At 43.9% G+C, this 576,716-nt stretch overlaps 9 protein-coding genes across 18 annotated transcripts in view; 3 read left to right on the forward strand and 6 right to left on the reverse strand.

Moving 5' to 3' along the window:
- Positions 1-16,104, reverse strand: part of dus3l (dihydrouridine synthase 3-like) — a 60,178-nt gene extending 44,074 nt beyond the window's left edge. The window contains exons 1-3 of one of the 3 annotated variants that reach the window (XM_084312580.1): positions 15,924-16,104; positions 2,945-3,026; positions 1,751-2,027 (exon numbers count right to left, since the gene is read on the reverse strand). In XM_084312580.1, coding sequence (XP_084168706.1) covers positions 1,751-2,027; positions 2,945-3,018 — 351 coding nt within the window. In that variant the 5' untranslated portion in view covers positions 3,019-3,026; positions 15,924-16,104. Of the gene's footprint in view, positions 1-1,750; positions 2,028-2,944; positions 3,027-5,640; positions 5,843-5,920; positions 5,956-15,923 lie in introns of those variants that run through there. The other 2 variants (XM_084312578.1, XM_084312579.1) reach the window with 2 other exon arrangements.
- mterf1 (mitochondrial transcription termination factor 1) lies at positions 13,512-14,654 on the reverse strand (the record flags this gene model as incomplete). The annotated part of the gene is made up of 1 exon (XM_084311985.1): positions 13,512-14,654. The coding sequence occupies one exon, from the start codon at positions 14,652-14,654 to the stop codon at positions 13,512-13,514; it is 1,143 nt and encodes a 380-aa protein (XP_084168111.1).
- Positions 16,105-52,180: 36,076 nt separating the features above from the next.
- akap9 (A kinase (PRKA) anchor protein 9) lies at positions 52,181-328,604 on the forward strand. Of its 6 annotated transcripts, none has more exons than XM_084313669.1 (55): positions 52,181-52,429; positions 82,703-82,981; positions 118,836-118,880; positions 119,773-119,832; positions 128,945-129,094; positions 129,433-129,588; positions 139,676-139,873; positions 140,927-143,851; positions 147,963-148,034; positions 151,587-151,734; positions 153,031-153,101; positions 155,534-155,666; positions 157,173-157,270; positions 160,604-160,709; positions 164,506-164,737; positions 172,408-172,459; positions 173,503-173,889; positions 176,057-176,377; positions 183,457-183,608; positions 185,980-186,206; positions 201,444-201,643; positions 223,669-223,831; positions 251,486-251,580; positions 256,428-256,545; positions 257,480-257,518; positions 259,275-259,507; positions 259,817-259,936; positions 265,876-266,052; positions 267,028-267,132; positions 268,017-268,169; positions 270,295-270,342; positions 271,303-272,322; positions 273,882-274,043; positions 274,938-274,982; positions 275,086-275,217; positions 281,003-281,047; positions 281,201-281,899; positions 283,128-283,188; positions 296,178-296,299; positions 297,838-298,029; positions 298,982-299,146; positions 300,829-300,949; positions 301,367-301,601; positions 304,399-304,549; positions 305,214-305,567; positions 307,017-307,319; positions 307,773-307,996; positions 309,002-309,107; positions 311,211-311,417; positions 314,778-314,981; positions 317,190-317,422; positions 318,414-318,502; positions 319,460-319,613; positions 326,120-326,250; positions 328,021-328,604. In XM_084313669.1, exons 1-55 carry the CDS (start codon positions 52,382-52,384, stop codon positions 328,062-328,064), a joined length of 12,510 nt encoding a protein of 4,169 aa, XP_084169795.1. In that variant the 5' UTR covers positions 52,181-52,381; the 3' UTR covers positions 328,065-328,604. The 6 variants fall into 6 exon arrangements, with proteins under 6 accessions (XP_084169795.1, XP_084169796.1, XP_084169797.1 ...); XM_084313670.1 differs by having other exon boundaries at positions 307,776-307,996; XM_084313671.1 differs by having other exon boundaries at positions 307,017-307,304.
- Positions 328,605-336,056: 7,452 nt separating this feature from the next.
- Positions 336,057-349,482, reverse strand: cyp51 (cytochrome P450, family 51). The gene is made up of 10 exons (XM_084312364.1): positions 349,116-349,482; positions 348,544-348,642; positions 347,355-347,531; positions 346,731-346,857; positions 344,480-344,654; positions 342,609-342,728; positions 340,713-340,908; positions 340,496-340,591; positions 339,313-339,481; positions 336,057-336,653 (listed from the first exon to the last, which is right to left on the reverse strand). The coding sequence occupies exons 1-10, from the start codon at positions 349,275-349,277 to the stop codon at positions 336,475-336,477; spliced, it is 1,500 nt and encodes a 499-aa protein (XP_084168490.1). The 5' UTR covers positions 349,278-349,482; the 3' UTR covers positions 336,057-336,474.
- A 38,846-nt stretch (positions 349,483-388,328) lies between these two features.
- krit1 (KRIT1 ankyrin repeat containing) lies at positions 388,329-449,226 on the reverse strand. Of its 3 annotated transcripts, XM_084312640.1 has the most exons (17): positions 449,025-449,226; positions 446,018-446,187; positions 443,812-443,968; positions 439,590-439,682; positions 435,764-435,893; positions 428,905-429,148; positions 427,644-427,759; positions 427,338-427,481; positions 425,265-425,421; positions 422,609-422,716; positions 420,747-420,903; positions 411,819-411,970; positions 402,025-402,191; positions 394,247-394,334; positions 391,412-391,618; positions 390,143-390,259; positions 388,329-388,655 (listed from the first exon to the last, which is right to left on the reverse strand). In XM_084312640.1, the coding sequence occupies exons 2-17, from the start codon at positions 446,117-446,119 to the stop codon at positions 388,566-388,568; spliced, it is 2,229 nt and encodes a 742-aa protein (XP_084168766.1). In that variant the 5' UTR covers positions 446,120-446,187; positions 449,025-449,226; the 3' UTR covers positions 388,329-388,565. The 3 variants fall into 3 exon arrangements, with proteins under 3 accessions (XP_084168766.1, XP_084168767.1, XP_084168768.1); XM_084312641.1 differs by lacking the exons at positions 446,018-446,187; positions 449,025-449,226 and adding an exon at positions 445,199-445,283; XM_084312642.1 differs by lacking the exons at positions 435,764-435,893; positions 439,590-439,682; positions 443,812-443,968; positions 446,018-446,187; positions 449,025-449,226 and adding an exon at positions 431,426-431,434.
- Positions 449,227-450,437: 1,211 nt separating this feature from the next.
- On the reverse strand, positions 450,438-458,576 carry rpz2 (rapunzel 2). Its single transcript, XM_084313522.1, has 2 exons — positions 458,463-458,576; positions 450,438-452,698 (listed from the first exon to the last, which is right to left on the reverse strand). Exon 2 carries the CDS (start codon positions 452,671-452,673, stop codon positions 451,954-451,956), a length of 720 nt encoding a protein of 239 aa, XP_084169648.1. The 5' UTR covers positions 452,674-452,698; positions 458,463-458,576; the 3' UTR covers positions 450,438-451,953.
- A 24,433-nt stretch (positions 458,577-483,009) lies between these two features.
- LOC311226566 (1-phosphatidylinositol phosphodiesterase) lies at positions 483,010-490,846 on the forward strand (the record flags this gene model as incomplete). The annotated part of the gene is made up of 3 exons (XM_084311986.1): positions 483,010-483,047; positions 486,622-487,192; positions 490,580-490,846. 3 exons carry the CDS (start codon positions 483,010-483,012, stop codon positions 490,844-490,846), a joined length of 876 nt encoding a protein of 291 aa, XP_084168112.1.
- Positions 490,847-494,377: 3,531 nt separating this feature from the next.
- mrpl9 (mitochondrial ribosomal protein L9) lies at positions 494,378-517,042 on the forward strand. Its single transcript, XM_084312663.1, has 7 exons — positions 494,378-494,695; positions 496,287-496,446; positions 498,613-498,731; positions 504,327-504,380; positions 506,051-506,152; positions 510,078-510,161; positions 515,853-517,042. The coding sequence occupies exons 1-7, from the start codon at positions 494,609-494,611 to the stop codon at positions 516,528-516,530; spliced, it is 1,284 nt and encodes a 427-aa protein (XP_084168789.1). The 5' UTR covers positions 494,378-494,608; the 3' UTR covers positions 516,531-517,042.
- A 21,873-nt stretch (positions 517,043-538,915) lies between these two features.
- prcc (proline rich mitotic checkpoint control factor) lies at positions 538,916-561,066 on the reverse strand. Its single transcript, XM_084311708.1, has 8 exons — positions 561,022-561,066; positions 560,405-560,586; positions 560,090-560,137; positions 551,169-551,636; positions 550,027-550,119; positions 544,336-544,482; positions 542,463-542,528; positions 538,916-539,720 (listed from the first exon to the last, which is right to left on the reverse strand). Exons 2-8 carry the CDS (start codon positions 560,582-560,584, stop codon positions 539,634-539,636), a joined length of 1,089 nt encoding a protein of 362 aa, XP_084167834.1. The 5' UTR covers positions 560,585-560,586; positions 561,022-561,066; the 3' UTR covers positions 538,916-539,633.
- Between the last annotated feature and the right edge of the window lie 15,650 nt (positions 561,067-576,716).

A 576,716-nucleotide genomic window follows, 5' to 3' on the forward strand; every position in this document is an offset into this window, starting at 1 on the left:
ACAGTGGGCAAGGCGCTCGCCTCTAACGCAGGAGACGCTGGGTTCGAGCCCAGCTCTCGGTGTTGCTACCGGCTGGCCGGTCGTTCATACTAACACAATTGGCAAGTGTTAGAGGGTGGGAAAGCCGGTGGGTGGGGATTGGACGTTGTGGATAGCGACTCCTACAGGTCGGTTTGGTGACACCGGTGCGGCGGAAGCAGGAAGTAGCGGGGGCAGCGTGAGCCTCCCATGCGTTACTCCTCGCCACAGAGTTCGAGCTGCTGCGGTGAAAAGATGCGACAGGCTGCCTCCTCGTGTACCGGAGGGGACACGTGATGCAAGGCTTCTGTCCTCACTACAACCGACCAATGGGAGGCATAGTCTAGCAACGTTCAAGACAGGGGAGGGAAGAATTGGATATACAAAATTGGGATGGGAGAAAAATTTAAAATGGGGAGAAAAAGTGGATAAAAAAAAGAAAAGATAAGATGAAGTCAGACGAGTACCGGTATATTATATTGATAGTAAATGTACTGAGGGTGGACAGATAATGTTGATATTTAAACATAAAAAATACAATACATAATAAATGTATTCATGATCATCATACAACATAAAACAATTGTAGGAACGGTTTGGGAGAGGAAGGGGTTTTAGGTTGCATTTTGTGAGTTCCAAAAAGATTTACGCTACTTAAAGTTTAAAGCTCAATATATAAAAACGTGGCACTTTATAGTGAACAGGAGGTCTATTTGTATTAAAAACAATAGATTGTTTTTCATTTAAATGTCTGGAAGAGCTCAATAAAAAAATTTCAAATTATATTTTCGTTACCTTTTTTGAGTTGATCTAAATGTTACAGATTGTGTTAAATGGGCTTATGATATCGTCTCATATCGATTGCAGGCACCTGCATCGTATCGTATCATGGCAGATATCGGCAAATATCGTATCGTTGTCCAAAGAATCGATATCGTATCGTGATGAAACTTGTGATTCCCACCCCTAGTAGAGTCCATACACCCAACACCAAATCCCATAATTCCTTACACGTAACGTGTCTGGCTGTGTGACGTCAACTTGTCAGCATGAAAATGACAGCCAAACATGGCACTGCAACTAAATAACACAAATACAATAGGCACATTTGTGACTGTTACAAATATAACACGTTTTATACTTGTGCTACAAGATTTTGGCCTGTGCTACAAAACGATCAACCTCTGTAGCACCAGTGCTATGTGCAAAAAAAGTTAACATACAGCCCTGCTTAGTGATTAATTGGTCTCTGACACTGCTCAATGTCATTTATATGGCAATCTCTACTGCATGGGTGATTGGGGTGGGACAGGCTAGCATTGAGCTATGGGTCACAGCGGCCGAGATAGTCAAAACCACCATAAGCAGCTGAGCGGGGTTGGGATGTTGGTCCTGTGGTGTCTTATGTATTGTTGTTGAAAAATATTATTTAAAAAATGTTATCAAGAAAAAAATAATAATAATTCAATTGCAAATATAATCGATTGTTGTTGATTTTCTGGTAAATTAATCGACTAATCGATCAAATAATCAACAGATTAATCGATAACAAAATAATCGTTAGTGTCAGCCCTACTTTGCAGCCCAGACATTTCCCCCAAATACATTTAAACAAGATTGAATTATCGCAAACATAGAGGTAACTTCCTAATCCAATAAATTTTAAGACCTATCAAAATCAATATTTAAAACCTTGAGTAATTCCACTCAGCAGCCAGTTAAGACCACATACGTGAATGGCGGAGATACACAGGCGCTTGTCGTCGTAAGCTGTGGGTTTCACGTGTGGTCTCGACTTGTTCTGCCCTCTCGTTCTCTTGCCATCTGGCTTCCCCGACGTCTCCGACTCCTCCGTCTCCTCCGAGCCCAGCTTGGACTTCTTGGCTTTGGGCTCCTCTACGGACGCCTCTGCCGTCTCCTTGGACCCGTTCTCACAGACATCCACGCCTTTGGCGCCGGGCCCTTTGGAATCTACAAAATCGTGGAATTTCTCTTTGGTTGTTAGGAATCTGTGAGGAGAAGACGTGTACCAGTCAGACTGCCGTGTACCAGTCAGACTGCCGTGTACTAGCTGCCCGTCAACAGATTAGACTGAACAGCCATCACAAATAGAGGCCTTTCACAGAACCTTTAGGTGCCCATTTGTCCTCCATGTTGGAAGAAACAACTGTTACTATGTTCAAAACAGCAGTTTCAATATGCTGACATTGACAAATATATTAACATTTTAATAATTTTGTGTCTTAGTGAATCTTGTAAAAAGGTCACAGTGATCATGTAAGTAAGATCATGCTTTTCCTATGTTCTGCCTACTCTACCACTGCACAAAAAATGTGGCATTTCGAAAGTCGTTACCAATGGTTAAGGGCAGCCATGTTGGAAGAAATAGAACTACACAAACATTCCATGCAAAGCCTCTATAGACCACCGCAACACTTCCGGTATTCTGAGCTCATGGAGGAGCGTGGGGGGAGAAAATTAATGAATGTTGATGAGAGCCTTGACGTAAGTGGTTGTAGCTACGGCTGTGGGGGTGCTGGAGACATGATCCAATAGACTTTTTTTATACGCCTGAGTCTCCTGAACACGGGGGGACCAACCACAAGTGGATCGTCACTTTCCCGGCCGAGCTATAGTCACTTTTCCGCACATACTCCCCAGACTCTGCATGTGCAGATTGCCCAGGGAGTCTCTCTGAATTGTCCACACACACTCCCTGGGCAATCTGCGAATAATAATTAATGATGACATTGCAGAGATTGAATTGGACCATTGCCTTTTCAAACTATATATCAACCGTCCATATCAATGTGTTGTTTACACACCTCTATTTAGTAGGTCAGCTAGAAATAGTGTGTATACAGAAGTGTAGTGGGACCAATAATATTCCAGTTTCCAGCCTGTCGAAAGAATTTGAGCCACTCACTCAGATTTAATGGCAGCTATGCCCTTAACCCTGTCAGTCCCACTGTCAGCGAGTCCATCTGAGGCTTTCTCCATCCTTCCTTCTGAAAAGATACAATGTGTTATGGCTGAACAATATATCAAATACATAATGACATTGCCCTCATTGTTGCCCCAAAGGGCAAAGGTTGCCTGGAGCATTACCACAGATTACCATAGAGTAGATTCATCAAACTATACAATAAATAACCACAAAGAGATAAGAGTAGATTCATCAAACTATACAATAAAGAACCACAAAGAGATGAGATAAGAGTAGATTCATCAAACTATACAATAAAGGAACTACAGAGCGATGAGATAAGACTAAGAGTAGATTCATCAAACTGCACAATAAAGAACCACAAAGAGATGAGATAAGAGTAGGTTCATCAAACTACACAATAAAGGAACCAAAGAGATGAGATAAGAGTAGATTCATCGGGTGCCACGGTGGTGCACCACGTAGCTGCGCTCGCAGTGTAATCGCAGCGTCCTGGGTTCGAATCTGGCCCAGGACCTATGCTGCATGTCCTCCCCATCTCTTCACCCAACTTTCCTCTCTGCCTGTCCTATCCACAATAAAGCTGTAAAATGCCAAAATAACATAAAAAAATCTTTTTAAGAGTAGATTCATTCATCAAACTATACAATAAAAGAACCACAAAGAGATGAGATAAGAGTAGGTTCATCAAACTATACAATAAAGAACCACAAAGAGATGAGATAAGAGTAGATTAATCAAACTATACAATAAAGGAACCACAGAGATAAGAGTAGATTCATCTAACTATACAATAACGGAACCACAGAGATAAGAGTAGAATCATCAAACTATACAATAAAGGAACCACGGAGATAAGAGTAGATTCATCAAACTATACAATAAAGGAACCACAGAGATAAGAGTAGATTCATCTAACTATACAATAAAGGAACCACAGAGATAAGAGTAGAATCATCAAACTATACAATAAAGGAACCACGGAGATGAGAGTAGATTCATCAAACTATACAATAAAGGAACCAAAGAGATGAGATAAGATTAGATTAATCAACTATACAATAATAAAGGAACCACGGAGATGAGAGTAGATTCATCGAACTATACAATAAAGGGACAATAAAAGGAAGGAGAGATGAGAGTAGATTCATCAATCAATCATGTGTCAGTAGCATCATCTGCACCGCTAGCTTTAAAGGTACAATCTGTAATGCCGTCAAACAGCAACCTTTAGGCAAAAGAGCCCTGCTTGGTATTGCACTTTTTTTTTTGGTCTGATGTGTGGGTTGGTAAAAAACCACCCAACACATCACGGTACATCACTCCCTACTATTGAGTCTATCCGTCACAAAGGGTGTCTGAGGAAGGCATGCAGCATTGTCAAGGACACCTCTCATCCCAATCATAGACTGTTTGCCCTCCTCCCCTCAAGGAGACGCTACAGGAACCTCCGCTCCAAGTCAAGAAAAATCTCTCTGAACTCTGTGCGACAGCCCCCCCCCCCCCCCCATAAACTCTGACTCCATTGCCTACACCCTAGGCTCTGTTACCCACACACTGTATGACTCTGAACTCCATTGCATTGCATATACTCCATTTATACCTACCAGTACCTACTGCCCTACACTATAATCATAGTAATCATAATAATCCTAACTACCCTCCTCATACTATAGTCTACCCATATACTCTCTGTATGATAGCATGTACAACAGTGCTGTATATACCGCATATTTATATTTGCATTTATATTCTACAGTATATCAATATTTGTCTGAATATACCTGCATATAACCCATAGCTCTGTATAGCATGTACAAATGCTATATATATACTTATATATATTTATTCTCACCGCAGATATATCCACACCTGTCTGTACTTACCTGCACATAGCCCTTTTACATATCTATCCAACTCTACTAGTTACGCTGCTGGCCAGTATGACTACTACTACTACCAGTGTCTTTACACCTGTATCACTGTACATATTATACTACAACTCTGTACGTACATCTGATTAGCACTACACTCGTCTCGTAGTACTGATTTGTATATTTTGTACCCAGTTTAATCACTTGTACATTGTATATTGCTGTTGCACTTTACTGCTACATTTGCACTCTGGTTAGATGGCGTCTTTTCGTTGTACTGTACTTGTGCTGTGTAATGACAATACATTTGAATCTAATCTAATCTAAAATGGAATAAGGGAGGAGTTGCTATTGCCAAGAGGTCTAGTGTGAAAATAGTGTGAATTTCTCCAGACCTTTTTGGCAGAGCCTGACCCCTCTCCCATATTCGCACTATAATGCACTTTATTTCTGTGGTCGACAGCCACAATACAAGTGGATATTCTCAGGCCAGATGTTGTGGATGCACCGCATATCATCTACATTGATGACATGCAAAATGGTATTCAAATGACGTCTAAACACGGTTTAGGTATGCATGTATTGATTGATTGATTGAAAACTTTATTAACAGATTGCAGAATGGTACAGTACAGCTCAACATACAATTGTTAAGGGGAGGCAGACCAGAGAAACACTTTCGTCTTGTTTACATCAGGGTCCCCCATTTTCAATTCATCATAACATATATGACATACAGATAGACAGTACTGCACAACCCTTGATCGAACTGTTTCTAACGTGTAATTCAAATCCATTCACCTTAATTGCCTGTCTGTCGCTCAAACGGACCTAGCTAGGTAGTTGAATGGAACTTCCCTTGACCAGACAACTGAAAGTTCAGAGCTACAACAAGCAAGCAAATTAGCTAACGTTTCCACCACACCAAGTCACTGCTCACTCACTGCTATCATTAAACCTGGCCTACGATCTGCTTTAACGTTAAACTGTAAGTTTCTAAACGATGGCATAGCACAACGAATGAATGTATTCGTGTCTGACTCTTCTGTCCATTAAAACATTGAATTAAGACTCAGAGTACCTGAACGCTTTCTCGCTTACAGCGTGAGGATATGCTTGTGCGTCAGTTTGGAACGGTCCGTGGGATCGTATGACCGAAATGATGGTTCCATAATTTTACACTAGGAACGCTGAGGCTTGAGGTTGAGGAGAAAACCTCCTACAAACTAGTGTAGAAGGACAATGGCGTTAATGAATTCCCTTGACATTTACATTTACATTTAGTCATTTAGCTGACGCTTTTATCCAAAGCGACTTACAAGTTCTGTACGACAAGCCATCAGGAAGGGCACAACTCTATCAGCTGAGCAACAATGTTCATCAAAGTGTTGAGTGCTACAGTGTAGGTTAGTTTATTAGGACAAGTGCATGACAGTACGGTTAGTTAGGGTTAGATTTTTTTTTTTTTTTTTTTTTTTTTTTAATTCGGATAATGGTTGAAGAAGTGCGTCTTTAGTCGACGGCGAAAGATTGGACGTGATTCGGCTGTCCTAACTGGGGTGGGTAGTTCATTCCACCATTGTGGGGCAAGGACTGAGAATAGGCGACTTCTCTTTGATGACCCTCCCGGAGCTTGGATAGGAGTAGGTCTGAGGCGGCCAGAAGATGCAGAGCGTAGGGGTCTTGAGGGTGTGTAGTTAGAGACCATTGACCGGAGGTAGGCGGGAGCGGTTCCCTTTGCCGCACGGTATGCTAGGTCGAGGGCCTTGAAGCGGATTCGTGCAGCAATGGGGAGCCAGTGCAGGTCCCTAAGAAGTGGGGTGACATGGGCCGACTTCGGTAGGTTTGAGATCAGGCGGGCCGCTGCGTTCTGAATGAGTTGAAGAGGACACTCTTTGTTATGCTCCCCCTATGTTTCATATAGTAGCCTACTATGTCATTTCCGTTTTTTGCACTTCATACTTCCAATCAGTTCAGTATAAATATAGCTAGTCTGACTATAATTCTTTTAAGACATTTTAATTGTTTGTATTTTATAAATAATATATAAGTGTTACACATAATTATAGACTAGCTATATTGATATTGGGTCAGAACTCAGAATACAATTTATTTATATATATATATGCTATTGAGGCAAAAGAGCCCTGCTTGGTATTGCACGGTTTATTTATTATTTAATTTTGGTCTGATGTGTGGGTTGGAGTTCAATAACTTATTATTGAGAAGGTAAAGACGACTTTAAACTGTTAAACAGTAATCCAGAACAATTTTATTCTACTACTTATTGCACTGCACTATTTTACTCTGTCTATTCTATCTTACTCTTTTTATTATCGTCTATTTTTTAAACTGAATCAAACCATAAACAAGGTGGCCTGTTGGGATGTTAGATCCTAATGTGAAAAACTGTGCTTTTATATGTCTGCACTTTATGTGCTCATTTTATGCCGGTCTTTTTTCTGTTGTGAATAACTTTGAGCTGCAGTATGAAAGGTGCTATACAAATAACGTTTTATTATTATTATACTGTGAATTTCTCCAGACATCTCTTGGTGGAACCTGAGGTGTGGCCAGCAGTAGCAACCCCTCCCCTCTACCTCCCCTCTATACCCACTGAAATAAAAAAAAAAGTAAATAAAGCACAATACCAAGCGGGGCTCTTTTGCCTAGAGGTCACTGTTTGACAACATTATAGATTCTACCTATAAACATTTTATGGGCCTACAAAGTCAATGCCAGATTCATCTTCTATGGAGGAGCCCCAGATAGCCTACTCTACTGTATTACATCCAGTCTCTCTCTGATGTCTAGCTTTGTGGAGTGGGTGCCTGAACTTTCCTGGGGCACAGAATATGTGAAATGTGAAATGTGAATTGATGAAATGTCTGACATTCTCTGTGTTCAAGTCTACTAACATGGGTTCAACACTTACCTGAGTGGACCATGATAAAGCAAGGTGTAATTAAAGGAACATAGCAACATTATGGACAATGGAAGCAGATACAGACCGCTAGCTTAGCTTAAATCAAATCAAATCAAATTTATTTGTAAGGCCCGACAACACACGTTAATGTCCCCATGGGCCGGACACATCTTCTTTAAACAAGTCAAGAAGAAACATCACAATAAGTCAAGAAACAAAACAAGAACACCATAAGAGAGATGTTTTTGGCCAACAGCTAGGCTAGCTGGTCCACATCCGCTTCCATTGATTTGTGCTAAGTATTTGTTATTGAATGTTATGATTCTGCATGTTTGTGTATTCCAGTGCTTGGGAGCATTCAATTCTCAATCCATTGAACAAAAAAGGTAATGTTAAAGTGGTATGTGGTCCAGTTCTGCTGCTCTGATTACATCCTCTTGAAGTTGGCAGCCTTCAGATTTGAAAGTAGGCTACATCATCTTTATGAATATTTGCTAAAATAATTGTCTTCAAAATAACTAGTTTGGTTTCAGATAAAAAGTACAATATTTCCTTTGAAATGTAGTGGAGTAAAAGTACAAAGTTCAGTACAACTTAGGGCCGTCATCTACAAATACTATTCCTGACTAGGCTGAAATGAGGCAAATGGAGTGACATTTGAATATGAATTATAAAATGTACATATTATCAACATATCACAGCAGGCATAAAATGCAGAAACACGCCAACTCTGATTTTTTTTTTTGCCGAACCACTGCTGCCTGGGCGCAGTGATTTCATCACCTCAAAAGCGCTGTTGTTTTTTGAAAAACACAGGTCACAATATGTTTACAGGAAAGTTTTAGGGTTGTCTTTGGAGTGTATTTCGTGTGCTATAAGCAAATTTCCCAAAAAGTTGGCGTATTCCTTTAATATGAACATGTTCATTGTGTGTTGATTTGCTATTATGAGTCACACCAATAGGAAACTATCACCAGGTGCTTTTATTTGGTTGCATTACAGGCACATATCAAAATCACAAAAAGGGACAAGAACCAGTCATGCATTTTCAGTTGTTACTTAAGCATCGGAAGGCCCGATGGTGGGCCGTCATGCACTCGTGCGCACGTCACCGCACTTTGCCCTCGTCTGTCGGCTCCGGGCTGCGTTTCTGCCGATCAAACAATACATTGTTGGAAAGTTGAATTTTCCGCCTTTCGATCATCACCCCACTCAACCTATATAGACCACTGCACTTCCGCGTTACATTGAGAGAGAGCAGGGGGGGGGGGGATTAATGAATGTGGATGAGAGCCTTGACATTAAGTGGTTGTAGCTACGGCTGTGAGGGTGCTGGAGACTGGAGATATGATCCAATAGACTTTTATATGCATGAGTCTCCTGTATATGGAGAGACCAGTCCCAAGTCGATCGGCACTTTCTCTGTACACACCGGTACACACATTACAAAAAACTTTGTAAAACATTTATTTTCCGTGGGATTTTTATAAACATTGGACCTGTACTACATTAGACTACAGGCTATGGAACCATTATGTTTTCCAGCTCCTACCTCTCAGCTGGAACTTAAAACAGGCATCTGGCAACCAGTACAAATAAATGTGAGTACACAAAACGTTTACTTCAGTGTGTTCAAACCTGTGTTACTCTATTTCATTAGCACACAAAGTGATTTTTTTTTGTTTGAATGATGATTGAATCCTTGACTTGTGTTAATTACAGCACCATTAAATTACATAGATGGAAGAAATAGCAATAGCTTGTCTTATACTGTAGGAACTGCTACCTTGTAATTTCATTGAGCTGTAATTAACACAACACAGATTAAATGTCCCTGATGACCTCACTGGTGACCATATTCAAACTAATTGAGATTATGTGCAAAATAAATCAGCATAGCTTTTTGGCGAAGTTCCCCTAACTCATTGACTGCCAAAAACGAGTATACTCATTTTTGGCTGCCATGCTTTCGCTCTTTTTATTTTTTTTCTATTATTATTATACTAAACAGTCAGCCTGACCTTCTTGTGTGATCCTGGTAGCTCTGAGTGAATTGGAATTGAAATGACGATCGAATCCTGATAGGTGGCAGTATCGCCTACCTTTTTAACTGGGCTAGTTTACTGTGGGGGGGATTTGCTCACTCACTGCTGGCCAGATTAGTAGCCACTAGCCTCGGAACTGCCTATGCAATGGCGAGAGAACTATTGGAGATTATTATGAAGAGGACAAAACTATCACACTTATGGATGATAAGGTGCATTTTCACCAGACTACATTTGACTCAGCACTTCTGGTAAATCATAAAAATACTATAGTCGGGCGGCCGGGTAGCGCAGCGGACTAAGCGTCTGTCTACCACCACAGAGCCAGTGGGATCAAATCCGGCTGTGGTGCCTCCGGCTTGGCCGACCGTCCATACTAACACAATTGGCAGTGTTAGCGGGTGGGAAGCCGGCGTGGGTGGGTCCTGGTCGTTGTAAACAGCGACTCCTACAGTTCGGTCGGGGCGCCTGCACAGCAAGGGAAGGATCTGGGAGAGGTAGTGTGACCTTCAACACGTTAAGGCCTCTGCATGCTACAGCAAATTCAAAGCAACTTCAACACAACATCGGCGCGATTTCAGCGCGCTTGTTGCAGACAGTCTTGTAGACTGTGTTGCGAGGGCGTTGTGTACCTGTGTCCAAAATCTAATCTAAAGACCCGTTGCGTTGGTATTGCGTAGCAGTGATTGGTTGGTAGTGAATGGGGGTGGGGCTGTCTGTCACTTCTAGTGTTCCTGGCTCGAGACCAAAAGAAAACTTTCTGACAGGAGCTCGAGACCAAAAGAAAACTTTCTGACAGGAGCTCGATAGCTAGTGTATTGTTTCATTACACTTGTTTAATTGTTTGTTTAAAATGAATCAAATGCAGGAACGTATTGCAGAGGTCCGAAAGTACCAACATTTATATAATAGCGGGTCTAAAGATTACAAGGATAGCATTATGACGATGAATTCGTGGAAGGAGATTGGGGAAACAATGGGGATGGACTGGGTTGATGTGGCGATATAACTATATTACACTATATACAAGAACACAAGCGAAAACAAACATAAACAGGGCTATTATTATACTAACGATGTATGGTTGAGAAGGGAAATCCATTTGTAATTGCTAGAGTGCGCACCTTCGGCTGCCCAAAGTATTCAGGCGGGCTGGGCGCGCTCGAGCCGCACATCCGGGGTACATTTTGTTGCATCATAGGCTGTGCGTTGATTTTGCAGAAGCATAAAGGTAATGTGTCTGCAACACTGTTGCTTTGTCGATGTTGAAGTTGCTTTGAAGTTTCTGTAGCATGCAGAGGCCTTTACACTCTCCCAGTGAGAGTCCGCGCTGCCAGGTGAAAAGAAGCAGTGGGCTGGCTACACATGTGTCAGAGGAAGCATGTGATAGTCTCCGCCCTCCCGGACCGACGGTAGGGAGTAGAGTGTGCAACGACCAGGAAGGGGGATTGGGAATTGGCATAACGACTAACATTGGGATAGGAGAAAATCAGAAAAAGGAGGAGGAAAAAGATAATTTTTTTTTTAAATACTATAATCAAACCGGCCGAGGAGGTAACGTTGTGCATCTGTTCACCGCTCCGCGTTAGTCGCCGCCGGAGTCGAGAGCACTCCAGAGGCAACTAACGTTCGGCAATGGCGATCGCAAACTATTGGAGATTATTATGAAGAGGACAAACGGTGATGATCCATCCATAACATAAGGTGCATTTTCACCAGACTATGTTGGATTCTAGTATTTTCAAACAGGCTGTTTGGATGTAACGCTAACAACATTATCTGTTGGGCGCTGCCAGGGCCGCGTCAACATTTTAGGCAACCAACTTGCGTTCAGCGTTTCTCTGATTGGCCACAACGCCCATGTGACCGCGGCAGTGCGGAAATAGGCTGCATTCTATTGCCATGCTCTGCGACAAACTCTAACCTTAACCAACTCCGAAACAATGCCTAAACTTAACCCTAACCTTAACCAACTCCGAAACAATGCATAAACTTAACCCTAACCTTAACCAACTCCGAAACAATGCCTAAACTTAACCCTAACCTTAACCAACTCCGAAACAATGCCTAAACTTAACCCTAACCTTAACCAACTCCGAAACAATGCCTAAACTTAACCCTAACCTTAACCAACTCTGAAACAATGCCTAAACTTAACCGGCGAAAGAATGCACGTTAAAAAATAAATAAATTGAAGGGATTCGAACTTGTCACCATTGCGCACCGCAGGTTCCACAGCAAGGCGGCGAACGAGTTGAGCTAACCGTCGATGTTAAAAGAGGGGGGATTACAGCTGCATAATGCTGCGGCAGCGCTGCCGCGTCGCCGCGGGGGCGTGGCTAAGCGCAAGTTGGTTGCCTAACATGTTGACCAACTAACTTTATTTATTGTTCCTGTTCTGACTCAAGACACTTCGGAGCAAGAGTGGACAGGGTTTTGGTGAACCTGCTGACAAAGGTAACGTCTATTTTACCGAACCCCATCATAAAACATGCCTTTGTAATGATCCCAGCGCCAGAAAAGATTCCGCGAGGGACTCTGCAAACATCGTGAAAATGGTCAAAAACGCTGAGGGAGTACAGATGGAAAAACAGCGTGGTAGTCAAAAGAGTTAAGGGGGTTGCTTTGCATACTTGTTGTAACTTCTGTAATGAGACACAGCCATAATTTCAAACATAGATTGGGAGGCAGTCTGATGAATCAAGACATCAACCTGCCTCCACCATAATGTAGCCCTACTCCCACACACAGGCACTTATGTTGTTGTTTGTCTTGTTTTGTGATTGAATTAGCAACATTATGTTTATCTCACTTACTTGTGGGTTTCTTTCTTTGTGTATCAGCCCCGTAGGGTTGCCTGTACGTTAATGCCAAGCAAGCAGTGCAAAAATGCTTCCGCATTCGTCACCGCACGCTAGTGCGGTAAAGCGCCCTTCTTTTCAGACAAATGCTACCGTGCGTGCACCGGCGGCGGCGTGCTCGCTCAGGTGCGTGCGTGCGCCGGCGTGCTCGCGCGAGGTGCCCGCGCATGCGCATGAGATCCCGCCTTGAGCGGAGCTCAATATATATAAGTCACCGCCCCTTATTCAGTATCTACCAATAGCTCAATTGGCAAGGACACATGGCTGTGGATCCTATGGCTTGTTTGCTGGCGAGTTCGAATCCCATCGAAAATATTTTTTAACGTGATTTTTTTTTAACGTGTATTATTTCGCCGGTTAAGGTTATTTCGCCGGTTAAGGTTAGGCATGGTTAAGGTTAAGGTTAAGGTTAGGCATTGTTTCGGAGTTGGTTAAGGTTAGAACGGTTAAGTTTAGGCGCTGTTAAGGAGCTGGTTAAGGTTAGAGTTTGTCAAAGAGAATGGCAATATAATTTCTATGGTTAAGGTTAGGCATGGTTTCGGAGTTGGTTAAGGTTAGAACGGTTAAGTTTAGGCGTTGTTAAGGAGCTGGTTAAGGTTAGAGTTTGTCAAAGAGAATGGCAATAGACAGCCTATTTCCGCGCGACCTGGGCGCTGGGCGGCGGAAAATGAAAGGCGCATTACTGCATGCCACTACGTTAATTTTTTGCACTGCTTGCTTGGCATAAAGCTACACGCCGTAGGGTTTCCTTCCTCACCTTTCAATCTTTTTTGTTGTTGTTGTTTTATTGTGTACTTTTGATTCATTGTGCGAATACATTTAAACTAAAAACAAAACCACTCACTGATCTGGTGGCGAGACAGCAAGTCTTTTCAGCCTTGCATCAAACCGCTTTCGGCTAGTGTCCAAAATGCTAATATCTTTCACTTTGAAGTCATATCTCACCCTCTTCAAGGCCTCCAGCCGCTCCATCAGATTGTGGGTGCTGTACTGCAGAACCCTGGGCTTCTCCACTATCTGTCCCACTGTAATCCCTGCCTTTATGAGACAATCCAATTTGGGGCTCAGTTTAGTAGGCCCCAGAAACAGCACCATTGGATAGGCGGCGATGAGTTTTTGGATTTGGGATTCCTGACAACCGAGCGAAACCATCTTCTCCTGGAGGCCGATCAGGTTCTTCTTGAGACCCTCGTTGGAGAGGTCCAGGATATCTGCCCCGGGGCCTTGAAGGAGAGCTAGAAGATCCGAGTCGCTCAGCGCGAGAGCAGCTTTGAGGCTGTCCACGTTCGCCTTGACTCTCTTGGTGCTTTGGATCAGAATGTAGGGGTTCTGGTTTATGACCGCCAGGACAAACCGCTGCGGGTCCTCGCCGCCGAGATCCGTGGCGACGTCCTTCAGAAACTCCACCATTTGCTTGTTGAGTTCCACTCTGTTGGCGAAGGTCCGAGGCGCCGTGGTCAGCAGCCGGTGGAGGTCTTTGTCACCGAGACCCAGCGATTTCAAAAAGCGGATGTTCTCGGCCAGACGGTCGTTGTCGCTGTTGCGGAAGAACGACTCCGGCGAGCGGGCCACGACGCTCGCAATCTCCCCGTCGCTCTTGAAGACGCTCCGCCACAGCTCCCAGCGCTGCTCCAGGTGGTCGACGGAGCGGGTGATGGCGCGGGGGTAGCGAGAGATGATGCTGGCGATGGCTGTGCTGCAGACCCCTCTGCTCTCCAGGAAGTGGGACAGGTCCTGCTCATAGGTGAAACGCTTACGAAACACCCCGGGTTGGCGCTGGCGGGCCATCCCCACGTCCACCCCAATCAGGTTCAGGTTGTCCAAAAGAGATTCATTTTCTGGTTCCTTGGATTCTGGGGCGACGGTGCAAAGCCCCCTGGGAAGGCAGATCTGTTGTACTGGAAGCAGGGTAAAACGCCATGGCAATGCCAACGTTGGTTGATGAAGCCTCATGAGAGCCCTGACTCCAGGAAACACTGCCATCTCCAATGAGGAGGCTAATGTCGTACGATGTCACTGGACCTAAGGTGAAATAAATAAATAAATAAATATACAGAGCAATATAATGTTAAGGGAACACACTTACTGTCTTCTCCAGTGTCAGACAAGAAGATAGATACCAACGTGACGTCCTTTTGCAGCTTGATAGCTTTCTACTGAACGCAGAGAGGAAATTGGTATCTATCTTCTTGTCTCACTTTGGAGAAGATGGTAACCGTATTTCCCATAATGTTGGCGTGTTCATTTAAATCAACCAAACAAACAAAACTGAACACCGTTGTTGAAATGCTCCAACTTCTCAAAATCTTCTGTTTACTAGTAGGGGGCTGACATCAGTCAACTGTGTTATTTTCACTCCAAGTCGCATTGGATTAAGTGTATGGCAGCGTCCGGTAAACAGACAGACTCCACTGGCATTTTGAGCCCATTTCAACAACTTCGGGCTAAATGGCCTGGCTTTTATGTTTAGTTATGTATGTCACACTGGCCCCTGTAAATATCCTAACCCAACCCCCTCCAATGTACAGTCATTTACCTAGTATGGTTTTGTCAATAGTCCAATGTACAATTTTGTTTGTTTGTACAGAGTCTCCCCCCCCCTCAATGTACAGTTTTGCTTGTTTATACAGTGTGCCCCCCCCCCCCCCCAACCACCTCCAATGTAAATTACCCAGTATGGTTGTCAATATCCCAGTGTACCCAACCCCCCCCACCCAACCTCCTCCAATGTACAGTTTCTACGTCAAATGTATATACTCCCTTTTCTTGACTCCTTCTGTATCACAAACAGTACTGTATTTGCAAATCTGGTATGTCATAAATGTATAGATGTAGCAGTACTGACTATCTGTATGTCATGTATGTCATATATGTCCTGATGAATTGAAAATGGGGGACCCTGGTGGAAACAAGACGAAAGTCTTTCTCTGGTCTGCATCCCCTTAACAATTGTGTGTATTGAGCTGTACTGTATTGTACCCATTCTGCAATCTGTTAATAAAGTTTTCAATCAATCAATCAATCATGTATGTCCCTACTATGCCATACATGTCATGATGTCATATAATGTTGTGTATGTCATAAATGTCACTATGAATTGAAAATGGGGGACCCTGATGTAAACAAGACAAACGTCTTTCTCTGGTCTGCATCCCCTTAACAATTGTGTATTGAGCTGTACTGTATTGTACCCATTCTGCAATCTGTTAAATAAAGTTTTCATTCGTCCTTCATTCATTCATTCATACATACCGGCACGCGCCCAGGAGATCAAAAGCTAGTTTCCAGCAAAGTACGTGTTTCCCCTCTCATATCTCCGGAAATGACACTTATAGGTACTTTACTTAAAATATTGCACTTTGTTATGATTGTAATGTTTGTATACTATACTAATGTAATAAAAAGTAGAAGTATCTGTGTGTACATAATATTATGTTCCTTCACGACTAGGACTTGCAGCTTCTTCTTCTAATGCATTTCCGGACGACTAGGGGCCTGTGGGGTTTACACCTTACATGTAAAGCCATCTCTTTATAGCGCCCTCTGCTGTTGGGGAGTTTAAAGAAAAATCACATTTAACCACTAGATGGCACTATAGGAGCAGACATAGACCAGTGAAGTCCGTACAGCATGTATTTAGGAAGGAAATGGAAATGTCAACGATTTCTACCTCACAAAATAAAAAATAAAAAAAGCAACCAAAACAATTAATGTATACAATAAGTGAACTCATTGCCATACTCGCGTCTATTATAATTTAAAGATATATATTTCACATACATTTGTTTAGTTTATGTTGTCTTTTTCTGTTGGTCGCTGGTTTTTGCTTGCTTTTTATGTGTTCTGGCTGTGTATGTTTTGAAATTTGAAATAAAGATTTGAAAAATGTATAAACATTTATTATTAATAATAATAAAATAACGTTTTTTTAAGTCCTTACAGCCATGCAACTATTGATGACTAAGTGTCAGCAAGCTATGTATTTTACCAATGTAAGAAGGATCATTTGATATTGTGTGCATTAGAAGTTATATTTTTTAAGGAAAGCTTTACAGTCAGTCTATGCCTCGTATCAGTCTGCAGTGCTTATGTTCTTATTATGAAGCTGTGCTTCTTGGGAAATCCCAACATAATCCCTCAATACACTGACATGTTCCAATCCAGTCCATAAACCCATGAAATCCTACAACGTCGATGTCCCCATCCAAATGAATACACTGGGTTTTCTCTTGTCCTTCTTTAGTTTTACCACAGTGAGTTTCAAGAGGTACCCTCATGGATTATTCATGTCTGACATCTAAGTGGCTTGGTAGCCAGCTGCCTCCCCCCTGTCCACTTCAACTCCACTTGTAGCGTCGCTCGCAAGCTTGGCACAAAAAAAGTCTAATCTCATCTGTGATGAGCCTCTCCAGGCATACATATTTTATACTCAATTTAAACCTAACCGTTACCTACTGCTTTCACTGTCTACAACTGCCCTACACTGTAAACATAGTCATTATAATAATCACAACTACCTACCTCACACTATACTCTACCCTGTATGATATAATGTATAATAGTGCTGTATATACATTTATATATCTATATTTATTGCATATATATATACTATCTGTCTTACTAGTTACGCTGCTGGCCAGTATCATAGTGTCTTTATACCTGTATCATGTACATGTTAATACTAAAATTCTGTACATACATCTGATTAGCACTAAACTCAGTAGTACTCATTTATATATTGTATACCCAGTTTAATCACCTGTACATTGTATATTATTATTGTACTTTACTGTTACATTTGCACTCTGGTCGGATGCCAAACTTATCTTCGTTGTACTGTACTTGTGCTGTATAATGATGACAATACATTTGAATCTAATCTAATCTAATTTGAATACACCACTGTCCTGTGCTGCTGTCTTAATTCACCCAAAAACGTTCACACGCAGCTCTGACATTAAAGGACTACTCCACCCATTTCAGAAAACCATTTCAGTCCAGGCAGAAAGGAACACCAACATTATTTATATATTTTTATATTATTATATAATTTTAACACACTAACTACAATTTAAGTGGTTTCAAGGAACATGCGCAATATTTATGGCCAATGCACTTCTCCAGAGTCCCACAAGAAGATAGACCCATTTCCTTTCCTCTGTGTGTTCAGTAGAAACCTATCTGGGTGCAATCTTTCACCCCCACTCTCACCCCCACTCTCACCCCCAGCTCTCACCCCCAGCTCTCACCCCCAGCTCTCACTCCCAGCTCTCACCCCCAGCTCTCACCCCTAGCTCTCACCACCAGCTCTCACCACCAGCTCTCACTCCCAGCTCTCACCCCTAGCTCTCACCACCAGCTCTCACTCCCAGCTCTCACCCCCAGCTCTGACCCCCACTCTGACCCCCAGCTCTCACCCCTATCTCTCACCCCCACTCTCACCCCCAGCTCTCACCCCTAGCTCTCACCCCCATCTCTCACCCCCACTCTCACCCCTAAGTCTCACCCCCACTCTCACCCCCAGCTCTCACCCCTAGCTTTCACCCCCAGCTCTCACCCCCACTCTCACCCCTAAGTCTCACCCCCACTCTCACCCCTAGCTCTCACCCCTAGCTCTCACCCCTATCTCTCACCCCCACTCTCACCCCTATCTCTCACCCCCACTCTCACCCCCACTCTCACCCCCATCTCTCACCCCTATCTCTCACCCCCACTCTCACCCCTAGCTCTCACCCCCAGCTCTCACCCCTATCTCTCACCCCCACTCTCACCCCTAGCTCTCACCCCCAGCTCTCACCCCCACTCTCACCCCCACTCTCACCCCTAGCTCTCACCCCTAGCTCTCACCCCCATCTCTCACCCCCACTCTCACCCCTAAGTCTCACCCCCACTCTCACCCCTAGGTCTCACCCCCAGCTCTCACCTGCAGCTCATTGGCCACAGTTGTCACCAAGAATCACCTGTTATTTGATTACCCATTGTTTGCCAACCAATAATATGTCTGCTATGGACCACTATGGATTCCTCTTCTCCTGTGCATATTCATAGCTTTAAATGGTGTATCCAAAAGACTTAGCTGTCCCTGGACACCGCTGTCCCCGGAAGTGTCCATATTCAAGCTGTCACACAGTCTTCCTCCAGTGACTGGAGTCCAGTCACAAGCTGCTCTGTTCACAGCAGCCGCTAGATGATGAATGTATATCTTATGTCATTATCCCTTTGTGCTTGGATGCTAGAGAAGGGTGTGTGTGTGTGTGTGTGTGTGTGTGTGTGTGTTGGGGATTAGGGTTCAATTATGTCATTCGGGGTTATCAAGTGGACACTTTGATATGGAACAAACTCCACTCAACACCTAAGATCAGCTGTCAATACAAGTAAATACAACTGAAGAAACTGTTGGAATTGGCTTTCAAGTAGCTAGTGTTTGTTTTGTCATGCATTATGTGTTGTTGTTGATTGATTGATTGAAAACTTTATTAACAGATTGCAGAATGGGTACAATACAGCAGGGGTTCTCAACCTTTCTGCTGCCAAGGCACCCCTGTGTTCAATAAAATATTCCAGGGCACCCCTATATATGATAAAGACTTTTCCGGTCCTGTCTTTTTTGCTACAATGATGACAAAAGTGCTTGCTTTCAAAATAATGTTTATTTAAGAAACCGGGAAACACATTTGTGTGTATATGCAGGCTATATAATGCATTATTAACAGGTCCCTATTCCCCGTACCTGGCTAACTGAGTTAGCTGGATAATTTTCAGCATAGCTTGACTTAAGCCAGACATTTCCGTTCCCCGACGTCGGATTTTCTAAGTCGCTATGGCAACAGATCGAAAAGTTTGAACCTGCTCCAGAGCAGGTTTAGTTGAGTTAGCTGGATATAAGCTGGCCACTCCCTCGGAACAAAATGGCAGCTCCCTTCCTCAGAGATTGATTGATTGATTGGAAATTTACAGATTGCAGAATGGGGTACAATACAGTACGGCTCAATACACACAATTGTTAAGGGGATGCAGACCCAGAGAAAGACTTTCGTCTTGTTTACATCAGGGTCCCCCATTTTCAATTCATAATGACATTTATGACATACATGACATACAGATATACAGATATATCATGACATTTATGACATACATGACATACAGATATACAGTACTGTTACATTTGTGACATACAAGATATGCAAATATACAGTACTGTTAAACAGAGATCCTAACAGAAAATATATATACGAGGGGGAGGAAACTGTACATTGGGAGGGGGTGGGTGGGAGGGGGTGTTTGGACATTTACGGGGGCCAGTTTCGAATTGCAGCCTCCCGTAGGTGCTCTTTGATCCCATTATACCATTCTGAATAATATTTTCGCGAGATGATTTCCAGAATGTATTGATTTCATAGAATGTGTGAAATAGGCCTATAATTAAAAACAATTAAAATACATTAAACTGGTAAAATAAATGCTTTTGAAATGTAAAATAATAGACCTAAAATTCTGATAATAAATCATATTCAGCCTATGGATTTCCTATACTGCACGACACCTGTTTGAGCTGCGGGATGAGGCGCGCGTGTTTCTGATGGAGAATGCGTCCCAGATCGCTGCCCACCTCCGTTGCCGACTAGATATCAATTGAGGGGGAATACGCACAGCTATACCTACCTATTCGAAAAAAACATTATCTGCACTGACTTATATAAAAAATAAGTACAGATCACGTCTGAATGAATGTGGAGGATGATCTCCGAGGCGCTGTCTCCAAAATGAAACCCAGACTATGCCCATCCATCTCATTAGGTGAGTTGAACATTATAGCCTTCTAAATGAAACACGCTATATGTATTCATTTTATGGTTGTTTGATTATTGTGTTATTTTGTGTAGTTATTGTACGTGTTAAAAGCCTCCAATGCATATGTGTGCGTGTGAACGTTTGCATGTTTCAACCACCTCTATATAATAGTGGGGGTCGCGGCTCTCTGACACCGTTATTTCGGGGGTCGCGGCCTGAAAACTTTAGGAACGATGTATTTATTATATTACATGATACCTAAGCGCATACAGTACAGATATCCTCATAAGTATCTATTAATTCGTATCAATTAGATACTCTTTATCTTTTTGTATACTTATTCTGAAAGAGTTGAAATAATTATTTTCGCTAGCAAGATCTCATTCGATTATTCATTCCATTAAGCCTATTGCCAGCAGTTACATTTAAATAAATATAATCTGATTGATTGGGGTAATGAGGGACTTAAAATGTGCCTATAGATTATGCATTTAACTTGTCGGCGAGGCTATTGAGCCGTACTGTATTGTACCCATTCTGCAATCTTGTTAATAAAGTTTTAAATCAATCAATCAATCAATGCCGTTAGAAAATCAGGATTTCTGCGATCGACACCTGCTGTCTTTTCAACTGAAGCGGCCGCGCGCACTTATCCTGGGTATCAAGTCTGGTTCGAATGAACGAGACTGAATCAGCGTTCGAGGAACAGGGAAATCCCGGATTCAACCATCGGGTTAGTTGAATCTGGATAATGGGACTTTTGATCGACTTAGTTGAACCAGGTACGGGGAATAGGGCTAAATGGCTTAGTACTGTTGACATTACACTGCTTGTAGTAGTAAATCAAATAGCATATTTCTTTAAATAAAATTACAGAAAATTATCACTAAAGTGCTATCTGTTGCAGCTGCAATCTTTTCCATAAAAATAGCATATTTGGATAAGTGTGACCATTTCACAGAAAAGGATCACCAAGTTACCATTTCTCAAAAAATATAAATAAATACAGAAAATAAGCACTCGTTCACTCAGTGGACATTTCTAGCTCAATGCGAGGTCTGCTGCTGCTGGCTAATAATACGGTCAATACGTGGGGAGATCTTTGACAAGGCAACACGCATGTCATCCTCAAGGCTCAACTTGGCCCTATATTTTGTTTTCAGAGCTGTCATGGATGAAAAGCCAGCTTCACACAGATATGTGGTGCTGAATGGTATCAACACCTTAACTGCTGCATCATGAGATACTTGGTACTCAGCACCACACTCTGAAACGAGCTCTCCAGGTGGTATCAGATGAGATTTCAATGAGTTCTTCCAAGAGTTTGGATGGAGATGTGTCAGGAAGCTTTGTCTCAATGTTGTCTGTAAAGTTTATTTTTATCCAGAGTAACTTGGTGATCCTTTTCTGTGTTTTATTAAATAATGATTTTCAGATATGGTATTTTCATGGAAAACAGTGCAGCTGCAACAGATAGCACTTTAGTGATAATTTTCTGTAATCCAAAAAGAATAAAAAAATAAAAAAAAAAATAAAAAGAATTTAAATCTCAAGGCACCCCTGGCAGCTCTCTGAGGCACCCCAGGGTGCCGCGGCACCCCTGTTGAGAACCGCTGCAATACAGTACAGCTCAATACACACAATTGTTAAGGGGATGCAGACCAGAGAAAGACTTTCGTCTTGTTTACATCAGGGTCCCCCATTTTCAATTCATCAGGACATATATGACATACATGACATACAGAGACAGTACTGCTACATCTATACATTTATGACATACCAGATTTGCAAATACACTACTGTTTGTGATACAAAAAGAGTCCAGAAAAGGGAGTATATACATTTGACGTAAAAACCGTACATTGGAGGAGGTTGGGTGGGGGGGGGGGGGGGGGGTTGGGTAGGAGGGGTTGGGGGGGGGAAACACTGTACAACTGTACAAGCAAAACTGTACATTGGAATATTGACAACCATACTAGGTAATTTACTGTACATTGGAGGGGGTGGGGGGGGGAACACTGTACAAACAAGCAAAACTGTACATTGGAATATTGACAAAACCATACTAGGTAAATTACTGTACATTAGAGGGGGTTGGGTTAGGACATTTACAGGGGCCAGTTTCGAATTGCAGTCTCCCGTAGGTGTTCTTTGAGAGTGGTTTTGAAAGTGGGTAGTGATTCACATTCCTTTACAGCTTTGGGTAGGGCGTTCCACATTGATGTGGCATAATTGCGAAACGTGTTTAGTCCCTTGTTTGAGCCGAATCTGGGTTTGACATGATTTGTGGAGCTCCCTCTGGTGTTGTGATCGTGGTATTCACTGACCTTTGGGAAGTATTTTGACATGTACATGGGTACCTTGGTCGTGTAGTGTATCTTGTAGACCAGGCCTTTTGCAAGTTGCTGTCTACTCTAAGCCATCCTAGGTTGTCAAAGTGGGCAGGGGTGAGGTGGGTTCTAGGAGTAAGGTCAAGCAGTAGTCTGACCAGTTTGTTTTGAGATGTTTGTAATTTTGTTTTTAGCGCCTTTGAGATGCTTTGGTACCATGAGGTGCAAGCATAGTCGTAGTACCCTTGAATGAGTGCTCCTGCCAGAGTCTTCAGGGTATTCTTGTTTACCAGAGAGGAGATCCGGTACAAGAATCGAGTTCGTTGGTTGACTTTTTTTTATTACATTGGATGCCATTTTGTCATGTCGTATATTTCTAAATGAAAACATGAATAAATGCAAGTGAAATGTACAAGGAAAATGATTAGAAAGACAAATGCTGATTGATAGAAGGGCCATTTAGAGTACACCATGTGAAGTTATTTCTGAGACCCTAGGCTTGAGAGGGTAGAGGCAGGTTGACTCCCCAGAAACAGATGGCTGACCTTAAGACAATAAAACTGACCCCTCAAGACTATATTGAGGTAATCAGGAAAGGAGTTGGTATTTTAGTGTACTGGCCACTGTGAGAAACCCTCCCCCTGTCAAATGGCTCCGCAAGGCCACAGAGGTCACTAAACCAAATAGCCTTGTATACGTCAAACAGGAGACCATTTGGCATTCTCCCCCACCTAGATTTGAGATAGAGATTGAGAAAAAACCCCATTCCCAACAGCACATTCTAAAGGGAAGTGGTGACAGCTGGCACACAAGAGATAGTAGAAAAACCGTTGACCCTGTCTAAACCTCCCCCGGGCCAACAAACACATTCTGCAAGCACAAGCAGGAGGATGTGGCAGAAAAGGACACCAGTCACCCATTAACTATAGACTAAGTAACAAGTTAACCAGGAGTAAGACAGAGGTAGTAAATAAGGTTAAAGAAAAGGTTACTACTAAGAGAACAGACAAACCATCAGCAGGATGGAAACATTTAATAAGGCAATTTCATAAGTTACATGTAGGCATAACTCTTAGAACAATTAGAATAACTTAGTCACAATAAAGAATAAAAACTCTTAAATACTAGAAGGTAAAACTATACAAATATTGGTCATCAGGAAATAAAGTGTTCTATTAAAGGACGAAAAAAGGTTTGTTGTCAGGACACAGAGTAGCCTGTTTCTTATTTAGACTGTGTAAAACATTGTGTCACAAGAACAGTACGACGTGTCACTCATTAAAGGACCCCCTAATAAGGTAATGGCTAAACTGCTAAAACGGGCAGACAGATTCTATGGTGAAACGTTGTGTCAGCATACGAGGCTGACGTGTCATCGAGCGAGGAGATCCGTTAGCCAATGAGAAGACCGCTAGAGTCTTTGAGACGTAACAGTACGTTTCAGAGACTCGACCACGGGGGGCTGGGTCTTTTCTCCTATATAAGACAGGCATGAAATAGGAGACGGAAAGAAGCGCAGACACACCAGAAAGGACCTGGAGAGACACGCCACACACACAGGGGACAGGCCCTGGGAGGCAGAGCCACACAGAACTCGAGAGCCGAGCAAGACACTCAGAGGAGACGGAGAAGGATCCCTGGAGAGCCGAGCCTGAGACACAGCGAGAAGGCTACTGAAGAGCCGATGACACAGAGAGCCATTTGAGACCAGATGACCGAGCCGAGGTTCATAGCAGACTCCGCCGATACGAAATCGAGCGCTCCCTGCCTGATCGGCGAGGAGACCAGGTTGCCTTGACAACCAGACCACGGACCACGAGAGAGAACGCGTGTTGGCCTGGAAACCAAGACAACAACCAGAGAACCGCACCGGAAGAAGAAAACTGCCACATGAAACAACAGCCACATGAAAGAGACGATTCGATTGAATGAAAGAGACAATTAGATTGAACCAAAGAGACGATGTACTTGTTGATTCCTAAGCTGTGGTATTAATAAACACCGCAGTTGTATTTTGACCACTTTGTCAGCAGTCTCTCCTTACTTGAACCGAACATCTGAGAACTACCTAACCAATGCAGGAGAAGGGTGATATAGAAAACTATACGATCAATGAACTTAGATAGAGATAAATGAAGAACAAAAAGAATACTTCAATTGGTGCGGTGACCCGTGCTGCATTCGACCAGAACCGGTTGACAACGACGGCGGCCACTTCTCAAGGACACAGAGGGGTTCTCTCCCCCTCATCGATGCTCTCTACGACTGAGGACTGAGGATCGTCACCATTTCGACCGTGACCAGTGGGGATAGGTAAGTAGTATTAATGGCGATTAAAATTGGTAATGGTCGAAGCAGTCTCACAAGTTGGGGTTGCTATTACTTGGTTAGGAATGAGTTGTAAATGGACCAGGATAAAGTTGGTGTTGGAGGGGATCGGGATCCAGGTTTCACAACCTGGCTCTGGTCTCAGCCACACACCGGCGCTGCATTTAGGAAGCGTAGGGGTTAGGGGATGTTCAGTTAGGATGCCTATAGTTGGTACAAGGCCAAGTGAGGAGAGGAAATAGATGTCTATATTTAGTTAGCTTAGGAGGATAGGCTAGGGCAGGGGTGGCCAACCAGTCAGAGACTAAGAGCCACAAAAAAATGACTGTGGTACCACAAAGAGCCACACCATATACTAGCGTTTCTCAACCTTTTTTTTCAGTCACGACACCCTTCATGTGTTTATAGGTCTCACCCTCTGGCCTCTGAAGTTGCTAATGTCTTTTTTATTTGGGCCTCACAGGGTTAAAAGTACCCTGTGAGACCCACGGTTGCAAAATTACAAAATCACTTTTAGCCATTTAAAAAAATAATGTTTATTTAAAAAATGTTAAAGGGGAACTATTTTACTATTTCTTTCACCATTTGGGCACTTTTACACAATTCCTGTGAGTCTATGGAACACCTAGGTTTTTTTCAAAAAAAATGCATTGTTTTGTATTTCTAATCAAGTACTAAAAACCGCATTTTTCTACCTCAAGATCTTAAGCCGTTTTGAGGCTGGGCTCCAACCACTGTGTGGCCTGGTGCCAACTGCCACATCAACTGCCACATTATTATGCAGCTGAGAAATCTCTGACATCACAGATATGCACATTTTCAGATGACTCAGTTCAGTGAGGGTGAATATTGTGAGAGGAGAATTGGAAGAATTCGCCAATATGAGAATTAGAGACATATATCCTATTAATATAAGTCCACATAGCTAAGAAACAATGGTAAACACTGAAAAAAGCCATTTATAAGATAGTTCCCCTTTAAGCACATGTATAGTCAATTGGTCCTGTTGTTCAGCCTCACAATGCTATTTGATAGTAAATGTGTTTATATGTCCCACCCTCTGGCCTCTGAAGTTGCTAATTTCTTTTTAATTTGGGCCTCACAGGGTTAACCTCTTAAGCCCGAGATATACAGTAAAAGTGTATATTTTCAGCATTATGTTTGTTTACCAATTATTTTAACTGTTATTAGTGAAATATAAGATTATAGAAATCTCAGGGCATTGAGTCGGAAACCGGCGCATATTGACAGGAGGAAGTGGCACAGCCAAAAGTGAGTGTAGTCTTTTGAAGGAAGAGACTCAGGGCTTTCAAATTTCGAAAAACTACCCTACCCAGCTCACACCAGCCCCTGTCAATCATCTGACTTCTGGATTTACTTTTTAATTTCTCTTATTTTTTGGGATTATCTCCCACAAACCTGAACGTTATTGCCATAAAACAGAACGCAGTTAGTTTCTCTACCTTTCTGTGAACGTCTTGCAAAAAACGGTGTTGCAATATGATGAAGAATGGTGGAGAAATTTACATTATAAAAAAGATGGCAGAATTCAGTACTGTATCTACAAAACCTTCTGTTTAATCATCTTCCCTTTATTCATTTGCTTAGATTTTTCAGGTCTGGTCAATTTTAGCATGGTGTTATTTACAGTCAAAGATAATTTTTTTTTTAAATAGAATTGATATTCTCCTTTGGTTCATTACAATTTACTCAAGCCTAGTAACAGACACACTATTTCTGACACTGATCCATATAATGTCCCTACATGTAGATTCAGATACCAAGAACATGCAAATGGACCATTTAAAAAAAAATTGTAAATGTTTATTCTACGTCCTTATGGAATGAGTGACATAAAAAAAAAAAAAAAGTAAAAAAAAAAAAAAAAAAAAAAAAAAAGTAAAATTTTTTTTTTTTTTTTATTTTTTTTTATGGATGGAAGAGCCGCACATTGACGGGCAAAGAGCCGCATGCGGCTCGCGAGCCGCGGGTTGGCCACCCCTGGGCTAGGGATTAGGTAAAATATTTGAGGGGACCGGCGTAGGAGCAGTAGAACGGAGATTAGTCACAGATAGCGGGAAGTGGGACTGTGCGTGACGTAGTGGTTCATTAAAGGGTAAAGAGGAGTAGTCAGATCTTAAAGAGTAGAATAAGAGAACCGTGGTGAAGTACAGGGATAGCCTGGTTCCGCGAAGAGAAACAGAGAACAGGGAGATGAGAAGAGGATAGGGTTCGGGCTAGGATGCTGTAGAAACCACACTTAGAATCGGTGCGACGGAGTAATGGACTTTGGAAGACGTTCCATAAGCGAATTACCACTTCTAGTCCGACGTCATTTAGGCTCAGATTGGCTAAGGTCGATATCTGAAGAACATCAGCCGCGTGGAGGAATGAGGGAATGTAGAGGGAATCAAGCCGACAAGGGGCTCTACGGGTAGCGGGGAGTACGGTCGAACACACGATTTGGCCATATAACACTCCGATACAAGCCAACAAGGGGCGCTATTAAAACTCTTCACGGGCTACTATACATGAATGGAGTGGGTTTTCTCAGGGGTATAGCAAGTCGGACTCAGTAGATATATGAAGCACTTTGGAAGTAGATACTGCACATGTGATTAGAACATAGGAGGATATTGTGTGAAAAAAGCGAGCAAATGCGTTTAGGATGGATGTGCGCTAATGAATGGTATGCTTATGAATGAGACATTGTTTTGCTAAGTATATGTGTTTAAATGGATGAATGTTAGGAGCTCTGAGTGAATGCCAAGGTATTTTTTGTATTATTATGAACCAGGTGGCCAAGGCTGCAACGGGGAAACCGCACCCCTGTCTGGGAAGAGGCGTTTATTTAGCTGCCAGTGTTAGCTGGCGCGACGGGACTAGCGTGTGGTCGCTGTGTTGCGTTGTCGAGTGAATTGAATGAATGGCATGTGTGATGGAACCTAGATGATGTGAAGTGTGCGTTGAAATTTTTCAAAACGGTGGTGTGGAAGTCTAAAAGTAATGTAGTAACGATCAAAGAAAACGGGGATTTTGGAGCTGATGACGTCACTGGGAGCGTCGGAGCTGGGGGGTGCGTTTGATATACTGTGTATTTCGGTCAGGCGGGGCCAATCGGGCGAGCGTGCTAGAATAGGGATAATGATATATGTTCTGTGAACGGGGGCTAAATAGGATTAAGGTTGTGTTACGGGGGAAAGCAGGGGTTGTGTAGACGTCGCGATGTGTTGTGCCGCTCGAGTCAACAGGACTGGGCCGTTTAGGAGGAGTGGTGTTGGATGCTAAGCTAAGCTAATAGGAGCTAGCAGCACTGAGCTAACGAAGCTAAGATGCTAAGCTACCTGTGCTAACAATATAGCATGATTGAACTCTCGGGGAAGTATCGCGTGTTGCTACTCTTTGGTGGCTGGGCGGGACCTTAGAGAGGCGGAGGACAGGGACTTCCGGTGTAGAGGATTCTGGGAATTGTTGTTTTGTGGTTGAGGTGGAACGTCGAGTTCCCGTCTTGGTGTGGTGTTACCGTTACGTGAATGACGCACTTGCGGGGGAGGCGTGGGCGCCTCCTGCAGGACGTGGTGAGAATTGTGGTGCAATAGGGGTGATGAGCGTACGTTCCAGTGGAGGGCAGTGTTGCCTCTTTGATAGTTACACCTCTCTTTTACAGGTAAAACGAGGTGCAGTAGGCAACGGCAGAACGTTGGTGGTTATTATAGGTTTTGAGTAGCGACCATCTGTGGAGATTTGTAAATTCTTTATATTCGGTTTTTTCAGTTATTGATGATGGATGTGTATACTTGTTTGATAATAGGTCTGTATTTGTTATGGGCCAGGGGTAATGGCGCTGGTGGGATAGTATGGGATAGATGTGTGAGTTTGTTTGTGACTTTGGTTGCGTGAAACCCCCCCCCCCCCCCTTTTTCCTCTGTCTCTTCCTTCCTCGTTCACACTCTCTCCCTCCCTCCCTCCCTCCCTCCCTCCCTCCCTCCCTCCCTCCCTCTCTCCCTCCTTCCCTCCCTCAACCCCCCCCCCCCCCGCCCCCCTCCGCTCCGTCCCTGTCTCCCAGCTTGACTTTGTGGGATGACAGGTGCGCAAAGGGAGTTTTGTTGTTGCCTTTATGGTGGGCTTGGAGTGTTGGTTATATTAATATAGTGTTACTTGCTAAAATAGGATTACGTAAGGATAAATAGAATATTCATGGTCGTTCTTTTGGTCTGATTGAAGTTAAGGTTGGATTAAGTTAAAGTTGGCAGCAGATGATGGTGATGTGTTTGGAGCCCTGTGGGTAAACGGGACCAGGCGATACGGGGTATTCTGCTGATTGAGTGTAGACGGTTTTGGTAATAGTTAGTGTTGCGTTGTGTGCCCCCCCCCCCCCCCCCCTTTCCTCCCCTTAGTCCCTGTATCCCTGTATCCCTCCCTCCTTTTTTCTTTTCCCTTCCCTGTCTCTCTTTGTATTTCTCCCTGTGGTTCACCGTCCCTAGGTTTGTGGCGTGTTGTGGGTTATTGGTTTGTAGGTTTATTTGAACTGCGTTGTTATTGTGTATGTGAAGTAGGTACCGGATGGGCGTTGGCCTGTCTAGGTGCTGGTGGTGGTAGGATGATTTGTGATATTCCTTGGTGGGAAGCTTGGGGTGTTTTCGTTCGGATTCGCGACTGGAGGAAAACGCTTTGGGCTGAAGACGGACGGTTCTTTGTGTATTCAAGGATCTGAAGGATATTGCGGTGGCATGGTGCGGGTGTCCGTGAATTTATTAACGTGGCCAGCTGTGCTATGTGTCGGTCAGGGTTTTAGTGATCTAAGTTGCTAAAGGTTTATTGTTTTCCCTGATTGGTGGTTGGTAGCAGTAGCAACACTGATTAATTTTTATTAAGTGTTGTGAGGGGGTACAAGTGTGTGTGTAAGGAGTGAATGAAATTGATGTTGTATGAGGAGTGAAGCAAAAGCGAATAATACATTTAGTCGATACGCTAATCGGGCATTTAAAAGTAAGAAATAAGGTTAGGATGAACAGATTCATCAAGCAAAGAGAGATTAGAATCAGATGAAGGACCAGGTTTACAAAGGATTATTAGACAATGGATAGGAATGGGACTAATGATTATATTTCCCAGAAAATCAGGTGGAGAGAACACACAGGGGATTGGAAACCTCCAGTGTTCCTGTTGAAGGAACGGACAATCAAGATAAGCTGTATCGTTATTTTCAAACAGATCACACTGTGTCTCTCTAAACATTTTAGTATAGTGTTGCCCGACATTTCCAATGCATAACGAATAGTGGAAATAATAGGGAAATGCCACTGTATTAAGTCTGGATGTTTTTGCTTTCTTTCTGTACAGGTGCTCGGCTGAACAGGAGCTCTGGACGATTTCCATAACCATCTAGGGGAACGGCTGTAATGAGCCTTGGTATAAGTATGAATGATAAGCCAGTTATCAATCCTTGTCTGCACAGTAAAATTTTGACAGTGTGAGTGTTTTAACTCAAGTAAGTAGAAATAGTGAAAGACAGAGAAACTTGTTTTTTCGAACGGTGTTACAGGAGTGTTTGAAAGTGGAGTGAATGACAGTAACATAGGAAGTTCACCTTAGTGGAACATTGATAGGAATAACTGAAGCGTTAGATGCAATAACAATAGAATAACAACAACAACAATATGGAGAAGGGCCTTAGTGATCAGGCCATTGGGGGGAGAAGGCCGAGAGCCTCTGCAGACATTTCCCAGATAGACTTTACCAGTGATAATGATCTGATTGATTGGGACTTCTCTCATGTGACCAGTACGACAGAAGGACTTGAAATGTTGACTTTGGTTCCAATACAGGGGAGTGAACCAGTGACAACGGTGTTACTCCAACCAGAACCGATTCAAGCTGGAGTGTCCATTGCAGGCGACTGCGGTTTAACCAAGGGGCAGAAAAAGAGACTGAGGTTACAGCAGTCCCACGAAGTCCACTCTGGCTGGATGGCTGGAACTGAGACCGACAGCAGGTATGGAATACTACACGAACAGTTTCTACAGCCCACCCGTTTCCCATGTCCACCCTGCCCTCAGCACCAAAGCCAAGATGAGAGGCGGAGCCCAGCGATGGGAAGTCAAACCGCCAGTGCTGAGATGGGGGAAGAGGCAGCATCCTATAGACAACAGAGAGCGTTTGTGACAGCGTTCGAACAACACGAGGCAGTTCATCGAGATCTGATGAAGACACAGCTGGAGATCGGTCGGGCCTCACATGGGACGCAGAGACTGGAGCAGGAATGGGCGAGAAAGTATGTACTGCTAGATAATACAGCGATTGGGATCTTGCTTCGGGCGTCGGAATTAGCCGCACACGTGACTCAGAGACTGGAACGAGAACTGGCAAGAAAGGCTGCGCTACTAGAAGCGACAGCTGTTGAGATCATGCTTCGAGCGTCTGACCTAGGCCGCCGTGATCAAAGAGTGCCCTGTGCTCCGTTGCCCGGACAGGGAACTGGGCCGCAACAGGGTGAGCAGAACCGCAGGAGGGGTGAGTTTCCAGGCCCCTCCCAACAAGAGAAGGCCCGAGGAGAGGCAGCGGAAAAGGACAGGTATGCCCCTCTCTCCTCCAGGCAACAGGACATGCGCCCAGAGGACGGGAGAGGGGTTGACCTGGCGAGGACTGTGGGATGCCAGCCGAGAGACTGCGGGAGTCGTGGTAAACTGGAACCCCTGGGATGGCCGGCGTCGGCTGTGTGCTGGAATTGTGGGGAGGTTGGCCATTTCGCTCGGTCATGTGACAAAGGGTGGAGGGCTCAGCAAACGTCCAGTAGGAAGCGAGAGTCCAAACAGAGTTGCTGGAAATGTGGAGAGTTGGGACATTTTCAGAGGGGGTGTCTGCATAGGTCATAGGTTGATTAAGAGCGAAGCGGAAATGCACAAACAAAGCCTATTGGGTGCTCGAGTAAATAGAGTTATTGATAAATTAAAATGGAAAATGAGACTGATTAGAATAAGGATAGAGATGAGGATACATAGATAAGGTTTGATTAGGTGTGCAAGTTACTAAAATGGTTTGGAAGACTAACCAGGGTAAGTTGGGGCTGTTGATGGGATGAAGTAACTGGGGATCGCATGGGCTAATCAAACTAACAAAAATTGAGGGTTTTAGACAGGAACAATGGAACATATAATATTAGACAGAGTTAGAAACAAGGGACTATTTATAGTAGTGGTTACAATACTTGATCAAAGGGTGGTCAAAGTTGAATTAAGGAATAAAAAAAAATAAAAAATAAAAAATAAAACACGACAATTATTATTTCATTACTTATTTTATTTCTTTTTGGATTTCTAAGTTCTGTTTGATGGGTGTGTGGCATGTAGGCGCTCACAATTTTTTGTTTGTTAATTTGTTTGTTTTTGTTTGGTACTCTAATAGTTATAGGAACTGGCTGGCTGGGGGAGTTCTCTCGCCGGTCAGGAATGGCAGGTGGTGGTGACACAGCGGGACTGGTAGGAAGTCTGATATAATGAGCTGGAAACTGAGAAATGGACGGGAGCTGGTTCATGGTTTGTTTTCCGCTCATTAAGAGTCCAGATGTAGAATCTGGGCGGTTGTGTCACTTTTTGGGTTATGATAAGTGTTGGGGAAACATATTTCTCGGTCTATAGGAAGCTCTGTAGGTTTTTGGTCGCAATTTGGCCAGTTAGTGTTCATGTAGAGTGCAGACATGTGAATTTGATGATTGACTTATGGGAGGCTCTGCACCGGCTTGTTGAAAGCTGGCGGAGTGTGTGTGATGTGTGTTTAAAGGGACTGTGGTTTGTTGACCATGCACATAGGTTCTGTTGGTGATTGGCCTCGTCTAGAGCTGACTGTCCGGACCGAGGAGCTGTCGGGAAACAAGGTATTTGAAAGTGAAATAATGGTTATTCCACTGTCAAGGGTGGAAGTGGTAGTTGTGTTGATCTTGAGATATTGCATATCTAGTAAAACAGTACAGCACAAAAAGAAATGAGACAAAGGTGATTTGATTGAATAAATAACTTAAGAAGCTGTGAAATACATAGATAATTGATTTGGAGAAAAATGTATTGTCAAAATGCAGAACAGTAAAAATGTATCTGCGAAAATAAATGTTTCCAATCTATTGTGTGTTTGTAAATAATAATCCAAAATGCAAAAAGGACAGAGGGAAAATCGTTTCCTTCTGTGGAGAATCGGAGCAGGACAGAGATCTACATGCATACAACGAAGAGGCGGTGATTAGCACAAGATACAACAAGAAGAAAACGGTCAAAAACGAGTTAGCAGTAAAGGCCTTAGGAGGTTGGAATAGGGATAACTGACAGGGATGAAAGCGAAGGATAATTGAGGCCTCAGTGGTCTTTTCAAGGAGAAGAAATAATTTATGTTGCTTGTTTGAATTTCCCTCAAATGTTTAGAGAGTTAATCTTTTAGTGGTGTGATGTATTAATCTTTTCTTGCAGAGTCCATTACACAAAATAGACATTTAAGCTAATTACACGGATAAAAAAAAAATAGTCTAAACAACAAAGCTAATATTGAAAGAGTGTTTCTTGTAAAAACAGGAACAGCTTTCGTAGCCGGGATGTCATAATAATAACTGATAAGATGTATAAACTGTGAAAGGAGGAAAAGGTAGGTGAAATGATGATTTTGTAACTGTACAGATGGAAAGGGGTTTGTAGTTCGATTTGGGTAAATTTTGATTTTTTTTGAAAATTTTAGAAAATATTAGCAAAAATTATGAGAATGATTTTAAACATGTTTAATTTAGAATATTAATGTTGTATAGTGGGTTATTAAACCCCCTAAGGGTGGACTGTCGTATATTTCTAAATGAAAACATGAATAAATGCAAGTGAAATGTACAAGGAAAATGATTAGAAAGACAAATGCTGATTGATAGAAGGGCCATTTAGAGTACACCATGTGAAGTTATTTCTGAGACCCTAGGCTTGAGAGGGTAGAGGCAGGTTGACTCCCCAGAAACAGATGGCTGACCTTAAGACAATAAAACTGACCCCTCAAGACTATATTGAGGTAATCAGGAAAGGAGTTGGTATTTTAGTGTACTGGCCACTGTGAGAAACCCTCCCCCTGTCAAATGGCTCCGCAAGGCCACAGAGGTCACTAAACCAAATAGCCTTGTATACGTCAAACAGGAGACCATTTGGCATTCTCCCCCACCTAGATTTGAGATAGAGATTGAGAAAAAACCCCGTTCCCAACAGCACATTCTAAAGGGAAGTGGTGACAGCTGGCACACAAGAGATAGTAGAAAAACCGTTGACCCTGTCTAAACCTCCCCCGGGCCAACAAACACATTCTGCAAGCACAAGCAGGAGGATGTGGCAGAAAAGGACACCAGTCACCCATTAACTATAGACTAAGTAACAAGTTAACCAGGAGTAAGACAGAGGTAGTAAATAAGGTTAAAGAAAAGGTTACTACTAAGAGAACAGACAAACCATCAGCAGGATGGAAACATTTAATAAGGCAATTTCATAAGTTACATGTAGGCATAACTCTTAGAACAATTAGAATAACTTAGTCACAATAAAGAATAAAAACTCTTAAATACTAGAAGGTAAAACTATACAAATATTGGTCATCAGGAAATAAAGTGTTCTATTAAAGGACGGAAAAAGGTTTGTTGTCAGGACACAGAGTAGCCTGTTTCTTATTTAGACTGTGTAAAACATTGTGTCACAAGAACAGTACGACGTGTCACTCATTAAAGGACCCCCTAATAAGGTAATGGCTAAACTGCTAAAACGGGCAGACAGATTCTATGGTGAAACGTTGTGTCAGCATACGAGGCTGACGTGTCATCGAGCGAGGAGATCCGTTAGCCAATGAGAAGACCGCTAGAGTCTTTGAGACGTAACAGTACGTTTCAGAGACTCGACCACGGGGGGCTGGGTCTTTTCTCCTATATAAGACAGGCATGAAATAGGAGACGGAAAGAAGCGCAGACACACCAGAAAGGACCTGGAGAGACACGCCACACACACAGGGGACAGGCCCTGGGAGGCAGAGCCACACAGAACTCGAGAGCCGAGCAAGACACTCAGAGGAGACGGAGAAGGATCCCTGGAGAGCCGAGCCTGAGACACAGCGAGAAGGCTACTGAAGAGCCGATGACACAGAGAGCCATTTGAGACCAGATGACCGAGCCGAGGTTCATAGCAGACTCCGCCGATACGAAATCGAGCGCTCCCTGCCTGATCGGCGAGGAGACCAGGTTGCCTTGACAACCAGACCACGGACCACGAGAGAGAACGCGTGTTGGCCTGGAAACCAAGACAACAACCAGAGAACCGCACCGGAAGAAGAAAACTGCCACATGAAACAACAGCCACATGAAAGAGACGATTCGATTGAATGAAAGAGACAATTAGATTGAACCAAAGAGACGATGTACTTGTTGATTCCTAAGCTGTGGTATTAATAAACACCGCAGTTGTATTTTGACCACTTTGTCAGCAGTCTCTCCTTACTTGAACCGAACATCTGAGAACTACCTAACCAATGCAGGAGAAGGGTGATATAGAAAACTATACGATCAATGAACTTAGATAGAGATAAATGAAGAACAAGAAGGATACTTCAGTCACAAGAGAGATTAGCCTCTAGGATGGAACCCAGGTAGGTAATTTCATCTTTCCTTGTGACAATATTGTCACCAACTGTAACTGAGAAGCCGCCGGTCTTGCTGAGTTTGTTATTTGAACCGAAGAGAATGGACTCTGTTTTGCCCATGTGTAATGATAGTTTGTTGTCGGCGAGCCATATGCAGATTTTGCCTAGTTCCGAGCTGAGGGTTTTTTCAACCTGTAACTTGTTCTTGTCAGAGACCAGGGCCCTATTCCCCGTACCTGGTTCAACTAAGTCGATCAAGAGTCCCATTATCCAGATTCAATTAACCCGATGTTTGAAGCCGGGATTTTCCTGTTCCTCGAACGCTGATTCAGTCTCGTTAACTCGAACCAGACTTGAGACTCTGGATAATTGCGCGCGGCCGCTTCAGTTGAAAAGACAGCAGGTGTCGATAGCAAAAATCCTGATTTTCTAACGACATTGATTGATTGATTGATTTAAAACTTTATTAACAGATTGCAGAATGGGTACAATGCAGTACGGCTCATAGCCTCGCCGACAAGTTAAATGCATAATCTATAGGCTAATTTTAAATCCCTCATTACCCCAATCAATCAGATTATATTTCTTTAAACGTACCTGGCAGTATAGGCTTATGGAATGAATAATCAAATGAGATCTTTCTAGCTAAAATAATTAGTTCAGCTCTTTCAGAATAACGATAAAAACAAGCCCAAATAGTATATCTAATTGATACGAATTATATCATGAGGATATCTGTATGTGCTTAGGTATTAATATTATGTACTATATAAATACATGGTTTCCAAAGAGAGGCTTGGAGGGAGGCTTGCAGTTACACTATTAATCAGGTTTTAATCTGTTTCGGACCTAATCCATACATGCTGTAACTGAGGGGTACAATTCCCTGACTGTATTGTTAGATATGGTATTTAATACCACTACCTCTTGTACTTTAACTTCTGGCCATCCAGTACATGATATAAGTATGATGAACACTTTCCCACCTGATGAAACGAATCCACACAAATGTACCAAATCGAAGGTTTAATATAGCAAAAGGTATATACAACGTTCACTTGTTTACACTTATGATTTGAAATATGCACTTTTATGGCAAATGAGTATTCGTAGGTAAATCAACATTGAATGTCCAATCTCTGGTTACGCAGGGAGTAAGTATACAACCTGGAATATTTAGGAAACGATAGCGATGGTACTTAAATGATTATAGCTGGATACACTAAAGGGGGGGGGGGGTCCCGCTGGTTGTAAGACAGTAGGAGGGGGGGGTTAGAGAAGCCGCTGGCGGTATCCCATCTGGCCGACGGTGTCTTGGGAGAATTCAAAGTCTTGAACACGGTGCCCACAGAACCTCGGTCCGCAGACGAATACAGCTGGACCCTCTGTGGACGGTAGCTGCCGGTCCACAACGGAGAGACGTGAGGCGACCTCACTGGTGTAGAGCGCCGTCTCACCTGGAGTCCTCTCCGGGGGGTAGTTCCAACACTCCGCAGTGTTGGCCTTTATCCATGGAATAATCAAAGCACCCAAAGCATAATCCAAGCCGTGGAAGGCTCGCCGTCGTCCGGGTAGAGTAATCCAATATACAGGTCCAGTCGCCCTGGCCCGGAGCTCCTCGGATGCAAGCACCACTAGGGGTCTGCCCAGCCTGGTTAAGCGTCCAGATAACGTCAGGAACGATGGGGGGTACTGATAACTTTAGAACTCTAACCGAACGATGCACCATACATAAATAGACTATTATTAGCTTAATAGAATACGTCCAACTCGACGGTATAGTGCCAAACTATGACTATTCAACTATTAATCTACACGATATCTCAATGCCTATTCTGGGCCAAGTAGGCCTTACTACACCACACGTGCGTCGTGGGGAGGCTTTGCGTCTGTCACTCTGTTGGAGGGTAAAGAACTGGACTAAAAGAAAGTTCTACTTTACTTGCGCCATATATATATGCGCTATGAACAAATAGTACCATTCGTATTTCGCCCGACATATTCCTGCGCGGAACCGGGGCTTGCCACGACATGTTGGGCGGCACGATTGAACTTGGACCTAGGGGTATGGCAACCTGGCGCCAGGTTCTCGTCCAATGGTAGAATGAAACTATTATGGGCTGTTTAGTAGACTAAAGGGATATTCAGTGCATATTGTACAAGGAATATACAGGGGATATCAAACGATATACAAATACAATTAAATATATATATATAAATAAATATATATATTCGGTTTAATCTGATCCTTCACAACAGCCGCCCCCTAATTAGTCCCACCTAATTAGCTAAGCAGAGACAGATTAACCGCACTGTCTACCACTCAAGGTCCGCTGTAAGGGTCAGTCAACTCACAAAGTCATGGGGTCATGGTCATCATCGATAGTATCTGGGAGTCGGGGCAGTTCTATGAGCCTCGCCACGGGACGTGTGTAAGTGCGCCCTTGGACGAGTACTTCAGCTGCTCGGACCTTGCCATCGGCACCGGTGATCACTTTGCTTACGCGGCCAGCCGGCCACATAGCTCTGGGTAGTGACTGGTCAATAATCATGACGACTGTTCCTTCTGTCAAATTGTCTCTCTCTTTTACCCACTTCTGGCGGGTCTGTAGAGACGGTAGGTAGTGAAGTAGGAAGCTGCTCCAAAACTTGTCAGCTAGTACTTGGCTGTACCTCCACATTCTTCGGCCGTTCGCTTCTTCAGGCCTGTACATTGTCTGGGGTAGCGCGGGGTCCAGCCGCCCCATTAGGAGTGTGTTGGGGGTGACTGGGTCGACATCTGCTACATCACTGGAGACGTAACCGAGGGGCTTTGAGTTCAATACTCCCTCGATCTCCGTGAGGACTGTCATTAGGACTTCCTCCGCCACAGTCTGGGCCCCAAGTACGGCGTACAGGGCTGTCTTTATAGAACGTACTTCTCGTTCCCAGGTTCCACCGAAGTGGGGTGCGTTCGGGGGATTAAACTGGAAGTCAATCTGGGATGGAGCGAGATGGGTCTTAAGTTCTGGGCCCATAGCTTGGAAGCTCTCTCTCAGCTCTCTTTCTCCGCCTTTGAAGTTGGTCCCGTGATCAGACAACAATGTAGACGGTTTTCCTTTCCGTGATGTGAATCTTCGGAAGGCCATAAGGAATGAGTCTGTGCTCATGGTCGGAAGGAGCTCGATATGTATCGCTCTGGTGGTCATGCATTTGAATACAATACCCCACCGCTTCTCGGTGCCTCTTCCTCTCTTTATATACAACGGGCCAAAGCAGTCCATGCCTGTGGAGTGGAATGGCTTGTCGCCGATTCGGAGGCGACAGGGGGGTAAGTCAGCCATCCGTGGTATGCTGGGCTGCGCGCGCCACTTACGGCAGTCTAGACAGGTTCGCTGGAAGCGCCGTACTGCTTCTCTCCCTTGCAATATCCAATAACGACGTCTGATCTCCGCGAAGACTCTCTCTGCTCCTGCGTGGTGTACATCCTCGTCGTATTTCTTTATGATCAGCTCTGTGACCTTGTGTCGGCTGTTCAAGACGTTCGGGTACTTAATATCATCCGGTAGATCGGGGGCTCTCCGCAGGCGACCACCCACTCTGATGAGATTATGGGCGTCACTCTCTGGTGCCAGGTGAATCAGTCTGCTGTCTGATGGGACGGGGTTTCCTCCCTGTAGACAGTCTAGCTCATCGGGGAACGAGTCTCTCTGGGCTCGTTGTAGTAGAAGAAGTTCTGCTTCTTCGTAGTCAGCTGCTGACATGTCAGTGGTGGACTGAATCTCTGGGTGGTGCCGCAGGAATGTTCTTTGCTGCGCACTCTCTAGGGTAATGCAGTCATCTATGTTGGGGTCTGTGGAGGCGACAGTGCTCAGTCCACAGAACATAGGTTTCTTGTTCTCAGCCTCCTCGTTACTTGCTTCCCGCGGGGTGGGCGTAGGCCAATCTCCTTCCGGGAGCTTGAGGAATTCTGGTCCGTCACTGTAGATGTTGCGACGGGTTAGGTCATCCAGAGACATTCCCCGGGTGATGACGTCAGCTGGGTTGTGTTTGGTGTCCACATACCGCCAGCTCGCTTCTTCTGTTAACTCTTGAATCTCGGTGACTCTGACTCCCACGAAGACTTTGTATCTGCATGAATCAGACTTGATCCATGTGAGTACTGTCGTGGAGTCTGACCACAAGATTGTTCTGTGCACCGGAATGGTGAGTTCACGTTGGATTAACGTGGCTAGATGCGCTCCTGCGAGGGCTGCGCAGAGCTCTAGACGCGGGATAGATTGTTGCTTTCGGGGGGCTATTCTTGAGCGAGCCAGGATGAAAGCAGTGTGTATCTTTCCTCCCTTCTCTTGGGCACGCAAGTAGGCCACCGATCCGTAGGCTACTTCGGAGGCGTCGCTGAAGACGTGTAGCTCAATCTCGCATGTCTCTGGCCTCACTGTGGATGGGAAGTAGCTGCGGCGTATATTGACGCCTGGGAGTGAGCGGAGTTCCGTCTCCCACTCTCTCCATGTTGAGGCAAGGTGTGCGGGTATTGGGTCGTCCCAGCCCTGGTCCTTGTCCCATAGTGCTCGTACAATCATCTTTGCCCTGGTGGTGTAAGGTAGAATACATCCCAACGGGTCATATTGTCTGGCGAGTGTTCTGTACACACTCCGTCTGGTGGTCGGTATCGCCGTCGACCTTCCCTGCTCTGGAGCCAAGGGTTTGTGTCTATAGTGGAGCGAGTCTGTTTTGAAGCGCCAGACTAGTCCTAGTGTCATTTCTTGGGCTTCTCCTGGGATTGTCGCCATCCAGGTCTCGCTGCTGGCAGCCTTGTCCGCGGGGGAGAGGCTGCGCAATACGTGCGGGTCACTGCTGGCCCACTGCCTGAGATCAAAGCCGCCTTTGATCAGGGAGGCGCGTAACTTGATTAGGAGAGCCTCGGCTTCTTCTTGAGTCGAAACGCTTTGTAAACAGTTGTCCACGTAGAAACTGTTCTTCACACTGTGTTGGACCTCTTCATCTGCTGCTGGGTCCTCTGTGACGTGTTTCTGTAGTGCAAATGTAGCACAGCACGGGCTGCATGTGGTTCCGAAGGGGAGTACTTCCCACTGGTAGATGGCTGGGTTCTCATCTCCGATCCTCTCTCTCCATAGGAACCGTAGCAGAGGCTTGTCCTCCTCTACTAGTCTCACCTGCAAGAACATCCCTTTGATATCCCCGCTGATAGCCACCTTGTCCTGGCGGAAGCGCAGTAACACGCCTAGTAGGGAGGGGCCGAGTGTGGGGCCGGGCAAGAGCTCTTTATTCAGATTTTGGGATCCGATCTGGTAGCTGCAGTTAAACACAATGCGATCCTTGCCGTTGTGATGGACCTTGTGATGCGGCACGTACCATGATTCGGTCGTCTGATCGGCCTCTTTAATGTCAATCTTTGTTACGTGTCCCGCTGTGATTAGCTTCTCAATCTCGGCGCGGTACACACTCTCTTGAGCGGGGTCTTTGGCTAGGCGCCGCTCCGTGTTCAATAGATAGCGCTCCGTGGCGTCTTTCTTTGCGTGAAAGGTGGGCATTCCCTCTCGCCTCAGGAGTGGAGTTGCGTATCTCATCACTCCGCCGACTGTGACTCTCTTTGTCCCCTGCTCGAGTAGGTTGATGGCGTAAATGTCTTCTTTAGAGCGAATATCTTTCTTTTCGTTCTTAAAGGGCATTGTCTCTAGGGTCCATAGCCTCTCGACATGCTGCAGGAGAGTGGTGTCTTCTTCTGTCGTTCTGGAGTGGAGGCAGCTAGTGGCTGCTGTTCGGTTGAGAGATTTAGCGAGGGGGCCTTGTAGGGTCCACCCTAGGCGGGTCTCGACTGCTGCAGGACAGCCTCGGGGTCCTGTATGAACCCGGTCAATCGGGACTATAAGTTCTGCATGGTCGGAGCCTATCAGCAGGGTCGGGGTAGCGCCGTCTATGAGCGGGATAGGTAATTGGCGCAGGTGCACATATTTATCCATCAACTTGGTGACAGGGTAGGTGTACTGCGATAGTCCTATTTCTTGGCTGGTGAAAGCATTTGTAATCTTGTACCGTCGCTCTGGCTGCCCGTTTGCTGCGATGGTGAAGGAGACATTCTCGCCCTTTATCGTCTTTAAATCTCTTCTTATTGTCCGAATCGTCATTTCGTTCTTGCTCCCCCGCAGTCCCAGCTGGGCCGCAGCGGACGCGAGCAGAAGGGTCTTCTCTGACCCGTCGTCAAGGACGGCGTAGGTGTCCATGACTTTATCTTGGTAGCTCAATGTCACACGGACTACCTTTAAGAGCACTTGGGCGCCGCTGCGGCTGGCGGGGTCAATGTACATGACACTTGCCTTGGTGCCGCTCCGTGGTGCAGGTGGAGGCTGTCTTCTGTTACTATCGTGTAGTATATCTAGATGGGCTCCATCGCACCGGCTGCACCTTTTCTTTAGGCGGCATTCGGCTGCCATGTGGGGCCGCGCACATCGATAACAGCGCCGGTTGGACTTTATCCATTGACTCACTTCTTCTGCATTCATCTTTGTGAATAGGTCACATTGTGACAGCCAGTGTTCTTTCTCACAGTAGGGACACGCTATCTTCCACTTCTCTTTTCTCGAGGGGGTGCTGTGACTGCTCGGTACTGACTCTGATTGGTGCATGACAGTCACCGATCTTCTTCCATCATTTATTCTCCTGGGTCCCTCTCTGGAGCTTGGCGTGCTCCGGCCGAATGTGTCCAGTCGTAAGCTGCTGACTTCTCTCGCCAGGAAGTCGGCTAGATCAAGGAGGGATGGCTCGGGCCGTTGGGATCCCGGTAATCTCTCTGCCGCCTAAAGCGCTCCTGTCTTGCGGGTGGCAGCTTCTCCAAAATCCTCTCGACGTTAGAGTTGGCGTATAGCTCATGCATGCCCTTCTCCCGTTGCGCTCCCAGCATCCCTACCAGGGACTGCACTTTGATTGACAGGTCGTCTAGTGAGCGATTGTCTGTGGCTGGGGGTAGGCGATCAATATGCCTTATCTCTTGGATTACGTAATCCCATATACGTCCATATCTCTGGTCCAGCGCCGCTAGGGCCGCTGTGTATGGTGTCGAAGAGGTGGCATAGGCTAGCGCTATATTGTGCGCTCGCGGTACTTTCAGGTGCTTCAGTAATATTGCATACTTGTGGCGTTCATCAGCGACATCCACCATCATTGTCTCTAAGCACATCCGGAGCTCCGTGTACTGTGCTCGACTCTCATAGGCGAAGTCTGGAAATGACGGCGTGGCAATGTATGACGCCGTGGATGGCTGCTACATCGGCGAGCGTTGGGGGAGAGACCTCCTGGGCGAGTCCCCTCTTGCGCCTCGCTGTGGGCTGGTACTGACAGGGTACCATGGCCCGCTGGTCCAGGTGCTATTCCTCGGGGCTGGTCGTGCGTCGTGTTCACCCGTGAATAGAGTCGGGGGTCTGTAGCGCAGCGCCGCGGGGGTATAGCCTGGACTGTATGGGACCTCCTGGTCCGGTGGAGTACTGTGCTGTCGTCGGGCTTGGTTCTCCTCCTCTCCCTCTTCTTCCTCTATCAGATCTTCCAGATCCTGTAATCGTTTATTTAGCTTCTCCGCAGTGTATGCCGCTCCTTCCTTGTAGCTGGGTCTCGCTTGGACCGGTCTGTGAAGGGGGTCTGCGGGGGGTATAGGCTCGGTCTGTTGGTCAAGTTCAGGGTCGCTTGCTCGTTGAGGAGACGCTGCCCTTGACTGTTGTCTCGACGAGTTCCTTGAACCCCTGGCGGAGAGAGAGGGTGTTGCCTTGCGGATCAGCTGCTCCATTAGCTGCGCTTGTAACTTGTCGCGCTCGACTTCGCGCTTGGTGAGATCTGCTTCTCTTTGGGCACCGGCAGCGGCGCGCTGGGCGTCGGCTTGGTCTCTTGCCATATTCTCTTCTGTCTGAAGGCGTCTCATCTCCAGGCGTGTGTGCTCTTCTTCGCTCCGTTGTTGTGCTTGGAGACGGTCGCGTTCACCCTGAAGTCGATCGCGTTCGGTAGAGGCTGTCAGGCTGACGAGGAACGCCTGTTGTAGCATCCTCTCCGCTTCGCTGGGGGAAGGCGGTTGTGGAGGTGAGCCGCTCCTGCGTGAGCCGCTCCTGGGGGTACTCGTTGGGGAGTCCTGGAGCTCTATTTCCTCGGCGCTCTCCTCCTCTTCTTCCGTGCAGAGTTCTCTCTCTGTAGGGTCGTCTTCCTCCCGGGGCTGGTCGGGGACTACTTCTTGGGTAGTGGCGGGGGGTAAAGGCATGTCCGCTCCCTCCTGGTCCCCACCGTGAGCTTGGTCAGTTACATTAGGACCTACTAGGGCCTCTGTGGTCGGGGAAACCTGGTCGTTAAGGTCAGACATAATTTTACTTTCTACTTTTACCGCGTTTACCGTTTGTCGAAGGCTAGGTAGTTGACTGACAGTGTAAGCCTCTAAGTACTGAGGTGTCTGTCGTCTGCGCCGCGGGCGTTCTAGGTTAGGAGGATCGTTTCGTGGAGTGTTCATCATAGGCCATTTCGATATTAATAACACTATATTAATATTACACTAGTTACCCTCCGGCTCGAAGGACCAATTGTAACTGAGGGGTACAATTCCCTGACTGTATTGTTAGATATGGTATTTAATACCACTACCTCTTGTACTTTAACTTCTGGCCATCCAGTACATGATATAAGTATGATGAACACTTTCCCACCTGATGAAACGAATCCACACAAATGTACCAAATCGAAGGTTTAATATAGCAAAAGGTATATACAACGTTCACTTGTTTACACTTATGATTTGAAATATGCACTTTTATGGCAAATTAGTATTCGTAGGTAAATCAACATTGAATGTCCAATCTCTGGTTACGCAGGGAGTAAGTATACAACCTGGAATATTTAGGAAACGATAGCGATGGTACTTAAATGATTATAGCTGGATACACTAAAGGGGGGGGGGGTCCCGCTGGTTGTAAGACAGTAGGAGGGGGGGGTTAGAGAAGCCGCTGGCGGTATCCCATCTGGCCGACGGTGTCTTGGGAGAATTCAAAGTCTTGAACACGGTGCCCACAGAACCTCGGTCCGCAGACGAATACAGCTGGACCCTCTGTGGACGGTAGCTGCCGGTCCACAACGGAGAGACGTGAGGCGACCTCACTGGTGTAGAGCGCCGTCTCACCTGGAGTCCTCTCCGGGGGGTAGTTCCAACACTCCGCAGTGTTGGCCTTTATCCATGGAATAATCAAAGCACCCAAAGCATAATCCAAGCCGTGGAAGGCTCGCCGTCGTCCGGGTAGAGTAATCCAATATACAGGTCCAGTCGCCCTGGCCCGGAGCTCCTCGGATGCAAGCACCACTAGGGGTCTGCCCAGCCTGGTTAAGCGTCCAGATAACGTCAGGAACGATGGGGGGTACTGATAACTTTAGAACTCTAACCGAACGATGCACCATACATAAATAGACTATTATTAGCTTAATAGAATACGTCCAACTCGACGGTATAGTGCCAAACTATGACTATTCAACTATTAATCTACACGATATCTCAATGCCTATTCTGGGCCAAGTAGGCCTTACTACACCACACGTGCGTCGTGGGGAGGCTTTGCGTCTGTCACTCTGTTGGAGGGTAAAGAACTGGACTAAAAGAAAGTTCTACTTTACTTGCGCCATATATATATGCGCTATGAACAAATAGTACCATTCGTATTTCGCCCGACATATTCCTGCGCGGAACCGGGGCTTGCCACGACATGTTGGGCGGCACGATTGAACTTGGACCTAGGGGTATGGCAACCTGGCGCCAGGTTCTCGTCCAATGGTAGAATGAAACTATTATGGGCTGTTTAGTAGACTAAAGGGATATTCAGTGCATATTGTACAAGGAATATACAGGGGATATCAAACGATATACAAATACAATTAAATATATATATATAAATAAATATATATATTCGGTTTAATCTGATCCTTCACAACACATGCATTGAATTGATTACCATTTGGTTTATACCAGTGACACCTCATGTTCATCATCAGATAACAGTGCTTGAAAAGATAAATGCATTTTCTCGAATTCATTCATCAAAAACGTCAAAGGCTCATTCAATTTATCAAGTCACGTCACGTCATCAAATCCATCAAACAGCGCATCTCCTCATATATTTTAATCCCAGTTACAATATCACAATAACGTGTGACACTATCACAGTGATACAATTAAATATTCCACAGATTCAGATTCCTCATAATTCATATCCACAATCCGCGCATAGACGCTTCAGCTTGAATGAAACGCATCCGGGTGCTCCGTTAAGCAAATACACAGCGAAGAATATTAAACTAATCAGAGCCAAACACCCGATAGGTTTCATTCATTAAAAATATCCCAGCGGGATTCACATTTGCAATGATCCGTTTAGTCCGTTATTAAAATAACTGTGTGTCGCGACTCGCGAGCGCCGTATCCGTATAAATATGACGTGCATTATATAGGACAAAGTAAATTCATAGGCTGAATATGATTTATTATCAGCGTTACTGCAGACATATTATTTTACATTTCAAACGAAGCACAAGAACATAATTCAGAATGGTATAATGCAGATCTAGACTGTGAGAATTATTTCAGGAAGCGAGCTGGCATTTCTTTGCGGGGGCGTGGCCATGGTTCATCCAGCTAACTGAACTTAACCCTGCTCTCGACCAGGCTCAAACTTTTTGATCTGTTGTCATAGTGATTTAGACAATCGAGCGTCGGGGAATGGAAAGGTCTGGCTTAAGTCAGGCTATGCTGGATATTATCCGGCTAACTCAGTTAGCCAGGTACGGGGAACGGGGCAGGGCTGAGTCGTCCGCAAACAGAAACAAGTTGCAGTCACAAGCTGACGACATGTCATTTGCATAAATTAGCAACAGTAGCGGTCCTAGTATGCTTCCTTGTGGAACACCACAGCTCACTGTGAGGGGGGGGGGATAGGGTACCGTTTACCTCCACCATCTGTTCCCTCCCCTCAAGGTAGGATTGCATCCAGCTCACTGATAGACTATCAAAACTAGGGATGCTCGATATTGGCTTTTTTACCGATACCGATATTCCGATATTGTCCAACTCTTAATTTCCGATACCGATATCAACCGATATCAACCGATACCGATATATGCAGGGTTTCCCACCCCAAAAAACTGAATAATTTCAGGTAACTAATCATTTCACTGGATATATATATAACAAATATTGTTATTGTTTTTTTCTTTTTTGAAACCGATACCGATATTTTCCGATATCACATTTTACTGCCGATATCGGCCGATAATATCGGTCGGCCGATAATATCGGACATCCCTAATCAAAACCAATTGCTTTTAGCTTGTCAATCAGAATGGAGTGATTGACAGTGTCGAAGGCCTTTTGTAGGTCCAGCATGACCATGCTGTTGATGATGTTGTTGTTGTTGTTGTTGTTGTTGTTGTTGTTTTTTTTTTTTTTTTTTTTTAATGTTTTTACGTGAAACACTTTGCGACTGTATGTTTTGAGAGTTGCTTTAGAAATAAAGTTAGAAATAAAGACTTACTCGTACCTCTCAACACCAGGAGGCTCTCTGCCATCCTAGAACCACTCTAATGAACCACTCTAATGAACCACCCCAATGAAGCACCCCAATGAACCACTCTAATGAACCACTCTAATGAACCACCCCAATGAACCACCCCAATGAACCACTCTAATGAACCACTCTAATGAACCACCCCAATGAACCACTCTAATGAACCACTCTAATGAACCACTCTAATGAACCACCCCAATGAACGACTCTAATGAACCACTCTAATGAACCACTCTAATGAACCACTCTAATGAACCACTCTAATGAACCACTCTAATGAACCACCCCAATGAACCACTCTAATGAACCACTCTAATGAACCACTCTAATGAACCAATCTAATGAACCACTCTAATGAACCACCCCAATGAACCACTCTAATGAACCACTCTAATGAACCACTCTAGGTCAGTCCTCGTCAAGTTGGACATGTATCATGTGACCAAATTATAAATACAAGGTTCTTTCTTGATGCAGGTGGTTTGAGGGATTTTTAGGAATCCCAGCATGTCAAGATCATATTTCTAATGATGTCTCATGATAGTTCATGTTCATAATAAAATATATTTGCACCACAAAAGGTGAAAGGTCAGTGAAAGTAAACTCTGGTATTATATCAACTGCCATGGACTGGAGGATCTGATCTGTGGACTGTAATAAACAACCTGAATAGACTATTTTTTCTTTTCCCTTCACCACTTTTAGGTCTATTTGAGCTCTATTTGAGCTCTTTCTCGCCCTACTTATTATGTCCGTATTTGTTTTTAACACGTATTAATTAAGTGTATGTATTGTATTCATTGTTTTAAATGGCTGTTGATGCTGTGATGGACACCTGAATTTCCCCCCGGGGATCCATAAAGGTTTTCAATCAATCAATCATAGAACCTGGCTGAGTTAACTGCTGGTATTTATCACTTGGTAGTTTACCACTGGTATTTACCACTTGGTAGTTAACCTCTAGTATTTACCACATGGTAGTTTACAGATGGTATTTACCACTTGGTAGTTAACCGCTGGTATTTATGACTTGGTAGCTAACCGCTGGTATTTATCACTTGGTAGTTAACCGCTGGTATTTATGACTTGGTAGTTAACCGCTGGTATTTATGACTTGGTAGCTAACCGCTGGTATTTATGACTTGGTAGCTAACCGCTGGTATTTATCACTTGGTAGTTAACCGCTGGTATTTACCACTTGGTAGTTAACCTCTAGTATTTACCACATGGTAGTTTACAGATGGTATTTACCACTTGGTAGTTAACCGCTGGTATTTATGACTTGGTAGCTAACCGCTGGTATTTATCACTTGGTAGTTAACCGCTGGTATTTATGACTTGGTAGTTAACCGCTGGTATTTATGACTTGGTAGCTAACCGCTGGTATTTATGACTTGGTAGCTAACTGCTGGTATTTATCACTTGGTAGTTAACCGCTGGTATTTATCACTTGGTAGTTAACCGCTGGTATTTATGACTTGGTAGTTAACCGCTGGTATTTATGACTTGGTAGCTAACCGCTGGTATTTATCACTTGGTAGTTAACCGCTGGTATTTATCACTTGGTAGTTAACCGCTGGTATTTATCACTTGGTAGTTAACCGCTGGTATTTATCACTTGGTAGTTAACCGCTGGTATTTATCACTTGGTAGTTAACCGCTGGTATTTATCACTTGGTAGTTAACCGCTGGTATTTATCACTTGGTAGTTAACCGCTGGTATTTATGACTTGGTAGTTAACCGCTGGTATTTATCACTTGGTAGTTAACCGCTGGTATTTATCACTTGGTAGTTAACCGCTGGTATTTATCACTTGGTAGTTAACCGCTGGTATTTATGACTTGGTAGTTAACCGCTGGTATTTATCACTTGGTAGTTAACCGCTGGTATTTATCACTTGGTAGTTAACCGCTGGTATTTATGACTTGGTAGTTAACCGCTGGTATTTATCACTTGGTAGTTAACCGCTGGTATTTATGACTTGGTAGTTAACCGCTGGTATTTATCACTTGGTAGTTAACCGCTGGTATTTATGACTTGGTAGTTAACCGCTGGTATTTATGACTTGGTAGTTAACCGCTGGTATTTATCACTTGGTAGTTAACCGCTGGTATTTATCACTTGGTAGTTAACCGCTGGTATTTATCACTTGGTAGTTAACCGCTGGTATTTATCACTTGGTCGGTCGTTCGAGTACAACTTCCTGGTGGTAAACTCTGACATTTCTGACTTTACAAGTTGACGAGGAACGACTGAACGCACAATAAACACACACTCAGTTTAGTGATGAGATTTTAACCCTCTCAGAAATGATGGGCATCCTGGCAGCTTACTATGCTATGGCATGTAACTGTAACGTTGTGAGTTCTATTCCAGCCCTTCTCCTATAGTATGTAGCATGTCACCCCCCTCTCTAACCCACAACCTTCTCCACTGTGCTGTCAAATAAAACACAGATGCCATAAAATGATAGTTTTGTAATTACCAACCAGAGCCAATGAGCCAGATGTTCTCTACTCTAACCAACCAGAGCCAATGAGCCAGATGTTATCTACTCTAACCAACCAGAGCCAATGAGCCAGATGTTATCTACTCTAACCAACCAGAGCCAATGAGCCAGATGTTATCTACTCTAACCAACCAGAGCCAATGAGCCAGATGTTCTCTACTCTAACCAACCAGAGCCAACAAGCCAGATGTTATCTACTCTAACCAACCAGAGCCAATGAGCCAGATGTTCTCTACTCTAACCAACCAGGAGGATGTCTCTAGGGGCGGCTAGGTGGTGCAGTGGGCAAGGCGCTCACCACCAATGCAGGAGACGCTGGGTTCGAGCCCAGCTTGGCTGGTCGTTCATACTAATACAATTGGCAGTATTAGGGGGTGGGAAGCTGGTGGGTGGGGATCGGACGTTGTGGACAGCGACTCCTACAGGTCGGTTGGTGCGCCTGCGCAGCAGAATCAGGAAGCGACGGGGGCGGCGTGTCCCTCCCACGCAGACCCTCGCCGCTGAGAGATCGCGCTGTGCAGGTGAAAAGATGCGACGGCTGCTTCCTCGAGTACCGGAGGGGACACGTGATGCAAGCCTTCGTCCACATTGCAGCCGGCTTGTGGGAGGCATGGTCTAGCAACGTTCGAGACAGGGGAGGGTAGAATTGGACAATACGAAATTGGGGACGGGAGAAAAATAGAAAATGGGAGAAAAAGTAGATTAAAAAAATAATAATAATAATAATAGAGTAGAACATAATAATAATAGTGGAATGTCAGTATATTCTATCAATAATAATAACAATAATAATAGTATGTGTGTGTATATATATATATATATATAGTAGTTCCCTATCCTGTATGTGAAGAGGACCACAGTGGGAATAAGTATACAAAGAAATGGTTGTTTCTATTTGATTTTAAATAAAAGCCAACTCTGTTGTGTTGACCTCATGTGGAGCAGTGGCTTCCTGACTTGTTTGTCCAACGTCCCGTCGCTCAGGTTACAGTTACCTCTGTCACACTGCTCTGCTGCCATCAATATTTCAGGAGCCCAAACTTTCAGATGGTCAGTAATATAGTTCCTGTTGAGGCTGCAACACGAACAGGTGGGATCTGAACGCCGGACTCAAAAAGCGCTCAGGATGTCGACGAGAAGATGGGTGGAATTCAAGATCTGCCAAACCATAAGCTGCACGGCTCCCGTCAGCAGGAGACATAGGCCCCCCTCCCCTGCTGCCGCTGGTACGTCTGGAAGAACTATGTCTGCTCAGCAGGCGACAACAGAGCCGTTTGGAGAATCCATTTTAGAACGAATGACCAGTGGTGGAAAGTAACTAAGTATTTTTTACTCAAGTACTGTATTTAAGTTACATTTTGAGCTACTTGTACTTTACGTGAGTATTTTCATCTTAGGGAACTTTATACTTTTACTCCACTATACATTTCAAGGGAAATATTGTACTTTTTACTCCACTACATTTATCTGAACCCATCAGTTACTAGTTATTTTGAAGAAAAAGATTTTGCATTGAAAACATGGCAAACATGTATGAAGAGTATATACTTTCACATTTGAAGTCTGTCGTAATCAGAGCAGCATAACTGGACCACATACCACTTTAACATAACCTTTAATCAGAGCAGCATAACTACTAGACCGCATACCACTTTAACATAACCTATAGAGGTCAATGGATCGAAGCTTGAATGCTCCCAAGTACTGGAATACACACACGTAGAATGCATACTGTTACTTTAGATACTTACGTGCATTCAATAGCAAATACTTCTCTACTTTTACTTAAGTAGAATTTGAAAGGAGCACTTTTAATTTGACCAGAGTACTTATTTATCTGGGTATTTCTACTTTTACTTAAGTAAAGGTACTGTGTTCTTCTTCCACCATTGCGAATAACGAATGATATATATACACAACTTATTGTGAAGCATAGCTTTCATGTCCTGCCCTGTACTTGTGAATGGCATGTTTATGGACCAAGATCTGTAATATATGTGTTGCTACTACTGTACAAGTACCAGTAGATGTACGACTACTAAAGAAAACCACTGAAGATAATCAAGCAAACCACTTGAACAAGGAAAAATAAATAATAAATAAATACATTTATTTATAGCACTTAAAAAAAAAGGCCTACAAATGGCTTCACAACCAAAAAAGATACACACACTGACAGAATAGAAGAGAAACAAACAAAACAAGAGATGTCACTTTAAAAAGGTCAGCTACTTCAGCATCAGCTGTCACCCTGAAAGGGGGCGTGGCTTACCAGGCGACGTCTAAACGCGACGTCATCACAACCCGTCTCATGTTTACGTGGAAAACATGGCGGCCGAGTTGACACTGTCGCAAGGTGCCAGCGACTCCCACTGCTACTAGCGATGCGAGGGACGCCCCGCGCCGCCTCGAAAGTCGTACTCAACGAAATCTGAAGGCTGACAAGTGGTATTTTATTATCGCCGGCTTTAGTCGTATATATCTGTCGATATCTCGCATGAGGACGTTTGTCTCTTGTCTCAGCCACAGGGACGACAGCGACAATGGAAGACGAGGAGAGGCAAAAGAAACTGGAGGCCGGCAAAGCAAAGGTATGAAAAAATACCTCTGGTTTCTACCAAATGGGTGTAACAAGAAATCATATATTGATTCCAACGTATCGTCTGGAACTTATTGTCTCATGGTTTGGTTTGTCAGCTGTTCAAAAAGCCAGTATACCCCGTTCTTCCATCGCCTCCACTCAGCTGTCAGTCCTAGACAACATGCCGCAGGGCTGGTCTCTGTCTGTCTGGTCAGAGAACGTGTTCGTGCTGCTTTACCAGCCACACACATTCCTGTGTCATGTGGTGCAGCTACGCTGCTGTTGTTGTTTCGCACACAAACGTATCGGAATAGTCATCGCTAGCTGAGATCGATTAAACGCCATGTAAAGGAAGGTTGACAAACGGGAGCTTTAGCGAACAATCCCCCACATAGATGTAGCAGTACTGTATCTGTATGTCGTATGTCATATATGTTATGATGAATTGAAAATGGGGGACCCTGATGTAAACAAGATGAAAGTCTTTCTCTGGTCTGCATCCCCTTAACAATTGTGTGTATTGAGCTGTACTGTATTGTACCCATTCTGCAATCTGTTAATAAGTTTTCAATCAATCAATCAATCAGTCACTAGATGGGTTTAGCTGGTAGACGCAACCACTACTGTGCTGCTCAACCACATAGTATGAGGTAGGTTGGGTGAAAATACACAAACAAATGCTTACTAATGGGTCGCGATGTAAATAGTTGAAATGACGTTGTTGGCTTATTATTACACTGCCTTGAAGTTGCACTATTTTAGTTAGTGCACTACTGCAATGTTTATAATCCCACCACTGTTTGCATTGCATATGGCTTTTCCTCAATCTGAGCTAGAATCTGACACATGATTGCATTTTCAGGTCACCAGTCATGCCAACATGAGGGTTCCTATGGGTTCCCCTAATTTAAGTTACCTGCAGGTAATTTTTTTGCATGGCCAGTCACGTGGGAATGCAGCCATGTCATGTGTCAGATTACGTAGCTCCGTTTGAGGAACAGCCAGATACAAACAGTGCTGGGATTATAAACATTGCACTTTACAAACGATCGACTGAATAGTGCAACTTCAACGTAGTGTATTAACAAAGCCAATAAAGAAATATCACATATTTATTTACATTACGTTGTGCCCAATTGGCGAGTATTTGTTTTCTGGCCTATGGTATTTTTATAGTTGACGTTGGGTATGACAGCTACTAGTGTTTTGTCTCTTCTGATTATTCAGAAGAGAGTGCATACAGATTTATCCAAATAGTTGTCTTCGTTAGCTGAGATTTATTAAATGCAATGTGAAGGAAGGTTGACAAACAAGATTTTCAGGATGTGCCCCAGTAGCTTTAGCGAACAATTCCCCCACATGTAACTAGATGGGTCCTGTTGGCTGTTCCACATGTAACTAGATGGGTCCTGTTGGCTGCTCCACATGTAACCAGATGGGTCCTGTTGGCTGCTCCAGATGCCTGAATTCACAGGAGTTTGTTTGGCTGACATGCCTCATGAACTGACCCTGAATAGTTGTCAGGTGTGCTCACTCACTTATGCTCTGTTCCCCCCTAAATTCAATAGAACAGAATATTTATAAGTACTTTTTTGATCACGAGGGAAATTCAGCACTACAGATCGCTCACAATAAACATTTAGGTAGTCAAAAATCACAAATAAAGGATTAAAATACAGTCGGGGATATACATTCTAAAGTATGTATTGTATACATTCTAAAATATACAGCCAAAAATATACAGTAATATGTACAGTAAAAAAATAAAAGAAGTGTAAAGGTAAAAAGTCCAGGAGATATGCCAGAGTTTGTACTGTCATTCTGTGCTCAGTGAAGCAGTGAGGCACAGTAAGGCGTTATATTGTCTGATGGCTGTTGGAATGAAGGACTTCCTGTGCCGTTCAGTGTGCCGCGCGCACAGACTACTAGACATCTGTGTGTTTAGTCTTAGTCTAACACTGAACAATTAAGGAGATTCAGGGAATGTGCTCAAATTTAATTGTAGAATTATTATAGTAATTTGAAAAAAGGTCAGATGTGCAGTTACGTAACAGCGATGCAGGGAGCTGCATCTAGACTACTACATGATATCAAACACCATGGATGCCATGGTGATAAGAGTTCTAGAATTCTACACTGTGGGTGACAGTGGCTCAGGAGGTAGAGCAGGCCCCGTCTGGTAATCGGAAGGTTTTACGGTCCGATTCCGCTCCTCCGGGCAGCACATCGAAGTGTCCTTGAGCAAGACACTTAACCCCTAACTGGTCCTGATGAGCAGGTCAGCAGTCCCTTGCATGGTTGACATCTGTGTGTGAATGTGTGAGTGAATGGGTGAATGTGAGGCATAAGTTGTAAAAGCGCTTTGGTTATAAGCTGTTCTTTGAATGCAGTGCAGTCCATTTATAGGTTTGATAAGGAATATTGAGCCATGCGAGGCTAGAGATGCATTACAACAGAGAGGCATAAAACAACCAAACTAAATTCGAAAATTTAAAAGAGGAAGCAGTTAGGCTTAGCCGATGGAGGTTCAGTGCCTTGCTCAAGGGCACACCAGTGTGAGTTGAGGGAGGAAAGAGGAGAGCATTACTCATTCACTTCTTCGCCCCAGTCCGGGGATTGAACCGACGATGACTGTCTGGTCATACGCCCTCTTGTGTTGCTGCTCACTGGGGTGCACTTGTAATCACCAAAGTGTGAAAATGTCCTATTTTCCAAAGTAGGCTATTCGTATGGATGGTACATATATTGTCCTATCTGTTCCTTTGACACTTGTGTGTGGTGTTACACGGTATACTGAAACTTCGTTTGTTGTGTGTTAAAAGTGGTTTGCTATCAAAAATGTCCAACGTTTGCTACTTTTTAGGTAATGAAGATGAAATGTGTAATTTGTCTGAATTTCCACTAAGTGGCAGCAGGGTGTCTGCGATATGGTTTTAATTTACCGGCCAAATGTAAAACTCAACACTCAGCGATATCATGTAAACATGTAATACACTTCACCAAAAAATAATGCAGATTTATTTTGCACAAAATGTTTCACACATCCAATTGGCAGCAGTACCCACATCAAACCTCACCAAACACCTCAGTGACATACACCAAGACCTTGGTGACAGACATCAAGACCTCTCAAAGCACCTGACCTCAGTGACAGACGCCAAGACCTCTCCAAGGAGTACAAAACATGACCTAAGCTAATGTTAGCCAGCTGGGAGGATGGTGATGAGCTGCTAAATGATATGAGATACATAGCGTAACATCAGGCCTACTGTATTTTAAATAAATAAATAGCATGACAAGAATATTAGAAAACACAAGTTAAAAAAACATGTATTTAGTTAGTCATTTCAGGGGTCTCATTCTAGTGCTTTTTAAAATGTTTAAATTAGGGATGTTCCGATCACGTGATTGGGATCGGGGGCTGATCACATGATTGCGCAGCGTGTCGATGTGTCCTTGAGCAAGACACTTAACCCATAATTGCTCCCGATGAGCAGGTTGGCACCTTGCATGCAGGGCACGAAATTAGAGCCCGCCATTGGCGGGCAGATTTTAGGTTTGGCGAGTGAGACTGAGAGGTCTGTCCGCCATGTGGCGGGCAACCAAATAGTCATGTGAAAACCGATCGAAAAACATGATCCAATTCTTAGCGGAGTTCTCACTCGCTGACTTCTGTCTCAAGCACACAGACCTGCAGCGCACTGCTCCTCCTCCTCCTCCTGCCCCTCCCAAACCCGTGTAAACACAGAGGCTCCTATTGCATCGGGCAGTCTGCCGACTGCTCTAGTCTAGTGGGACCTCTGTGAGCTAACGTTAGCTACCGTTACAAAATGACCCAGTCAACTATTCACTTTTAGTTTAATACATGAGGCATTGTCTAACGTTATCTAGCCGGCTAGCTACTGTTAGCTCCTGATATCAACAAATGCTCCAGCAATAGTCTAGTAGTGCATGATACCTTTGTTGGCTAGGTAGCTCACGTTAGCTCACGTTAGCTCACTACGAAATGTCCCAGTAAACTAAATAGTTCACTGAGGCGTTGTCTTAACCAGGGCTCAAGACTAACGATGTCCCGTCGTCCCGGGGACGATCAAATATTGATTTGGGACGAACAGAAATCATTGCCGGGACACAAACGGGACGAAGAGGATTAATTTTTTTCACAGGAAATGTCAATTAGCCGACTGTCAGTGCGCGCACATATTGCTGTCAAACGGTGCGTGTCTCGTGCCGACTTAGTTGACAGAGAGACGGCAACATTATCATGTGGGGTTCACTGAAGTCTAAACGTTGCGTGATTTGCCGAATCCAATGACTATCTCCGCCATCCCAACGCAGCGATACGCTAATCCAGCATCAAGCTCCCGCCCACCATTCTGATCAGCAAACCACAGGTCGCGCTGCAGCAGCCCCAAATGTATCTCGACATCGAAAAAGAAAGAGGTTAAAAAATGCCAGGAACTAGTGATACTTGCTGTGTGTGTGAACATAATCCCTTGGACATGAACTGACGGTACGTTTTTATTGATATATCATTGGGATCCCCCTCCGAAATTGGTCAACACGTCACCATGCATTTTGGCCGGAGCTTAAAAAAGCACGGTGGACACGGTGGACGCGCGGTGGACACCTTACGTCTGTGTTTATAATGAATGAATGGTAAAACGGATTATATTGAAACATAGTGCGAGCACTCACAACAACTATTCACACAATTTAAAACAGCCCATATTTATTATAGTTGACAGTCGCACGAGACCACTATACAAGAACCGCGAAAATATCAGAATGTTATAAAAATAAAAATAAACGCTATACTGGCATCCTCTCAGTGAAGAGAGCACCGCAAATATGCTGCGTTATTTGAAGAGGATAAACACAGCAGAAGAAGATGGAGAACAGACACACACTGACCAACAGGGAACTGCATCCATCAATACAACCCCTGACTCTAACTTAAGGACACATTTAAATAACAGAAGTGTAATGTTATCCGCAACGCCCCAACCCTGGACACCTTCAAAACTGCTCTAAAAACACACCTCTTGACCAAGGCTTTTCCCCATCAATTAGTTTAGATTAGATTAGGTCCATTATCCATTATCCCTAACCTTCCCTCATCCCCTTTTTCCACCCTATTTCCCTAGCCCTATTTTTTGTCCTGATTGTGAAGCGACCTTGGGTTCTATGAAAGGCGCTATATAAATTTGATCTATTATTATTATTATTATTGGAACTGTATATTATCGACATGTTCTAGTTATAGCTGCTTATTATCTTTGTGCTTACAATAATCAAAAGGTACGGTACACAGTTGGTCTCACCCTCTGTGCCATTATCAGCACAAAATATGTCCCCATATGATCAAATTGATGTTGATATATTATATATATATAAAAAAATAATTGGGACGGTTTACATTCACTTTGGGACGGTTAAAACTGTATTTCGGGACGGTTCTGGGACGGTGGTGAAAAAAGTTAGTCTGGAGCCCTGGTCTTAACGTTATCTAGCCGGCTAGCAGTAGCTACAGATAGCTCCTGATATCAATGTTTTATAACATTGATTCGATGCGTATTCGAGCCCCTGGCTTCCATCGCATGAGGGCATGCTGAATGTGATTTGACCAAAGCAGAGTATAGGGTCTAGCTGCAGCGCCGGAGAATCCTTGCTGGAGCTGGAGGCTACCTGAGTATACTATACACACAGACAGTGGAGCTGTTTGCAGATAGCGAGCATTTTGACTTGTTGCGTGGTGGCGATGTCTCGCAGATAATACAACTACAAGTATGATTATATTATAATATATATATTTTATAAAAAAAAAAATTATATATATATATTCTTTTAAACCAAAAACAATCGGTATCGGCCGATATGGCTCATAGACGATCGGTGATTGGTATCGGTGGCAAAACATGTGATCGGGGCATCCCTAATTATGTTCTGTTATATCCTGCAAAGAGGGTAGAGTGAGGAGTCTGATGTTTAACAGTAGGTTACAATTTAAGTTTAAGATTGAATTTACATGTATTGATTAACAATCATCAATGAATATATTAAAATAATTTGCTTAAAATTTTACTCTGGCCTCTTATTTAAGTGTATTATTCAACATAATACCCTATCTACTTGAAATTTACTGATTTTTTTAATATATATGTGACACAAAAATGCGTTTCTTTTGGCTGGTAAGAAATATGCTTGGCGGGTAGATTTTTCCCATCTACCCGCCACTGGCCGGTGAGTCAAAGTTAATTTCGTGCCCTGCTTGCATGGTTGCCTCCGCTGTCGGTGTGTGAATGTGTGAGTGAATGGGTAAAATGTGAGTAACAAATTGTAAAGCGCTATATAAAAAAGCAGCCATTTACCATTTATATATGATCCAGGACTGGAGTGTAGACTCTCTCAGGCTCTATATATGATCAGGACTGGAGTGTAGACTCTCTCAGGCTCTATATCAGTGGTGCCCAACCAGTCGATCGACACGTAGATCGCGGGCTGATTTCAAGTAGATCTCGATTAATAAAATTTAATTTTTTTTTTTTTTTTTTTTTTTTTTTCAAAATAAACTCTGTCTCTCCTTGTTAACTACAACAAGCAATGCTGTTTGTTATTTAAGATAAGGTCGGACTCGGCACTGACAGATTTGTGTTCATTATGCTGCTTTTATAAAGCCTCAAATGACGGCCGGGCTTACAATATACAATTTTGGCTGGTAGCTCTCGGCTAGGTGGTAAATTAAAAAGTAGATCTTGGTTCAAAAAAGGTTGGGGACCCCTGCTCTATATGATCAGGACTGGAGTGTAGACTCTCTCAGGCTCTATATGATCAGGACTGGAGTTACTGTAGACTCTCTCAGGCTCTATATGATCAGGACTGGAGTTACTGTAGACTCTCTCAGGCTCTATATATGATCAGGACTGGAGTGTAGACTATCTCAGGCTCTATATATGATCAGGACTGGAGTTACTGTAGACTCTCTCAGGCTCTATATGATCAGGACTGGAGTGTAGACTCTCAGGCTCTATGATCAGGACTGGAGTGTAGACTCTCTCAGGCTCTATATGATCAGGACTGGAGTGTAGACTCTCAGGCTCTATATATGATCAGGACTGGAGTTACTGTAGAGGCTCTATATATGATCAGGACTGGAGTGTAGACTCTCTCAGGCGCTATATCAGGGGTGGCCAACCTGTGGCTCTTTGCCTGTCAATGTGTGGCTCTTCCATTTAATTTTTTTTTTTTTTTATATATATGTCACTCATTCCATAAGGACGTAGAATAAACATTTACAGATTTTAAAAAAAAATTGTCCATTTGCATGTTCTTGGTGTCTGAATCAGGGACATCTATGGATCTCATGATGTATTCCCAGTGTCAGAAATATTGTGTCTGTTACTAGGCTTGAGTAAATTGTAATGAACCAAAGGAGAATATCAGTTATATAATTTTTTTATAATTTTTGACTGTGAATAACACCATGCTAAAATTGACCAGACCTGAAAAATCTAAGCAAATTAATAAAGGGAAGATGATTAAACGGAAGGTTTTGTACAGTACTGAATTCTGCCATCTTTTTTATAATGTACATTTCGCCACCATTTTTCATCATATTGCAACACCATTTTTTGCTAGACGTTCACAGAAAGGTAGAGAAACTAACTGCGTTCTGTTTTATGGCAATAACATTCAGGTTTGTGGGAGATAATCCCAAAAAATAAGCAAAATTTTAAAGTAAATCCAGAAGTCAGTAGGGGCTGGCGTGAGCTGGGTAGGGTAGTTTTTCGAAATTTGAAAGCCCTGAGTCTCTTCCTTCAAAAGACTACACTCACTTTTGGCTGCTCCACTTCCTCCTGTCAATATGCGCCGGTTTCCGACTCAATGCCCTGAGATTTCTATAATCTTATATTTCACTAATAACAGTTAAAATCATTTGTAAACAAACGTAATGCTGAAAATATACATTTTTACTGTATATCTCGGGCTTAAGAGGTTAACCCTGTGAGGCCCAAATTAAAAAGACATTAGCAACTTCAGAGGCCAGAGGGTGGGACATATAAACACATTTACTATCAAATAGCATTGTGAGGCTGAACAACAGGACCAATTGTGCTTAAATTTTTTTTAGATAAACATTTACAGACTTTTTTTTTAATGGCTAAAAGTTATTTTGTAATTTTGCAACCGTGGGTCTCACAGGGTACTTTTAACCCCGTGAGGCCCAAATAAAAAAGACATTAGCAACTTCAGAGGGTGAGACTTATAAACACATGAAGGGTGCCGTGACTGAAAAAAAAGTTGAGAAACGCTGGTATATGGTGTGGTGTGGCTCTTTAGTCTTTGTGGTACCACAGTAATTTTTGTGGCTCTTAGTCTCTGACTGGTTGGCCACCCCTGCTCTATATGATCAGGACTGGAGTTACTGTAGACTCTCAGGCTCTATATATGATCAGGACTGGAGTGTAGACTCTCTCAGGCTCTATATATGATCAGGACTGGAGTGTAGACTCTCAGGCTCTATATATGATCAGGACTGGAGTTACTGTAGACTCTCTCAGGCTCTATATATGATCAGGACTGGAGTTACTGTAGACTCTCAGGCTCTATATATGATCAGGACTGGAGTTACTGTAGACTCTCAGGCTCTATATATGATCAGGAGGACTGGAGTTACTGTAGACTCTCAGGCTCTATATATGATCAGGACTGGAGTGTAGACGCTCTCAGGCTCTATATATGATCAGGACTGGAGTGTAGACGCTCTCAGGCTCTATATATGATCAGGACTGGAGTCTAGACGCTCTCAGGCTCTATACTGTATGATCAGGACTGGAGTCTAGACTCTCTCAAGCTCTTCAAACAGCCTGGAGCTCAATGTCAGCGTGTTGACAGTTGTAGACAGTGAGCCACAACTTGATCTACTTGATTTAGACCTCTGGCTAATCCTCCAGGAGGCTGGTAATCATGCCTAGTCCTGTCCCCAACACTGCTCTGTGATACTGTTCTGTATTATTCAGAACACAGTCCAGTAGTGTGAACCAATCTGGCACCATCAGCCCACATGTCAGTCTGATGATTTTAAGGCCTGATAATCTATTGTTGCTTTTAGGCCCATTGTCACCTTGAATCTAGTATTGAATTCTCATTTTGGCGTTTGTAATAAGACACCGCGCTGTCTGCCAGAACAGGGATGGCCAACTCAGCTGGATTGATTTATTGAATCTGAGGGGCCAACAGTTGTTGAGTCTAATAGGCTTCAACATAGTGCTGCGCTAGTCAGCCCTGGTTACCTGCACCCAGCCTATTATGATTGATCTTTAATTCTCTCAACCCAGCTGTGTGGAATGAACTGGAAATCACAGTTCCCCCACCCATCCCTTAACTTATTGACTGCCATGCAGTTTCCCCAGCGTTTACTCCCTGGCGCCTGCGTTATTGACCGTTTTCACGATGTTTGCGGACCCATCGTATATTCTATATTATAGCCATGGAGACAATAGTATGGCTTGACAGGCACTATTTATAGTCCAACATGGACAAACCAGTCCGTTTCTACATACTTTCGTTTGTGCGCGATTCCACGCTAAACATCGCCCTGTTTCAAAATAATCCAGTCTCGTTTTCTAGATAGTGAGATATGACGTGTTATTATGCATATGCGCAAATCGTTCGGGTTGCTCGCCTGAAACCTATATTGTTTCCAAATCAAAGGTATATACCAATATAGATGTTTCTTCACAAAATCATCAAGGGGGTGGGGGGGTCGTTTTCCGAAGCTGCGATTGTTGACAAAAGCATGTTTTAGGTTTGGTAAAATACGACGCTGTGATCAATACAAAAGCATGTTTTAGGTTCGTTAAAATAGACCTAAAATAGACCTTACCTTTGTAAGAAGGTACTCTAAAATGAATAATCCCAGTAGTTCCATCGCGAGATTACCGGTGTGCATTGGGCCTGGCTAGAATATGGAAAACAATAGGTTTCAGGCGAGCAAATCCGCGACAGATGGCTGTGTGCTGATTCACTTTGAGGGGGAAGGGATTCCTGCAGCCAGAGGCACTGAGAGACACCTTAGAGACCCAGTTCAAAAGGTAGGCGATACTGCCACCTGTCGATTAGATCGTCATTGCAATTTTAACGTAGGCAGCGGTGCCAGGGAGACACAGGCAGGTCCGAGTGTTTAGAATGGGGGAAAACCGCTTGAAAATCCCGTATCCGCCCAGCAGCACAGCAGGACTTCGCATGTGAAATGCCGTGTGGAGGGCTACAGTGTGCCTATTTTGCAAACCGAAATAAGTCAATGCTGTTTTTTCCTGCAACGGGTCAAATGCATCTAACATGCGTTGCATCCTCGCCATTCCTTTATGCCCACGTCGCGTTAAAGACCGAAATTAACGTTATGTTAGCGTAAGCTAACTAAGCTAACCCTGATCAGAGCCATAGAGAGAACAGCAGAGGTCCATTAGTGGGGACTGGGGAAGGGGGGGGGCGGCATTCTCCCTTTCTGTGTGTCACAGTGTGTGTGTGCGCGTTTGGAAATACCAGATGAAGTCAACAGAAAAGAGCTATAGGTTTTTATTATCAATTACTAACGTCCTCGTATGAAACCCTTCAACTAGACACTGTCTGGAGGAGGGATATACCAGACCTGGAAAATGACTTTGATTGGCAAGGAGCCTGGGCAAATGTCCGACTTACATCAAGGAACCCGGATCATCAACAAATCAATCTGAACTATATTCACAGGTCATACTTGACTCCTATAAGACTGTGCAGAATGGGGCTTAAACAAGACTCCAAATGCTCCCAATGTACAAATGGGGACGAAGGAACATTTATGCACATGTATTGGGACTGCCCACCAGTTAAGGCATTCTGGAAAGATGTGTCCCAACAATTATCAAAACTCGTATCTTGGAATATACCTGTACACCCCTCGGTATTACTATTGAATGATGTTTTTGAGTTTGCAGTGAATCCACAGCTAAAGAGATTGGTTTTATCGGGTATCACAGTAGCTAAAAAGCTGATCGCATCACGCTGGTTTCAACCGGAAAAAATGTGCCGGAAAGTTTGGTTTCTTACATATCTCGATGTGATATATCAAGAATTATCTACAGCAAGAATTCTGGGTCTCAATGAATCCAAAATGTCAATGTGGGTAGAAGTGGTGGAGAGAATAAAAGCTAGCTTATAATGGTAGTGTCTGGTTAGGAGTGAGGGATAATGGAGGTACTATCCAAGGGGGGGTCCGGGAGGGGGGGGTTCGAGCTGGAGCATATGTGTGTAGGGTTTTAGAAAATAGGTATTAGGGGTATATTCTATACTAACATTTATATAATTGTAATTTCGCTGGATATACACTGTATACGGTTAAAATGTTATTATGGACTATTTTTGTTTTATCTTGTTTCTGTACTTGCATGTAATTTTAACCACCTTGACTGAAAGTTTCATTATGCATTATGTGTTGAGTACTGACTTTTAATAATTTTTGTTTTGCAATAATAAAAAAAATATAAAAAAAAGAAACGAGCTATTCGAATAATAAATAAAGCTAGTTACCTTGAATCGACAACCATTATTCATAAAGTCCTGCACATTAAAATGTGTAGATATGGTTTACATAAAAACCTTGGAGATAATTTTTCGTGCTAAGAGTAAGAACCTACCAGCTTGTATTCAATGTCTCTTTCAACCAAGAGAAGGAAAGTATCATTTAAGAGGGTTGTGTATTCTTAAAACATGTAAAAAGGTAAGAACTAATGTAAAAGCTAGACGTGTTTCAATCTTGGGAGTTAAATTGTGGAATAGTCTTAGTGACGGGTTGAAGTTGTGTACTTCTCAGGGGAGATTTAAAAAGGCCCTGAAGGAAAAAAAAAATTCAGGAGTACAGTTTTGAGTAAAACATCAAATTTGTCTTTTTTTTCTCTTAAAAAAAGAATGAAAAAAAATAAAATTATATCTTGCTGCATATTTTAAATGTTTCTTTCTTATATTAAAGTATATTTAGTTTTTAAGAATGGTAAAGGATAGGCAAAAATAAGCATGTGCTTCAGCCTATTCCTTTTTTCGGTCATTGAGTTTGGATTTTGTGTGTGAGCTTACTTTGAATATGTACATTTGTGATTTTTTTCTTTTCCTTTTGAAAGTCGACAACATGCGTGTTTTTGATTTATCTGTAAACAAAGACCGAAAATAAAACTATTCATTCATTCAAGTCAGGAGTATATTATATTGATAGTAAATTTACTGAGGATGGACAGATAATGTTGATATTTAAACATAAAAAATACAATACATAATAAATGCAACATAAAACAATTGTAGGAACGGTTTGGGAGAGGAAGGGGTTTTAGGTTGCATGTTGTGAGTTCCAAAGAAATTTACTTAAAGTTTAAAGCTCAATATATCAAAACGTGGCACTTTACAGTGAACAGGAGGTCTATTTGTATTCAAAACAATAGATTTTTTTAATTTAAATGTCTGGAACAGCTCAAAAATAAAAATGTCAAATGATATTTCCGTTGCTTTTTTTGAGTTGATCTAAATGTTACTGATTGTGTTAAATGGGTATATAATATCGTCTCTTTTGATATTTTTATTGGTTTTTTAAAAGATTTTTCACATACAGTTACTTACATTACAAAACACACATTGGGACAGAAGGGGGGGGGGGGGTCCTCCAGTTCATCTATGCCGTCATGCCAGCAAAAACAGATCAAAAAGAAAAACAAGCAAAAAAAGGAAATCTAACCCAGACAGGCACTGCACAGTACTGCACTTGCCTCGAGCCCATTCACATGTAGGCATACATATATATACATATATTATTTTTTTCCTATCCAAAGTCTGTCCATACAATGGGGCATTGGGCCTTTAGAAGGATCTGAGAAATTGTAGCAGGAAAGTAGTCCAATAGTGGGGCCCACACATCCTGAAAGGAAGCGTTGTTGCCTCTATGCATTGCACAGAGTCTTTCATGGGGTAGCACACCGAAGATCTCTCTGTACCACATCTGTATGGATGGAGGCCTATCCTTAATCCAGTTTATCAAAATGCATTTCCGGGCTGAAAGCAGAAGTTTATCAAATAGTTTGAATTGTAAGGGTGTCAAATTATTTTCCTTTGATGGGAGTCCCAGTAAAAAAGCTCCTGGATCCTTCTTTATTTTCACCTTGAAAATGTCGCTCAGCTCACGTGCCACTTGGCCCCAGAACCTGGATATACACTTACATTCCCAAAAGTAGTGATAGTAGGTGCCCAGATCTGTTTGACATTTAGAACATAATGGAGATATTGAACAGTCCATTTTGTTTAGTAACACAGGTGTGATGTGTAATCTGTGAAGAATTTTATATTGTGTTTCTCTTAGTCTGTTACAAGTATAAACCTTTTTAACTGAGTCAATGGCCTCCTGCCAGTCGTCTTCAATATATTCACTGTTAAAATCTCTTTCCCATTTGCGGAGGGATGGTAACTCCTGTGAGTCCAATCCAGTGAGTACAGCAGTGAGTAAAACGCCGAGATGAAATGTGATACCTTACTACAGTTGGATAAGAAGTTTTCTGTTTTGCTGTAAAGGGAGCCCATTGGCGTTGGCAGCTGTAGTGAGTTAATAAAATGTCGTATTTGCAAGAAACCAAAAAAATGTTCTCTTGGGAGGTTAAATTGTGTTTGCAGTTGCTGAAACGACATCAACACACCATCCCTAAACAGATCCCCCAATACACGAAGCCCTAGTGAGTGCCATAATATCGTCTCATATCGATCGCAGGCACCTGAATCGAATCGTATCGTGGCAGACTTTGTGATATCGGCAAATATCGTATCCTTGTCCAAAGAATCGATATCGTATCGTGATGAAACTGGTGATTCCCACCCCTACTTTTGAGGTGATGAAATCACTGCGCCCAGGCAGCAGTGGTTTGGTAAAAAAAAATTCAGAGTATATATCTTATCTTCTATATAGCTTAGAAAACGAAAATGTCAATTTTCTTTCTTTCTCTCTCTCCATGTGGTAAATACACAGGTATTTGGAGTGTATTTCATGACTGTTGGGAACTAGGCTACACTGGCACACCTACTTCCAGTGAATTACGCTAAGCTAGGCTAACAGTGTGGCTGTTCCCTAAGCCTAATTCATGCACAGAGAAGAAAAGGGTATGTATCTGCTTGTCTAACTCCAGGGTAGATGGCAAATAAGCGAATTTTCCCAAAAAGTTGGCGTGTTCCTTTAAAGCTCCCCTCCAGTCATTACATTATTATTATTTTCAAATGTCTTCTTATGGTTAACTCCTCTTGGGAGGCATGACTTTGACTATACAGATTATTTGTGCAGAACCTGTCACCAGAACACAATAGAGTGCCCTTTTCACATTCTTCCCCTGGAAAGAGATCACTTCTCTGTACTTCCCTGAAATCTCAGTTGCGTGTGTGATGTCACTAAGACGTTGAACCTCTCATGGTCCAATATGTGTTAACTTCACATCTTTTAGCCTCAGCAAACACAGAAAGAATGTCTTGAAAGAATATAAGCTGCTGACTTGGATTTCATGGTAAATATATCAATGCTTGTTGCAATTGTTCATATTCATAGCTCTTTGCATTCTCAATGAGGGTAAAGGTGTAGAAATGCTGCTAAATATTTTTCAGTAGTTTATTGAACAATCTGGTGGTAAAATAACTTTTTTTCCCAATATAGAATGTTTTTAAGGGTTGAAATACATCCGGAGGGGAGCTTTAAAAATGTTCACCACAGCTGAGTGTCTAGACATTCTAGCTGTGTGAAAGGGATTATCAGAAAGAGAGAAACGCATAATCCTGGATTAAAGATTAGATGCTGGTGAATTTGATTCATGTTGATGCTAATCTTCAGACTCCTGCTCCAGGGCTCTACACTAACTTTCTTTTCCAATTAGCACACATGCTGCCAAGTTGTAAAACTTGTAGCACACAGACATTTGTTAGCACAATTAAAGTTACACTTTATTAAAACCTCTTAAATGGGAACTATTTTACTATTTCTTTCACTATTTGGGCACTTTTACACAATTCCTGTGAGTCTATGGAACACCTCTGTAAGGTTTTTTTCAAAAAAAATGCATTGTTTTGTATTTCTAATAAAGTACTCAAAAACAGCATTTTTCTACCTCAAGATCTTAAGCCGTTTTGAGGCTGGGCTCCAACCACTGTGTGGCCTGGTGCCAACTGCCACACCAACTGCCACATTATTATGCAGCTGAGAAATCTCTGACATCACAGATATGCACATTTTCAGATGACTCAGTTCAGTGAGGGTGAATATTGTGAGAAGAAAATTGGAAGAATGCGCCAATATGAGAATTAGAGACATAGATCCTATTAATATAAGTCCACATAGCTAGGAAACAATGCTAAACACTGAAAAAGGCCATTTATAAGATGGTTCCCCTTTATGCAAGGGCCCACATGTGAGCCCTTTTTAGGACGATTTGCCCACCGGCACTTTGGCAACCACTAGTGGCTGGGGTGTGCATATTTTGTAATACAATATATATATCGAATCGAAGGCTTATTCGTTGCCTGTCGATAGCCCTTTCAGGTGACAAAATCCGTTCAGCGGTTCTCGAGTTACATGCCGGTATTTGAGGCTTGTGCAAAGTACACGGTATTGCGCAAAATAGAAGCATTTCTATAGAAGCAGCTGGGAGGTGCGCTGTTTTAAGTGAGCGTGGATTATTGAATTGATTGATTGATTAATTGCAAATTTTATTACTGTCCGTCTTGTTTCCAACTGGTTAAGCTTGGCGACTCTTTTGAAGTCGCTCTCTTTCGAAGTTGGTTAAGGTTAGAGTTAGTCTTTAGAGCAGGGCGATAGACCACCAGCCCTGATTCCAAACTCTAACCTTAACCAACTTCGAAAGAGAGCGACTTCGAAAGAGTCGCCAAGCTTAACCAGTTGGAAACAAGGCGGACAGTAATAAAATTAGCAATCAATCAATTCAATAATCCACGCTCTCTTAAAACAGCGCACCTCCCAGCTGCTTCTATGGAAAGTAGGTTTAAAAAATATATATAAAATTCCCTTTTATAGGGCAAAGAAAACTTCTTTTCCCCCCCTATAGGGCAAAGAAAACTTTTAGTTTTTGTTTTACCTACTTTCTATAGAAGCATCTAAGAATGAAGTTCTATAGAAAGTAGGTAAAAAAAAAGAAAAAAAGTTGGACGTGTTAGTTTGTTGGATGTCTTAGTTGAAAGACAGTTGGATGTGTTAGTTTGTTGGATGTCTTAGTTGAAAGACAGTTGGATGTGTTAGTTTGTTGGATGTCTTAGTTTAAAGACAGTTGGATGTGTTAGTTTGTTGGATGTCTTAGTTGAGAGACAGTTGGATGTGTGAGTTTGTTGGATGTCTTACTGAGAACAGTTGGATGCACTTCCGAGCTGCTTCCACATGGAAGCAACTTATCTATATTTCTTTTGGGAACTACTTTTTCAGCGGATGGTTTTTTCAATAAATCTTCAATTAATGTGTGTTTATTGTATAGTAATAAGGTTGGATGAATGCGCCAGTTGTATAAAAGCCATTACACCACCTGCAGTCGTGGGTTGTGAGAATTAGACCATGCCTAGGGGGGTCTAACGGCATGGTCTAATTCTCACAACCCACTCCTGCGCGTGATGTAATGCTTTATTCACTCACACATTCACACAACGATGGCAGAGGCAACCATGCAAGGTGCCAACCTGCACATTGGGAGCAATTAGGGGTTAAGTGTCTTGCTCAGGGACACTAAGACACATTGAACCTCTGGATTACGAGGTGACTGCTCTACCTCCCGAGCCACTGTCACCCCAGTAAAATGTCAGCGGGATGAGTTGTGATTCAGGAAGGAAACTTTTTTTGTATCAGATTTTATTGGCCAAACTTGGGAGAGAAGGAAGAATACTTTGAATACAGCCGAGTTGTAATCTGTATTTATGTAATCTGTATTAGGTAATGATATGAAATGTAATGTAATAATGGAACAGTATTTTTGATGTCTTATAAACATATGAGGGTTGGGAACAAGAATCAATCAATCATCACTCACGATTAAATCTAGAAGAATGGGTGCTGGATCCTAGGAAGGAGAATCGATTTTCAAATATTTTAAATGGATTAGTTGATGTGAATATCGTTTTGTTTGAAAATATATTTTCCCTTGTTTTTACCGGAACCTACAATGTGTAGTGTATTGAGAGGGTACCTTATTAACTCTTACACTGCTGAACGGCATGCTGGGTACAGCTAGCTAGTTAGCCAGGTAGCATAACAGTCTGTTAACAGCTGGGAGAACAGAAAATAAAGATGAAGAAAGAGAGCAACGTTTTGTACGTTTGCCATGTTGTTTCACTAAGTTCACACATTTCAATCATTAGTGATGTACTGTTCAGAATGAATGCTTTTCTTCCCAGAAATACGCTAGCTTGGCCCGCTAGCGTTAGCTAGGGCTGTCTTAAATACTTCGAAGCGTCGAAGCTTTGTTCGATGGCACAAGCTTTGAACATAAAAAAAAATCAAAGTAAAAAAACAAATAAAAATAAAATTAAAAATGTTGCCTCCAAAATCTTGCGCCTCCATTCCAATGAAACGAAAGTAAGCGGCGCCTTCCCGCCTCCATTCCAATGAAACGAAAGTAAGCGGCGCCTCGACTCCACCTCTCTACAACAAGCACGTGGAGATTATCTGTGTTGAAAACAACAAGGACATGTGCAGCAGACATGTCGACGAAGAAGCGAAGCAATGCCGTTTGTTATTTAAGACTATGTCGGACAGATTGTGTTCATTGTGCTGCTTTTTTAAAGTGTCCCGACCCATATAAAAATATGTCTTAATAAAACGTGCTTAATTAAGTCGAATTCTGCCTTTGTCTCTATCAACTACATATAAATATTTATATAATTGTTTGCTTGATAGACGAAGGTTGCAACATAATTATGTAATGTCATGTCGTTGGCTGTGAGAGCAGCCCCACTGCACCCAGGCAGCGCAGCCGAGTGAAGCTTCAAATTAAAATCGAAGCTCGGCCCGAAGCTTCGATTGCCAAAAAAAGCTTCTAAGGTCAGCCCTAGCATTAGCAATGACAGCAGCCAGCTAACTTGTTTGTTGGATTAGCTCATGTTTGCTATTAAGTAAAAACAAAACCATACGTTAACGTGGAAGCATACATTTAAAGCATCAACAATGAAACTTTTGGAATGAATGCTTTTGTTCCTGGAAATAACGTTAGCCTGCTGCGACTTGCACATATCTAGCTGTTTGCAATGGTCTCTCTGCCTCTAACCTTTTGAATGGTCTCTCTGGTCTCTCTGCCTCTAACCTTTTGAATGGTCTCTCTGAATGGTCTCTCTGGTCTCTCTACCTCTAACCTTTTGAATGGTCTCTCTGAACGGTCTCTCTGCCTCTAACCTCTCGTCAGTGTCACCACACTAGCTCTTCCTTGGTGTGTTTCTGCCATGCGGCGCAGTCGGCCCCAGTCCCCGGGCTACACGAGCGAGCGTTAGCACTTAGCGTATGGTATCCTTGGCGACAGGGACTATCTCTGGCAATTGGTGTGACACCTGTGACCCCACTGGGAGGAGGGCCCGTGCTGTCAGTCGTCCTGCTCTGTTTAACTCTGCCGTCCCTCTGCCTGCACTGGCTGCTGCAGACACTCATACATAATGGAGAGTGCTGATATTACTGTCCAGGCTGTGTAATTAGCGCCCACGTTTCCCTGGTGGCATTTACGCGCGCGCGCGTGTGTGTGTGTGTGTGTCAGTCAGTCAGTCAGTCAGTCACTAGAAAGGCTTCAAATTAAAAGTATAAAAATAACATAATTATTTTGTACGTAATTACAGTTTCACCGTCAACACAATTAAAGGCCATACCTCTCTCTGTATGACAACGCACACACTGCTGCTACTTACACTGTAGAATAATTAAAAGAAAAAGTATTTATCTGTTTTTATATACGTTTTACAAATCTACTACAGCTGAGGAGCTGGGAAAATGTATGTCTGAATATATGTACATTAAAAAAAAAGCTGTGACAATAAAATAATCTGAATCTCATCTCCAGATATAACTTTATAGCTACACATAAATTGTATTAAATCAGACAATATACCTCTCTTTATGGTCTTAAAGCAGACGATATACCTTGTAGCTTCTAAATGCGTAAACGAATGACTGCTGGAGAAAGAAGCAGAGGAAGGTTGACCCGTATCGGAGGTGAACATCCATATTAAATTGGGATGTTCTGCGTCTCGCCGTCTAAAAGTAGATCTAGAGTTGTTGCACCTCAAGGTTAAGGAAAATAAATGGACGGCGAGTGTAATCACAATGGAACCAGATTAGGAGAGTCTTATGTGCCTGTAATCCCAAATCTGAAACCTCTAGTTTGCACAAGAAACCTCTCGGGCCATTCAGCCAAATGGAGCGGAGAGGAAGATGTGAATGAATGAAGTTTATTTTTCGGTCTTGTTTACAGATAAATCAAAAACACACTTGTGTGGAGAAAAAAGAAAAAAATCACAAATGTACATATTCAAGGTAAGCTCACACACAAAATACTAAATCAATGACCGGAAAAAAGCAATAGGCTGAAGCACATGCTTATTTTTTGCTTATCCTTTACAAATTCTTAAAAACTAAATATATTTTTAATATAAAAATAAAAGAAAAACTTCAAATATGCTGCAAGATATAATTATTTGAAAAAGACAAATGTTTGATGTTTTACTCAAAACTGTACTCTAACGCTATTCCATAATTTAACTCTCAAAATTGAAATACATCTAGCTTTTACATTAGTTCTTACTTTTTTACATGTTTTAAGAATACATAACCCTCTTAAATTGAAATTCAGTTTAATTTCACAGTCGGTAGGAACACCACCAAAATACCATACATTTTGTTTTGTTTTCATTAACACATTGGACACCCGACATAAGACGGGTTAACTCGCCGAACGTTGGGCGCCAAACCCAAGAAAAGTCAAGTTTTCATTGTTATTTCTTTTATTCAATATTTCCCTTCATAATTCATCCATCCAGCCTGATGTTATCATTGGGAATGGGTCTGAGATCGCAAACGTCCAATACCGCCGCCTAACGCCTTGCAGCCGCTATTGCACATCCTTGGAATCTCTCTGGCTCAGGCTGTATGTCGGTCCGGGTTTTCCTACTCGGGCAGGACAAGTATTTATAACACATGGATTGGGGAGACTCGAGCACCGCCGGTTCATGTGTTTTGGTGGATTATCTTGGCAACACGGCCGACATCAATACTTGGAATGGCGATCAGATAATTGGAATATTCTTTTTGCAGTACATCATAGACAAGGTAAGGGCTATATGCAGTGCCGTCTGGGAGAAATGCGAGGCCCTGTGCAAGATTTAAACGCGAGGCCCCCTAAAGGAATACAGTCAACCTATTTGTCTTTTTTGATTATCTTTCTTCCCCTGTTTTTCCCGATTTTTCTCCCATCCCACCCTTCCTGGTTGTTGCGCACTTTCCCCTACTGTTGGTCCGGGAGACCGGAGACTGTCGCATGGTTTCCTCTGACGCATGTGCAGCCAGCCGGCAGGCCAGCCTGGCCACGCAGGTTCTCACCGGGGAGAGTGTAGCGTGTGGGAGGCCTATAGCTTATTCCCAGCGGAAGAGTGCTGCAGAGTGCTTCCGCGTTTTCCCTGATTGGCTGCGACACGCCCCGCGGCAGCCGCAGAGCGGAGCGGCAGAGCTTGCGGCATTATGTAGCCGTAATCCCAGATGTTTTTCATTTGACGCTTAGCTCAACTGGCAGTGCTGCCGTGCTGTGGATCCTGCGGTCCGTTGGTGACAAGTTCGATTCCCTTCAATTTAATTTTTATTTTTTTTTTAACGTGCATTCTTTCGCCGGTTAAGTTTAGGCATGTTAACTTTAAGCATTGTTTTGGAGTTGGTTATGGTTAAGGTTAGGCATTGTTTCGGAGTTGGTTAAGGTTAGAAGGGTTAAGTTTAGGCGCTGTTAAGGAGCTGGTTAAGGTTAGAGTTTGTCTTAGAGAATGGCAATAGACAGCCTATTTCCGCACTGTAGCGCGAGGCAATAGACAGCCTATTTCCGCGCTGCAGCTCTCTCGCGCTGCCGCGGTCACATGGGCGTCATGGCCAATCAGAGAAAACGCGGAAGCACGCGACGTCGCGACGCACTCTTCCGCTGGGAATAAGCTACACGCGTGTGGGAGGCCGCACTATCTCTCCCTAGATCCTACCCTTGCTGAGCAGGCGCCCCGACCGAACTGTAGGGGTCGCTGTCCACAACGCCCAGGACCCACCCTTCAGCTTTCCCACCCTCTAATACTGCCAATTGTATTAGTGTGAGCGGCCAGCCAAGCTGATAGCAACGCCGGGAGCTGGATTCGAACAGGCGAATCCAGCTTCTCCGGCGTTGGTGACGAATGCAATCTCCGCTATGCCACCTGACCGCACACGTCAACCTATTCTTAAATAATAGCACAGATAGCTAGCCCACAGGCCACAGCCAACACAGATAGCTAGATAGCAGCTTTTTATATGCGTGCAGATAGGTGACGGTGACGGACGCACGCTGCCTGTCGCACTCGCAGGTCGCAGCAGGCATAGTGAGGCAGCCGGTCTAATGTGAAATATATATAATAACTAAGCATGGATGGATGTAAGTCACATTAGACACCTGTAAGCTAAACTAGATTTTCAGTCTGTGATGGAAAGTGATTGTTAAATAACATTATATTTATTTAAATTTGTATATATAAAAAAATAAATATATATAATTATTATAATTTATTTTCTGCAAGCCCCTAGGGAAGCGCAAGGCCCCGTGCAATTGTACTGCTTGCACACCCCTAGCGGCGGCCCTGGCTATATGCTATCAATATTCAATATTGCATTGATCCGATAATTCCTTCCCCGCGATTGGAGCGTGTCTGTAATGTACTGTATAACATATTCCGTTGGTGATGATCGAAGCATAGAAACCCCCCCCCCCACCCTTTCAGCATGCATGCATGATGAAACATAATATCGATAATCTAGTGTTGATTTTATATTGATTGTTGATCCAAGCGAGGAATGGCATGATTTATAGTGAAATGCAGTAAAACGCTGTTTGGCTGCGTTTCCTGGGATTACACAGAATTACTCTAAAACTATATTCATATTCACCACGGTATAAAACGTAAATGTATGGATGAAAAAAAAAATCTGTTTTTTGCAACTTGACCGGAAGAAACTCACTGACAATCGACTATTAGATCCATTGCTATAATATTTAATATAGTTTGAGCACTGCAAACACCGGCATGTATCCCCATTCATTACAGCGCTGGCACACACGGTCATATGCCCACGGCGACCTCTGGCGCTGAACCTGTTAACACATTGGTTGCCTACAACGAGATTTCTTGTTATTGGCCGCCATGCGTTGGTTGCCAATAACGAGATTTCTCGTTATTTAATCGTTATTTCTTTTATTAGCGATATCCATACATTTTTCATCCGTCCAGCCTGACGTTATCATTGGGAATGTCTCTGAGCTCGAAAAGGGCAAATACCGCCCGCTATCGTCTCCCGGATGGTAATGCACATCATTGGATTGGATTGAGTGAAAAAGTGCATCAGAGAAAAACTCCGGTCCAGGGTTTCCCCATCTCTGGCAAGCAGTGTCTGTTACCAGATTCACTGGCGAGGCTCGGAGCAGCTTCCGATTATGTGTTTCGGACTATAACTTTGGATCAATAAACGCGATCAATATTTGGAATGGCGATCAGGAATTGGATTCATCTTTTTGCAGAACATCTGATCTGAGTTAAGGAATCTATGTTACCAGTTTTGGGTTAATCAGAGTTGTTTTTCACAGCGTTCACAACGTGTGTGTGTGTGTGGCGTTAGGCGCCGAGCACGGCACGAATAAATGATTTTTCAGCCCACTTTTGTATCGTGCATAAGAACACAAATACTCTCGATAATCTAGCGTTTATTTGAAAACGATTCATAAATCAGCCGGAAAATGACAACGTGTTTTGTGTATTCCAGTAAATGGCTATTTTCGCGGATTTCTCTGGAATGACTAGAAATCTCAAACTATACTCTTTTCAAAATGGTATAAAACGGAAATGTACTGATGAAAAAACAATCCGTTTCGTACATGTTGACTGCAAGCAAGTCATTGATAAACGACGGGTGTATTAGACACAGCCATAATTTAAGATGGTGTTTAATCGCTCGCAAATGTGCTCATCCTCCCATTGATTAACGTGCTGGCATCCAAGCGATAAATCGTCATATCCGGCTGGCAACCAATGTGTTAAGAGACAACTTATCCCTATCAAACCATTTCTTTAACTTTATCATTTCCCTTTCTACCGTTTTCAATAATTCTTTCATGGGTGGCTAGGTGGTGTAGTGGGCAAGGCGCTCGCCATCAACGCTGGAGACGCTGGGTTCGAATCCAGCTCTCGGCGTTGCTATCAGCTTGGCTGGTCGTTCATACTAACACAATTGGCAGTGTTAGGGGTGGGAAAGCTGATGGGTGGGTCCTAGGCGTTGTGGACAGCGACCCCTACAGTTTGGTCGGGGCGCCTGCACAGCGAGGGTAGGATCTGGAGGGAGGTAGTGTGACCTTCCACACGTTACACTCGCCCGGTGAGAATCTGCGCTGCCGGCTGGCTGCACATGCGTCGGAGGAAAGCATGTGACAGTCTCCGGCCTCCCGGACCAACAGTAGGGGGGAGTGCGCAACAACCAGGAAGGGGGTTGGGAATTGGCATAACGACTAAAAACAGTGGGATGGGAGAAAAATCGGAAAAAGGAGGGGGGAAAAAGATAATAAAAAAAGAATAATAATAATTCTTTCATGTCCTCTCCTGAACGAAGTAAATTAGTATCATCAGCAAACGTAACAATTTTCTAAATATTCGATACTGTAAAAATGTCATTTAAATAAAGTATAAATAACTTGGGTCCCAATACGGAACCCTGTGGAACACCACAAGTTACTCTTCTAAGATGTGATTCTGTATTATTAATGTTTACATATTGAAACCTATTATTTAAATAACTTCTTAACCAATGATGAGTGACACCTCTTATTCCATACCGTTCCATTTTCTTTTATAAAAGCAAGGAATGATCAATTGTGTCAAATGCTTTATGTAAGTCAATAAATACACCTATTGTGGTTTGTTTTTCATTAATTGCTGTTGATATATTTTCCACAAAATCTATCACTGCTAAGGATGTTGATCTATATCTTGAATCCATGGTTTCACCCTCTTTTTAGGATTTTGTCTGCACTCCTTCAATGGACAATGTCGGTCGTAATATGACAAATTTACCCAAATATGCATTTTATGCTTCATTGGTATCCTCTACATAAACCTCCTGCCAATCATGACTCAAAAGGTCTGCCTTAAGAGCCAGTATTGCTTCTGGTGATTTTATTCCTAACCAAATTGTGTAACCTCTAACCTATTTATTCTTATTTTTTATTTATTCTTCATTTCAAACACAGCAAAGACAGGCAAATGTCCACTTACATCAGTGACTAATGTTCATTAGATTTAATCAAATCAATATTGAAGTCGCCACAAAAAAAATCACCTTATGCATTTCATATAATTCAGAAATCTTCTTATTAAATTGATCAATACACGACCCTGGTGTTCTGTAAATGCAACTAATGAATATATTTCTGGATTTTTCAACATTGATTTCAATGGTTACACATTCCATCAAATTGTCAATAACTGTTGTCATATTTTCAATAACTTTACACTTAAATTCAGACTTCACAAACAGGGCAACACCCCCTGCCTTTTTGTTGACCCTGTTTTGCCAAAACATTTCATAGTCCTCTAATCCCCCTTGAAGTTCTTTATTACTTCTCAACCAAGTCTCAGAAATTGCTATTTCACTAAACCTATTCTTAAACTGTTGAAGGTACTTTTAAATTTGACCTCTACTATTGAAATGTATCACTGAAAACCCCTCAATTTTCACTTTTGAATTGTATCACTGAAAACCCCTCAATTTTCACTTTTGAATTGAACTTGTCTTCTGAATTATATTCACAATTCAAATCAATGTTCTGCAGAAGTGGATCTCTGGACTCTGGATCAATGTCATCGTCTAACTCATAAAGTTTGGTCTTGAAAGTCAAGACTTTAAATCTGTGTATTCACACATTGTCTCATGTCAGATTATTTTATTTTTTTACCCACTTTTTCTCCTCTTTCCAATTCTCCTTTCCCTGTCCTGATCGTTGCTCGCATGTGCCCCCCACTGACCCGTTGTAGGGAGGATAGAAGCCCATCACATGTCCCCTCCGATACACGTGGAGGCAGCCAGTCACATCTTTTCACCTGCCAGCGCGGACTCTCATTGGCGTGTAGGAGGCTCACACTGCCCCCGCCATTTCCTGCCTTTGCTGTGCAGGCGCCCTGACCGACCTGTAGGAGTCGCTGTTTACAACGATCAGACTACCACCCATTGACTCCCCTCCCGCTAACTCTGCCAATTGAGTCAGTATGACGGCCGGCCCAAGCCGGAGGCAACGCTGACAGCCGGATTCGAGACCGGTGTCTCTAGCGTTGGTGACGAGCGCAATGTCCGCTGCGCCACCCAGCCGCCGCTTCATGTCAGATTTTTAACTCACAGACATTTCACAACCCACCCAAAATACAAAAGAAAACAGAAGAAACGTATGACCTTCCCTAATCCACCACTTAGCCAAAGCATTTGTTATTTTCATTTATATTGATCAAGTTCTTTTATGTCTCTAACAGCTATTACTTTGGCCTGTTCAGGTGTACCATTCAGCCGTATCATTACTCTACAGCAGTGGTTCTCAAACTGTGGTACGCGTACCACTAGTGGTACTTGGTGGTACTGCTGGTGGTACTTGAAAACATTTCCAAAAAAGCTAAAAAAAAAGCAATTTTTTTTTTTTTTTTTTTTTTTGCAGTCAGGCCACTGAACTTAGAAGCAGGCCAGGCCAGTGTTTCTGGTTGCGGCAGCACGATAGTTAGATAATCTAAGTGGGGAACAACCAGGAGATCACTGTGACAGAGAGTAATGCAGTCTAAACAGTCATAAATCTTTAATTCAACTTCAGCCCTGATCATAACCATTTATTTTTAGATTTCTTGTAATGTCAGATAAAAAATGAAATACTCCCACTTTTCTGAAAAGAGTTGGTGTTAAATCTGACATTACAAAAAATCCATCAAAATATGTGTTGCTGCTAATCATTGACACATGCCTAGACTGTAATAATCCCCCCAGAAAAATGTACTTTGCATTTGATATAGGCCTATTGTAAATATTTAACTTTTTGTGTTTTTTTTAACAATAATTTGTGATGCCATCACACAAACTGGCATTTAAAGGGTAAACATTCAAAAATTTATTGAATATGTGTTTTCTTTTCTTTTTTACAATAATTTGTGATGCCCATCACAAACACTGGCATTTAAAGGGTAAAAATTCAAAAGTTCCTGCACCAGAATGCAGGAAATTAAGTTTTTGTAACAAAATAATTGTGTGTGTGTGTGTGTTGTGTGGTGTGTGGTGTGTGGTGTGTGGTGTGTGGTGTGTGTGTGGTGTGTGTGGTGTGTGTGTGTGTGAGAATGACGGACAATTGCTTGCTGTGTGAGCAGGGAGCTAAATTAACTTTTTGACTCACCGGCCAGTGGCGGGTAGATGGGAAGAATCTACCCGCCAAGCATATTTCTTACCCGCCAACTTTTTTTTGATAACTTTTTTTTTTATTATTATTTTATATAGATTTTTTTTTAATAAAATATATATATTATATAATCATACTTGTGATTGTGTTATCTGCGAGACATCGCCACCTCGCTGTCTGCAAACAGCTCCACTGTCTGTGTGTATACTCGAGTGGCCTCCAGCTCCAGCAAGGATTCTCCGGGGGTGCAGCTGGACCCTAAATGCTACATTCAGCATGCAAAAGAATTCTCCGGCGCTGCACCTGGACCCTAGTCAGCAGCCCTCACTCATGCGATGTAAACCAGGGACTCGAATACGCATGTTGTTGTTGTAGGACATTGATGTCAGGAGCTTTCTGTAGCTACTGCTGGATGGCGTTGGGACAACGCCTCAGTGAACTATTTAGTTTACTGCGACATTTCGTAGTGACTAGTTACCTAGCCAACGGAGGTATTATGCACTGGACTATTGCTGGAGGATTTGTTGATGTCGGGAGCTATCCGTAGCTAGCCGGCTGGATAACGTTACACAATGCCTCGTGTATTAAACTAAGTGAATAGTTGACTGGGTCATTTTGTAACGGTACGTTATCTCACGAAGGTCCCACACTGACTAGACTAACGTCACAGTGAGGCAATAGCCTCTGTTTACATGCAGGCATACAGGGGTAGGAGCAGCAGTGCTAACTAACGTCACGGTGACTCGGAGGCAATAGCCTCTGTTTACATGCAGGCATACAGAAACAGGTGGGGAGGGGGTAGCAGCAGCAGTGCGCGGTGCGCGCTTCATGTCTGTGCTGAGACAGCGAGTGAGAACTCCGCTAAAGAATTGGATAATGATTTTCGGTTTTCACATGACTATTTGATTGCCCGTCACACGGCGCTCAGACGTCTCAGTGGGAGGCGCCAAACGTAAAAACTGAGCGCAAATGGCGGGTGGCGCTCTCTAGTTTCGGTCCCTGTGTGTGAGAGAGAGAGAGAATTAAGTACATTTGCTGAAATACAGTTGTTCTTAATTTTCTCACTTGCTATGTGAGAATGTTAGTTATTATGTTCTCAATGCCCCTTGCATTGTATGAGTTGTGTGGAAGCGTTTGCTAGTTCTAGTGCTATCCCTTTGTACATTGTGGCTGTGTCTGACAAAATTAATGGTATTAGGAATACATTTGCCTCCTGCGTGAACTGTGCATAGCTGAATAGACTGTATTTTAACGCCGGTCATATGGTGGTACTTGGAGAGCCAGCTACGTTCTCAGGTGGTACTTGGTGTAAAAAGTTTGAGAACCACTGCTCTACAGTTCCTTGTCCAAGTGTCCTGGATTCGAGTAGCCTTTCGCAGGATACTAGCTTTTCTTGCAATTTCACAATTTCTCTTTGTGAGATGCTCATTTACATATACACCTGTATCCTTCAATTTTCTTCCCATCCGTAGCACCTCAATTTTATGTTTTCTACTCACAAATCTGATTATGTTTGGCCTGTTGTTTTGTCTTTGGGTTGATTTTGCCTGTTGATTTGTCTTTGAGGAAGGGTGTGACAAACAGCTATGTTTCTGCTGTCCAAAGGGATGCGTTTGCTGTTGAAAGAAATTATAACTTGCTGTTCCAATGAATGTTCTCTTGGTGCATCCTCACCCTTCCTGTCCCCTGCTGAGGCCCTTGCATAGCTGCGGTGGGTTGTCTCAAGCCCAGATATAACCATGTCATCCACCCTGGAGTACTGTTCCAAATCTTCCACTCTTCTTTCAAATTCTTCAATTGTCTTGTCTTTCTCCTTGACTACAGCCTTGAGTTGTCGCACTTCATCAATTAGATCCAGTAGGCCCGTCGTTTGTTTAGATACCTTGGTCAGTTCCTCTGTCATGTAGTTCAGAGACTTTTTCACCTCTTCCATTTCTTCGGCTAGTTTCTTGGTAGCCATTTCTTTGGTTTGTGATAAACACACACTGTGGCATGTATCAAAAGTAGCACCAAAACTTCAGAAAAGCAGAAAATAGTCACCCAAGTTCAATCTCAATGTCCTTGTAAAGCTTTAAACTTCACTTGTTAGCTTGGATGTAAAGCCACTTTCAGGATTTTTGATGGATTGTCATTTGTTTGTTAGAGCCAAACACAGTGCATATTGATCCTTGCATCAATATAGACAACTTTGTGTTTCAAAGCCCCAATCTGATTTATTTTGACCATATCAGTGTGGGGTATTTATTTATTATTACACACATTGTTTGTGAGTTTGATCTGTAGATTGATTTTAAATTGTATTATCAATCTGTTCTACTCCAGTGTGAACTAACATTACAAACATCCCCATTTGTTTACATTTGGCTCCCCATTTGTGTACATTTGGCTCCCCGTTTCTTTACATTTGGCTCCCCATTTGTTTACATTTGGCTCCCCGTTTGTGTACATTTGGCTCCCCGTTTGTGTACATTTGGCTCCCCGTTTCTTTACATTTGGCTCCCCATTTCTTTACATTTGGATCACTGTTGGTGCCGTGATTATAACTGATGAAAAGCCAATGATTAAAACCCCATAATACCCTAAATTTGATTGTTTAGTGGATGTTGTGATTCACTGTAGTTTAATAAATAGTTTAATTGTAATCCATTTAGCTAGGAGCTGTTTATAAGATTAGCATTTGGCGCACAGCGAGAAGCTAACAGGTTTGACCCTATAAGGTGAGGGAGGAGGAGAAGCTAACAGGGTGGACCCTATAAGGTGAGGGAGGAGGAGAAGCGAATAGGTTTGACCCTATAAGGTGATGGAGGAGGCCGTCTCATGGAAGCACGCTATGTTTGGCTGGAGTTTTACCAAGCGGTGTACCGCCATTGTGGGTATTTATTTTTGTAACGGTTTGATCTCTTTTGTACTTTAGGTAATGAGTTAAAGTCATTTGGTTCTTTACCGAAGGCTGAGAAATGTAAGTTCAAACAAAACAATGGAAAATTAGACGGAAATTAAATTAGGGTGTAAGAATTGCAGCAACTACAAAATCCAACCAAAACCCAAGGCAAACCACAGTAAGTGTATTGATGGTGCTCTGCCTTGGTTTCCTAGAGATCTATAATGTCTAATAATATTTGTTTGTGGATATTGCAACAAAATAATACTTTCGGGTTACTCGGTTACTAATCTATTTCAACTTTTAAAACATGCAGATATCTATAAATAAAACAATGAAATACAAATAAAATGTTGTAAGATGTATTTAATAAGTGTATTACCACTTTTCTACCTGTAACACATTTGGCTGGACTGTCAAACTTTGAAGCCATTTTTCTCAGTTACTGTGATTAGCCTTTGTAGGGCAGAGCTGTTCTTTTAACCCCTTTAGACCTAAAACGCCTGCTAATAATGCAGTATATAGCCTGTATATACACACAAATGTGTTTCCCGGTTTTAATGGGTTAAACGACGGCACCGACAAACACGTGGCTCTTAATGTCTTTTTAACCTACAAGGTGTGTGTTTTGATGCAAACCGTATCGGGCTTCTTCTCTAACCTTCTTCTTCTCCTCTCCTCTCCTCTTTAGTTAGCAGAGTACCGCCAGAGGAAAGCCCACGCCGACTCCCAGAAGAAGCTGAAGAAGAAGAAGAAAAAGAAGCGCGGCGAGGGAGATTCGGAGGGAGACTCCCTGGGCGGGGGGGAGCAGGAGCGGCCTGTCGAGGAGGAGGAGGAGGTCCCTGGTGGAGGAGGAGGAGGAGGCGGGTTAGAGGGAGGTGATCAGGACCCGCCCACCACAGAGTTTACCTTCGCCAGGACTCTGCGCAGTGGAGAGACCGTCAAACATGACCAGACCTACACCATAGAGGTAGGAGAGACCGTCAAACATGACCAGACCTACACCATAGAGGTAGGAGAGACCGTCAAACATGACCAGACCTACACCATAGAGGTAGGAGAGACCGTCAAACATGACCAGACCTACACCATAGAGCAGGGGTCGGCAATTCAGTTCGGCCTTGGGCCAAATCTTTTCCAAGCCATTATATGGCGGGCCAGAACAAAAAACAATGGCTAATTTAATAAATTGATAGTGAAAATGTTTTAACTCGGGAGCTCCAGTAGCTCACCATGTACCTCGACGCGGAAGCGTCGGGGAATACCGTGCTGCGTCACGGATCTGGTTGACTCCGAGTTCGATTCCCGGACCCGCCATCATTTGCCGAATGTCTTCCCCTGTTCTCCCTCCCATTTCACCCTGCATCTGTCGGTCATGCTTGACCAGAAAAGCGATAAACGCTAAAAAATGAAGTTTAAAAAAAAAAAAAAATTAAAAATGTTTTAACTCTGACAGACCACCTTATAACTAACATCAAGTCAAGTCAAGAGTTTTATTTGTCACGGCATACAAGTATACAATGAAATGCGGGGGGTCTTGCCCGCAACGATGTGCATAATACAATAGCATATCGCCCCAACAGGTCCACGGAGGACGCCATAGCCCATGTGCTGCACACAGCAGCATCACATCTGGACAAGAGGCAGGGGAACTATGTGAGAATGCTGTTCATCGACTACAGCTCAGCATTCAATACCATAGTCCCCTCCAAACTCATAGCCAAGCTCAGGGACCTGGGCTTGAACTATGACCTGTGCCAGTGGGTCTTGGACTTCCTGACGGGCAGACCCCAGGTGGTAAGAGCCGGCAACTGCACCTCCTCATCCATCACGCTCAACATAGGGGCCCCCCAGGGCTGTGTTCTGAGCCCCCTCCTCTACTCCCTGTACACACATGACTGCGTAGCACAGCGGAACAACAACACCATCATCAAATTTGCTGATGACACAGTAGTGGTGGGCCTGATCTCTGCCAACGACGAAAGGGCCTACCTGGAAGAGGTAGAGAACCTGTCACAGTGGTGTCAGGAGAACTGCCTCTCCCTGAACGTCAGCAAAACAAAAGAGATGATTGTGGACTTCAGGAGGTCGGGGGTCAAGGACTACAGCCCCCTCAGCATCGACGGGGCACCGGTTGAGAGAGTGAACAGTTTCAAGTACCTCGGAGCCCACATATCCGAGGACTTGACATGGACCACACACATTGACAGTGTTGTGAAGAAGGCACGACAACGCCTCTACTTCCTCAGGCGCCTAAGGAAGTTCCAAGTCAGTCAGAAGATCCTTAGGAACTTCTACTCATGTACAATAGAGAGCATCCTGACCGGCAACATCACCTCCTGGTTTGGGAATAGCACTGCACAAGACCGTAGCAGACTACAAAGAGTGACACGTTCAGCCGAACGCACAATTGGAGGGGGGCTTCCCACCCTCCAGAACATTTACAACAAGCGGTGCAAGGGGAAGGCTAAGAGAATTATTAAGGACTCGAGCCACCCGAACAACTGCCTCTTTGAACTGCTGCCGTCAGGCAAGCGATACCGGAGTCTTAAGGCGAGCACAGAAAGACTCAGAAGGAGCTTCTATCCCCAGGCCATCAGGCTGCTAAACGAACAAAAAATCGCTAAACGAACAATAATCACTATGCAACAACCATCAAATGCACACAGCACACACACCCACACACTCACTCAAACAAACAACACACTGCAGCACCCACTCTCCACACTTTAGATCACACAAACACACTTACACTTTATATTTATTGATAAAGGATTTGCACTACAACTCGTACACCTACTGTGAATTGTACCTAAACTGCACCTCGTCCATTTATGCCTTGCACTATATAGTATTGTATATTAGTACACTGCACAGTATTGTATATTGTATGGTAACTACGTCTACGAACATTGTACATATGTCTAAACTGAACACTGACCTCTTTTTTTACTTCTAATTTTTACTATGTTTTTATTTCATACTTATCTTGTCATGCACAGTCTCTGGAGCGCAACAGTAAGAAGCATTTTGTACAAAAGTATTCTGTACTTCTGTATGACAACTATTAAAGAAACTTGAAACTTGAAACTTGAAGTAATATATAATAAGAATCCAATAGAACGACATTGTGCAATAAAACAAGTAAACAAAGTAGGGCATATCGGTATATGTACATAGTTATTTACAGAGCATGGTAGGACATGCTAGGTCCTGTGGTAGTGCAATACACTGTTAGCTACGGATGAGGCACTGGGTCTTTATGTACACTGTTATACAATCTATATTATACAATCTCAAGTTATACTATACTATTCTTAAAGTGACCTTTCCTTTTGTAAAGTGGCCATAAGTGTGAGCGTGTGCAGCATGAGTGTGTGTGTACTCATGTTAAAGTGGCTGCTAGTGTGTGAGCGTGTACAATGTGTGTGTGCTCATGTGTGCGGAGAGTTCAGTGTTCAAGGCTCTGATGGCCTGGGGGAAGAAGCTGAGCCGAAGTCTCTCTGTCCTAGTTGCTGGTGTTCGCAGGCGTTTGCCCGACCGCAGCAGCATGAACAGGCTGTTGTTGGGGTGGTGAGGGTCTTTCATTATTCTGCAGGCTCTGGATTTGCACCTCTTGTTGTATAGGACCTGCAGGGGTGGTAGTGCAATACCCGTGGTACGCTTTAAATTTTTTTTTACCTTTTTTCTTTTCATGCCAACGTTCACACGCACAATATATGCTTACCTAGGATTTGACTTGATTCAACAACAAAGCAGTCGGAGCAATGGCAAGCCGAAAACTGTCGAAATTGTAGTTATTTGAAGTTTGGATTATTTTTTTTCACGACTGAGGTAGGTAAATTAAATTTCTTGAGACTAAAGTACAGAAAAAAGGTACCGTTGGGTACCGGTATCGATTCACAGGTACCGGTACCGTATCGGTTCAAATGTGAAAGGTACCCATCCCTAGTGTCTATGTGTGTTGTCCATGTCAGATCCTCTGAGATGTGGACCCCCAGGTACTTGAAGCTGCTCACCCTGTCCACGGTAGCTCCGTTTATCCTCAGTGGTGTGTGTGTCTCCTGCTGTCTCCTCCTAAAATCCACGATCAGCTCATTGGTTTTACCAATGTTCAGGAGCAGGCTGTTGTCCTGGCACCAGCGTTCCAGTACCTCAACCTCCTCCCGGTAGGCCTTCTCGTCATTGTCCGAGATCAGCCCCACCACCACTGTGTCGTCCGCAAACTTCACTATGGAGTTGGAGCTGAACTTGGCCACACAGTCATGTGTGTATAGTGAGTACAGCAGGGGGCTCAGAACACAGCCCTGGGGGGACCCGATGCTCAGGGTGATGGTGTTGGAGGACCCCCCCACCCTGACCGCCTGTGGCCTTTCACTCAGAAAGTCCAGTATCCAGGCGCTCAGAGCGGAGCTCAGACCCAGCTCGATCAGCTTGTCCACCAGTCTGGTGGGGACTATGGTGTTGAACGCTGAGCTGTAGTCAATGAACAACAGTCTCACATAGCCCCCCTTCTGACATACATGTGGCAGAGGCAGATAATGGATACAAATAAACAAGCTGCATATGTGGCATAATAAACTGTAAACTAGCAGTTTTTTCTACTTTCCATTATTATATATAATGCATGTTTGCACTGAACATTATACCTTTGTCTTTTTGCCATTTTATTATAAAACCAGAGACGAGCACATCTCTCTATCGATCTATCCTACATTTTGCGCAACCAGCTGTCTGACGGCCCATTCTGTGGAGCGGACTGGACTATTGAGAAACAATAGGAATTTTTCCATTGGTTCTCCCAGTCCACTGTAGAATATTTAATGTTTTGCAGCTTTAGAGGGTTAAATGCCAAATTGTATTTTTTATTTAGTTAATGAATGTCTCGTTGTAATTCTTATATACCTAATGTAGCGCGTCTTCTTGAAGAAGCTTTTTTTGCTCCGATTTGACGTCGGTTTAATTGCATTGTTACTGTTCACAGTCATATGTGGTGCCGTCACAGTCATATATTATAAGTAAAGATAAAGTTCGAATGACTTACTGAACTGCTTTTTTTTTTTTTTTTTTTTTTTTTTTTTTTAACTTTTTTTTTTAGTGTTTATCGCTTTTCTGGTCAAGCATGACCGACAGAAACAGGTTGAAATGGGATGTAGAGCAGGGGAAGACATTCTGAGAAATGACGGCGGGTCCGGGAATCGAACTCGTGTCCCCCAGATCCGTGACGAGCACGGTTTTCCCCGACGCAGAAATAGCGCCGAGATATGCGGTGAGCTACGGGAGCTCCCTCTGAACTGCTTTTTTTATTTCATACCATACAACACTGCTTGTTTGCTATTTCAGCACCAGGCGCTGTCCACCAACTTTATTCATGTTGAGCAAGCGCTACATTGCACCTCGCTGCCTATAGCCTACCTGTTATTCACTCTCAACATGGATAAAACAAAGTATAATAAGCATTCTTTAGGTGGTGGTAGTTTCTCTGTTTGGACATTATAGCTTAAATATATAGCCCTAGAGCCTATAGTCGGTCTGATATTATATAATAAAATAAAATCATATTCTCAAAATAATCTGACTGGCCAGATATTATTTCGCCCCACGGGCCGCCTATTGCCGACCACTGCCATAGAGGTAGGAGACATTGTCAAACATGACCAGACCTACACCATAGAGGTAGAAGAGATGGTCAAACATAACCAGACCTACACCATAGAGGTAGAAGAGATGGTCAAACATGACCAGACCTACACCATAGAGGTAGAAGAGACGGTCAAACATGACCAGACCTACACCATAGAGATAGGAGACATTGTCAAACATGACCAGACCTACACCATAGAGGTAGAAGAGACGGTCAAACATGACCAGACCTACACCATAGAGATAGGAGACATTGTCAAACATGACCAGACCTACACCATAGAGGTAGAAGAGACGGTCAAACATGACCAGACCTACACCATAGAGATAGGAGACATTGTCAAACATGACCAGACCTACACCATAGAGGTAGAAGAGACGGTCAAACATGACCAGACCTACACCATAGAGGTAGAAGAGACGGTCAAACATGACCAGACCTACACCATAGAGGTAGGAGACATTGTCAAACATCACCAGACCTACACCATAGAGGTATAAGAGACGGTCAAACATGACCAGACCTACACCATAGAGGTAGAAGAGACGGTCAAACATGACCAGACCTACATCATAGAGGTAGAAGAGATGGTCAAGCATGACCAGACCTACATCATAGAGGTAGAAAGAGATGGTCAAACATGACCAGACCTACACCATAGAGGTAGGAGAGACGGTCATGACCAGACAGCAATAGCAATTCAGCGCGTTTGGTTCCCCTGTCGCTCACCCCCCGTCATGCCTCTGCTTCTCTCTCTCTCTCTCTCTCTCTCTCTCTCTCTCTCTCTCTCTCTCTCTCTCTCTCTCTCTCTCTCTCTCTCTCTGTCTCTCTGTCTCTCTGTCTCTCTGTCTCTCTGTCTCTCTCTGTCTCTCTCTGTCTCTCTCTGTCTCTCTGTCTCTCTGTCTCTCTGTCTCTCTGTCTCTCTCTCTCTCTCTCTCTCTCTCTCTCTCTCTCTCTCTCTCTGTCTAGCAGCTTGACTGAGTGCTGAACACAGCACCGCAGTTCATCCAAACTAATGAAACCATATGGGCACAAAACTCACTGTAGGAGCGTATCCACAATTAGGAATAAGAGGATGTCTGTCATTCTGTTGGTGGTGATGTTCTCTCACCAGACATGAGTGCATTCGTAATTGTCAAGTGCCTGGCAGTGCCCCCCCCCTCTCCCTCTAGCCTTTTAGCCTTTTCCAGATAGAAACATCTGTTTTCTACCTAAAGATGAACCTAATATGCTATTGCTGGATCTTGAGTCATATTTAATCTGCAACATACAGTTTGAGGGTACATGCTCGAGCACCACTGCTAGATGTACGATAATGATCGTATTTGTATCCTAAAAGCCGCTTCCTCGTTACCGGCACTGAGAACAGGACTGAAACGGAGAGGTATAGAGGCTGCTAAGATGCATCATCTGAGTGCAAGTGCAGTCTTCTGTTTAGGGGACCCCAAATACCTATATTAACTTGTTGAAAGGGACTAAAATAGGTACAAGTCTGGGTGTCCTAGACTTGAACACCAACAAATATTTCTATCCAACTGACTAACTCTGACTGGTTGACTGACTGACTAACTCTGACTGATTAACTATTACTAACTGACTGACTTTAACTCTGACTAACTGACTAACTTTGATATCCACATTGTTTCCCTGAGAAAATGTGGTAACAGTTTTATGTCAATCACTATACTGTAATTCATTACAACACACTCATAATGTGTTCCAATGTGAACCATATGTTAACTTACAAGTACTCAATTATTCATGTATTATTAAAATAAATCATAACTCATTATAAAACGATTAGCTTATTATCCACCAATGTTATTCAAACTTAATTTAAACAAGAACTACCAAATCTATCATATCCTACTTAAGAAAGAACGCTTGACTAATTGACGGTTGAAACATATAATATTACATATACATACATATACATATAATAACACTCTCAGGATGTGGAGCGTGCAGCCTTCCACGCATTGTGTTTGACCGCTTTCAGGAGATGGGCCTGGCAATGTGAGACTACATGAGGATAGGCACGGGTGAGAAGCATAACCCGTTTTCACCTGCATTTTGGACCAAAATCCAGGTATCTGTTTCATCCCGAAATAGGCAGGAGGAAACGTGGATATTGTTGTAGGTGCCTAAATGCCTAGTCTGGTAATTAAGAGTAATTTCAGTTAATAGCAGTTAATAGAAAAGCATTTTGGCCTTGTATTTCATAGGATAAATAGATGGATATTATTATTATAGAAGTTAAAATGTTTTCTTTGTTGTTAGTTTGTTTCTTACAGGATATTTGGCTGATAGGCCGAGGGACTTTTAGTTTGACAGGATAACGGTGATGTCATTGATTACTGTCAGCTGCGGCAAGGTGACAGCTTTTGGTTTAGAAAGAAAACAACGCATATTTTACCGGTGGTCAGGCCAAGTGATGAGAGAGTGGAGCCAGACAGTTTTTAGACCTCTCTCTCTGGATAAACTTTGTTAATCTCGCTGCTCTATATATATAATTAGGAAACAAGAACGTGTAAACCCGAGTTGGACATTAAATAGTTGACACTACTTCGTGGTCGGTGCTTTTCTTGTGCGTGGATATGGAACGGGAGGATTCAAAGACTGAGAGCGTCTGAAGCTTACGGCATCAACAAGTTTCGGATACTACAATTGTGTTGGCGTCAAACACCATATTTAGTGATGAGAGATTCTCATTGTTTTCAGTTCCAGCCTTGTGATCACGAGCGCACAAGCCAAGACATTTAGGAGAGAGCACAATAACACTAGGGATGTCCCGATACCAGTATCTATATCGCGTCCGATACTGTGCTTGTGTACTTGCATTTGTACTCTGTAAAACTACTCCGATACTAGGGATGGAATGGTTCACAAGATCGCGGTTCGGTTCATGTCACGGTTTTGGGGTCACTGTTTTCGGTTCAATGCAGTTCAGTGAGGAGAAAAGATCCGAATTCAAATAGTATTTGGTAAAAACAAATCGTTTTTTGCTTCCAATGCATTAGCTGAAAGCATAAGGAACACATACTTGTTTGTTATCAATTATTTCTTCATTTTAGGTGGCTTGCATAAGGGTCTGGTGTCTTTTTCTTTCTCATTCTGGTGTAATCAGAGTCGTCTGTCCCTCTGTGTACACCCCTATATAGTGAACATGTTGGACAACTCTTTGACAATTCTGCCTTGTGTCTGTTCCAAATTTAGAAATGATTACCTGTTGCTGAAGTTCTTAGTGTTGTATGACAGTGTGACTGTATCAATAGTGAACATGTATTTAGACAGTAGTGTGAATGTATCCGTAGTGAACATTAGGGGTGGGAATCGCCAGAGACCTCATGATACGATACTATTGCGATACTTGCGTCACGATACGATAGTATCGTGATACTAAATATAGCGATACACTGAGTATTTTTTTTTGGATCAAATTTAATTTATTACCTTTTTTCAACTGCAAATAAAACTGTCAACATGTTTTATCTAATAAAATAAAGTTCAGTCTGTTCATCTCACTTCAATAATTTTTATTGCAGAACATGGTATTTTCTCAAGCAGACAGATGTAAACACTGTAATCTGTGTTGCATGTACCTGACAAACTGAACTGTTTGTATTAGTCATATTCCAACTTAACTGAATGCACGTGTGTGTGGACTACTGTACTATTACAGGTATTGAAATGAACAATGCAACTTCCTTATACAAAATATTTTTAATTAATAAAATGTTTTATGAATAATTAAATATCGCCACGCAAAGTATCGCGATACTACTACGTATCGATTTCCCCCCCCCCCCCCACCCCTAGTGAACATGTATTTAGACTAGGGATGCACCGAAATTCTGGTCACTGAAAATATTCAGCCGGAAATAGCAATTACTAACACATTTGGCATGGGGCCACACATCCTGAGGGCCTTCTACAGAGGCACAATGGAGAGTGTGATGACTGGATGCACCACCACATGGTTTGGAAACACCAACCAGAACTGCTCCTACTCAGCCACTCAGACCGTGGTTCAAACAGTGTTAAGCTCCTCCTACTTAGCCACTCAGACCGTGGTTCAAACAGTGTCATCAAGCTCCTCCTACTCAGCCACTCAGACCGTGGTTCAAACAGTGTTAAGCTCCTCCTACTCAGACACTCAGACCGTGGTTCAAACAGTGTTAAGCTCCTCCTACTCAGCCACTCAGACCGTGGTTCAAACAGTGTCATCAAGCTCTTCCTACTCAGCCGTGGTTTGAACCACGGTCTGAGCGGCTGAGTAGGAGGAGCTTGACTGTTTGAACCACGGTCTGAGCAGCTGAGTAGGAGGAGCTTAACACTGTTTGAACGAGTAGGGTATATCTGCAGAGCCACAGAGCCCAATGTCTGGGCGGGGCTTCGTGGCGTGGACGGGTTTGAGTTTCAAGTTTCAAGTTTCAAGTTTCTTTAATAGTTGTCATACAGAAGTACAGAATACTTTCATACAAAATGCTTCTTACTGTTACGCTCCAGAGACTGTGCTAGACAAGATAGTATAAAATAACATAGTATAGCATGTAATTTAGAAGTAGAAAATGAGGTCAGTGTTCAGTATAGACATATGTACAATGTTCGATGCAGAATAGACGTAACTGAGTTACCATATAATATACAATACTATGCAGTGTACTAATGTACAGTCCTATATAGTGCAAAGCAGAAATGGGATGAGGTACAATTTAGGTACAATTTACAGTAAGGTGTACGAGTTGTAGTGCAATCCTTCACCAATAAATATAAAGTGTGGGGAGTGGGTGCTACAGTGTGTTTGTTTAAAGTGGGTGTGTGCTATAAAGTGTGTGGAGTGGGTGCTACAGTGTGTTTGTTTAAAGTGCGTGTGGATGTGTGTGCTATGTGCGTTTGGTGGTTGTTGTTGTTGTGTAGTGTTCATTGTTTGTTTAGCAGCCTGATGGCCTGGGGATAGAAGCTTCTTCTGAGTCTTTCTGTGCTCGCCTTGAGACTCCGGTATCGCTTGCCTGACCGCAGCAGTTCAAAGAGGCAGTTGTTCGGGTGACTGGAGTCTTTAATGATTCTCTTAGCCTTGCCCTTGCAACGCTTGTTGTAAATGTTCTGGAGGGTGGGGAGCCCCCCTCCAATTGTGCGTTCGGCTGAACGTGTCACTCTTTGTAGTCTGCTTCGGTCTTGTGCAGTGCTATTCCCAAACCAGGAGGTGATGTTGCCAGTCAAGATGCTCTCTATTGTAGTACATGAGTAGAAGTTCTTAAGGATCTTCTGACTGACTTGGAACTTCCTTAGGCGCCTGAGGAAGTAGAGGCGTTGTCGTGCCTTCTTCACAACACTGTCAATGTGTGTGGTCCATGTCAAGTCCTCGGATATGTAGGCTCTGAGGTACTTAAAGCTGTTGACTCTCTCAACCGGTGCCCCGTCGATGCTGAGGGGGCTGTAGTCCTTGACCCCCGACCTCCTGAAGTCCACAATCATCTCCTTTGTTTTGCTGACGTTCAGGGAGAGGCTGTTTTGCCCCGCCAGGACCTTGACCTCTTCCAGGTAGGCCCTCTCGTCGTTGGCAGAGATCAGGCCCACCACCACTGTGTCGTCAGCAAATTTGATGATTGTATTGCTACTCCGCTGAGCCACACAGTCGTGTGTGTACAGGGAGTAGAGGAGGGGACTCAGAACACAGCCCTGGGGGGCCCCTATGTTGAGGGTGATGGATGAGGAGGTGCAGTTGCCTGCTCTCACCACCTGGGGTCTGCCAGTCAGGAAGTCCAAGACCCACTGGCAGAGGTCATAGTTCAAGCCCAGGTCCCTGAGCTTGGCTATGAGTATGGAGGGGACTATGGTATTGAATGCCGAGCTGTAGTCGATGAATAGCATTCTCACATAGTGAGGCGGGGCTTCGTGGCGTGGACAAGTATTGTGGCATGGACAAGTATTTGTTGGAGTGCGCATGCGGATGAGGGGGGGGGGGGCTCTCGCATATAGTAATAATAGAGTATATACATAAACTGTACATTGGAAGAGGGCTACAAATATACAGCACTGTTGGAGGGGGGGCTCTCTCGCATATAGTAATAATAGAGTATATACATTTGAGGGGGAATAAACTGTACATATACAGCACTGTTGGGGGGGGGGGGGGGGCTCTCTCGCATATAGTAATAATCAAGTATATACATTTGAGGGGGAATAAACTGTACATATACAGCACTGTTTGTGATACAAAAATAGTAGAGTACATTAACCTGGCACACAACATACTTGTTCACATGTCATTTTTCTTTCACTCTAAAGGAAATATGTCTCACATACAGTAGACCCCCCAGTAGCCTACTTTGTGGAGACGAAGATGATGAGTACCAGTCTTCTCCTCAGACATATAAACTGTACATTGGAAGAGGTCTACAAATATACAGCACTGTTTGTGATACAAAAATAGTAGAGTATATATAGTAATATTAGTGTTGTGAAGGATCAGATTAAACCGAATATGTATATTTATTTATATATATATATTTAATTGTATTTGTATATCGTTTGATATCCCCTGTATATTCCTTGTACAATATGCATTGAATATCCCCGTTTCTACTAAACAGCCCATAATAGTTTCATTCTACCATTGGACTAGAACCTGGCGCCAGGTTGCCATACCCCTAGGTTCAAGTTCAATCGTGCCGCCTAACATGTCGAGGCAGCCCCCGGTTCCGCGCAGTAATATGCCGGGCGAAATACGTGTGGTACTATTTGTTCATAGCGCATATATATATGACGCTCGTAAAGTAGAACTTTCTTTTAGTCCAGTTCTTTACCCTCCAACAGAGTGACAGACGCAAAAGCCTCCCCACGAAGCACGTGCGGTGTAGTAGGGCCTACTTGGCCCAGAATAGGCATTGAGATATCGTGTAGATTAATAGTTGAATGGTCATAGTTTGGCACCATACCGTCGAGTTGGACGTATTCTATTAAGCTAATAATAGTCTATTTATGTATGGTGCATCGTTCGGTTCGAGTTCTACAGTTATCAGTACCCCCATCGTTCCTGACGTTATCTGGACGCTTATCCAGGCTGGTCAGACCCCTAGTGGTGATTGCATCCGAGGAGCTCCGGGTCAAGAGCGACTGGACCTGTATATTGGATTACTCTACCCGACGACGGCGAGCCTTCCACGGCTCTTGGATTATGCTTTATGTGCTTTGATTATTCCATGGATAAAGGCCAACACTGTCGAGTGTTGGAATTACCCCCCGGAGAGGACTACAGGTGAGGCGGCGCTCTACACGTGAGGTCGCACCACGTCTCTCCGTTGTGGACCGGCAGATACCGTTCCACAGAGGGTCCAGCTGTGTTCGTCTACGGCCCCAGGTTCTGTGGGCACTGGGTCTAAGACTTTGGATTCTCCCAAGACACCGTCGGCCAGATGGGATACCGCCAGCGACTTCTCTAACCCCCCCCTCCTACTGTCTTACAACCAGCGGGACCCCCCCCCCCCTTAGTGTATCCAGCTATAATTATTTAAGTACTATCGCTATCGTTTCCTAAATATTCCAGGTTGTATACTTACTCCCTGCGCAACCAGAGATTGGACATTCAATGTTGATTTACCTACGAATACTCATTTGCCATAAAAGTGCATACTTAACATTTCAAATCATAAATGTAATTAAGTGAATATTGTGTACACCCTTTGCTGTATTAAATATTCGATTTGGTCCATTTGTGTTGGTTCGTTTCATCAGGTGGGAAAGTGTTCATCATACTTATATCTTGTACTGGGTGGCCAGAAGTTAAAGTACATGAGGTAGTGGTATTAAATATCATATCTAACAATACAGTCAGGGAATTGTACCCCTCAGCTACAAATAGAGTATATACATTTGAGGGGGAATAAACTGTACTTTAGAGTGAAAGAAAAAGGACATGTGAACAAGTATGTTGTGTGCCAGGTTAATGTACTCTACTATTTTTGTATCACAAACAGTGCTGTATATGTACAGTTTATTCCCCCTCAAATGTATATACTCCATTATTACTATATGCAAGAGAGCCCCCCCCCCCCTCATCCGCATGCGCACTGCAACAAATACTTTTCGTAAACGAGAGAGAGAGAGAGCGAGAGAGCCCCCCCCCCCTCATCCGCATGCGCACTCCAACAAATACTTGTCCAGGCCACAATACTTGTCCACGCCACGAAGCCCCGCCTCAAACCAGTCCACGCCACGAAGCCCCGCCCAGACGTTGGGCTCTGTGGCTCTGCAGATATACCCTACTCGTTCAAACAGTGTTAAGCTCCTCCTACTCAGCTGCTCAGACCGTGGTTCAAACAGTCAAGCTCCTCCTACTCAGCCGCTCAGACCGTGGTTCAAACAGTGTTAAGCTCCTCCTACTCAGCCGCTCAGACCTTGGTTCAAACAGTCAAGCTCCTCCTACTCAGCCACTCAGACTGTGGTTCAAACAGTGTTAAGCTCCTCCTACTCAGCCGCTCAGACCGTGGTTCAAACAGTGTTAAGCTCCTCCTACTCAGCCGCTCCGACTGTGGTTCAAACAGTGTTAAGCTCCTCCTACTCAGCCGCTCAGACTGTGGTTCAAACAGTGTTAAGCTCCTCCTACTCAGCCGCTCAGACCGTGGTTCAAACAGTGTTAAGCTCCTCCTACTCAGCCGCTCAGACCGTGGTTCAAACAGTCAAGCTCCTCCTACTCAGCCGCTCAGACTGTGGTTCAAACAGTCAAGCTCCTCCTACTCAGCTGCTCAGACCGTGGTTCAAACAGTCAAGCTCCTCCTACTCAGCCGCTCAGACCGTGGTTCAAACAGTCAAGCTCCTCCTACTCAGCCGCTCAGACCGTGGTTCAAACAGTCAAGCTCCTCCTACTCAGCCGCTCAGACCGTGGTTCAAACAGTTTTTTTTTTATCCACTTTTTCTCCCATTTTTCTAGATTTTCTCCCATCCCAATTTCGTATCATCCAATTCAACCCTCCCCTGTCACGAACGCTGTTTCTTGCCTCCAACAAGCCGGCTGCAATGTGGACTAAGTCATACATAGCACAAGTCCCCTCCGGTACTTGAGGTAACAGCAGTCGCATCTTTTCACCTGCGCAGCTCAATCTCTCAGTGGCGAGGAGTAACGCGTGGGAGGCTCACGCTGCCCCCGACACTTCCTGATTCTACTGCGCAGGCGCACCAACCGACCTGTAGGAGTTGCTGTCCACAACGCCCGATCCCCACCCATCAGTTTCCCACCCCCTAATACGGCCAATGTGTATTAGTATGAACGACCAGCTAAACTGAAAGCAATGTGGAGCGCTGGGCTCGAACAGGCAAGCCCAGCGTCTCCGTCATTCGTGGCGAGCGCCTTGCCCACTACGCCACGTAGCCGCCCCTGGTTCAAACAGTGTTAAGCTCCTCCTACTCAGCCGCTCAGACTGTGGTTCAAACAGTGTCAAGCTCCTCCTACTCAGCCGCTCAGACCGTGGTTCAAACAGTGTTAAGCTCCTCCTACTCAGCCGCTCAGACCGTGGTTCAAACGGTGTTAAGCTCCTCCTACTCAGCCACTCAGACCGTGGTTCAAACAGTGTTAAGCTCCTCCTACTCAGCCACTCAGACCGTGGTTCAAACTAGAGTTGTTCCGATACCGATACCAGTATCGGAAATGCCGCCGATACTGCCTAAAATGCTGGTATCGGTATCGGCGAATACCCTCTAATGTTGCGCTCCGATACCATATGAAGTAATTTATCAACAACACTGCGGACGTTGGGCTCTGTGGCTCTGCAGATATACCCTACTCGCCGAGTGAGCATTATAAAACAAACGTGTGCTTAATCGACCGTGAATTAAAGTGTCAATTGCCATTTGTCATTTTAACAGCAGAGCAGATACTTTCTTAAAATGCCATCGTCCTGACAGAGCGCTGTTGACGGGGAGCTCTGATGAGTTCGCTTGGTGGCTGGTGTTATTAGCATTGAACAGCTAACCGAAAGCTAGCTTTAACGTTACCTTGGCTAAAGTTGGGGCTATTCATAATCCAGCAATAATGGCTGCAGACCTGCAAGCAAAGTACAGCAAGTTGGCAAAGGAGTATTCCAAGTTAAATCACAATGTCACCAGTAACGTTACAGTCTTTCCATATACCGGTAGCTCATGCTAGCTAACCTAGCTCACGTTAACGTCTTCATTGCACAATTGCACGTCGCGTACACAATTAATGACATGTTGCGGACAGCCATATCGGTGACAATGTTTAGCTTTTAGTGCCAAATGATAAGAGTCTGAGGCGGAGTCTCAAAAGAGAATATTGAATATTTATTGTGCAAAAATCACAACAGAACAGAGCCTCTGGTACTAAACGGAGCCTTCTTGTGGAAGCAAGTGCAGCAACGAATAATGTCCGTGTGGAACTAATGTGCCAACAACCTTTCCGTGGGTGAACTCATTGAGATAGTTTTCAATACTAATACTAATCTATACAATCACCTGTTGTTGAATAAATACCATTACTTTATAGTTATTACTAAAAAAAACAGTATATATAAAACAGTAGCTGTATTAAAACAAATAAAATAAAGTTTTATAATTTATAATTTTTGTAATTTTGTTTATGTATGCACTGGTATCGGATAAGTATCGGTATCGGCCGATACCCAAAGCTTAGGTATCGGAATCGGATCGGAAAGGAAAAAATGGTATCGGAACATCTCTAGTTCAAACGGTGTTAAGCTCCTCCTACTCAGCCACTCAGACCGTGGTTCAAACAGTGCCGGCGACCCACGCTGCTCTGACTGTGATGCACTCCGGACTCTGAACCCCTGCACTGCATCGCGACTGTACTTGATCCACGGTATAAAGACCATTACTTCGATGTGGGAGGAAAAGCAGTGTGCACATAAAATTAGTTGTACGAGGCCTATTTTGTGCGATGTCTCCTCTATATGCTGTGTGCACCGTCTCCATCATCAACTGGTGTTTCCATCAAATCCAACTGACCCTGGATAATTTTGTGTGCACGCTCCTTTTCCCCCCACATCAAAGTAATGGTCTTTATACCGCAGATCAAGTACAGTCACGATAGCCCTCTTATATTATAGATATTGGAGGACCAATCAAGGCCGCTTTTCAGAGCTGGTACAGATGCAGGTACTTGTCTGCCCCATCCACAAGCACTGACTAATTTATTTTCAGTTATTGTGATTTTTTGGTATTATGTCTGGTGGAAAGGACAATGTTCAATAGACTAATACAGGTTTTTTCATCACCTTTTGTAGTTTAGTTTTCGTTATGTAATAAAATTTTGTAATTGAAAATCAAAAGCAAAATGTATTTCATTTAATTTGTCTGATTTATCAAGTATTTCCTTATTTTTGGTTTCAGTTTTGGCCAATCATTTGGCATCCCTAATTTAGACAGTAGTGAAAATGTATTTAGACAGTAGTGACCATGTCTTATTTAGACAGTAGTGTGAATGTATCAGTAGTGAACATGTATTTAGACCAGTGGTTCTCAAACTATGGGTCGCGACCCAAATTGGGGTCGCGGGTAGGTGACAGTGGGGTTGCGCATTGGCAAGTAAATATATATATATATTTTTAAATAATAATTTTTCTTTTCTTTTTAATGTTCTGGCAACATATCCTGGCTAAATATGCCTCGTTTTATAACTGTGTATTGATAACATAGTGCTGTAATTAAATTTTCGAATAAATATGCATGATCAAGTTCAACAATGTGCGCTTTTTTTTTGATATTCCTTAATTCCACGTTGAAATTACACAATGTGGGGTCCCCAAAAAAAATTCTAAATAAAATGGGGTCACGGTATGAAAAAGTTTGAGAACCCCTGATTTAGACGGTAGTGAACATGTATTTAGACGTAGTGTGCATGTATCAGTAGTGAACATGTATTTAGACGTAGTGTGCATGTATCAGTAGTGAACATGTATTTAGACGTAGTGTGCATGTATCAGTAGTGAACATGTATTTAGACAGTAGTGTGCATGTATCAGTAGTGAACATGTATTTAGACAGTAGTGTGCATGTATCAGTAGTGAACATGTATTTAGACAGTAGTGTGCATGTATCAGTAGTGAACATGTATTTAGACTAGACAGTAGTGAACATGTATTTAGACAGTAGTGAACATGTATTTAGACAGTAGTGAACATGTATTTAGACAGTAGTAAACATGTATTTAGACAGTACTGAACATGTATTTAGACAGTAGTGTGAATGTATCAGTAGTGAACATGTATTTAGACGTAGTGTGCATGTATCAGTAGTGAACATGTATTTAGACAGTAGTGTGCATGTATCAGTAGTGAACATGTATTTAGACAGTAGTGTGCATGTATCAGTAGTGAACATGTATTTAGACTAGACAGTAGTGAACATGTATTTAGACAGTACTGAACATGTATTTAGACAGTAGTGAACATGTATTTAGACAGTAGTAAACATGTATTTAGACAGTACTGAACATGTATTTAGACAGTAGTGTGAATGTATCAGTAGTGAACATGTATTTAGACAGTACTGAACATGTATTTAGACAGTAGTGTGAATGTACCAGTAGTAAACATGAATTTAGACAGTAGTGTGAATGTATTTAGACAGTAGTGTGAATGTATCAGTAGTGAACATGTATTTAGACAGTAGTGAACATGTATCTAGACAGTAGTGAACATGTATTTAGACAGTAGTGAACATGTATTTAGACAGTAGTAAACTTGTATTTAGACAGTAGTGAACATGTATTTAGACAGTAGAGAACATGTATTTAGACAGTAGTAAACTTGTATTTAGACAGTAGTGAACATGTATTTACACAGTAGTGAACATGTATTTAGACAGTAGTAAACATGTATTTAGAACCTCTTAACACATTAATTGCCAATTGGCCGCCATGCATTGAGTGCCAAACGACGAGTAAACTAGTTTTTGGGATAGTTATTAAATTTTTTCGCCATGGCATTCATAATTCATCCAGCCTCCCTCCGGGAGCCAGCTGGACCCTGTCTGATATTGCAACGCCTCAATACCGCCGCCTGGTGGATTTCGGGCGAGTTACACTCCACTCTAAAGTCTAAACCGGAAGTGGCACTCGGTGCATTGGGGAAAAAGCTCCGCCAGAGATATGTTGTTACGTGGATCAAGATACACACTTGAGTGCATGGGATCGCTTTCGAGACGCAAGAATCAATATGCTTTCGGCGTTTATTGCGTCATACAAACGGAAAATGGATTTAGCAGATCGACGTCAAATAATTGGAATCTTTCCTCCAGTCTCATCGGGCACAGGTAAGAGGAACGTTATTTCCAGCTCGATTGTCCATGTATTTCATTGCAATCTGTCCGATCAACGTATGGTGTCTTGCTAAAGAAAGCCGTTACTGACGATCAAGGAATCATAAACGACCCCCCCCCCCCCCCCTTTCCTTCACGCATGATGGAGCATAATGTATAGCGATCATATGCATTTGAAATTTTTAATATAGCGTGTATATAGGGACGAAACGCCAATCGATAATGTATAATACGTGTCGGGGCCTATAGCGCGCGTTCTAGGAATTACTGCTATACAGTCTAAAAACATACTTATATTCTCTACGGTACTAACACAACAATGTATGAATGGAAAAATATAACGTTCCCACATCCTTAACGATAGATACCCGATGTTGAATGGGCCATAGTAATGTTGATATAGCTATAATATTATAAGTTATAGCCCTGCAAAGAAGGTGAGCCACTCCATAGGGTTACAGCGCTGGCAGAGAGTGGTAAAGATGGGCATAATGGGGGGTTCTCAAACTTTTTTTGACCATGACCCCATTTTATTTAGGATTTTTTTTTGGCGACCCCACACTTAACACTTTAGTGTTTTTTTTATTAGCAATTGAATTCATATTTCATCAATCTAGTATCACGTCAGTGCTGCAAACTCTGAGTTCCATTGGGAAAATACCACCCCCTATCGTCTCCCGGATGGTAATGCACCCTTTTGGTATGGACTCAATGAAAATTGATGAGAAAAGAAAAATCCGGAATCCACATTTTACTTCTCAGGCAAGTAATCCGAGCCCATCGGACTCATTGTGGCCCATCAGAACAGCTTGGAATACATATTTCCAGTACGCAGCGGGCAGCGTTGGATCAATAAACGCAATTGTTATTTGGAATGGCGATCAGGAATTGGAATAATCTTTTTGGGGAACATCTGATCTGAGGTAAGGAATCTATTTTACTAGTCTTGGGATAATCAGAGCTGTTTTCACAGAGATATCAGCGTTTGCCCCATGTGTGTATGTGTGTGTGTGTGCGATCAGGAAATGAGAGATTCGATTTTTCAGCTCGCTTCTCTAGCGTGCATAAGTACACATACTATCGATAATCTAGTGTTTATTTGAAAACGATTCATAAATAGGCTGAAAAATTACAATGTTTTGTGTGTTCCAGAATATTCCGGTAAAGGCTGTTTATCACGGAATCTTTATATTTTCCTGAAACTTTCAAAAAACGAGCGATTTTCAAAATGCTATAAAACGGAAATTAACCGATTTATAAAAAAAATTAAAATAAAAAAAACGTTTCGACAATGTTGACTGCAAACAAGTCATTGATAAGCGACGGCCAGATTAGACACACAGCCATAATTTAAGACATGGATTATGCGTTCACAAATATGAGAGAGCGCCATCATTGAAGTGGGTGGCGGCATTCAAGGGGGTAAAAATGAAAACACGGCCGGCACGGAAAGTGTTAATGTATCTCATAATTTCAATCAGTGGAAATAAAGAATATCAAAATAAAAGCACACATTGTTGAACTTGATCATGCAAATTTATTAGAAAATTCAGCACAATGTTATCAATTAAATTACTGAATATTATCAACAAAAGCAACGGAATTGTTTCTGTATACACAAAATATGTTGCTAGAACATAAAAAAAGAAAAGAAAATGCGTTCACATGCGCTTTTCAATAATAAACAAAAACGAGACTTAATGGGAAGGGTGTGCTTGTACATTTGATCATAGTTCCATGATACATGGCTGCGTTGTGCAAAGGGGACAAGCTTTCTCAGCGCAGCATTACACAGCACTGGGTACTCATTCCGGACTCATATCCAGAACTCTGCGAGGGCCTGTCCAGTGAACTTGAGTATCAATGCACGCCTCCTGCTCAGACAGTGTCTGTGTCTGACAGCCTGTTGCGTCCTGCATAATGAATGGATCTTGGATCCATTTGTCCAAGTTGTCTATGCCCTTTCTTTTGGGAAAATAGTTCAGAAATTGTTCAATGAGCTCTTCTATGTGGCTACAGATGATGGGCTTCAAATCATTCTGTGCTACATTCTGTTCCTCCAAAAAGCCACCAAGCAGAGTAAACACCACAAAATCTCCGCTGATGATCCTGGAGTGCCACAAACTGAGTTTTTTAATCCAGCTCTCCATTTTAGCTGTGAGTCCAAACAGGTCTGTGTGCCGACCTTGTAGTCCCAGATCCAATGTATTGAGGCCAGACGTGGCCTCCGCGACTATATACCTGCGCAGGATGTAGTGAGATGTGTATCCTAAAACGTTCGGCAGCCCTCATATGGGCCGTTGCGCATGTCGCAGCTCTTTGAGCTCCGCGATTATACCTGCGCAGGATGTAGTGAGATGTGTATTGGAATACTGTGTGGCCCCCGTTGATGAAGGGGCGATACATGGCAAATACACACAGCTGCCAGGTGGAAAACTCTGAGTGGGGCTTGTCGGTTTTTCGCTTGATCTTTTTTTAATTTTTTGTTGCCAATTGAATGCACGACCCCACTGTCACCGTATACCCGCAACCCCACTTTGGGTTGCGACCCGTAGTTTGAGAACCGCTGATTTAGACAGTGGTGTGAATGTATCAGTAGTGAACAACATATTTAGACAGTAGTGTGAATGTATCAGTAGTGAACATGTATTTAGACAGTAGTGTGAATGTATCAGTAGTGAACATGTATTTAGACAGTAGTGTGAATGTATCAGTAGTGAACATGTATTTAGACAGTAGTGTGAATGTATCGGTAGTAGTGGTGGGACTCGATTAAAAATGTTTATCGAATTAATTCGAGACTTTATTTATAGTTAATTAATCGCATATCAATATTTGATGCGAAAAGCAACGTTTTTCAATTCAAATGAATTTTGGTATACGAGTGAATCAATGAATATACATACGTTTAAGCAGCAAAATCCTGTATTAGCTACTACACAGACCAACAGATCAATGCAATTTTTAACAAAGTTCAGCAATTTTAGGAATAATATATATATATAGCGCAAAGGACCTTTTGTAAACTCAAGCACTTTCGAGGTAAAAGTAAAACACAGTACATTCCAGAACAGTGACCATTGGGAAAAAACTCTTGATTGATCTCAATTTCAATTATTTTTATTTTTTTTTAATGAACAACCCAGACTAAGAAATAAAGTTATTTGCGATTTATTATACTTTATACTTATAGCACATGCATGAGTCTGGTCTCCTTTGAAAGGTAACATTCTTACACAATAAAGAAAAATCATCATACATCAAAATGCATCAATTCTATTAACTTTTAATTCTTTCTGTAGTTAATTAATCAACATTAATGCGATAAAGTCCCAGCCCTAATCAGCAGTGAACATGTATTTAGACAGTAGTATACATGTATTTAGACAGTAGTGTGAATGTATCAGTAGTAAACATGTATTTAGACAGTAGTGTGAATGTATCAGCAGTGAACATGTATTTAGACAGTAGTATACATGTATTTAGACAGTAGTGTGAATGTATCAGTAGTAAACATGTATTTAGACAGTAGTGTGAATGTATCAGTAGTAAACATGTATTTAGACAGTAGTGTGAATGTATCAGTAGTAAACATGTATTTAGACAGTAGTGTGAATGCATTTACAACACTTTCTATACTTTTCTTTACATCTCACCACCACACAGCCCCCCCTCTCAACACACACACACACACACACACACACACACACACACACACACACACACACACACACACACACACACACACACACACACACACACACACACACACACACACACACACACACACACACACACACACACACACACACACACACACAGTACATTTGACATGGTTGGTGTCTTACAAAATGACTGGTTGCCATGGAAACAGACAATTGCCTTTTAACAAGTGGAGCTGCCTCAGCCGGTGTGACAGTTTCCTGTGGCCTTGCTGTGCTCAACAACACACTTCAAGGATGATTGAACTGAGGACTCCTTTCATAACTGGCTAGCTTCTCTTCCTGTGAGACACCTGCATTATCTCAGAAAACCTCCAGACTTCTGCTGCTGCACTCTCTCCTGTGTGTTGCATTGTTTTTACAGAATGAGGGGTTGTCCCAACACTGAGAGAATGTTAAATTATGTGCATTGTGCCTTTTCTGCAGTTCAGCTATGACAAGAACCCTCCCTCTTGAAACGAGCCATTAAGAATAGCAGCAACGATCACTAGGGTTGGGCACCGAAAACCGGTTCTAATTAGGAACTGGTTCCTAACTTCCGGTTCCTAAATTAATACCCTAGTTACAGTACAGCAACCACATTAAACTGTATCAAGTCAACTGAAAATGTGAATAGTATGAAAAAATAAATAAAAAAAATCTCCTGCGAAATAAGCTGTGACCTGTTTTGACCTGCACCTCAAAGAATCGTAATCGAGAATCGTTCTGAACAGGAATCGATATGGAGAATCGGAACCGGAATCGTTCAAATCCAAACGATGCCCAACCCTAACGATCGCTGTAGTTGGTGATATCTTTGTTGTGGAATATTTCAAATGAGCCAGACAGTGAACTGTAGAAATTCAGATGAGTCAAATTGTATAAAAAGTAGGGATGCTCTATATTGGCTTTTTTACCGATACCGATATACCGATATTGTCCAACTCTTAATTTCCGATACCGATATCAACCGATATCACATTTTAATGCCAATATCGGACATCCCTAATAAAAATAGAACATAGTTTATTTCTGTTTCTGTGGCCACAGAAAAAGTATCCTCAGTTTACAATCAGAGACAAGTGTACACACGAGCCTCTGACCAGAAAGTGAGAAAGAGCTCTGGTCAGACTTACAATAAATACCTAGTTTGACATGACGTCAAAAGATAACAAATTAATAACAGATATGACCAGAAAGGTAAACAAAGATGAGATTAGGGGTTTTGTCGTATCTGTCACAAGATTGATATGAAAGACAACAAGAAAAATAACAAGATGTGATTTACAGTACTTGGACATGTCATATCTAAGTCAAGCTGGCCTGACCTTTAAGTTATTTTAAGAACACCGTCGCCTAGTGTCTTGACTAGTTAAAGCTTTGTACAGAGAAATATGTATTTATAACAGAACTACGAACATGTCCAATAAGCTGTACAAATGATGTAACATAATAAATGACTATTACATTCCACCTTCTTGGTCATAATCTTGATCAAAATAACTAGAACATGTTATCACTACAAAAAACAACAATCATGTAATCAATCAATCAATGTAAAACAACCAAACCCTGGGCGGCTACGTGGCGTAGTGGGCAAGGTGCTCGCCACGAAATGCTGGAGACGCTGGGCTCGCCTGTTCGAGCCCAGCGCTCCACATTTGCTTTCAGTTTAGCTGGTCGTCCGTACAAATACACATTGGCTGTATTAGGGGGTGGGAAACTGATGGGTGGGGATCGGGCGTTGTGGACAGCGACTCCTACAGGTCGGTTGGTGCGCCTGCGCAGTAGAATCGGGAAGTGTCGGGGGCAGCGTGAGCCTCCCACGCGTTACTCCTCGCCACTGAGAGATCAAGCTGCGCAGGTGAAAAGATGCGACTGCTGTTACCTCAAGTACCGGAGGGGGCTTGTGCTATGTATGACTTAGTCCACATTGCAGCCGGCTTGTGGGAGGCAAGAAACAGCGTCCGTGACAGGGGAGGGTTGAATTGGATGATACGAAATTGGGATGGGAGAAAATATAGAAAATGGGAGAAAAAGTGGATAAAAAAAAAAGTAAAACAACCAAACCCTTACAAATAGCTAAATACTGTTTAATATTAATCTAAAAATGCCAAAACAAGAACTTAACCTGTCATTTCAAGTTTCTTTATTAGTTGTCATACAGAAGTACAGAATACTTTTATACAAAATGCTCATTTAAATGTAGAACACTATTAAAACGCTGTTTAAAATACTAAAACGTAATCACAGTCAAAAGGCATAGCACTGTTATGTTCAAGTTTCAAGTTTGTTTATTATTTGTCACAACAAAATACAGAATACTTTATGATGAAATGCTTGTTTCTGTATGAGCCCCTGAGAGTGTGCTACATACAGTAAAAAAAGTAAGTAAAAAAGTAATTAAGAAGTAAGTAAAGGAATGTTCAGTCAATATACATATATACAATACAGAGTAAAACAATACAGAGTAAAATGAGTAACAGTGAGGTACAATGCAGAAATGAGATGAGGTACAAAACTTAGGGTAGGGTGGAAATGAGGTATGAATGTAGTGCAAATCTCTTTAATAATAGATAAATATAAAGTGTGTTAAACTGTCTAAAGTGAGTGGTAAGGTGAGTGGTTGTGTACACGTGGATGTGTGTGCAGTGAGTGTAGAAGATGGGTTGTTACATAGTGTCATTGTCATTGAGCGTGTGGTCACTAGTTCCTAAGGGGCACTAGAGGGAGAACTAAACCTGGGGGTTCTTCTGAAACCTGACAAAAGCTCTGCACACAACTGGTCTGGGCTTTGGGCCCCTTGGTGGGCAGCGGATGGAAAACATCACTAGTCAACACAACAATGAATGATGACAGCATGTGCACCAGTCCCCAGGAATGACAGGAAACGGGTGACCCTGGCAACCTGTCGGTTACGGATGGGTACCGAATCAGGTACTTTTAAGGGTACTACTGACCGAATCATCTCGGTACTACTGAGTACCGATTCACGTGAGATCCGCCGGTGCCACATTTCGGTACTGTAAAAAATAAAACGTTTTAAATTTAATTTAAAAATATTTAAGTCCGATGACGTCAACGTTTCATTTTCCGCTAAACGAAACCTATGAAGTGTGCCGCACGTTCACGTCAACGTTCACACGCACAATACACGCTTACCTAGGGTTTGACTTGATTCAATAACAAAGCAGTCGGGCAATGGCAAGCCGAAGACGGTTGCAAATGTTGTTACACTTTACAAAGCTAGATGCAGACAACGCTCGCTGCAATATTATATATTATATATATATTAACAAATTGTTCTAAATAAATAATAATGATAATACGTTTTTATTTTTTTTTGTATTTTTTGTATTTTTTTTTAATTATTTTTTAAACAAATAAACAAACATGACAACATAAAATTAGATATACAAGCATTAATTAACAGTGCACATCCAGTTAAATCACCATTTTTAAATAAATGTCTTACCCTACACACATATGCTCTCGCTCGCTCCCCCACCCCCGGACCCCCCCTTGGATAATCCATCCATTATCATTCGCTCCTAACCAGGCACTACAATTATATGCTAGCTTTTATTCTCTCCACCACTTCCGACCACATTGTAATTTTGGATTCACTGAGATAATAAGTTATTTGAAGTTTGAAATATATATATTTTTTTTAATCTTTTTTAAACTGAGGTAGGTAGATTACATTTTTAGAGACTAAAGTACTGAAAAAAGGTACCGTTGGGTACCGGTATCGATTCACAGGTACCGGTATCGGTTCAAATGTGTAAGGTACCCAACCCTACTGTCGGTGGGGATTCATCCTTAGGAACAGTCGATCACCTTGAAGATGAGTAGGGGCGTTTGGCATGCCACTGTTGGAGAGAGGCGCTCTTTCACCCTCATCTCATCTCCATGAGCGATTATCATCAAGTTTGTGTCTCTTTGCACATGTTCCATTACTAAGCGCGTACAGGCAGTGTTTAGCTTACTCCGTGTCCTTAGAGATCTCTGGGTGGTCAAGTTGGAAGGAGGATCAGTTAATTAAAGGCCTGTTGGTGGTGAATGGCGGTGACCTCAGTGAGGTTGGTGACAGCTTTGATGAGTTAGGATTATTGGAACTGTCTCTTAGATTTCTTGGCTTTTCATTATATCTTTGTCCAGCATGATTTCGATGAGGTTGCCGCCCCTGTTGTGATGGTTTCAGCTGTGTCCGACTGTGAGGGTTTCAGCTGTCCCGATAGCGTGTATATTTTCCCTAACGGAGTTGCACTTCCGCGTTCGGTTTGCGCAATCTGATTGGCCACTGACTCTACGCCCAAACAGCGCGTTACGCTAGTTCTGCTAACAGCCTGCAGCCAGCATTATCCAATTCATATCAATCGAAATAACGTATTGTTTTCATCTCTCTATATTAACGTGATTCCATCAACACAACATAAATGTTCAAAACACGACAAAGGCAGTTTGCATCACTTCCCACGGTTCTCTGCACTTATTCTACCGGTAGTGCGGTAGGTGTTGACACGGTATTGGGTCTTTGGGTGAATACTTCATTGGCGGGGAAGAAGAACACTGATAGCGGTGTGTGGACTGCCCCGCGAGCCCCAGACCATCGTTCTGCGAGCCTTGTTTCCTGTGCGCCTAAAATTCTACCTGGTCTCGTCCCGTAGGGGCGGCAACCTCGCAGGGCGGTGGTCTGGGGCTCGCAGGGCGGTCCACACAACGCTATCAGTGTTCTTCTTCCTCGTCATCTATGGCAACGTCGTCCTGTGAGGGAGACTGCCGTTGTCTGCCCATTCTTCCCCTCAATGGAGGCCTACGTGCGTCAGGGACAGGTAATCTCCCGCATCACCGGCCTTACCCCCGCCTACGTGCAAGTCACGCGGGTGGTGGGTTTGATCGAGGGACTGAAGGAAGGGGTGCCTCGGCTTGATAGCCCGATGGTGTCTCTCCTTTGTCCTGAGATGGTGTGGGAGCCGTTGCGGAAGCCGGTTCCCCAAGGGAAATCGGCTAGGCAGTTGGCCAACTTGAGTGACCAGTCATTCATCGCCTCGACTCAGAGCCTAGCTGCGACGTCCAACATCGCGCTGCTGGCGTGCTTCATGTCAGGGATGATGGCGGGCGGTGCGGTGCTGGACGAACACCATCAGTTCCTGCACGCCCAGGCGGCTGGAGCCATCCTGCACCTGATACAGCTGCAGGCAATCGCCGCCGGGAAGGTACGCACCCTGGCCACTCTAACCCAGCGCCACCTTTGGCTGGAGCAAGCGCGGGTGCCGGAGCGGAAAAGACTTCCCTTGCTTACGCCCCCCCTCTCTGATGCTGGGCTCTTCGGGTCGGCAATACAGCTGATGACGGCTGCTTGCAGGGACATGGAGGAGGAGCGTGCAGTGCAGTCGAAAGGCTTTTTCTTTCCTCGTCCTGAAGAAATATGTTTCTTCCTATAGTGGTAAAGATTTACCGTTGTCTGAGGGGGTTGTGTGTTCTGTTACATTTGAAACAGTGGCATTGAGCCACAACACTGGAGTGTTGGCCTGCAGAAGTACTCGTGTGTGTAACTTGTACCACGGTCTTATAGACCCTCTCTCGATCTTCTGTGTTTTTTTCTTGAAACATGAAACACGGGTGTCATGTTCACACATAAACCTCTGCCTTGTTATAAACCCTGTTCGCAGACGTGTTGTCTGTGGCTAGCGTGCGTTGGGTTAGCTTATCCTGTTAGGATATACGCTGTTCCATTAGCATGCTGGCTACATAGGTATCATCGTGGCTTGTTTACTATCGTATACAGGGTTTGGGATCATGAAGGGGTAACCGGATAAACCCCTCCTTCCCTCTTTTCTGATTGGTCGGGGGGTTGGGCCCTCTATCATTCAGCCCTACGGGGTAGGGAGGGGGGATTCCCTGACTCCTCGCCTGTCATGGTCGGTTGAGTCATGGGATTCCCCCCGCCATAGAATACGTCACTGGGCGCGTTTCTATTGGTTGCCGACTTCCGTGAGTTCTTTACAGGCCCCATGTGTGGTTCTTTGTTATTGTCAAGTTGGTGTTGCGGTGCATAGGAACTCGGAGAGTTCTGCTACGTAGGTGCTCCCATAGTCGAGCAGACTGTACACAGAGCAGACTCCGCGGAGGTCCGCGCGGACTCTTTGAGCCTTCATAGTCGAGCGGACCTCCGTGGACCAATTTCCTAGATGTCACGCGCCAGTTTACACAATTGTCCCCACGCTGTTCAACTTCTGTCATGTCGTCGTCATCCGATGTCAAAATAAAGAGTGTTATCTCCGTTTCCAATATTTCGATAATAAAACGGGCAGTTTTACGCACTTGAATAACACAGGTATATAGGCAGCGAGATGCAATGTACCGTATAGGCTTGAGGTGGACAGCGCGTGGTGCTGAAAAGACACGCATTGCATGAAATAAAAGCAACAGTTTTATTTAAAAATATTGGAAACGGAGATAACATTCTATGTTATCTCCGTTTCCAATATTTCGAAATAAAACTGGCAATTTTACACTTCATTTAGAAAAGCCATTCAAACATCTCTCTTGGCACGGAGCGAGTGGTCAGAGTAAAATGCAGATCGGCGTCACATTAAATGCAGTTCGATGTCAACCAAAACGCAGAGCAGCGTTTTGTGTGACACCAAGTCAGCGGCGCGGATGTCCGCGCGTCAGAAAATAGTAGCTTCGCACCTGTGGGTCTGCTGTCCGCTGAGATCAAAGCTCAAAGAGCCGCGCGGACCTCCGCGGAGTCTGCTCTGTGTACAGTCTGCTCGACTATGGGAGCGCCGTAACGCTCGGTATATATGTATCTTGAGCCTTTGGTCACGTCAATGTTACAGGCAGGGGGACTGCCAATGGAAATGAGCCTTTTGGCTAAAATTGGGTGCATTTACATTTGTAAAATGTTTTATTAATGTACACTGTCCCCCTTGAACAAATAAAGTAAACCTAACCTACATAAGCTTTTCAATTTATTGCTCACGTGGGAAGTCTCTCTGGGGGTTCCCCGTCCCCTCCTTTATGCAGGTTGACGGGGTATTGTTTAGGGAGTTCCCTGACTCCTCGCCTATAATGGTCTGTTGAGTCATGGGATTCCCCTCGTCATAGGGTACGTCGCTCCCCGTCCCCTCTTTTTTTTAGTTTTTGTTTTCCCTCGGCCGCGTCGTATGGGACCCATGTCCGTATTTTTTTCTGTGAAAAAAGCGGCTTCTTGTCGTTCTCCCAGGCGGCTTGGAGGAACAGTATCTTGGTTCTTGTTAGAATACCATTGATATGTTTTGGGTCTCGACGTGTACATAGTGCTGGCCCTGGGTGCTTCTGATAGGAACCACGCATGGGCTTGCGCGCCTTGGTTGCTCATCATTGAAACAGCGTTTTTATGGGGCAACTGGGATGGAGTTTGTCTCTTCCGAGTGTACTAGGCTTGTCTCGACGAATTCTCGTTCATATCTGGGGGATGTTAACAGTCTCACGCCCTTGGGGTGGGCCACCGGGTGCGGTACGAAGGGCACCGTCTGGGTGGCGCCCTCTATAATGTTTTGGATCCCCTTAACAATTGTATGTATTGGGCTGTACAGTACTGTACCCATTCTGCAATCTGTAAACTTTTCAATCAATCAATCAATCGACACGCGTACCTACCTACCCCCCTCCTGGGACTGGGGATGGCGGCGTGATTAGGGCACGGGACTGATTCTGGTCGTGCCAGACCAGGTCAGTTAACCCGTTGTCCGCCGGGGCGCAGATCTGCTGTTCTGGTACCCTGAGGGACTTGTGCTTTTTTCGGGGGGGGGGGGGGATGCCGGGTCAACCCAGGCGTTGCAGGGTTTGACGTTATGGAGATGTTCGTGGTTGTGTTACTACGTGTTACCCCTCACTGTTGCTTGGTCCATGTTGTGTTGTACCTTGCGCTGTGTTGAGGGAGCCTGGTCCTTCTCCATTCTTTTTCGCCCCTCTCTTCTCCTGCTTAGGCAGGGCTGGGAGGGGGCTGTTGAGGTGGTTCTTGTAGAACTCCTGGCATCCCTGTGTACGTCCCGGTCCGCCGGGTCCGGGTTCGAAATTGTTTTCGTCGACCCGTTGGCCTGGGTTAACCCCTTTTTGAAAACTGAAACACTTGTACTGCGGTATAGCCAGTGTATACCCGCAGTTGTGTTTTGTAGTTTTTTCTTGGGGGGTTATAGGAACAACCGCCTCATGTTAGAACCAAGGGGGTGGTTGGTTCCCTGGTGTGTTGGTAGCGGAGTCAACTCTCAGGGTAGGCCGTGTTTGGCCCTGTCCACCTGTGAGTGTGCCCCCGCACCTTTCATGACGTCTGCCAATCATGTCGGCCTTCTCTGCCTCGGCCCCTCTAGAGAGTTGAGGTTTTTTTTGTGGAGGCTGTGACATGGTGCACAACATGCCAGCATACGCCCCTTCCGCCGGGGTGCTGTTTCAGCAGACCCCTTTGGCGCCTGTCTAGTCCGCAGTGCTCCAGCCTCAGGTCGAGTGGCCTGTTGCCTGGATTGAGGGATCGACCTCTTTTGGGGGTCGTCTCCCCGGTGCGCTGCCTGATCCCGCTGTGGGTGTAGCCTCTTGAGTGCTTCGGGGTGGCGTGCTGTAGGGGGGAAGGGCCTGCTCTTGGATGGGCCCTGTCCGAATACGCTGGCGATGTGGGTGGTGGTGTCACTAGTGACCGCCTGGTGGGGTCTCAATGCTGCGGCGTCGTTGGCCTCTCCAGGCCCCCTTTTCCGGGGGGGTCCAGTCCCTTCCTGGGTCTGGGTCCTCCTTCGCGCTCCGCTGCTACGGCCTTGCCACGGGGTTGGGCTTTTGCTCTTGACCCCATGATATTAGGGGTTGTAACGGGGGTTTGTTCCTTTCCGTTCGTTCCCTAGTGGCATGTGGGTTGCGCGTTTGTGTAGTCGTGGCTAAGTCCCACGGTCTGCTCACCCTGTGCGTTGAGTTGCTAAAACTCCTCTTTGCACAGTCGGATCCGATACCCTCCGGTCCTCCGCTAGAGGGGTCCAGGGGCTCGGGTCCTCCCCGGTTCTGATGGGACCTCAGCGGGTACATTTGTCGAGCTCTCGCTCTGCTTAGCTCCTGTATTACAGTATGACACAGAGCGGAGCTATACGATGTATAACGTACGGTTATGTATATAACCATAGTTATGAGTATAGTGACGCTCTGCGTCGGACTCACTGAGGTGACGACCAGGCGTTCTCTTTCAGTGGTTCTCTCGTCTCCTTAAAGTTAATTGTTCTCTGAGGATTTTGAGACGGGGAAAGATTATGCTCTCCTGGAATGCTCTAACGCAAACACCAACCTCTTTAGCCCGCTGGTGGTCAAGCCTCGGTATCCCATCCTCGTCGCCAATCTGTTGTGGAATATTTCAAATGAGCCAGACCGTGAACTGTAGAAATTGTATAAAAATAGAACATAGGACATGTCATATCTAAGTCAAGCTGGCCTGACCTTTAAGTTGTTTTATTAACACCGTCAGACTGTCGCCTAGTGTCTTGACTAGTTAAACTAGTTAAAGCTTTCTACAGAGAAATATGTATTTATAACAGAACTATGAACATGTCCAATAAGCTGTACAAATGATGTAACATATAATAAATTACTATTACACCTTGTATGCTTGTGTATCTGCATGTGAAGATATCTTGATAAAATGCACATGTACAAGATGGCGGCTCGCGTGTATCTTCTCTTTTCTACCTAAAGTTGAACCTAAAATTTGTTTCTGACAACATCTTTAACGATACGATTGCTATGCTATTGCTGGATCTTGAGTCATATTTGATCTGCGATGTCTAGTCTGAAAGTTGGATAAACATTTTGTTAGATGGTACACTACAGGCTCGTGCACCACTGCTAGATGTACGATAATCATCATATTTGTACAATAAAAGCAGTTAGCTTGTTACGGGCACAGAAACAGCCCATTGAGAACAGGACTGAAACAGGGGTATAGAGAATGCATAATCTAAAACTTAAGACATGTTTAGGGGACCTCAAAGACCTAAAGGTCTAAAATTTGTCCCATTTAAAATCGTAGCCATTATCCATCATTATAACGCACGGACACTGAACTTTTTATTACATTTCTTTCTTACTGAAGTAATTCGGGTTGATATATGTTGAATCTTTTCTTTTTTAATCTCTTATAATTAGGGATGCACCGATCCGACTTTTTCAGTCCTGATACCGATACCTGGGCTGATATCGGCCGATACCGAGTACTAGGGCTCACCTTCGAATTTATTTTTGGAATTCGAAGCTTCGGGGCCGAGATTCAATTTTAATTCGAAGCTTCGAGATAAAAAAAAATTATTATTATAAATTCTTTATTTTTAATTTATTTTATTTTTTTATTTTAAAATGTTTATGTTGTGGGACTTGTACAGAACTTTGTTCAACTTTGTCAGTGCTGTAAAGTTTAAACCTTTTTAAATCTTAGACAAACAAAACACTTTGCTTTCATCAAATATTGTAAGCCGTCATTTGAGGCTTTATAAAAGCAGCACAATGAACACAAATCCGTCAGTGCCGAGTCCGACCTCATCTTAAATAACAAACAGCATTGCTTGTTGTAGTTAACAAAGAGAGGCAGAGTTGATTTTGCAATAATTAAAAAAAATCATATATATATAATGTTTTGTTGTTGTAATAATCGAATTTAATTTTCATATTCGAATCCCATGCCCATCGAACAAAGCTTCAAAGCTTTGAAGTATTTAAGACAGCCCTACCGAGTACCGATCCGATACCCATTGTTCAATTAATAAACTGTAGGCCTCACTGTGTGGAAGAGACTGGGATCATTCTTTTGTGCAAGGCAACATCAGGCTTGACTTAAAACATTACTTTCCTAACTTAGTGAAACAATATGTAACAAATTAACACATGGATATAGAAAAAAATATATATATAAAAAAAAAATATATATATATATATATATATATAAAAGAAAATACAAAAAAAATTTAAATAGTCTCCGATACCCGATCTAGCTGTTTTAGTGATATCGGGGCTGATATCAATATCGGATCGGTGCATCCCTACTTATAATGTAATGTTACTGTTAATTGTTTAGCGAGGGTTCTCACAATTGAATTACCACAGAGGTGCTATGTTGCTGAGCAGGAAAGAAAAAGGGGTAGTTGCTGTGGTAACGGTGTAGCTTCAAAGTGTTTCCCCTTTCAAGCCTTTTAACAGGCACTTGAGAAGAGCTGCGGATATGTTTATGACGTCGAGCACTGAGCTGCTGTGTTGTGTCACTAAAGTAGGGCTGCAACTAATGACTATTTTGGTAGTCGACTAATCTGTCGATAATTTTTTCGATTAGTCGACTAATCGAAAAAACAAGTATATTAAAAAAAAAAAAAAGGACTGAGCAGAGGAACAGATTGGACATTGAGCATGACCTCAGAGTTGCTTTGATACTCTTGTCAGGACCAAACAACATCCCCAGTTATCCCATTAGTTCCCCCAAACTTACTGTCGGTCTGTTATGTTAAGCTAAGAAGTCTTCAGCTGGCTGGACCAGAGCTGAGAAGCCACTTGACGTTGAGCACTGAGCTGCTGTGTTGTGTCACTAAAGCATCTCTAATGCACCAGATGTTTATGATGTTGAGCACTGAGCCGCTGTGTTGTGTCACTAAAGCATCTCTAATGCACCAGATGTTTATGATGTTGAGCACTGAGCTGCTGTGTTGTGTCACTAAAGCATCTCTAATGCACCAGATGTTTATGATGCTGAGCACTGAGCTGCTGTGTTGTGTCACTAAAGCATCTCTAATGCACCAGATGTTTATGATGTTGAGCACTGAGCTGCTGTGTTGTGTCACTAAAGCATCTCTAATGCACCAGATGTTTATGATGTTGAGCACTGAGCTGCTGTGTTGTGTCACTAAAGCATCTCTAATGCACCAGATGTTTATGATGCTGAGCACTGAGCTGCTGTGTTGTGTCACTAAAGCATCTCTAATGCACCAGATGTTTATGATGTTGAGCACTGAGCTGCTGTGTTGTGTCACTAAAGCATCTCTAATGCACCAGATGTTTATGATGTTGAGCACTGAGCTGCTGTGTTGTGTCACTAAAGCATCTCTAATGCACCAGATGTTTATGATGTTGAGCACTGAGCTGCTGTGTTGTGTCACTAAAGCATCTCTAATGCACCAGATGTTTATGATGTTGAGCACTGAGCTGCTGTGTTGTGTCACTAAAGCATCTCTAATGCACCAGATGTTTATGATGTTGAGCACTGAGCTGCTGTGTTGTGTCACTAAAGCATCTCTAATGCACCAGATGTTTATGATGAGTTGAGCACTGAGCCGCTGTGTTGTGGCTCACTTCTGGTACCACCACTGGTAGCACTGAATTTAGCCACGAACGTCGGGGAAACCCCCTACTCTTTACGATAGGCGTCCTGGGTTCTTTAACCCTTTCACTGCAGCGCTACCAAAGCGGTTAACCCTTTCACTGCGACAATACACAGAAGGTTAACCCTTTCACTGCGACCGTCGGTTGTGTGCTAGTAAAGGGTTCACCTTCTGTAGTGTGGCAGTGAAAGAGTTAACGACCGAATTCAGTCAGGACCTCGGTTTAGAATCTCATCCGAAGGACGGCACTCGCAGCTGTATGGTGTCCCTATCACCGTAACAGGGGCATTGTTACTGACAAGTCCAGAGGACAGAGTGCCCCCTGCTGGACAACAACACTGCCCGGGGCCTCGAACCGGTGATCTTCCGATCATGAGTCCAGAGCTCTATTCGTAGTCACGCTGCCGGACTAGACTGTATGTAGACGGAAACATTGTCTGGATGATCTGCACTTTGTATGTGAAATGACATGATCACTGAAGTAACAAATAGTTAATTACAAGGTATTTCCAGCCATATTTGCATTGCACCAAAAGTGCTGCAGTTCTTCAAACTGGACATATTGTGGAAAATGGGTTTGTGAAAATGTAAAAAATAATTGGCTATGATTCATCAAACAGCTGTGCTTTTTGGAGCCAGGAACATCTACCTAATGTACTGCTCAGTTTGTAAAGGTGTTTTACTCTTGGGTGTGGGGCAGCCAGCCAGGGAAGGAAATAATGCATTTAAAATGTGGTGTGTTGCTACAGCCACCAAAAACACTGTTCAATACAAGGGAAGAAAGGGAAATAAATAATTAAATTCGTTTTTTGTACAATTTTTTTTTACAAATGTGTTCGAGATTCAAGGAATTCAAATACAATTGTTGGAAAGATACATAATATGTTGCCTTTAAGTCGGTGGCAGTCCTGTCTGTTCTGAACCACTCCTGGCTCATATGATGACCGTGTAGCTGTTCTGAATGAGTCCCAATGACTGATGTCCCCTAAGGAGTCCTCATGACTGATGTCTTCTAAGGAGTCCTCATGACTGATGTCTCCTAAGGAGTCCCCATGACTGATGTCTCCTAAGGAGTCCTCATGACTGATGTCTCCTAAGGAGTCCTCATGACTGATGTCCCCTAAGGAGTCCTCATGACTGATGTCTTCTAAGGAGTCCTCATGACTGATGTCTCCTAAGGAGTCCTCATGACTGATGTCTTCTAAGGAGTCCTCATGACAGATGTCTCCTAAGGAGTCCTCATGACAGATGTCTTCTAAGGAGTCCTCATGACAGATGTCTTCTAAGGAGTCCTCATGACTGATGTCTTCTAAGGAGTCCTCGTGACTGATGTCCCCTAAGGAGTCCCCATGACTGATGTCCCCTAAGGAGTCCCCATGACTGATGTCCCCTAAGGAGTCCTCATGACAGATGTCTTCTAAGGAGTCCTCATGACTGATGTCTTCTAAGGAGTCCTCATGACAGATGTCTTCTAAGGAGTCCTCATGACTGATGTCTTCTAAGGAGTCCTCATGACAGATGTCTTCTAAGGAGTCCTCATGACAGATGTCTTCTAAGGAGTCCTCATGACAGATGTCTTCTAAGGAGTCCTCATGACTGATGTCTTCTAAGGAGTCCTCATGACAGATGTCTTCTAAGGAGTCCTCATGACTGATGTCTTCTAAGGAGTCCTCATGACAGATGTCTTCTAAGGAGTCCTCATGACAGATGTCTTCTAAGGAGTCCTCATGACAGATGTCGTCCCCTAAGGAGTCCTCATGACAGATGTCTCTGAGTAGCTGACGTTCTTTTTCTCTTGTTATGTTGCAGCCAGAGAGCGAGGTGTCCACCACAGCTGAAGATTACTCCTCAGAGGTGAGAGAAGCGTTCTCAAACTAATGTATGACAATGTTAAATCAAGAATCATATCTAAGAATCTTAGGCCTCGTATATACACTTGTAATTTATAGATTTCTTTTAAAGAAACATCCAATCCACACTAACTTGTTGAGTTGTTGAGAAAACATTTCACTTTCAACCACCCAAGATGTGGTTTTGAGTTTTAGCTACAAGTGTGCATAGTGAGTGGTTGTCACAACGTTCTTGCACTCAACAAGTGAACAAAGTCATCTGAAATCTATGAAAAAGATTACAGGTTAAATTATACAAATCAAATCAAATTTATTTGTAAGGCCCGACAACACACGTTAACGTCCCCATGGGCCGGACACGTCTTCTTTAAACAAAATAAATGTAAAATAAACAAATGCAACACTCCCCAACATACCCCAGTGAAGGTAAGGAAAAACTAACTAAAAACCTACTGTAGCAATAGGGAAAAAGCACCACAGGAAATGTGGAGGAGAGAAACCATAGAAGATTACTGACGGCCTAGCTACTGTTTATTATGCAAATAGTAGACTTGAATTGGAGGCAGGGCGTGGCCAGTGTGCACACAGTTGATGTGCGTGAATGAATGGATTGTAAACATTCTTTAGAAAATCCATTATAAAACATATGACACAGGTTGACTCCGTAGCCTACTCACTAGTTCTTTAGAAAATCCACCTCTCTGTAGTGAGGATCCAAGTGTCACATCACTGCACAAATCGTTCACAAATCTCTCAATAACTTGTCAAATGTGAATGTGTGCAAAATTGGGGATATGTATGATTATGTGCGAAATAAATCATCTGCACATGTGCCCCTTTTAGGTCTTAACAAAATAAATGGTGCCCTTTACACTGACATCATTGTGAATTGACAGGTAAATGGCTGCCATGAGATGACTAAGAACCCAGTGAAGTCTTCCAAGGATGTGTTCTGGGTACAGTACATTGATGAAGTTCTTTGCATGGGGGTTATGAAAGCAAGCCCACTTACTGTTGCACTTTCAGCTCCATTTGCCTTTCATGCGCTCTAACCCCTCTCTAATGGAGATTTCCTGTGAGGCCACTAACGAGACTCCCTTTATCTAACCCTAACCCTTTTCTTCTGTCTCTTCTTCTTTGGGATTAACCATGTGTTCGCTTGCAGGCTTTTAACATGGAAGCTCGGAGCTGATATGATCTTTTTTAACTTCACGAAGTCCATTTGTACAGAGCTGATATGATATTTTTTAACTTCACTAACCATTTGTACAGAGCTGATATGATCTTTTTTAACTTTACTAACCATTTTTACAGAGCTGATAAGCATTTTCTTTACTTCACTAACCTTTTCTACAGAGCTGATATGGGGTAAATGGTGCATTTATATATCGCTTTTATCCAAAGCGTTTTACAATTTGTTCCTCACATTTGACCCATTCACTCACACATTAACACACCAACGGCGGAGGCAACCGTGCAAGGTAAGTAAGTAAGTAAGTAAGTAAGTATTTATAAAGCACCTTTCATACATGTCATGTAGCTCAAAGTGCTGTACACAATTATAGGCATATATAACGATAAAAGCAATAAAGTCATAGTGATCAGTTAAGATCAATGTTAAAAAATAATAATAATAATAATAATAATAATAGTAACGTAAAAATGAAAATGACGTAAAAACAGTCATTTGCTTACCAGTTTGGGAGAACAGGTCCGCACAAACATTTCCGCTCAGTGGCAACCGGAAATGCACTAAACCAATGCACTTGTATGGTAGGTAGCAATGTTTAGGTCTTATAATGCTAGTGTAGTTACGTTTTTATCAGTGGTCATAGTTGGGTCCATAGTGCTTTACCAAGTCCCACGGATCCATCAGTGGCCGTGTATTGTGTGCGTATGTACCCGTTCGCTCATGTGGTCAGTGGCCAGAGTTGGGTCCACAGGACTTATCCAAGTCCCATGGACCCATCAGTGGCCGCGTCTTGTGGTAGAAAGAAAGAAAAAGAAAAACGCATAAAGAAAACAGTCTAAAGTTTGAAAGTTTGGGAGGTCCGCAAAAACACGCCTTCAGCTCAGAAGCTGAGGTGTGTCAAAAACTTTTGAAAAACTGGAGGCGTGTCTCCTATTGTACCCATCCTTCATCTAAGAAGTTTGAAAGTTTGGGAGGTCCGCAGAAACACGCCTTCAGCTCAGAAGCTGAGGCGTGTCAAAAACTTTTGAAAAACTGGAGGCGTGTCTCCTATTGTACCCATTCCTTCATCTAAAAAGTTTGAAAGTTTGGGAGGTCCGCAAAAACACGACCTTCAGCTCAGAAGCTGAGGTGTGTCAAAAACGTTTGAAAAACTGGAGGCGTGTCTCCTATTGTACCCATTCCTTCATCTAAAAAGTTTGAAAGTTTGGGAGGTCCGCAAAAACACTCCTTCAGCTCAGAAGCTGAGGCGTGTCAAAAACTTTTGAAAAACTGGAGGCGTGTCTCCTATGTACCCGTTCCTTCATCTAAAAAGTTGGGTCCACAAGGCTTATCCTAGCCTCATGGATCCATCAGGTTTTTCCAAGCCATAACTATTTGTAAGCTAGACTGTATAGGTACGTTTTTAATTTTCCTTTAAAAATGTGTATAGAGCTGGCGTTTCTGATGTGTGTTGGTAGTGTGTTCCATAGTTTTGGGGCATAGTTGGCAAATGCCATACTTCCTATCCTTTTTTGGTTTCTGGGCGTGTCTAGTAAACCTGTAGTGGATGACCGTAGCGTTCTTGAGGGCAGATAACTAACTAGGGAATTTGCTATGTATTTTGGGCCTTGCTCATTAAGAGCTTTATATGTTAGGAAAAGGACCTTAAAATCAATTCTATGAGTTATTGGAAGCCAGTGCAGAGTGGCCAGGACTGGAGTGATATGTTCTCTTCTCCTTGTATGAGTTAGTAATCGAGCTGCAGAGTTTTGGATAAGCTGAAGCTTCCCAATGGTTGCTTTGGGAAGACCAGTGAACAGTGCATTACAATAGTCAAGCCGACTTGATACAAAAGCATGAATAAGTTTCTCTGCATCCTTTTTATTTACGAAAGGTCTTACTTTCGCTATGTTTCTTAGGTGGAAGAATGACGTTTTCATGGCCTTATTTATATGAGACTTAAAGGTCAGGTCTGAGTCCAAGATGACACCTAGGCTTGTAACCTCAGTCTTTACATAGGATGACAGACTCCCCAGGTTTTTACAAAGCACTTCCCTTTTCGCTTTTGGGCCGATCAATAGGATTTCGGTCTTGCTTTCGTTTAATTTTAGGAAGTTATTGTTCATCCACTTGTTTATTGCTAACAGACAATTTGTAATGGACTGTATGGCTGTAGTGTTATTTGGTTCTGCGGAGATATATAGTTGTGTATCATCAGCATAACTATGGAAGCATACATTGTGGTCTCGAATGATGTCCCCGAGGGGCAGCATATATAGTGAGAAGAGTAATGGACCAAGGCAGCTTCCTTGTGCGACTCCAAAATTGCTGTTATGTTCCTCGGATACATTGTCTCCAAGCTTAACATAGAACCTTCTTCCCTTAATGTATGTTATGAGCCAATTTAGTACATGATCGGAAAAGCCAACCAGTCTTTCTAGACGACTGATCAAGATATTATGGTCAATCGTATCGAACGCTGCACTAAGGTCCAATAGGACAAGAATTGAGACTTTGCCAGCATCGGAGTTTAGCCTGAGGTCGCTAACTATTTTGGTAAGGGCAGTTTCAGTGCTGTGATTTGTTCTGAAACCTGATTGTAGTTCATCCATGATGTTATTATCTTTGAGAAAGGAGTTTATTTGTACTGAGACTATCTTTTCTAATATCTTGCTGATAAATGGAAGGTTCGATATTGGCCTATAGCTTTTTAGTTCGTTTACATCTAAGTTTGTTTTCTTTAGTAGTGGTTTTACTACAGCTGTTTTAAATGCATCTGGAAAAGTGCCTGTTTGAAGAGACATATTTATGATTTCAAGGACATGATTTGAGACACTATCAAACACCCGCTTGAGAAATGCTGTTGGTATAGGATCGAGGCAGGAGGTGGCGGAATTACACTCGGAGACAATCTTACAGAGGTCAGGTAATGTAATACATGTGAATTCCCCCATAGTTATCTCAGGTGGGGTTTCACTCATAGCCAGATCCATATCAGCGGTAATGCTTGCTCTAATCAATGATATTTTTTCATTAAAGAAAACTGCGAACTCTTCACATTTTGTGGCTGATTGCTGCGGTATATGGGGGGGTGGTATGTTAATCAGCCGGTCAATGGTGGAAAAAAGTACCCTCGAGTTACCCATATTTTCTGAGATCATTTTGGAAAAATATTCCTTTCTCGCAAGTTGTATTGCCTTATTGTATGCGCCCATGGCGTCTTTGTATAAATTAAAGTGAGCTGTGAGTTTGAGTTTCCTCCATTTTCGCTCGGCTATCCTACATTTTCTCTTGTTATCTTTAACATTGGTTTTATTTAGCCATGGAGAGATTCTATCAGTTTTTACCTTTTTAACCTTTAGAGGGGCAACAGTATCTAACACGGTTGACAAGGTGTTGTGGAAGTTTTGCACTTGCTGATTTAAGGAGGATTTACTGCATTGGTCGTATGATTTCATCATACTAGAGAATTTTGCTTCAGCTCTAGCGTCCAGAAGCCTTCTGTGAACTAGGAATTCGCTTCTGGTCTTATGTAATATTAGGCTTGTACCATAGAACACACAATAATGGTCAGAAATTGGAATTTGTTTTACTGATATATTCTCAATGTTTAGCCCTGTTGTTATTAGTAGGTCCAGAGTGTTGCCATGTTGGTGGGTGGCCTCGTGAACATGTTGCATCAGTCCAAAACTGTCCAGTAGGTTCAGAAACTCACAACCCCTGGGGTCATCCTTTTTGTTGATATGAATATTTAGATCTCCATTAAGAATGATTCTATCATACCTGGTAATGCAGATCGATATGAGTTCTGAAAATTCCTGTATGAAGAGTGGCGAGTACCTTGGTGGTCGATACAATGTCACACATATTACTGGCATTTCTGTTTTCAATACAATAGCAAGGTATTCAAATGATAAAAATGTTCCCAGGTCAATATCATTGCACACAAATTGAGTGGAGATGATTGCTGCTATTCCTCCTCCCCTCCCACTCTGTCTGTTTGATTGATAGAATTTAAAATTGGAAGGGCAGGTCTCAATCAGTGTTGCTACACCAGTGATATTGTCTAACCATGTCTCTACTAAAAACATACAATGTACACCATGTTTTACTATGAGTTCATTTATCAGAAATGATTTTTGTTTCAGCGCTCTAACGTTGAACAGTGCTAGTTTTAGCTGTACGGGTTCTGTAGTGGGGTGTGAGATAGTCTGTGGTTGAACACTGATATTGATAAGGTTAGATTTACATATGGGACGTGATAATGAGTAATTGATTAGTCTTTTGGTGATCAGAATCGGGATGACACTCAACGTGTTTTTTTGTAGTTTAGGCTGCTTCTGTATATAGTCTACAGAGCTAGATATGGTTGGTTGTCAGGCCAGTGATGCTATACTTTGTATGACGTTATGTATTAGCACATTTACCCCTGATATGTTTGGATGGATGCCATCGGGTCTGTAATGGTCTTTCCTGGACCAGAGCAGATCAAAGTTATTTATATAGCAAAGTCCTATAGTAGTACAGTGGGTCTGTAGCCATTTGTGCAACCAGAACAGACGGCTAAATCGCTCAGATCCACGACCCATGGATGGAATGGGGCCAGACACAATGCATATTTTACCCAGGCTTTCAATAGTGAGTATTAGTGATTCAAAGTCAGATTGGAGTTTAACGGATTGTCTAGCCATTACGTCATTTGCTCCGATATGAATAATAACGGTGTGGGCGGACGGATATCTCTCGATGATTTCGGGAGTACACTCCAGTAAGTCAGTAACTTTTAAACCGGAAAAACAATACGTAATGCCGTGTGGTATTTGCAAAAACCTGGTGATGGAATCTCCGATGAGTAGGATCTCTGGCTGTTCCTGGATGCATTCCCCGTCGTAGATGGCCAGGTTTCTATGGTGAAAAGCCGCAGGAGTAGCGTCTGCATTGCTGGCGGAGCTAGACGGTTGGTCGGGCAGCAGCGCCGTGAGGAGGGGCTCATTCACAGCGGCATTTCCATCGATGACACTCGCCGTTTGAATGATCATCCTGGTATGTGCTGCAGAGCACCGCAGACGAGGGCGTTTAAACTTTGGGGAGTCGGACCCATCGCGTGAGTCTGGGGAGCTTGGCGATGCGAGAGCAAACAGGGCAGAGCGCTTTCTGCTCCGGGGCGCAGATATACTTCCATGGTTGAGTTGTGAGCTGGAGAGGGCCGTCGTCCTGGTAGCTTCGCTTGGAGCCTGGCTAGTAGCTAGGCTAGTAGCTATCCTCGGATAGTCTTTGAGCAAAGCTACACTACTAGCAGCAGGAGACGGAAACGAAGGAGAGCCAAGGATGCTGGAATCACTACAAAGAGGATTGAATCGGTTTGATAGTTGAGGTGAATCAACGGGATCATAGAGAGGAAGGGAGAGCTTCCGTCGGCCCCTCACCACTGTCGCCCAGGAGGGACTGCTGGTGCAGCCTGCGTCCGCTTGTTCCATGCTAGCCAGCTTGGACATTAGCTCCGTTTGACGCTTGATAAGATCCATTACTAGTATCTCGATGTTCTTCAGTTCCGTTCGCATCTCTGCGACATCTGATGTTGGAGCCATTTCCTCGGGGGAGCTCAGCACCGTGAGTACTGTAGCGTGTAGCTGTAGCTATGGCAACAACAAGCGCCGATAGCTTTAGGTCACGTCCAGTAAGAAGTCACATAAAACCAATAAATCCAACAGTATAAACGATAAGAGCAAAAGTCACAGTGATCAGTTAAGATCACTGGTTAAAAGATGGTAAAAAGAAAGAAAACAGTCTAAAGTTTGAAAGTTTGGGAGGTCCGCAAAAACACGTCCGTTCAGTAGTAAGTAACCGGAGTGTAGTGGATCCAACCAACTAACACACAGGAATGCAGGAGGAGGAGTCGATGCACTAGTAGTAGTAGTAGTAGTAGTAGTAGTGCCAACCTGCTCATCAGGAGCAGTTAGGGGGTTAAGTGTCTTGCTCAAGGACACTTCGACACGCTGTCCGTGAGGAGCGGGAATTGAACCGGGAACCTCCGGATTACCCCCCCCCGAGCCACTGTCGCCCCATATGGGGGTGGGTGGTGGTTTGGGGTCGAGCGAGGGACATATTCTGAGACAGAACAGAGGGAGAGGAGCGATAAAGAGGTTGTAGGATGAAGGACACGCGGTTCTCTCCATCATTTAGACAGAACAGAGGAAAGGGGTCAAGGAGCGGTGAAGAGGCTGTTATGTCCTGTTCTCTCCATCACTTGTTATGATGCCTAGATCAGGAGACATAGGTTCTGAGATGTAGAGTTGAGAATCGCCTGGTGATGGTGGGTCTTTATGTACGTGAATATCTTTATGTAGACAAATATATACATATTTTTTTAAATAATACATCCACAGAGCTTTTAGATAGGCGTGGTATATATATATATCTATATAAACATGTTGTGATTGTGAATTCATCATTTAAAAGATTTGGTCGGATCCCAAAAAATATTGTTATGTTTACCTGTCTGTCCAACCGGAAGTCTGCATGTTGCATTTTTTTTTATACATTTTTTTCGATTTCTCAAACCAGAAGTTTTGAGTAATATCATATTTCTCAAAACACCACTGAGTGCAGGGCTGGTATCGGTATTGAAGTCAAAACGTTGGTATCGTGACAACACTACAACATACAAAAGCAGCTGGACAATCGGGTGGGCAGTGGTTTGGGGTCGAGCGAGGGACATTTTCTGAGGTGTAAATTGGCAGACAGAGGAGAGGGGTGAAGGAGCGGTGAAGAGGCTGTTATGTCCTGTTCTCTCCATCACTTATGATGCCTAGATCAGGAGACATAGGTTCTGAGACGTAGAGCTGAGAATCGCCTGGTGATGGTTTGTCAGAGCAGTGCGGACCTTGAATTTTAGAAGCTATGACATCTAGCTATTCAGCCCTGCGTTCGACAGCCCTGTGACAACTCCTCTCGTGAGTCGCGCTGTTTCTATGTGCAGTGAAACATCTGTGAGCAACGGGTCCAATGCGTCTAACATGCTTTGCATCCTCGCCATTCATGCCCGTGTCATGGTAAAAACGTAACTAATGTTAGCTGCTAACTAGGGCTGCAACGATTAGTCGATCGTTAGAGATATTGTTGTGTCGATTAGTCATAAAAAAATATATATATATATATATAATTTTTTTTTGCACTACCTATCTTTGTGAAAGTGGCTTCTCAGCTCTGGTCCAGCCAGCTGAAGACTTCTTTAGCTTAACATAACAGACCGACAGTAAGATAACTGGGGATGTTGTTTGTTCCTGACAAGAGTCTCAAAGCAACTCTGAGGTCATGCTCAATGTCCAATCTGTTCCTCTGCTCTGTCTTCAGCTGGACCAGAGCTGAGAAGCCACTTTCACAAAGTTTTTCGATTAGTCGACTAATCGAAAAAATAATCAACAGATTAGTCGACTACCAAAATAGTCATTAGTTGCAGCCCTACTGCTAACGCTATCTAAGCTAACCCTGGAAACGCTCACAGGCACAGCTGAGAAATCAGTTTAGTTTTTGCGGATCTCTCTTTCTCTCTCATTAGGCTAACAATCCTGATTCCTGAACCTATTTCATTCAAAAGAAAGATATTGATGTGTATATATAATCTTTTTTTAATATAATCGTATCTCGTGCTGGCACAAGTACTGTGGAGAGATTACACATAACAAATGGACATTAGCTATATTATATAGCTCAGCAACTGTAACAGAATAATTGTATTTACGTTTCAAGCGTCAAATATATACATTTAAATTATTATTTATTAAAGAAGTGTATAAAGAATTGTCAATGTTCTGTCATCTAATAATATATTCCATGACTTTTTCTGATATTTTAGGTTTTTGCTGTGGTTTAAACCATGGTGTTTTAGAATCAGTATTGCGATCCTCTTAACACACTGACCACCAGCAGCAGGGGGCGCTGATCCCCCTTCAGCGCCAGGTCTTTATTCAATGGATATAGTTTTAGAATGCCAAACTTGCGAGCCCTAAAACTATATTTTTGAATATGAGTATAGTTTGAGTGATTCTGAGTAATTCCAGGAAAAGACGAGAAAAAGGCATTTTAGTGTAATCCAGTTATCACGTTGTAATTTTTCGGCTGATTATCTAATCATCCTGAAATCAACGCTAGATTATCATTATTATATCTCCTCGTGCATACATGAAATGGCCCTCGTAGCGGGGTTAGTCTTTGTATGGATGTTAGTCTGAAGTGGTTAGGGTTAGTCTTTGTATGGATGTTAGCCTGACATTTTATTTAGGGTTAGTCTTTGTATGGATGTGTCTGTCTGAAATGTTATTTAGGGTTAGTCTTTGTATGGATGTTAGTCTGAAATGTTATTTAGGGTTAGTCTTTTTATGGATTTGTCATCTGAAATGTTATTTAGGGTTAGTCTTTGTATGGATGTTAGTCTGAAATGTCATTTAGGGTTAGTCTTTGTATGGATTTGTCAGTATGAAATGTTATTTAGGGTTAGTCTTTGTATGGATTTGTCATTCTGAAATGTTATTTAGGGTGTTGAACAATGACAACAATGAGAAGAAGTAGTTAACCTTGGTGCTACTTTCAAGAGCCTTGATCACTGCTACTTTAGGTAACCACTGCTACTTTAGGTGATCACTGCCACTGAGGTGAAAATGATCATGAGTTTTGCAGCTTGGCCAACATATGACGACCCACTTCCAGGTCACAGTTCTTCCGGGGGATGGGATCTAGACCCTGTCATTTCCAATAGACTCCTACTAATCTAGCTGCCGTAACCCTACTCGCTGCTATGGCCTTCTTGAACGCTGGCTGAATGCTGAGCTAGCTCCTGTATGATGGGGTGCGGGACGCTCGCTGACCGCTCTGCCTGGTCCCGTTTCCTCCCTACACAGGAGGAGGTGGAGCCCCTTCAGCAGGTGACGAAGGGAGGCAGGCTGCAGGGCGTGGAGGACGAGCTGGCCGCCAAGACCCAGGTGGTGGAGGAGCTGAGCAGGGAGCTGGAGGACATCAGGGCTGCCTTTGGTACAGAAGGAGTTCAACAGGTAACTCTCGGTTCACCTTGTTTCAACCATTAGAATTTTTTTCACATTTAGCTTGCAGTTTGGCAGTCAAATTCAAGTATTTTTTTTTTTATTCAAATTTAAATACGTTGTGACAGCCCTACTGTATACGTCTTTGTTTGTGTGCTGCTGTTTGTATCCATATAGATCAATTCCATGTGCTCTGGTTATAGGAGGTAGTTGGGGTCAAAAACATAATGTGATTAAATTGTGTTATTATTATTATTTTCTTTCGTTTTCGAAAGGTTTTCAAACGAATGACCAAAATGAATGCATTAATATTGACAGCCCTAAGTTCTATGGTCATTGCACTCATCTAGCTGCAGGACTTCGAGGCTGCCCTGAAGCAGCGGGACGGCATAATCACCCAGCTCACCGCTAACCTGCAGCAGGCCCGCGAGGAGAAGGACGAGATCATGAGGGAATTCCTGGAGATGACGGAGCAGAGCCAGAAACTCCACGTTCAGTTCCAGCAGGTAGGTAGTCTGACGCACAGGATGTTTACAGCACGTGTAAGCATCCTATAGACCGGTGCACTGTGTACAAACATACCGTGTTTGAGCCAATCGGCAATACCAACTGAGTCACGTGACTAAGTTGCCCCCTACCTGCGCGAGCTGCTGCGCTAAAAAAGTACAAGGGGCTCTATGGAGAAACCATGACACTCCCCTGACTAAAAAAAGTAGTTTCAAATGAAAACGGCTGGATGTCATTTAATGTGTTGGATGGTTAAGTGTGTGAGTCTTTCACCTTTTACATCTTTGGCATGGATTGATTGTTTAGATCGCTAGCAGGGCTAACAAATGCAAATATATTGTTGTCCGCCCCGTTGTTCTGACCAGGATTACGTTCCTTTTCATCAACCTTTGACTACATTGAAGACTTTACAGACATTTCAATGCACACATTTCTACAATATAACAATAATAAATATTAATAGCTATCTACATAGTACTCTCAGTCCAGAGTGCACCACAGCAATTAGTATAACAAATTTAAAAGAAAATAAAAATAAAAATGAACATGGGCATAAAATCAGCACACAAATTGACAAAATAAAAAAAATTGCATAAACTTCAGACATAAGAATAGGTATAAAAGACAATAAAAGTTGTGTAATGTAGACGTGCAGATTTAAGAATAGGCATAAAATAAGTACAATAGTATAATGTCGCTCGAAGGCATGTGAACCCCCCCGGAACAGTCAGTCCCCCGAACACCTCACACATCAATCCCTACCACATCCCCATCCAAGACACCCCCCCGATAAAGCACGCCATGACCGAAGGAAAACACAAACAGCCCGCGCGCCACTCACACCGCCATGCACGGCGATGGGAATGCCAACCCCACGGGCCGCCTTGATGCGCGCACACACTGAGTCTGACGTATACAATGAACAGGTCTATTATTCTTCTTAGTTTTGACAGTATTTAGCTTTCCAGTAAAAATTACAATGTGATAGAGAGAGAGGAGAGAGACTCCCTGAGAGGAGAGGGACCTCCCGGTATTGTGCTTTCTGTCCTCTAGAGCAGGGGTTCTCAAACTCCTTTATACCATGACCCCATTTTATTTAGGAATCTTTTTGGCGACCCCACACTTAACTCTTTGACTGCCACACTGTTTTTCCATTTGTACTCCCTGGCGGCAGCGTTTTTTGACAATTTTCACGATGTTTGCAGACCCATCGTATATTCTAGATTATAGCTATGGAGACAATAGTATGGCTCATTTGAAAGGAAATGTATGTATACTCCAACAGGGAACAAACCACTTAGTTCTACATACCTTTGTTCCTGCGCTATCCCATGCTAAAAATCGCCTGTTTAAAAATAATCCAGTTTAGTTTCCTGGAACGTGTGCGCATTTCATGCTTGTTGCTCGACTGATACCTATATTATTTCCAGGTCAAAGGTAACATGAACATAGTAGAATGATTCACAAACCATGGGGGGAGGGGGGGGGGGGGGGTCGTCAGACGCTGGGATCATTACAAAGGCATGTTTTATGATGGGGTTCGGTAAAATAGACGTTACCTTTGTCAGCAGGTCCACCAAAACCCTGTCCACTCTAGCTCCGAAGTGTCTGAGTCAGAACAGGAACAATTTAAATAAATAACGTTAGTTGGCTATGGCAGCGCCCAACATGGATAGTCACTGTTTGTCCTCTTCATAATTATCTCCAATAGTTCGCTCTAGGCCAGTGGTTCTCAACTGGTCTAGCCTCGGGACCCAACATTTTCCTTAGTCATTAAGTCGCGACCCAAATTTTTTAACGACTATGAATACATTTTTTTTTAAATAATTTGCAGTAATACACAATCTTTCATGCACTGTTAAAACATGAAATAAAAAAGTGCAACTAGGGCTAAAAACCCAATGAAATAAAATAATAATAAATAATTATGCTTCTTAGCAGATTTCTTAGCTTAACATAACAGACCTAAGTTTGGGGGAACTAATGGGATAACTGGGGTTGCAACAAAAGTGCAACTAGGGCTAACAACCCAATGAAATAAAAGAACAATAATAATAATAATAATAATAATAATAATAATAATAATAATAATAATAATAATAATAATAATAATAATAATAATAATAATAATAATAATAATAAATAATTATGCTTCCTAGCAGACTTCTTAGCTTAACGTAACAGACCTACAGTAAGTTTGGGGGAACTAATGGGATAACTAGGGTTGCAACAAATGTACAACTAGGGCTAAAAACACAATGAAATAAAATAATAATAATAATAATAATAAATAATATATCCTTCTTAGCAGACTTCTTAGCTTAAACATCCCAGGGAACTAATGGGATAACTGGGGATGTTGTTTGCTCCTGACAAGAGTCTCAAAGTCTGGGGTGATGGTAGACAAAGCAACTCTGAGGTCGTGCTCAATGTCCAATCTGTTCCTCTGCTTTGTCTTCAGCTGGACCAGAGCTGAGAAGCCACTTTCACAAAGATAGCTAGTGCAAAAAAAATAAATTATATAATTTTTTTTTTTTTTTTTACTTTATTTTAATTTTCTTTACACACGCATCACAACCCACTCAAAATGGCCCCACGACCCACTTTTGAGTTGCGACCCACTAGTTGAGAAACACTGCTCTAGGCGATCGCCATTGCCGAACGTTAGTTGGCCCTAGTCTGGAGTGCTCTCAACTATGGTGTCCCGCGACTACCGCGGAGCGGTGAACAGATAATGTTACCTCCTCGGCCGGTTTGACTATAGTATTTTTATGATTAACCAGAAGTGCTGAGTCCAATGTAGTCTGGTGAAAACGCACCTTATCATCCATAAGTGTGATAGTTTTGTCCTCTTCATAATAATCTCCAATAGTTTGCAATTGCCTGTACCAGTTGCCTCTGTCTGGAGTGCTCTCAACTCCGGCGGCGACTAATCGGGCCAACAGTGAGTGAGCAAACCCTCCCCCACAGTAAACTAGCCCCGTTCAAAAGGTAGGCGATACTGCCACCTATTGGGATTCGATCGTCATTTCAATTCCAATTCACTCAGAGCTACAGTACCAGGACCACACAAGAAGGTCCGGCTGACTGTTTACAGTAGTATAATAATAAAAAAATAGTATTTACGTTTTTGGCGGCCAACGAATGGGAGGCAAAAATTTGTATACTCGTTTTTGGCGTTCAATGAGTTAATGTATCGCGTAATTCCAACGTGGAATTAAGGAATATCAAAATAAAAGCACACGTTGTTGAACTTGATCATGCATATTTATTAGAACATTTTATTACAATTATCAATACACATTTATAAAACGAGGCATATTTAGCCAAAATATGTTTGCCAGAACATAAAAAAAAGTGCGCAACCCCACTGTCACCTACACATGGCCCCACTTTGGGTCGCGACCCGTAGTTTGAGAACCGCTGCTCTAGAGCAAACAGGCAAAGATTCTGCACAGCAGCAAAAATGTTAGGGCTTAATGCAAAAATTATTTGCATCTCATAACTCTTAACCCTTTGATCGCCGGGGTTAAATTCATAATTTACCATCCCTCGCCAGCCCTATTTAACATGGAGAAGTTCCCCTTCTTTGCAGGGCTATAACTTTTTAAATTGTATTGCTAAATTGACATTACCATGGCCCATTCAAAGTCCTATATCTATTGTTCAGGGTGTAGCAACGTTATACTTTTTCATTCACATATTCATACTAAAATACGGTCTAAAGTATAAGTATGTTTTTATCGATTTCTGCAGCTTTCTCCAGAACGTGATTTATAGCCCTAAATGCATTATATTGATGATTGTATACAGTTTGATAGCAATCGGCGCGAGATAAAACTTTTCAAATGGACGTGCTTCTAGGAGTTACTACGTATGATCTGATGTTGACCGGATGGGCGGGGGGTCGTTTATAATTCCGTGGGCAACGTTATATCATTCATCTAGTGTGGGTGATATGATCATTGGAGCAGTTAGTATAGAAGACATTACAAAATAACGCTGAAACTCACCGTAGCTTCCTCTCGCCGTTGGGAGATGAGCGTGGAACAGAATTTTTTCTATTATGGGATATAGAAATACCCGATCCATTTCCAGGTTGTATAATAGTATATACGTCCAAATCATGTTGTTTATAGAGTTATTGGCAACGGATCGATATCCATTGTGTCGAGCTCGAGTCCCGGGACCTATAGCGAGTGATCGGACCAAATTGAAATGAGCACCAGCTTCCACTTCCCTGTTTCTTCCCTGGGCGATCTGCCGATCGGCCACCAGATGACGCTCTTGAACCGTTAGAGAGTTGACAGGGGCTCACCAGTACATATAATGTCTCCGGGGGAGAAATATGATTTCGATCACAGATTTTTGAAATATTGATATCAAAGACGCTGTCCAGCGTCATCGGCAGAATAAGCATGGCGGGGAATGACGTGTTTCAGCGTCAACGGCGATTAAAGGGTTAACCTTTTCCTCCTGTGCGGTCTGGTGCCGGACCGCAAATTACATCACGTCATAAATCAAGCTCTCCAGACTGTCTGACATAATTATTGTTATTTTTTTTCAAACGTATTCAAGAATAAAGATCATAACCATGTCACAACAGCAGTTATAATGTATATTTTCATCAATACCTTTGTTTACCAATAGGTTAAAATGTTATTAGTGAGATTTTTGTAAAAAAAATATTAGAAATCGGCCATTTTGAATTACCGGCCATCGGTGAATGTAGTCATTTTGAGAAGAGGACAAATACAGATTTCAATGAGCGTTGGATTTTTTTATTTTTTTTTTGTCCACTTTTTCTCCCATTTTCTATATTTTCTCCCATCCCAATTTTCGTATCATCCAATTCAACCCTCCCCTGTCACGGACGCTGTTTCTTGCCTCCCACAAGCCGCCTGCAATGTGGACTAAGTCATACATAGCACAAGTCCCCTCCAGTACTTGAGGTAACAGCAGTCGCATCTTTTCACCTGCGCAGCTCGATCTCTCAGTGGCGAGGAGTAACGCGTGGGAGGCTCACGCTGCCCCCGACACTTCCTGATTCTACTGCGCAGGCGCACCAACCGACCTGTAGGAGTCGCTGTCCACAACGCCTGATCCCCACCCATCAGTTTCCCACCCCCTAATACGGCCAATGTGTATTAGTACGGACGACCAGCTAAACTGAAAGCAAATGTGGAGCGCTGGGCTCGAACTGACGAGCCCAGCGTCTCCAGCATTTCGTGGCGAGCGCCTTGCCCACTACGCCACGTAGCCGCCCAGCGTTGGAATTTTTTTTAAACTACACTTCCCAAAGGATTCTAGCTTTCTGCAAACAAATGACTGATTATAATTTTGTATTTTTCTTATTACTCTGCCATTTGAAAGAGAAGATTTGGCCCAATCCATAAATGTGCGAATTGGCTATAATAAAGTCATTTATAGGCCTGCTATTCTATATTCTATAATATCTCAAATTGCATTGGTCCGGATGGGAGAATTCAGTACTGTATCTACAAAACCTTCTGTTTAATCATCTTCCCTTGATTCATTTCCTTAGATTTCTTTTGTACACGTGATCTCAAGAAGGTACTGAACGAGCTCAGTGGCAGTTTTTCATGTCTGGTCATTTTTAGCATGGTGTTATTCACTGTCAAAGATGCAAAGAAAAATCATAATTCATATTCTCCTTTGTTTCATCACAATTTAAGCAAGCCTAGTAATAGACACAATATTTCTGACACTGGGAGTACATTCACTGAGGTCCATAGATGTCCCTAGATACCAATAACATGCAAATGGACCTTATAGAAGTGGAGCAATATTCCATTTACTTAGGTATGTATTTTAGGCGGATTTTCAGAAAACACTTTGGGTGCCAAAAACGGCTTAATACGTTTCTGGGTCGTTTTTCCTTTTCCCCCCCGATATTTTTATTCATTATCCATCCAGGGAGCCTCGTGTTACCATAGGGAATGAGTCCTTGATAGCCAAAGTGCAATACCAGCCGCATCCAGCTAGACGGCGGTATCGAGCACCCTTTGAAACCTTGTATCTTGGCCTGTGCGTCGATCTAATGTCTCCGGGTAGTTTCTTTTTTTTCGGGCAAGGGGAGTGGTTATAACGGTTGGATTGAGAAGAATCAAATGCTCCCAATGCATGATGTGTGGTGGATTATGTTGGCGACACGATGGGCATCAATACTTGGAATCGCGAACGGATAATTGTAATATTTTTTTTGGGGTACATCCTAGTCAAGGTGAGGGCTATATGATATCAATCTTGCGTTGATCCAAGCATGTCTTCACCTCGATCCGAACGTGTGTGTAACGTTAGTCCACAATCAACGTATGCCGTTGGTGACGATCAAAGCATCAACCCCCCCCCCCCCCCCTTTCATGCATTCATGATGAAACATAATACCTATGATTTTGATTTGAGAATAATAGCGGGTCCAGGCAAGAAACGGCAACGGTTATAGTATAATACACGCATAACGCTATTCCTCAGCATTTCGGGAATTACCCCAGACCGATCTAAAAACATACTTATATTCACCACGGTATAACGCGCGAATGTTTGCATCTTGATCAGAAGAAAGTCACTGTCAAATGACCATAGTATTGTATCCATAGCTATAATATATAATATAGTTATAGCTCTACAAACAAGGTGACAGACTCCTATCTTTTAAAGCGTGGCAGTGCATAGATGGGGCCCGAAAAAGGCGTGGCACCCAATGTGTTAAGAGGTTAAGAGAAGTAACAAGTACTGTGCAGGACTGTGCTGGTCCTGGAGGCAGGGCATGTCTTGTAATGCTGCCCCCACTTACTTGGTTAACTAATCAGTCAACCAAGATGATTCTGGTTCATAGGAAATTCCATTGCAAAACATTAGGCTCATTTGGTAGAACGTGATTCAGCTGTACAGATATGTGGCTGTACAGATATGTGGACAAAGCGTCTTTTTTGTGAAGAGCACTTGTTTTTTTGTTGACTTCTACCAGTAGCTTTGGGATGAGGGTAACGTCAAATTCATCGCCAGTCTCATCCCCAAGAACAGGCATTCTTAAAGTGCGGCGTGCAGGCCCTCTGAAGATGTTTCTGATGAGTTGTTAAGGTGTAAACACATGCGTTATATTTGGTCCTGTTCCAATACAGTTTTAAACTAGCCTACAACATCACACAGTACTTTTCTTTTAAGAAGGTAAAACTGAACCTCCTGGGCTAAGCTGTGATGTTGGAAACGACAGCTTGTTTAAAGCTTGTTAGGCTATTGGTTACATGGCGACTAGGCATCTCAGTCGTGTATGACTCGACTGACTCGACAGATTATGTCATCATTGCAGGTTCATTAGCTAGGGATTTTTTTGGGGAAGCCCTCAATCCAATGTTGGGTCCCTAAATTGGTCCTCGATCATCCAAACTTTGAGAACCCCTGATCTAGAACGTAAAAAGAGAAAATGTAATTATGCCACAATTTCTTTTGTTTTTGTTTGAATCCCTTCTTCTCACCCTTAAAGCCATGTTTCCGAAGGGGAAGTTCAAGTCCTCTTTGAGAAAGTAGACGTTTCTTTCATCATGGTGTGCCGGCATGCATCTCAAGTTCCTGTAAACGCCTGCAGTGGACTTTCTCTTTGAATCAAGTCCGTTATTCTCTTAGGAAATCAGCATGTGGCTGGCATCCACATCACACTAAACATATAGTAAATATAAAACAACTATATAGAAAGAAATACAAATTTTACAGACAATTTTGAGAAATACCGAATTCATTGAATAACAAAAGGATGGAATCTATTAGTTGATCGATATCTTCAGGTCCTCGACCTGGCATATCGCGTGGCGAAGGGAACGGCTCCCGCCTACCTCCGGTCAATGGTCTCTAACTACACACCCTCAAGACCCCTCCGCTCTACATCCTCTGGCCGCCTCAGACCCACTCCTATCTGAGCTCCGGGAGGGTCATCAAAGAGAAGCCGCCTATTCTCGGCCCTCGCTCCACAATGGTGGAACGAACTTCCCACCACAGTTAGGACAGCTGAAACAGTCCTATCTTTTGCCGTCGACTAAAAACACACACCGCACAGAGAAATAAAGCAGACGGTGGCATGGCATTTCCAGATTTTTTCCACTATTTTAAGGCATACACTTTAAGACCATTGACAACATGGTTTGATCCCCAAGCATTAGTATCCTGGAGAAAATTAGAAGAAAACATAGTAGCCCCACATAGACTGAAGGACATAGCATACACTAAACTATCAATTAAGCAGTGCGAATGGAAATTTGGCCCCATAATTACTCATGCGATCCGGATATGGCGTGAAACACAAAAAAAATATCCTAACCCAAATAAATGGCACAATCATACTCCCTTATTCAATAACAATGCACTCTTGATTGGAAAACAACCTATAAGATTCCCTATATGGGAAAAGCAAGGCATACACTCATTAGGGGATGTTTTTAACAAACAGGGTTTTTGTAGTTATGAAGAAATACGCAAAAAATTTAATCTCACCAAGTCCACACATCTTTTTTTACATACAGTTATTGTTATGTTTGAAGACTCAAGGTGTTCCATTAAAGAAACCAATTGAACACCACAGATACCACAAATTCTTCTATGAAAGAGAGACATCGAGAGGTTTTGTTTCAGATTTTTATCATCAATTACTAACGTCCTCGTATGAAACCCTCCACCTAGACTCCGTCTGGAGGAGGGATATACCAGACCTGGAAAGTGATTTTGATTGGCAAGAAGCCTGGGCAAATGTTCGACTCACATCAAGGAACCCGGACCATCAACAAATCAATCTTAACTATATTCACAGGACATACTTGACTCCTATAAGACTGAAAAAAATGGGGGAGCTCCAGTAGCTCACCGCATATCTCGGCGCTATTTCTGCGTCAGGGAAAACCGTGCTGCGTCACGGATCTGGTGGACTCCGAGTTCGATTCCCGGACCCGCCGTCATTTGCCAGAATGTCTTCCCCTGATCTATATCCCGTTTCACCCTGTATCTGTCGGTCATGCTTGACCAGAAAAGCGATAAACGCTAAAAAATTAAGTTTAAAAAAAAAAAATACTGAAAAAAATGGGTCTTATACAAGACTCCAAATGCTCCTTATGTACAAATGGGGACGAGGGGACATTTATGCACATGTACTGGGACTGCCCACCAGTTAAGATATTCTGGAAAGAGGTGACCCAGCAATTATCAAATCTCTTAACTTGGAATATACCTGTACACCCCTCTGTATTACTGCTGAATGATGTTTTTGAGTGTGCAGTACATCCACAGCTAAAGAGATTGGTTTTATCGGGTATCACAGTGGCTAAAAAGCTGATAGCATCACGATGGTTCCAACTGGAAAAAATGTGCCGAAAGGTCTGGATTATTACATATCTCGATGTGATCTATCAAGAAATATCTACAGCAAGAATTTTGGGTCTCAATGAATCCAAAATGACATTGTGGTTAGAAGTGGTGGAGAAAATAAAAGCTAGCATATAATGGTAATGTCTGGTTAGGAGAGAGGGAAAATGGATGGATTATCCAATGGGGGGTCCGGGAGGGGGGGTACGAGCTAGAGCATATGTGTGTAGGTTTTTAAATAACAGGTATTAAGGGTATATCCTGTATAAGACAATTAACTAAAATGTGATTTCATTGGATGTGCACTGTCAACTAATGCTTGTATATCTTATCGTGTGTTGTCATGTTTGTTTATGTGTTTGTTTAAAAAAAGAATAAAAAAATAAAATACAAAAAAATATCTGAAATGAAAAAAAAGAAAACCCACTAACCTTTTTACTGTCTTCTACTATCATGCACTCTTCCTACTATACTAATATGTCTTTACTACTGTGCACTCAACACTGCAGCACCCACGTTCCAGCACTGTTTGATGAACATTGTTACTCAGCTGTAAGAGTTGTACCCTTCCTGCTGACTTGTTGTACAGAACTTGTAAGTCGCTTTGGATAAAAGCGTTCAGCTAAATGACCAAATGTAAATGTCGAGAATGTATTATTGTTTTTCATGGAAATGAATCCTAACCGTGTCTCCGTCCCGGTGGGTTTACTGTGACAGCTCCAGGCAGGCGAGTCTCTGAGGAACACCAGCCACAGCAGCACGGCCGTCGACCTCCTGCAGACCCGCCAGCAGCTCATCCATTGCCAGCAGCAGCTGGAGGACGCAGGCGCCAGGGTCGCAGAGCACCAGGCCAGGAGCGACGAGCAGCTGCTGCACAACAGCCAGCTTCAACACAATCTCAACGAGCTGGAGATGGTGAGCTTGCCCTGTACCCACTGTCCTGGATGTACCGGAGGTATAATTCGCCGGTCCATAGTTGGTTGTTACAAATGTATTAGGATAAAACACAGGAGATTGGCTTCAGAATACCAGACCGGGAGTCGGGGCCCGGAGACCCCTGGAAGTGGCCCCCGGGAATCATGTTGTACGTCGATATTTACACATGACCAGGTGAGAGGGGGGGGGGGGGGGGGTAGGAGTATGAGACATGGGGGGCAGGGCTCAAATGGAGGGGCTTGAGAAAGGTGAAGGAGGGTGAAAGGTAGACAGGAGGTTGTAATGGAGGGGGGGCTGGGGAAGGGGGATCGGATGGAGGGGGGAGGGATGAGACACAAAGGAGTGGCTATCTTAGGACATGGTGTTAGGTAGAGATGAAGGGGACAGTGTATTGTCCGGGGAAGGCCAGACAGAATTCACCACACTACTATGTGCTCTAGATTCAGTTAACATTTTGTATTATGAGATTCTTATGGTACGGTTATGGTCTGAGGAATTGTCATGTTTTATTCTATTTATATAATAATAATTATGATATTTCTATTATCTCGTCATTTATTTAGCAACGTCATGGAGGGGAAATTACATAAAAACGTTTCATTATTAAAAGTTGTTTTTGTATTTTTAATTTAGGCTAAAAAGCTAATTGCATGAGCATAGCTAATACCATAGATAGATACCATAGCTTCTAAATGTCCTCCTAACCTACCCCACAATTCAAAGCATTAAACACCTCCTCTTTTGCTGTTAACTAACTTCAGAACTAACATTAGCTACCGAAACGTTTAGCTTATTTCAGCTACCAACTGTTGCGGCTAAAGCTATCTACTGTTAACACCAACAAGTGTTGGCTGTAAGATTTGGTAGCAGCCAAGGGTAATGCTAGAGGCTTTGCATTGTGGGATAGATGGATAACCTTTTAATGGCTTCAAACATGGGGCAGCCATACTTATGCTGGACTCATGTCGGGTAGACATTTCTCAGACTAGAGTTCTCCGATATCTGTAATTCTGAGGGATGGTTTCTTTGTAGGCAGGGAGAAGATCAGAAGAGTCATTTGCACAAAGGTTAAACGAGAAAGACCTGCTGATTGCTGAACAAGAGAGAGTCATGTTGGGGCACGAGCACTCCCTAATGCAACTGAGGGCTGAGCTCTCTGAGTCACTTTCGGAAAAAGGGGCAGAAGAGTCATTTGCACAAACACTGAAAGAAAAGGATCTGCTGCTTCGGGAGCAAACTGTAATAATTACAGAACACGAGCACTCTCTGAGCCTGCTCGGGGAGGAACTTGCACAGTTGGCGAGGACTACGCAAGCAACCTTAGTAAGCAAGTTGGAGGAGAAAGACCAAATCATTGTGAAGCAGGAGGGAGTCATCTCGGAACGCGACGGCTCCCTGACTCGGCTCAAGGATGAGATCGAGTCCTTTGAGAAACGCTCGAGTGACGCCAACCAGCAAATGGCTTTGAAGGAGATGGAGCTTGAGAAATGCCTGAACGAGTTGGAAAGCTGTAAGGACGAATTGCAAAACTGCAAAGGTGAGTTGGAGAGTTGTAGGGGGGAGTTGGAGAACGGACAGACTGAGCTGGAAAGCTGCACGGCTGAACTGAAGACCTCTAGGCAGAAGGAACGAATGTCCTCCACTGAGATCATGCAGTTGATGGGCTCTGTGGAAGACCTCCAGAAACGCTGTCACCAGGGAAGCCTGTCTGAGAGCGACACCCTCCAGAGGATCGAGGAGGAATCTGCTCGCAAACTTGAGCTACTCAGGGCAGAGCTGGATGAGATGTATGGCCAGCAAATTGTCCACATGAAGCGGGAGCTTAATGTGCAACACGCGGCAGAGGTGGACCGGATGACTGAGCAACATTGTGCCGAACTTGAGCTTCTAAAAGCCCAGCAACCGATTCCGAGTGCTACCATGGGCACTGAGGTGACGGACGAGCTCAATGCAAAGATCGGAGAGCTTCGGGAGACGCTGCGGCGGGCCCAGGCTATGAACAAGAAAGCCGGTCATGAACTGAGTCTGGTGGCTCAGGAGAAGCTCAACCTGCAGGCCCAGGTTGAAGACCTTCTCAGAAACCTCCGCTTGGCTAAAGAGAGAGCGGAGCAAGCCTCCAGGAACCTTGTCTCGCAGGAGAGCCAACGGGGCGAGCTGCAGCGCCTTCAGACCGCTATGGAGGACCTGAAGCTCCAGCTGGCAGCCGCCGGGGAAGCCGCTGAAGAGGCGGAGGTGAAACACGAGTCGGAGACGACCAACTACAAGATCAAGTTGGAAATGCTCGAGCGGGAGAAGGACGCGGTTCTTGACCGCATGGCTCAGTCTCAGGAAGCGGAACTGGACAGACTGAGGACGCAACTTTTGTTCAGCCACGAGGAGGAGCTCACCCACCTCAGGGAGGACCTACAGAGAGAGAGCTTTCTCAACGCAGAGAACCTGCTCAATGAGGCTTCTAGCAAACTTGAGCGAGCTCTGGAAGAGTTGCGTGTCGGTTACGAGCAACAACTGCGTTCTTTAGAGCGGGAGAAGGCGGGGTGTGCTACCGAGCGGGATGAGCTGTTACACCAAATACTTGCACTGAAGGAGGACCTGAACCTAGCTCTGCACAGTTCCAAAGCGGACAAGCTAGTGCAGCAGCTGCAAGGGCTGCAGGTGGAGGTCGAGGAACTGAGGAAGGGGGCACAGGAGCAAGCTAGGATGGAGAGGGAAATCCAGACACTACTGAAAAAGATAGAGCTGCTAGGAGACCAGACGAAGGAGAAGGAGGAGAGCTGGGGCAACAAGTGGATGGTGCAGGAATCTGCGAAGGAGAACTTGATGGGATCCAACAAGTCTTTGGCAAGAGAGCTGGAGTCACAAAGCAAGAAAACCGAGTCTCTCACTGCCGAGAACAATCGGATGCAACAACAAGTGGTAGCAGTGAGGCAGGAAGTTGAAAAGCAGAGGACTACTTTTTCTTTTGCTGAAAAGAACTTTGAGGTGAATTTTCAGGAGCTTAAGGGGGAGTACACGTGCCTCCTTCAGGTAAAGGCGCAGTTAGAGGAGAGGATACTCAGGGAAACACTGGAATTTGAGGCAAACATTTTCAGTCTTCAGTCCCAGATTCGGGGACTGGAGGAGAGCAATAAAATGATCAAAAAGGAGAAGACCCACGTGGGCGGCAGAGCTCTGGTAGAGAAAGATACCACTGAACTGATGGAGAAGCTCGACACACAGAAGCAGAGCCTAACCGCGAAGCTTACCGACGTTAAAGACCAACTGACGTTAACCGAGGGCAAACTGGGACGCCTGGAGGCGGAGCTGAAGGAGGTCAGGCTACAAAACAACAAGGTCACGACCCACAATGAAAGCCTGAAGAAAGAACTGGAGCGAGAACGAGAGCAGAAGAAACGGCACGACCCCCAGGGCAGGGGGAAACACCAGCGCGGGGGGCAGTCCGCTCAGTCGGCAGCCTCGGCTTGCTCCGTCGAGGCTCATCACCTCCAGATTGAATCTCTGCAAGGGGAGGTCGAGGCTCTTCGCTCGTCTTTGCGGGCGGCCGAAACCGAGCGAGACCGTGTACGTCATGCCCTGGAGGTCCAGACACAGACGCCTACTCCGGCTCCGGCGGCAGTTCGGTCAGCAGGGGAGGGACCCGCTGCTGCTGTCGTCGAGGGACGATCCTCCCAGCAAAAGCCCTCAGCCCTGGGGTCAAGCAGGCGCAAGAGACGGCAGAAATCCAAGCACGAGCGCAAGTCGAGCGCCGCTCAGCTCGAGAGCAGAGAGGAGAGCAAGAGAGAGGAGGAGGAGGAGGAGGAGGGGGAGTTGGAGGAAGAGAAAGCTACGAGTGCTGCAGAGCCAGAGGCGCAGGCTTGGATGGAGAGCCACAGCGCACAGCGCTCACAGCAGAGGGCCGGAGATGTTGACTCCACAGACGGGTACCAAGGAGACGGAAGCACGGACTACATTGAGACACAGGTAGGCGCACACACACACACACACACACACACACACACACACACACACACACACACACACACACCTACACACACACACCCCTACCACAGCGTGCTTAGCTGAAACAGTCCCCCACTGTCTTTTATTTAATTACATGTCTGATGTATCTGTTAAAAGGGTTTCTAGAGAATGCTTACTGTACTCTGTGACAAGTGAATCACATGCAGATATATACACTATATGAACAAATATATATATCATTTTATCTTTATTTTTTTAAGATTGCAGTCACAGCCGAAATAATCCTTTGCCATCTGTGTGAATGCAAGGCATTTTTCTCTCTAGTGACCAATGGACTTGATTACAAATTGCCAGAGCATCAGGGAGGCTTGCTCTCGAATATGACACTGAATAGTGTGATCAGGCTTCTGCGTATGAATATATAAATACAGTGCTCTGTAGACTCGTTGATGTAAGAGGGGATGGAGTGGAAGCGCTATTGTGAGGCAGATACTGGCCACAGAAACGTCTACAGCCTGCACACAACTCTATCCACGTTCAACATCGTGCAATATTCATAATTTGTACTTGTTGGATACTACAAATTGTTCAAAGCAAAAAGAAAAACAGGTTAGGGGAGAGAGACCAAAAAAAAGCAAATCAATCCCCCGGTCTTTTGAGAGCAAGAGACGTTCCTGTTTTGTAGAAATAATAATAATAACTTTATTTATATAGCACCATTAACACTTTGGATGCCACAGGTCCCGTGGTTTAAAAGCAAGCGTATGCCACCACCCACTTCAATGATAGAGCACTCGCATTTGTGAACGCATTTACTATATCTTAAATTATGGCTATGTGTCTAATCTGGCCGTCGCTTATCAATGACTTGTTTGCAGTCAACTAGGGCTGTCCCCGACTAAGGATTTGGATGGTCGACTATGATTGGCCACAATTTGCTGTTAGTCGACTATTGGTAGGCAAAAAATAAATAAATAAAAAAAGAAAGTATAATATAAAAAAAATAAATTAATATATATTTTTTATCATTCCATTTGGGCTGTGGGGGGTGCTTAATGTCTGAAGGAGTCGACTGAAGGCTTCTTGTCCTCTGCAAAAGCATGCAATTGGTACACTGATGGATACATCTTGATATTTGTCTAGTGTGTTCATTAGATGGGTGAAATCCTCTTTCGGTGCCTCTGTGCCTGTTTTTGTAGGCAGTTAGCCTCTGGTATGCGTGCCATTAGCGTTAGCCACGCTTCTAGGCCTCTTTTCTTTTGGAAAGAATGATAAATATTTTTTTTTTTTTTTTTTTACTATTTCGACTAAGAGGTTGGTTAGTCGACTACGGCTCCCTTCGACCGATTAATCGACTAATAGGGGTCAGCCCTACAGTCAACATTTTCGAAACGGATTGTTTTTTAATCGGTTAATTTCCGTTTTATACCATTTTGAAAAACGCTTGTTTCTTGAAACTTCCAGAAGATTTCAGAAGATTCTGTGATAAACGCCCTTTACTGTAATACACAAAACACGTTGTCATTTTTCGGCCTATTTATGAATCGTTTTCAAATAAACGCTAGATTATCGATAGTATTATGTGTACTTATGCACGTTATAGAAGTGGGCTGAAAAATCGAATCTCTTATTTCCTGATCGCACACACATAGGGCCCACGCTGATATCTCTGTGAAAAAAGCTCTGATTATCCTAAGACTGGTAAAATAGATTCCTTACCTCAGATCAGATGTTCTCCAAAAAGATTATTCAAATTCCTGATCGCCATTCCAAATATCGATCGCGTTTATTGATCCAACGCTGGGTGGTTGAAACACCGATTCCACGCTGTTCTGATGGTCCAGAATGAATCCGATCGTCTCGGGTGACTTGTCTGAGAAGTAAAATGAGGAAGCAGGATTCCCAGTAGGATTCCCAGCAGTACCACAGGGAGAGACAATAGGGGGCGGTATTTTCCCAATGGAGCTCAGAGAGAGTTCCAGTGGTAACGGGAGGCTAGATTGATGAAATATGAATGGAAATTGCTAATAAAAAAGAAAACGATTAAAAACGAGATCTCTCGTCTCTCTGGCACTCAACGGTTGCCATGAACTAACAAGAAATCTCGTTGTTGGCACTCAGTGTTAATACAGATTGCAGCGCAAAGTGCTTTACATAAACTAAACAAAAGGATAATACAAATAAATAAATAATAACAAAATTAGACTGTAAACAATGAGAAGAACATTTAATAACAGTAAAATAAGATAATAATAATAATTTAATAATATAATTAAATAAAATGATAAAACAAAATAGTAAAAAATAATAGAAATAAAGAAAAATAAGACAATAAAGATATTAATTAATTTAAAAGCTATTTTAAAAATGTACTGCTGAGAAGCAGTTTGACCCGTCGCTCATGTCTGTCTCAACACCGTCTTCCAGGCTGAGTCTTTAACGGGGTAATGCCAAAGACTCACGTTTCATTTCTCACTGTGTTTCCCTCTTGGGAAGGAGTTTCAGAAGACCATACGCTGTCTGTTCTGAAATGTGCCCTAATCAGAATGTGTGAGGAATCCATTGATACCAAGATAACGGTTGAAAAAAAGATATTTGGCTCTTCTAACGCAGACACTGTATGGTCTTTGCAAGCGTTCCGTTAAGGTTTTCTTTCTCATCCATTGGCAGATGAAGGACCGTTATTGGAACGTTATTAGTAGCATTTCTAACTGTTGCTGTGTTGCCTACATACAGTACATACTAAATAGAGAGTAGAGGTTGAGGGGAAAGTGCGCTTTAACAAAAAAAATAACCTTGCAAAAGACCAGCGCTGCAGCTCATTGATTGATTGATTGACAATTTTATTAACAGATTGCAGAATGGGTACAATACAGTACGGCTCAATACACACAATTGTTAGGGGATTCAGACCAGAGAGACTTTCGTCTTGTTTACATTAGGGTCCCCCATTTTCAATTCATTATAATAGACATTATTATTATTGGCGAAGGCACATGGGGGGAGAAACGACTAGTGTCGGACTGCTTACATCCTGCATTTAAAGGGGCATTTTGCCAAAAAGAACGATGCTGATTTATTTTGCACATATTTCACACACTAAAAACTATAAGCCATTTTGCACACATTAATGTAGGTTGACAGTTATTGAGAGTAAATTAGTTTGAATGAGGCCACCATTAATGTCATCGGGGGAATATCGAATCCTTGTGTTGTGTTAATTACAGCACCATGAAATGATGTACATGACAAATTGGCACAACACATGAATTCAACGTAGTGCGTGCTAAACGTACGCACTACCATGAGAAAACACTGCATCTCAATATGTGGAGTGAAACTGTGGAACAGTCTTAATGTGGTGTTAAAGCAATGTCCAAACATGAGACAATTCAAACTGATGTATAAGGAAATTATGTTCACAAGGTACAGGGATGAAGAAGGGACTTGATATTCACAGGTGTTTACATTTTTATTTTGTTTCTATTTTATTTTATTTTATACATAGTTTTTGTTTTTTGTTTTGCATATATATGTATATATATATTTTTTTCTTTTCTTTTCTTTTCTTTTTTATGTTTAAAATAGTACACTCATTTGAGTAGTGGAAAAGGGGTAGGATTAAATAAGTGTATACTTCTTCCTACTCCTTTTCGAACATGCAGATTGAGTTGTTTTTCTTTTTTGTTATTGTTTGTTGTATTCATTGCATGTTCGAAATAAAGACTTCAAATCAAATCAAATCAATGTCCATGATGACATCACTGGTGGCCCATATTCAAACTAATTGACTCAATAACTGTCAACCTAATGAATGTGTGCAAAACTGTTTAGAGTTTTTGGATGTGTGAGATTATGTGCAAAATAAATCAGCATAAAGGGTGAAGTGTCCCTTTAAAACATTAACCAATTTCTAATTAATCCGACTGCTTTCGAATTATGCGGCACACTCTTACACCTGACACAACTGTAAAAAAATACACAGGATGTCCAAAGAAAAACAACACAAAAGGTTTTATACGGTTCTTTGTCTCAAGGGTTTGATTTGTACTCGTAACATGAGTTCTGACAGAAGTGGTCATGTTCTTCTTCCTGCTTGTGTCTTCATTAGGAGCGGAGAGGCCATGGGACACAGAGGAGCATGGAACCTGTAGAGCGGCTGGGCGCGGAGACGACTCAGCATGTAAATGCCACTCAACCTCACATCCTGAGCTTTTTTTCTCTCTCCTCCTGTGTGAGCGGCCCCCCGTACCCGTCATGAGTCAGTCATACATTATACAGCGGCTTTGCCAAGGGCCAGCCACCGGATGCCAACGGCTTACTCAGAACTATGGCCAAAACAGTAAATGTAGCATCAATTATTATAGCTTGGTGTAATTATTAATACTAATAATAATAATACACTTTATTTCTATAGCACCTTTCATACAAGAATTGCAGCTCAAAGTGCTCCACAGCAAGTCTCGGCAGTCTTGCCTCTTATCTAAAGTCATCAAGTAAACTAGTGACCACTGCTGTCCCTGTCGTCTGCTGTCGACACCAACATTCCTCCCAGGCTCCTCATTCTCTTCCATTAACTTTGGGGACCTAGTCTAAATATTATACTTCTAGTATACTGAGTAAAAAACAAACGACTGCTATACAGTTTTCAATAAAACTGACATTTCTGAGTCAAAAGGTATGTATTTCAGAGTCAACGGTATGGGTTTTGGCATTTGATGAGTCTTCAGCAACAAACTAAAAGCAGATCTGGTTAGTTTGTTGTAGGTTTGAGTGTGCTGTGCTCTGCATGGAATGTTTGAGGAGTGGTTACCAAGGTTACGTGCTGCCTTGCTGGAACAAAGCATTCTCCAGCTGTCCACTGTCAAACAGCTCTGCCCAAACAGGAAGTCAACTAACCAGTGCTACTTTTACTCATGTTATTGTCCCCTAACATATTGAATAAATAATAATATTATTGTTCCCCCCCCATATTTTTTTCATCTCCTTTATAAATAAGAACCGATTTTTTTTGAAAACAGTTAAATCATTTAATGTCACGACGATGAACTTAGCCATAGTTTCCTTACTCAGAAAATATAGTTTTAGTTTGAGAACGTTTATTTTTCTGATAGCTACATCACTGCATAATCTTTGATTATTAGTGATACTCTGTATGCACCCAATTCAACTTTATAGCTGCATTTTCTTTCAAACTAATTTGGTTGTGCATGTCCAGATTTGCTCTCTTTGGCAGATGTGTTTATCAGGCTGTGACGTACAGGTGTAGAGACAGAGGTGTTTAGCAGGCTGTGACGTACAGGCGTAGAGACAGAGGTGTTTATCACGCTGTGACGTACAGGTGTAGAGACAGAGGTGTTTATCACGCTGTGACGTACAGGTGTAGAGACAGAGGTGTTTAGCAGGCTGTGACGTACAGGCGTAGAGACAGAGGTGTTTATCACGCTGTGACATACAGGTGTAGAGACAGAGGTGTTTAGCAGGCTGTGACGTACAGGTGTAGAGACAGAGGTGTTTATCACGCTGTGACGTACAGGTGTAGAGACAGAGGTGTTTATCACGCTGTGACGTACAGGTGTAGAGACAGAGGTGTTTATCACGCTGTGACGTACAGGTGTAGAGACAGAGGTGTTTATCACGCTGTGATGTACAGGCCTAGAGACAGAGGTGTTTAGCAGGTTGTGACATACAGGTGTAGAGACAAGTGTTTAGCAGGCTGTGATGTACAGGTGTAGAGACAGAGGTGTTTAGCAGGCTGTGATGTACAGGTGTAGAGACGGAGGTGTTTAGCAGGTTGTGACATACAGGTGTAGAGACAAGTGTTTAGCAGGCTGTGATGTACAGGTGTAGAGACGGAGGTGTTTAGCAGGCTGTGATGTACAGGTGTAGAGACAGAGGTGTTTAGCAGGCTGTGATGTACAGGTGTAGAGACAGAGGTGTTTAGCAGGCTGTGATGTACAGGTGTAGAGACGGGTGTTTATCAGGCTGTGATGTACAGGCCTAGAGACAGAGGTGTTTAGCAGGCTGTGATGTACAGGTGTAGAGACAGATGTGTTTAGCAGGCTGTGATGTACAGGTGTAGAGACGGGTGTTTAGCAGGCTGTGATGTACAGGTGTAGAGACGGAGGTGTTTAGCAGGCTGTGATGTACAGGTGTAGAGACAGATGTGTTTAGCAGGCTGTGATGTACAGGTGTAGAGACGGGTGTTTAGCAGGCTGTGATGTACAGGTGTAGCGACGGGTGTGTATCAGGCTGTGATGTACAGGTGTAGCGACGGGTGTTTAGCAGGCTGTGATGTACAGGTGTAGAGCCGGATGTGTTTAGCAGGCTGTGATGTACAGGTGTAGAGACAGGTGTTTAGCAGGCTGTGATGTACAGGTGTAGAGACAGAGGTGTTTAGCAGGCTGTGATGTACAGGTGTAGAGACAGAGGTGTTTAGCAGGCTGTGATGTACAGGTGTAGAGACAGAGGTGTTTAGCAGGCTGTGATGTACAGGTGTAGAGACAGAGGTGTTTAGCAGGCTGTGATGTACAGGTGTAGAGACAGAGGTGTTTAGCAGGCTGTGATGTACAGGTGTAGAGACAGCTCTGCATAGGAGCGTATGGGAAGGAAGATTCTAAACATTCTGAACAGTTGACAGTTGGTCAAACACTTGAAGTGGGAAAAAAAAGTAAGTATTCAGAATTATTCCCCAAAATATATTATACAGAATAATATTGCTACTTGGTCCTTAAAATGAATGGAAGTGAATGAGGAGCCTGACACCTGGGAGGAATGGTGGTGTTGACAGTAGACCACAGGGACAGCAGTGGTTACTAGCTTGCTAGTAGATGAAGTTTCAACTAAAGGGAAATATCCCTTTTTAAGGAATATCTTATCTTATCTAATTGGACACTGGTTAGAGAGGACTGTTGGAGTGGGAACGGGGGAATTGCATCACAATAAGCCATTTTCAATACAACCTCATCACATATTCACCATACACTGCAAATGGGCCTGACATCAAAGAGAAGCCACTCAACAAATGTGTATTAATGAAGGATGAGAGGGAGTGCAAGAGAGACACACAGAGATAGAAAGAGACGGAGAGACAGACACAGATGGAGAAAGACACGGAGAGACAGACAGAGAAGGAGACAGAGACACAGAGAGAGAAAGAGATGGAGAGACAGACACAGAGACGGAGAGACGGAGAGACAGAGACGCAGAGAGAGAAAGAGACACACAGAGAGAGACAGAGACACAGAGAGAGAAAGAGACACACAGAGAGAGACAGAGACACAGAGAGAGAAAGAGACGCAGAGAGAGAAAGAGACGGAGAGACAGAGACGCAGAGAGAGACAGACGCAGAGAGAGAAAGAGACGCAGAGAGAGAAAGAGACACAGAGAGAGAAAGAGACACAGAGAGAGAAAGAGACGCAGAGAGAGAAAGAGACGGAGAGACAGAGACGGAGAGAAAGAGACGCAGAGAGAAAGAGACACAGAGAGAGAAAGAGACACAGAGAGAGAAGGAGAGAGAGAAGGAGACAGAGAAAGAGACGGAGAGAGAGAAGGAGACAGAAAAAGAGACACAGAGAGAGAAAGAGATGGAGAGACAGAGACACAGAGAGAGAGACGGAGAGACAGAGAAGGAGACAGAGAAAGAGACACACAGAGAGAGAGAGAGATGCAGAGAGAGAGAGAGAGAGATTGAGAGAGAGAGTTGTTAATTGTGTGATGGTCTGTCGGCTCACAGGGGGAGTGTCGTCTCCGTCTGGAGGCCCAGCGGATCAGCCTGTCTCAGATCCACGTTGCCCAGCTGGAGCTGCTCCAGGAGCAGGCAGACTCCCGCGCACGCTCCCTGCTGCTGGAGCTGGAGGGTCTCCGAGAGCAGCGAGGTCCAGGTGAGCAAACCCACTGTACAGAGAGGCAGTCTCCAGTTCCAAAGCACCTTTTAGTGTAGAAAGATTAATGGTGACTTCTTCCACCATTTTAGTGTAGAAAGATTAATGGTAACTTCTTACACCATTTTGGTCATTCTACCATTGGGTGTTGTTTGTACCAACGATCACCGGCGATTTGCAGTTGAAACGTCTGTCCTGTTGTAATTAACACACGTATAGCTGGATAAGGACTGGGGTGAGTTCTGTCCTTGAAGCGTTTGCTGTTGAAAAGGCACTGATGTGGGAGCTCCAGTAGCTCACCGCATATCTCGGCACTATTTCTGCGTCGGGGAAAACCGTGCTGCGTCACGGATCTGGTGGACTCCGAGTTCGATTCCCGGACCCGCCGTCATTTGCCAGAATGTCTTACCCTGCTCTATATCCCGTTTCACCCTGTATCTGTCGGTCATGCTTGACCAGAAAAGCGATAAACGCTAAAAAATAAAGTAAAAAAAAAAAAAAAAAAAGGCACTGATGTGATGACATCAAGGTGTGCATTTCAATCTGGAGACTACTGTAGGTGGCATGGTTAGCGTGTGTGTGTGAGTGAGTGAGTGTCGCCCGCTCGGGTTTGATCCATCATTCATTCACCAGAGAGACATCCTATTGGTCAGCTCATCCAGTATGACCTTTATACGGAGCAGCAGTGGCCTAAAGGGTAGAGAAGTGGGCTGTTGGCCGGGAGGTTGCAGGTTTGAATTCCCAGACCAGAGGGGAAATCTGGATGTCCGTCGTCAGCAGCTACCGATGAAGTGCCCTTGAGCAACCTCTAAATGCTCCAGTGGAGCTGCTCAGTGGCCAACAGTGTCGGACTGTGGTTATAAGTTAAGTTAAGTACAATTTTTACTTCATTAATCCCCTTGGGGAAATGTGTCCTCTGCATTTGACCCATCCTAACTATTTAGGAGCAGGGGGCAGGCACACAGTGCGGTGCCCGGGCACCAGCTCCAGTTGTAATGTGGTTAAGGGCACCGGCAGGAAACCTAGCATGCATGTCTTACCTGGAGGAAACTCACAAAGTCACACAGAAAGAGGCCCCCTGCTGTTTGAACCCATAACCTTCTTGCTGTGAGGCAACAGTGCTGACCACTGTGTACTGTGTAGCTCCTGTACACGAGTGAGAAGCAGGGCTTTGCCAGAAAAAGAGCAAGAACATAACATGCTTCTCCCCATGAATGCCTGGTGGAGGACGTGCTGTTGATTTTGTGAGATACTTCTATGCTCAATAATTGATAATATACAATGTTTTTTTCTTAGCGGAGCCAAACGCCTTCCAGCACCGGAGTGTGGTGCAAGTTATATCTGAAGAATGCAAGCAGCTAATTCTGGTAATTATTGTAGCCTTATAATTATAGTTGTAATGTCTTCAAACTTTGTACTGTAGATGTCATTGTATTCTATTTTGTGCATTGCCAAAAAATAATGCAACATTATTGTCATGAAGTACGATTCAGTACAGTATATATTGCCAAAGCTATAGATGTAGGCTAATCAATAATGCTGTTTCAATAATACATTTATAGTAAGAAATCAATGATATAATAATAATAATAATAATAATAATAATAATAATAATAATAATAATAATAATAATAATAATAATAATAATAATAATAATAATAATAATAATAATAATAATAATAATAATAATAATAATAATAATAATAATAATAATAATAATAATAATAATAAGAGATCAGGACAGGCATCAGGTATAAGCATTATGCTTCAGCCTGTACCTTTTCAGTCACTGCCAAATCAAAGATTGTTGAATGATTGTGCATATTGTATTGTGTGTGATGACTGAATATACTACTACTACTACTACTACTACTACTACTACTACTACTACTACTACTACTACTACTACTGTACTACTACTGTACTACTACTACTACTACTACTACTACTACTACTACTACTGTACTACTACTACTACTACTACTACTACTACTACTACTACTACTACTACTACTACTTGCGGGGCCGTCCCAGCACCCCCAACGACTACAGGCCAGTCGCTCTGACGTCACACGTCATGAAGACGTTTGAGAGACTGGTCCTGCAACACCTCAAGCCCCTGGTGCGTGACTCCCTCGACCCCCTGCAGTTTGCATACCAGGCAAACATCGGGGTGGAGGATGCCATCATCTACATGCTCCACAGAGCGTACACGCACCTGGAAAAGCCGCGCAGCTCAGTGAGGATCATGTTCTTTGATTTCTCCAGCGCCTTCAACACCATCCAGCCGTCACTGCTAGCGGAGAAGCTCTCTGCGATGCAGCTGGAGCACGGCTTGGTGGCCTGGATCAAGGACTACCTCACTGAGAGGCCACAGTACGTCAGACTAAAGGACAGTCAGTCTGACGTACTGGTGAGCAACACCGGCGCCCCCCAGGGAACTGTGCTGTCACCCTTCCTCTTCACCCTCTACACCTCAGACTTCTGCCGCAACTCCAGCGGGTGCCACCTGCAGAAGTTCTCAGACGACTCCTCCATCGTAAGCTACATCACCGACGATGATGAGGAGGAGTACAGAGCCCTGGTGGAGAGCTTCGTGGGGTGGAGCGACAGCAACCACCTCCAACTCAACACCAGTAAGACCAAGGAGCTGGTGGTGGACTTCCGGAGGGGCAAGAAGAGGCCCCCCCCGATTCCCATCTCCATCCGAGGGGTGGATGTGGAGATGGTGGACTCATACAAGTTCCTTGGGGTACACCTGAACAATAAACTGGACTGGTCGGACAACACAGAGGCCCTCTACAGGAAGGGACAGAGCAGGCTGTTCTTCCTGAGGAGACTCAGGTCCTTCAATGTGTGCAACAAACTGCTGCAGTCTTTTTACCAGTCTGTTGTGGCCAGCATCCTCTTCTATGCTGTGGCATGCTGGGGAGGCTACATCAACTCAAGGGACACCAACAAGCTCAACAAGCTGGTGAGGAAGGCTAGCTCCGTGGTGGGAGTCGAGCTACCTAGACTTGAGGTGATGGTAGAGAGGGGGATGATAAGGAAGCTGGATGCCATCATGGAGAACCCCTACCACCCCCTCTACGACGAGCTAGTCAAGATGAGAAGCTCGTTCAGCCACAGACTCATCCCCCCCCGACACTCAACTAACCGCCTCGGACAGTCCTTCATACCAGCGGCCATCAGGCTCCACAACAGTGGGCAGCGACTAGCAGCCTCCAGGCCCCACAACAGGGGGCAGCGACAGCGACTGCTACCAGACATTGACCTGGGACTTATAGGAACCCAAGGGGGACAAAGTAGACTACCCTGGTACTTTGATTAATGTATACTCAGTAGATAGTAAATTATTATAACACCACCTCTTGCATACTGCACCTCATGTGACACTGTGAATAATGTGAATATTCCTCAGCTAGTCAGTTAGTAAATTATATTGACCATATTGATCAAATTGTTTACACTGCCTGTGTTGTCTTTTACTACCTGTATACTGTTTTGTTTTACTACCTGTACCCCTCCCCCCTCCCCCCATGCTGCTATGATGCCTGAATTTCCCCAAGGGGATCAATAAAGGAATATCTTATCTTATCTTATCTTATCTTACTACTGTACTACTGTACTACTACTACTACTGTACTACTACTACTGTACTACTACTACTGTACTACTACTACTACTACTACTACTACTACTACTACTACTACTACTACTACTACTACTACTACTAACAATTCTACATGTTTTGTGTGTAAATGAACTCTTGTTGACTCTTGTGTTTGTGTTCCTCCAGTCTTTGGCAAAGCTTCTGGGCGAGGAGGTGCTGCAGTCACTCCCTCAGCCGGAGCGGGAGGCCTGGCAGAGCCGTCCAGAGCAACAGCCTGAGGAGGCCAGGGCGCCCTCTGAGGTCTTGCTGGAGGCCAAAGGTGATGCTGGGGCAGTTTTTATTTTTTAAACTATTTGTATGGGATTTTATTGGATTTTACAATACACATGTCATATTTACATTGCCATAAATTACATTGAGAGTTCCTTTATCTCCACAAACATACACAAACACCCCCTTATTTCTAACATCTCCCTCATCTTTAAGTCCACATTTAGTATAATCATATACAAATAATGGGTATACATTAGGGATGCTCGATATTGGCCCCCCCCCCCCCCCCCCTAATTAACATTAGATATCTCTTGTCGTGGAATTAACACAACATTATGCATACTTTTGACAATAAAAAAAAATCAGAATGTGTTCTTACTTGCTTGCCTGGGTAAATAAAGGTTAAATAAAGCAAAAATAAATAATAATTTTGAAAACCGATACCGATAATTTCCGATATCAAATTTTAATGCCAATATCGGCCGATAATATCGGACATCCCTACATGGTACCAAAACATAGGTCAAAATTGAAAAAATTACAAAATGACATCCTCACAACAGCGTGCCTCCATTATCTTCCGGGGTCGAGCGCTATAGACCACCGCACCTCCACGTTACATGGAGCCCATGGGGCACTGGGGCATGTTGGTTCATACAGTAGGAGACCTAGCAATCTATGTTCATATGAACATATTTATTAACATATATTACAGGTCCCCCCCTGCAGGGTCTTAACCAGGAACACGCCAACATTATGGGAAATTAGCTTACCGTCTTCTCCAGAGTTGGACAAGAAGATTAGATACCAATTTCCTCTCTGTGCGTTCAGTAGAAGCTAGCCTAGCTTTAGGTCTTAAAGGGGTCTTAAATGTGACTTTGATCTGCCGTTTGAGGTCTTAAAATTGTATTGGATTAGGAAGTTACTTCGATGTTGTGATAACTTCTCTGTATCTTGTTTAAATGTGTTTGGGGGGGAAACGTCCACGCTGCACAGTAAGCAGTATGGTAACAGATCAGTTCCCCCAACAATATATATGGAATTACTTCTTTCATAGTAATTTTCCTTCATACCTTTTTGCCATTATGGCTGTGAAATATATATTCAATTATATTCAAAAAGGTCTTAAAAAGTCTTAAAATTGAACTTGTTGAAACCTGTAGAAACCCTGTATTAACATGTTAAAACGTACAGTGGATGTGACACATGACAGATGCATGCAGTATCCGGGTTTCCTCATGAAATCAGCCATATGAGATTTTATTTACACACATATGTTTAGACATGTAGAGCATGCTCTGATCCACAGTCACTTACAGCATGTGACGCAGTAGAAAGAGCTACAATTATTGTATCACCAACATGGCAAGTAGGCAATGTGAGGAGCTTATTCTTCAAATCAATAGAGCCCATTAATCTTAATCTGTACGAACCAAAACAAACGTTTATTTAAGAAGAATTCACATTGCACCTAAAATAAACATCCAACTATGTATTCTCAGACTAGTCATTTTCAAAAGGTTCTAAATCCAGTTACTTCCTCCCCTGGTAGAGCTGTGCAGAGATCTCCAGCAGGTGGAGGAGAGGATTGAGCAGGAGCACGGCCGACTGCTGCAGCTGCACACCCTGCTGAGGGCCGAGGGCAACAAGGTAAAGAAGACAGCACTGTATTATGAAGGCTGGGGGCAACAAGGAAGACAGCACTGTATTGTGAAGGCTGGGGGCAACAAGGAAGACAGCACTGTATTGTGAAGGCTGGGGGCAACAAGGTAAAGAAGACAGCACTGTATTATGAAGGCTGGGGGCAACAAGGTAAAGAAGACAACACTGTATTGTGAAGGCTGGGGGCAACAAGGAAGACAGCACTGTATTATGAAGGTTGGGGGAAACAAGGAAGACAGCACTGTATTGTGAAGGCTGGGGGCAACAAGGTAAAGAAGACAACACTGTATTGTGAAGGCTGGGGGCAACAAGGAAGACGGCACTGTATTATGAAGGCTGGGGGCAACAAGGTAAAGAAGACAGCACTGTATTATGAAGGCTGGGGGCAACAAGGTAAAGAAGACAGCACTGTATTATGAAGGCTGGGGGCAACAAGGTAAAGAAGTCGGCACTGTATTATGAAGGCTGGGGGCAACAAGGTAAAGAAGTCGGCACTGTATTATGAAGGCTGGGGGCAACAAGGAAGACGGCACTGTATTGTGAAGGCTGGGGGCAACAAGGTAAAGAAGACAGCACTGTATTGTGAAGGCTGGGGGCAACAAGGTAAAGAAGACAGCACTGTATTATGAAGGCTGGGGGCAACAAGGAAGACATCACTGTATTATGAAGGCTGGGGGCAACAAGGTAAAGAAGACAGCACTGTATTAAGGATGGGACTTGTCCCCGGCTCTAGGAGACAAGTGTAATGGGGGACCCTGATGTAAACAAGACGAAAGTCTTTCTCTGGTCTGCATCCCCTTAACAATTGTTTGTATTGAGCCGTACTGCTATTGTACCCATTCTGCAATCTGTTAATAAAGTTTTCAATCAATCAATTAATAGGAGAAGACGGGACAGTGGTTATTAAGGATGGGACTTGTCCCCGGCTCTAGGAGGAGACAGGACAGTGGTTATTAAGGATGGGACTTGTCCCCGGCTCTAGGAGGAGACAGGACAGTGGTTATTAAGGATGGGACTGGTCCTCGGCTCTAGGAGGAGACAGGACAGTGGTTATTAAGGATGGGACTTGTCCCCAGCTCTAGGAGGAGACAGGACAGTGGTTATTAAGGATGGGACTTGTCCCCGGCTCTAGGAGGAGACAGGACAGTGGTTATTAAGGATGGGACTGGTCCTCGGCTCTAGGAGGAGACAGGACAGTGGTTATTAAGGATGGGACTTGTCCCCAGCTCTAGGAGGAGACAGGACAGTGGTTATTAAGGATGGGACTGGTCCTCGGCTCTAGGAGGAGACAGGACAGTGGTTATTAAGGATGGGACTTGTCCCCAGCTCTAGGAGGAGACGGGACAGTGGTTATTAAGGATGGGACTTGTCCTCGGCTCTAGGAGGAGACAGGACAGTGGTTATTAAGGATGGGACTTGTCCCCAGCTCTAGGAGGAGACGGGACAGTGGTTATTAAGGATGGGACTGGTCCTCGGCTCTAGGAGGAGACAGGACAGTGGTTATTAAGGATGGGACTTGTCCCCAGCTCTAGGAGGAGACGGGACAGTGGTTATTAAGGATGGGACTTGTCCCCGGCTCTAGGAGGAGACAGGGCAGTGGTTATTAACACTTTGAGTGCCAGCAACGAGATATCTGGCTTTTTTTTTATTAGCGATTTGAATTCATATTTCATCAATCTAGTCTCACGTTAGTGCTGCAAACTCTCTCTGAGCTCCATTGGGAAAATACCGCCCCCTATCGTCTCTCCCTGTGGTACTGCACCCTTTGGAATGGATTGAATGAAACACATGGGGGGGGGGGGAAATCCTGCTTCCTCATTTTACTTCTCGGGCAAGTCACCCGAGAGGATCGGATTCATTGCCGAGATCCAGAACAGCGTGGAATACATATGTCCAGTACCCAGCGTTGGATCAATAAACGCGATCGATATTTGGAATGGCGATCAGGAATTGGAATAATATTTTTGGAGAACATCTGATCTGAGGTAAGGAATCAATTGTACCAGTCTTAGGATAATCAGAGCTTTTTTTCACAGAGATATCAACGTGTGTGTGTGTGTGCTGATCAGGAAATGAGAGAATCGATTTTTCAGCTCGCTTCTATAGCGTGCATAAGTACACATATACTATCGATAATCTAGCGTTTATTTGAAAACGATTCATAAATAGGCCGAAAAATTACAACGTTTTTTGTGTATTCCAGAATATTCCAGTAAAGGGCGATTATCACAGAATCTTTATATTTTCCTGAAACTTTAAAAAACTAGCGTTTTTCAAAATGGTATAAAAAACGAAAATTAACCGATTAAAAAAAAAAACAATCCGTTTCGACAATGTTGACTGCAAACAAGTCATTGATAAGCGACGGCCAGATTAGACACATAGCCATAATTTAAGATGTAGTTTATGCGTTCACAAATATGAGAGCGCTATCATTGAAGTGGGTGGTGTCACTCAAGGGGGTAAATAGGAAAACACGGCTGGCACTCAACCTGTTAAGGATGGGACTACCTGAGCTCTGACTACCTGCCATCATATACAGTAGGAGGTAAAGGAGAAACATGGGGGGAAAAGGGGAGTAGACCCATGGCTCTATTGGATTTCATTACGACATATAACGTCACAGTGACCAATCGCAGCCACTCTTATTGTCTGGGACCAAATACGACCACGCCCCATTCCCAGTAAAAAGTGGGAATCTCTAGAATGGGTTTCGGGCGACGCTGTATACGGAAGTGACTCTCAAGGTGACGATTAGACAACACTTTCTGTTGTCAGTAGATGGCAGCATTGGTTTAAAATTAAAAAGTGAAAATGTTGAAAACTACATGAATACATTTCCCAAGAGCGTTAGCACAGGTCACATGTCACTGGGATGTGTCCATTCTTCGACGTGATCTGAACAGCGGTAAACTATTACTGCGACCTCGGTATAGCGACCGCGAATGGTAAACTAATTATCTTAACAAAAGTGCGCTGGTAGCGTTACATATGTTGTCTAAAGGGGGACATATGGTACAATTTAAGATTTTAATGATAATCGGCATATAACGGACAACATAAAGCATCGTTAATTTGTGAGAAACCTCAATGAAAACGGTAATATTCGCTATTGTTATGAAAATGTGCTAGAATCCTATAAAAATGTGGACGCATTTGGTCTACGTTCTGTTAATAATAAACACAAAGCACAAAGAAGATAATAAACCACATATCTAACCGGGCAATAAAGATACAGTATTCACTCCTGCAGTTAGAAAAGGCTTCAAAAAATGTCTACGGTCAAATGAACTCCGGATAACGAACCCATTGAACTCCTAGATGATGGTGATGCAGATGGCTTATGACGAGCTGAAGAGCAGCAGTGAGAGGGAGATATCCCACCTACGCATGCAGATGAGCCGCTCCACCGCCCCCTCACACCAAGGTACATCTGAACACACAGTCAGAGGTGTTCCACAGCCAAGTCCCAACAGTGGATATTCAACATTTCTGTAATTAAGGAATGAAAAAAAGTCAAGCGTTCACAGTTCTCAACCCTTGTTGAAATGTGGATCTCTGTGTGAGAAAACTGATTGCACACTCGAGGGAACGAGCGACACAGCGCTGATTGCAAAGTGAGTTCTCTTTTAAACACGCACCCTAGATGTTACATCTACAGGTATTCTGATTAGCCTGACGGTGTTCTAGCCTGACGGTATTCTGATTAGCCTGACGGTGTTCTGATTAGCCTGACGGTGTTCTGATTAGCCTGACTGTGTTCTGATTAGCCTGAACCTGACATTTTAGGATATAAATACCTTGAACAAGGTTTTTTTTTTAAATCCTGATTTTAAACTAACCCTAATCTAAACCATGTTTCAAGTTTGTTTATGATTTGTCATAATAAAATACAGAATACTTTGATGAAATGCTTGTTTCTGTATGAGCCCCTGAGTGTACAGTAAAAAAGTTATAATTTCAGGTAATTAACATTACATATCTCTTGTTGTGGAATTAACACAACATTATGCATACTTTTGACAATAAATAAAATCAGAATTTGTTCTTACTTGCTTGTCTGGGTAAATAAAGGCTATAGAAATCGTCCGATAATATCGGTAGGCCGATAATATCGGACATCCCTAGTCAATATACATATATATACAATACAGAGTAAAATGAGTAACAGTGAGGTACAATGCAGACATGAGATGAGGTACAAAACTTAGGGTAGGGTGCAAATGAGGTATGAATGTAGTGCAAATCTCTTCAATAATAGATGAATATAAAGTGTATTAAAGTGTCTGATGGGTTGATACATAGTGTCATTGAGCATCCTGATGGCCTGGGCATAGAAGCTCCTTCTGAGTCTCTCTGTACTGGCCGCGTGTAGCCCCTTTTACAACGCATCCGCGTTTCCGGCGCTCTGATTGGCCAGGTCATGTAACATGTGCGCCCAATAGCGTGTTTGCCCATTTCCGCGTCGAAACAGCCTGCAAACTACCTGGCGTTCTATCGCCATGCTCTAATACGAACTCTAACCTTAACCAACTTCGAAAGAGTGCCTAAGCTTAACCGGCGAAAGAACTTGCCGTCACGCTCTAAGACAAACTCTAACGTTACCTTAACCTACTTCGAACGAAGAGTGGCTACGTTTTCCCAGTGTAGAAACTGGCGTCGGCCAATCAGAGAGCGTCTCAGAGAAATGCGGCTACGGAAATTATTGACGCAGCTTGCTTTGATGATAATAGATCGCTTTAAAACGCGCCCGGTTTCCATCTTAATACATCATATTTCAACGCACAGCGAATTACGCACTGATTGGCTGAGACAGTACAGCGATGAAACCAGTGCACGCCCACTGTAAGCGATATGCGTATAGCCCAGGAGAAATGCGGCTATGGAAAGTATAGAGGCGGTATTATTCTCTAGCAGACAGTCACTTCCTGTTAATGGAAACAATTATTTATATTTGATATATTAACGTTATATTGTGTGTAACTGAGGGGTACAATTCCCTGACTGTATTGATAAGTATGGTATCATTAAACCACTACCGCTTTATGTACTTTAATTACTGGCCATACAGTACATGATATATAAATATGATGAACACTTCCCACAATGAATCGGTTCCACACAAAGTGGTAATTAAGTATTTATTGCAGCAAAAGGTACATAATATACTTCTCTATTTTACTTTGGATGCGCTTATAAGGCAAAGGAATGTGCGTAGGCAAATCAATAATGAATGTCCATTCTCTGGTTACGCAGGAGGTAATTATACAACCTGAATCTTAGGGAATTATATCTATGGTACACTAGTAATATATAGCGGGAGATACTGGAAGGGTCCCCCCGGTTGTAAGCCAGCAGGGGTAGAGGATCTGTCGGTAGTAGAAAGTCTGGTCAACGATGACTAAGGAGACTCCAAGTACAGGAGACGGTGCAATAGTCTCTTGATCCACAGACAAATACAGCTGTTCTCCGTAGACTGTAGCTCCACAGTGAAGAAAGCTAGCCGGCCTCAGGCTCTCTGAGGCGCAGACTCGACGTGGCTCCTCACAGGGTAAATCCCACACATGTAGGCGTCGGCGATTCTCCGCTCCATAAATCACAGGACCAAAACAAATATAATCCAGCCGCAAAGGGCTATGTAGTCGTCGGGTAGATTAATCCAGTGTACATGTCCACACGGTTCTCGTCTAGGTCTCCTCGGGTGAAAGCGCCATGAAAGCAGCCCAGCCTGGATAAGCACTCTAGCTGATACGAGGAAGCGTTGGTGATGCTGGTCACTGTAGAACTTTAGCCGCACGATACACTATACACAAATAGACTATTACTGACTTAATAGAAATATGTCACACTCGACGGTATAGCGCCAAACTCTGACAATTCAGTTATTAATTCGCACGCGGTCTCAATGCTCTACTTGGGGCCAAACAGGCCATACTTCACCGCACGGAGTATCGTGGGTGAGGCTTCAACTTATTGGGTAACTCTACTTCTGTATTCACCTGCGCCATATTTATATGCACGGCGAACAATCTAGTGCCAACCTCATTTCTGTCTCGTATCCCTGGGCAAGGCCGGGCATGTACAGACATGTCTTGACGGTGGCCTTGAACCTGACTCTGGAGGCATGGCCCTGGCGCCTGTGGACCGCTGTCCAATAGGAGAATGAAATATTATGGTCTGTACTAGGCTAAAGGGACATTCCGTGTATATGTACAAGGAATATACAAGGGATATCAGACGATATACAAATACTATGCAATATATATCAATCAATAAATATATATATTCGGTTTAATCTGATCCTTTGTAACATTGTGCATTGGAAACACAAACATACTTAAAATGAGTAAATATTATTCATTTTAAACATGTTTATTTGATTTCTAGGGCTCTTAAAAAAAATTCTTCTTCTTCTCTCTTTTAACCAGGGAGGGCGGCGCTCTAGCGCCCCTATTGACCAGCGGCCACTGAGCTATAGATTGCTTTAATTTGCTCTTAAATTCAGCTTGTCAGCCCCAGCCTTCTTAGCTGTGATCTAGCAGTACATTTAGTTCTAATAATTTGTAATAATTATTTGGATGCATGTCACCAAGATAAATTAATATATTGACATATTTACACAATTCAGATTCACAATCTAGCATCTACCTATGCGAATAGAATATAATGGAATAGAAGTACTTATTGATCCTGAGGGAAATTCAGCACTACAGATCGCTCACAATAAACATTTAGGTATTAAAAAAATCACAAATCACATATACAGTCAGAGATATACATTCTAAAATATGTATATACATTCTAAAATATCTAGTAATATACAATAAAACATACAGTAATAGGTATAAATAAAAAATTTACAGTGTTGACGTAAGGGTAAAAAGTCATAAGTAAAAAAAGTCCAGGAGATATGCTAGAGTTTTTACTGTCATTCTGTGCTCAGTGAGGCAGTAATGCGTTATATATTGTGATGGCTGTTGTAATGAAGGACTTCCTGTGCCGTTCAGTGTTGCATCTTTCCACACTTACCTACAAGCTATTCCAACCACTATTCCTCTACCATAGCAACCTAATATTAGTGGCGCACACAGCTCTGTTTACCGGTATGTTCCTCTTAAGACCGACGCTTTATTAAGGCTGGACTCTCCACCACTACCTAATATTAGCCACCTATGTTTAACACGCCTGGAGTTTCACATTTCACCTGTGTCTTGGGCCACCAGACCCAGAGGAGCCGGGGGATCCCCCTGGGGAGCTCCAGAGGCTGAGGGCGGATGTCCAGGAGAGGCAGGACGTTCAGGAGAGGCAGGGCCACCTGGAGGAGAACCACCGGCAGGAGCTGGAGCGTCTCAGAGCGCACTACCAGCAGGAGGCCAAGGAGACGAAGGAGCGCTGCGTTGCTGAGCTCCTGCTGCTACAGAAAGGCCTGCAGGCGGCCATAGGCCCCCAGTCCAGGTGATGATTAGAAGAAGAAAACAAACACTATTCATAACACATTTGTCATCTCCTCTTCCTTTTATTTTAATAAAAAAAAAAATTATACTTTTTTTTTAACACACACATCAGACAAATCAAAAACAGTACAAACACATCACACAACAACACGTACTAAAGAAAACCACTATGTACGGTATACATGCTGAAGATCAAGTTGGGCACTCGGGTACATAACAACAACAACAACAACAACAACAACAACCATATATATATACACACACATAACTACACACTCATACATCTCTCTCCACCTAGTTGAGTAACTGGGTATATATCTTAACACACCATATTCATATAATTTATATAATATATACACACATATACATACATACACATAAACATATGCATACATTTCTCCCCTTAGTTTAGTAACTAGGTATATATCCAACAGACCCTATACATCCTGGGGGGCGACTGGCTCAGGAGGTAGAGCAGTTGTCTGGTAATCCGGAGGTCCCCAGTTCTATTCCCGCTCCTCCCGGGCAGCGTGTCGAAGTGTCCTTGAGCAAGACACTTAACCCCTAATTGCTCCCGATGTGCACGTTGGCACCTTGCATGGTTGCCTCTGCCATCAGTGTGTGAGTGAATTGGTAAAATGTGAGGAACAAATTCTAAAGCGCTATATAAATGCAGCCATTTACCCTATTCATACACACACACACACACACACACACACACACACACACACACACACGCTTCCCTTCAAGGCAAAAAGCATCTAGTCTTATTAGCGAGATATCTTTTCTGTGAAAAACATGCAATACATATTTTGATGACTGTCACTATGATAATGATGATAATAAACCCTATATACCTCTTATTTAAAAGCGATTTACAGTGTACAAACAAACTCATAAAAACAAAGACTAATAGGGCGGCTATGTGGCGTAGTGGGCAAGGCGCTCGCCACGAATGACGGAGACGCTGGGCTTGCCTGTTCGAGCCCAGCGCTCCACATTGCTTTCAGTTTAGCTGGTCGTTCATACTAATACACATTGGCCGTATTAGAGGGTGGGAAACTGATGGGTGGGGATCGGGCGTTGTGGACAGCGACTCCTACAGGTCGGTTGGTGCGCCTGCGCAGTAGAATCAGGAAGTGTCGGGGGCAGCGTGAGCCTCCCACGCGTTACTCCTCGCCACTGAGAGATCGAGCTGCGCAGGTGAAAAGATGCGACTGCTGTTACCTCAAGTACAGGAGGGGACTTGTGCTATGTATGACTTAGTCCACATTGCAGCCGGCTTGTGGGAGGCAAGAAACAGCGTTCGTGACAGGGGAGGGTTGAATTGGATGATACGAAATTGGGATGGGAGAAAATATAGAAAATGGGAGAAAAAGTGGATTAAAAAAAAAAAAAAAAAAAAAAAGACTAATAGTAAAATACACGATTAGAAAAAGAAAAGAAAACACAATTCATAAAGAATATAACCAGCACAAGATAAAAAAACTCAACTGAGCAAATAATCAAACACACACACATATAAGAACTTCTGTCATTTGCGCTAAGGCAAGATCATCTGAGGTCCTGAGTGGGTTCCACTGTAGACCTCCGTCATAATCCATTCTTGCTGTGTCACCACATGGCTTGATGTACACACCCCTAGAGGACATATTTGGTATTGCAGAATACTTTGGCAGTAGTTCCATATGGTAGGGACTGCTACTGCTACCATATCATTTCATGGAGCCGTAATTAACACATGAATTCACCATCACTGGTGGTCATATTCAAACTCATTTACTCTCAATAACCTGTCAAACTAAATGAATGTGTGCAAAGCCATTTAGAGCTTTTGGAATGTGTGTCAGCATTGTTTTATTTGGGAAATGCCCCTTTAAGAGACTGATAAGGAGGAAGCCAATAGAGTTGTATCACAGAAGCGACCGGATCAGAATGTAATCCCATGCCGTCTCTCAGGCCCAGAGGGTCTGAAACATTAATGAAGCCGTGTAGTACCTTCCAGCTGGCATCCTGTAGTACCTTCCTGCTGGCATCCTGTAGTACCTTCCTGCTGGCGTCCTGTAGTACCTTCCAGCTGGCATCCTGTAGTACCTTCCTGCTGGCGTCCTGTAGTACCTTCCAGCTGGCATCCTGTAGTACCTTCCTGCTGGCGTCCTGTAGTACCTTCCTGCTGGCGTCCTGTAGTACCTTCCTGCTGGCGTCCTGTAGTGCCTTCCAGCTGGCATCCTGTAGTACCTTCCAGCTGGCATCCTGTAGTACCTTCCAGCTGGCATCCTGTAGTACCTTCCAGCTGGCGATCCTGTAGTACCTTTTTTGTCTATTCTTTGACCATTTAAAGAGAGTAACTAAACCCCTGGTCACGTCATGTGTACGTGTAAATGTCAACCACTAGGGTGTGACAAAATGACGGTAAATAGTTTCCCTTAAAGCTGGAAATGTTTTTCAGAACTTTCTCAGCCTGTGAATTCAAAGACACATCTGTTTTTCTCCCATGGATACATAACTTTACAAAGGAAAGCAAACGCTTATTTTCATGTTTTAAATGTGGTAATTCACGTGGACCTCAAAAGGCCCTGTCAATCAAACGATGCATTTCAGACGGGAAAAAACATCTTCAGTCCAACAAATCACCAAGTGCACAGAGAGTTCCAGACTGCTATCACGGATTGTGCCTTTTAAAAATTTTTCATTTATTTTCATCAATAGGGCTTTTATTGCAGGCGGTGGTTAGATCTCCCTTCATTACTGCTTAAAATGTGATTACCGGTATTCGAAACCCAATCTGAGAAGAAGCCGTTCATCAAAGCTCCCTTTGAGAGAAGCCCATATATTAAAACAATATGAAATTGTCACTCTCTGCAGTATCACATTGCCTGGACACACACTGTTGGCTCAATTTAATGTTTTCTTCTGGCTGTATAGCGGCACAGTGCCTTTGTGATTAAAGGAAGGCAACACCACACAACAACAACATTCATCTAATTTAGCTGAGTTTTAGGTGAACATATGCTGCTGTGTGCACTGCAGTATTGCAGCATTGCTATTTCAATAGAGGCCTTGCACAGATGTTTGTGTAGTTCTTTCTTCCAACATGGTAACCATTGGTTACCTAATGCCTAATTTGTGTGCAGTGGTAGAGTAGGTAAAACATTGGAAAATCATGGTATTACTGTATGTTTACAAGATCCAGTAATAAGATACCAATCTATTATATTTCTGTCTATATATTCTCCTAATATCAACACATTAGCGACTGTCGTTTCTTCCAACATGGAGGACAAATACGCACACTGAGACATTCTGTGAGAGGCCTCTAGTCATACTGGCACCGTGCACGTCATGTTCTGTGTGGTCTTTATTTAACAGCACATGTAGTTGGAGAATATGTTTGGTATATTATAATAATAATAATAATAATAATAATAATAATAATAATAATAATAATAATAATAATAATATAATAAACTTGGTATACAATGTGTCCTTCACTCTGCAGATTAACAACTGTACATAATCTGCTTTAGCATACTGTACATGAATTACAGTGGTTCACACAGTTGAACATCTGGATGAAATACTAAGCCAATAAAGCCTTTAAAGGAACACAGCAACATTAAGGGAAATATGCTTACTGTCGTCAGACACGAAGATAAGATACCAATTTCCTCTCTGTGCATTAAGTAGAAAGCTATCCGGGCGAAAGCTAGCATAGCTTAGCGCAAATGAATGGAAGCAGATGCAGACCACTAGCCTATCTTAAAACTCCGGGAGAGAGGTTTTTGGTCAAGAGCTAGACTAGCTGGTTTGTATCCGCTATTGCCATTGGTAAACTGTATTGGTGTGTTCTACTAGTGTCTAGTAGAAGTGTGTACTTGTAGAAGGCAGGTGACACTGATTCCACTGACAAGGCCACCTTAACTAATGAAATATTCACTACTAACCTATAAAACAACAGTATCAAGCCCTCCAGATGGCCCGACCTGAAGGTGTAGAGTTGAGCAAGAACTCGAATAGATAAATTAATGAACAAGGAGGTTTTGGTCATCCTTCTTAACTAAAACCTGTATATTCTAGGTGTAAGAGTCGGTGTGTGTGTCCTGTGCACAGCCACGCTCTTCATCCAGGGTACAGCCAGAGCAGGAACAATGTGTTTAAAAAACAAAGTAATCCAGCAGCACACCTGCGGTGTTCAGATCCACTTTAGTTGAATTCATGAATTGAAGAATAGATACAACATTGGAGCGAAAGGCTCCTTTCGCACGAGGCTTCCTCAGGGTTATGTGGCTTATGAAGGACCTTCTGTACCAACGGGTGGAAACGATTACAAATCAAAACAGGTTTATATTCATATTAGGAGTGTGAACGACATGTTGGAGGCATGTCGTGGTTTCTTTTGTGTGCGTTTTTTTTTTTTGTATTTTATTTTTTATAATTTTTTAAACAAACATATAAACAAACATGACAACACACGATAAGATATACAAGCATTAATTGTCAGGGCACATCCAATGAGATCACCTTTTAGTTAGTTGTCTTATATAAGATATACCCATAATACCTGTTATCTAAAAAAAAAAAACCTACACACATATGCTCAGCTCGAACCCCCCCCTCCCGGACCCCACCTTGAGAAGTACCTCCACTATCCCTCGCACCTAACCAGACCCTACCATTATAAGCTAGCTTTTATTCTCTCCACCACTTCTAACCACATTGACATTTTGGATTCATTGAGACCCAGAATTCTTGCTGTAGATATTTCATGGTAAATTACATCGAGATATGTAAGAAACCAAACTTTACGGCACATTTTTTCCGGTTGAAACCAGCGTGATGCGATCAGCTTTTTGGCTACTGTGATACCCGATAAAACCAATCTCTTTAGCTGTGGATTCACTGCAAACTCAAAAACATCATTCAATAATAATACCGAGGGGTGTACAGGTATATTCCAAGATACGAGTTTTGATATTTGTTGGGTCACATCTTTCCAGAATGCCTTAACTGGTGAGCAGTCCCAATACATGTGCATAAATGTCCCTTCGTCCCCATTTGTACATTGGGTGCATTTGGAATCTTGTTTAAGCCCCATTCGGCACAGTCTTATAGGAGTCAAGTATGTCCTGTGAATATAGTTAAGATTGTGTGCGTTTTTTATGATTCAGATATGAATTTGCTTTTTCCAAACTCCCCGTCATTCCAATAGACCACGCTGTCCTTTCAGCACCACTTGTGCGGAGATGGATGTTCAGTCTCTGTTGTGTTCTGTATAGCAGTATGTTCAGTCTCTGTTGTGTTCTGTATAGCAGTATGTTCAGTCTCTCTTGTGTTCTGTATAGCAGTATGTTCAGTCTCTGTTGTGTTCTGTATAGCAGTATGTTCAGTCTCTGTTGTGTTCTGTATAGCAGTATGTTCAGTCTCTGTTGTGTTCAGTATAGCAGTATGTTCAGTCTCTGTTGTGTTCAGTATAGCAGTATGTTCTGTTGTGTTCTGTATAGCAGTATGTTCAGTCTCTGTTGTGTTCTGTATAGCAGTATGTTCAGTCTCTGTTGTGTTCTGTATAGCAGTATGTTCAGTCTCTGTTGTGTTCAGTATAGCAGTATGTTCAGTCTCTGTTGTGTTCTGTATAGCAGTATGTTCAGTCTCTGTTGTGTTCTGTATAGCAGTATGTTCAGTCTCTGTTGTGTTCTGTATAGCAGTATGTTCAGTCTCTGTTGTGTTCTGTATAGCAGTATGGAGCTATATTCAACCGTTGTGTGCGACCGTCCATTTTGATGAACGGAGACGTTTGGAAAGGGTGAACCCACGGATACGTTACCATCTGCAAAGGCATGATCTCTAATTTAAAAACAAACCAACGGACAATATTACCTTCCATCAAATGTATATATGTATATATATATATATATGTAATTTTTTTTTTTTTTTTTTTATTATTATTATTATTTATCCCAAACATATACAATACATATAAAACATAAAAACATAAAACATAAAAAAAGCAAGAAAAAAGTATTTTCACAACATTTATCTAAAGCGATTTCGGGAGGGGACAAGAGGAAGTAAAAACGTATCTAGTCCTGCCCCTTCCTTACAATATAATACATATACAAAATATAGTCTTTCTTAATCTAAATATAATATAAATCTACAAATGCTAAAAACTTTAATATATGTGGTGCTTCAGTCACCTTACTTAGTCCTCTCTCTTAATATATCATATATACTCATATGATATATACGTATAAATCCGTTCATTGAGTGTTCTGCTGGATTACTTTGAATTTGAAACGCTGTATATTATACTTTTACAGTTTTATAATGAATGTATTGGACTCTCCTAACAGCAGAATCACTCTGTGTGCAGGGCTGTCAGTCAGGAACCGTGAAACTACTGCCCTCTGCTGGTTCAGCCATGGTTGTCACCGCTAAAATACAGTGATCCTGTGCTTTAACAATTAACAGCGTTGTCCTACTGTCTTTCTTTGATGTATGTTATGGATTTTTCTTTTTATATAATGTGAATGGGGGAAGCAAAAAGCTTTGTTCAAAATGAAATGCTGATTCCTTGAATTCATGGAGATGATTATTTTGTGCATGTCTCCACGGTGAACGTGGAATCCAAAAAACATATTATAGAGCTTTGAGAGCAAAATGAAGAGGCTTGATCTATGATGAACTTTGTGCTCAAAACACTAAATCGACTAGAGCATACATTTGAGCCATCAAAGAAATTAAGCAAAAGTGGCTACCTGTGTTGACGTTTATTTCTTTAGAAAATTAAAAGATATGGGCGGCTACGTGGCGTAGTGGGCAAGGCGCTCGCCACTAATGCGGAGACGCTGGGCTCGCCTGTTCGAGCCCAGCGCTCCACATTGCTTTCAGTTTAGCTGGTCGTTCATACTAATACACATTGGCCGTATTAGGGGGTGGGAAACTGATGGGTGGGGATTGGGCGTTGTGGACGGCGACTCCTACAGGTCGGTTGGTGCGCCTGCGCAGTAGAATCAGGAAGTGTCGGGGGCAGCGTGAGCCTCCCACGCGTTACTCCTCGCCACTGAGAGATCGAGCTGTGCAGGTGAAAAGATGCGACTGCTGTTACCTCAAGTACCGGAGGGGACTTGTGCTATGTATGACTTAGTCCACATTGCAGCCGGCTTGTGGGAGGCAAGAAACAGCGTTCGTGACAGGGGAGGGTTGAATTGGATGATACGAAATTGGGATGGGAGAAAATATAGAAAATGGGAGAAAAAGTGGATAAAAAAAAAGAAAATTAAAAGATATATACTGGATTACTATTACGACTACTACCACTGCCAATGCTACTGATACATCCCTATTGGCAAACTTTATATTTAAAAATATTAATATTTTTTTATAAATTAAATACAAATTTTTTTATTTTCGGTTCATTATAAAACTGTGGCGGGACAAATGAGACTGTAGCGGGCCACCACAGTCTAGGTAATTAATGGGAAACACTGAGATACCATACACATATACATCAAATATATACATATACTTACATGAATGTGTGTGCGTTTCTTTCTTTTATTTACACATATTGTGCAATACTTGCAGAAATACAAGAATGTGTGTTACCTTTAGCCTGATTTATTTAATATATTTTTACTATACAATAAGGATTATTTTTCCATTCTCCTACAGCTTGGCCGGCGTTCCCCAGTGGAGCCCCGAGAGGTTGGAAGAGGAACTGAAGGTAGGTTTCTACCCCCCCCTCCCCTCCCGCCCCCAATCCACATCTTCATATCACACTCCTCCTCCTGCGCCTCCTCCCTCCGTCCCAAGCTGAAGTTCATACTATGCATTAAGACACTTTGACAGGAGGGTTGGAGGGGTGGACTTTGCAGCCTGAGGGCAAAAACCTGCCCCAGATCACTGGCTTTGTGCCAGAGGGGCACCACTCCAAATGGCTACAGTTCTGCATGGAGCACAGGGTTACATAACACACACACACACACACACCGTCTCCCTCTCATACTCCTTCCCCAGCGACCCGAGCATGTTACTACCCTAGCCTCAGCCACGGTATGAAAGGCTGATTCCGTCTCGCGTGACCGAACGTGCTCCATATAAGTCTGGTCTTTCACTCTCCATCGCTCCGGCTTCTGCCCTCTCTCTCTCGCTCTCTCTCTCTCTCTCTCTCTCTTGACGACCCACTCATAAGTGAGTGGCGTGTGTGTGAGACCTTGTATTTTTTCCATCCTCACTTCAGAACACAGAGGGAAGGTAGGGGAGAAGCACAGGGATAGAGAGGAAGAACGAGATACCGGACTATAGGAAAAGAGTGGTGGTTTCAGAGAGCGAGAGAGAGAGAGAGAGAGAGAGAACTTGGAGACAAGACTTGGATTGAAAAGTAAACAGACTAGAGCTACTGTAGGTCGACACTGAGCTCTATTGATTCCTTCATGGTGGGGGTTGTGGAGATTAGAATGGTGGTAAATGGATTGAATAGCTGCTTTGGATCCGACTTAGAAACAGCCACAGACTTCTTCCTTGTCATAATTTCTTGTTACCATTTTCACTGGTGTCCATCTACTATTATTATTATTACTCCTCTCTCATCCATCTACTCCTCTCTCTTCCATCTACTCCTCTCTCATCCATCTACTCCTCTCTCTTCCCCTCTATCTCTATATCCATCTCTTACTTTTCTGCAATCTCCTACTTTTATTCATAACCCTTCTCGCTCGCTCTCTCTCTCTCTCTCTCTTTCTCTCTCTCTCTCTCTCGTCTTCTCAGCTGGTAGAGGAGGAGGTGTCTGGGGTAGGCCTGGGTGTCGAGCTGCACCTGCCCGCCTCGTCCGCGGACCTGACGGATCACCTGCAGACCCTGAGGAAAGCTCTCTACCGCAAGTATGTCCAGGAGGTGAGCGCGTTCAAGGAGCAGCACCGCGCCGAGCTCCGCAGACTAATGGAGGAGGGGCAGAGCAGAGGACGGACGGATAGTGAAGGAGAGAGAGGAGGAGGAGGAGGAGGAGAAGAGGAGGAAGCATTGATTAGGGTCAAGCAGCACGACCCAGACGGCATCAACGGCGGCAGGCGCTCCATCGGAGGTCCTGGCGTGGTCGGGGGGCAAGGCACGCTGGAGAAGCACCAGCGGGAGATGGCAGAGGAGGAGATCGCTAAGGTACATTACATTACATTTTACATTTAGTCATTTAGCTGACGCTTTTATCCAAAGCGACTTACAAGTTTTGTACAACAAGTCAGCAGGAAGGGTACAACTCTATCAGCTGAGTAACAATGTTCATCAAAGTGTTGAGTGCTACAGTGTAGGTTAGTATATTAGGACAGCGCATGACAGTAAGGTTAGTTAGGGTTAGATTTAAATTTAAATTTTTATCATTTCAGATATTGGGTACAGGGAAACCCACCTGGTCCACGACTTTATTATACTTGTGTACATTATTGATATTCTATTATTTAGGATACCTGACTATTCTGTCTTTGAGTTGTTACACGTAAATACCATATCCTGTTCACAATAGCGGGGATATATCTATGTACTATAAGAAACCTGAGTAGGGATGTACCATAGGTCATATCTATGTACATATCGATGTGTGACTGTCCTCCAAAAAAACGTTTGGAGACAGCTGTAATCACTGGATACACGCATTGCTTGGCAATAAACTCACTGTTCTTTTTCCATAGTGTTGTGATGGCTTTGACACATCATCTTTTACATCCTGCTGTGGTGGCTTTGACACAATTAATAATTTTTGTGTTTTGCTTTGACACATTATAACCCATGCTGTGTCTTTTTACATACTGTTGTGGTGGTTTTGACACAGTATCTTTTACATACTGTTGTGGTGGCTTTGACACAGTATATTTTACATACTGTTGTGGTGGCTTTGACACAGTATCTTATACGTTGTGATGACTTTGACACAATTCATTATTTTTACATAGTGATTTGCTTTGACACATTATAACCCATACCGTGTCTTTTTACATAGTGTTGTGATGGCTTTGACACATTATAACCCGTACCGTGTCTTTTTACATAGTGTTGTGATGGCTTTGACACATTATAACCCGTACCGTGTCTTTTTACATAGTGTTGTGATGGCTTTGACACATTATAACCCGTACTGGTATGTCATAAATGTATAGATGTAGCAGTACTGTCTATCTGTATGTCATGTATGTCATATATGTTACCATGAATTGAAAATGGGGGACCCTGATGTAAACAAGACAAAAGTCTTTCTCTGGTCTGCATCCCCTTAACAATTGTATGTATTGAGCTGTACTGTACTGTACCCATTCTGCAATCTGTTAATAAAGTTTTCAATCAATCAATCAAAACCGTGTCTTTTTACATAGTGTTGTGATGGCTTTGACACATTATAACCCGTACCGTGTGCTGGTTGCTTGAAAAGTGTACAACAGCTATATCTGCATGTGTTGTTGCACTGTGGTGCTGAACACCAAACCTCAGTGAATATCCCATTAGACTCCAAAACGATATTGCTACACCTATATCCAATAAATCTCAACCTGAGAACCAAACAATACAAATGTATTGACTTTGCTATACTGCAGGCAAAACGAACAATAGCCTACAATCGGTGCTTGGATTAAGAACATGGCACAATGCGTGTCAATGGAGAGAATAACAAAATAGAGGTTTACGAGGGTATATGGAAACCATTTAATGAATACTTAAGAAGGGGAGATATAGGAGGGCTTCTACAGGAGGAATCCCCCCGCACTCTCCCGTGGTCAGATGACCCCGGGGGAGAGCAGAGACATGTCATTAAAGGTGTTGTAAGGATGTAATTTTTATTTGATTTTTAATTCATCTTTACCTATGCACGAGATATTTTACTAAAGGTACCATTGAATGTATACGTATTATTTTTATATGATAACACTAAATGTGGACTTAAAGATGTTAAGAGAGAGGTAAGGGGAGGGGGGTATGTGTGTATATTTGTGTACACTTGTGGAGAAAAGGCACTCAAAATAATTTATGGCAATGAAAATCTGACTTGTACTGTAAAATCCAATACAAATATTGTTTAAAAAAATAAATAAATAAAAACCTAAAGCAATGTATCTAAGCCATCAACACAGCAGTGGCCAAGCAGTCGAGCAGTGATACTGGTCTCTGTCTCCAGGAACGATGGGTGTCTCGACACGTTGATTACGTTGTATTCCATGGGTACCTGTACAGCCGAGGTTGTGGAATGGGCCAAATATTACATGTGTGCATGTCAATGTAAACGGAACCCTTTAGGCAAAAGCATTGTGTTCTAAACATATAAACCTCTCCCCCTCCACAGGTCATAGTTCAGATGTCCGTGGAGTTCGCCCAGCAGAGTGAGCTGGCCCGAATCAACAAGCGTGCCTGCGAGACCACCTCCTCCATGCAGACCACCTCCTCCATGCAGTCCACCTCCTCCATGCAGACCACCTCCTCCATGCAGTCCACCTCCTCCATGCAGACCACCTCCTCCATGCAGACCCAGGAGGACGGGGAGGAGAGGGAGGAGCTGGTGTCCAGGGCCTCTTCGCTGGCGGAGCTGGAGATGAGATTCAACCAGCAGAAGGAGAGGCTGGAAGGAGAGCTAAGAGAGAAGAGGACAGCGCTGCTCCCTGAGCAGGTCAGTACTGTAACAAGCTGCTCACTGAGGTCAGTACTGTAACAAACTGTTCACTGAGGAGGTCTCCGAGGTCAGTACTGTAACAAGCTGCTCACTGAGGAGGTCAGTACTGTAACAAGCTGCTCACTGAGGTCAGTACTGTAACAAGCTACTCACTGACGTCAGCTTCTGATCTTATCACAATGAAGCATCAACTTCCATGGTTCTAATTGAGTAGCTCAGATGAAGAACCATATAAGTCCATTTTAAGTTTTCAGAGGAATAATGTTTTCAAACTTTAGAGTTTGAACAGTAGAGTACTTTATTATCTAAAGGTGGTAAGTTAAGAGTGTTAAGAGTTGAGAAATACTTAAATTACAGGGATATTAAAAAAATTAAATTACATTAAGTAGTATGAAGTATAGTATAGTATAGTATATTATACTTGCCAGTAGCGTAATCGATGCATAACCATTAGCTTACTCACAGAGTCCCGTGGTCAGAGTTCTGGCTGGGTTCTGAGTGAACCAGGAAGCGTCAGACGGGCAGCAAACGAGGGGTTAACCCACACTACAACATGCAGACAAAAGGTTTTAACATCCACAACAGAAAACAGTCCTTGCTCATTTCCTGTGCTTCAGACCGACATGATGTCTTGGAACTAGCCCCAGTGTGCTCTCGATTATGTCATAGGAAATGCCACTGGAAAGGACCACTGTTTTCTGTTGTGGATGGTTACAATTTTATGTCTTACAAGTAGGGGTGTAACGGTACTAAGAAGCCATGATTCGGTATGTACCTTTTTTTTCTGGGTCACGGTTCGGTATGAATTCGGTACAACAGGAAAAACATTTATAATGATTATTATATATTTATAATAATTATTATAATTAAATATAATATTTTTGTATTAAGTTATACTTAGTTCCACCTAGGCTTGCTGCGGTAGTCGGTGATACCGGTGTCATTCTGTGTTCAGGAATCCACTGAGTAAATTAATTGCCTACAGCCCCTACCGTTGTACGCATTTTAAGTTTCAGTTTCACTTCTAGAGTAGATTTAACTTCACATGAAGCAGAGAAGAGATGACATGTTACACAATCCATATCCCTTTAGGGCCCGGGTCCACCTATCTCATTTTTATGGCCGCAAGCGTCTTTTTTCAATTGATCCCAATGGGGAGGGAGCGTATGCGGCCGCATGCTGCCGCCTATAGGAAATGCGCTGCAGTCGGCTTCTTTTTTCAGCGCCTTTCAGCTTTTTTCTGCGGCCGCACTCTGCGTTTAAAGTTGAAACTTTTTGAACTTTTCAGAGCGATGCGCCGAGCGCATTTGCAGACAACCAATCACAGCCAATCATATCTACCACTCTGTTTGTAACCTGACACCGGAGTTGCCTGCCTGTCTTGGCTGTCTACCCACAAGAGACGGGCCATTGAGATTCGCGACAAAGCACAAATACACTAACTACATGAATACACTAATAAAAGCTAATAAAAAGCAAAGGGCGAACTGTGGTGTCGGGCAATAACTATATATATACCGTAATTAATATTCAATAAAGTGTATTAAAATATGCTATATGTGCAAAACCGCGGCAGTAAAATACGATAAAAGTTATTATTACAAGATGGCTGTCATGTAGTTGTCGCTAGAGTTCTTTCTCTCTCGTCATCAGGTAGGTTGGTGACTGACAGCTCGTTGCCATAGCTACAAAAGGCTCGCGCTGCTTTTTTTCTCTCACCGCAAGCGACCCCAGCACTACCGGCGCACTGCCAGCGTTTTTCAGCTGGAAATGTGAGCTAGGTGGACGCATGCCCTTAAACAGTTTTTAGGGAGACCCCTAAAAACTCCACAGGGTTTAGGGTTCCCACAAGGTCTTAAAAAGTCTTAAAAAGGTCTTAAATCTGATTTTGATGGGTCTTAAACATTTATTGGATTAGGAAGTTACTTCTATGTTGCGATAACTGTTTCACATTTAAAACGTGTTTGGGCTAAATATCTGGGCTTCAAAAGTAATTCATATGGAATTGCTTCTTCCATAATAATATTCCTTCATACTTTTTTTGCCAGTATGGCCGTGAAATAGGTATTAAATTATATTCCAAGTGGGTTTAAAAAGTCTCAAATGTAACTTGTTGAACCCTGCAGGTGTGGTGGGATGGGTTCCCAGTCGGTCCACGTTGAGAACCTCACGTCCCCAAGACATGGTGATCAGCCAAGCCTCACACTCAACATCTCTCACACCATTACGCATGATAGAAGTGGCTGCCGGCTTCAATGTTCTTCATGTGAAGAGTTGTGTTCCTACACACACACACGCGCACACACACACACACACACACACACACACACACACACACACACACGCGCACACACACACACACACACACACACACACACACACACACACACACACACACACACACACAGAACTGTAACCCATTACTGTTCAAGAGAACTTGGTACTAAAGTGCTGGAGCTACAATTAGCCCGATTGAGTTTTAAGGTTGTCAAAAATCTGTCTCTTCATTTAGGTTAGCCATTCTTCCTATGTGGGTAGTGGAGTGTCATGCGTGTGTGTGTGTATATATATATATGTCTTTCCATTATATCGTCTAGGTCTTATAGTGCAGTGTATGAAGTTTAATACGGATGGGAATGTCATTTATTTTGGTTGTCGGGGTCACGATTTGTTTTCAGATGAATGTTTAAGATTGGGGGGAGTTGTACATTTTGACGTTTTATTGTGGCGCCAACTGGTGTGAGATTTGGTTTGAGGCGTTGGCACACCATTATCTGTCATTGTGGCAAATGTCTCTTATCATGTGATCTTTGTGAATAGCAACACAATGTGGTCAAACCTCTCCCCTATCATGGAGGAAACATGCATGTGAGGTTTGGTGCAAATCAGACAAAGTGTTCACCTCCTGTTTATAATGAGTTTAATAATAATAATAATAATAATAATAATAATAATAATAATAATAATTCATTTATTTTGTATAGCGCTTTTCAAAGACCCAAAGTCGCTGACGATAGGCAAAAAAGAAACAAAGAAAACAAAGAAACAGAACCACAGGGAAACAGAGGACAATAAGAATACACAGGAAACATAAAACCACAAGTAACGGATAACAAATACGGGAGTGAGTAGGGGAGACAGTCGGGAGGAGAGTAAGGGAAAACCAAGGGGGGTGGGAGGGGGGCAGGAGAGGAGAGAACGTGGGGCAGGGGAAATGGTGGCGAGTTGGAGGAGGGTGGTTATGGGTAAGGAAGGTTGAATGCTTGGGAGAACAGGTAGGTTTTGAGTCTGGATTTGAAGGTGGAGAGTGAGGGAGAGTCTCTGATGGTCTGAGGGAGGGAGTTCCAGAGTCGGGGTGCAGCTCGTGAGAATGCCCGGTCACCGAAACTTTTGAGTTTGGATGACGGGACAGTGAGGGAAAGAGTGGACCGGAGGGAACGGGTGGGGCGGTAGGGGAGAAGGAGGTCAGTCAGGTAGGGGGGGGCAGACTATGGAGGGCTTTGAAGGTGAGGAGTAGTGTTTTGAAGTTTGTGAGAATTGGGTGGGAAACCATAGCAGTTATTTTCATGGGTGGTCAAAATCAAATCAAATGTATTTGTATAGCCCGAGGTCACATGGAATAGCCCCCATGGGCTGTACAAGAAGTCTTCAGAAGAAGTCAAGAAGAAACTTCACAATAGATAAAAATAAAATTTTAAAACATAAAATCCAAATATACAACACTCCCACACTTTCCCCAATGATGATAAGGAACGTCTCACTAAAAACCTAGCAATAAGAAGAAAAAAAAAAGCACCACAGGCGGCGTGGAGGAGAGAAACCTCAGATGGGCTGTTCAAAGGGGATCCCCCAACAGGATGTCGGTGATAATATAGTGTTGCAGTATTTTGCGACAATTACAGAGTATAGCTATACATTATCCCGCTTATTACATGGCTAACTTACTAACAATATACGTAATTCATTTTACACCATCGACAAGACGAGATCAAATGCAGACGCAGTTGTTCTGTTGCTCCTCTGTCATCGGCAGGTGTGGACTTGATTGCACCTGATGTAGTGCAGCTGTGCGAGATAAAGCTGGGAACGAGGTTATAGCTTTTGTGACTGCGAACAAAAAGCTTGATTGTGATTGGTCAATAGCGCTCTGTTGCCCCTAACAGCGGTCATTATTGCGTGTTGCCTGTAGCAGCGGTGAATTATCGAGAAATAATTTACCGCTGCTACGGGCAACCGAGCGCTATTGACCAATCACAATCAAGCATTTTGGCGAATGTTAAAACGCCATGTAATAATTGGAATTAATGTATTCCATTCATTACATGTAATGAAGCTCTGACTCCGGTCTCCTCTCCATCCTCACCACCAACCTGTGCACTGTCTCTCCCAGAGCCTTCTCTGTTGCCGCACCCACCCTCTGGAACCCCCTCCCTCCAAACATCCGTAGTGCTACATCCCTGGACTCCTTCAAATCTCAACTCAAATCTCACCTCTTCACCAAATGTATTAATGACTCTGCCTGATTTCCCTCTTTTCGTTTATTGTTTTTACTTAATTGTTCCTCTGATCTCCTTCCCCTTAGTTGCCCCTCCACTGTTAAGCACCTTGGGTCTCATGAAAGGCGCTACAGTATATAAATCTAAGAAATTATTATTATTACATATATATACTGAAGCGCCTTGGGTCTCATGAAAGGCGCTACAGTATATAAATCTAAGAAATTATTATTATTTATTATTACATATATATACATAGATAGCATCTAAGGTACATAAGAATTCTTTTTTTAATGAAAATAAATAGAGTAAGAACAACAAAAAAATAGGTGGTCCTATTGGCAAAGTTGCAGGCTGAGCATAACTGCATGTGTGTACAACATCTTGTGTCAATTGGACTTGGTGTTTCTCATGGCTTTTCAAAGTTTGACACTTTGATCTTTGGTGATAGTGCCACCATGCGGCCGATTGGTTTGATGGTTGTTGTAGCGCATTATTAACACACCGACATCTAACATTGTGGCAAATTGCATGTCTCTGACCGATTGGCCGACAGAGTGGCGGATGGTTATAGTAGTAATCGTCGTAGTACAATTATCTGTAGTATAATTTTGTTGTGCTAATAATTAGCTCCATGAAATTATCTAGATGGAAAGAATAGCATTACCTTGTCTTATAGGGACTGCTACCTTATAATTTCATTGAGCTGTAATTAATTAACACAACCACAAGATTCAATGTCCCTGATGACATCACTGGTGGCCATAATATTCCAACTAATTTACTCTCAATAACTGTCTAACTAAATGAATATGTGCAAAACCGTTTTTAAATTTGTTTGTGTATGAGAGATTATGTGCAAAATAAATCGGCATTGTTTCTTCTTAAGTAGTCATTGATAATATGAATTTATTTTCCTGCTAACAAAGCAGAACTCGGTACTGTCACGTGACTGTAGTGCACGGTGGTGGACAGAAGACTCAAACCTGCCATACGTAGCTGACTTCTGGGTGTTATTCTGTCCAGTTCCCTGAGGGTTCAAAGAAAATGTACATGTTCTTGTAAATAATCACCCCCCCCCCCCCCCTGTAACTATAACAATAATAATAATAAATTAGATTTAATGAGAGAAGCGCCTTTCTCGGACTCCAGGACACTTTACATAAAAAGAGAGTTGAGAGAAACTATAAGAAGATAAGATAAAAATATGAATATATATTATATATATATATTTCTTTTTTATCCACTTTTTCTCCCCATTTTTCTATTTTTCTCCCATCCCAATTTCGTATTGCCAATTCTCCCCTCCCCTGTCTTGAACGTTGCTAGACTATGCCCCCCACTGGTCGGTTGTAGTGAGGATAGAAGCCTTGCATCACTTCACCTGTCCCCTTCGGTACACGAGGAGGCAGCCTGTCGCATCTTTTCACCAGACAGCGCGGACTCTCAGTGGCGAGGAATAACGCGTGGGAGGCTCACGCTGCCCCCGATACTTCCTGTCTCTGCTGGCGTCACCCAACCGACCTGTAGGAGTCGCTGTCCACAACGTCCAATCCCCACCCATCGACTTCCACCCGCTGACTCTGCCAAATGAGCCAGTGCGACGGCCGGCCCAAGCCGAAGGCAATGCTGAGACTGGGATTCGATACCGGAGTCTCTTGCATTGGTGATGAGCGCAATCTCCGCTACGCCACCCAGCCGCTTATTATATATATATATATATATATATATATATATATATATATATATATATATATATATATATATATATATATATAGTAACAACAAAAATATCTATATAAAAGGAAGCAAGGTGCAGTCTATTGCAAAAAACAAAAACACCAAAAAATAACAGGATCGGTAGCTTAAAAAAATTGTCAGTGGGGGAAGGGGGTGGGCTACTTGGGAGCTGCACCGTGTTGCGAGAAGGCAAGTTTGAACAGGTGTACTATAAGCACACATTCATTTCAGTGATTTTTTATGTCCAGTTTCACTATGGAATTCCATGGAACATGAGACATTTCTTCGACGGCCCTCGTTTACCAAGGGTGCCGGGGATTCTCCAGGACACTGTATACGTCTTGTACTCATTCCAAAGATTCACTTTACTTCCACGATGATTTTCCTGATGGAAAAGAAACGGCTGCTTCGACCTGATTTCGGTACCAGCGAGTGTCTGTAAATGACCGCACAATGTGGTGTCTCTGTGAGCCGTGAATTGATATTCAAGTCCAGAGAAGTCCGGAGTTCCGCTTTCTCGCCAAAAGAGGGCGCTCCCCCCACACCCGCTCCTAGTTACTCAGGTGCACCTGTTGCCATAGCAGCACAAATATACTAGTGTTTCCCAGAGTGAGTGTGTGTGTGTGTGTATAGTGTGTATGTGTGTCGTGTCTTATTGGAAGACTATTAGTCTTTGAAGACTATTTGAAGACTATTATTAATGGCCACAGCCCCGTCTCTTTGTCGTCTCATGCTTTGTAATCGGGGACAAAGTGTGGAATTGTCAACCTTTGTCTTTTGTGTGGAAGACTTTTAAAAATGACCGGGTTCTTGTCCGTGTTATCTCTTCTGCCCGTGCAGGCGTTGAAGACGAAAGCAAAGGAGGAACGTGGAGCAAGAGGAGGAGGAGGAGGTGAAGAGGAGGGGATGAGATCAACGAAGCCACCCGGGGGACAAGTCTTGCCAGAAGACGCGGGCGACTCGTCCAGCTCCGATGTCCTCACCACCGAGAGGTTAGAGAGGAGGAGGATTATCACTGACTCTTTCTACAAAAATGTGTTCTAAAAGAGAGTTCTCTCTTTTACACTTGCATTGAATTGTGGGATTTTCCACAGCGTCAGGAGAGAAGAGCGACTGTTGTCGAACAATAGGTGTGTTGTTTTATCAGATATGTTCATGTCACCAAACAGGGTTTCTGAAAACGTATACTACAGGGGTTAATAGACTGTGAAGAATACCGCTGTTCCTCACAACATTTATATTTGGAATTTATCAATAACACGTTAATGACATGACAAACACCAAAAAACGATGCTGATTTATTTTGCATATAAATTATTGAGAGTAAAATTTGAGATTGGAAATGGCCACCAGTGATGTCATCAGGGACATTGAATCCTTGTGTTGTGTTAATTACAGCTCAATGAAATGGTGTAGATGAAAAAATAGTAATACTTTGTCTTATAGGGAGTGCTACTTTATCATTTCATGGAGCTGTAATTAATCGATGACATCACTGGTGACCATATTCAAACAAATTTACTCTCAATAAATGAATGTCTGCAAAACTATTTAGAGCTTTTGGATGTGTGTGAGATTATGTGTAAAATTAATCGACATTGCTTTTTGGTGAAGTGCCCTTTTAAGACCTTCCTTACAGCAAGGAATCCATGAAGAACATAAACATCTGTAGAGATTCAGATGGAGCATATAGATTCTAAACCATCTGTAGAGATTCAGATGGAGCGTATAGATTCTAAACCATCTGTAGAGATTCAGATGGAGCGTATAGATTCTAAACCATCTGTAGAGATTCAGATGGAGCGTATAGATTCTAAACCATCTGTAGAGATTCAGATGGAGCGTATAGATTCTAAACCATCTGTAGAGATTCAGATGGAGCGTATAGATTCTAAACCATCTGTAGAGATTCAGATGGAGCGTATAGATTCTAAACCATCTGTAGAGATTCAGATGCCTCCCACAAGCCGGCTGTAATGTGGACTAAGTCATACATAGCACGAGTCCCCTCCGGTACTCGAGGTAGCAGCCGTCGCATCTTTTCACCTGCGCAGCGCCATCTTTCAGCGTCAGGGGTCTGCGCTTTGGAGGGACGCCGCCCCCGTCGCTTCCTGATTCTGCGCAGGCGCACCAACCGACCTGTAGGAGTCGCTGTCCACAACGTCCGATCCCCACCCATCAGTTTTCCCACCCTCTAATACTGCCAATTGTATTAGTACGGACGACCAGCCAAACTGAAAACAATGTGGAGAGCTGGGCTCGAACCCAGCATCTCCAGCATTGGTGGTGAGTGCCTTGCCCACTGCACCACCTAGCTGCCCTCCCTACGCTATTCTTAATGATTTTCCACTTGCAATGTTGTGAATACCACAGCGTGGGTCGTTCATAGGGACTGTTCTCGTGAACACTGGAAGTTCCGCAAAATCTTTTTCTTTTCTTTTTTTGTATTATCTTTTCCCCCCTCCTCCTCCCATCCCAATGTTAGTCGTTATGCCAATTCCCAATTCCCTTCCTGGTCGTTGCACACTCTACCCCCTACCGTCGGTCTGGGAGGGCGGAGACTATCACATGCTCCCTTTGACACATGTGTACCCAGCCCACCGCTTCTTTTCACCTGGCAGCGCGGACTCTCACTGGGAGAGTGTAACGTGTGGAAGGGTCACACTACCTCTCCCAGATCCTTCCCTTGCTGTGCAGGCGCCCGACCGAACTGTAGGAGTCGCTGTTTACAACGACCAGGACCCACCCCACCGGCTTTCCCCAGACCTTGCCTAGTGGAGATAACTACAAATAACCTTGTAGAAGGAACCACTAGAAATAATATGTTTGACAAAAAGAAAAGAGAAAAGGTCTGCAGAATATGTTTAGGGCCTTTCTATAACCCCGATCTATGATCTACTTCAACAAACTCACATGTGCAGTGAGACAGTAACGGGTTATGGACAACACTGCAAACATTCTTACCAACCACCGCTCTATGTGTGTCTTGGATGAGGATGTGGTGGGGATTGATGTTTGGGGGACTGGCTTTTCCGAGGGGGTTCACATGCCTTCGAGCAACACTGTACTTATTGTACTTATTTTATGCCTATTCGTATGTCTGCACTTTCTACATTGTTTTTATTCTGTTGACTGTATGCTGATTTTATGCTATTTGCTGTGGGCCGCTTTGAGCTGCGGTCCATGTGTGAAGGGTGCTCTATACTGTAGATAGAGTTACTATTATTATATTATAAAAAATGTATGCATTGAAATGTCTAAGTCTCGACGACATTTAAAACGAGGGTGACCTCAATTCTCCCTTTGGAGAATAAATAGAGGTTTGGATGAACACCCTAACGCCCCCCTCCCTCTCCCCGTCAGGAACCTCCTGCGCAGGGCCAACGAGAGCCTCCGCCAGGTGCTGATCGACGTGCTGAAGACCACGGCGGCGGCGGAGGAGACCGTCGGCCTCTACATGGAGAGTCTCCTGGAGGCCTCCGGTCGGGACCGGCAGCAGCCCCCCTCAGCGGCAGCACCCCACCCCTGCATGCAGAGAGCCACCTGGCAGAGAGACGAGGCCTTCAGACCCTACGGAGGACCTGCCAGAGGTGGGTCACGACAGGCTTCATTTCCACTCACGCTTACATTTGAAAGGAGACGTGTTTTAGTCCGAACAAACTCGATTTTTTTTCACCAGTCCAAAAATGTGCCTACATCAGCATAAGACATGGCTTATAGAGACAATAATCCAACATTCATTTGGAAAATTATTTCCTCTCAGACAAAACATTAAGTCATGAGAACTTTCAGAAAACCTGTCTACCACATACAGTTGTGGCCCTTAGGACTCTCTGCACTGCCGATTGGGTTCCGTTGGTTGCCGTATTAACTCACTCGGCGCCAGCTATTAGTTAGGGCCCGCTGTAGCTAGGCCGCGCTTTAAACGATAGGACTGAGTCACCTTGTTTGTAGAGCTATAACTATATTCTATATTATAGCTATGGATACAATACTATGGCCCATTTGACATCACCTATCGTTCAAAATAATAAATGTTTCCATCTATACATTCCCGTGTTATACCGTGGTGAATATAAGTATGGTTTTAAAGCGGAGTTAAAGCCCTATACGTCAATTCCACTATAGATGTTGCCATTTCTTGCCTGTATACGCTATTATCCCTAAATCAAATTTATATCATAGGTATTATGTTCCATCATGAATGCATGAAAGGGGGGGGGTCTTTTCTGATTATTTGATTGTCAGTAATGGCATTCGCATTGAACACTAAAAACGCTTATCAGCCCGATCGGTGTAAAAGCATTGCAGGATCAAGCAAAAATTGACGTCAGATCATTCTTACCTGTGATCGGGAGTATTCCAAAAATAATATTCCAATGTTTTTTTTTTTTTAATTTTTATCTACTTTTTTTTTCCATTTTCTATTTTTCTCCCATCCCAATTTCGTATCGTCCAATTCTACCCTCCCCTGTCTCGAACGCTGTTAGGCCATGTCTCCCACAAGCCGGCTGCAATGTGGACGAAGCCTTACATCACGTGTCCCCTCCGGTACTCGAGGAAGCAGCTGTCGCATCTTTTTACCTGCACAGCGCGATCTCTCAGCGGCGGGGGTCTGCTTGGGAGGGACACGCCGCCCCCGTCGCTTCCTGATTCTGCTGCGCAGGCGCTCCAACCGACCTGTAGGAGTCGCTGTCCACAATGTCCGATCCCCACCCATCAGCTTCCCACCCCCTAATACTGACAATTGTGTTAGTATGAACGACCAGCCAAGCTGATAGCAATGCGGAGAGCTGGGCTCGAACCCAGCGTCTCCTGCATTGGTGGCGAGCGCCTTGCCCACTACACCATAATATTCCAATTGTTTGATCGCCATCTGGTACATCCAATGTCCATTTGGCCCACGGCATAATCCACCACAACATGTGGATCGGGGTTATTTGACGCGCTTCGATGGAACCGGCACAACGGCTGCCCTCGCCCCACAAGGAAACATGAAACCGGAGACGTTTGGCCGTCCCACAGGCGAAGATAGAAGGGTACAAAAGGTGCTCGATACCACCGTCTAGCGGGATGCGGCCGGTATTGCCGTTTGGCAACCTCAGACTCATTCCCTATGTAACACAGAGGTCCATGGATGAATAATGAATAAAAGGAATAAATGACCAAAACCTGAGAAATCTCGGGTCTTGGCGCCCAACGCATGGCAAGTTAACCCGGGATATCTCGGGTCTGGCGCCGAATGTGTTAACGCTATCAACCAGTAGGGGTGCTCGGGTTGCACCAGGTTACTTTCGTCTCTAGGTAAAGGGGAGGGGAGAGAAAAGGCGTGTTCTCAGCTTGACATGCTGCTTACACATGCTGTGTAAATAACAATCAGGCCGTCTGAACGTTCATTTGGGAGAAATGAATAATAATAATAATAATAATGACAACAAACAAAGGATAAGTTTAACGAATTCCATATAAATCAATATTGTATTATTATTCTCTTATAAGTATAATAATACATACATAGTCATTCATCATGTGCCAACCTATCTCAATGGGGTTCAAATTATTGGATACAGTTTACAATTTATCTGAATTCTAATTCAGCCCAGAACCCCTCGAATACCGAGACATTTACATTGTCATGCGAATATTTTAAGCATTAATGGCACATTATGGCAACTTAATCAGGCAGTTTCTCCCCTCTCCTTTAATCAATATGATCAATGGATTCATTGAACCATATTAGCCCAGGTTGGTAGTTTTAGCGTTTTCTCACGTTGCATATTATTTTAACTAGACATTAACCAACGACTCGCTCCTGATTTAATATAGTCATTTGACATTGTCACTTCAATAAAGTTAAATATAATTAGGTATTTTGTTTCTTCACAATGTCACATACATGACGCAAATTCTGCCTATTTGCATTTAAATGCAAACATTGGGGTGGGTGGGTGGGGTGGGGGGGGGGACTGTACATTGGAGGTCGTTGGGTGGTTGGGGTAGGGGTAACTGTACATTGGATTATCGACGAAACCTTACTTGGTCCCAAGAAGAGGTCCTCTTAAATTGCAGGTGATCGCAGCTGTGAACTCCTGAATGAAGTACGTCACTCATTCTCAAACTGGAAGGCACTCTCTTACACCTCAAACGCCCCGCCAGCTCCTTATCAAGGCGAGGGAAGTGCTTGCGGCTACCCTGGCCCAAATAAAATACACAATTATCTGACGCGCTTGTTTGAGTATTACTGAAGTGATGTGTTTAGTTCTTGAGATACTGTATCTACTGTAGAGATGTAAACTGTATCTAATAATAGTGACAAAATCAAGTAAGTCAAATGTTTAAAGGCTTTATTCATCCTACATCTGTGCAATTAATTGCTGTCGGACATGGACAGCACGTCTGTTGGGCAAGATGAGCTGTGGAATGTTTGTTATTTTAACACCTTGGCAGTCAGGTGCGAACAATAGCTCGTGTCCACCCCTAACCCCGGCCCCCCATCGATGATCATTTGAAGCCCTGTCCCTGCGCAATTAGGACATATCAACCTACCGATCAGTTCATTCAAGCGCGCTACGTGAACCATCAGCCACTGCTGTGTGACAAGGTTTGGTGTTTGGACACCCCCGTTGTCAGTTGTCAGTGACCGCTTACGCATTGATGCGCTTTGTGAAGGCATTTCATCTTCTGCTTCAGTAGAAGTTTCATGTTCGTTACACCTTCTCGCTAGTGACAACTGTTGTCGTCTTTTCTGGGAGGTTTTTACACGCACTTTCTGCATTTTGACAGGTCCCGCAGAGTCTCCCGTGCCTGAGAACAGCAATGTCAGGAATGTTAGAGCATGTGATGCATCTGAACCAATCACGTTGTCAGAAATCTGCACCAGCCAATGAGAGCTTGTTGTTTGTGACAAACCCCCCTTTGCACGAGACAGAGCTTTACAATGGTGCTCATATGATATTGGGCAGAGGGCGACCGCTGATCTGCATACTGCGAAATCAACAGGCACGGCATGACAGAGTGTAGTAAAATAAACATCTAAATGTGTATTTTGAACGTTTCCTTTCCACTAGTCTGAAGGAAGACATGTTATGGAAGCAAAATAGCACAAAATCTCAAAATTGACCAGTGCATCAAAAACAGTTTTTACCTGCCGTGTCTCGCCTTAAATGTGTTGTGACATGCACGGGCCGTCGGAAAATTCAGTTGGGAGAAATAAATAATAATAATAATAATAACAGACACAACGTGATCGATAGTTTATTAACACTTTGAGTGCCACGCCGGGTTTTCCTTTTTACCCCCTTGATGCCACCATCCACTCCCAATGTTAACGTTAATATCGCCTAATCTTAGGGCTGGGCGATATGGAAAAAAATCATATCGCGATAACGATATGATAATGTTATCATATTTCTCGATATCGATAATTATCGAATTGTTATAAGTATATATATACATTTTTTATTTTTTATTTTTTTTTAACAACAGATGTATGTTTATTTTGCAGCAATTCTTTGTCATTGCCGCCATCTTTAGTGTTACATCCCCTCACACTCCAGTTCTCAGGCTGCAGCTGGTTTAAAAGCGAAAGTAAACAGGCTTCTCTGCTGGCTGTGGCTCCAGGGGAGTTGAACAGTTCTGGCTCTGCTAGTTTATTTTCGATCTTTTGGCGCTTTTTTGGTGGACAAACCACTGCACATGTGCACCGTGACTCGTGACTGGAGTTTAGTTCTGCTAGCACACATAGCCTACCGTGTACAGACGGTTTCAAACTGTATTTTAAATTAGAAAGCAAACAAAATAAATGGACAAGAGAAAAATAAATCTCAATTTGGTCAGTATTGTCATTTGGACAAGCAAAGCCATTACTTTAAGTTGCAGGCAAGAAAGACAAGTCTGTTGTCTCTGGTTTTAAAACTGCCCTGTTGCAGGTAAAAAAAAAAAAACGATTTTTCGATTTTTTTTTAAATTTTGATATTAGATATCGATTATTAAAATATATCGCGATATTTATCGTTATCGTTATATCGCCCAGCCCTACCTAATCTGTTTTAAATGATGGCTATGTGTCTAATCTGCCCGTTGCTTATCAAAGACTCATTTCCAGTCAACATTGGCAAGGCAGATTGTATTTTTATCGCTTCATTTCCGTTTGATAGCATTTTGAAAATCACCCGTTTTCCGGGGGAAAACAACACATTCTATGATAATCGCCTTTTACTGGAATATTCCAGAACGTTGTCATTTGTCGGCCTATTTATGAATCGTTTTCAAATAAACGCTAGATGATCGATAGTATATGTGTGCGCACGCACGCTCGTGCCTTGCGCTGATAATCGCTGCTGTTATTTCCTCATGGCTTTTACAGTCAAAACAGCTATATCACATAATTGTGGAAACGCTTATATCTCCGTGAAAATGAGTCTGATTATCCTAACACTGATAACATAGCTTCCTTACCTGAGGTCAGATGGTATCCAAATGGTTTATTCCAATTTCCGATCGCCATTCGAAAAAATCGATAAATGTATTGATCAACCGTGTATACAGTAGAACACATGATCCGCGCGGCTCAGAGGCTCCAGAATGAACTTTGGTAGACCCCGGCTGCATCAGTGAGAAGTAAAATGTGGAGTCAGAAATCTGTTCTCCCATTCACTTTCATTGAGTCCATTCCAAAAGGGTGATTTACCATCTGGGAGACGATAGGGGGCGTTTTTTTCAGATCTGAGCGCCGTCGGTCCCTGGATCTCCAACGGTAGGCTCGCGTGATGCAATATGATTTCAGATCGCTAATAAAAAAATAAAAATAAATACCCGAGAATAGCCGTGACGTGGCACTCAACGGTCGGGGCGTAAACCCGAATATTCTCGGGCGTGGCACTCAAAGTGTTAAGATGCAGCAGGACACACACACACACACACACACACACAGAATATGGCATATCCTTTGCATACATTCGGTAAATAAATGCTTATTCTCTTGTAATTATAATAATAAATACGACTATATCTGTATGTATTGGTGTGTGCCTGTGTTTTTAATGGCTTCATTTGGAAAAAAAATCATTGGTGATTGTGAGTGGATTCTACAGACATACTCGGAATTAAATAATTAGAATAACAAAATTATAACATTTTGTTTGCTCATAGGAGTACAGGGACAAACAATCCATGATTTTATTAAAACTCGAGTTGTACACAAAGCGGGCTTTCAGAATATTTCGAGACAGTAACAGGTTATGGACAACACTGCAAACATTCTTACCAACCACCGCTATGGTTGAGGATGTGGTGGGGATTGATTGAGAATATTTAGAGACTTTGCGCCTCCTGGTGGCTCAACCTCAAAATGAACCCTGTTGGCACTGTGTCAGTGTGGTAGAGAGTCCTAATGAGTAATGACTGTAGCTCATTGATAAATGCTGGCTAGCTTCGAAGCCCAAATAAATAGAAACTGGGAGGACAGCCCTACATGTGTAACATATCAGGAATTGATGCAAAGTGCCTTGGTGCATTGAATGTTGAGATGTTAGTAATCGATACTTAAAAGTTTAGGATGCAGAATTGGTATCAGGTAGGGGTGTAACGGTCCACGTATTTGTACCGAAACGTTCGGTACTGGACATTCGGTTTGGTAGGAGTATGACCTGAATTAATAGTCCAGCTTTAACCGTGGAAGTGCAGAACGGAACTTAAGTTCACAACTCCGAGTTTCCCCCGGTGACATAATAGTGTCGAAGCCTATGGTGTCCTAACAACTGAATTTAGCATTTAGCACAGACCAGCCTCGTGAAGTTTGACCATACTGTAACATCCATTTGAAATGCTTAGACTAAATGGGGAAGCATCAGTAATACAGTACAGCTGCCACTAGTGGAATTGTCAGTCATTTTGACAAACATGTGGCTGTTCTCGGCTGCAGCAGATATTATTCCCAACTGGGTTAAATTGAAACATAGCTGGGCAGGCTGCTACACGTTTATGACTTCATAATGCATTGTTTCCCCCCTGTACACACCAAACCGTGACTTTGAGGGACGTGACTTTGAGGTATGTACCGAACTGTGACTTTGAGGTACCTACCGATCCGTGACTTTGAGGTACGTTCCGAACCGTGACTTTGAGGTACGTTCCGAACCGTGACTTTGAGGTACGTTCCGAACCGTGACTTTGAGGTACGTACTGAACCGTGACTTTGAGGTACCTACTGAACCGTGATTTTGAGGTACGTACTGAACCGTGACTTTGAGGTACGTACTGAACTGTGACTTTGAGGTACGTACTGAACCGTGACTTTGAGGTACCTACTGAACCGTGACTTTGAGGTACGTACTGAACCGTGACTTTGAGGTACCTACTGAACCGTGACTTTGAGGTACCTACTGAACCGTGACTTTGAGGTACCTACTGAACCGTGACTTTGAGGTACCTACTGAACCGTGACTTTGAGGTACCTACTGAACCGTGACTTTGAGGTACCTACTGAACCGTGACTTTGAGGTACCTACTGAACCGTGACTTTGAGGTACCTACTGAACTGTGACTTTGAGGTACCTACTGATCCGTGACTTTGAGGTACCTACTGAACTGTGACTTTGAGGTACCTACTGAACCGTGACTTTGAGGTACCTACTGAACCGTGACTTTGAGGTACTGCGCGGTGATTGATTGATTGAACATTTTATTAACAGGTTGCAGAATGGGTACAATACAGTACGGCACAATACACACTTGTTATTTTTTTTTATCCACTTTTTCTCCTCCTATTTTTCTTGTATTTTCCGTCCATCCCAATCTAGTCGTTATGCCAATTCCCCCCTCCCCTTCCTGGTTGTTGCGCGCATTTGCCCCCTACTTGCCGGTCTAGGGAGCCCTGAAGTCTTATCACATGCTTCCTCCGATACATAGGAGACAGCCAGCAGCCTCTTTTCACCTGGCAGCGAGGACTCTCATTGGGTGAGTGTAACGCATGGGAGGGCACACTACCTCACCCAGATCCCTTCCTCGCTGTGCAGGCGCCCTGACCGACCTGTAGGAGTCGCTGTTTACAACAACCAGATTACCACCCACCGGCTTCCCTCCCGCTGACACTGCCAATTGTGTCAGTATGACGACCGGCCAAGCCGGAGGCACCGCTGACAGCTGGATTCGATACCAGTGTCTCTGCGGTGGTAGACAAACGCTTAGTCCACTGCGCTACCCGGCCGCCCAATACACACAATTGTTAAGGGGATGCAGACCAGAGAAAGACTTTTGTCTTGTTTACATCAGGGTCCCCATTTTCAATTCATAATGAATTGTAAGTAAGGGTGCAATTAGCACCGTGCAATCCATTCTTTGTGGATCCCGCCCTTAATCTCCAGAACATTCCAGGGTCATGGTTGCTGTCTGCAGTGGACACTCTGTATATACTGTAGCATTCATGCTCTCTTTTCCCAGAACCCTCCCATCCCCCCCCTCCCCTCCCTCCCCGGTCACAGCTGTCAGCAGCCTGAGGAGAGGTGGGTCGACATAGATTCTCCGTTAATCTGTAATATCACAGATGTAGCAGAACACGCTAGGGCTGACCCCTATTAGTCGATTAGTCGACTAATCGGTCGAAAGGAGCCGTAGTCGACTGGCCAACCTCTTAGTCGAATATAATTATAAAAAAAAAATTTAAAATAGAAGCGTGGCTAACGCTAATGGCACGCATACCAGAGGCTAACTGCCTACGAAAACAGGCACAGAGGCACTGAAAGAGGATTTCACCCATCTAATGAACACACTAGACTAGACAAATATCAAGATGTATCCATCAGTGGACCAATTGCATGCTTTTGCAGAGGACAGGAAGCCTTCAGTCGACTCCTTCAGACATTAAGCACTCCCCACAGCCCAAATGGAATGATTTTTTTTTTTTTTTTTTTTTACCAATAGTCGACTAACAGCACATTTTGGCCAATCATAGTCGACCATCCAAATCCTTAGTCAGGGACAGCCCTAGAACACGCCAACATTGTGGGAAATGCGCTCACCGTCTTCTCAGTCAGACAAGAACATCAATTTCTTCTCTGTGCGTCCAGTAGAAAGAATCTGGCTGCAAGCCATTCACATAATGAATGGAAGCAGATAAGGACCACTAGCCTAGCTGTTGGCTAAAAACACCTCTCCCAGAGTTTTAAGCTAGGCTAGTGTTCCGTATCCACTTAATTTGTGTGTCTTTCGTCTTTCATCTTACTACTCAACAGGCTAAATGACCTGATAGTTCGTTAGTTCATGTCTTTCATCTTAATACTCACCAGGCTAAATCCAGATTGAACTCTGCCATTGGAAAGGGGAGATTTGGCCAGATCCATAGATGTGACTTGGCCATAATAAGGTCATAAGGCCTGATATTCTATATTCATATTTCAAATGTGTCCAAATTGCATGTGTCTTGTAAATCATCTGCCCTTTATTTATTTGCTTAGATTTTTGTACACTTGATCTCAATAAGGTGCTGAATGAGCTCAGTGGCACGTCTGGTCAATGTTAGCATGGTGTTATTCACAGTCAAAGATAAAAAAAAAAAAAAAAAAAGGGATTAAAAAAGGATCCTTTTTTGAAAATTGATTAAAAATTGATCCTTTGGTTCATTACAATTTACTCAAGCCTAGTAACAGACACAATATTTCTGACACTGGTAATACATTCCCTGAGATCAATAGATGTCCCTAGATACCAAGAACATGTAGAAGTGGAGCAATCTTCCATTTACTTAGGTATGCATTTTTAGGCGAATTTTCTGAAAATATGGCTAGGGCTTAAGAGGTTAATACTCAACTAGGCTAAACGACCTGATAGTTTGTTAGTTCATGTCTTTCATCTTAATACTCACCAGACTAAAACGGTCCATTGAAGAACATAAGATCACACATACAGCTGTTAACAAGTCTCCTCCACATTAGAACCTGCTGCCGTCCTGTATTCATCCCAATCGTATGATCATGTGTTTCTAGCGTTGCTTTTGTAATCTGCCAACTGTCAATCATGTGTTGTGAGTATAGGCCAAAGGTGGAGTCTCTCAACACAACTTGCTTATTTAGAGGTTACATGCCAGTGCCAAGTTAAACTGCAATGCCAACTTTCTTTGTCTGCCATATAATTATGATGTTAAACTGCTGGGGTTGAGATAATATCTTATATAGACAATATATTATACAGAGATAATATTTTATACAGAGATAATATCTTATACAGACAATATTATTATACAAAGATAATGTCTTATACAGACAATATATTATACAGAGATAATATCTTATACAGACAATATATTATACAGAGATAATATCTTATACAGACAATATATTATACACTGTCTCAGTATCTCCTCACATAATAGGTGGTCATTCAGTGTCATTGGGTGTTTTATTAATATGAAATAGTTATGGTACTGTAGGTTATGGATTAGGCCGCACACTGACAAATAACGGTGATGCTCTCAGTACCAACACATTCACTTTGTCATCTTTTTAATGTAAATAAATTTATAAATGTTTGCATCCTCTTAAGATTTTGTCAGTGTGCAGGTTTTTTCTTCATATGTTGTACTTGGTCAGTCCTTGGTTCCACAACCGTGGGCAAGAACTTAGTTGGCTAACTGCTGGACAGCTAACGTCTGGATAAATTGAGAACTGTTAGAACTGGTTGACTCTTAACTACTGAACCCTGCACGGACTCTGGTGCACCTTGCACAAGGACTCACACACCACTCATTCATTTACTAGCACCTTGTATCTTATTTGTATATGGCTATGCACAATTATATTTATTGATAATCCTCTTAACTCATTCAACGCCAGACCCGATGATAGTCGGGTTAACTCGCCGACCGTTCAGCGCCAATCACGAGTATAGTCGGGTTTTAATCGTTATTTCTTTTATTAGCGATATCCATTCATTTTCATCCATCCAGCCTGATGTTATCATTGGGAATGGGTCTGAGCTCGCAAAAGGGCAAATACCGCAGCCTACGGTATTGGTATTGCACTCCATTAGGAATGGTGTAGTTTCTTTTCTGGGACGATCCGAGCCGTGCAGGCGGGGTTTAAATACTCAGGCAAGGTAGGCCTATACAACGATGGCATGGAACAGTAACCCCGCCCGCCCGTTCGTGTGTAACGCTCAATAATGTGCGACGGACCTCCACAAGCAGTATTTGGAATGGCGATCAGATAATTTGATAATTTCTTTTGCATTACATCAGATACCAGGTAAGAACACTATATATAAAAGCTTGCCTTGATCTGATATGTCTTTCTACCCCGATCGAAGCTGTGTGTGTGTGTGTGGGTGTGGGTGTGGCTGTGTGCCGTTGGGTGGGAGGAGGTGGCGGGGGAGCCCCGCGGTCCAGGGCTCTTTTCATTCTTGCATGAGGAAGGATAATAATGATGATCTAGCGTTTATTTCAGGAAGATTCGATAATCAGGTGAAAAATTACGTGTTTAGTGTATTCCACTAAAGGGCTATTATCGCGTCTTTTCCTGGAATGACTAAGAATCACAAACTATACTCATATTCAAAACGGTATAAAACGGAAATGTACCGATGAATAAAACAATCCGTTTTGTACATGTTGACTGGAAGCAACTCACTGATAATCGACGGGTGTATTAGACCTATAGCTATAATTTAAGATATATTTTAAGCACTCGCAAATCTTGCAGTCCCCTCATTGATTAAAGCGGTGGCGTTCTAGCTCCCTCTCGCGCATTAAGCGATGGCGCAGAATGAGTTAATCTGTATTTATACCAGGGTAGACTAAGACTCACTATGGAGTATTGCCCATTGAACAGAGTAGACTTAGTTAGCTTAGTTATTTGTACCTGGGGTTGACTTGGGATAAAATCTGTGCATTATACTGGGGGCTGTATGTATGTGCATTGTGTTATTATTATTGATAGAGTAACATGTCTCACCTGTCCAGCAGATCAAACCTGTATCCTTATTTTCTATTTAATATTTTATCTTGGCTAAAAAGCTGATAGCATCACGATGGTTTCAACCGGAAAACATGTGCCTGAAGGTCTGGACTCTTACATATCTCAATGTGATTTATCAAGAAATATCTACAGCAAGAATTTTGGGTCTCAATGAATCCAAAATGACATTGTGGTTAGAAGTGGTGGAGAGAATAAAAGCTAGCATAATGGTAGTGTCTGGTTAAGAACAAGTTATAATGGTTGGATTATCCAATGGGGGGTCCGGGAGGGGGGGGTTCGAGCTGGAGTATGTAGGTTTTTAGATAACATGTATTAGGGGTATATCCTGTATAAGACATTTGACTAAATGGTAATTTCATTGGATATGCACTGTGAATTAATGCTTGTATATCTTATCGTGTGTTGTCATGTTTGTTTATATGTCTGTTTAAAAAATAATAAAAAAATAAAATACAAAGAAATAAACAAAACTCATATTTACCTGTCAGTTGTCCCTGAGAATGCCATCTGACTATGAATAGGGTGAAATTTGGCTCATTCAAATTGCGTTTGAATATTATTTATAAAATGTTATTACCATACAATGCATAGCATAAAATGCTCAAGTTGAACACGTTCATTATGTGTTGTAGGCCTGTCCCCGACTAAGGATTTGTATAGTAGACTTTGATTGGCCAACATTTGCAGATAGTCGACTGGTAGTCGACTACCCCCTCGAATGCAAAAAAAATTATAAAAAAAATTGAAATATATATTTTATTACATTTGGGCTGTGGGGGGTGCTTAATGTCTGAAGGAGTCGACTGAAGGCTTCTTGTCTTCTGCGAAAGCATGCAATTGGTCCACTGATGGATAAATCTTGATATTTGTCTAGTCTAGTGTGTTCATTAGATGGGTGAAATCCTCTTTCAGTGTATCTTTGCCTGTTTTTGTAGGCAGTTAGCCTCGCTGGTATGCGCGCCATTAGCGTTAGCCACGCTTCTAGGCCTCTTTGCTTTTGGAAAGAATGATAAAAAATATATATATATACTTATTTTTTTTGCATTCGACTAAGAGGTTGGCAGTCGACTACGGCTCCTTTTGATCGATTATTCGACTAGTCGAGGTCAGCCCTAATGTGTTGTATTTGCTATTATGAGAAGGAAACGATCAACAGGCACCAGGCTGTGTTTAATGGTAACACCCTTCATATCACCTCATATCAATAATGACTAGCAGTTTGGTTGTCAAATTAATTCAGTGCTGACAGCCCTATTTACCTGTTGTCAAGAGCTCAGTCATATTTACCTATTGTCAAGAGCTCGGTCATATTTACCTGTTGCCAAGAGCTCAGTCATATTTACCTGTTGCCAAGAGCTCAGTCATATTTACCTGTTGTCTAGTGTTAGTCCTTGTATCAGACGCGCAATCATATTTACCTGTTGTCTAGTGTTAGTCCTTGTATCAAGAGCTCAGTCATATTTACCTGTTGTCTAGTGTTAGTCCTTGTATCAGACGCGCAATCATATTTACCTGTTGTCTAGTGTTAGTCCTTGTATCAAGAGCTCAGTCATATTTACCTGTTGTCTAGTGTTAGTCCTTGTATCAGACGCGCAGTCATATTTACCTGTTGTCTAGTGTTAGTCCTTGTATCAGACGCGCAGTCATATTTACCTGTTGTCTAGTGTTAGTCCTTGTATCAGGAGCTCAGTCAATCAACTAGAGAATGTCTCCATTGTTGTTTCTCACCTGTGGCAGTGGGGCTGCCCATTTGTTTACATTTGGATACCTGATCCCTAGCCATGTAAATCTCCACCCACACATCCTGTTTCCTTCAGCAACATTGTGGGAAGCCCGCTCTGAATGCCATTTCGAGGGCTCTTTAACACTTTGATCGCCGGGGTTAAATTCATAATTTACCATCCCTCGCCAGCCCTATTTAACATGGAGAAGTTCCCCTTCTTTGCAGGGCTATAACTTTTTAAATTTTATTGCTAAATTGACATTACTATGGCCCATTCAACGTCCTATATCTATTGTTCAGGGTGTAGCAACGTTATACTTTTTCATTCACATATTCATACTAAAATACGGTCTAAAGTATGTTTTTATCGTTTTCTGCAGCTTTCTCCAGAACTTGATTTATAGCCCTAAATGCATTATATTGATGATCAAATACAGTTTGGTAGGAATCTGTGCGAGATAAAAAATTTCAACTGTACGTGCTTCTAGGAGTTACTACGTATGATCTGATGTTGACCGGATGGGGGGGGGGGGGGGGGGGGTTGTTTATAATTCCGTGGGCAACGTTATATCATTCATCTAGTGTGGGTGATATGATCATTAGAGCAGTTAGTATCGAAGACGTTAACAAATAACGCTGAAACTCACCGTAGCTTCCTCGTAGCGTTGGGAGATGAGCGTGGAACAGAATTATTTCTATTATGGGATGTCGAAATATCCGATCCATTTCCAGGTTGTATAATAGTATATACGTCCAAATCATGTTGTTTATCGAGTTATTGGTAACGGATCACTATCCGTTGTGATCAGCTCGAGTCCTGGGACTATTAGCGAGTGATCGGACCGAATTGAAATGAGCACCAGCTTCCACTTCCTGTTTCTTCCCTGGGCGATCCGCCGATCGGCCACCAGATGGCGCTCTTGAACCGTTAGAGAGTTGAGAGGGGCTCACCAGTACATCTCATGTCTCCGGGGGAGAAATATGATTTCGATCACAGATTTTTGAAATATTGATATCAAAGACGCTGTCCAGCGTCTTCGGCAGAATAAGCATGGCGGGGAAAGACGCTGAACAGCGTCTTCGGCGATTAAAGTGTTAATGTGATATATATATATATATATATATGTGTACAGTATATACTATGTGAGGCGGCTGGGTGGCGTAGCGGAGATGGCGCTCGTCACCAATGCAAGCGACTCCGGTATCGAATCTCAGCATTGCCTTCGACTTGGGCCGGCCGTCGTACTGGCTCATTTAGTCAGCGGGTGGAAGTTGATGGGTGTGAATTGGACGTTGTGGACAGCGACTCCTACAGGTCGGTTGGGTGACGCCTGCACAGCAGAGACGGGAAGTATCGGGGGCAGTGTGAGCCTCCCATGCGTTACACCTCGCCACTGAGAGTTTGCGCTGTCTGGTGGAAAGATGCGACAGGCTGCCTCCTCGTGTACCGGAGGGGACACGTGATGCAAGGCTTCTATCCTCACTACAACCGATCAGTGGGGGGCATAGTCTAGCAACGTTCAAGACAGGGGAGGGGAGAATTGGCAATACGAAATTGGGATGCGGGAAAAAAAAATTTAAATAAGGAGAAAAAGTGGATAAAAAAAAAGTATATACTATGTGTAAATGTACAGTATGTATGGAATGGAATGGACTGCATTTATATAGTGCTTTTATCCAAAGCGCTATACGACGTATGCCTCACATTCAACCACCCACTCACACATTCACACATGCAATGTGCCAATCTGCTGATAGGGAGCAGTTAGGGGTTAAGTATCTTGCTCAAGGACACTTCGACACGCTGCCAGGAGGAGACGGAATCTAACTGGGAACCTCCTGATAGCCTCATAGGATAATTGCCTAAGTCATTTTTTGCCAAATTGATATTTCTGCCTAACTCTACTCTCCTCACACTGCTGCACCACCCTGGCTGTGTCCTCAGCCAATCAGAACCTTGTTATGTTACAAATCCCTTTCTGCCTAACTCACTCGTGTGGCTTGTGCGAAAATTCGTTTTTTCTTCTTTTCCGAAAGTCTTGAAAAAAGACTTAGGCAATTATGCTATGAGGCTTATTGTTATTATTATAATTTATATAACATTGTGCTTTTCTTTGCCTCCTCTCCTGCCTCCACAGAAACCTGCCAGGGCAGCGGGGTGGACGATGGGGAGACAGAGACGGACGAGGGCCTGGAAGTGTCCCAGCAGATGATGGACAGCCTGCTGCTGGGAGCGGAGATGCGGCTGGAGAACGAGGAGTACCTGACGAACGTCAGCAGCCGCCTGCAGACAGCTGTGGAGAAGCTGCTGGTGGCCATCACAGAGACCAGCAACCAGGTAGGGACGCACCGCAACAACACAACAACTCCCTGCGTCCATAACCAATCACAGCCAAGTGAACAATTGAAAGAAACCCTTTTTGCAGGGGGATGTTGCACGTTGGCCTTTGGTAGACGTTGGTGTTACAGAACGTTATTGTGAATAGCAAAAATGGTCTATCGTCATTGGTCCTGTGAAGATGTGCTAGCAATCATACTGAATGTAGTTCAATCTGTTTTGTCTAGCTGAACGCAACCGTGGTCAAACTAATGCCCTTAGCGATGGTTGTTAAGGAAGGTCAAGATAATTAGTTGGCGCTTGGGATTGGTAATCATCAATATCCTTTCAACTGAACGTCAAAACACTTGTTCTGTTCTTAAAACTGAACGGCCCCCCAAAGAAACGTTTTGCTAGGGACCGCTCTGCCAATAGGTCAGGAGGATAGCACAAGCATGTCTTGCCGTGCTTCAGGGCCATTGTCCGGGGTCGGGAGCAGGGTTCATGGGCACTGTTTTGGGGGCAACAGCGTTTGGGAACAGGGACATTGGGGCCAATGCAGCACACAAAACTGGGGCTGGGCGACAGGCCTCCTGGTCTGCAGTAGAGGCAAGGGGGTGTAGAGTGCGAGAGCCACTACACAGCCTGGGGCTGAGCTTTAGAGGCTGGGGTGTCCTCTGGGAGGGTGGGGGTAGGGACGAGGTGGCAGAATGTGGAGACCAGGGACAGGAGACTGGGTGGGCTGCAGTGCTACCGAGGCTGGGGCACCAACCTCCTGGGCTGCAGGGGCTCAAACGCAGATCTCTTGGCTGAAGGGCCTGGATTGCAGGCCCTCATTTATCAACGTTGCGTACGCACAGATATGTGCGTAACCCGTGCGTACGATCATTTCTAAGCAAAGTGTGTGACTCATCAATTTGAATGTGAACTTGACTTTGTGCGTATATTTACGCTCAGCTCAGGGCATGCATACCTGGCGCCCGGCGGTAGAATATCGATACTGCAGACGGACGGCATATGCTCATCAGTTGCAACGCGGAAATAAGCTTTTGTTCATTAGTTTGACTGACGTGTTCTGTATGACCCCCGTAATTCATTATAGTTCATTGTAAAATAGCAACAGTAGTGTAATTATGGTCAAAACCCTATAAATAGCATTTGGAATAATAGGTCTTTCCTTCTGAATGAATGCAGCATGGTTTATATATAGCGTTTTCGGAATATACGGGGTGTACTGACTGCGCTCCGCGTAACTCAACTCGTTATTATTTTGCGCATAGATTGCAGAAATACGGGAACATTTTGATTATATTTAAAAGGCTTTGCCATTAGGGCGGTTAGGTGGTCGAGCGGAGATTGCGTTCGTCACCAGCCCCGGAGCCGAGTTGGATTTGCCTGTTCGAATCCAGCTCACAGCTCCGGGGTTGTCACCAGCTTGGCTGGCCGTCTGCACTGATACAATTGGCTGTATCAGAGGGTGGGAGAAGCTGGCGGGGTGGGTCCGGGTCGTTGTAAACAGCGACTCCTACAGTTCGGTCGGGGCGCCTGCTAAGCGCGGATTGGACGTGAGAGGGATAGTGTGGTCCTCCCACACGCTACGCCCTCTCAATGAGAATCCGCGCTGCCAGGTGAAAAGAAGCGGTGATTGGCTGGACGTGTGTCGGAGGAAGCACGTGGTAGCCTCCACTCTCCCAAATGATCTGACTGTGGGGGGTAAGTGCGCAGCGACCAGGAAGGGGCTGGGAATTGGCATACGACTAACATTGGGATGGGGAGAAAATCGGCGGAAAATGGAGGGGGGAAAAGACCAATAAAAAAAAAAAAAAAAAAAAAGGGCTTTGCCATTGTTAAACGAAACAAGTGGAATTTCGAAGCTGTAAGCAGTGTACTCAACCCCCCCTCCCCCCACCTCCAATGTACAGTCCCCCCCCCCACCCACCCAACCCCACCCCACCTACCCAACCTCGCCCAATGTACAGTTTCTACGTCAAATGTATATACACTCTTTTTCTGGACACTTTTTGTATCACAAACAGTACTGTATTTGCAAATATGGTATGTCATAAATGTATAGATGTAGCAGTACTCTATCTGTATGTCATGTGTGTCATATATGTTATGATGAATTGAAAATGGGGGACCCTGATGTAAACAAGACGAAAGTCTTTCTCTGGTCTGCATCCCCTTAACAATTGTATGTATTGAGCTGTACTGTACTGTACCCATTCTGCAATCTGTTAATAAACTTTTCAATCAATCAATACAAGTCATATGAACACCCACGATATAGTGTTCTTCCCCCTTCCTACTGTCTAAGAAAGAATTAACGCATTGCAACGAGAACAGAGGTTATTTGTTGAGTGTATGTGTGTTACAAAACCCTTGCAATAAATGTGTCTTAAATTAATGAAAAGCATACATATATCTCATATATCGTGTGGGTGATATGACTTGTATTCTGCTTACAGCATTTCACTTATTTAGTTTTACAATGTCAAAGCCTTTTAAATATAAATCAAAACGTTCCCGTATTTCTGCAATCTATGCGCAAAATAATAACAAGTTGAGTTCTAACAAAGAACGTATTACATGCTCGGTAGGCTGATAGAGTAAACTGTAAATGAAATAGCCTATAACATTATAAAGGATAGGCTATCATAGCAGGGTCTTCCCAACCTTTATTCGCCAGAGCCCCACGATTCCTGGGAGACATATAGGAATATGATATGATATAAGGTATACTGGTCCGTCCGCGAGGATAGCGAGGAGTCGGATAGCCATTAAATGCCATTTGAGAATATAGGCCAGGGCTATTCAACTGGCGGCCCGCGGGCCAGGTCCGGCCCGCGGGATGATTCTGACCGGCCCGCCAAAGATTACATGATAATAATTTTTTTTTTTTTTTTTTTTTTTTTTTTTTTTACTTTTTTTCTTTTCATGTCAACGTTAACACGCACAATTGAGCCAAAAGTCACTCAATTAATGACAGATTTCATTGATAAATTGAGGGAAAACTTTGCAAGTCGATTTGATGAATTTGACATGTCCAGAGAATTGATGCATTTTGTGAGCAACCCATTTGCCAATGTAGCTGCTATTTCCACAAAAGGACAAGAGTTCCTTGCATCACTTCACATTGATGAAGGTCTCCTGCAACTTGAAATAATTGACATGCAAGCATCATCTGCTCTGAAGCAGGCACTTGAGAATGAATCCACCACAACATTTTGGATAAAGTGTATTCATGTCAAGACATTCCCCAAAATAAAAACGCTGGCAATATCTGTGCTAACAATGTTTGGCTCAACATACACCTGTGAATCCAGTTTCTCTCACATGAATGCCATTAAAACAAGCAACGTGCCTCCTTGACAAATGAGCATTTGCATCACTGTTTACGGGTAGCCCTCACTTCCTATGAACCCTCTTTCTCTGCCATTGCCCAGTCAAAGAAGTGCAATCGCTCTCATTAGATGTGTGTATGTAGGCTAGGCCTGTCTGCCCCCCACCCCCCTGATGTTTGAGAGTTAAGAGTGGACAATAAGTGCTAATAAGATGCTGTCATTTGCTGTTGTTGCACAGACATGAAGCACTTTTTCATAAGCTCAGCTGCACTATAAATGTGTTTTTTTGTTCAAGTGTTGATGTTAGAATGTTCAGATGCACATCATGCACTTGTTTGTTTTTTATTTTATTTTTATATTGAAATGTTGAAGAGGAGATGTTGCAGTTGTTGCACAGTCATAAATGAAGCACTTTCTGCAGGAGATGTTGCAGATGTGGCACATAAATGAAGCACTTTTTTTGAAAAGTATACTACTTTTGCAATGTAGTTAAATAAAAGTTGTGAAAATGTGGTTGCGTGTTGTGTCAAGTGTACATATATTCATAGCACAGGGAGGCGCCGTGGCAGTCCGGCCCCTGGCCCCTTGGGTTTCTGACAATGTGGCCCCCTGAACAATTTAGTTGAATAGCCCTGATATAGGCTAATAATGCAAAGCGACGGCCTATAGCCTATACATATTATTTAATGTTTTCATAAGCGTAAAGATACAACAGCTAGATTAATGATCAAGTTAGTTTACTGTGCAGGGTTCGCAGGGCTGTGCTATGTGCTATTATATATGCGCAAGTTACTGTTGCATAATGTAGGCTATGTAATTCATATAGGCTACCTAATACCGACAACAAAATAGATTGTATCATATGCCTCTACAAATAATATTATACCCGGTAGCCAATCGAACTAAACGTATAAAGGCATTCATATTCCAGCATGGTTATAATAATGACACACCAACGCCAAACAGTGGTTAACGAACGGTCTTTATTAGTATTTTGAGCTGTCCAGGCAGAATTGCAGCAATGGTCTTAGGGAGTCGTTGATATCTGACATCACTGTGTACAAGTCCGCCAGCCTTTTATTTATCCCATAACATGGGTTGTGTCTTCTTGGTTCGGCAGCGCCTCTGTGAACAATCTCGCTTGTGGAGTTTCTCATAGTTCGCTCGGGTCAGTCCATTATTTCACATCCCATGGGGGGTGTTTCATGACCATATATGGATAATCATGCACGAGCATTGACATCGCTGCAACATTAGTTCTGTACTCACAGCGAAGCGCTATACGTGCTGCTTTGTTTTGTACCATTTGTAATTTTTTCAGTTTATTCGTTGTTACATTCGACCATACTGCAGGACAATAGTCAAGATTTGACAAAACCAGAGCTTGAATTACCTGTTTGATAGAATTTAGTGGTAACAAATGAGCACATCTTTTAACAACAGAAATCCCTCTTCCCATTTTCACTACTATATTGTTTATATGGTGTGACCATGACAATTTACTGTCTAATGTTACCCCTAGGAGTTTAGTCTCCTGGACTTGATTAATTACCACATCACTTATCAAAAGTTTCAAGACTGGGTTCGTTCTTAGAGTATGGTTTGAACCGAAAATGATGCTACTTCTCTTTGATATGTTTAGAACTAGTTTGTTATTCTTTATCCATTCCATCACTGATTGCAACTCTGCCTTTAGGACCGTATTTAATTCATTGGCTGTTGAGGCTGATGTGTAAATTGTTGAATCATCCGCATACATAGAAATATAGGACTTATTTAGGACAAGAGGCATGTCATTTGTAAATATGGTGTAGAGCAAAGGCCCAAGGCAACTTCCTTGGGGTACTCCTCACCTTACCGTTTTAACTTCTGAGTAACTCCCATTAAAAAAAACTATTTGTTTCCGGTTTGCTAAATAAGTTTGCATCCAAGATAGTGCAGATGAGGAGAAACCGTAACATTCAAGTTTTTTAAGTAAGAATTTGTGATCTATGATGTCGAATGCTGCAGTAAAATCAAGCAAGACAGCTCCAACCATTTTCTTTTTATCTATCTCTTTCAGCCAATCATCCGTCATTTGGGTTAAAGCAGTCGCTGTTGAATGTCCTCCACGATATGCATGTTGAAAATCAGTGGTCAATGTGTTAAAAGAAAAGTAGCTTTTAATCTGTTCACTTACTATTCTTTCCATCAGTTTACTCAAAACTGGCAGTAAACTTATGGGACGACTATTAGATCCTGAGAATGGCAATTTCAAAATGTTTGGCAGTGGTAGTACTTTGGCAGTTTTCCACTGTTGCGGATACAAACATTCACTAAAGGATTGATTTATAATATGACAGATAGCAGGGGCAATTAAATCAGGGACCAATTTCAGAAGTTTCCCGTCAAGACCGTCAACACCTGGTGGTTTGTTTTTAGTGGTACTTAACATATGTTCTACATTACTTATAGTCACACTATCAAAATTAAATTGACAATTTTTATCTTTCATTATTTTATTCTTTATTAATAAATAAGATTTTTCATTATCTATTGTTTGCATATTATTCCTTAAATTATCTACTTTTCCAATAAAATAATTGTTAATATGATTAGCAATCTCAACTGGTTTGGTGAGGAATTTTCCTTCTGTTTCTAGAAAGGATGGGGTAGGTTTCTTATTCCTGCCCATTATTTCATTTAGAGTATTCCATAATAATTTACTGTCATTTTTTATATAATTAAACCTATTTTCATAATACAATTTCTTCTTCTTCTTATTACATTTTGTAACAACATTTCTTCATTTACAATATACCTCCCAGTCTGATTTATAACCTGATGTATTTGCTATTAATTTAGCTCGATTACGTTCTATCATATATTCTTTTAGTTCATCATCCAACCATGGTGTTCTGACGCTTCTGACGGTAAACTTTCTCAATGGTGCATGTTTGTCAACAAGTGGCATAAAAATGGTATCAAATTCCCATAGAGATTTTTCAGGATCTTTTTCCCTCAACACCTTTGACCAACAAAGATTTTCAACATCCTTCACAAAGCTGTCTTGATTAAACATTTTATACAATCTTTTGTAAATTATTTTAGGTCCCAGTTTTGGCATTTTAGTCTTCCTCACAATAGCAATTAAGTTATGGTCGCTACAACCAACAGTTACAGATACCGCCTTGGAACATAGCTCCGCAACAGTCATGTCTCTCCTCGATTACTGCAAGGCACTTCAACTCATTCAGAACGCAGCCCGCCTGATCTTCAACCTACCAAAGTCAACCCAATGTACCCCACTTCAGCTGCAGTGGTTCCCCATTGCAGACAAATCCTCTTCAAGGTCCTCGACCTGGCATATCCGGCCAGGTAGCTCATCTTTCCCTGCTCCCCCTGGTGTCCAGCTTGGTCTCTCATCTTCCCCTGCTTCTGGTGTCTGGCCTGTTCGCTCATCTTCCCCTGCTTCTGGTGTCCGGCCTGGTCCCTCATCTTCCCCTGCTTCTGGTGTCCGGCCTGGTCCCTCATCTTCCCCTGCTTCCGGTGTCCGGCCTGGTCTCTCATCTTCCCCTGCTTCTGGTGTCCGGCCTGGTCGCTCATCTTCCCCTGCTTCTGGTGTCCGGCCTGGTCTCTCATCTTCCCCTGCTTCTGGTGTCCGGCCTGGTCGCTCATCTTCCCCTGCTTCTGGTGTCCGGCCTGGTCGCTCATCCTCCCCTGCTTCTGGTGTCCGGCCTGGTCGCTCATCTTCCCCTGCTTCTGGTGTCCGGCCTGGTCCCTCATCTTCCCCTGCTTCTGGTGTCCGGCCTGGTCGCTCATCCTCCCCTGCTTCTGGTGTCCGGCCTGGTCGCTCATCTTCCCCTGCTTCTGGTGTCCGGCCTGGTCCCTCATCTTCCCCTACTTCTGGTGTCCGGCCTGGTCCCTCATCTTCCCCTACTTCTGCCAGCCCTTGTTTGCCACCGCCTATGGGACCAGTTTCCCTTTTCCCCCAGGCAGGATGCCAGTCCCCGTTCCGCCAGCCAGCCCAGTTGTAAAAAAGGCGAAGCAGCGCCTCTACCACCTGAGACAGTTAAGGAAGTTCAGAGTATCGGGGAAGATACTCCAGTCCTTCAACTCCGGAGCTGTAGAGAGCATCTTGACTGGAAACATCACTGCCTGGTATGGAAACAGCACGGCACAGGACAAGAAGGCCCTACAGAGAGTGGTGCGCTCAGCCGAGCGTACCACGGGTATTGCACTACCTCCCCTGCAGGTTCTATACAACAAGAGGTGCAAATCCAGAGCCTGCAGAGTGCAGAATAATGAAAGACCCCCACCACCCCAACAACAGCCTGTTCCAGCTGCTGAGGTCAGGCAGACGCCTGCGAACCCCAGCTACTAGGACAGAGAGGCTTAGGCTCAGCTTCTTCCCCCAGGCCATCAGAGCCTTGAACAATGAACACTGAGTGCCACAGAACACTGATCTATCCACACACAAGCACACATGAGCAAACACACGACACGCACGCTGTGCACGCTCACACACCAGCAGCCACTTTAACACTTTAACATGAGCAGACACACACTCATGCCGCACACGCCCACACTTATGGCCAAAAAGGAAAGGTCACTTTAATATTAGTATAACAACAGTAACAGTGTATTGCACTACCTAAGCTACCTAGCATGTCCTATATGCCCTGTAAATAACTATGTACAGATACCGTGATGTCCCACCATGTTACCTGTTACCTGTTTATTGCACAATGTTGTTTTTTTATTGGATTCTATTACATGTTGTACCACTGTATTGCACATCGTTGCGGGCAAGACCACCCGCATTTCATTGTATACTTGTATGCCCATGGCCGCCTAGTTATAGTTGAAAGTGGGGGTGCAAGATTATTTTTTATTCTTTTTTTTTTCCTTTTTTTTTTCTTTTTTGCAAGGGGTGGTTTGGAGGGGGTCCGGCACGACCCCCTCCACGGCAGATTTTTTTACATTTAATGAACACCTGTATGTGCAATTTCCTGCAATATAGAGCCTTCAATCTTGACCAAAATAAAGCTGCTCTTTTCACTATAAAACTCAGTTTATATTGCAGTATGATAGCTATAATAATAATAACTTCACTGCGAGGGCTCTTTTACCTAACGCTAGCTAGGCACGTATGATAGCCAATTACTATTATAATAATAATAATAACTTTCCCATCCTCCCAAAGCCCCTCCGGCCCCGTTCTCATCCGCCGTGGCAGTACCAACAACAACAACAACTAATTGACGCTATCAATAGCCCCAGTGAGCGCGGCGGCTGAATGAATGAATGAATGAAAACTTTATTTAACAGATTGCAGAATGGGTACAATACAGTACGGCTCAATACACACAATTGTTAAGGGGATGCAGACCAGAGAAAGACGTTTGTCTTGTTTACATCAGGGTCCATACTAGCCCCTTTCGTGACTGTGCTCAGCACCGAGTGAATCCACAGTCACTTGCTCCTCAATGGGAAACCAACCTAGATTTACCATGAAGGACTGGTTCTGGCCGAACCGTTCGTTATACAAGTATCACAGAGACATTACAAAGGTGCTCACAGTTGCACGAGGGGTTCGCACAGAGATACGGGATGGTTTGAAAGCTCGGCGTTGCTAATAAATATTTTTTATATTTTTTTATAAACTGCTCAAAGCGGCATTATTTCCGCCGTTGGGTGATCACAGCGCCTGCGCAGTGCGCACCATCCCGTATCTCTGGATTCACTCGGTGCAGCGCCGAGGCTCACCATACGAGAAATATTCAGTTTCAATCTGTTTGCGCATTTAGTATACAGTCACAGTGTTCGACTTACGTGATGATTTGCTCCATTTTGATGTAAACGCCGAAGAATAATCCTCACAATGTTATCCAATATCCAGCCTGAATTTTTCAAGGGCTTTCGAAAAAGCCGCCTCCCCCAACATGTCGTATACGTCATGCCGACGAACCGTGGCCCGTGGGCACTGGATCAAACCATTAAAGTGGGGGGTCACACAATCTTTGGAAACTTAAAAACTTGCTATTAAGTGTCATTGCGTATTATTAATTTGATTGAAATTACGTTGTTATGGTTAGATAATATTTATATATTGGGGGGGGATATATCATATGATCAAAAAGTGAGGGAGCAAAGAGACAAGTTTGCTCCCCCAAGTTCAATAGTCCTGGAGCACGTGCATCGTCTGCTCCATTACGTAGGCGTCTATGTGTATGCCGTGACAAATAAAACTCTTGACTTGACTTGACTAAAATCCCTCCTCCTCCTCTTCCTCCTCTGCATGCGCCAACATGGAGAAAACGGCGGAAGAAAAATACAATTGCAGAAAAAATTGTGACACTCAAATCCTCTTCTGGGTACGGAACCACCACATTCCAGCGAGAATCAAGAAGAGGGTCAGAGCTGCAGTTACCAACGTCTTTATTCAAGAAGAGGGTCAGAGCTGCAGTTACCAACGTCTTTATTCAAGAAGACACAGAAACGGAACACCTGCTGACCAGGGGTGCAGTCGTAATATGGGCGGAGGCCAAACGGTATCCTATTATTATGCAAAGTCTAGGCACTTATCACCTAGACTTTGCATAATAATAGGATGCGCGCACTTCGAAGCCCAAACGCCGTTTGACCGCGGTTGCCCAGCACTGCACCACTGATGCTGACCAGTTCCTCAACTAAACGAAACTGAAAGCTAACTCAGTAGAGCACACATAGGATACCCCCTCTTTCATGAGGTGCCAATTGCCCTCTCCCACATCCTGAAACCATCGTTACTCTCCTCCCATTAATGAGGTCCTATGAACAAGCAGGTAGACATACTGTAGTCAGTCATTGTAATTGAGTGTATCGTTTGTGCATGTGTTTTGTTTGTGTGTGTGTGTGGGGGGGGATTCCCAGTCACGTGGGTCCACAGCGAGTAGAAGCAGGAGTTGTCAGCGAGGTGTAAACATTCCTCATCACAACACGTGTGTCTAGAAGTCTCCAGTCAACAGAACCGTCCAGTAATGACCACATGCACAGCTTTGTTAGACGTTTAAAAGCAGGCAGGCACACACACACACACACACACACACACACACACACACACACACACACACACACACACACACGCACACAAACACAAACATTGTTAACCCCCCTATACTTTTGTACATCATACACACACTGCATAGTGTGTGTGCGTGTGCGTGTGAGAGAGACTGCATGGTAGCTAGCAACAGTGTTGTCTTGTCTAGAATTCCCACACAATAGAAACAGGCTCATTCCCAGTGGTTGCCTATAGATACAGACCAGATTTGCATGGGGGCTTTTGTCTCGCTGAACCAGCCTATTGCAGTGAAGCTCAACCCCCAATTTCCCTCCCTCCCTCCCCTCGCTTTGGTACAGTCCATGTTCTGTGTACACAGCCTGCCCAGACTCGGCCCATACTGAGATAGGCTCGCTTTAATGGACCATGCCTGTCTTTTTGACGTGTGGGTTCCAAATCATTCTAATCATTGTTCCAAATCACTGAAAGATGTGGTAGTTATTTTAAGATAAAATAAGATATTCCTTTATTGATCCCCTTGGGGGAAATTAAGGCATCATAGCAGCATGGGGGGGGGGGGGGGGGTACATGGTGATAGTAGAAGACATGATACAGGTCATAAAATTATAGTACAGTGGGGAACTCTGATTGGCTGACTGACCTCCCTTCAACCAATGAAATAACCCAACTCCCTACTTAAATAGGCAGTGTAAACTATAACAATAGAATTGACATAATTAACTGAGTATACAATATAACAATATAATTAACTCTTGAGTATTTCTGTTGATTCTCCACTGCCATTGGCCTCCAGTGTATCTGAGACGCTAGATATGTGTCTTAAATGCCCACATAAACTGACGAAAGTCGCTGCATCTGACTAAAATGTCATGGGGGGGAAACTAAAACTCCTGGAAAATCAATGCACCTCAGATGTCAGCATGGTATTTAGTCATTTTGACTTTTGTGGGTTTATGTGGTGTTTAATAAACAATTTCAGATACAATGGCAGTGGTGAATCAGCAGAAGATTGGTTTTCAGTAATGTTCAAAGATTATGAAAAAAGAAGGCCACCGTGGTTATCATAGAGACCTTTAAACCTCGCCATGGAGCGACTGTTACTGTAACTGACTGTGCAGTTTGCATGTTTCGCGTCTGCCCTACATTCAGGCATTACTCACGCTGACATGGGCTTTATCTTGGCTAATCTAAAAATAGCATGAAAAAAGAGAAGTGAGATTTCAGGCCATGCATTAGTAATGTCCTGGTATCATCTGAATTATGGCTGCTTGCATCTGATCTATCAAATTAATGAGAAATACAACTCTTGCAGGTCCAGGTGCATTTTTAGGACAAACTTACTCTCAAGCCTGTTGCATTTTGCATCTGAATACGTTTCCTGCGTGTTCATCTTGTATTATGACATTACTGTAGGTGCATTATAAGGCCACATCACATTCTGTTGTAGGCTGTTTGAAATTGTTACCATAAATTGTGACAATTATATAACATGTGTGTGTTCTTCTTCCTCAAACTCAAACTAGCATGCAAAAATGCCACACGGAAAAGCATATGCACTTGTAACCTTACCTGGTGTTTTCAAAGTCAGAACTGTGTGTGTGTGGGGGTGTGTGTGTGTGTGTGTCCTAGTCACAGTGGCAATAAAAGGCAGAGAAGCTGGTTGTACTCTGAGCAGAAGGAGTGTCAAGTTGCCACGAGACGACCTCCAGTCGATGAAGGATCCATTTGAGAATGTTTACATGCGAGCACGTCAGCCGCCATGTTGTCGCACACACAATTACTCGGCCATAAAGAATCACCGTGTGTCCTAATGGTTTGTCTTAATGATTTTCCTGCAGCCACTGATCGAGTCTCCATAGGGTTCCTCTCGTCAGTGAGTGATGGTGAATCGTTGCGTCTTGCCTGTAAAGGGCGGTGCCAACAGTGATGTATGTAATGAGCAGGTCAGGAATGTTAATTGTTTTTCTGTCACCGGGCCCCGCGCTGTAAATGATTTGCCGAAGGGAAGACATTCACTTGTTAACCCTCGTGTTTATAGCTCGGATAAATAGAGCGGCTAGAATGCACCCTCTCTCATAGTGGGTCGTGGTGACGGGGAACGACCAAAGATGGCTTCCGTAGACTTTTGATAGTGGTGTCGGTGCCCTGTGAGAGTTGGAACGCTCACCAAAGCTGCACCTGGAATGTTCATCCAAATTTCGTTTGTTACACGTCAACTTTCTCGAGTCTCATCCACTGAACCAACACTGATTTCCATGATACTACTGTCAAACATTCTACGACAAGATGAGATGTCACCCGGGATGAATGTAGATTTCTTTTAATGGGCACGGTTCAATTTCTATGGACACGGCACCTGTCCCAAGTGCAGCAAATGTCCCGCCTGGCGGGCAGAAGAGAAGACCTGACAGAACAACACCTTTTATAATCAACTCATCCGCTATGGACTGGAGAAGAGACAATAAATATGAATCCGGTTTTACAAGCTCACCTGAGCAGGGTACGTGGCTGTGTGGTTACATGTGTGTTTGTGAGAGAGAGAGAGAGAGAGAGAGAGAGAGAGAGAGAGTTCTATTTGCTAATGTACCTGTCCCACTGGCCCCTGGGGGCTGAAAACCACGCCTGCTTTCCTCCCCTCTCGTTTTCACTGACTGAACACTATCCCGCCCCGTGCTATTGATACAGGAAGTGAGAGAGAGAGGAATATTCCAGCTCCTGAAATCAAAAATACATATATTATCCTTTGGACTCCCCGGGATTGAATCTGTCTCGGCGTGCACGTTGAAAAGGAGTCAAAGAGAGTGGCAGGAGTAAGGAGAGAGAGGGAGAGGAATAGTGAACTAAGGGACTATAAGGGCTTGATGTTGGAGGGAAAGACACTGTGGCAAAGTGTACAGAAGACACTGGACAGGAACACCTGAAGGAGGAAGAGGAGTTACGAAGGAGTAGGTCGAGAACCGCCGGCCTTCCGCTTGGTGTGAAGCAATTAAAAGAAGGACGGTGTGTCGAGTGGAAGGAGGGGCGGGCCCCCCGGGAGGCTCGCTCACGGGTCACGGTTGCTACGGAGGCATGGCATTGTTAATGAGCCTCCAGAGAGGGGGGGAGGGAGAGAGAGAGAGAGAGAGGCGGCAGGGGTAGAGCGGGGCTGAGAGGCAGCAGACACGGCTCATTCTGCAGCGGAGAGACACGGATCGGAGAGACTGGAGTGAGAGAGAGAGAGAGAGAGAGAGAGGGGGGAAATGCTTTGGTCTGTATTTGTTTACCTCCTGTGGTCACCCCGAGGAATGCCCTTTCAGCTGCGGACACGAGATAGGATTCCTACCCCCTGCTGAGAAGCACTTTGTTTTTGGGAGAACACTTGTACCACTTTGTTTTGCATCTGCTGGGAGGAGGAAAAAAAGCTCTCTCTCACCTGTTCTCTTGGTGATTCTTGTTAAGGGACCGGCTCTACCTAACACACCACAACCAGGAACTGGCTCTACCTAACACACCACAACCAGGAACTGGCTCTACCTAACACGCTACAACCAGGGATGTTCTCTACCTAACACACTACAACCAGGGACTGGCTCTACCTAACACACCACAACCAGGAACTGGCTCTACCTAACACACCACAACCAGGGATGTTCTCTACCTAACACACTACAACCAGGGACTGGCTCTACCTAACACACTACAACCAGGGATGTTCTCTACCTAACACACTACAACCAGGGATGTTCTCTACTTAACACATTACAACCATGGATGTTTCTCTACCTAACACACTACAACCATGGATGTTTCTCTACCTAACACACTACAACCAGGGACCGGCTCTACCTAACACACTACAACCAGGGACAACATGGGATTGAGCTAACAGTTGCTGTTTTCCCTCTCTTCATCACAACAATCTAACTGTTGCTTAGGGCGACCCATGGTACAACGGGACTCACCGCCCTCCCTTCCCCCTTCTTCTGTGGATCTCTTTGCGGTCGGACGGCTATCTGTATGTCACTCGGTTCAGCTGGAGTTCCCCCCGATGGCAGAAGGAACTCTACCGTAACAGAAAGATTTTCTCCCGTTTAACCATGGATTCATATCGTTCCTACTGGAATGCCAACATGCAGAGCATGTGGTTGGAAGGTGAGGACCAGGACGTGTACGAGGTGGAGTCCCGCGTGCCCCTCCCGCGACCCTTCCCACTGTCTGACACCTTGAACGAGAAGAATGCCGTGGTGGTGCACACCCAGATCTCTCACGTCAGCCACAGGACCAATGGGCACCTCCTTAAGGTCATCTCCAAGATCTCCCTGCCCACGCCTCCTTACACCGTAAGTCGGGATGGTTGCCGGAGACGTCTCTGGACGGCGTTGCCGTTATAGTCACTGCGATTGGCTTGAATGTAGGAATTTGTAGGATCCATTGCTAGAAGAGGACCAGTGCAGTAAGGGATTGGATCTTGTTTTAACCCTTTCACTGCCACACTACAGAAGGTTAACCCTTTACTATCACACTACCAACGGTTACCGTCGGTAGTGTGATAGTAAAGGGTTAACCTTCTGTAGTGTGGCAGTGAAAGGGTTAACCTGCTGTCGTGTGGCAGTGAAAGGGTTAACCTTCTGTGTATTCTCGCAGTGAAAGGGTTAACCGTTTGGTAGTGCGGCAGTGAAAGGGTTAAGAAGCCTCGAGCTCCATTATTCTTACTGCACTTGTTTCAAGAAATAATCATTAAGAAAGAAAACTAAAATCTTAGTGAATGTCTTCATACTAGTCACATAATCATGAAACAAGTAAAACTATCCTGAAACCAGCTAAATTATCCTCTAGTCTAGTACAATCCGATTTTAATATCTTGAAATGGCCCTTTGCGAAAAAGCATCTTGGTACTGTAGTTGTGTTGGTAATTTCAGTTTTACCAGCTATTGTATAAAATAATTGTGGTAAACGTCATGGATCTCCATGGCAGTACTTCTGTACTTAAATAATTCCAGGCCATACAACCCGCTCTCACGCCTCCTGTGTCACACGGGTCCCACAACCGCTGCATGTATCCTTCACACTCAGACGTCCTCAGGCGTGTGTTCTTTACACACTGCGTTTGGCCCTCTGCGCTATCCGTAGTCTCTGTGGTTAACCCTAAGTTCACCGGGAGACCAACCCGGGGTGCTACAGTACGTTGGTAGGCGTTTGCATAGACCTCTACACACTACCGTCGGAGACACCCTTTCAGCTGTTTATTGAATGTGAAAAAAACTAACCGTAACCCTAAACCTAATAGTTAATCAAACCTTCAAATAAACCTTAACCCTGAATGTACCAATCATGACATGGGTTGGTAGTGTAGATGTCAATGCACTCGCCTCCAACAGCAGAGACCGCTGGCTCAAGCCCCACTTGCCAAAATGTTCTAGTTGCACCTTAACACATTCAGGGCCATTTGGATCCGTCTAATCTCACTCTATAAGGCCAGCATATTATAATAAGGTTTCATTGTGCGTGAGGTTGTTTGTAGAGCTAAATCTATACTTTATAGTATTGCTATCTGTCCATTCTCATTGTCAATTAACACTATAAACCGTCCCTTCAAAATGGCTTAAAGAATTTTTTTTTTCATCAATACATTCCCATTTTATAGCGTCTTGAATATAAGCGTTATATGGGATTGGTCTGGTATATTTCCTGCAAAACGAGATACAGGCTGCTAAGCTAATAACGTTAAATCGAATGGCGTTTCGGCCCTACAGAAGCTAGAGCTAAAAATCTAAATGCATATGATCGATATAATGTTCCACCATGAATGCATGAAGGGTGGGGGGGGGGGGGGGGGGGGGGGGGGGGGGGGACGTAATTTCTGATTATTGATTACCAATAACGGCATTAGCCTCAGTAGCCACATTCGCTGATCGCCTGGTTGGCTATGATAACAAGGCCTGATCAGCGTGTAATTTACGTGAAAAAGATCTTACCTGTGGCCGGTTGGACTGCAAAAAGGATTTCCCAGTTATCAATCGCCATCTGGTAGATCCATATGTCCATTGGCTGATGATATATTCCTTTACTGAATTCAGCTCCCAAAACGTATTCCATGCTACATGCTACATGCATAGATTCACCCTAACAGGAAAGTCCATTTGAGATAAAAAAAAAATAAAACACCTTTCTGCCACAGGGAACACTGCATTATCGAGACAGCGCCCCTACGAGGATCTGGCCGGTAATGCACTTTTCCGAATTCCAAGAGTAGGGTAAATCTGCAGTGCCGCTCAGTGACATTGAGTAGGTTATTAAAATGGAATAAAAGCCAAAACAACCTTGCCACGGACATGTCCGTGGTTGGCCCTCTACCATTGGATCCGAAACACGGACATGTCCGTGCTTGGCCGGGAATGTGTTAACTATGGTTGCCGTGGTAATCTACACCCTCCCTAGACTGACATTAGGGCAGCATGTGGTAGTCTACACCCTCCCCAGACCAGACCGACAGTAGGGCAGCATGTGGTAGCCTACACCCTCCCCCAACCGACAGTAGGGCAGCATGTGGTCGTCTATACCCTCCCCAGACTGACAGTAGGGCAGCATGTGGTAGGCTATACCCTCCCCAGACCGACAGTAGGGCAGCATGTGGTAGTCTACACCCTCCCCAGACTGACAGTAGGGCAGCATGTGGTAGTCTACACTCTCCCTAGACTGACAGTAGGGCAGCATGTGGTAGTCTACACCCTCCCTAGACTGACAGTAGGGCAGCATGTGGTAGCCTACACCCTCCCCAGACCAACAGTAGGGCAGCATGTAGTAGTCTACACCCTCCCCAGACTGACAGTAGGGCAGCATGTGGTAGTCTACACCCTCCCCAGACCAGACCAACAGTAGGGCAGCATGTGATAGCCTACACCCTCCCCAGACTGACAGTAGGGCAGCATGTGGTAGCCTACACCCTCCCCAGACTGACAGTAGGGCAGCATGTGGTAGCCTACACCCTCCCCAGACCAACAGTAGGGCAGCATGTGGTAGCCTACACCCTCCCCAGACTGACAGTAGGGCAGCATGTGGTTGTGGTAGCCTACACCCTCCCCATACTGACAGTAGGGCAGCATGTGATAGTCTACACCCTCCTCAGACCGACAGTAGGGCAGCATGTGATAGTCTACACCCTCCTCAGACCGACAGTAGGGCAGCATGTGGTAGTCTACACCCTCCCCAGACCGACAGTAGAGCAGCATGTGGTTGTCTACAAAAAGGTACAGTATAAAGGGAAAGAAAGAGCACCATGACAATTGTATTACAAAGAAAAGACACCAAAAATATGTCAAATCTGTAATTTGCACTGTAAAAAATTAAATACCGCCTAGTACTATTATCTAGGTGTTCAGTGTCTCTTTTCAGTTTCACCTGTAATGTTGCAGATCAAGGATGGCACAGTATGACTCTTGTGCAGTGCGGTAGCGTGACTACATGGCAGTTGCCATTGTGATACACTGTGACCTTTGAACCTTTGCACAGGGAAATGGTCCCTCGTAAAACAAATGAACACAGGAGAGAGTGTGTACACTGTGGACACTTGAACGCTTTATTGCATCATGATGGTTTCTTACTAACTTGACCGGGAAATGCTCTGTGACTTTACTGTAAGGCCATCCGATAAAGCTCTTCGGTCATCGGGGGTATATTATTGATTTAGATAAAGTTTCCTTCATTTGCTATTTGCAGCACCAGTGTCCATGTGTTACTGGTCATCATGGCTAGAAGGCATCCGCATGTTGTTGAAATGCATCATAACTTTGAAAATCAATGATTTTTATCTCCATTTCTAGGTTAAAGGTAGAATCTGTAATGTCGCCAAACAGTGATATTGTGCATTGTTTAACCACATATGCATCGGGCAAAAATGGGGCTAGTTTTGCACAACACGCCTGCCGATTTATTATACTTTATACTTATAGCACATGCAAAAGAGTCTGGTCTCTTTTGAAAGGAAACATTCTGATCTTTCTTCCACAACAAAGAAGAATCACTAACTCAAAGAGGTTTGAACACACTGAAGTAAAAGTTTTGTGTAAACTTGTGTTTACTTGTTGCCAGATGCCTGTTTTTAAGTTCCACCTGAGAGGTAGGAGCTGGAACGCATAACTGTTCCATAGCCTGAAGTCTTATCTAGCACAGGTCCAAGGTTTATACTGTAATAATAAATGTAAAATTTGTGTTTTACAAAGGTTTTTGTAATGTACTGTGTACTGGCGAATAATTTGGCATGATTATCCAAAATGCAGTCAATGGTCTCTAACTACACAACCTCAAGACCCCTCCGCTTTACATCCTCTGGCTGCCTCAGACCTACTCCTATCCGAGCTCAGGGGGGTCGTCAAAGAGAAGCCGCCTATTCTCTGTCCTCGCTCCACAATGGTGGAACAAACATCCCACCACAGTTAGGACAGCTGAAAACCCGACCAATATTTCGCCCTCGACTAAAAACACACAAAAGAAAAGAAGATATATATATTTTTTTTTACTACTTACTGTCTTATACTATCATGGACTCTTCCTACTGTACTAATATGTCTTTACTACTAACTATGCACTCAACACTGAAGCACCCAAGTTTCAGCACAGTTTGATGAACATTGTTACTCGGCTGTAAGAGTTGTACCCTTCCTGCTGACCAGTCAGACAGAACTTGTAACTCACTTTGAATAACAGTGTTCAGCTAAATGACCAAATGTAAATGTGAAAAAGTTGGTGAGGAAGGCTAGCTCAGTCGAGCTGGTCAAATTTAGAAGTGGTGACCGAGAGGAGGACGAGGAAAAAGCTGGATGCTATACTGGAAAACCTTCCCACCCCCTCTATGAGGAGCTAGCCATGATGAAAACCCATATGAGGAGCTAGCCAGGATGAAAACTCCTATGAGGAGCTAGCCAGGAGGAAAACCCCTCCCACCCCCCTATGAGGAGCTAGCCAGGAGGAAAACCCCTCCCACCCCCCTATGAAGAGCTAGCCAGGAGGAAAACCCCTCCCACCCCCCTATGAGGAGCTAGCCAGGAGGAAAACCCCTCCCACGCCCTCTATGAGGAGCTAGCCAGGAGGAAAACTCCTCCCACCCCCCTATGAGGAGTTAGCCAGGAGGAAAACTCCTCCCACCCCCTCTATGAGGAGCTAGCCAGTAGGAAAACTCCTCCCACCCCTCTATGAGGAGTTAGCCAGGAGGAAAACTCCTCCCACCCCCTCTATGAGGAGCTAGCCAGGAGGAAAACTCCTCCCACCCCTCTATGAGGAGCTAGCCAGGAGGAAAACTCCTCCCACCCCCCTATGAGGAGTTAGCCAGGAGGAAAACTCCTCCCACCCCTCTATGAGGAGTTAGCCAGGAGGAAAACTCCTCCCACCCCCTCTATGAGGAGCTAGCCAGGAGGAAAACTCCTCCCACCCCCCTATGAGGAGTTAGCCAGGAGGAAAACTCGTCCCACGCCCTCTATGAGGAGCTAGCCAGGAGGAAAACTCCTCCCACTCCCTTATGAGGAGTTAGCCAGGAGGAAAACTCCTCCCACCCCCTCTATGAGGAGCTAGCCAGGAGGAAAACTCCTCCCACCCCCTCTATGAGGAGCTAGCCAGGAGGAAAACTCCTCCCACCCCCTCTATGAGGAGCTAGCCAGGAGGAAAACTCCTCCAACCCCCCTATGAGGAGCTAGCCAAGAGGAAAACTCCTCCCACCCCCTCTATGAGGAGCTAGCCAGGAGGAAAACTCCTCCCACCCCCTCTATGAGGAGCTAGCCAGGAGGAAAACTCCTCCCACCCCCTCTATGAGGAGCTAGCCAGGAGGAAAACTCCTCCCACCCCCTCTATGAGGAGCTAGCCAGGAGGAAAACTCCTCCCACCCCCTCTATGAGGAGCTAGCCAGGAGGAAAACTCCTCCCACCCCCCTATGAGGAGCTAGCCAGGAGGAAAACTCCTCCCACCCCCTCTATGAGGAGCTAGCCAGGAGGAAAACTCCTCCCACCCCCTCTGAGGAGCTAGCCAGGAGGAAAACTCCCCCCACCCCCCCCCTATGAGGAGCTAGCCAGGAGGAAAACCCCTCCCACCCCCTCTATGAGGAGCCAGCCAGGATGCGTCTATATTAATCCCAGCCGAAGAGTGCTTCACGTTTCTCTGATTGGCCACGACGCCCATGTGACCGCGGCGCGCGGCAGAGCGGTAGAGCGGAAATAGGCTGCTGCCTCCGCGTCAAGAAAGACAGACAGGCATTCTATTGCCATGCTCTGCGACAAACCCAAACCTTAACCAACTCCGAAAGAATGCCTAAACGTAACCCTAACCTTAACCAACTCCGAAAGAGGGGGGGCAGAACACTGGCTGGCGTCGTGTCACTTAGTAACGAGAGAAAGGGCGCGGCTACGGGGCTGGCCGCCGTTGCTAGGGGAAAGACGTTATAGCTGTGAGTTTCTTCCAGTTTAAGAAGGAAGACTAACCAGATTAAGAGACGAGTCAGACGCGTAGACAGGTGGACAGAGAGACTGCAGTAGCTGGAGGGTGGGGGATGGGAGGCCCCTCCGCGTCTAGTTTTTTACCAACGGATTTCCAGTTCTGCGATCTGATTGGCCACTGACGTTTCTGGTGCGATCTGATTGGCCACTGACGTTTTTGGTCATGTGACATGTGCGCCCAATCGCGTGACGCCTGTTTCTGCGCCCATTTCCGCCTCGAACAGCCTGCAAACTACCTAACGCCTAGTTTATCACTGGTTAAGCTTAGGCGACTCTTTCGAAGTTGGTTAAGGTTAGAGTTTGGAATCAGGGCTGGTGTTCTATCGCCCTGCTCTAAGACAAACTCTAACCTTAACCAACTTCGAAAGAGTGCCTAAGCTTAACCGGTGATAGAAACAGGCGTCACACGATTGGCGCAGATGTCACACGCCCAGAAACGTCAGTGGCCAATCAGATTGCAGAACGCGAACGCGGAACTGGAAATCCGTTGGTAAAAGTAATCAGGCAGCCCCTCCACCCTCCGGAGCCACGAGATAGATAGCTTCGGCTAACGGGGAAGGCTTTTGGCTAACCACTGGGCCGCAACAATCATCGAGCTGATAGCAGGAGAGATCGGTAGAATTAATGAATTTAATAGACTTTTCAAAGACTTTCAGAACTGTTTCCATCTTGTACGAGTGATTATGGAATAAACATCAACATCAAGGAAAGCGACAATGTTTTCGAGTAAATTTTTTGTACGGATGCATTAACGGGGTGAAACAGTGTTACAGCCAGTACGGGGGAGGTCGATTTCCAAGTAAGATTAGATAACCATCATTCAACAAAAAACAACTCCACGCAGAAACTTCACGGAACCACAGGTGACGAGTTGATTACAGGCTGAAAACACTATCTATCACATGTATTGTAATTAAATCAAATATTGTCAGTGCTGTTTGGTCCATGTGTTCTGGTGCTTGAAGAGCGACATGGTGATCATTAGTGCAACAGCTGCAGGGTTCCTCTCACATGAGAACCACAAAGACATTGTGGACAGAACGCTATTCAAGGCAAACTATTTGGATTGCAATGACAATTCTATTCAACATTTCTATTTGAAAACTGATTACTGGCAGGTGCAGAAAGCATTGTTTGTTATAATACAATGTCCCCCCCCCCCCCCCACCTGTCGTTCTGTCTCCCTCCTCCTGCTCTCAGCTGGAGCACGCCCGGGTGACCCAGACGGAGCTGATGCGGGAGTCCTTCCGCCACAACCAGGAGATGGGCGAGCTGCTGCAGAAGCAGGAGGAGCTGCAGGAGAGGCTGACCGAGGAGGCGCGCGCCAGGGAGCAGCTGGCCCTGGAGCTGCACCGGGCTGAGGGTGAGTGCTGGGGCTGGAGGTCAGAGGGTGAGTCCTGGGGCTGGAGGTCAGAGGGTGAGTCCTAGGCTGGAGGTCAGAGGTTGAGTCCTGGGCTGGAGGTCAGAGGGTGAGTCCTAGGCTGGAGGTCAGAGGTTGAGTCCTGGGCTGGAGGTCAGAGGGTGAGTCCTGGGCTGGAGGTCAGAGGGTGAGTCCTAGGCTGGAGGTCAGAGGGTGAGTCCTAGGGCTGGAGGGTGGAGGTCAGATGATGAGTCCTGGGCTGGAGGTCAGAGGGTGAGTCCTGGGCTGGAGGGTGGAGGTCAGATGATGAGTCCTGGGCTGGAGGTCAGAGGGTGAGTCCTGGGCTGGAGGGTGGAGGTCAGATGATGAGTCCTGGGCTGGAGGTCAGAGGGTGAGTCCTAGGCTGGAGGTCAGAGGGTGAGTCCTAGGCTGGAGGTCAGATGATGAGTCCTGGGCTGGAGGGTGGAGGTCAGATGACCTGGGCTGGAGGTCAGAGGGTGAGTCCTGGGCTGGAGGGTGGAGGTCAGATGATGAGTCCTGGGCTGGAGGTCAGAGGGTGAGTCCTGGGCTGGAGGTCAGAGGGTGAGTCCTAGGGCTGGAGGTCAGAGGTTGAGTCCTAGGGCTGGAGGTCAGATGATGAGTCCTGGGCTGGAGGTCAGAGGGTGAGTCCTAGGGCTGGAGGGTGGAGGTCAGAGGATGAGTCCTGGGCTGGAGGTCAGAGGGTGAGTCCTGGGCTGGAGGTCAGAGGGTGAGTCCTGGGCTGGAGGTCAGATGATGAGTCCTGGGCTGGAGGTCAGAGGGTGAGTCCTAGGCTGGAGGTCAGAGGGTGAGTCCTGGGCTGGAGGTCAGAGGATGAGTCCTGGGCTGGAGGTCAGAGGGTGAGTCCTGGGCTGGAGGTCAGAGGATGAGTCCTGGGCTGGAGGTCAGAGGGTGAGTCCTGGGCTGGAGGTCAGAGGTTGAGTCCTGGGCTGGAGGTCAGAGGGTGAGTCCTGGGCTGGAGGTCAGAGGGTGAGTCCTGGGCTGGAGGTCAGAGGGTGAGTCCTAGGCTGGAGGTCAGAGGGTGAGTCCTGGGCTGGAGGTCAGAGGATGAGTCCTGGGCTGGAGGTCAGAGGATGAGTCCTGGGCTGGAGGTCAGAGGGTGAGTCCTGGGCTGGAGGTCAGAGGGTGAGTCCTGGGCTGGAGGTCAGAGGATGAGTCCTGGGCTGGAGGTCAGGTTGAGTCCTGGGCTGGAGGTCAGAGGGTGAGTCCTGGGCTGGAGGTCAGAGGGTGAGTCCTGGGCTGGAGGTCAGAGGGTGAGTCCTGGGCTGGAGGTCAGAGGGTGAGTCCTGGGCTGGAGGTCAGAGGGTGAGTCCTGGGCTGGAGGTCAGAGGGTGAGTCCTGGGCTGGAGGTCAGAGGGTGAGTCCTGGGCTGGAGGTCAGAGGATGAGTCCTGGGCTGGAGGTCAGAGGGTGAGTCCTGGGCTGGAGGTCAGAGGGTGAGTCCTAGGCTGGAGGTCAGAGGGTGAGTCCTGGGCTGGAGGTCAGAGGATGAGTCCTGGGCTGGAGGTCAGAGGGTGAGTCCTGGGCTGGAGGTCAGAGGATGAGTCCTGGGCTGGAGGTCAGAGGGTGAGTCCTGGGCTGGAGGTCAGAGGGTGAGTCCTGGGCTTAATGGACACTGGAAAACAAACAACTAACTGTAAGATACAGGTTAGAAGCGTTTCATCTTCCAGAGAAAGGAGCTCTGCCTATTATTGAATATGTATTTTAAGTTTTTATTTTGCTGTAATTTCACACTCCCATTAATTTCCTCGTTGAGCCAGTGTTGTAGTACTTGAGTCCGAGTCCTGGACTTATTTTCAGGACTTGTGACTCGACTAGGACTTGAGCACTGATGACTCGGACTTGGGACTTGGACTCGAGCATTGACTGCATTCGGACTCGAAAGGTGCAGACGAGGACTCGGACTTGTTAATTGATGAATACCATTTTAGTTTTTTTTTAATAGGCCCTAATCACTTGGCATAAGATATTAATGGCTAGTGCATTTGTTTGGCTAATGTGTCACAAAGTAAATAAACTCCTCTGCTGTGTCATTTATGTTTAATGTAGACCTTTTTTTATTTGTATGTCAGCTCTTTGACTGCCAGAGTGGAGTGGACTCAACCTTGATGACTTGGACTCGGACTAGGGTAATGGGGACTCGACTTGGACTCGACTCTGGCTCTACTTTGGTGACTGGGACTCGAACACTGGGGACTCGAGACTCGACTTTAGTGACTCGACTACAACACTGCATTCAGCTTAGGGCTGGGCGATAAAACGATAACGATAACTATCGCGATAAATAATTTCCTCGAAATAAACATGAAACGTGGTCGCAAAGTTTCGATATATCGATTTTCCAAGCTTGGCTCCGTTCAGCCTCGGCTCAGCACACTCACTAACAACAACCAACGTTACGTGATGACGTGTTTACGCACAACAGCTAACAACAACCAATCAGTGAAGGAGATGGCCGAGAGCGAAGTATACCCGGAAGGAGGTAGGACTCACTCACTCAACAACAAGGCTTGCTAGGCTAATTAGCTTGCACGGCGATGTTTTATATATTTACGTGCCGAGTATGTGTGTGATGTGAATTCTGAGGCCACGTTTATAGTAGTGGGGGTATACAGTGGACGTCGTTTCAATATATTGTGGCGGAAGAGAGTATTTTAGTGTAATATTTAGCACATTGTCATGGAATAAACCGCTTAGATACTACAGGCTTGCTAGGCTAATTAGCTTGCACGGCGATGTTTTATATATTTACGTGCCGAGTATGTGTGTGTTTTGAATTCTGAGGCCACGTTTATAGTAGTGTGGGGTATACAGTTCGTTTCAATATATTGTGGCGGAAGAGAGTATTTTAGTGTCATATTTATTGTCATGAGATACTCCGCTTGTCGGCTAACTACTAACGTGCGCGGACTGATGACGACATCAACTCGACTTGAGACATTCGCAGCCATAGATATCTATGTTCGCAGCAGCATAAGAAGTTAATTAAACTTGACGGACATTATATCGACGATAATTATCGATATCGAATTATATGAAAATTATTTTATAATTTTATCGCGATAGCGTTTTTGGTCATATCGCCCAGCCCTAATTCAGCTGCCTGATGAGATTACATTGTCACTTTCCCCAAAAGGTTTTGAAGCACATTCTTAGTGAATGTGCAGGCATGAGTACAGTGCAGGCTTTTTTTCTAACATGTTGTAGTACCTTCTAAACAATATTAAAATGTTTTTAAAACGGCTGTCGTTCCCCTTTAAACCATCAAATGCACACTTCCATGCACACTACTGAGGGAACTGGTTTTCGAATATATTTTGAAAACCATGGGGGTGGGGGGGGGGGAGAGGGAGGGAGAGGGAGGGAGAGAGAGAGAGAGATCAAACGGCCCTTAGATCTCATTATAATATTAAGCTTTTCTTATTTGTTTTACAACCTGATCATATTTGTTTGTTTTACAACCTGATCACCTTTAAATGGTGCAGTATATGAACAGTCACAGCATACAGTATATGGTTAATATTTGCTAGATCACATATATCAATAACAGTGCTATTTGTTTTTTGTGATCAATGTGATGTCTGTAAATAATATAATTATTATAATATATTATAATTGAGACATGAATGGAATAAATCATGTTTATCTTGAAAAATATAAATGAAACAAGGTGGAGGCAGACGGTGAAGGTACACAGTGATTAATTAGCTTTCACGAATAATGATGCAGGCTTACCTGTATGCCTGATATGTGGTGAGAAATTTGCGAACAACAACAAATTTACTTTTTTTCTTTTTTTTTTATCTACTTCTCCCCATTTTAAATTTTTCTCCCATCCCAATTTCGTATTATCCAATTCTAGCCTCCCCTGTCTCGAACGTTGTTAGACCATGCCTTGTCGGCTGGTCGGCTGCAATGTGGACCAAGCCTTGCATCACGTGTTCCCCTCCGGTATACGAGGAGGCAGCTGTTGCATCTTTTCACGTGTACAGCGCGATCTCTCAGCGGCGAGGAGTAACGCGTGGGAGGCTCACGCTGCCCCCATTGCTTCCTGATTCAGCTGTACAGGCGCACCAACCGACCTGTAGGAGTCGCTGTCCACAACGTCCGATCCCCACCCACCGGCTTTCCCACCCCCTAATACTGCCAATTGTATTAGTATGAACGACCAGCCAAGCCGGAAGCAACGCCGAGAGCTGGGCTCGAACCCAGCATCTCCTGCGTTAGTGGCGAGCGCCTTGCCCACTTGCACTTTTGCACTTGCCTTGCACTTTTTATTTTATAGATTTTCCACAAATAAGGGAAGGACTCAAATAGAGCTGCATAGTTCAGGGTTTTATTTCAAAGTAGGTCTACACATGGTAGTCTTTTTTCAAAGTGGACTACTTTTATTTGATAAATGTTCCACAAATAAGGGTAGGATTCAAATATACCTGAATAGTTCAGGGTTTTATTTCAAAGTCGGTCTACAGACACCAGTGTTTTGTCTCCTCTTCTGTGTTTTGTTTAAAAATAGGTCTACACAGCCAGTCTTTTTTCTCCTTCATAAGAGTTTGAGGTTTCCTTTGTTATAACAGGTAAAAACCGCAATAAAAAGTCAAATTTTTTCTTTTTGTTGCTTTATAATTCCATTAATGCAACAAACTGTGTGCTATAAGTATAAAGTATAATAAATAGCTAATTACTTTGGGTAGCAATTGTCAGGCGTTTTATGCTAAATGTGGGGTATGCTTATTGTTCTGAAGGTCCAGATTAATACTGAAAGTCTGCGTTTATTATTTTGTATAACTTGTATATTATTTATATATATAAGATATATATCCAACGCCATTCCGTTTGCACCATAGTATTCTTCGCTCGCCTCATTGGGTCCCGCCCTTGACATTGGAGGCGCCACCAGACGAGCCCCCCAGACAGAGTTCAAGACATGTCCGGACAAGTTCAGACTTGCCCATAGCAGGCGCATTGATTCTGGACAGGTAAATCGGCTGCGCCCTAGAAATCAGTCTGAGTATATATATTGTAGATGGCGCAAGCAGCCGTGTGAAGCAGTAACCTAACAGCAGTGGAAGTAACGAGTCGGCAGTATCAGAACAGGAGAAGCAGCAGAGCGAGATCGTAATACGTCCGGTACAGTTGTACACAGCCCTACCAGTGGTGTATCGTTACAGATAGCTAGTAGCTACTTAGATACGACTATAATATTGTAGAGCCATTATTGGCGCAGTATAGTGACTTGTGTAAGCGAAGTAACGTGGAGAAACGTATAGTTAAACCCAGCGGCGTTTGGATCTAACTACTCCCTGAAGACCGTCCGCGGGCTAGCTTCCAGTACAAACGAAGCTAGCTAGCTACCATCTATGCCATCGGGCTTTTGGATTAATAGCTATTAACCCTGCCATCGGGCACTAGGATTACAAGGACCGGAGCTTTTCTTCAGTGACCCCAGGATTATCCGACCATTCTTCAATTCCTCCGGAGCTTACAACTCCAGAGGGAAATCATCGTCTCCAGCTACCCCCCTTGCTTTGCCCCGTATCACCTCTTCTCACTCCCTGCAGAGCTTCGGTCGAGTATTCTTAACCTAGGAAATATTCATTACCACTGACTTTGATACTCTGACATTCTACTATTAAAAGAGCAACGTGATAATTCAGTTGTATATTGATATGATGATTAAAATACTGTAAACTTGGTATCCTTGTCCCCGTGCCGTCAATTGAGTGTCCGCCATATTTATCTAACTGTACTGTCTGGCAAGTAATAATCTTTAGTAGTGGTTTAATCTAAACAATCTTTTAATACTGTCCGGGTTGTGTAGCCCCTTAGCTACAATTGGTCCTTCGAGCCGGAGGGTATCAGTAATAATAATCATATTAGTAATAATATGGCCAGCGGCGGACACTCTCCAAACTGCTCTCCCCCATTAGAGCGCCCTAGGTGCCAGCGTCAGCCCCCTCCTCACTTGGAGAACTACGCTGTAGATTTACCTCCTAGCTTATCTACGAGGACGTTAAGCAAGGATACAATTAGTAGCTTAAGTATGCCCAACCTTATCGACCTGTCAACCCCACCGGTAGAGACCCAAGCTAGTTTAAGTGAAACCGACTTAGCTCACGGGGGGGGACAAGCGGGACATGAGTTGACTTGACTATGCCCATAGAACACCGCGCCCCTGAGGTGGACCTCGGACCGCATGAACCCATAGAAGATAAAGACCGCGCCCCCGAGATGGACCTCGGAGCGCAAGAAGGTAAAGAACGCGCCCCCGAGATGGACCTCGGAGCGCACCAGAGTAAAGAGCACCGCGGCCCCGAGATGGACCTCGGAGCGCGGGAGAAGACAAAGTACAGCGCCCCCGAGATGGACCTCGGAGCGCGTAAGGAGACCAGGTCACCGCCAAACCCTGCCAACTCCAAAAAATCACCATCATCAGCGTCATCCCCAAGCGAGGCCGACCAGAGGCTAGCGCAAGTCCTGATCGCCACGCTAACCGCTTCAGCAAAAAGAGACCGCCTCCCGGGTGAGCGTGACCGCCTCCAGTCGCAACAAGAAAGTGAGCGTGAACATTCCAGAGTGGAAGAGAGACGTCTCCAGGCGCAACAAGAGGGTGAGCGTGCACGTCTCCAGGCGCAACGAGAGAGTGAGCGCGAACATCTCAGACTGGAAGAGAGGCGCCTCCAGGCTGAAGAAACCATAGAGCGAGACCGCGCCAATGCACAGCGTGACGCAGCCAATGCGCAGCGCGATGCACGAGATCATCACGACACGGGTCGAGGGCACCTTCTCCTCCCCGACAAAGCTACACGGGACCCAGCCTACGGGAAGAACCTGCTTACGTTGCAGAGCAGCTAACCGAGCGACTACAAAGCCTAGCGGAGGACGAGGGAGGACAGAAAGCCCACCCGCACGACCCCATCTCAGACCAGGAGGAACAGTGCAGCCCCGGTCTCAGTCCCGACGCGAGGCGTTATGAACCCCCAACCCGTCCCAGTGGGGAGTTCGAGCAACAGACAGCACCGAGGAATAGTGCCTGGGGGCCCAGTCTCTGGTTCCCGCCCAGCACGAACCAACGACCCCACGTACGGGGAGACTCGCCAAGGAGGCCTCTCCCCCTACGTGCTTCAGTGTCCCAGCCATCCATGGCATCCTACATTGGGACACCCACATTCCCAGACTTCACAAGAGAAGACGGAGCGCAGTATACCGAGCTGCATATGTGCCTAGAGACAATTATGTCCGGAGTGTACAGGACGAGTCATACAAGTATGCCATCCTCCTTAAGCACCTCAAGGTAACTAGAGCGCACAACATAGCGCTGGCATACTCCAATTCACAGACTCCCTATTCTGATGCCCTGGTGGCCCTCGACGCACGTTACGGACGTACGTGGGATTATGTCATTCAGGAGATACGTGAGATTGAACGTCTCCCCCCGGCTAGAGACAACCGAGCCCTGGACGACCTATCCGTCAAAGTACAATCCCTGGTAGGGATGCTCGGGTCCCAACGAGAGAAGGGGATGTACGAGTTGTACGCCAACTCCAACGTGGAGCGCATATTGGAGAAGCTCCCCCCATTCCGCCAAGAACGTTTTCGGCGGCAAAGAAACTACCGTGACCCGAATGGCCCAGAACAGTCACTCCTGGACCTTGCTGACTTCCTAGCCAGGGAGGTTAGCAGCCTAAGAATTGACACCTTCGCATGGGGTGGCTCGAACATTAAAGAGGGACCGAGAAGGTTTAAAGACCAAAGCAGGCCCATCACCGTGATGCACCAGGCCGAGGCGGTGTCACGGCAGACGAGTCACAACCCCCACGCTAAGGAGAAATGGAAGATTGCCTGTCAATACTGCGACAGTGAACACTGGCTGTCACAGTGCGACGCATTCAAGAAACTGACCACAGCCGAAGTAAGTCAGTGGATTAAAGATAACCGATGCTGCTTCCGCTGCGCGAGCGGCCACATGGCAGCAGAATGCCGCCTTAAGAAGAAGTGTGGCAAGTGTGACGGCGCCCACCTCGAAGCACTGCACGAGAGCAATAAGCGTCCACCAGAAGACCAAAGTAGGCCCATCACAGTGATGTACCAGGCCGAGTCGGTGTCACAACAGAAGAGTCACAACCCCCCCGCCAAAGAGGAATGGAATATTTACCCCCCACCACAGAAGATCCATTGCCCCCCCCCCTGGTGTACTTACTGCCGCAGCGGACACTCTAAGTCACGGTGCGACGCATACAAGAAACTGACCCCCGCAGAAATGGATCAGTGGGGTAAGGCTAACACGCAGGACGCCGCTTACTGCGAAACACTGCGCGAGGCCCACAGGCAAAGATTAGCTCTACAAAGCAACTCGGGAACAGAAGTGCTCCACGTCAACCCCGCAAATAGTGGGAGCCCCAGAGTGCTCCTCAAGGTAGTACGAGTACTCCTCAGCCACGGGGATAAGGTACTCGACACCTACGCCGTCCTCGACGACGGGTCGGAGAAGACACTCCTCCTCGCCTCCGCCGCGACCCAGTTGGACCTGCGTGGCCCAGAGGAGACCATGACCCTCCGTACCATTCGTCAAGATTTACAGACAATCAAAGGTGAAAACGTCTCGTTCACCATTGCAGCGATCGACCACCCTGAGAAGCGGTACAGCATCAGCAAGGCGCTCATGAGCTACGACATAGGTTTGTCACGCTACGATTACCCCATCCCACAGCTGATGGAGAAGTACGACCACCTACGCCAACTGCCCATACCGCTCATCAGCGGAGCTACACCGACCCTACTCATTGGCTCCGACCACGCGGACCTCATCGTCCCAATCAAGGCGGCCCACATCGGACCCAAAGGATGCCCAGCCGCGGTTAAGACCCGACTGGGGTGGAGGCTCCAGGGCCCCCTCTACGGACCTGCCAGCCAACCAACGACCACACGCTGCCTTTACACCAAGGTGAGCGACACAGACAACACTCTCCTACAGCACGTTGAGAGGCTATGGACACTAGACGCGCTGCCATTCAAGACCGAACGCAAGATGGTTCGGCCCAAAGAGGACAAGTATGCCATCGCTCTACTAGATCAGAAGACTACGAGAGTCGAGGTCGACGGAGTGTTCAGATACGCAACCCCACTCTTGAGGCGGGCGAAGATGCCGGTGAGAGAACTGTGGGCCAAGGAGCAGGGCTGGGAAGACCCCATACCCGAGCACCTAGCTACCACATGGAGAGAGTGGGAGGAGAGTGGCCATCCCGCGGAGTCACTTCCCCCCTACCGTGCTACTGGAGAAGTGTCAGACAGACCTGCACGTCTTCAGTGACGCCCCAGAAGTGACGTACGGATCAGTGGCCTACCTGAGGGCTCAAGAAGAGGGAGTTCTGGACTCCAAGCCCCTCGGCTACGTTCCGCGCGACGTAGCTGACATCGAACCCATCACCCCAAACCGCCTCTTGATGGGGCGGCCGAACCCTGCCCTTTCTCAGACGGTGTGCGGACAGGACGGGATGAACGGACGGAGGATGTGGAGGCACAGCCAAGTACTGGCCGACCAGTCTTGGGCCCGCTTCCTCCTACGCTACCTACCCTCCCTTCCAGCCCGTCAGAAGTGGGTTAAAGACAGGGACAACCTGACAGTAAATACCGTTGTGATGATAATAGACCAGTCACTACCCCGAGCTACGTGGCCGGCCGGCCGTGTGAGCAAAGTGATTACCGGTTCCGATGGGAAGGTCAGAGCGGCAGAAGTCATCGTCCAAGGGCGGACCTACACCAGACCAGTAGCCAAGTTGATAGAGCTGCCGGAGATCCCTGACTCCCCTGACGACGACGATAACCCACTGACTTTATAGATTATTTCCAACTCCCCATAGCACATTATGGAGAAGTTGACTTGACCTTAATATTAATCTGTGCCCCCATTTATTTACTAATTGGGTGCAGACTAATTAGGGGGCGGCTGTTCTGAAGGTCCAGATTAATACTGAAAGTCTGCGTTTATTATTTTGTATAACTTGGATATATATCTTATATATATAAATAATATACAACGCCATTCCGTTTGCACCATAGTATTCTTCGCTCGCCTCATTGGGTCCCGCCCTTGACATTGGAGGCGCCACCAGACGAGCCCCCCAGACAGAGTTCAAGACATGTCCGGACAAGTTCAGACTTGCCCATAGCAGGCGCATTGATTCTGGACAGGTAAATCGGCTGTGCCCTAGAAATCAGTCTGAGTATATATATTGTAGATGGCGCAAGCAGCCGTGTGAAGCAGTAACCTAACAGCAGTGGAAGTAACGAGTCGGCAGTATCAGAACAGGAGAAGCAGCAGAGCGAGATCGTAATACGTCCGGTACAGTTGTACACAGCCCTACCAGCGGTGTATCGTTACAGATAGCTAGTAGCTACTTAGATACGACTATAATATTGTAGAGCCATTATTGGCGCAGTATAGTGACTTGTGTAAGCGAAGTAACGTGGAGAAACGTATAGTTAAACCCAGCGGCGTTTGGATCTAACTACTCCCTGAAGACCGTCCGCGGGCTAGCTTCAAGTACAAACGAAGCTAGCTAGCTACCATCTATGCCATCGGGCTTTTGGATTAATAGCTATTAACCCTGCCATCGGGCACTAGGATTACAAGGACCGGTACCCCTTTTCTTCAGTGACCCCAGGATTATCCGACCATTCTTCAATTCCTCCGGAGCTTACAACTCCAGAGGGAAATCATCGTCTCCAGCTACCCCCCTTGCTTTGCCCCGTATCACCTCTTCTCACTCCCTGCAGAGCTTCGGTCGAGTATTCTTAACCTAGGAAATATTCATTGCCACTGACTTTGATACTCTGACATTCTACTATTAAAAGAGCAACGTGATAATTCAGTTGTATATTGATATGACGATTAAAATACTGTAAACTTGGTATCCTTGTCCTCGTGCCGTCAATTGAGTGTCCGCCATATTTATCTAACTGTACTGTCTGGCAAGTAATAATCTTTAGTAGTGGTTTAATCTAAACAATCTTTTAATACAGTCCGGGTTGTGTAGCCCCTTAGCTACACTTATATAAAATGTTATACACTGTTATCTTCATTTTAAGGGTAAATTGGTTTTGCGGCTCCAGAGGAATTTTATTTTGTGGGAGGGGGAAAAAGTGGCTCTTTTGATAGTAAAGGTTGCTGACCCCTGTCCTAGAGTGAAGCTGTGTCTGTTCTCCTAGAGTGAAGCTGTGTCTGTTCTCCTAGAGTGAAGCTGTGTCTGTTCTCCTAGAGTGAAGCTGTGTCTGTTTGCCTCTACTGGTGTGTTTCCGTTGACTTTGTATGCATTTCCACCGCCGCATTTTAGTTTGGCTTTGTTTGTGAACGTACAGCTGTAAAAGTAATATAACACATTACTATGAAGAGCAAGTAATAATGTGACTTGACTTGAGACTTTCCTGTCTTGGCTTTGGACGTGACTTGGTTGTCGAGACCTGAGACTTACATGTGACTGGACTTGAGACTTGCCTGTCTTGGCTTAGGACTTGACTTGGGTGTCAATACTTGAGACCTCCTTATGACTTGACTTGAGACTTACTTGTGACCAGACATGACTTGGTCAAACCTAAGGTCCAGGACCACTAGGTATCTTGGTGGGATATTTGTTTACTTATAAGTTCCAGTAGGTATCAAGTCAAGTGTTCCTTTATTAATCCCCTTGTGGAAATTCTGAAATGCATACAGTCATAGCAGCATTGAGGATGTACAGGCAGAATAGGTAATACACATAGAAGGTAATGAACATATAACATAGTATCCTGGTATGATATGTGTTTACTTGTACGTTCCGGTAGGTATCCTGGTGTGATATTTGTCTTGGGCCTATAATCTGATGGGGTGTGAAGGAAGGCAAATATTAGCTGCTGTAAACCAGGTTCATCACTTGTACAACTCCATGCATGTGGTCGTCCAGCAAACCAGGAGAAAATGCTGCAAGTCTTGTACCGACTAGAGGTTAGAGATGTGGGTTTATGACTGGCAGGTCACACAGGTTTGCATCCCCGGACCAGCTAGGGAAAGAAATATGCCTTTGAGCATAGCGCTTCGAGCATAGTGCTTCGAGCATAGGGCAAGCAATTGTCTTGTTCTGCTTAAATCCAAAGTGTGCCTGGATCATTTAAGTCATATGTGGCTTTACAATGAGATCCACGTTGCTCACTGTGCCACATTGTAATGACAACATTGGACAAAGTGAAACAGGCATAAACTTGACCTTCTCCTTAGCATGCAGCTTAAAGGATCACACCAACATTATGGAAAATGTGCTTAGTGCCTTCTCCAGAGTAGGACAAGAAGATAGATAGATACTTACCAATTGCCTCTCTGTGCGTTCAGTAGAAAGCTATCTGGCTGCAAGCTAGCCTAGCTTAGCACAAATGAAGGGAAGCAAATACGGACCATTAGCCTAGCTTAAAACTAGGCTTAGGTGCAAACATACAGTATCTGCTTTAACTCTAGTGAAGTGGAAAATAAAACTGTGATCGCAGTCATAAAAAAGAATTGCCATTGTCTCATATCACATTCACAATCATAATGATTATTGCAGCAGCCCTATTTGACCTCAGCAGTTAACCCAACTGCTCAGTGGAGCCGCCCAGTAGCCGTCAACAGAAGAGCGTAGTTATAATATAACTGGGAAGTTCACTTCCAAGTGTGAAGTTTCATGCTCAGTCAACCATCCCAGGTGTCATACAGGTTAAAGGCACCGTCAGTATGCACAGCACACACTCACTTTAAACAAACACTCACCCTAACACTCACTTCAGACACTTTAAACACTTCAACACTACACTATATTTTATCTATTTATTATAAAGAGATTTGCACTACATCCATACCTCATTTTTGCATTTTTGTACCTTATTGCCTGCATTTTTACTCCATTGTACTTTAGTTTGTATATTGTATAGTTGTATAGTGTTGGGACTTTATTCCCCTTTTACTTACTTTTTTTTTTACTGTATGAAGCACATTCTCAGGGGCTTATACAGAACCAAGCATTTCACTGTAATATACATGTACTTTATACGTGACACATATAAGCGAACTTGAAACTTTAGTATTCAGGCTTCTACACGGTGCTTGAATGGTCATGAAGTCACTGGAGGTTTCATGGCAGTCCACTAGTCCAGTGCATAATCGTGACCCGGGTCTCACTTCAATGACCTCACACTCACCACGTGAAAATGTCAGCATAGAAACTCAAATTGATTAAAAACAACATGACCGTGATTCAGCAGGATGGGACCCTTCTATCTACAGATTCAGATTCAGATGACTTTATTCACCATATTGTTTGTACAAATGGAATGTGATTCGACATTACAGTGCATGATTTTTTTCACAAATAAGAACAACACAACAGTAAATAAATAATTATAAAGTGCAAAACAGGACAGAACAGTGAGACAACAATAACACCGTAAAGTGCAGTGGTTGGGGACATGGATACAGTGCAGCACAAGGTTCAAGTCCAGAAGTCCAGCCCTAGCAGCTCGTCATAGAGGGGGGGGGAGCAGGGGGACACCTGACTCGTTTACCAGGCGGGCTGCTGAGGGGGGGACCTAAGTGTCTTGGGCAGCCGTAGCCGCCTGCCGTGGGGGAGCATGGTGAAGACTGAAGAGGTTATGACCCGGGTGGGCAGGGTCTGCCATGATCTTCCTGTGTAGGGAGTAGGACTCGAGGGAGCGAAGGGAGCAGCCGATCACCCTCTCCGCCAATCGTATCACCCGCTGCAGCTTGGCCTTGTCCCTGACCGTGGCTGCAGGGAACCGGGTGAGGATGGACTGGATGAAGGCGGTGTAAAACTGGACCATCATGGTCCTCGGCAGCCTGAGCTTCCTCAGTTGACGTAGAAAGAACATCCTCTTCCGGGCCTTTTTATTGAGAGCGATGGTATTCAGCTCCCATTTTAGGTCCCGGGAGAGTGTCATGCCGAGGCCACCGGGGTGCCTCCCAGAATGATCGGGGGGAGATTTAGTCCAAAGTAGAATAGAATAGAAGGACTTTATTAATCCAGAGGGAAGTTCAGCACCACAGATCGCTCACAATGAACATTTAGTTAGTCAAAAGTAAAGGAATAAGAATAAATAAAAATACAGTCAGAGATATACATTCTAAAATACAGTATGTATATACATTTCTGAAATTCAGAAATATACAGTCAAATGTAAATGTAAATGACCAGGAAGATGTACCTATAGTAAAATTGTTGTACAGTCTGATGGCTGTTGGTACGAAGGACTTCCTGTGACGTTCGGTGTTGCATCTTGGGAGTCTGAGTCTAACACTGAACGTGCTCCTTCTATCGGCCAAGTCTGTGTGTAGTGGTTGCTCCTCCTCTCCGACACCACCGCCAGAGAGTCCCGCTCCACCCCCACCACGTTACTGGCCTTCCTGACCAGCTTATCCAGCCTTTTCGTATAGAACACTGGAGCCCACGGATTTAAGGCAACTTTATTTACAACTAACCTTTCGACACAGTCTTCATCAGAGTCAAATGTTGTGTTGAAACATTTGTTGTAAATAAAGTGTATTGCCTTTAATTCCTGCGCTCCAGTGTTCTTCTACTTTGGACCAGATCTCTGACGTCTCTCTCTGATTTAACATGGCCCTCCTCTGAGAGCAGCAGACAGGCCTGCGTCTCCCCTCCTCTGAGAGCAGCAGACAGGCCTGCGTCTCCCCTCCTCTGAGAGCAGCAGACAGGCCTGCGTCTCCCCTCTGAGAGCACCCGACAGGCCTACGTCTCCCCTCCTCTGAGAGCACCAGACAGGCCTGCGTCTCCCCTCCTCTGAGAGCACCAGACAGGCCTGTGTCTCCCCTCCTCTGAGAGCAGCAGACAGGCCTGCGTCCCCCCTCCTCTGAGAGCACCAGACAGGCCTCCGTCTCCCCTCCTCTGAGAGCACCAGACAGGCCTGCGTCTCCCCTCCTCTGAGAGCAGCAGACAGGCCTGCAGGGTTGGTTGGAGCGAGTGGAGCTTCTCCCTGGACCTTTCCATCTACTCCAATTAGATTGCAATGTCAGCTTGATGTGGTCATGTGGTACGGTCTACAGCCAATCACAGCCTTTCCTACCAAAATTTTACAAAAAAAGTAGACCTGGACGGAATAATGGGAACACTAGCTTTCAATATAAAAACGAATAAAATGTGAGTGCAATGTACACTTACTACCAGTACACTGAGTTATTTTCAGTACTCATGCATACAATATTCAACAGACATGTTCTTTATGTGACTCACTGCTGGCCTGTTGACATGCTGTAATGTTGCATTATTTACGCATCCTCTCTCAGGGGAGTGTTTGGAAATCACCAAACCCAAACCACTGTGTGTCATCTTCCCGCACATGCTCCGTTAAAGTGGAGCAGCGATAATTCCCCTGCTATTGTCTGAAATGACCCAGGCTGATAATAGCTCCAGGTGTGGCTGCTGAGAACTGGTTTGGAAAGGAACAAAACCCAGAGAGACTCTTGACTGGCTGGAAGACAGAGTTCCATGACTACCTGACAGAAACCATTAGGTGTCACAACGACGACACTGCAGGTGCTCTGGGGACACGGAGCAGGAGGGAAAACAGTAGAGACCAGGACAGGACACACTGGAGGCCTAGGATACATGTCTATATTATGACAAACGGAACACACTGGAGGTCTAGGATACATGTCTACAGGGGGCGTATGACACACAGGACAGAACACACTAGAGGTCTAGGATACATGTCTACAGGGGGCGTATGACACACAGGACAGAACACACTGGAGGTCTAGAATACATGTCTACAGGGGGCGTATGACATCATTGTGTTGCGTGGTATTGTTATGTCAACGGTCCCTCAACTGTCTTCTTGTAAGAATCAGAAAAGCTTTATTCACCAGATACAGTACATAGTACTAAATATATGGAGAGTGATGCATATAGTTTTAAGTCTACTAATCTGTCGTTTGATGTACATAGTACTAAATGTTTTGAGAGTGATACGGCAAATTTTTATATATATATATTTTAAATGTAATTAAAATTAAAAAAAAACATTAAAGGGGAATGCCACCCATTTTAAGAATGCTCATGTTTATTTAAAAAAAAATATTGGTAAGAATTCACATTCCTGTACCCCAGGACAGTTCAGTTAGTATTTTGTGAACACACACACACCACCACAGACATCAGAGAGAGAGAGAGAGAACCTTCCAATTGGTGATGTCACTGGGATATAATGACTGAATGAATGAATGGGACTCTGGCTTTAGGAGGCCATAAAATGTTGACCTCGTGACCTCATGAAGTCAGAGCCCCATTCAACAGCCCCAGATTTTTACGTATTTTATGTACACGGGTGAAAATGTAGCCTTTTCTCTGCGTTAGTTGACGCTGTGTTTTAGGTAACTGACATCTGACCTTTAAATATATATATTTTTAATTATAATAATAATAAACTTGATTTGTATAGCACCTTTCACAGCAGTAAAAAAAAAACACAAACACAAAATGTGCACAAAATTGGCATATCAAGAGCAATGCATGAAGTGCAGATGTAAAATTAGGCATACAATTTGAATAAAATAGACCGCAGCAAAATAGACAAAGTCAAGATAAGGCATAGAACATTAAATCACATAGTTTTTTTATATTGGGATCTAACATCTTGTATGCCTCTTTGTTTACTGTTTGTCACTGATAGACATAAAATCATGAAACGAAGTGCTTCAGCACAGCAGTATTTTAGATGTTTAGTTCTGTAACTGTAAATAACTTCCAGGGTGGAGATTTTTAACAACTCACTTAAAAACACAAGGTGATGGCGGATTAACCGGAGCTGACGTCATGACTATTGGCCCCGTCGTCTACACAGATATTTATTTTAGAAAATGTAGTATTTTCTCTGGTGGGAATCTGGCTTTTAGATCATGCCAGCTGGTCATTCCATGTGACCGTTTCTGCGTTGTTGTCAGAGAGGTTTTCTAAAACACTGTTGGTGTGGACCAGATACATTTTATTTTTTAAGATATTTCTTATTAACATTTTCCATTTTTTGTATTTTTTTTTTTTTTTTTTTTTTTTTTTTTTAAACAAACATATAAACAAACATGACAACACACGATAAGATATACAAGCATTAATTGTCAGGGCACATCCAATGAGATCACCTTTTGGTTAGTTGTTTTATATAAGATATACCCATAATACCTGTTATCTAAAAAAAAAAACCCTACACACATATGCTCAGCTCGAACCCCCCCCTCCCGGACCCCACCTTGAGAAGTACCTCCACTATCCCTCGCACCTAACCAGACACTACCATTATAAGCTAGCTTTTATTCTCTCCACCACTTCTAACCACATTGACATTTTGGATTCATTGAGACCCAGAATTCTTGCTGTAGATATTTCATGGTAAATTACATCGAGATATGTAAGAAACCAAACTTTACGGCACATTTTTTCCGGTTGAAACCAGCGTGATGCGATCAGCTTTTTGGCTACTGTGATACCCGATAAAACCAATCTCTTTAGCTGTGGATTCACTGCAAACTCAAAAACATCATTCAACAGCAATACCGAGGGGTGTACAGGTATATTCCAAGATACGAGTTTTGATATTTGTTGGGTCACATCTTTCCAGAATGCCTTAACTGGTGAGCAGTCCCAATACATGTGCATAAATGTCCCTTCGTCCCCATTTGTACATTGGGTGCATTTGGAATCTTGTTTGAGCCCCATTCGGCACAGTCTTATAGGAGTCAAGTATGTCCTGTGAATATAGTTAAGATTGATTTGTTGATGATCCGGGTTCCTTGATGTAAGTCGGACATTTGCCCAGGCTCCTTGCCAATCAAAGTCATTTTCCAGGTCTGGTATATCCCTCCTCCAGACAGAGTCAAGTTGGAGGGTTTCATACGAGGACGTTAGTAATTGATGATAAAATTCTGAAACAAAACCTCTCGATGTCTCTCTTGAGTAGAAGAATTTGTGGTATCTGTGGTGTTCAATTGGTCTGTCTAATGGAACACCGTGAGACTTCAAACATAGCTCTAACTGTTTGTGAAAAAGCCATGTGGACTTGGTGAGATAAAATTTTTTGCGTATTTCTTTATCACTACAAAAACCCTGTTTGTTAAAAACATCCCCTAATGAGTGTATGCCTTGCTCTTCCCATATAGGGAATCTTATAGGTCGTTTTCCAATTAAGAGAGCATTGTTATTGAATAAGGGAGTATGATTGTGCCATTCTTGTGGGTTAGGATTTTTTTTTTGTGATTCACGCCATATCCGGATCGCATGAGTAATTATGGGGCCAAATTTTCGTTCACAGTGCTTGATTGGTAGTTTAGTGTATGCTATGTCCTTCAGTCTATGTGGGGCTACTATGTTTTCTTCTATTTTTCTCCAAGATGCTAATGCTTGGGAGTCAAACCATGTTGTCAATGGACTTAATGAGTACGCCTTAAAATATAGGAAAAAATCTGGAAATGCCATGCCACCATCTGCTTTATTTCTCTGTGCGGTGGATCTTTTTATACGTGGTGGTTTGTTATTCCAAATAAATTTGTATGTGGAGGAGTGTAATCTTTTCCAGTAACCCTCTGGAGGGGGTAACGGTAGCATTGAACAGAAGAAGTTGATTTTAGGTAGTACATCCATCTTAACTATTGATATCCGTGCTTGTACTGTGTTCTTAAGTTTTGCCCATCTATCAAGGTCGTCTTTGATTTTGTTTTGGATTTTTGTGTAGTTGTGCTTCACCGTTTGTCTTATGGTAGGGAATATTTCCACTCCCAAGCATCTGAAATGTTTTACCATCGGTATCTGTCCTGGGAGGGTTGTATCTTTTTTTGCAGGGGTGTTAAGTGGAAGGAAAGCCGACTTCGGCCAATTTATCTTAAATCCCGATAAATCACCAAAGTCCTCAATCAACTTGAGCAGATGAGGCAATGTGGTGTTGGGGTTTTTCATGAACAATATTACATCGTTCATTTCTGATTTATATAAGTCGGAGTAGAATACTTTGAATGTATCGTTTATTTTTACAGGATCTGTTACAAGTACTTGTTGTGCTCTAATGGTAGTTATATCTGCAAATGTTGCATTAATTCTTAATCGCATGGCTAATAGGTGGCTGGGTTTGGAACCATGGGAGTACTGCTGTTGTCTTGTGCTGCGTATTTGTATTTCCGATTGTTGTCTGTATATGGCATTGATCTCTATTTTTAGTACGTTAACTTGATTTTCTAGTCGAGTTGAGTTGTTGTATTTCAGAGAATTAAATAACGTTGAGTAAAGCGTTTCCAGCTCATCCAGTTTTGTGCTTTGATTCTTGCGCATTTTGGAGGAAAAGCTATCCGTGAAGTCTTTGATCATTCCCTTTACCGACATCCATATTATTCTGGGGTCTTGCACCGAGTTTGCATTCTCCCGTTGGAATACTATAAGAGCTTCTTTGAGTTGTGTAATGAATTCCTTGTTGTTAAGCAGCAACGAGTTAAATCGCCATCTTGGGGCTCGGGAGGATAGTATACCAAATGTACCTTTAAGGAGTAAATAACAGTGATCTGATAGTGCGTTGGGTATCATTTCCACTTCATAATTATCAAATAGTCTCTGTGATGCAAAGACATAATCTATTCTGGATAGTGTCTTATGTCTCGCAGATCGACAAGAGTACTTTCGGGTCGTGGGATTAAGTAACCGCCATAAGTCCTTTACACCTGTAATCTTTGACCAATCCTTTAATGCCTTCGATGAATTCTTTTGTTCGCTGGAAAAGGCGAGGTAAGATTTGTCTATCCTTGGGTTCCAGATGGCATTAAAATCCGCTCCTATTATAAATGAGTAATCGGGAATGTCTAACATTGCATTGGTTAGTGTAGTGAAGAAATCTTCTTCGTACAAATTTGGGGCGTATACCGCTATCAACGCTATTTTCCTGTTCTTATGTTCAATCTTAGCTATAGTTATCCGACCTTCTACATCAGACCATACTCCCTTTAGTACAATATTCAACTTACGTTTAACGACTATTGCTACACCCCGAGTTCTCGTACCAATAGAGGAGTGACTGATATTATGGTATATGTTGTCCGCTAATTTACCTATGTCTTTCCCTAGAATGTGTGTTTCGCTTAGCAGAGCAATGTCCACATGTTCTTTTTTCATCAGTGTGAGCACGCTTTTGCGTTTGAGTTGGTTATTTATTCCCCCGGTGTTCCATATCATTATATTCAAACTAGCCATAGTCTATACATGTTGCATTGTAATTTTTGGTAATGCTTCTAGAGTGCGAGGCAATAATAGATATACATCCCACTAGTGAGGTCCCGTTGAGAGCCGAGCTTAAAAACATACATATATACAAATAAAAATCCCCTACCCTTCCCTCCCACCGAGAGTCGTACAGGATTGTGTTCCATGAACACAACCTTTGCGTATGACTCTCCCTTGCACCACCGGATATCCCAGAATGATCCAATTGTCCTTAACATTCCTATGTATACCATAGGATCTAACACTCTAAATTCTACCATAAGTAGAATGTCGACTGTGGCTTGGCCACTTACCCGTAAAAAATAAATAAATAAAAATTTAAATGAGATAAACTAAAAATGAAGACCAAAAATAAGCTTCAATTGTCATGCCTTAATCACTTACATTTTATATGAACTTGTAATTTATAGTAATTTATAGTAACCCATGAATAATATGAAGGTATTGAACTGAAGAGAGAGCCTCAATAAATCAGAGAGAGCGGATGAAAAAAAATAAAAAAAACAAAAAAAACAAGTAAAAGGAAGAGAACATTAACTTAGATCTTAAAAGAGCATTGCTATGCTTAAACATCTAAAGTATTAATTGGAGAAGTAGTGAAATTATTTCCCATTAATAAAAAAAACAGTTTTTAAATACGTATATGCAGCATTTCCCCCGACCGGGGTGGGCGATGATCGTTGTGTAGAGTGATCTTTCAGCCGGCCGGCTATGATGGCTCTGTGGTTCTGCATCTAGATAGCTGTTGATTATTCCCCCGAGGGGCTTCTGGTAGAGTGAATGACCACGTATTGCTGATATTCCAGAATGCTCCATATATCAAAGAATGCTTCGATGTTCTAGATTATTCCAATATGTCATTTTTACATTGTCTGAATGTTCCAGTATGTTCTGGAGTGTTCCAATCTTAAATCCAATATGTCCGCAATAATATAAACACGTCGGGGAAAGCATTCAAAAACTCTGAGCACGTAGGTCTCTCTGTCCCAAATCCTCGGTTATTAAAGGTTGTACTATATGGTGACCTTGCATAACTGAGATTTAAAAGGCCATTTATACACTATTCTGCTCCTGTTCAGACAGGAATTTGGCTGCATCTTCAGGCGAGTTGAGGAGAACCTTTGCTCCTTGTTTGTCGACGACGCGAAGTATTGCAGGGTATATTAGTAGGGGTCTGTATTTCCCCAGGTATAGTTGAGACATCACCGTCTTGAACTTGGCACGCAGATCCACTACCTCACGACAATAATCTTCAAAGCAGTGTATTGGTACCTCCATGTATTTCAGATTGCCTTTCATCCTGCGAGTTTCACGCATAATCATTTCTTTTATTCTGACTTGGCGCAGTATAACTAATATCACTCTGGGCTTAGCGTTATTGCCAATGGAGCGGGGACCCAATCTGAAGCACTGATCCACCTCCGGTATTTTAGGAAGGATTCCTGTTCCCAAGATTTTCTGTAATTCTGTGGCAAACTCTTCAGGGTTTTCACATCTCACTGATTCGTCCAGACCGACAATACGAATATTCAGCCTGCGTTTTTGATATTCCATCTCGAATATTTTGGCTTTCTGTTCTTTATTGATTCGCGTGAGCTCCAACGTTATTTCGCTGAGCTCCGTCTTGATTTCATTGTAGTTCCCCTTCATCTCAGCAGTTAGGTTAACTTTGTTAACCTCTACTTCATTGTAGATGCGAACGAAATTTTGTTGGTGTGCTTCCAAGCCAATTTCCAGTGCCACGGTGCGCTTAATATGTGCCTCGGCATCCACCCTTAGCGCTTCTATTTTGCCTTCGATAGATTCTTTGATAGCATCTACTTTTTCGGTTATTGTTTCGGTTATTGACTTCTCCATTTTTTTCATTTCATTTTTCATTTCCCGGATGATATATTCCGAGTCTGAGGAGGTGATTATAGGGGTTGAACTTGGGGTGGACATCCCGTCAATATCCTCTGCGATTTTGCGAACGTGTCCCGCGGCCATAGGGGGGTCTTCTGCGCTTGGTTTTGGAAGCGTTTTATGATCTTTCCTTGTTGTTGGCATCTCGAATCTTTCAGTCAATATAGTTAGTTGATAATCTCAGTTGATATATGCGTCAAGTTTTAAACGCATTGGTGGTCTATAAATATGTTTTTAAAACGGAAAAAAAAATAACGGGTGAGCAGCTGTGTCACATGCGACTTACTCCATTCTATAGCTGACCGGAAGTCAACATTTTCCATTTTTAAACATCCAACAATAACACAAAAAAGACATTGAAAACAAAAGAGATAAAAAAAACTATAAAATATAAACAAACAAGACTTTAAATAAATATAACTCACATCTTAAACACAATTGGATGAATCTAATTATTCTCAAGAGGACCGGGAAATGTAAACAGACGTGGGGCTGTTTGTACAGCTAAATCTATACTCTATAGTATTGCTATCTGTCCATTCTCATTGTCAAATGAGTCCATAAACCGTCCCTTCAAAATGGCTTAAAGAAAAAAAAATCATCAATAGGTTCTCATTTTATAGCGCCGTGAATATAAGCGTTATACCGGATTTGGTCTAGTATATTTCCTGGAAGCCGAGATACAGGGCTAATAGCTAATAACGTTAAATCCAATGGCATTTTGGTTATAGATACGCTCCAGTTAAAACTCAAACTGCATATGATCGGTACGATCCTCACGCATGTATGCATGAAAGGGGCGGGGCGGGGGACGTCGTTTCTGATTATTGATTAGCAATAAACGTGTTAGCCTCATTAGCCTCATAGGCTGAACACCTGGATGGCTATCAAAACAAGGCCCGATCGGGATGTACTTTACGTGAAAAAGATCTTACCGTGGTCCGGTGGGATGTCCCCGAGCATTTCCCCGTTATCGATCGCCATCTGGTAGATCGATATGTCCATTGGCTGATGATAAATCCCCTTATTGCATGGTGAAATCTGCGATCCAAAACGTAATCCAAGCTACAGGCTACACATCTAGAATCCTGCTAACTGAAATCTCCATTCTCTCTTTCTAGGTCGTCCTTTCCATTGAAAGTAAAAAAAAAAATACTGATCCGTTCAGCCACAGGGCACACTGCATTATTGCGATAGCGGCCCTAAGAGGATCTGGCCGGTATTGCACCTTCTCGAATTCATAGAGTAGGGTAAATCTGCAGTACCGATCGGCGACCTTGAATAGGTTATTAAAATGGATTCTTATTTTAAATGAATGAGCCGTGTACGTGTGGACAAGGCCTTCATGTTCTGTGATCCCCCTGCTGTGAGGGTATTTCATTTAGCCATAGTAAAGGTTTCTCAGTTTTGCAACCGGACACTCCTGATAAGGATCTGACTGCTACAGTATCTGTGTGTGTGTATTTGTATCAGATGTAGACCCACATAAAAACATGACTAACAGTTCCTTCCGCATACTACTATCCATACAGTATGAATCGTATTTTGCCGCTAAATCGAGAATTTTTACGTAAGCTCTTCATAGATTCAAGATTCAAGAGGTTTATTTGTCACATACATACACAAGACATATAGTGAAATGAAGGTGGCCATGCCCGCCTTGATTGTGCAAAAAATACAAATAATAATAGAATAAAATAGAATAGATAATAAAATAGAAATGATAAAAAGTACTAAGATAAAATATGCTAAGCTTACAAATTAAAAGGTAATGGGTCCTATGTACACTACTATACAATATCCTATACAGTTATCCTATGTATACTAAACTATCCTAGCTATACTAATTCTACTATACAGAACATACAGTTTTATATAATTTTTTTTTCTTTAACACATTGACCGCCGGAGGTCGCTGTGGGCGTATGGCCGTTTGTGCCAGCGCTGTAATGCAATGGGGGTAGATGCCGGTGTTTGTAGTGCTAAAACTATATTAAATATTATAGCTATGGATCTAATAACAACGTCGATTGTCAGTGAGTTTCTTCCGGTCAACATGCAAAAAACAGATAATTTTTTTATCCATACATTTCCGTTTTATACCGTGGTGAATATGAGTATAGTTTTAGAGTGATCCTGTGTCAAACAGCACTTTACTGCATTTCATTATAAATCGTGCAATTTCTCGCCTGATTATTGAATCAATCTGAAATCAACGCTAGATTATCGGTATTATGTTTCATCATGCATGCACGAAAGGGGGGGGGGAAGCCAGCCCTCCGTGCTTTGATCGCAGCCAACGGGACACGGCCCACACACACCACAGACGCATGCTACGATCGCGGGGAAAAAATGATCGGATCAACGCAAGATTGATAATATATAGTCCTTACCTTGTCTATGATGTACTGTAAAAAGAAGAATCCAATTATCTGATCGCCATTCCAAATACTGTCGTGGTCGTGTGTCCAACGTTATCCACCAAAGAAAATTAACGGGGGGGCGGGGACACCCGTCGATGCCATCCCTATAAACGCTTGTCTTGCTGGAGTGTTTAGACTGCCTACACGCTGCAGCTCGGCCAGGAAAACAAACCACATAGTTTCAAATGGAGTGCAATAGCGGCCGCAAGGTGTTAGGCGGCGGTATCGGACCGTTGCGGTCTCAGACAGAGTGCCACACAGTCCTACAGCACAGCAGGATAATTTATCAATGGAAATAGCAAATAAAAGAAATAACGATCATAATAACGAGTATACTCATTGTTGGCGTCCAACGATTGGCGGGCTATAACGAGTATACTCGTCATTGGCAATTAATGTGTTAAAGTGACCTCTTCTTTTGTGTTTAAAGTTACCTGTAGTGTGTTTGTGTGTGAGAGAGTGCAGGGTGTGTGTGTTCATGTGTGTTCATGTGTGCCTGTGTGTGGAGGGATCAGTGTTCTGATGGCCTGGGGGAAGAATCTGAGTCTCTCTGTTCTTGCTGCATGTATCATAGGACAAGTAATTAATAAGTGAATAGACATTGAATGTCGATTTCAGTGTATTTACAGTCCCTCCCTGTCCTGTATTCCTGTACACATATTTCCTGTGGTCTCTCATTTAAATGACATGTGGTGAGTACATTATGCTTGCTGACCTGTGAGGGAACATCAAATATAATGGGATATTTAATTGTGTTGGCAGGACAACCCTGTTGCAACCCTTCAAGCTAAATGGGTCAGATGTGCCCTCTTGTGTTTGTCTGTTTGTTCCTCCATATACAGTATCTGTAAGCACATTTGTGTGTTGTTTGCTTCCCCCAAAGTCAGTTATTTGTATATTTTTTCATAAAGTAAATTTTTTGTATATTAAGTGTGTTAAAAGTACATTTCTACCCATATGTACTTTTCTGAGACTACACTTGCAATCCATTTTGTTACTTGTGTGCTTTCATGTCATTCAAAGCACATGTTTGGTATGATAGTCATTAATGCACCTTGCATGGTCGCCTCTGCCCGCCAGTGTGTGAATGGGTGAGTGAATGTGTCCGTGAATGGGTGAATGTGAGGCATTAAGTTGTAAAGAGCTTTGGATAAAAGCGCTATATAAATGCAGACCATTTACAGTATTTATTTGACTAATAAATGGAAAACAATTATAATTAGTTGTTTAGCGAAGGCAATGATCACAGAAGCCCTGCAGTGTGTGCGTGTGTGTGTGTACGTGTGTGCGTGCGTGTGTGTGTAGTTCAGTTAACCAATTAACTGGAATTCTTTTAATAATAGAATATTCCAATATTGATATGCTTTCAAATGACCCCCCCCTCCCGGTGTATTGTATAGGTCACAAAGCTCACCTTTTCAGTGCTTGTGTACAGTACATACATTTGGGTCTCTGTTGGTCATACTAACACACAAACTGTAAAATAATACAACCCAGTCAGATTTTTTGGGCTGCCTAGGTCAGAAAACATGTGCTTCAACAAGTCATTCAGATTTTCCTCTTCGTCATACATCCATCGGGGATCATAGACGATGCGTGGTCCTCGTGTGCATGTGAAAAATGTGTGCGTGTACAAAATGGCAGCTTGCTCGTAAATGTTCTTGTTTTCTAAAATATGTTTCTGAGAACATTTGAATACAGGACATAAAGCATGCAATTGCTGGGTCTTGCCCCGTGTTAGATCTGCAAAGCCTAGTTTGACTTTTTTTATCTGAATTTCGTGAGCCAGGCATGTCTCTAGCACAGTTCCGGAGCACGGAGTTGGCTACAGACACAGAAACAGCCTGTTGAGAACAGGACTGAAACAGAGGGGTATAGAGGCTTCTAGAATGAGAACAGGACTGAAACGGAGAGGTATAGAGGCTGCTAGAATGAGAACAGGACTGAAACGGAGAGGTATAGAGGCTGCTAGAATGAGAACAGGACTGAAACGGAGAGGTATAGAGGCTGCTAGAATGAGAACAGGACTGAAACAGAGAGGTATAGAGGCTGCTAGAATGAGAACAGGATTGAAACAGAGAGGTATAGAGGCTGCTAGAATGAGAACAGGACTGAAACAGAGAGGTATAGAGGCTGCTAGAATGAGAACAGGACTGAAACAGAGAGGTATAGAGGCTGCTAGAATGAGAACAGGACTGAAACAGAGAGGTATAGAGGCTGCTAGAATGAGAACAGGACTGAAACAGAGAGGTATAGAGGCTGCTAGAATGAGAACAGGACTGAAACAGAGAGGTATATACAGGCTTCTAGAATGAGAACAGGACTGAAACAGTGGGGTACAGAGGCTGCTACAATAGAATGCGTCATTTGAGTGGTATTTTCAACACCTCAGAAACCTACATTATATTATTATATTAACTTGTTGAAAAGGAGTATAATATGTGACCTTTAAACCCTTAAACATTTTCTATATTGAATATCAATTTGTATAAATATGCTTTCTCCCCGAAATTGTTCAATAAAACTACTGAAAATGTCTAGCAGGATCTATGAATATGCTAATTGACAACAAGCACCCATTGATATTTACTAGGGATGCTCGATATTGGCTTTTGTACCTATACCGATATTGTCCAACTCTTAATTTCCGATACCGATATCAACCGATATCACATTTTAATGCCGATATCGGCCGATAATATCAGACATCCCTAATATTTACCAATAATTCCAAGTCGGCAGCTTTCAAGACGTGTCAATACCTACTCAGCTTTCTGTGTATGAAGCTAAAGGTGTCAAGTTACCATACATTGTCCCGTGAGAGGCTTGATCTATTAGTGACATCACACGTTGCAACTCAGATGTCGGGGAAAGCACAGCAAAGCTCTCCCTCTCCAGGGGAAAAATGTGAACAAGGCGCTCTGGTAGTCAAAGTCGTGCCTCCAAGAGGATGTATACTATACGTATCTTGTAATCTAACCATGTTTCCCTCGGCTCCGGCTCCTGCAGGTCTGATTGATGGCTACACGGGGGAACGAGCTGCGCTGGAGGAACAGGTGCGACAGAAGGAGGAGCTACAGCAGAACCTCGAACAGGAGTTACAGGTGAGCCGCCTCCATCGCCACGACACAGGATATGATGTCATGATCCCTTGTGCCATAGAGCAGGGGGAGTACAGTCGTCTCCAGTTCCTAACGCACGCCTTGATGTCACTACTGTAGTGCCTTTTCAATTGCAAAGGACATAACTTCTTTATTTTTTTTTATTATCTTTTTCCCCCTCCTTTTTCCGTTTTTCTCCCCTCCCAATGTTAGTCATTATGCCAATTCCCAATCCCCTTCCTGGTCGTTGCGCACTCTACCCCCTACCGTCGGTCTGGGAGGGCGGAGACTATCACATGCTTCCTCCGACACATGTGTACCCAGCCCACCGCTTCTTTTCACCTGGCAGCGCGGACTCTCACTGAGAGAGTGTAACGTGTGGAAGGTCACACTACCTCTCTTAGATCCTTCCCTCGCTGTGCAGGCGCAACGACCGAACTGTAGGAGTCGCTGTCCACAACGACCCAGACCCACCCACCGGCTTCCCTCCCGCTGATTCTGCCAATCGAGCCAGTATGACAGCCGGCCAAGCCGGAAGCAATGCTGACAGCTGGCTTCGATACCAGTGTCTCTTGCGTTGGTTTCAAGTTTCAAGTTCAAGTTTCAAGTTTCTTTAATAGTTGTCATACAGAAGTACAGAATACTTTTATACAAAATGCTTCTTACTGTTACGCTCCAGAGACTGTGCAAGACAAGATAAGTATGAAATAAAATAACATAGTATAGCATGTAAATTAGAAGTAAAACATGAGGTCACAGTGTTCAGTATAGACATATGTACAATGTTCGATGCAGAATAGACGTAACTGAGTTACCATATAATATACAATATACTATGCAGTGTACTAATATACAATACTATATAGTGCAAGGCAGAAATGGGATGAGGTGCAATTTAGGTACAATTTACAGTAGGTGTACGAGTTGGTGACGAGCGCCTTGTCCGCTGCACCACCCAGCCGCCTACTCACCCCAGTTCTTAACCAGCTATACGTTATGCTGATTACAACAGGACAATTGTTTCAATTGCAAATCACCATGTGGCACCATTCATGTTCATGTCACACTAAAAGATGGATACTACTGTACATTAGGGGTGGGACGATACATCGATCCAGATCGATATATCGATCTATTATCAATAATCAAATAGGATCGATGCAACGTAAAAAGATCTATTCATATTGCGATACTCTTATTTTGAAAATACCATGTGTCGTATCCGCTCGGCTCGGATCAACAGCACACAGCAGTAGCGTCTCTAGAGCGTCACTAGAGCAAGACTAGTGTGCCTATTCTGTGACCCAAAACATGTCCCTGCTGTTTTATTACGCAACGGGTCCAATGCATCTAACCTGCTTTGCAATCCTCGCCACTCCATTATGCCCACGTCGCGTTAAAGATGGAAGATAACATTAATCTGTTCCTCCCTCCCCATCAACCTGGACCCCCTGCAATTTGCATACCGCCCCAACAGGTCCACGGAGGACGCCATAGCCCATGTGCTGCACACAGCAGCATCACACCTGGACAAGAGGCAGGGGAACTATGTGAGAATGCTGTTCATCGACTACAGCTCAGCATTCAATACCATAGTCCCCTCCAAACTCATAGCCAAGCTCAGGGACCTGGGCTTGAACTATGACCTCTGCCAGTGGGTCTTGGACTTCCTGACGGGGAGACCCCAGGTGGTGAGAGCAGGCAACTGCACCTCCTCATCCATCACGCTCAACATAGGGGCCCCCCAGGGCTGTGTCCTGAGCCCCCTCCTCTACTCCCTGTACACACATGACTGCGTGGCACAGCGGAACAACAACACAATCATCAAATTTGCTGATGACACAGTAGTGGTGGGCCTGATCTCTGCCAACGACGAGAGGGCCTACCTGGAAGAGGTAGAGAATCTGTCACAGTGGTGTCAGGAGAACTGCCTCTCCCTGAACGTCAGCAAAACAAAAGAGATGATTGTGGACTTCAGGAGGTCGGGGTCAAGGACTACAGCCCCCTCAGCATCGACGGGGCACCGGTTGAGAGAGTGAACAGTTTCAAGTACCTCGGAGCCCACATATCCGAGGACTTGACATGGACCACACACATTGACAGTGTTGTGAAGAAGGCACGACAACGCCTCTACTTCCTCAGGCGCCTAAGGAAGTTCCAAGTCAGTCAGAAGATCCTTAAGAACTTCTACTCATGTACAATAGAGAGCATCCTGACTGGCAACATCACCTCCTGGTTTGGGAATAGCACTGCACAAGACCGTAGCAGACTACAAAGAGTGACACGTTCAGCCGAACACACAATTGGAGGGGGGCTTCCCACCCTCCAGAACATTCACAACAAGCGGTGCAGGGGCAAGGCTAAGATAATCATCAAGGACTCCAGCCACCCGAACAACTGCCTCTTTGAACTACTGCGGTCAAGCAAGCGATACCGGAGTCTTAAGGCGAGCACAGAGACTCAGAAGAAGCTTCTATCCCCAGGCCATCAGGCTGCTCAACGAACAATAAACACTATGCAACAACCATCAAATGCACACAGCACACACACCCACACGCACACACTCACTTAAACAAACAACACACTGCAGCACCCACTCTACACACTTTAGATCACCTAAACACACTTTACACTTTATATTTATTGGTAAAGGATTTGCACTACAACTCGTACACCTTACTGTAAATTGTACCTAAATTGTACCTCATCCCATTTCTGCTCTGCACTATATATTATTGTATATTAGTACATTGCATAGAATATTGTATATTGTATGGTAACTCAGTTACTTCTATTCTGCATCGAACATTGTACATATGTCTATACTGAACACTGTGACCTTTTTGTATTTCTATTTTACATGCTATACTATTTTATTTCATACTATCTTGTCTAGCACAGTCTCTGGAGCGTAACAGTAAGAAGCATTTTGTATAAAAGTATTCTGTACTTCTGTATGACAACTATTAAAGAAACTTGAAACTTGAAACTTGAAACGTTAGCGTAAACTAACCCAGAGCCATAGGCAGAGAGAAGTGGGGACTGGGAAGGAGGGTGCATTCTCGGGATAGCCCCACTAACAGGATCTGGTCGGTACTGCACCTTCGGACTCCCAATATGCCTTTTCCAGCCAAAATACAGCTCTGCGACAGTGAATATTATTATATATATTAATTAATAATATATATATATATTATTAATATCGAGAAAAAAAAAGGAAAAAAAACGAACCAAAAACAGTGAACAGGAGGTCTATTTGTATTAAAATCAATAGATTGTTTTTCATTTAAATGTCTGGAAGAGCTCAAAAATAAAAATGTCAAATGATATTTCCATTGCCTTTTTTTTGTTGATTTAAATGTTACTGATTGTGTTAAATGGGCATATAATATCGTCTCATATCGATCGCACCTGAATCGTATCGTATCGTATCGTATCGTGGCAGACTGTGTGATATCGGATAATATCGTATCGTTGTCCAAAGAATCGATATCGTATCGTATAGTGATGAAACTGGTGATTCCCACCCCTACTGTACATACTGTAGTTAGGACCTGGAGACTACTGTACATACTGTAGTTATGAACTGGAGACTACTGTACATACTGTAGTTAGGAACTGGAGACAACTGTACATACTGTAGTTAGGAACTGGAGACAACTGTACACTGTAGTTAGGAACTGGAGACTACTGTACATACTGTAGTTATGAACTGGAGACTACTGTACATACTGTAGTTAGGAACTGGAGACAACTGTACATACTGTAGTTAGGAACTGGAGACAACTGTACACTGTAGTTAGGAACTGGAGACTACTGTACATACTGTAGTTAGGAACTGCAGACTACTGTACATACTGTAGTTAGGACCTGGAGGTCTAAGACAGTCCAAAAATATTAGTCTGAACAAACAACTCAAATCTAATTCAAAAAGTATAATGTCTGCTCCATAGACAATGAATTGGGAGAGATGTTATAGATGACACTGAGAGCACCCAGGATAATGATTTGAGTATACGGGTACATTTTCTGTTTCAATACGCATACACTAATAAGCTAATAGAATAAAGCTCATTTGAGTATAAAGAATAAAACAAAAATTCTGTCCTGGGGGGGCAGGTGGCGCACAGAGATTACGTTAGTCACCAACACCGGGAGACACTGGATTCGCCTGTTCGAATCCAGCTCCCGGCGTTGCTATCAGCTTGGCTGGCCTCTCACACTGATACAATTGGCTGTATCAGAGGGTGGGAAAGCTGAAGGGTGGGTCCTGGGCGTTGTGGACAGCGACCCCCACAGTTCGGTCGGGGCGCCTGCTCAGCAAGGGTTGGAACTAAGGAGAGATAGTGTGGCCTCCCACACGCTACACTCTCCCCGGTGAGAACCTGCGCGGCCAGGTTGGCCTGCTGGCAGGCTGCACATGCGTCGGAGGAAAGCATGTGACAGTCTCCGGTCTCCCGGACCAACAGTAGGGGAAAGTACGCAACAACCAGGAAGGGTGGGATGGGAGAAAAATCGGGAAAAAGGAGGGGAAGAAAGATAATAAAAAAAAAAAAAAAAAAATCTGTCCTACCACAACATAAGTCTCCCATTCATTGTCTTTGGGAGAGAGAGTAGCTCATGTCCACTAGTATTCATTCCGAGTCTGTTTGTCTGTCTAATGTCGCACTATATTCTCTACATTTGCAAGTGAAAACGCCTTAAAGACGCCTTAGATGGACAAACAGACAGAGATGATGATCCTCAGACTTGTTTTCTACCTACAGGCTACAACCCTCACAAATTCCACACATTTAAATTGGCATCACTTTCAACCCGCCCCCTAACCATCTGCTAATTGGCCCGCGCAGGTGACTGGCAGCCGGCTGCACGAGTTGGAGCAGGAGAGGTCTCAGATGCTGCAGGAGCGGGAGCTGATGTCGCGGCAGCAGGACGCCATGAGGGAACACGCCGGGCCCCGGGAGCTCCGTACGTATCCCACAATCCCCTCTGGCAGACGGGTGAAAAGAACGAGACATTATTTGAACCTGTCCAGTGGATGTTGAAGGGGGTGGATTCACTTTTGGTTGTAGTTTTTCACCATTTTAAGTACTTAACACCCTGAAATAGAATCCACGTCATTCCAAGGATCTCATACAGGTTGGCCTTTATCTGTTAACATGTACTTTCTCTAAATGAGAGAACAATTATTAATATATATACATTAATAATATAATAATAATAATAACTTTATTTATATAGCACCTTTCATACATAGATTGCAGCTCAAAGTGCTTCACAGCAAATAGCATAAAATGGAACATTTTAAATAAAATTAGAGATGAACCCAGGAGCTGATTGCATTGATAGTGTGTAGTAACTATACTATAGCTACTTTAAAACGGAGATCCTGCAATATACTCAGTATACCCCGCTCATTCCCCTGGGTGCCCTCAGTGTCATCTATAACACTCCCTTTGGAATTTCAGGCCAATAAATATACTGAATTAGGACGTATTATTTTTTTTTTATCTCTAAAGCAAACAGGTCATATTTGAAGTAATTTACAGTATATGCTGTGTATACGTTGTATCACCTTGTAATTTACAGTAAGCAGTCTGCCGGGAAATGTTCCTTGTATTGGCTAACCTTCCATTTCATCCAGTATATTATTGAAAACGTACCCCATAAGTACACAGCCAACCAAATCCCCGGTCAGTCGGTAAGTACCGTGTACACATGAGGGCTATAAACGAAGACAGACCGTACAGAAACAGGAACACTTTCTCCATCCTGCTCGTCACGGCATTCTGCTTTGTGCTCACAATAACCAGTGAGTCCCTGTCTCCACTTCCTGTCTTCCTGTTTCTGACCATGAGGCGAGAGCATGCTAAACTCCTGTGCTTTCTTATTCCTCCTGTAGGCCTAGTTGAAGCTGCCGTGGTTGCGGCACCTGAAGCAGGTGTGTCCACACATGAGCATGGCTCAGTCACATGTAACCTTTTGATTGAGGGTTTTTAAGTTTTGTTTTTCCTCTTAACCCAAATCCAGCACCTTCTAAACAAAAAAAGTGCTTGCGGTGGGGCTCGCTCGCAGACTCGCTCAGTCACTAACCCCTTTGCTTTAGCTTTCCGTCTTTGCCTCACCTTTCTTTTGTCCTGGTTCGTCATTGGCAATGTCTTGGAATCAATGTTGGCACTCGTTCTCTAGCATGAATTAAATGCATATAATCTGTTTAGACAACGTTTATTTTTTATCACTACCTCCTAATCGTGATTGCTCCAAATTGAGATGTCTTTGTCTAACGGGTCACTTGGAGTGAGATGATTGTCCAATCAGGAGTTTCCCCTCTTCCTCCCCTGCCTGTAAGAGCACACGGGGCATGGAGCCTGCAGTGTCTGAACTGTCTGTGTCTTTGGTGTCATTTGCACCCTCTTACCTTTTTTTCCTTTTCCTTTTGCACTAATTTTGCACTAATTCAACGGGGGTTTGATCCTGGTGAAGCGGTTCTGGTTGGTCCAGTGGTGGCAGTGAACGAGTAGAGGGGGGGTGATGTGTGATGGGACATGTGTGTTGGAAAGATGATTCGAGTCCTTGGAAGAGTCTGAGGTCATACATTTGCAATGCGTCGTATTGAAATGGAGAATTGTAGAAGTGATGTTGTTTGGTCTTCCCAGTGCAACCTGTCTTAACACAACAATGTGCTTTTGCTGTCGGCTAACACTAGTACCAATAATAGTGCTAATGTTTTCCACTGAATAGCACAGCTAGCCAACATCATCAAAGAGTCTAATGTTAACCAAGCATTTGACCCAATATTAGCTAATGTCACGTGTAGCAAATGTTTTGTTTACATTCCCTTGCTCTTGTGTAGTTGCTAGTCACATTGGGCCTTGGTTACACTAAAGGAAAACAACAACGTTTCATTTTAGAATTATTTCGTTTGCAGCTGTCCAAGTTAAAAGGCAACGCCGTTTTAGCTGGCATTTTCGTTTTCCTAGCGGCAATCGTCAAAGGGGGTTTTCGTTGTCAAAAGTCCCTTGGAACGGTGGCATGTAAACAAAGCGAGACGGTTACGGAGCCGTTCACGCCCAACGCCCATGCGCACTGAACCAGGAGCAGGGCTCTGCTGTGCTTCGGAGTGTGTGTAAAAGGCACTTGCGACGCAAGGCACACACATGCACACGCACGCTCTGTGCTCTCTCTCTCTGTCTGGCTTGTGCACGCGACAAATACCTCCCACACATACAGGAGACAAACGACGTATAACCTGACTGCATAAACGCAACACTCAGAAAAGTGAGAATGAAACGTTGTTGTTTCCCTTTAATGTAACCGCAGCCAACTGAATCTACACTACGTTGCACTGTGGGGTAGACGAGGAGGACCAAATTACATCACACGGAGGGAGACATTTTGTAATACCGTCGTTCACAGACAGAGTTTTGGAGAGTACTTTATTACACGTATGATAATGCCATGGTGCATGAGGGAGAAAAAAATAAAAGCATGAGACACCATTTGCAGGAAATTACCAGTACAGTAAATACAGTAACACTCCCAAGACCTCAAGCTCTTCCATGACTTGGCCTCAGTGTCACTTCCAATACTGGAATCAAACCTAAATGACTCACATTTGAAATAAGATGAGCCCCCATATCCACAAGTGGCCAGTGAGTAATACTCGCTCTGTCAACCGCCTCCTCCTCACCCCATAGACCTCCTGGGGGAGACGGAGAAGCTGATGAAGGAGAAGGTGGAGGTCCAACGCCAGGCGGAGAAGGAGAACTCAGACCTCCTGAAGCGGGTGAAGCTGCTGGAGGCGGAGCTGGAGGAGCATGTGAACCGGATCATCGAGCTGGAGCATGCTCACAAGACTGAGAGCGGAGACCTCCGCCAGCAGACCCAAGCCCTGGAGAAGCAGCTGGAGAAGAACAGGAAGTTCCTGGATGTAAGAGAGACGGGGTCTGGTTCAATTCACTCTCGAGTCACTGAATGTCAGTCACTTTTTGCAGGAACAGGTTGTATCATTTCTTGATGTGGGGGTTGGGTGTAGACTACCCTACTGTCAGGGTGTTGACTACTGCATGCCTCCTTTGATACAATGTAGAGTCTTGCCAATATCTTCATTGACCAGCAATCGCAATACCAAGTGAAATTGTCTCTTTGTGCCTTAATTACAACAATACCAATATTTACAATAAATATGTAAGTAAAGTAAATAGTAAATAAATATGTATCTAAATGATTGGATCTCCAGGAACAAGCTGTGGACCGTGAACACGAGAGGGACGTCTTCCAGCAGGAGATTCTGAAGCTAGAACAACAGCTGAGGAACCCCCACAAGCTGCAGCCTGGCTCCGAACAAAGAGATAGAGAGGTAACAGTTTTGCAGTGGACCTAGTATGGAGCTCTGTGGGACCCCGCAGGAGTGGGCCTAATATAAAGCCCTGTGGAACCCCACACCTAGTGGGCCTAGTATGGAGCCCCATGGGACCCTGCACCGAATGGGCCTAATATAAATCCCTGTGGATGGAACCCCACACCTAGTGGGCCTAGTATAGAGCCCTGTGGGACCGCAGACTTGGTGGGCCAAGTATAGAACCCTGTGGGACCCTGCACCTGGTGGGCCTAGTATAGAACCCTGTAGGACCCGCACCTGGTGGGCCTAGTATAGACTAGAGCCCTGTGGGACCTCGCATTCGTTATGCCTAGTATAGGGATAATATAAATTAAATATCCACTCTCATCTTAAAGATCACCATCCAACAGAATCTGCAAATCTGCCACAGACTCATCCACAAAACGTCACCACGGCGAGCAACCACCCCTCATTGGGGCTTTCACAAAGGCAAGAAAATATAAACGTGACAGTCAACAGTGGCAAGACTATACGAGGGCAGTTACTAGGTACATTGGGAAAAAAAAATCTATCCTTACAGTTAATGAAGCCAGTTTCAAGGAAATTGTAAATACATTGGATTCCCAATATGACTTACCAAGCCTCTGATGTGAAAAAGGCAGTCGGGATAGTTCTATGCACTGACCACAGTCCAATCCATTCTGATTGGAAGCTGGAATCAAAATGTTTTAATCTTCCCTGAGACATGCAGGGATCGTAGCAAAGGCCTGTGTCAAGCGAGCAGCAGGATCTTTTGAACTTCCAGTCAGGATCTTTCTAAATAAAAGCTGCAACATATGCATATTTTTATTTGGACGATAATATATGATATACCGGTAGTTGTTTTTCTTAAAATGTCAATATTGCCCAAGCCTACTTGGGTGTGGGGCAGCCAGGCAGGGAAGGAAATAATGCATTTAAAATGTGGTGTGTTGCTACAGCCACCAAAACACTGTTCAATACAAGGGAAGAAAGAAGTGCTGAGAAATAAATAATACAAATTAGATTCAGACTCGTTTCTTTGCAAAAGAAAAACAACACGTTCCACAGATTCAAGGGAGTTGTATAAAATTGAGGTATAAACACTAATGTCAACAGGTCATCAATCTGATTTGTTACAGACGAAACAGCAAAGGAACAACTCCCCATGCCTCAAATAATCCATAATTAATTATACCATTTAGATCCTGATGTCTTAGTTAAAGGTAGAATCTGTAATGCCATCAAACAGTGACCTCTGGAGCCCCTCTTGGTACTGTGCTGGATTTGAGTGATTAGGGAGGGGTTTGTAACTCTGGCTACACCTTAGAGCCCCACAGGAGGGGTTTCTATTGGGTAGCAATAGTAACCCTTCCTGTATACACACTCAAATCCAACCCACACATAAAACCAAAACAAAAAAATTTAAACGGTCTTCTGTTTGATGACATTACAGATTATTAGGTATCCAATGGAGTTTTCTTGTAATCAGCTCGCTTTAGTTTATTATTCATATTTCCACCCAACTAGACAGTTTTCTATTGTTATTCTATAGTCTACAAGCTGAATAAATGTTTTATCTCGTAACTTTTGCAAAGTACGTTTTCACCGTTTTCTTTGCTCTCACACTGTTTTACTTTTGGTACTAGTGGTCAAAACCTCCATTGAACACCTTCAAGCTTCCTTAATCCTGTCATCACTGTGTGTGTTTTCCTGAGGAGTCTGGCATGTTGGTGCTTCCCTAGTTAAATAACCACTACCTGCTAGGAACCTGCCACCACTGTCACCATTAAGCAATCTTCTCTCTCCTCTTCCTCTCCTCTCTTCATCTCCTCTCCTCTTCTTCCTCTCCTCTCTTATTCCTCTCCTCTCTTCTTTCTCTCCTCTCTTCTTCCTCTCCTCTCTTCTTCTCTTCCTCTCTTCATCTCCTGTCTTCTTCCTCTCCTCTTCTTCCTCTCTTCTTCCCCTCCTCTCTTCTTTCTTGCCTCTCTTCTTCCTCTCCTCCTTCTCTTCCTCTCCTCTCTACCTCCTCTCCTCTCTTCTGTCCTCGTCTGCCTCTCCTCCCCTTCTTCTCTTCTTCCTCTCCTCTCTTCTTCTTCTCCTTCCTCTCTTCTTCCTCTCCTCTCTTCTTCCTCTCTTCTTCATCTCCTCTCTTTCATCTCCTCTCTTCTTCCTCTCTTTGTCTTCTCCTCTCTTCTTCCTCTCCTCTCTTCTTCTTCTCCTCTCTTCCTCTCTTCTTCCTATCTTTTCCATCTCCTCTCTTCTTCCTCTCCTCTCTTCTTCTTCTCTTCTCTCTTCTTCTCTTCCTCTCCTCTCTTCCTCCTCTCTTCTTCCCATCTTCTTCCTCTCCTCTTCTTCCCCTCTTCTTCCTCTCTTCTTCCTCTCCTCTTCTTCCTCGTCCTCTCTCTTCTTCCTCCCCTCTCCTTTCCTCCTATCTTCTGTCCTCTCCTCTCTTCTGTCCTCTCTTCTTCCTATCCTCTCTTCTTCATCTCCTCTCTTCTGTCCTCTCTCTTCTGTCATCTCCTCTCTTATTCTTCTCCTCTCTTCTTCCTCTACTCTCTCTTCTCCCCCCCCTCTCTTTTCCCTCCTCTCTTTTTCCTCTCCTCTCTTCTGTCCTCTCCTCTCTTCTTCCTCTTCTTTCTTCTGTCCTCTCTTTTCCCTCTCCTCTCTTCTGTCCTCTCCTCTCCTTCCTCTCCTCTCCTCTCTTCTTCCTCTCCTCTTCTGTCCTCTCCCCTCTTCTCTCCTCTCCTCTCTCTCCTCTCTTCTTCCTCCCCTCTTCTGTCCTCTCCCCTCTTCTCTCCTCTCTCCTCTTTTCTGTCCTCTCATCTTTCCTTCTGGCTCTTGCAGGTGGATGGATTAACCTTGAAGGTATTGGTACCAGCTACATATAGAACCCCCCCCCCCACATAGTCTATAGATTCCCTGCCCCGTCCCTCTGCCCTCTCTCTCCTTCTCTTTCCTGTATTATATTATATATCATATTACCACAATGTTCAGAATATAAGCATGGTTTGAAAATATAAGATGCTGTTTTTTTCTGTGCAAATAACACCAGCATAAGTGGTATTACTGCATTGTTCACAATATAATAGTGTTTTTTTGCTACAAAGTGTACCAAATAAAACCTACAAACGTGGCGTGGTCTTATATCGGCGCTCTAGAGACGGGGTGTGTCGCAGTGAAGGAAGGTTGACTTTGGGAAGATGTTCAGCCCCTTAACACATTCTGTGCCACGGCTATGCGAGGCCACCCATTAAACTAATGGGAGTCCGTCACCTTGTTTGTAGAGCTATAACTATATTCTATATTATAGCTATGGATACAATACTATAGTCATTTGACACTGAGTTTCTTCCGGTCAAGATGCAAAAAAGGAAAAAAATTCCATTCATACGTTCCCGTTTTATACCGTGGTGAATATGAGTGTTATTTCGGAATGATCCGGGCCAATTCCTGAGAGGCTGGTTATAAGCCGCAACCAAGTCGAGTCAAGAGTTTTATTTGTCACGGCATACAAGCATACAGTGAAATGCGGGTGGTCATGCCCGCAGCGATTGTGCAATAATACAAGTGAATAAGACATTTGTGCAATAAATAATACAAGTAATAAGAATAAGACATAACTGGTATAATGTACATAAAGTTTTAGTATAATACAGTTGTGTATTATACTAAATCCATTGGCGTTTTGTCCCTACACACGCTACAATTAAACAATCAAATGCATATGATAGGTATTATGTTCCATCATGAATGTATGAAAGGGTGGGGGGGGGGGGGGGGTAGTTTTTCGATGCTTTGATCGTCACCAACGGAATACGTTATGGACTAGCGTTACACACATACGCTCGGATCGCAATGAAAACATTCTTGGATCAACGCAAGATTGATACCATATAGCCCTTACCTTGACTAGGATTTCCCCCCGAAAAGAATATTCCAATTATCTGATCGTTTCGCCAACATAATCCACCACAGAACACGGATCGGGAGTAATTGTTTCTTCTCAATCCGAGCATTAGAACCGCTACACTTGTCCGACAAAGAAATGTCCACCCGGACCTATATAATCGACGCACAGCCCAAGACGCAACGTTTCAAATGGTGCTCGATACCGCGCCTGGTAGGATGCGGCCAGTACTGCACCTTCGGATTCCCAGTATGCATTTTTCAGGCAACACACAGCTCCCTGACATTGAATAGGGTATTAAAATAAAAAAAAACTATCCAGAAACGTGTTAACGTGATTGGCACTCAACGGTCGGGCCTCAGAAACGTGTTAATCAGTGAATGGCACTGCATGTGTTAAACTACTACAACGTGTTCAGTTTCAACCGATTCCTTGCTAATCTCACCGTCCATACGATATCATCGGCCTCGCGCTAGCTTAAAAACCGAGCTCGCTACACGTCTGACATTTGGGTTGGAGTTGAATGCGGGTACAGGGAGGTGTTGTTATTGCTGGCTACACCTCGAGCTCTGCTAAAAGACATCGGGGGGAATTCAGAATGATGAGTTACCTATCTGCTGTAACATCATCAGAGAGTGTCAAAGACATCGCTTTAGATTCTCCAGGAGCCCCAGAGCACCTTTCTTCTGTGGTCACAGGCATCCAGTTGTAATGCAGATGCCTTTTAGCCATTACCCTCCTGACTTTGGAAACGCCATACCACTGCCAACAGCTCCTGCTAACCTCCTGCTAACAGTGTAACGGTGACCAACTAATGTTAGCTAGCTAGCAAGCGACGCCCCCAAAAACAGCGGTTGACATAGTTACAGCCTAGGGCAGTGGTATGGTATTGCCAGAGACTTTTTTTTTTTTTTTTTTTTTTTTTACTTTCTTTTTTTCCCCCTTTCCAATTTTTCTCCCATCCCAATGTTAGTCGTTTTCCAATTCCCAATCCCCTACCTGGTTGTTGCGTGCTCTGCCCCCTACCGTCGGTCTGGGAGGGCGGAGACTATCACATGCTTCCTCCGACACATGTGTAGCCAATCCCCACTTCTTTTCACCTGGCAGCGCGGACTCTCACTGGGGGAGTGTAACGTGTGGAAGGATCACACTACCTCTCCCAGGACCTGACCTTGCTGTGCAGGCGCCCCGACCGATCTGTAGGAGTCGCTGCTTTTACAACGACCAGGACCCACCCTCGCCGGCTTCCCACCCGCTAACACTGCCAATTGTGTTAGTATGGACCGTCGGCCAACCCGGAGGCACCACAGCTGGATTCGATCCCACTGTCTCTGTGGTGGTAGACAGACGCTTAGTCCGCTGCGCTACCCGTCCGCCCCTCCAGAGACTTCTTACAGAATAATACGTCTTATTCTAGGCCAGAGTCAGCAGGGTACTGGCTAAGAGACTTCTGCATTACAGCAGGTTCCCTGTGACCCCAGAATAAGAGGTCTGTGAGCATTGCATTGTGGGAAAACCTGAACAACACCTCTGCAACTTTATGAATGTCCACCACTCCATCTTAACTTTTTTTGTTAAGTTGACCCGTCTAGCTTTCCATACTATAGCAACTACATTAAAATAGCCTTCGTAAGAACCACATCCCCTCCCCCTCCTCTTCCTCCTCCTCCTCTCTCTCTCCTTTGTTCTTCCGTTCCTCCTCCACAGCCGTCTCACAGGTGGGTCAGTCAACCAATTGGCAACTTTGTATGTGAGCCAGTCCTCCCAGTGTAGACAAACTGCATTGTAGTAAATCACTTTCTCCCGAATGACCCCCCCCCCCCCTCCCCAAACCATCTCCCTCCTCTTTCTCAGGTGGATCAACTGATCATATCTACTAGCTACATACTAGCCGACTAGCCGCGGACGACCCTTGATTAAAACGCCCCTCCTACTCTATCCCTCTCTTTCTCTCTCTCCTCCTCCCTCTCCCACCCCCTTCTCCTCTCTCTCTCCTCCCTCTCCCTCCCCCTCTCTCTCTCTGTACCAGGTGGATCAGCTGACCTCTCAGCTGAAGGAGAAGGCGGACTGGTGCAGTGAGCTGCTGCTGGGCTCGGAGCAGCTGCGTCGCGAGGCGGGCGAGCGCGACGAGGAGATCGACAAGCTGGAGAGCCGCGTCCGCGAGCTGGAGCAGGCCCTGCTGGCCAGCACCGAGTCCCTGGAGGAGGTGAGGGGAGAGAGAGAGAGAGGGAGGGAGGGGGGGGGCATGCAGTGGAGAGATGCAGTGAGAGGGAGAGTGTGAGAAGGCGGAGCAGGAGAACAATAGCTACGGAGCACAGAAGAGGGAGTGTGTGTGTGTGTGTGTGTGGGGGGGGGTCTGAGAGAGAGTGTGTGTGTGTGTCAGGAGGAATGAGAAGAGATGACAGCAAGAGGGGCTGTTTGGACGAGGAGAGAGGATGAAAGGGGGCTGTGTGTGTGCGTGTGTGTGTGAACAAGAGGAAGAGGAGGGGTGGTGATGTTGTGCTAAGGCTAGCAACCACCAAGATCGCTGACCAGCGTTAGCGGGAGGTCTGTTTTAGAGAGAAGGAGAACAGTGTTAGCAGGAGGTCTGTTTTAGAGAGAAGGAGAACAGTGTTAGCAGGAGGTCTGTTTTAGAGAGAAGGAGAACAGTGTTAGCAGGAGGTCTGTTTTAGAGAGAAGGAGAACAGTACTCCCTGTTTGCTCTGTTCACATGACTGCAGTGTGAGTTGCCATGGCAGCATCATGAAACACGTGTGGATGTACTCATGTTTAAGCACACATTGCTTCTGAGACGTAACTACTTGATTCACAGGAGTGTTGCTTTCAACCTGTGTGTGTGTGTTATAGGACAACGCAGCAGACAAAAATAATCATATTGTATTTGTATTGTGACCCCCCCCCCCAAATGTATTTTTTTAAGTAAATCAGTGAAATGTAAACGTTCAGGATTTGCTTCGTTTGATTGCAATTGTTTTGTTTACACATTTTCCTCTGATAAAAAAAAATCCTGCCTCTTACAACAAAAAAAAATTCAGTTGTCAATATTGAGCTTTCCACCCTCCTCCCAAAAAACATGTTTTATGCAGCCGTAAGTGTGTTTGCTGCATATGATGGACCAAGCAGATGGTAGCATCTTACACGTGTATGTCTGTGTCTGCGTGTGCGTGTGCGTGTGCGCCAGGCTGAAGAGAAGAAGCAGCATGGGTCCCACAGCCAGGCGAGAGACACCACACTGGAGGCCCAGTTACAGACAGAGAGAGAGGCCTTGGACAGGAAGGAGAACGAGGTAAATGTGGCAAGAGACTCCAGAGGTCCAGTTAGACAGAGAGAGACTACATACTGGAGGTCCAGTTAGACGGAGAGAGACTACATACTGGAGGTCCAGTTAGACGGAGAGAGACTACATACTGGAGGTCCAGTTAGACGGAGAGAGACTACATACTGGAGGTCCAGTTAGACAGAGAGAGACTACATACTGGAGGTCCAGTTAGACGGAGAGAGACTCTGATGTAAACACACAGAGTAAACAAGCTAGCTCTACAATGTAAACACACAGAGTAAACAAGCTAGCTCTACAATGTAAACACACAGAGTAAACAAGCTAGCTCTACAATGTAAACACACAGAGTAAACAAGCTACAGTAGCTCTACAGAGTAAACAAGCTATCTCTACAATGTAAACACACAGATTAAACTAGCTAGCTCTACAATGTAAACACAGAGTAAACAAGCTATCTCTTTTTTTTTTAACTCTTTTTCTCCGCCTGATTTTCTATTTTTCTCCCCATCCCAATTTAGTCGTTATGCCAATCCCCCCCCCCCCCCTCCTCCCCTACCTGGTTGTTGTGCGCATGTTCCTCCTACTGGTCGGTACAAGGGAACCCTGACGTCAACCACATGCTTCCTCCGACACATGTGGAGACAGCCAGTGGCTCTTTTTTCACCTGGCAACGAGGACTCTCATTGGTGAAGTGTAACGCGTGGGAGGTCACGCTGCCTTCACCATTTCCTGCCTTTCGCTGAGCAGGCGCCCAGACCTGACCTGTAGGCGTCGCTGTCCACAACGCCAGATTACCACCCACGGCTTCCCTCCCGCTAGTAAACAAGCTATCTCTACAATGTAAGCACACAGAGTAAACAAGCTAGCTCTACCTCTGTGTCTCTCTCTAGATCAGTCACCTGGAGGAGCAGTTGGAACAGTTCCGTGAGGAGCTGGAGAATAAGAACGAGGAGGTGCAGCAGCTCCACATGCAGCTGGAGATCCAGAGGAAAGAGATCGGCAGCCAGCAGCAATACCTCAGCACCAGAGACAGCATCCTACAGGTACATACATACATACATACATACATACATACATACATACATACATACATACATACATACATGCATGCATGCATACATACATACATACAGCACATACAGTACATACAGTACATGCATGCATGCATACACACACACACACATATATATATATACATACATATAGACATGCATATACATACATGCATACACACATACATACATTATACATATACTAAGGCTGTCAAAGTTAACGCGATATTAGCGCGTTAATGCACAATTCCTTTAACGCCACTATTTTTTTAACACGTTGGGTGCCATTCACGTAATATTACATGTTTGCTCGCCAGCGGTTGGGTGCCAGACACAGAATATTACGTTTTTGGTTCGTTTTTCTTTTTTTCCGATTTTAATATCATATTCAATGCCAGGGACCCGTATATTGCCGTTAGAAGGCCTACTGCGACACCGAGGGTGCAGTACCGGCCAGATTATCCCAGGTGGCGGTATCAAGAGTGCAGTAAACCCTGTTCCAGACCCTGTGTTACACTGAAAGGTCTCCGGTCAGATTTTCAGTAGACTGCAAGGTTAGAGGTTCAATCGGTCGCATCCAAACGTCTACGGGACATCCAATGCATCCGTGATAATCGTGCATTAACAGCCATTAGACGTAGCTGTGTCTATATTGAAAATGAGGGTGACCTCAATTGTCTTTTTGAGAAAAATTAAAGGTTGATCAACATTATGTACTGCATACAGCATAGGTGGTGCAAGTGGCTTTGGTGTTGTTGTGTCCGCTGAGTAAACTAGCATTATGCCGTTGTGTTCAGTATGTTTGTGTTTAGTCCCAAAGTCACTTCCACTCAACAGTGATGCTTGGTAGTTTTCCACCAAAGCCCGGTCTCCCAAACGGCCAGAAAACATAGCTGTAACATTGTTTTAACCAATGCTTTGCTAGGTGTTGGGTGACATGCTTTAAAGACCCCCAGGTTTCTAACCTTACCGGTCTAAAGAAAGCCTTGGCATTTTAGTGTGATGTCAGTGATGTTGAATCGATGTTCTGCTTCTAGAGTTACACTTAGCGTTCCTTTTGTTCCAGACACACCTGTATAGTCACTATAGCTACTGCCTGCCCTTTTATAATCAGAATAATAGCTTCATAATGGGATGTACTGATACCAATAGTGGTATAGGGTAGGATATTGGTCCGATACCAGGCAAAAAATCAGTATCTGAGAATTTCTCCAATGCTAAAATCTGATACTAAGAAACCTACTTCATCCCTACTTAGTAAATCGTACCTTTAGTGTCTACAGTACTTTGTTATAATAAGTTATAACAAGAGGGCGGCTGGGTGGCGCAGCGGACATTGCGCTCGTCACCAACGCAAGAGACACCGGGTTCGGCTCCGGCTGTCGGCGTTGCCTCCGGCTTGGGCCAGTCGTCATACTAACTCAATTGGCAGAGTTAGCGGGTGGAAGTCGATGGGTGGTAATCTGGACGTTGTGGACAGCGACTCCTACAGGTTGGTTGGGGACGCCTGCACAGCAGAGACAGGAAATGGCGGGCGTAGTGTGAGCCTCCCACACGTTACACCTCGCCAATGAGAGTCCGCACTGGCAGGTGAAAAGATGTGACAGGCTGCCTCCTCGTGTATCGGAGGGGACACGTGATGCAAGGCTTCTATCCTCCCTACAACCGGCCAGTGGGGGGCATATGCGAGCAATGTTCAAGACAGGGGAGGGGAGAATTGGCACAGCGGGTAATTGGAATGGGAGAAAAATAGAAAAAGTGGATAAAAAAAATAATTATAACAAGCAAATTTGAGCAGTTGCTCAGAATGGATATCAGTTTCGTAAACCAGTCATGAAGGTAGCAAACTCATTGCCTTAGTCATTGTTCCTTATTGTTGCAGTCCCAAGTTAAAGGAAAATGCTAAACATTATGGTAATGCACTTACCGTCTTCTCCAGAGTCTGACAAGAAGATAGATACCAACTTCCTCTCTGTGCGTTCAGTAGAAAGCTATCCTGCTGCAAGCTAGCCTGGCTTAGCACAAATTAATGGAAGCGGATACTGTTGGCATAATGTTGTCACGCCCCTTTTAAAGATTAACTCAGTAGTGTGACCTCACCTCCTAACACACACAGGTTGGTCCTCGCCAGAGATGCTTGAAAAGAGAAGATGACCAACCGAAGGCACGCAGGAATACAGTTTACGTGGCGACTCTGTTCACAACCCTGCTCTTTTTAACCAGCTCTGGTTCTTCCCACTGAAACTGGGGTGTCCTGTCTCAAAGTTGTCTGTCCTTGAAGGGAAATTCCAACCAAATTAACTTTTATATATATATATATATTCCTACATTTAGCTAAATAGCCAAAGAATGAGCTCTCAGGATCAAGGACAATTGTCATTGACTTGCATCGTCTTGAGCTGGACATTTCTAAGAAAAATACTTTTTCCAGAATAACAACCTAAAAGTTAATTTGGGTGTGAATTCCCCTTGAAGAGTGTTAAGAGCTAACAGCCCCGTCAACAACATGTATGATCTGTGCTTTTGAAGGGAATGAAGGAGAAGGACAGGGAAATAGCTCTTCTTAATGAACACATCACTAGGCTCCAACACACGGAGGCCCCCTCTGATAACCAGGTAATGCCGTATGCATATACAGAACGGACGTCACGTCTTGCTCGTCTGTTGCGTATACGCATAGCGCCGTTGTAGTGGCATCGTTTGTTGTGCTTCGTCCTGTCAGATTTTTTTTCCAAGTTTTGCTTGTGAGCCCCTCCCATTTTAATTTATTCATTTACATTGATTTATTTTTGGGTTGCGGTGAGTTGACTAACATCACCCCTTTTCTGTTGTTTTGGTGATTTTTCTTTTGTTTGTGGTTTATTATTATTATTATTATTATTATTATTATTATTATGAATAAACCTATGAGACCTTCTTCATCTGACTATGCAATTGGTGTAAAACCTAGACAATGAAATAAATGCAATGATAAAGAACTTTTGATTCGAATGCTACTTTTACACAACTGGGTCTCAGAGGTTTATCCAAAACAAAAACAAACCAACATGCCCAGTGTGGTCCTGGATTAACCGCATGTGCTGCTCGTCCGGTTTGCTAACATCTACCCCCTGCTCCTCCTCAGGAGATGGACCAGAGGGATGAGTTCATCAGGGAGCTGGAGACTCAGGTGGAGTGTTTGAGGAGTGAGCAGGAGCGTCTGAAGAGGGGCAGCGAGGAGGAGCTGGAGCAGCTGAACGCCGTCATCGACAGATTACAGCAGGAACTGGCCAACATCGAGCGGAAACAGGCTGCCGAGGAGGAGGACGAGGACGAGGAGGACGTTGTCAAGGGACAGACGGAGAGCGAAGGTGGAGACGGACGGAGAACGGACCTGGCCTCCAGAGAGCTGGCTGCGCTGAAAGTGGAGCACGGTAAACTCCTGGAGACGTACCGACGCCTGAAGGAGAGCGCCATGGCGCTGGCGGAAACGGAAAAACTGGAGAGCTCGAAGGGCGAACTGGAAGAGGCTCTCCGGGAGAAAACGGCCGGCGTCGTGGTCATGCAGGCCCAGGTGCAGGCGCTGGAGCAGAACGCCACGTCCAGAGTGGAGCAGCTGAGTCGTCGCATCCAGGAACTGGAGGAGCTGAGTCACGAGAAGGACCGCGAGGTTGCCCGGTGTCGCCTCCTGGTGGAGAGAGCCTGTGGCGACGCCGAAGACCTCCAGCAGAAGGTCTCCGGCCTGGAGGACAAGCTGAGGGAGAGGGTGGCCGCCGCGCTCGTCAGCAAAGCCCAGCTGGTGGCTCTCGAGCGGCAGGGTTCCCCCAAAGACCCCAGAACCAAAGACCCGGACCGGGACCCCAGGAGACAGACCGGGGAGCCCCAGGTCTATGACTTTGGAGACCTGGGCATTCCCCGAATGGACTTGGGTGGAAGGAGCGGAGCCAGACGAGGTCCCACCGGGAAGGTGGTGCTCCTCACGGAGAAGCTCCAGGAGCTGGAGGTGGGGCTCAGTGGGATGCAGAGGGATCAGGAGCTCCAGAAGCAGCTGCTCTCGAGCTCTGAGGAGGAGGTGCTGGAGTACGAGAGGAGGCTCGCGGTGCTCATGGATCTGCTCAGTCAGATGAAGGCCGGCACGCGTCGGAGAACACCGCTGGCAGTGCAGGTAGTCGCTCCACTTGTATTCTCTCATTGGAATAGATCATGTCGGCCTCGGTAACTACTTCAAAACCTTACAAGCTCCAATCTGATGTTTTCTGTTTTGTTTTTGTCTATTAATTATTGGAATGGACATAGAGATTATTATAGGATAATGATTGCTTGTGGAAAACAATATCTCTCTGCAACTTTCCACTGTATTACATACATGTATATTTTGTTTGTGTTTACATACAGTACAAATATAAGCAAACCATATAACGGCTTCAAAATACATTTAAAGCTCATGTAGTTGTCATCAATTTGAGAGTAAAAAAAATTTCTTGAATAAAATGGGGCCTAGACCCCAGATCATTCTGGATTGGGTCATTAAAGTCTACAGTAGGAGCATCACAACAACACCACCTCTCTAGCGTAGCGCTGACCGACACCCTACTGATTCAGGAAAGAATTGGAGGCCGCATTTACTTTGGCAACATTGTCAGAACTGACTGTAAATGGTAAATGGCTGCATTTACAGTATATAGCGTTTTTACCCAAAGCGCTTTACAATTTGTTCCTCACATTTTACCCATTAACTCACACATTCACACACCGACAGCGGAGGCCACCATGCAAGGTGCCAACCTGCTCATCAGGAACAGTTAGGGGTTAAGTGTCTTGCTCAAGGACACTTCGAGACACTGCACGGGAGGAGCGGGAATCGAACCGGGAACCTCCGGATAACCAGCCGACTGTGCCACATGACCTGTTTAATCACAAACCAAAATATAATGAATACAGTGGTGCAAACGCATATCAACAGATTAGATTAGATTCCACAGTACAACAGGCAACATTATGGTACTATATCATCACAACAAGACCCCACATACAAGGCACAGGGACAGTATGACCAACAATAGACTTGGGTTTCCGACCCACACTTTTGGGAAGATCGAAATGGGTCTCCAAATGACATAACTACTAAGCTAGTAGTTTAACAGTCTAAATGCAGGATAAATGTTGACCTATTAACCTTAGCCAATAATCTGCCAAATCAGTTTTGGGTCATAGGAATAATTATTAAAAAAAATATGTGGCTCCTCTGAAAATAAGAAAACACTGGAGTAGGCTATCCATGTTGGTAGGCTATCTACTGATGTAGGCTATCTACTGGTGTAGGCTATCTACTGGTGTAGGCTATCTACTGGTGTAGGCTATCTACTGGTGTAGGCTATCTACTGATGTAGGCTATCTACTGGTGTAGGCTATCTACTGGTGTAGGCTATCTACTGATGTAGGCTATCTACAGGCTATCTACTGGTGTAGGCTATCTACTGGTGTAGGCTATCTACTGATGTAGGCTATCTACTGATGTAGGCTATCTACTGGTGTAGGCTATCTACTGATGTAGGCTATCTACTGATGTAGGCTATCCATGTTGCTTTTCATATATACATATATTTACTCCTACATACATACACTATACCTGTATGTACCTGTGGATAGAGGTCAGTTTCTCTCTGGTAGATCCAGCGTGACATGTTTTCCCTGGTGGATGCCTCTCTGTGTGTCCTCCCTCAGACGTCCTCTGCTGCAGGTGGAGCTGTGCTGTCCGAGCTGCACCAGGAGCTGCACCAGGAGCTGCACCAGGAGCTGCAGGTGGTCCGAGACGAGGCCACGGCCACCAGAGAGCAGCTGAGCCGCCACAAGGAGAGCAGCAGGCGGCTCCGAGAGGAGCTCCACGTATGTCATATTCCATATTGGGTTTATTTTCCAGAATTGTACACAACTTTCTTGAACCTGTGGAATATTTTTCTTTTTACGTTATTTATTTAGACCAAAAGAAAACGATCTAAATCTCATTTAAATTATTTTCTTTCCTTTCTTCCCTTGTATTGAACAGTGTTTTCTGTGACTGTAGCAACACACAGGGGTGCAGTCGTAATATCAGAACTGCCTGTACGCTGTTTAAATGACGCCACGTGCACGCACGCTCCCACATGTGCATACATGTTCCCTCGCGTGCGCACAGAACAGATGATTATTATGCATAAATAGTAGGAAACATGTTTGTATAGGAAATTACTAGTTTTAGTTCAGTTTTTGTAAATATTGCCTTTAAATAGAGAAGCTGAAAAAGGTAGCAGGATATGTAGCCTTCAATATATACAGAAATTATATTGTCAACAGATATGGTTGAAAAACAAACTATGTTTTAAATGTAATTGTAGATACAATATTGTAGTTACAATTTCTTTAATTGAATTAACTTAAACTAGAAAAGTAAATACAAACTATGTGTAACTTACACCACTGCACCACTGGCAACACACAACATTTTAAATGCATTATTTCCTTCCCTGCCTGGCTGGGAACCCAAGAGTAAAATGTTTTAATTATGGCAGATGGAATCATCATTTATTTAATTAAATGTGAAATAAAAACAGATGTGGTCTAAAATGTTAAGATGTCATGATGCATTTAATCTTTGCCTTGATAAACCGGAATCAAATCCTTTTTTGATTAAAGCATACACAAGCACTCTTTGTCAGCGTTCTAGTGTGTGTGTGTGTATATATATTACTATATGCAGTATTTATTGTTTTGAGAGGTGAACCTGTCTTCTTTTATCTTTAGGAAAAAGAGAAAAGTATACACACACTCCAAGAGCAGCTTAAGACGGTAAGCAATAACACCAAAACCACGTTGTACATTTTCTCTGTCTTTGAGGCAGGGATGCCAGTTGACACCATCTAATATTGCCATTATGATTGAATCACTGTAGGTCTCATCAAAGGGCAGTGAGGAGCCCAAGGTGTCCCAGAGTCTTCAGGAGGTCCAGCACCAGGTTACTGCCACCAGAGAGGAGCTGGTCATCTACAAGGAGAACTGCGACAAGCTCCAGGAGGTGTTACAGGTATAGATACTGTTACTACTATTACTAGACTACCGTAAATCCTCTAATAGAGGAGGGACCTCCAATAAAGGAGGGGCCTCTTATGATGGCCGGGGGTTTGATGCATTTAGACAAACACAGGCCGGTCTCTAATATAAGGTCGCAAAAAAACGTTTTTATTTTTCGTGCCGTGATATAGAATGAGATCAACTCTTGCCAATGGAAATCAAGTGCTGCCTCCCGCTACACTGACTACCGTACATTAACGTTTCCCTCTGGTTAGCTTTAGCGCTAGCTAACGTTGTCATAATATCTAGATCTGTGGTGTCAGCTGGATGACGTTGACTTCGTTTGCAAACGTTAACGTTCGCTATCTATATGGCGTTGGCAGACGAGGCTGGCGTTGTCCAGTTGACACATTACAGATCATGATGCTATGATAGCGTCAGCTAAAGCTATTCCCTGCATGTCAATAACTCGATTCGACTGAGGAAGTCGAGAAGGTACCACACGCTAAACTGTCCCCGGACCCCGCAACCTAGTATAGACAGTTCCAACTTCAGTGTGTGAATTACGTTAATCCCACAATTACTCAACTGCACTCAATATTTAAATACCAATGCTAGTCTAAATAAATGTAGACAGACAATGTACATATTAAAAAATATTAATAATAATAATAATAATAATAATAATAATAATAATAATAATAATAATAATAATAATAATAATAATAATAATAATAATAATAATAATAATAATAATAATAATAATAATAATAATAATAATAATAATAATAATAATAATAATAATAATGCAATAAAAGTCTGAAAATGAATGGATTATGTCCATGAGTGTAATTTTTTGAAATTAAGGCCTGCCTCTTATATAAGCCTCTCTCTAATAAAGGCCTGGTGCTCTTTGCAGCTGAGGTAAATAGAAGACCTGTCCTATATTTGAGGATTTACGGTACTTCTATTATTACCTCCTCTACTAACTATAAAAACAATGTCTACTGCTGCTGCTGCTACTACTACTACTACTACTACTTAGGGCTGGGCAATATGCCCAAAATATCATATCACAATATTTGTATACATTTTTGTGGTATAACCGTATTTGACAGTATAGGTTTTTCAGTATACCGGTAATACTGCTGCAAAAAAAAATTACGTAAAAATATACAGTATGTATTTTTTTACAATATGTAATATATTGTGAATTACAGTATTGTAAAAATCCATACCTTTCCATGATGGTCTATCTTCATATTCGGGGTACCTCTCAGCCCTACTACTGTTATTACTCTACTACTACTACCTCTACTATGTTTACAAATGTACTACTACTACCATACTACTGCGGTACTACTGCTGATATTACTACCACACTAGTATCACTACTGTAATCAGAGAATCCTACATGTTCTTGCTAGAAATGGTGTATCATGCAACTAGGGATGGGAATTGATAAGATTTTATCGATACGATTCCATTATCGATTCTGCTTATCGAGTCGATTCTTTATAGATTCCCTTATCGATCCCTGATACATTTATTATTTAAATAAAAAAAATTGGAAATGCAACAGAACTAAGCTGGTTAGAATAACAACATGCAACTTGAAATTTCTGATTGTCATTTATTGTTGAGCCCCCATATCAGAAAAATACAAAAACTGTAAAAGATATATATATTAACTATACACTTAAATAAAATAATGTATTTGAGATTCTCTTAAACTAATTTAAACTCTAGTTGCATTCAACAGGTCGTTATTCCTGACTCCTCTTAGTCCTCTCTGTCATCTGGTCTTTCAGAAGACCAGCACACACGCACACATGCACATGCGCACACAAACACACACACACACAGAAAGTGCTCCGGAGAGACGGCTCCCTCCCCGCTCGCCCCCACCCTTTCAAGTCAAGTCAAGTCAAGTCAAGAGTTTTATTTGTCACGGCATACAAGTATACAATGAAATGCAGGTGGTCTTGCCCGCAACGATGTGCAATACAGTAGTAACAACATATAATAGAATCCAATAAAACAACATTGTGCAATAAACAGTAACATAGTAGGGCATATCGGTATTTGTACATAAGTTATTTACAGAGCATGGAGGACATGCTAGGTCCTGTGGTAGTGCATACACTGTTAGCTACGGATGAGGCACTGGGTCTTTCTGTACATTGCTATTTTATACAATCTCAGGTTATACTATACTATTTTAAAAGTGACCTTTCCTTAGTGGCCATAAGTGTGGGCGTGTGCAGCATGAGTGTGTGCTTGCTCATGTTAAAGTGGCTGCTAGTGTGTGAGCGTGTACAGTGTGTGTGCTCATGTGTGCTTGTGTGTGGAGAGTTCAGTGTTCAAGGCTCTGATGGCCTGGGGGAAGAAGCTGAGCCGAAGCCTCTCTGTCCTAGTACAGTGGCTGGGGTTCGCAGGCGTCTGCCTGACCTCAGCAGCATGAACAGGCTGTTGTTGGGGTGGTGTGGGTCTTTCATTATTCTGCAGGCTCTGGATTTGCACCTCTTGTTGTATAGAACCTGCAGGATTCAGTCAGCTGTTCAGTCAGCTGTTCTCTCTCTCTCTCTGTGTGTATTGAGCATAGTTAGCTAGCGTTAGCTCTGCGGCTAACGTTAGTTTACCTCGAATTAAATGAATGACTAGGTTGCAAAGCATTGGAGTAGTTTTCACTGCACATACAGTCAAACAGCGGGAGCATTTCGGGAGCATATGCGACAAAACCCAGGCAATTTCGAGCCCTTAACACTTTGAGTGCCGGGACACGTCTTCTCACGTCTTTGCTGGCCATGCTAAAGTTGCCGGGGGACGCTGTACAGCGTCCTTATATCAATATTTCAAAAATCTGCGATCGGATTCATAATGTCCCTCCGCTGGCCTGAGATCCACCAGCAGGACCCACTGAGCTCTCTGGCGGTTCAGGAGCGCCATCTGGTGGCCGATCGGCGCAACCGCTTAACAGGAAGCGCAGTAGAGGTTTTGCTGGTCGGCCATATTACTTCCGGGCACTCGGTATAGGTTCCGGCACTCTAGCTCGTCACACTACATAGCGATCGATTGCCAATAACTCGATAAACAACATGATTTGGACGTATATACCATTATACAAGCTGGAGATGGACCGGGTAATAATATATCCCATAATGATAAAATTTCTACTCGACGATGATCGCCCAACGGCGCGCGGAGACTGGGGTGAGTTTCAGCGTGTAACGTTACCGTCTTCGATAATAACTGATATTATCAACATTTGACCCACATTAGATGATTGGTATAACGCTGCCCACGGAATTATAAACGCCCCCTCGCCCATCCGGTCAACATCAGATGACGTGTAGTAACTTCTAGAAGTACGTCTAGTTGGAATTTTTTATATCGCGCTGATTGCCATCAAACTGTATTTCATCATCAATATAATGCATTTGGGGCTATATATCACGTTCTGGAGAAAGCTGCAGAAAGAGATGAAAACATACTTATACATTAGACCATACTTTACTATGAATATGTGAATGAAAAAGTTTAACGTTGCTACACAATGAACAATACATATAGGACTTTGAATGGGCCCTAATAATGGCAATGTAGCAATAGAATTTAAAAAGTTATAGCCCTGCAAAGAAGGGGACTTTCTCCATAGACAAATAGCGCTGGCAATCTATGGTATATCATTAATTTAACCTTAGGCAACCAAAGTGTTAAGGAATCAAATAGTCTGCTGCTATGGCTGCATGCGTGGTGCTAACGTTATTGTTTTCAAATGCGCTACTGTCGGAAAAACATGGCAGCAATAAGAGGAATCGATAGTCACAGAGGCATGCGATTCCAGGAATCGGACAATTAGGAACGGGAACCGGTTTTCGATTCCCATCCCTACATGCAACAGCTTCTGGTGGTCGCATACAGAGTCTGTGTGCACAGGAAGTCTCAAATTTAGAATCTTAAAAAACAGAAGAGCTCGCCCGGGCAGGGTCACTGTTTCATGCATCGCCCAACTCTGTGACTTAAATTGCTAAAGAATAAATTTTTCCTAGAAAATTGTACATTGCCGCGTTAAAGGAACACTTGGATGCCGATATGGACCAGCTAGCCTAGTTGTTGGCCAAAAACACTCAATGTTTAAGCTAGGCTAGCTGATCCGTATCTGCTTCCATTCATTTGTGCCAGGCTAGGCTAGCTTGCAGCCGGATAGCTTGAGTGTTCCTTTAAGTCTTTCTTCCATCTCGTTCCGCCAATGGCCCTGCTGAGAAGGACATTCACTTTTTCATACTTTCACTGTGGGCGATCGATGAGGAAATGTACCAGTCATGACTTTCACTTAACTGTCCAGACACAACATTTTAGAATAGAAAAATAATGTTGAAATGATGGTTCGTTTTGCACCAAAGTGACTGGATGGATTGGTGGAACATTTGGCTGGTAATAATAATAATAACTTTATTTGTATAGCACCTTTCATACAGGGGCTTGCAGTTCAAAGTGCTTTACATCAGTATGAAATAAGACATACAATCAGTGTAAAACAAGCAAAGCATAAAGTGGGATAAAATAATGCAGATATATTAATCAAATCATATCAGAACCTCACGTTCCAATAGGCTTGAATTTCTGTGATCTGTTACAAAACATGATAAAGGTCATAGTATGCACCCAGCGGATAGTGCAAGGGTAAAATGAGCAGACGTATAAAATAAGTTCTTCACGTTAGGATCTAACATCCCAACAGGCCACTTTGTTTATGGTTTGATTCAGTTTTAGTAGAATAGAAAAGACATGAATGATGAAATGAGCACAAAGTGCAGACATACTATAAAATCACTTTTTTTTACAGTGCAATAAAATAGTTCTGGATTACTGTTTAACAGTTAAAAGTCGTCTTTACCTTCTGTTTGGTATCGACAGTTTAAAACCTGACAGTCTTCCCTCTTGTTTGATACCCACTTTGACCCTTCGAACCTCCCACTCAGGGCAAAGTTCCCTCTCTCAGGGTGCAGTTCTAGGCCTGATTCTTACACAGTTTTAAAGCCTAACAGTATTTCTTGCTTGATACCCACACAGTTTAATACCTGACAGTTTCGAACCTGTAATAAAAAGCAATAGACAGAGTAATAGTGCAGTGCAATAAAATAGTAGAATAGAATACAGAGTAAAACTATGAATAATAAAATAAAGTAACAAGAGAATAAAACCGAGGGAATACAAATAATAATAAATAATAAAGACACCAAGACTTGGGGCTAGATCCACAAAGAATGGATTGCACGGAGCAAGTTGCACCCTTACTTACAATTCATTATGAATTGAAAATGCGGGACCCTGATGTAAACAAGACGAAAGTCTTTCTCTGGTCTGCATCCCCTTAACAATTGTGTGTATTGAGCCGTACTGTATTGTACCCATTCTGAAATCTGTTAATAAAATGTTCATTCAATCAATCACAGTGCAGATTGATTGATTGAATGAAAGTTTTATTAACAGATTGCAGAATGGGTACAATACAGTACGGCTCAATACACACAATTGTTAAGGGGATGCAGACCAGATAAAGACTTTTGTCTTGTTTACATCAGGGTCCCCCATTTTCAATTCATAATGAATTGTAAGTAAGGGTGCAACTTACTCCGTGCAATCCATTCTTTGTGGATCTAGCCATTGGTCTGTAAAGCCTTTCACATTTCCTGCTCACGTTCTCCAACCCTGTGCATATACTATATAACTATCTGTAAATGCTATTGAACATGGACGTTTAACTAAACTTTTCCTTCTTATTATTTTTTAAGGAGAGAGAAATGACCATCGCTCACCTTAAAGGGAAACTCTTCCAAGTAAGTGTGAAATCTCTTCCGTTAGAATGAAATGACATGTGTTTTACAATGCGTTTAATTCGTACAGGCTCGATTGCTAATGTTATGCGAGCTGAACTATATTCCTGGATGATTGTGTTTGACCCCACCTCTCCCCACCATCTACCCACCCAGCTCACGTCAGAAGAGGACGAGGACGGGGCCAGCGTGCCGCGGCTCCTCCAGGAGCTCCAGGAGGTGCGGAGCGAGGCGTCTGCCACCAAAGAGGAGCTCAACAGCTTCAGGGAGCGCATGGAGAAGCTCCGGGACGAGCTGCAGGCCAGAGACCTGTCCATAGGCGAGCTAAGAGACGAGCTCTGCGCGGTGCGAGCGGCCTTAGCCAAGGTGGCGGACTCCGTGACTCCCTCTCCGTCCCCTCACCCTTTGTCCTCGTCCTCGTCCTCCTCCGTCTCTGTCGCCCAACCCAAAAAGAAAGGAGGGAAACCACAAGGCGGTAGGGGAGGCACCGCCAAAGACAAGCCCTCCCTCTCCAGGAAGAACTCAGCTGCTGCACCTGCTGCTGGCCAGGCCTCCTCCTCCTCCCCCCCCAGCGCCCCAACGCTGCACCATGACTCTAAACAGAAGCATGTGTCTCTCACGGACTCTGCCTCCCAGACGGAAGCTGTCCAGCCGACCAACGAGGAGATGGTAGAGGAGGTAATAGGGGACTTCCAGGAGAAGATCGTCCAGATGCAGGAGCTCCACGCAGCCGAGATCCTGGACATGGAGGCTCGCCACATCTCTGAGAGCGACGCCCTGCGCCGGGACACCCAGGCACTGGAGGACGAGTGCAAGGCCCTCAAGGCCATCATTGACAAGCTGCGCTCCAGTGAGGTGAGGGCCTGTCTTCCGTCAGGTTGATAGTACTACTATGATGTATCATGAAGAAAACACTGTTAAAGGCAATATCCATTTTCTTTATGTTTCATGTAGGTCTGGTGTCATTCTTGCCTTGATAGTAGGGCTGGGAATCACCAGAGGCCCCACGATACCATATTATCACAACACTATTGTAATATCATGATATTGCGATATATTGCGATTTATTTCAATTTATTACTTTGTTAACATCTGCCATAAAAATATATATACATCATCTGTTTTATCTAATAAGATAACGGTTGTTCACCTCATTCCAATAAGTTTTATTCCAGTAAAATGGCAAAAAAAACAATATATATATATACCAATATAATATCGGCACCCAAAATATTGCATTATATTGCTGTTTGGACCCCCCCCCCCCATAGAGCCATGTGGTGTCTGTTTACATGCTTGAGATATTGTGCCTCTCTGGTTCCTGGAGTATTCTCTCTGTTTGTTGCCTCGGGTGAAAATGAAGATGTTGCCACCGTCATTTCACTAGGCAACATAGAGACGTATGATCCTCTGAGAGGGTGAAACAGCTGTAGTAAATGTAAAAAATACATATAAAGTACATTACAGTTAAATGCTTGGTTCTGTATGAGCCCCTGAGAATGTGCTTCATACAGTAAAAGAGAGTAAGTAAAAGAGGAATAAAGTCCCAACACTATACACATATACAATATACAAACTAAAGTACAACCCAGGTACAATGAAAGTACAATGAAGTAAAAATGCAGACAAACAAAAACGAAAAAGAAAAAAAATGCTAAAATGAGGTATGGATGTAGTGCAAATCTCTTTAATAAATAGATCAAATATGGTGTAGTGTTAAAGTGTTTATATGTGTGTTGATATATGCAGTGTTTTCATAGGCATTAGTGGGCGCCCTGTACATTTCAGTTAGCTTGTACAGCTCCACCTCATTGACTTTGCTTTAGCTTGTGGCTAACTAGCCAGAACTAGTATGAGGAACACTACAGCATGGATTGTGTTGGAAAAGGATTCCACCAATCGACAACATCACTGGTAAGTAGTAAACAGGGCTAGGGTTCAGAAAAATCAGAACTATCCCTTTAATTTCTATAGAGACATTTAGTTTTGGGAGCCAGGGATTTTGGACACCATCCTAGAGCTATAGTGATGGTTGTTTAGTGAATGTTTGATGTGAGCTAAGTCTCATCTCTCCCTCCCCCAGGCCCATCCATCCAGACTAGACCGTCCTGTATCCTCTCAGCACAAAGACGGCTACACCAGTGGTAAGACACAGCAGCATCACTTCTCATACTCCATCTCTCTCCTCAACACTTCTAAACCTTTAAATCCCACCAGAGTTCTTCTCTATGAAGTTATATTCACTAGCAATGTGAAGTGATGTTCACTAGCAATGTGAAGTGATGTTCACTAGCAATGTGAAGTGATGTTCACTAGCATGAGAAGTGTATTCACTAGCAGGTAGGGCTGCACGATTAATCGTAAAAAAATCTTGATCTCGATTCATAGACGTATGCGATCTCATTTCTAAATGAGCGATGTGAAGTGATGTTCACTAGTGATATGAAGTGATGTTCACTAGCGATGTGAAGTGATGTTCACTAGCGATGTGAAGTGATGTTCACTAGCATGTGAAGTGATGTTCACTAGCGATGTGAAGTGATGTTCACTAGCGATGTGAAGTGATGTTCACTAGTGATATGAAGTAGGGATGCACCGAAATATCGGCCACCGAATGTTTTCGGCCGAAAATGACAAAAAATGGCCTTTCGGCTTTTGGCCGAAAGAGTTTTTTCACCGAAAATATATCACCGAAACAGAAACAACCTGTAACCTAATGCGTGTCATCAAAACGTGGCTTCAGTCATTACATGCGCGCTGTTTCTATGTGTTGCGCTGTTTCTATGTAAACTCAGCACGCAACGCGTCCAATAAATGCATCTTTAACATGCTTTATATCCTTATTTACTATATGCCCGTCGCGGTTAACTTAAGAGGGGGGGGATTGTGTTTCTCACATTGACGCTGTCTGTCGTTGATAATATAATCTGAAGAGCATTATTATTATTATCATTCTCGAGAATACACGTCGCGCGTCTACTGTGCCAAAGTCAAGAGAGCACATTCATCTGCGGACTAGAAAGGTGCGCTCAGTAGAGCACAGATGTCCGCCACTTGAATTGGAATTAATGTACTGTATGCATTCAGAAGTGCTGAATAAATGTTTTATGGACCCATAATAGTGATTATTTATTATTTAAGTTAAGTTTTGCCATAATCATATATTTTTTCATAATCAGGTAGCTGAACAACATTGGTAAAAAAAATTCTATTCTATGAATCATTTTCGGCCTTTCGGCATTCGGTTTTCGGCCAACTGTTTCCTATTTTTGGTATCGGTTTCGGCCAAGAATTTCCCATTCGGTGCATCCCTAATATGAAGTGATGTTCACTAGCGATATGAAGTGATGTTCACTAGCGATGTGAAGTGATGTTCACTAGCATGTGAAGTGATGTTCACTAGCATGTGAAGTGATGTTCACTAGCGATGTGAAGTGATGTTCACTAGCGATGTGAAGTGATGTTCACTAGCATGTGAAGTGATGTTCACTAGCGATGTGAAGTGATGTTCACTAGCGATGTGAAGTGATCTTCACTAGCGATGTGAAGTGATCTTCACTAGCGATATGAAGTGATGTTCACTAGCGATATGAAGTGATGTTCACTAGCGATGTGAAGTGATGTTCACTAGCATGTGAAGCAGCGTTTCCGTTAGCCGGTAATTACCGGTATTTGACCGGCAAAATCTGTTGAAGTCCGACATATTTAATCTCTCCGGTCTTAATGTCCGGTGAAAATAATTCCCTCTAAGCACAATTTGATTATTTGAATTGTATTAAAATAGGCTAAAATTAAATAGCCTATGCGATGAACGAAACAATCATTACATTTGTTTCATCGTTGCTTCACCAAGCAGGTATAATAATGACACCGCTGTTGTCAGCGCAAGCTGGCTGCTGCTAGATTTGCGACTGCATGCAGCTGCAGAGCCACAGAATCCACCATAACCCACCCATCTGTACCGGCACAATGCAGTACTCCAATTCAGCCATTGGCAATTCAGCTGTTGGGTGGGGGGCGCTGTTGAGCGGTCCCCAGATAGAGCCTTAAAACAGCTGAATCTGCTGGTCTGCAGCGCCATACTCTTTGCAAATAAGTCGTTGCGAGGTGGAGAGTCATATCACGCAAACCCACGATAATGTTGCCGTCTCTCTCTGCCAAATTTCTCAGTTCTTCGCTTGATATAATTAATACAAATGTCCAATATAACGGAATTCGTTAGCTCATAAAAATGTGATTATAAGAGACGGGTAACACGGTGGAGCTCCTGGTCAAAAGAGTGAAAAACGGATAAAAAAGGACCCGAAAAGTGAATAAAAATGAAGATGCAAACGAGAAGGAAGGAGGAAAAAACAATTGTGAAGGAGAGAGAAATGGAAGACTCACGGGAAGAGGAGAGTTTGATGGAGCAGAGCCCCCGAAGCTAGACCGAGAAGGGACAGGCGGAGGAAGGAGGAGGGTCGGCTGGGACAAACACAGGAATGCCAGGATGGGCCGTGGTCATGCAGGCCGGGATATTGGCGACCATAACAGCGACCATAAAACTGAACACGGACACGATATTGGGAAGTTACGGGAGGAATTGAGGAAGGAACAGGAGGACTTCAGAGGTGAAATAAATACAGAACTCAAAATGGTGGAGGGGAAGATGGCGGAGCAGGACAGAAACGTAACCGAGTTACAAACAAGAATGGCGCAAGCAGAAGAATGGAACACGGAGATACACGAGGTATTAACAAGTGCGATTCAACAACAAGAAAAGATGGAGACAAAGATGTCGGACATGGAGGGGAGGTCACGGAGAAATAACATCAGAATATGGGGATTGAAAGAAGGAGTCGAAGGGGAATCGGTGACCCAATATGTGGAAAAGCTTATCAAAGAACAACTGAAGGAGACGGGACTGGAAAAAATGGAGATACAGAGGGCCCACAGGGCGTTGGCTCCGAGACCACAACCGGACAGACCACCGAGGGCGGTGATTATTAACTTTCTGAGATTCGAGGTTAAGGAATTGGTACTCAGAACCGCGTGGACCAAGAAGATAGAAATCGAGGGGAAAAGACTGTCGTTTGATCACGATTACTCGACAGCAGTGGCAATAACACGCAGGTCTTACGTGGGACTGAAGAGAATTCTGAAAGAAAACGGAATGAAATTCCAATCACCCATGACCTCGCTAAGGATTCACTGGAAGGAAGGGACGGTGACATACGCAACGGCGCGGGAGGCGGCGGGGGAGATGAGGCGACGGGGATGCAGATGGCGGAGGACGGAGAAGGAAGGAGACAAGAGGACCAGATGCTGAGCCTGCAGCAGAGATTGGAGAAAGCACGCAGGTGGTCCAGAGTAGGAGACCGAAACCCGGGAGAGGAGGGAGGAGAGAGGAGAAGGCCGAGGTGAGACGTGACAGACCGAAGGCGGAGACAGACGAGGAGGCCAGAGACGGAGAAGGAGGGGAGAGGAGGCGGGAGGAGACGAACGGATGAGTACACACACAAGAGATTGAAAAAACTATCCAAATAGAGACAAAATATAGAAACTGAAATAACATATACATGAACACACATTCCCAGGTAGAGGCAGGATATAGGAACAAACATAACATAAACATGGACACATAATACACATACCGATGAAGGAAATAAATGGAAATATAATTAGGTATAATAGACGGAACGCAGAACATATTGAAACAAATACATAGACACACGCTGCGAGTGACACAGTTGGAAGGAATTAAGGGGATAAATAAACATCACATAGAAAATAGAGGGGAGGAAAAGAAAGTAAGAGGGGTACACAGAGGACACAACACACGTGTTTAGGAGGAAGGAGAGACATTGGAACATATGAGCCACATTGAGAGGGACCTAGGAAATGGGGATCTTTGAACAGAATGAAAGACAGAGCGCTTTTGACCAGGAGCTCAACGGCACTAAAAACAGTAAGAAGGCTGGACAAATATGACGAGCGGATGGGGGCAAGGGTTTCAGACCCCCAAGCCGTCAGGAGGAGGCCTCTCACTAGGAGAGCAGTTACTCCTCACCCACCAGCAGGGGACAGGAGGGGACAAAGGGACCCCCCGAACGCCTTGGGAGCACTTTATGTAAAGTTTATGTTTTTTTATTTATGTTAATCATTATATGTATTCGGTGAAGAGAGCGGAGGCTACAACCGGAGGGGGGAATAACTGTGACATGGGGGGGACTAACAGACGAAAGAAGAAAAAAGATGACAAAGGTTAAAGGGATAAAAATGATGTCGTTAAACGTTAATGGAATGAATAATACGATAAAGAGGGGCAAAGTGATGTTGAAGTGTAAAAAAAGTGAGATGGAAGTGATTTTTTTGCAGGAGACACATTTGATAGCACAGGATCATGAGAAACTGAAAAGATTTGGATATGAAAATGCATACTATAGTTCCTTTAAACGGACCCTGAGGAGAGGAGTAATTACGTTAATCAAAAACACAGTCAAATTTGAATTGATCAAGGAAGTAAGAGACAAGGAGGGAAGATTTGTTCTGGTGAAGGGGAAAATGGAGGGCCAAATGGTAACGTTAGTGAATGTGTATGCACCACCGGAGAGTGAGAGGGAGCTATATGAGAACATTTTTGATATGATAGTGATGGAACTAGAAGGGATATTGATATGCGCTGGAGATTTTAATGTGGTACTGAATCACGACATAGACACCACGAGTACTAAGAAGAGACGGACACAAATCAGCAGATATATGAATATTCAAATGACGGAAATGGGAATTACGGATGTTTGGAGGGGGATGCACGCCATGGACAGGGAATACACACATTACTCACACCCACACGTGACATATGCGAGAATAGACTATTTTTTGATGACGGGGGACAGTTATAGGGTACGGGAGAGTAGAATAGGAGTAGCGGACATATCGGATCACAGTGCCATATATCTGACAGTAGATCTAGAAGGGAGACGGAGGAACACGATCTGGAGGCTAAATGTAGGAATACTAAATAACAAGGGGGTGGTGAGTCAGATCAAGGAGGAGATAGCCAGGTATAAGGAGGAAAATGACAACGGGGAGGTAGACCCGAACATTCTATGGGACACACTGAAGGTGGTGATAAGGGGGAAATTGATGGAGAAGACAGCAATGCTGAAGAAGGCCAGAACGGAGACATATCACAATCTGATAGGGAAGCTGAAGTATCTAGAGAGGAGACACCAGATATCAAAAGAACAAGAAACGCTCGGAGAAATCAAGGAAGTAAAGGCCAGGATAAATAGGGAATTATTGACGGAAATAGAAAAGAAAGCGAGGTTCATGAAACAAACGTACTATGAAGGGGGACCAAAAGCGACCAGACTGTTGGCTAGGAGAATTAGGACGCAACAGAAGCTAAACACGATACACACAATAAGGGATACAAAGACTAATGAAGTATTGAGGGACCCAGCTGAAATAGAGAGGACATTTAGAGAATACTATGAGAGGCTATACACACAGCCAAAGGCAGCGGGAGAAGAGGAAATAGAAGCTTATCTGGAGAAGCTAGAGTTACCATCGATAGGGAAAGAACAGAATGAAGAATTAAATAAAATAATTACGGAACGAGAAATGGAAGAGGCAATTAGTAGAGCTAAAAACAACAAATCTCCGGGGAGCGACGGATTCCCATCGGAATTCTACAAGACATTTAGAAGAGAATTAGCACCCATGTTAGGGGCGGCATTCAGACACACGATGGAAGAGGGCAAAATGCCCCCCTCGTGGAAGGAAGCCATAATCACCACGATACCGAAGGAAGGGAAGGATAGAGAATTATGTAGTAGTTTCAGACCTGTGTCCATACTCAACGTGGATTACAAGATGTATACATCAATAATATCAAAAAGATTTGAGACGTTTATGCCAGACATTATAGATGAAGATCAAACTGGATTTATTAAAGGGAGACCGACACAGGACAACGTGAGAAAGACATTACACATAGTGGAGGAGATACAAAAACAAGGAGGTAGTGTGGTATTGATTAGCCTAGATGCAGAAAAAGCATTCGACAGTGTGAGTTGGACATTTTTATATAAAACATTGATGAGATTCGGACTGAACGGGAGGGCAATGAAGATGATCAAGGCGCTATATCAAGAACCGACAGCGAGGGTTAAGGTGAATGGCAGCCTGACGGATAGAATCAGATTAGAGAGGGCTACCAGACAGGGATGTTGTCTATCACCAACGCTCTTCGCAGTTTTCATAGAACCACTGGCACAACTGATCAGACAGAACGAGGACATCAAGGGAGTAAGGATAAAGGGAACGGAATATAAACTAGGCCTATTTGCGGACGACGTGATAGTATACATGAGACAACCAGACAAGAGCTTCCCGGCACTGATGGATCTACTGAAGGAATATGGCCACTACTCAGGATACAAACTAAACGTGACAAAGACACAGACCTTAGCATGGAACTATACCCCAACGACGGAAATTAGGGAACAGTACGGGATAAGATGGGACATGGACAAGATTAAATACTTAGGGGTGAACATCACGAGAGGGGTGGGGAAATTGTTTGAGGCGAACTATACACAGATAAATCAGAACATCAAGAGAGACTTAGAGAGATGGACAGTAATGCCCTTGGACTTCAATTCAAGAATAGAGGTCATTAAAATGAACATACTATCAAGATTACTGTACCTGTTCCAGTCGCTACCGATACAAATACCACAGAATCAATTCAGGGAGTGGGACAGACTGATATCGAGGTTCATATGGGCGGGGAGAAGATCACGGGTCAGATATAAAACACTACAACTACCAAAGGAAGAGGGAGGGATGGCAGTACCCAGCCTACAAGATTATTATTATGCAGCACAACTGAGAGCAGTGACGTGCTGGTGTAACAACAGATATGAGGCAAGATGGAAAGACATTGAAAAAGAAGGGGAGGGATACAAGATACAAGCTCTGGTGGGAGATGGGGAACTATTCAAAGAAAAGGAGGGACTGTTAGATCCAATCACCAAATGCACCTTGACCATATGGAACAGAGTAGTAAAAACACACAAATTGGAGAAACAGACAGGGGTTCTGAGATGGGTAGCACATGACAAGAGATTCAAGCCAGGGAGGTTGGACCACGGATTCAGGAGGTGGGAGAAAGGGGGGTCAACAGCGATATGCAAAATGATAGAGAAGGGGGAAATGCAAACATTACAAAAATTAAAGGAGAAATTTGGACTAGAAAACAGGGACCACTTCAGATATCTACAGATTAGAGATTACTATAATAAAGAAATAAGAGGGGACAAGGACGAAGAACAGAATGGAATAATTAGGATGATAGTAAGGGCATACGAAGGAGGGAAAGGAAGGGTAATATCAGCACTGTACCGGGCTATAATGACCAGCAAGGGACACACGACAGAATACATAAGGGAGAAATGGGAGAGAGAACTAGAGATAGGAATAACAGGGAAGGAATGGGGTAACATATGCGAGGTGCAACATTCAACAACAGGATCGAGGATATGGAAAGAGTTTGGATGGAAAAACATAATCAGATTCTTTATAACCCCAGAGTTGAAGGGAAAATATGCACCAACACAAAGATCATGCTGGAGGATGTGTGGGAAGGAGGGGGCAAATCACACGCACATATTCTGGGGATGTCAGAAGCTGAAGGGGTATTGGGAGGAGATAGGGGAGGCAATGATCAGAATATTAGGATACGGATTACCACAAACGGGACTGGTGCTTTAGGGGACCTGACACACGAGGGAATACAGGGGGGGACAAGTATTTAATAAAGATAATGTTGATATCGGCCAGAAAAGCAATAACGAGACTGTGGTACAAGGAAGACCCACCGACAATAGCACAATGGGTAGGAATAGTAGAGGAGATACAAGATATGGAGAGGATAACGCACATGCTGAGGCTACAGGAAGAGAAATTTGGGGAAAGATGGGTAAAGTGGGAGGATTATAAAGGAAACGAAAACGACATCACAGAGGAAGAACCAAATGCAACACAAGAGGGCGAAGGGTAAAGGAGGAAAGAAGTTCAAGGAGGGTCTCTGAACCCATGTCACACACTTTTGCTTTAGTTAGTATTTTCTAAAAAAAAAATGTGGGTGTTACAATTGTTTTATGTTTTTTGTACTTTATTATTTATGTCTGTTTAACAGTGTTGTATTAATATTCAGGGATGATGTGGTTTGTATATGGGTGAATCAAAAGGCAAAGAGAAATTTAATAAAAAAAAAAAAAAAAGGCGAAGGATAAGGGAAGAAAGAAGTTCAAGGAGGGTCTCTGGACCCATATCACACATGTATGCCTTAGTCAGTATTTAATTTTTTTGAGTAGGTATTATATTTGTATACCTGTTTAAGGGCGGTACACAATCAGTCTTTGTATTAAGTACCTGGAAAAACAACTGAAGTGGAACCAGATAACTAACCATGCTAACCATGTAACCATTTGTGTGCACTGCATTCTTTCTTATTGTGTTGTTAGTTTCATTTTTGTGTAAGTGTTGTTTGTCTATAAATGTTAATAAAAATTTAAGTTTAAAAAATAAAAAATTAAATGTGATTATAACAGACTGCTGTTTATTAATGTCGGGCGACTGCCCACAGACACCTATTTGATTTAAAGTCGGCAGCAGCACGGAGTCTCTGGACTTATTTTATTTGGAATATAATGACTCTATACGCAAAAGTAGCCTAGTTTTAAGTTAAAATATTATAAATCTACATGCCTTGAGGATGTCAATTATTTTTAAGCTCAATAAACTCTGACCGGAATTTCTCTCATTTGACCGGTAGATTTAAATCTACCCGACCCTGAGACCGGCAACAATTCTTTCTAACGGAAACCCTGATGTGAAGTGATGTTCACTAGTGATATGAAGTGATGTTCACTAGCGATGTGAAGTGATGTTCACTAGCGATGTGAAGTGATGTTCACTAGCGATGTGAAGTGATGTTCACTAGTGATGTGAAGTGATGTTCACTAGTGATGTGAAGTGATGTTCACTAGCGATGTGAAGTGATGTTCACTAGCGATGTGAAGTGATGTTCACTAGCGATGTGAAGTGATGTTCACTAGCGATGTGAAGTGATGTTCACTAGTGATGTGAAGTGATGTTCACTAGCGATATGAAGTGATGTTCACTAGCGATATGAAGTGATGTTCACTAGCATGTGAAGTGATGTTCACTAGCATGTGAAGTGATGTTCACTAGTGATGTGAAGTGATGTTCACTAGCGATATGAAGTGATGTTCACTAGCGATATGAAGTGATGTTCACTAGCATATGAAGTGATGTTCACTAGTGATGTGAAGTGATGTTCACTAGCGATGTGAAGTGATGTTCACTAGTGATGTGAAGTGATGTTCACTAGCGATATGAAGTGATGTTCACTAGCGATGTGAAGTGATGTTCACTAGTGATGTGCCAGGGAGGTTGGACCACGGATTCAGGAGGTGGGAGAAAGGGGGGTCAACAGCGATATGCAAAATGATAGAGAAGGGGGAAATGCAAACATTACAAAACTTAAAGGAGAAATTTGGACTAGAAAACAGGGACCACTTCAGATATCTACAGATTAGAGATTACTATAATAAAGAAATAAGAGGGGACAAGGACGAAGAACAGAATGGAATAATTAGGATGATAGTAAGGGCATACGAAGGAGGGAAAGGAAGGGTAATATCAGCACTGTACCGGGCTATAATGACCAGCAAGGGACACACGACAGAATACATAAGGGAGAAATGGGAGAGAGAACTAGAGATAGGAATAACAGGGAAGGAATGGGGTAACATATGCGAGGTGCAACATTCAACAACAGGATCGAGGATATGGAAAGAGTTTGGATGGAAAAACATAATCAGATTCTTTATAACCCCAGAGTTGAAGGGAAAATATGCACCAACACAAAGATCATGCTGGAGGATGTGTGGGAAGGAGGGGGCAAATCACACGCACATATTCTGGGGATGTCAGAAGCTGAAGGGGTATTGGGAGGAGATAGGGGAGGCAATGATCAGAATATTAGGATACGGATTACCACAAACGGGACTGGTGCTTTAGGGGACCTGACACACGAGGGAATACAGGGGGGGACAAGTATTTAATAAAGATAATGTTGATATCGGCCAGAAAAGCAATAATGAGACTGTGGTACAAGGAAGACCCACCGACAATAGCACAATGGGTAGGAATAGTAGAGGAGATACAAGATATGGAGAGGATAACGCACATGCTGAGGCTACAGGAAGAGAAATTTGGGGAAAGATGGGTAAAGTGGGAGGATTATAAAGGAAACGAAAACGACATCACAGAGGAAGAACCAAATGCAACACAAGAGGGCGAAGGGTAAAGGAGGAAAGAAGTTCAAGGAGGGTCTCTGAACCCATGTCACACACTTTTGCTTTAGTTAGTATTTTCTAAAAAAAAAATGTGGGTGTTACAATTGTTTTATGTTTTTTGTACTTTATTATTTATGTCTGTTTAACAGTGTTGTATTAATATTCAGGGATGATGTGGTTTGTATATGGGTGAATCAAAAGGCAAAGAGAAATTTAATAAAAAAAAAAAAAAAAGGCGAAGGATAAGGGAAGAAAGAAGTTCAAGGAGGGTCTCTGGACCCATATCACACATGTATGCCTTAGTCAGTATTTAATTTTTTTGAGTAGGTATTATATTTGTATACCTGTTTAAGGGCGGTACACAATCAGTCTTTGTATTAAGTACCTGGAAAAACAACTGAAGTGGAACCAGATAACTAACCATGCTAACCATGTAACCATTTGTGTGCACTGCATTCTTTCTTATTGTGTTGTTAGTTTCATTTTTGTGTAAGTGTTGTTTGTCTATAAATGTTAATAAAAATTTAAGTTTAAAAAATAAAAAATTAAATGTGATTATAACAGACTGCTGTTTATTAATGTCGGGCGACTGCCCACAGACACCTATTTGATTTAAAGTCGGCAGCAGCACGGAGTCTCTGGACTTATTTTATTTGGAATATAATGACTCTATACGCAAAAGTAGCCTAGTTTTAAGTTAAAATATTATAAATCTACATGCCTTGAGGATGTCAATTATTTTTAAGCTCAATAAACTCTGACCGGAATTTCTCTCATTTGACCGGTAGATTTAAATCTACCCGACCCTGAGACCGGCAACAATTCTTTCTAACGGAAACCCTGATGTGAAGTGATGTTCACTAGTGATATGAAGTGATGTTCACTAGCGATGTGAAGTGATGTTCACTAGCGATGTGAAGTGATGTTCACTAGCGATGTGAAGTGATGTTCACTAGTGATGTGAAGTGATGTTCACTAGTGATGTGAAGTGATGTTCACTAGCGATGTGAAGTGATGTTCACTAGCGATGTGAAGTGATGTTCACTAGCGATGTGAAGTGATGTTCACTAGCGATGTGAAGTGATGTTCACTAGTGATGTGAAGTGATGTTCACTAGCGATATGAAGTGATGTTCACTAGCGATATGAAGTGATGTTCACTAGCATGTGAAGTGATGTTCACTAGCATGTGAAGTGATGTTCACTAGTGATGTGAAGTGATGTTCACTAGCGATATGAAGTGATGTTCACTAGCGATATGAAGTGATGTTCACTAGCATATGAAGTGATGTTCACTAGTGATGTGAAGTGATGTTCACTAGCGATGTGAAGTGATGTTCACTAGTGATGTGAAGTGATGTTCACTAGCGATATGAAGTGATGTTCACTAGCGATGTGAAGTGATGTTCACTAGTGATGTGAAGTGATGTTCACTAGTGATGTGAAGTGATGTTCACTAGCAGTGTGAAGTGATGTTCACTAGTGATATGAAGTGATGTTCACTAGCATGTGAAGTGATGTTCACTAGCAGTGTGAAGTGATGTTCACTAGTGATATGAAGTGATGTTCACTGGCATATGAAGTGATGTTCACTAGCGATGTGAAGTGATGCTCACTAGTGATGTGAAGTGATGTTCACTAGCGATGTGAAGTGATGTTCACTAGCGATGTGAAGTGATGTTCACTAGCAGTGTGAAGTGATGTTCACTAGTGATGTGAAGTGATGTTCACTAGCATGTGAAGTGATGTTCACTAGTGATGTGAAGTGATGTTCACTGGCATATGAAGTGATGTTCACTAGCGATGTGAAGTGATGTTCACTAGTGATGTGAAGTGATGTTCACTAGTGATGTGAAGTGATGTTCACTAGCAGTGTGAAGTGATGTTCACTAGTGATATGAAGTGATGTTCACTAGCATGTGAAGTGATGTTCACTAGCAGTGTGAAGTGATGTTCACTAGTGATATGAAGTGATGTTCACTGGCATATGAAGTGATGTTCACTAGCGATGTGAAGTGATGCTCACTAGTGATGTGAAGTGATGTTCACTAGCGATGTGAAGTGATGTTCACTAGCGATGTGAAGTGATGTTCACTAGCAGTGTGAAGTGATGTTCACTAGTGATGTGAAGTGATGTTCACTAGCATGTGAAGTGATGTTCACTAGTGATGTGAAGTGATGTTCACTGGCATATGAAGTGATGTTCACTAGCGATGTGAAGTGATGTTCACTAGTGATGTGAAGTGATGTTCACTAGCGATGTGAAGTGATGTTCACTAGCGATGTGAAGTGATGTTCACTAGCAGTGTGAAGTGATGTTCACTAGTGATGTGAAGTGATGTTCACTAGCATGTGAAGTGATGTTCACTAGTGATGTGAAGTGATGTTCACTAGTGATGTGAAGTGATGTTCACTAGTGATGTGAAGTGATGTTCACTGGCATGTGAAGTGATGTTCACTAGTGATGTGAAGTGATGTTCACTAGTGATGTGAAGTGATGTTCACTAGTGATGTGAAGTGATGTTCACTAGCATGTGAAGTGATGTTCACTAGTGATGTGAAGTGATGTTCACTAGTGATGTGAAGTGATGTTCACTGGCATGTGAAGTGATGTTCACTAGTGATGTGAAGTGATGTTCACTAGTGATGTGAAGTGATGTTCACTAGTGATGTGAAGTGATGTTCACTAGTGATGTGAAGTGATGTTCACTGGCATGTGAAGTGATGTTTCAAGCCTGTGTTTGTGTCCCGGTGCAGACAGCAGTTCGGACTACAGCCAGCGGACGGGCTACGACCTGACCAGCCTGCAGCAGGAGTTCAGGACCACCCCTGAGGGAGCCAGGAGAGAGACGGACGACGCACTGCCTGACAGAATCAAGGTACAATATGATATAAACAATAAGGAGAACACTAATAGACGTTCCATGTAGAGAGAGGTGGAATGAGTAGTCAGTTTTTTTCTTCTTTCAAATAGAAGTACAATGAAACTCAATCACCAGATTGAGGCACAACTGATTAATTCTCTCTGTGTACTGTATGTCATAATGACATTTTTACATTTACATTTAGTCATTTAGCTGACGCTTTTATCCAAAGCGACTTACAAGTTCTGTATGACAAGGCTGCAGGAAGGCTACTACTCAGCTGAGTAACAATGTCAAACAGTGCTGAAACTCGGGTGGTGCAGTGTCGAGTGCATAGTTGTATAGTAGGAAGAGTGCATGATATAGGACAGTAAGAAGGTTATGTCTTTTTTTATAAAAACAAAAAAAATTATTTCAGATATTGATTGAATAAGTGTGTTTAGTCGACAGCAAAAGATTGGACGGGTTTCGGCCGTCCTAACTGTGGTGGGAAGTCGGGGGGAGCCATTCCCTTCGCTGCGTGATATGCCAGGTCGAGGACCTTGCAGTGAATTTGTGTGGCGATGGGGAGCCAGTGCAGGTCCCTAAGAAGTGGGGTAACATGGGTTTGGTAGGTTGGAGATCAGGCGGGTGGCTGCGTTCTGAATTGCGTTCTGAATGAGTTGAAGAGGCTTGGTGGCAGAGGTCGGTAGCGACACATGACTGTTGATTGGACAAGGAGTTGAGTGGCTTCTTTTGTCAGGAAGGGGCGGATCCTTCTGATGTTGCTCAGGAGGAATCTGCAGGTTCTGGTTGTTGCTGCGATGTGAGCAGAGAAGTTCAGCCGGTCGTCAAGGAGTACACCAAGGTTCTTGGCGGTCGGACGCAGCCATGGCTACATTCTCCACTGTGATGGAAAGATCGGTCAGCGGGGAGGATTTGGCCGGCAGGTGGAGCAATTCTGTTTTGCTTAGGTTCAGTTTGAGGTGGTTGGTCGTCATCCAGGCGGAGATGTCGGACAGACAGGCCGAGATCCGCTCAGAGACATGGATATCTAAGGGAGGAAAGGAGAGGAAGAGTTGAGTATCGTCGGCATAGCAGTTATATGAGAAGGCATGAGACGTGATAATGTTACCCATAGCTTTGGTGTAGAGGGAGAAGAGGAGGTGTCCAAGGACCGAGCCCAGGGGGACGCGCGTCCGAAGGTTGATAGAGGAGATGAAAATGTTTATTGTGTTCCTGTGAAGACTTAAGATGGAGTTATATGGTTCTTTGTTGGAGATACTCGGTTGTGAACTGAGTGCATTACATAATAAAACCCCTGTGTGACTGTATGTCTGTTTGACTGTGTGTGTGTGTGTGTGTGTGTTTGATTGTGTGTCTGTGTGTCTGTTTGACTCTGTCTGTATGTCTGTATCTGTTTGACTGTCTGTATGTCTGTATGTGTGTATGTCTGTTTGACTGTGTGTCTGTATGTCTGTTCGACTTTGTGTTATTGTATGTTTGTGTGTGTGTCTGTTTGACTGTGTGTGTCTGTGTGTGTGTGTGTGTGTGTGTGTGTGTGTGTGCTCCAGACGCTGCTCCGTGAGGTGCACCAGGAGGGCATGCAGGTCCTGTCTCTGTCGGAGGTTCCTCTGCCTGAGGGCGAGCCTGGAGCTCAGTTCCTCCACACCCAGGGCTCGGCCAAGGAGAGAGACGCCCTGCTGGCCACCGTGGAGGCCCTGAAAGCCCTCATCACCCAGATGCAGACGCACAGGGACACACAGGTAACGGAAGCCCACCCAGACTTTCTATCAAGCACACCAAGTTCAAAGCTACATGAGGGATTTATAATATAGTTTATTGTGGTGGTGATGATTGACAGGGAAATTGACCAATTAATGTATCATAGCCTTCACTCTATCTGCACTATGTGCACTCTAACACGTGCACACACACACTTATATCCACGTAGCATTCAGTCCAGTCACATAGCCTTCTCATTCTGCACATCATATCTATAACTCATAGTCTGTAAGTCAAGGTACCACTTAGTTTAGTCTACTCTCCTGTATAAATACGTTGCCATTCTACAGAGATCTAGGCTATAGGGCCCCATTGCTGTAACCTGGGTCTCTCCGTGCAACACGTCATTCTTGCTAACTCTAAGGTGGTCGGGGGGGGGGGGGGGGGGAGACACATTGTGTGTCTCATCCAGCTGTTTCACGGGGTGACTCTGTGAACAGCCTGTGAGCTGTGTGACACTGGATAACATGCCTATAGGAACAGGTTCACACAGAAACAGTAGTTGTGAAGTATTCACAAAAACGTGGGCTTTTTCTTAATTTCTTTGCTGAGAGGACGGCGAACAAGTGGCTAAAAAACAACATCAACAACATGTCCTTTTGAAGTATTGTATAAATTCCCCTTTAGGCCAATATGATCTCTTTACTTTACTAAAGGTATGTGCATATCTCTCTCTCTCTCTCTCTCTCTCTCTCTCTCTCTCTCTCTCTCGTGTGTGTGTGTGTGTGTGTGTGTGTGTGTGTGTGTGTGTGTGTGTGTGTGTGTGTGTGTGTGTGTGTGTGTGTGTGTGTGTGTGTGTGTGTGTGTGTGTGTGTGTGTGTGTGTGTGTGTGTGTGTGTGTGTGTGTGTGTGTGTGTGTGTGTGTGTGTGTGTGTGTGTGTGTGTGTGTGTCTCTCTGTCTCTGTGTGTGTGTCTCTCTGTGTGTGTCTCTAGCCGGGGGGTGGTGACTGGCGTGGTGAGCTGCTGGCGGCGGTGCAGCAGGTGTTGGTGGTGGAGCGCAGTGTTCTGAAGAGCGCTCTGTACGCCCGGCTGGACCTGCTGGACACCAGCGACGCCGTCATCCACCTCAACTTGCTGGAGAGGAGCCTGGCGGAGCTGGTCAGTAGCACCACAGTCTGTTTAGAGGAGCCTGGCGGAGCTGGTCAGTAGCACCACAGTCTGTTTAGAGGAGCCTGGCGGAGCTGGTCAGTAGCACCACAGTCTGTTTAGAGGAGCCTGGCGGAGCTGGTCAGTAGCACCACAGTCTGTTTAGAGGAGCCTGGCGGAGCTGGTCAGTAGCACCACAGTCTGTTTAGAGGAGCCTGGCGGAGCTGGTCAGTAGCACCACAGCCTGTTTAGAGGAGCCTGGCGGAGCTGGTCAGTAGCACCACAGTCTGTTTAGAGGAGCCTGGCGGAGCTGGTCAGTAGCACCACAGTCTGTTTAGAGGAGCCTGGCGGAGCTGGTCAGTAGCACCACAGTCTGTTTAGAGGAGCCTGGCGGAGCTGGTCAGTAGCACCACAGTCTGTTTAGAGGAGCCTGGCGGAGCTGGTCAGTAGCACCACAGTCTGTTTAGTAACTTAAGGATTCTGACTCAAGTACTGTACTTAAGTACAATTCCGAGCTACAGTACTTGTAGTATTATGCGAGTATTTTCTTTTTAGGGAACTTTATACTTTTACTCCACTACATTTCTCTGAACCCATCAGTTACTAGTTACTTTGACGAAAAGGATTTTGCATAGAAAACATAATATATACAAAATAAAACATTTATGAAGATTATATACTTTCACATTTGAAGCCTGTCAACTTCAAGAGGACATAATCAGAGCAGCATAACTGGACCACATACCACTTTAACATAGCCTATAGAGGGGCGGCTAGGTGGTGCAGTGGGCAAGGTGCTCACCACCAATGCAGGAGACGCTGGTATCGAGCCCAGCTCTCCGCGTTGCTATCAGCTTGGCTGGTCGTTCACACAAATACAATTGGCAGTATTAGGGGGTGGGAAGCTGATGGGTGGGGATCGGACGTTGTGGACAGCGACTCCTACAGGTCGGTTGGTGCGCCTGCGCAGTAGAATCAGGAAGCGACGGGGGCGGCGTGCCCTCCAAACGCAGACCCCCGACGCTGAAAGATTGCGCTGTGCAGGTGAAAAGATGCGACGGCTGCTACCTCGAGTACCGGAGGGGACTCGTGCAATGTATGGCTTCGTCCACATTACAGCCGGCTTGTGGGAGGCAAGAAACAACGTTCGAAGACAGGGGAGGGTTGAATTGGACGATACGAAATTGGGATGGGAGAAAAATAGAAAATGGGAGAAAAAGTAGATAAAAAAAATAAAACATATCCTATAGAGGTCAATGGATACACAAATGTCATGTAGAATGTGTACTTTGACTTTAGGTACTTAAGTACATTCAATAGCAAATACTTCTCTACTTTTACTTAAGTAGAATTCGAGTGGAGGACTTTTACTTTTACCAGAGTACTCATTTATCTGAGTATTTCTACTTTTCACTTAATATTGTGTATACCTCCCAGCTCTAGTACATTAATATTGTGTGTACCTCCCAGCTGTAGTACATTAATATTGTGTGTACCTCCCAGCTGTAGTACATTACTATTGTGTGTACCTCCCAGCTGTAGTACATTAATATTGTGTGTACCTCCCAGCTGTAGTACATTAATATTGTGTGTACCTCCCAGCTGTAGTACATTAATATTGTGTATACCTCCCAGCTCTAGTCTACAGTGTAATGCTGGTCCCTGACCTGTGTGTTGTGTGTTTCTCGGAGCAGGACGTCCAGCACAGAGAAGCCCTGGGCTCGCTGCGCTCTGCGGATCGCTCCAGTCTCCTCTCCGAGGTCCGCCAGCTCCGCAGCCAGCTGCAGCATCTCCAGATCCAGTCCCCCAGTCCAGGTCTGTAGGGGTTCCTCCATCTGCACGTCTGTCTTGTGTCTGAGCGTGGTGTGGATGTGGTTCGTGGGGGAAAACGTGAATAATAAGTAACGATTCAGCTCAACAGCGACTTGATTTCGGTCATTCAGGCCGAAGATTCAACGCATCCTAATAATCTCAGTTTGATCCGATACCTATATTCTACTTTTATTCAATGTACATAGTACTAAATGTATGGAAAGTGATACGTATAGTCTACTGTCTATTGTTTGTGGTGCGCGTCTTCACGTGTGTGTGTGTGTGTGTGTTCTGTGGAACTTGCTAACGAAGTTGCTAATGACACCTAAGTTGCACCGTTGACACCGATATAATTCCTGTACATTCACTGTGTTTCGGTGCAAAGAGTTGATCTGACCCGAGTTTGTGTTGTCGCTCCAGGTGTCCAAGCTGGTGTGCAGTCAGTGGCTGAGCCTGGTGCTGCGGGCCAGAGGGAGAGGGGCTCTGGTGCTGAGCCTGGCGCTGCCAGCCAGAGGGAGAGGGGCTCTGGTGCTGGTGCTGCGGGCCAGAGGCTGGTGGCGGAGGAGTTAAAGGGAGAACTGGCCCAGACCAAGCTGGAGCTAGAGACCACGCTGAAGGCTCAGCACAAACACCTCAAGGAGCTGGACACACTAAGGTTAGACCTGCACACGCAGGCTGGGTATCTGCACTGATTACCCAATTCCGTTGGATTCAATATAGATTCAATTAGGTTTGACGGTGCTGGTTTCAGGGTATTTGTTGTCAAAAGATGTATTTTGGTCAATGGAGTTTCAGCCCTAGTTTTTACATCCCAGTGAATTCATCACCTCTCTGATCTCTAGCTTTAGTAGGGAGTGGTGCATGTTCAGAAATACTGACTGAACTGTCCTGGGGCACAGGAAGAACATACTGACTGAACTGTCCTGGGCACAGGAAGAACATACTGGCAGAACTGTCCTGGGGCACAGGAAGAACATACTGACTGAACTGTCCTGGGGCACAGGAAGAACATACTGACTGAACTGTCCTGGGCACAGGAAGAACATACTGACTGAACTGTCCTGGGGCACAGGAAGAACATACTGACTGAACTGTCCTGGGCACAGGAAGAACATACTGGCAGAACTGTCCTGGGGCACAGGAAGAACATACTGACTGAACTGTCCTGGGGCACAGGAAGAACATACTGACTGAACTGTCCTGGGCCACAGGAAGATTATGTGAACTAGGGCTATCAATATAAAAAATAAGAAAAGAAAAAGCTAATAATCACGTAATCCTTTTTGAGCCCAACTACCTTCAATAACTTCGACAGCCATGCTGGTGTGTTTATGTTCCTCATAACTCTGACATAAAACCTGGAAGAATAATGAGTGGCCAGACATTCTCTGAATAGCTCATTATACAAAGTCTCAGTGTTTTTAAGTACACAGGTTGCACTATGCTACTGTACGCTCGCAAGCTGGCAGTGAGGTTCAGAGATCGTCTCAAGGATCTGTCTGCCAACAAAGTTGGTTGTTACATCAGAGAACAAATCTATTCACAAAATGGAAAAAAGTACTCATGATTACTTCCTATGAAATGACCATGTTTTCATGCTTCTCCTAATTACCACTAATTATCTCCTACAGATTCATTTAGCTATGTATTTCTTTTTTTAATTTGCGTTAATTGTGAATGTGATTAATTAATCGATTGACAGCCCTAATGTGAACTCTTATAATTGGTGACATTCTCCTTTAAAAGGAAAGCCCACTTTGATGATCTTCAATCTTCGAATTGTGTCCTTTCTTTCTGGTTAGAACTCAAATAAAAAAATGTATTCAAAGAGTATTATACAAAATGACCACAGTGATCCGTCTCCTCATTATAGAGACAGACACTGGTAACACACTCCGCTTTCAATGGAGTGCTGCTGATGTGAATTCACTTTCAAATTATTCATAGTATTCCATGACGTCATCATCATCATCATCATCATCATCATACTTTTTTTTTAATGTTTATGGATATCTAATAAGCCCATCCCTCCCGCCCCAGCCTAAATAAAAACGATAAAAAATACACATAAAAAAATATATACAAATAAAAATTAGAAACAAATTTAACAACATATGGTACTCTTGAAGGACAAATCTATTCACTATAGAAATAATTTAACAAAGGTGCACTTTAAATCTGTGATACAAGAGCTAGATTGTGTGACTATAAATAAATGAAGAAAGAAAATAAATAAATAAATACCAACTGCAATCAACATGTAGGCCTACTCCACGATAACTTCCCTATCCCCCTCCCACGTGACACTCAACGTAACTCCAGTCAGGAGGTAATGCCTCTAATTTATCTATATATCAGATTAACGGTTGCCAATGTATGTAAAATGTATCATTACATCCTCGAATTGTAAATAAAGTTTTTTTCCAAATTTAAGAATGACAGCACATCACATAGCCATAACAAATCTCTCTTTTAACTCATTCCCTGCCAACAACGATTATACTCATTATTGGGCGCCATCCTTTGAACGCCAACAACAAGTATACTCGTTATTTGATCAGTTTTTTTTCCCGATTTTAATATTCTATTCAATGTCACGGACCTGTATGTTGCCGTTAAAAGGCATACATACTGGCATCCCGAGGGTGCAGTACCGGCCAGATCCTGCCAGGTGGCAGTATCGAGAGTGCAGTAAACCCTGTTCCAGACCGGGTGTTACGTTTAAACCACTCCGGGCGCAGTTTTTTAGTACAGGGAAGCCTAGAGATTCACTCGGGTCGCAATGAAACGGGTCCGGGCCCCTCGATGCATGTGTTGTGCCGTATTATGTCGTGGGCCAGATGGACATGAGATGGACCAGATGGTGATCAAACAATTGGAATATTATTTTTGGAATACCTCCGACCACAGGTAAGGACTATCTGAAATCAATTCCAGCTTGATCCTGCAAGGATTTCGTGCTGATCGGCGTGTGTGGTGTTCATAACGAATGCCGTTACTGGCAATCAAAGCATCAGAAACGACCCCCCCCCCCCCCCTTCATGCATTCATGATGAAACATATACCTATTATATACAGTTGATTTGGAAATAGTAGCGTGTCCAGGGATGAAACGCCAATGTTTTTAGTAGAATTCACGTAGCGCGCTTTAACTCAGTTTCCCAGGAATTAGCCCGGATCATTCAGAAACTATACTTATATTCACCACGGGATAACGCATGAACGTATGCATTAAAACATTTATTCTTTTTTGCATCTTGGACAGAAGATAGTTACTGTCAAATGACCATAGTATTGTGTCCATGGCTATAATATAGAATATAGAAATAGCTCTACAAACAAGGTGACGCACTCCTATCTTTAAAGCATGGCCTGGCTAGAACAGGATGAGGCTAGTCCCCGGCGGTCAATGACTTAAGACCCGTGGCTCACAGAGACTCTTTTGTGGACAGACTGGAGGTGTCCCAGAGCGCAGCGGAGGTGGACGCGCTGAACGACCAGCTGGCGGAGGAGAAGAAGAGGAGCAGAGAGCTGCAGTGGGCCGTGGAGAAGCAGCGCTGCAGGACGGGCCGGGAGGAGGAGAGCGAGCGGGAGGAGCTGGAGGTGAGGAGGAGGCCGCCCTGTGCGTCCCCCGAGAAACACACTTAACTCCCACCTGCTCCCAATGAGCAGATGGGCACCTTGCATGGTCGCCTCCGCTGTGTGAGTGAACGTGTGAGTGAATGTGTGAGATCGCTCACAATAAACATTTAGGTAGTCAAAATCAAAAGTCACATAAGAATAAAAATAGTCTGGGATATACATTCTAAAATATGTATATACAGCCAAAAATATACAGTAAAATGTACATTAATAAATGTAGAAGAATGTGTCGATGTAAAAGTCATAATTCAAAAGTCCAGGAAGATTACTAGAATAGTAAGAGCTGTTTTTGTTGACCTACCTGAGCACTAGAATAGTAAGAGCTGTTTTTGTTTACCTACCTGAGCACTAGAATACTAAGAGCTGTTTTTGTGAGGCTGCAGTAGTTCAGACACCCTCCTCTACACTCTGATTGGTTAGTCTTATTTGTATGCAGAAACACAAACATTATTTCTAGCTAACAGCCATGGCTAACGGTAGCTGTGCTGCCCTAAATAAACCTGAGGAACATATCCCCGCTGTGATTGGCTAACCGGAACACGATGTATCCGTAAGTTCCAACCCTCTCCTTCAAATGGACCAATCGGATCACTCTGACCGCTAACCCCTCCCTAACCCTCCCCAGGACCTCCAGCTTGCTCTGGCGGAGCAGCAGAGCCGTGCGGCCCAGCTGACCTCCGCCTTGGAGCAGGAGCGCCAGGCCTCCTCGCAGCTCTCCCAGCAGGCCGAGCAGGAGCGCCTCGGCCTCCAGAGGCGCCTCCAGGAGCTCCAGGTGCAGCTGGAGACGGAGCGGGCCAAGGCCCAGGAGATGAGGAGCGCCCTGGGGAGAGAGAGGGAGCTGCGGAGGGAGGTCTCATCCAACGGGGAGGGGGCTGAGGAGGAGGGGAGAGCCCTGGGTGAGGAGGAGGAGGGAGGACAGAGGCGGCCAGAGGCGCTACTGGACAGACTGCAGAGGGAGCTGGATGACAAACAAGCCCAGGTAGGATGTCTGGCCAGTATATACACTGGCAGTGTTTTATATATGTACTGTACTGTATATACACTGGCACTGTTTTATATATACTGTACGTACAGTATATACACTGGCACCGTGTTTTATATATCTACTATACATACAGTATATACACTGGCAGTTTTATATATGTACTGTACTGTATATACACTGGCACTGTGTTTTATATATACTGTACGTACAGTATATACACTGGCACTGTGTTTTATATATACTGTACGTACAGTATATACACTGGCACTGTGTTTTATATATACTGTACGTACAGTATATACACTGGCACTGTGTTTTATATATCTACTGTACGTACAGTATATATACTGGCAGTGTTTTATATATCTACTGTACGTACAGTATATACACTGGCACAGTGTTTTATATATCTACCAGTTATGTTTTGTTTTTTTCCTTTAAAGTGACATTTTCTTATGTTTTTAAAGTGACCTGTGGTGTGTTTTGTGTGTGAGAGAGTGCAGAATGTGTGTGTGTGTGTGTGTGTGTGTGTTCGTGTGTGTGTGTGTGCTTGTGTGTGGAGAAATCAGTGTTCCCAATGTTCTGATGGCCTGGGGGAAGAAGCTGAGCCTGAGTCTCTCTGTTCTTGCTGCGCGTTTGCCTGACCGCAGCAGCTTGAACAGGTTGGGGTGGTGAGGGTCCTTAATTATTCTGCAGGCTCTGGATTTGCAGGGGTGGTAGTGCAATACCCGTAGTACATCATGCTGTCCAACATGATAAATATCCATGTGATTATTTAACTTTTAATAAAGTTTTCTCTCTCCCACTTATCGCCCAACTGTACTCTGAATTCAGAAACAGTACGATGAGGTGTCAGAATGTGCTCTGGCCGCTATACCAAACACACCCTGCCCTACTCTCTCCCTCTGGCCGCTATACCAAACACACCCTGCCCTGCTCTCTCCCTCTGGCCGCTATACCAAACACACCCTGCCCTACTCTCTCCCTCTGGCCGCTATACCAAACACACCCTGCCCTACTCTCTCCCTCTGGCCGCTATACCAAACACACCCTGCCCTACTCTCTCCCTCTGGCCGCTATACCAAACACACCCTGCCCTGCTCTCTCCCTCTGGCCGCTATACCAAACACACCCTGCCCTGCTCTCTCCCTCTGGCCGCTATACCAAACACACCCTGCCCTACCCTCTCCCTCTGGCCGCTATACCAAACACACCCTGCCCTACTCTCTCCCTCTGGCCGCTATACCAAACACACCCTGCCCTACTCTCTCTTCTGGCCGCTATACCAAACACACCCTGCCCTACTCTCTCTTCTGGCCGCTATACCAAACACACCCTGCCCTACTCTCTCCCTCTGGCCGCTATACCAAACACACCCTGCCCTACTCTCTCCCTCTGGCCGCTATACCAAACACACCCTGCCCTACTCTCTCCCTCCCACAGGTGGTGCATCTCCTCGGGGAGGTGGAGGCTCAGAAGCTGGAGGGAGTCAGACAAGAGGAGGCACTGACTCTGACCAGTCAGAGAGCCAAGCGGGACCAGGAGGCGCTCCAGGAGGCAAGGGCCCAGCTGGAGAGCCTGGAAAAGCGGACGATGGAGGCCCAGGCCCAGCTGGAGGGGGAGGTGCAGAGAAGGAGGAGCTTGGAGAAGGAGAAGGAAAGGCTGGAGGAGACGGCAGCTCGGCTAGGAGACCTGAGGGACGGACATGGAGTCAGGAGCGCACCACTACAGGTTGGCAGAGACAACGTGAGGATCTGTTGGTTGGTTGGCTGGTTGGATGATTTGGTGGTTGGTTGGTTGGTTGGTTGGTTTGTTGGGTGGCTTGTTGGTTTGGTTTGAGACTGGTTTGGTTGGTTGGTAGGTTGGTTTGTTGGTTGATTAGTTGGGTGGCTGGTTGGTTGATCGATTGGTTGGGTGATTGGTTGGTTGGTTGGTTGGCTGGCTGGTTGATTGATTTTATAAATCTGTACAGCACAAGGAAAGTTAAAAAGTAATAGCTTCCAGGGTTTGAAAAGCTTGGTATTTAGTATTTTATGTTCGGGGAAAAAAGAAAAAAAAACATTAATGTAATTTGTGATATTTGTTGTGTAGAATAATGTTCAGCTATAGAGAAATAATGGCCTGGTTGACCCAGGTGCACAGCATACATACATAAAACTGTAGGAACCTTGTACTAAATCCAGACATGCCCTGTTTCAGCAGCCGGCCTCTTGGCACGGCGAGCCCTGCAGCCGCACCAAAGACTGGGTGTATCAGCAGAAGGGCCCGGTCCTCTCCGGCCCGCCCGCCACTGGGACGGGCACCACTGGGACGGGCACCGGCGGACCCCAGCATGGCCCCGGGCGCTTGGCAGACAAGATCCTAGGCAAGCTGCACCTCATCGCCTCCAAGATCCGCACCATGACCAGCAAGGCCACGGGAAGGTATGTTCATCATGACACTGTACGCTTTCACATTCCCAACGTTCTCTTCTTCCATGGAAGTGTGTGTAGGATGTAATAGCAGACTGTGCATGTGTGCGTGCGTGTGTAGGTGTGTGTGTGTGTGATTGATTGAAAACTTTATTAACAGATTGCAGAATGGGTACAATACAGTACAGCTCAATACACACAAATGTTAAGGGGATGCAGACCAGAGAAAGACTTTCGTAGGATGTACAGTAATAACATACTGTGAGTGTGGGATGTAATAACATACTGTGAGTGTGGGATGTAATAACATACTGTGAGTGTGGGATGTAATAACATACTGTGAGTGTGGGATGTAATAACATACTGTGAGTGTGGGATGTAATAACATACTGCAAGTGTGGGATGTAATAACATACTGTGAGTGTGGGATGTAATAACATACTGTGAGTGTGGGATGTAATAACATACTGTGAGTGTGGGATGTAATAACATACTGTGAGTGTGGGATGTAATAACATACTGTGAGTGTGGGATGTAATAACATACTGTGAGTGTGGGATGTAATAACATACTGTGAGTGTGGGATGTAATAACATACTGTGAGTGTGGGATGTAATAACATACTGTGAGTGTGGGATGTAATAGCACACTGTGTGTATGTTACTATGTTGTGTGTAGGATGTAATAGCAGACTGTGTGTGTATGTTGTGTGTAGGATGTAATAGCAGACTGTGTGTGTATGTTGTGTGTAGGATGTAATAGCAGACTGTGTGTGTATGTTGTGTGTAGGATGTAATAGCAGACTGTGTGTGTATGTTGTGTGTAGGATGTAATAGCACACTGTGTGTATGTTACTATGTTGTGTGTAGGATGTAATAGCAGACTGTGTGTGTATGTTGTGTGTAGGATGTAATAGCAGACTGTGTGTGTATGTTGTGTGTAGGATGTAATAGCAGACTGTGTGTGTATGTTGTGTGTAGGATGTAATAGCACACTGTGTGTGTCCTGTGTCTGCAGACTCACAACAGAGGTGGAGAGCCAAGAGCTGTCCTGGGTGCAGTCCAACATTGATGAGGTCATCACCATGCTGCACCAGTCCCCAGGACCACCCACTGCCCCAGAGGTTTGTACTGTTGAACCAGAGAACCAAAGAAACATTTTCATCATTTAACCTTGTAAAGTATTTTAAGTTTGTTTATTAGTTGTCACAATAAAATACATGTACTTTACGGTGAAATGCTTGGTTCTGTATGAGCCCCTGCGATTGTGCTTCATACAGTAAAAAAGTAAGTAGAAGAGGAATATACAATACAATATACAATCTTTACAATTTGAATGTCAAACATGTGATTCTGCTCTTGGTTCATCTCACCAGACGGACACAAAAACAGGCTTAGATCTAATCCCCCCACCTCCAAATATGTGGCTTATTTTGATGTATTTACACTGTTTATCACCTGTACATTGTATATTACTATTGCACTTTATTGTTACATTTGCACTCTGGTTGGATGCCAAATTTATTTCCGTTGTACTGTACTTGTGCTGTATAAATGACGATACATTTTAATCTAATCACATTTTTTAAGTGTCGCCAAACGTAACAGGTTATGAAAGCCTAGACGCTGTTATAGTAAGATACGACACAACCTGAGAATATCAAAAATGTAAACATTTTTAAAACCTGACCTCAAAGGAACCACTGTGACCTCCGACTGAAACCCGTAGAACGTTGTCACACATCAAAGCACACAATCAACTGCTCGTTCAGCCAGGTCTGGTTTTAAAAAATTTAACCGATATGATTTTTTTTAATAGTACATCAGAACTTTTAAAAAGGTGCAGATTAAAAGTATTGCTTCATTAATTTATCATTTAAAAAAAGCTTTGCGTGTCCAAAATGAGTGTTGCAGGCATGTAGCCCCTTTTGTGACTGTGATGCACACCAACAAGGTTTGGCAGAGTGAATACACAGTCACTTGCTCCTCAATGGGAAACCAACCTAGATTTACCATGAAGGACTGGTTCTAACCGAACCGTTCGTTATACAAGTATCACAGATACATTTCAAAGGCACTCACAGTTGCATGAGGGTTTCGAACAGAGAAACGCTAGGGTTTGAAAGCTCGGCGTTGCTAATAAACATTTTAGATAATTTTTATAAACTGGTCAACACAGCTTTATTTCCGGCATTGGGTGCCTGATGCGCATGCGTTGTGATCACAGCGCAGGCGCACCAGGCAGCCAAATACGGAAATAACGCTGTTTTGAGCAGTGTTGACCAGTTTATAAAAACGCCGAGCTTTCAAACCCTAGCGTTTCTTTTTGAGCAGCAAGTGACTGTGTATTCACTCGGCCAAACCTTGTTGGCGTGCATCACAGTCACGAAAGGGGCTAGCAGGCATGTATCCCCTCCCTACTTCCCATTTCCCCACGTGGAATGCACCTGATTGGATAAATGACACGCTGGTGCTCTAGTGCGCCATGTAGTGGCTGAATGTTATCTATAGCACCTCCTATACCACCGGCGCAATCAATACTTCCATGCATTCGGGACCTCCATGTTTGGGGGTATTCATCAGACAAATCGGATGCGGGGATTCGGCTCCCATCAGGCGGGCAAGAACTGCAGGTTTTCAGCCTCTCCCCTCTCTCCTGGAGCTTAAGGGGGAGCTTAGTATTCCTGCCGCGGAGGAGGTGGCTACAACATCAACACACATGTTGTAGCCAGCTGGTAAATCGCGATTTTTTTATATGTTTGTCATGACAAACCAATTACATAATCCAACATATGTGTAAAGGCACAACATATTCCAGTTAACGGTATATTTTTTTAATGATTTGTTACTGCGTAGTCGTTCTATATGAATTGAAAATGGGGGACCCTGATGTAAACAAGACAAACGTCTTTCTCTGGTCTGCATCCCCTTAACAATTGTGTGTATTGAGCCGTACTGTATGTACCCATTCTGCAATCTGTTAAATAAAGTTTTCATTCATTCATTCAGTCAATACTTCCATGCGTATAAATTGAGGAAGCGAGCGCTCGCTCTGCCGACTGCCGCGCGTGGCAGCGGCAGAGCGGTGGATAGGGGGGCGGGTCACGTGGGGGTCGCGGCCAATCAGAGGAACCCGGAAACCGAATTCTGTTGCGGAAGCGATACATGCAGCCCGGGGACCAGCAATGCCTGGTTTATGACCTTCGACCCCCTGTGTGTTCCTCCAGAGCCCGGGCCTTCCAGCAGGGGGCTCCACTTGCAGCTCCTCCAACTCCCTGACGGAGCGGCTGCTGAGGCAGAACGCGGAGCTCACCGGCTTCGTCAGCCGCCTGACGGAGGAGAAGAACGACCTGAGGAACCAGAGCCTCCGCCTGGAGGATGAGCTGAGACGCTACAGACACACTGGTCTGGGATCAGGAGACAGCCTGCTGCAGGTATTACCACACAGGACACACTGATCTAGGACCAGGTGCAGCTATTACCACACAGGACACACTGATCTAGGACCAGGTGCAGCTATTACCACACAGGACACACTGATCTAGGACCAGGTGCAGATATTACCACACAGGACACACTGATCTAGGACCAGGTGCAGATATTACCACACAGGACACACTGATCTAGGACCAGGTGCAGATATTACCACACAGGACACACTGACCCAGGGGATGTTCAGGTATTACCACACAGGACACACTGATCTAGGACCAGGTGCAGATATTACCACACAGGACACACTGATCTAGGACCAGGTGCAGATATTACCACACAGGACACCCTGATCTAGGACCAGGTGCAGCTATTACCACACAGGACACACTGATCTAGGACCAGGTGCAGATATTACCACACAGGACACACTGATCTAGGACCAGGTGCAGCTATTACCACACAGGACACACTGATCTAGGACCAGGTGCAGATATTACCACACAGGACACACTGATCTAGGACCAGGTGCAGATATTACCACACAGGACACACTGATCTAGGACCAGGTGCAGATATTACCACACAGGACACACTGATCTAGGACCAGGTGCAGATATTACCACACAGGACACACTGACCCAGGGGATGTTCAGGTATTACCACACACAGGGCTCCTAAGTGTGGGAGAAATTAATTAAAGGGAGGGCTCAGTGTGCTTTGTTTCAGTTTTCATTTGTATTTATTTATTCATTCAAATAAATAAGAAAACACTAATTGTCCCTGTCTGTGATGCCATTGGTGTTGAAAAGGGGTGGAAATATGCTGCGTGAAAGGTGGCTAGTGGCATACAGTAGGTAATAGAATAGAATAGAAGCACTTTATTGATCCCGAGGGAAATTCAGCACTACAGATCGCTCATAATAAACATTTAGGTAGTCAAAAATCACAAATCACAAATAAGAATAAAAATATGGTCAGGGATATACATTCTAAATTGTGTACCGGTATATACATTCTAAAATATACAGCCAATAATATACAGTAATATACAGTAAAAACATACAGTAATAAGTGTACAGAAATGTACACTTATTGTACAGTACTTTTGTACTATCACTCTGTGCTCAGTGAGGCAGTAATTCACCTGTGTGAAAAGTAAACCACTGCACCTTTATTGTCGCTAACGTTACTGTATTACTCTACAGCAAGCCATTCAAAGTCACGTAGCAACCGGTAGCACCCAGGAGATACTAACAAGCGCACCCAGGAGATACTAACAAGCGCACCCAGGAGATACTAACAAGCGCACCCAGGAGATACTAACAAGCGCACCCAGGAGATACTAACAAGCGCACCCAGGAGATACTAACAAGCACACCCAGGAGATAATAACAAGCGCACCCAGGAGATAATAACAAGCGCACTCAGGAGATACTAACAAGCACACCCAGGAGATAATAACAAGCGCACTCAGGAGATACTAACAAGCGCACCCAGGAGATAATAACAAGCACACCCAGGAGATAATAACAAGCGCACCCAGGAGATAACCCAGGAGTTTCACTATTAATCCGGTTTTAATCTTTTTCGTACATCATCCATACATGCATTTAATTGATTAACCTTTGGTTTATACCAGTGACACCAATCATGTTAATCATCAGATAACAGTGCTTGAACAGATAAAAAAAAAATCTCAAATTCATTCATGTCAACGGCATATTCAATTTCTCAAATCCGTCAAACAGCGCATCTCATCAGACATTTTAATCCCAGTTACAATATCACAATAACGTGTGAGTGACAGTGATACAATTAAACAATCCACAGATTCAGATTCCTCATAATTCATAATCCACAGTCCATGCATAAAGATGCTTCAATTTATGCTTGAATGAAACACAATCTGGGCGCTCCGTTAAGCAAATACATCCACAGCCGAGAATATGAAACTAATCAGAGCCAAACGCCCGATAGGTTTCATTCATAAAAAATATCCCAGTGGGATTCACATTTGCAATGCTCCGCGTTATTAAAATAACCACTTGTGTGTTGCGACGCGCAAGCGCCATATCCGTATAAATATGACGTGCATTATTTAGGACAAAGTAAATCTATAGGCTGAATATGATTTATTATCAGAATTTTAGGTCTATTATTTTACATTTCAAAAGCCCCCTCTAGAAAAACGAAGCACAAAAACATAATTCAGAATGGTATAATGGGATCTAGACTGTGAGAATTATTTCAGGAAGCGAGGTGGCATTTCTTTGCGAGGGTGTGGCCATGCAGGTTATCCAGCTAACTGAACTAAACCCTGCCCTCGACCAGGTTCAAACTTTTCTATCTGTTGCCATAGCGATTTAGAAAATCCGACGTCGGGGAACGGAAAGGTCTGGCTTAAGTCAAGCTATGCTGAAAACTATCCAGCTAACTCAGTTAGCCAGGTACGAGGAACAGGGCCCAGGAGATACTAACAAGCACACCCAGGAGATACTAACAAGCACACCCAGGAGATAATAACAAGCGCACCCAGGAGATAATAACAAGCACACCCAGGAGATAATAACAAGCACACCCAGGAGATAATAACAAGCGCACCCAGGAGATAATAACAAGCACACCCAGGAGATAATAACAAGCACACCCAGTAGATAATAACAAGCGCACCCAGGAGATAATAACAAGCACACCCAGGAGATAATAACAAGCGCACCCAGGAGATAATAACAAGCACACCCAGGAGATAATAACAAGCACACCCAGGAGATAATAACAAGCACACCCAGGAGATAATAACAAGCACACCCAGGAGATGATAACAAGCACACCCAGGAGATAATAACAAGCACACCCAGGAGATACTAACAAGCGCACCCAGGAGATAATAACAAGCACACCCAGGAGATACTAACAAGCGCACCCAGACACAGTGGTTTTCAGAACACAACATAACATAATATATTTTCCACCCCTTTTCAACACCAGTGGCAGTGTGTTTAGTAAGGTAAGCTGAGATCAGCTAAAGCACACACTGTATTCACAACATTAGTTAAGGACAGGGGCAATCTCTGGTAATTGCTAGAAGTAAAAATGAGACATTATGCCTTTATCTTTATGCCTCACATTCACACACAGACAGCAGAGGCGACCATGCAAGGTGCTAACCCGCTCATCGGGAGCAGTTAGGGGTTAAGTGTCTTGCTCATGGACACTTCAACACGCTGCCGGGAGGAGCAGGACTCGAACCGGGAACCTTGCGATTACCAGACGACCGCTCTACCTCCTGAGCCACGTCGCCCCTCGCACTGTGTGTAGTGGACCTTGACTAAACAGCCATATTGTGTTTTCCCCTGTAGTCCGGCAGTAGGACAGGGGTGTCCAAGATGGACTCTGCAGCCGTCCTTCTGGCCCAGGAGCGAGAGGCGTGGAGCCGGGAGCGGGTCCGCCTGGAGAAGCTGCTGCTCCTGGCCCAGGCCGAGGTGGCCCGCCTCCGGGGAGAGATCCGGACAGACACACTGCGAGACGTCACCGGCCCGGACGGCGACAACGTGGCTCTGAAGGTTCGCCAGACCCACACATTTGCACTGTGAGAACCTGCCATGGCATGCTGTACTGTCGAACCCAGCTCACGACTTCCAAGATTGTTTCCATGGCAAACGGAAAGGTTCTACACAAGAACTACATTTTGGCAGAGCGGCTGGGTAGCGCAGTGGACTAAGCACTCGCCTACCACCGCAGAGACTCTGGGATCGAATCCAGCTGTCAGCGGTACCTCCGGCTTGGTCAGTCGTCCCTACTAACACAATAGGGAGGTGTAGTCTGACGTCACTTTGGACCGCACGGTTGGTCCACCCGTTTAGGGATTCATCATTGGGAAAATGGATTATCGGCTATTGTAACAATTCTGCCTCATGAACATTGGCAAGCTTTCCATTTTTGCACAAAATGAGTTCCCTTCTACCACTAACATTATTGTTTAAGCATTTTTTGTTGAAATAAAGGTAGTTATAAGGTTTTTAATTTGTCGTAAAAAAATAACTACACTGACCAGTGGGAGGCATAGTCTAGCAACGTTCAAGACAGGGGAGGGGAGAATTGAAGGGGAGAATTGGCAACATGAAATTGGGATGGGAGAAAAATTTAAAAATAAGGAGAAAAAGTGAAGAAAAAAAACGACACTTACCAGTACAGGCAGTAGAACGCCTGTTGTTCAGTGCTGTCGCCTAATACACGTCACGGCCAGCTGATACCAAGCTAGTTAACGTTACCTAGCTAAACTTACTAGATGTTAGCAATGTCTACTGTCGTGTCCATAAGTTCCCTGGCAGAATATTTTGTTGGTGAGGACAAAAGTATACAAAGAGGAGAGAACCATTTTAAATCGGGGCATGTAGAGGAGTTTCGGGAATGATTCAAATGTGCAGGTCCTCTTCTCAGATCTGTGGTTACACTCTGGGGCAAAGCACTGCACCATGCCGGCTAGCAAGCTAGCTAGCTACTAACGCTACGTAAAAAACAATAACGTTATAAACTATACACAATATGTACAACAAAACAATGATTTACATTAGTATTTAGTAAATACTAATGTAAATCATTGTTTCGTTGTACATATTGTGTATAGTTTATAACGTTATAGTTTTTCGTTTTTTACAGTGATTTAATATGCAGCGAAATAACGTTATACGATTTAAATTATAAATACAAATATGGTAACGTGGTTGTGGCTTTTAAAAATGGTGGTTGGCTTTAGAGATAAATGGTTATGATCACCGGAGCACTAGTGTTGGGTGAAACAGATACTAGCCACAGATTCAGAGTCGGTTATTTTCCCATTGTACAAATTGTACAAATTGTTAAGCTTATGGAATGTAAGGGAAATTTGATCCTAGGTCTGCGACTAAAGCCAGGAGTCTATGCTGTGGTGACGTCAGTCAGCAGCGCCAAATGGCAGTGTAGTTTCTCAGTGAACGAAAACATAAACGTTATTTTGCTACCTTTACGATTAATTGCGAATATTTTCATTGTGGATGAATACGCACAGAAAGGTACACCATGCAAATGTTCATGCTTTATTTGTTTTAAACTAGACGATTTAGAAATGGGCAATGGGGAAATACATTGCGTTTTCAAGAGGGTGGACCACGGAGAAACAGCAATGACGTAACCACTACACTTCCCTATTGGCAGTGTTAGCGGGTGGCAAGCCGGTGGGGTATGTGTCCTGGTCGTTGTAAACTGCGACTCCTACTGGTCGGTCTGTTCAGCAGGGAGGGGATCTGGGGGAAATAGCGTGAACCTCTGCACGCGTTACGTTCCCCCGGTGAAACTCCTCCCTGTCAGGTGAAAAGAAGTGGCTGGCGACTCCACATGTATCGGAGGAGGCATGTGGTAGTTCTACACCCTCCCCAGGCCGACAGTGGGGTAATGCGCGCAACAACCAGGAAGGGAATTGGCATAACGACAAAATTTGGATAGGTGAAAAATACAGAAAGCCCAAAAATAGATAGAATTATTATAACAAAATTGTGGAGCAGTTCACAAGGTGCTACAGAACTTTGAGTTCCAGGAACATGCAGTTACAGTAGCAGAGCTTTCTGTTGTGATCAAACAAATCTGTCGTAGAGGTGGTTACTTATTGGCAGGTCCATGATCACAACAGAACCCGCTGTGTGAAGAGGAAAGAGACGGCACTGATCTTACTGCATCTCTCCCTTTCTCGCTCTCCTCCCACCGTCTCTCTCTCTCTCCTCCTCCCTCTCTTCCAGAGGATGTATGGGAAGTACTTGCGGTCGGAGAGCTTCCGCAAGGCTCTGATCTACCAGAAGAAGTACCTGCTCCTGCTGCTGGGCGGCTTCCAGGAGTGCGAGGAGGCCACGCTGTCGCTCATCTCCAGGATGGGGGGCCGGCCCTCCCTCTCCAGCCTGGACTCCCTCAGCCAGCACCGCCGCGGGCTGACTCGCTTCCGCTCAGCCGTCCGGGTCTCCATCGCCCTCTCCAGGTAGAACATGGGAACTGCTGGATAATGGCTGTGTCTGAAATCCCTCAGTACCTACGCAGACAGACAGAGGCTGCTAACCCTACTACCCTCAGTACCTACGCAGACAGACAGAGGCTGCTAACCCTACTACCCTCAGTACCTACGCAGACAGACAGAAGTTACTAACCCTACTACCCTCAGTACCTACGCAGACAGACAGAGGCTGCTAACCCTACTACCCTCAGTACCTACGCAGACAGACAGAAGTTACTAACCCTACTACCCTCAGTACCTACGCAGACAGACAGAAGTTACTAACCCTACTACCCTCAGTACCTACGCAGACAGAGGCTGATAACCCTACTACCCTCAGTACCTACGCAGACAGACAGAGGCTGCTAATCCTACTACCCTCAGTAGCAAACTCAATAAAACCTGGAAGAGAGTAGACAACTGGTGATTTTAAGATTACTGAAGTAGCCAAATATAAATAAATACTGAACCTCTGTACTGAAAAGACTGTACTGATGGTGTTTTCAGACACTGTATACTAGACTATACGTCACTTCTAAAAGTGTTCTGTTATGGCGAGAGCAAGGATACGATTCTAAGTCTAAGAGATTAGTACTTTAGATGTTTAAGGTGAATCTTTGATGCATCTTACATTTTTTCCACAATTTGATTTGTTTTTTTAATTCTAATAGGTTTACCAAATGTGACTGAATTAGTTACACCAAGGTATTCCTCCTAATAGGTTACAAAATGTGACCACGCTGAATTAGTTACACCAAGGTATTCCTCCTAATAGGTTACAAAATGTGACCTCACTGAATCAGTTACACCAAGGCTTTAGTTCGTAGCAGTAGGGATATGATGGAATGAATAGATGCATCATTTACACTTAAGTGAATTTCCATTAGACTTTTTACAGATCAATAATGTCAGATTTCCCCATCATCCTGTCGTTGTTGCCTGTTAAAAACTGATCCTATCCATCCTTTACTTTTTCCAGAATGCGTTTCCTAGTCAAGCGCTGGCACAAGGCCACAGGAGGAAGCTCCCCCAGCGCCATGAACAGGAACGGACTGGGACGATCACTAGGTACCAAGAACACACTGTACTCACAGGAGATTAGCTTCTTATCCTGCTACTGTTACTTGTGTTGAAATTACCGTATCATTCTTCAGTGGTTTACTTGTGTTGGAATTACCATAACTTAATTCCAACACAAGTAAAATACTGAAGAATTATACGGTAATTCCAACACAAGTAAACCACAGAATTATATAATAATTCTTCAGTGGTTTACTTGTGTTGGAATTACCGTATAATTCTTCAGTGGTTTACTTGTGTTGGAATTAAGTTTGACGTGAGGTTTTGAATGGCTTGTAGTAGAGGATACAGTAACGTTAGTGAAAATAAACAAGGTTTGACAAGGGTGAGTTGCCTAGCGACTGCCCCTTTTCAACATCATACACCATATACACCCATTAACACAACATTTGTTAAAGGAACATGTCAACATTATGGGAAATGCGCTTATCGTCTTCTCCAGAGAGAGACAAGAAGATAGGTACCAGTTTCCTCTCTCTGCGTTCAGTAGAAAGCTATCTGGCTGCACGTTAGCCTAGCTTAGCACAATGAATGGAAGCAGACATGGCCGATTAGCCTAGGCATTGTCCAACTAACACCTCTCCCGAAGGCTAACCGGCCATGTCCGCTTCCATTCATTGTGCTAAGCTAGGCTAACATGCAATCTCCGGGAGAGGTGTTCGTTGGCCAACACCCAAGCTAGCCGCTCCTCATCTGCTTCTGTTCATTTGTGCTAAGCTAGGCTAGCTTGCAGCCGGATAGCTTTCTACTGAACGCACAGAGATGAAATTGGTATCTATCTTCTTGTCCGACTCTGGAGAAGACGGTAAGCGCGCATTGACACATTCCTTTACAGACGGGGACAGTCTCTGGTAATAGCGAGAAGTCCAAATTAGACCTGTATGGTCTTGTAACAATGAATGTGAAACTAATAGATGTTTCTGTTTGTCTTTTGTCTTCTGCCAGGTATGGAAGTGAGGGACTCGCCCTACCTGCACCCAGGCGGTGTGGATGTGTACAGGGAGAGAGGAGGAGGAGGAGGAGGAGAGGGAGGAAGCAGTAGCAGGGGTCGCAGCGGCCGAGACTCTCCCCGATCAGCCCTCTCCTCCTCGCACCACAGGTACGCATATATTTAGTTGTGGATTTAGAATACATACATTGTATTGTAAGATCTCCTACACGTATATTTTACTGACTGAGGCGGTTTGTGGTGTGTCGGGGGGGGGGGTCAGTGGCTTCTGTCCCTTCCTGTAGAGGGCCTCTGTGTTGTCCTGCTCTGTCCCTTCCTGTAGAGAGCCTCTGTGTTGTCCTGCTCTGTCCCTTCCTGTAGAGGGCCTCTGTGTTGTCCTGCTCTGTCCCTTCCTGTAGAGGGCCTCTGTGTTGTCCTGCTCTGTCCCTTCCTGTAGAGGGCCTCTGTGTTGTCCTGCTCTGTCCCTTCCTGTAGAGGGCCTCTGTGTTGTCCTGCTCTGTCCCTTCCTGTAGAGGGCCTCTGTGTTGTCCTGCTCTGTCCCTTCCTGTAGAGGGCCTCTGTGTTGTCCTGCTCTGTCCCTTCCTGTAGAGGGCCTCTGTGTTGTCCAGCTCTGTCCCTTCCTGTAGAGGGCCTCTGTGTTGTCCTGCTCTGTCCCTTCCTGTAGAGCCTCTGTGTTGTCCTGCTCTGTCCCTTCCTGTAGAGGGCCTCTGTGTTGTCCTGCTCTGTCCCTTCCTGTAGAGAGCCTCTGTGTTGTCCTGCTCTGTCCCTTCCTGTAGAGGGCCTCTGTGTTGTCCTGCTCTGTCCCTTCCTGTAGAGGGCCTCTGTGTTGTCCTGCTCTGTCCCTTCCTGTAGAGGGCCTCTGTGTTGTCCTGCTCTGTCCCTTCCTGTAGAGGCCCTCTGTGTTGTCCTGCTCTGTCCCTTCTAGTGCGGTGGCTTAGCAAAAGAATGTGGACGCGCCGGACAAAAGCACCACATTTTTTCCACGTGTTCCCCATCACCATAGCTTTCATTTTGGGGTAGGGGCCACGTCATCATGATGGCCGCCATGTAAAATCAAGGTTCTGTCCATTCATAAATATCTTGGTCCATAGCGCGCTCAATATTTGAGCGAACACAAAGGTATTGGTATTCCTGTAAACTAGAGAAGCTAAGCTTTCCATTGGTACCATTTTCATTAAGCCCAACTGTTGGGAAGGGGGTTTTAATAGGCAATGGTTCAAAATTATGTAACATTTTCGACCTAGAAAAAACTGCCATGCTCATCTTCCAAAAGGTCCCTTGGCTGTTCACATGAATATATCAGAGTGAACATTGGTTTTATAGGTACCCACAAGCCTCTTCTTTCCAGACATACCCACTTTGTCCAACTTGCATGCTATTTGGGGCAATAATCAAGCAGGTTTGTGCATGTGGTACAAATGTGTCGAACATTGGGTTAGGGTTTGTTGTTAGAATGTTGAACATAGAAGATCAATTTTGGTGTCAAACTAGGGCTGGACGGTATGGTCTAAAATGTATATCACGGTATAATTTGAAGCATAGATGGTAATGGTATATATCACGGTATATTAACTTATCTTAAAATGTCTATATAAATGCTTCTGAAGGGGTAAAACACTGTTATTCTGTTACAGCTGCTGAGCTATACTATAGCTAATGTCCATCAATATCTTCCTTTTTAATTAAATAGGTTCAAGAATCGAATCAGGATTGTTAGCAGAGAGAGAGAGGGGGAGGGAGGAGGCTGCTAGAGTGGAGCTAACGTTAGCTTGCTGAGGCTAGTACATCGACAGGCTGCTAGTGGAGCCAGCTAACGTTAGCTTGTTGAGGCTAGTACATCGACAGGCTGCTATAGTGGAGCCAGCTAACGTTAGCTTGCTGAGGCTAGTACATCGACAGTTAACATTACATAAGGTTTTAGCGCGACGTGGGCATTCCAGAATGGCGAGGATGCAAAGCATGTTAGACCATTGGACTCGTCGCAGAGTTTACATTACACATAGAAACTGCGCGACTTGTGAGAGAAGTTGTCACACAGCCTTCAAGCTAGTTTGCTTTTGTGTATTATGAAATGACAATTGCGCGTTGACACGCCCACTGCGTGAAGCCTCTGTGCTCCTAAATAACTTTTTCCAGTTCGCACATCTATTATGACTAATTCTATCTATTTTTAGGGGCAAATACGAGTGAAATAGTTGCGCCATGGCTGTGGTTACATGACGTCATTGCTATTTTAGAGCTGCTCTACCGGTTACAAGGTATAGTCAAAATCCATACCGTAGCGCACATTCATACCGTTTATACCGTCCACCCCTATGTCAAACTACACATTTTCTGGGTCAATAAATGTGTTAATGCTGAATGAATGAATGAATGAAAACTTTATTTAACAGATTGCAGAATGGGTACAATACAGTACGGCTCAATACATACAATTGTTAAGGGGATGCAGACCTGAGAAAGACGTTTGTCTTGTTTCCATCAGGGTCCCCCATTTTCAATTCATATAGACATTTATGACATACACAACATACATGACATTTATGGCATAGGGACATATAGGTATTTAGTACTGATACATTTGTGACATAGGCGGTATTCAAATATACAGTACTGTTACCCCTAGATCCTGACAGAGTATATACATATGATGGGGAGGGGACTGTACATTAGGAGGGGGTGGGTGGGTGGGAGGGAAATATACATACGGCGGGGAGGGAATATATACATGCGGTGGGGAGGAGACTGTCTATTAGGAGGTGGTGGGGGTTTTGGGCATTTACGGTGGCCAGTTGCTATGAAGAATATCCTGGTAGTTTGGTCATTACGGTGTTGATGACCGGTATAGCCACCGACAGCTGTCATGAGACGTGCACTGAGAGTATGGCCACCGTGGGATTTTTTATGAAACATTCTGATATTTTCATGGTCTTGTGCAGTGGTCTCGTGCGTGCCACTGTCAACCAAGCGACCGACAGTGGCACGACTCGAGACGTGCACCGTTTGACAATGATATGCATGCATGCAGCATAATTTGCGAGTGCTCTCGTGAGTCGTGACTGAGGAGTGGATGGCCCGCAGGCCGCAGGAATTTCTATAAACATTCTGATACTTTGATTAGTTAACTATCTATTCCGTTAGTTAACTATGTATTGATAGATAACTTATTACATATTAATATGATATTGTAAGGGGCAGGACCAGATAAGCTTTGCTTCTTTCTGTCCCTTCTCGAACAAAACCATTTGTCTTGAGCTATGTTGATCATTCCCTCCATAGGAAGATATATTTAAATGTATTTGTATTTTATTTCGTTTTTATTTATTTTTTGTTATTACAAATGTGTGTTTATGGTTGAAAATGTTCGAGATAAATAAAGATCAAATCTAACTGAAGAAGTTATCCCTCTTCTAACAAGAGAGAAAAACGTATACCGGTAGTTTAGCTTTAAACTATAACGTCATTGCTTATTAGGGATGGGTACCGAATTCGGTACTTTTAAAGGTACTTACCGAAACACGTCGGTACTACCGAGTATCGATTCATGTGAGATACCGTAAAAGAAAGAAAAATTATTATTTTTTTTTGCACTTTTTTAATTAATTTTTTAACCTTTTTTCTTTTCATGTCAACGTTCACACGCACAATATACGTATCAGGGCCGACGTTCCACTCTACTGGTTAAAGTTGCTTACTCGTGAGTAGTACGTTCGTTGATAAAGAAAAATAATGTCCACAGCCGCTCCGGTGTAAAACAAAGATATCCAAATGGTTTATTTCTCTTCCACAGCGAAGTCTTTCTTTACAGAAGTGATCCTAAAGCTATTTTCCTAAATATTCACGTCACTACTACAAGGTAAGAAAACTGTATTTTCCCAGTCTCCAAAATCACCGCTGACTCGACACATGAAAATTCCTCCTCACCTGAAAGCCGTAAATAAACAGCAAAACGGTAGGCGCACCCTGGTCTAGAAATGCAGACTTCAATCTATGTTGTTTAGTCTATCTGTTCAGTACTGCTCAGCACTGTTTCAAGATGCACAATGAGCTCTTCTTCTTCTTCTTTTGAATTTCCGGCAGTGTAGACGCATCGTGGCGTATTACTGCCCTCCGCAGTTATTTTGATGAGCTCTTCTTCTTCTTCTTTCTTCTTTTGAATTTCCCGCAGTCTACTGGAATCCGTCATCCCCTACATTGTCCAATGGAGTGCAGCTAATGCTGCTACTTCCTGACTGAGCCCCCCTCTGCGAGACACTCCTTGCCCCCTGCGATCTTATTCTGGACTGCTTGGTCCCTCACAACCCCCTTATCCAATTCCCTAACCACCTCATCCCATTTCAGACCTTCCATTCCCAAATGTTGAACCGCTATCCTAACAATCATCTTTACCCTATCTGTTCTACCCTTAATCTCTGCCGTAACATTAACTACCCCTGCCACGAAGGCCACAATACCAAATTTCTCCTCCCATACCCTCTCTCTATCCTCCTGCTCTACCCTCTCTGCCAAATCCCCTTCTCCAAACCCCTGCACCCTTTCTTGACTTCCCTGTCCTACCCTCCTAGCCGCCTCTGCATACGATAACTTACCCTCCCTTCTCACTCTCTGAACCACGACCTCCCTCTTCATCACCTCACACCCCCTAAATGCTACACTATGCTCCCCACCACAACTACAACACTTCAGCTTCACTCCCTCTCCACACTTCCCATAGTCATGTTCCCCGCCACACCTAACACACCTCTGTCCCTTCCTACACGTAATACTGTAGCTATATGGCCAAACTCCTGGCACCTATAACACCTAAGAGGACTCTGAACAAATTCCCTAACCCTAAACATCCTATGCCCTACAAACACCTCACTAGGAACAACCCCACCCTCAAACTTAATCACTACCGTCTCCGTCACTATCCTATCTGCTCCCCTCTTCATCCTTTCTGCACTCTTAACTATGCCAGAATTGTTGAATATATATAGATACACAAATGTTCTAGAATGTTTGATTATGACATCATACTGTGACATCACGAATGCTCTAGAATGTTCCATTATGACATCATACTGTGACATCACATATGTTCTAGAATGTTTGACTATGACATCATACTGTGACATCACGAATGTTCTAGAAGGTTCTATTATGACAAATACTACGGTTCAATGACTTTATCTAAATCAATCAATATTCCTAATGCCGTTTCAATGTAAGGTTATAAAAATAAACATATAAACATTCATATAATACAATAACCTAAATATATAGCTTCTGCTCCTCTACAATACGCTTACCTAGGATTTGACTTGATTCAACAACAAGGCAGTCGGGGAAATGGCAAGCTGAAAACGGTCGAAAGAGTAGTTATTTATACGACTGAGGTAGGTAGATTGAACTTTTAGAGACTAAAGTACCGAAAAAGGGTACCGGTATCGATTCACAAGTACCGGTACCGTATCGGTTCAAATGTGAACGGTACCCATCCCGATTGCTTATGTCCAGAGATTCCACCTTTGATAACTAAAGTAATGACACTTGACTTACCTGTTATATTATGTTTAGCCTTTTTAAACATGTCTCTTATCGCGCTGTCCTCTGCGCTAAGCCACGACAGCTGTCACGAGACGCGCACTGAGAGCTGGCCAGTATACTGCGGGAATTTTGATGAAACATTCTGATATTTTCACGGGCACGAGACCACTGCACAAGACCTGCGAAAATATCTCCATAACAGTTAAATACGCCTATACGGGCTAAAGAGTTATGATAATAATAATAAATGTAACGAGTGATCCTAATAAAATGTCTATTTGATTCATGCATGTCTGACTGTTAAACAAGTAAAAAATGATGTAAATATGTTGTTAGAATGGTACAAATATTCATCTGGTGACATTCTTCATAGCATTAACACATTTATTGACCCAGAAAATGTATAGTTTGACACCAAAATGTATCTTCTATGTTCAACATTCTAACAACAAACCCTAACCCAACATTAAAATGTTTGGCAGTTGTTAGAATGTTCGACACATTTGTACCACATGCACAAACCTGCTTGATTATTGCCCCAAATAGCATGCAAGTTGGACAAAGTGGGTATGTCTGGAAAGAAGAGGCTTGTGGGTACCTATAAAACTAATGTTCACGCTGATATATTCATGTGAACGGCCAAGGGACCTTTTGGAAGATGAGCATGGCAGTTTTTTCTAGGCGAAAGTTTTACATAATTTTGAATCATTTCCTATTAAAACCCCCTTCCCAACAGTTGGGCTTAATGAAAATGATACCAATGGAAAGTTTAGCTTCTCTAGGTTACAGGGATACCAATACCTTTGTGTTCGCTCAAATATTGAGCGCGCTATGGACCAAGATATTTATTAATGGGCAGAACCTTGATTTTACATGGCGGCCATCTTGAGATCCATCATGATGACGTGGCCCCTACCCCAAAATGAAAGCTATGATGATGAGGAACACGTGGGGAAAATTTGGTGCTTTTGTCCGGCGCGTCCACATTCTTCTCAAATCTGGTGCTAAGCCACCGCACTATTCCTGTAGAGGGCCTCTGTGTTGTCTGAATGTTTGTTATCTGGTTATTACCCCTGGTTTTGTCTGTTACTTCTAACCTGGGTCGTTGTTGTTGTTGTTGTGTTCAGGTTCCACCTGGCCGGAGACCCGCCTCCTCTGACCTGCTCTCATCTGCAGAACTATGACCCTGACCGAGCGCTCACTGACTACATCTCCAGACTGGAGGCACTGCAGAGGAGGCTGGGGAGTGTGACTTCAGGTACACACACACACACACACACACACACACACACACACACACACACACACACCACACATCACACGCATACACACACACACACACCACACACATACACACACACTAATTACACATGCCATAACAGCCAAAAGATATATCATGGCATTCCTCGCCAAAATGCTCATGAGATAATATGTAAATATTGCCTTTAAAGGTTGATATCTGCTTCTGACTGAACCAGCAAGAGGGTTAGTTGAGGTTTAAATGTAGAAACTGTGTTGCCGTCAAACAGTGACCTCTAGCCAAAAAAGCCCAAGTTCTTGGTAAGTGCAGTAGAATCTAATGCCATTACTACACTTTGTTTTACATTCTTTAGTTTTGGTCTGATGTGTGGGGGTGTCATTGAGTGGGGTTTGGGGGAGAGGTTGCTACTGCTGGCTCCACCTCAGGCTCTGCCAAGAGAGGTCTGGAGAAATGCACGGTATAAAAAGTTACTATAACTATATATATTATAGCTATATAATATATAGTATTAATATATACATGTATTGACCAATCCTACTGCAGAAGTATTTTCAGAGAATAAAGGAATAACACATCAACATGTCCTGTTTTTCAATAGGATCGTATTGTGATGAAATCATGATATCCACATATTGTGACACTGATACACAATACTGCTGTCTAAACTGAGAATAGCAAGCGCACATTAACTCAAAATTGTATCTGAAATATCGGAGGGAATGTTATTTGATCATTTGCTGTTTTGCTTTTATATCACTTTTACATTACCATGCAGTTTTGATGAGATTAACATCAACGGTATTACATAAACCTGTGACTTCACATAGGCAAGCAGATATTGTGAGATACCGTAATTCCTCTAATAGTAACCGGGTCTCAAATACAAGCCGGGTCTCTATTAATGGCCGGGTGCGCTCTTGAGATAAGCAATTATAAGCCGGCCTCCTAATACAAGCCGGGTTACTAATATACTGAGCTGCATACTGAGCTAGTTACTTGATTTCACTTTGAAAACGTTGAAATGACCAGTGACCACCTGTAATTGCACTGTTTACTATTTCATACAGTACTTGGTTTCAATAAATGAAGTACATTTTACTGGGTTCAAACTGACACAAAATGTTGATTTATTCATTATGATCCGTTTGAAAATTTGAAATATAGGCCTCCCTCTTATAATATACAGGCCTCCTCCTAATACAAGCCTGGTACCCGCTACAGTTGAAACAAATACAAGCCGGGGTTACTATTAGAGGAATTACGGTATATCGATATTGAGAAGTCCTCGTGATTATGGTGAAATTGGTTCCTTCCCTACAACTGGTGCAGTGTGCTACTACGATATATACCTATATGTATACTACTATTATTATTATTTATTACAGATTTAATTCTGCCATTACACTATTATTACTATGTTCTACTCTATTATTATTACTATTTATATTATTATCTTTCCTGCCTCTACCCCCCTCCCCTCCCCCATACTGCTAGGACACCTGATAGGCTAGTAGGCTATATGTGCTGTGTTTTTATGTCTTCCATCGAGGACCACCTTGGAAATAAGTGTTTTAATTAATGCTTTTAGGTGATATCCTCAGGAATACAAATTGGTCATGATCATTTGTTTTTAATGATGTGTTTCTAATTTCCAAATAAAAATCAAATCAAAAGGGGATTAATAAAAGAACACTTGACTTGACTTGGTCCTAAAATGTATAGAAAGTTAACCACCTTGTCTCCTCTTGTCTCCTGTCGTCTTTCCAGGTTCCTCCTCATTCACCCAGTTGCACTTTGGAATAAGAAGATAGAAGTTTTACTACTTTTGGAACTGGCTTGAAAAAAAATAAAACTCAGTTGCCTTTTCTCGTGCTGACGCTGTTTTCTATCATTCTGCTGTGTATAGTAACTATATTTCATGGGGACCAAAAAAACTAAAAAAAGAACAAAAAAACAAGACTTTTTTTGTAGTGTGCAACAGCTTGTAATCTGGCTACTTGGAAAAACTGCTACGTTTGTAATTCTGACCTGCCTCTTTATCGTGGATGAGCTTACAATCAGTTTAAATGTTATATTTGTCAAATGTTAATTTAAACCCCACCTCCTTGATTAATTTATACTGTGTATGTATTGTTGTATGGGTGGAACGTTTCTGTAAGAGAAGGTTTGTCTTCATTGTGGAGGAGGCTGCTACTGGATATATTCTACACTACACTGTGTTTTCTTTAGACTGCTACCCCCCGACCCCCACCCCGAGACAGCATCACAGCGGACCTTTGTAGAGGATGTATTTTTGTAAAGGGTATAGGCGCTTTGAATTCTCTGGGTATTTTGTCAAAAACTGAAATAAAGACGACTATAATATTTGAAAGGTTGAGCGTGTTTTCCTGATACTTCCCTGATAACATGGCGTCACAACACAATCTGTACTTTCATTCAGGATTCTCCAAAATTCTATTTGTAAGTTGTATTACATTTACATTTTGTCATTTAGCTGATGCTTTTATCCAAAGCGACTTACAAGTTCTGTATGACAAGTCAGCAGGAAGGGTACAACTCTTTCAGCTGAGTAACAATGTTCATCAAACAGTGCTGAAACTTGGGTGCAGCAGTGTTGAGTGCATAGACATAAGACAATGTAAGGTTAGTGTTTTTTTCTCTTTAATTTCAGATATTGATTGTAGAAGTGTGTTTTTAGTCTACGGCGAAACATTGGTCGGGTTTCGGTTGTCCTAACAGGTGGGAAGTTCGTTCCAACATTGTGGAGCTCGGACCAAGAATAGGCGGCTTCTCTTTGATGACCCTCCCGGAGCTCGGATAGGAGTGGGTCTGAGGTGGCCAGAGGCTGTAGAGCAGAGGGGTCTTAAGGGTGTGTAGTTAGAGACCATTGACCAGAGGTAGGGGGGAAGCCGTTCCCTTCGCCACGCGATATGCCAGGTCGAGGACCTTGAAGCGGCAGTGCGGCGATGGGGAGCCAGTGCATGACTTTGGGAGGTTGGCGATCAGACGGGCGGCTGCGTTCTGGATGAGTTGAGGCTTGGCAAGGAGTGTGAGCAGAGAAGTTCAGCCGATCATCATCAAGGACTACACCAACGTAGGGGCGTAGCGGAGATTGCGCTCGTCACCAATGCAAGAGACTCCGGTCTCGACTCCCCGAGTCGGCATTGCCTGCGGCTTGGGCCAGTCGTCATACTATCTCAATTGGCAGAGGTAGCGGGTGGAAAGTCGATGGGTGGGGATTGGACGTTGTGGACAGCGACTCCTACAGGTCGGTTTGGTGACGCCTGTACAGCAGAGACAGGAAGTATCGGGGGCAGCGTGAGCCTCCCACGCGTTACTCCTCACCACTGAGAGTCCGCGCTGGCAGGTGAAAAGATGCGACCGGCTGCCTCGTGTACCGGAGGGGACACATGATGCAAGGCTTCTATCCTCACTACAGCCGACCACTGGGAGGCATGGTCTAGCAACGTTCAAGACAGGGGAGGGGAGAATTTAAGGGGAGAATTGGCGATACGAAATTGGGATGGGAGAAAAATATAAAAATAAGGAGAAAAAGTGGATAAAAAAAAAAGGACTACCAAGGTTCTTGGCGGTCGGGGACTAGGCCACGGCTACATTTTCCACTGTGATGGAAAGGTCTGTCAGCAGGGAGGATTTGGCCGGCAAGTGAAGCAATTATGTTCCGGTTCAGTTTGAGGTGGTTGGTCATCATCCAGGTGGAGATGTCGGACAGACAGGCCGAGATTCGCTCAGAGACGTGGATATCTGAGGAAGAGTTGCGTATCATCGGCATAGCAATGATACGAGAAGGCATGAGATGTGATAATGTTACCCAGAGATTTGGTGTAGAGGAAGAAGAGGAGGGGTCCAAGGACCTAGCCCTGGGGGACACCCGTCCGAAGGGGGCGGGGGGCTGACAGGGTTCCTCTTTAAGTGATGATTTTATCCGGATTATTTGATTATTGACACGTTCACTAATTCTATTAATCTAGCTACTAACTGGTACAGACTGATTAATTACAGATAAAGGAATATAGCAGGACGATCGGTTACGATAGTCATTGAACAGGGATTTCCAGTTAAACTGGGCATGCGTCAACCCCAGTCCTGTCGCAGATCTCCGAAAACAAATGTCCAAACGGGCGCTATTTGGAGAACTGACTACTAGATTTGATTTGATTTTATTACTAGGGGTGTAACAGAACAGTACACGTATCCGTACCGAACCGGTTCAGTATGTGCTGTGTACCGAACAAATTGTGTGCAGAATTTAATTCAAAACTCCAAGTTCACCCCTTCCCAAAATATAATTTGCGCAAAGGGCCGTATGTTATTAGTTCAACCCAGGCACACCACTGAGAGATTACCTGTAATTTAGCATAGCAGAAGGGGCTGTCTCTCGAGGTCAAATTAATGATAGTTTACGGCATATAGAACGAACATTCACACACAGCAACGCACCTCCGAACAAGATGTGATAAACAAGAGGGATGATTTACACGAAGTAGGCTACTTACATTCTTGACGCTAGAACTCCCAAAATAGCATTAGCATAAAAAAGAAGGTGAATGAATGAACTTTATTTAGCAGATTGCAGAATAGGTACAATACAGTACGGCTCAATACACACAATTGTTAAGGGGATGCAGACCAGAGAAAGACGTTTGTCTTGTTTACATCAGGGTCCCCCATTTTCAATTCATAGTGACATTTATGACATACACAACATACAGGACATTTATGACATACACAACATACATGACATTTATGGCATAGGGACATACATACAGGTATATAGTACTGTTACATTTGTGACATATACGATATGCAAATATACAGTACTGTTACCCATAGATCCTAACAGAGAATATATACATATGATGGGGAGGAGACTGTACATTAGGAGGGGGTGGGCGGGTGGGAGAGAAATATACATACAGTGGGGTGAGAATATATACATACGGTGGGGAGGAGACTGTACATTAGGAGGGGGTGGGTGGGTGGGTGGGAGAGAAATATACATACAGTGGGGAGAGAATATATACATACGGTGGGGAGGAGACTGTCTATTAGTGGGGGGGTTTGGACATTAAGTGTTATGGTGGCCAGTTTCGAATTGCAGCCTCCCGTAGGTGCTCTTTAAGAGCGGTTTTGAATGTGGGAAGGGATTCACATTCCTTTACAGCTTTGGGTAGGGCGTTCCACATTGATGTGGCATAATTGCGAAACGTGTTTAGTCCCTTGTTTGAGCCAAATCTGGGTTTAACATGATTTGTTGAGCTCCCTTTGGTGTTGTGATCGTGGTATTCACTGACCTTTGGGAAGTATTTTGACATGTACATGGGTACCTTAGTCGTATAGTGTATCTTGTAGACCAGGCCCATTGCAAGTTGCTGTACTCTGTTGTCTACTCTAAGCCATCCTAGGTAGTCAAAGTGGGCAGGGGTGTGGTGGGTTCTAGGAGTAAGGTCAAGTAGTAGTCTGACCAGTTTGTTTTGTGATGTTTGTAATCTTGTTTTTAGCGCCTTTGAGGTGCTTTGGTACCTTGAGGTGCAAGCATAGTCGTAGTACCCTTGAATGAGTGCTCCTGCCAGAGTCTTCAGGGTATTCTTGTTTACCAGAGAGGAGATCCGGTACAAGAATCTAGTTCGTTGGTTGACTTCTTTTATTACATTGGATGCCATTTTGTCACAGGAAAGATTTGCCTCTAGGATGGAACCTAGGTATGTAATTTCATCTTTCCTTGTGACAATATTATCACCCACTGTAACTGAGAAGCCGTCGGTCTTGCCGAGTTTGTTATTTGATCCGAAGAGAATGGACTGTTTTACCCAGGTAGTTTGTTATCAGGGAGCCAGGTGCATATTCTGCCGAGTTCTGAGCTGCGGGTTTTTTCAACCTGTAACTTGTTCTTGTCAGAGACCAGCAGGGCTGAGTCGTCCGCGAACAAGAACAAGTTGCAGTCACAAGCTGACGACATGCCATTTGCATAAATTAGGAACAGTAGCAGTCCTAGTATGCTTCCTTGTGGAAGGGGGGAGGGGGATAGAGTACCGTTTACCTCCACCATCTGTTCTCTCCCCTCAAGGTATCAAAACCAATTGCTTTTAGCTTGTCAATCAGAATGGAGTGATTGACAGTGTCGAAAGCCTTTTCGCAGTATTTGCCCGCGTCCACCTCTTGTTTGATGTGGTCGTTCAAATAGAGAAGGCATGTGTCAGTGGAGTGGGATGTTCTGAAGCCAGATTGGAATTCGTAGATTCGATTTTTTTCCCGCTAGGTACTTTTCGACCTGTTCGTAGACAATTTTTTCCATGACTTTCGAGATGGAGGTAAGAATGGAAACAGGGCGGTAGTTGCCTGGGTCTAATTTGCTGCCCTTTTTGTGCAGGGGGGTCACTCTCGCAATTTTGAAGTCCTTGGGGACGTGTCCCTGTTTTATGGAGAGGTTTATTATGTGTGTGATGACTGGGGTGATGGCGGCTGCTGAGTCTCTCGTGGCCTCGTTAGGTTGGAGGGCGCTCAGTTTTTTGAGTACCTCATCTGTTGTTACCATTTCCAGTTTGAAGTCGTCTTTGCGGACCCCTAGGTTTTTGTAGTATGCTACTATGTGTTCTACCCCATAATGCCCTGAGTGGGAGGGTAGTTTAAGCCTGTAGGTCCCCCTATAGGGGGACCCTGTTTTCTTTATCATAAGTCGATCAATAGAGACCGTATTAGATCCCCAATTATCATATCATGGGGTATCATTGGAAAGCCACTCATTGGCTACAACCCTGTCCACAATTTTTTGAGATTGCCAAATGATTGACGGAGCTAGAGCCCCCGGAGGTCGGGGGTGGTAATGTGTACTTTGGCGCACGCCTCACATACCGGCATGTAACTCGAGAACCGCTGAACGGCTTTTGTCACCTGAAAGGGCAATTGACAGGCAACAAATAGTACTTTAATTCTATCTATATATTGTATTAAAAGAAATGCACACCCAAGCCGCTAGAGGTCGGCAAAGTGGTGCGTCGCGAATCGTCCTCATGAGGGCCCACATGTGGGCCCTTGGATGTTAGGAGGTTAATGTTTTTTTTTGCCAAGAGTAAAGACCATAACCCTATCAAAACAGCAGTCAAAGTGTATATTTTCATTTGTACCGATGTTTTATACGATTTATCGGAAAAATGCTAATTATATCCATATCCATAGATGTATGGTTTGGCCATAACTCAATGATGTCGTGTGTCTCCTATCCGTCATGCAGCGCATTCAGGCCACGCCCACCAGGGGTTGTTTTTTTCACAATCTAATATAATAATTATTTTTATTCATTTCGATTTTTTTTTATTAACAAGCAGATAATTAATTTGAATATAGAATATTCATTGACAGCCCTACTTAACAGTTACTGCACACTACATCACCCCTGAGCATGGAACATGGAAAGCCAAACTTTCCGAACCGTGACTTCAAAACCGAGGTAAGTACCGAACTGTGGTTTTTGTGTACCGTTACACCCCTACTATGTAGTCAGTAGGCCCTGATTGATTGATTGATTGATTGATTGAAAAGTTTATTAACAGATTGCAGAATGGGTACAGTACAGTACAGCTCAATACATACAATTGTTAAGAGGATGCAGACCTGAGAAAGACTTTCGTCTTGTTTCCATCAGGGTCCCCCATTTTCAATTCATCATATGACACACATGACATACAGATAGACAGTACTGCTACATCTATACATTTATGACATACCAGATTTTCAAATACAGTACTGTTTGTGATACTAAAAAAATCCAGAAGAAGAGTATATACATTTGACATAGAAACTGTGCATTGGGGGAGGTTGGGTAGGTGGGGTGGGGCTGTACATTGGAGGTGGGGGGGTGGGGGGGGGGGGTTGGGTAGGGGACACTGTACATTGGAATACTGACATACATTTGACATGGAAACTGTACATTGGAGGAGGTTGGGTAGGTGGGGTGGGGTTGGGTGGGGCTGTACATTGGAATACTGACAAAGCCATGCTTGGTCTTTATTGTACAGTGACTAGGCCCTAATTACCTATCTGGGTTCCATCCTAGAGGCTAATCTTTCCTGTGACAAAATGGCATCCAATGTAATAAAAAAAGTCAACCAACGAACTCTATTCTTCTACCGGATCTCCTCTCTAGTAAACAAGAATACCCTGAAGACTATGGCAGGAGCACTCATTCAAGGGTACTACTACTATGCTTGCACCTCATGGTACCAAAGCACCTCAAAGGCACTAAAAACCAAATTACAAACATCTCAAAACAAACTAGTCAGACTACTGCTTGACCTGACTCCTAGAACCCACCTCACCCCTGCCCACTTTGACAACCTAGGATGGCTTAGAGTAGACGACAGAGTACAGCAACTTGCAATGGGCCTGGTCTACAAGATACACTACACGACCAAGGTACCCATGTACATGTCAAAATACTTCCCAAAGGTTAGTGAATACCACGATCACAACACCAGAGGGAGCTCCACAAATCATGTTAAACCCAGATTCGGCTCAAACAAGGGACTAAACACATTTCGCAATTATGCCACATCAATGTGGAACGCCCTACCCAAAGCTGTAAAGAAATGTGAATCACTACCCACTTTCAAAAACACTCTCAAAGAACACCTACGGGAGACTGCAATTCGAAACTGGCCCCTACAAATGTCCTAACCCAGTTGTACAGTAAATTACCATGTATGGCTTTGTCAGTATTCCAATGTACAGTGTACAGTGTCCCCCTACCCCCCCCCCCCCCCCACACCTCCAATGTACAGCCCCACCCACCCACCCAACCCCACCCCACCTACCCAACCTCCTCCAATGTACAGTTTCTACGTCAAATGTATATACTTTTTCTGGACACTTTTTGTATCACAAACGATACTGTATTTGCAAATCTGGTATGTCATAAATGTATAGATAGCAGTACTGTCTATCTGTATGTCGTGTGTGTCATATGATGAATTGAAAATGGGGGACCCTGATGTAAACAAGACGAAAGTCTTTCTCTGGTCTGTATCCCCTTAACAATTGTATGTATTGAGCTGTACTGTACCCATTCTGCAATCTGTTAATAAACTTTTCAATCAATCAATCACTACATACATTGGAATCTAAATGGGTACATTCAAAATATTAAAACTGTATAATAATGGTCCTAGGTCGTTCGTTAACACAGCATTCAGCCTCTGTAAATAGTCGGCATATCTGCCAGACTATGAAAAAAAGAATGCCAGCTAGTTGTTGGTGTGTATGTAACTTGCGTAGCAACCGCCTTGCAGTGCAGGCAGCCAGGAGGGCCTATTTTATTTTTTACATTATTATTTACTAATACAAATGTTCTAATAATAACAAACATTTAAATTGAAGTGTGTCTTACTTATATTACCATAGCCTACTTGGTAACCGTTTTATAAAAGCTATAGCTCACTTCAGGCCGTGGCATATGGTTATATGACCGACTTCGCCATGATATAATAACCATATACCATGGCCTGTCGTGAGCTATTGCTTAAATATACAGGAAACACAGTATCCTGTTAACTTTGGGTGTAGGGTTAGATACTATGTTATATACAGTAAACACTATCCTGTTAACTTTGGGTTTAGGGTTGGATACTGTATGTTCAGAATTTTGTATCCCTAACGTTAGCTCTATTTTCTACTTACCAATGATATGTTTGAGGTACAGCATGGATTGTGCTGATGAAGAACTCTTCAGAATACTGTGCATGTTAACGTTAACGCAATCATTGAAAGTTAAACATGGATGGTTTTTTCTTTATTTTTTATTATTAATACAAATGTTGGTCATTGCAACAGTGGAATAATGCTGAAAAGATCATTTCAGTTTTCCCAGAGCGCCATAACCAAACAAGAACCAAACATAACCAAACAAAGAAAAGGAAAAGATCTGCAGTAAAAGGGCTCTTAAATCAATAGCTTTCTGAAATAAGTCCTACAATCAAGGCACTGCATACAGTATATCAAGCTAATGTCCATTTCCATTTGACAAAGAATTCACATTAAGAGTTAGCAGTGAAAACATCGGTTTCTACTAAGTCATGTGCATATTTCATCCCTTGTATCAAAGCATGAAAACAGGGACACGTTTCAACGTGGGACAGATCTTTTTGTACTTTATACAATTGTTTGTCGTCATTACGGATGAGAGTTGATGGAGTCGTCTCCAGTCTCTCAGCATGCCCTCCTCTGGTATCTGATGACGGGGTTGTTGGGCGTGTGTATCATGGTGGTGTAGTTGATGGTTGGGAAGTAGTCGTCCACCAGGTGGAAGTCGTACAGGCGCAGCATCGTGGACCAGATGGTCTTGATCTGCACATAGGCGAAGTTCTCCCCAATGCAGCGGTGACGACCTGGGGAGTGGAGGAGAACACAGTTCCTTTACTTAAAGTACAAGTAGAAATACCCTGATGAAATAGTACTCTGGTAGAAGTAGACGACAAGGGGCACGGGGGGAGAACACAGTTCCTTTACTTAAAGTACAAGTAGAAATACCCAGATGAAATACTGCTCTGATTATCTCCTTAGGCTTCCAATTTGAAGGTGCATCATCCTCATCCATGTTTGCCATGTTTTCTATGCTTCTTCAAAGTAACTAGTAACCGAAAAAGGTACAATATTTCCTTTGAAATGTAGTGGAGTAAAAGTACAAAGTTCCCTAAAACGAGTACAAGTACCTAGTACAGCACTCAAGTAAAAAATGTAAAAAAAGAAAGGTTAGTTTCCACCACTGTGGCGGAAGATGAGGGCTGGACTGTGTGAATCACTACTGTGGCGGAGGAGGAAGATGAGGGCTGGACTGTGTGAATCACTACTGTGGCGGAGGAGGAAGATGAGGGCTGGACTGTGTGAATCACTACTGTGGCGGAGGAGAAGGAAGAGGAAAGTTGGACTGTGAACCAGCTTCTCCCTTACTTTGGTCCATCTGTTATTGTTTCATTATAATCTGAGAAACACAGATTAAACTGCCCTCCTGGATTACATGATTTTCTGGGATAAATCTGTATTTTCAAATGTCATGAAATTTGAAACACCTCCTCCATACTGCGTTTACTGTAGCTCATCAGCCAATCATCACACTCTTGCTGTCAAGTCAAGCCAATCATCACACTCTTGATGTCGAGTCAAGCCAATTATCACACTCTTGATGTCAAGTCAAGCCAATCATCAGATTTATTTGTAGCCCAAATTTACATCACATGTGTTAATGTGCTTCACACAGGCTTCACATTGGAACAACATCCCCTGGTTTGACCCTCAATGTTATGTAGACTAATCAAAAATACATCCACAGAGCTTTTAGAAAGGTGCGGTATAAAAGTATTGCTAAATTACTTACTCTAGTGTGGCATCTAGTGGCTGAATGTTATCTATAGCACCTTTAATTGGTCTTACTAATAGGGTGACCAGGTGTCCCCCTTTTGGTTGTACTGTCCCACCATTTGACCAAATGTCCCGCGTCCCTCATATTGAGAGGATGTCCCTCTTTTCGAAGCCAAAAAAAACATGCGTCTAAAAGCCCCTCCCTACAGACAGTAAACGTAGCAACCCGCCTCTTGTCCACACACATTGCTCTGATTGGTTATAGTACTTTAGCGTGCTGCATGCCTGCTTGTGACGTGACTGAGACTGAGTCGTGACGCTACCTCATATCGCAAATCTGATTGGTCAAAAAAAACACAACAACATTACAAGCGAACTAGTTCAAGATGGAAAGCAGTAAAAAGAAACGGACCTGCAGTTACAACCAAGACTGGCAAACGACACATGACTGGGTGAGGCAGATGGCAGGCAATCCGCAGCAGGCTTTCTGTGTTTTGTGTCATAGTTCGTTTTCAATTGCGCATGGAGGAGAATACAACTTGAAGCGCCACAGTGGACGTGAGTCTCACTTGAAAGTGGCTCACCAAAAAGAAACATCCAGATCTATGGATACGTTTCTTTTCAAACCAAACAATGATAGCCAGACGGACAAGGTCACTGCAGCTGAGATAACAAGTGTCTATCACACAGTACAACACTCCCATTCATACAGGTCAGCCGACTGTGGTAACCTTTAACCTTTGATTTAAATCTATTCGGTGAAGACCATGGCAGTTATTCTAATATAGAAACACAATTTATTTGTATTATTATTTTTGTATTATACTACACTGTTTTCCCTAGTTCTGTGTTAACAGGGAATATCAAACACAAGACATTCCTGTCAAGTGATGACGTTTGAATATTTAAAACAGATGTTAGGTGGTATTTAATTTGTATTTATTTTGATTTAACCTTTAACCTTTGATTTAAATCTATTCAGTGAAGACCATGGCAGTTATTCTAATAAAAAAAATTACATTATCTATCTGTCCCACTTTGTCCCACCAAAATCGTACTGTTGTCCCACTTTGTCCCACCAAAATCTTACTGTTGTCCCATTTTTGGACTTTTTGCATCTGGTCACCCTACTTACTAACCGCAATTAGTTTGATGGTACAGCATACGATAATTACACCATTGTTTTGGTCTGACATGCTGGTGCTTTAGTGCAACTAAACATCATAATATTATAGACCTGTTCGCTGTTTACAAAAATACCGTGTTCGAGGCGAGCCAATCGGCAATACCAACTGAGTCATCTGACTAAGTTGCCCACTACCTGCGCGAGCTGCTGCGCTAAAAGAATACGACAGGGATCTATGGAGGAAACATGACACTGCCCTGACTAAAAGTTGTTTCAAACTAAAACGGCTGGATGTCATTTAGCCAAATCAGCATGGCTGTGAGTGTGAGTCTTTCACCTTTTACACGTCTAGCTTTGGCATGGATTGATTGTTTAGATCGCTAGCATGGCTAACAAATGCAAATATATATAACTGCCCCGTTGTTCTGACCAGGATTACGTTCCTTTTGCCCCCTTGATGCGCACGCACACTGAGTGACATACAGTATACAGCGAACAGGTCTATATATATATATATATATATATATATATATATATAGAGAGAGAGATCAAATTATTCTCACCGGCTCCAAACGGCACATAGGCAAACTTCTCCCCGGCTGCAGGGTTCTCCAGCAGGTAGCGGTCGGGGGTGAAGTCCATCCTCTCTGACCAGGTGTCCCGGAGACGGTGGTTGACAGTAGGAGAGACACAGACCTGGTGTCCCGCTGGGATGGTGTAGCCTGCAGCAGTCTAATAACAACGACAACAACATACAGAGAGGGTTGTTGAGAAGCTAGCCACTGGCTCCCCCTGCTGGAGAGATGTAGATCAGCTGCTGGAAGAAGAAGGAGCCGTCCGTCATAAAATATGATTGATTGATTGATTGAAAAGTTTATTAACAGATTGCAGAATGGGTACAGTACAGTACAGCTCAATACATACAATTGTTAAGGGGATGCAGACCAGAGAAAGACTTTCGTCTTGTTTACATCAGGGTCCCCCATTTTCAATTCATCATAACATATATGACATACATGACATACAGATAGACAGTACTGCTACATCTATACATTTATGACATATCAGATTTGCAAATACAGTACTGTTTGTGATACAAAAGTGTCCAGAAAAGGAGTGTATATACATTTGGCATAGAAACTGTACATTGGAGGAGGTTGGTTGGGTGGGGTGGGGTTGGGTGGGTTGGGTGAGGGCTGTACATTGGAGGTGGGGGGGGGGGGGGGGGGGGGGGGGGTTGGGGTTGGGAAGGGGACACACACACATTTTACACTGTACATTGGAATATTGACAAAGCCTTACTTGGTCATTTACTGTACAACTAGGTTAGGACATTTGTAGGGGCCAGTTTCGAATTGCAGTCTCACGTAGCCGTAGGTGTTTTTTGAGAGTGTTTTTGAAGGTGGGTAGTGATTCACATTCCTTTACAGCTTTAGGTAGGGCGTTCCACATTGATGTGGCATAATTGCTCAATTGATGTTTCTAAAGGGGAACATCACCCATTTTAACAAGTCAGTATTTGTGAACAAGCACCACTCTCTCCTAAAACTAGAAGTCTGAGAGAATCTGGGGCTGCTCCAGTGCTCCATAGACAATGAATGGGGCCATAAAATGTTCATGTAACCTTTCACCCTTTCAGTGACATCCCCAGTCTACAAGGTGCTTTGCATCTTAAATTATATTATTAGTAGCCTAGTAACCTACTGTAGTAACCTAGTAAGCTAGTAAGCAGTCAGAGGTCCTTACCTGAGGAGAGCGGGCCATTCTCATCATGGTCATGATGGGCGGGCGGAGCCGCAGGGTCTCCTTCAGACAGCGGTCCAGCAAGGTGAGATCTTTCAGCTGAGGAACAGACCATCTGATTACAACTGTGTCACCGCCTATATTATCCTACTTAAATGACTTTGATTATTGTGATCTGTCTTATTTGTCCACTGACTAGAATAAGCCTGGCCTGTCGTACCTGGTCGTAGTCCAGAGAGGACAGGTCTTCTCCGCACACGGCCTTCTGCTCGGCGTAGCAGCGCTCCTGCAGTGCTGGGTCTCTGGCCAGGAAGAACCCCATCCAGGAGCTGGTGGTGGAGGAGGTGTGCTGACCAGCCAGGAGCAGACCAATCAGCATCCCTGCAATCTCACTGTCGTTCAGGGGTTTACCATCTCTGAAGGAAAGAGAGCTTTTAAAGATCCCCTCCACTCACACAAAACATTCATTTGAGAGGAGAGTTATTATAACATGTTCTTCTCAGAAGAGAGGACAGTTATTATAACATGTTCTTTTCAGAAGAGAGAGGACAGTTATTATAACATGTTCTTTTCAGAAGAGAGGAGAGTTATTATAACATGTTCTTCTCAGAAGAGAGGACAGTTATTATAACATGTTCTTTTCAGAAGAGGAGTTATTATAACATGTTCTTCTCAGAAGAGAGGACAGTTATTATAACATGTTCTTTTCAGAAGAGAGAGGACAGTTATTATAACATGTTCTTTTCAGAAGAGAGAGGACAGTTATTATAACATGTTCTTTTCAGAAGAGAGAGGACAGTTATTATAACATGTTCTTTTCAGAAGAGAGAGGACAGTTATTATAACATGTTCTTTTCAGAAGAGAGAGGACAGTTATTATAACATGTTCTTCTCAGAAGAGAGGAGTTATTATAAAATGTTATTCTCAGAAGAGAGAGGACAGTTATTATAACATGTTCTTCTCAGAAGAGAGAGAGGACAGTTATTATAACATGTTCTTCTCAGAAGAGAGAGGACAGTTATTATAACATGTTCTTCTCAGAAGAGAGGACAGTTATTATAACATGTTCTTCTCAGAAGAGAGAGGAGAGTTATTATAACATGTTCTTCTCAGAAGAGAGGAGAGTTATTATAACATGTTCTTCTCAGAAGAGAGAGGAGAGTTATTATAACATGTTCTTCTCAGAAGAGAGGAGAGTTATTATAACATGTTCTTCTCAGAAGAGAGGGGAGTTATTATAACATGTTCTTCTCAGAAGAGAGAGGAGTTGGGCGGCCGGGTAGCGCAGCGGACTAAGCGGCTGTCTACCACCGCAGGCGCAGAGACAGTGGGATCGAATCCAGCTGCGGTACCTCCGGCTTGGTCGGCCGTCCATACTAACACAATTGGCAGTGTCAGTGGGTGGGAAAGCCGGTGGGGTGGGTCCTGGTCATTGTAAACAGCGACTCCTACAGTTCGGTTGGGGCGCCTGCACAGCAAGGGAAGGATCTGGGAGAGTTAGTGTGACCCTTCCACACGTTACACTCTCCCAGTGAGAGTCCGCGCTGCCAGGTGAAAAGAAGCGGTGGGCTGGGTACACATGTGTCGGAGAAAGCATGCGATAGTCTCCGCCCTCCCAGACCGACGGTAGGGGGTAGAGTGCGCAACGACCAGGAAGGGGATTGGGAATTGGCATAATGACTAACATTGGGAGGGGAGAAAAACGGAAAAAGGAGGGGGAAAAACATAATACAAAAAGAAATAAAAAGAAGAGAGAGGAGTTATTATAACATGTTCTTCTCAGAAGAGAAAGGAGAGTTATTATAACATGTTCTTAGAAGAGAAAGGAGTTATTATAACATGTTTTTCTCAAGAGAGGACCGTTATTATAACATGTTCTTCTCAGAAGAGAGAGGAGAGTTATTATAACATGTGCCTCTCAGAAGAGAGAGGAGAGTCTCAGGCTAGAAAGAGACCAGGTATGAAAGGAAACAGAAATGTGATCCAGTAACGGGAGCTTTAGATTGAAACCCATCCGGTCACACTCCATGTCTAGAAGGGCTACGGCATTCAGCTACTGAGGCACCCTTTGTGTTCCAATACCCACAATACTAGCCTGAACTAACGTGGTCTTACTTGTAGGTGGCATCAATGAGGGTCTGCAGGAAATCGTCCACTTTCTCTCCGGACTTCCTGCGCTTCTGAATCACCTTGAAGAAGATGTTCTTAATCTCTCTGTGAGCTCTGTCCCTCCGCCTGTCCAACACAAAAAGGCCCAATACATGATCCAATACGTAAACAAATGGGTAGCCCCTCCCATCAGAAATGTGAAATAATAATAATAATATAATGCAGGACCTCTTTAGGGGGTCTTTAATTGGCATGCAACGAACTGGACATGCAATTGGAGCGGCACACACACACACATGCATTGTCTTTCTCAGAGTCTCTGCGCCTAACCCATCCTGTCGTCCTTTCCCCCATGCGCAGCCGGGAGCAGATAGGACGTCAACGTGAGACGCGCCCCGGGGACCAATCCAAGTGCTCCTGTCCGTCTTCACGTTAGCGATCTGTTGTTGTGCATGTTTTTCCATTGGGTTTATCTTATTGGGGGGGGACCCTTGCGAGCACGGGGAGAACATGCAAACTCCACACAGAAAGGCCTGGGAGATACCCCACCTGAGTACCTGGCATCATGGAAACCTGGTCCCCAAGCGGGAATCGAACCCTGGACCTTCTTGCTGTGAGGCGACAGTGTTAACCACTACACCACCGTGCCGCTCTAAATAAGAATGGAGACATGTTTTCTAAGACTAACACTAAACCACAGGTAAACATGACTCAGCTCGTAATACAAGGACTAACACTAGACCACAGGTAAACATGACTCAGCTCGTAATACAAGGACTAACACTGACTAGACCACAGGTAAACATGACTCAGCTCGTAATACAAGGACTAACACTAGACCACAGGTAAACACGACTCAGCTCGTAATACAAGGACTAACACTAGACCACAGGTAAACATGACTCAGCTCGTAATACAAGGACTAACACTAGACCACAGGTAAACATGACTCAGCTCGTAATACAAGGACTAACACTAGACCACAGGTAAACATGACTCAGCTCGTAATACAAGGACTAACACTAGACCACAGGTAAACATGACTCAGCTCATAATACAAGGACTAACACTAGACCACAGGGAAATATGACTAAGCTCGTAATGAATGAATGAATGAACTTTATTTAACAGATTGCAGAATGGGTACAATACAGTACGGCTCAATACATACAATTGTTAAGGGGATGCAGACCTGAGAAAGACGTTTGTCTTGTTTCCATCAGGGTCCCCCATTTTCAATTCATATAGACATTTATGACATACACAACATACATGACATTTATGGCATAAGGACATATAGGTATTTAGTACTGATACATTTGTGACATAAGCGGTATTCAAATATACAGTACTGTTACCCCTAGATCCTGACAGAGTATATACATATGATGGGGAGGGGGGACTGTACATTAGGAGGACTAACACTAGACCACAGGGAAATAATGACTAAGCTCTTGATACAAGGATAACAGGTAAATTAGTTATTAATTGTATTTGCCCCCCTCCCCCCCACTATGCCCCCACATACTCTGGACTACGACCCCCACCCCCCACTGACACACACCATCCCTCAGACATACTGCCACTTTATTTTACTATGTGCTACTGCTGCTAGCAAATATTTGCACTAAGCTAATTTTTGCTAATTTAATTACTGTTTATATTGTACATATCTCGCAGTCTTGTATATTGTGTGTTGTATATGGTGTCCTACTGTATGTGTTTACTTTTGTGTTTATATTGTCTATCTTTTTTTTAATATATATATATATACACACCGTGGGAAGGGGGGGGGGGAGACGCAATTTAAAATGTCTGTATGTCTTGCACAAATAGAAAATGGACAATAAAGTTGACTATGACTTTGCCCTCTGTACCTGAAGCTGGGCAGGGGGAGCCACCCAGGCAGCAGCCAGGCGGCGTGACTGAAGCCTCCATCCAGGTCGGCGTAGAGCTGAGCCACCTTCTCATCCAGCAGGCTGCGGATCTCCTGACCGTGGAGACAACTGCTGGCTGTCAAGATGATCAGCTCTGCCAGGGCCTCAAACAAGTCTAGAGAGGGGGGTGGCAGAGAGAGAGAGAGGATGGGCTTGAACTATGACCTCTGCCAGTGGGTCTTGGACTTCCTGACTGGCAGACCCCAGGTGGTGAGAGCAGGCAACTGCACCTCCTCATCCATCACCCTCAACATAGGGGCCCCCCAGGGCTGTGTTCTGAGTCCCCTCCTCTACTCCCTGTACACACACGACTGTGTGGCTCAGCGGAGTAGCAATACAATCATCAAATTTGCTGACGACACAGTGGTGGTGGGCCTGATCTCTGCCAACGACGAGAGGGCCTACCTGGAAGAGGTCAAGGTCCTGGCGGGATGGTGCCAGGAAAACAGCCTCTCCCTGAACGTCAGCAAAACAAAGGAGATGATTGTGGACTTCAGGAGGTCGGGGGTCAAGGACTACAGCCCCCTCAGCATCGACGGGGCACCGGTTGAGAGAGTCAACAGCTTTAAGTACCTCGGAGCCTACATATCCGAGGACTTGACATGGACCACACACATTGACAGTGTTGTGAAGAAGGCACGACAACGCCTCTACTTCCTCAGGCGCCTAAGGAAGTTCCAAGTCAGTCAGAAGATCCTTAAGAACTTCTACTCATGTACAATAGAGAGCATCTTGACTGGCAACATCACCTCCTGGTTTGGGAATAGCACTGCACAAGACCGAAGCAGACTACAAAGAGTGACACGTTCAGCCGAACGCACAATTGGAGGGGGGCTCCCCACCCTCCAGAACATTTACAACAAGCGTTGCAAGGGCAAGGCTAAGAGAATCATTAAAGACTCCAGTCACCCGAACAACTGCCTCTTTGAACTGCTGCGGTCAGGCAAGCGATACCGGAGTCTCAAGGCGAGCACAGAAAGACTCAGAAGAAGCTTCTATCCCCAGGCCATCAGGCTGCTAAACGAACAATGAACACTACACAACAACAACCACCAAAAGCATATAGCACACACATCCACACGCACACACATCCACACGCACACACTCACTTTAAACAAACACACTGTAGCACCCACTCCACACACTTTATAGCACACACCCACTTTAAACAAACACACTGTAGCACCCACTCCCCACACTTTATATTTATTGATGAAGGATTGCACTACCTTACTGTAAATTGTACCTAAATTGTACCTCATCCCATTTCTGCTTTGCACTATATAGTACTGTACATTAGTACACTGCATAGTATTGTATATTATATGGTAACTCAGAACATTGTACATATGTCTATACCGAACACTGTGACCTCATTTTCTTCTTCTAAATTACATGCTATACTATGTTATTTGATGTTATTTGATACTATCTTGTCTTAGCACAGTCTCTGGAGCCTAACAGTAAGAAGCATTTTGTATGAAAGTATTCTGTACTTCTGTATGACAACTATTAAAGAAACTTGAAACTTGAAACTTGATATTATTCAATCACTCTAGTGTAGGGCTACAAGATATTCAATCTCTCTATTGTAGGCCTAAGAAATATTCAATCTAGTGTAGGCCTAAGAGATATTAAATCTCTCTAGTGTAGGTCTAAGAGATATTCAATCTCTCTAGTGTAGGTCTAAGAGATATTCAATCTCTCTAGTGTAGGTCTACGTGATATTCAATCTATCTAGTGTAGGTCTAAGAGATATTCAATCTCTAGTGTAGGTCTAAGTGATATTCAATCTAGTGTAGATCTAAGTGATATTCAATCTCTAGTGTAGGTCTAAGTGATATTCAATCTCTAGTGTAGGTCTAAGAGATATTCAATCTCTCTAATGTATGTCTAAGAGATATTCAATCTCTAGTGTATGTCTAAGATATATTCAATCTCTAATGTATGTCTCTAAGAGATATTCAATCTCTCTAGTCTCTAGTGTATGTCTCTAAGAGATATTCAATCTCTCTAGTGTATGTCTAAGAGATATTCAATCTCTAGTGTATGTCTAAGAGATATTCAATCTCTAGTGTATGTCTCTAAGAGATATTCAATCTCTCTAGTGTATGTCTAAGAGATATTCAATCTCTCTATGTCTAAGAGATAGGGGGCACCATTGACAGAAAAGGTGAGCACGAGGTCTTACTTCTCTCTCCGCTGTCTCCCCATCGTTCAAAATACTCCTTGGTTTCTGCCTCGATGATCTTGACGTGTTGTTTGAAGTGGGCAATGTTCAGTCCAGTCTTCAACATCTTCTTTTGTTCCAGAAAGATCTGAAAGATATTAAGCAAAGTGTTTAGGCCTATTGATAAGTTTCCATGGCCAAGCTTGGCAGTAGATCTGGGAGGGAGTTATCACTTTCGGCAGTGTATTGGCTGATATGGCTCATATAGACGATCGACAATTATCGGGCATCCCTAATGTATATGCCAATATGAAACCATCAACAATATATTTATATATATATTTCTTCTTTTACCAATAAATATTAAAATGTCAAATTTCTGTAGTATCATAAATAATTATGCAATGGAAATTGAAAGAGAATGGGGAATTTGAATGAAAGCTGCACTGTAATATAATTAATATAATCATTAAAACTAGTTACAAAACTAAATCTAATGTGTACTGGGAAGGCCAAACACTAAGAAAGATATTGTCACATTGTGGCCCTAATGCCCAGCCCTACTTGTCAGAATGTTTTTATTCGACATCGCTGCACCTAAACTGAGCAGATGTACTGTGGTTTCACCAGAGCCATATGACTCACAGGGTTGGGGACATCGTAGGCCACTCCCTTGCCGAACACTGGCGTGGTGAGCCTGGAGTAGACGTCTTCGGCGTTCAGGTCCTCGTTCTTACTGTTGAACATCAGAGTGGCCGCCTCGCTGCCCAGCAGGTAGGTGAATGTCTTCCCCACCATGGTAAAGCTGAACACAGGCCCATACTGGGAACAGAGAGCACAGGAATATGTTAAATTAAATACAATTTAAATAAAATAAATGTTTTGTCTGTTTTTGGTTACAGTCATCCGTAAATAGTTTATATGGCTATTGGACAATATCCTCTCTTCAAATGTGATTTAATTCTGCCTTTCTTGTATCCATTATTTGGCCTGGTGGAACCAGACCTTCACCAGGTGGAACCAGACCTTCACCAGGTGGAACCAGACCTTCACCAGGTGGAACCAGACCTTCACCAGGTGAAAACCAGACCTTCACCAGGTGAAAACCAGACCGTCACCAGGTGGAACCAGACCTTCACCAGGAGGAACCAGACCTTCACCAGGTGGAACCAGACCGTCACCAGGTGGAACCAGACCTTCACCAGGTGGAACCAGACCGTCACCAGGTGGAACCAGACCTTCACCAGGTGGAACCAGACCTTCACCAGAAGGAACCAGACCTTCACCAGGTGAAAACCAGACCTTCACCAGGTGAAAACCAGACCTTCACCAGGTGAAAACCAGACCTTCACCAGGTGAAAACCAGACCTTCACCAGGTGGAACCAGACCTTCACCAGGTGGAACCAGACCTTCACCAGAAGGAACCAGACCTTCACCAGGTGGAACCAGACCTTCACCAGGAGGAACCAGACCTTCACCAGGTGGAACCAGACCTTCACCAGGTGGAACCAGACCTGGCACCAGGTGGAACCAGACCTTCACCAGGTGAAAACCAGACCTTCACCAGGTGGAACCAGACCTTCACCAGGTGAAAACCAGACCTTCACCAGGTGGAACCAGACCTTCACCAGGTGAAAACCAGACCTTCACCAGGTGGAACCAGACCTTCACCAGGTGAAAACCAGACCTTCACCAGGTGAAAACCAGACCTTCACCAGGTGAAAACCAGACCTTCACCAGGTGAAAACCAGACCTTCACCAGGTGGAACCAGACCTTCACCAGGTGGAACCAGACCTTCACCAGAACAGCAGCTTCTGGGCAATAATACTTACTTTCTCATACGCATCTTCAAGGAATTCAATGGGGCTTTTTCCAAACGCGATGGCATGTCCCAGAAATGGAATGTTAGAGGGTATGTATGGTGGGTGTTTCTGCAGAAACAAGAGAAGAAGAAGAAAACACACTAAGGTTATTATCTAACATTAAACGCAAACACTGCAGCCTATGAGATTAGATTAAATGTATTGTCATCATACAGCACAAGTACAGTACAACGAAAATTATTTTGCCATCTAACCCGAGTACCTACAAGATAACAGTAAAGTGCATTAACAAATACTGTGTGAATAAATGTAAGTGATTAAGTGGAATATATATATATATAATGATTAATGAAGCTACTTACTGGGTAATAATATGACAATCTGGTGTATGGACATGTACTAATAATAATTACTACTAATAATAATAATAATAATAATAATAATAATAATAATAATAATAATAATAATAATAATAATAATAATAACGAATAAGAGTATATGGGATATATATAGTATACACTATACAGTGTGTACGCAGGAATATATAGATGGAATAGTCAGAATATAACTAATCGGCTTACCAGTGTTATGTCAGGGGTCTGTTTCAGGAGCAGTTTGGACACATATCCTATCGTCAGGGTGATCACAGAGACTGCGAGGAAAACTGATACCAGATTGTCGTTCATTCTCTCCACGGTATCTCCGAGCAGCTTACTGCTTATCTGATAGAGATGCATTGACATCGTCGTAACTTCTTCAGTTGGTTCTCCACCTAAAATGAAAACACAACTCGAGCCGCAAAAACAAACACAAATAAAAATAAAAGTATAATAATTGCTTTACTCCAGCAATAAGAAATCCCCTAAAGTCAATGGCATCGCAACTAACAGCGATGGATGACAGTTCAATGACAACAATAGTCTAGTCGGTAATATTTCGCCAACATCTCTCCACCTGAAATGTTAGTCCTGCCCCCGCCTGACACAACGAGGCATTTGACTGGCTGTGGGGTGTGTGTCCGTCAAACAACTCCCGCCGTCGCGCAGTCTGATTGGCCGACGCTACCTGAACTGATGTCTGGCTATATGATGTCACCATCCGACTCAATCAGGACATGAAGAAGTGGAACTGCGACTATGGGGGCCCTTATTATATGTATTTTTTCCCACTGTATACCGTATAATATACAATCATTTGGATTGGTGTAACCCACTTTCTAAAAAAGAATGTTGAATGAAAAATGGTGAATGTTGAAATAGATGTGTTTGATGTAATGCTTTAGTAGTCAAGATTGAAAATAGCATACATCACAAGTTATTATTTTTGGAAAATTCCATATGCACAAGCCATATGTCCTGCACTGTATTAGTTCATTTAAACAATATAGCACCATTCTATCTATCTATTTACCACTATTTATTTTAAAAACAAAAAGGTATTGAGACCTTTGAATTATTAAGTGAATATAATATGCTGCATGTGACAGAAACTCTGGCATTATACAATGTAAAATGTAATCTTTGTATTTTTTATTGTCTATGTGTCTGTCTGTACCTCTTGTATAATAAAATGTGTACAATAGATAAATACATTTAATATTCTTTTTATAAAAACAGTTTCTTCTACCTTCCTGGAGTTGGGCCTACAGTAGGGGAGAGTGGGGTAAGCAGTGCCAAGGGGCAAGTAGTGCCACCCCTGTTATCTAGAAAACCATAGAAGAAGTTGGTCATGTGACAACATATTTTGAAGAGGCATCCATTTCACTCAACCTGCAGAGAAGGGAGACACCTGGCTTGAGAGGTAAGCACATTTAAATTAAAAAAACATATTTTTTAAAGCGTTCTCTTTAACCCTTTATCTGCCAGGGATTATTCTGATCTTAATCACCTCTCTGCCACCACTCTAAGTCTATGGAGATGTTCCCCTTCTTTGCAGGGCTATAACTTTTTAAATTGTATTGCTAAATTGACATTACTATGGCCCATTCAACGTCAAGTATCTATCGTTTAGGATGTAGCAACGTTCTACTTTTTCATTCACATATTCATACTAAAATACGGTCTAAAGTATAAATATGTTTTTATCGTTTCTGCAGCATTCTGCAGAACGTGAGTTATAGCCATGAATACATATATTAGATCATCAAATGTAGTTTGATACCAATTGACGTCAGATTAAAAATTTCAATTGTACAAGGTCCTAAACGTCATGCCTCATCATCTGCTGGTGACCGGAGAGGGGGGGGGGTTATAAGTCCGTGGCCGACGTTAAATCATTTATGTAGTATGGGCGATATATAGATCAGAGCAGTTTATATGGATAATAATAATCAAACATGCTGAAACTCACCGCAGCTTCCTCGTAGTGTTGGGCGATGCTACTGGAGGAAAAATATCGTTATTATGGGATGTCGATCTAGTTGGTCCAGTTCCAGGTTGTATAATACTATATACGTCCAAATAACGTTATTTATTTAGTTAGCGCAACCGATCGATTATCCAGTGTGTCGAGATGGAGCCCCGGGAGCGATAGCGAGTGGCCGGACGAAATATGGGTGAGCACCACTTCCGGCCACTCACTTCCGGTTTTGGCGATTCGCCGATCGGCCACCAGATGGCGGTCTTGAACCGTTGGAGAGTTGAGAGGAGATCTGCAGCACCCGTCAAGTCTCCGTGGGTGAAATATGATTGCCATGACAGATTTTTGAAATATTGATCTCAAAGACGCTGTACGACGTCATTGGCAGATTACGCATGGTGAGGAATGACGTCTTAACACGTCATTGGCGATTAAAGGGTTAAGACCACTGATCACCTGGTTTGATTCTCAAGCATCTGTATCCTGGAGAACATTAGAAGAAAACATAGTGGCACCACATAGACTGCAGGATATAGTATACACCAAATTATCAATTAAGCAATGCGACTTAAAATTTGGCCCTCTTTTTTTCTTTTTTTTACTTTATTTTTTAGCGTTTATCGCTTTTCTGGTCAAGCATGACCGACAGAAACAGGTTGAAATGGGATGTAGAGCAGGGGAAGACATTCTGAGAAATGACGGCGGGTCCGGGAATCGAACTCGTGTCCCCCAGATCCGTGACGAGCACGGTTTTCCCCGACGCAGAAATAGCGCCGAGATATGCGGTGAGCTACGGGAGCTCCCCTAAAATTTGTGATGTACCAGGCCGAGTCGGTGTCACAACAGAAGATTATTTACCCCCCTTTACAGAGGATCCATTGGCCCCCCCCCTGGTGTACTTACTGCCGCAGCGGACACTGGCAGTCACGGCGAAATGGATCAGTGGGGTAAGGCTGTACGCAGGCAGGACACCGCTTACTGCGAAACACTGCGCGAGGCCCTCAAGCAAAGATTAGCTCTACAAAGCAACTCGGGAACAGAAGTGCTCCACATCGACCCCGCGAATAGTGGGAGCTCCAGAGTGCTCCTCAAGGTAGTACGAGTACTCCTCAGCCACGGGGACAAGGTACTCGACACCTACGCCGTCCTCGACGACGGGTCGGAGAAGACACTCCTCCTCGCCTCCGCCGCGACCCAGTTGGACCTGCGGGGCCCAGAGGAGACGATGACCCTCCGTACCATTAGTTGAGACTTAAAGACAATCAAAGGTGAAAACTTCTCGTTCACCATTGCAGCGATCGACCACCCTGAGAAGCGGTACAGCATCAACAAGGCGCTCATGAGCTACGACATAGGTTTGTCACGCTACGATTACCCCATCCCACAGCTGATGGAGAAGTACGACCACCTACGCCAACTGCCCATACCGCTCATCAGCGGAGCTACACCGACCCTACTCATTGGCTCCGACCACGCGGACCTCATTGTCCCAATCAAGGCGGCCCACATCGGACCCAAAGGATGCCCAGCCGCGGTTAAGACCCGACTGGGGTGGACGCTCCAGGGCCCCCTCTACGGACCTGCCAGCCAACCAACGTCCACACGCTGCCTTTACACCAAGGTGAGCGACACAGACAACACTCCCTTACAGCACGTGGAGAGGCAATGGACACTAGACGCGCTGCCATTCAAGACCGAACGCAAGATGGTTCGGCCCAAAGAGGACAAGTATGCCATCGCTCTACTAGATCAGAAGACTACGAGAGTCAAGGTCGACGGAGTGTTCAGATACACAACCCCACTCTTGAGGCGGGACGGGATGCCCACTCTGCATGTGCCTAAGGGAGCGACGCACCACTGCCTACAGAGCGTATCCACGCCAGAAGAAGCAGAGAGCATCCTAATGAAGCTACAGGCTTCATTAGCCAACGGTGGATTCGACCTCCGACAGTGGGCCAGCAGCGACCCTCAAGTTCTCCGACGCCTCCCCCCAGAGACCAAGGCCGCGAGCAGCGAGACCTGGATGGCGCAAGAGATGACCCTGGGCCTCGTCTGGCGTTTCAAGACAGACTCGCTTCACTACAGACACAAACCCCTGAGGACGGATCAGGAGACGTCCACGACTAGACTGACCACTCGGCTGAGTGTGTACCGAACACTCGCCAGCCAGTACGACCCAATGGGGTGTATCCTCCCCTACACCACCCGGGCGAAGATGCTGGTGAGGGAACTGTGGGCTCAAGAAGAGGGAGTTCTGAACTCCAAGCCCCTCAGCTACGCTCCAAGCGACGTAGCCGACATAGAACCCATCATCTCCAACCACCTCTTGATGGTGCGGCCGGACCCGGCCCTTCCTCAGACGGTGTACAGACAGGATGAGATGAACGGACGGGGGATGTGGAGACACAGCCAAGTACTGACCGACCAGTCTTGGGCCCGCTTCCTCCTACGCTATCTACCCTCCCATCCCGCCCGTCAGAAGTGGGTTAAAGACAGGGACAACCTGTCAGTGAATACCGTTGTGATGATAATAGACCAGTCACTACCCCGAGCTACGTGGCCGGCCGGCCGTGTGAGCAAAGTGATTACCGGTTCCGATGGGAAGGTCAGAGCGGCAGAAGTCATCGTCCAAGGGTGGACCTACACCAGACCAGTAGCCAAGTTGATAGAGCTGCCGGAGATCCCTGACTCCCCTGACGACGACGATAACCCACTGACTTTATAGATTATTTCCAACTCCCCATAGCACATTATGGAGAAGTTGACTTGACCTTAATATTAATCTGTGCCCCCATTTTATTTACTAATTAGGTGCGGACTAATTAGGGGGCGGCTGTTCTGAAGGTCCAGATTAACACTGAAAGTCTGCGTTTATTATTTTGTATAACTTGTATATTGTTTATATATATAAGATATATATCCAACGCCATCCGTTTGCATAATAGTATTCTTCGCTCGCCTCATTGGGTCCCACCCTTGACATTGGAGGCGCCACCAGACGAGCCCCCCAGACAGAGTTCGAGACATGTCCGGACAAGTTCAGACTTGCCCATAGCAGGCGCATTGATTCCGGACAGGTAAATCGGCTGCGCCCTAGAAATCAGTCTGAGTATATATATTGTAGATGGCGCAAGCAGCCGTGAGCAGTAACCTAACCGCAGTGGAAGTAACGAGTCGGCAGTATCAGAACAGGAGAAGCAGCAGAGCGAGAGCGTGATATGTCCGGTACAGTTGTACACAGACCTACCAGCGGTGTATCGTTACAGATAGATAGTAGCTACTTAGATACGACTATAATATTGTAGAGCCATTATTGGCGCAGTATAGTGACTTGTGTAAGCGAAGTAACGTGGAGAAACGTATAGTTAAACCCAGCGGCGTTTGGATCTAACTACCCATTGAAGACCGTCTGCGGGCTAGCTTCCAGTACAAACGGAGCTAGCTAGCTACCATATGCCATCGGGCTTTTGGATTAATAGCTATTAACCCTGCCATCGGGCACTAGGATTACAAGGACCGGTTCCGTACGAGACCCCTTTTCTTCCAGTGACGACAGGATTATCCGACCATTCTTCAATTCCTCCGGAGCTTGGAGCCGAGATACGCGGTGAGCTACGGGAGCTCCCCCGGTCGAGTATTCTTAACCTAGGAAATATTCATTACCACTGACTTTGATACTCTGACATTCTATTATTAAAAGAGAAACGTGATAATTCAGTTGTATGTTGCTATGACGATTAAAATACTGTAAACTTGGTATCCTTGTCCCCGTGCCGTCAATTGAGTGTCCGCCATATTTATCTAACTGTACTGTCTGGCTATTAATATTCTTTAGTAGTGGTTTAATCTAAACAATCTTTAATACAGTCTGGGTTGTGTAGCCCCTTAGCTACAATACAGTTAGCATGATGCTAGCTCAACAGCTGGGGGATGCATTTTTTTCAAAATGGTAGGCTTGGGGTGATTTGTGCCAAAGGGCCTGGGTTAAGTTGTTCCAGGTGTTCTGTTTGTTAAGTTGCCCCAACTTATAATTATTAACTATATATATTACTTTATTGTTATTGTACATTGTATTCTTACATTTTATCACTAAAACTATGTGATATTCTTAATTTTAGACCCAAATCCATCATGCCACGCAGATATACAAACGGAAGACAGACAGGGTTTCAACTCCTCTTGAGAAGTTGGAAAGAGCAGTGAAAGAGGTGCAACAGGGGAAGACTATATGTCAGGTTGGAAAGGAGATGAAGATCTGCAGGATGCTTTTACCGCTTTTGAGATTAAAATGATCTGTTTTACGTAAAATTATCAATGGCCACAATTTACCCCAGTGAAAGCTATATTTCTGACAGTTTATTTAAGATCCAAAGTGATTGTCCCCAGGGATGCACAACATCCTAAACTATATGTACATATTTTAGTTGGGGGCATTACTGTAATCCCCTTGCTTTAAAGGCACTTTAAGTCAAATTGGCACTACTCACCCTACTCTCCCCTACTAGTATTACTACAGTACTACTACAGTTGAGAATAGTTGAGGAAATAGTGTCGGCAGTCCACTAGAGAGCAGGGGTTCTCAACCTTTCTGCTGCCAAGGCTCCCCTGTATCCAATAAAATATTCCAGGGCCCTACATACAACGAAGACCTTTCCCCCCTGTCTTTTTTGCTACAATGATGAGAAAAGGGCTTGCTTTCAAAATAACGTGTATTTAAGTGCTTAGTACTGTTGACATTACACTGCTTGTAGTAGTAAATCAAATAGCATATTTGGATACGTTTGACCATTTCTCAAAAACAGAAAATCATTAATAAAAAAAATACAGAAAAGGATCACCAAGTTGCCATTTCTCAAGAAATATAAATAAATACAGAAAATAAGCACTCGTTCACTCAGTGGACATTTGCGAGGTCTGTTGCTGTTGCCGCTGGCTAATAATACGGTCAATACGTGGGGAGATCTTTGACAAGGCAACACGCATGTCATCCTCAAGGCTCAACTTGGCCCTATATTTTGTTTTCAGAGCTGTCATGGATGAAAAGCCAGCTTCACACAGATATACTTCCTACTGGCTTCGCGCCTCGCTCTGCCTATTGGACTATACTCGTGTGCCTATTGCACCGCTGAAAAAAAAAATCATGCACCGTAAATCTACCATATAGCCACGCCCTCCTCTGGTCAAATATATGCCGGGGTAGTGGCCATACTACTCCCAAAGCTGTAAAGGAATGTGGATCACTACCCACTTTCAAAACCTCTCTCAAGGGACACCTACGGGAGACTGCAATTCCTAAATATCCTAACCCAACCCCCTCCGATGTACAGTCATTTACCTAGTATGGTTTTGTCAATAGTCCAATGTACAATTTTGTTTGTTTGTACAGTGTCTCCTCCCCCCCCCTCAATGTACAGTTTTACTTGTTTATACAGTGTGCCCCCCCCCCCCCCACCTCCAATGTAAATTACCCAGTATGGTTGTCAATATCCCAATGTACCCAACCCCCCCCACCCAACCTCCTCCAATGTACAGTTTCTACGTCAAATGTATATACTCCCTTTTCTTGACTCCTTCTGTATCAGAAACAGTACTGTATTTGCAAATCTGGTATGTCATAAATGTATAGATGTAGCAGTACTGACTATCTGTATGTCATGTATGTCATAAATGTCCTGATGAATTGAAAATGGGGGACCCTGATGTAAACAAGACGAAAGTCTTTCTCTGGTCTGCATCCCCTTAACAATTGTGTGTATTGAGCTGTACTGTATTGTACCCATTCTGCAATCTGTTAATAAAGTTTTCAATCAATCAATCAATCAATTCTTCGTTGTTCACGTGAAAAGGCCGTTCGTAGGCACCTGCAGCAGTGAAGACAGGATTTAGTTTATTTAGTTAGAGATGAAAGGAAAGAAGAAAGAGAAAGATATTCCACTGGAGTCCTTTTTCAGGACTCCCCCAGCAGGTTCAGAAAGAGAAGTGCTTGGTGTCCGCCGCTCGTCATGGAGTTTCCTCAGACCGGCGATAGACCTCTCTGGTGACAGCGCGCGGCGGTCGGTGGAGGACTCGAGCCGCCCCGCGCTCAAGGTAAGGTCCCCTTGGGGATCCCGGGCGCTGTGTCAGGTGGCATCGAGGCTATCGCTCATCGCACAGAGCCTTCGGTAGGTGTGAGCAGTGGGAAGCCTGTAAAGGTGAAGCCCTCGTTTGGCGTGCTGGGGCTAATTACCCCGGCCCCACGGAAAGAGCCTCTTTTGAGACAGGGGGAAGACTCGTGTGTCTTCCCTGGTGTGTCCCCGTCTGGTCAGACTGAGGACCCCGAATTTTACCCCCGCTCGGCACGCTAGGGTTAATTACCCCGGCCCCGCGGGACAGGCTTGGTGGAGCAAGTCTTCCGAGTGAGACGCGTCAGACGGAATCCCCGACAGTGGGAGACTGGGTGAAAAACATGCAGTAATTTCACCCCCTTGTGTCGTGTGCGCTCTGACCAGAAGTTTCTACCTATAGGTAGACGAGTGCATCGGCGGACAAGCCAGACACCGCTGTTGCGCGTGTGTGTCATTGGACATATTTATAAAGAGATGTCACGTTGGGTAATGTTTCCTTTTTGATTAAGTATGAAATAATATTTGGCAATATAAGTTCCCTTCGGTCGAACGGCATTACCCATTTGTTAAAATAAGATAACTTTTATTCTTATGCTTAATTGAGTGTGCCCGACAGACCCCAGGTGTGTGCTTGTGAAACCAGTCTTATTTGACATGCCCTGAGTGGGAGTCGAACCCCGGTCTCCCACGCCGCGGGCGACATCGCAGACCAGAGTTTACTTGCAGTACCGCTACATGCCACAGTAGCTTCACAACACTTGAAGTCCATCGTGACTGTGGATATACTTGCGGTACCTCCGTTACACTCACCCCCCTAAACTCACACCACCCAAGGCATCCGGGTCACGGCACCACTGAAACCGGTCTTATTTGACTTGCCCTGGGTGGGAGTTGAACCCCGGTCTCCCGCGCCGCGGGTGACATCGCAGACCACTATACCAAGAGGTGAATTCACTCCTCCTTGGTAATGTGTCTGGATGCCTTTTAAGGGGAGTGAGTTTTACTTGCAGTACCGCTACGTGCCACAGTCACTTCACAACACTTGAAGTCCATCGTGACTGTGGATATACTCGCGGTCATACCTGTCAACCCTGCCGTTTTTCCCGGGATTCTCAAGTAGTTCAACCGTCCTCCCGTTCAAATATTTTTCAGTATTTTTTTTTATACAAAATGGCTGGAATTCAACCCAGTGACGACAGGTGGCAGCAGTGTAAATTAGAACGTTTAAAGTGTCGGGTAAAGTGGGGTTGTTCCCGGAGAGCTCACTCTTGGCAGTGGTTTCTCAGTGTATAATGTATGGTGCTCTCCCTCAACATGCGAGTAGGGTGAGACAACACCATTCTTTAGTCCAAATAATACCCTACTTTATACTATATTATTGTCGTTCGTTTAATGTAAAGTCAGTCTTACATTGGCACTGCTTTAACGTTGCATTTACCCATAAAGCCATAATCCATTGCTGTATTAGACCCATGTGCCAGTATAACTTTTGTAAAGTAATGAAGCGCAAATGTAAAGTTAATCAATACACAATGAAACAATATCTTTATCTATATCAAAACTACTTTAACACTTTCAATGCCAACAACGCTATATGTCGTTTGTTCATGCCGACCGTTCATTGCCAACGACGCGATATGTCGTTTGTTTTTTATTAGCGATTTGAATTCATATTTCATCAATCTAGTATCACGTTAGTGCTGCAAACTCTCTCTGAGCTCCATTGGGAAAATACCGGCCCCTATCGTCTCCCGGATGGTAATGCACGCATTGGAATGGACTCAATGAAAATGGATGAGAAGAGAAAAATCCGGAATCCACACTTTACTTCTCAGGCAAGTAACCCAAGCCCATCGGACTCATTGTGGACCATCAGAACAGCGTGGAATACATATTTCCAGTATGCAGCGTTGGATAAATCAACGCGATCGATATTTGGAATGGCGATCAGGAATTGGAATTATCTTTTTGGAGAACATCTGATTTGAGGTAAGGAATCTATTTTACCAGTCTTAGGATAATCAGAGCTGTTTTCACAGAGATGTGCCCTATGTGTGTGTGTGTGTGTTTTGACAATGTTGACTGTAAACAAGTCATTGATAAGCGACGGCCAGATTAGACACATAGCCATAATTTAAGACATAGATTATGCGTTCACAAATGCGAGTGCTATATCATTGAAGTGGGTGGTGGCATTCAAGGGGGTAAAAAGGAAAACACGGCCGGCACGGAAAGTGTTAATAAAACAAGATTTCCGTTTTTCATTTCTACTCCAATTTGTGCAATACATACAGAATTTTATTTAATGCAGGGATGTACACAGCATTTCACTTTCAACCAGGTATCTGATTAATTTAATGTAGCAATTAGTAGTTCACCCAGTCCTTGGGTACATACAGGTTTTGACCAGCAGATGGCAGCGACGAGGCAGCTCAGCAGAGAGCAGCTGTCAACAAACATCCTAACAGAAAATATATACATACAAGGGGGAGGAGACTACATTGGGAGGGGGAGGGGCAAATTCTCCTGTTTTTTCATTACACTTACATGATGTGCGTGAGAGAGAGAGAGAGATCTTTCTTGTCACAGGGGGGGTTTCCCCACATCCGTCAGCTCGAGGCTTGATATGTGTGGGTCCCGCCCAGCCCCGGTTTAGCCAACCGGGGGAATTACGTACGCTCTCCCCCCAGTTCTGACGCAGTGGTGTTTGGGGGTGCCCGTAATAGCGATGACAAAGAAATACCATTAGCAGGGTCCCAGTTTTTAAGTTAATCCGTTAAACGGTGGGTTTTCAAGATTACACTGTTAGATGTTGAGCTCCCTACAGGAGACCGGGTCTCTCCTATCCACAGATAGTGGAGAAACAGTGAGTTAGGGCTTATTTTACCAAAACGCCCAAACGCCGTTCACAGGTTTACGAACCTGGCTCTGGTATCAGATGCCGCAGCTACGACAGCCCTGGCCAAACAAAATCGATTGAATCGAATATTTGTAGGCAAAGCAGGTCAGTTACAGAATCACCGGTGGGACGTAATGAGAGGGTCTGCCCCTGTTTTCTGATACACAGAGAAAAAAGGGGGGGGGGGGGTCAGACCCATACTGTACATGTCTCCCAATCAAATCAAAGAGAGACATTGTTCAGGATACCAGACATTGTTCAGGATACCATCCTCGCAGGGGCATGCTAATAAACTGCCCACCTGCTAGTGCTAAGAAGGAAGATGATGCCTGCCCACTCTGTGGCCCTGCTCGTCCTCCGCATTTATGAGGAAAATACAGAAAGCGTTTTTTCCAACATGGGAATGGACCCTGCAAAGGACGAGCGGAGACATCTGAGAACCCATATCAGCGATGTGGGGCCTCGGCCACTGGACCCGTGGGCAGCGCCACATCTCATGTGACAGTCTTCGCCGACTCCCCCCCTAGACGGGCTGAAGTGGGGTGTCGGGTCAATACAGTAGGGAGTAGTTGGCCTGCTCTGTCTCCCTACAATCAACGTATTGGAAGACGGTGCATTTGGTCTCGGGTGTCACGGCACTGTCGTAAGGGACCAGCACATCCTAGTCTGTCAGACAGCATAACAGCATTTATGTGTACAGACAGGAAGGAGTGCGTCTCCACCAGGCGACAGTCGTGCTCTGCTCTTGCTAATGAACCTGTCAGCCTGAAGGCCCTCTGCATTTCCGGGAGGCTCTATGTGGCTGTCTCGTCGGACGTAGCCCAGAGACTCCAACGAGGAAATAACAGGGCAGACCTGTCATCACAGGGGGGTTCCCCACCCAGCGGGTGGGCCACCGCGGAGCTGCTTTCGGGCAGTCAGTCTCTCTAGCGCCCTTGTGGTTTACGGTCAAACGTGCACCCCCCTGCCTGGTACACCAGTTTTTAAAGTGGTGCGGCTACGTTGGGGACACGGGACTCATCCTGGCCGCACCGGACCGGATCAGTCTAGCCTAGTGTCCACCAGGCGATAGTCGTACTCTGCTCTTGCTAAGGAACCTGTCAGCCTGAAGGCCCTCTGCATTTCCGGGAGGCTCTATGTTGCTTGTCCCGTCAGACGTAGCCCAGAGACTCCAACGAGGAAATAACGGGGCAGACCTGTCGTCACAGGGGGGTTCCCCACCCAGCGGGTTGGCCACTGCAGAGCTGATTTCGCCATGGAGCTGCTTTCGAGCAATCAGTCCCACTAGCGCCCCCTGTGGTTTATGGTCAAACGTTCAACCCCCGCCTGGTAAACCCATTTTAAAGTGGTTACCCATTCCAATCCAACGCCAGGGTCTATGCATTGCCCATGGTCTCAGGAGCCCTCTCTCGGCGCACAGGCATGGTAAGTGGCCTGGTCGCTGAGAGGTTGAATATGGAACAAATAGGTATTGACGCTGATACCATTAGCGGGGCGTGCACACTCCGCCCACGGCCGCGGTTCAAGCAGGCTGTGGTGTATATTTTGTGGAGTGGTGGATAGGCTCTCGGCTCCGATAGTGGGGCATATGCTGTGGCTATGTCCCCATATCATAAGCTTCGAGGGTGCAACCTCTATTCCCCCGCCCTTTGGGATTTTTTTTTTTGCTGGGCGCACAGCGTCTCTGTTAGGATAGGGGTTGGCGGAGCCCAATTGCAGAACACAGGAGGAGAGAGAATGGAGCGGTTTAGGTTGGTTTTAATTGTTACCCCCAAGCAGACAGGTTTACAGGTCAAAAATGTGCGACAGGTACAAGAATGTTCAATAGATGAGGAAAGGTGCGTTCTGTGTGCCGCACGGGGCGTCCAGGTGAGCGGAGTACCGGAGCGGTGGTCCTGGGGCACAGAGAGAACAGGATTAGGACAGGGTAATTCAACAAGGCTTGAGTAGCAAGGCTAGGGTTAGTTGTCGTACCTAGGAAGTTAGGTTAACACTGCGACGAGGGTAGAGCAGGATCCGTGGGCTGAAGTACCATCTCGCTGACGAGGGAATCCCTCACAGTCGTGTCAATTAGAGGCCCACTGGCAGCGTGGGAATCCGGGGATTTGGATGCTGCCCATATAAGGGTGTGAGAGGATGAGGGGTGAGGAAGGCTTCCGCCGTGATGGTGTGGAAGGAGGAGGGGTGAGGAAGGCTCTCGCCGTGATTATAACAGTCTCAAGTCTGTTAAAACGTGATTTGTCCCCTAACCGGGACGCGTGTACCTGTTCCGCAACAGTAAGTGACTTCCGGGGTAGGCCTGATTGGCCCCGACAGGCACGTGACGCGGCAAACTCAGGACGCGCAACGAGGCTGCTGAGAGCTGTCGCGCGGAAATAGGCTGTCTATTGCCATTCTCTAACACAAACTCTAACCTTAACCAGCTCCTTAACAGCGCCTAAACTTAACCGTTCTAACCTTAACCAACTCCGAAACAATGCCTAACCTTAACCTTAACCTTAACCATGCCTAACCTTAACCATAGAAAGAATATTGCCATTCTCTAAGACAAACTCTAACCTTAACCAGCTCCTTAACAGCGCCTAAACTTAACCGTTCTAACCTTAACCAACTCCGAAACAATGCCTAACCTTAACCTTAACCTTAACCATGCCTAACCTTAACCGGCGAAAGAATACACGTTAAAAAAAAAATCACGTAAAAAAAAAAAGATTTGATGGAATTCGAACTCACCAACAACGGACCGCAGGATCGCAGGACCGCTGCTCTGCCAGGTGAGCTATAGCGCCGAATGAGAGTCATGGCGTATTTGGACGGTTACGTAATTCCGTAAGCTCTGCCGCTCGGCTCCGCGGAGCGTGCCGCGCGGCAGAGAAAGTTGCGCGTCACGTGCCTGTCGGGGCCAATCAGGCCTACCCCGGAAGTCACTTACTGTTGCGGAACAGTTACACGCAACCGGGACCTCCAATTAGCCCTGGTTAGGCTATTGGGTGTCTCTCAAACCTCTCGAGTGTAAGCTATTGGAGCAGCTGTCTTTCAAAGACTGCATGTCTCCTGGCCATTTCCCCCGCTAGACGAGCGGGTGGGGTATACACTTGTTCGGGTCGACCAGAGTACCTTTTATATACAGGGGATATTACTCTGTGGACCCGACCCAGCCTCTGTGCCAAAAATGGCCCGGAGCTCTTATCGCTCCGGGGCTATGATGCTAGGGCCGTTCCACCCTCCCCCTCACGCATGTGGGAGTCCTATCCTCCCGCTCCTCATTAGGATGAGTGTGGGGGATAAGGGACCTCAGGGGGTACATCTATCAAGGATACTCGCCCTGCTCCGCCTATTAGTCCAATAGGCAGAGCGAGATGCAAAGTATAATGGTGGTTATCCTATAACCCTAGTTATACGATTACTGGCTGAGCGTCTTGCTCTTCGAGCCCTGAGGACCCTTGGCTGATTTCACGTGAAATTCAGACTCGGAAGGGAGTAGTATGGCCACTACCCTGGCATATATATGACCGGAAGTGGGCGTGGGCGTGGCTATGGTAGATGTAAGGTGCATGGTTGTTTTTTTTCAGCTGTGCAATAGGCACACAAGTATAGTCCAATAGGCAGAGCGAGACGCTCTCTAACTAGGTGTAGCACCCTGAATATTCGACTATTATTCAGAAGTGCTGACTTGGCCTTTTATCTCCCCTTTGTGCACCAAGACATGTTAACCAGTTTCCCTTGATATTCTCCTGAACAATGACGCGAGTTTCTCCTTCTCTCACCGGCTGGAATATGGATTATAAACACTAACTGAATCATATTCAATTCACCCAGTTCTTCCTGTGGGGCTAGTTGGCGGTGCCAGCAGGGGGCGGCGGTGACAGGCGGAGCGCAGGAGGGAGGCGTCGAGAAGAAGCAAGCCACCTGAACGGAAGTGGAGAGAACCAGCCTCTTCGACGTTGAACGTGAACCTGGATGGACGTGTCGTTGTGGAGCCCCATAGTAAGGCACGCAGGTGAATGTATTGGACTTGAGTATATTTCGGGTTATAGTAGAAATATAAGCGTAGTAGCGTGTTGAATATCCCAACGGAATAACCCTAGTGATACAGCGAGTTATCCTAGAAGAAAGCGGTATATTAAAGTGGCTAATGCTAACGTTATCCCCTCCAGCGAGGTGCCCCCGGCAAGTGTTGCCTGAAGAGAACTGGTGGTTAGAGGCACCGTGCGTTGTTGCATGTTCGACTAGCAGGAGGGCCGTCTAGGACCCACAGAGTAGCTTCAGTTAAGGTAGCCACCAGATTAACACGCGCGTCAACACAACTCGTCGACCAGAAGCTTGTCAGCACCGGCAGTCAGCAGCTTGTCAGCACCGGCCGTCAGCAGCTTGTCAGCACCGGAAGTCAGCAGCCTAGCACAGGAGGGCGTCCCGTTAGGGCGGGCCATACTTTTTTTTTTTTTGGAAAATCAATCGAGTGGGGTGTCTAAAATACGTGTTTTTTTGTGGGGAATTCAAATATGGGATTATTTTTCTAATCGGATAACTCCTACCTACATTGTTTTGGATTTCAAAATGGCCGATTTGACCATTTTTCACCCCTTGGCCATACATGGATGCCAACATGAATCTGAAGGAAATCATAACATGCAAGGTGTCTAAATGATGTGTTTCTTAATGGGGAATTCAAATATGAGTTCATTTTTGTGATAGGATAACTCTAACCTACATAATTTTGGATTTCAAAATGGCCGATTTTACCATTTTTCACCCCTTGGCCATACATGGATGCCAACATGAAGCTGAAGGAAATCCTAACATGCAAGGTGTCTAAATGATGTGTTTCTTAATGGGGAATTCAAATATGATTTCATTTTTGGGATAGGATAACTCTAACCTGCATAATTTTGGATTTCAAAAATGACAGGAGGAACTATCCAATGGACCAGCTAATGAGTGACATCTACTCCGGTCTGATTTGTCAGTGGAAGAAAGCTAATGCTCTTTTCAAGTCACCTGTTGTCAATAAAAAGGTGACCATCATGACCAAGCTCAAGGAGATGTGGAACCAGGCAGTGAGCTTTTATCTTGGGAGAAGCAAACTTGAGAGTTTAATTGTCAAGTTGGACAAGTTATTTGATATTTTAACTTGCAAGTGCCAGATTACTAGTTGTGAGGAGGCAGGTTGTGAGGGTTGTGTGATGCAAGCCCACATTAACTGTTGCTGCAGCAAAGACAAAAAGATTCCTGTGAAAGATATTGCCTACATCAAGGGACAGAGGGAAAAGGTTGGAAGTAAAGGACCACACCAAATGGCTGGAGCTGATCTGCCTGAGCACAAGAGACAGGTGAAAACATTGGAAAGGGAGGGGATGGAAAAGAAGGCAGAGAAAAGGAGAAGGGGCAAAGAAGAAAGCTTTGCAGCAGCAGACAAGGTTGCCAGGAAGGATGTTGAGAGCTTCCTTACAGTCCCTGAAGTTGAGCTCATTCCTGAAACTGACCCTGCAGCTTCAGCAAAGCTACGGAAAAATTATGATGAGATTCCAAACATCGCCCTTGCTAGTGTAAGGTATGGCATAGGTCTAAGGCCAACTGCAGCTATAGCAACTGCAGCTCTGATTGATGCAGGACTCATCTTAGAAGATGACACAAGTAAAGTGATTGATAAGAACAAGGTTAAGAGAGCAGAAGAAAGGTTGATGCAAGAGCTGGGGGAAGAGTTTGAGGAGAAGTGCAGGGAGGAGGGGGGGATCTCCTGTATCCTCTTTGATGGGCGGATTGACATGACCAATGTGATGATGGAAGCTGAGGGCAGTGACCAATCTTTTCCTGCAAAGATCAAGGAAGAACACTATAGTGTTGCTAGTGAGCCTGGCAGCAACTATCTGTTCCACTTTACACCAGAGAAAGCAACTAAAGAGGAGTCCCATGCAGAGAAGATTGCTAAGGTCCTGTTTGCCTGGCTGAAAGAGAGAGGTTCTGATAAGACCTTGTGGGCCATTGGAGGAGACTCGACCAATGTCAACACTGGAGTGAAGGCAGGTGTAATGCGGAAGCTGGAGCTGCACCTGGGGAGAAAGCTGGTCTGGTTGGTGTGCAACCTGCACACTGGTGAACTTCCACTGCGCCGTCTCATTGTTGAAGTTGATGGGGCTACTCTGTCAGACAACAAATTGTCTGGGCCAATAGGACAGCTCCTTGATTCTGTTACAGACTTGGAGATCAATCCTAACTTCACCAGGATCTTTCTTGGCCCTCTGCTGATCAAGCTGCCTGAGAAGATCATTCAAGATCTCTCAACTGATCAACACTATGGCTATAAGCTGGTCTGTGCAATCAGGGATGGAGTGCTTTCTGCAAGGCTGGCTCTGCTGGAGATTGGACCGGTAAACCACAGCCGCTGGCTCACCACAGCAAACAGACTCCTCAGACTCTGGGTGTCAAAGCATCAACTTAAAAGAAAGAACCTGAATAATCTACAATGCATTGTGGAATTCATCATTGGAGTGTATTATCCATGTTGGTTCAACATGAAGGTCAAGCACTCCTGGATCGAAGGGCCTAGGCACATCCTGTTTCAGCTGGACTGCCTCAAGTCTCAGAGGAAGGAGGTGCTGGATGTTGTGATGCCAACTGTGAGAAGATCTGCTTGGTATGCCCACAGTGAAGCCATCCTCCAAACACTGCTGTGCTCTGAGGATCAAAAAGAGAGAATTGAGGGGGTGGAGAGAATCCTGGCCATCAGGGGAGAGGGGGATCCAGACACTCAGCTGGGAGACTCCTGTGTCAGGATCAGAAGAACACCTCACATCAATAGTGACGCTTCCAGCATTGGTGGCTTAATCAGCTGGTCAGAAGATGTGTCAGAGCCACCTCTCACCTGCTCCCTAAGCACCTCTGAGGTGAAGAACTTCATCAACACCCCCATGGGTTGTTAAAATGGTGACTGAGGCCTCTGTTAAGTACTTTTCACAAGAAAAAAGGGATGGAGGGATCAGGGCTCAGGAGACCAGCAGGAGGCTGATGTCCAAGAATGAATCCAAGCAGGACTTGTGCAACCTGATCAAATTTAAGAAGATAGATGATTGATGGAGCCCCATGGATTTTCTCAATAGGCTACATTGAGACGTTTGTTAAAATGGTTACAGAGGTTTCTGCTGAGTAGTTCTGGAAAGAGCTCACCTATTTATGGCTGACGTTGACTTTAAGTTTGTGTTTGTAGGTTGGTGGCTAAAGCAGTACAGTAGGAGATCTTGCCATCCAAGAATGAGTCCAATCAAGATATTGGAACCTGGCAAAGTTCAAGAAGTCAGGAAATCGAGATTTAGCACTTAGGTGTTTGTGTGCATTACAAATACAATTTATTATTGTTAGTATTATTATTATTGATCTTTGGAGTTGTATCCAGTTATATACAGTTCACTTGTTAATACATTTGATGGCTTTGTCATTATAAATGATTTCCCATATATTTTTTATCTTTGCAATTTTGTAATACAATACCAATGGGTTCAAATGGTAAAATCAGCCATTTTGAAATCCAAGATTATGCAGGTTATATTTATCCTATCCCAAAAATGACCTCATATTTGAATTCCCCATTAAGAAACACATCATTTAGACATATTGCATGTTAGGAATTCCTTCAGATTCATGTTATCATCCATGTATGGCCAAGGGGTGAAAAATGGTAAAATCGGCCATTTTGAAATCCAAAATGATGTAGGTTAGAGTTATCCTATCCCAAAAATGAACTCATATTTGAATTCCCCATTAAGAAACACATCATTTAGACACCTTGCATGTTATGATTTCCTTCAGATTCATGTTGGCATCCATGTATGGCCAAGGGGTGAAAAATTGTCAAATCGGCCATTTTGAAATCCAAAACAATGTAGGTAGGAGTTATCCGATTAGAAAAATAATCCCATATTTGAATTCCCCACAAAAAATCACGTATTTTAGACACCCCACTCGATTGATTTTCCAAAAAAAAAAAATATGGCCCGCCCTAGCGTCCCGTCCAGCAGAGGTCGCCATCACCCAGCACGCGCCTCCAGCCCGCTACTGCCCCCCTGCCTAACACAGCTTGCTAGCTCCTGGGACGAGAGCGTTCGACGCCATCTTGGCTAAGTACACTGGCACTTCGGTGACCAGGATCCTATCGTACATTACACAGTGTGTCGCGGCCTACGGGCGAAGCTAATGGTTGCTAACCACAGTGCATAGGGGTACCCCATAAACATTACATGCCGGCATTAGTTAGGACTTTTGTTTGGTAAAGTGGGCCCACCTTTTTCATTTCCTTTGAGTGTGATAACGTGTATGTTCTTTAATATTACTTTCCCATCTATTTAACCCTTCCCCTCTTGGGGGTAAACGTAACGCTGCCATATAAGTAAAGCCTAAAAAGAGGTATTATTATTGGTACTAGCCCAGACGTGGGTAAGGAGTCCAGTATATTGAAGTCTACAATATCTGGGTCTATTAACTTTGGGTCTGCAATACCTGAGTCTATACTGTGTGGGTGTACATTATAAGTGTTTGCAAGGTATTGAATTACAACTTGAGTAATAGTAGAACTACCTTCCATTTGACCCATTGCTATTAAATATTTGTAGATGACCAGTCTTTAAATAACAGTAAAGGATGTAGATGGGAGTCTTGTGTGCGTGTCAATTACTGAGCCTTAACATTAACCCTTTTGGTGCGGGTAACGTTAATACACTTAACCCTTTCCTACCCAACTTCCCCTTTCAGCTATTAAGGTCTCTAATGTCACCGAGGGAGGGTACTGCTTGCGGGAGGAACGAATCTACTTATTTACATATCAGTCACTAGGTGTGGGAGGGTTAACGGAGGTATTGGGGGAAGTGAGAGCAAGTTGGGGAGTACTGCTGACCGCCCCGGAAAGGCGAGGAAGACCAGAGTACCAGACCAGGTTGGTAAATCCCGGGCCCCATCCACTCTCACTGCCGGCCTCCAGTTTGACGCTCCAGGCCCAAAGACGAGGGTGCAGTCAGACAGAGCTCTACTGTGTCCCGCTACCCAGTGACGGTGCACACCCGTTCCCACGAAGCAGGGATAATCCACCCTGCTACATAGGGTTATAGGATAACCACGATATGTGGCGCTGAATGGTATCAACACCTTAACTGCTGCATCCTGAGATACTTTCTTCCAAGAGTTTGGATGGAGATGTGTCCGGAAGCTTTGTCTCAATGTTCTCTGTAAAGGGGTTCTTTATCCAGAGTAACTTGGTGATCATTTTCTGTATTTTCTTTAAATACTGATTTTCAGTTTTTGAGAAATGGTCAAAGTTATCCAAATATGCTATTTTTATGGAAAACAGTGCAGCTGCAACAGATAGCACTTTAGTTGTCATTTTATATATATATTTTTTTATCTCAAGGCTCCCCTGTCAGCTCTCTGAGGCCCCCTAGTGGGCCGCGGCACCCCTGTTGAGAACCGCTGCACTAGAGGTCTACTCTCCTCCAGTTTCTTGGGGGGGCAGTGTGGCCGAGCTCTCGAGAGACCGAGCATGCTGGTCAATTTAATCTGTGATTATCACATGCCCTCCTCACCATAGACCTGTTCGCTGTACGTCAGACTCAGTGTACGCATCAAGGGGTCAAAAGTAACGTAATCCTGGTCAGAACAACGGGGCAGACTACAATATATTAGCATTTTTTAGCCATGCTAGCGATCTAAACAATCAATCCATGCCAAAGCTAGATATGTAAAAGCTGAAAGACTCACACTCTCAACCATGCTGATTTGGCTAAATGACATCCAACCGTTTTTGTTTTAAACAACTTTTAGTCAGGGGAGTGTCATGTTTTCTCCATAGAGCCCATCATACTTTTTAGCACAGGTCCAAGGGAACTTAGTCACGTGACTCAGTTGGTATTGCTGATTGGCTCGAACACTGTATGTTGTTTATACAGCGAACAGGTCTATAGGTGGCCTAAGGTTCAGGGGGCCACTTATCTTATCCTAACAACCCCCCCCCCCACACACACACACACACTGGCTAAACTAGTGATTCTCAAACTGTGGGATGCAGACAAATGTGGAGAGGAGACATTGGGTCTCATTCCCGAATATTTTCCAAAGAGTTCTTGTTGTGTCCTCACATTACAGGTTGAAGCTGTACTTCCCAAGAGTCTCCACTATGGGGCGTAGTTGATACAATGCCATGTTATGCATACAGAAGGAAGTGCAAAAGAAGAGTACACGATGCTGTATGATGATACCCTGCTGTACCATGCTCGTACCTTGCTATGCTTAACTAAAAGGCTAAAGAGTAATCCTGCTTCCTGAGCTGACTTCACTGTGTTCTTGCTGAGTAATGTAAGTTAGTACTCAATCCATTGTATATTTTGATAATTGTTTGTTCTTAATCAATCAGGCTCTCTTCAACCCCATTGGGTTTGACTTGAGCAGCCTGTGGTAATTAGTCCAATCAGTCAGAGGCAAAGCTTGTTAAATACATTTGCCTGTGCACACATTTCTCTAAAACCTGAGCTGACTTCACTGTGTTCTTGCTGAGTAATGTAAGTTAGTACTCAATCCATTGTATATTTTGATAATTGTTTGTTCTTAATCAATCAGGCTCTCTTCAACCCCATTGGGTTTGACTTGAGCAGCCTGTGGTAATTAGTCCAATCAGTCAGAGGCAAAGCTTGTTAAATACATTTGCCTGTGCACACATTTCTCTAAAACCTGAGCTGACTTCACTGTGTTCTTGCTGAGTAATGTAAGTTAGTACTCAATCCATTGTATATTTTGATAATTGTTTGTTCTTAATCAATCAGGCTCTCTTCAACCCCATTGGGTTTGATTTGAGCAGCCTGTGGTAATTAGTCCAATCAGTCAGAGGCAAAGCTTGTTAAATACATTTGCCTGTGCACACATTTCTCTAAAACCTGAGCTGACTTCACTGTGTTCTTGCTGAGTAATGTAAGTTAGTACTCAATCCATTGTATATTTTGATAATTGTTTGTTCTTAATCAATCAGGCTCTCTTCAACCCCATTGGGTTTGATTTGAGCAGCCTGTGGTAATTAGTCCAATCAGTCAGAGGCAAAGCTTGTTAAATACATTTGCCTGTGCACACATTTCTCTAAAACCTGAGCTGACTTCACTGTGTTCTTGCTGAGTAATGTAAGTTAGTACTCAATCCATTGTATATTTTGATAATTGTTTGTTCTTAATCAATCAGGCTCTCTTCAACCCCATTGGGTTTGATTTGAGCAGCCTGTGGTAATTAGTCCAATCAGTCAGAGGCAAAGCTTGTTAAATACATTTGCCTGTGCACACATTTCTCTAAAACCTGAGCTGACTTCACTGTGTTCTTGCTGAGTAATGTAAGTTAGTACTCAATCCATTGTATATTTTGATAATTGTTTGTTCTTAATCAATCAGGCTCTCTTCAACCCCATTGGGTTTGATTTGAGCAGCCTGTGGTAATTAGTCCAATCAGTCAGAGGCAAAGCTTGTTAAATACATTTGCCTGTGCACACATTTCTCTAAAACCTGAGCTGACTTCACTGTGTTCTTGCTGAGTAATGTAAGTTAGTACTCAATCCATTGTATATTTTGATAATTGTTTGTTCTTAATCAATCAGGCTCTCTTCAACCCCATTGGGTTTGACTTGAGCAGCCTGTGGTAATTAGTCCAATCAGTCAGAGGCAAAGCTTGTTAAATACATTTGCCTGTGCACACATTTCTCTAAAACCTGAGCTGACTTCACTGTGTTCTTGCTGAGTAATGTAAGTTAGTACTCAATCCATTGTATATTTTGATAATTGTTTGTTCTTAATCAATCAGGCTCTCTTCAACCCCATTGGGTTTGACTTGAGCAGCCTGTGGTAATTAGTCCAATCAGTCAGAGGCAAAGCTTGTTAAATACATTTGCCTGTGCACACATTTCTCTAAAACCTGAGCTGACTTCACTGTGTTCTTGCTGAGTAATGTAAGTTAGTACTCAATCCATTGTATATTTTGATAATTGTTTGTTCTTAATCAATCAGGCTCTCTTCAACCCCATTGGGTTTGATTTGAGCAGCCTGTGGTAATTAGTCCAATCAGTCAGAGGCAAAGCTTGTTAAATACATTTGCCTGTGCACACATTTCTCTAAAACCTGAGCTGACTTCACTGTGTTCTTGCTGAGTAATGTAAGTTAGTACTCAATCCATTGTATATTTTGATAATTGTTTGTTCTTAATCAATCAGGCTCTCTTCAACCCCATTGGGTTTGATTTGAGCAGCCTGTGGTAATTAGTCCAATCAGTCAGAGGCAAAGCTTGTTAAATACATTTGCCTGTGCACACATTTCTCTAAAACCTGAGCTGACTTCACTGTGTTCTTGCTGAGTAATGTAAGTTAGTACTCAATCCATTGTATATTTTGATAATTGTTTGTTCTTAATCAATCAGGCTCTCTTCAACCCCATTGGGTTTGATTTGAGCAGCCTGTGGTAATTAGTCCAATCAGTCAGAGGCAAAGCTTGTTAAATACATTTGCCTGTGCACACATTTCTCTAAAACCTGAGCTGACTTCACTGTGTTCTTGCTGAGTAATGTAAGTTAGTACTCAATCCATTGTATATTTTGATAATTGTTTGTTCTTAATCAATCAGGCTCTCTTCAACCCCATTGGGTTTGATTTGAGCAGCCTGTGGTAATTAGTCCAATCAGTCAGAGGCAAAGCTTGTTAAATACATTTGCCTGTGCACACATTTCTCTAAAACCTGAGCTGACTTCACTGTGTTCTTGCTGAGTAATGTAAGTTAGTACTCAATCCATTGTATATTTTGATAATTGTTTGTTCTTAATCAATCAGGCTCTCTTCAACCCCATTGGGTTTGATTTGAGCAGCCTGTGGTAATTAGTCCAATCAGTCAGAGGCAAAGCTTGTTAAATACATTTGCCTGTGCACACATTTCTCTAAAACCTGAGCTGACTTCACTGTGTTCTTGCTGAGTAATGTAAGTTAGTACTCAATCCATTGTATATTTTGATAATTGTTTGTTCTTAATCAATCAGGCTCTCTTCAACCCCATTGGGTTTGATTTGAGCAGCCTGTGGTAATTAGTCCAATCAGTCAGAGGCAAAGCTTGTTAAATACATTTGCCTGTGCACACATTTCTCTAAAACCTGAGCTGACTTCACTGTGTTCTTGCTGAGTAATGTAAGTTAGTACTCAATCCATTGTATATTTTGATAATTGTTTGTTCTTAATCAATCAGGCTCTCTTCAACCCCATTGGGTTTGACTTGAGCAGCCTGTGGTAATTAGTCCAATCAGTCAGAGGCAAAGCTTGTTAAATACATTTGCCTGTGCACACATTTCTCTAAAACCTGAGCTGACTTCACTGTGTTCTTGCTGAGTAATGTAAGTTAGTACTCAATCCATTGTATATTTTGATAATTGTTTGTTCTTAATCAATCAGGCTCTCTTCAACCCCATTGGGTTTGACTTGAGCAGCCTGTGGTAATTAGTCCAATCAGTCAGAGGCAAAGCTTGTTAAATACATTTGCCTGTGCACACATTTCTCTAAAACCTGAGCTGACTTCACTGTGTTCTTGCTGAGTAATGTAAGTTAGTACTCAATCCATTGTATATTTTGATAATTGTTTGTTCTTAATCAATCAGGCTCTCTTCAACCCCATTGGGTTTGACTTGAGCAGCCTGTGGTAATTAGTCCAATCAGTCAGAGGCAAAGCTTGTTAAATACATTTGCCTGTGCACACATTTCTCTAAAACCTGAGCTGACTTCACTGTGTTCTTGCTGAGTAATGTAAGTTAGTACTCAATCCATTGTATATTTTGATAATTGTTTGTTCTTAATCAATCAGGCTCTCTTCAACCCCATTGGGTTTGATTTGAGCAGCCTGTGGTAATTAGTCCAATCAGTCAGAGGCAAAGCTTGTTAAATACATTTGCCTGTGCACACATTTCTCTAAAACCTGAGCTGACTTCACTGTGTTCTTGCTGAGTAATGTAAGTTAGTACTCAATCCATTGTATATTTTGATAATTGTTTGTTCTTAATCAATCAGGCTCTCTTCAACCCCATTGGGTTTGATTTGAGCAGCCTGTGGTAATTAGTCCAATCAGTCAGAGGCAAAGCTTGTTAAATACATTTGCCTGTGCACACATTTCTCTAAAACCTGAGCTGACTTCACTGTGTTCTTGCTGAGTAATGTAAGTTAGTACTCAATCCATTGTATATTTTGATAATTGTTTGTTCTTAATCAATCAGGCTCTCTTCAACCCCATTGGGTTTGACTTGAGCAGCCTGTGGTAATTAGTCCAATCAGTCAGAGGCAAAGCTTGTTAAATACATTTGCCTGTGCACACATTTCTCTAAAACCTGAGCTGACTTCACTGTGTTCTTGCTGAGTAATGTAAGTTAGTACTCAATCCATTGTATATTTTGATAATTGTTTGTTCTTAATCAATCAGGCTCTCTTCAACCCCATTGGGTTTGACTTGAGCAGCCTGTGGTAATTAGTCCAATCAGTCAGAGGCAAAGCTTGTTAAATACATTTGCCTGTGCACACATTTCTCTAAAACCTGAGCTGACTTCACTGTGTTCTTGCTGAGTAATGTAAGTTAGTACTCAATCCATTGTATATTTTGATAATTGTTTGTTCTTAATCAATCAGGCTCTCTTCAACCCCATTGGGTTTGACTTGAGCAGCCTGTGGTAATTAGTCCAATCAGTCAGAGGCAAAGCTTGTTAAATACATTTGCCTGTGCACACATTTCTCTAAAACCTGAGCTGACTTCACTGTGTTCTTGCTGAGTAATGTAAGTTAGTACTCAATCCATTGTATATTTTGATAATTGTTTGTTCTTAATCAATCAGGCTCTCTTCAACCCCATTGGGTTTGATTTGAGCAGCCTGTGGTAATTAGTCCAATCAGTCAGAGGCAAAGCTTGTTAAATACATTTGCCTGTGCACACATTTCTCTAAAACCTGAGCTGACTTCACTGTGTTCTTGCTGAGTAATGTAAGTTAGTACTCAATCCATTGTATATTTTGATAATTGTTTGTTCTTAATCAATCAGGCTCTCTTCAACCCCATTGGGTTTGATTTGAGCAGCCTGTGGTAATTAGTCCAATCAGTCAGAGGCAAAGCTTGTTAAATACATTTGCCTGTGCACACATTTCTCTAAAACCTGAGCTGACTTCACTGTGTTCTTGCTGAGTAATGTAAGTTAGTACTCAATCCATTGTATATTTTGATAATTGTTTGTTCTTAATCAATCAGGCTCTCTTCAACCCCATTGGGTTTGATTTGAGCAGCCTGTGGTAATTAGTCCAATCAGTCAGAGGCAAAGCTTGTTAAATACATTTGCCTGTGCACACATTTCTCTAAAACCTGAGCTGACTTCACTGTGTTCTTGCTGAGTAATGTAAGTTAGTACTCAATCCATTGTATATTTTGATAATTGTTTGTTCTTAATCAATCAGGCTCTCTTCAACCCCATTGGGTTTGATTTGAGCAGCCTGTGGTAATTAGTCCAATCAGTCAGAGGCAAAGCTTGTTAAATACATTTGCCTGTGCACACATTTCTCTAAAACCTGAGCTGACTTCACTGTGTTCTTGCTGAGTAATGTAAGTTAGTACTCAATCCATTGTATATTTTGATAATTGTTTGTTCTTAATCAATCAGGCTCTCTTCAACCCCATTGGGTTTGATTTGAGCAGCCTGTGGTAATTAGTCCAATCAGTCAGAGGCAAAGCTTGTTAAATACATTTGCCTGTGCACACATTTCTCTAAAACCTGAGCTGACTTCACTGTGTTCTTGCTGAGTAATGTAAGTTAGTACTCAATCCATTGTATATTTTGATAATTGTTTGTTCTTAATCAATCAGGCTCTCTTCAACCCCATTGGGTTTGACTTGAGCAGCCTGTGGTAATTAGTCCAATCAGTCAGAGGCAAAGCTTGTTAAATACATTTGCCTGTGCACACATTTCTCTAAAACCTGAGCTGACTTCACTGTGTTCTTGCTGAGTAATGTAAGTTAGTACTCAATCCATTGTATATTTTGATAATTGTTTGTTCTTAATCAATCAGGCTCTCTTCAACCCCATTGGGTTTGACTTGAGCAGCCTGTGGTAATTAGTCCAATCAGTCAGAGGCAAAGCTTGTTAAATACATTTGCCTGTGCACACATTTCTCTAAAACCTGAGCTGACTTCACTGTGTTCTTGCTGAGTAATGTAAGTTAGTACTCAATCCATTGTATATTTTGATAATTGTTTGTTCTTAATCAATCAGGCTCTCTTCAACCCCATTGGGTTTGACTTGAGCAGCCTGTGGTAATTAGTCCAATCAGTCAGAGGCAAAGCTTGTTAAATACATTTGCCTGTGCACACATTTCTCTAAAACCTGAGCTGACTTCACTGTGTTCTTGCTGAGTAATGTAAGTTAGTACTCAATCCATTGTATATTTTGATAATTGTTTGTTCTTAATCAATCAGGCTCTCTTCAACCCCATTGGGTTTGATTTGAGCAGCCTGTGGTAATTAGTCCAATCAGTCAGAGGCAAAGCTTGTTAAATACATTTGCCTGTGCACACATTTCTCTAAAACCTGAGCTGACTTCACTGTGTTCTTGCTGAGTAATGTAAGTTAGTACTCAATCCATTGTATATTTTGATAATTGTTTGTTCTTAATCAATCAGGCTCTCTTCAACCCCATTGGGTTTGATTTGAGCAGCCTGTGGTAATTAGTCCAATCAGTCAGAGGCAAAGCTTGTTAAATACATTTGCCTGTGCACACATTTCTCTAAAACCTGAGCTGACTTCACTGTGTTCTTGCTGAGTAATGTAAGTTAGTACTCAATCCATTGTATATTTTGATAATTGTTTGTTCTTAATCAATCAGGCTCTCTTCAACCCCATTGGGTTTGATTTGAGCAGCCTGTGGTAATTAGTCCAATCAGTCAGAGGCAAAGCTTGTTAAATACATTTGCCTGTGCACACATTTCTCTAAAACCTGAGCTGACTTCACTGTGTTCTTGCTGAGTAATGTAAGTTAGTACTCAATCCATTGTATATTTTGATAATTGTTTGTTCTTAATCAATCAGGCTCTCTTCAACCCCATTGGGTTTGATTTGAGCAGCCTGTGGTAATTAGTCCAATCAGTCAGAGGCAAAGCTTGTTAAATACATTTGCCTGTGCACACATTTCTCTAAAACCTGAGCTGACTTCACTGTGTTCTTGCTGAGTAATGTAAGTTAGTACTCAATCCATTGTATATTTTGATAATTGTTTGTTCTTAATCAATCAGGCTCTCTTCAACCCCATTGGGTTTGACTTGAGCAGCCTGTGGTAATTAGTCCAATCAGTCAGAGGCAAAGCTTGTTAAATACATTTGCCTGTGCACACATTTCTCTAAAACCTGAGCTGACTTCACTGTGTTCTTGCTGAGTAATGTAAGTTAGTACTCAATCCATTGTATATTTTGATAATTGTTTGTTCTTAATCAATCAGGCTCTCTTCAACCCCATTGGGTTTGACTTGAGCAGCCTGTGGTAATTAGTCCAATCAGTCAGAGGCAAAGCTTGTTAAATACATTTGCCTGTGCACACATTTCTCTAAAACCTGAGCTGACTTCACTGTGTTCTTGCTGAGTAATGTAAGTTAGTACTCAATCCATTGTATATTTTGATAATTGTTTGTTCTTAATCAATCAGGCTCTCTTCAACCCCATTGGGTTTGACTTGAGCAGCCTGTGGTAATTAGTCCAATCAGTCAGAGGCAAAGCTTGTTAAATACATTTGCCTGTGCACACATTTCTCTAAAACCTGAGCTGACTTCACTGTGTTCTTGCTGAGTAATGTAAGTTAGTACTCAATCCATTGTATATTTTGATAATTGTTTGTTCTTAATCAATCAGGCTCTCTTCAACCCCATTGGGTTTGATTTGAGCAGCCTGTGGTAATTAGTCCAATCAGTCAGAGGCAAAGCTTGTTAAATACATTTGCCTGTGCACACATTTCTCTAAAACCTGAGCTGACTTCACTGTGTTCTTGCTGAGTAATGTAAGTTAGTACTCAATCCATTGTATATTTTGATAATTGTTTGTTCTTAATCAATCAGGCTCTCTTCAACCCCATTGGGTTTGATTTGAGCAGCCTGTGGTAATTAGTCCAATCAGTCAGAGGCAAAGCTTGTTAAATACATTTGCCTGTGCACACATTTCTCTAAAACCTGAGCTGACTTCACTGTGTTCTTGCTGAGTAATGTAAGTTAGTACTCAATCCATTGTATATTTTGATAATTGTTTGTTCTTAATCAATCAGGCTCTCTTCAACCCCATTGGGTTTGATTTGAGCAGCCTGTGGTAATTAGTCCAATCAGTCAGAGGCAAAGCTTGTTAAATACATTTGCCTGTGCACACATTTCTCTAAAACCTGAGCTGACTTCACTGTGTTCTTGCTGAGTAATGTAAGTTAGTACTCAATCCATTGTATATTTTGATAATTGTTTGTTCTTAATCAATCAGGCTCTCTTCAACCCCATTGGGTTTGATTTGAGCAGCCTGTGGTAATTAGTCCAATCAGTCAGAGGCAAAGCTTGTTAAATACATTTGCCTGTGCACACATTTCTCTAAAACCTGAGCTGACTTCACTGTGTTCTTGCTGAGTAATGTAAGTTAGTACTCAATCCATTGTATATTTTGATAATTGTTTGTTCTTAATCAATCAGGCTCTCTTCAACCCCATTGGGTTTGACTTGAGCAGCCTGTGCTAATTAGTCCAATCAGTCAGAGACTAGCCCCCTACAGGTGTGGGACAATATTCAATAGGGATTTAAGTGTAGTCTATCGAAGCGCCAGCAGAGCGCCGGCGACCGACTAAGACAGACAAAGACTTGGAGTTTTCCTGCTGGAGTTACCCGAGGAGGCAACCGAGTGCACTAGAGTATCTACTGCCCCTCACCTGCCCTCCTCTAGCAGGCCACTCCTTTGTACCTGCATTTTCTGGTCTTGCCTTGTTAGCTTGTCAACTTACTCGACCCACTGGTTTTAGCTCATTAGCTAAACCTTCAATCGGCTTCATACACATAGCCTTTAGCAGTTGATCCATAGTACTTCGTATCTTTATTTGTTCCTGCTCTACCTGGTGTAAGCATGGCTATGTGTTCTGTCTGTCCTGTCTGTCCCTCTCTCCTAGAAAGGTTAACTCTGTTAGAGAGTCGTGTCCTTGAACTTGAGTCAGGAAAACAGTCAGCTTTAGACGTCTTGGACACTACAGGCTTTTCTGAGGAGCCTCTAGCGAGGTCTTCTCGTCTGGAGAGTCCCAGACATAGTGCTCAGGACAAGGCCTTTGCGCCCACTACGAAGCGGCAGTGTAACCGCTCGGCCTCGGCCTCAACAGCACCTGCTCCGCAACATGATTTTACACGTGTTGCGGGTTCCGGTCCCAGTACGCAGCCGGTTCCACTGCAACCCCGTCGTTCCGTCCTTGTGATTGGCGACTCCATCACCCGGCATATTTTGCTAGACAAGCCAGCCGAGATCAAATGTTATGGGGGAGCCAGAGCTACCGACATTGAAGCCAACCTGAGATTTCTGGTGAATAGCATAGTCAAGGCAAAAGGTAACCCACGTATCACACCCACTGAAGATAAATTCGACCATATTGTTATACACGTCGGAAATAATGACTGTAGGATGAAAGTCTCTGAGGTCACAAAGATCAACATAGTTAGGCTTTCTGACCTCGCCAGAAAGATGAGTCGGCATCGAGTAATCTTCTCTGGCCCCCTGCCTGTAAACCGGCATGATGATGAGTTCGTGAGTAGGACAGCTTCTCTACACCGATGGCTGGAAAAATACTGTAAAGAACAGGGCTTAGGGTTCGTGGATAATTGGTCCTCTTTCTGGGGGCACCCTGGCTTGCTGAGAAAGGACGGCGTGCATCCTAACATGCAAGGCGCCTCTCTCTTATCTCGCAATATAGACAAGATTATAGCTTCGGGCTGACAGCCACCCCACAAGCATGCCAGGGTGCAGGCTCTTAGCGAGCCTGCTAGTCATGCTAAACTGATGGACCCTGCCAATCCTTATTCCTTTCTTGCTCGGTCCCTCCTCCACCAGGCTCCCCACTCCTCTCTTTCTATCTCTACCCCTAAACCTGTATACCCAATCAAAACTAGAATATCCCGTTACGCTCCGCTTTACCCAGCTCGTCCTTGTGCGATAAACCATGCCAACTTAATTGCGATTAAACCTACCCGCATGGCTGAAAACCGCGCTGCTAAGTATACAGAGAGTGTGAAGGTTGGCCTTATCAACATCCGCTCTCTGCCAACCAAAGCTCTTTTGGTAAATGAACTGATAACAGACCATAGTCTCGACCTATTTGGCCTCACTGAGACATGGCTTAAACCTAATGATTTTCTGCCCTTAAACGAGGCCTCACCCCCTAATTTTAGTAGCTCCCACATCGCACGCACCTCCAAGAAAGGAGGCGGAGTTGCTCTAATTTATGACTCTAAGCACAACTTTACATCCGACGCAAACTGTAAGTTTTCCTCGTTTGAGGTGCTCCTGTTGCATCCCTCTCCACCCAACAGAAAGTGTGGCGGTCTGATTCCTACCTCCACTGCATCCTTTGTAATGGCTGTCCTATACCGCCCCCCAGGCCCTTACACCCTCTTCCTAGATGAATTTTCAACTTTCATCTCTGAGCTTGTTATGCGCTCAGATAACATTTTAATTGTTGGTGATTTTAACATTCATTCCAATAAAACTCTAGATCCCCTAAATAAGGCTTTTACCGACATCATTGACTCTGTCGGTCTCATTCAAATCGTTGACCAACCCACTCACAGTGGTGGGAACACCCTTGACCTAGTCCTAGCCCGCGGTCTCACTGTGTCAAATTTGACCGTCTCCCCCTATGTTCATGCTCTCTCAGACCACTACCTCATCAAATTTCAAATTGATCTGACGGTTTCTCACCCAGACAGTGTAGAATCCTACATGAGCCGTCGTATTAACGCCTCAACTGTCCCAATTCTAGTTAACTGCCTACCAGACACCCTCTCTCCCTTCCTCTCTTACTCTGGCCCCCTTGATCTCTTTACAGACAAACTTAATGCCGCCCTTCGTAGCACGCTCGACATTGTCGCTCCCCTTAAACCTAAAATTAAACGTGCTCCGCAAAAACTAACTCCCTGGTTTACGGAGGAAACGCGCTCCTTTAAAAAGGCTTGTCGCAAACTTGAACATAAATGGCGTTCGACCAAACTCGAAGTATTCCGCCTCGCCTGGAATGATAGTTTACGTAACTACAAAAAGGCACTCTCACTTGCCAAAACCTCTTATTTTTCCAGGCTCATAAATGAAAACAAAAACAACTCAAAGTTTCTGTTTGACACAGTTGCAAAACTTACGCAGAAACAACCAAGTGCCCTAAACCATGCGTTCTCGGCTAACGAATTCATGACATTTTTTACCAAGAAAATTGACCTCATTAGAGATGAAATTGTTGCTTTACTCAACAATCAGAGTCCCTCCCAACCTTTGACGGGCATTCCCCCTGACTTTGATTCCAGTCATACGCTATGCTGCCTTGAAAACGTCTCACTTAGTGCCCTCTCTAAACTGGTTGGCGCGGCTAAACCTTCAACCTGTCTGTTTGACCCTCTCCCAGCAACTCTCATCAAAAAACTCTTCCCAACTCTAGGCCCTGCCTTACTCAATATCTTCAACACCTCTTTGTCTACTGGCGTGGTGCCCCTGGCCTTTAAATCAGCCGTCATTAAACCACTACTTAAAAAACCGAACCTCGACCCTCTAATCTTGAAAAATTACAGACCTATCTCCAATCTCCCATTCCTATCCAAAGTGTTAGAACGGATCGTCGCAACGCAACTTACTGACCATTTATCAAACAATAATCTTAATGAATCATTTCAATCTGGCTTTAGAGCCTTACACTCCACCGAAACGGCGGTTACCAAAGTCACAAATGACTTACTGCTCTCTCTTGACTCAAACCTCACCTCTGTGCTCTTATTGCTTGATCTCAGTGCAGCCTTTGACACTATCGATCACTCGATTCTTCTAGGTCGGCTTGAGAACCATGTTGGCATTCGGGGTCTTGCACTAGCTTGGTTTAAATCCTATTTAACTGATAGAACACACTGCGTGGTCTATAATGATTTAACATCTGAGACCCTCCCAGTGCAATGTGGTGTCCCACAAGGCTCTGTCCTGGGCCCTTTGCTATTTTCGATTTACATGCTACCCCTCGGCGATATCATACGCAAATTTGGCATAAACTTTCATTTTTACGCTGATGACACCCAATTATATATACCTATTAAGCCAAATGATTCCTCCCAACTACAAAACCTTGAGGCCTGCTTGCTTGCCGTCAAAAAATGGATGTCGCAAAACTTTCTACTCCTTAATGCAGATAAAACTGAGATGTTAATTGTTGGCCCCCCAAACCACAGAGGCCTGTTTCAGGACATCTCCCTCAACTTTGATACCTGTCATGTATCCCAGAGCTCCACCATAAAAAACCTCTGAGTCATTTTTGATTCCTCCCTCTCATTTAATGCACATATAAAAAATTTCACCAAAATTGCATTCTTCCATCTTCGTAATATCGCAAAAATACGCCCCATTTTAACTCTGGCTGATGCTGAAACCCTGATTCATGCTTTTGTCTCATCACGTCTGGACTACTGTAATGCACTTTTTTCAGGCCTACCTAATTCAAGCATCAAAAATCTTCAACTCGTGCAAAATGCGGCTGCACGGATACTAACTAGAACTAGAAAATTTGATCACATCACACCAGTTTTGTCCGCCCTACATTGGCTTCCTATCCAAGCCCGCTCTGACTTTAAAGTGCTACTCCTCACCTACAAAATTTTAAATGGGCTTGCACCGCTCTATCTATCCGATCTCATCTCCCGATACTCGCCCGCTCGTGCTCTGCGCTCACAAAATGCGGGGCTTCTATCGACCCCTAGGGTTAAAAAGAAATCCGCCGGCCACAGAGCCTTTGTCTACCGCGCTCCCTACCTGTGGAACAAATTACCTGCCGTCATCAGGGGCGCCTGCTCTGTCGAAGCTTTTAAATCCCTGCTTAAGACTCATCTTTTCTCTCTCTCCTTCAACCTACCTTGATCTCACCTGGTCGGGGACTGACCTTTAGATTAATCTGTGTAGTTTAGTTATGGTACAGGGTACTACATGGTACCACTGGGTAGTTTACTATAGGGTAGTTTAGTTAGGGTACAGGGTACTACATGGTACCACAGAGTACTACATGGTACTGCATGGCATTACAGGGTACTACATGGCTTACATAGCTCTACATGGCACTACGGGGTACTACATGGTACCACAAGGCACCACAGGGTACTACATGGCACTACAGGGTACTACAGGATACTACGGGGTACTACAGGATACTACGGGGTACTACATGGCACTATGGGGTACTATAGGGTACTACATGGCACTACGGGGTACTACATGGCACTACAGGGTACTACATGTCTGCTCCTTTGCAGCACCACAAACATGGGAACTCTCTAACTCTTCCCCCCCCCCCTCTCCCCCCCTCCCCCCCCCCCCCCCCCCCCCTCCCTCCCCCTTCTCTCTGAGTACCCGTCTCCTGGCGCTGACCAAGGTGATGGATGCCTCGGGGTCTTGGCCAAGCTTGTAGTGACTGCTCTACATGCACCTCCGAGGCCTTGGATCAGTTATTCTCCGCCGTCTGTCCGTGGTCCTGTCAACTGATTAACAGACTGTTAACAGATTAACAGTCAACGCGGTTTCATTGCTGGGTTAAGTACTTCTATTCTATTCACATAATACGCTTACTTCATATATCTACTCCATTCACATATATGCCTACCACTTGTATCTATTGCTATGTCCGCCTACTACAATCTCATGAGCTGTCTAAAGCCTGTCCCGTCTCCCTGTCTTCCTATGACTTGCTGTCCTGGAGTGTTGTCCGGAGTGTTGGACGTCCCGTGACGAAGGCCGGGAGATTGCGACCCCCTCTGCGTGCCCCCCTGTCTCCGGAGGTCTCGTAGTGGTGACCGGAGTGCCGGATGTCCCGCGATGATGTCTGGGAATTCGCGACCCTCTCTGCGCCACCCCCTATCTCCCTGTCTCCGGCTGTCCCTGAGCAACGACCGGAGTGTTGAATGTCCCGTGACTAAGACGGGGAGGACGTGACCCTCTCTGCGCCGCCCCTGTGCCTCAAATAGATCCGCTATCAACTCTATCTTTAATCTTTCAAAATGTTCAGTTGCTATCGCTATTAGCTCTATCTTTAATTTTTCAAAATGTACAGTTGCTATTGCATGCACTCATCTGTGTTTCACCACACACATGAGTGCATGCTTACCAACTGTCCGTCTGCAACACTACTATCACCAACATCTAAGAAGGGAGATCCCCCCTTGAACGGCCCTTCTAAGGTTTCTCTCCTCCACACTGCCTGTGGAGCTTTTTTCCCTATTGTTAGGTTTTAGTGAGTTTTTCCTTACCTTCGCGTGGGGTATGTCTGGGAGTGCTTGCATTCTTTCATTTATTTGCATTCATCTAAAAAATGTTTGGACCCTATGGTGTTCTTGTTCTGTTCTTGACTTATTGTTATGTTGTCTTCTTGACCTGTTTAAAGAAGACCTGTACGGCCCATGGGGACATTAACGTGTGTTGTCGGGCCCTATAAATAAATTTGATTTGATTTGATTTGATTTGATTACTACACCTCTACCTACATACAAAATACTACGTACGTACAACATAACAGTTCTCTTGGAAGACTTATCTTGGAACCCACTGAGACAGAATCAATGACAAGTTCACTCTGAGTCCCCAACGTTCGGGGAAGATGTCTTAAGTGTCTCAAACTGTCACAGCTGTGATATCTGCGTTGGGGAATGGGACCAGTCTGAAACACGAACGTGCGTCCCCGTTCAGGGCATTTGTATACAAAACAACGCCTCCAGAGCTCCTTATAAGGCAACTAGTGATAGGCCGTGATATAAGGCTGTGTGAAAATGGACGCGGAAGCGATTTGCGACCCATCAAACTTAGATTAGATTAATGTATTGTCATCATATATAGTACAGCTCGTGGTGCACCTGCCGCAGCGTGCGCGCACACACACAGTACTGTATAGCCTACGCGCGTAATGAATGAACGCAGTATAAGCTTATTATTCCAATGACTTGTTTCAGTAGGAGAGCAGCAAAGACACACTGCGCTGCCCGCCCTGTAGACCGTAGTACAGTCAACCATGCAGTCCGCTCATGTTACGCCTGACTCTGGCAGCCTTAATATGTGTACAGTACAGTACACATATTAAGGCCGCCAGAGTCTTGTGTGCGCCAGTATGGCCTACGTGTCTAATGAATGAACAGTAGGCTTATATTATTCTAGTTACTTGTTTAATTAGGATTTAGTAGATACTATATATATATGCTCTGCCCTACGTACAGTATAAGTACAGTCTGTACTTATACTGTACGTAGGGCAGAGCATATATATAGTATCTACTAAATCCTAATGAAACAAGTAACTAGAATAATATAAGCCTACTGTTCATTCATTAGACACGTAGGCCATACTGGCGCACACAAGACTTGTTATGGAATATTAATGCAGTCTATTTCCACGCGATTAGCTTGAGTTCTTATTTATTTATCCACTGTCATTTGCAGTGTTGGTGTACTAGGCTACATAGTGTATTTCAATATCTGTTTTATTGAAGGAATGCAAGTTATAGCTATATCAATCAAATGTCTGTCCCATTGTACCAATCATGTTGGCTATAACCTGCATTCTTTCAAATGTATAATTAATCAATAAAACAGATATGTAACAAATAAGAAATACAAATTCCACAGAAGGCATTAAATAATTATTATCTTCAATAATTTCACAATAATTGCGTTTGAATATCTGAGTAATTAAAGTAATTATACATTTGTCTAAAATAGATGGTTCAGATATGGTTAATCCAGCTGCCCTGTGATCAGATGAATCCATATTATTAATTTCCGACATAAAATGCGTAATTTCTTATCATACAAATATTGTCATATTTATTTTAATTATTTCCAAGGAGGCCTGTAGCGTTGACATGAAGGAATCACTATGATTCCTCCCAAATAAAGCCATTACGAACGGAGAACACAGTCTGTCAAGTTAATAAAATCATAAGTGTGCTCCTCAGCACTCTTAAATTCTGCTCTCAGCCACGGCCAAATCCAATCTCAGGAAAATTTAAGGGGAATCGCGCTACTAGTGCTAATATGTCTTAAATTGGCAGAAATCTGCCTGAGAGGAAATTTTGTCGTAAATCCGTTCGGGAATGAGACCCATTGTCTCTAAAATCTTACTGTGTAACGCTACAGTGACAACATATACATGAAACAGCACATTATGAGGTTTCCGGACATATGATGCATTCTATTCTACCTCATCCAGACAATAGGAAGCCAATGAAAATATAATGAATTTGGCTTCAGAAAGGAAGGTAGCCACTGTGCCAAACTCCCCAGGACACAGCTCAACTAGACCCTGGAGATTTCCATTACTTGGTTTATGTCAGGAGCAAGGTTTCTTCTACAAGCTGAGAGAGGACTCTACCAATCAGCACCATCATTGGTAAGTAGGAAATAGAGCTAGGGTTAAGAAACAACAACACAGAACTATCCCTTTAACCTTCAGCTTTAAAGGGATACAGTAGTTCTCTGGCTCAGGAGGTAGAGCGACTCACGACAGTGTGTCGAAGTGTCCTTGAGCAAGACAGTTAACCCCCTAACTGCTCCCAATGAGCAGGTTGGCACCTTGCATGGTCGCCTCCGTCGTCGGTGTGTGAATGTGTGAGTGAATAAGTGAATGTGAGGCATAAATTGTATAAAAGCTGCTATATAAATGCAGCCATTTACCATTTTCTATTTACCAAGTTTTGACTGCTAGAGTCCTTTCTCAGCACAATCCATGCAGTTCCTCATACTAGCTCTGACTAGTTCACCACAAACCAATGCAAAGTCAATGAGGTCGAGCTCCTGCCTGTACAAGCTGAAACCCACTGCACAGTAAACACACAGTACATTTCAGTTGTCAGTTTGTACAGACGAAAAGATCAGTTTGCTTCTAGTTGTGTCTTTTCAGAATAAATTGCCACTTTATCTTGTTTATGTCTAATTTATGGATGTATCAAATTCCAACTAATATGTGGCACTCCCGTCGCCGTGCATGGCGGTGTGAGTGGCACGTGGGCTGTTTGTGTTTTCCTTCAGTCATGACGTGCTTTATCAGGGGGTGTGTCTTGGATGGGGATGTGGTAGGGATAGATGTGTGAGGTGTCCGGGGGACTGGCTGTTCCGGGGGGGTTCACATGCCTTCGAGCAACACTGTACTTATTGTACTTATTTTATGCCTATTCTTATGTCTGCACGTTCTACGTTGCACTACTTTTATACCTATTCTCATGTCTGCACTTTATGCATTGCTTTAGTTTTATTCTGTCAACTGTATACAAATGTTATGCCTATGTAAATTTTATGCTATTTGCTGTGGGGCACTTTGGTTTGCGGTCCATGTGTGAAAGGTGCTATATGTTATTATTATTTATTATTATTATATTGTAAAAAATGCATGCATTGAAATGTCTAAGTCTCGACGACATTGAAAATGAGGGTGACCTCAATTGTCCTTTGAGAATAAATAAAGGTTTGAATGTGCACTCATAACGTACCGTTTTAGTCTGTATTTCTAATCACTTCACTCTCCAAAGTGTTTTTTTTTTTTATTATCTTTTCCCCCCTTCTTTTTCCGTTTTTCTCCCCTCCCAATGTTAGTCGTTATGCCAATTCCCAATCCCCTTCCTGGTCGTTGCGCACTCTACCCCCTACAGTCGGTCTGGGAGAGTGGAGGCTATCACATGCTTCCTCCGACACATGTGTACCCAGCCCACCGCTTCTTTTCACCTGGCAGCGCGGACTCTCATTGGGAGAGTGTAACGTGTGGAAGGTCACACTACCTCTCCTAGATCCTTCACTTGCTGTGCAGGCACCCCGACCGAACTGTAGGAGTCGCTGTTTACAATGACCAGGACCCACCCTCGCCGGGTTTCCCACCCGCTAACACTGCCAATTGTGTTAGTATGGATGGTCGGCCAACCCTGGAAGCACCACAGTTGGATTCGATCCCACTGTCTCTGTGGTGGTAGACAGATGCTTAGTCCGCTGCGCTACCTGGCCGCCCTCCAAAGTGTTTTTAACCAGATAGATACTGACACATTGCTATATTGATAGCTGATGCATCCAATGAAACTCAATAAAAAAAATTTGAAAGAAAAGAGAATAAATGGCCACATTTATTCATTTATATTAAAATACAGCATTAAATACAAATATTTACAACCAATGAAAAGGTAACAGAACTCGTTACGTAAAATAGCCTGCATTCGTATGCGGATAATCAAAATACACATGTGAGGTCGTGTAAGATATGCACGTTATATACAAATTCATGAATTTTGTGAAAAATAGACTTGCTTCTCCGTACACAAATACTGTGGTCCAATAAAAAATTAAATAAAAGCAATATCCAACTCGAGTCGAATAGGAATCGTGGAGAATGATGTTGTCTTCAGCCGTTCTTCAACCATACGCATATTTGTCCGATAAGCTTTTATCGTTTGGTGTCATCTGTCCACTTAGCTTCATTAACAGTTTCACAATGAGACCAGCCTTCAAAAGAAAAGAAAAGACATTGTCACGAGAAAGTCACGTAAACAAAGATCATTGGAATATTGATCACTGGAATATTGATCACTGGAATATTGATCACTGGAATATTGATCATTGGAAGTAACAATTATTTAAGTCACAATTCTGGGATTAATAGAGGATAACATCTTGATCCCAGAGTGCTTTGTGCTGTGGAATACAACTGTATTGTAAATATGGCATATTAAGACACACAACTTGTCAGTTACTGATCACATTTTATATCACCTTTTTATAGGGGACATGTTATGTATATTTTCAACTATTTGATATGACTTCCTTGAATCTGTGGAACATGTTAGTACATTTTTTTGCAAATAAACTAGTCTGAATCAAATTTTAATAATTTATTTGCAAGCACCTCTTTCTTCCCTAAACTTGTTTAGGCTTGTTAATCTGATGACTTCAAACCCTGGCCAAACGGCAAGGAAGAGGCTATATATGTAATTTACCCCGGGAGCTAAATAACATTTCATACTGACAAATCCAAAACAAAGACTAACCCTAAATAACATTTCAGACTGACACATCCATACAAAGACTAACCCTAAATAACATTTCAGACTGACAAATCCATACAAAGACTAACCCTAAATAACATTTCAGACTGACGAATCTAAACAAATGTTGTCCTCTTTACGTTTTATTTCTTCACTCTACTGAATGTTTATAGATTAGAAATCGGGTTTAAATCGATTAGAAACATTACTTTATATTTGTAGGAAACCTAGCATGCATGTCTTGGTGTGGGAGGAAACCCATGCAAACACAGGGAGACCTCCTGCTGGGGTTTGAACCCATGGTCTTCTTGCTGTTTGACAAGATTTCAGATTCAGATTCAGATTCAGAATACTTTATTCACCATATTGTAGTACAAATGGAACGTGATTCGACATTTACAGTGCATGCTTTTTTTCACAATTAAGAACAACACAACAGTAAATAAATAATTATAAAGTGCAAAACAGGACCATTCATTTCATTACCATTACATTACCATATATGGTTAATTAGGGACGGTTCTGTATGCAAATGCGTACAATCATGCACGAGCATAGACGGTAAGAACATTGGTATTTATCAACACGGAGTGTGCGTACAACCTGTGCACGCACAGTTGATAAATCCCGATTTTTCTGTGCATAGAGACATTCTAAATTCCGTGCTTAGGAACAAAAATAGAACACTTTCTATGGATTATTGATAAATGAGGGCCCTGGACTTTTACTTTTTAAATCGATACTTTTTAAATATTTTTGGCTGTATATCTTAGAATGTATATAGGCTACATATCTTAGAATGTATATCCCAGACTGTATTTTTATTCTTATTTGTGATTTTAGATTTTTGACTACCTAAATGTTTACTGTGAGCGATCTGTAGTGCTGAATTTCCCTCGGGATCAATCAAGTACTTCTATTCTATTCTATTTCTGGAAAGGTAGTTACCTGTTTGGTGTGCACTATGAAGTTCATTTTGTTTTCCACACTGTGGATCTGGAAGTACTGGTCAGCATGTCCTAGTTGCCACATGAAAGCTCCATACTCTAAGCTGATGAGAAGCACCTGGGGACACAAAGACAAAAACAACTTTTGTACTTCAACCATCACTTGAAAACACAACAATCAAGCAAAATAATGCCATACAGATATGCTTATTAAGAGGCTTTCCTGAACATAAATCAAGCTTTGTCCTGAGCAGTATGGAGAATAAAGATACTGAACTTTAAACTGAACTGACAATCAGCAAAAGCACATCTCTACACTGTGGTTCACTGAAATATTAACATAGATGGAACGATAGCAAATAATGGAATAATAGCGAATGCATGAAATTAAGCGACAGTTAAACTGATAATTTCAACGTGAATTTTGTCTGTCAATCACGCTAGGATGCATAAACAGGCAGGTCTGGATGCTCTCGCCGTAGACCACATCCTGAAGTAGTCTGGCTCACATTTCAATCAGAACTCTACATACTGTATGTAGTCTGGAGTCTGGACACACAATCGAGCCTATAATGTGCATAATAAACTAATTAAAGAGATGGAGACACATCAATGGAATCTCATAATAATAATAATAATAATAATAATAATAATAATAATAATAATAATAATAATAATAATAATAATAATAATAATAATAATAATAAACTTAATTTGTATAGCACCTTTCATACAAGAATTGTAGCTCAAAGTGCTTCACAGCAGATAATAGGCACAAAATGAGCACATAGTGCAGACATACTGTATAAAATCACAGTTTTTCACATTAGGATCTAACATCCCAATAGGCCACCTTGTTTATGGTTTGATTCTATGGCAGTTTTAAAATAGACAATAAAAAAAAGAGTAAAATAGAATAGACATTTAGACAGTGCAATAAAATAGCTCAGAATTACTGTTTAACAGTTTAAAACGGTCTTTACCTTCCCTGTTTGGTATCCACAGTTTCAAACCTGACAGTCTTCCTTCCTGTTTGATACCCACTTTGACCCTTCAAACCTCCCTCTCAGGGCGCAGTTCCCTCTCAGGGTGCAGTTCCCTCTCAGGGCGCAGTTCTAGGCCTGGGCCCCCCACACAGTTTTAAAACCTGACAGTCTTTCTTCCTGCTTGACACCCACCCACACAGTTCAAATCTCATGGTGTCATAGATCTTCACACTCGCATCTAAAGTCAATTCAAATAAAATAACTGTATTTTGTGGGATATATACCTTGGTCTCCATGTTCATGAGGTGCAGACCCGTGGTGTTGACGCCCACAAAGACGCGGATGACCTTGTGGTTGCTGGAGCTGGCCTTGGTGTAGACTTGGCCCGTGAAGAAGGCCGCCCCGTAGGTGGGGATGTCCCAGCAGTTCTGCAGGAAGAGCCGCTGCAGGTGGTGCATCTCCTTGCTCACCCCCTCGCTGGTGCTCAGGCTCTGCGGGGGACGAGGTAAGGCTGTCACATCCTGCCGGGACTCTTTGTATAATATACCTGTTCTCGCTGTATTTTTATTTATTTTATTTAACCTTTATTTAACCAGATAAAAAAAGCATTGAGACTAAATCTAATTTACATTGCTGACCTGGCCAAGAAAGACTGCAACGTTTCCACAATGGTAAAAACAACAAAAACATATAAAACACAGAGAACAACACAATAAAAAGCAATCACTACATTGTGCACATTTGGAACAATAAAAAACCAAGGTACGTTACTTATTACTACATGAGCAGCTGGTGGTAAGGACCTCTGATAACATCCGTTTAAAACTGGCTAAAGGAACACGTGCCATCAGTTTGAGGCTTGACTGAAGGTCATTCCAAGACCAAGGACCAAAATTTAAAAAAAATACTCCTTTTTCCAGCCTCAGTCCGCACAGCAGGTACCTGGAACCGTATCCAGGCACTGGATCTGAGGGGTATACTGTGGTGAAAGTAACTTGCTTGATCCATAGTTCGTTTGGTCCAATTTTATAGGTTACATACGTAAGAGATTTGGCTGAGAAGACCAGACCGGAAGTCCTGGCCTGGCCTGGGACCCCGAAACTGGCTCCCAGAATCACAGAATACGTTGATATTTATACTTCACAGGAAAGGGTGGGGCTAGGTGACCAGGTCATCAGGTTATACTGGAAGGGGAGGGGGGTGTTAGGGATGTTGGGGGTTTTAGGGGGAGACTGATTGATCAGGGGACACAGGAAGTCAAGTCAAGTCAAGAGTTTTATTTGTCACGGCATACAAGTATACAATGAAATGCGGGTGGTCTTGCCCGCAACGATATGCAATACAGTGGTACAACATATAACAGAATCCAATAAAAACAACATTGTGCAATAACAGGTAACAGGTAACATGGTGTGACATCTCGGTATCTGTACATCGTTATTTACAGAGCATATAGGACATGCTAGGTAGCTTTGGTAGTGCAATACACTGTTACTGTTGCTATACTAATTTAAAGTGGCCTTTCCTTTTGGCAATAAGTGTGGGTGAGTGCGGCATGAGTGTGGCATGAGTGTGTACCCGCTCATGTTAAAGTGTTAAAGTGGCTGCTAGTGCACAGCGTGCGTGTCGTGTGTGTGCTCATGTGTGCTTGTGTGTGGATAGTTCAGTGTTCTGTGGCACTCAATGTTCATTGTTCAAGGCTCTGATGGCCTGGGGGAAGAAGCTGAGCCTAAGCCTCTCTGTCCTAGTAGCTGGGGTTCGCAGGCGTCTGCCTGACCTCAGCAGCTGGAACAGGCTGTTATTGGGGTGGTGGGGGTCTTTCATTATTCTGCAGGCTCTAGATTTGCACCTCTTGTTGTATAGAACCTGCAGGGGAGGTAGTGCAATACCCGTGGTACGCTCGGCTGAGCGCACCACTCTCTGTAGGGCCTTCTTGTCCTGTGCCGTGCTGTTTCCATACCAGGCAGTGATGTTTCCGGTCAAGATGCTCTCTACAGCTCCTGAGTAGAAGGACTGGAGTATCTTCCCCGATACTCTGAACTTCCTTAACTGTCTCAGGTGGTAGAGGCGCTGTTTCGCCTTCTTTACTACTGTGTCTATGTGTGTTGACCATGTCAGATCCTCTGAGATGTGGACCCCCAGGTACTTAAAGCTGCTCACCCTGTCCACTGTAGCCCCGTTAATCCTCAGTGGTGTGTGTGTCTCCTGCTGTCCTCTCCTATAATCCACGATCAGCTCCTTGGTTTTACCAATGTTCAGGAGCAGGCTGTTGTCCTGGCAGCAGCGTTCCAGTACCTCAACCTCCTCCCGGTAGGCCTTCTCGTCGTTGTCCGAGATCAGCCCCACCACCACGTGTCGTCTGCGAACTTCACTATGGAGTTGGAGCTGAACTTGGCCACACAATCGTGTGTGTAGAGTGAGTACAGCAGGGGGCTCAGAACACAGCCCTGGGGGGACCCGATGCTCAGGGTGATGGTGTTGGAGGTCTGACCCCCCACCCTGACCGCCTGGGGTCTTTCGCTCAGAAAGTCCAGTACCCAGGCGCCCAGCTCGATCAGCTTGTCCACCAGTCTGGTGGGGACTATGGTGTTGAACGCTGAGCTGTAGTCAATGAACAACAGTCTCACAAGACTGATTAGATCAGGAGACAAAGGGATTGATCAAGGGAGATGGGGTAGACAGGACGTGGGTATTGGAGAGAAATGGGAGGGGGAGGGCCCGGGGGATATATAATTTCGAACAAACCGTGTTCGAGCCAATCAGCAATACCAACTGAGTCATGTGACTAAGTTGAGCCCTACCTGCGCGAGCTGCTGCGCTAAAAAAGTATGACGGGGCTCCATAGAGAAACCATGACACTCCCCTGACTAAAAGTTGTTTCAAACGAAAACAGCTGGATGTCATTTTGCTTTGAGTGTGAGTCTTTCACCTCTTACATATCTAGCTTTGTCATGGATTGATTATTTAGATCGCTAGCATGGCTAACAAATGCAAATATATTGTAGTCTGCCCTGTTGTTCTGACCAGGATTAATGCGCGCGCACACTGAGTCTGACGTGGACAGCGAACAGGTCTATAGAGGATGAGGGAAAATCTTCATGGTGAAAATTAAATAATACCTTGTATTCATGAAGAATCCTGTTCGTCCAATGATGCGCTTTGCTCTTCACCTTGGATATCGGGACGATAGATTTGAGGTTTTCCTCACTGTTGAAAACAAAACAGAAACAATTAATTAAATAATTCCAATCTTCGGTTGGAGGTCACAATGGCTGATTTGCAGAAGTTTTATAATCAAAATGAAGATTTTTTTTTAAAGATTTTACTAACACAATGTTATTTGGCTTTCCTAATCTATAATATAGGATAGGTAGATTGATATAGATTATTATGTCCTACATAATTCATCATAATACAAACACAGTCAGTCTTTCCCGTAGGATTTTTTTCAGGGGGGGTGGTAGGCCCCCCGAAACTACTAGTGTTGTCGCGGGGCGCGCGGGTCACGGATACGTGGTGTCAACAGTCTCGTCATGGACGCGCGCAGTAAGGCGGTTGTTAGTATCGGTGCATTTCTCTACACTGAGCTGAAATTAAATGATTGCACATAAATTAGGTAAATAAATATTAACAATATTTATTTACAACACATAAATTAACTTATTTACAATTATACATACCGTAGTGACAACACACAACAACACTCATAACTATTTACAACCAGTGTCAGAGCGAGCGCACTCAAGTTGTTCGGAAATTGCACACTGGACGCTCTGACCGAAGAGTCAGTTTATCAGAGCGGAGCAGATTTTCAGAGTGAATTTATTAACTCATCTTAACTAGGGCCTTATGAAATCCGTTTTTATCTTTTCCTGTTTTCGGATATGAATTTTCCTGTTTTCGGATTGCTCTGTTTTTAATTTTCCTGTTTTCGGATTTCTCTGATTTTATATTTTTTCCTTTGTATTTAACAAAAGAAAACAATACAAAATTATGTTTTCAACTAACTTTAATAACAGCACATCTGCAAACAGTGCCAGTGTAGTTCAATGTTCAGTGCCAGTTCAGTTATGAGGTTTATTTTTTTCAATTCAGTTCAGTTCTGCTTCATACTAGCTCCGCTCAGCGTCATATTGCATATATCTCGCTTCAGCGTATATACACTGAATACATTTCAAAATGTACCTTTAAATGCCAGCATTCATCTGGCCACACCCCCATCCGCTTACCTACATAAGCAGGGGTGGTGCCACACACTCATCTCCTTCTCAAATTTCATCACAAGCAACGTGCTGCTCATATGCCCACTTGACGTGGAGAAAAATATTTACTCTGAGGAAAGGAAGAACAAGGAGATACGTTGACATCATATCTTTATTTTCTCTCTCACTATTTTCGAGAAAATACGGCGATATTGTCTTCGTCACTGGAGTGTCTGGAAGATGGTGATCATTCTAAAAACCTCCACCGGTTTTTGTATTGGGGGCGCGCCGCTGCATGCCTCCCAACTGCAGTTCCTTGCTGTGGCTGGTTGCGGTAAAACCTTTCAGGACACAGCTGAACTGTAGGACGCGCCGCTGTTGTGAGAAGTGGTGGGTTCCAGGTTGGTGAGTAATGTTTTGCTTGCGGGCTCCACTTGTCTGTTAGTGCTATGGGGGCTAGCTGACAATGTTTACGAACACCGGCCCCAGATTAGGGTCTTTTGTTCAGCCTCTTAGGCAACAGCGGAAGACCTTGGTCTGAAGCCCATTATAGTTAACTAGTGGGCCACGACCATTAACACTGGTGATCCCTGTGTTTTCTGGACGAGTGGATGTTTTCTCTGTCACCGTGTAGGCCCCGTCTTTCATATACAAATGAGAGTATTCCCTCACGAGGAAATATGGGCATGGTTGTTCGTTAGCGGAAGATCTGTGTTCAAATCAGCTACAGCCCAGATGGGAATTGTGCTGGCCCCGTCGGATGTTGGTAAAATCACCGTTGTAAAACTGTGTTAACGTCTCGTTTCTCTTCTCTCTTAAACAGTGAGGAGGGTTTCAGAACGGCGGCATGTCTAAGTGTGGCTTGTTATATCATTGTGTACAGGTTCAGGTGATAGCTGATTAGCTTTCGTGCTAGTTGTGGCCTACTGTGTTAGCCAGTCAGCTGTTAGCTGCGGCGTTAGCCTGTTGTGTCACTAGGCTAGGAAACGTTAGCTTGCGTGCTAGTTGTGGCCTACCTATGCTAGGCTAGGAAACGTTAGCTTGCTGCTATCGGCCGAGGCGGCCGTTAGCTTAATGCTACACTGTTGAACGTGTTGTGACTATAACATGTTTTAAACACTCTTGACTACGACGTCATCTTTGACAGAGGATGTTCGTCGAACCTGCCCTGAGTCAGACGGCAAGGACTGCGTCAACAAGGAGCACCGTAGCGGCGGGTTGGAGCAGCAAGCTGCCCGTGTCGTCAAACACAGGAGGCTGTGTTTACTTCGGTGCCATGTTAGAGACTGCACTTCGCTTGATCTGCGCTCCGGGTAGGCAAGGTCTGGACCAGACCTTGAACACTTCTTCTTGCTTTCCCTTCTAAATGTTTTGTAAATAACGATGTTTTCCAAAACGTGTGCTGCTGCACTACATTTAGGATACGATGCGAGTTATGTGTGAATTGTCTTGTCACTGGTATTAGCTTCTCCATGCAAATAGGGTTGTTTATTACAGATGTGAAAATGATCTGGTTTGTTGTGTTGAGAAACATCATGTGTGTTCTTGTACCGAGCACTCTCAACTAAGGGGGTTAAACTAACCTATAAAGCTATGCTTAGTGACATATGAGTAAAGAATGATTCTTCTCTCAGCCTGTAATGACAATGAACAGTGTGTTCACATATTAACAGGTTTACCTGTTTAACTGGCCGTATTAAGGGTAAAGTAGGAGGGGTGTGTTTCCCCCCGGTTCCCTGGGGACTTCTTCATCCTCCTCTCAGACATGTTGTTACACTATATTGTGTCACTGTGTGGTAGGGATACGATGTAACCCTTAGCTTGATTGCTGAGGTTGTGCTAAAACTGCTTGAGAAACTTTATTTTCCTAAAAGAAAAGATTGTTTGGTCGCTTTTCGTGTGTGCTTAGCAAGGCCTGTGGCCGATACTAATCGAGAATTATGTATTCTCTCATTATGAAAAACGGCGTTCCTCTGTAGAGTGTTTTTGCCATTTTTTGTAGGTGATAATGGGTTGTGTGTGTCGTGTGACCTACAACTGGGTTGGGCTGGCCACAGAAGCACATGTGTAAGTTTGGTACCGGGGCTCTTGGAGGGCCCTCTCTGTTCTGTGTTTTTTCCTTAGTAAAAATCAGATAGCAGGTTAGCGCATGCGCTGTGTGAAGCTGTTAGACGCTTCATGGAGCTGACTATGACTGCGTCATACTCTTTTTTGTCATTACATCGTATCATGGGTGTGGGGTCGTAAAGGGGTGAACTGGTAACCTTTTCTCCCCCTTTTTTCTGTTGGTCAGGGGTAAACCCACCTGTCCTTCAAGGTTCCTGTCACGTTGCGGTTCGGCACGTTACAGGGTGAGGGGGGGGGGGGAGAGTTTCCTGGTCCCACGCCCCAGAAATCCCCCCGCCATAGAGTACGTCACTGTGCGCGTCTCTGTTGGTAGGACTTCCGTGTGCTGTTCAGGTTCATAAGATGGATCTGTTTCAGGGGGTGGTCAGGGCTCCTCCTCACGAAGCTCCTATTCGGGCCTTCTGTGAGTTGGGATTCTCCTTCCATGTGAGGGAGCCTCCTCAGAGTACAGAGCCTCCTCCTCAGATTGTCAAGGTGAGTGGAACCTCAAGAAGGAGTCCTACTCTATTGTGTGTGTATTCGATTCAATTCGATTATTGAGTGTGTATGGGTTCAGTGCCTCCTCCCCGGAGAGCCCTAAAACCAAACTTTTACATGGCTCAAGGTGCAATATATTCTTTTCAATCTGTACAGCTCGCGTGGGAAGTCTCTCTGGGGATTTCCGTTTCCTTCCTATGGGAGGGTGGTGGGATGTAAAAATGTGAAAAATGTTTACCCCCGGCTGTGTAGACTGGGATACATACTGTTGGTGCTTCCTTCTTTTCTTTTAAAAAGAGTTGGAGTTAGGAAGTATCACACCCCTCTTGTCGTTCCCCTGGGCGCCTTGGGGATTCAATGACAGGTCTAAATAGCCTGTTCATTGATGTGGTTGTGTCCCGATGCACGCATAGTGCTAGCTCGGGGTGTTCTGTAATCAGGCGACTGACTGGCACGCCTTGGTTGCTTGAGGTTAAAACGGCGTTTTTATAAAGCAACTGGGATGGAGGTTTTTCCTCTTCCGACAACCTGTTTTGGTTGTCGACGGATTCACGTTCATATCTGGGGGATGATGACGGAATGGATCTGGACATATGTAGAGGGGTCTCACGCCCTGGGGGTGGGCCACCGGGCGCGGTTCGCCCCGAACGTCTGGGTGGCGCCTTCTTTTCATGTTTAAGATCAACACGTATATCTGCCCCTTCTCCTGGAGTAGGCATGTCGGCGTGGTTAGGGCACGGGACTGGTTCTGGTCACGCTGGTCCGTATCAGTTAAACCCGTTGTCCGCCGGGGATGCAGATCTGCTGTTCTGGTACCCTGAGGGACTTGGGCTTTTTCAGGGGGGAAAATGCCAGGTTGGTCCGGGTGTCACAGGGTTAAGCGCTATGGAGGCCCTGGTTGGGTACATTTTGTACTCTGCACTGTCGTAATGGCTTACGGCCATGCCAACCTGTACACGCTCGCTCTCGTCAGATCTCGGCCGCTACACAGGTTGGTCCTGGTTAGTACTTGGTTGGGAGACCGCCTGGGAATACCAAGTACGGTGTGCTTGGGGCTGGTTCTCCATTCTTTTCGCTCCTCTCTCACGCATGGCGAAGAGGGGCCTGTTGGGGTGGTCTTTGACCTCCTCTGGTCACCCTGTGCTTCCCGTATCGCCGGGCCCGGTCCGAAGTAATGTTTCGTCGACCCGTAGGCCTGGGTTAACCCTTTTTTGGAAACTGAAACACTTGTACTGCGGTATAGCCGGTGTATACCCGCAGGTGTGTTTTGGAGTTTTTTCTTGAGGGGTTATAGGAACTACCACCGCATTGGGTAACACCAAGGTGGTTGATTCCCTGGTGTGTTGGGGCAGTGTCAACTCCCGGGTTACCCGGTTGAGGGTGCCCCTGCACGTTCATGACGTCTGCCAATCGTGTCAGCCTTCTCTGCCTCAACCCCTCTGGGTGGGTTTTTTTTAAATGGAGGCTTGGTCATGCAACAACGCCAGCATACGCCCCTTCCGCCGGGGCGGCTGTGTTCAGCTGTCCCCTCTGGCGCCTGTCTCGTCCGCAGTCTCCAGGCTCGGGTTAACAGCCTGTTGCCTGGTTTTTCCCCGGTGCGCTGCCTGCTTCCGTTGGTTAACCTTTTTTGTGTGCTTACGGCCATGCTGACTGCCTGTTCTGCAGGGTCAGTGTGCCAGGCGGTGGACTATTGGGGGGACAGGGCCCGCTCGGCTGAGGGGCCTTTGTCCGAATACGCTGGCGATGTGGGGGGCGGGGTCACTAAGTGCCCACCTGGTGGGGTCTTGATGCTGGCATCATGGACTTCTCCGGGCCCCCGTTCCATGGGGTCCAGTCCCTTTGGTGGGTCTGGGTCTTCCTTCGCGCTCCGCTGCTACGGCCTTGCCACAGGGTTGGGTTTGCCCTTGACCTCGTGATTCTGGGGGCAGTAACGAGGTTGTTCCCTCCGTTCGTTCCCGGGTGGCATGCGGGTTGTGCGTGTGTGTAGTCGTGGGGTCAAGCCACGGTCTGCTCACCCTGTGCGTTGAGTTGCTTGAGTGCCTCTTCGCACGGTCGGGTCCGTCGCCCTCCCGTGATTCCCCAATAGGGGGGGTGCCCTCCATTAGGGGGGGTCGGGGGGGCTCGGTCCTCCCTGATCTGTTGGTTGTGGGGGGCCTCAGCGGGGTACATTTGTCGAGCTTCTAGCTCCCGCTCAGCTCCTGCTATGCAATATGACGCTGAGCGGAGCTAGTATGAAGCAGAACGTTAGGTTATGTATATAACCAAGTTCTGTTAATACTAGTGACGCTCAGCGTCTAGACGCCGCTGCGGCCCTTGATTTTTCATTGTGGTGAAATTTGTTGGGAAGGAGATGAGTGTGTGGCACCACCCCTGCTTATGTAGGTAAGCGGATGGGGGTGTGGCCAGATGAATGCTGGCATTTAAAGGTACATTTTGAAATGTATTCAGTGTATATATGCTGAAGCGAGATATATGCAATATGACGCTGAGCGTCACTAGTAAATCAAATCAAATCAAATCAAATGTATTTATAGGGCCCGACAACACACGTTAATGTCCCCATGGGCCGTACAGGTCTTCTTTAAACAAGTCAAGAAGAAAACATAACAATAAGTCAAGAACAGAACAAGAACACCATAAGGTCCAAACATTTTTAGATGAATGCAAATAAATGAAAGAATGCAAGCACTCCCAGACATACCCCACGCGAAGGTAAGGAAAAACTCACTAAAACCTAAAAAAGCTCCACAGGCAGTGTGGAGGAGAGAAACCTTAGAAGGGCCATTCAAGGGGGGATCTCCCTTCTTAGATGTTGGTGATAGTAGTGTTGCAGACGGACAGTTGGTAAGCATGCACTCATGTGTGTAGTGAAACACAGATGAGTGCATGCAATAGCAACTGAACATTTTGAAAGATTAAAGATAGAGCTAATAGCGATAGCAACTGAACATTTTGAAAGATTAAAGATAGAGCTGATAGCGGATCTATTTGAGGCACAGGGGCGGCGCAAAGAGGGTCACGTCCTCCCCGTCTTAGTCACGGGACATTCAACACTCCGGTCATTGCTCAGGGACAGCCGGAGACAGGGAGATAGGGGGCGGCGCAGAGAGGGTCGCGAACTCCCCGACATCATCGCGCGAGACCTCCGTAGTATTAACAGAACTTGGTTATATACATAACCTAACGTTCAATGCAGTTCAACTGCCAGTGCAGTGCAATAACTAAATAATAATTAAATAGTTCAATAATACAAAATAATAATTTGTTTAAAAGAAATCAAATATTTTTTTTAAATGTCATTTATTTCAAAGAGATGTCCTCTTAGCATGCAACGGCCCACATGTGGGCCCTCTTGAGGACGATTTGCCCACCGGCACTTTGGCGACCTCTAGCGGCTCGGGTGTGCATATTTCTTTCGAATTAAAGCCCTATTTGTTGCCTGTCAATAGCCCTTTCAGGTGCCAAAATCCGTTCAGCGGTTCTCAAGTTACATGCCGATATGTGAGGCTTGCACCGAAGTACACAGCAGACTTTTTATTTTTTCAAATACCACTCCCGACTCTTGAGCCTCTACCTCCGTCAATCATTTGGCGATCTCGAATATTATTGGACAGGGTTGTAACCAATGAGTAGGGCTTTCCAATGTTACCCCACGTGGGAATGAGCGAATCAGGCAATGGTAGGGGAAACACTGACAGTAGGAAACACTACAACGCCCTTATCCCTGTGTATTAACCTGTGTAACTAGACAGTTTTCTAAAAACCACACTTTTTGGCCACACTTGATATTCAATGCAACATAATTGGCAGAGTGAAATAAATGACAAAGGAACAACAAATTCTTATCCCAAACTACAAATATAATCATACATATGTATATTTCAGAGGTCAATGTGGCCTACATATATAATCATACATGTATGTATATTTAAGAGGTCAATGTGGCCTACATATAATCATACATGTATGTATATTTAAGAGGTCAATGTGGCCTACAGATATAATCATACATGTGTATATTTCAGAGGTCAATGTGGCCTACAGATATAATCATACATGTATGTATATTTCATGAACACTCGATGTCTTACTTGAGGAATCCCTGCTTGTGTTTCTTGCTCTCATAGTTGCCATATATGATCTGCAGCAGCAGGCTGGCCAGGGTGATGAGCTTGCTGTCCGGAGAGGGGAAGAAGCCTTTGAGGAGGCAGTAGCGCGCCTCGTCAAACAGGATCAGGATTGACAGCGGGTCCTCCACCTGGACACACAGTATATCATCAAACATTTAGTTAACCAGAAATAAAAACCCATAGAGGCAGAGGTCTCTTTCTCAAGGGTGATCTGGCCAAGAAGGCAAGCTCGAATTATGACAATACATACATAACAAAGCACAATACACATACAGTAGACTACCATACAATTAAATATAAAATTTAATTCAGCTTAACACAATGGGGACCAGCCACGAGTTAATACGTGTTTCGAATCCATGTGTTGTGGACCAGAGGCACGTATATAGCCGTGGCAAGTTGTTATTTTTATTTTATTCCATATTAATAACCGGATCAAGATCGCCGATCGACTCTGCAGATCTACCCGACTCTGTGGAATCGGCAACATGCAATACCGGCCAGATCCTCTTAGGGGCGCCATCGCTCCACTGCAGTATCATTGTGGGCGAATGGATTTTTAAATTTAAAAAAAAATTTAAACTTTGACCATTCCGCTGGCTCTTTTTGCGTTTATCGCTTTTTTTCTCTGGTCAAGAATGACCGACAGAAACAGGTTGAATGGGGGTACAGATGGGGGGAAGACACTCTGAGAAAGTTACGGCTTTGTCCGGGAATCGAACTTGCTACCCCAGATCCGTGACGAGCACGGTTGTCCCCGGCGCCGAAATAGCGCTCGAGGTACGCGGTGAGCTACTGGAGCTCCCCTGGATTTTTTTATTTTTTTACCCTCCAACAGAGTATCATTACTCTGATCCCAAGCGAACATCATGCACCGTGTATCACGTTTCGAATCGCAGATCTCACCATGGAATAAGGGGATTTATCATCAACCAATGGACATATCGATCTACCAGATGCCGGTCGATAACGGGGAAATGCTGTAGGGTATCCCAGGGGCTGACGGTAAGACCTTATTCACCTAAATTACAGCCGGATTAGACATTGTTGTGAGACGCAAGCATTCGATCAGTGAATGTGGCTACTTCCACGGATACTCTATTGGTAATCAATAATACTAATCGACGTTCCCCGCCACCCCCCTTTCATCCATAGATGCTATGGGATAGTCCGGATGATAAGCAGTTTGTGTTATTTCATTAGCATATATACAACAGAAATGAAAATAATTAGTGAGTACAGTGTACAGTGATGCGTCCTATATGGTGAATTGGAGATACCTCTCAGTAGTACATTCAAATAAGATCAGGATGGATGATCACAATATTGACCAAAATAATCGTGATTACGATTTTTGCCATAATCAAGCAGCCCTACGCTGGGGTGCCTGTTCAGCAGGGAGGGGATCTGGGGGAGATAGCATGAACCTCTGCACGTCTTACCCTCTCCCAGTGAAACCAGACCGACAGTAGGGTAGTCTACACCTTCCCCAGACAGACATTAGGGTAGTCTACACCTTCCCCTGACAGACATTAGGGTAGTCTACACCCTACCCGGACAAATTATGTTTTATTTGGGTTGTTATCCAATCAGGCTCAGAAATACATGTCTTTGGCCACATCTTCACCTCCAAGCAACATATACAATACCACGCATGACATCAGTAGTGGAACCTGAGTCTGACCTGAGCGGACCTGAGGTACTTCAAAGTCTTTCCTCCAATAGAATACATGACTGGTTTGTAGGAGGAGAGGTTTATGTATCTCAATTTTCATATTTAGATGTGTAGCTCAAAGATGAGAAAGTGGTTAGTTAACTCACAGACTACTAGCTAACTTACAACTAACCCTTTGCAATGGTTAACTCTATCTGTTCGACTCAGCCAAAGGCCTCAAGGATTTCAGATAACCAGGGGTGCAGTGGTAATTTCAGAAGTGCCTGTACTCTGTATATAATGACGTGCGCATGCGCATACATGTTCCCTCGCGTGCGCACAGAACAGATGATTATTATGCATAAATAGTAGGAAACATGTTTGTATAGGAAATTACTAGTTTTAGTTTAGTTATTGTAAATATTGCCTTGAAATAGAAAAGCTGAAAAAGGTAGCAGGATGTAGCATTCAATATATAAAGAAATTATATTGTCAACAGATATGGTGGAAAAACAAACAATGTTTTAAATGTAATTTTAGATACAATATTGTAGTTACAATTTCGTTAATTGAATTAACTTAAACTAGAAAGGTAAATACAAACTAAATTAACAATGTAACTTACAGTTTACAGAAGGACAGTTTCCTTCTGAAGCACAACTTAAGAAATGTCTCATCCTTCCAGTCGGGACCATTTGTCACATAGTGAGAGCTCCACAGCTCAAGCAAACCCCCACAGGGCTTGTATTTTGGTTTGGCTCTTCTCGTTCTTTGTTATGCTATTGGTATCCTATTGTTATGCAAAGACAAGTAGCTAGATAAGTACCGGTACTTTGCGCACGGCACAACGAATCGAGTGAAAGTTGTGAATGCATTTTTGTGTGCACGCATGTGCATGTGCGTGCGTGCGCATGCTTCTGCTCAGAAAAGTGGTGGAACGGCGTGGTGACTGCTGGTCACTTTTGCTCTGTCTCCTTTGATGCCTGGACAATGCAGTGGTTTGTCAAGATGTTTTTAGTGAGTAGGATTAACATCGTTGTTCTAAGTAGCTACTCTTTGTTTACATATTGCTAGCTAATGTTCTCCCTGAGGAGTAATACATGATGGCAGCAGTGAACTCCAACTAAACTACCACCAGTTCCCTTCTAATTAATCCTATTGCTCTTATCTTGTTCTCTCTGGTCTGATCAGCAGTATTGTGGTGATTTGTATACAATAATCAATATTTTCACCAACTTGTGGTTTAGATTAGGCCTCCTCTTTATCTATTTAAAGAATTGAAAGCTGCAAACTTTCTCTGATCATTTGTTACAAGTCATAACATTCAAAGGTTTCTCAGTATTGTAGAATGTTATTATTTCAACTGTTTGTGTTATTTTGATTTAATAGAGGCGTAGCCTGTGCATTACACAGTTTTTTCCAACATGGCTGCCTATAACCACTGGTAAACACTTTTGAAACAAAATGCCTTCATTTATGTGCAATGGAAGAGTAGGTAAAACACTGGAAAAGCATGATATTACTGTTCTACTGTGACTTGTTTAAAAGACCCAGTAATAAGACAAATTCATTAAATTCTTGTTGATATATTCCTCATATCAACACATAGTAACCGTTGTTTTGCACAACACATCACAACCATTGTCTCTTCCAACATGGAGGAAGGTTGGGTATAACTGAGGGGTACAATTCCCTGACTGTATTAATCAAGTATTAGTATCATTAAACTACTACTGTGTATGTACATTACTGGCCAATACCGTACACAAGTATATCAGATTAGAACACTTCCACAATGAAAAGGTTTCCACACAAATACTTGTTTAGAATATTTATTACATCAAATAGTATTACATTACATTACTTAGTTGCGCTTATAAGGCAAAGAATGTGCGTAGGCAAGTCAATACTGAATATTAGGAATTAGATCTGGTACTCTGGGGAGGGGGGGGTACTACCGGTTGTAAGCCAGCAGGGGGAGGCAATGCTCTATGAAGGTCAATGGTTCCACAGGGCTTCAGCAAGGCACCTGGAGACGGTGTATTACTCCCTGCTCCGCGGGGAAAAGCAGCCGCTGTAATTCCAGTATGCAGCAGCACAAGGGGAAGCCGTGGAGTCTCTGCTCCAACAGAGACGGGCTCGAATGATGTCCTCACGGGCGTGTGTAGATCCCACAGTAGCAGCGGGGTAGGCGGTTCTCTGCTCCAGCAGCCACAGTCAAAGCAATGAAGAATAATAATCCTGCCCGGTGGCTCTGCAATCACCGGTGTAGGTATCCTCCGTGGTGCGCGGTGGTCCACGGTTGAACTTGACGTTACTATCCTATTTAGCACGCGGCAATAAGTGCTCTATGTAGACGCACAATTACCCACTTCACGTGGTCTTTGACTCGTAATGAAGGCTTTTACTAGTAAGTAGCGAACGATACGTTAAACAAACGTAGTAGGATAAACACGACTCTATTTGAGGCAATACGAGCCCTGCTGTACCGCACGTTGCGTAGTGGGTAAGGCTTTACTTGGTAACTGAACCAGACTGAACTGAAGGCGAACTGAAAAGGAAGTTCTGTATTCGCTGGTCATATTTATACGTACGGTGGACAAATAGTGCCGCTCTGCTTTCGGTAGCCGTATTCATGGGCAGAAGCGGGCATGTTAAGACAAGTCATGTCGGTAGCTTTCAAGTCAGCTCTAGGGGGTAAGTCACTGGCGCCTAGGGGATCGCTTCCAATAGGAGAACGAATATTATGGTCTGTCCTGTACCAGGTAAAGGGATATTCCGTGTATATGCACAAAGAATATACAAGGGATATCAAACGATATACAAATATTATACATGGGATCTCAGGCAATAAATATATATATTCGGTTTAATCTGACCCTTTGTAACAGCCGCCCCCTAATTAGTCCCACCTAATTAGCTAAGCAGAGACAGATTAACCGCACTGTCCACTACTCAATGTCCGTTGTGAGGGGTCGGTCAGTTCACAAAGTCATGGGTCATGGTCGTCATTAAGCGAGTCGGGGAGCCTTGGCGACTCTATCAGCCTCGCCACGGGTCGGTTGTAGGTCCTCCCTTGGCCGAGCACTTCTGCCACTCTGACCTTTCCGTCGGCACCAGTGGTCACTTTGCTTACGCGGCCGGCCGGCCACGCAGCCCGGGGTAGTGACTGGTCTATGGTCATGACGACTGGACGGGATGAAGGGGGGCTTAGGAGGAAGCGGGCCTGAGACTGCTTTGATCTGTGCTTGGCTGTGCTTTCTCCTCCTCCGTCTGTTTCTCTTGTTTTCTCTGTACCCCATCTGAGGAGGGGCCGGTCCCGGCCGCACCGTCAAGGAGTCGCTTGGGGTGCTGGGTTCGAGGTCAGCTACGTCTGGAGCGCAGCTGAGGGGGGTGGAGTTCCGAACTCCCTCTGGTGCCCACGGTTCTCTCACGGGCCTCTCGCTTAATGTCAATAGCCTCTGCTGTACGGGGGAGAGGCCGGTGTCGCTCGCCTCTGTGTGTAGGCAGCGTGTAGACGTGGGTTGACTGTCGAGTCCGTAGAGGGGGCCCTGGAGCGTCCATCCCAGTCGGGTCTGAACCGCGACTGGGCATCCTTTAGGTCCGACGTGGGCCGCCTCAATTGGGAGAATGAGGTCCGCGTGGTCGGAGCCGATGAGCAGGGTCGGTGTGGCGCCGTCGATAAGCGGTATAGGTAGTTGACGTAGGTGCACATACTTAGCCATCAGCTGTGGGATGGGGTAGGTGTACTGAGACAGGCCTATGTCGTGGCTAGTGAAGACGTTGCTTATACTATACTGCTTCTCGGGCTGGTCCACCGCTGCTATCTCGAAGGAGACCTTTTCACCCTTTATGGTCTTCTGGTCCCTTCTGATGGTGCGTATGGTCATTGTATCTTTGACACCTCGCAGGCCCAACTGGGCTGCTGCGGAAGCGAGTCTTTTCAGACCCATCGTCCAGGACGGCGTAAGTGTCCAGGACCTTGTCCTCGTAGCTCAGGAGCACTCTGACCACTTTGAGGAGCACACGGGGGGTCCCGCTATGCTGGTCAATATGGAGCACTCCTGTTGGTTGGTTGCCTTGGACCTTCTGGTGGGCTCCGCACAGTGCTGCGCGGTAAGCGGCGCCCGCCTGGGCCGCCCCTGCGTGGTAAGCGGCGCCCGCCTGGGCCGCCTCACGCCACTGGTCCACTTGGACGGGGTTCAGTGTCTTATATTCGGCGCACTGTGCCAGCCAGTGTCCGCCGTCGCAGTAGGTACAGTAGGGAGCGGTCTGGTGGCTCTTCGGTACTGGTGCCACCGCCTCGGCATGGTACATCACCGCGACGGGCCCACTCTGTTGTCCTGGCTGACGCCTGTTGATGTCATGCAGGACCTCCAAGTGGGTGCCACCGCACCTGCTGCACTTCTTTTTCAAGCGGCACTCAGCTGCTAGGTGGCTGCGCGCGCAGCGGAAGCAGCGGCGGTGGTCCTTGACCCACTGACTCACATCATCCGTGGTCAGCTTCTTGAAATCTTCGCACTGGTACAGCCGATGTTCTCCCTCACAGTACTGGCACTCAATCTTCCACTGGTCCTCTTTCGTCGAGGGGGTGTTGTGGTTCTTGTGTGGTACTGATTCGGCTTGGTGCATAACGGTCACCAACCGGCGGTTATCCGTTTGTCCCCGAGGTCCGAGTCTTGGGCTTGGTCCACTCCATACGAACGTGTCGAGTCGTAGGCTACTGACCTCCCTGGCGAGGAACTCAGATAGGTCTAGGAGGGATGCCTCTGGACCGTTGGGGTCGCGGTAGTCTCTCTGCCGCCTGAAGCGCTCTTGTCGGGCGGGAGGGAGCTTCTCTAATATCCTCTCTACGTTGGAGTTAGCGTACAGTTCGTAGATACCCTTTTCCTTCTGGGACCCCAGCATCCCTACCAGGGACTGTACCTTGATAGACAGGTCATCTAATGCTCTGTTGTCTCTGGCTGGGGGGAGACGGTCAATGTCTCTTATCTCCTGTATCACGTAGTCCCATACGCGTCCATACCGTTGGTCGAGTGCTGCTAGAGCCGCTGTGTATGGGGTAGTAGAGTTGGCATAGGCCAGCGCTATATTGTGCGCTCGGGGCACCTTGAGGTGCTTCAGTAGGGTAGCATACTTGTGGCGTTCATCAGCTACATCAACCATCATTGTCTCTAAGCACATCCGTAGTTCCGTGTACTGTGCTCGGTTCTCATGGGTGAAGTCTGGGAACGTCGGTGCGCCAAGGTACGATGCCATGGATGACTGGCACATCGGTGAGCGTTGGGGAAGAGGCCTCCTAGGCGAGTCTCCCCGTGCGTGTCGTCTTGGGCTGGTACTTGGTGGGTACCGAAGGTCGGGTACCCAGGTGCTGTCCCTCGGGGCTGGCGGTGCGTCAAACTCACCCGTGAGTTGAGTCGGGGGTTTGTAGCGCAGGGCCTCGGGGCTGACTTCTGGGCTGTACTGGACCTCCTGGTCCAGAGTACGTTGCTGCTGGTCGGCTTGACATTCCTCCTCTTCCTCCTCCTCTTCCTCTGCTAGGACCTGGAGTCTTCTGTTCAGTCTCTCGGCGTGGTCCGATTCTTCCCGGTTGCTGGGTCTCGTATGGACCGGCTGGGGAGGGGGTTCGGAGACGTGGACAGGATCCTCCTGTTCGCGGAGTCCCGGGTCGCTTCGTCGGGTAGGGGAATGTGTCCTAGACCCGTGTCTTGACGATCTCTGAGAGCTCCGTGTGGAGTGAGGGGGTGTCGCCATGGCAACCAGTTTGTCCATCAGCTCCGCCTGCAGCCGGTCGTGCTCTGCCTCGCGCTGGGCATGGGCTGCGTCGCGCGCTGCTTCGCGCTGGGCATTGGCGACGTCGCGCTGCGCATTGGCGCTGGCCTGGGCAGCGTCGCGCTGTGCGTTGGCGGCGTCGCGCTGGGCATGTGCGACGTCGCGCTGTGCATTGGCGGCGGCGTGCTGTGCATTGGCGGCGGCGTGCTGTGCATCGGCGCGGCTTCTCTCAATGTTCTCTTCTGTCTGAAGGCGTCTGGTCTCCAGTCTTATGCGGTCGTCTTCACTCCTTTGTTGCGCCTGGAAGCGCTCCCGCTCGACTGCAAAATGTTCGCGCTCGCGCGTCTGTTGCGCTTGAAGTCGATCGCGTTCGGTGGAGGCTGCCAGGGTGGCGATGAGTGCTTGCGCCAGCATCTTGTCCGCCGCGCTGGGGGAAGACGCCGTTCGGGGCGATCGGCTCCCGGCAGTACTTGTTGGAGATCCGTTCTCCTGTTGCGTACCGAGGAGATCCGTCTCCTGGGTGCGCGTCTCTTCTTGTGGTGGGTCGGGTTCCATCCCGGGAGGGCTTTCTTTATCCTGGAGCTCTCCGGGGACTACCTTGTCGGCGTTGTCGGGGGATAAAGTCGTGTCAGTTCCCTCCTGGTCCCCACCGTGAGCTTGGTCAGTTACATTAGAACCCACCAGGGCCTCTGTTGGCGGGGTAGCCTGGTTGGTAGGGTCGGACATAATTTTACTATCCGCTTTAGTTATTTTATCCGTATCTAATTTCCCTTTAAAGCTAGGTATTGGACTGACAGCGTATGCCTCTAGATAGGGAGGTGGCTGCCGTCTGCGCTGCGGGCGATCTAGCTTAGGAGAACCGTTTGTGGAGTGTTCGTCATCGGCCATGTCAATATTAATATTATATTAATATTACGCTAATTATTATCCGGGGCTCGAAGGACCAATTATAACTGAGGGGTACAATTCCCTGACTGTATTAATCAAGTATTAGTATCATTAAACTACTACCGTGTATGTACATTACTGGCCAATACCGTACACAAGTATATCAGATTAGAACACTTCCACAATGAAACGGTTTCCACACAAATACTTGTTTAGAATATTTATTACATCAAATAGTATTACATTACATTACTTAGTTGCGCTTATAAGGCAAAGAATGTGCGTAGGCAAGTCAATACTGAATATTAGGAATTAGATCTGGTACTCTGGGGAGGGGGGGGTACTACCGGTTGTAAGCCAGCAGGGGGAGGCAATGCTCTATGAAGGTCAATGGTTCCACAGGGCTTCAGCAAGGCACCTGGAGACGGTGTATTACTCCCTGCTCCGCGGGGAAAAGCAGCCGCTGTAATTCCAGTATGCAGCAGCACAAGGGGAAGCCGTGGAGTCTCTGCTCCAACAGAGACGGGCTCGAATGATGTCCTCACGGGCGTGTGTAGATCCCACAGTAGCAGCGGGGTAGGCGGTTCTCTGCTCCAGCAGCCACAGTCAAAGCAATGAAGAATAATAATCCTACCCGGTGGCTCTGCAATCACCGGTGTAGGTATCCTCCGTGGTGCGCGGTGGTCCACGGTTGAACTTGACGTTACTATCCTATTTAGCACGCGGCAATAAGTGCTCTATGTAGACGCACAATTACCCACTTCACGTGGTCTTTGACTCGTAATGAAGGCTTTTACTAGTAAGTAGCGAACGATACGTTAAACAAACGTAGTAGGATAAACACGACTCTATTTGAGGCAATACGAGCCCTGCTGTACCGCACGTTGCGTAGTGGGTAAGGCTTTACTTGGTAACTGAACCAGACTGAACTGAAGGCGAACTGAAAAGGAAGTTCTGTATTCGCTGGTCATATTTATACGTACGGTGGACAAATAGTGCCGCTCTGCTTTCGGTAGCCGTATTCATGGGCAGAAGCGGGCATGTTAAGACAAGTCATGTCGGTAGCTTTCAAGTCAGCTCTAGGGGGTAAGTCACTGGCGCCTAGGGGATCGCTTCCAATAGGAGAACGAATATTATGGTCTGTCCTGTACCAGGTAAAGGGATATTCCGTGTATATGCACAAAGAATATACAAGGGATATCAAACGATATACAAATATTATACATGGGATCTCAGGCAATAAATATATATATTCGGTTTAATCTGACCCTTTGTAACATTGGGCATTCTAAATATTCTGTGAAAGGCCTAATTTTTCTATCTCAACTTCTCAATGACCGTAGCCATTGTTTGCCTTAATCTCATCACCATGTGAGATGGTTTAATCTTGAGAGGAACTCCCAGAGGAACAGATACATATCAAGCACAACGTGAGCTGTACCTTCTTCTCTGCATCGAGAGGCAGCCGGACGTCTCGCCGCAGGAAGAGCTGGGGGTTCTCTCTCTGGGGGTCCAACGCCGTGAGGTCCGTCACGATCTCCGTCCAGATCCGCAGGTGCTGCAGCGGTTTGTGGTAGGGCTTCAGCTGCAGGTCTGAGACAGAGTGCACAGAATGCTGTATACTGTTGCCATTGAAACAAAATGTACCAAGACAGCCTAAGATAACCGGGACGATATGTCTACATGCCGCGGCATCAACTACCATCCTGGCTATCAACGCTGAAGATCCAGATGATAGTGATGAACCGCTAGATAACGGATTTGCAGACGAGGTCGAACACATAATGAGCTTTGTTGGAGTTGAATCTGACGCGAGCCACGAACACGAAATGGAAAGACTTTTGCGATTCACTTGTAAATGCGCCCAGAGTGATAAAGAAAATGACATGTTTGTTCACCGGCGCTCGTGTATCACAAAATTGGACCGTGATGAAATTTACAAAAGACGATATGAGATAGCTGCATTAGAAGAGGAACAAAGACCTGATTATTATGGCTCAGCTCCAGGCTTTTGGTCGAAGGGCCGAATGGACAGTTCGATTTCCAAAAAAAGACAACGCGCCTACACGCACTACTTCTTTGGCGCTGTACAAATCTGCCGTGAAACTTTTCTCTTCATCCACAGGTAAGTGTCTTTTGATTTGTCCCACAATTCAATTTACTCAAATTAATCAAATTAGGCACATTGTTTACATGTCTCAGCTGGCATTTCTAATGTCGGTTTTAACATTGAGAGAGTAATATTCTCACAATCTGTTTCTATTGAGACAGTATTCTCTCTCTCTCTCTCTCTCTCTCTCTCTCTCTCTCTCTCTCTCTCTCTCTCTCTCTCTCTCTGTTTATCTATCTGTAGCTCTGATCTTTACATTGATTTGTATAGGTTTTATAGTCCAGGCTGTAATATTGTTTTTGTTTAACTTTTTTCCAAGATGGTCTTTGGTTTCTGCATTCTTCATTCACAATCATGTAGACTGGGTGTGGTACAGGTACTTGTGATGATGATGATGATCTAACTATCTCTCTCTGTCTCCCCCTCCCCTCTTCTCTCCAAAGAATAGGTAAGGATCGCTTGATAGCAATTACCAAACACATGGCCGAAAATGGCATGTGTGTTCGCACTAAGAAGCGAGCGCCACGCAACAACAAGCATTGCATACAATTTGAGGAGATCGAAAAAGTAGTTCGATTTGTATTCATTCATTGTATTATTCATTTATTGCAGGTGCACTACCCATCAGACCCCCTTCAGCCAGGGCCCATGTACTTCTTGGCTCCACGCAAGTGCAGCATATTCGGTGTTTGCTGTGAGGCGATTCCACGGCAAGTCAACTATTTGGTGGATGAGGGGATGGAGTCCAGCAAAGGCAGCAACGCAGTGATAAGTTACCTGCACCACTTCTTCAAAGACCATGGTATTGGGGAGACAGATGTTGACCTTCACTGTGACAACTGCAGTGGCCAAAACAAGAACAAGTACATGTTGTGGTACTTCGCTTGGCGAGCGCTGCCGCTACATGGTCTTCACCATCGTGTCAATCTCCACCTGCTGATTGCAGGCCACACAAAGTTTTCCCCGGACTGTTTCTTTGGGCTTCTCAAGCAGCGTTTCAGAAAGACCAAGGTGAACACTCTTGATGAGATTGCAGCAGTCGTAAGGGACAACTCAGTGGCTGGAGTCAACATACCACAGCTAGTGGGAAAGGAAGATGACACTGTATTCGTGCAGTCCTACAACTGGCAGGATCATCTGGGGCCTTACTTCAAGCCACTGCCACAGATCAAGCAGTACCAGCACTTTAGGTGGGTGTGGTCACTGTGTGTTGTGTATTTACTGTAATTAATTATTCACACTTTAGTGCAAAGAATGTCATTGGCAAATGATACAAATGCATTGATATTGTTATGTGCCCTGTACTAACGTTTCACTTTATTATTGCAGCTTTGATTCCAAGGAACCTGGGCCCTCATTCATCAACGTGTCTTACGCACAGATATGTGCTTAACCTGTGCGTACGACCAATTCTAAGCAAAGAGTGGGATTCATCAATTTCAACTTGAACTTGACTTCGTGCTTATGTGTACGCACAGCTCGGAGCACACTTAGCTGACGCCCAGTGGTAGAATATATTATTACAACAAGGAAATGAGCTTCTGTGCATTAGTTTCAACACTGGCATGTTCTGTATGAACCGTAATTCATTATAGTTCATTGTAAAATAGCAACAGTAGTGTAATTATGGTCAAAACCCTATAAATAGCATTTGGAATAATAGATCTTTCTCTCAGAATGAATGCAGCATGGTTTATATAGCGTTATCGGAATATACGGGGTGTACTGACTGACTGCGCTCCACGTAGCTCAACTCGTTATTATTTTGCGCACAGACCGCAGAAACACGGGAACGTTTTGATTATATTTAAAAGGCTTTACGTTAAACGAAACAAGTGGAATTTCGAAGCTGTAAGCAGAATACAAGTCATATGAACACCCACGATATAGTGTTCTTCCCCCTTTTTACTGTATAAGAAAGAATAAAAAACGCATTGCAATGACACCAGATAGTGGACAGACTATGTAAATATGATGATGGGATTCAAGTTCGCGTTTTTGTTGATCATAGGCATGCTGTCAGAGTATGATATCTTAATCAAACATTCTAGAACATTTGTCTCACAGATCATGTCATAATAGAACATAGGCTATGGCATGGTCCATCGTGATATTGTGTAGACTGTTATTACTGTACCGGTACCACCCATTGTGACAACAGCCTTGTGAGTCCCGCACGCGTGAATATTAAAGGCAACCAACTTGTGTTCGGCTTTTCTCTGATTGGCCGCGCAGACAAGCGGCAGTCGTCCCACGTCCCAAATGAAATCCAAGGAGCAAGCGAGCGGCAGCGCGGGCAACCAACTTGTGTACCAACGCCAACCAACTTGTGTTCAGCTGCGGTAGCAGTGGAGCGCTATGAAATGCGCTGAACTAGAAAGCGTAACGTTATTATGTTTCGCGTTTTTAACAACCAACTACCAGATTCACTCGTGTATAAACAAAGCCCATACAGTTATGAAATGCGCTGAACTAGAAAGCGTAACGTTATTATGTTTCGCGTTTTTAACAACCAACTACCAGATTCACTCGTGTATAAACAAAGCCCATACAGTTATGAAATGCGCTGAACTAGAAAGCGTAACGTTATTATGTTTCGCGTTTCATTGATTAACGCCATTACCTGCTGTGCTGTAGGAAGCAGAGGTACAGTAAGTTACAGTAGGTGTAGGTTACATGTTTAATCAAAGCCCATACAATTTTTTAGATGAATGATTGTGGATATAATATAGAAAACACATCATTATGATATTGTCAGATGTCGCAAAATACAATGGTGAGTGAGAAATATATCTCCAGTTATAAAACCCAGTGCTCTATGTCTCTATGATACACAGCGTGGATGGGCTTTCAGAGGGAGAGGCATGACTTCGCGACAGCCATATTAGACACTCACTGTACATCAGTGTGGAACTGTAACGTTATATGTTATTTCGCCCGTGGAGGCTGCTGAAAGCCAGCGGGGCGACGCGGTGGTTTTTCCCCGGCTTCCGTGCGCCGCCGCCGGCTTGATCCAGCTTCAGCAGCAGCAGCGGCGGTGCTCTGTTGTAGGAAGCCCTTCAATGACATCGGCGCGCTCTCATATTTTGCGAATGCATAAACTATATCTTAAATTATGGCTATGTGTCTAATATGGCTGTCGCTTATCAATGACTTCGCGACAGCCATATTAGACACATCGCCATAATTTAAGATATAGTTTATGCATTCGCAAATATGAGAGCTCTGTCATTGAAGTGGGTGGTGGCAGCATTACTAACAGTAGCGATTTTTATTGTTTTGTCATGACCAAACATAATCCCAACATAGATAGGAGGTGTACTGTATGTCAAATGTCGGTCATGTGGTGGAAGAGTTTAGTACAGTCACACAACAGAACACCGCTGGTTCGACCAGCACTTCTGCCGCCGCGTCTCTCTTGCCGCAAGGGCGTGTGCTAGTGGATTGATTGATTGGCCGTGTGGCCAATCAGAGAAACGCTGAACGAAAAGCTGAACACAAGTTGGTTGCCTTTAATATTCACGCGTCCCGCACACAAACATGATGGAATTCAAGTTCATGTATTGAAAGGCAGGCTACATCATACATGCAGTGAGATTCATTGTTCTTGTATATGCTCTCGTATTATTGTTTATATAGGCTACCCAATACTGACATCAAAATAGATTGTAGTATGCCTCTAGAAATCATATGCAGCAGGTAGAAAATTGATGGAAGATCCATCGCGATTTGGAATAAAATTGAGGAGAACTTTAATCTCTGGGTATTAATCAAACAACACGGGAAAAGGCAGTCATATTCCAGCACGGTCTTTATTAGTGTTTGCGCTGCCCAGGCAGCAATGGTTAATAGATATCATATCCGACATCACCGTAAGTGTACACGTCTGTCAGCCTGTCTCATAACACGCTTCCCTCGGCTTAGTCCATTTTTCCACATTTCATGGGGGTATTCCATTACCGTATATGGTTAATCGGGGCGGTTCTGGTATGCAAATACTTAAAACAGTGCACGAGCTCAAACGTAGGATCAAAGTCATATTCATCATGACAGGTGTGCGTAGAACCTGCGTACGCACGTGTGGTGAATCCCGTTTTTTCTGTGCGTGCACTGATTCTACATTCTGTGCTTACGTGTGGAAATAGAACATTTTCTACGCCACGTTGATGAATGAGAGCCCTGGTGTGGTTGTGGAAAAATTGTCTATTGATGGCGCTGAAACCAGATTCCAGCTGTCCTGCCGCCTATAGATGGACTTCCTGTGCTGCCACCACCGGGACTGGACTCTGCAAGACAACACTATCTGTTCCACAAGATCAGAAAGTTCTGTGATGATGAAGCTCAAGACATAACATGCCCAGCACCAGCCAAAGTATCGAGCAGCAGTTCAAAAAGACCACGGTGATCACTCTGGAGAGGCCATCAGAACATAGAACATTGACTTTAGCATGTCTATTTTATCATGCCTATTTTTTTACCTGTTTATTATATCTACCGTAATTCCTCTAATAGTAACCCCGGCTTGTATTTGTTTCAACTGTAGCGGGTACCAGGCTTGTATTAGGAGGAGGCCTGTATAAGAGGGAGGCCTATATTTCAAATTTTCAAACGGATCATAATGAATAAATCAACATTTTGTGTCAGTTTGAACCCAGTAAAATGTACTGGGTTCATTTATTGAAACCAAGTACTGTATGAAATAGTAAACAGTGCAATTACAGGTGGTCACTGGTCATTTCAACGTTTTCAAAGTGAAATCAAGTAACTAGCTCAGTATGCAGCTCAGTATATTAGTAACCCGGCTTGTATTAGGAGGCCGGCTTATAATTGCTTAGCTCAAGAGCGCACCCGGCCATTAATAGAGACCCGGCTTGTATTTGAGACCCGGTTACTATTAGAGGAATTACGGTATTTTATTAGTTTATTTAGTATTACTGCACAATCAAAGCAGGCATGGCCACCCGCATTTCACTGTATGCCCTGGTGTGTTATTTTAAATGATAATAAAATCTTGAAATTTGATTTGTCTTGTTTACATCAGGGTCCCCCATTTTCCTTATAATACATTTGGCTGCTATTAAATACTTGAACCTGAGAGTGCTGGTCCAGCTTCCCTGCTTCTTCCTTATAATACATTTACATTTAGTCATTTAGCTTTTAGACTTACAAGGTCTGTACGACAAGTCATCAGGAAGGGCACAACTCTGTCATCTTGGTTTGGTGAATTCGGTGGACACTGCGCCGAGGACAATAACGCGCTGGCGACATTCTGTGATGATGATTATTATTATTATTATTATTTATGAAGCCCAAGACATCACATCACAATAAAAACGTGATTTATACTATGAGCAGGAGAAACTGCTCATTAGCAGGGGAAGCTGCTCTTTTTGCAGCACAACCAGGTTACAAAAGATACAAGGTTTATTGGTTAAAACACATGAGCATGACCCCCAGAATATGACAGGGTTAGCAGAACCAGGGAATAACAGCGGGTACAGTAAGGCGTCCCTTAGGTAAATTAGCACACATCACAGCACTAAATTACATAAACTATCATGATTTGTGTGTGTTTGCAGTGCCACAAGACAGTCGTTGTCATAACAAAAGAGTCTGCACTAGAACGTGCCAGGTGTTAATTGCACCCAGAGAGAGAGAGAGGGAAGCCATGCAGGATTACAATGCATTCTGGTTAGGGTTGTAGTTGTTTAACACTGTAAGTGTGAAACTTTCAAGGCCATTTTCTCTGAATACGTTTTGTGATATCACCATGATTCATATGAAGTAGCTTGAAAAGTATCCCACCATAATTTTCAAGTGATGGCTTATTTTGAAGGTATGAATCTGTACTTTCATAATATGTAAAAAAAATTACGTTGCCTCAACAAGTCCCTACTATCCACGGCTAGTCACATATTGTTTCACAAACTCAGTAGTAGTTTCCTGCCTTAGTTACTACTACTACAAAAGAAAAGGTCACTTTAAAGGGAAAAAAACAAAACTGTATGTTCTGTATAGTATAGTTAGTATAGCTAGGATAGTTTAGTATACATAGGATAACTGTATATTGTATAGGATATTGTATAGTAGTGTACATATGACCCATTACCTTTTTATTCGTAAGCTTAGCATTGTATTGTATTTTATCTTAGTACTTTTGTATCATGTCTATTTTATTATCAATTCTATTTTATTCTATTATATTGTATTTTTTGCACAATCGAAGGCGGGCATGGCCACCTTCATTTCACTATATGTCTTGTGTATGTATGTGACAATTAAACCTCTTGAATCTTGAATCTCTTTGTACTGTACCAACATCTCATGTGCACACGGTCAAGAGGACATTGTGGTTTGATTAAGTAGCTGAGGGGACCAGTGTCTCGTTTCTGTCTTAAGCAGTTATCTTCACTAAAACGCTGTCTGGCTCATTTCCTTTGTGGTGGTTTATGGCTCAGTGTGTACATGACAACCGATGTATAAATATCCGCCATGTACTCAATAAACGTCAGAGCAACCTGTGAACCTGCCTTGGTGTCACAGTGTCCTCTGAGCGCTCACTGCTTTTGAGTAAAACCATTCATTCATGAACTGCTGCCACTGGTCTGCTGATTTATAACACCAACTCAAAGACAGAATATTCCAGAAGCCCAAATAATATTGCAAGTTTACATGATTTGACATATTCCCGGATGCAACAGCTATTTGGGCCTGCACATTTGAAGGCGGTGGGTATTGGACATCTTTTTTGGTGTTCACCCTCAAGTGCAGAGTTTAATCCTCATGGAGTAGGTACATCTTTTGTGTATTTTCTTTGGCACATAGTGATAGATAGATGAGAACTAGGTGCAGACAGAGGGGGTAAACGGATGAGAACTAGGTGCAGATAGAGGGGGTAAACGGATGAGAACTAGGTGCAGATAGAGGGGGTAAACGGATGAGAACTAGGTGCAGACAGAGGGGTAAACGGATGAGAACTAGGTGCAGACAGAGGGGTAAATGGATGAGAACTAGGTGCAGACAGAGGGGGTAAACGGATGAGAACTAGGTGCAGACAGAGGGGTAAACGGATGAGAACAAGGTGCAGACAGAGGGGTAAACGGATGAGAACAAGGTGCAGACAGAGGGGTAAACGGATGAGAACTAGGTGCAGACAGAGGGGTAAACGGATGAGAACTAGGTGCAGACAGAGGGGGTAAACGGATGAGAACAAGGTGCAGACAGAGGGGTAAACGGATGAGAACTAGGTGCAGACAGAGGGGTAAACGGATGAGAACTAGGTGCAGACAGAGGGGTAAACGGATGAGAACTAGGTGCAGACAGAGGGGGTAAACGGATGAGAACTAGGTGCAGACAGAGGGGTAAACGGATGAGAACTAGGTGCAGACAGAGGGGTAAACGGATGAGAACAAGGTGCAGACAGAGGGGGTAAATGGATGGGAATCGAGAACCTAATTGTCCGATTCCTGGAATCGCATGCCTCCGTGACTATCGATTCCTCTTATCGATGCCATGTTTTTCCGACAGTTGCGCTTTTTAAAACAATAACGTTAGCGCCACGCATGCAGCCATAGCAGACTATTTGATTCCTTGACTAGGTAAACCTAAAGGGCTCGAAATTGCGATCGTTTTGGTCACATATGCTCCCGAAATGCTCTCGCTGTTTCTATTTCTATGTGCAGTGAAAACTGAAAGTGCTTTGCATCCTAGTCATTCATTTACGTGGTAAACTAAGTTAGCCGCTAGCTAGCTAAATAGCCATGCTCATTGCAGAGAGTACTTATGTGTTAGTTATGTTTTTACTTTTAACCTTTATTTATACAGGTAGGTTATTGATAACAAATTCTCTTTTGCAATAAGGACCTGTTGAATTAAACTACAGTTCAATAGATTAAATTACTTTAAGAGAATCTCAAATACATTATTTTATTTAAGTGTATAGTTAATTTATCTTTTACAGTTTTTGTATTTTTCTGACATGGGCTCAACAATAAATGATAAATGACAATTAAGTTGCATGTTGTTATTCTAACCAGCTTAGTTCTGTTGCATTTCCAATTTATTTATTTAAACTATAAATTTATCAGTAATCGATAAGGGAATCGATAAAGAATCTGATCGATAAGCAGAATCGATAATGGAATCGTATCGATAAAATCTTATCAATTCCCATCCCTAAACAAGGTGCAGACAGAGGGTTAAACGGATGAGAACTAGGTGCAGACAGAGGGCTCTTTAGCAGCACATAGCTCCACTCACTGAGGTTCTCTGAGCAGATCCAGATGGTGAAGTACTGCTGGGTCTCCTGGGACAGACGCATGCCCTCCATGATCTGCTGCACGGACGTGTTGTTGCCGTGCTTCAGCTCCACCGAGCGGTACGAGCCATCCATGCGGTAGATACGCACCTTCTCGTACTGTGGAGTTCAAACACACACACACACACACAGTTATTGCATAGTATACACATCGTAGAACTTAGATAGGAGTGCTAGAATTCAGGGCATAATGAATGAGGACCGCAGTTACTGAGTTAATGGCTCATGTGTCCTTGTTCAACCCTATGGACAATTTAAAAACAAGATCACAAACCTACCAACCTCAGGTTTGGTGTGTTTTTGGTGTGTTTTTAGTTTGATCTCTCTTTCTTTGTTTTCTTTCTTCACCTGTGTTTCTGTCCCATTCATGCAAATGTCTTGATCCCTTTTATATGTCAAATTGTATTTGAATTTGCAATATTGATGACATTGCAAATGAGGGTAATAGGCCATAAGGTGAAGCCTGAAAAGTGGCTATGGCCTATAAAGCCTCAATGTCCTTTGAGAATAAATAAAGGTTTTAAAAATGTATCAAACAATCAATTGGAATAGATTCGATTTTTGAAAAGGGCCATTTCACAGACGAAAGGACACTGTACATAAAGGACAACTTAGCCTAAAGACAATAAAATAGCTAGTAAGTAACAATGGCTATGTTTACATGCACACAACTTACTGCAATTAAGTTAATGGTTCTATAAAATGACAACTCATGTGGACAAGTGGCTTCTAAGTCATTCTTGTCTTGATGCAAACATCAAGGCACCCTTCTCTGTTCATAATCTTATTTTCTGTTGATTCACCGCTGGCCATAGGCTTCCATTGTATCTGAAACGTGTCTTAAACACCACATCCACCATATTTGACTAAGATGTCGTGCTACCACCTGTCTAAGATGTCATTCTACCACCTGTCTAAGATGTCATGCTACCACCTGACTAAGATGTCGTGCTACCACCTGACTAAGATGTCGTGCTACCACCTGACTAAGATGTCATGCTACCACCTGACTAAGATGTCGTGCTACCACCTGACTAAGATGTCATGCTACCACCTGACTAAGATGTCGTGCTACCACCTGTCTAAGATGTCATGCTACCACCTGTCTAAGATGTCGTGCTACCACCTGACTAAGATGTCGTGCTACCACCTGTCTAAGATGTCGTGCTACCACCTGTCTAAGATGTCGTGCTACCACCTGTCTAAGATGTCGTGCTACCACCTGTCTAAGATGTCATTCTACCACCTGACTAAGATGTCATTCTACCACCTGACTAAGATGTCATTCTACCATCTGACTAAGATGTTGTGCTACCACCTGTCTAAGATGTCATGCTACCACCTGAAGTGCATTTATTCCCCTGAAAGGTTTTTGTTTTCCCTCTCAAAAGTTGCTCTATTCTGTCTTAATTAAGTGTCTAAAAAGGAAGTAGAGGAACTCTCCCTCAGATGTTGTATTACATCACAATGGCAAAACCTTTCAGAAAACAAGTGACACATAAGATGTTAACATGACATTTGAGTCAGATGTGGTGACTTTCTTCAGTGCTTGTGGTGTTTAAGACACATTTTCAGACACACTGGAAGTCAATGGCAGTAACGGTGAAAGATGATGGAAAAAGAAGAGTGCCTTGATTTTTGTATCACAGTGGCTAGAATGACTTGGAACCCACATGTCAAAGACAGACTGGTCTGGTGGTTTAATGCTGACGGTAGCTTGATGTGGCTCTTTGATGAAGCCGCATCCCTTCATTAGTCTACTGGTCACACAGTGTTTGTCAGAGTACAACCAGGGGCTCCTCACAGGTTTGTTGCTGGCCTGTTGCAGCTGCTTCAGCGTTGCCTCCCAGTCGTTCTGCTTGTTCTCCTCACACACCTGCAGCGGGGATCTCTTCTGCTGGTCCTCTATGTGCTGTCAGTGTTGAAGAACATTCACCACATTAACACATTGACTGCCGTTCACGTAGATCTACGTTTCTGTCGCCCGACGGTTGAGTGCCGGAAACGTAGATCTACGTTTCTGTCACGGTATTTATTTTATTATCTATTGCCATTCATAATTCAGCGGGGCACCTTGTGCATACTGTTCTGAGTGTGTCTGAGCTGGCAGACAGTATTATACCGCCCTCTAACGCCTTCGGCCAGTAATGCACCCCATTATAAACGGGTTGGTTTCTTTTCTCTACCGAGCTGCGGCATGGGGGCGGGTCCTAAACACTCCGGCAAAACACACGCTTGTAGGGATGCTTTGGACTACTGACCCCGCCCGCCCGTCGAAGAGCAATGTCCAACAACGTCGGAGGCACGATCGCTGTGGATAACTGGAATGGCGATTACTTCAGAGACCAGGTAAGGACACCATATATGAAAGCTTGCGTTGATCTGATATTTATCTCTACTGCGATTGAAGCTATCTGTGTTATAGCTGTTTGGCTGTTTTCCGTTGGGTTGCAGGAGGGGGGGGGGGGGGGGGGCGCCGGTCTAAATCACATTGCATGCGTGCACGACAAAGGATAATAGTGATGATCTAGCGTTGATTTCAGGAAGATCCGATAATCAGGCGAAAAATTACAACATGTTTATTGAATTACACAAAAACGCTGTTTTCGTGTCTTTTCCCTGGAATTGCTCAGAAGCGGCCGGACTATGTTCATATTCAAAACGGTATAAAACGGAAATGTACGGATGAAAAAAGAATCTGTTTTTTGCACGTTGACCAGAAGCAGCTCAATGAGACTCGACAGCGTTATTAGACCCATAGCTATACTATAAAATATAGGTTTAGGTCTATAAAGTACAACTACGTTTACATGGGGTTAATGGACGGCACGGAAGTAGTCACTTCCCGGAAGGCACTCAATGTGTTAAGAACAACAGCTGACCTGCCAGGCTTTTCTTTTCTTAATAACTCAATAGCTCATTTACAGCAAAGGAGCTGTTTCCAACAGAACATGATATTATTTGTTGTATGTGTTTTGTGAGAAGCACCTTGTAAACTAGCCCCTTTTGGGACTGTGATGCACGCCAACATTGTTGGACGAGTGAATACACAGTCCCTTATACGACCATTGAAAAATCTCACAATTAACTCTGAAGAACTGGTCCTCAGCAAAACGTTCGTCGTACAAGTATCGAAGAGAAATTTCAAAGGTACTCACAGTTGTACGAGGGTTTCGGACAGACAACTGGTCAACACTGGTCAACACGGCTCAAAACTGCTTTATTTCCGGCTTTGGCTGCCTGATGCGCCTGCGCTGTAAAGCCGTGTTGACCAGTTTAATAAAATTATTTAAAATGTTTATTAGCAACGCCGAGCTTTCAAGCCCTAGCGTTTGTCTGTCTGAAACCCTCATGCAACTGTGAGTACCTTGGAAATGTCTTTGCAACACCTGTATGACAAGCGTTTTGATAGAGAAAAGCGAGACAGACTTAATTGTAGTATTTTTACATCATGGTAGAAGGGACTGTGTATTCACTCCTCCAACAATGTTGGAGTGCATCACAGTCCCGAAAGGGGCTACTTGTAAACTATGTTTTAGAAATGTGCTAAACACATTTAAATGTGTTTTTAATTATTATTGTTATTATTAACTCTTTCTCTGCCAACAACGATTATATACGTTATTGTGCGCCATCCTTTGAACGCCAACCATGTATATATACGTTATTTGATCGATATTTCTATTCATTACTTATCCAGGGACCTTGGTGTTACCATAGGGAATGAGTCTGAGATTGCAAAAGTCCAATACCGCCGTCTGGTGGGATGCGGCCGGTATTGCACATCCTTTGAAACTCTGTGTATTGGGCTGTGCGTCGATTATATTGGTCCGGTTCATTATGCTATGTCGTGGGCCAAATGGACATACGATCTACCAGATGGCAATCAAATTATTGGAATATTCTTTTTGGTATCCCACCGGCCACAGGTAAGAGCAATTTAACGTCAATTTCAGCTTGATTATGCCTTGTTTTCATAGCCATCGCCCTGATCAGCGTATGTTGTTGTACTAACGAATGCCGTTATTGACAATCAATTAATCAGAAACGACCCCCCCCCCCCCTTTCATGCATTCATGATGGACATAATACTGATAATATGCATTTGAATTTTTTATTGTAGCGTGTGTAGGGACGAAATGCCGAAATGGATTTAGTATAATATACGTTGCAGGCTATTACTAGAATTATAGGAATGATCCTAGACCACTCTAAAACCATACTTATATTCACCACGGTATAAAGCGGGAATGTATGGAACAATTATTTCTTTTTCACATCTTGAACGATAGATACTCGATGTCAAATGGGCCATAGTATTGCATCCATAGCTATAATATAGAATATAGTTATAGCCCTGCAAACAAGGTGACTGACTCCATTGGTTTAATGCGTGGCAGCGCATAGCCATATCCCGGAAACAGTGTGGCAGAGAATGAGTTAATGTTGTTCTGTCTTACCCGGTCTATCTCAGGGTGCTGGAGGAGCAGTTGGACTATCTCTACATGGCCTCCTCTGGCGGAGAAGTGCAGGGGGGAGCTGAGCTGTCCATTCAGCAGGTTGGGGTTGCAGTTCCCCTTCTCCAGCAGCAGCTTGGTCGCCTCCACCTTACCATGCCTGGAGAGACACAACACAACCTCCACCTTACCATGCCTGGAGAGACGCAACACAACCTAAACGTTAAACTTGTACCAGTGTGTATGTTTTATCAAGACCCACGCTGCTGAATCTGACAACATGAATAGAACAGTGATAATAGCTTTGAAAGATCTAAGACGGGTGCTGTCTATCTATCTCCTCTGTTCCATTTCAGTGTTATGGACAGCCAGCACCTACACAAGCAACCACTTCACATAACAAGCAGCGCTGTCCATGGTTCTGAAACAACAGCAGCGCCCTCTCCACTCCTCTCCTCTCCTCTCCTCTCCTCTCCTCTCCACTCCTCTCCTCTCCTCTCCTCTCCACTCCTCTCCTCTCCTCTCCACTCCTCTCCACTCCTCTCCACTCCTCTCCTCTCCTCTCCTCTCCTCTCCTCTCCTCTCCTCTCCTCTCCTCTCCTCTCCTCTCCTCTCCTCTCCACTCCTCTCCTCTCCTCTCCTCTCCTCTCCTCTCCTCTCCTCTCCTCTCCTCTCCTCTCCTCTCCTCTCCTCTCCTCTCCTCTCCTCTCCTCTCCTCTCCTCCTCTCCTTAGCGACTAATACGGGACAGTTGGCAACTCTATCTACCTCTATTGTTAAAGAGGATAAGGCAAAGCTCCTGTGTGTTGCTGGTGAATGTAGCTTGGTTTCATACAAAACGATTGTCTGACACACTTGTATCCCATTCATTTCCATGAATGAAATTCATTCTTGTCATGGCTTGACAGGCAGCTCAGGGTCAACTTTTCAGCATGTGATGTCAGTGAAATCACCAGCTGTGATTGGTCTACTTTTGTGGGGACAGGGGGGACATACAGACATACAGACCAATGCTGTTCTAGGTGGCCTCAGGCGTACACTGCAAAAAACATAAACCCCCCCATGGTCCTCTTTATGACTTTATGGAGTGCCGTCAGCAATAATACTAGGGATGTTCGATATTGGCTTTTTTACTGATATCCGATGAATGATGAATGAATGAATGAAAACTTTATTTAACAGATTGCAGAATGGGTACAATACAGTATGGCTCAATACATACAATTGTTAAGGGGATGCAGACCTGAGAAAGACGTTTGTCTTGTTTCCATCAGGGTCCCCCATTTTCAATTCATATAGAAATACCGATATACCGATATTGTCCAACTTTTTATTTCCGATACCGATATCAACCGATACCGATATATGCAGGGTCCCCCCCCCCCCCCCCCCAAAAAACGGAATAATTTCAGGTAATTAACATTACATATCTCTTGTTGTGGAATTAACACAACATTATGCATACTTTTGACAATAAATAAAATAAGAATTTGTTCTTACTTGCTTGCCTGGGTAAATAAAGGTTAAATAAATGAAAAAAATAAAGTAATTTTTTTTAAAACCGATACCGATCATTTCCGATATTACATTTTAATGCCAATATCGGACGATAATATCGGACATCCCTAAATAATACTAATCAATACCATGCAGAGGCCCGTGTTTGTGATGCTACTGGATGCTACTGAGCCTACAGCGTTTAGACTGACCAGCAGGCGTAATGGATGCTACTGAGCCTACAGCGTTTAGACTGACCAGCAGGCGTAATGGATGCTACTGAGCTTACAGCGTTTAGACTGACCAGCAGGCGTAATGGATGCTACTGAGCCTACAGCGTTTAGACTGACCAGCAGGCGTAATGGATGCTACTGAGCCTACAGCGTTTAGACTGACCAGCAGGCGTAATGGATGCTACTGAGCCTACAGCGTTTAGATTGACCAGCAGGCGTAATGGATGCTACTGAGCCTACAGCGTTTAGACTGACCAGCAGGCGTAATAGATGCTACTGAGCCTACAGCGTTTAGACTGACCAGCAGGCGTAATGGATGCTACTGAGCCTACAGCGTTTAAACTGACCAGCAGGCGTAATGGATGGGGGCCCAGTGGTCACTGTCCAGCTGTTTGACGGAGAAGGCGCTGTCCAGGAGCTTAGAGAGCAGCTCTGTGTCTCCCTCGCAGGCACTCCGGTGGAGGGGGAAGTCGTCCACCCACTGGCGCTCCCTGGAAGGACAGATTAGATAGAGAGAGAGAGAGAGAGAGAGAGAGAGAGAGGCGTTCCAGAGCCATGATTACATGTGTTTATGCGTTTTTCTTTTGGGACTTGGTATATAACTTACTGCTGGTACCGTATAGAGACTCAATAACAACAGAAGGATGCCTCACTTGTCCTCCGCCAGACTGCTGGTGCCGTGCTGCCACTTCTCTCGTTTGGGGATCTGGATCTTGGAATAGTCCGGTGCTCCGAGCCCAAAGTATGGGTTGATGATCACTTTGTCCACCTGCACCAAATACCAGGACAGAGAGCAGGACACATTTAATATTAGCAGAGAAGAGCAGCAGACAAAATTAGAAGTCATGGTAAAAATCTAAAGGAATTACCTGAGGTACTCGAAGAGGCACAGATATCTTGAACCGTTCCTCACAACACTTAAGTTTAGCCCTTTCACTACCACACTACAGAAGGTTAACCCTTTGTCGTGTGGCAGGGACAGGGTTAACCTTCTGTATTGTCGCAGTGAAAGGGTTAACCCTTTGGTAGTGTGGTAGTGAAAGGATTAAAACAGTTTCATGGATTGGATTTTTATTTGAAGGGTTGGAGACAGCAGGGTGATTAGAGAAACCCTCATCTAACTGGAAGGTTACAGGTTCAATCCCCAATTACAGCTAATGTAACCATTAACATTCCTGTCGACGTGTCCTTGAGCAAGACACCGAAGCCCTACCTGCTGACCCTGACCTCTGACCCCTCTGGTGAGATGCCTACATGTATGTAAGGACTACATTTATTAGTTATTAGCAATTTATCCAAATTGTTTTACAATTTATGCCTCACACCCATTCACTCACACATTCACACACCGACGGCGGAGGCAGCAAGGTGCCAACCTGCTCATTTGGGAGCAGTTAGGGGTTAAGTGTCTTGCTCAAGGATGCCGCAGAGAGGAGCTGGAATCGAACCGAGAACCTTCCGATTACCAGGCGACCAGCTCTACCTCCCAAACCACTGTCGCCCCCAAATATGCCTCATGTGTGTCTCAGAGGCATAATGCCAAGAAATACATTCCTAATTACACTGGATGGAATATGGTGATAGCTGTGATCCAAGGAAGGAGACCCAAGGACCACCAAAATAAAGCCACCTTAGGACCAACATTTGATACCATTCTGCTCCAGGGAACCCAGTTTGAATAGATTTATGTTGTTCCGTATGATTTAGTCCAGAATAATATTGTGGGGAGATAACAATGGAGAGAGTGAAGCTGAACAGTCGTTCTACCACAAAACCCACTTCTAGTGAATCAAGTAACAGTAGAAACATTTTATATTCCTCCAGGGACCCCCCCCCCCCCCCCTTGGAACCCTCCCTGGAACCGCCTCAAGCGGGCCCCACTCAGAGAACCACTGATCCAAGGCGTCCCCGTACCCGGTTGGTGTACTGTAGATCGGAGCCATAGAGTGGGTTGAAGATGCACATGTCGGCTTTCTCCAGCGACATCATCTTGCTCTTGATCTCCAGGGCAGTGTAGCCCATGTGCAGCCCCTCGTCGCTGAGCTTCCCCTCACTGGTGTAGGCCGGGTTGCTGACGTTGGTCTTGACCCGCTCCACTGGCGCCGGCCGGAAAAGAGCCGGGATGGCGTGAGACACGGTGTGCTGTTCCGCCAGCCACCTGGGGAGGGTGACGGAGAGAGAACCGTCAGCTACTTGTAAATGGTAAATGGCTGCATTTATATAGCACTTTTATCCAAAGCGCTTCACCATTTGTTCCTCACATTTTACCCATTCACTCACACATTCACACACCGACAGCAGAGGCAACTATGCAAGGTGCCAACCTGCTCATCGGGAGCAATTAGGGGTTAAGTGTCTTGCCCAAAGACACTTCGACATGCTGCCTGGGAGGAGCGGGAATCGAACCGGGAACCTCCGGATAACCAGACGACTGCTCTACCTACTGAGCCACTGGCGAAGTGTACTTGTCCTTCAGGTTGTTCAGGACTTCCCCTCGTTGCCAATTGGTAAATTTTTCTTTAGGGCCTTAGGAAACGGACTTTTCAAACGAATGCAAGGCCAGGAGCCTCTTGTACAGACCTGGGCAATTTACGGCCCGCAGGGCCACGTCCGGTCCTTTGGGCATCCGTGTCCGGCCCGCGGTCAATCAGAACATGAATGAAAAAATATTTATGCCGTTGATGCTATACAAGTGTGTTGCTTTTATTTTGAAAACTGATCTTTTTTTTTTTACGTTTGCATACACGTGCATACATCTACTCTACTGTATGACGTGCGTGCGTGAACAGAGACAGGTGATGGTCCTGCAGCTAACCATCCAAATGTCAGCTCACGCCAAGAAAAGAAAGGTTGATACCGAATGCCGCATTTTTAACAAGATATGGACTGCTAAATATTTATTTACAGAAGTCAAAGGTAAAGCGGTGTGTTTAGTTTGTGGCACACAGATCGCCGTATTTAAAGACTACAATTTGAAGCGCCACTACGTGACCAAACATGAAGACAAATACAAGAACTTGTCGGATGAAGAGCGTGCAAGGGAGTCGGATGCTTTGCTAGGAAAACCAACAAGGACTTTTTACAAAACTTTGCGCACCCAGAGAAGCAGCTGTCGAGACAAGTTATGTCATATCCCACAAAATTGCAAGAAGACGTAAGTGTTTTTCTGACAGAGAGTTTATTAAAGAGTGTTTGTTGGACTCTGCAGCACTAATATGCCTAGAGAGAAAAGGTGCGTTTAAGAACGTGCCCCTCTCCCGACGCACTGTAACGAGGAGGGTTGAGGACATCGCAGGAAATCTGGAACTTCAGCTGAAGAACAGATCGGTCAACTTTGACTATTTTTTCCCGGCTTTGGATGAGAGCTGCGATGTACGTGACACTGCCCAGCTGCTCATCCTCTTACGTGGGATAACTGCAGATTTGTTCACGGAGGTAAATGCATGTTTGGACAAGTTGGGACTTAAATGGGACCTCTCAGATGTCCTTTGCATATCCACCTCAGATATTCAGCCAGATTTCAATGCACTTGTTCAAACCCAAGCCAGACTGGATTTCTCTCAATGAACAAGTAGTAGAAGTTACACATACACACAGGCCTCATATCCCTCCTAGTTTCACATACACACAGTCCTCATATCCCTCCTAGTTACACATACACACAGGCCTCATATCCCTCCTAGTTACACATACACACAGGCCTCATATCCCTCCTAGTTACACATACACACAGGCCTCATATCCCTCCTAGTTTCACATACACACAGTCCTCATATCCCTCCTAGTTACACACAGGCCTCATATCCCTCCTAGTTTCACATACACACAGTCCTCATATCCCTCCTAGTTACACATACACACAGTCCTCATATCCCTCCTAGTTTCACATACACACAGTCCTCATATCCCTCCTAGTTTCACATACACACAGGCCTCATATCCCTCCTAGTTACACATACACACAGTCCTCATATCCCTCCTAGTTACACATACACACAGTCCTCATATCCCTCCTAGTTACACATACACACAGTCCTCATATCCCTCCTAGTTACACATACAAAAACTTTTTAAAAGCATGTATTGCTTTTTGTATAATGTTGATCAATTGCATGTCTTTTAACATACTGCAAAACATCTCTTCAGCGTTTGTGAAGATTAACAAGTTGAAAATAAAATGGAACACTGGTGTAATGATTGTTTTAGTTTTTACTGTTTATTACTTCTATATTTGTATATGTTTATTCTTCTGATTGCCAGTAGCAGCTAATCAAAATATATAATTTACAACTTTTTACAATGGGAGATAATGAATATTGAGCAAAATTAGGTTCAAGTTATCATTGGTTCGGCCCTCCAACACAGTTCAGGTTTCTCATGTGGCCCCTTGTAAAAATTAATTGCCCACCCCTGCTCTTGTAGATAGTATGCTTACTTGTCTAAGGCCAGGATCATCTTGTAGATAGTATGCAAGACGAAAGTCTTTTTCTGATCTGCATCCCCTTAACAATTATTTGTATTGAGCCGTACTGTATTGTACCCATTCTGCAATCTGTTAATAAAGTTTTCAATCAATCAATGCTTACTTGTCTAAGGCCAGGAGCCTCTTGTAGATAGTATGCTTACTTGTCTAAGGCCAGGATCATCTTGTAGATAGTAGGGGTGGGAATCACCAGAGGCCTCACAATACAATATTATCACGATACTTAAGTCACAGTATTGCGATTCAAAATATATTGCGATATGCTGAGTATTGCGATATTAATATTGCGATATATTGCGATTTATTACCTTTTTTCAACTGCAAATTAAAACTTTGTCAACATGTTTTATCTAATAAAATAAAGTTTTCAGTCTGTTCATCTCACTTCAATAATTTTTATTGCAGCAAATGGGATTTTCTCAAGCAGACAGATGTCAACACTGTAATCTGTGTCGCATGTACCTGACAAACTGAACTGTTTGTATTACAGTCATATTCCAACTTAACTGAATGCACACATGTGCGTGCGTGCGTGCGTGTGTGTGTGTGTGTGTGTGTGTGCATGTGTGGATTACTGTACTATTACAGGTATTGAAATGAACAATACAACTTCCTTATACAAAAATTTTATAAAAAAGTTTTATAAAATATTTTCAAATAATTTGCATAATAAAATATCAATACTTGGCGTCCTTGTATCGATACAGTATCGCCACGCAAAGTATCGCGATACTATACTGTATCGATATTTCCCCCACCACTAGTAGATAGTATGCTTACTTGTCTAAGGCCAGGATGATCTTGTAGATCAGGGGTTCTCAACCTTTCTGCTGCCAAGGCACCCCTGTGTTCAATAAAATATTCCAGGGCACCCCTACATATGATAAAGACTTTTCCGGTCCTGTCTTTTTTGCTACAATGATGACAAAAGTGCTTGCTTTCAAAATAATGTTTATTTAAGAAACCGGGAAACACATTTGTGTGTATATGCAGGCTATATAATGCATTATTAACAGGTCCCTATTCCCCGTACCTGGCTAACTGAGTTAGCTGGATAATTTTCAGCATAGCTTGACTTAAGCCAGACATTTCCGTTCCCCGACGTCGGATTTTCTAAGTCGCTATGGCAACAGATCGAAAAGTTTGAACCTGCTCCAGAGCAGGTTTAGTTGAGTTAGCTGGATATAAGCTGGCCACTTCCTCGGAACAAAATGGCAGCTCCCTTCCTCAGAGATTGATTGATTGATTGATTGGAAATTTACAGATTGCAGAATGGGGTACAATACAGTACGGCTCAATACACACAATTGTTAAGGGGATGCAGACCCAGAGAAAGCCTTTCGTCTTGTTTACATCAGGGTCCCCCATTTTCAATTCATAATGACATTTATGACATACATGACATACAGATATACAGATATATCATGACATTTATGACATACATGACATACAGATATACAGTACTGTTACATTTGTGACATACAAGATATGCAAATATACAGTACTGTTAAACAGAGATCCTAACAGAAAATATATATACGAGGGGGAGGAAACTGTACATTGGGAGGGGGTGGGTGGGTGGGTGGGAGGGGGTGTTTGGACATTTACGGGGGCCAGTTTCGAATTGCAGCCTCCCGTAGGTGCTCTTTGATCCCATTATACCATTCTGAATAATATATTCGCGAGATGATTTCCAGAATGTATTGATTTCATAGAATGTGTGAAATAGGCCTATAATTAAAAACAATTAAAATACATTAAACTGGTAAAATAAATGCTTTTGAAATGTAAAATAATAGACCTAAAATTCTGATAATAAATCATATTCAGCCTATGGATTTCCTATACTGCACGACACCTGTTTGAGCTGCGGGATGAGGCGCGCGTGTTTCTGATGGAGAATGCGTCCCAGATCGCTGCCCACCTCCGATGCCGACTAGATATCAATTGAGGGGGAATACGCACAGCTATACCTACCTATTCGAAAAAAACATTATCTGCACTGACTTATATAAAAAATAAGTACAGATCACGTCTGAATGAATGTGGAGGATGATCTCCGAGGCGCTGTCTCCAAAATTAAACCCAGACTATGCCCATCCATCTCATTAGGTGAGTTGAACATTATAGCCTTCTAAATGAAACACGCTATATGTATTCATTTTATGGTTGTTTGATTATTGTGTTATTTTGTGTAGTTATTGTACGTGTTAAAAGCCTCCAATGCATATGTGTGCGTGTGAACGTTTGCATGTTTCAACCACCTCTATATAATAGTGGGGGTCGCGGCTCTCTGACACCGTTATTTCGGGGGTCGCGGCCTGAAAACTTTAGGAACGATGTATTTATTATATTACATGATACCTAAGCGCATACAGTACAGATATCCTCATAAGTATCTATTAATTCGTATCAATTAGATACTCTTTATCTTTGGGCTTGTTTTTGTATACTTATTCTGAAAGAGTTGAAATAATTATTTTCGCTAGCAAGATCTCATTCGATTATTCATTCCATTAAGCCTATTGCCAGCAGTTACATTTAAATAAATATAATCTGATTGATTGGGGTAATGAGGGACTTAAAATATGCCTATAGATTATGCATTTAACTTGTCGGCGAGGCTATTGAGCCGTACTGTATTGTACCCATTCTGCAATCTTGTTAATAAAGTTTTAAATCAATCAATCAATCAATGCCGTTAGAAAATCAGGATTTCTGCGATCGACACCTGCTGTCTTTTCAACTGAAGCGGCCGTGAGCACTTATCCTGGGTATCAAGTCTGGTTCGAATGAACGAGACTGAATCAGCGTTCGAGGAACATGGAAATCCCGGATTCAAACATCGGGTTAGTTGAATCTGAATAATGGGACTTTTGATCGACTTAGTTGAACCAGGTACGGGGAATAGGGCTAAATGGCTTAGTACTGTTGACATTACACTGCTTGTAGTAGTAAATCAAATAGCATATTTCTTTAAATAAAATTACAGAAAATTATCACTAAAGTGCTATCTGTTGCAGCTGCAATCTTTTCCATAAAAATAGCATATTTGGATAAGTGTGACCATTTCACAGAAAAGGATCACCAAGTTACCATTTCTCAAAAAATATAAATAAATACAGAAAATAAGCACTTGTTCACTCAGTGGACATTTCTAGCTCAATGCGAGGTCTGCTGCTGCTGGCTAATAATACGGTCAATACGTGGGGAGATCTTTGACAAGGCAACACGCATGTCATCCTCAAGGCTCAACTTGGCCCTATATTTTGTTTTCAGAGCTGTCATAGATGAAAAGCCAGCTTCACACAGATATGTGGTGCTGAATGGTATCAACACCTTAACTGCTGCATCATGAGATACTTGGTACTCAGCACAACACTCTGAAACGAGCTCTCCAGGTGGTATCAGATGAGATTTCAATGAGTTCTTCCAAGAGTTTGGATGGAGATGTGTCAGGAAGCTTTGTCTCAATGTTGTCTGTAAAGTTTATTTTTATCCAGAGTAACTTGGTGATCCTTTTCCTTTTCTGTGTCAGATATGGTATTTTCATGGAAAACAGTGCAGCTGCAACAGATAGCACTTTAGTGATAATTTTCTGTAATCCAAAAAGAATAAAAAAAAAAAAAAGAATAAAAAGAATTTAAATCTCAAGGCACCCCTGGCAGCTCTCTGAGGCACCCCAGGGTGCCGCGGCACCCCTGTTGAGAACCGCTGTTGTAGATAGTATGCTTACTTGTCTAAGGCCAGGATCATCTTGTAGATAGTATGGCTACTTGTCTAAGGACAGGATCATCTTGTAGATAGTAGGCCTGTCCCTGACTAAGGATTTGTATAGTCGACTTTGATTGGCCAAAATGAGCCGATAGTCGACTACCCCCCGAATGCAAAAAAATATATATATTATTTTTGTATCATTCCATTTGGAAGGCTTCTGGTCCCCTGCGAAAGCATGCAATTGGTCCACTGATGGATATATCTTAATATTTGTCTAGTGTGTTCATTAGATAGGTGATAGCACGGCCTACCTTGACTTTCATTAAATAGGTGAAATCCTCTTTCAGTGCCTCTGTGCCCGTTTTCTTAGGCAGTTAGCCTCGTTAGCCACGCTTCTAGACCTCTTTGCTTTTGGAAAGAATGATAAAAAAATAAAAATAAAAAAAATTATATATATATATATATATATATATATATAATTTGCATTAGACTAAGAGGTTGGCAGTCGACTACGGCTCCTTTCGATCGATTAGTCGACTAGTTGAGGTAAGCCCTAGTAGATAGTATGCTTACTTGTCTAAGGCCAGGAGCATCTTGGAGGTGATGGAGGAGAAGTGAGCACTGGTCTCGCTGCAGACTCTCATTATATCCTGAAAGCAGTAGAAACTGGGGCTCCCTGCGCTGTAGCTAGGCTTGCTGTTGTCTGTTAATTGATAGAGAGAGAGAGATTATTAGTTATTATTATTATTATTATTATTATTATTATTATACAGTACACAGAAATGACATTGACATATATAAACTAGGGATGCACTGTTTTTGAATAATGCATGCAGACACAAAACATAAAGCTGGTGAAGCTTTTCATACATGTCTATCTTCATAATCAAGTTGTATCATGAGTAGGGTTGGGTACCGAACTCTGTAGGCTCACATAGCTTTTAGAAAGGTGCGGAATAAAAGTATTGCTTTTCCCCCCAAAAATGTTTTGATGAATTAATTCATCAAAAAATATTTGCAGGTCCGAAATGTTGTTGTTTATACGTTGCATGCATTTATCCTCTCCCTACTTCCCATTTCCCCACGTGGAATGCACCTGATTGAATAAATGACATGCTGGTGCTCTAGTGTGACATCTAGTGTCTGAATGTTATCTATAGCACCTTTAATAAAAAAAATTTAAAGAGAAAAAAAGTGCAATACCAAGAGAGGCGCTCGAGGACGGCAGTATACATTATATTCTACCTTTAACACATTCAGCGCCAGAGGTCGCTGTGGGCCGTTTGACCGTGTGTGCCAGCACTTTAATGAATGGGGATACATGCCGGTGTTTGCAGTGCTAAAACTATATTAAATATCATAGCTATGGATATAAAACTATTGCCCATTTGACATCGAGTATCTATCGTTCAATTTGTGAAAAAGAAAAAAAAGATTCATCCATACAGTCCCGTTTTATACTGTGGTGAATATGAGTATAGTTTTAGAGTATTGTTTATTGTTTAAAATGATCCCCATTAGCTGCCACCTAAGTGGCGAGCTAGTCTTCCTGGGGTCCACACAGAAAGACAACACAAAACACAAAACATAACAATACATGAGATACATATGACAATCACAATTCACTTAATTAACAATGATAATCTAAAAACAGTAAAACATTGTAGACATCATTATAAACATCAGAATATTTTGCTCACATATTTAAGTAGTGCATTCTCAGGTGGTATTTGAAAGACACTTTGCTATTCAATTTACTTATGTTCAGTGGGCAGTTATTCCAATGATTGATGGCACGATAAACAACCGTCCTCTTTAAAGCATTTGATTTTGGACGTGGTAACATAATCTGTCCATCATCGGCTGACCTAGTAAAATAAGAATGAACCTGACTGCATCTGACAATTTGTTTGTATAAGAAAACAGGTTGAGACAAAAAGACAGTGTTCCTTAAAACTGTAACCGTGTTGAAAACCAGCCTATTCTCTACCGTTAACCATGAGAGTTGACAGTGCATAGTGATAGTGTTTGTTCTCATGGAACAATGTAAGACTAACCTTGCAGCTCTGTTCTGGGCAGTTTGCAATTTCTTTAGTTGACCTTTGGATGCAGAGGACCATACAATAATCCAGGTGCACAATAATCCAGGTGACATCAAATTAAAGATTTCGCCACCTGTCCCACAATGTATGTAGGGACATAAGAAAGACATTTCCTCACCATGGAGATACCACTCCCCATCTTCTTCACTATAGTATCAATGTGTTCTGCCCATGACAGCTGGCTATCAATTATTATGCCCAGTAATTTTACTTTATTTACCTGTTCTATGGGTTCCTCAGACAAGTTCAAACTCATTTTTGGTATAGATGACAGTTTATGACTCAAACCAAAGATAATTGATTTGGTTTTCGAGATGTTTAGTAACAACTTATTCCGTTTTATCCAATCAAACACCATATTTAACTCAGCTGATAAAACATTGTCCAGTTCACTGACAGTTTTTGCAGCATAGTACAATGTGGAATCATCGGCATACATTTGTACAGTTGCTTTACACAGAACTGATGGTAAGTCGTGAAGATGGCGTGTAGGAGTGGTCCTAGGCAGCTCCCTTGCGGGACCCCGCAGTCTAAGACCTTCTTAGTAATTCTGTGTAATCCCAGGAAACGCTGCTTGCATTTCACTAGAAACCGTGCCATTCCTCGCCTGGATCAACAATCAATCTGAAATCAATGCTATATTATCGGTATTATGTTTCATCATGTGAAAGGGTGGGGGGGTGGTTTCTATGCTTCGATCGTCACCAACGGCATACGTTGTGGAGTAACGTTACAATAACACTTTCGGATCACAACGAAGGCATGCTCGGATCAATGCAAGATTGATACCATATAGCCCTTACCTTGACTAGTAGGATGTACTGCAAAAAGAATATTCCAATTATCTGATCGCCATTCCAAGTATTGATGTCGATCGTGTTGCCAACGTAATCCAGCAATGAACATGAATCGGCGGTGCTTGATTCTCCCCAATTCATGTGTTATAAACGTTACTCCTCCCCGACTAGGAAAACCCGGACCAGAGTTTTTAGATCGACGTACAGGCTGAGCCAGAGAGATTCCAAGGATGTGCAATACCGGCCACAAGGCGTTAGGCGGCGGTATTGGACGTTTGCTATCTCAGACCCATTCAGGACAGGCACAGGCTGCCTCGATGGATTATGAATGGAAATAGCGAATAAAAGAAATAATGACCCAGAAACGAGAATCTTCATTTCTGGCACTGAACCGTTGGGCCACAGAAATGAGAATTCTCGTGAACGGCACTGGATGTGTTAAGCCAGGGGTTCCCAAAGTCGGGGTCGCAGTCAGGCCACTGAACTTAGAAGCAGGCCAGGACAGTGTTTCTAGTTGCAGCAGCGCAATAGTTAGATAACCTAGGTGGGGAACAACCAGGAGATCACTGCAACTCACACAAGTTGGAGAACTATCTCTCTCTCTCTTGCTCTCACACACACAAAGGGAGCCGCATGTGATTGGTGGAGGCGGGACCCTTACAAAAAACTGCTAATCATTGACACATGCTAGCCTGTAATAATCCCCCCCAGAAAAATCTACTTTGCATTTGATATATTGCAAATATATGCCATCACACACACTGGCATTTAAAGGGTTAGAATTATAAAATGAATATGTGGTGTTATGATCAGGGCTGAAGTTGAATAAAAGATTGTATTTTTTTTACAAATTACAAAAAAACTGAAAATCCATAAATGTGTTGTTGCTAATCATACATATGCTAGCCTGTTTTTTAACAATAATTTGTGATGCCATCACAAACACTGGCATTTAAAGGGTACAAATAAAAAAAATGCCTGCACCAGAATGCAGGAAATTTAAGCAGGGCCCCCAGACCCCCTGCTTAAAAAGTGGCCTGACTGGGGCTATATTTTGCACTATATTTCCTGGCCTGAATGATTTCCCCAGTCCGGCCCTGGTTAAAAGCCTCCAATGCTTATTAGTGTGTGTGCGTTTGAACGTTTGCATGTTTCAACCATACATTTCCATTTATATAAAAAAAAAATATATATATATATATAATTAAAAAAATATATATATAATATTTACCTCGTATAATAGTGGGGGTCGCGGCTCTCTGACACCGTTATTTGGGGGTCGCGGCCTGAAAAGTTTGGGAACCCCAACCGATTCCCAGTAAAAAGGTGACAAAAATGCCAGTGCTAAAAATGTTATTCTCCCGATTAATTAAGCGAACAGCAATTGTGTGCCGATATACTGGTGCATCCCTAATAATGACAGTTGGTAAGATGCATATAGCTTCAACAACACTGAATGAGATCTATTCAATCTATTTAATAACAGTTCTATCAACGTACCTTTGACACTGACTGGCACGATATAAAGAGAGGCCTCCTTCCCATCATTCTCTCCCTCCAGGGGGAATTTCTTCATATGCACCACGCGTTTCCCTGGATGAGGACATTAAATGGTCATTTATATAACATTTATATAACAGCTTTTATCCAAAGCGCTTTACAATTTTGCCCCTTTTCCACTGCATGGTACCTACTCGACTCTACTCTACTCTACTCTGCCTTTTGGGTTTTCCATTGCCAAAATTTGCGGATGGTACCTGGTACCGGGTACTTTTTAGTACCTGCTTTGTCGAGGTTCCAAGCGAGTAGAAGCGATACCAGAAAAGTGACGTGAAACACTGCAGACCACTGATTGGTCAGAAGAGAGAAGCGTCACACGTTGGAGCGTCCTGCACAAAACACAACACCGCCATCTTTATTTAGCCTCGCGTATGATTCATTATTTGTTTGCAGCAGGAACAAGTGCAATAAACAAAAAAGGATACATTCACTGTGTATTCTGCCTCATTTATTGATGAAACAAACCAACATCAACACAATTTACCACCAAGAGCGGAGAGTTTAGTCTCACAAAAAGATAGCTGATTTCTTAAGCTTGTTGTTAGCTTACGTGCTAATGTGATTGCGTTTTACCATTATAATAGTTAGCTCGCTATTGATTGTTTGTACTAGTAACGTTAATGCTAGTAGAATAGACACAACGTGAGGTAATCATCATCATCCATTTTAAACCGGTTATTACCTAATGCTAACGTTAGTAGAATAGACACGAGAGGTAACGTTAACGTTAGCAGAATAGGGAGGTGTAGTGGTTACGTCATTTTCGTTTTTTCCTGTTCCACCCTCTGTTCCACTTAATGTATTTCCCCATTGACTATTTCTAAATCGGCTCGTTTTAGATAAATAAAGCATTAACGTTGGCATGGTGTACCTTTCTGTGCGTATTTATCCACAATCTATAGCTCAACATGAAAATATTCGCAAATTAATCGTAAAGGTAGCAAAATAACAACGTTTATGTTTTCGTTCGCTGGGAAACTACACTGCTATTTGGCGCTGCTGACTGACGTCACCACAGCATAGCCTGCCTCCTGCCTGTAGTCAGTCACAGACCTAGGATCAGATTTCCCTTACATTCCATAAGCTTAACAATTCGTACAATGGGAAAATAACTGACCCTGAATCTGTGGCTAGTATCTGTTTCACCCAACACTAGTGTTACAGGCTGGTCTACAGCTCATTGTACAGCTACACTTGCAAACAACTAGTGCTCCGGTGATCATAGCCATTTATCTCTAAAGCTAACCACTATTTGTAAAAGCCACAACCACATTTGTATTTATAATTTAAATTGTATAACGTTATTTCGCTGCATATTAAATCACTGTAAATACTAATTTAAATCATTGTTTCATTGTACATATTGTGTATAGTTTATATTGTTTTTTACATGACGTTAGTAGCTAGCTAGCTTGCTAGCCGGCATTCCCGAAACTCCTAACATGCCCCGATTTAAAATGGTTCTCTCCTCTTTGTATACCTTTGTCCTCACTAACAAAGTATTCTGCCAGGAAACTTATGGACACGACAGTAGTAGTAGTTATAAGGTTTTTGAGCTTGTAACGTTAGTTAGCTATCGTGGTATCAATGGGCCCTGTAGCTAGCTAGCTTGCTAGCCGGCCTAATGCGTGTGCAGTGCTTGCGTGTGCAGTGCTTGCCCCACAGGTCTGAGAAGAGGACCTGCACATTTTACTCGTTCCCGAAACTCCTCTACATGCCCCAATTTAAAATGGTTCACGACAGTAGACATTGCTAACGTCTAGTACGTTTAGCTAGGTAATCTTAACGTTAGCTAGCTAGCTAGCTTGATATCAGCTTGCCGTGACGTTGTTTGGCGACAGCCTAACAGGCTGCCTACTGGCTACTGAACAACAGGCTGCCTACTGGTAATTGTAGTTATTTTTTTTACGACCAATTAAAAACCTTATATAACTACCTTTATTTCAACCAAAAATGCTTAAACAATAATGTTAGTGGTAGAAGGGAACTCATTTTGTGCAAAAATGGAAAGCTTGCCAATGTTCATGCGACAGAATTGTTACAATAGTTGATAATCCATTTTCCCAATGCTAAATCCCTATACGGGTGGAATAACCAGTGACGTCAGACTACACCTCCCTATAGACACGAGAGGTAACGTTAACGCTAGTAGAATAGACACAACGAGAGGTAATGTTAACGTTAGCAGAATAGACACGAGAGGTAACGTTAATGCTAGTAGAATAGACACGAGAGGTAACGTTAACGTTAGCAGAATAGACACAATGAGAGTCTGGTTAATGTTGTTATTGATTGATTGATTGATTGAAACTGTGTTTACTCTGGCTTGCTCCAAGCCCCCACGGATATAGCTATGCTCACGGAGCTCTCATGCTGTACACCAGCGGCCCCGCCTCCCCACACGGAGATGAAACGGAGTACTACCTGCACTGGAAAACGAACGAAGTACCAGGTACCTAAAGCGAGTAGAGTAGAGTAGGGTAGAGTCAAGTAGGTACTATGCAATGGAAAACAGGCATTTGTTCCTCAAATTTTACCCATTCACTCACACATTCACACCGACGGCGGAGGCAACCAAGGTACCAACTTGCTCATCGGGAGCAATTAGGGGTTAAGTGTCTTGCTCAAGGACACTTCGACATGCTGCCCGGGAGGAGCGGGAATCGAACCGGGACCCTCCGGATTACCAGACGACTGCTCTACCTCCCAAAGCCACTGTTGCCCCCTGGACATTTTCTTTTTAACTAACAACCGGGTTGTCTGGCGGTTAGAGAGAGAGACACCCAACGTGTCCATCACCTGTCCAAGAGCCGTCGAGCAAGAGGTACTGGACCTGCTCCATGATGTGTGCCACAAGCGGCTGACCCTCAACTCTGACCCTGCACTCTGACCCTGCACTCTGACCCTGCAATCTGACCCTGAACTCTGACCCTGCACCCTGACCCTGCACTCTGACCCTGCCGGGAGTTCTTGTAGAAAAGGTAACAGCAGGATGCTTCGTACAACGTGGGTTGAGGAGAAAACGTGTTTCCTAAAGAACAACACTCACTGGGACACCAGCGTTGAAAACCAGAAGCTTAACCTGCTGTTGTTACACTATACATCAGACCGGCACATCCGGGTACAATCCATGCTGTTCTTCATACTAGCTCCGACTACTAGCCACAAACCAATGCATGGGGTTGAGCACCTGTTTGTACAAGCTGACTGAGGTCGCATTCACACTAGAGCTGTTTGGTCCGCTTTAAACGCACCAGAGTTCGTTTCCTCGGATAGTCCGCTTGGTTTGGGGTAGTGTGAAAGCTCATTCAAACTCTGGTGCGGACCAAAAAAGCGAACTCTGGTCCGCCTGAAAACGTAGGTCTCGGTTCGCTTCCAAGTGAACCCTGGTGCGTACTTTTGTGGTATGAATGCTCATCGGACCAAACGCAAGACCAAATATAGGAAACTGTGCATCTTGAGTAGAAGGAAACAAAACAAACACTGCGGCGCGCACTGCAAAACAAGCGCGCGTGGAACATGTCTCGTGGACAGACGTGGGCGAATGAGGAGGTAAAAGCCCTGATAGAAATATGGTCAGACGAGCTAATTAAACAGCTGCTTGTGGCCACTCACAAAAACAAGAGGTGTACAAGTTGTTTAGCGAGAGAATGATGGCAATGAGCTTCAATCGACCAATGTCACAGAATAATGTGGTGTATGTGTGTGCGCTGGGCTGCTTCGCAAAATAATGTGGTGTATGTGTGTATGTGCGCTGTAGAGCTGTCCCCGAAGCCTGTTTTTGGGATTCTATATATCCAATAGTCGAGCGCCCTTTTCAATCGTGTGACATTGTTCAGAACGTTTGGTGCATTTGACAAATTGCAGTGTGAAAGCAAACCGAACCAAATGAAGAATGCAACAATGTTGCAACTTCACCCCCCCGAATCGCACCGAGTCCACCAAACTATTATGTGAAAGCGACCTGAGGCTCACTGAAATCTATTCCACAGTGCTCCACACATTAGCTTTCAGTTGTTCTCAGTCAGCTTCCCCCCATCAACTTTGCATTGGTTTGTGGCAAACTAGTCGGAGCTAGTATGAGGAACTCTATTCTATAGATGTTTAATCAGATGTTTAATTAGACTGAGGGGGAAGAAAACAACTATAATAAAACATTCACCCATGAAGCCTTGGTTGTTGGATATGGGTTTGGTGGCCTGGTCAACATAGTCCAGAATGGCTGTGGTCTGGTCATCCTCTGCCGGGACTCTAGTCTTCAGTAACATCTTCTTCCTCTTCTTCTCTTTTCCTTCCAAGGGTATTTCTATCAGAAGGATCTGAATGGGAACAAGATAACATGCTATGATGGTTAAAGGAACACGGCAAGTAGACGACAGAGTACAGCAACTTGCAATGGGCCTGGTCTACAAGATACACTACACCACTAAGGTACCCATGTACATGTCAAAATACTTCCCAAAGGTCAGTGAATACCACGACCACAACACCAGAGGGAGCTCCACAAATCATGTTAAACCCAGATTCGGCTCAAACAAGGGACTAAACACGTTTCGCAATTATGCCACATCAATGTGGAACGCCCTACCCAAAGCTGTAAAGGAATGTGAATCACTATTCACTACCCACTTTCAAAACCGCTCTCAAAGAGCACCTACGGGAGACTGCAATTCGAAACTGGCCCCTGTAAATGTCCAAACCCAATCCCCTCCAATGTACAGTTTCCCCTCCCTGCCTACCCACCCCCCCCCCCCCCCCCCACCCCCACTCCAATGTCTAGATGTAACAGTACTGTCTACCTGTATGTCTGTTATGATGAATTGAAAATGGGGGACCCTGATGTAAACCAGACGAAAGTCGTTCTCTGGTCTGCATCCCCTTAACAATTGTGTGTATTGAGCTGTACTGTATTGTACCCATTCTGCAATCTGTTAATACAATTTTCAATCAATCAATCAACATTATGGGAAATGTGCTTACCGTCTTCTCCAGAGTTAGCACAAATGAATGGGGGCGGATACAGGTCACTAGCTATGGCTAGCTTGCAGCCGGATAGCTTTCTACTGAACGCACAGAGAATAAATTGGTATCTATCATCTTGTCTGACTCTGGCGAAGATGGTAAGCGCAATTTCCATAATGTTGGTGTGTTCCTTTAAGGAGTAACAGACATGCAATCAGATTACAATAATGAAATAAGCACACACAAAAAACTGTAATCAGATAACAGTTACTTTTGAGAAGTAAAATAGATGCACCATTTGGACATATTTGTAAATGGAATGAGAATATTAAAGACACAAAGTAAAGATGACACAAAATAAAGATATCTGATGAAAGTCATAAGGTGTTTTTTGTAACCGATAGTGTCACACTACTTCCTTCCTCGTGAAAATATTAAAAACATCATATGGTAATTGGACGCATTTATATGTAGCGCTTTTATGATTATCCAAAGCGCTTCACAACTTATGCCTCTCATTCACCGATACACTCACACATTCACCACACATCAACGGCGGAGGCGACCATGTGAGAACCAATGCCAACCTGCTCATTGGGAGTTAGGGGTTTGGTGTCTTGCTCAAGGACACTTCTGACACGCTGCCGGGAGGAGCTGCAATTGAACCGGGAACATTCACATTACCAGACGACTGCTCTACCTCCTGAGCCACTGTTGGCCCATAATTTTGAAATATTGTTTGTAGCTAATGATGATAACACTCATTCAAATGACAGACTTTAAATTGGAAGCCATTGTTAAAGGTGCTGTAAGTGGTATTTTTGTGTGTTAAAACAAGTGTTCTACAGTTAAAATAATAGCTCTACATTCAGCCATCACTGATATAGAGTGTCTGGTCAGTAACATGGCTCTCTCCCAGTCCCTCCGGTCTGCAGTAAACACAAAATAAATGTTCTGTTATGACAAAAATAAGAAATAAAAACGTGTTCTAAGCAGGGTTCTCTTTCCTGGTTGGATAAAGTGGGAACGAGATAGCATAAAATGTATGTTGTGTTTATTGCAGAGTAGAGGGACTGGGAGACCCATGTTACTGACCAAACACTCTATATCAGGGATGGCTGTCAGAATTTAGAGCTATTTAACACTTCTTTTAACAGAAATATACTAAGTCTTACAGCACCTTTAATTAAACTATATATTCTAGGGATAGCCAGTGAAAACCTAAGATTAGGCTATAAATCGACAAAGAATTTCTTTCTTTAGTCAAGGACAGTCAGGAATTTTAGCACTAAGACCAGGAGATGGAACATCCTGCCCTCAGCATCCCCCCTATTTCCACTGGGTGGTGAGAAGGTGGTGAGAGTGGTGAACAAAAGATCTGCAGAGTCTTCCCTCATATTTTTTACCTCATAAGCTTTGGCTCGATATTCCTTAGAGCTCAGGCTGACGTGGCTCTTAGGACGAATGACGGCGACAAAGACATCGAGCAGGTTGTCCTGGTTGCCCATAGTGCTGACGAGCCCTCAGTCCCAACAGAACCTCCCACACAAGGACAGAACGCTGTGCTGCACCATACCTGAAAATGAAGTGTATGTCTATATGTAAAGAAAATGTAATTTGGATGCATATAAAGTAACTTCTATTTTCATACATGATACCGGTATTAGATTAGATTAGATTAGATTAGATTAGATTAGATTCAAATGTATCGTCATCATACAGCACAAGTACAACGAGAAGAGGTTTGGCATCTAACCAGAGTGCAAATATAACAGTAAAGTGCAATAGCAATATACAATGTACAGGTGATTAAACTGGATATTATAAAATGTATAAATTAGTACTACTGAGTAATAGTGCTAATCAGGTGTATGTAGTACAGTGTTATAGTATTATTATGTACAGTGATACAGGTATAAAGACACTATGGTAGTACGTCATACTGGCCAGTGGTAGGTAAGAGTAGGTAAGGGATATACAGATATAGATATAGTTTGTACAGGTATGTACAAAGGATTATATGCAGGTATACTATATACCGACATATGTGGATAAATATATATATATGGTAAGAATAAATATACATGTATATACAGCATTATTGTACATGCTGTCATTCATACAGAGTTTATGGGTTATATTCAGGAATATTTAAATGATATGCAGGTATATTCTGTATGTTGCCATAGATTCCAGTAAAACATCCCATGCAAGGATCAAATGCTGTGCAGTGCCCTTCCTGCCCTTGTGAAAAATTAGCATGGTAGTTTGATGGTACCAGATATTGTATAAATAATGTATCATGGCACTGCCCATGATCAAAGTTATGTATCACCGACGACGACACCACTTTTGGATTTAAACAATACCTTATAATCTCATTTAGACCATGATACTGATGGTAATAACTTGGTATAATCTAATGTAGACCATGACACTGATGGTAATACCATGGTTTAATCTAATGTAGACCATGACACTGATGGTAATCTTCTTTTTCTTTCGGCTTTTCCCGCCAGGGGTCGCCACAGCGGATCATCCGTTTCCATCTGTTTCTGTCATCTGCATCGTCCTCCGTCACTCCCACTGCCTGCATGTCCTCCTTCACTGTGTCCATAAACCTCTTCTTGGGCCTTCCCCTCCTCCTCTTTCCTGGCAGCTCCATCTCCAGCATCCTCCTCCCGATGTACCCCACCTCCCTCCTCCGCACATGTCCAAACCATCTCAGTCTTGCTTCTCTCACTTTTTGCCCGAACTGCTCAACATGGGCCGTTCCGCTGATGTAGACATTTTCGATTTTGTCCAACCTTGTTACTCCCAGAGAGAACCTTAACATCTTCATCTCTGCCACCTCCAGCTCTGCCACCTGCTTGTTGGTCAGCGCCACTGTTTCTAGACCATACAGCATAGCTGGTCTCACTACCGTGCTGTAGACCTTTCCCTTTACTCTTGCTGGTACCCTTCTATCGCAGATCACCCCTGTCATCCTTCTCCACCCGCACCACCCGGCCTGCACTCTCTTCTTCACCTCCCTACCACAGTCCCCATTACTTTGGACTGTTGACCCCAAGTACTTAAACTCGTCCACTTTTGGTACCTCTACTACACTGATGGTAATACCATGGTTTAATCTAATGTAGACCATGATACTGATGGTAATACCATGGTTTAATCTAATGTAGACCATGACACTGATGGTAATACCATGGTTTAATCTAATGTAGACCATGATACTGATGGTAATAACATGGTAGTCTAATGTAGACCATGATACTGATGGTAATAACATGGTAGTCTAATGTAGACCATGATACTGATGGTAATAACATGGTAGAGTCTAATGTAGACCATGATACTGATGGTAATAACATGGTAGAGTCTAATGTAGACCATGATACTGATGGTAATAACATGGTAGTCTAATGTAGACCATGATACTGATGGTAATAACATGGTAGAGTCTAATGTAGACCATGATACTGATGGTAATAACATGGTAGTCTAATGTAGACCATGATACTGATGGTAATAACATGGTAGAGTCTAATGTAGACCATGACACTGATGGTAATAACATGGTAGAGTCTAATGTAGACAATGATACTGATGGTAATAACATGGTAGAGTCTAATGTAGACCATGATACTGATGGTAATAACATGGTAGAGTCTAATGTAGACCATGATACTGATAACATGGTAGAGTCTAATGTAGACCATGATACTGATGGTAATAACATGGTAGAGTCTAATGTAGACCATGATACTGATCGTAATAACATGGTAGAGTCTAATGTAGACCATGACACTGATGGTAATAACATGGTAGAGTCTAATGTAGACGATACTGATGGTAATAACATGGTAGAGTCTAATGTAGACCATGATACTGATGGTAATAACATGGTAGAGTCTAATGTAGACCATGATACTGATGGTAATAACATGGTAGAGTCTAATGTAGACCATGACACCGAGAGTAGACGGGAAAAGTTAGCTGTTGGATGTTGATGATGAATTTATATGCATGAGACCAAATAGCTTTCCTTGTTGCCTGTGGGGTCATTGAATAGGCTGGGTCTGTATAGTGACATTATGTAGATATACTCAATTACAAAAATGCGTTAATTAGCCATTTTTAAGTGCATAACAGGAGTTCATAAGTCAAATGATAAGTCATACAGTCACAAAAGTCACGCCCCGGAAACCAAGACTTACTGCCTGCCTTCTTGACAGTTATTGTATCACAACACGGACTAGCCTAATATACAGCATAATATCCTGCGCGACACATTGTTAATATCATTATTTATCTTGATATTAAATACATGTATGAGGAGGACAACTACAGTACTTGTTTTCTGAGCAGAGGCTCGGTGATCCCTCTCCCAGTAGAAGCGGTGTTGAAACTTACCTAAAATGACATCTTTTCACAAACTAATGAAAACATACATTGCGGTGGTGTTCATTTTCTCAAAGAAACTAATCGGCAGCTGTGTCAATAATACTGGTATAGTAATCCTTAACTTCAGACGCGATGTTAGAGTTTCCTGATCGGACAGTGTTGTCGACAACAACAGCAACTAACGGGCAAGAGTCACATTACGTGCAGCGCCTCGCTTTGACAACAGAGTACTCTGGTGGTGGGGTGGACTCAGTGCGCACTGAGACATCAACACCATACTGTACCTATGAATTATATTTATGAACTCAACTATGTTGCCTATTTACCTATCTACTGCCTTCACTGTGTGTACAACTGCCTTGCATTGTAATTATAACTGCCTACCTCATCCCGTAGGCTAATTACTGTTATATAATTAGTTATTATATTGTTATGTCACACGTCGCATATATGATAGCCATGTACAATAATTATACTGTGTATGTTTATTATATAATATATATATATACACAACACACACACAAGTGTTGGACATATCTGTCCACATAACTGTATACTATATATCAGTATACAGTAAATTTTACTTTTTTTACTCAAACTGAGTACATTTGACTCAAACTGAGTAAAATGTTACTCACTTGGGCTCAAATGGACTCAGTTTGAGTAAAATTTACTCTGCGAAATTTATTGTATACTCCGTCGTGGGAATCAAACCTGTAATCTGATGAATTTCAATTCCTGATGAATTGAAAATGGGGGACCCTGATGTAAACAAGACGAAAGTCTTTCTCTGGTCTGCATCCCCTTAACAATTGTGTGTATTGAGCTGTACTGTATTGTACCCATTCTGCAATCTGTTAATAAAGTTTTCAATCAATCAATCAATCTTGCGGTTAGTTACCAGTTAGTCACCCATTAAGTCATTCACACATACAAATTCTAGGAATTAAAAGTCATAAGGGTTTCAGAGCATTTAGTTATTTTCACTACATTCTATAAGTTGGCTAAGTAAGACTAGGTTACTAAATGGTAATGATTGACCCCATGTTATCATTTAATGGTGCCAATGCAAATTAAAGCTTCAATCCGGAATGTTTTTGAGTGAGGTATAGTATTTCCACATACATCCTTCAAGAGTTTGATTTGGAGGCTGCGTTCTGGAACTTTCTTAGGCCTTTGTAATGAGAATATAGGACTGTTTTACTCCCCAATGTTAACAAACATGGTAAATATAGTCAATAAAATGACAAACTCATATTTACCTGTTGTCTAGCATTCGTCCTTGTATCAAGAGCCCAGTCAACATCGACTCGAGAATGAAACCACATCTCCATTTCTATTTTTCACACAGACCACCAATTTGTTTACATTTGGATCACAGACGGGGCCTTTTAAATTAATTAACACACATGATAAATGCAATAACTTAAAGACCTTTTTTTATTGCAGAGATTGTATAAAACGTCAGAAAATCTGCACACGACAGGTAACAAGGCAGCAGTAAAATAGATAGTGTAGTGGTCTCTAACAGAAATAAAAACACACGCTTGACACAATAAAACAACAAGCAAATATATGAACAGATTGCAATCGCTGAGATATTCGATGCTATTTATCTTTTCATTCTTTGGTCCATAAGGGCAGATGGCAGAGTTCTCCACGCTGTAGCCAGCCAATCCACAGGACCTGCAGATGAGCCGCCCTTCTCTCTGGTCATGGAAATATTTTCTCATTGCTTGTACAAATTAAAATGAGTCCTAAATTATCTTCCTGTGCAAAATACAGTAGAAACCCATGGTTCTCAGATATTCTAAAACAGTTAAATAATATGAATGTAGCGACCATCGGTTTTAAGGCTTTCAAACTTGGTTTTTAAAAAGGACCATACCAATCTTCCCTGACATGTGGAAGCTAAGAGTTGTTTTACATTTCCAAGCTAAGTTGTTTTACAGTTCCAAGCTAAGAGTTGTTTGACAGTTCCAAGCTAAGAGTTGTTTTACAGTTCCAAGCTAAGAGTTGTTTGACAGTTCCAAGTCATTCTTGCAATAATTCTCTTTTTCCTGACCGCATATCAACACATAAACCCATGCAAGTCATCACATATTTGTATATTTCTCACATCCCCTAATTTAGTCATTATGCCAATTCCCTTCCTGGTCGTTGCGCTGCCCTACCGACAGTCTGGGGAGGGTGTGTAGACTACCCTACTGTTGGTTTGGGGAGGGTGTAGAGTACCCTACTGTTGGTCTGGGGAGGGTGTTGTAGACTACCCTACTGTTGGTCTGGGGAAGGTGTAGACTACCACATGCCTCCCCGTTACACGTGGAGTTCACACGCTCTCTCCCAGATCCCCTCCTCGCTGAATAGGTGCCCCCAACCGACCAGTAGGGGTCACTATTGCAATGGCCCGGATGGATACCCCACTGGGTTCCCACCCGTGAACACTGCTGTGTTTGTAGGGATGACTGAATCCGGGTCTCTGTGGTGATAGGCAAGTGCTTAGGCCTCTAGTCTACACTACCCAGCCGCCCTGAAAGTCACCACATCTGACTAAAATGCCATGCTAACATCTGAGGTGCATCTATTTTCATTAAAGGTTTTAGTTTTTCCCCCTGAAAAGTTCCTCTATTGTGTCTTAATACAGGAAGAGGAGAAATTCTGTCAGAAAACAAGTGATGCATAAAAAATGTCAGTAATGGTAAAAGATTTTTGTATCAAGGCAAGAATGACTTGGAAGTTGGAACCCACATGTCAAAAACGCTGGTCTGGTCCTTTAAATGCAGTTTTTAAAAATCAACATTTCCTGGTTTCAACATTCAAACATATCTCCCTGGGTTTCCATGTCACTGTGGCTTATCTTACATTTTCACCAGAGGCTATGGACATAAAGACAAAAAAAAACGACTTCCGGATAGAGAGAGGGGGAAGGGCCAGGGTCTCACCCCACCCTCCCGGGGCGGGCGTGGCTCTGTCCGGGGCTCTCCTCTTTGCACTCGCTCAGCACCTCCTGCATCTTCCTCTGGATGTCCTCCACCCTCTTGGCCCACTTCTCCCGCACCTCGTCCTCGTCGTCCTCGGTGACGGCCGTGTAGGCCATGAGGGCGATCAGGCCGATCTGGAACAGGTGTCCCAGGTGGGAGCAGCGGTGCTCCATGACGGTGCGGTCGTGGTCGCAGTGCTCCAGGTAGACCTTCAGGAGGGGCCTCCCGAACACGGCGCCACCCCCCATCACGCCGCGGTAGTACACGTCCAGGCTCATGTCGCTCTTGTCCCTCTCGTACACCTTCTCGAACTTCTCCATGTGGCTCTGGGCGTTGTCGGGGTCCTTCCTCACCAGCGTCACCATGCTGTTGAAGGCGGCGTACTGGTGCTTGATGTACTCCTCGTACTTACCGAAGGTCTCGTTCACCTCGTCGATGCGGATCTGGCGCAGGCACTGTCTGTTCTTCTCGGAGATGCTCTCCAGTTTGCCGTGGACCGCCTGGAAGTCCTTGTCCAGCCTGTGGGCCTCCTCGCCCTCCAGGCCCTTGCGAGCCACGCCGACCAGGGAGGAGACGATGCCGAACAACGGGTCGATGGACGAGGCGAACGAGGACACCTTCTCCACGCAGCCCAACACCTTGACGGCGGTCCTCTTGATCATTTCAGCGTCGGCCATGGCTGCAGACGAGAGAGTCAGGAGGCTGGAGGTAGAAGACACAAGTATTATTGATCCATGGCTGCAGACAAGAGAGGCTGGAGGTAGAAGACACAAGTATTATTGATCCATGGCTGCAGACAAGAGAGGCTGGAGGTAGAACACACAAGTATGATTGATCCATGGCTGCAGACGAGAGAGTCAGGAGGCTGGAGGTAGAAGACACAAGTATTATTGATCCATGGCTGCAGACAAGAGATGCTGGAGGTAGAAGACACAAGTATTATTGATCCATGGCTGCAGAGACGAGAGTCAGGAGGCTGGAGGTAGAAGACACAAGTATTTTTATTTAGCCTTTATTTAACAAGGTTTGTGCCAATTGAGATCCAGGATCTCTTTTACAAGGGAGACGTGGAAATTATTATTAGTATTATTGATCCATTGATGAGGCTGGTAGAAGGTAGGTAGGAAAGGTAGGAGACACAAGTACAATTGAACCCTGTTGTGCACTCCTTTACATCGACATTTAGTCATTTAGCTTTTATCCAAAGCCAAGTGCTGTATAACAAGTCAGCAAGAGGAGTACAGCTTTGGGGTAAGTGGTATTGCGGGTCAAACAGTGCTGAGCTTGAGTGCATACTAGTATAGACAAATTAGCATAGTAGGTACTAGGTAGTAGTACAGGCATAGTAGCATAGTACATATATTATAGTAGTATAGACATAGTACATAGTAGATAGTAGTATATAGACATAGTAGCATAGTACATATATTATAGTAGTATAGACATAGTACAGTAGATATAGTAGTATAGACATAGTAGCATAGTACATAGATTATAGTAGTATAGACATAGTACATATAGTACACATATATTATAGTAGTACATAGTAGATAGTAGTATAGACATGGTAGCATAGTACATTTGGATTTGGAGCCAGAATAGAATGGGGAACTTTCCGATTACCAGATGACCGCTCTACCTCCTGAGCTACTGTAGTAGATACTATAGTAGTATAGACATTAGGGGTGGGAATCACCAGAGGCAGGCCTCACGATACGATATTATCACAATACTTAAGTCACGATACGATAGTATTGTGATTCAAAATATATTGCGATATGCTGAGTATTGCGATATTAATATTGTGATATATTGCGATTTATTACCTTTTCTCAACTGCAAAGTAAAACTGTCAACATGTTAAACTTTTAACTAATAAAATAAAGTTCTCAGTCTGTTCATCTCACTTCAATAATTTTTATTGCAGCAAATGGGATTTTCTCAAGCAGACAGATGTCAACACTGTAATCTGTGTTGCATGTACCTGAGCATGTGTACCTGACAAACTGAACTGTTTGTATTACAGTCATATTCCAACTTAACTGAATGCACATGTGTGCGTGTGTGGACTACTGTACTATTACAGGTATTGAAATGACAATGCAACCTCCTACAGGCGGCCCGGGTAGCACAGCGGACTAAGCGTCTGTCTACCACTGCAGAGAAACTGGTATTGAATCCGGCTGTCAGCGGATTCAATACGGTGGGTGATAATAATAATAATTTAGGACCTGCTCAGAGGTCATCAATCGGCACACATGCGATGCATGCATGCAATTCGTATCTGCGATTAACCCATCCCGTCGTCCTTCCCCCCCAAGGGCAGCCGGGAGCAGACAGGCGTCAACGTGAGCCGCGCCAGGGGACCAATCCAAGTGCTCCTGTCCGTCTTCGTCAAGGACGCCACAGCGTTAGCGATCTATTGTTGTGCATGTTTTTCCATTGGGTTTATCTTATCGGGGGGGAAACCCTTGCGAGCACGGGGAGAACATGCAAACTCCACACAGAAAGGCCTGGGAGATACCCCACCTGGGTAACTGGCATCATGGAAACCTGGTCCCCAAGCGGGAATCGAACCCTGGACCTTCTTGCTGTGAGGCGACAGTGTTAACCACTACACCACCGTGCCGTAATCTGGTTGTTGTAAAACAGCGACTCCTACAGGTCGGTCAGGGCGCCTGCACAGCGAGGGAGGGAAATGGTGAAGGTAGTGTGACCTCCCACACGTTACACTTCACCAATGAGAGTCCTCGCTGCCAGGTGGAAAGAGGCTGGCTGTCTCCTATGGAGCTGGCTGTCTCCTATGTATCGGAGGAAGCATGTGATAGACTTCAGGGCTCCCTAGACCGACCAGTGGGGGGCACATGCACGCAACAACCAGGAAGGGGAGGGGGGAATTGGCATAACGACTAAATTGGGATGGGAGGAAAATACAGAAAAATAGGAGGAGAAAAAGTAGATAAAAAACAATGCAACCTCCTTATAAAAGAAATATACTGTATCAATATTTTCCCACCACTATGAGGCATTGTCTAACGTTATCTAGCTGGCTAGCTACTATAATATCAACGTCAGTGATAACATCATTGGCATTCGTTTTTGCAGCTGTTGGCTAGCGTTGGCTAACTAGCTATCGTTCTTCATAGCTGTAACTGAACGCAACGCCAATGATGCTAGCCTTATGTGATCTTATGAGTTTCAGTTCATAGGAAAATACTTTGACTAGAATGGTCAGAAGTAAATTAACTTAGATGCTGTTATACTTAACACCCAGTACTATTAACTTTACTTAATTTCTAAGATTAGATAGATAGATATTATTAGATTAGATTATTAGATAATTTAGTCTGGACTTTGAGAATGCCTCTGTTAGACCTACAGTATAATACTGCCAGCTGCTATAACAAAACCAAAAACGATCGGTATCGGCAGTGTATGTCATCGGCCGATATGGCTCATAGACGATCGGTATCGGTGGCAAAAAACCTAATCGGGGCATCCCTAGGACATCTCAGATCAGCAGCATGATGCTTGCATGTCACAATAGACAGCATGTACAGAAGGTCTCATCTTACACGATGAAACTGCAACAGCGACAGAGACAGATGACCGTGACGACAAGAGTGGGCTTACAATAGAAAACAGCCTTGATATGAGAGATGGGAAAAAAACATAAGGCCTACTTGTCCCTTCAGAATGTCAGGATTAAAGCGCTCAAATGTGGCCTACATTGTTTTTACGTAGGGGTGTAAAGGTACACGTATATCCGTACCGAACCGTTTCAGTACTGGACCTTAGGTTCGGCTGTTCGGCTGTTCGGCTGTTCGGCTGTACACTGAATGAATACAACGGTATGTTAACCACTAACGACCGCCCACTGACTTTTATTTTTTTTACAAGTCTATTATTAATTTCAATATAGAATATTCGTTGACAGCCCTACAAGTACAATTAGTTACTGCTAGTGATGTGACGTTTGAAGCGAGGCTCCGGAGCTTGTGTCGAGCAATCCAGCTTTTTTTAAGTGGAGCCTGTATCGAAGCGCGTATCAGGTGACGTACTGATGACGTCCGAAGCCTCGGTCCGGGGGGTACCGCCCCCGAAGCCCCACTCCGGGGGGTACCGCCCCCGAAGCCCCACTCCGGGGGGTACCGCCCCCGAAGCCTCACTCCGCGTCACTGATTCAGGAAATGGCTTCGGGGTTGGTGCGCAACGCGTCTCCAACACGGGATCATCCCTATGTTCCCCGGAACATCCCCGCAACACAAGTGTCGACATAGGAATTCATTACGAGTTTCTTTGCGCTGGAGAATCCCGTGGAGTACTGGGAAAGACAAATAAATGTGTATCCTAATAATCCCAACATATATATAACAGATGGTAGCGCGAGGCACTGTCAGTCACGATGGACTTCAAGCGTTGTGAAGTGACTGGCGAGTAGCGGTACTGCGAGTTAAACTCACTCCACTTAAAAAGACACACTTTACACATCATGAAGAGTGAATTCACCTTGGTGTAGCGGTCTGTGCTGTCACCTGTCGCCCGTGTCACGGCAGACACGGGTTCTAGACTCCCTCGGGGCATCGAAGAAAGTTAAACACAGCGCAAAAAAGGTGACCATGTGATATCATCTCCGTTAGATATAAACTTGCTGTAATGTCTAACTTGCTGTGCCTAATCTGATCACATCTGTATGATCCAAATGCAGGATGGCATGTCGATTTTGAGTTGCTTTTTCTGAATAAAAATGAAGCACTTGTCCCTGCCATCATTCTGTTAGAAAAACACACTATATTAAATTATAGAATGTTGTAGTAACACAAGCACTTTCTCCTCTGTCCCTGCCATCATTCTGTTAGAAAAACAGACACATTGTTATTTGTTTATTGGCATCATCATCACTCTGCCTGTTCTACATTTATTGTCCACTTGATGGCATAGTAGAGCAAATGCACCATGAAGCTTCGACACATGTGTGGTACAATTGGATGGAAAGCCTCAATGCTTCATGAAGCTTCATCTCGCCATCACTAGTTACTGCACACAATACATAACCCCTGAGTGGAACATGGAAAGCCAAACTTTCCCCCACTGTACTGAAAACCCGTACCGAACCGTGACTTCAAAACCGAGGTACGTACCGAACCATGTTTTTTTGTGTACCGTTGTTCTCAGAATTCTATCGCAAAATGTTTATCTCCACGTGAAGAGATGGTACATCTGAATCCTGTTAAACATGAATTAAATATATAGCATATTAGTGAATAATGGAAATTCATTGTGTAACCTAGATTATTTTATATTCAGATCTAATTTTATTGCATATATTTATGTAGGCTTATTTCTTACAATTACCCTACCCTACCATCACCGAAAAGTGCTATATAGATAGTTATTTATATTTATTATTATTATATTGTAAAAGATTTATGCATTGAAATGTCTGTAAGTCTCGACGACATTGAAATGAGGGTGACCTCAATTGTCCTTTTCGAGAATAATAATAATAATAATAATAATAATAATAATAATAATAATAATAATAATAATAATAATAATAATAATAAACTTTATATTTGTATAGCACCTTTCATACAGAAACTGCAGCTCAAAGTGCTTCACAACAGAAAAAAAGACAGGCATAAAATGAGCACATTAGGATCTAACATCCCAACAGGCCACCTTGTTTATGGTTTGATTCAGTTTTAAATAGACAATACTACAACATAAAGTTTGAATGAAAGAATACCTGTACCCCCCTCCCCCATGCTGCCCGAATTTCCCGATGGGGATCAATAAAGGAATACCTTATCTTGTTATTATCATATCATTATAATGCAGTGCTGCTGTATAGTCAGCAAGCATGTGACATTAAGTCTGGATGGCCGAGCGGTCTAAGGCGCTGCGTTCAGGTCGCAGTCTCCTCTGGAGGCGTGGGTTCGAATCCCACTTCAGACAAGCAAATGTTTTCCCGCATTTCACTGTATACTTGTATGCCGTGACAAATAAAACTCTTGACTGGACATAAAAAAGATTTCAGGTCTGCAGTTTACCACTCAAATGAGAATCTGTTGCCTTGACGATGACGATACCAAAACATGTTGTACAACCACAGATACTGCAGAGAAAAGACTACTGAGGAAGACAGTGGGTGTGTCTCCAGCGCAGAAGAAAACATATATACAAATAAATAAACAAATTGTTATCCCGTCCTGACGCTTGCTATCACCTATAAGGATCAACTGATCAACCTCCATAAGGCTCCATCTTTACCTCAAAGCCTTTATCTCTGTAAAAACCAATGTTATGACTTCCTGATCTCACAACAACCATACTAATCCACTAATCCAGCAACCCAGTGCCTCTGTCTCACTTCTGTCCAAACGGAATGTTTCCTCGTACAGAAACTAAACATCTTTTAGCAACACGTCCCAAAGCCCTTGGGCTAGATTCTCTTCACACTTACCTGAGATAGAAAGCTTTGTGTTGCCGGTGTGACCCTTATATCTCTATTATCTACACAAGTGTCAAACGTTCCTCTCCGCCATTTTCCTCCCTCTCGGTTAAACAAGCCCCGCCCTCGCGCCAATTAGGACTGAACCAAGGAAACTATAGAGGGAGGAAGGGTCGCTGTGTCACTGTGTAGCGCTAGAGCGCACGTTGGTGTGGAAAGGTTCAGTTCTGCCGGAGTTTAATGGGATCAGCCATTTCCCCGTTTATGACCAATTTAAACAGGTTATTATATTACCTGTCAGAATCATCGGCAGTTTGTTGCCGATCTAATCTACGAATTCCAATCTGGCTTCAGAACATCCCACTCCACTGACATGCCTTCTCGATTTGAACGACCACATCCAGCAAGAGGTGGACGCGGGCAAATACTGCGGCATGGTCATGCTAGACCTACAAAAGGCCTTCGACACTGTCAATCACACCATTCTGATTGACAAGCTAAAAGCAATTGGTTTTGATAGTTTATCAGTGAGCTGGATACAATCCTACCTGGAGGGGATCGAGAACAGATGGTGGAGGTAAACGGTACCCTACCCCCCCCCCTCACAGTGAACTGTGGTGTTCCACAAGGAAGCATACTAGGATCACTACTGTTCCTAATTTATGCAAATGACATGTCGTCAGCTTGTGACTGCAACTTGTTCCTGTTTGCGGACGACTCAGCCCTGCTTGTCTGACAAGAACAAGTTACAGGTTGAAAAAACCCTCAGCTCGGAACTATAGGCAAAATCTGCATATGGCTCGCCGACAACAAACTATCATTACACATGGGCAAAACAGAGACCATTCTCTTCGGTTCAAATAACAAACTCAGCAAGACCGACGGCTTCTCAGTTACAGTGGGTGACAATATTGTCACAAGGAAAGATGAAATTACCTACCTGGGTTCCATCCTAGAGGCTAATCTTTCCTGTGACAAAATGGCATCCAATGTAATAAAAAAAGTCAATCAACGAACTCGATTCTTGTACCGGATCTCCTCCCTGGTAAACAAGAATACCTTGAAGACTCTGGCAGGAGCACTCATTCAAGGGTACTACGACCATGCTTGCACCTCATGGTACCAAAGCACCTCAAAGGCACTAAAAACCAAATTACAAACATCTCAAAACAAACTAGTCAGACTACTGCTTGACCTGACTCCTAGAACCCACCTCACCCCTGCACACTTTGCCAACCTAGGATGGCTTAGAGTAGACGACAGAGTACAGCAACTTGCAATGGGCCTGGTCTACAAGATACACTACACGACCAAGGTACCCATGTACATGTCAAAATACTTCCCAAAGGTCAGTGAATACCACGATCACAACACCAGAGGGAGCTCCACAAATCATGTAAAACCCAGATTCGGCTCAAACAAGGGACTAAACACGTTTCGCAATTATGCCACAACAATGTGGAACGCCCTACCCAAAGCTGTAAAGGAATGTGAATCACTACCCACCTTCAAAAACACTCTCAAAGAACACCTACGGGAGACTGCAATTCAAAACTGGCCCCTACAAATGTCCTAACACAACCCCCCCCCCCCCCCCCAATGTACAGTAAATGACCAAGTATGGTCTTGTCAATATTCCAATGTACAGTTTTGCTTGTTCAGTTTTACAGTGTCCCCCACCCACTCCTCCTACCCAACCTCCCCCCAACCTCCTCCAATGTACAGTTTCTATGTCAAATGTATATACTCTCTTTTCTGGACTCTTTTCGTATCACAAACAGTACTGTATTTGCAAATCTGGTATGTCATAAATGTATAGATGTAGCAGTACTGTCTATCTGTATGTCATGTATGTCATATATGTTATGATGAATTGAAAATGGGGGACCCTGATGTAAACAAGACGAAAGTATTTCTCTGGTCTGCATCCCCTTAACAATTGAGCTGTACTGTACTGTACCCATTCTGCAATCTGTTAATACAATTTTCAATCAATCAATCAATCAATCAATCAACCAAGCAGAGCATAGAAGGCTGATATTCTGACGTGTTTACCCTTCCTTCTTTTATAATTTCCTTGGTAGGAATGTGGAAGTGACTCGTGTTTGGTCCACGCTGATTGGGTAGAGGGTTAGTAGACGCTGATTGGGTAGTAGTTACAGATGCAATCTGACTGGGCTAAAATCACAGGCCTTTACCCAAACAATGACAAGCGGTATGTCCTCTCCATTGTTTTGGCCATACACATAATAGCCACACCCTTCAGGCATGTATGGGTGGAGAGATACTGTACCACTACATCATGGGAAAAAAAACTAAAACAACAATGAACAAAAACAAACATTGCTCTAAAGGGGACATGTTATGGAAAATGGCCTAGTCTTTGTACGGATGTGTCTGTAATGCTATTTAGAAATAACTATATAAATAACCTATAGACACAAGTACTCCTTGCTGCTTGGCCAGGGTTTGAAGTCTTTAGATTAACAAGCCTTAAAGCAGTTCAGAATTATTGCTCATTGTGATGTCAATAAATTAGCTTGAATTAATCAATTAGCTGTGCTTTTTGGAGCCAGGATTCAAAATTCAAGATTCAATATTGTTTATTTGCCATACAATGAAAATCTTACTTTGCTAGTCCTCCCTTCACACAAAATCACACAATACTTAACTAAAACATATTTAAAATTTTACAAGCGAGTACTAGAAAATAAGGTAAAAATAGATAAAGGCACAGTGAGTAACATTGCACGTTCCGATCAGTATTTACAATATACATGGAGGTGACAGTGGGTCACAGCAGCAGTTAAAAAAGTGACTTTAGTGATTCATAGTTCGGGGGAAGGGTGACAGTGTGGTCACAGCAGCAGTCAGGTCAGAGTGTCTGCCTTGAACAAAAGCGGGTGGGGGGGGATCAGTTTCAAGAAGGTGTGTGTCTGTGGGGGGGGGGGAGGGGGCTAGGTGGGGGAGCTGGCATTCACAAGCCTGATGGCCTGTGGCTAGAAACTGTCTCGTAGTTCTGGCTTTCAGACTCCTGTATCGCCTGCCTGATGGCAGGAGGTTGAAGAGTCTGTGCTGGGGGTGTGTACTGTCCTTAATTATGTTATGTGCTCTTTTATCAAGTTTCCTCAGAAAATGTTCTATTTCCACACGTAAGCACAGAATTTAGAATGTGTGCACGCACAAAAAAAACGGGATTTATCACACGTGCGTACACAGGTCCTACGCACACCTGTCATGATAAATATCACCTTGGTCCTACGCCGAGGCTCGTGCACACTTTCACGTATTTGCATACCAAAACCGCCCAGATTAACCATATATGGTAATGGAACACCCCCATGAAATGTGGAAAAATGGACTAAACCGAGGGAAGCGTGTTATGAGACAGGCTGACAGACGTGTACACGTACGGTGATGTCGGATATGATATCTATTAACCATTGCTGCCTGGGCAGCGCAAACACTAATAAAGACCGTGCTGGAATATGACTGCCTTTTTCCGTTTTGTTTGATTAATACCCAGGGATTAAAGTTCTCCGTAAATTTTCTACCTGCTGCATATGATTTCTAGAGGCATACAATCTATTTTGATGTCAGTATTGGGTAGCCTATATAAACAATAATACGAGAGCATATACAACAACAATGAATCTCACTGCCATGTATGATGTAGCCTGCCTATGTGATCAATACAAACTGAATTCCATCATGTTTGTGTGCGGGAGCTCACAAGGCTGTTGTCACAATGGGTGGTACACAGGAGCTACCCGAACAACTGGATGACGTCATCAACTTGGCTATACGGATGGACAATCGACATCGGGAGAGGGAACGCAAGAGGGAGGCGTCGACACAGGTACTCTTCCGGCCTTCTTCCGGTGTCGAACCAACAATGCATTTCACAAGAGAGAGCCTGGGTGACGAGCCTATGCAACTGGGCGCTCTGCGCGGAGAGACAGAGGCGGATCGACCAGAAGCGTTGTTTCCGTTGTGGTTGTACTGGACGTCGCTTCATTAACTGTCTTGGATTGTCGGGAAACGGGGGGGCTCGCTAAGCTTGGGGGGAGTTTTAGCAGGTGGGCATTTTTCCTCTGTCACGGTGATACACGCACCTTTTTTGATGTCACTGTTGGGTGGGGGAATTCTCTCAGGAAGACCAGGGCATTAATTGATTCAGGGGCGGCGGGTAATTTAATTCACGTGGTATTGGCATTTGAGTGGGGGGTCCCGTTGGAGTCACTGGAGGTACCGATTCTGGTTCAGTCATTGGACGGTCAACCACTGGGTAGTGGGCTCATTACCCAGCGCACTGCGCAGCTGCGTATCCAGGTGGCCGGGAGTGAGTGGGAATGCTTACGATTTTATGTTGTCATGTCTCCTCATTCTGCCATTGTTTTAGGTCACCCTTGGCTAGCAGAGCATAATCCTTGTATTAATTGGGCTACGGGTGAACTCTCCATGGGGAGCGGCGTTAAGTCAGTTTCTGGCGAGAGTTCACCCGCCCCTTCTCCCTCTGCTCTTTTGTCTCCCATGTCTCTCTCCAGGATGGTGGTGAGCGTTGCAGACTCTGTCACAAACTTCTAATCCCGATTTAGCAGGCGTGCCTGAGATTTATTGGGACCTGGCGGAGGTTTTTAGTAAAACTCGTGCTAAAGCACTACCGCCTCATAGATCTTACGACTGCCCCATTAATCTTCTTCCTGGAACCTCTCCACCCCGTGGGCGTATGTTTTCTCTCTCTCGCCCTGAGACAGTGTCCATGAACACCTATATTCATATTCGTCCGTCCACATCTCGTGCAGGCGCTGGGTTCTTTTTTGTAGCAAAAAAGGATGGTAGCCAACAGCTGTGCATCGATTATAGGGGATTGAACGATGTTTCCATCAAGAACCGTTACCCCTTGCCTCTCATGGACACCGCCTTTGAGTGCTTACAGGGGGAGCAGGTCTTCTCTAAACTTGACTTACGTAATACATACAACCTGGTCAGGATTAGAGTGGGAGACGAGTGGAAGACTGCATTTAACACGCCCAACGGGCATTATGACTACTTATACAACGGCATGCAAATTTCTCTTTTCTGATTGGCTGAAACAGTCAATTTACACGTATGTATTCTTCACAATTCCACGCTCCTAGTCCCAGGACCCGCCCACAACCGAATTACAATCACTCCGCCGTGCGGATTTTTAGGAAAAAACAAGATGGCGGACAATAATCTTTAACAAATGGATATGTTGATAGCGTCATAACGACTAAATATAAACCGATTCACAATATCATGATTCATTGTGGAACAAAATAAAAATCGCATGGATTGATTGATTGATTAATTTGCATTTTTTATTTGTTTTACCTACTTTCAAGCAGCTGGGAGGTGCGCTGTTTTAAGTGAGCATGGCCTATTGAATTGATTGATTGATTGATTGATTGATTGCTAATTTTATTACTGTCCGCCTGGTTTCCAACTGGTTAAGTTTAGGCCCACTTTCGAAGTTGGTTAAGGTTAGAGTTTGTCTTTAGAGCAGGGCGATAGACCACCAGCCCTGGTTCCAAACTCCTTCCAAACCAACTTTGAAAGAGGGCCTAAACTTAACCAGTTGGAAACCAGGCGGACAGTAATAAAATTAGCAATCAATCAATTCAATAACCCACGCTCACTTAAAACAGTGCACCTCCCAGCTGCTTCTATAGAAAGTAAATATAGAAACTATAGAAAAAATAGGGCGAAGAAAACTTTTTTTCCCCCTATAGGGCAAAGAAAACTTTTTAAAATTTGTTTTACCTACTTTCTATAGAAGCATCTAAGAATGAAGTTCTATAGAAAGTAGGTTAAAAACTAAAGAAAAGTTGGATGTGTTGGATGTCTTAGTTGAAAGACAGTTGGATGTGTTAGTTCGTTGGATGTCTAGGTGAAAGACAGTTTTCATGTGTTAGTTCGTTGGATGTCTTAGTTGAGAGACAGTTGGATGTGTTAGTTTGCTGGATGTTGCTGGATGTCTTACTGAGAACAGTTGGATGCACTTCCGAGCTGCTTCCACATGGAGGCAACTTCTCTTTTTTGTTGTTGTGGGAACTACTTTTTGTGGCGGATGGTTTTTTCAATAAATCTTCGATTAATGTGTGTTTATTGTATAGCAATAAGGTTGGATGAATGTGGCAGTTGTATAAAAGCATTACACCACTTGCAGTCGTGATTTGTGAAAAATAAACCATGCCTAGGGGGGTCTAACGACCACCCCTAGGCATGGTTTATTTTTCACAAACCACTCCTGCGCGTGATGTAATGCTTAATTAGTTATGCCCTTTGGTTTAGCTAATGCTCCGGCAGTTTTGCAAGCCCTTGTTAACGACGTGCTGCACGATTTAATTGGGGTGTCAGTCTTTGTGTACTTAGACGATATCCTAATTTTTTCCCGCGATATGGTGCAACACCAACAGCATGTTCGTCAGGTGCTACAGCGTCTCCTCAAGCATCAGCTATTTGTTGAGGCAGAGAAGTGTGTGTTTCACACTGACACCGTTTCCTTCCTGGGCTTTCTGTTGAGGAAGGGTGATCTTCGCATGGATCCAGCCAAGGTGAGTGCAGTCTTGGACTGGCCACACCCTTCGTCGCTCAAGGAGTTACAGCGTTTTTTTTTTTGCTATTTTAGCGCCTTAACCAATCCTCTGACAGCTCTCACTAAGGCCTCTCTCCCTGGCTTTGAATGATCGCCTCGGGCAGAGTCAGCCTTTCGCGACCTCAAACGTCGGTTTACCTCCGCCCCTGTACAGATCCACCACGATTCGGAGGCTCCATTTATAGTGGAGGTGGATGCCTCTGATATCGCGGGGGGGTGATCTCTCAGAGACGCTTAAAGGACGGGAAAGTGCATCCTTGTGCTTTTTTCCCGCGCCGGCTGTCTTCGGCCGAGCGCAACTACGACGTGGGTAATCGGGAGTTGTTGGCAATCAAATTGGCACTGGAGGAATGGAGACATTGGTTGGAGGGTGTGGCACACCCTTTCATTGTTTGGACTGATCATAAGAACTTGGCTTACATCCAGGGGGCTAAACGCCTTAACGCTCGCCAAGCCAGGTGGGCGTTATTCTTCACTCGATTTCGATTTTCCATCTCCTACCGGCCCGGTTCCAAGAACGTCAAGCCTGACGCTCTGTCACACCAGTTTGACTCCCCGGACCGGGAGGAGAAGCCCCATACTATTATTCCACAGGCCCTTATTTTGGCTCCCATGTCATGGGGCATAGATAGGGTGGTAAGATCGGCTCTGGCACGGGAGTCCGGTGGGGGTCCTCCGGGGCGGATGTATGTGCCCAAGGCTGCGCGCTCGCGACTGCTGCAGTGGGCACATACCTCCTCCCTCACCGGCCTCCCTGGGGCCGCCAGAACCCTGGAGTTTATCCGTATGAGATTCTGGTGGCCTACAGAGGAGGGGGATATGCGTTCCTTTATGGCGGCCTGTTCGGTGTGCGTGCGTAGTAAGACCTCTCGCCGTGCACCGGCGGGTCTCCTCCGGCCGCTTCCTATTCCCAAACGTCCCTGGTCGCACATATCCCTGGATTTTATTTCTGGCCTTCCCCCGTCAGATGGGTTCACTACCATTTTGGTGGTAGTGGACCGCTTCTCCAAGGCGGCCCACTTCATTCCCCTCCCCAAACTTCCCTCGGCTCGAGAGACGGCTGACCTAGTGGTGCAGCACGTCTTTCGGTTGTCCGGCGACGTGGAGTAGGAGATTGGCGTGGGCACAGTACAGCATAATACCCTCCTCTCCTCCTCTACAGGTATGTCTCCCTTTCAGTGTCAGTATGGTTTTCAACCTCCTCTTTTCCCCGAACAGGAGCGGGAGGCTGAGGTGACGCCGGGACGTGGAACCGGGTTTGGACGGCGCTACAGAAGGCCTCTGTTAAGGTTCAACGGCAGGCTAACCGCAAGCGTCGTCCGGCTCCGGTTTTCCGTCCTGGGCAGCGTGTTTGGCTTTCCACCCATGATCTCCCTCTCCGGGTGGAATCCAGGAAGCTGGCCCCTCGCTTCATAGGCCCCTTTAAAGTGGTTAGTCGGGTGAACACTGTGGCTTACAGGTTGCTGCTTCCAGCTTCCATGCGGGTTCATCTGACGTTCCACGTGTCCCTGTTGAAGCAATTCCTCTCATCGCCCTTGTCCCCGCCACTTCCTGCGGTTCCTCCGCCCCGCATCCTTGACGGTCAAACTGTCTACACGGTGCGGAGGATCCTGGGTTGTAGGCGGAGGGGTAGGGGGTTTCAGTTATTGGTGGATGGGAGGGGTACGGGGTAGAAGAGCGTTCCTGGGTGCCTCAAAGGGATATCTTAGATCACACCCTTATTGTCGGCTGCATCCCGAGGCCCCTAGGTGAACATCAGGTGCCGTTCGTCGGGGGGGAGGTACTGCTGAAGTCATCTGCTGAAATTTACATAAAAACACACACACACACAAACACGCACACACACACATATACACACATACAGTAGCCCGAGACACTAGCCTCAGTTCGCTAGAATACTGGAGGCTCATCGATTTGTCTTGTTTTTATCTTTAATTATTTTATTTATGTTATCAACATTTGTAATAATTGTGCTACTGACAATGTTGCAATTCCCTTTGATGATAATAAAGTACTTATTATATAAAAGCACACACACAATCGCAAATAAATGGATTTAGAGTTTAATTAAGCCCATTTTAAATTAAGTATTAAAATCTTTGACAGATATATTACAAGACCTGAAATATTGCAGTGGGTACAAAAACAGAGCAAGTTAAGCAAGGAATAAACAAAATCCCTCATATATAAACTGTAAATACATTCACCTCCGAAATCTTTCCGGTATCACGCTCTTCTAGACAGGGTAGCCCTCCCGGACTATTCGATTTATCATTAGAGCCTTTAGCACAATATATAAGACAATCCCAATTCATAGAACCAATCGTAATCAAGGGCACACAACACAAAATTAGTTTATATGCGGACGACGTAATACTGTTCATGCAAAACCCTAACACCGCAATGACTCATCTTCTCAAGTTGATTGATGACTTTGGCGATCTATCGGGATTTAAGATAAATTGGCCAAAGTCGGCTTTCCTTCCACTTAATGCCCCTGCAAAAAATATACTCCTTCCAGTAGAAATACCAATGGTTAAACACTTTAGATGTTTGGGAGTTGAAGTATTCCCTACCATAAGCCAAACGGTGAAGCACAATTACATAGAAATCCAAAATAAAATAAAATACGACAGGCACGGGTTTCAATAGTTAAGATGGATGTCTTACCTAGAATCAACTTCATCAGCTCAATGCTACCATTACCCCCTCCAATTACACTCTCTCTACACTCTTCCGCATACAAATTTATTTGGAATAACAAACCACCACGTATAAAAAGATCCACGCACAGAGAAACAAAGCCGACGGAGGTATGTCATTTCCAGATTTTTTCCACTACTTTAAGGCGTACACTTTAAGACCACTGACAACCTGGTTTGATCCCCAAGCATCAGTATCCTGGAGAAATTTAGAAGTAAATATAGTAGCACCACATAGACTGCAGGACATAGTATACACCAAATTATCAATTAAGCAATGCGAACTGGAATTTGGCCCCATTATTACTCATGCGATCCGGATATGGCACAAACACACAAAAAATATTCTAACCCACATAAATGGCATAATCATACTCCCTTTGTGAGGATTCGCCTGTCCCTGGACCCCTTTTCCATGTCTCCTCTCTTCACCAGCCCCCACCCTTGCGAGAACTTTTCCCTGTCTCCTACTCTTCACCAGCCCCCACCCTTGGACATTCTTGTTCCTCTACCTTCACGCACCTGTTGGGAGTTTGCAATCAGGTCGGGAGAGTACTTAGGTTGCAGACTCCCCTCCAGTCCTTGTCGGGTCGTTCTGTGTTCTGGACTCTGTGTTCGTTCTGTATTCTGTACATCACCATCACCTGCCGCGTCTCCGGCGTGAGACGACGTGCCAGCCATCACCACCTGTCGCCGTTTGCCTGGAGTGGGACACCGCCTTCGCTCTCTAATTCTCTACGGGAGGTTCCAGTGTTCCCACTCCAGACGTCAAGCCGGCTCGCCATCGCTCCCGATTCCACGGGAGGAAGGCGTCTCTTCGTGATCCTCGTTCCTGGGGTGCGGCTCGTCGTCGCTCCCTATTATTCCACGGGAGGATGGCGTGTGCCCATCCCGTTTCCCCTCGGACCCCCTTTGTTCTGCGCTGCCCGTCTGCAGCATCTGAGGAGGAGGAGGAGGATTCCTTCCTGAGCAGCAGAGCCCTACTCGGTGTAGGGACGGGAGGAGGATCTCCGTGCCCGGCCTCCGCTGTCGGGCCCCTGTCCCCGTGCCAGGCCTCCGCCGTCGGGTCCCTGTCCCCGTGCCAGGCCTCCGCCGTCGGGCCCCTGTCCCCGTGCCAGGCCTCCGCCGTCGGGCCCCTGTCCCCGTGCCAGGCCTCCGCCGTCGGGCCCCTGTCCCCGTGCCAGGCCTCCGCCGTCGGGCCCCTGTCCCCGTCCAAGGCCTTAACCCTGTCCTCATCCCTGTAAGCAGCTCTGGCCCTCGCCCTGTCCAAGGCCTTAACCCTGTTCTCTGTCCCTGTCTCCAGCCCGCCTCTCCGGGCCTCTGTCCCTGTCCCCCTCTCCAGTGCCCCTAGTCCCTTAGCCTGTTCGCCTGTTAAAGGCACAGTGCCGCTGTTTCCAGATTTTCATGGACTCTAGTTGTTTTTGTGTTCTCCCTTAAAGGGACTGTGCCGCTTTTTGTTATTTAATAAACATTGCCCTGTTTTGGCTTACTCTAATACCTGTCTTGTGTTGTGCGATTGGGGTCGGTTTCAAACCATAACACCCTTATTCAATAACAATGCACTCCTGATTGGAAAACGACCTATAAGATTCCCTAGATGGGAAAAGCAGGGCATACACACATTAGGAGATGTTTTCAACAAACAGGGTTTTTGTAGTTATGAGGAAATACGCAAAAAATGTAATCTCACCAGTTCCACATATTATTTTTACGCACAGTTATTGTTATGTTTGAAGGCTCATGGTGTCCCATTAAGGATACCAATTGAACACCACAGATACCACAAATTCTTCTATGAAAGAGAGACATCGAGAGGTTTTGTATCAGATTTTTATCATCAATTACTAACGTCCTCGTATGAAATCCTCCACCTAGACTCAGTCTGGAGGAGGGATATACCAGACCTGGAAATAAATTTTGATTGGCAAGAAGCCTGGGCAAATGTTCGACTTGCGTCACGTAACCCGGACCATCAACAAATCAATCTTAACTATATTCATAGGACATACCTGACTCCTATAAGACTGAACAGAATGGGTCTTAAACAAGACTCCAGATGCATGTACAAATGGGGATGAGGGTACATTTATGCACATGTACTGGGATTGCCCACCAGTTAAGATATTCTGGAAAGAAGTGACCCAGCAATTATCAAATCTCTTAACTCTGAATATACCTGTACACCCCTCTGTATTACTGTTGAATGATGTTTTCGAGTTTGCAGTCCCTATACAGCTAAAGAGATTGGTTTTATCTGGTATCACAGTGGCTAAAAAGCTGATAGCATCACGATGGTTTCAACCGGAAAAAATGTGCCGGAAAGTCTGGATTCTTACATATCTCGAAGTGATTTATCTAGAAATATCTACAGCAAGAATTTTGGGTCTCAGTGAATCCAAAATTACAAGGTGGTTAGAAGTGGTGGAGAGAATAAAGAATAAAAACTAGCATTTGAATGGTAGTGCCTGGTTAGGAGCGAATGATGATGGATGGATTATCCAAGGGGGGGGGCCGGGGGGGGGGGGGGGAAGCGAGCGAGAGCATATATGTATAGGGTATTAGATAGCAAGTATTAGGTGTATACCTTGTATATTACATTTATTTAAATGGTAATTTCATTGGATGTGCACTGTTAATTAATGCTTGTATATCTAATTTTATGTTGTCATGTTTATGTTTATGTGTTTGTTTAAAAAAAATTAAAAAGAAAATATATATAAAAAAATACATTCACTCTGCTACCAGTGAGGTAATAGTATAGACATAGTACTGTAGCATAGTAGATAGTAGTATAGAGACATTGTTATGGTTTGTAACCGACCCCAATCGCACAACACAAGACAGGTATGAGAGTAAGCCAAGAACTGGGCATTTATTGAAAACAACAGAAAACGGCACTGTCCCTTTAAGGGAGAACACAAAATACTGGAAAACAAGAAATGGGAAAATAGGCACAGTGCCTTTAAGAGGCGAGCTGGCTAAGGGGAAGGCTAAGGGAACAGGGCCAGGGCAAGGGACAAGGGCAGGAACAGGGAGGACTAGGAGGACTGGACAGGGATGACTAGGAGGTCTAGGAGGACTGGACAGGGAGGACTAGGACTGGACAGGGAGGACTAGGATGACTAGGAGGACTGGAAGGACTGGACAGGGAGGACTAGGAGGACTAGACGGACTGGACAGGGAGGACTAGGAGGACTAGAAGGACTGGACAGGGAGGACTAGGAGGACTAGAGAGGGGAAACAGGGACAGAGGCCCGCGGAGGCGGGCTGGGGACAGGGACAGAGAAAACAGGGTTCTGGCCTTGGAACAGGGCGAGGGTCAGAGCTGCTTACAGGGATGGAGTAGGCGCGCGCAGGCTAGACATCTGGAGGAGGGCGCGCCGGCTCGGAGAGCGCATCTGGCGCGGAGGTCTGAGTGGTGCGCGTCTGCTTGGAGTACGCGCCGGTACGGAGAGCGCATCTGGCGCGGAGGTCTGAGTGGTGCGCGTCTGCTTGGAGTACGCGCCGGTACGGAGAGCGGATGTGGCGCGGAGTCTGGATGCGCGTCTGGAGTGCGTCTGGACGCGCGTCTGGGGTGAAGAGCGCGTCTGGCTCGGAGGTCTGGATGCGCGTCTGGAGTGTGTCTGGATGCGCGTCTGGATGCGTGTCTGGAGTGAAGAGCGCGTCTGGCTCGGAGGTCTGGATGCGCGTCTGGAGTGCGTCTGGATGCGCGTCTGGATGCGCATCTGGAGTGAAGAGCGCGTCTGGCTCGGAGGTCTGGAGTGGAACACTGGAATACCTCCCGTAGAGGATTAGAGAGCGCAGTACAGTGTCTCCCTCCAGGCAAACGGCGACAGGTGGCGAAGGCTTGAGCGCATCTCACGCCGGAGATGAAAGAGCATAACAGACAGAAACAGAAACTCCCGTAGGAGCCTACAGATTGAGAACCTCCCGAAGGAGTTTGCTGATAGAGATATGATACGGAACGACCCGAACAGGACTGAGGGGAAGAGCGAGGTACTTAAAGCCCACAAGGGCGCTAATTAGAATACACATCAGGTGCGTGATGGTAATTGATACTCGAACTAGAAGTGTGTGTTCGGCACCAGACCAATCAAACACATAATGACAGGTAGTCCAAGGGTGTGGCTGCTGAAGAGCAAACGAGAGTAAACGAACGCGAGGGTGGGGGCTAGTGAGGTGAGGAGACAGGGAATTAAAGGTCAAGGGAAAGGCGAACCTCACAGTACTCCCCCCTCCACGGGAGCCACCGGGCGACCCAAAAATACAGACAGAGTGGCAGGGGACAAAACAAGGCAACAAACAAAAAGTACTGGGCCATGCTAGCAGGGGAAGCCACAACAAAAGTGGGGCTAGCAAGGAACAGGGTAGCTGAGGGGTAACCAGGGTAGCAGAGGGGTAACTAGGGTAGCCGAAGGGGTAACTAGAGGAGCTGAGGGGTAACTAGAGGAGCTGAGGGGTAACTAGAGGAGCTGAGGGGTAACTAGAGGAGCTGAGGGGTAACTAGAGGAGCTGAGGGGTAACTAGAGGAGCTGAGGGGTAACTATGAGGAGCACCGGGAAGGGGCTAGCAGAGGGAAAGGGTAGCTGCCAGGGCACTGATAGCTACAGGGCCTATGCTAGCTGTACTGCTACATTAACAAAGAGGCTGCGCTAGCTGCCGGAGCTAGGCTGGCAGACAGGGCTGGACCAGCATGAGAGAACAAGCTAGCTGGAAGGACAGTCCTAGCTGTGGGGAACTGACCTTGCTAGCTGAAGGGGCAGTCCTAGCAGTGGGGAAAACTGACCTTGCTAGCTGAAAGGGCAGTCCTAGCAGTGGGAAAACTGACCTTGCTAGCTGAAAGGGCAGTCCTAGCAGTGGGAAAACTGACCTTGCTAGCTGAAGGGGCAGTCCTAGCAGTGGGGCAAACTGACCTTGCTAGCTGAAAGGGCAGTCCTAGCAGTGGGAGAAAACTGACCTTGCTAGCTGAAAGGGCAGTCCTAGCAGTGGGAAAACTGACCTTGCTAGCTGAAAGGGCAGTCCTAGCAGTGGGAAAAAACTGACCTTGCTAGCTGAAAGGGCAGTCCTAGCAGTGGGAGAGCTACACAAAAAGTGGAGGCCATGCAGAGGGACCGGGTTAGCTGCCTGGGCATGGCTAGCTACAGGGCCTATGCTAGCTGCAAGGGCTGCATTAACATAGAGGCTGTGCTAACAGCCGGGGCTAAGCTAGCAGACTGGGGCCATGCAGAGGGACTGGGTTAGCTGCCTGGGCAAGGCTAGCTACAGGGCCTATGCCAGCAGCAAGGGCTGCATTAACATAGAGGCTGTGCTAGCAGCCGAGGCTAAGTTAGCAGACTGGGGCCAAGCTGGTAGTAGAGGCCTAACAAGCTGCAGGGGAGCTAACGAGGCTAACAGGGAAGCAAACAGGGGAGTCAACAGGCTAACAGGGGAGACTAACAAGCTAACAGGGGAGCTAACAGGGCTAACAGGGAAGCTAACAGGGCTAACAGGGGAGCTAACAGGGAAGCTAACAGGAAAGACTAACAGGGGAACTAGAGGGAAAAAAAAAAAAGGCAAACTCAACATACACCGTCTGTGCTGGCTGGGGTCGTCGACGGGTCGGGTCGTACTGTTATGGTTTGTAACCGACCCCAATCGCACAACACAAGACAGGTATGAGAGTAAGCCAAGAACTGGGCATTTATTGAAAACAACAGAAAACGGCACTGTCCCTTTAAGGGAGAACACAAAATACTGGAAAACAAGAAATGGGAAAATAGGCACAGTGCCTTTAAGAGGCGAGCTGGCTAAGGGGAAGGCTAAGGGAACAGGGCCAGGGTAAGGGACAAGGGCAGGAACAGGGAGGACTAGGAGGACTGGACAGGGATGACTAGGAGGTCTAGGAGGACTGGACAGGGAGGACTAGGACTGGACAGGGAGGACTAGGATGACTAGGAGGACTGGAAGGACTGGACAGGGAGGACTAGGAGGACTAGACGGACTGGACGGACTGGACAGGGAGGACTAGGAGGACTAGAAGGACTGGACAGGGAGGACTAGGAGGACTAGAGAGGGGAAACAGGGACAGAGGCCCGCGGAGGCGGGCTGGGGACAGGGACAGAGAAAACAGGGTTCTGGCCTTGGAACAGGGCGAGGGTCAGAGCTGCTTACAGGGATGGAGTAGGCACGCGCAGGCTAGACATCTGGAGCCTTCAGTTCTCTCAAGCCCAAATTGATGACTTGAGAGTGATGGAGAAGAAACTTGGCTCATTTGAATCACAGCTCCAGTCATTCCAGTCCCTGCCCACTCAGGGTATGACCCCGGAAAGCAAAGACATCATATCCAAAATGGACTATCTGGAAAATCAGAGTCGAAGAAACAATGTAATTATTGATGGTCTGACTCAGGAAAATGTGTATGAATCCTGGTCAGATACTGAGCAGATGGTCAGAGAATTCCTAAAAAACAAACTGGAAATTGATCCAAAGTTCATCGAAATCGAAAGAGCCCACCGCACTGGGAGTGTGAAACAGAACACTGATAAAGCAAGACCAATTGTTGTGAAACTCCTGAGGTTCAAGGATAAAGACCTCATACTTGCCAAGGTGAGAGCTCACCTCAAGAACACCTTAATTTATGTAAATGAGGACTTCTCTGACTTGTTAAGGAAGAAGAGAGCTGACCTCATTCCAGCAATGAAACAGGCAAGGGATGAAGGAAAGTATGCCGTCATTAACTATGACAGACTGGTGATCAAACCACGAAAGCCTCAGGGGGTGATTCCAACCACACAACACGAGTGAAAGTCAGTGGGAACCTACCATGCTATGATGACCCCTTTTAATGATCTTTTCTCCACCTATCTATCATGTCATCTTCCTCACACAACCAATTTGGCGCTCATCTCCAAACCTTCCCTACATCTGTCTCTGGTTCATTACATGTAAACTCTAACTCCAACCCATATGATCAAGTAAATGAACTTTTGAAGGACCCGCCCACTACGTTGCTTCAGTCAGAAAGTGAATCTCGGGACTCATCAACATCAAACCTTTTATTCAATAATGACCCTGACACACATTGTTTTGCTCAAATGAAACAAGTCTCTGGAATATCTGATTACTTCAGTGTGAACGAATTCAATTCCACTGTTGACCCTCAAAATACTAGGAGTGACTTTTCCCTCATCCATATCAATGTCCGCAGCCTGCCAAAAAACTATGATACTTTATGCCTTTGTTTGACTAACCTTGACTTCTCTTTTAGTGTAATAGGGCTTACTGAAACATGGCTGTCTAAAGACAATGCTGATTTGTATGAATTCAATAACTATAAGCATATTCATAGATGCAGAGAAGGCCAAAAGGGTGGGGGTGTTTCTCTATATCTCAATCCGAACATGGTGTATAAAGAAAGGCATGACATCGAAAAGTATTTAACCCTTTCTGCTGAGGCTGTGTTTGTTGAAACCCACCAGGCCATTATTGCATGTATTTATAGACCTCCCAGCTTTAGCTTGTCTGCATTCAATGCTGATCTAACAAATGTTCTGGATGTCATTTCCAAAGAAGGGAAAAAATGCTATTTAATGGGTGACCTAAATATCAATTTTATAAACCATAAGAATGATAACTCAACTAAGGAGTTTATTGACACAATGTATTCCCACTACTTTCATCCTATGATTGCAGTACCAACCAGAGTGACGGAGACATCTGCCACTCTGATTGACAATATCTTTACTAATGTGTTGGATAAGAGCATGAAATCAGGAGTTCTGTGCATGGATATTGCTGATCATTGTCCAATCTTTCTCATATTATATAGGGAACATGAAAAGTCTCCAACTATGCTATATCCTAAATATAAGAGACGCTTTAATGAAGCTAGTTTGACCAGGTTTGGACTAGTGGTCGGCGAGTATCCATGGACAGATATCCTCCACTCTGTTGATGCACAAAAGTCTTTTACTTTGTTTTCTGAACGTATCTCCCAGGCCTATGACCTATGTTTTCCCCTTGTACAGGCATCTCCCAAGCCTCATCATAAACTGATCAAACCATGGATAACCCCAGCTATTATCAAATCCCTAAATACTAAACGTAGATTGTATAAAAAATATCTTCTCAATCCCACTCCATTTTATCTTGCTCAATTTAGGAACTATAGAAATAAATTAACCCACATTATCAGAGGAGCTAAAAAGCATTACTACAATATGGAATTATCTAAAAACAAAAATAACATGACTCTCTTATGGAGAACAATTAACTCTATCCTCAACAAAAAAAATAAACGTAATCAGTTGCCTAATGAATTTAAGGTTGATGGGGTTATTATCACTGACCCGCAATTAATTGCCAATAACTTTAATAACTTTTTCTCAGAAGTTGGTCCAACACTGGCTGCAAAGATTCCATTTAGTAACCATAGTCCCCTTCAGTTTATGAATCCTCCAATCAATGACAGTTTTAACTTCTTGCCGGTTACAGAGGATGAGGTTCGGGAGATCTTGATCAACCTGGGGGACTCTTCTCCGGGTTATGATGGTATTGGAGGCAGATTACTGATATCCATTCAAGAATCCATTGTGAAGCCATTATGTCATATTTTTAATACATCACTGGAGAAGGGAATCGTCCCACTGGAACTTAAAATAGCTAAGATCATCCCTATTTATAAAGATGATGACCCAGCCGTCTTCAACCATTACAGACCTATATCCATCCTTCCTACCTTGTCAAAAATACTTGAAAAGCTGGTCTATAAAAGATTAATTGAACATCTTAATAAGCACAATATTATTTACACTCACCAGTACGGGTTCAGAAAGAAACATGCAACATATATGGCAATAACACATCTAATTAATGAAATATACAAAGCTAAAGACAGAAAGGAAAACACTATAGGTATTTTTTTAGACTACAGTCAATCACAATATCCTCCTGCAGAAGCTCTCACATCTTGGAATAAAAAACAATGCACTGCTATGGTTCACCAGTTACCTTAAAGATAGACGTCAGTCTGTATCCTATAATGGGACAAATTCTCCTTTTCTTCCTTTACTTTGCGGTCTGCCCCAAGGTTCAATTATTGGGCCTTTGTTATTTTTGTTATATATCAATGACCTCCCTAACGTCTCAGACAGGCTGTCGAAAATTTTATTTGCAGATGACACGTGTGTATTCTATTCACATAAAGATCCTGATACCATCATTAGGGTCATAAATGAAGAACTTAACAAACTATCAATTTGGTTTAAATGCAACAAATTATCACTAAACATTAAAAAAACGAATTTCATTTTTTTTGGTCTCAAATCTGTGATTTTTAACTCTTCATCTAAAGTAGTGATCAATGACATACCCATAGCTAGGGTGTGTTTTACACGATTCCTTGGTGTTCTGCTTGATGAATCCCTATCATGGAAACCTCATATCACAGCCATAACTACAAAAATGGCCAAGAGTATTGGTATTCTTGGAAAAACACGTCACTTGCTGAGCACAGAGGTTGCCACAATGTTATATTACTCTATGGTTTACCCATATATCAACTACTGTAATTTAGTTTGGGGTAGTACGCATCAGACCAAACTTGAGCCCATATACCGTCTGCAGAAACGAGCTCTAAAAATAATCAGCTGTGTACATCGAAGTCATTCTTCTCAGCCTCTATTCCATAAGTTAGGTATCCTCAGTGTTTATCAAGTGAATCATCTTCAGACTGGTTTATTTGTGCATAGTTCTTTAAACAGAGCCCTTCCCCCTTTTTTTCATGACATGTTTGCCCACAATCACCAAATTCATAATTACCCCACACGTAGTTCCTGTTTGCTAAGACCACCCTTTTCACGCACTTCCCAATCTCAGTTTTGTTTGCTCTACCGAGGGTCAAAGTTGTGGAACTCTTTGCCTCCACATATTTTGGAATTTTCTTTTCTGAAATTCAAAAGAGCACTGAAATCTCATCTCCTAGATCACCAATATTTCTCATATGGACTTCCTTTACAAACTGTAGTCTGATGGCTTGATGTATTTTGTTATTGTATTTTCGTTTTATTATATATTCTTACTGTCATTGATTGTTTTCTCTATACCAGAAATCGTATGGCATGGGGTGCCTACTTCGGTGTCTATGTAGGCCTGCTTGTGTGTGTTTGTTTGTTCAGGGGGGGGGGGGGGGGGGGGGGGATTTTATCTTATATTTTATATTTATCTTGATATAATGTAGTTTTGCTTCCTGGTGAATGCCACATGCAAGCCCCTTGAGGGTTTTTAGGCAATTCTCCTACACATCCCTTGTGGACTATATTGTATTATATATGTAACTGTTTTTACATGTGTAAATAAACAAACAAACAAACAAACAAGGAGCTGAGGGGTAACTATGAGGAGCACCGGGAAGGGGCTAGCAGAGGGAAAGGGTAGCTGCCAGGGCACTGATAGCTACAGGGCCTATGCTAGCTGTACTGCTACATTAACAAAGAGGCTGCGCTAGCTGCCGGAGCTAGGCTGGCAGACAGGGCTGGACCAGCATGAGAGAACAAGCTAGCTGGAAGGACAGTCCTAGCTGTGGGGAACTGACCTTGCTAGCTGAAGGGGCAGTCCTAGCAGTGGGGAAAACTGACCTTGCTAGCTGAAAGGGCAGTCCTAGCAGTGGGAAAACTGACCTTGCTAGCTGAAAGGGCAGTCCTAGCAGTGGGAAAACTGACCTTGCTAGCTGAAGGGGCAGTCCTAGCAGTGGGGCAAACTGACCTTGCTAGCTGAAAGGGCAGTCCTAGCAGTGGGAGAAAACTGACCTTGCTAGCTGAAAGGGCAGTCCTAGCAGTGGGAAAACTGACCTTGCTAGCTGAAAGGGCAGTCCTAGCAGTGGGAAAAAACTGACCTTGCTAGCTGAAAGGGCAGTCCTAGCAGTGGGAGAGCTACACAAAAAGTGGAGGCCATGCAGAGGGACCGGGTTAGCTGCCTGGGCATGGCTAGCTACAGGGCCTATGCTAGCTGCAAGGGCTGCATTAACATAGAGGCTGTGCTAACAGCCGGGGCTAAGCTAGCAGACTGGGGCCATGCAGAGGGACTGGGTTAGCTGCCTGGGCAAGGCTAGCTACAGGGCCTATGCCAGCAGCAAGGGCTGCATTAACATAGAGGCTGTGCTAGCAGCCGAGGCTAAGCTAGCAGACTGGGGCCAAGCTGGTAGTAGAGGCCTAACAAGCTGCAGGGGAGCTAACGAGGCTAACAGGGAAGCAAACAGGGGAGTCAACAGGCTAACAGGGGAGACTAACAAGCTAACAGGGGAGCTAACAGGGCTAACAGGGAAGCTAACAGGGCTAACAGGGGAGCTAACAGGGAAGCTAACAGGAAAGACTAACAGGGGAACTAGAGAGAAAAAAAAAAAAGGCAAACTCAACATACACCGTCTGTGCTGGCTGGGGTCGTCGACGGGTCGGGTCGTACTGTTATGGTTTGTAACCGACCCCAATCGCACAACACAAGACAGGTATGAGAGTAAGCCAAGAACTGGGCATTTATTGAAAACAACAGAAAACGGCAATGTCCCTTTAAGGGAGAACACAAAATACTGGAAAACAAGAAATGGGAAAATAGGCACAGTGCCTTTAAGAGGCGAGCTGGCTAAGGGGAAGGCTAAGGGAACAGGGCCAGGGCAAGGGACAAGGGCAGGAACAGGGAGGACTAGGAGGACTGGACAGGGATGACTAGGAGGTCTAGGAGGACTGGACAGGGAGGACTAGGACTGGACAGGGAGGACTAGGATGACTAGGAGGACTGGAAGGACTGGACAGGGAGGACTAGGAGGACTAGACGGACTGGACGGACTGGACAGGGAGGACTAGGAGGACTAGAAGGACTGGACAGGGAGGACTAGGAGGACTAGAGAGGGGAAACAGGGACAGAGGCCCGCGGAGGCGGGCTGGGGACAGGGACAGAGAAAACAGGGTTCTGGCCTTGGAACAGGGCGAGGGTCAGAGCTGCTTACAGGGATGGAGTAGGCGCGCGCAGGCTAGACATCTGGAGGAGGGCGCGCCGGCTCGGAGAGCGCATCTGGCGCGGAGGTCTGAGTGGTGCGCGTCTGCTTGGAGTACGCGCCGGTACGGAGAGCGCATCTGGCGCGGAGGTCTGAGTGGTGCGCGTCTGCTTGGAATACGCGCCGGTACGGAGAGCGCATGTGGCGCGGAGTCTGGATGCGCGTCTGGAGTGCGTCTGGATGCGCGTCTGGGGTGAAGAGCGCGTCTGGCTCGGAGGTCTGGATGCGCGTCTGGAGTGCGTCTGGATGCGCGTCTGGATGCGCGTCTGGATGCGCGTCTGGAGTGAAGAGCGCGTCTGGCTCGGAGGTCTGGAGTGGAACACTGGAATACCTCCCGTAGAGGATTAGAGAGCGCAGTACAGTGTCTCCCTCCAGGCAAACGGCGACAGGTGGCGAAGGCTTGAGCGCATCTCACGCCGGAGATGAAAGAGCATAACAGACAGAAACAGAAACTCCCGTAGGAGCCTACAGATTGAGAACCTCCCGAAGGAGTTTGCTGATAGAGATATGATACGGAACGACCCGAACAGGACTGAGGGGAAGAGCGAGGTACTTAAAGCCCACAAGGGCGCTAATTAGAATACACATCAGGTGCGTGATGGTAATTGATACTCGAACTAGAAGTGTGTGTTCGGCACCAGACCAATCAAACACATAATGACAGGTAGTCCAAGGGTGTGGCTGCTGAAGAGCAAACGAGAGTAAACGAACGCGAGGGTGGGGGCTAGTGAGGTGAGGAGACAGGGAATTAAAGGTCAAGGGAAAGGCGAACCTCACAGACATAGTAGTATAGTAGGTAGGTAGTAGTATAGGCATAGTAGCATAGTACATAGTAGATAGTAGTATAGACGTATTGGCATACTAAGTAGTAGATAGTAGTATAGACATAGTACAGTACATAATAGTACATACATAGTTCATAATAGTAGAAGACAGTAAGAAGGTTAGGTTTTTAGTTTTCTTTTTGATAATTATTACATTACAGTGATGCAGTTAGTAGGGCTCTAGTCTGTTTTACCAGGGCAAAACTTTACCCATGGCTTTTCTTATATATATAAATATGAATATAAGATGATCGATCATTCTATATGAGCATCAATGGAGTTCATTTGGACAAGCATGTAGCCTACAGTACATAATGGTTAAAGGTTATGTCAAAGTGGTATGTGGTCCAGTTCTGCTGCTCTGATTAAAGGTGGTGTTACAGTGGTATGTGGTCCAGTTATGCTGCTCTGATTAAAGGTTGTATTAAAGTGGTATGTGGTCCAGTTATGCTGCTCTGATTAAAGGTTGTATTACAGTGGTATGTGGTCCAGTTCTGCTGCTCTGATTAGAGGTTGTATTACACTGGTATGTGGTCCAGTTCTGCTGCTCTAATTACGTCCTCTTGCAAACATTTGAAGTACAGCATACATTTTTGCCATGTTTTCTATGCAAAAAAAAATTCTTCTGAACTAATGGGGTCAGATAAATGTAGTGGAGTATGTACCTCGAAAGTACAAATACTTTTTGTTACTCTCCACCACTGGCCACCTGTTATATTCACACAGTAACACGCTGACATGGACCTTGGCCTTGTCATGGTGTAGCACCACTGGCTAGACTGGAGGTGACAAGCGCGTGCGTGTTGTCAAGTGTACTCTTGTGTGTGTGTGTGTGTGTGTGTTGTGAGCTGAACTGTGTGGCGTTGAAAGAGTGGCGTGACCACTGTAATACCCCCCCGCCCCTAATCCCCCCCCCCCCCATCTCCCCACACACACACACACACACACACACACACACACACACACACACACACACACACACACACACACACACACACACACACACACACACACACACACACACACACACACACACACACACACACACACACACACACACACACACACATCCAACACTCTGACGTGGATCCCCTGTAGCTGTTCCATGGGATATGCAACATCAACATGCCTTCCTTTTATCCCAGGTTGGCTTGCTCGCTCTGTCAGTCGCTTTCTGTCCTCCTCTCTCTCTCTCTCTTTCTTTCTCCCCTCAGGGCGGCCCGGGCCGAAGACCCCCACCTCCTGCTCTCAGGTATAGAAACCCCACCCAGCACTGGGACACACCACACTCCGAGAGTTACTGGTATAGAAGTTGCGGACTCACGATCGGATTCTTGTTTTGGGATTAGGAAAGCTTAAGCCTGCCTATTGAAATGCCCTGGGCGGGGGGCGGGGAGGGCGAGGGTTAGCTGAGTTCACTCGCAGGCCGTTATTCTCATCCAGTGGTTCCCCCCTTTTCTTATTAGCTGTAATGCTTTTGTTACAGGAGATGTTTGTTGTTGATGTGCAGGTTACACCCTAGTTGGAATACAAGTGTATCTTTACTGGGGTGTATAATATGTGACTTGTTCTATCATTCTTACATCACATTGACCTGAAAATACCCTTTGAGATGTACACATAATATACACACTTGGGTAGAAGAGATTCACAGGTTTCAAATGATGCCACGGTTACGTCTGTCCTCCTAATCGCAAGCAAGACATGACCCTTTGCATTTTGACTATATCTGAACTATGTTTTTGAGTCCATTCACTGCTTGTTAACATCATTTTACAACCTTCGAAAAAACATATTTACAATCTGAATTTGGCAAAGATATTTAGAATCTGGGAGGGGCATATTATAGAATGCAGCCTCTATTAGTTCACCTAATAATAATAACTTCATTTTATATAGCGCCTTTCAAAAGACCCAAGGTCGCTTTACATAGGGGGGAGAAAATAACAAAAGTAACAAACATAGTGGACAGACACAACATACAAAGTGAGAAATTAGGGGTTAAAGGCCAAGTTGAAGAGGTGGAACTGGAATCGCCAATTGTGATAAACTGTGTCCGGGTGGTGAGGTAGGATTGAAACCAGGAGAGAAACCTACATTTACTGTATAGATTATGACAAATTACACTAGTTGTCTATGATAAACCAACCAGCAATATGCAAGTCAAAGGCAACTAGCATACAGTCATGATGCAAAGTAAACATACCTCTATCTTGATGGCTTTCGTCTGACTCTGGAGAGGACAGCAAGCGCATTTCCCATAATGTTGGTGTGTTCCTGTCCTGAATTAAAGCCTTCCTGACCTAATTTTCTTCTTTTGTGTTTAGACCCTGTTGTAATAACTGAGGAATCTGGCATTTTGACTAGTGTCAGACGAGGCCTAAACATGGGGAAGACATTTATGGAGCTGATAGTCTTTGCAGGGTGAGTATATTATTATAGAGCTGATAGTCCTCACAGGGTTAGTATATTATTATAGAGCTGATAGTCCTCACAGGGTTAGTATATTATTATAGAGCTGATAGTCTTGCAGGGTGAGTATATTATTATAGAGCTGATAGTCTTGCAGGGTTAGTATTATTATATAGCTGATAGTCCTTGTAGGTTTAGTATATTATTATTATTATTATTATTATTATTATTATAGAGCTGATAGTCCTTGTAACAAAGTATACGATGTACAGCTGATTAAACAGGAGTGTAGATAAAAGTAGGTAAGGGATATATACAGATATAGATATAGTACAGGTATGTAAAAAAGATTATGAGGCAGGTATATTCAGACAGATGTAGATACATATATGGTATATACAGCATTATTGTACATGCTATCATACTATCATATCAAGTTATATGGGTTATATGTAGGTATATAAATAGGTTTATAACAAAAAGGATTATATACAGGTATATTCAGACAGATGTGGATAAATATATATACAGTAAATATAAATGTATAAATATATTATTGTTGTTCATCATACAGAGTTATATGGGTAGACTAGTGTAACGGTTGTGACAACGTCACCTCAAACTACGATGCCCCGAGGGAGATTCGAACCCCGGTCTCCCACACCGCGGGCAGCAACACAGACCGCTATACCAAGAGGTGAATTCACTACTTCGCAACGTGTCTGTCTGTCTTTGAGGATGTGAGAGTGAGTTTAACCCATAGCACCGCTACTCACCCCAGCCCTTCTTGACTGCACTTCACGATACCATCCGTTAGTTTGAGGTAGGTAGTTATGATTATAGTGTAAGGTAGTTGTAGACAGTTTTGATTGATTGATTGAAAAGTTTATTAACAGATTGCAGAATGGGTACAGTACAGTACAGCTCAATACATACAATTGTTAAGGGGATGCAGACCAGAGAAAGACTTTCGTCTTGTTTACATCAGGGTCCCCCATTTTCAATTCATCATAACATATATGACATACATGACATACAGATAGACAGTACTGCTACATCTATACATTTATGACATATCAGATTTGCAAATACAGTACTGTTTGTGATACAAAAGTGTCCAGAAAAGGAGTGTATATACATTTGGCGTAGAAACTGTACATTGGAGGAGGTTGGTTGGGCGGGGTGGGGTTGGGTGGGTTGGGTGAGGGCTGAACATTGGATGTGGGGGGGGGGGGGGACACACACATTTTACACTGTACATTGGAATATTGACAAAGCCTTACTTGGTCATTTACTGTACAACTAGGTTAGGACATTTGTAGGGGCCAGTTTCGAATTGCAGTCTCACGTAGGTGTTTTTTGAGAGTGTTTTTGAAAGTGGGTAGTGATTCACATTCCTTTACAGCTTTAGGCAGGGCGTTCCACATTGATGTGGCATAATTACGAAACGTGTTTAGTCCCTTGTTTGAGCCGAATCTGGGTGAAGGCAGTAGAGGTATAAACTGAGTATAGGCAACATAATTCAGAGTTCGTACAGTCTGGGTAACAGAGCCATAGAGTATTGTATACATGTATATTAACATCTTTGGCATCAGAGCTCCTTATAAGGCAACTAATGATGCAGCCGTGTGAAAATGGACGCGGAAGCGCTTTGCGACCCATCGAAATTAGATTAGATAATATATTGGCATCATATATAGTACAGCTCTGTTAGGAATCCATGGTAAGAATGTTGAGTTCAAGTATGGCATGGAAGAATGGAGACGGAGAGGGTGCTGCTCTTCTCGAATATATGTTCTTTTTATTAACAGAAACACTTTGAGCGATAACAATACTTTACCAGGTAAAGCAGGAAGTAGCAATAAGGAAGGATACTTAGAAGAGAACTTAACAACAAAAGAGAATAGGGCGGTGAGAGATCCGACTTCTCGACCTAAAGCAAGGATAACTTTAAAGCATGATAACAGGCGAGATATCCGACTTCTGCCCATGGACGGCTGTTCCCAGTAACACTGCTGAAGAACCGACAGGGAGAGAGGGGCAAAGTATTACTATAAAGGCCTCAGTACAGCCAGCAGACCCAATCAGCACCAGTGACATAATTACAGGCAGGTGACAACAATCAAGGTAATTACTGAGACAGCACGTGACGACAATCAGATAATACAGAGACAGAGAGAGAATTCCAAGATGGCGGCTGGGCCTCCAATCCTGAATAGGGAGAGAAGCCCAGACGTTACAGTACCTCCCCCCGACGAACGGCACCTGACGTTCATCTGGGTGCCTCGGGATGCAGCCGGCGATAATCGTTGATGAGGCTGCGATCATTGATATCCCTTTGAGGCACACAGGAACGGTCTTCTAACCCGTACCCCTCCCAATCCACCAAGAACTGGAACCCCCTACCCCTCCGCCTACAACCCAAGATCCTCCGCACCGTGTAGACCGTTTGACCGTCAAGGATACGAGGCGGAGGAACCACAGGAAGTGGCGGGGACAAGACGGGCGGCTACGTGGCGTAGTGGGCAAGGCGCTCGCCACAAATGTGGAGACGCTGGGCTCGTCTGTTCGAGCCCAGCGCTCCACATTGCTTTCAGTTTAGCTGGTCGTTCATACTAATACACATTGGCCGTATTAGGGGGTGGGAAACTGATGGGTGGGGATCGGGCGTTGTGGACAGCGACTCCTACAGGTCGGTTGGTGCGCCTGCGCAGTAGAATCAGGAAGTGTCGGGGGCAGCGTGAGCCTCCCACGCGTTACTCCTCGCCACTGAGAGATCGAGCTGCGCAGGTGAAAAGATGCGACTGCTGTTACCTCAAGTACCGGAGGGGACTCGTGCTATGTATGACTTAGTCCACATTGCAGCCGGCTTGTGGGAGGCAAGAAACAGCGTTCGAGACAGGGGAGGGTTGAATTGGATGATACGAAATTGGGATGGGAGAAAAATAGAAAATGGGAGAAAAAGTGGATAAAAAAAAAAGTAATTATACATTTGTCCAAATTAATGGTGGCATCACAAATGTTGTAAAAACAACACACAAAAAGTTTAATATTTGCAATATATCAAATGCAAAGTAGATCTTTCTGGGGGGGATTATTACAGTCATGTGTCAATGATTAGCAACAACACTGGTTTTGATGGATTTTTTTGTTTTTTCTTTGTGCGTGTGAGAGAGAGAGAGAGAGAGAGAGAGAGAGAGAGAGAGAGAGAGAGAGAGAGAGAGAGAGACTCTCCAACTTGTGTGAGTTTAGACTGCGTTACCCTCTGTTGCACGACCGCCCCCCCCCCTTGCGACCCCCACTTTGGGAACCACTGCTCTAGAGCACCAGCATGTAAGAGCAAAACAATGATGTGCTTACATAGGATTACATAGGGTATTATTGTAATTATCGTACGCTGTACTATCAAACTAAGTTCAGATCAAACTGTCAAACTAGTTTGTACTAGTTGTCGGAAACATATTTTAGGTTCAACTAAACTTTATTCTGCACCTTTCTAAAAGCTCTGTGGATGTAAATGGTAAATGGCTGCACAAATGTTATCTGTAGCATCTTTAGTAACCCATCTTTTTTTTGTCATCGTTAGAATCGTCAGCTTGAGTAACAGTGCCATTCAAAGGCCCGACTACGACGACACGGCCAACCCGGAGTTCCTCAACCCCTCCTGGATGGCGAACGTTCCGGACAGCAGTCCGCTGTCCGAGGTCACCATGCCCGGCACCCACAACACCATGGCCGTGTACGGCGGCGCCCTCGCAGAGTGCCAGTCCTGGACCCTGGCGTCCCAGCTCCACGCCGGCGTGCGCTTCCTGGACATCCGCGTGCGGCACGTGAAGGGGAACCTGACCATCCACCACGGAGTGTCCTACCAGCGGGCGCACTTCGGCCACGTGCTGGAGGGCGTGGTGGACTTCCTGCGCGAGTACCCCAGCGAGACCGTGCTGATGCGCCTGAAGGAGGAGATGAGCGAGACCCACAACATCTACGGCGCCGTAGTGAGCTACATCCAGAGCTACGCACACTGGGACCTCCTGTGGCACAGCCGCCTGGTGCCGAGCATGGGCCAGGCCCGCGGGAAGCTTGTGGTCCTGCAGGACTTCGCCGGGCCGGACCTGGGAATGCGCTACCGCTCCCTGGAGATAGAAGACGACTGGATGGTAGGAGCTTATATCATTTTGGTTATTAGGGGTGTGTGGAATATAAATCCCAAAAGGATTCCATTGCGATTATTTAGGTCAAGATTTGAATCGTGATGAAATCTTGTTTTTTTTTCGACCGTGGTTTGATTCAATTTGATGTGTTTTGATCAAATTGAAGATGAAGATGTGACAGGTCTGCAACATCAATGTATTCACAGCGCCGACAAATAGATAAACACACCAATTCATTTTGATAAATATCACTAATTGATATATTCCTGTCCATGCATCATGATGCATTGCTTATTATTATTATAATTTTAATAATATAACTTGTTCCTTTCATTTAGAAATAGTTTGTGTGTGAAGAGATTTAAAACCAACATTTTAAAAAGCATATTTTTCCTCTCACCCGGAGTGCTATCTATCTATCCAACTAGTTTGGTGATTTGCCTAGTTTTGGGAGAAAACTGGTGTAGAGATGTCTGCCGTCACTCTATTGGACTGCTCCTGGCACCTATAGGTCACTCTATTGGACTGCTCCTGGCACCTATAGGTCACTATTGGACTGTCCTGGCACCTATAGGTCACTCTATTAGTCTATTGGACTGCTCCCCTGCTCCTGGCACCTATAGGTCACTCTATTGGACTGCTCCCCTGCTCCTGGCACCTATAGGTCACTCTATTGTACTGCTCCCCTGCTCCTGGCACCTATAGGTCACTCTATTGGACTGCTCCCCTGCTCCTGGCACCTATAGGTCACTCTATTGGACTGCTCCCCTGCTACTGGCACCTATAGGTCACTCTATTGGACTGCTCCCCTGCTCCTGGCACCTATAGGTCACTCTATTGTACTGCTCCCCTGCTCCTGGCACCTATAGGTCACTCTATTGTACTGCTCCCCTGCTCCTGGCACCTATAGGTCACTCTATTGGTGCTCTCCCTGAAAGAATTGCTCAATGTACCCATATTGTATATTGTATAGTGTTGTGACTTTATTCCTCTTTTACTTACTTTCTTTTTTACTGTATGAAGCACAATCTCAGGGACTCATACAGAACCAAGCATTTCACTGTAATGTACATGTACTTTATATGTGACAAATAAAAGCAAACTTGAACTTGCTTCTGTCAAGACCAGGACTGGGGACCCAAGATGCAAGATTGGCGGACACTGTCGTAATATAGAAGAAAAGGTGGTGAGTCTGTATCAGAGAAGGCAGGCAGGCAGGCAGTGGTGATCCTGAGACAGAAGAAACACAAAAATGAGCGGAGCACAAAAACACAGGAAAACTGACAAGAAATCTGTAGAGTAATATTTCTAAAGAGAGGCCTGAAACGTCACTACCAAGTAGCTGAGTTAACGATCTGACGAAGAGTGACTGAAGAACCGGGGTAGATGTACTGCAGGGCTGATGAAAAGATGGCTGACAGGTGTGGTTATTGAGCAGGTGAGTGGAATGAGCTGATTGCCAGGAAGCTGCCCATATATGGTCTGCAGGAAGCTGCTCCCCTCAGCTAACACACAGACAGGGACAGACAGGAGAAAAACAGGGGTAGGGGAGACACAGGAGACACAGGAGCCGCTGGATCATGACAGATTCTCTACTCGATCGATGCAGAGATGAACTTTGCTCCACCAACCAAACCAGGATCATTGGTCCCTCATCACCAGACACCACCACCAGACACCACCAGACACCACCAGACACCACCGCCGGAGACCACCACCAGACACCACCAGTCTCGCTCCCTCCTCCCTAGGTCCCTCATCACCAGACACCACCGCCGGAGACCACCACCAGACACCACCGCCGGAGACCACCACCAGACACCACCGCCGGAGACCACCACCAGTCTCGCTTCCTCCTCCCTAGGTGCTGTGACGTAGCGCGTAGAGGCCATCGATGGCGCTGTCCGGCTCCTTGTCAGGGTTATCCCACGGGAGGTGCTCTCCACTGTATGCCATCCTGAGTGACAGGCAGCGTTGTAGTCGAAGCATTAAATCTCAAGTCGGGTCTCGAGTCCCCAATGTTTGAGTCCGAGTCCAGGTCCGAGTCACCAAAGAAGAGCTAGAGTCGAGTCTGATTCGAGTCCCTGTTACCCTAGTCCAGGGGTCGGCAACCTGCGGCTCCGGAGCCGCATGCGGCTCTTTAGCCAATCAGTTGCGGCTCCCTGTGACACTGAAATTAAAAGATATTTCATCAACTAAAATATTTCTTTTTTCAAAGTGGACTATTTTTTATTTTATAAATGTTCCACAAATAAGGGAAGGACTCAAATATACCTGAATAGTTCAGGGTTTTATTTCAAAGTCGGTCTACAGACACTAGTGTTTTGTCTCCTCTTCTGTGTTTTATTTAAAAATAGGTCTACACAGACAGTATTTTTTCTCCTCTTCATAAGAGTTTGAGGTTTTCCTTTGTTATAACAGGTAAAAACAGCAATAAAAAGTCAAACATTTTCTTTTTGTTGCTTTATAATCCCATTAATGCAACAAACTGTGTGCTATAAGTATAAAGTATAATAAATCGCTAATTACTTTGGGTATGCAATTGTCAGGCGTTTTATGCTAAATGTGGGGTATGCTTCGGGATATATAAAACGTTATACACTGTGTTATCTTCATTTTAAGGGTAAATCGGTTGTGCGGCTCCCTGAGCATTTTATTTTGTGGGAGGGGGGAAAAGTGGCTCTTTTGATAGTAAAGGTTGCTGACCCCTGCCCTAGTCCGAGTCCAAGTCCTCAAGGTTGAGTCCACTCCACTCTGGCAGTCAAAGAGCTGACGTACAAATAAAAAAAGGTCTACATTATTGAATCATGACACAGCGCCGCGGTCACCAGGGGTGCAGTCGTGCACACACGCGGTTACACGCCGTGTTATTAGATCACTGAGGCAGAACTAAGTACGCGCGATCGCGCACGGATGTGTACTCGCGTGTACGCGTCCATTCGTTGTGACTGTACCCGGCCGGCGGCCACCGTTTTATCAATTAACAAGTCTGAGTCCTCGGCTGCACCTTCCGAGTCCGAATGCAGTCAATGCTCGAGTCCAAGTCCAAGTCCGAGTCATCAGTGCTCAAGTCCAAGTCGAGTCACGAGTCCTGAAAATCAGTCCATGACTCGGACTCGAGTACTACAACACTGGTGACAGGGTCATGAAGAGACATTGCTGTTGAGTCTTTCAAATAAATTGGATGCTTTGAGCGCCACAGACAGCGCCATTCAGCTCCATTGTATCGGAGTGACGGCAGACATCTCTACAGCAGATATCTCCAAGACTAAGAGAATCACACAGAAACTCTCCAGATAGATTTATAGCACTCCAGGCAAGGGGGGTAGAACATGTATACATAGTATATATTTTGGGTGAACTACTCCTTTTAAAGCTTGTCCTTCCCCTTAGGTCCCGACTCTCCTGCACGTGGAGGAGAAATGGCAGAGTGTGCACGAGCACCTGGAGGCGGCTGCGGTGGGCAACAAGGACGACGTCTTCCTCACCTTCGCCAGCGGATCCGGTGTCTTCGCCTACCCCAACGCCATCGCGCAGCGCATCAATGCCCGGCTGTACAACTACTTGACGCGGCATGCCGGGCACCGGCAGCGCTTCGGTATCATCACCATGGACTTCCCTGCCGCGCCGCTACTTCAAATGATCATTGACTTCAACTGAGAGGGGAAATGGAAACAGACTTTTGTTGTTGTTATTGTTGTTGTTGTTGTTGTTGTTGTTGTTGTTGTTATTATCATTCTACAAAAGTAGACATTTTCCTAAGACACATTTTTTTAAGAGTTTTGATTTATGAGCTCTCAATATTAAACAAAGGTGGAATCCTATGATGTCATCAAATTGCATTGCCTTGAGTTTTGGACAGTTCATCTCTGATACTATATATTAACTCATTCGGGGCCAGACCAGAGATATCTCGGGTTAACTCGCCGACGCTTGAGTGCCAAACCCGAGAAAAGTCGGGTTTTCATCGTTATTTCTTTTATTCGATATTTCCATTCATTATCCATCCAGGGAGCCTGGTGTTATCATAGGGAATGAGTCCAATACCGCCACCTGGTAGGATGCGGCCGGTATTGCACATCCTTTGAAACTCTGTGTATTGGGCTGTGCGTCGATTATATTGGTCCGGGCAGACTTTTCCATGCCGGCTTGAGGAGCGTTGAATCATCCAGATGGATGATGTATGGCGGATTATGTTGGCGACACGAACGACACCAATACTGGGACTCGCGATCAGATCATTGGAATATTCTTTTTGGGGCAGATCCTAGTCAAGGTAAGGGCTATATGATATAAATCTTGCATTGATCAAAGCATGCCTTCATTGCGATCCGAGCGTATGTGTGTAACGCTAGTCCATAACGTATTCCGTTGGTGACGATCAAAGCATACAAAAACGACCCCCCTCCCAGGCACGGCTGAGTGGCGCAGTGGGCAAGGCCCTCGCCACTAATGCAGGAGATGCTGGTATCGAGCCCAGCTCTCTGCGTTGCTACCGGCTTGGCCGGTCGTTCATACTAACACAATTGGCAGTGTTAGGGGTGGGAAAGCCGGTGGGTGGGGATTGGACGTTGTGGACAGCGACTCCTACAGGTCGGTTGGTGCGCCTGTGTAGCAGAATCAGGAAGTATCGGGGGCAGCGTGAGCCTCCCACGCGTTACTCCTCGCCACTGAGAGATCACGCTGTTCAGGTGAAAAGATGCGACAGCTGCCTCCTCGTGTACCGGAGGGGACACGTGATGCAAGGCTTGGTCCTCACTGCAGCCGACCAGTGGGAGGAAATAACGGGGCGGACCTGACGCTCAGCGGGTGGGCCATCGAGGTACTGTTTTTGAGCAGTCAGCGCCTCTGTGTAGTTCGTGGTCCTCCAGGCACGGTCGAGCCATGCTCTTGCTAAGGAACCTGTCAGCCTGGGTTAAAGGAGCAACCCTCTTCAAGGAGTGGTTGTCTCCCCGGTATACCAGTGATCGCACGGTGTACCGGACGCCCCCCCCCCCCCCACCTGGTACAGCAGTTTGGGAGGTGCGGCTGCGTCAGAGACTCAGGACTCGTCCTGAACCCCCACCTTCCAGTCAACGATTCGTTAGAACATGGAACTTTCCTGACGAAGGGGAGGTGGTGTCACAGACGACGCCTGGGGAGGACACGATGCCTCTGCCTCGTTGTCCTCACCAGGTCCCTTTGGTCGGGTTCTAGCTCCTGGACCCGACAGAGAGCCCTGTTGCTCATGCGGTCCAGGGGGCCTTTTTTTCACACGGTCTACTCACCTTGTGCATTTTTTGGGTACTGCACCCTTTTTTCGCACAGTCTGTCTTCTATCCCTCTGCTCCTCACTAGGACGGCCCGGACCCTCCCAGTTGTTCTGGTGGTTGTAAAGGGGACCTCAGCAGGTACATTTATCGGCGTACGCGTCCTGCTCTGCCCACTTGTCCAATATGGCGAAGCAGAACGCGAAGCCAGTCTAGAAATATAACGAAGTTTATCCTATAACCCTAGTTATAAGAGTACTGGCAAGCGTTCTGCTTTGCGCCCTGAGGACCCCTGACTGTCTTTCGAATGAAGTTCAGACTCGGGATGGAGGAGCACAGCACGCCACCGGGTTATATACGTGACCGGGAGTGGCATGGGTAGATGAAGCTGCATGAGAAATACTTTCAATGTATACAATCTGTATAACGAGCAAGTCCAATATGGCGAGGCAGACGCTTGCCAGTACTCATATAACTAGGGTTATAGGATAACCTTCGTTGTTGGTAGTAGTATCTGCCACAAACCATGTGCATTCTCAATCAATCAAAAAAAGTTGGTCAGTTAGTCAAGAATCATTCAATCAATCAATTTTGTTTCTAATTTCTTTCATAATTTGATTACTGGAAGACTGAAGACTCTAGCAGGAGCACTCATTCAAGGGTACTACGACTATGCTTGCACCTCATGGTACCAAAGCACCTCAAAGGCACTAAAAAACAAATTACAAACATCTCAAAACAAGCTAGTCAGACTACTACTTGACCTGACTCCTAGAACCCACCTCACCCCTGCCCACTTTGACAACCTAGGATGGCTTAGAGTAGACGACAGAGTACAGCAACTTGCAATGGGCCTGGTCTACAAGATACACTACGCGACCAAGGTACCCATGTACATGTCAAAATACTTCCCAAAGGTCAGTGAATACCACGATCACAACACCAGAGGGAGCTCCACAAATCATGTAAAACCCAGATTCGGCTCAAACAAGGGACTAAACACGTTTCGCAATTATGCCACATCAATGTGGAACGCCCTGCCTAAAGCTGTAAAGGAATGTGAATCACTACCCACCTTCAAAAACACTCTCAAAAAACACCTACGTGAGACTGCAATTCGAAACTGGCCCCTACAAATGTCCTAACCTAGTTGTACAGTAAATGACCAAGTAAGGCTTTGTCAATATTCCAATGTACAGTGTAAAATGTGTGTGTGTCCCCTACCCAACCCCCCCCCCCCCCCCCTCCAATGTACAGCCCTCACCCAACCCCACCCCACCAACCTCCTCCAATGTACAGTTTCTACGCCAAATGTATATACACTCCTTTTCTGGACACTTTTGTATCACAAACAGTACTGTATTTGCAAATCTGATATGTCATAAATGTATAGATGTAGCAGTACTGTCTATCTGTATGTCATGTATGTCATATATGTTATGATGAATTGAAAATGGGGGACCCTGGTGTAAACAAGACGAAAGTCTTTCTCTGGTCTGCATCCCCTTAACAATTGTATGTATTGAGATGTACTGTACTGTACCCATTCTGCAATCTGTTAATAAACTTTTCAATCAATCAATCAATTACATAGATCATAGATCTGACACAATGACCTCTGTACAAAAAGTCTTTGTTTTATTTTCTATGGCAAACAATCTATTGGAACAATCTGGGTCCTTCTGCGCTCCAAGTGCAGGCGCTCTCCGATGTTTAACATGTTAAAATAAACTGTGCTTCAGAATTATTGGCCATGGTAAAGATTAGCCAAAAGGGCTACCACGAAAAAAAACCCTCACTTGCAATTAAGGAGCTATAAAAGACCAAAAAGTTGTAAAACACACAAAAAAAACAATGACATAGCAACTTTGATCAAACGTCACGATTAAAAACTCGGGCTTTATTCAGGTGCCCTATGACAAACGATCGGGGTCCTTCCGTGCTCTAAGCGCAGGCGCTCGATTTTTGACGTAAAATTTGCGCCCGTTGTTTTCAATGTTAGCCTCGCTGAACCTGCTGCTACCACGTTAAACTCAGCTAGCCTTGACTTGGAAGGAAGATGCTAAAAGTAGTCTAATCTTTACCAACATTCCTTGTCGCCACCTCAGTCACAAATCGTGTGTCTAATCGTGTTCATTCCCCGTTAAATATCCAAACGCGTGAGTGCCGCAGGATGTGGAGCTCCAGCCGCCGTGTCCTTCAGGAGCTCATAATTCCCTCATATTCCCCCAGCAAGTGTTTCTCACAGACCACATGCAAGGTTAGTGGAGAAGAAGCTGCTTACAAATATTAGCTTTGTGTTCAGACCCACGGATTCCACAATGATCGATCTTGCACTCTGTCAGGATCTATGGGTAACAGTACTGTATATTTGCATATCGTATATGTCACAAATGTAACAGTACTAAATACCTGTATATGTATGTCCCTATGCCATAAATGTCATGTATGTTGTGTATGTCATAAATGTCACTATGAATTGAAAATGGGGGACCCTGATGTAAACAAGACAAACGTCTTTCTCTGGTCTGCATTCCCTTAACAATTGTGTATTGAGCCGTACTGTATTGTGCCCATTCTGCAATCTGTTAAATAAAGTTTTCATTCATTCATTCATGCATTAAGTTTAGCTAGTGGCTGTACAGTGAATTGTACTTCGACAAGGACCCGTGTTTACTAGTCGTCTGTCGAGATGAATAATGCTGAGCAGCACTGCTCCTCAATACAACAATGCCAATAGACTACTAGACTGTACCACTCCATTAATTTACTGCTAACTATGTACATCATACTCAATAAACCAGGGGTTTCAGAAAGTGGGGTCCGGGTACCCCCAGGGGTCCTTGAGTTTATTTTCACTAAAATTGTATTCACTCCAAGTATAGCCCAATGTGAGAGAATAAATAAAATGACACGTCTGAACGTAGGATTCACTCTCTCCACTCTGATTGTATATCAAACAGTAGGACTCTCAATATATTTAGTATTACATTATGTATGTATGTCAGTGTTAGAAATGTGACGTATAGCAGTGGTTTTTCAACTTCTTTCAGAATGAATAGGCTTGCAATGCAACCCAAAAATTATTTGGGAAATGATTGTCTTAAGTGAATAAAATAAGCATTAATTGTGCTTTGACTGACTACTAGTCTACAGTGTTTTATTCAACATGTCTATCGACCGTTAAACTACAGTGTTTTATTCAACATACACCACTAGACTGTTAAAACTACGAGTCTACAGTGTTTTATTCAACATGTCTTTTATACTGTTAAACTACTAGACTACATTGTTTTATTCAACATGTCTAGACTGTTAAACTACTAGTCTACATTGTTTTATTCAACACGTCTACTTGACTGTTAAACTACTAGTCTGCAGTGTTTTATTCAACATGTCTTTTATACTGTTAAACTACTAGTCTACATTGTTTTATTCAACATGTCTACTTGACTGTTAAACTACTAGTCTGCAGTGTTTTATTCAACATGTCTTTTATACTGCTAAACTACTAGTCTACAGTGTTTTATTCAACATGTCTACTAGACTTGAGAGGGCTTTGGCTTCATACGGTACCTCCAGAGAATCATTTGGGAGACCCATTTTAATGTTTCCCAGGAACGACCAGTGTGTCCCCAACCCACTCTTTGAAAAACACTGGCATATGGCTGGTCAGAGCTCACTGTGTCTAGTACAGCAGTAGTTGAATAGAAAACGAGAGAATCTGTGAGCTTTCATAGAACACTTGACACAAAGATTCCTGAAGAGCTGAGTTGATGTCTGATGTGACGTTTGAACTAATGTGTGAATATTTTTGGTACCCCCCCCCCCCCCCCCCCCCACACACACAGAATACAGTTATAGTGGAACGTTGGTGGAACGTCCCTTTGTCCAAACAAGGCCGTCCGCCAAGGCTGTACTCGAAAAGGCACAGAGTGTATAAGCTGGTCGAGGACACAAGAAATGCACCCAAGGAGAAGATGGAACTCCTCCTAACCAAGACTGTTGACAGTGAGTATGCCGCGCCCGCTGGTTTTAAAATGTATTTATTTGTTCTGCTCTCGACACGATTGTAATACTTATCCGGGATACTGGAGCCCTCTGTCCCCGTGTTCGCAGTTGCCGCAGGTAGCCGTCTTATCCTGATTATAAGGGTCCTTTTTAATGGGGCTGTCTTAAATACTTCGAAGCTTCGTTCGATGGGCATGGGATTCGAATATGAAAATAAAATTCGATTATGTTTTAAAAATTTTTATTTATTTTTTGCAAAATCAACTCTGCCTCTCTTTGTTAACTACAACAATCAATGCTGTTTGTTATTTAAGATGAGGTCGGACTCGGCACTGACAGATTTGTGTTCATTGTGCTGCTTTTATAAAGCCTCAAATGACGGCTTACAATATTTCATGAAAGCAAAGTGTTTAGTTTGTCTAAGATTTAAAAAGGTTTAAACTTTACAGCACTGACAAAGTTGAACAAAGTGCTGTACAAGTCTCACAACATAAAACAAATTATTTAAAAAGAAAAGAAAAATGTTAACACTTTAATCGCCGGAGACGCCGAAACTCGTCATTCCCCGCCATGCTCATTCTGCCGAAGACGCCGTAACACGTCTTTGATATCAATATTTCAAAAATCTGTGATCGAAATCATATTTCTCCCCCGGAGACCTGAGATATACTGCTGAGCCCCACTCAACTCTCTAACGGTTCAAGAGCGCCATCTGGTGACCGATCGGCAGATCGCCCAACAGGAAGTGATCTGTGGATGAAGTGGTGCTCACCCATATTTCGTCCGGGCACTCGCTATCGTTAGAGGGACTACATCTTGACACAGTGAACACCGATCGTTGCGAATAACTCGATAAACAACATGATTTGGACGTATATTATTATACATTATAATATTATTATACTATTATACAACCTGGAAATGGATCAGGTATTTCTACATCCCATAATAGGAATATCTCTGCTCCACGCTCATCGCCCAACGCTATGAGGAAGCTACGGTAAGATTCAGCGTTTTTTTTAACGTGTTCCATATAAACTGCTCTGATGATCATATCACCCACTAGATGAATTATATAACGTTGCCCACGGAATTATAAGCGACCCCCCGCCCATCCGGTCAACATCAGATCATACGTAGTAACTCCTAGAAGCACATCCAGTTGACATTTTTTATCTCGCACAGATTCCTACCAAACTGTATTTGATCATCAATATAATGCATTTAGGGCTATAAATCAAGTTCTGGAGAAAGCTGCAGAAAACGATAAAAACATACTTATACTTTAGACCGTATTTTAGTATGAATATGTGAATGAAAAAGTATAACGTTGCTACACCCTGAACAATAGATATAGGACATTGAATGGGCCATAATAATGTCAATTTAGCAATACAATTTAAAAAGTTATAGCCCTGCAAAGAAGGGGAACTTCTCCATAGACAAATAGAGCTGGCGAGGGATGGTAAATTATGAATTTAACCCCGGCGATCAAAGTGTTAATAATCTTTTCTTTTTTTTGTATTTTTTTTTTTGAAGCTTCGAATTAAAATCTAATCTCGGCCCCGAAGCTTTGAATTCCAAAAAAAAAATCGAAGGTCAGCCCTAGGATCAACACACTCATTGTCACTTAAAGAAACAAGGTGACTATTTTCTAAAGATATTAAAGATCCCCTCCAGATGTACTTTTAAAACATTTATATATTAAATAATTTGTATTAATATGGTTTTTCCACCAAATTGTTCAATAAACGACTGAAAACGGCTTGGCAGCAGCGCTACACCTTTACCCTCATTGAGATGCAAGGTTCTATGAATATGCAAATTGGAACAAGCACCCATTGATATTTACCAGGAATTCCAAGTAAGGCAGCTTATATTATGTCAATACCTATTCAGCTTTCTGTGTTTGCTGACGCTAAGGTGTCAAGTTACCTCATATTGGACCATGATAGGTTGGACCTATTAGTGACATCACACATGCAACACATATTTCAGGGGAAGTACAGCGAAGCCCTCCCTCTCCAGTGGTAGAATGTGAAAAGGGTGCTCTGGTGACAAATAACAACCTGTATAGTCAGAACCACACCTCCAAGAGGAGTTAACCATAAATAATTCCTCTGCACCACTCTGCTGAATATGTTTTGGCCTACTGTGTTTCAACAGGGCTTGGTGGACGAGGAGACACTGTATTTGTGAAGAAGTCTGTTGGTCGTTACAAGCTGCTGCCCCAAGGTCTGGCTGTCTATCCATCACAGGAGAACAAAGAGAAGTTTGCCATGGGAGTGAGTATGGTTTGATTTTTAAAGGAACACGCCAACATGATGGGAAACACGCTTACCGTCTTCTCCAGAGTCAGACAAGAAGATGGAAACCAATTTCCTCTCTGTGCGTTCAGTATAAAGTTATCCGGCTGCAAGCTAGCCTAGCTGGAAGCAGATACGGATCAGCTAGCCTAGCTGTTCTACCTGTACTGGAGTTTTAAGCTAGGCTAGCTGGTCCGTATCCACTTCCATTTATTTGTGCTAAGCTAGGCTAGCTTGCAGCCGGATAGCCTTTTACTGAATGTTGGTGTGCCCCTTTAACCTCTTAGAGGGGAACAACAGACTTTTATTTGTATTATTATTAATATTACCATAGGTTGGGGGGGGGGGGGGGGGTGCAATACAAACTCAAGCGCTTCTGACTTTGGTCATTGTCCTGTAACATTGTTTTTGTGCACTCACTCTGGAAAGTGTGAACGGTGCAGGCAGAGGGCTGCTTGGTTTGAGTACAGGCTACGTCAGAGGAGTGGTGCACTGAAATAGGCCTGTGAGTGTCGTGACAGTGTTGTCTCGTGACCCGAGTGTCGTGAACGAGTGTCGTGACGGTCCGGCTCAACTAGGCATGTTTCATAATGTTGTACTATAACTGAAAACCTTTAAATGGCACATATTTTAGTCTCTGTCAACAAGTTAATATAGGACTTTGAGATCCCCTAAACATGTCTTAAAAAAAATAATAATGTATTCTATATATTTAGATTTCTTTGTCGTTATGCCAATTCCCTTCCTGGTTGTTGCGTTCATTGCCCCACTGTCGCCCCCTTTTTAATTGTTTTGCTGCTAGAGTATGAATTCTAGCAGAATCTATACCTCTCTGTTTCAATCCTGTTCTCAATGGGCTGTTTCTGTGCCTGTAATGAGTAGGGGTGGGACGATACATCGATCCAGATCGATACATCGATGTAATTATCAACAATCGAATCAGATCGATGCAATGTAATAAGATCGATTCATATCGATACTCTTATTTTGAAAATCCTGTGGCGAGTCTCATATCCGCCCAAGAACAACAGCAGTAGCTCCGTGTGTGTAGACGTTACAGCATAGCATTCTCCCTTTCTGTGTGTGTGTGCGCGCGTCTTTGGAAAGACCAGATGAGGTCAGAGGAGTTTGATGTTTAAATTTTATTTAAACATAAACAATATAATACATAATAAATGTAGGCCTATACATGATCATGCAACATCAACAAATTGTTGTAGGAACGGTTTGGGAGAGGGAGGTAGGGAGGGGTTTTAGGTTGAGTTTTGAGTTCCAAAAAATGGAGCTTAAAGTTTAAAGCTCAATATATCAAAACGTGGCACTTTACAGTGAACAGGAGGTCTATTTGTATTAAAAACAATAGATTGATTTTCCTTTTAAATGTCTGGAAGAGCTCAAAAATACAAATGTCAAATGATATTTTCGTTACCTTTTTTTAGTTGATCTAAATGTTACTGATTGTGTTAAATGGGCATATGATATCATCTCATATCGATTGCAGGCACCTGAATCTAATCTAATCGTATTGTATCGTGAGAGACTTTGTGATATCGGCAAATATCGTATCGTTGTCCAAAGAATCGATATCGTATCGTATCATGATGAAACTGGTGATTCCCACCCCTAGTAATGAGCGAGCCATTTTTTATCGTACAAACACGATAATTATCGTACATCTAGCAGTGGTGCACGAGCCTGTACCGTCGAACGAAATTCAGATCCAACTTTCAGACTAGAGGTTGTAGATCAGATATGACTCGAGATCAAGCAGTAGGGATTGTGGCTGCAATTCTGAATGGCTTGTTTGAAGAGTCACAGCTGAACTGCAGTAAAGGCACAATGCACATATTTAACATTTTCTCTCATTCTGTTAAAACAATGCAACACACAGGAAAAGGCCATTTTCACAATAGGTCCCCTTTAAGTTATTTTCCGCCGATTCACCACTGCCATAGGCTTCCATTGTATCTGAAATGTGGCTTAACACCACATAAACCCAATCATGGCAGAAAATACATTTTTCAATAACAGTGAAAGATCATGAAAAAAGAAGGGTGCCGGCTTTTTTATCAAGGCAAGAATGACTTGGAACCCACATGTGAAAAACACTGGTCTGGTCCTTTTAACCTCTTAACTCAATCTGCGCCGTCCATATACGTGTTTGCTCACCAACCGTTCAGTGCCATAAACGCATATATGTTTTTGGATCGTTATTTCTTTTATTCGATTTTTTTATTAATTTCAGGCACACGGATCTTGGGGTTACCATAGGGAATCATTCTGAGATTGCTAGAGTTCAATACCGGCCGCATCCTGCTAGGTGGCAGTATCGCCCACCCTTTGAAACCTTTTTTTCACACTCCAAGTAAAGGTAAGGACTATATGACATCAATCCTACTTTGATCCAACCATGATTTCGCATCGATCACAACAATCATATGTAACGTACTCCAAAACGTATGCCGTTGGTGACGATCAAAGCATCAAAAAATTACCCCCCCCCCTTGATGAAACATAATACCTATTATATACATTTGATTTGGAAATAGTAGCGCGTCCAGGCAAGAAATGCCAACGCTTATAGCAGAATTCACGTAGCGCCCTATAACTCAGCTTTTCAGGAATTAGCCCGGATCATCACTCCTAAACTATACAATATTGACCACGGTATAACACGCAAACGTATACATGAAAAAATTAATTCTTTTTCACATTTTGAACGATGGATAGTTGATGTCAAATGAGCCATAGTATTGTCTCCATAGCTATAATATAGAATATAGCCCTGCAAACACCGCCACGCATCCTTATCTCTTAGAGCGGTGGCGCAGTAGGAACAAAGATGGCTAAACCCGCCGGCGCTGAAAGAGTTAACATGCGCCCAGAAAAGCGGCATTTTATTTTTTACTTGAACTTGAGGACTGCATACTTTTTTTGCAAAGCGCATCTTTTAGGGCTGTACCGAATGCTTCGAAGCTTCGATCTTAATGTTGACATTCGAATTCTAAATCAACATTCGAATTTTTTATTTTTAATAAAAAAAAATTTATTTATTTTTTATATATATATTTAAAATATATAATCTGTTTAAACCAATGGGGGTTTTCTTCACAGTTGCAGTTAAAGATTAGGCTACACTAATATTATAATATTATACTATAAGACGTCACCATCACTTTCATACCAACCGTGCCCTTATTGGATTATTTATGTTGACGAAACTGATGAGTTATATTCATTAAAGAAAGTTGATTTAATAAAAGAAAAATACTAATTTAATCAGATTAATCACTTTATTCAAATTGAGGATTTAGTTTATAAAAAAGTAATTTTTTTGGAAGTAATTTGGAAGTAAATCTTTTTTTTTATAGACATTCGAAGCTTCGAATGTTAAAAAATGACATTCGGTACAGCCCTAGTATCTTTATACTTTATGCTTATAGCACATGCATAAGCCTGGTCTCTTTTGAAAGATAACATTCTAAAGTTATTAATGCAAAAAAGTCAAATCACTTTTAGTGCTAATGAAATAGAGTAACATAGGGCTGAACTTGAGTTGAACTTGTGTACTCACATTTTTCTTTTATCCACTTTTTCTCCTTTTTCAATTTTCCCCCCATCCCAATTCCGCTGTGCCAATTCTCCCCTCCCCTGTCTTGAACGTTGCTCGCATATGCCCCCCACTGGCCGGTTGTAGGGAGGATAGAAGCCTTGCATCAACAAATGTGCTTTGTTTGTATAGATTTAGGGATGTGCCATTATTATAATGCAAATATAATAATTGTGATTAATTTTGTAATGAGTTGTATGTTTCTGGCATCCTTGACATCCAAGGACAATGATGTAAACAAGGCACTGCGCCTTATCGTTCCTATCCTTGACAAAAGTGTAAATGGAGTAAAATCTGTATATGTTTTGTGTCTAAATAAAAACCTGAAACCTGAACCCTCCGATACACAAGGAGGCAGCCTGTCACATCTTTTCACCTGCCAGCGCGGACTCTCATTGGCGAGGTGTAACGTGTGGGAGGCTCACACTACCCCCGCCATTTCCTGTCTCTGCTGTGCAGGCGTCCCCAACCGACCTGTAGGAGTCGCTGTCCACAACGTCCAGATTACCACCCATCGACTTCCACCCGCTAACTCTGCCAATTTAGTTAGTATGACGGCTGGCCCAAGCCGGAGGCAACGCCGACAGCCGGAGTCGAACCCGGTGTCTCTTGCATTGGTGACGAGTGCAATGTCCGCTGCGCCACCCAGCCGCCCGTGTACTCCCATTTTTCTGTAGTTTCTCTAAGGCTGAGCTGACTTCACTGTGATCTTGCTGAGTAATGTTAGTTCTTAATCCATTGTATATTTTGGTAATTGTTTGTTCCTTGAATCAATCAGGCTCCGTTCACCCTATTGGGTTGACTTGAGCAGCCTGTGCTAATTAGTCCAATCACTCAGAGTCAAGGCCTGTATAAATACAGCAGCCTGTAGCTCTCATTACTCTAAGGCTGAGCTGACTTCACTGTGATCTTGCTGAGTAATGTAAGTTAGTTCTTAATCCATTGTATATTTTGGTAATTGTTTGTTCTTTGAATCAATCAGGCTCCGTTCACCCTATTGGGTTGACTTGAGCAGCCTGTGCTAATTAGTCCAATCACTCAGAGTCAAGGCCTGTATAAATACAGCAGCCTGTAGCTCTCATTGCTCTAAGGCTGAGCTGACTTCACTGTGATCTTGCTGAGTAATGTAAGTTAGTTCTTAATCCATTGTATATTTTGGTAATTGTTTGTTCTTTGAATCAATCAGGCTCCGTTCACCCTATTGGGTTGACTTGAGCAGCCTGTGCTAATTAGTCCAATCACTCAGTGACCAGCCCCCTACAGGTGTGGGACAATATTCATTAGGGATTTAAGTGTAGTCTATCCAAGCGCCAGCAGAGCGCCGGCGACCGACTAAGACAGACAAAGACTTGGAGCAAATCCATAGCCTGAAGTCGTATGTAGTACAGGTCAAAATTTTATAAAAATCCATTCAGAAATCAGTCTTCTAGAGAGATCCGGGTAAAACGTGTGCCAAGAAAAAAGCTCTCCGGTAATTCCATTTCCTCATCCATGGCCATTAATTCAAAATTTCTTTCACTTCTGGTTTTCGCTCGTCAACTTTCACCTAGATCCCTTATTCGCACACCCCCACGTGGGGTATCATTGGAAAGCTACACTCATTGGCTACAACCCTGACCAATAAAGTTCTAGAGCGTCGGGAGTCCGGGGTGGTAATCTGACGCTTGCGCGTAAAAAGTCACACGCTTGACATATCGGCACGGATTTGGTCAAGTGAGGTGGCATTCGAACAAATGGAGCTTTAATTCTGTAATTTATATGTTCTGCGAAAAATGCAGCCCCGAGCCGCTAGACACTCGCAAAGTGCAGTGACTTTCGCCTGTTACGCCGGTGGGCACAACGGCCTGTATATGTCCCGTTGCATGTTAAGAAGAATAACTTGGAACTCTCATGTCAAAATCACTTCTATGCTCCATGTGTCCAAGTGAACCGCAGAATCATCTGTTTATCGTCTCTATCCACAGCTTTTCCATGAAGACGCATCGGGGGAGAAAATCCAAACCCGTACTGGAGAAATGGTGAGTGTTATTTCAGGAGCCGGGAGCATCGTGCATATAACAGGGTTCACACAAGGTCCTTGAAGTGCTTAAAGTGCTTGATTTTTTACCCAAAAAAAAGTCAAGGCCTGGAAGCCCATTTTTTAACGAGGTGCTTAAAAAGTAATTGGAATTCAAATCAACCATTCGCATTGAAAGTTTTGTTCATCAATGATAAAAAAAAATCTTAATCAAGACATTTTTTTTTTTTTTAAATCTAAAGTGTAACTAATTGTCGGAAATTGGTTTTAACTTTTAAGCCATAAATATTATATTAAAAATGTTTCCAAAAAAAAATCAAAAACGCATTTACAAGTGAATTGGATCCTTTTTACCGTACTTTTCGCACTATAAGCCGCACCTGACTATAAGCCGCAGCAGCTAAATTGAATGATGTGTACATATATAAGCCGCACTGGACTATAAGCCGCATGTGTTTATAATGTTTAATTACCATATGTAAGGAGTGGAGCCTGCGGCTTCATTTAACTCAACACAGGAAACCTCACCCGGCCCGGACACGGAAAGGATTGACAGATTGATTGCTCTTTCTCGATTCTGTGAGTGGTGGTGCATGGCCGTTCTTATATTGAGCTTTAAGTTCCCACCTCTACAGAGAATGACTCCCATTGGGACACAATACTGTCGGACAAATAACATTAACTCATTTACAAGTTGTATTAAGTTTAGCAAATAAGGGAACAGATAAATAACGTTTCAATGCAGTAAAAAAAGCAATATTTCGATTTTCGGGTTTTGTCCACATATAAGCCGCACCGTTATATAAGCCGCAGGGTCGAAAAATGGGGAAAAAAGCCGCGGCTTATAGTCCGAAAAGTACGGTAAATGCCCTTTTAAAATGAAAAATAGTGCTTGGAAAAGTACTTGAAAGTCATTGAATTTCATTTTGCAATGTCTGTGGGAACCCTGATAAATCTATAAGAAATAAATAATAATAATGTATGAAAAATCATTGCATTGATGCTTCTCAATTTTCATTCAGAAGCACTAAGAAATGCTCTGAAAAGACCCTGTTGAAACTTTAGCTAGATTTCAAAGTGAAAGGAACATGGCGACATTATGGGAAATGCTCTTACAGTCTTCTCCAGAGTCAGACAAGGAGATGGATATTAATTTCCTCTCTGTGCGTTCAGTAGAAAGCTATTCGGCTGCAGGCTAGCCTAGCTTAGCACAAATGAATGGAAGTGGATACGGATCAGCTAGCCTAGCTTAAAACTGGGAGAGGTGTTTTTGATCAATAGCTAGGCTAGCGGTAAGCACATTTCCCATAATGTTGGTGTTTTTTGGATGAAAATGTATCATTTGGATGCACTGATTAATGGATAAAATAATCCTCAACTTAATCAATAACCTAAATAATCGCTAGTAGCAGCTCTACTGAAAACAAACGTTTTATGCTCGATTCTATCGCTACTTCACAATATATTCTTCTACTTCATCTTCTAGTTTGCATCCATACAAATGCATTACATACTTACATACTTACTGCCATCTGAGGCCTCCTCAGGATGGGAACATACTAATGCAAGAAAATAAATATCTTCCCCCAATTTAATTGAGTCATCATTACTTCACAAACTTGGACATGGAGTAGCAGTTTTCTTAATCAAAATGTCCTCTTGTTTTTGCAGACAGTGGAACTCCTGAAGTGCACAGAGTTGAGGATTTCCAAAACTCTAGCAGTTGACTACCAGCTCACCAAAGACATCGTTTGTAGACATTTTGTCAAGAAGGTACAGCTGGAGTTTGGGGGGGTTTATATCTATATACAGTATGTATGTAACGTCACGTCCGGAAGCAAGTAAACAGTTCTTCTCTTGTGGCTCTTGACATCTCTACCTAAAATATACTATTCTTGATTCTTGGATTTTGGATATCGGATTGTTGCATGGTTGACTGCGACTCCGATTTTGAACTTGTTAGCTGGCAGCTAGCTGGTTAGCTCCTTCGCCTATAACCTACTACTATCACACGGTAACATTGTTACCCGTTGGCAATGCCGTCTCTGATCTTCTCCCCCTCCTGTGCAGGCTGTAATATCAGCAGCAAAAGAATATCTGAGCTTGACGGGATAATATCAATATTACACCAGATCAAGGAGGACGAGCTACTGCTGAACTCCATGAGCTGGTAGAGGATATCTGAGCTGGTAGAGCAGGGGTTCTCAACCTTTCTGCTGCCAAGGCACCCCTGTGTTCAATAAAATATTCCAGGGCACCCCTACATACGATAAAGACTTTTCCGGTCCTGTCTTCTTTGCTACAATGATGACAAAAGTGCTTGCTTTCAAAATAATGTTTATTTAAGAAACCGGGAAACACATTTGTGTGTATATGCAGGCTATATAATGCATTATTAACAGGTGTTTCAGGTCTAAATGGCTTAGTACTGTTGACATTACACTGCTTGTAGTAGTAAATCAAATAGCATATTTCTTTAAATAAAATTACAGAAAATGATCACTAAAGTGCTATATGTTGCAGCTGCACACTTTTCCATAAAAATAGCATATTTGGATAAGTGTGACCATTTCTAAAAAACTGAAAATCATGTATTTTTTTTAAATACAGAAAAGGATCACTAAAGTGCTATCTGTTGCAGCTGCACTGTTCTCCATAAAAATAGCATATTTGGATAAGTTTGACAATTTCTCAAAAACAGAAAATCATGTATTTTTTTTAAATACAGAAAAGGATCACCAAGTTACCATTTCTCGCTCAATGCGAGGTCTGCTGCTACTGGCTAATAATACGGTCAATAGATCTTTGACAAGGCAACACGCATGTCATCCTTAAGGCTCAACTTGGCCCTATATTTTGTTTTCAGAGCTGTCATGGATGAAAAGCCAGCTTCACACAGATATGTGGTGCTGAATGGTATCAACACCTTAACTGCTGCATCATGAGATACTTGGTACTCAGCACCACACTCTGAAACTAGCTCTCCAGGTGGTATCAGATGAGATTTCAATGAGTTCTTCCAAGAGTTTGGATGGAGATGTGTCAGGAAGCTTTGTCTCAATGTTGTCTGTAAAGGTTTTTTTTTATCCAGAGTAACTTGGTGATCCTTTTCTGTGTTTTATTAAATACATTTTCTGATTTTGAGAAATGGTCAAACTTATCCAAATATGGTATTTTCATGGAAAACAGTGCAGCTGCAACAGATAGCACTTTAGTGTTAATTTTCTGTAATCCAAAAAGAATTTAAATTATTATTTTTTTTATCTCAAGGCACCCCTGGCAGCTCTCTGTGGCACCCCTGTTGAGAACCGCTGTGGTAGAGGATATCTGAGCTGGTAGAGGATATCTGAGCTGGTAGAGCCTAAGGATATCTGAGCTGGCCTGGTAGACTCAGAGGATATCTGAGCTGGTAGACTCAGAGGATATCTGAGCTGGTAGAGGATATCTGGCCTCTTCTGGGGCGAAGCCGAAGACTGGGCTAGTCGACCCCCCCCATCCCCCTCCCCTCCAGGCTAATGCAGCATGGTCTGGTGATGGGCAGAAAAAAGAGGAACAGGAGGATAAGATGTGTGTGGCAGTGTTGTAGTCGAGTCACTAAATCTCGAGGTCGAGTCTCTAGTCCCCAGTGTTAGAGTCCGAGTCAAAGTCTGAGTCACCAAAGAAGAGCCTGAGTCCAAGTCATCAAGGTTGAGTCCACTCCACTCTGGCGGTCAAAGAGCTGACGTACAAATAAAAAAAGGTCTACTCTACATTAAAGATAAATGACTTGGCGGTCACCATTTCAAAGGGAGTTTATTTACTTTGTGACACATTAGCCAAACAAATGCACTAGCCATCAATATCTTATGCCAAATTATTAGGGCCTATTACAAAACAAATATAAAATAAACAACTGTTCATCAAATAACAAGTCCGAGTCCTCTCGAATGCAGTCAATGCTCGAGTCCAAGTTCAAGTTGAGTCTCGAGAAACTCAGTCCAGGACTCTGACTCGAGTCAGAGTTCTGGACTAGAGTACTACAACACTGGTGTGTGTGTGGGGGGTGGGGGCAACATAGTATCGCAATATTTTGTTTAAAAAAATAATAACATAGCACCCAGAAATCAACTACATATCCCATACTGTGTTGAGTATTCTGAATGATGTCCACTGTACCTAAAATTACATTGAGTCGGCACGGAAAGACTAAATAATTTCAGGAATGACAACTGACAGCCACAGACTCACTGCAACCAGGAATACAATATTTGCAATCAAATACTAAATATGACTATTTTATTTAAGTTTATGTTCATTTGTACAATTGCTATTTATAAGAAAGTACCGTTTTGACATGGTTAATCTGATATGGATGGAATCTATCTGATATGGATGAAGTTTATCCGTTATGGATGAAGTTTGCACATAAACCTCAATCATTGTTCCATTTCAAATCCAGTGTGCTGGAATGCAGGGCCACAATAACATGTGTTTTACTGTACTCTTACAGACTGTATTAAAACCTTACACCAAGATATTAGTTAACGGCATGATGTTGATGAATTTGATATTAACACTTTCACGCACGATTTAGTGCTCGAGTGCCAGCACTCTATTCAATGAGAGGGTGAGCACATTTGCGAATGCATAAACTATATCTTAAATTATCTTAAATTATGGCTATGTGTCTAATACGCCCGTCGCTTATCAATGACTTGCTTGCAGTCAACATTGTAAAAAATTGATTGTTTTTTCATCTGTACATTTCCGTTTTATACCATTTTGAAAAACGCTCGTTTTTGAAAATTTCCAGGGAAAAAAAGAGATTCCACAGGAATCGCCCTTTACTGGAATACACAAAAAACGTTGTCATTTTTTCGGCCTATTTATGAATCGTTTTCAAATAACCGCTAGATTATCGATAGTACATGTGTACTTATGCACGCTAGAGAAGCGGGCTGAAAAATCAATTATCTATTTCCTGATCAACACACACACGGGCCCACGTTGATATATCTGTGAAAAAAGCTCTGATTACCCCAAGACTGGTAAAATAGATTCCTTGTTACCTCAGATCAGATGTTCTCCAAAAAGATTATTCCAATTCCTGATCGCCATTCCAAATATCGATCGCATTTATTGATCCAACGCTGGGTGCTTGAAACACATATTCCACGCTGTTCTGAGGGACCACAAAGACTGCAATCGGCTCGGATTACATGCCTGACAAGTAAAATGTGGATTCCGGATTTTCTTTTCTCCATGCATTTCCATTGACTCCATTCCAAAGGGTGCATTACCATCCGGGAGACGATAGGGGGCGGTATTTTCCCTGTTCGAGCTCAGAGAGAGTCCCAGTGGTAACGTGAGGCTAGATTGATGAAAAATGAAAGGAAAACGCTAATAAAAAAATATAACCATTAATAACGAGATTTCTCGTCCTTGGCACTTAACGGTTGGCATGAAATAACGAGAATTCTCGTTGTTGGCACTCAAAGTGTTAATTAATACATTTTCATTTTCATAACAAGAATTTGAAAGATCAATGTAGTTTCATTTTCATCTTCACATCGATGCATAAAATAATTAACCGGTTATATTCACTATAGAAATATCAAAACATTTACACAACATACTACTAATGTAGCTACATTGAAATATTTTTTTCCTTCACTATTTTGATGTGATACATTTACATTTTACAAAATTTGTTTTGCAGTTGGGAATCGTTGTGCCACCTCATGCGTTGAGGCTTCCAGATGAGCCAATCGGAGAGCTAGGGGACTACTGGTGTGACGTCACTGTAAGTCTGTAACATATTACTCATCTTCTGTTGCCAGCTGTTAAAGGCCCAGACCAGTCTTTTTGACAAGTCATTGTTGTTTTGATACAAAATGTATAATCTTTTACCATTTTTTTTGGTATCTGAAAATGTGTCTTAACACTTTGACTGCCATGGGGCGTCTTTAGACGTCTTTGCTGGCCATGCTAAAGTTGCCGGGGGACGCTGTACGTCGTCTTTATATCAATATTTCAAAAATCTGCGATCGGATTCATAATGTCCCTCCGCTGGCCTGAGACACAAGTGTGATCTCCTCTCAATCCTCTAGCGGTTCAAGACCGCCATCTGGTGGCCGATCGGCAGATCGAAACCGGATGTCAACCTTTAACCCGGTAGGACTCACTCCATATGGGGTCCGGGCACTCGCTAATGTTAGAGAGACTCCGTCTTCACACAGTGAACATCGATCGCTGCAAATAACTCGAAAAAACAACATGATTTGGACGTATATATTATTATACAACCTGGAAATGGACCGACTATTTCAACATCCCATAATGGAAAACTGTCTACCCCACGCTGATCGCCCAACGGCCCGCGGAGACTGGGGTGAGTTTTAGCGTGTAATATTACCGTGTTCGACACTAACTGCTATGATGAACATTTGACCCACATTAGATGATTGGTATAACGCTGCCCACGGAATTATAAACGCCCCCTCGCCCATCCGGTCAACATCAGATGACGTGTAGTAACTTCTAGAAGTACGTCTAGTTGGAATTTTTTATATCGCGCTGATTGCCATCAAACTGTATTTCATCATCAATATAATGCATTTGGGGCTATATATCACGTTCTGGAGAAAGCTGCAGAAAGAGATGAAAACATACTTATACATTAGACCATACTTTACTATGAATATGTGAATGAAAAAGTTTAACGTTGCTACACAATGAACAATACATATAGGACTTTGAATGGGCCCTAATAATGGCAATGTAGCAATAGAATTTAAAAAGTTATAGCCCTGCAAAGAAGGGGACTTTCTCCATAGACAAATAGCGCTGGCAATCTATGGTATATCATTAATTTAACCTTAGGCAACCAAAGTGTTAACACTTTCAATGCCGGCTGTGTTTTCCTTTTTACCCCCTTGAATGCCTTCATCCACTTCAATGTTAGCGTTAAAAACGCATAATCTATGTTTTAAATTATGGCTATGTGTCTAATCTGCCCGTCGCTTATAAATGACTTGTTTGCAGTCAACATTGTTGAAACGGATTGTTTTTTAATCGGTTCATATCCTTTTTATAGCATTTCGAAAAGCTATCGTTTTCTCGAAAATTTCCGGAAAATAGAAAGATTCCCTCATGAACGGCATTTATTGGAATATTCTCGAATACCCTAGACACGTTGTCATTTGTCGGCCTATTTATGAATAGTTTTCAAATAAACGCTAGATTATCGATAGTATATGTGTACTTATGCACGCTATAAAAGCTAGCTGAGAAATCGATTACCTCATTTCCTCAACATCACACACGCATACGGGACACGCTGAGATATAGGTCAAAACAGCTCCGATTACCCCAAGACTGGTAACATAGATTCCTTACCTTAGATCAGATGTTCTCCAAAAAGATTATTCCAATTCCTGATCGCCATTCCAAATATCTATCACGTTTATTGATTGATTATTGGCTGCTGTAAATATATATTCCATATATATTTCCATCTCGCGATCACTTCCCTCTTGATCAGACGGCTCGCCAGCATAGTGGAACCAGTAGGCTCCCCCCACACACATCCACCAGTATAATCGAATGGCCTGCAGTTACACAGGGATAGACGATAGGGGGTGGTATTTTCCCATCGGAGCTCCTAGAGGGGCTGCTGTACCAACGGGAGACTCTGTTGATGAAATATGAATTCAGATCGCGAATAAAAAAAATAAAACGACAATTTGCGTCGTCGGCACTCAACGGGGGGCATGAAATACCGACATAACACGTCGTCGGCACTAAGTGTTAAAGGAACACGGCAACATTTTGGGAAAGATAGATACCAGTTTCCTCTCTGTGCGTTCAGTAGAAAGCTATCTGGCTGCATGTTAGCCTAGCTTAGCACAATGAATGGAAGCGGACAGTGCCGGTTAGCCTTCGGGAGAGGTGTTAGTTGGACAATGCCTAGGCTAACCGGCACTGTCTGCTTCCATTCATTGTGCTAAGCTAGGCTAACGTGCAGCCAGATAGCTTTCTACTGAACGCACAGAGAGGAAACTAGTATCTATCTTCTTGTCTCTCTCTGGAGAAGACGGTAAGCTTATTTCCCAAAATGTTGGCGTGTTCCTTTAAACACCACATAAACTGCAGAAAGTCACCACATTTGACTAAACATTGTGATGTACTGTAATTCAGTATCTGAGGAAGAATTCCTCCTGTTTCTTTTTAGACCCCGTATTAAGGCAAAATATAGCAGCCTTTCAGGTGAAAAAGATCAGATACAATTTTTTTTAATATCAGAGCAAGAATGACCGATATGTCAAAAAAAACAGGTAGGGTCCTTTAAAGGGGACATGCATTGCTATTCCTAGCACTATTTGGGCAACTTTACACAATTCCTGTGAGTCTATTGAACACATCTGTAAGCTTTTATTTAAAAAAATTCATTGTTTTATATTTCTAATCAAGTACTCAAAAGCCAAATTTTTCTCACTTTGGATTTCAGGCTGTGTTGGCCTGGCTCCGCTCATAAGCACTTTGAGTGACAGTCATCCACACAGTCTGCGACTGGCACAGAGAGAGATAGAGATAGAGAGACTGAGGGGGATACTAATTAATTTAGCCGCGGGGGGGCATAATCCCACGGGACAATGCATTGGTAACTTGTTTCAAATGACAATATATACCCCTGTGATTATTATTGTACGGATCGGAATACGGGTGTGCGCATGGGAGCATGCGCAAAGATATTACAGTGATATGCTGGTGCTCGACTGCGAGGGAGAGATAGATAGAGAGGGAGAGAGAGAGAGGGACACACGGAAGGCACGGAGCACTCTGTAAACGCTGCGTGTGTGTGAGAGAAGACGGGTCCCTCTCTCCCTCTCTATCTCCCTCTCTCTCGCTCGTCCACTCCCTGCTTGCAGTCAAAACCTGTTTGATGAAGTGTTGGGTTACACTATGCGCTCTCTGCCTCGCTCTGTTTGAGGAAGTGAAGATAAATTATTTCCACTCGCTCTGCTGTCGCTGTCAACCATAGAGGGGGCGTTAGTTATGCAAATCAGTACCCTATTCACGTCAGCAATACCGTCAAATCAGAACAGCTTAGTTGAGTGAGGGAAGATCTTGTGAACTCAAGACTAGACTGATGAGTCAATATGGTAATTAGACACAGACCCATTGATACTAGAGTTGTTCCGATACCGATACCAGTATCGGAAATGCCGCCGATACTGCCTAAAATGCTGGTATCGGTATCGGCGAGTACACGTAAATTCTAGCCTCCGATCCCATGATGTAATTTATCTCCTGCCGAGTCCTGCTGAGTGAGGATTATAAAATGAACATGTTTTAAAGTGTGATGCTGTGTCATTTTAACAGCAGATACACTTTCTTAAATTCCATTGTCCCCGACAGTGCGGTGAGACGGGGAGCTCGGACGGGAATCGGGATGCGTTTGGCTGGTGTTATGATAGCATTAGCTGGAAAGATAGCTAGTTGGAACAACATCCGCTTTAACGTTACATCAAATCAGATGATCGCCTGTCCTTTCTCCAGGACCTAACACTGTCCGTGACCGTCTATCAACAATAATGCACCCACGGTGAATTGTATTTAAGTTAAGTAGCTACGGACTAGCGTTAGCTGACTATTACTAACGTTATCAAATGTCAATGCGGGAAGACGAGCTAGGTCAGTTAGCTTAGCTTGATAACGTTACCGTGTCTAAAGTTGGTGCTATTTATAATCCAGCAATAATGGCTGCAGACCTGCAAGCAAAGTACAGCAAGTGCCAAAGGATAAGAGTCTGAGGCGGAGTTTCAAAAGAGAATGTTGAATATTTATTTTGCATCAAAAATCACAACATGAACGTTCTATCTGCCACTAGCTTACAGACTGAATAGGGTATATCTGCAGAGCCACTGAGTAGCGAGTGCAACACCGTTTAGCGTCTTTGAGCACCTGGAAAAGCGCTATATAAAATAGATGTATTATTATTATTATTGTTTAATGTCCGTGTGGATCATTGGAGTAGGGTATATCTGCAGTGCTGCAGCCCATACTCATTGATTAATGATACTAATACAAATCTATACAATCACCTGTTGTTGAATAAATACCATACGTTCTAGTTATTACTAAAAAACAGTATAACAGTATCTGTAAAAAAAAAGGTATAATTTATATAATTTTTTTTAATTTTTTTTTTTATGCACTGGTATCGGATAAATATCGGTATCGGCCGATACCCAAAGCTTAGGTATCGGAATCGGATCGGAAAGGGAAAAATGGTATCGGAACATCTCTAATTGATACTAACCCCTATTACTATAAAACCATGCTAAACAGAAAAAAGCCATTTATAATGCATGTCCCCTTTAACACTTTGATTGCCCAACCCGAGTTTTTCTCGGGTTTACCCCCCGCGGGTTGAATGCCCACTCACGAGAGTTCTCGTATTTTCTCGTTTTTTTTTATTAGCGATCTGAAATCATATTTCATCAACCAAGTCTACCGTTGGAAAATCAGGCGCTCGGATGTGGAAAAAAGCGCCCCCCTATCGTCTCCCAGATGGTAATTCACCCTTTTGGATTGGACTCGGTGAAAATGAATGAGAAAAAAAAACCTGCACTTCATATATCTGTGAAAAAAGCTCTGATTACCCTAAGACTGGTCAAATAGATTCCTTACCTCAGATCAGATGTTATCCAAAAAGATTATTCCAATTCCTGATCGCCATTCCAAATATCGATCACGTTTATTGATTCAGCGTTGGGTACTGTAAATATATATTCCACGCGTTTTCCGGGCCAGCGATCAACTTGGGTCTCTTCAGTTGGCTTGACAGAAAAGTAAAATAAGGAAACTGCCCCCCCCCCCCCCCCCCCCCCCCCTTCATCAGTCTAAACTAATGGGGTGCAGTTACACAGGGAGAGACGATAGGGGGCGGTATCTTCCCAATTGAGCTCAGAGAGACTCTGCAACACTAGTGTGAGGCTCGATTGATGAAATATGAATTGAAATCGCCAATAAAAAGAAATACGACAAACGCTATATGTTGTTGGCGGCACTCAACTGGCGGCATGAACTAACGACTTATAGCGTTGTTGGCATCCAAAGTGTTACGGTGTGGTTGAGGTTCTAGAATTGGTTCATTTAATGGGTTACGTAAACAAAAGGTCACTGGTTTAATGGGATAGAGGAGGTGCCAATACCCTGTTTTATAACTCATATCAGTATTAGTGTTTTATAGCTAATATCAGTATTAGTGCTTTATAGCTCATATCAGTATTAGTGCTTTATAGCTAATATCAGTATTAGTGCTTTATAGCTCATATGAGTATTGGTATTTTATAGTTCATTGGTGTATCCCTAACCCTCAGATACATAACATGGGTCAAAAGTGACCAGCACGAATAATGTTTTCTGTTCTTCTTTGCATGTTATGCATTTTATTCCTCAATATTAACATCACAAACACACATTTTAGGTCAATGGATTGGACACAGTGCGTGTCCCCCTGTCCCTGCTGCCCTATGTAGACCCCTCTGCCAGTCACCAGCGGGAGTTAAAGAGTCTGATGAAGGAGCAGACAGAGCTGGCAGCACCTGTAGCAGGGGAGACCGTTACAGAAGCCATTGGAGCTGCTATTAAGGGGGAGGCCATTGTGGAGGCAGTCACAGAGCCAGCTTCTGTTGCGGTAGAGTCTCTTGTAGCTCCAGGTGAGGCTTCAACCATTCCAGTGGCAGCTAGTGCACCAGAGTCCTTGGCTGGTTCATATCTCTCAGAGGCTGCAACAGTTGAGGCTACAGCCTCTCCTGCCCTGGAGGAAGCTACTGCAGTCTCGCCTGTCTTGGAGGAAGCCACTGCAGCCTCTCCTGCCCTGGAGGAAGCCACTGCAGCCTCTCCTGCCCTGGAGGAAGCTACTGCAGTCTCTCCTGCCCTGGAGGAAGCCACTGCAGCCTCTCCTGCCCTAGAGGAAGCTACTGCAGTCTCTCCTGCCCTGGAGGAATCTACTGCAGCCTCTCCTGCCCTGGAGGAAGCTACTGCAGCCTCTCCTGCCCTGGAGGAAGCTACAGCAGCAAAAGCGGAGAAAACGGCAACATCTCCAGAGACGACTGAAGCCAGCAAAGCAATCCCACCCTCTGAAACCCTGAAAAAAGATTGAAGGACCTTGTGATTAAAAAGAATGTCTATATTGAATAACTTAAGAAACTCGTTAACTGTTTACCTCTAATATATGATTAAAGAAACAATTTTTTTTTTCGAGGTGTGGTTATTAAGAAGAGAAAAAGACTGATACTGTCTGTCTTCTTGGTATTATGCAGGCCAAATGTGTAATCACCTGGGACCGGAGAGCGAAAAACTGTTTAAAACTCAATGTTTAGTTACAAGTTGCAATACTTGAAAGTTTGATAAGCAGCAGACGGTTCAACAACTATGTCTTACAACTATAGTCATCGGGTGCTCTTGAGACTTTGGGGGGAAACAACTGGAACAAGTAGTAGGATCCCAGGGACTCGAGAGTAAAGCAGGAAGGAGGAACAGGTAGGATCCCAGGGACTCGAATGAATGAATGAACACTTTAACAGATTGCAGAATGGCTACAATACAGTACGGCTCAATACACACAATTGTTAAGGAGATCCAGAGAACGTTTCTTGTTTACATCAGGGTGTCCCCCCCCCCTCCCCCCCCCCCCCCCCCCCCGGAGAGTAAAGGAGGAACAGGTAGTAGGATCCCAGGGACTCCAGACGAGTAAAGGAGGAAGCTGGTCTTCATCAGGGCACCAGTTCTATGGTGTTTTTTTTTTAACGATGTAGCCATTGCACAATAAAGACATTTTAACTTATTCCTTCTTGCAATACTTTCTACTTCTTGTTCCACTGATACAAGCCATTGCGACTGTTGTATTGATATGAGCATGAGCTCATCGGTAAGTCAAGTCAAGACTTTTATTTGTCACGGCATACAAGTATACAGTGAAATGTGGGGGATCTTGCCCGCAACAATTGTGCATAATACAATAATAATAATATAATAAGAATCCAATAGAACGACATTGTGCAATAATACAAGTAATCAAAGTAGGGCATATCGGTATATGTACATGAGTTTTTACAGAGCATGGTAGGACATGCTAGGTCCTGTGATACACTGGATAGCTACGGATGAGGCACTGGGTCTTTATGTACACTGCTATATACAATGCTATATTATACAATCTCAGTTATACTATACTATTCTTAAAGTGACCATAAGTGTGAGCGTATGCAGCATGAGTGTGTGTGTGCTCATGTTAAAGTGGCTGCTAGTGTGTGAGCGTGTACAGTGTTCAAGGCTCTGATGGCCTGGGGGAAGAAGCTGAGCCGAAATCTCTCTGTCCTAGTTGCTGGTGTTCGCAGGCGTTTGCCTGACCGCAGCAGCTTGAACAGGCTGCTGTTGGGGTGGTGAGGGTCTTTCATTATTCTGCAGGCTCTGGATTTGCACCTCTTGTTATATAGGACCTGCAGCGGTGGTAGTGCATATAACTGTCTCAGGTGGTAGAGGCGCTGCTTCGCCTTTTTTACGACTGAGTATGTGTGTTGTCCATGTCAGATCCTCTGAGATGTGGACCCCCAGGTACCCTGTCCACGGTAGCCCCGTTTATCCTCAGTGGTGTGTGTCCCCTGCTGTCTTCTCCTAAAATCCACAATCAGCTCCTTGGTTTTACCAATGTTCAGGAGCAGGCTGTTGTCCTGGCACCAGCGTTCCAGTACCTCAACCTCCTCCCGGTAGGCCTTCTCGTCGTTGTCCGAGATCAGCCCCACCACCACTGTGTTGTCTGCAAACTTCACTATGGAGTTGGAGCTGAACTTGGCCACACAGTCATGTGTGTATAGTGAATACAGCAGGGGGCTTAGAACACAGCCCTGGGGGGACCCGATGCTCAGGGTGATGGTGTTGGAGGTCTGACCCCCCACCCTGACCGCCTGGGGCCTTTCACTCAGAAAGTCCAGTATCCAGGCGCTCAGAGCGGAGCTCGATCAGCTTGTCCACCAGTCTGGTGGGGACTATGGTGTTGAACGCTGAGCTGTAGTCAATGAACAACAGTCTCACATAGCCCCCCTTCTGGTGGTCTAGGTGAGAGAGGGTGCTGTGCAGTACTTGGGAGACCGCATCATCAGTGGACCTGTTTGGCCTGTATGCAAATTGCATAGGGTCCATATCACTGGGGAGGGAGGCACAAATGTGATCCTTAACCAGCCTCTCAAAACATTTCATGGCCATAGAGGTGAGTGCCACCGGTCTGTAGTCATTGAGACCTGTTGGGGAAGATTTCTTTGGTACCGGGATAATAGTAGACATCTTGAAGCAGGCAGGGCCCACTGACTCCGCCAGGGATAGATTAAATATGGTGGTGAACACAGGGGCTAGCTGGTTAGCACAGGATTTAAGTATGTGTCCTGTTATTCCATCTGGGCCAGCAGCCTTCCTGGTGTTCACCCGCATAAATGCTCATCTCACACTGTGTTCCGTCAATGAGAGCGCCCCCCCCCCCCCTCCACGGCAGCCGGCGGCGTGTATCGCTTCCGCAACGGAATTCGGTTTCCGGATTCCTCTGATTGGCCGCGACCCCCACGTGACCCGCCCCCCTATCCACCGCTCTGCCGGGCGTGCGGCAGAGCTCGCTTCCTCATTGTTTACATCAGGGTCCCCCATTTTCAATTCATATAGAACGACTACGCCGTAACAAATCATTAAAAAATATATACCGTTAACTGGAATATGTTGTGCCTTTACACATATGTTGGATTATGTAATTGGTTTGTTGCGACAAACAAATAAAAAAAATCGCGATTTACCCGCTGGCAACAGCAACACACAATGATCGCTGAGCTCTGGCTCTGACTACATGCAGTCACTGAGTGTAGTAAAAAACTTAAAACCAGATTCTCAAACATAAACATAAAAACGGACAACACGCTCATCACAGACAAGCTGGATGTAGCCAATTACTTAAAGGGGAACTATTTTACTATTTCTTTCACTATTTGGGCACTTTTACACAATTCCTGTGAGTCTATGGAACACCTCTGTAATATATATATTTTTTTTATTCATTGTTTTGTATTTCTAATCAAGTCCTCAAAAACAGCATTTTTCTACCTCAAGATCTCGAGCTGTTTTGAGCCTGGGCTCCTAAACCACTGTGCAGCGTCGTGTTCGCCTGAACATTAACATGCAGCGGTGTCTTTATGACATCACATATAGGGCACATTTTCAAATGACTCAGTTCAGTGAGGGTGAATATTGTGAGAGGAGAATTGGAAGAATGCGCCAATATGAGAATTTTGAGACATAGATCATATTAATATAAGTTCACATAGCTAGGAAACAATGCTAAACACTCAAAAAGGCCATTTATAAGATAGTTCCCCTTTAAACATTTTCTTCACAAACATAGCCACAACACTGGTAAACAAACTACCCTCCCACTCAGGGCTTTATGGGGTAGAACACATAGTAGCTTACTACAAAAACCTAGGGGTCCGCAAGGACGACTTCAAGCTGGAAATGGTAACAACAGATGAGGTACTCAAAAAACTGAGCGCCCTCCAACCTAACAAGGCCACTGGCCATGACAACATCCCCTCCAAATTCCTCAGAGACTCAGCAGCCGCCATCACCCCAGTCATCAGCATCACACACATAATAAACCTCTCCATAAAACAGGGACACGTCCCCAAGGACTTCAAAATTGCGAGGGTGACCCCTCTGCACAAAAAGGGCAGCAAATTAGACCCAGGCAACTACCGCCCTGTTTCTATTCTCACCTCCATCTCGAAAGTCATGGAATAAATTGTATACGAACAGGTCGAATAGTACCTAGTGGAAAAAAATCTAATCTACGAATTCCAATCTGGCTTCAGAACATCCCACTCCACTGACACATGCCTTCTCTATTTGAACGACCACATCAAACAAGAGGTGGACGCGGGCAAATACTGCGGCATGGTCATGCTGGACCTACAAAAGGCCTTCGACACTGTCAATCACTCCATTCTGATTGACAAGCTAAAAGCAATTGGTTTTGATAGTCTATCAGTGAGCTGGATGCAATCCTACCTTGAGGGGAGGGAACAGATGGTGGAGGTAAACGGTACCCTATCCCCCCCCCCCTCACAGTGAGCTGTGGTGTTCCACAAGGAAGCATACTAGGACCGCTACTGTTCCTAATTTATGCAAATGACATGTCGTCAGCTTGTGACTGCAACTTGTTCGTGTTTGCGGACGACTCAGCCCTGCTGGTCTCTGACAAGAACAAGTTACAGGTTGAAAAAACCCTCAGCTCGGAACTAGGCAAAATCTGCATATGGCTCGCTGATAACAAACTATCATTACACATGGGCAAAACAGAGTCCATTCTCTTCGGTTCAAATAACAAACTCAGCAAGACCGACGGCTTCTCAGTTACAGTGGGTGACAATATTGTCACAAGTGTAGCATCCTGAAAATATGACTATTATTCAGAAGTGCTGACTTGCCTTTTTATCTCCCCTGGTGCACCAAGACATTCTAATTAGTTTCCACTGATATTCTCACGAACAATGACGCGAGCTCCTCCTTCTTCTATCGCTGGAATATGGATTATGAACAGGATTACTGGACCATACTCTATCAGTCTTTTCCCTGTGTGACTAGTTGGCGGTACCAGCAGGGGGCGGTGGCAGGCAGAGAGTGTCGGAGAGAGATGGAAGGAAATATATGGAGGCGGAAGAGGGGAGACGGACCTCCTCGAGTCCAGACGGTGCTGTGAACAGACGTGGATCGGGGAGCCCCGGTGTGAAGCACGGGCGGACGAACTGAACTTGAGCATGTGACGGGTTATCCTAGGAACGTAATCGTAGTGGAGCCTTGCATGTTTCCCCCCTGAATATCCCTAGTGATATACAACGAGTTATCCTAGAACAAAGGCGGTGTAGCCGAGTTGGGCTTAAGTTAAAGCTATTCCCTCTATTGAGGCGCCCCGCCAGCGTGGCGTGAAGAGGACCGGTGTTTAGAGGCACCCTGCGATATTATGTATCCCGTCTAGCAGGAGGGCTGTTTGGGACCCAGAGTGTAGCTGCAGTGTTAGTGAGGGCAAGCTTATAAATACGCGTCGACCCAGCACCAACCGTCTACAACCGGTCTGCTCCGGCTGTCTACAACCAGATCTGCACCAGGCTGTCTTCAGAGCACGGGAGTTCGTCCCGACCAACAGAGGTCGCCATCACCCAGCACACGCTCTCAGCCCAGCACTGCCCTCTGCTCCAGCCCCGCCTGCTAGCACCCTCGCCGAGAGCGTTCGACGCCATCTTGCTATCCGGACGACGGTGGTGCGGCGAGGCCGCCATTTTGGTTGAGTACAATCGAGCATCTATGCTCTGGAGCTATTACGCAGTACACAGTGTGGTGCAGCCTGCGGGCGAAGTTAATGGTTGCTAACTGCAGTTCATAAGGGGTACCCCAAACATTACATGCCGGCATTAGCATAGGACTTTTGTTCTGGTACAGTGGGCCCACATTTTTGGTTTCTTTGAGTGTGATAACGTGTTTGTTCTTTAATAATATTTCCCATCTAATTAACCCTTTCCCTGTGAGGAGGTTACAGACCTGGGCCCTCATTCATCAACGTGACGTAGAAAATGTTCTATTTCCATACTTAAGCACAGAATTTAGAATGTGTGCACGCACAAAAAAAACGGGATTCATCACACGTGCGTACACAGGTCCTATGCACACCTGTCATGATAAATATCACCTTGCCACTACGCTGAGGCTCGTGCACACTTTCAGGTATTTGCATACCAAAACCGCCCGATTAACCATATACGGTAATGGAACACCCCCATGAAATGTGGAAAAATGGACTAAACCGAGGGAAGCGTGTTATGAGACAGGCTGACAGACGTGTACACGTACGGTGATGTCGGATATGATATCTATTAACCATTGCTGCCTGGGCAGCGCAAACACTAATAAAGACCGTGCTGGAATATGACTGCCTTTGTTTACCCCCCGCGGGTTGAATGCCCACTCACGAGAGTTCTCGTATTTTCTCGTTTTTTTTTATTAGCGATCTGAAATCATATTTCATCAACCAAGTCTACCGTTGGAAAATCAGGCGCTCGGATGTGGAAAAAAGCGCCCCCCTATCGTCTCCCAGATGGTAATTCACCCTTTTGGATTGGACTCGGTGAAAATGAATGAGAAAAAAAAACCTGCACTTCATATATCTGTGAAAAAAGCTCTGATTACCCTAAGACTGGTCAAATAGATTCCTTACCTCAGATCAGATGTTATCCAAAAAGATTATTCCAATTCCTGATCGCCATTCCAAATATCGATCACGTTTATTGATTCAGCGTTGGGTACTGTAAATATATATTCCACGCGTTTTCCGGGCCAGCGATCAACTTGGGTCTCTTCAGTTGGCTTGACAGAAAAGTTAAATAAGGAAACTGCCCCCCCCCCCCCCCCCCCCCCCTTCATCAGTCTAAACTAATGGGGTGCAGTTACACAGGGAGAGACGATAGGGGGCGGTATCTTCCCAATTGAGCTCAGAGAGACTCTGCAACACTAGTGTGAGGCTCGATTGATGAAATATGAATTGAAATCGCCAATAAAAAGAAATACGACAAACGCTATATGTTGTTGGCGGCACTCAACTGGCGGCATGAACTAACGACTTATAGCGTCGTTGGCATCCAAAGTGTTACGGTGTGGTTGAGGTTCTAGAATTGGTTCATTTAATGGGTTACGTAAACAAAAGGTCACTGGTTTAATGGGATAGAGGAGGTGCCAATACCCTGTTTTATAACTCATATCAGTATTAGTGTTTTATAGCTAATATCAGTATTAGTGCTTTATAGCTAATATCAGTATTAGTGCTTTATAGCTCATATGAGTATTGGTATTTTATAGTTCATTGGTGTATCCCTAACCCTCAGATACATAACATGGGTCAAAAGTGACCAGCACGAATAATGTTTTCTGTTCTTCTTTGCATGTTATGCATTTTATTCCTCAATATTAACATCACAAACACACATTTTAGGTCAATGGATTGGACACAGTGCGTGTCCCCCTGTCCCTGCTGCCCTATGTAGACCCCTCTGCCAGTCACCAGCGGGAGTTAAAGAGTCTGATGAAGGAGCAGACAGAGCTGGCAGCACCTGTAGCAGGGGAGACCGTTACAGAAGCCATTGGAGCTGCTATTAAGGGGGAGGCCATTGTGGAGGCAGTCACAGAGCCAGCTTCTGTTGCGGTAGAGTCTCTTGTAGCTCCAGGTGAGGCTTCAACCATTCCAGTGGCAGCTAGTGCACCAGAGTCCTTGGCTGGTTCATATCTCTCAGAGGCTGCAACAGTTGAGGCTACAGCCTCTCCTGCCCTGGAGGAAGCTACTGCAGTCTCGCCTGTCTTGGAGGAAGCCACTGCAGCCTCTCCTGCCCTGGAGGAAGCCACTGCAGCCTCTCCTGCCCTGGAGGAAGCTACTGCAGTCTCTCCTGCCCTGGAGGAAGCCACTGCAGCCTCTCCTGCCCTAGAGGAAGCTACTGCAGTCTCTCCTGCCCTGGAGGAATCTACTGCAGCCTCTCCTGCCCTGGAGGAAGCTACTGCAGCCTCTCCTGCCCTGGAGGAAGCTACAGCAGCAAAAGCGGAGAAAACGGCAACATCTCCAGAGACGACTGAAGCCAGCAAAGCAATCCCACCCTCTGAAACCCTGAAAAAAGATTGAAGGACCTTGTGATTAAAAAGAATGTCTATATTGAATAACTTAAGAAACTCGTTAACTGTTTACCTCTAATATATGATTAAAGAAACAATTTTTTTTTTCGAGGTGTGGTTATTAAGAAGAGAAAAAGACTGATACTGTCTGTCTTCTTGGTATTATGCAGGCCAAATGTGTAATCACCTGGGACCGGAGAGCGAAAAACTGTTTAAAACTCAATGTTTAGTTACAAGTTGCAATACTTGAAAGTTTGATAAGCAGCAGACGGTTCAACAACTATGTCTTACAACTATAGTCATCGGGTGCTCTTGAGACTTTGGGGGGAAACAACTGGAACAAGTAGTAGGATCCCAGGGACTCGAGAGTAAAGCAGGAAGGAGGAACAGGTAGGATCCCAGGGACTCGAATGAATGAATGAACACTTTAACAGATTGCAGAATGGCTACAATACAGTACGGCTCAATACACACAATTGTTAAGGAGATCCAGAGAACGTTTCTTGTTTACATCAGGGTGTCCCCCCCCCCTCCCCCCCCCCCCCCCCCCCCCCGGAGAGTAAAGGAGGAACAGGTAGTAGGATCCCAGGGACTCCAGACGAGTAAAGGAGGAAGCTGGTCTTCATCAGGGCACCAGTTCTATGGTGTTTTTTTTTTAACGATGTAGCCATTGCACAATAAAGACATTTTAACTTATTCCTTCTTGCAATACTTTCTACTTCTTGTTCCACTGATACAAGCCATTGCGACTGTTGTATTGATATGAGCATGAGCTCATCGGTAAGTCAAGTCAAGACTTTTATTTGTCACGGCATACAAGTATACAGTGAAATGTGGGGGATCTTGCCCGCAACAATTGTGCATAATACAATAATAATAATATAATAAGAATCCAATAGAACGACATTGTGCAATAATACAAGTAATCAAAGTAGGGCATATCGGTATATGTACATGAGTTTTTACAGAGCATGGTAGGACATGCTAGGTCCTGTGATACACTGGATAGCTACGGATGAGGCACTGGGTCTTTATGTACACTGCTATATACAATGCTATATTATACAATCTCAGTTATACTATACTATTCTTAAAGTGACCATAAGTGTGAGCGTATGCAGCATGAGTGTGTGTGTGCTCATGTTAAAGTGGCTGCTAGTGTGTGAGCGTGTACAGTGTTCAAGGCTCTGATGGCCTGGGGGAAGAAGCTGAGCCGAAATCTCTCTGTCCTAGTTGCTGGTGTTCGCAGGCGTTTGCCTGACCGCAGCAGCTTGAACAGGCTGCTGTTGGGGTGGTGAGGGTCTTTCATTATTCTGCAGGCTCTGGATTTGCACCTCTTGTTATATAGGACCTGCAGCGGTGGTAGTGCATATAACTGTCTCAGGTGGTAGAGGCGCTGCTTCGCCTTTTTTACGACTGAGTATGTGTGTTGTCCATGTCAGATCCTCTGAGATGTGGACCCCCAGGTACCCTGTCCACGGTAGCCCCGTTTATCCTCAGTGGTGTGTGTCCCCTGCTGTCTTCTCCTAAAATCCACAATCAGCTCCTTGGTTTTACCAATGTTCAGGAGCAGGCTGTTGTCCTGGCACCAGCGTTCCAGTACCTCAACCTCCTCCCGGTAGGCCTTCTCGTCGTTGTCCGAGATCAGCCCCACCACCACTGTGTTGTCTGCAAACTTCACTATGGAGTTGGAGCTGAACTTGGCCACACAGTCATGTGTGTATAGTGAATACAGCAGGGGGCTTAGAACACAGCCCTGGGGGGACCCGATGCTCAGGGTGATGGTGTTGGAGGTCTGACCCCCCACCCTGACCGCCTGGGGCCTTTCACTCAGAAAGTCCAGTATCCAGGCGCTCAGAGCGGAGCTCGATCAGCTTGTCCACCAGTCTGGTGGGGACTATGGTGTTGAACGCTGAGCTGTAGTCAATGAACAACAGTCTCACATAGCCCCCCTTCTGGTGGTCTAGGTGAGAGAGGGTGCTGTGCAGTACTTGGGAGACCGCATCATCAGTGGACCTGTTTGGCCTGTATGCAAATTGCATAGGGTCCATATCACTGGGGAGGGAGGCACAAATGTGATCCTTAACCAGCCTCTCAAAACATTTCATGGCCATAGAGGTGAGTGCCACCGGTCTGTAGTCATTGAGACCTGTTGGGGAAGATTTCTTTGGTACCGGGATAATAGTAGACATCTTGAAGCAGGCAGGGCCCACTGACTCCGCCAGGGATAGATTAAATATGGTGGTGAACACAGGGGCTAGCTGGTTAGCACAGGATTTAAGTATGTGTCCTGTTATTCCATCTGGGCCAGCAGCCTTCCTGGTGTTCACCCGCATAAATGCTCATCTCACACTGTGTTCCGTCAATGAGAGCGCCCCCCCCCCCCCTCCACGGCAGCCGGCGGCGTGTATCGCTTCCGCAACGGAATTCGGTTTCCGGATTCCTCTGATTGGCCGCGACCCCCACGTGACCCGCCCCCCTATCCACCGCTCTGCCGGGCGTGCGGCAGAGCTCGCTTCCTCATTGTTTACATCAGGGTCCCCCATTTTCAATTCATATAGAACGACTACGCCGTAACAAATCATTAAAAAATATATACCGTTAACTGGAATATGTTGTGCCTTTACACATATGTTGGATTATGTAATTGGTTTGTTGCGACAAACAAATAAAAAAAATCGCGATTTACCCGCTGGCAACAGCAACACACAATGATCGCTGAGCTCTGGCTCTGACTACATGCAGTCACTGAGTGTAGTAAAAAACTTAAAACCAGATTCTCAAACATAAACATAAAAACGGACAACACGCTCATCACAGACAAGCTGGATGTAGCCAATTACTTAAAGGGGAACTATTTTACTATTTCTTTCACTATTTGGGCACTTTTACACAATTCCTGTGAGTCTATGGAACACCTCTGTAATATATATATTTTTTTTATTCATTGTTTTGTATTTCTAATCAAGTCCTCAAAAACAGCATTTTTCTACCTCAAGATCTCGAGCTGTTTTGAGCCTGGGCTCCTAAACCACTGTGCAGCGTCGTGTTCGCCTGAACATTAACATGCAGCGGTGTCTTTATGACATCACATATAGGGCACATTTTCAAATGACTCAGTTCAGTGAGGGTGAATATTGTGAGAGGAGAATTGGAAGAATGCGCCAATATGAGAATTTTGAGACATAGATCATATTAATATAAGTTCACATAGCTAGGAAACAATGCTAAACACTCAAAAAGGCCATTTATAAGATAGTTCCCCTTTAAACATTTTCTTCACAAACATAGCCACAACACTGGTAAACAAACTACCCTCCCACTCAGGGCTTTATGGGGTAGAACACATAGTAGCTTACTACAAAAACCTAGGGGTCCGCAAGGACGACTTCAAGCTGGAAATGGTAACAACAGATGAGGTACTCAAAAAACTGAGCGCCCTCCAACCTAACAAGGCCACTGGCCATGACAACATCCCCTCCAAATTCCTCAGAGACTCAGCAGCCGCCATCACCCCAGTCATCAGCATCACACACATAATAAACCTCTCCATAAAACAGGGACACGTCCCCAAGGACTTCAAAATTGCGAGGGTGACCCCTCTGCACAAAAAGGGCAGCAAATTAGACCCAGGCAACTACCGCCCTGTTTCTATTCTCACCTCCATCTCGAAAGTCATGGAATAAATTGTATACGAACAGGTCGAATAGTACCTAGTGGAAAAAAATCTAATCTACGAATTCCAATCTGGCTTCAGAACATCCCACTCCACTGACACATGCCTTCTCTATTTGAACGACCACATCAAACAAGAGGTGGACGCGGGCAAATACTGCGGCATGGTCATGCTGGACCTACAAAAGGCCTTCGACACTGTCAATCACTCCATTCTGATTGACAAGCTAAAAGCAATTGGTTTTGATAGTCTATCAGTGAGCTGGATGCAATCCTACCTTGAGGGGAGGGAACAGATGGTGGAGGTAAACGGTACCCTATCCCCCCCCCCCTCACAGTGAGCTGTGGTGTTCCACAAGGAAGCATACTAGGACCGCTACTGTTCCTAATTTATGCAAATGACATGTCGTCAGCTTGTGACTGCAACTTGTTCGTGTTTGCGGACGACTCAGCCCTGCTGGTCTCTGACAAGAACAAGTTACAGGTTGAAAAAACCCTCAGCTCGGAACTAGGCAAAATCTGCATATGGCTCGCTGATAACAAACTATCATTACACATGGGCAAAACAGAGTCCATTCTCTTCGGTTCAAATAACAAACTCAGCAAGACCGACGGCTTCTCAGTTACAGTGGGTGACAATATTGTCACAAGTGTAGCATCCTGAAAATATGACTATTATTCAGAAGTGCTGACTTGCCTTTTTATCTCCCCTGGTGCACCAAGACATTCTAATTAGTTTCCACTGATATTCTCACGAACAATGACGCGAGCTCCTCCTTCTTCTATCGCTGGAATATGGATTATGAACAGGATTACTGGACCATACTCTATCAGTCTTTTCCCTGTGTGACTAGTTGGCGGTACCAGCAGGGGGCGGTGGCAGGCAGAGAGTGTCGGAGAGAGATGGAAGGAAATATATGGAGGCGGAAGAGGGGAGACGGACCTCCTCGAGTCCAGACGGTGCTGTGAACAGACGTGGATCGGGGAGCCCCGGTGTGAAGCACGGGCGGACGAACTGAACTTGAGCATGTGACGGGTTATCCTAGGAACGTAATCGTAGTGGAGCCTTGCATGTTTCCCCCCTGAATATCCCTAGTGATATACAACGAGTTATCCTAGAACAAAGGCGGTGTAGCCGAGTTGGGCTTAAGTTAAAGCTATTCCCTCTATTGAGGCGCCCCGCCAGCGTGGCGTGAAGAGGACCGGTGTTTAGAGGCACCCTGCGATATTATGTATCCCGTCTAGCAGGAGGGCTGTTTGGGACCCAGAGTGTAGCTGCAGTGTTAGTGAGGGCAAGCTTATAAATACGCGTCGACCCAGCACCAACCGTCTACAACCGGTCTGCTCCGGCTGTCTACAACCAGATCTGCACCAGGCTGTCTTCAGAGCACGGGAGTTCGTCCCGACCAACAGAGGTCGCCATCACCCAGCACACGCTCTCAGCCCAGCACTGCCCTCTGCTCCAGCCCCGCCTGCTAGCACCCTCGCCGAGAGCGTTCGACGCCATCTTGCTATCCGGACGACGGTGGTGCGGCGAGGCCGCCATTTTGGTTGAGTACAATCGAGCATCTATGCTCTGGAGCTATTACGCAGTACACAGTGTGGTGCAGCCTGCGGGCGAAGTTAATGGTTGCTAACTGCAGTTCATAAGGGGTACCCCAAACATTACATGCCGGCATTAGCATAGGACTTTTGTTCTGGTACAGTGGGCCCACATTTTTGGTTTCTTTGAGTGTGATAACGTGTTTGTTCTTTAATAATATTTCCCATCTAATTAACCCTTTCCCTGTGAGGAGGTTACAGACCTGGGCCCTCATTCATCAACGTGACGTAGAAAATGTTCTATTTCCATACTTAAGCACAGAATTTAGAATGTGTGCACGCACAAAAAAAACGGGATTCATCACACGTGCGTACACAGGTCCTATGCACACCTGTCATGATAAATATCACCTTGCCACTACGCTGAGGCTCGTGCACACTTTCAGGTATTTGCATACCAAAACCGCCCGATTAACCATATACGGTAATGGAACACCCCCATGAAATGTGGAAAAATGGACTAAACCGAGGGAAGCGTGTTATGAGACAGGCTGACAGACGTGTACACGTACGGTGATGTCGGATATGATATCTATTAACCATTGCTGCCTGGGCAGCGCAAACACTAATAAAGACCGTGCTGGAATATGACTGCCTTTTTCCGTTTTGTTTGATTAATACCCAGGGATTAAAGTTCTCCTCAATTTTATTCCAAATCGCGACGGATTTTCCGTCAATTTTCTACCTGCTGCATATGATTTCTAGAGGCATACAATCTATTTTGATGTCAGTATTGGGTAGCCTATATAAACAATAATACGAGAGCATATACAAGAACAATGAATCTCACTGCCATGTATGATGTAGCCTGCCTATGTGATCACATGAACTTGAATTCCATCATGTTTGTGTGTGGGAGCTCACAAGGCTGTTGTCACAATGGGTGGTACAGTAATAACAGTCTACACAATATCACGATGGACCATGCCATGTAGCCTATGTTCTATTATGACATGATCTGTGACGACAAATGTTCCAGAATGTTTGATTATGACATCATACTCTGACAGCATGCCTATGATCAATAAAAACGCAAACTTGAATCCCATCATCATATTTACATAGTCTGTCCACTATCTTTATTACTTTGTTATTCCCCCCCCCCATCTATGTAAAGCGACCTTGCATGGGTCTCTTGAAAGGCGCTATGTAAAATGAAGCTATTATTATTATTGTTGTTATTATTATTATCATGTCTGTGTGCTGAGCTCAGTGAAGTTTCAACGGAGCGAGGTAATCTATTCTAATCAACAAATTGAAGTAGAAAGCATTCCGTTGTGGCCAATCTTATTTGGAAACATGACACAAAATAATAGTATGTCGCTTTTTATTTGAAACAATATTTAATGGCGTTTGGAAGTGGGTGTTCTGCTTCTGCCCCCCGTGCCAAACAAGCAAGCCAACCTCTTGTTCCCGCATGAGCCCGTTATAATTACACTACTGTCGCTATCTTACAATGAACTATAATGAATTACGGGTCATACAGAAGTTGAACACGCCAGTGTTGGAAGTAATGCACAGAAGTTTATTTCCGCGTTGAAACTAATGCAGAACTGAGGAGCGCTTATGCCGTAGTAACGATATTCTACCACTGGGCGTCAGCTAAGCATGCTCAGAGCTGTGCGTAGACATAAGCACGAAGTCAAGTTCAAGTTGAAATTGATAAATCCCACACTTTGCTTAGAAATGGTCGTACGCACAGCTTAAGCACATATCTGTGCGTACGTCACGTTGATGAATGAGGGCCCTGGTGCCTTATAAGTAAAGCCTAGAGAGGTATTATTCTTGCCGTATAATTAAAGCCTGTCAGAGGTATTATACAGGGTACAGACCCAGACGTGGGCGAGGAGTCAAATGCATTAGTATTAGTATATTATTCCTGGCACTAACACAGAGGTGTGTGTAGAATATACGTAGACATAAGGTATTGAGTTACACATGGAGTTATAGTAGGACTATAGACTCTATAGTCCATTGGAGCACTCCTATTCATCCTTGTAACCACAGTCATGGCCGCCTAGTTATAGTTGAAAGTGGGGGTGCATTTTTTTTTTTTTGTAATTTTTTTTTTAAATTTTTTTTTGACAGGCAAGGGGTGGTTTGGAGGGGGTCCGGCACGACCCCCTCCACGGCAGATATTTTTTTCATTTAATGAACCTGTACGTGCAATTTCCTGCAATATAGAGCCTTCAATCTTGACTAATAAAGCTGCTCTTTTCACTATAAAACTCAGTTTATATTGCAGTATGATAGCCAATTACTATAATAATAATAATATTAAAAAATGGAATTAACATATTGCAGAATGGGTACAATATAGTACGGCTCAATACACACAATTGTTAAGGGGATGCAGACCAGAAAAAGACTTTTGTTTTGTTTACATCAGGGTCCCCCATTTACAATTCATAATGAATTGTAAGTAAGGGTGCAATTAACACCGTGCAATCCATTATTTGTGGAGCCCGCCCTTTAAGTCTTTGAGCTATTAGGCTACTAGGGTTCTTACTTTGCGTTTTGGTGTACTGAAAAATGCTCCGATGTCTGTATTCTTTCTTTTTTCTGCCATGTTACCTGGTTGGCTGGACACACACACACACACACATTTTCATTTCAGGTATTGTACCTTAAGATAATTGAACATCTTGATTTACCGTAAATCCTCAAATATAGGACGGGTCTTCTATTTACCTCAGCTGCAAAGAGCACCAGGCCTTTATTAGAGAGGCTTATATAAGAGGCAGGCCTTAATTTCTAAAAATGACACTCATGGACATAATCCCTTCATTTTCAGACTTTTATTGCATTATTATTATAATAAAAAAAAAAAAAAAGAAAAAAAAGTTTTGGGGGGGGGCCCTCGTCACTAAAGGCCCACGGGCCGCGGCCGTCGTTAATCCGGCCCTGCTCGTCTGCCATAGCGAACGTTAAAATTTGCAAACGAAGTCAACGTTATCCAGCTGACGACACCACATACCTAGATATATGACAACGTTAGCTAGCGGCTAGCACTAAAGCTAACGCCAACCAGAGGGAAACTTTGTTATTATTATTATTGACCAGATGGCATTTCGGACCAGGAAACAATTTTATTGTATTGCGTGGTAGAAGTTATACCACTCAATAGTAAAGATGATGTCTAACATAATAGTTTGTTCGAACAACTGAACTTACTTAGTGGAAGATCCTGCTGTTGTGACAAAGTGTTCACGCTGCCTGCGTATCAGTTTACACCTGGAGGCTGCCTGCAGCGCTGTGAGACTGGAGTGCGCGTCCGCTCTGTCTGCTGGGGGCTGGATCAAACCATATCGGACAGGGGGGTGTCGCAGTCTTTGGAAACTTAAAAACTTGCTATTAAGTGTCATTGCGTATTATTAATTTGATTGAAATTACATAGTTATGGTTAGATAATATTTATATATGGGGGGGGGGGGGGATATATCATATGATCAAAAAGTGAGGGAGCAAAGAGACGAGTTTGCTCCCCCAAGTTCAATACTGGTAGAGCACCCGCTTCGTCTGCTCAATTACGTAGGCGCCTATGACCACAGTACAAAATAACAGTAAAGAATTAGATGGGAGTTCGGTGTGCGTGTCCATTCCTGAGCCGTTTAACAACTCTTTTGGTGTGGGTAACGTATATATGATTGACCCCTTCCTATTCTACCTTTCCCTTCTTATTGTAAGGTTTCTAGTGTCACTGAGGGAGGGTACTGCTTGCGGGGGGAACCCAGGGTATTTATTTACAATTCAGTCACTAGGTGTGGGAGGGTTTAAAGGAGTAATTGGGGGAAGTGGGAGCGTGTTGGGGAGTACTGCTGACCGCCCTGCTGCAGGGGAGGAAGACCAGAGTACCAGACCAGGTTGGTAAATCCCGGGCCCCATCCACTCACACTACCAGCCTCCAGTTGAAGCTCCAGACTCAAAGACGGAGGTGCAGTCAGACAGAGCTCTACTGTGTCTCGCTACCCATGCAGTGATTGTGCCCACCCGTTCCCACGAAGCAGGGATAATCCACCCTGCTACACAAGGAAAGATGAAATTACCTACCTGGGTTCCATCCTAGAGGCTAATCTCTCCTGTGACAAAATGGCATCCAATGTAATAAAAAAAGTCAACCAACAAACTCGATTCTTGTACCGGATCGCCTCTCTGGTAAACAAGAATACCCTGAAGACTCTGGCAGGAGCACTCATTCAAGGGTACTACGACTATGCTTGCACCTCATGGTACCAAAGCACCTCAAAGGCGCTAAAAACTAAATTACAAACATCTCAAAACAAACTGGTCAGACTACTGCTTGACCTTACTCCTAGAACCCACCTCACCCCTGCCCACTTTGACAACCTAGGATGGCTTAGAGTAGACGACAGAGTACAGCAACTTGCAATGGGCCTGGTCTACAAGATACACTACACGACCAAGGTACCCATGTACATGTCAAAATACTTCCCAAAGGTCAGTGAATACCACGATCAGAACACCAGAGGGAGCTCCACAAATCATGTTAAACCCAGATTCGGCTCAAACAAGGGACTAAACACGTTTCGCAATTATGCCACATCAATGTGGAACGCCCTACCCAAAACTGTAAAGGAATGTGAATCACTACCCACTTTCAAAACCACTCTCAAGGGACACCTAGGGGAGACTGCAATTCGAAACTGGCCCCTGTAAATGTCCTAACCCAACCCCCTCCAATGTACAGTAATTTACCTAGTATGGTTTTGTCAATATTCCAATGTACAATTGTGTTTGTTTGTACAGTGTGTGTGTGTGTGTCCCCCCAACCACCTCTAATGTAAATTACCCAGTATGGTTGTCAATATCCCAATGTACCCAACCCCCCCCCCACACAACCTCCTCCAATGTACAGTTTCTACGTCAAATGTATATACTCCCTTTTCTTGACTCTTTTTGTATCACAGACAGTACTCTATTTGCAAATCTGGTATGTCATAAATGTATAGATGTAGCAGTACTGTCTATCTGTATGTCATGTATGTCATATATGTCCTGATGAATTGAAAATGGGGGACCCTGATGTAAACAAGACGAAAGTCTCTCTGGTCTGCATCCCCTTAACAATTGTGTGTATTGAGCTGTACTGTATTGTACCCATTCTGCAATCTGTTAATAAAGTTTTCAATCAATCAATCAATCAATTGTTGCTCAGCGATCACTGTGTGTTGCTGCCTGTAGCCAGCGGGTAAATTGCGATTTTTTTATTTGTTTGTCATGACAAACCAATTACATAATCCAACATATGTGTAAAGGCACAACATATTCCAGTTAACGGTATATTTTTTTAATGACCCTGATGTAAACAAGACAAACGTCTTTCTCTGGTCTGCATCCCCTTAACAATTGTGTGTATTGAGCCGTACTGTATTGTACCCATGTGTTAAATAAAGTTTTCATTCATTCAGTCAATACTTCCATGCGTATAAATTGGCATAGCGAGCGAGCTCTGCCGCACACGGCAGCGCCAGAGCGGTGGATAGGGGGGGGGGCATGTCACGTGGTGGTCGCGGCCAATCAGAGGAACCCGGAAACTGAATTCCGTTGCGGAAGCGATACACGCCAGCCCGCCGCGTCGGTGACGTCACATCTCCACTTGCACAACCTGAAAGTAGGCACTTCCGGCTGACTTCCGGTTGCGAATGGTACTTCCTGTCCCATCCAAATACATTGGTTTTAGCTACTTTTCTCCCCTTATTTAAACAACTTTGTCATCACAGAGAGGCAATGAAACGTTTGTATTATTATAGTATAGAATGTATTTAATAAGCAAACGTTTGTCAGCAGGGTTTTTGGGCTGTTCATGTAAAACATTTGTTCCTCAACGTTATATAGACGGGTAATGTTTTGTAAACTAACTGCAGCTTGCTACAGTTAGAAGCTAACGTTAGCCAGCAAGCTGCAGCTTGCTACAGTTAGAAGCTAACGTTAGCCAGCAAGCTGCAGCCTGCTACAGTTAGAAGCTAACGTTAGCCAGCAAGCTGCAGCCTGCTACAGTTAGAAGCTAATGTTGAGGAACAAATTATATAGACAGGTAATGTTTTGAACAACTAACATTACGTTTAGAATGGAATGCATCGGCAAAGATCGTTAGCTCAAAGCTATTCCGGCCAGTTTTCATCAACTTCCTGTCATGTAGAAATATGATTTTATAGTGAAAAAACCTCACGGGAGCATTATAGACTGTCATACAAATGCTATAAGGTGGCAAGAAATGCACTATAAACAATACTTTGCGGCGTCGTTTCTTGCGCTAGCTTCTGTTAGCCAGCATTAGCCTTAATTAGCGTGAGCAAGTAAACTAACAGTGAACGTTTTTACATGAAATACAGCCCAAAAACCCTGCTGACAAACGTTTGCTTATTAAATACATACTATACTATAATAATACAAACGTTTCATTGCCTCTCTGTGACGACAAAGTTGTTTAAATAAGGGGAGAAAAGTAGCTAAAACCAATGTATTTGGATGGGACAGGAAGTACCATTCGCAACCGGAAGTCAGCCGGAAGTGCCTACTTTCAGGTTGTGCAAGTGGAGAATTGACCATAATTTCCTGAATCATCTTGGAAGCATTGTTCTACTGTATATGCTATGAATGGTCCTAGAGAAGCAGAGATAGGGATAGCATAGAAATCATCCTACGTCTTTGCTAATGTGAGACTTGGGTTATAAAAACAAATATAAAAGGTTTTATTGCTCAGCGGATTAAATACTTTCTGGCCCCTTTGAAGAAAACGGCCTGATGGATCATACTTCCTACTCATAAATCTACTTGAATTGTTTAATGATTTAATAAATTGTCAAAAGTTGCAAAAATAAATTGCATCCATTATACATGTACGTTTGTTAGTAACCATGCATCATGACCAGACGGCATGTGAGTCACGTGACTAAATTGCCCCCTACCTGCACAAGCTGCTGCGCAAAACAAACAAAAAACACTGTCATTTAGCCAAATCAGCATGGCTGTGAGTGTGAGTCTTTCACCTCTTACATATCTAGCATGGATTAATTAACACTGAGGTATGTACGTATGTCTACGTATACAGCGAACAGGTCTATGGGATTAAGGTTGTGGCCCGATACATTGCGTTGTTCTGTGGAATAAATGGATAACTACGCACTCAATCTCCAGGCCGAAGAGCACGCAAGCCAAAACACATTTAATATTGGCAATATGGGCAAAAATCTTCCACTATCCTCTTCCATATCAATTGATAATAGCTGATATACTGTACATTAAATATATCTTAAAAGGGGCATTTAGTTTCATCTACATCATTTCATGTATTGGTAATTAACACAACAAAGATGTAATGTCCCCAATGACATCACTGGTGGCTATATTCAAACTAATTTACTCTCAATAACCTGTCAAACTAAATTAATGTGTACAAAACCGTTTAGTTTTTGGATGTGAGATTAAAAGTAAAGTAAATCTGCATTGTTTTTTGGTGAAGTGCCCCTTTAAGGCTAATTTCTGCTTCTGACAGATCTCTGCAGATGTCGGGGTTTAAGATTTAAATATATTTAATAAATTTATTTTGAAATAATGTTGCGCAACAATCGCTAAATGTGATTGTTGTGTGAGGGGGGTCTTTTTTGAGTGAATGATAATGGCTATAGTAGCACCCCATCTCACAATAATGACTGATTTACAGTCCAACTCTACTTCACTGTGTTTTGGAAAGAGAACAGAATGCTGGTGGAGGATGGACTTGCTGCTTTGCATTAAAGGGGACATAAATGCTCTGTATGTAATACTCTCTGTATTTGTTATTTAGGCGCTGGGGGGGATGACATACTCCTTGCCATTTGGCCAGGATTTGAAGTCTTCATATTAACAAGAATGTTCTTAATGAGATGAGTTCAGAATTGCTTCCCCTCGATGATGTCACAATGGGATGAATTAGCTTTGATTAATCAATTAGCTGTGCCTTTTTGGAGCCAGGAACACTGTCTACCTAATGTCCTGCTCAGTTTGTAAAGGTGTTTTACTCTTGGGTGTGGGGCAGCCAGGCAGGGAAGGAAATAATGCATTTAAAGTGTGGTGTGTTGCTACAGTCACTGTTCAATACAAGAGAAGAAAGTTGCTGGGAAATAAATTACTCAAATTAAATTGAGTAATTCAATTATTTGCAAAAGAAAATTCAAGTCGTATACAATTGTTGGAAATATACACACGTCCCCTTTAACAAAGTAAAGAACATTTTTTTAAACAAACAAACATCCATCCATACCTGGCCCCATGGCAAGCAATCTCTAAAGCTGGATAACATTAATACACCTGTACAACCACTCTGCCTGTACACAGTATTAATACACCTGTACAACCACTCTGCCTGTACACAGTATTAATACACCTGTACAACAACTCTGCCTGTACACAGTATCAATACACCTGTACAACAACTCTGCCTGTACAGACAGTATTAATACACCTGTACAACCACTCTGCCTGTACAGACAGTATTAATACACCTGTACAACCACTCTGCCTGTACACAGTATCAATACACCTGTACAACCACTCTGCCTGTACACAGTATTAATACACCTGTACAACCACCCTGCCTGTACACAGTATTAATACACCTGTACAACCACTCTGCCTGTACACAGTATTAATACACCTGTACAACCACTGCCTGTACACAGTATTAATACACCTGTACAACCACTCTGCCTGTACAGAGTATTAATACACCTGTACAACCACTCTGCCTGTACAGAGTATTAATACACCTGTACAACCACCCTGCCTGTACAGAGTATTAATACACCTGTACAACCACTCTGCCTGTACACAGTATTAATACACCTGTACAACCACTCTGCCTGTACACAGTATTAATACACCTGCACAACCACTCTGCCTGTACACAGTATTAATACACCTGTACAACTACCCTGCCTGTACAGACAGTATTAATGCACTTGTACAACCACTCGGACAGAGCAGAAGCAGACAGTGCTCTCCATGGAACACGTTCTCAGAGAACGGCAGTAGTTTGTTTCGCCACATGGAACAGTGTGCAGCGTCGTTCCCAGAGAACAGTCCTTGTACGAGATCCAACTTGCTGGCAGTGGATAGTGAAATTCATCCTTGCTTGTCAGGAGAGTGTTATCAAGAGTACATCAGGAAGAGATATTGTCACGCCGTGCTTTCAACCATCTAGCGTTCTGGGAGGTTTAGGATGGACATCCATTGAAAACCACCGGAAGGTCAGTTCTCATGTCAGCCAGGGAATTGGAAAATAATCCGTCACTGGGATAAGACGTTGGGAATACTGAGGGCAAACATGTCTAATGGCCAACATTATCACCATGCCGACGGGCTAAAGTGGAGCATTTCAGGTGTACAATCCCCCGCGTGGGAGATTAGAATTTTCGAGAACAGGACATTCTAAACGATGACGTCACAATGGGTACTGGCCACTGAATCCGAGATAGAATTCTGAGAGAATGTTTACATATTTTTTTTTAAAGAATACACCTGAAAGAGTAAAAAACAAAAACAGAAATCAATTTATTACATAATCACGCACAAATTGCATCATTTTTAGGAAATGTATTAAATTAAAGGTCTTCCGGGAAACTACTGTGTAACGGCTATATATAGCAGCTCTGAGGTTTCGACTCCACACTTCTGTACAGGAGCCACATTATACAAAGACAGACCCCCCCCCCTCCAAAAAGAACAACAACTATTGAATATTAACAATGCTAAAAACACAAATTCAGGATGATCAGATATGGGAGAACAACACGAAAGTCCATATTAAGATATCTATACTTCCCTGCATAGTCATTTGATGAAATGCGAGCAACTTTTGGAGACTGTAATCATTTGATTGTTTGGGTGTTGCCGTTTTCTTTTTTGTGTGTGGCCTTGCTACATCGTAACATTACAACTAGCTGACTCGGTTATGGTGTCTAAAACGGCAAAAGCCATTTTGCAGACACCGTCTGGTGTTTTTTGCACTGCAGTGCGTCGTCGGAACACGGCGGTACAACCGCAGAAACCAGCAAGCGAAGACGGGCTGTCTAAAAAAAGAAAAAACTACGTCCGCCAAAAGTTGTTTACCTTCCGTCACAGATGACGTATGAAACTTGTATTATTGTGCATTACTTTCTCTCCACACCGCGGAGGGAAAACTCCCACTTGGGTAGGGAACTCTACGCTCTAGTGTCTGGGGTCAGGGTTCTGCGACGCCGCGGTCTCAGAAGCCGTACTTGGCCTGGGTCTGCCGGCGCGTCAGCCTGTTTTCCGCCCAGTTGTTCTTCAGCTCCAGCTCGCGCTCCTTTGCCTGGAAGTAAGAAGATACGATGTATTTACAGGGTATAATGATGATAATAACAATAATAATAATCCATTACATTTATATAGCGCTTTTCTAGACTCAAAGCGCTCCCCACAATGTAGGGGGGAAATTGCCTCCTTCACCACCACTGGTAGCACCCAACCTTGGGCTACGCATGCTCAATGGCTGCCATACACTGGCACCAGGCACACATCACACTACACAATGGCTGACCGGCTCAGGAGACAGGGATTGACATCAGCCAATTAAGGGGAATGGATTATTAGGTGGCCTTGATGTCAGAGACCTGATTGGGAATTTGACCAGGAACGTTGGAGAACCCCCTACTCTTTACGATAGGCGCCCTGGTTTCTTTAACAACCGAGATTCAGTAAGGACCTCGGTTTAGCATCTCATCCGAAGGACGGCACTCGCAGCTGACTAGTCCAGAGGACAGAGTGCCCCCTGCTGGACAACAACACCACCACTTTCCGACAACAGCCTTGACCGGGGCTCGAACAGGTGATCTTCCTATCATGAGTCCGGAGCTCTACTCATGTAGCCACGCTGCCGGACAAACCACTATCTGCAGGTTTCACCAAGTTAAACGTAAGACTTTTTCAGACCTTTTTAAAATCATTTAGAGCAAAATGTCATAACGGAACATTGACATTGCACTGGTAGCTGCACTTGCTGCATTTGTGCTCCAATTAAAATTCTTGCACGTTCCATACAAGCTCACGCCAGACGCACCAAGCTCCTGGTAGCCCCACAAAAAACTACTTGAATACAAAAACATTGAATGATTTAATATTATTTAATCTCCCGGCAGCCCCCTAAAAATGTAATACATGTGCAAATGTGGCCTTAAATTGTGAATTATGAATTTGATAAGTTTTAAGACTTTTTTTTTTTATCCTCTTTTTCTCCGCCTGATTTTCTATTTTTCTCCCCATCCCAATTTAGTCATTATGCCAATTCCCCCCCTCCCCTACCTGGTTGTTGTGCGCATGTTCCTCCTACTGGTCGGTACAAGGGAACCCTGAAGTCCACCACATGCTTCCTCCGACACATGTGGAGACAGCCAGTGGCTCTTTTTTTCACCTGGCAGCGAGGACTCTCATTGGTGAAGCGTAAGGTGTGGGAGGTCACACTGCCTTCACCATTTCCTGCCTTTCGCTGAGCAGGCGCCCAGACCTGTAGGCGTCGCTGTCCACAACGCCAGATTACCACCCACGACTTCCCTCCCCCTAACTCAGCCAAACGAGTTAGTATGACGACCGGCCCAAGCCGCAGGGCAATGCTGACTCCGGGAGTCGAGACCGCAGCCTCTTGCATTGGTGACGAGCGCAATCTACGCTACGCCACCCGACCGCCTTAGTTTTAAGACTTTTTAATAACCCTGCAGATACCAAGATCTTTTCTGTCCCCGTTTTTCTGCGCATACGTGAACACTCCAAACAATCTCTGACCCCTCTGACACCACGGGAGATGGTCTCAGTTGGGTTTGCTTTTGACAGTGTTTTCACTGTTCAGTTTGATCTTTATGTACAATTTTACTCATTAGGTGAGTCTTCTGGCTAGTGTTTTGGCCAGAATGTTTTGATCCAATGTTTTGATCTGATGTACCATCTTTATATGATTGTTTATACATTTTAAGCAGATAGGGGGACCCAAACTTTTACCATTTCTTCAGGGAGCCAATTGATCTCATAATTTCCTTGCATGTCATTTTGGCAGTGGCCGTCAATGTGTTAATGCCCTACGATCTTGTTGGTTCAGTTCTGGTAGTTTACATGTATCTAGAAGTTCTTGCATATTCCTTTAAAGGTTTCCAATAATAATGAATGAGAGGTTTCATCATTATCATTAGTAAAATAAATTACGTGATTTGGGATTCTAGGTATTCACAGAATGTTGGACTAAGGAGTTGAGGATCAAATCGCAAACCTGTCAGAAGGCGAACATTTAAAAAAAGAAGTAGTAGTGCTGCTTACCGTCTTATATTCCTTATAAGAGACAAAATGGTAAATGGCTGCATTTATATAGGGCTTTTATCCAAAGCGCTTTACAATTTGTTCCTCACATTTGACCCATTCACTCACACATTGGCAGAGGCAACCATGCAAGGTGCCGACCTGCTCATCAGGAGCAGTTAGGGGTTAAGGGTCTTACTCAAGGACACTTCGACACACTGCCTGGGAGGAGTGGGAATTTAGTCCTCATTGTCATTTCTCCCTTTACTGTGTGTAAGTGTGGGGGTGTGTGTTTGTGTGTGAGCGTGCATGTTACTAGGTAACACTAGGTTATTGGTCAATTTACTCTGGCTTTGTTTTATAATGTAGTTTTTAAATGTAAAACCTGCGAGAGCTCCCGATATACTTTACGCTGTATCCCAAGTTCCTCTCACAACTGGCAGTCTCCGCACTAAACACTAAACATTGTGACGCTCGTGTTGAAGTGGTGCATGAAGTGGATAAAATGACAAAGAAATCATGTGATCTTCACCTCGTCTTCCACAAATCTTATTAAATCCTATAGAAGCATCAGCTAAATTACGAAATGTAAATGTAATAGCAACATAATATGGCTGAGAGGAGAGGTTCATTGTTGAATTTGATCAGGTGTATTGCCGTTAACGCTCTACAAATTTGCACGTAATAGTTTTGACGGCCGCTGCAGCGCGTTCTTCATCTCCAGTAGCCCGCGGTGCTATTTAAAAGTCACACATGTTTGAATGTCACACACCTGGTGAATGAGGTACGTGATCTGGTTCTTGCGCCGCTGTTGTCCTGTGGGTTGGTCTCCTTTTTTCTGCAAATACAAGGTAAGAAAAGTTTTTTTTTAAACAGATAAAACATCACTTTCTAGTAGGGCTGGGCGATATGACGATATTATATAAATATCGGGTACAGTTCATTAACGATACACTTTTTCAACGTATCGTGGATATCGTGATGTTTTGCCCAAGAGGATTGTGTCGCGTCAATCTGTCCACACGTTACTCGTTCATATCTCAGCCCGTGCTGAGATATGCCCATTCCGCGGTCTGTTAATACAGTTTTCAATCAGACAGATGTATGGAAAGGCTTTTATTATAACATTCGTTGTAGTAAAATCATTATGCCTAATTTAGTCATCCTGTGAAGCACTGGTCTCCTACTCGACGGCCGCAGGGAGCTAACGTTAGTAGCTTTGTTGATGTTCAGCACACAGGACATTCAGGAAGTCAAAAACTAATAACGCTTGCCGATTGGTGCTAAGAACAGCAGGGCGGGTGCAAGCGGTGTGACATCATTGGCAGACTCGACTGTCAATCAAAATGATTATGTTTCCGTCAGAATGAATGAATGAAAACTGTATTAAAAGGTTGCAGAATGGGTACAATACAGTACAGGAGGATGAAGACCAGAAAAAGACTTTCGGCTTTTTTACATAAGGGTCCTCCATTTTCAATTCATCAAAACATTTAGAGACATACATATATACAGTAGTTTCATTAAAATGCTATTTATTGATTGATTGATTTAAAACTTTAACATATTGCAGAATGGGTACAGTACAGCTCAATACATACAATTGTTAAGGGGATGCAGACCAGAGAAAGACTTTAGTCTTGTTTACATCAGGGTCCCCCATTTTCAATTCATCATATTTCATATCTAAATCATATAATATCTCATATGCAATATATAATCTAATAATCTAAATCTAATATAAAAATGCTAAATGCATGGGTATTTTATTTTGTCTTTAATGTTAGCTTGCAAACTCAAATACTGTCTTGGTAAGCCTCATAATGAATTGTTTGGGGTAAAAAAGAAAAACATCGTGATGTGTATCGTGTATCGCCGAAAGGTCAGAAAATATCGTGATATCATATTTAGGCCATATCGCCCAGCCCTACTTTCTAGTGATGAGAGGCTCCAAGCTCCAAAAACAAACCATCTCACACATGCCATTATATATATATATTGGCCACGATTATATATATTATAAAGCCCCGTTACAGTTGGAACATCTTTCATTGGATCATATCGTAATGATATTGTGATATCGTGGCACACAATTGTGTTGTGTAAATTAAGGATAACTGTAATTTTCAATTGGCATTCTCAAAAGAATGGACACCATTATGGAGCACAACAAATATATATATTTACACAACACAATTGTGTGCCGCGATATCACAATATCATTACGATATGATCCAATGAAAGATGTTCTAACATAACAGGGCTTTCCCTAAACAATGGTAGAGGGGCGCAGCGCCACTATGACTACGCACCAGCGCCACCATGTGTTTATAAAAAAAAAAAAAAGGGCCAGCTATTGGCAACTATTGTGCAACCTTATACAATGTACTTAAATACATTTACCCTTGGTGTTTGCTATTTTATTGAAATTATGTTTTTAAGTTGCAGGAAATTACAGCAAATTACTTTCTTTATTGCAAATGTCTTTGCCTTGAGGACGGGGGTCACAGCCCTCCTCTGGACCACCAGCTACTTGCACCATCTTGTTTGAAGACTCTGGGGAAGCCCTGGATAATATAGAATTATTGTGCGGCCATCGCAGCAGCCCTAGTTTGTTCCCCCGCCAGACAGCGCTGCCCGCTCACCTTGCTGAAGGACTTGCGCTCCTGCTTCTCCTCAGAGATGTTCTTGGTCATCCACTGCTGGTTGCCGCTCAGCTGGTCGTCTCCCTTGATCTCCAGGAACTTCACCTCCTCTTTCCCCCGATTCCTCTTCCCCTGCAGTCTCATGAACTATGGCACAAGAGAGAACCCCTTCAGAGATGGTCTATATGAGAGAACCCCTTCAGAGACGGTCTATATGAGAACCCCTTCAGAGATGGTCTATATGAGAACCCCTTCAGAGATGGTCTATATGAGGACCCCTTGGTCCCCCTGAGTGACTTGGCGCGACCCCGAGTCAGTCGCCATGGGTTTTGCTCAGCAACGAATGTGCACATTTATAGTTATATGTTGTACCACTGTATTGCACATCGTTGCGGGCAAGACCACCCGCATTTCATTGTATACCTGTATGCCGTGACAATTAAAACTCTTGACTTGACTTGACTTCAGAGATGGTCTATATGAGAACCCCTTCAGACAGTCTATAAGAGAGAGAACCCCTTCAGAGACGGTCTATAAGAGCGAGAACCCCTTCAGAGACGGTCTATAAGAGAGAACCCCTTCAGAGACAGTCTATAAGAGAGAACCCCTTCAGACAGTCTATAAGAGAGAGAACCCCTTCAGAGACAGTCTATAAGAGAGAGAACCCCTTCAGGGACAGTCTATAAGAGAACCCCTTCAGAGACAGTCTATAAGAGAGAGAACCCCTTCAGAGACAGTCTATATGAGAGAACCCCTTCAGAGACAGTCTATAAGAGAGAACCCCTTCAGAGACAGTCTATAAGAGAGAACCCTTTCAGAGACAGTCTATAAGAGAGAACCCCTTCAGAGACAGTCTATATGAGAGAAGTTGAACCACTTCAGAGACAGTCTATAAGAGAGAACCCCTTCGGAGACAGTCTATAAGAGAGAGAACCCCTTTAGAGACAGTCTATAAGAGAGAGAACCCCTTCAGAGACAGTCTATAAGAGATAACCCCTTCAGAGACAGTCTATATGAGAACCCCTTCAGAGACAGTCTATAAGAGAGAACCCCTTCAGAGACAGTCTATGAGAGAGAACCCCGTCAGACAGTCTATAAGAGAGAACCCCTTCAGAGACAGTCTATATGAGAGAACCCCTTCAGAGACAGTCTATAAGAGAGAACCCCTTCAGAGAAAGTCTATAAGAGAGAACCCATTCAGAGACAGTCTATACGAAAGAACCCCTTCAGAGACAGTCTATAAGAGAGAGAACCCCTTCAGAGACAGTCTATAAGAGAGAACCCCTTCAGAGACAGTCTATATGAGAACCCCTTCAGAGAGTCTATACGAGAGAACCCCTTCAGAGACAGTCTATAAGAGAGAGAACCCCTTCAGAGACAGTCTATAAGAGAGAGAACCCCTTCAGAGACAGTCTATAAGAGAGAACCCCTTCAGAGACAGTCTATAAGAGAGAACCCCTTCAGAGACAGTCTATGAGAGAGAACCCCTTCAGACAGTCTATAAGAGAGAACCCCTTCAGAGACAGTCTATATGAGAGAACCCCTTCAGAGACAGTCTATAAGAGAGAACCCCTTCAGAGACAGTCTATAAGAGAGAGAACCCCTTTAGAGACAGTCTATAAGAGAGAGAACCCCTTCAGAGACAGTCTATAAGAGATAACCCCTTCAGAGACAGTCTATATGAGAACCCCTTCAGAGACAGTCTATAAGAGAGAACCCCTTCAGAGACAGTCTGAGAGAGAACCCCTTCAGACAGTCTATGAGAGAGAACCCCTTCAGAGACAGTCTATATGAGAGAACCCCTTCAGAGACAGTCTATAAGAGAGAACCCCTTCAGAGAAAGTCTATAAGAGAACCCCTTCAGAGACAGTCTATACGAGAGAACCCCTTCAGAGACAGTCTATGAGAGAGAACCCCTTCAGACAGTCTATAAGAGAGAACCCCTTCAGAGACAGTCTATATGAGAGAACCCCTTCAGAGACAGTCTATAAGAGAGAACCCCTTCAGAGACAGTCTATATGAGAGAACCCCTTCAGAGACAGTCTATAAGAGAGAGAACCCTTTCAGAGACAGTCTATGAGAGAGAACCCCTTCAGACAGTCTATAAGAGAGAACCCCTTCAGAGACAGTCTATAAGAGAGAACCCCTTCAGAGACAGTCTATAAGAGAGAACCCCTTCAGAGACAGTCTATATGAGAGAACCACATTCAGAGACAGTCTATAAGAGAGAGAACCCTTTCAGAGACAGTCTATAAGAGAGAACCCCTTCAGACAGTCTATAAGAGAGAGAACCCCTTTAGAGACAGTCTATAAGAGAGAGAACCCCTTCAGAGACAGTCTATAAGAGATAACCCCTTCAGAGACAGTCTATATGAGAACCCCTTCAGAGACAGTCTATAAGAGAGAACCCCTTCAGAGACAGTCTATAAGAGAGAACCCCTTCAGAGACAGTCTATAAGAGAGAGAACCCCTTTAGAGACAGTCTATAAGAGAGAGAACCCCTTCAGACAGTCTATAAGAGATAACCCCTTCAGAGACAGTCTATGAGAGAGAACCCCTTCAGACAGTCTATAAGAGAGAACCCCTTCAGAGACAGTCTATATGAGAGAACCCCTTCAGAGACAGTCTATAAGAGAGAACCCCTTCAGAGAAAGTCTATAAGAGAGAACCCATTCAGAGACAGTCTATACGAAAGAACCCCTTCAGAGACAGTCTATAAGAGAGAGAACCCCTTCAGAGACAGTCTATAAGAGAGAACCCCTTCAGAGACAGTCTATGAGAACCCCTTCAGAGACAGTCTATACGAGAGAACCCCTTCAGAGACAGTCTATATGAGAGAACCCCTTCAGAGACAGTCTATAAGAGAGAACCCCTTCAGAGAAAGTCTATAAGAGAACCCCTTCAGAGACAGTCTATACGAGAGAACCCCTTCAGAGACAGTCTATAATAATTAATAATTAATAATAATAATTTTAGGACCTGCTCCGAGGTCACCATTTGGCACACATGCGAACCATGCATACAATGCGTATCTGCGATTAACCCATCCCGTCGTCCTTCCCCCCCAAGGGCAGCCGGGAGCAGACAGGCGCCACGTGAGCCGCGCCAGGGGACCAATCCAAGTGCTCCTGTCCGTCTTCGTCAAGGACGCCACAGCGTTAGCGATCTTGTTGTTGTGCATGTTTTTCCATTGGGTTTATCTTATCGGGGGGGGAAACCCTTGCGAGCACGGGGAGAACATGCAAACTCCACACAGAAAGGCCTGGGAGATACCCCACCTGGGTAACTGGCATCATGGAAACCTGGTCCCCAAGCGGGATTCGAACCCTGGACCTTCTTGCTGTGAGGCGACAGTGTTAACCACTACACCACCGTGCCGCCTATAAGAGAGAGAACCCCTTCAGAGACAGTCTATAAGAGAGAACCCCTTCAGAGACAGTCTATATGAGAACCCCTTCAGAGACAGTCTATGAGAGAGAACCCCTTCAGACAGTCTATAAGAGAGAACCCCTTCAGAGACAGTCTATATGAGAGAACCCCTTCAGAGACAGTCTATAAGAGAGAACCCCTTCAGAGACAGTCTATATGAGAGAACCCATTCAGAGACAGTCTATAAGAGAGAGAACCCTTTCAGAGACAGTCTATGAGAGAGAACCCCTTCAGACAGTCTATAAGAGAGAACCCCTTCAGAGACAGTCTATAAGAGAGAACCCCTTCAGAGACAGTCTATAAGAGAGAACCCCTTCAGAGACAGTCTATAAGAGAGAGAACCCTTTCAGAGACAGTCTATAAGAGAGAGAACCCCTTCAGACAGTCTATAAGAGAGAACCCCTTCAGAGATGGTCTATAAGAGAGAACCCCTTCAGAGACAGTCTATAAGAGAGAGAACCCCTTCAGAGACAGTCTATATGAGAGAACCCCTTCAGAGACAGTCTATATGAGAGAACCCCTTCAGAGACAGTCTATAAGAGAGAGAACCCCTTCAGAGATAGTCTATAAGAGAGAGAACCCTTTTAGAGACAGTCTATATGAGAGAACCCGTTCAGAGACAGTCTATAAGAGAGAGAACCCCTTCAGAGACAGTCTATAAGAGAGAGAACCCCTTCAGAGACAGTCTATAAGAGAGAGAACCCTTTCAGAGACAGTCTATATGAGAGAACCCCTTCAGAGACAGTCTATAAGAGAGAGAACCCCTTCAGAGACAGTCTATAAGAGAGCAAACCCCTTCCAGACAGTCTCTATAACAAGAGAGAACCCCTTCCAGAGACAGTCTATATAACAAGAGAGAACCCCTTCCAGACAGTCTATATAACAAGAGAGAACCCCTTCCAGAGACAGTCTCTATAACAAGAGAGAACCCCTTTCAGACAGTCTATATAACAAGAGAGAATCCCTTCCAGACAGTCTATATAACAAGAGAGAACCCCTTTCAGAGACAGTCTATATAACAAGAGAGAACCCCTTCCAGAGACAGTCTATATAACAAGAGAGAACCCCTTTCAGACAGTCTATATAACAAGAGAGAACCCCTTTCAGACAGTCTATATAACAAGAGAGAACCCCTTTCAGACAGTCTATATAACAAGAGAGAACCCCTTTCAGACAGTCTATATAACAAGAGAGAACCCCTTTCAGACAGTCTATACAACAAGAGAACCCCTTCCAGAGACAGTCTATATAACAAGAGAGAACCCCTTCCAGACAGTCTATATAACAAGAGAATCCCTTCCAGAGTTTATATAAAGAGTCTCATTGAGACTCTCTCATGAACTACAACACAAGAGAGAACCCATTTCAGAGACAATCTGTATAACAACAAGTCTTGTAAATAAATGTGATGTTATAATTAGCTGCATATTTAGATGAAATGTGAGTTTTAAAGATGTTTTAAATGAATAACCATCACTGCACAAGGGGAATCACACAGTAAGTGGTTGCCATGGGAACTAAGGACTCTCTGGCAGAAACCACCAGATGGTGCATGCATAGAAGCTGGTCTAAGTGGGAAAGACACATTTCATTCACTATCGCAAGATGTTCTTCTTTGACCAAATTAACCATTCAGTGTCATGAGTCATTAACCAGTTACTTCAATTATGAAAGAAAAGCAATGATATACATTTTATGACAGATTCATAGATACAGATGGCTCCCCATTCAAAGAAATAGGGGCCTGGTTAGTCTCGTTAGTCCCCGTTATTAGGAAATAGCTTCTCTTTAGAGGGGATAATAGACACTGATCCCACCCTGGTCTCATGGTTCCAGGGTCTTAATTCACCTTCATGATGGATACTATGAGAACAACATAGGTGAACGGCAGGGGTGTGGAAATAACTAATAAATAATGTTATCTCCATGCATTGATATGAATGTGTACATCTTCAGATCTGCAGCGATATGTAAGATTGATAATCGATATTATAATTAAATTAATACATGTGTGCATCTATTTAATGAATTTATGAAGATAATGCTGTACACCAATACCCGGTTTTAATTGCATGCATTAAATTGTTGTTGACCGAGTCAGTTCCACCACACTTGTACGCCAGTACCCGTTAACATTACTGAAATGTATTTAAACAAACCATTACCAAAACAAAAATGTAACTAATATTTACTTCAATAATCAGAATGGAGTTGCTGGTTGAATCGTCTCCGTTCCCCCAGAGAAAACAACACACTTCTTACCGCTTCTTCCTCGAACATGGCAGAGGAGGTGGGCTCTTCATCGTCATCCAATCCGGCGTTAGGATCCGGGTAATATGGCTCATTATAGTAACCCTGTCCGATGGGGAAAAGTTTGGAATGTTACTCAAATTGATGCTGCGGTAAAGTTGAAAACACAAGAAGAGCGTACACGTCATTCATGAAATGGAAACATCTTTTGGAGACACCCCTGGTGAGAGACATCCGTTATTGTTTTATTTTTTTTATCTACTTTTTCTCCCGTTTTCTATTTTTCTCCCATCCCAATTTCGTATCGTCCAATTCTACCCTCCCCTGTCTCTAACGCTGTTAGGCCATGCCTCCCACAAGCCGGCTGCAATGTGGACTAAGCCTTACATCTCGAGGAAGCAGCAGTCGCATCTTTTCACCTGCACAGCGCGATCTCTCAGCGTCGGGGGTCTGCGTTTGGAGGGCACGCCGCCCCCGTCGCTTCCTGATTCTGCTGCGCAGGCGTACCAACCGACCTGTAGGAGTCGCTGTCCACAACGTCCGATCCCCACCCATCAGCTTCCCACCCCCTAATACTGCCAATTGTATTAGTATGAACGACCAGCCAAGCTGATAGCAATGCGGAGAGCTGGGCTCGAACCCAGCGTCTCCTGCATTGGTGGTGAGCGCCTTGCCCACTGCACCACCTAGCCGCCCGACATCCATTATTGTTCAGGGACTCTGATGTTGTTGGTTTGATCAGTCTCTTGTACTATTGCACTGTAGGCTCAAGTACTCATACTATCATCAAGCCACCAGACTCATGAACACTATTTAGTCATTCTGATTTTATTTATTTATGTATTTAGTATTTTACATTGATTTTATTCTACTGTTGCACTTTTCATATCAACCACACTCAGCACTGTCACTTTCTCATACATCACTATTATGCTGGTTTTCATTGTGTTTTTGTGTATTGTATCGGTCTATTGTGTATTTTATTGCCATGCTGTAGGTCGAGCGGGCAAGACCCAAGAATTTTGCTCTTTTTTGTATGTGAAATATGACAAAGATGCAACAATAAAGCTGAATCTGAAATCTGAATCTGATCTGTTTGAATCTTAACCGATTTGAATGATAACCATGGTAAACAGAAAACAAGGCGTCGTTACCTGAGCCTCTGGCCCTGCAGGCTGCTGGTACTGATTCCCCCACGCCCCTCCCCCGGCGCCCGGAGGGGGGGCCCCGAAGTCGAGAGGGGCGTCCGATGGGCTGGGGCCGCTCTCGGGTCCGGGATGAAGAGGAAGGAAGGGTTTCGGGGCCTCGGGCTCCAGACTGGCGACCGCGGGCTTGGAGCCGTCGCCCAAGGAGAAGTAGTTCCCGGGGGTCACGTCGTCGTCGTTGTCCGCGTCGTCTGAGGCGATCTGTCGCGCCAGGTGCAGGGCAGCCGACTTGGCTGCGGCTTTGATGGCGGAAGGGGAGGCACTGGAGCTCGGGAGACCCTGTGCTGGCTTTCCGGGCCGGGGGGTCATGGGCCCCGGGCGCTTGGTGAGAGTGTGGGGAACCAGTGGTCTATTGGTCTCCTTTATGCTCATGTTTCTAGGCTGGGGCAGAAGGGAGGACAGGCCTGTCCCTGGAGCCTAGGGGGAAAAGTGTTGGCGACAGAGACAGGTTGTCTTGTTTAAGAAAATATAAGATATTCCTTTATTGATCCCCTTGGGGAAATTCAGGCGTCAAGAGCAGCATGGGGGGGGGGGTTCCGTTATCCGGTAATTACCGTTTTTTTTACCGGGAATATCTGTTGAAGTCCGACATATTTAGATCTCTCTGGTCATAATGTCCTGTGCGCATTCAGGCCAGAATGGAAAGGCAAATTCTCAGGCAAATGCAACCAACCAGAAGGCGAGATTGTTCTGAGTTTACAGCACTTTCACCCGCCTCTGCTGTGCTCAGCACCAATGGGAAGCGACTATTTGCTTTTTGAGTTTCTTAAAGTCGGCCATTGCTTTAGTTCTACTCAAGAGTAAACTTGACTCAACAACACTGACATGCGGCAACTTTTCCGAGACAGTAAGTTCATTTAACTTATTCTAGTCTAAAGAAACATATATATTACTATTGCTATTGATAAATCTAGGTAACGTGAATGCCACAAAACGAATGCCTTTTGTTAACACTTTGATCGCCATGGGTTAAATTCATAATTTACCATCCCTCGCCATCTCTATTTGTCTATGGAGAAGTTCCCCTTCTTTGCAGGGCTATAACTTTTTAAATTCTATTGCTAAATTGCCATTATTATGGCCCATTCAATGTCCTATATGTATTGTTCAGGGTGTAGCAACGTTAAACTTTTTCATTCACATATTCATACTAAAATATGGTCTAAAGTACAAGTATGTTTTTATCGTTTTCTGCAGCTTTCTTCAGAACGTGATTTATAGAATGTGCCAATACACTTCCTGGTGGAAGCTCCAGCAAAGAAAATGTCAATAAGGCAGGCGCCTATGCCGCGCCACCATCTTGCAATGCAAGATGCACTCAATGCAGCAATAATTTTTCAGCAAAGCCTAATAAAAGTGCAATAAACAAAACGGATACATTCACTGTGTGTTCTGCCTGTCATTTGTTGATGAAACAAAACTAACATCAACACAAGTGACCACCAAGAGCGGATAGTTTAGTCTAAAAAACGATCGGTAGCATTGTTAGCTGCATGCTAACGTCAATGGAGTATGCCATTATAACAATATAGCATTGTGGCTAGAAGCTAACGTTAGCTCACGCTACTTAGCCAGCACGAAACTGATGATATCGCGAGCTATCAGTAGTTAGATAACATTAGAGACAACGCTGTGTGTATTAAACAAAGGTGAATAGATGACTGGGCCATTTTGTTTAATGCTTGTTAAGTTGAAAGAGGAACTCTGAGCTAACAGGGTCTGAATCCTGATAGCTCACGTTAGCCAGCTGCTCATGCAATCGGTAATGCTAGCAGAATGAATGGATGTAAACTTTATTTAACATATTGCATATGGGTACAATACAATACGGCTCAATACAAACAATTGTTAAGGGAATGCAGACTGTTGTAGCTTGGACTGGGGTCCTTATAACAATAACTTGACAACACATGGTAGCTGAAGCTATTTGGGACACGGAGCTCTGTCCCAAACACACACACTGTTGTCACCGGAAGGGCACGCAGATGGTATCTACTGCGCATGGGCGTTTTCGCAACAACTGCTCCGTGCTGACTACACGCTGTTGTCGAAGCGTTTTTTTTGCGTATCTCCAAACGCAAACACAATTTTGCGTTTCAGCCGTATCCACAAAAAAACGCCAAAAAACGCATTTCTGTGTAGATAGGACATCAAACGTCGTCAAAAACGTATAAAAAAACGCCAGGAATACACTAGTCTAACCATAGCCTAAGACTGTTCGTAAACAGTGAAAACAAACAACTCAAACAAACTCTCCCCAATCCCAAAACTAGAGTCAGTGGAGCAGCTCCAGACTTTATGACATCACAAGCCTTACTTCTCTGGTTTATGGCTTTATGAGAGAATAGGTCATGTTCACACATACAATGGGCCTCATGCATGAAGCGATATAAGATTTAACAGATTTCGTTCTTAACACTTTCTATGCCACTCACGAGTTTTCTCGGAATTATTAATATCTCGTTGAAAGCCTCTCACGAGATTTCTCGGATTTTGTTTTTTAGCGATCTGAAATCATATTGCATCACGCGAGCCTACCCTAGTCTACCCGAGCGCCGCCGGCGATCAGATGTGGAAAAAAGCGCCCCCTATCGTCTCCCAGATGACATAAGGGATTTTGGAATGGACTCAATGAAAATGGATGGGGAAAAAAATCCTGTACTCCACATTTTCCAGTCCACCCATGCAGCCGGAGTACCAGAGTTCATTCAGGGGGCTCTGAGCCCCGTGGAATCATGTGTTCTACTGTATCACGTTGGATCTATACTTATCGATTTTTTCGAATGGTGATCAGGAATTGGAATATACCAGTTGGATACCATCTGATGTCAGGTAAGGAATCTATGTTATCAGTGTTAGGATAATCAGACTAATTTTGATGAAGATATAAGCTGTTTTGTGAAATGTCCTCTATCGGTTTCACTGTAAAAATCCAAGAGGAAATGAACACAGCGATTATCCGTGCACGGCTCGAATGGGCGTGCGTGTATGTATAATATTGATCATCTAGCGTTTATTTGAAAACGATTCATAAATAGGCCGACAAATATCAACGTTCTGGAATATTCCAGTAAAAGACGATTATCATAGAATGCCCCAGAATGGACTGTTTTTTACCTCAAAACTGGTGCTTTTCAAAATGCTCTCAAACGAAAATGAAGCGATAAAAAACCAATCTGCCTTGACAGCACTGACTGGAAAAGGATTCTTTGATAAGCGACGGGCAGATTAGACACATAGCCATAATTTAAAACATAGATTAGGCGATATTAACGATAACATTGGCGCCGATGGTGGCATTCAAGAGCTAACTCTGGCGCCACCTCGTGGCACTGAAAGTGTTAACTAGCATTTCCTCTTACTTTGTTCTTACCTGGGATTCAGCAACGTTTTCTTATTGTTGCTTTTTTCTCAGGCAAGAACAAATTATAAGAGTGGTCGAGAGCACTCTTACAGAAATAAGAAATTCTTACCCAGAGAAACATTTAAAAAAGACTACCGTAATTCCTCTAATAGTAACCGGTATTCAATTGAAAACCGGGTCTCTATTAATGACCGGGTGCGCTGTTGAGCTAAGCAATTATAAGCCGGCCTCCTAATACAAGCCGGGTTTCATGTATATTAGAGGAATTACGGTATTTCCCTCAACGGATTTACCATAGGCAATATATTTTGTTATTGTTGTTATATGCTGGCCTGGCTGTGCAGTAAATACCATATAATGTGTTAATGTTTACCAAGAGAGTAAGCCTACCTCAGAATTGTATAAAACAAAGTTATTATTATTATTATTATACCAGTATTGTGATTGTACTATTTTACTTTATTTAACTTTTTTTGACCACCTGTAATTAATTGCACTGTTTACTACCGTATTTCATACAGTACTTGGTTTCAATAAATGAACCCAGTACATTTTACTGGGTTCAAACTGACACAAAATGTTGATTTATTCATTATGATCCGTTTGAAAATTTGAAATATAGGCCTCTCTCTTATACATGCCTCCTCCTAATACAAGCCTGGTATCCGCTACAGTTGAAAAAAATACAAGCCGGGGTTACTATTAGAGGAATTACGGTATATTCATAATAATAATACATACGATTTATATAGCGCTTTTCCTAATTCTCAAAGACACTTTACAAAACAAACAATATAATACAATACAGTTTTAGTTTTTATAAAAAAAAAATATATAAAATGGTGAGGAAGGAGTTCATGGGTTGAAAGCAAACCATTGGTCAATTGCCCCCAAATACAGTACCCCCAAATACGACTTTATAAACCCATGCAGAACTTTTCAATAATTATTATTATTATTAGGGCTGCAACCATTAGTCGACATAATCGACGATGTCGATTATAAAAAATCGTCGACGAGAAATTGTTGCGTCGATTAGTCATTAAAAAAAAAAAAAAAAAAAATTATTTATTTAATTTTTTTTTTTTTTTTTTGTGCACTACCTATCTTTGTGAGAGTGGCTTCTCAGGGTTCCAGACAACATCATAACATGATGATCCCATAGCAAATTTTGGACATTGAAAACATTGTTCCCCTGCAGGAGATGATGATCAGACTAGACACACAATACATTACACACGCACTCCTCTCACTCACACACAGCGATCAGAGTAAGACACACACATACACACTCCTCTCACTCACACACAGCGATCAGAGTAAGACACACACACATACACACTCCTCTCACTCACACACAGCGATCAGAGTAAGACACACACACATTCACACTCCTCTCTCTCACACAGCGATCAGAGTAAGACACACACACAAATTACACAGTACACACACTCCTCTCACTCACACAGCGATCAGAGTAAGACACACACACATACACACACACACGGACTCCTCTCACACACAGCAAACAAAAGTTATTTAAAGTACACTTCCACTTTAATTTGTATTATTTAATTTATTTATCTTGTTATGAGTGATTGCTGTATTGTTCTTCAAATACATTTTCATTTAAAGTGGCTTAAAGATCCAAATTCAAATGTTTCATGAGTCATTATTTTAATTTGCTATGGGATCATCATGTTATGATGTTGTTGTTTGGTCCTGACAAGAGTCTCAAAGTCTGGGGTGATGGTAGACAAGCAACTCTGAGGTCATGCTCAATGTCCAATCTGTTCCTCTGCTCTGTCTTCAGCTGGACCAGAGCTGAGAAGCCACTTTCACAAAGATAGGTAATAAAAAAAAAAAAAAAAAAAAAAAAATCCTTTTTTTTTTTTATTGTTGTTGTTTACATTGGTTTTCGATTAGTCGACTAATCGAAAAAATAATCGGCAGATTAGTCGACTACCAAATTAGTCATTAGTTGCAGCCCTAATTATTATTATAACTTATTGCGTGCGTTCTGCTTCTGAAATGGATTATATATTGCTGTTAGAACAGTTAGATTCTGGCTGCCCAGGCCATACGCATATAACGCATATTTACAACCTCTCCTCTCCTCTCCTCTCCTCTCCTCTCCTCTCCTCTCCTCTCCTCTCCTCTCCTCTCCTCTCCTCTCCTCTCTTCTCTTCTCTGTATAGATGTAGCAGTACTGTCTATCTGTATGTCATGTATGTCATATAATTGTCCTGATGAATTGAAAATGGGGGACCCTGATGTAAACAAGACGAAAGTCTTTCTCTAGTCTGCATCCCCTTAACAATTGTGTGTATTGACCTGTACTGTATTGTACCAATTCTGCAATATGTTAATAAAATGTTCAATCAATCAATCAAAACTCTACTCCACACCTAAATTTCTGAGCGCACTCTGAGTTTTAGTCACGGACATTTCAGAGAGAGATGACAGAGATGGCAGTGATTCCCAACCTGGGGTCCGCCAGGGGGCGCAGGGGGTCCGCCAGACCACAGATGATTTGATTTTTTTTTTTTTTTATAGAAATATTTAATTAGCATATTTGTATCATCAGAAGCATGAATAGTCTCTCCACTACAATAAAAAATAAAGATAAATAAATAAACATCTAGACATGATTTTTGAACGTTAACAGTAGGCTACCGAGTAGCCGCTAAAACGCGAATCAGTTGACTGTATCACTTTCCGTAGCTAGCCTAGCACGCTAGTTAACTTTCTCGGCTCGTCTGCAGTCAGCCGCCAGAGGCGAAAATGTGTGACAAACGAAAAGGAGATGACGGCAGCTCATCTGCAAAAAAAGTTAGGACCTACAGCAATCGCGAAAATTACATCACCATGGGCTTCACTGAGGGACCAGACAAACAACCTGAGTGTGTGATTTGTGGAGAAAAGTTGGCAAACTCGAGCCTGAAGCCCAGCAAGCTGAAGAGACATCAGGCGTCTAAGCACCCAGAAACCGTTGGAAAGGATCTGGACTTTTTTCGGAGGAAAGAACAGTCTCTCAAGGCGAACAAGCCTGTTGATGTTAGAGTAGCGTGGAGCAGGGGTGGCAGTGATTTACAGAAGGCTACCGAAGCCTCCTTTAAGTGTTCGCTTTTAATTGCAAAAGCAAAGAAACCGCACAATATTGGCGAGCAGCTCATCAAACCAGCCTGCATCAAAATGGTTTAGAAACTGTGCGGCCCACAAGTGGCGGATAAACTAAAATCAGTACCACTCTCGAACAATGTAGTGAAAGACCGAATTGATAAGATGTCAAGTGATTGCGAGCAGCAGCTGTCAGAAAAGCTTAGAAAGGGTCCATTTGCCATATAACTTGATGAAACTACAACTGTCGCAGACGAGGCTGTGCTCATCGTTTATGTGGAGTATATCGAAAATGAGGATCTGAAGCAGGACATTCTCATGTCAGTCAACCTTACTACCACCACTCGAGGTGAGGATATTTTTACTGCAGTGGATTCTTACTTCATTCAACATAAATGCAAACCGTTCACCATTAGGGCCTGATTTGAGAGGATGAATACAGGATTTGAATATTGGCCAACATTTTGAAATACATATGGTGCAAGATGAGATTTGTTGATTGAAGACACAAGTCAAAGAAGCATAGTGGGTCTAATTATGGTGCATATGCCTGTGTATAAGCAGTTTGTTATTAAAATGACAAAAAAAAGTATTAAAATGACAAAAAAAAAGTATGTTATGGTATTTTATTAGAAGGGGGGTCCAGGAATTTCATCAGAGATGTTTGGGGGTCCCTGGGGGAAAAAAGTTGGGAACCCCTGACCTATAGGTTCGGAAATACCGGATCTGTCACCTGTCATCTCTCTCTGAAAGGAGAGAGCATAATACGGATCAGCGGCATATATATATCAGTATACTGCGTGCCGCGATTGTCTTGACAAGCGCGCAGCCAGTCGTTCAGTAGGCCTATTGACAAAGCCTACTTTGCTGGAACGATTTATTTCGCACTATACAGTACGTATACGTATAAGTACAAGTATAAGTGTTTATTTGTCATCAGATTAACACACACACATATGCGATGATCGACCCACAGGAACACACACACATGCACTGAGTCGCAAGCCGTGAGACGTGTGTGTGTCATTTTGAGATCGCAAAGCGCTTCCTGTTGAATATATCAGACAGCGATCAGATGGCGAAACTCGGCTGTTTTACACCCGCCTCATTCGCCTTATAAGGAGATGGTGGGCGTGTCGGTATGCAAATGAATTTAGCGCAAACGCGCTTTTGAGTTTAAGAATGAGTGGGATTCATCATGCAAATTTCCTGGGTACGCACAGATTTCGACGTTAAGAACGGCTTGATGAATGTGGCGGTGGCTTTTCTTATTGTTCTCTTAACACATTCGGGACGGGCCACGGATAAATCTGTGGTTCGAATCCACCGGTTGAGGACCAACCACGGACATGTCCGTGGCAAGGTTGTTTTGGCTTTTATTCCATTTTAATAACCTACCCAAGGTCACCGAGCGGCACTGCAGAAGTACACTACTCTTTGAATTCGAAAAAGTGCATTACCGGCCAGATCCTCTTAGGGGCGCTATCTCGATAATGCAGTGTTCCCTGTGGCAGAAGTTGTCTTGTTTTTTCTGGATTTCCAATGTAGTTTTCTACTAACCTGAAGCGATGCCTATAGCCTGTTACACGGATTACGTTTTGGGACGCGGATTTCACTATGCAGTAAAGGAATATATCATCAGCCAATGGACATATCGATCTACCAGATGGCGATCGATAACTGGGAAATGCTCTGGGGGATCCAACCGGCCCACGGTAAGATCTTTTTCACGTAAATTACAAGCTGATCAGACCTTGTTTTGATAGCCATCCACCCGGTCAACGAATGTGGCTACTGAGGCTAACGCGGTTATTGGTAATCAATCATCAGAAACAACGTCCCCCCCCCCCCCCCCCCCCCCTTCATGCATTCATGGTGGACCATCAATACCGATCATATGCAGTTTGAGTTTTAACTGTAGCTTCTGTATATCTGAAATGCCATTGGATTTAACATTAGTAGCTTAGCGGCCTGTATCTCGCCTTCCAGGAAATATCCTAGCCAAAATCCCTTATAACGCTTATATTCAAAGAATATCTGAGAAAATAGCAACAATAAGAAAACTTTGCTGAATCTCAGGTAAGAACAAAGTAAAAGGAAATGCTAGTTAAGAACGAAATCTGTTCTTATATCGCTTCATGCATGAGGCCCATTGTTTATACTTTCCTGGGCCATGGAAATAACTAAATAACTGATCTTAATTTGGGTGGTGATGTTCTCCCCCATAACTTGTGCACACAAGAACAGTCGTGACTGGGATGTCAGGATGAACACCTGGTCCAGGATGTAATACTGGATATTGAGTACTCATTGCTGAGACAGCATGATGAAGGCAGTACGAGCGGAGAAAAACCCTTTTAGCAGCTCCAGCTAGAGAGGTTCTTACCGGAGTCTGTGCTCTCTTCTTAACAGGTTCATCATCGTCAGAGTCCGACTGTTGATAAGACAAAATCACTTTTACAATCATTACCAACACCTGCATAATATACATCCATCTCTTTTTACAGTGCATTGAACAAATGTGGCAGAAATTGCCAATACTCTGTTACCCAGACCTCTTACATCAGATTAGAATTATTACTATTGTTATTGCACTTTACTGTTACATTTGCACTCTGGTTAGATTCCCACTTATTTTCGTTGTACTGTACTTGTGCTGTACAATGAACCTGAATCTAATCTAAAACAACTCCTCACTTACAGCCGCTCCTCTGATCTGTGGTACAGTGATCTTGACAGGTCCCGTCCTCTTCTTGGGCTTAGGTAAACTGGACAGTCCTGCTTTGGGAGCAGGGAGGAGCGAGGAGAGCCCTCCTTTGCTGGGTTTGCTGGATGTCTCTTCCGAGTCACTGTCACTGCTCCCGTAGGCTACTAGAGACATGTCTGCAGGTGATATTATTATTATTATATTGGTTAATGGTGAGGGTTCTGCAGCAACTATGTGGACATGAATACGTCCACTTGTCCCTCTTCTGCAAATGTTTATGGTGCAGTAGTTATCTGATCAATCTCACGACTTCAAATCTAACGATATATTTATATTTGATGAAAATATTACAGGAACAGGTCAGGAGGAAATGGCAGTGGGTTGACTGAGGCCCTCGGTGCGGGCTGAGCTCCGACCCGAGCCCGGGGCTTCACACACAAACTAGGCCACAGGAGACTATTTCACACGTCCTTCGTCCGCCAAGACGAGCTGCGTTCATATCACCATGATAATACTAGTGTTACAGCATCAATTCGTTACGATATAAGGGTTTTCCCTCCGCGAGAAGAAAATAGGACTGTTTTTTTTAAACAAGTTGCATGGACACCTACCGCCGAGCTAATTCCCTAGCAGAATGAAAACATCGTCTCTCTCCACAACCAAAACATGTTGGACGTGGTCGCTACTGCGCGGCGCTCTGCGCATCATGCGGCCTCGCTAGCGCAGCATTTCGTCCCTTCCATTGATTGATTGATTGATTGATTGATTGATTGATTGATTGATTGAAAACTTTATTAACAGATTGCAGAATGGGTACAATACAGTACAGCTCAATACACACAATTGTTAAGGGGATGCAGACCAGAGAAAGACCTTGTTTACATCAGGGTCCCCCATTTTCAATTCATCATATGACGTCAAAATACTTCCCAAAGGTCAGTGAATACCACGATCACAACACCAGAGGAAGCTCCACAAATCATGTTAAACCCAGATTCGGCTCAAACAAGGGACTAAACACGTTTCGCAATTATGCCACATCAATGTGGAACGCAAAATACGAAATACGAAAAAACGAAAGAAAAAAAACGTACGGTTATGTATATAACCATAGTTATATGAGTATAGTGACGCTCAGCGTCATAGTGCAAATACTCCACCTCAGTACTTGCGCACTGAATAAAAACTCACAATGTACCTTTACATACCAACATCTGTCTGACCACACCCCCATCTGCTACCTACATAAGCAGGGGTGTGGCCATGCCCTCATCTCCTTCCCAATCTTTCACCACAAGGCAAGATCAAGGGGCCGCAGGGGAGTCCTGACGCTGAGCGTCACTATACTCATATAACTATGGTTATATACATAACCGTACGTTATATTATCGTATAGCTCTGCTCAGCGTCATAGTGCAACACAGGAGCTGAGCAGAGCTGAGCTCGACAAATGTACCCCACTGAGGCCCCCCACAACCATCAGAACCGGGGAGGACCCGAGCCCCCCCGACCCTCCCTATTGGAGGACGGGAGGGAGACGGATCCGACTGCGCGAAGAAGAGCTTGAGCAACTCAACGCACAGGGTGAGCAGACCGTGGGGCGTACCCACGACTACACAAACGCACAACCCGCATGCCACTAGGGAACAAACGGAAAAGGAACAAACCCCTGTTACCACCCCTAAAATCACGGGGTCAAGAGCAAAGCCCAACCCCGTGGCAAGGCCGTAGCAGCGGAGCGCGAAGGAGGACCCAGACCCAGAAGGGACAGGACCCCCCGAAATCGAACGAGATCCGGCGTGTTCAGGGTGGCATGGCTGTAAACTCGAAGCACTCAAGAGGCTACACCTACAGCGGGAGCAGGCAGCGCACCGGGGAGACGACCTCCCTTTTCTAGAAGAGGTCGATCCCTCAATCCAGGCAGCAGGCACTTGACCTGAGCCTGGAGCACTGCGGACTAGACAGGCGCCAAAGGGGTCAGCTGAAACAGCACCCCGGCGGAAGGGGCGTATGCTGGCATTGTTGTGCACCATGTCACAGCCTCCACAAAACCCCCCCGACTCTTAACCCAGGAGTTGACTCCGCTCCAACACACCAGGGAACCAACCACCCCCTTGGTTCTAACATGAGGTGGTTGTTCCTATAACCCCTCAAGAAAAAACTCCAGGTGGACGTTGCTCTGCTAAGCGAAACGCACATTCTAGAGAAAGACATAGATACGTTAGCGGACAACACATATCATAATATTAGTCACTCTTCTTTTGGTACGAGAACTCGGGGTGTAGCCATAGTCGTTAGACGTAAGTTGAATATTGAATTAAAGGGAGTATGGTCTGATGTAGATGGTCGGATATATAGCTAAGATTGTATATCGGGTATACTATCTTCCCGAGCCCCAAGATGGCGATTTAACTCGATGCTGCTTAATAACAAGGAATTCATTACACAACTCAAAGAAGCTCTTACAGTATTCCTACGGGAGAATGCAAACTCGGTGCAAGACCCCAGAATAATATGGATGTCGGTAAAGGGAATGATCAAGGATTTCACTGATAGCTTTTCCTCCAAAATGCGCAAGAATCGATGCACAAAACTGGCTGAACTGGAAACGCTTTACTCAACGTTATTTAATTCTTTACAATACAACAACTCAACTCGACTAGAAAATCAAGTTAAGGTACTAAAAAAAGAGATCAATGCCATATACAGACAACAATCGGAAATACAAATACGTAGCACAAGACAACAGCAGTACTCCCAAGGTTCTAAACCTAGTCACCTATTAGCCATGCGATTAAGAATTAATGCAAAATGTGCAGATATAACTACCATTAGAGCACAACAAGTACTTGAAACAGACCCTGAAAAAATAAACGTGACATTCAAAGAATTCTACTCCAACTTATATAAATCAGAAACAACCTTCGATCAAAACAAAATGGACACATATCTTAATCAAATTATTCTCCCTAAACTTTCAGAGGATGACGCTAAACAGTTAGAAACACCGATCACACTAGAGGAACTCAAGAAGGCCATATCCGAAATGCAAAGTGGTAAGGCTCCTGGAAGAGACGGTATCCCACCAGAAATGTACCTCTCTTGTTGGGACATAATTGGACCCTTATTACTAAATATGATCTTATACTCAGTCAAGGAGGGGAACTTCCATAAGAACGACAATATTGCACTCATAACAGTCCTTCTCAAAAAAGACAAAGACCCCACCAAGTGCGGTAGTTACAGACCCTTAAGCCTCCTCGGAACCGATATCAAACTGTACTCTAAGGTATTAGCCATCAGATTACAAAAGCATATGACGTCTTTAGTTGAGCCAAACTGGCTTCATAAGAGGCCGTGTGGTAATATTGACGTTGAATTTCATAATTAATATGTGTGAATAAATTAGAGAACCATAATGTAAAGCCAGGTGTACCTTTCAATAGCAGAGTGGACTCAGTGGCTAAATAAGGAACCATACTTGAGACAGTTGCATCAGATAACAGCAGCAACAGTTATTTCAACCCCCACTCAAGCAATTACTAATTTAGAGAACAAACAACACCTTCTCGAATTGACTGAATGTAAATGTAGAAGCAGAGACAGCTGGGTTGAACACAGGGCAGACCAGTTTAGACTTGTTGAAGAGATGATTAGTCATGGACACTAAGTCACAAACAAAGTTATCTATTAATCAACTGTTTAGTATCAAAAGAGTAAACCATAATATTAGAAATGTGTAAATTCATATACACGGGAGATACAGTTGGTAAAAGGTTTATTGGAACAGGCCTCTGTACTCATCAAGCGGCCACACCAAGGAGGGGGGCCACCAAGACCCCCCCTCTGTTTACTGAAAGAAGACTCACACAGCAACCACACCGACGGGGGCCACCAGCAGAACCCCTCTGTACTCAGCAAAAGACCACACCGACGGGGGCCACAGACAGGCCCCCTCCATCTCTGTCCCATCACGTCGCCACAGCCCAGAGGTGGGGGCAGCCCGAAGTCGGCTTTCCTTCCACTTAACGCCCCTGCAAAAAAAGATATAACCCTCCCAGGAGAGATACCTATGGTAAAACATTTTAGATGTTTGGGAGTGGAAATATTCCCCACCATAAGACAAACGGTGAAGCACAATTACACAAAAATCCAAAACAAAATCAAAGACGACCTTGATAGGTGGGCAAAACTTAAAAACTCAGTACAGGCACGGATATCAATAGTTAAGATGGACGTACTACCTAGAATCAACTTCTTCAGCTCAATGCTACCGTTACCCCCTCCAGAGGGTTACTGGAAAAAATTACACTCCTCCACATACAAATTTATTTGGAATAAAAAGATCCACCGCACAGAGAAATAAAGCAGAAGGTGGCATGGCATTTCCAGATTTTTTCCACTATTTTAAGGCGTACACATTAAGACCATTGACAACATGGTTTGATCCCCAAGCATTAGTATCCTGGAGAAAATTAGAAGAAAACATAGTAGCCCCACATAGACTGAAGGACATAGCATACACTAAACTATCAATCAAGCATTGCGAACGGAAATTTGGCCCCATAATTACTCATGCGATCCGGATATGGCGTGAAACACAAAAAAAATATCCTAACCCACATAAATGGCACAATCATACTCCCTTATTCAATAACAATGCACTCTTGATTGGAAAACGACCTATAAGATTCCCTATATGGGAAAAGCAAGGCATACACTCATTAGGGGATGTGTTTAACAAACAGGGTTTCTGTAGTTATGAAGAAATACGGAAAATATTTAATCTCACCAAGTCCACACATCTTTTTTTACATACAGTTATTGTTATGTTTGAAGACTCAGGGTGTTCCATTAACGAAACCAATTGAACACCACAGATACCACAAATTCTTCTATGAAAGAGAGACATCAAGAGGTTTTGTTTCAGATTTTTATCATCAATTACTAACGTCCTCATATGAAACCCTCCACCTAGACTCCGTCTGGAGGAGGGATATACCAGACCTGGAAAGTGATTTTGATTGGCAAGAAGCCTGGGCAAATGTTCGACTCACATCAAGGAACCCGGACCATCAACAAATCAATCTTAACTATATTCACAGGACATACTTGACTCCTATAAGACTATAAGAAAAAATGGGTCTTATACAAGACTCCAAATGCTCCTTATGTACAAATGGGGACGAGGGGACATTTATGCACATGTACTGGGACTGCCCACCAGTTAAGATATTCTGGAAAGAGGTGACCCAGCAATTATCAAATCTCTTAACTTGGAATATACCTGTACACCCCTCTGTATTACTGCTGAATGATGTTTTTGAGTGTGCAGTACATCCACAGCTAAAGAGATTGGTTTTATCGCGTATCACAGTGGCTAAAAAGCTGATAGCATCACGATGGTTCCAACCGGAAAAAATGTGCCGAAAGGTCTGGATTATTACATATCTCGATGTGATCTATCAAGAAATATCTACAGCAAGAATTTTGGGTCTCAATGAATCCAAAATGACATTGTGGTTAGAAGTGGTGGAGAAAATAAAAGCTAGCATATAATGGTAATGTCTGGTTAGGAGCGAGGGAAAATGGATGGATTATCCAATGGGGGGTCCGGGAGGGGGGGGTACGAGCTGGAGCATATGTGTGTAGGTTTTTAGATAACAGGTATTAAGGGTATATCCTATATAAGACAATTAACTAAAATGTGATTTCATTGGATGTGCACTGTCAACTAATGCTTGTATATCTTATCGTGTGTTGTCATGTTTGTTTATGTGTTTGTTTAAAAAATAATAAAAAAAAAAATACAAAAAAAGAAAAAACTCCAAAACACACCTGCGGGCATACACTGGCTATACCGCAGTACAAGTGTTTCAGTTTTCAAACAGGGGTTATCCCAGGCCTATGGGTCGACGAAACAACTTCGGACCGGGCCCGGCGGACCGGGACGTACACAGGGATGCCAGAGGAGTTCCAAGAATCACCTCAACAGCCCCCTCTCAGCCATGCGTAAGCAGGAGAAGAGAGGGGCGAAAATAATGGAAAAGGACCAGGCCCCCTTAGCACAGCTCAAGGTACAACACAACATGGACCAAGCAACAGTGAGGGGTAATACGTAGTAACAAAACCACGAACATCTCCATAACGTCAAACCCTGTGACACCCGGGCCGACCCGGCATTTTCCCCCCCCGAAAAAAGCACAAGTCCCTCAGGGTACCAGAACAGCAGATCTGCGTCCCCGGCGGACAACGGGTTAACTGACCTGGACAGGCGTGACCAGAACCAGTCCCGTGCCCTAATCACGCCGACATCCTCAACACTAGGAGGGAGGTAGGTACGCGTGTCGATCCAAAACATTATAGAGGGCGCCACCCAGACGGTCCCGTTTGTACCGCGCTCGGTGGCCCACCCCAAGGGCGTGAGACCCCTCTACCTATGCTTTGATCTATTCCGTTAACATCCCCCAGATATGAATGAGAATTCGTCGAGACAAACCTAGTAAACTGGCGCTCGGAAGAGACAAACTCCATCCCAGTTGCCCCATAAAAACGCTGTTTTAATGATGAGCAACCAAGGCGCGCAAGCCTCATGCGTGATTCCTATCAGAAGCACCCAGGGCCAGCACTATGTACACGAGACCCAAAACACATCAATGGATAGTCTAACAAGACACCAGATACCGTTCCTCCAAGCCGCCTGGGAGAACGACAAGAAGCCGCTTTTTAAATTTAAAATTTTCTACAGAAAAAAATAATAATAATACGGACATGGGTCCCATGCGACGCGGCTGAGGGGAAAACACCACCCCGTCAACCATATTTCATAAGAGGGGACGGGGAGCGACGTACCCCTATGACGGGGGGAAACCCATGACTCAACAGACCTTTAAGGCGAGGAGTCAGGGAAACCCTAAACAATACCCCGTCCACCTACTCCAAAAAGGAGAGGACGGGGAACCCCCAGAGAGAATTCCCACGTGAGCAATAGATTGAAAAGACATATTGCAACATTGAGCTATGTAACAATTGGATTAGGACTCTCCGAGGAGGAGGCTCTGAAACTCTGAGGAGGCTCCCTCACTGAGAGGGAGACTCTAACTCACGAGGAGGCTCTGAACTCCCAGAGGAGAAGACTCTGAAACACCCTGAGGAGGAGGCTCTGACCCAATACACACACTACCAGTAGGGAGCAGAGCAGAAGAACAACAAACATCTCTACTGCGTTGCATCACCCACCAAGCTCAATACACATACAACAGAGCAGAACTTCTTTTTAAGTTCTACTCACCTTGACAATCTGAGGAGGCTCTGAAACTCTGAAGAGGCTCCCTCACTGGGAGGGAGGGTCTGAACTCACAGGAGGCTCTGAAACTCCCTGAGGAGGAGGCTCTGAACTCCCTGAGGAGGAGGCTCTGAAACTCCCTGTAACAGAGGTCCATAACATGGAGCCTGAATAACCCACGGAAGTCTTACCAATAGAAACGCGCCCAGTTCGAGCCCCGCTCTCCACATTGCTTTCAGTTTAGCTGGTCGTCCACAGTAATACACATTGGCCGTATTACGGGGAGGGAAACTGAAGGGTGGGGATCGGGCGTTGTGGACAGCGACTCCTACAGGTCGGTTGGTGCGCCTGCGCAGTAGAATCAAGAAGCGACGGGGGCGGGGCCCCTCCAAAGCCCAGACCCCGACGCTGAAAGATCGAGCCGCGCAGGTGAAAAGATGCGACGGCTGTTACCTCGAGTATCGGAGGGGACTCGTGCTATGTATGACTTAGTCCACATTGCAGCCGGCTTGTGGGAGGCAAGAAACAACGTTCGAAAACAGGGGAGGGTTGAATTGGACGATATGAAAATTGGGATGGTAGAAAAATAGAAAAATGGGAGAAAAAGGGGATAAAAAAAAAAGAAATGCGCCCAGTGACGTACTCTATGGCGGGGGAATGTCCGTGGTCCACCGCCCAATATGGCGTGGGACCAGGAAACTCCCCCCCCCCTACCCTGTAACGTGCTGATCCAGCAACGTGACAGGAAGCCCGAAGAACAGGGGGTTTTAACCCCTGACCAATCAGAAAAAGGGGAGGAAGGTTTACCAGTTCACCCCTTTATGACCCCTCACCCTTGATACGATGTAATGACAAAGTAGAGCCATGACACCAGTCATAGCATGCTACATGAAGCGTTTAACAGCTTCACATACTCATGTGCGAAACCTGCCATCTGATTTTTACAAAGAAAAACACAGACCCAGAGAGGGCCCCTTTAAGAGCCCCGGTACCAGACTTAGACATGTGACTTCTGTAGGCCAACAACCCAGTTGGAGATCTTAACGACACACACAACCCTTCATCACAACAAAAAAGGCAAAAGTACACTCTCACTACCGTAAGAGGAACGCCGTTTTTCATAATGAGAGAAGACACAAGTCCTCGATTATGTATTGGCCACAGGCCTTGCTAAGCCCACATGATAGCGACCAAAACAATCATTTCCCTAGGAAAAAATCGTTTTCTCAAGCAGGAGCACAACCCCAGCAGAAGCTGAGGGATTACACCGTATCCCCACAAACATAGTGACACAATATATTGTAAACAAAACATGTTTGAGAGGAGGGGGGAAAGCCCCAGGGAAACCGGGGGGAAATCACCCCTCCCCACCTTACCTTTGATACGACCAGGTTGAACAGGGGTTAATATTAATATGTGAACATGCTACCTGTTTATTGTCATCACAGGCTGAGAGAAGGACTCACTCCTCGATCACATGTCACTAAGCATAGCTTTGCAGGGTAAATAACCCAACTAGTTGAGCTCAACCACGTTACTAACGTTACATGAACACACAAGTTCTCATCACAACCAACCAGTTCATTTTTACTCACGTAAAAAACAACGCCGAATTTCTAGGTAGAGAGAACCTATACCAGCGACAAGACAATTCACACACAACACATGTCGTATCCCCAATGTAGTGCACCCTCTCAGATCGATTTGAACCATCTGCTCCTCTTTTCAAGAAACTAAACATTCTGACTGTGTCTGAGGTTAATTCTTTACAGATATGTATATTTGTGTACAAATGCATTCATGATCACAATCTACCAAATGGTTTTAATAGTTTTTTTTCTTTTAATTCAGATGTTCATTCATATGCTACACGTCAGTCCAGGGTACTTCACTTAGGCAGTTCTCAGTGAGGTATAGATGGTCCAATCTTTGGAATGCAGCTGATCCTATGCTGAGGAAATCTCCATCTCTGCTTATTTTTAAAGCAAACTACAAAAGAATTCTCATCCAAAAGTAGTAGATAGATAATAGGTCATACATGTAGGTATGCATTTGGTTATGTGGGTGGGTAGGTTTGTAGGCAGGTGGGTGGGTTGTTATATATTATTATGTACACAGTATATGCATGTATGTACTGTATGTATGTTTGTATTAACACAAATCTTTTTAATGTATTCTGGTATTTTATAATATGCATATTTTTGTATGTTTGATTTTATAAAACAGGAGAAGTTCTTGGCTCTAGGCTTCTAACTTCTCCTTCACAATTGTTATAACTTATTATGTATTGTTTTTACTTCTGTTTAACTGTGTTAAAACAAACAAACAAACAAACAAACAAACAAACAAACAAACAAACATCACAAATGTTCTAGAATGTTTGATTATGACATCATACTGTGACATCACAAATGTTGTAGTATGTTCTATTATGACATCATACTGTATGGGGGTAGCTTTCTATCAAAAATAAACAAACGCAAAAGTAGAATCCACAATCCACAAAATGATCCACACACACACCTCTCAATTTGTGTTTCATAAATCATAAAAACACATGGAATTCTAAAAACAGCTTGATCTGGTTAGATTTACGTATGGAATTCTAAGGACAGAACTTGGAGTTACTTACGGAATTTTGAGACAAATATTTCGCTGTTTTCCCCGTGGGGATTTGTGTGTGACGCTTCTTCTTCTTAGAGGTCTATCAAAAATAAACAAACGCAGAAGTAGAATCCACAATCGTAAAAACGATCCCCACACACACACCTCTCAATCTGTGTTTCATAAAACGTTTGATCTGCTTAGATTTACGTACGGAATTCTAAAAACACGTTTGATCTGCTTAGATTTATGTACGGAATTCTAAGGACACGCTTGATCTACTTGGAGTTACGGACAGAATTTTGAGACAAATATTCCACTGTTTTCCCCGTGGGGATTACTGTGTGAAGCTTCTTCTTCTTCGGCGCTACCGAACACGGCCCGAGTTGTGTTCGGCTCATGAGCGCTACCAGTGGCCAAAATCGCACATTATCTTTAGCGATAATAGAATGTTCTATTATGACATCATACTGTGACATCACAAATGTTCTAGAATGGTCTATTATGACATCATACTGTGACATCACAACGGAACATGTTTGAGTTCAATTTGAATAATATAAATAATATGTTTGGTAAGGCTGTCCCCGAAGCCTGTTTTTGGGATTCAAACTTCGTCAGGGTTCTTCGAACGGACGTTCGAACCTTCGTTTTTAATTAAAAAAAATTAAATAAAAAATGTATATCCTCAAACTAAATCCTCAATTTGAATAAAGTGATTAATCTGATTAAATTAGTCTTTTTTCTTTTATTATTTTGTTAGTGATGTAATTAAGCATTACATCACACGCAGGAGTGGTTTGTGACCAATAAACCATGCCTAGGGGTGGTTGTTAGGCCCGAGGCGCAGCCGAGGGTCGTTAGACCCCCCTAGGCATGGTTTATTGGTCACAAATCACGACTGCACGTGGTGTAAAGCTTTTATACAACTGCCAGATTCATCCAACCTTATTTCTATACAATAAACACACATTAATCGAAGATTTATTGAAAAAACCATCCGCCAGAAAAAGTAGTTCCCACAACTCCATGTGGAAGCAGCTTGAAGTGCATCCAACCAAACTAACACATCCAACTGTGTATTATTGGAATGATTGAGAGAAGTTGCCTCATGTGGAAGCAGCTTGAAGTGCATCCAACCAACTAACACATCCAACTGTGTATTATTGGAATGATTGATTGAAAATTTATTAAAACGTTTTCTTTGCCCTATAGGAAAAAAACGTTTTCTTCGCCCTATTTTTTTATTTATTTCTTTTAGCCTAAACTTAACCAGTTGGAAACCAGGGGTACAGTAATAAAATTAGCAATCAACCAATCAATCAATTCAATAGACCATGCTCACTTAAAACAGCGCTGCTTCTCTCTCAGTCTGACTCCCCCGCTGTTGCAGACAGGAGTGTGTGTGTGTGTGTGTGCGTGTGTGTGTGTGTGTGTGTGTGTCACAGTGTGTGTGTGCGTGTGTGTGTGTGTGTGTGTGTATGTGTGTGTGTGTGTGTGTGTGTATGTGTGTGTTTGTGGGTACGCCAGCGTCGGACAGTGTGAGAGAGAACGCTGCAGTCGGAAAGTAGGAAGGAAGAAATTTAAATCAATCAATTAATCTATCAATCAATCCGCGATTTTTCTTTTGTTCTAGATTGAGTCAAGACCCATCAATTACATCATCCAACATTGTTTAAAATACTAACACATTCCCCTTGACAGAATCGCTTTATATTTAGTCGTTATGGTGCTTTCAACATAACCATTTGTTCTCCGCGATCCTGTTTTCTCCCGGAGTGAGCCGGGGAGGGTTATGTGATTTGGTTGTGGGCGGGTCCTGAGCCCAGGACCGTGGATTGTTACCAATAAAGACGTGTGAATGGCCAATCAGAATCGAGAAATTTGCATGCCGTTGTATAATCAAAAATAACACTTGGAACAAACAAAACGATAATATACTATTGGTAAACACTCTGATTAACCAAAACACTTAAAAGAAAACTGGATGAATTATTATGTGGTTGGCACTTCTTTATCGTTGCGATTGTAGATAACTGTGGCAATTCTAGAGTTAATACATGTAAAAAAATGTATTCATTGATAACCCAAAAAAAACATTATCTACTTGAGGAAAGAATGTGTATATCTGTGTTTTAACTTTGTTTATACAACGGCATGCAAATTTCTCGATTCTGATTGGCTGAAACAGTCATTTTACACGTCTTTATTGGCAACAATCCACGCTGCTGGCCCAGGACCCGCCCACAACCGACCCACATCACATCACTCCGCCGGATCACAAGAAGGTGGCCAATAATCTTTACAAATGGATATGTTAATGGCGACTAAACGACTAAATATCAAGCGATTCTGTCACAGCGAATGTCTTAGTCGTTTAAACAATGTTGGATGATGTAATTGATGGGTCTTGAATCATTCTGTAACAAAAGAAAAATCGCGGCTTGATTGATGGATTAATTTGCGATTTTTTTTTCAATTTCTTTTTCCTTTCGACTGTCAGCGCTCGCTCTAGTCTCCACCCACCGCCACACACCCCCCCCACACACATACACACACACACACACACACACACACACGCACGCACACGCACGCACACACACACACACACTCTGCCTGCAACGCGGGGGATAGTCAGAGAGCTGGGTGCTGCGCTGTTCTAAGTGAGCATGGCCTATTGAGTTGATTGATTGATTGATTGCTAATTTTATTACTGTACGCTTGGTTTCCAACTGGTTAAGTTTAGGCCCTCTACAGTAGGTTTAAAAAAATAAATAAAAGAATAGGGCGAAGAAAACGTTTTTTTCCTATAGGGCAAAGAAGACTTTTTAATTTGTTTTACCTACTTTATATAGAAGCATCTAAGAATGAAGTTCTATGGAAAGTAGGTCTGCATTCCCTTAACAATTGTGTGTATTGAGCCGTACTGTATTGTACCCATTCTGCATCTGGTAATAAAATTTTCAATCAATCATTCCAATAATACACAGTTGGATGTGTTAGTTGGTTGGATGCACTTCAAGCTGCTTCCACATGAGGCAACTTCTCTCAATCATTCCAATAATACACAGTTGGATGTGTTAGTTTGGTTGGATGCACTTCAAGCTGCTTCCACATGGAGGCAACTTGTCTTTTTTGTAGTTGTGGGAACTACTTTTTCTGGCGGATGGTTTTTTCAATAAATCTTCGATTAATGTGTGTTTATTGTATAGAAATAAGGTTGGATGAATCTAGCAGTTGTATAAAAGCTTTACATCACTTGCAGTCGTGATTTGTGACCAATAAACCATGCCTAGGGGGGTCTAACGACCCTCGGCTGCGCCTCGGGCCTAACGACCACCCCTAGGCATGGTTTATTGGTCACAAACCACTCCTGCGCGTGATGTAATGCTTAAGTACACACTTACCGCCCATAATGGGAGTAGGTATGCGTTACTCATAAATTGTTTCTGCTTGGGGAGAAGTCTTGGTTTTGGGGAGAGTAATACTTAGGGTTTCCAACCTGCTCTACTTCTAGAAACAAAACAGTGAACAAAATGTGTATTTTAGCAGCTTTAGGGGCTACAGGCGTGTAGTTCACCAGTTTGATAATAATCTATTATTTGGGAAACAGAAAAGACTCTGTTACACTATAACCACTTGTAGGGCTGGGCGATATGGCCAAAAATGATATATATAACAATATATCACGCGATATCCATAATTATCGATATGTTATAAGTATTAAAAAAATATATATATATTTTTTTTAAACAACAGATGTATGTTTATTTTACAGCAATTCTTTGTCGTTACCGCCATCTAGTGTTACAGCCCCTCACACTCCAGTTCTCAGGCTGCAGCTGGTTTGAAAGCGAAAGTAAACAGGCTTCTCTGCTGGCTGTGGCACCAGGGGAGTTGAACAGTTCTGGCTCTGCTAGTTTCTTTTCTATCTTTTGGCGCTTTTTTGGTGGACAAAAACAGACTCGTGACTGGAGACTAGCTCTGCTAGCACACATAGCCTACTGTGTACAGACTCGTGACTGGAGACTAGCTCTGCTAGCACACATAGCCTACTGTGTACAGACGGTTTCAAACTGTATTTTACATTAGAAAGCAAACAAAATAAAGAGAAAAATAAATCTCAATTTGGTCAGTATTGTCATTTGGACAAGCAAAACCATTACTTTAAGTTGCAGGCAAGAAAGAAAGGTCTGTCCACTGTCTCTGGGTTTAACAAAAGAAAAAAAAAAAAAAAAAAAAATGTCCCCCGATATCGATTATTAAAATATATTGCGATAATTATCGTTATCGTTATATCGCCCAGCCAACTTGAATGTGTAAACACAATGTCTTATGCCTCACCATAGTGTGAACAATATGTATATATATATACCATCTTTTTTTTTTGGATCCACTTTTTCTCCCATTTTCTATTTTTTCTCCCATCCCAATTTTCATATCGTCCAATTCAACCCTCCCCTGTCTTCGAACGTTGTTTCTTGCCTCCCACAAGCCGGCTGCAATGTGGACTAAGTCATACATATAGCACGAGTCCCCTCCGATACTCGAGGTAACAGCCGTCGCATCTTTTCACCTGCGCAGCTCGATCTTTCAGCGTCGGGGGTCTGGGCTTTGGAGGGGCCCCGCCCCCGTCGCTTCTTGATTCTACTGCGCAGGCGCACCAACCAACCTGTAGGAGTCGCTTTCCACAATGCCCGATCCCCACCCTTCAGTTTCCCTCCCCGTAATACGGCCAATGTGTATTACTGTGGACGACCAGCTAAACTGAAAGCAATGTGGAGAGCGGGGCTCGAATAGGAGGCATTCTGTTCGAGCCCAGTCTCCAGCATTCGTTGTGAGCGCCTTGCCCACTGCGCCACGTAGCCGCCCTATATATATACCATCTTATATATCTTTACATATTGTTTTCAAAGGCATTTTTTTTTGTGTTTTACAAAGGTGTGAGAGAGAGAGAGAGAGAGAGAGAGAGAGAGAGAGAGAGAGAGAGAGAGAGAGAGAGAGAGAGAGACATGATATAGACAAATGATCAACCATATATCCTTTGCTATTTTAAGCTTGTTCTGGAAGAAATTACTGCAAGTGTCAACTTTTAGTAAAGTCCTGTCTTTCGTTATCCTAAATAAATCTTATACAATTGATATCTTAATTATAACTTATTATTACATGGCGTTTTAACATTCGCCGAAATGCTTGATTGTGATTGGTCAATAGCGCTCGTCAGAGGTCCGTTATTACTCGATAACGGACCTCTGCCAAGCAATAATGACAGCTGTGCGCAGCTGTAGCAATTAGGGATGCACGATATTGATTTTTTGACACCGATAACTTTATGCTCCTCAAGCCGATACAGATAACCGATATTTATTGTATTATAATATTTTTTTTAACTGTATATATATATATATATATTTTTTTTTATCAACACTTTTTTTTTTTTTTTTAGTATTTATAAGCTCCGACGTCATCGGTACTGCTATCGGTACTCGAGAAATTATGGAGGTTTTTTTTGAGGAATTTAAACGTTGCAAACTAATCTTGTTGGCCGTTGTCTATATCTCTCCTACCTCTGTGTGTCTCTGCCTGCGCGGGGAGCGGGCTGCCTGCTCTCTCCTCTCTTCCCCTCCCACACACACACACACACTCACTCACACACTAAGGCTGAGCCCGAACCCTGTTTTTAGGGTTCGAACGTTCGCCAGGGTTTATCGAACGAACGTTCGAACTTTCTTTTTTTGTAAATTTTTTTATAAAATTTTTTTTTGATTACATTTTTTTTTTTTATATAATAATTTTTTTTTGTATTATAGATCCTACGGAGGGCGGCATTGCATAATCTATTGGTGAAAAAACATGTTGTTTACAGTGGTGGCTGTTCATGTAAACATGTAATTAAACAAAGCACTCAGAAGAAAATAAACAAGCTACTGAGTACTGCATAAAGTTCCTACTTATGATAAACAATAGCCCTTGCACACCGCAGTCACGTAAGGGGCTAGATAAACAAATGCATTCGTTTTGTGGCATTAGCGTTATATAGTTAGTGTTACACGTTCAATAACAGGTATTCACTCTTGGTCGACGGTCAGCTCCTTCCACCGTCTACCTAGGAACGGGGGACGACAGAGAGACACCGGCGGGGTGCCGCCGGGCTCCCAACACGCCTGCCGCCCGTCCGCCCTCGGCCAGAGTTGTTTACAACGCAACCACCTCCCGCCATGAAGCTCGCGCTCCGTGGCCGAAAAAGGCATTAATGATCCTTCCTCAGCGGGGAGCTACGGAGTCTGTTCACTCTGTTGTGCTTCTCGGTCTCGCAAGCAGATAAATGTATTGCCGGAAGTAAAAAAATAAACAAACGCTTGCCGATTGGTGGTAACAGCAGAGGCGGGTGCAAGCGGTGTGACGTAATTGGCAGAA

Source organism: Notolepis coatsorum (genome assembly GCF_963971535.1).
Source record: "Notolepis coatsorum genome assembly, chromosome: 4".
In the NCBI taxonomy this organism is placed as follows: Eukaryota; Metazoa; Chordata; class Actinopteri; order Aulopiformes; family Paralepididae; genus Notolepis; species Notolepis coatsorum.

Coding starts and splice junctions, on each gene's coding strand:
- prcc (XM_084311708.1), bottom strand. CDS start 560,584: ATGTCTCTAGTAGCCTACGGGAGCAGTGACAGTGACTCGGAAGAGACA. Junction 544,483..550,026: donor CCATGTTCGAGGAAGAAGCG/GTAAGAAGTGTG, acceptor CTTGTGCCATAG/TTCATGAGACTGCAGGGGAA. Junction 542,529..544,335: donor AGCGCAAGTCCTTCAGCAAG/GTGAGCGGGCAG, acceptor TTGTATTTGCAG/AAAAAAGGAGACCAACCCAC.
- krit1 (XM_084312640.1), bottom strand. CDS start 446,119: ATGGGCAACCAGGACAACCTGCTCGATGTCTTTGTCGCCGTCATTCGT. Junction 425,422..427,337: donor CCCATCCATTACGCCTGCTG/GTCAGTTTAAAC, acceptor GTGTCTCTCCAG/GCATGGTAAGGTGGAGGCGA. Junction 422,717..425,264: donor AGCACCCTGAGATAGACCGG/GTAAGACAGAAC, acceptor CAACACTGACAG/CACATAGAGGACCAGCAGAA.
- cyp51 (XM_084312364.1), bottom strand. CDS start 349,277: ATGTCAATGCATCTCTATCAGATAAGCAGTAAGCTGCTCGGAGATACC. Junction 342,729..344,479: donor CTCCCCCTGCCCAGCTTCAG/GTACAGAGGGCA, acceptor TGTGTTGGACAG/GCGGAGGGACAGAGCTCACA. Junction 340,592..340,712: donor CCTCTCTGGACTACGACCAG/GTACGACAGGCC, acceptor TCTGTTCCTCAG/CTGAAAGATCTCACCTTGCT.
- rpz2 (XM_084313522.1), bottom strand. CDS start 452,673: ATGGCCGACGCTGAAATGATCAAGAGGACCGCCGTCAAGGTGTTGGGC.
- mrpl9 (XM_084312663.1), top strand. CDS start 494,609: ATGTGGAGCTCCAGCCGCCGTGTCCTTCAGGAGCTCATAATTCCCTCA. Junction 506,153..510,077: donor GTAGACATTTTGTCAAGAAG/GTACAGCTGGAG, acceptor TTTGTTTTGCAG/TTGGGAATCGTTGTGCCACC. Junction 510,162..515,852: donor ACTACTGGTGTGACGTCACT/GTAAGTCTGTAA, acceptor CACACATTTTAG/GTCAATGGATTGGACACAGT.
- akap9 (XM_084313669.1), top strand. CDS start 52,382: ATGGAAGACGAGGAGAGGCAAAAGAAACTGGAGGCCGGCAAAGCAAAG. Junction 251,581..256,427: donor ACCTCGAACAGGAGTTACAG/GTGAGCCGCCTC, acceptor TGGCCCGCGCAG/GTGACTGGCAGCCGGCTGCA. Junction 309,108..311,210: donor GACCACCCACTGCCCCAGAG/GTTTGTACTGTT, acceptor GTGTTCCTCCAG/AGCCCGGGCCTTCCAGCAGG.